At 39.7% G+C, this 468,148-nt stretch overlaps 11 protein-coding genes and 1 long non-coding RNA gene across 30 annotated transcripts; 5 read left to right on the top strand and 7 right to left on the bottom strand.

Moving 5' to 3' along the window:
* Positions 1-9,956: 9,956 nt before the first annotated feature.
* Positions 9,957-11,940, bottom strand: CLEC14A (C-type lectin domain containing 14A). The gene has a single exon (XM_063332448.1). The coding sequence runs from the start codon at positions 11,938-11,940 to the stop codon at positions 10,645-10,647; it is 1,296 nt and encodes a 431-aa protein (XP_063188518.1). The 3' UTR covers positions 9,957-10,644.
* Positions 11,941-14,155: 2,215 nt separating this feature from the next.
* LOC134515323 (uncharacterized) lies at positions 14,156-247,141 on the bottom strand. The gene is made up of 3 exons (XR_010070949.1): positions 247,119-247,141; positions 17,948-18,060; positions 14,156-14,613 (listed from the first exon to the last, which is right to left on the bottom strand). It is a non-coding gene; the product is annotated as an uncharacterized LOC134515323 (long non-coding RNA).
* A 13,100-nt stretch (positions 247,142-260,241) lies between these two features.
* On the bottom strand, positions 260,242-293,409 carry SEC23A (SEC23 homolog A, COPII coat complex component). 2 transcript variants are annotated; one of them, XM_063332836.1, is made up of 22 exons: positions 292,360-293,409; positions 291,981-292,149; positions 290,555-290,744; positions 285,871-286,112; positions 283,538-283,595; positions 283,184-283,270; positions 281,775-282,011; positions 281,590-281,669; positions 280,512-280,656; positions 280,013-280,171; positions 279,094-279,209; positions 276,790-276,913; positions 275,568-275,648; positions 273,738-273,827; positions 272,315-272,421; positions 271,138-271,291; positions 270,329-270,406; positions 269,083-269,244; positions 267,454-267,540; positions 265,913-266,068; positions 265,249-265,314; positions 260,242-261,702 (listed from the first exon to the last, which is right to left on the bottom strand). In XM_063332836.1, exons 4-22 carry the CDS (start codon positions 286,089-286,091, stop codon positions 261,613-261,615), a joined length of 2,298 nt encoding a protein of 765 aa, XP_063188906.1. In that variant the 5' UTR covers positions 286,092-286,112; positions 290,555-290,744; positions 291,981-292,149; positions 292,360-293,409; the 3' UTR covers positions 260,242-261,612. The 2 variants fall into 2 exon arrangements, with proteins under 2 accessions (XP_063188906.1, XP_063188907.1); XM_063332837.1 differs by lacking the exons at positions 290,555-290,744; positions 291,981-292,149; positions 292,360-293,409 and adding an exon at positions 290,367-290,471.
* A 27-nt stretch (positions 293,410-293,436) lies between these two features.
* On the top strand, positions 293,437-303,771 carry GEMIN2 (gem nuclear organelle associated protein 2). Of its 2 annotated transcripts, XR_010070778.1 has the most exons (11): positions 293,437-293,707; positions 294,249-294,333; positions 295,540-295,629; positions 297,268-297,327; positions 297,494-297,604; positions 298,193-298,237; positions 298,983-299,051; positions 299,570-299,685; positions 300,411-300,521; positions 300,740-300,798; positions 301,129-303,771. XR_010070778.1 is itself a non-coding variant. In XM_063332839.1 (10 exons), the coding sequence occupies exons 1-10, from the start codon at positions 293,586-293,588 to the stop codon at positions 301,166-301,168; spliced, it is 792 nt and encodes a 263-aa protein (XP_063188909.1). In that variant the 5' UTR covers positions 293,463-293,585; the 3' UTR covers positions 301,169-303,771. The 2 variants fall into 2 exon arrangements, 1 of the variants encoding a protein (XP_063188909.1); XM_063332839.1 differs by lacking the exon at positions 299,570-299,685 and having other exon boundaries at positions 293,463-293,707.
* Positions 303,772-303,909: 138 nt separating this feature from the next.
* On the bottom strand, positions 303,910-309,656 carry TRAPPC6B (trafficking protein particle complex subunit 6B). Its single transcript, XM_063332840.1, has 6 exons — positions 308,826-309,656; positions 308,668-308,735; positions 307,394-307,511; positions 305,829-305,912; positions 304,751-304,844; positions 303,910-304,082 (listed from the first exon to the last, which is right to left on the bottom strand). The coding sequence occupies exons 1-6, from the start codon at positions 308,904-308,906 to the stop codon at positions 304,051-304,053; spliced, it is 477 nt and encodes a 158-aa protein (XP_063188910.1). The 5' UTR covers positions 308,907-309,656; the 3' UTR covers positions 303,910-304,050.
* A 156-nt stretch (positions 309,657-309,812) lies between these two features.
* PNN (pinin, desmosome associated protein) lies at positions 309,813-320,380 on the top strand. The gene is made up of 9 exons (XM_063332838.1): positions 309,813-310,248; positions 310,533-310,604; positions 311,481-311,549; positions 312,683-312,755; positions 312,840-312,934; positions 314,887-314,962; positions 316,525-316,680; positions 316,763-316,901; positions 317,984-320,380. The coding sequence occupies exons 1-9, from the start codon at positions 310,136-310,138 to the stop codon at positions 319,270-319,272; spliced, it is 2,082 nt and encodes a 693-aa protein (XP_063188908.1). The 5' UTR covers positions 309,813-310,135; the 3' UTR covers positions 319,273-320,380.
* Positions 320,381-326,518: 6,138 nt separating this feature from the next.
* Positions 326,519-370,889, top strand: MIA2 (MIA SH3 domain ER export factor 2). 10 transcript variants are annotated; one of them, XR_010070916.1, is made up of 30 exons: positions 326,519-326,667; positions 328,081-328,214; positions 331,451-331,537; positions 331,887-334,068; positions 336,750-336,965; positions 337,088-337,185; positions 340,896-341,027; positions 342,929-342,950; positions 343,066-343,154; positions 343,549-343,620; positions 344,342-344,452; positions 344,770-344,841; positions 345,224-345,328; positions 348,877-348,999; positions 349,573-349,705; positions 350,505-350,551; positions 350,740-350,830; positions 352,102-352,240; positions 354,603-354,704; positions 356,024-356,084; positions 356,437-356,472; positions 357,424-357,491; positions 358,220-358,302; positions 358,663-358,794; positions 360,732-360,884; positions 362,276-362,410; positions 364,961-365,037; positions 365,437-365,662; positions 366,601-367,225; positions 370,386-370,889. XR_010070916.1 is itself a non-coding variant. In XM_063333908.1 (29 exons), exons 1-29 carry the CDS (start codon positions 326,553-326,555, stop codon positions 366,753-366,755), a joined length of 4,158 nt encoding a protein of 1,385 aa, XP_063189978.1. In that variant the 5' UTR covers positions 326,519-326,552; the 3' UTR covers positions 366,756-369,451. The 10 variants fall into 10 exon arrangements, 9 of the variants coding, with proteins under 9 accessions (XP_063189978.1, XP_063189977.1, XP_063189975.1 ...); XM_063333908.1 differs by lacking the exon at positions 370,386-370,889 and having other exon boundaries at positions 331,887-333,039; positions 349,573-349,696; positions 366,601-369,451; XM_063333907.1 differs by lacking the exon at positions 370,386-370,889 and having other exon boundaries at positions 331,887-333,039; positions 366,601-369,451.
* A 248-nt stretch (positions 370,890-371,137) lies between these two features.
* FBXO33 (F-box protein 33) lies at positions 371,138-390,535 on the bottom strand. Its single transcript, XM_063333909.1, has 4 exons — positions 389,940-390,535; positions 383,337-383,447; positions 377,222-377,907; positions 371,138-373,115 (listed from the first exon to the last, which is right to left on the bottom strand). The coding sequence occupies exons 1-4, from the start codon at positions 390,467-390,469 to the stop codon at positions 372,844-372,846; spliced, it is 1,599 nt and encodes a 532-aa protein (XP_063189979.1). The 5' UTR covers positions 390,470-390,535; the 3' UTR covers positions 371,138-372,843.
* A 315-nt stretch (positions 390,536-390,850) lies between these two features.
* Positions 390,851-413,346, top strand: ZNF410 (zinc finger protein 410). 3 transcript variants are annotated; one of them, XM_063332149.1, is made up of 11 exons: positions 390,851-391,258; positions 391,886-392,027; positions 395,496-395,692; positions 404,900-405,035; positions 405,325-405,558; positions 405,857-406,048; positions 406,934-407,093; positions 407,919-408,100; positions 410,832-410,921; positions 411,994-412,119; positions 412,690-413,346. In XM_063332149.1, exons 3-11 carry the CDS (start codon positions 395,660-395,662, stop codon positions 412,872-412,874), a joined length of 1,338 nt encoding a protein of 445 aa, XP_063188219.1. In that variant the 5' UTR covers positions 390,851-391,258; positions 391,886-392,027; positions 395,496-395,659; the 3' UTR covers positions 412,875-413,346. The 3 variants fall into 3 exon arrangements, with proteins under 3 accessions (XP_063188219.1, XP_063188220.1, XP_063188221.1); XM_063332150.1 differs by lacking the exons at positions 390,851-391,258; positions 391,886-392,027 and adding an exon at positions 394,177-394,228; XM_063332151.1 differs by lacking the exons at positions 390,851-391,258; positions 391,886-392,027 and adding an exon at positions 394,236-395,286.
* Positions 413,347-415,054: 1,708 nt separating this feature from the next.
* On the bottom strand, positions 415,055-424,661 carry FAM161B (FAM161 centrosomal protein B). Of its 3 annotated transcripts, XR_010070711.1 has the most exons (9): positions 424,333-424,661; positions 422,578-423,143; positions 420,495-420,832; positions 420,002-420,129; positions 419,552-419,719; positions 418,961-419,060; positions 417,416-417,546; positions 416,966-417,171; positions 415,055-415,827 (listed from the first exon to the last, which is right to left on the bottom strand). XR_010070711.1 is itself a non-coding variant. In XM_063332148.1 (8 exons), the coding sequence occupies exons 1-8, from the start codon at positions 424,479-424,481 to the stop codon at positions 417,081-417,083; spliced, it is 1,671 nt and encodes a 556-aa protein (XP_063188218.1). In that variant the 5' UTR covers positions 424,482-424,661; the 3' UTR covers positions 415,846-417,080. The 3 variants fall into 3 exon arrangements, 1 of the variants encoding a protein (XP_063188218.1); XM_063332148.1 differs by lacking the exon at positions 415,055-415,827 and having other exon boundaries at positions 415,846-417,171; XR_010070712.1 differs by lacking the exons at positions 415,055-415,827; positions 416,966-417,171 and adding an exon at positions 418,252-418,368 and having other exon boundaries at positions 417,419-417,546.
* Positions 424,662-424,899: 238 nt separating this feature from the next.
* On the top strand, positions 424,900-447,668 carry COQ6 (coenzyme Q6, monooxygenase). Of its 2 annotated transcripts, none has more exons than XM_063334690.1 (12): positions 424,900-425,070; positions 426,713-426,847; positions 427,560-427,618; positions 428,738-428,861; positions 429,298-429,428; positions 429,793-429,900; positions 430,003-430,065; positions 430,379-430,486; positions 430,901-431,103; positions 432,241-432,356; positions 432,778-432,944; positions 447,465-447,668. In XM_063334690.1, exons 1-12 carry the CDS (start codon positions 424,905-424,907, stop codon positions 447,666-447,668), a joined length of 1,584 nt encoding a protein of 527 aa, XP_063190760.1. In that variant the 5' UTR covers positions 424,900-424,904. The 2 variants fall into 2 exon arrangements, with proteins under 2 accessions (XP_063190760.1, XP_063190759.1); XM_063334689.1 differs by lacking the exon at positions 447,465-447,668 and adding an exon at positions 434,093-434,240.
* Positions 434,751-460,141, bottom strand: ENTPD5 (ectonucleoside triphosphate diphosphohydrolase 5 (inactive)). 3 transcript variants are annotated; one of them, XM_063334694.1, is made up of 14 exons: positions 460,014-460,141; positions 454,317-454,588; positions 452,912-452,991; positions 450,762-450,905; positions 450,312-450,387; positions 448,587-448,622; positions 447,636-447,724; positions 444,861-444,940; positions 443,252-443,313; positions 441,698-441,799; positions 440,674-440,814; positions 440,264-440,320; positions 438,623-438,738; positions 434,751-438,436 (listed from the first exon to the last, which is right to left on the bottom strand). In XM_063334694.1, the coding sequence occupies exons 2-14, from the start codon at positions 454,525-454,527 to the stop codon at positions 438,350-438,352; spliced, it is 1,281 nt and encodes a 426-aa protein (XP_063190764.1). In that variant the 5' UTR covers positions 454,528-454,588; positions 460,014-460,141; the 3' UTR covers positions 434,751-438,349. The 3 variants fall into 3 exon arrangements, with proteins under 3 accessions (XP_063190764.1, XP_063190761.1, XP_063190762.1); XM_063334691.1 differs by lacking the exon at positions 460,014-460,141 and adding an exon at positions 459,566-459,906; XM_063334692.1 differs by lacking the exon at positions 460,014-460,141 and adding an exon at positions 457,561-457,960.
* Between the last annotated feature and the right edge of the window lie 8,007 nt (positions 460,142-468,148).

The following is a 468,148-nucleotide window of genomic DNA, read 5'->3' as shown; positions in this document are numbered from 1 at the left end:
CCGTGAAGCAGAGGCAGCAAGGTGGTGTAGCCTACCTGAGATATATAGGTTTTCATTTCCAGTCTGGATGGAATACATTTGTCGTATATGCTTATCATGTCTATGACGAGTAGAGTCACCTTGAAAGCAATATAAATGTACAGAAGACCCATTCTACTCTCCTTTCCCCCCCCAAAAAATTCTTCTCTATGCAAGTTTTTATGCTGTGTGATGATTTTGGGTCGCTCTGTGGGTTCTTTATCTTTCTAACTTGAAAGACTCAGATAAGTGCCCAAATGCATAGCATATGGGAGTTGTAGGACAGATAAGAATTACCAGATTTATGACTTGAGACCTGCTGATCACTGTGATGAGCACAGTAATTGGATTGTATTGGCTCAGCTTACATTGCTGGTGACAGTGCTGCTTTCAGTGAACGCGTGAGCCCTACCAACCATAAAAGTCAAAGAGCCCAGAGGGAAGCTGTGGTCTTCTGCAAGGCTGTTGTAATGCCCGGCGTTTCATAATGCTGAGCAACGCTGAGTAATGTGGGTGCCGGTGCCCACAGACTGATAAAATCAAAGGTCCACAAGTTCAACTGATTCTTGCAGGACTTGCAGGAACTCAGATTTACAATGGCAAGCTCAAAGGAGTAGTTCAAAATGTGGCAAAGCTGTACAACGCAAGTATGTATGAGTATATACACACACACACAATGTGCATGTGCATATATATCCTTCCTTCTTGTAAAATACATAAACATCCTATTCAATCCATTATGCAACATGTAAAGGGATGAATTAGAATGTATATTGGTCATAAAGGAATTCACGATTAGTAAAATTCAGATTCCAGATGCTGGACAGTTAGGTAGTCTTTGGTTTGCTGCTGTGCTGCTGTGATGTGTAGAGGAAATGGGAGTGTTAATTCTGCCACAGAGGTGAGTCTGTGGCTGGAGAGATCAGAGCTGGTAGGAGAAGGACATCCTGGAGAAAAAAACGTGACTAGTGTTTGATTTAGAACGGGAGTGGCTATATTTGGAGATATTGCTTTGATGTTCGGAAAGTTTGGAGCTTGCTGGCTCTCACGGAGAGCTGCAATGGCCCAGCGCTTCAGGAAATCACTCCCCATGCCTACTGCATGGAGCAACCACACCCTTCCCCAGCTAGGGTAAGGTGAACATCTCCATCCGAGAGCTAAACCAGAAAACAAATGGAGGCTATGATTACGGTCTTTTTGTTATTTAATTGGGATAAGCGGGTTATAATACATTGTAAATGTATACAAAAAGTGCATTATCTATCAAAGCACCAACTAAAGGCTGGGGATCTTTTTGCTCTCTGGTTTCTGTTAAAAACAGACACAGATGGAACTTGCCCCCTTATGCAGTCAATAAAAGACAAGTCATGGATAAAAGAAAAATTTGAAAAGCACTGCATTATTGAGCAGAAAATCAATACCAGTATTAGTGAGTTTATTTTCCTAACATTGCGGCAGAATTATTTTGTATGTCGTTTAGTCAAAGAAAGAGAAAAGACACTTTTAGAAGAGAAACTAACTGTACAATATTGTAAAGAAGATTTTTTTCAAAGACTTTCATATGCCTTCATGAAAACTAGAACAACTTTGATATTAAAACATGCTTATTATTTTATGCCTTGTATTTTCTATACCATGTTGTATTTTTTCTGGAAACCTGAGTGTCTTCATAAGAAAGAAGACAAAAATAAGAAAAATTGATTATTTACCCACTGAAGATTCTTGGCTACTATCAGTAAGTGATTTCAGTGATGTTTTGAACAGCTACATCAGCTAAAGATCTAGTCTATTATCCATGCCTTAGATACAAATTACACAAATCAATTGCAAGACCAAATGAATAAATGAAAGAAAATTCAATGAAATCAAAGCTAGGAAACACAGAGAACGTTTGCGTTTTTTTGATGGCACAGTATATACTTTGTTTTAATTTTTATGCTAGTAGCTGTTAACTGACCACACAATGAGCCCAGGAGAAATTTAGTCTCTTCTGCTACTTGCAAGACTGTACAAAATCCTCATCTGTTAACTGGGAAGAAGAGTTATGGGAATGGCTTTCTCAGATGCTTGTATATGAAGTTGATACAGATGTGGGGGACAGGTGGGGTTTTGATTGTCGCTGTTGTTGTTCCTGTTATTTATGGTGGAAAACAAGGTGGAAAAGTTGCAGGGCTTTATGGGTTGTCATACAAGAACAGGCAAAACATTCAAGATATATTCACATCTGGGCAAAAGACTGGATATTTGGGGAGAATGGATATGAAAGAAGGCAAAACCGGCAGATATCTGATGCTGAACAGCCTTAGAAAGAAGGAATCTGAAATGGAGAAAAATCAAGGGTGGAATACCCAGCAGAGGTCATTTTATTAAGAAAAGAGGAAAAAAGAAAGTCCAGTACAGGCATTATAAAGCAGGACTTGGCTCTTTCACGTAATTAATTTAGATTGTTTAGGGTACATAGCAAATACATAGATTTCCAACTCAGCAAAAAATACCAAGTCCTGCTTTTTATGTCAACAGCTATTTTCAAAGCATGTTGTTCTTTTTGAAGGTTAGAAAGTATCTAGGTATTTTTTCTAAGAACCAAGTGATAATTTAAGTACTTTGTGGAATTACTATAAATTCAGGAAAACAATGCAGAAAATAAATAGATAATAGATTTTTTTAAAATTTATGTAATTTGTTTTGGATTTTTCAGATGCTCTGAATCTCATGAATTATTTTCTTTCCTTTTATCATTAACATAGAAAAAAGTCTTATCAAATTTTTGCACAATGCAAACAAATAAGAACTCCATATGAAGAAGACAGAAATGGAATACGGCAGCATTTTTTCTGATCATAAAGTAAGATTTACAGAATTTCTTACTTTAAAATCATCTTCAGTGCTCTGACTGGAAAAATTACTTCCCATAAGAGAAATATATACTCTTAAGAAAAAAAGGTAATGGTCATGTATTTCATGGTCTCCACAGATTTTGAAACGCCAAACTTGGTTTAGCACGAAGGCATAGAGCTACATTCCCAAGATGGCTTATCTGATCTACAGAGGATTGCAGGTTTCTGTGTACTCATTCAAGAACCTTTCATTAGAACTAAGACTTAATTGAAAATAAGCAAGAGAATAAATGCCCTAAGCACGGAAGAAAAACTCCTGATACGTACATATTTGTGGAAAAATATCTGTGTCGTGGTTTAGCCTCAGACGGCAACAAAGAACCACGTGCCGCTCGCTCGCGCCTTCCTAATACAGGAAGAATCGTAAGAAAAGGCAAGACTCTTGGGTTGAGACAAAGGCAGTTTAACAGGACAGCAAAGGGAACAGGCAAACAACAACAACACCACGGATAGGGGAATATACAAACGCGATTACGGAACCGCCGCTCCCCGCCGCTCGCCGGCCAGACCAGGGACGCCCCAGCCCGCTTTTAAGCTTTTAAGCAGCAACTTCCTGCCCCCTCCCCCGGCAGCTCAGGGTGGGCGTGGCTCACATGGCATGGAATACCAGGAAAAATTAACCCTATCCCCACCGGAACCAGGACAATCTGTCAGCCATATTTGCACTGAAGTATATTCTAGAGTCTGCAGAAGGGCTTCTCCTGACCAGAAAGGTTTTTGTTCAAAAAAATTATTCCCACAATATCAAATCTAGGAAAGCATATTCTCTGTAATGTAGACAAATATATGCATAATTTAGTTTTTAACACAAAAGAAAACTATGTGTTTAAACCTAAGTTCGTGTCTTTTACTGCAGCAAAGTTGGCTTTACATGATGAGATCTAAACTGGATTTATGGAACTGCAATGGATGTTAACAGCATTAGTGTGGTCAATTTATCTGAAAGTAATGAAAGCTTCCTCATTAGTATCTCTGTGATGTATAGGTAAGTAAAAGAGGACTTGTGATGCAAAAGTTTTGGATGTCTAATAATATAATGTCACTAGGTACGGCGGCGAACAGACTGTAATGCACATTGTATATTAATAGGTTGGTGCTCATGTTGTATATTCTCTTCACATCCCTTTAAGCTTCAGAATCTAGAAAAGAGTGAAAAACAACTTTGTTTTACTTTGGAAGACTAATGCGTGTGTTCTTATGATTACTTATTCTCTTAGGATATCAGAATTGCTTCAAATGGACCAGAATCTCCTTCATCATCTCAGTGGTTAAGTATAATTGAAAGAGAATCAATTCACTTTAAGTGCCACCACTAACACTGCAGAGTTGGAAGGGTTATTGTGATGAAATCTGGGAGGTTTGTGTTCTGAAAAAAAGCTGCATGCACTACGTACACACAATTCACTACTTGCTTGGAGAGGGAATGTATAAACACAGATGTATTGGGTTGCAGTTCTTCATGAACTGCTCCAGCGTGGATCCCTTCCACGGGGTGCAGTCCTTCAGGAACAGACTGCTCCAGCATGAGTCCCTCATGGGGTCACAAGTCCTGCTAGCAAATCTGCTCCAGCGTGGGCTCCCCTCCATGCTCCAGCACAGGCTTCCCATGGGGTCACAGACTCCTTTGGGCATCCACCTGCTCTGGTGTGGGGTCCTCCATGGGCTGCAGGTGGATATCTGATCCACCGTTAAACTCCATGGGCTGCAGGGGGACAGCCTGCCTCACCATGGTCTTCACCATAGGCTGCAGGGGAATTTCTGTTCCGGCGCCTGGAGCACCTCCTCCCCTTTCTTCGCTGACCTTGATGTCTGCAGGGCTGTTGCTTTCACATATTCTCACTCCTCTCTCCAGCTGCAATTCCACAAGCTTTTTCCCCCTTTCTTAAATATTGCATCCCAGAGACTCTACCACTGTCCCCGATGGGCTCAGCCTTGGCCAGCAGTGGGTCCATCTTGGAGCTGGCTGGCATTCGCTCTATTGGACATGAGGAACTTCTAGCAGCTTCTCACAGAAGTCACCCCTGTAGCCCCCCCCACTACCAAAACCTTGCCATGCAAACCCAAAACAAAAAACAACAAAACTTTTTTTTTTTTTGTGGACTGCTATCATGACAGACTGACCAGTAAACTGAATTTCCAGACATCGCTAATAATTTATTCTTGGCACAAGTAGTAAAATGACTCACAACAGGAGAAACAGATCCTGATTTTGTCCCAAGAAATGGACATTATTTAGCTGAACACTGACTACAACATAACTAAATTGAACAACTTTGAGTAAAAAAAGCTAAAAACATTCACTATGCTAATGTTTAAGTCCAAAGCAGGCAGCTGCATATAAATTAGGAAGAATGCTAAAAAGAAATTAAAAAGAACAGCTGAAAGGGTGAAGGCTTGCAGGTGCCACCAGTATCTTAATGATATTAGGGGATCAGATTAAACACATACTACCTATCAAAAGAAGACATTAGAAGACCACTTTCCCCTCCAGAAATCTAAAACAAGTACAACAGAAAAGGACATAATTTAATGTCCTGGTGGATGGTTTGGGCCTGTCTTTCTTTTCTCTCCTTCCCCAGCTCATCCTCTCCCTGGCCCTGCAGGATTCCCGCTCTTTACATCACCCGTGAAATACATAACCGTAGTTGTTTCCCCCATCCTTCTGCCTCAGGCTTGCAACGTGAACGAACTGGCAGGTGGCAGGAGAGAAAGGCCGTAATAACTGTGGGACCACCGCCACGTCTCTGCCTTCCCCACCTCCACTGCTGCCTTCAGGTACCTCGCCTACAGCCAAGCAGTCCTTCAAGTCTAGAATACGGAAAAGGGAAAAGACTTGCTTGCAAACAGATAACTCCCTGTTCACGTTCACATTCCAGAGCTCTACAAGTCCAGAGGAGAAAGGCAAGGCTGCATACTGGGGGAAGAAGGAAGGGCATAAAGTTTAACCTCTTTTGAAGCCTTGGGAGAGTGGTTACTACTGCTGCCTTGCTGAGTTTGCCTCTCAAGTCAGTTATGTGTCATTAGTGACATGTATGAATCACCACTCTACAGCCTTGATAAATGCCCACATCCTGAAGAAATAGAAAATATTATTTCTAGAAGGAACTAAGTTGCATGTACCAGTGATTAAGCTCCATGCAATAAATGAGGAAAGATAATGAGGTCTGAAAACATGAAAAAAAAATTAAGTGATAGGAAATTATGCTTCCTGGGGGAAGCACAGAATCCATTCATTTTTAAATCTTCTTTAAGCTATGTACTACATTTGAAAAAGGAGAAAAATTCTTTGAAGTATTTGAATTTTGCCCATGTCCACTTTTAGGTTTCATTTTAATGCCATAACACACTTAATCAAGCCCTCAGCACTATAAATCATTATTAAAAATTTGTGGAAAATTAAAATTTTATTTCCGATTACTTGATGAATACAAACCATTAAAAATTGATCACACATTCATGAATAAAACGTACAGCTGACAAATGATATGCCTACCAGTCAAACTATCTTTGGAGGAATTAAGGAAATCTAAAAATCAGATTTAATAACTGGCAACAGGGGGACACTTTTTGGACTACTGTGATAGATGAGAGGTTTGGACATTCCTACTCTTTGCAGAAATCACCATTTTTAAATGTGGACTCACAGACTCTTGTGTTCACTATTTCATTAGCATTACATTATCACATCCAGTCCTCTAGTCAAGAGCTGGGGTCTACAACACTAGGCAATACCCCAGGGAATTTACTATTAAAAAAAAAAAAAAACAAAAAAAAACCCCAAAACAAAACCAAACACCTAATATGAAAGTACTGAATTATTTAAATCCTCCAGGCAAATGTATCTATTGTAAAACTCACAGATACAATGGTTTTTATACAGTTTTTATATGGGCTGAAACAATGTTTTTCCTGTACAGGAAAAACAGTTGCAATATAATATGCTTATACAATATCTGTAGTCAAAGGACATGTATGCAACATGAGGGAAAAGGTCGAGATTTGTCTCCATCTCTGCTATGTTTTGGAAAAATATTTACATTTGATTGTGTGTTTTACATATGGTGTTACATAAGAATTAAAAGAAAGTTGCATCCCATTTAATAACCAGGCACTTTTATTACATCAGTGCTTGTTATGATTATCTGTATTCATTGTGACCTTACTTACTCTCCTCCTGTAACAGCAAACCCTGCACTGAATCTGCCTTCCACACCGCTGAATCACGGTTATGATACCAGCCAACAGCCCACGTTACAAGTCAGTTATCCGTCAGTCTCCTATTTAAGAAAGACATAATTTAAATTGAGAATGGAAAGCAAAAATGATTTATTCTTTCTCCCAAACCACCCACTTCTTGGTCAGACTGTTAGAGGAAGAGAAATTCATGACTTTCAAACCTGCTCAGGATCCGGTCAAATCCAAATACTATTGGCTCCATATTCTACCGACTGCAAAAAGAACGTAGAAACCCAAATAGACAAAACAAGAATCTCTAAGAATTCTAAGTCACTTAGAGAAGTGACTCGCACAGCTGGAGACCTAGGTTAGCTGATTTTTCTGTTTTTATTTTAGATGTGTTTTACAGGCATTTAAATATGAGTAGCCTTCCTAGGCTTCCTTTACAGTTGATGTAGCACATGGCATTTGTAGGATACAATTCATTGTCCCTGTTTTCAGCATCTAGTCTAAAATGAGAGAAATTGCAAGTACATACTTCTCTCCATAGGCTGTAAGGGAGTCCAGGTGAGCAGATGAGTCTAGACGAGCTGTTAGAGACGTCTATACTGGTAAAGACGGATCCCATTCATAGATGCAAAATAGTCTGGTTTCAGCTGAGTCAAATTACAAACCAGGGAAAATGTAACGGAATCCTTGTGTAGTCCTTTAGACAAACGTCTGATGCTTAATCCTGAATCTCGAGTGTGAGAAAAAGAACTTTGAAATCAAAATGTGATTTCACAGCAAGCCGAGACAAAGGAGCAAAATGAGAATAATAAGATGAGACGGGTGAACGGCTTGCAAGGGCATGAACTTGCACATTTTAACTGAATAGTCTGAGACAAATCCTGAGCGACGCCAAAAGAAGTAGTCAGTCACAGGTGCTTAACTCAGCATGTAGCTGTGGGCTTGCTAAGATTCCTGAAACAGAGAATGAGAGTATTTCTAGAGCTTAGAAAAACATACCTAGACAGTTGTACAGTCCTGTTAAGAGTTCAGCCACCTGATATGTGGGAAAAAGGAAAACATAGAAATAATAACTTAGGGAGGCCTTCATTCATCTTATACAGCCGCTAGTAGCAGAATGGAGCTCCACATACACTGGCCCCTAAAACAAATTACTTACAGTGACAGTAACAGAGGTGGTATTAAGACAAAAGGCATTAGTGGCTAAATCATTTGCCAAATCTGTGCACATCTGAATGAAGAATCAAGCCTCCTATGAAAGCTGAAAAATGCCTGCCTTCTGAAATACAAATGTCAGATAAACAGATTAGAAAAGTATGCAGATTATGAGACAGTTTTGTAATGACCTAGCTGACCTAGCTGGATTTTGTTCCTGTCATGATATAATGGAATTTATGACTATAGACAGCCTGATGGCTCACAAATGTCTGGGATCCCCTTAACAAAAGCAAAAGACTGTTTCTCAGATAGCAACAGTTTATCATCATTATGCAGAGAGAGAGGGAAAAAAGAAAAAACCCATGCTATGTCATACTTTATCCTTAGCAGATGTTTGCACCAGATTAATCTTCGAGTCTTTGCTTGCAAGAAAAATCAGTAATAACACACATTATTGTTTGAAACAGAGTTCTCCAAACTCAACAGGAAAGTGACAAAATGAAAGCACTAGTCAGAAGGTCAGCTCTAAAGAGAGAAAAACAGTCAAAAAAGGCATATTTAAAAAGACATTTCAGAGCTTGAAGTCCTTTTAAGGGCAGAAGATATTTCCCCACCCTCCCCACACCCCAAAAGGCTTTGATGAGACCCAGTTAGTTGTGTCTTACTGCACTCAGAAAACCTTGAATCAATATTTAGCATTAACGCTTTAATTGAAAACCAACCCCACAATAATAAGAATTGAGCATCAGCACTCTGAACTGCAAAGAAAGCAAGTTCTGTGGTCAGGTTGAAAGCTGCTCTACGGGAATTCCCGAGAGAAATCACAGAGGAAGTGTTTACCTCATTTAGAAAGGGGCACAAAGGGTGAATCTTTCTTTCCTTGCTCTCAAGGGAACTCCATGGAAAACAGTATACCTGACTAAAAAGAATGGGATTTGCAAGATGTATTTGGACCTGCATTAAACTCTTGTCACAGTGCAAAGTTCGTCAGCACCTTGTCTGATTTGGCTCTAAGGGAGCCACATATTGCGTGCAGAAACCAAGTTTTAGAATCATAGAATCATAGAACCATAGGGTTGGAAGGGACCTCTGGAGATCATCTAGTCCAACCCCCCTGCCAGAGCAGGGTCACCTAGAGCAGGTTACAGAGGAACACGTCCAGGTGGGTTTTGAATGTCTCCAGAGTTGGAGACTCCACCACCTCTCTGGGCAGCCTGTTCCAGTGCTCTGCCACCCTCAGGGTAAAGAAGTTCCTCCTCATGTTTTGGTGGAACTTCCTATGTTCCAGTTTGTGCCCATTGCCTCTTGTCCTGTCCCCGGGCACCACTGAAAAGAGCCTCGCCCCATCGTCCTGACACCCACCCTTTAAGTATTTATAAGCGTTGATAAGGTCCCCCCTCAGCTGTCTTTTTTCCAGACTGAAGAGACCCAAATCCCTCAGCCTTTCCTCATAAGAGAGGTGTTCCAGTCCCCTAATCATCTTTGTAGCCCTCCGCTGCACCCTCTCCAGCAGTTCCGTGTCCTTCTTGAGCCGGGGAGCCCAGAACTGGACACAGTACTCCAGGTGCGGTTTTTGTACCAACGCACTTTAGGAGAAAAACTGTAACTGAAAAATTTGTTGCGCTGCTACAGTAAAAATGAATATTGCACAAAGTAACAAACAGAGCGATGATCTAGGTTTTAAACCATTCTTTATTCTTTTCATCAGCTGAAGTATAAAACTGACTCCCCATTAACCTCCCACTTCCTCAGCAATTTAATGACCTTCTAAGTACAGAAATGCTCTTTATTTATAAGAATGTCAGTCTGAAAAAGTATGGGTCATAGTTTCCTCCAAAATCACAGCAGTTCACCTCTCCAAGCACTCCAGCAATTAGAAAGAAAACGAGAGCCTCCAAGTACCACTCAAACAAGGAGTGACTTCTAAATTAAAAGACGCGAGCGCTCGAAGTGCTCCCCTTCGCACTCGTGCCAAGTAAGGCACCCGAAGAACAGATTCTGAGAGGATAAAAACCCACAACTGTTGCAGCTGCAGACAAGCAATCGTTCTGTCGGCCAGGCCGCTCTATCGGTATTTTGCTTATGTCAGCAGCTACAGAACTGTTTTTCAGACCGACAAAACCGCTTGACTGTCCAAAGGCGTCAAAATCCTGAAAAAGGAAGGGGTCGCTTGCAGAAACGCTCCGCTGCACACCCCCAACGTCTGACAGTCCTGCGAGTCCTGCTCGTCCCACGGCGGCTCGTCCCACGGCGACTCGTCCTCGGCTTTCTGCAGCAGCCGGGCTGGGGGCGAGAGAGATCGGGGGGGGGAGCCCAGCGCTGCCCTGGGGTGGGAGCTGCCGCCCGGGTCCGCCCCGAAGGACGGGGAGACCCGCTCGCCGCGGGGCTAGTCGCCCGCTCCGCTCGGCTCCGCGCAGCCCGCCTCCGCCTTGCTGCCGGCCTCCGGCGGCTCCTTATCCCCGCCGCCCTCGGATTTCTTGTTGAAGCAGAGCTTGAAGACCCCCAGGACGGTCATCACCAGGATGACCAGCACCACCACCGCGACAGTCACCAGAATGAAAACGTAGTTGGAGGAGGAGGAGGAGGGGGAGGAGGAGGAGGGGGGCGGCGGAGCGACCGTCTTCTCCCCGCCGGCGGGCGGCCCCGCGGAGCCTCCGGGTGGCGGGGACCCGCCACCCGGAGGCTCCGCGGGGCCGCCCGCCGCCGCTGTGGTGGTCGCCCCCGTAGCCGCACAGGGGGTCCCATCCCCGTCGCTGCCGGGGCTCCGGTAGCCGCAGGGGCAGAGGGGCTCTCCCACCCCCTTCCAGGCGAAGCCACCTCCCGCCTCGGGCTGGCAGGTGAACTGCACCTCCCCGCCGGGACAGGTCACGGAGAGCACGGTGCCCGGCGGGCTGAAGCCGGGGCCGGCGCTGCTCTCCTCGAAGGGGAGGCGGTAGTCGAGGCGGAGGGCGGCGGCGGGGCGGAGGTCGGGGCAGGCGCCCTCGTACGGGTACTTGCAGGCGTAGCCCTGGCTCGGACGATGGCACGGCCGCTCCTTCCAGCCCCAGCCACGGTCGCCGCCCGGGGCGGCCGCCGCCAGGTGCAGCCCGGCGCAGCGGACGGCGAGGCAGGAGCGCACGGGCTCCTTCACCCAGCGGCCCAGCGCCGCCGGCACCTCCCGTGGGGCCGCCCCGCCGCCGTCCCAGGAGAAACCGCGGAGCGGCTGATCCGCGTCGGTGCAGGCGGAGGCGTTCCTCTTCAGCCCGACCCAGAAGAGCGAGGGCGCCGACCCCGCCGCCGCCAGCAGCCCCAGCAACAGCCTCAGCTCCGCCTCGCCGCTCACCCAGGCCAGGTCGCCCCGACGGCGGCCGCAGGCGCTGCGGGACTCGGTGTAGGTGCTGTTGGCGAGGTGGGCGCTGAAGCAGGCGCCGGCGGCCTGGCAGCGCACGGCGGACGGCGGCGGCGGCGGCGGCGGGGTCCGGCCCAGGGCGCAGGCCGCGGCCAGCAGCAAGCAGCAGGGTCCGGCCCGCCTCATCCCGGCGGCGCGGCGGGCGGAGGAGCTCGGGCTGTCCCGGAGGCTGCGGCGGAGCTGGGCCTGGGACACCCGCCCGCCCCGTCCCACCTCAGCGCCGTCCCCGCGCCCACGGCCCTCCCCCGGGCCCGCCGGAGGAAACGTGTCGGGAGCCGGGGTTGACCTCGGCATCCTCCGTTTGTTGGCGGGCGGGCGGCCGCCGCTCCCTGCGCAGCCGGGAGGCGTTGGCCCTGCCCGGCGGGCGGGCGGCCAACCTCGGGGGAGGGCGAGGGTGGAAAGCGCCGGTGCCCGCTCCGCCGTCGGAGGTGGCCGGGGCCGGGGTCGCGGCCCTATCTCAGGCCTGTGTCTGGGGGATGCCTCGGCCCATCCTGCACAGCGTTTCCTGGAGAAAAGCAGTCCAGGTGCAGGGAGCTCTTCCATGAAAGATGGAGGTTTCTGGGTTTGGTGAAGCCTGGTAACCAACCCCCTAGCTCCCACAAAAACTGATGTCGGCTCACTGTTTTCAAGCAAGTTAGCCTAAATGCATTTAGGAGCCTGTGCTGACGTCCAGTAGGTTGTTCTTAACTGGTCCTCCATTGGCGGCTGTGTGAGCTGACACAGAACCGGCCACAAAACCACGTATGAAATGCAAAGAGTAAATTTAATCTCAGTGCCTCACAACCCGGGGGATCTCCAAAGCAGCACCTGGGCAGAGGCACGAAAGCGGGAGCACAGAGTACTGCAGAGCTTGGTCCTTGCTAGAGAGGGTCCTTGCTAGCAAGAGAGGTTTCCAGCCAACCTGCTGTTCTCGCTCGGGTATCAGGGGTTCAAGCAGGCGTAGTTTTCCACTGTGCTTTGATCTTTCTGACAGCAGAGCAGGAATCTCAAGCATGTTCGATAACGTACCTCAAAGTCCATCACAGGCCTGTGTTATCTAAGTGCAGGTATTCTCCTTGTCAAGCACACAAGACTAATCACAACAATTAGTGTGACACGTGTTTTTCAACACCTTCAGCTGCAAGTCACTCGAGCATTTACAATCCTCCTCGCCAATCCTCTCTTACTTTCCCACAACAGTCTGCCTGTCACCTATTTCCATACTCCTCACTGTGATGTCTGTCTGCTGCTACCTCATGTGTACGTTCAGATACAGCACCTGTCCGAGTCCCCTCCCCCGGCGTTTTATGTGGTGCAAACCCACGTGCATATTGCATGCGTTTCATTGCCCAGCTTCCACTTTGGAAGAACCCCTGTTGATGTTTTTTGTTTTGTGAGTGTGATATAATACAAATCCCTAGCGTTTGAGTACCCAGAAAAAAAAAATGGAGAGAAAAGCAGAAAATAAATAATCTATTTGGAATTTTTTTTTTTTTTAAAGTAAGGTTCATTAGTAGTTGCGGTCTGTGGAGGCGTGAATTCTACCAGTCTTGGATCAAGGCTGCAGGTGGACTCAGTCCTGCACAAAGTGTGTCACATACACAGCAATTCTGTTTATCACGATTGCAAGAGTTAGCAACATTTTGAAATGCATGAAATAGAAGTTGATTGGGGTAAACTGAATTCACACATTCATAACTGTTTTTAGGCAAATTTTTACATTCAGTTGGTATTTTGCTTCTCTTGGTATTTGGCAAAAATGAAACTACATCAAGTATTGCCTACATTCTTACAATTTTTATATTTCAGGAGCTATTAATCTGCTTTGGTAAAAATAATTACTTTAAATTTGCTACATGCAACTGGGAATGTAATTAAATTTGGGTGCCAGGAGACTTGATTTTATGGAAAATAGGTTCTGATAACAAAACAAGAAGCTGTTGGTTTAATTCTAGATGAAATCAGAATTTTGGCTAATCAAGGTGTAGAGATGATACAGCCACCAAAGTCAACATCTTCAGTGTTGTAGCAGCTGTGTTTTCAGAGCTCTGCTGCCGACTGGAATTGTCATTCCCGCGTTCGTTCTTCTCCTCAGGACTGAGGCACCGAACCCCGTGCTGGTGCAGGTGAGCATGGGGAGATCCTCGCTCTCTGCCTACGCTCCCAGCTGGAAAGATGCGGTTCAGTTTGCATCAGGGAAGTTTTATCATTTAACATTCAGATCTCTAGTTCTTCACTGGATCTAGCCTTAAATGTACCTAAACTAAATGAACCATTCCTTTAGCTCTTTGATGTTTCTTGATGAAGTACAAAGCTATGCTTCTACAAATACCTGTCAGCTTAGTATCTCGCACTGTTTTCCCCAGATGTGGTTGATAGGTTTGGGAGAGAAGAGAGGTTGCTACAGCTTTACTGCTGCCATCTTGCTGGGAAACACAGACAAGGCTTTGCCTAATATGCCCCTGCAATCCTGCAGCTTCAATTTGTTTTCTCTTGCAAAATTGAGTTCATTTATTACAGCTGAACAGAAACTAACTTTTAGAAATAGAAGGAATAATCCATGAGCCCCAAAATTTCCATTTTATGCTTCAAACCCAAGGCTCTGTCCCTGGGGAGGAGATTGCGGCTCATTCTATGAAAACATTTGCTCCTTTGCTTCCCTTCTTGGCTGTCAGCAAGGCCATGATTTGAGCCATCTGGGATGGCCTCCCCGCCAGGTAATTGACGGGTACTACCAGCTCATTTCACACAGGCCACGACTTTAATTTCCTAGGCTATATTTGAACCAGCAATTTAGAAACAACAGGTTAGCCACCAGTGCCCCAGGCAGTCCAGTCTCATCAGAGGAACTCGTAACGCACAGAAAGATGAAAAAACTGCATGCCAAAGCTGACAGCTTTTGCCAGCAGGACGTAGAGACAGCAGCTGTATGGCTACTCGATCTGCCTGTGTACCCGCTCTTCTCTCCTATGGCTGCTCCCGAGACTCCTGCAAAATATTTAAAAAATAACAGGTCTACTAGATCTCCAGAAAACAGCTCTTCCTCTGGTTTTGAATGTTCTCCTGGTTCCATTTTAAGTAAATAAGAAAACATTTTCATTGTCTTCATGGAGATTTTCCTGAAGACGTCCTTTCTTGAAAGAGAGGATTAGTTTCTCACACACAAGTGCTGGCACCAGTCACCATGTGAGGCAACTAAACTTCTACGTATAAAGAACGCTTTATTATATGAATGTAGATGTTATATGAGTGATTGACTGATGTATAAGTCCTAGTGTGGCTGCTTTGCTCAGTAGTAAAAGCCTTATTTAGCTGTAGTTGTTCCTTACTCCTCTACCTGTATGATCCGAGCCTTTGAAAAAACAGGGGCTTGCTTTAGTTGTAATTTTACTAAGAGCCATTAGGTTTTTTGTTTCATTATATCAACGTATCAGTCTTATAATAATACATGCTTTTTGACTAAGGAGTAATGAGAGAAGGGCTGAATTAATAAAGCTACTTTTCTCTTTGAGGGTGGATTTTTTCTTGCATTCAGCTGCTAGGGCTTAAGGGGGTCTGTTTGCTTTAGAAGCAGTCTCACAGAGAGGTACAGAGTCCTGTTCTTACTAAGAGCTGTATTTGGCTTTGCAGAAGTAGATGGATGGTGCAATAAAAGAGATCTGCCTGGCTGTGAAGGGGACAAGTAAAATGATCTCGTAACACTGCGATCCGTAGGGCACAAGTAATTTCACTAAGCTGGCTGGTGACACTTCTCATCCCCAAAGGGGATACCAGAAAATGTCTGGAAATGGATGTGTCTACCCATTCTTCCACAAACCTGGGAACAGAGTCTAACAGCAGGAGCAGCTACAGTGTCTCTTTTCTGCTAGCGTAAAGGAAGGCTGCTTAATGTGCACCTCCCTTTATCAACTCTCCTGTACAGGTGAAGAAACCTATTGCGGTCTGTTGCATGATACAGATTTCTTTGGAGTTGGAAACTTTGGAGAGGGAGTGAGAAAGGCAGGAGAAGATCAATAGTCTGGCAGCACTGCCTGTTTGCATGGCTCCGGCCTTTGAGCGTGCTGCAACCTTGTGGAGTCTGCACCCGTTGGCAGTGGGGAGGCTGCATTGTACCAGTGAGCTCGCTCCTTCCCCTCATCCCACATCCCAACCAATATCTCTACTGGATACACGCATCCTTCTGCTGAATTTATCATGGGCAAAGTCAAAATATATTCCCCATCTTTCAGTGCTCTGCTAAGACACAGACAATAATTTCAACAACCTGATGGAAACAGGTATTTTGAAAAAGTGAGAATCACTGTTGTTTGATGCCATGCCTCAAAATATAGCGGTTAAGTCCTCCTTTCCTCACTCAGTGCTCCATGAAATTGATATTGTGTTCAAGAAGTGGTTAATCAAATAATAAGGCAGTCCTACATTTCACATGTAAGTTGTGTTTAAGCAAAGAAAGGTATTTTCTCACTAAAGGGTTATATTCTTTAAGAAAATACCCAAGTTAAAAAATCAGACCCTCTTGAAGTCAATGAGAACTGTCTCATTTCGACAGTGTGCCAAGATTTCTCCTTAATTTCCCTGCATTCAGTCGAACAACTTGTAACAGGAAGTAAAAATGCCAGGTGGAATCTGGCATGCTTTTGTTACTTTTCCAGGAAACAGGACAAGAAAAGGAAATAAGAATTTCTCTCTTATTGTATCAACTTGCACAATCGTAAGAATTTAATTATTCACTTCTCAAAAGGACTACATAGAAAACAAGGTTCACTTACACAGTTTGGAAAAGATAACCCAGCAGGGGTCATGCAAGTTCCTGTCTACTGTAATAACAATTTCCAATGACATTATCACATAGCTACAGGACTTTTTTTAAAAATAGGGAATAATATTTAACTGCTGTTGTGAACACAGTGGTATATCTGTTACATTTATGACATGGACATAAAATATAACTAATGCTGATCCGCTGAAGGGACATTTAATAGATGGACTGCATTGGCAAAACCAAACAAATAAAAAGATATGGCTGTAGCATTACCCAGTATGCATATGTTCACCTTAAAGCCTGTTCAGTTAAGATGTTCGTGTTTCCGTTACTAATTATGCAAGAAAATAATGTATTCTGTTAACACTTCCATTCATCTTTAATGAGTTATTAAGAAAGATTCCAATCCTGTAATTAGCTAGGGGAAATGAACTCCAGAACTCTCAAATTAAACACTTTTCCAAAAATACTGTAGTCTATAAATATTTTTTATTCTCACTCTAGCCCACTCTCCTTCCTTTTGTTGATGGGATAATTCATACTCGTTCTATCCCAGCCTGCAAATTCTTCACATCTGTATTGTGTAGCCCTGTCTGGTTGCCCCATTTGAGCATCATGTTGAGTATATGTCGGTGCAAGGGGCTCCACAGGAACTGGAGGTAGGGTATGGCCATATGTTACAGTTTGCAGTTAAAAATGTCAAAAAAAAGCAAAAGCATGGAAATGTGTCAAGGTATGATCAACCTTCCCTGCATCATCTTCTCCTTTTTCTGTACCTTGAATGACAAACACCCAGCAGCGGTCAGAGCTTTGACTGGTTTGATATATTTTAGTGGTCTATCTGAAGTGCCTGCATGCTGCAGAATCTGAGCTTTCAGTAGTGTGTATGTGTGTGTGTACCTGTACTTAGATGTTTGTATCTATATCTATAGATATAGATACAGAATAATATAGAATAGAATGAGAATGAGAAGAGAAGGGAAGAGAATAGAATAGAATAGAATAGAATAGAATAGAATAGAATAGAATAGAATAGAATAGAATAGAATAGAGTTAGGCTGAGAGTGCAGCACAGGGTTAAGTTGAGGGAATGGAGAGCTGGAGCACAGAATAAAATGAGTAGGCAGGAAAAGAGGGAGTAGACACAAAAAGAAGAGGATAGGGAAGGAATCAAAAGAAAAGACAGCAATAAGATCATTCACCAGTGCAGAAGTGCCAGAGTGGCAGAGGGAAGCAAGGGGCCGTGTCCCTGCTGCCGCTGCCCCGTGCGGCACAGGCGCTGGTGTGTGAGGTGCTGGTGGTGACCGCAGGTGTGTTTGCACAGCTGGGCAGCCCCCACAGCAGCCTGCTGTCAGCATGGAGTAAAGGACGCTGATAGCTAAAATGAAGGGCATTTACCACATAAAGATTATAAAGATTGCATGTGGCTCTTTATAAACATATTCCTTTAGGCAGCTGCGGGAGATCCACTGTGTACTGAGGGACGTTCGCAGCCTTAAAGCTACTTTGTGGCTCAAAGGCCACCCTTAAAAAGCATTATTGTCAGAATGAGTTTGATACCTTCTTTATGCCATTTTCTTTCTGGTCCATCAGGGTGTTATCAGCAGCTTGTATAATCCTTAGGTTTTACAGGTCTGGAAAAATGTTGTGCGCAGTTCTGATGTCCTCCCATCCTAGAAAAAAGAACAACCAAAAGATACGAAATGAGAGATTGGTTCCGATTTACCTATATCCTATTATATGTTTGTAATTTTTTATCAGGTTTAGACAAAATTAAAACATTTTGGGAAATTAGTGTATTCATTTAAAGTGAGAAAACCCCACAACTTTAGTAACTTCCTATACAATTATAATTATACAAGCTTCTGGGACTGGCAGACTTTTTGGGATGAGGCAAAGTTTCCTAGGGAAATAAAGTAAAATAGAAGGAAATCTAGTGGTAAAGAGTTGATTTCACTTCCTGGCCTTTTGCCCAGACTGACCATTTAAGAGAGAGGCTTGAAGTATTTGCTTGAAAATGGGCAAGGGACACAGACTAGGAAGAATAAATTCAAGAGAGAGCAGCTGTGAGATGGAGAGGCAGCAGATGCTTGTCTACACAAGCAGTTAATTCAAAATGAAAAAAAATAAAAGGAAGGAAGAATATTCTGAGCCTAGTGAAATAATTGTTGTCATGGAGGTTATGGGAGATAAATATTCCTGTTATAGAAATATTTATTGCCATTCTTTTTGTGAGACTGGCCAGACTAAAAAGGTTCTAGTTCACTTTATTGATGCATTTTCCGCCTTTCCCTTTTTAAATAATGCCTTTTCTTGAAGGATTTCCTTCTCAATAAAGTCTAACGTTTTAAATGTTCCTCATTGATTGCTCGCAAAAGATAGAAGCAGAGACTTTAGATTTTGTATACTATAGAGAGGAGAGAGATTTTAGACGATCTCGCTGTATGGCACATAGTTTTTTTCCTCTTTTGTTTATCATGGTAAAAAGACCAGCAGTGCCGTTCTTTGCACTTATACATTAAATGTGTGTCCAGCAGTACTTGCTTTTGCTATCCTAAATGGTTCTATGTGCATAAAATGGTACCTAGGATCCTGAAATTTTACATGACATAAAAAACACAAGGAAGTTATCATTATGCTCTGGAAGAAATACATTTAAAAGTAGATAGGCTCAAGAAACAAAATTAGTGTCTGCCTACGGACTTCCCGCACTCGAAGATGTGGGGTATACAGAACTGGGGTGTCAGTCTGTGTCTAATTGAATCAGGAAAATTACAATCATATTTCAACTAAAGAAATGCTTATTTTCCAGAAATGGCTCATGGTCTAAGTAGTGGATGTGTATTACCTGTATTTCTTTCATGCCAGGGTTAAAATCCTAGCAGGTCTGACAGTTTTTCACAGTTTAAATGAAATAACCATCTCTGTTATGACATACGAGAATGTTGTTTTTCAAAATTAAGGTCTATCAATGCTAAAGGCATCAAAAACTGACTGTTTCCATGAAGAACAAAACAAGCTTCTACTTAGCAAACTCATTTCAGGACACACAGTCACATATTTCATGCATTAGCAATTATGCATCCACAAGGTAGAACTGATCTACATCTTCATCCACATGCAGGTTTTGTTATTATGATTATTGTAATGTTATTTTTATATTATGGTTGTGTGTCAGGCCCTGATTTCATTGTATTATTAGTGCCGTTAGATTATATCATATAATATCAGCAAAGATACAGTCCTTGCACTGCAGATATTAATATCTCAGGGCTGCAGACAACACGTAAACATCATGTGTCTCCAGTAGAGCTGTGCAGAACGACTCCCATCTGAGTCTACAGCTAATCTGTTCTGGGGTGGGTGTGTGTATGGAAAAGCAAAAGTGCACACATGCAAACCGCATACCCATATGCAATGAGTATGCATATGCTCATTCTGCTCATATCTGAACATTTGTGGTTATTCATCCCCTGACATTCTGGGAATCCTTGAGAAGGATATACAATCTATTCATATGATAAAATAAAGCCCTAAGTATTGTTTAGCTGAAGACAAAACCAATTAATATCCATTTAATCATATTTAAAATAAGCCATGAATAATAGGATGTGAAAACAAAAGGTGGCCTCCCTTCCTGGCACCATTTTAGAGTGATGCCAGCCAGAGGCTGCCCTTGAATGAAGATTTTCAGTGTGCAGAGATTGTCCATGGACTGTCATCCCTGCTCCGCTTGTTTCAGATTTCAACCACCATATACGTTGTCTACTTCTATGTGGTACAAAAGCACAGTCGGAGTAATTTGTTCCTCAGTGCTCATCAGATATAGTCTAAGGTGAGGAGGAGGCTCGGATCTGCAGGAATTTATTTTAGGTACCGATGAGCACTACAGGCCAAGTTCCCTGGGAGTCTGGTTCATACTCAGTAGCATTTGCCCGGGTGAGGCAGGCAAGTAGCAGCGCATATTGCGTGCCGTTGCTTCAGCTGCCTATTACTCAGGATGATAGCCTGCAATCCAGATGCACCTCTTGGCACTTGAGTTCAAAGGGCCTCAGTTTCATATTCGTTGAATAGAAAAGGTCAATAAGAGGTGAGAGACAACGGAATGTTAATAAATAATAAAGGAATGAGAGCTGCAAGTGGTTGACCCATCCCTGCTGATGTGCTATCGATCAGAACTAGAAGAGAAATGTCAAGCCCTTCCCCACCCAGAGGTCTAGGAAAGCTTCTGACGTTTGTCAGTAAAAGATAAGAATCAGACCAAGAATATATTAGCAGATGCCAGAGGGAATAAAGCATAAACAACCCAAGAACAATAGTTACTGTGTCAGCTACAAGTAAAATACGCTTATTTGGCAGAACACGTTCTCCTTATGCCCATTCCTTCAGGGCAGTCTGGGCATGCCAAAGAGACTTCTCCTGGGAGGAGAGGTCAGGTGCAAGGATACTGCATAAGGGTAAGGTGGCAGGTTCATGGGACTGCAGCTGTGCCCCCGGTGGAAGGCGGGAACGAAGGTTCAAGGGCAATGGATTTGCTTTACACAGACTTTCCACGCTGCATATATTCTGGCTGGGAGGTGTCCGTCCTTCATATTTTACCCTGAGGGCACCCAACTGGATCTATGAAGGACTCTAGGCATCAGGCTACCATTTCTAATTCAAGAATGGATCTTCAAAGCCTCTGCTATGCCATGATTTAACCCTCTAGGGGCAGCTCCCCTACATACCCATTTTCCTTCCTGTAAAGTACATTTTTCCCATTAGACACGTGTACAGCTTGACTTCACACTTGGTATGTTAAGAATTGTCCCTTCTGTGTTATTCTTATTCTTTGATCTCAGATGAATCAAATCATCTAAACACACCTACTGCATAAAGTCTTGCACAAAATGCAGTCAAATAGCAAAAGGACGGATAAGGGAAATCCTGTAGCCTGAAGGTTAAGGCATTTTTCATGATGAAGCAGAGTTACTACTGCTGCAGTGATTATTTCTGTATTTTATATCCACTGAAAAAAAAATTATCAGGAGAGACTGATACAGAAACCCATCTGAGATTGCCTGATCTTCTCCTGAAGCATGGGGTTTTGCTTTCCATCCCTGCTCCGCAGTTTGACAGAGAAAGGATTTGAGCATATACCTCTGACATTCAAGTAAGCCTATTAATCACTGAGCTGTCTTTTTTTTCCCTTTTTCTTATTTAGAGAGACTGACTACATACCAGTTTTCTGATGTATTGGAAGTCAACCAGGGGGGATTTGGACTAAACAAACCTCTTTTCCTTCCCTCTTCCCTGCCAGAAAGGGCTTCGGTGTGTCTTCATCTTCAAACGAGCTAGGAACACGGTGCATTTGACATAGATTGTTCCTTTGAAGTCGATACTAAATTGAGGCCTGTCTACAATATTCAGATTGCGTTACAAAGGAAAGAGCTCTTGCAGAAGCATCTAGAGAACCAGTGCTTTTATGGAAATGTTCTCTATTAGTCTCCTGCCACATCAGGATCAGGATGGCAGTGTTTGCTGCTGTAAAGCCAGTGAGAATCATCCACTTTTAAATATATTGGTTTTAGTCTTACCCTTGCTTTGTGCCAGTGTATGAAAAAGGGATTTTTATTCTTTAGTGTTTAAATATTAAAAAAAAAAGGAAAAAAAAAAATCCTTCCTTCAGTAATTCACAAAGACTTTCTATTTCAGTGCAATAAAACTTAGGGGAATGAATATACTTAATCTTAGCTAAAATCTCAACATTATGTTTTAATAAAGACACTGAAGTAATTGTGACTTCAAGCCACTCGTCACAATGGATAACATTTCCAGGGGAAACAGGAAGGGGGCTTGGTCGGTGTTTTTGATTTAGCCAGACTCCTTTGGTGGGAGACAGGCCAGGGAGACAGACGGACAAGATAAAGCTTCTGACTCCGAATCACCCAGACAGACTGGCGGTATTAGTCATTAAAAAGAATTTATCCTGTCCTTCTGACACTGTAAAGTTTAGCTTACCAGTTTAATTATAATTTTTAGTTTGGGGTATTTTTTTATGTGAGGGGAGTATCCCATAAGCACAGGAAAAGTCTGTAAGAGCCACTGGATTTTCAGATTCTCTCAGGAAAATAAGTCAAACAGGATTAAGGAATCTTATAATAATTTAAATTAGTTTCTTTCTAGGTCAAGCAAATGTTACATGAAACATCCTTCCTTGAAAAGTAGGCTTTATATAGACTTTTAACTTTAAACTGCAAGTTTAAACTTGTATAGTCACATATATTAATTGCATGTATATAGGCAATGCCAATTCAGGGGTGTGCTTGAATACGTTCATTGCTGAAATGCTGGATTTATGGCAGGTGGGCCAGAGGGCCGTGAAACCTTGCTCTCCTCATCCCAAAGGGACTGAAATGCTCCTACTGTTCAGTAATCTTGTATGCCTGTCACCATTAATGTTCCCCCTAATTTATTGCTTTGTGTGTGACAAATGACCTCCTGAATACTAATGTGAAACTTGTAGCCCTAATTCGCACAAGGCTGGTAGTGGGACAGGAAAATAAATGAGTTTGTAAGTCCTCTCTGTGCTTTTGATATTCTGGGGCTCGCTCAGTTCATGGAGTAACCTTCTACAGCTTCATGGCTTCTTCGCCATGTTAGAAAGTAAGAAAAAGTTATTTTGCAGTGCAAAATGTGTTCCTGACAGGCCCCCGAATTACACTGTGTCCAAGGAAACAGAGCTGCATCACTGACAGAGACTTCTTGTACAAAAACCTCAAGCAGACTGAAAACACACCTTCCCAGTCAGGTCGTCATTTTGAATTCTGTCACTCCAGTAACAGGTCAAGAAGGAGGGGAAAAAAGAGAAGCATGGAGAGTACTGTAAATAACCCTTTATGTGACCGGGAGCAATAGTGCACCTCCTGCTCGGGAAGAAAATCCCCAAGAGAAACAGCTTGGCAGTCTGCGTCTATCCCTGTGCTCCAGAGTCCTGTCCAGAAGATACAAAGGAGGCTGATGGAAGTGGGTTGCAGGGCTGGAAGAACACCAGGGTGTCTGGGAGACAGGGGACACATCTCCACTTCCCCCGTCCTGGTCTTTTGGCATTTGCAGGTGGACTTGTGGGGAAACCTGAACTTGTGTTGGCCTGAGAAGTTACCGCCCTCCGTGCACATCCTCCCCTTTGCCCACTGCCCTGGGGCAATAACCTCAGGTGGAGAGCCAGGACAAATCAAGGGGTGCTGGTCTTCCCCCTGTCACATCCGGGTTTTCTAGCTCCTGCCTTTCTTGGTCATTGCAGTGGTCACTAGTAAACCTGGTCGTGGGTACAGCTGCACCTGGCACAACCTGCTCACTTCTGTGGCTCTGGTCAGGGCAGCTGCCTGTTCAGGGGCTGGAAGTGCTGTCCCATGGCTGTGTCAACCTGCTGCACATGACACGTAACACATCCTCAAATAGGCAGGCACATAACCTTCGCTGGAGGAAAATTCAATTGCTCCTGTGCTGACAGAAAGGGAATTCAAAGAGTGATCAGGTGTGGGTAAAACAGCTCAATTTTAAAGCCTGAATGAAGAAAGACAAGTATTTTGTAGTCGTGCACCGTTCTTACTCTCTTTATAGTGCCATATTTCCTCAGGTGATCTATTTGACTCCAGCTTGTTCTCCATGGTATGGCTTACAGATTATTCCTAGTGCACACAAACAATAGATTCTCTGCCTGAATGGCCAAGGCCTCCCTGTATGTAAATTGTACCACTTAAAACAACTCTGTGCCTGAAAAGCAGGGTAAGGGGCTGAGTGAGCAGGGATCATAGCAAAAGAATGAGAGACGTGCTTGGAAGCTGAAGGAAAGTGGTCTACCCAAGTGTGTGCACATAAGAACTGTATAAATATGGATATGTGGAAAAGAAAATCCTTACTCTCATTTAAAGATGTGGGAATTTTACCTCTAGATTCAGAAAGGCTAGAATGCCTGCCAAAGCACATCAGAAAGCATAAATTAATGATTTCTGGAAAAATCACTGAAATGGAAATGTCATTTTTAATTTTTTTTTTCCAAAAAGAGAAAACAACATTTCTATTTTAGAAGAATGCATTTGAAAAAGATCTATTTTGGTTTGATATTGCCTTGTTACTGCCCATAGCAGAAGTGAAAAATGGCTATTATCCAGTGACAGAGAAGTAGGTTACTGAAATTACAGGGGCTTTAGCGTTCCAGCATGCCTGACACTAGGCCTGATTTCTGTTCTTAAGATAAAAAGATTTGATATGGTTCTGTAGAGTACCAGGGAACTTTCTTATTATCTTCACATTATAAGCATTTAAAAAAAAATATGTACACAGTCTGGAGAGAGACTGGTACAGCGTACTGATGATAGCCTAAGGCCCTCGTCTGCTTCATTGTCCTAATGCCATAATTCTTAAGTTGAATAGCCTCAGGATGTCCTGCCCATGTCTAGGCAAGGAGTCAAGCCTAATTCTCATTCCTGCAGTCATCTGCCTGATAATGGCTAAAGCCTTGGTGGCTGTGGGGCAGTATGCACTGCAGTTACCTATGGCGTATAAATTCTGCAGAAAAAGCAAGCAGTTATTTTTCCAGCACTCTCTGCTTGGTGCATGCCTTCAAAAAGAAAGTATAAAAAAGGAGACAGGCAAGAGTTGAATTTATTATCTTGATTTTATATGGATGAGCCCTTGGAAGGACTGAATGGCAGTGAAATCAACACTCATAAACAGAGCAGGAACAAAGGTTCATGGTATAAGCTGTTTATTTTGTTCTTTGCTTGCAATTCTTGTGAATACACAATTAAAACACTAAGCAGCTGTTACCTCCTGTTTGTGGCTTAGAACAAAGGCCCAGCAAACCACAATTCAAGCCTGTCCTGAGCTGAAGAAAACTCACGGCTTCCCCAGAATACTGGGGCAAATGGGGCAAATTTTACTTCCAGGTTTTCTGTTGGCTTTGCAGATCAGGTGTGCTGATAGCACCATGAAAGTTTTGGGTTATCTCCTCTTGCCGTAGCACAGTCTGAAATCCTTAGCAGAATCCTCATGAACAAACATTCTCCTTGAAGAACAAATTGTATCACAGCCATGTTCTTAATTTCTCATTCTATTTGTCATTTAATTTTTCATCTAAAACAACAGAATTGCTGTCTACCTTTCCTCATGGTCTTGAAAAAGACACAAACTTGTTGGTATTTTGGAATAAAATCTCAAAACAAGCAAGGAAGGACCCTGTAATCCTTATTTTGCTTCTGAATTTACCCTAAAGAATACTGCAGGGCGATACGGAAACACCACCACCACATTTAATTTTAATTAATATCTATTTCTTGTACTGACTGAAGACAGTGGGATTGTTGATGCCTTTCAATGTCCTTGTGTCTGTTTGCTTCAACTCTTTCCTTCAGCTGAAGAGGTGAATAGTTAAGTGAGGCTATGCATATGGTTAAGTCTTTGTTGAAATTCTTGAGCTGATCTGCTTATTATGGCATAGGAGAAAGAACGTAGGGGAGATATCTTGGGGGTCTTTGGAGGCATTGGTCTGGGAGAATGGAGGCAACTGTACTGCTGGTTTGGAGGGGTCAAAGAGAAAGCCATCGCTTGCTTTCTATGCTTAGAAAGCACGCCAAAGAGGCAGGCAGGGGAAAATCATTGCTTTAGCATGGTCAGGTCGAAAGATGCTCAAGAGCACACATTGTGGTTGGGCCTAAACCCAGCCATCTGGTAAATGTTGCTCTAGAAAATGCTCATGAAGTCTTTAACCAGTAGATCTGCAATCCTTAGTCAACGGATCTTTGCAATCTGTGCCCTTTGGATCCAAGGTTCTGCAGGTATCTAGTAGGTTTTAAAAAAATCAATGAAATAATCTTTGATCACACTATTAAAATAGCTTATTGCCAGGTGATGGCCCAAAAGCAGTTTCCTAAACTGTTTCAAAGACTTTTAAAAATACAATGAAGGAAAACATTGCTTTTTAATGTTAAATTTCAAAAGGCGACATCAAAGAGAGAAAGAAAGAGCTGCTTCTGTTGCCTTAATAGAGATGCATTCATAATAGTGCAGAACTCTGAATGTCAAGCTTAAGTGCCTCAAATACCAATATCGACAGATTTCTCCAGAGATCATATGCAGCTATATTAGCTAAAAGACTAAAGCACCATTTCTGGAAGATGTTGAATTTCCTTCAACTCCCTTTGAACTCAGTGGGAAAGATAAGGGTGGTCAGGGCAGGAGAAATTATAAAGGTATTGGATAATGGCATTCATCAGCTTGCTTCCTAAAATGCAAACTCCTTTGGGTTTCTTTTTTTTTCTCATCACTTCTGGATTAAAGCTCAGGGAGAGGGTAGAATATTAAAATGCCATCCAATTTATAATTGGTTACTAAAGTCAATTCGCAGATGACCTTGAAAAAAGAATTAATCCAGCAAGTTTATAAAAGAGGATGACCCAGTCATTCTGATTAACATCAGAGCAGGTGATGGAACAGTGATGTGGTGGGAGTGACGGAAGACAGAGAAGATTAAAGCACCCAATATGTTAAAGGATTTCTTTAGAAATTTTCTCTTCCCTTGCATCCTGACAAAAATCCACAGATTCCAGTTGACAGTATAAATGTATTATAAATTCAGTATCTGGTCAACAGCTCTTGCTACATGTAAAGCAGACAATTTAAAATTCTGTGAAAGTATTATTAGTTCAGATTTTTCCATATTAGCAGGAGACACTCTGTATAAAAATGTAAACCAAATTCATGAACACTCAAGAATCTAAAATTTATTTCTAGGATTTTTTTCCTATCTTTTAAAGCAAACTTTTATTAAATCACTTTACCCTGGGAGAAGACTTAAGCTGTGAGAAGTAACAGACAGGTGGAGGGTGGTGAGAGAAAGGTTTTTCCTCAACATTGTTAGAAACAGGATAAAATTGGATGTACTGAATTGGTTAATATTGACTTTGAGACGTGGAACTTTGGAGTTTTTCTTAAATCAGACAGTTATGCATCTTCAAAAGTTTCATCCTTGAGTATCCGGAAGGGACTGACTACCATTCACACTTTTTTACTAACTAGAAGTTTAGAAGCTTAATTGGATGGAGAGGAGACAGAAAAATCTGAAACCAGCTTTACAGGGTAAAACAGAATCTTGAGGAAACTGAAGACCAAAGGGAGCCCGAGTGGCTGGCTGTTATGAAATACTCATAGTTCAGATGCCTCATTGCTGCAGTAAGCTTAGTTAGATGCTTTTAAAATTTCTTATATTGGGTGACTTCCTGAGAAAACTTTTAAAGGAAACGGAAAACTTCAGCTACATTAAATGGCTGTGTTCTGATTTCACATATTTTCCAGGTGAGTGCGGAAGTACCTCCAATTCTACAGCTCCTTAGAAGGCGTTCCCAAGGGCAAGAAGACGACCATGTTCAAAGTCTTAGAAGCTGGAAAAGAAGGGAAACATTTTCTAATTTCTAGCTACATATTGAGGAGCACTTTCAGGGCTGAACCTTGAAAAGTTTAGTGCAGACTTCCATAGCCTTCATATCAGATAAGCCAATGTAGTACTGTATAACAATAGAATCAATGAACGTGAACAGTAGGCATACATTTATTATTTTTTTTAATGAACAAAACACTGCACCGAACATACAATTTCTTCCTCAAGGTAGGCTGAGTGACAAATGATTGTCGTGTTGCTTAATATACTCCTGGAGGCTTTCCCATGAAATATGTAAAATCCAACCAGAAGAGAAAATGGCCTTGCAGAAGTGAAAACTTTGTTTCAAATCAGCAATAGTACACCTGCTCCAATGAATTTTAACCTATTTTTAATCCTCCATGGCCTGGCAAAGTCTGTATATAGATATTAGAGAGGGAGATGCACATATGTAGACTTGTGGCTGAAACATCATCACAGAAAATAATTTGTAGGGGTTGGCATCTCCAATAGATAGTTAAGGCAGGTTTTCTGTCGGGCAGAGCTGCAAATGCATAAATATTAGTGGCTAAGGACCAGATTCCGGTCCTGAAATATTGTCACTTTCACTTGAACTTTTTATCTAATTATTGTCCCAAATTAGCAGGAATCTTTGTAAAACTGAAGGCAACAGAGCCAAATAACCTGCTGTTTTAATCCTCTGTGGCTTTCTCATCTGTCAGTTATTAATCCCTATTTAATTACAGCAATGCATACAGTTGTTATGAAACCTTACTTAAACTTGATTTGCTTTCTACAGATGCAGTGATCTTTCTCACATTAGTAGACTGAATATGAAAACCGCTTTTAGTACTAGATTTGCTAATGCTTTGGGTTTTGTAGCTGATAAATAACTGAAGAATTCTGCCTTTGGATTTTGCAGGAACTGTTGTTTATTCCATATTTTTAGCTAACATAATAATTAAGTTTATTGTTTGATACTGAACCATTTTATTTTTCTCTGTGTCAGGTTAATGATATTTTCATTTGATTTTAGCTGAGGTTTTAATTTTAGAAATTATACGCAATTGGGCAATTTTGTCAAACATTTCTTAACTAGACAGATAGTGAAAATAAACTTTATGGTTTATTACTTTATTACTGTTCTCATATTCTTCAAAATAAAAACACTTGGAAGTGTTTATTTTCTTTAGGGACAAGCACTGCATTTAACTACATATTCAGAAGTGCCCAAGCCATTTTTTGCTTGTTACTTTTATTATCCTGTATGTAATAAAAGTCATTTACTATAGTGACAGATATGTCACACTTATCTGAATACAAGTCACACCAACCCCTAAATCCTTTTTTTTTCCCCCCTCAAAAAAGGAAACACAGAAACTGCCATAGCGGCTCCACCAAGTGGATCATCTAGTTCAATATCCTATTTCCAACAGCAGCCAACACCAAATGCTTCAAACGGACACAAAAACCAGACCCTTGAATTAAAGACTACTGAACATACTGAAGAGATTTCTGCACAGCCTAGTTGGATTAGATGATGTGAGGTTGGACTAGATGATCTTTCAAGGTCCCTTCCAATCCAAACCATTCTATGATTCCATGATTCTGTGAATGTAAGGGAAGTTAAGGTCTTCAAGCATTATTTCCTTCAAAATAGGAGAGGTAACTTTTCTTCTTAGACCTTTAGACTGTCACAGAACAATTCAATACATAAAATTTTACATATAGTCATACCTCACTAAGGATCTATCCTCTGGGGATTAGGGATAACGTAACAGTTATAGCTATTTCTAAGTTTCTTACTTGTATGGTAAAAAGGAAAAGGAAAAGACTAAGAGTTAATTGTGTCATTGCCTGTAGCATTAAGGAGTTTTGTTAAACACCAATTCATCATGCTTAAGTGATACAACTGGTGGAAGAGGCTCCGCTTCACTTCAGTGATAAGTCTGTCTGTCTTCTCGTCCTTGACAACCTTAGAAACAAGTATTAATGCAGAATTCCAAAAGTATCAGTTCATTCATCAGACGTGAAGAGTACAGTTTGAGAGGTTTAAAGAAAAATCAGCTGAAGTTTCAGGCTTGCTGCTCTAAGGGAATTTTAAAAATCGGTTTGTGTGACCTAAACTCACAGAAAGGTTTGTGATGGTCTGGTCAGATCAGGGATACAGAGCAGCTTCTACTCTATGTTACATTATTCTATATAAAAAATTGTCTAATTGGGTGTATAATCCACAAAGTCACCCCGTGTCTGTACTTTCAGTTTATAGTCTCAGGAAACCCGTTACAGTTCACTTGAACATACATTTTTATTCTGCGTCTTTGATAGTTCACTCTATACAACAGGGTGCTTATGAGCAGATACATCTGTAATACTTTTTGAAGTACGTCTTACCAATATCTAACTGTGATGTTACCACAGCTGCATTATCGAAATTGCTTTATAACAATCCAAACATACTGAAAGAAGGAAGAGCTGCTCTGGAGGTGGTGTGGTGTGGCCAGGTAGACACTGGGTTCTGCTCCCTGGCAGAGCTCCCCCCCGCAGTGGGCTGTGTCTCCTGTGCTCCGCTTTGCGGGCAGCTTTCCCTGCCTCCCAGCGCCCCGGCACAGCCTGCCCCAGGAGGATGCGCATCTTTAGCTAGCTCCCTTTGGAGCCCTGAGTGAGCCAGTGAAGGAAATGGGATCTGCTGGACCTCACAGCTTTTAATTTTATTGCTGTTTCTGTTACTCCTTTCCCTTCCCTAATGCCATGTGACAAGTTTGGGGAAACAGTGGGAAGGACAGGCTCATTTTAGGCTTCATGTATCCTTTCTCTTTCAAAAGCTGGATGTCGGCCATTGCTTACGTTTCAGCCTCCTTTTTCCCCCAAGTACACCAGGATCCCAGTGGCTTTATGCAGCTCTCAGAAATGAGCATTTGCAGCAGTTTCTGGGTCCCGGGCTCAGCCTGCTGCAATGTTGTTTCCCTTTAGCAGAGCACAAACATCTTCTCTTTGCTTCTGAAATATGGCTGGGCTGTGCTACAAGCTCAGTGTGCTGCTTAGAGATGCCAAGGCTTACACACAGTTTTTCTTTTGTTGTTTCTGGTGCTGCTGAAAAATTCTCCCCGCTTCTTTAATTTCTTAGCTGTGGGTGAGATTCTTGGCGAACAAGAAAATGTGTTGCTGTCTAGGGCCCCAATCTCACAAGGTGAGAAATTCTCAATAAATCATGACTCTAGCAAATGCTGAGATTGTCAATACACCGTAGGATCAGAGATTAGCACATAGCTCCATGTTACTTAGTAGGCAGTACTGGACATGCTGCTGTCTTAAATCCAAATGCTTTCTGGAGCCTCCCTGGCAGGAGACTTTCATTTATCTGGAGGAGGTCACACCCCTTAACCTTTTCCTGACTTCAGGCTCCTGGGAGAGAGGTGATTTCTTTTGCAGTCCTTGCTTGAAATTACTATTTCAACATTTTATCAAATGACTGTTTAATTTAATGCTCAAACAGGTTTAGAAGTCAGTTCCCAATGCTATTCCTTCTCTAACAAACACCTGAACTTCCAGCCTGGTGTCTTGTGCACAGCTCTTGGACATCATCTTCCTCTTAAGTTCTTCAAGTACTGCAGGGAGAGTAAATCAGCTTCAACTGAAAGCAGCAAAAGCACTTTCTTACATTTTGCTTAATTGGTAGCCAGATGGTTAGGCTGTGCTTCTCTGCCAGGAGAGACATGATGACGAGCGCCCTCCTGAGAGGGAACTGAGCCCCCGTTTCCTATTCCCTGGCTGACACAGTGACTTGGGCGCAGAGGGACTCCTGTGGCACCATTTGTGGTAGAAGCAGAATCAGCACATGTTTTTGAAGCGTGTCTCCGAGACCAAATACTTCAAGTGGTAGAAGCAAAGTAGGCTCTGTGGTATTTTAACACACTGCAACAAAGCTCTTTATGACCATAATTTGCATTAAAAATGGAGTGAGATCAGAACTGGACGTGTAGTTTTTCAAGTTTGTATCTTCAAATAATGTTGATATACTTCACACAGAGTATCTCATCTCAATTCTGTTTATGGTGATTAATAAAACATGTAAGTGCCGGCATTGACTGTTTTCAAACTGCTTGTTAACACTTGTTCATTTGACAGATTTTCTGAGCAAGAGGGTATGAGAACACTGCCACTCTTGTTTGTGCTAAAAATGTCAGACTTTATGTTATGTTAAACATTTGTGTTACAGCACAATTAAGAAAATCATCTCCTTTTTACTCAGTAAATGCAATCTACTAATATAATTTTGCAGTAACTATTTCAAATTCCTTTGCTATACTAATAACTGCAGGAATGTTTAGGAAAGCTATCATCATTTATAACACATATTTAATTTAAGGAGAACTAGATGTTTTTAATGGCTGCTCACTTACTCCATGATTAGACTACATATAAGTCTTAGGTAAAATTAAAGAGGGAGAAGTGCAGTGTTCAGAACTTGACACCATGCAGGGCTCAGCACATCCTCTTCTCCGTTAGCTTTAGGAACAAGCTATCTTGAAAACAAGATGAGGAAAAAAGTCATCCTCCCTTTTTTTCCCCTTCCCACAAAACATCTTTGAAATCTTGGGCAGACCAACCAGTTCCCAGCCCAGTGATGTGCGAAACAATTTTGGGGTGCAGTGTTGTGTAAAGGGGGCTTTTACAGGATTAAGAACTGAAAACAGGTTTCCAAACTGTCCTGTGCTGGTTAGCAGCCGATGAAAATCCTCTTTGCATAGGACTGGCAGGATGACGATTCCAGTTCAGTGAGTCCTGGAGCCAGTGTCTAATGTCCCAGTAATCTTTTTCCCCCTGAAATGGTTCAAATCACACTAGTAGCAAGGGGAAGAAGGGGAAGGCAAAGAACAAAATAGTAAAGCCTTCAGACACATTCCTGATTTAAAACCTAGAAATGCATTTGTCTAGAAATACAAATAATAATAATAATAAATAATAATAGGACTTGAGCTCAACTACTAGGATTGTACAGAGGTGAACAAAATGGCTATGGTATCAAGGGTACCAGCTAGCAATAACCCACATCACTTCCATGTTCTGAATACAAATGAATATTTCCAGTACTGTTGTCATTACAAATCTCTTTTCAGTTTCAGGTATTACTTTCCCAAGCTCAGATATATTCTTAATTAAAATCAGGTAAAGAAAGCTCCAAGGGCAGCCTATAACAAAGACTCAGAACAAATTATAAAGGCTTCAATAATTGCCACACTGAAGTTTTTTCCAGTAGGTTTAGTTTAAGGGACTGATCAGCTGTCAAAGACAGAAGACTGTAGCTTAAACCTTTTAGTCTTAAAAACTGAATATCTTCACAGCTTTGCAAAAGAATTAATTTGGCTTTACTGGCCTTACTTCAGCCAAATTACCAGTGAAATTAATCACCCTTACAGGTTAGTCCCTACCCACCACAGAATTTTGTCAGATGCCTTGTAATTGCAGCTACAACACACTGCAGGTCAATAAATACTCAGTATTACGTCATAACTTTTAACTGGCTTTATCACTTTAATCTGTCAAGCCGAACTCAGTCTATTATACTGCTAGCCAGTCTCCACTGCATAGCTTTGTGAGAAATCAACTGAGGAGCTTTTCATTTATCTTTGCTCATAGAGCTTGACCCTACAGCGTGCCAAATTTCATCAGCTCCCAGGGAAGTCCTGTGGAATTGAGGCACTTTGTGCCCTTCAAGACCAGATCCTAAATTGAGTTATTAGCTGTACAGTCATGGGGTACCTTACTTTGCTACCTGAAACAAGCTGCAAGAACAAGTAACCTTGCTAGAATCAGCATTTCAGCCCAGGCAGTTTTAAAAAATCAGCAGTCAGGGACCAAACCCTTGGAGCGCTGTGCCCTTCAGCTGCTACTGACCTGGCTGGCTCTTAGAGCCGCTCCGCCCTTCACTTTCTTGCTCAGCACTAACCAGATTCTAGGGTCAGCAGCTGCCATTGCCTTCAAGGTTAGTAGCTTTAAATGGCTGCTGAAACATAAAAAGGCTGTCAGCCTTTGTCTCCCCGTGCAATTATAATGCAGCAGTTAGTTCTTGCCCTAGCAGTCATGAATGGATCAGTCGTGATTTTTCTCAACATTGTTTTCAACTGCCCTTGAAAACTTGCCAACAAAGAGAAAAAAGAAAAAAAATGCTTGCCAAGAATGCAGTGATGAACAGGAGGAAAATATGGGAACGGTGTTTATTTATGGTTAAGGGAAAAATAAGTGAATTTTGCTAAACTGGTGAACAATTATGAAATTAATTCAATCATAATATCCTGGTGGATAGGAGCCTGTGACACTGACTTAATCGCTTAACAGTAATATGACGTGAGTCTTGATGAAATATAATAATGTAAAGTTTTTTCTTGATGGCGTCCCCTTTCCAATTCATATGTGTTGGCTTAGATCTTCATCCCATGGAAGAGGGGGAGTGTGGCTCCTTCCAGAGTCCTCCTTCCTTGGGCTGTGTGGGGTCTACTTCTGTTGCCTAAACATAAGTGCCTAAACATCCCAGGAGTATCTGAGACACCCACATGGGGCTGCAGATATTACACAGGAACTAGAAAATACTTGTGCTCTTTTGAAGAGGCAGTTTACTGCCAGGAGGCGTCTGGCTGAGATGCTTAGATTTCACATAAGACTGCAGGCAGAAAGCAATGGGCTAGGATGGAGCTGGCCTCAGCCAAAAGCACATAGTTTTGGACAATAAAATGACACAGAGATGCAGCAACTGTCAGCTCCTGGACCTCCCTATTTCTCCTAGTATTTATTTCCAAATGTTACTTTTATTGCTCCAAGAAACTGAAATGAGAGAAGATATAATCAATGGCAAGGGAAGACTTTTTGTTACTGTAGTTTTATGTCCCCTATGCCTGATGCTCTGATGTCCCACCATACCAGCTGTGGTGGGTTGACAGTGGCTGGCTGCCGGACCCGCACCCAGCCCCTCTCTCACTCCCCCTCCTCAGCAGGACAGAGGAAGAAAATAAGGTGGGAAAGCTTGTGAATTAAGATAAAGACATGGAGATCACTCGGCAGTTACAATCATGGGCAAAACAGACTCAGCTTGGGGAAGATTAATTTAATTTATTGACAATTAAAAATAGAGTAGGATAGTGAGACACAAAGACAAAACTAAAACCACCTTTCCCCATCTCCCCTTTTTCCAAGGCTCAACTTCACTCCTTTGTTCCTGACTCTTCTTCCTCGTCCTCGCCCCAGCAAGCGGCACAGGGCTTTGGGGAATGGGGGCTGCCATCAGCTCATAGCGCTTTGTCTCTGCCACTCCTTCCTCCTCACAATCTTCCCCGGCTCCAGCCTGAGGGATACAGTCCTTCACAAACTGCTCCAACATGGGAGCAGGAATGACCATTGTGTCTCCGGGATTGTTTCTCTCACATTTTTATTGCTCCTCTTTCACAGCTGCTGTGCAGTGTCTGTTAACGTTTCTTAAATGTTTTCACAGAGGTGCCACCAGCCCAACTGATGGACTGAGCTTTGGGGAGCCGTGGGTCTCTTTTGGAGTTAACTGGAAACAGATCTTCCTGGCATGGGGCAGCCCCTGGACCCTTCTCACAGGGGCCACGCCTGCAGCCCCCCTTGGCCCCCACTAATTCCTTCCCATGGAAACGCAGTTCGTCAGCATCCCTCCTAAGGAGTCCTAATGCTGTATATAAACTCTGAGATTAGGATATGGTTGAGCCTAGCTACTCAGGATTATTGTGACAGCACCTGCTTTGCTTGAAGTTCCAAAAAAGACCCAAAAGCACAAAAAACACCCCAAAAAACCCCAACACCAAACCACCATAGTTCATTTCATGTCCCTGAATAATTGAATTCCTTTTCAAACTTTCATGTCATCCTGGAAAGAACATTTTCAGAAACATCCGTTAAACCGAAAACACTTCACTAAAAACACAATGACTGGTTTGGATATTTGCTTAATGAAAACTTGAACAAGTATTCAATTACTGAAAGCATTTTTTTACTCTATTAACCTTTCCTTTTACCTCTAAAAGATTAAGAGACAATTTATATATTTTCTCAATGACATATCTGCCTATGCCTCCTCATTGGCCACCTACACTTTGACTTGTGAAGGTGTCAAAGAAAACTGTTGTCCAGAAGAGACTGGAGAAGTAATTCAAAAGTGAAGTATTTCTAGTGTTTCTCACATATTTAGATCCTCACCCAGCTGTTAAAAGAAGCTTAAACTGAACAACTGGGGTCTAGATGACAATTTTTGTCCAGCTGAAGGAGTCACCTTACAATTAAACTCACACAGCTGGTTGCTCCAGTAGATCCTTGCAATCCCCTGGCTGTTCCCTGGCTTTTGTCCAAATTCTTGTCTCTGAAGTGCAGAAAGCTGCTGAGTGGTGTAAAAGAGAGACAATGTTCCCTGCCTCATTTCCTTGTGTTTGGCAGCCCCACTTCTTTCACAGGAAGACAAGCTCCAAAAATCTTGTCTGCCAGTAGGAGCATGTTGAAGGGGCCTCTGTTCTCAAGGTGTAAAACCAGGCTTGAACTTTTCCTTCATTCAGAGCAATTACAAGGTAACTCTCGTTGTTAGCATAATGATAATAGGAACTTAATTATCTCAGTGCTTCTGTCAAATGTGGGGGGAATTAGGTGGTGGGTTCAGAAGTTACTGGCAGAGATGTTCGCCTAGGCTGCTAATGGGACTGCATAGAAAATGGCACTCTTGGTGACTCCAATTACAGTGCTAAATATGACTTTTATATAAAATAATTTGCTATAAATTTAGCAGTGTGACCTACAAGACAGGGCTTTGGACTGGGACTTAGGAGAACCAGAGTTTCCAGTTTTGCTGCAGATCTGCATAGTGACTACAGCAAAAAATTTTTCCTCCTGCTGTCTCAGTTTCTCCATCTGTTAAACAACATTAGAGCAGACTGCTTTCAAATAGTACTTTGAAATCCGATTTCAAATGCATATTGCTATTGAGGACCTTAGGCTTATTGTTACAGGGAGGTTAGCAGGCAAACCAATCTGTTTCCCTCCGAGTTTGAAAAGATCTGAATTATAGCAGTCACCATTTATGCTGTGATATAGCTGGTCGCTAGAAGAGGACTACAGCACTTTTGCTCTTTACTTACATCAACCCGAGATGAAGGTGTTTTCTATACTGTTGCCACAAGTGCTGCATGACTGCAGAAATACGTAGAGTTTATTTCATTACCATTACATGGCTTCTCTAAAGGTATGAGTTTTATAGCCCAAATCAACAGGATCGTAGTTTATATAAGAACTAATAAGGTTTGTCTAAACCTGAGGTTTTACTTTCTGTAAAAATTCAAAAAATAGGAACAAAGCTACACATGTAAAACACTTTCTCATTTCAAAGTCTTAGTAGTTTATCAGACTTGTTTTCATTTCAGGTTCTCCCTGTTTCTAATAAGATGTTTAATGTTGTTTTCATTGCAGACTCTCCCTGTTTCTGTTAAGATGTTTAATGTTATTTGCTTAATGCCTTAGATACAGCACTGGAAACAGTCCTGCACTGTCAACAGGATGAAGCAGATGTCCAGAAACTAGACAGCTTTCCATGAATGCATCTAATTATGGGCCATATGCAGCGTTGATAAGCAAGGTAAGTTTTTTATGTGAGTGCTGAAAAATAAAGCATATATGCTGATGTCTAGACTGCCCTAAGGACAGGAATAACACTTGTATCACATTCCTCTTTAGGCTAAGTCCCTATTGGAAGGTTTTAATAAGCCAGTTAGTTAAACCTGTATTTTTGAAGATCATTGTCTTGGGGTATGTCTGATGTTTTCACACTGAGAGCCTTTACCTCTCATCACATACTGCCTAGCTGTTGAGAATTTCTGGAGGGAACTGTCTTGTGATATTAAAAATAAATGCCCAGATAGACCCACCTGCGTTCCAGTTTATCAACAAAATCAAACAAAAACCCAGAAGCCAAGGTCCACATTTCAGTCTACTCATGCCATGGCTATTGGTATATAGTACTGCTGCATAAAAGCATCTTGCTAGGCATGAAAAGTAACATTTTCCAAGGAGTCTGGTTTGCTTTGTGCAGAACAGGATGGCTCCCAAACGTTCACACATTGGTGGGTTCTCTTCCCATTATCAAGAGAGGGACATTTGTGTGATTTCCAGTATTTGGACGTGACTGTCTAGGTTAGGTGAGGCAAAATAATTGCAGTGGTCACAAAGACATGTTTTAGCAGTTATGGTCTTAAAATGGGAATTTGTGTTGGCAACATGAGCTTCTCTGTCACAGGCATTTTTCAAATTGACTTAATCTTAGAAAAGTCTTGTTAAGTATAAATGCCATTTCTAACCATGCAGATTTACTTCAAACACATAGGTGCCTTAATATATGGATAAACTGCCTGGTTCCTGTACTTGTGTGTTGTTGATCCCCTTTGTTAGGAGCCACTGAATCCAGTAGCCTGAGAGAGGCAGAGCTGCAGCAGCTCCGCGTTCCTTGGTGGAGCCAGTAGTATGTATCCCTTGCGGGCACACATGTGCACATACATGATATGCACATATATACGTGGGCAGCCACACAAATTCACTCAGAAACACTCATGCAAATACAGACCGCCTAATCCCGTCCCTCTCTCTGGCAGTTCAGGATGAAGGTCTGTTAGTAGGAAATGTATACACATACATGATATGGATCTGTGCAGTAGCTGGCCCCCGGACCCACAGTTTTCCCAGCTGCTGGCACCTGGACAGGAAGGCCCTGGAGACAGCAGCCCAAATCCATCTGCTGGTACTGAGACCGACACACACAAAGCTCAGATGTATAAAGCTGCATTACCTTCAGCGGCACACTTAATTTGTGTTAGCTGAAATTCCTCCTTAGCGTGGGGAGAGAAAGAAGCTACTGTGTCTATTGCTACCTACATGGTACCTCTGGTCTCTCTGCGCAGACCGGCACTGTGTAATGTTAAGATCCCCAGAGACAGATGTGAATCCATTTCAACATCTCTAGTGGGAACACATGGAAAAGTGGCATGCAATAAGTACTCAGAACAGGCTGTGGGGTCTGAATCACTTCTTGAGATTGAAGGAACACAAAAAGGAAACAAGGCACAGATCCAGATCAAATGATGCTCCATACAGGTAGAGATAAACAACACTCTAGGTGCTCAAGACAACAGAGAGTGCACTATACCTCCTTTAAAATGAATCAGAGTGTTTCGTAGTAATTTAGTTGTGAACTTTCAGAAAATAATTTAATATCCTCCACCTTTACAAGGTTAATTTTTTCACGGCCTCTTGATCACACAGATAACTAATCAACACCCAGATTTAGCTTTTGAAAGCATTTATTTGCCCTCTGGTTTCCTTCAATGCTATTACAGTGTGTAGTTTAAATCTTCTTTAATCTACTTCAATTCTGGCAGACTAATTAATAAATATTAATTATAAAGGGGCTGAGTAGGCATTGTGAAAGAAGATGAAGAGGAGGTAATCGCTGAGGAAGGCAGAGTAATGTAACAATCTTTCTAGTCTGCTATGTCACTATATACGAGTATGTCTTTGTGTTCCCTATTATACAGCGATCTCACATAACTAACCCCTGACTTCTGCTGCCACACAGTTGAAGCTCCCTCTCATGCATTTGCAGCACTGTCTCAGTCTCTGCTCTCCCCTGTGACCGAATGTGCCAGACCTTGTCCATCAAGGGTTTGCCATCTGGCTAGATCTTGCACTCACTCAGGGCTTTTGGCCCTGTTCATGAGCATACTCACCTGCTGCACTCCTGAGCTAGGATTTTTCTCACGTGGCTTGATACACTGGCTGCATTCTTGAGCTCATAAGCCAGCAGTGTCGCTTCATGCATCAGAGGTTATATCTCCTGAGAAGCCTTTATGCCAGGCACTGGCAGTGAGAATAGGGCTCGGTGGGAACGAATTGCTGTATTCCTTTTGTTTTCTTCTCTGCATAACAATTTTTCAACGCTTGGTTGAAGAAAAGTTAAGAACAAGAAAGTCTGCTTAACTACACATATAACCACATGATCAGTTTGTGCCTCTGAGAGCTCAAGGGTAGTGTCAGCGGTGGAGAGTGCTGCGATAGAGCAGGGTCTACTGTTGTGGCAGGAAATGCCAAGGAGAAGCAAAGGCTTATATAGGAGAGGCAAAGCTTAAGATTTTATTTTCCAAGTCAGAGAAGTGAATGAGGATAATGTGCTCTGGGGATAAAAGTGGAGAATAAAATTCTAGCTAATAGAACATATTCATTTAGGAAGATATATTTAGAGCTGCTGAAAAACAGTAGCAAATATTTATGGGTATGAATTGTGATTAGCAAAAGCATGTCCTTATTTTCTCCTACTTGATATATCAAACTAACAACACAGCATATCATTTTCATATTTATTCATTGACAATATGATTTTGTGGATGCGCTGGTGCATTGCCACATAGTTAACTTACTGGTGGTCTGACAAACCCATTAAAATGGAGCACCGTGAGAGGATAATACCTTCAACTTTGGAAGTCAAGAGCCTCCACTTTGCTTTCCCTACAAATACCGTGATATTTCTGTAGCTACTGTGGTGATTGCTAGCTGGTTGCCATGTCCTTTCTATTGTTGTTTTTCCATTATTACACCACATGGAATTGCTTCTTGTCAATTAGAAAGGTGTTGAATGGATTTAATTGCTGGTTTGAATCAAAACAGAAAACACTCACTCACTATTGTCAGTCCTAATGCATCACTTTGTAAAAGTAATTCTTTAAGGGAAAGTATGATGTCAGGAATAAAATCAGCGTAGAATTATACGTTTCATAAACCTAAAGGCCCCTCAAATATATATGTGAGTAGGGCATACTTTAGCACAGGAGAATATTTACTAGAAGGCTTCAGGGCTGTAGCTGCCTATCAGTTCTGCTCATGGTAGGCTCATGGCCAGTGTCCGACATCTGTGGAGTAATTGCACTCCTTTGTAACTCTTTCCCTGAATCCCTTATGCAGGACACATCCAGCGTTGCCCACACAAACACACCCTTCTGTTTGCTATGTGAAGCCATGTAGTTGTTGATACAAGTCCCCAGGAAAGGTAGGATCTTTCACTAGGCACTGTTTTTCACCATAAAGAACTAAAATCCTGCAAACACTAATACAGTCATCTCTCAGCTCTGATACTGGAGTAGGCTTAGGAAATCCATGTTCTTCCCTTGCTTCTGTCACAGGTTTCCTGTGTTGTCTTGGGCGAGTGACTTGGGCCAAGAGTTAAAAATATGATTATCATTTTAGGCATCTTAAAACATTTTAAACTGTTTTTTCCAGGAAAAAGGGTTCAGGAGATGCAGGAGGCACCAAATAATTTTAAATGTTACATTTTCCTTACCATCCTTGCTTTTTTTTTTTAATGCCGTGGTTACTGGTGTTTATAGTGAGGGGAGCAGCTACAAGTGCTGAGAATTCAAAGTTGAAAACCAAATCTCTTTCAAAAAGAAACCTTTAAGCTTGGTGTTCTCAGGGTTCATTAATCACTTTTGAACCTCTTAGTATTCATCTTGCCGTGCCTCAGCAGCCCAGGCATAGCAGGGGCTGTATAAATATATTTGCATCTGATAGAGGTGTGCTATAGAAAGACTTGCAAAGAAACAGACCCCTGAACTTCAGAGATGACTCAATGAGCAAAGGGTTCTGTCATCTTTCTATCACATGAAGGCTTTGCTGCAGGGTCATTATCTTTTCTTTTCATCTTATATGCCTTACACATTTTAGAAACCGTCTTCACTGGACACTTAACCTACTGTATTTTTAATGCCTTCTTCTAGATGGTTTATTTCATTATGAAAGGCCATAAATTTAGATAGCTGCAATGATTGATTGCTTTTTCTGTGTTATTACGCCATAGCATTTTACTTGTGTTTTCAATTTCATGGTGGATTAGAAGAAATTTTTTGTTCGCTAGCAGAAGTTGGCATCTGCTCAATGAACTATCCCAGAGATATATTCATTCCTATGCAGGTGATGTTCTAATGATTCCTTCCATTTTCAGAGCTATTTTGAGGCATTTAAAGTCAACTTTGTTAAGCTGATAGATGGAGACCTGGGATTTAGGCACAGAAAAGCTTAGCACTGCTGAACGTAACATATGTGTCTAGCCCGCACAGCGTCATTTACAGTGCTGAGTTATGTGCCCAGGCACAGTATTTCACAAGGCTCTTAGCTCCTTCTGGCTTCATTCCAAACCACAGAACTTCTGGAAGACAGTTTTTATTCTCCCTAGACCCCATTTTACTGTACCCATGGGTACAACTCTGTGAAAACGCGGCTCCTAGTCTTCATGAAATATTACTTTCACATCCTGGCTAAATCTAAATTAATCCAAGAGGCACTGTCAAAAATTCACTCCTATACTTTAGCTGACAGAAAATGACTAATGATTATTTGGCAGTCATGGCATTTAAATATTGATAGTCTTCCTTAAAAGCTCTTTTATTTCATTATTTGATATTTGACTGTTTTACTTCATATAAATGTGCAAGCAATTTGCACCTAATTATGCACTTGTCACTTAACTCCTACTTACAGTTTTCCGTGCTGCTATTCTGGATAAGCATGAATTAAAGTTATTTAGTTGCATTGGATCAACTGTCTTTCTCTTGAAAATTCTCCATATCCGGGAACATTGATGAACAAAAAAGTAAGTTAGTTTCTAATTAAATAAGAGTAAATTAATAATGCAAACTACTGATAAAAGGGCCAAAAATGGTTATTGCTTAAAAATGGCTAATCTGAGGTTCTCGGTTGAATCCCCATACGTCATTGAATGGAATTACAAATAAGAAAGTTCTAGTATTTGAACTAATACAATAGACCCTTAGCTAAGTTTTAGAGTTAGCTTGAAGTAAGACCTCCTGATCTTTCTTAATGTTTCCATATTTGGGGCATTAGATTACATCTACGAGGAAAAATTCTGGGACGACGGAAGGGTATGGAGCTGGTTTGACTAAGTAATGTGAGCTCAGATTCAGTGTTCTGGACAAAGTATCTGTTTTGTGAAAGTATTTTAGGAAGCTAGTTTACACTAATTTTCCATAAATCAGTATCTGCGTATACACTGAATGATACTGTCGTGGTTTTGGCCATATTGGCCAATGGCCGGCGACAGATGCTCCCCCCCCAGCCTATCGTGCATGGAGAGGAGGAGGAGAGATAGATTTACGAGTTTAGAAGAAACTAAACTACTTTAATGAAATATTAATAATAAGATGAAAAGGAAAATAATGAAATAGATACAGTATATACAAAACAGTATTAAGCTCCCAGGATGATGTCACTGGCAGGCACTGGGGAAGTCCCAGGCTGGACTCAGCGACGGGTGGGAACTGAGGTCCAGGGTTGGAGTCAGGAACACACGGATTGGGATCAAAGGCAGATGAACAGACAGGGTCCTCCTCGGACGTTGGCCACTGAAGGAAGAGAGCTGACCCTTTGATCCCTCAGCTTTTATACTGAGCATGGGGCAGATGGGATGGAATACCCTGTTGGTCAGTTTTGGGTCACCTGTCCTGTCCGCTCCTCCCCGCAGGTGGGACCCCTCTACGCCCCTCCGCTTCCAACCCTCTAACGGGCAAATAACAAAATCAGCAGTTGGTTGTTATAGCAATAAGTATAAGCAAGAGCCTCTCTGCGTGTCATTCCTTGGCACAAACTGTCTTATCACTCTGAACAAACCCTTTCAGACACAACATGCTGTTAATTTCAGAGTTAGAAGAGGCCTAGCTAAGAAACAAAATTACTGAACAGAAAGTTGGTTCTGTTTTACCTCAAACCAGGACAGATACTCACACCATAGTCTCCCGCAAACTTTCATAGATACTACTGTCCAGGTAGTAGTATCAATCTGAGCTATTACATCTGCATATCGATTGTTTTGGAAGGAAGCTGTTAAGGCAGGGGTTTATATGAACTTTTCAAATAGTGTCATTGGAAACGGAAATGAAAAAATGTTCCCTTAGCACCGCTGCCTAGACCTCTAACTGAAATTTGGAAAAGGATTATAGAAAGGCAGAAACTATGAGAAATCACTTGATGAATCAAGTTTTATATATCCTCAAACTGAGTCTTACATTCAGGCTTTAAAAAAGCTTTTGAAACAAGGAAGCATGATAATAAAGTCCAAATTCTGGTACACTAAATTTTAATAATAATGATGCATTTTTATAAGAAGTAGGCAAGAATAGTAACTATTTAATAGAGAATGCAATTGCAATGAACCTGAAAAGCATATAAAAATGAGAGGTTGTGTCTGAATTTGTTCTTTAATGAGTTTTCATTGCATATGAAAATATGTGCAGGCACAAATGATACTCAGAGTCACAAAGAATACCCCAAAAGACACTGCAATAAAGGAAAGTATGAATAGCTAACACATGTAATGTTAAGAAATAATAAAGCCAAGGATGATTTAGCTTGTGATCCAAAAGCCACTGTACTCTATGAGAAGAAAAGGTTGCAGGACCCAAGGGACTGTGAATTACCTGAGACTTGCCAGAGCACAGAAACGTTCCTGCTGCTGCCTAGCACCGCTAGCTGTACGCCGGCGGCACAGTCTGCATCCCTGCCAGCTGGGCAACTCTGGGCAACAGAGGCTGAGTGACTTGAAAGGGAAAGGAAATCCCCTGAAGTGGGAAAGAAGTTTAATATAATCTACCTGTGAAGAAACCACGCACCCATTAATAACTCAAAACTACCTACACATCTTTCAATATTTATCATTGTTCACTAGGATGACTGCGAGTTATAACTGTTGGGTAAGATGCCTTTACTACCAGTTTATGAGTGACCTAACATCCCTCCGTGACTTTTGCATGTCAGAACTGCAGGAAACCTGTGTGTGTGCTTGTGTATAGAGTAAGAGTTATGGTTTCTATCCCACTTTGTATTTCCCACACAATGCTATAAGCCCCGTTGTACCCTGGTGCTTTATTCAAACTGTGTTTCTCACAAAAGCAACAACTAGCAGTTTGTACCCTTCAGAAGTGCTCTGCAGTTTAGTAGGTAATTAGAAATGTGGATAGCTAATTTTGCTTTTCAGCCTTTTTAGAGCAAAGATGTAGAAGCACTCTTGCACGTATTTTCCTGCGCATAACCTTTGTTTCAGAATTTGGACTGCAGAGAGCAGAGCAACAACTACTCCCGTGGTATTTCACGGTTTCTATTTTTGGTTGACATTGATGAGTACAAAAACATGAATAGCGCACTTTTCCACGGTCTTTGTGATGAGACATGATGTAGCACCTTGGGGGAGGTGGTTCCCTAAGTGCTGAGATCAGTACCTGTTGGATCAGGCTGCAGCTCTCATTTCAGCTCTCCACCTGAGCTTTCCTGCCATGGAAACCAAGGTGGAGGAGCAGATGTGTACAGCTGTGCCTTGTCTTGAGGGGCAGGCGGGAGGCAGTCTGAGCCTGCAACCAAAACCCCTTGGAAGCTGTCCAGGTTCCATGGGCTGATGTTGCTCCCAGTAACTGAAGTGCGTTGGAGCGAAGAGGCGATAATAAAATCATGTAAGCACAGAAATTGTAACGCACTGAGGGGTAAAGAAGAAATAAAACAAGTTCAGAGAGATCTGGAAGAAAGAATTATCACAATGCAAAACGAGCTTCATTCAATATGTAAATCAATTTGAATGTGCATTTGCTTTCTGTCTTAGAGCAGTCTGTAATTAGAACTATGCTGACTGCTGTTTGTTGCTGATACAGGAGTCGAGAGAAAATCTGACATTGGAAAAGCCATATGGCTAAGAGAAGAGTTTCATTTAGTAAATCAAAAATATGAACTTGGCCCACTGATGCCCAGGGAGCATTTATACAGTCCATTTTACATGCAAGAACATTTCTGACTATCCCAAAATCCAGCTCAAGGTTTGGGGAGGGGAGAAAGCAAAGTGGTAAAAAAATCAAAAGACAAACCAAAACGGTACTTATTAACACAGTGATTGTATTTTGTCTATAGAGGTTCAGTTGCTTATAAATTACCAAAATAGTGTATTTTGTTGGGTCATGGGTAGCATTACTGATTCACATTTAAAAGCACCTTCTAAAGTATAATTTCCAGGACATGTGGCTTTTAAAGACATTTTCTGCTGAATGTCTTCTGTGTTAGCTGCTAGTGACTCGCATGTCCTTTGCTTACGATATTTATGGCAGGTTACAATGGAATAGCTTATAACTCAGAACATCACTTTCAAGAAGCTACTTTTTTACTGTCTTTTAAATTAACCTAGTCTAATCAAGACTGTCACCTTTCAGGACAGAAGAGGGCTGAATTAACTAAAAAAATGAAAACATTCAGATTACATTGAGAAACAGACGAGCAAGTAAAATGGACATGAAAAATGATGGTATCACACAGCTGGATGGCTGCATAAATAGCTTTAGGAAGAGATCTTGAGCCTTTAGTAAGATGCACAATATTTATAAGGACAGAAGATTTACATGAAGATATCAGGCTGCCCAGATTTTAACAGAATGTGAGTTAGATATTGAGGAATCACGTTGTAAACATTCTTTAACAGGCTTCTCTGAAAGGTAATTTGCTATGAAATCAGGAACAAAACCATGCAAGGGCCACTGCACAAACACGTCACCCTGTTTAGTTAATTAGTAAATGGATGAAATTAGTTAATGGACGGACTAAATAATTTGCTAGATGTATTTTAATTACTAATTATGCTCACAATTATTCTCATAATTTCTGATTCTGTTCCTTTCAATATTTCTTAGTGGGTTTTAGCTACCCTAAATGAGATCCAGGAAATTCAGACTAATGGTTAATTATTGTGTCAAGGCTATTATCCAAGTTGCAAAGACATGTACAAAAAAATTTGTCATAGAGTTTATTGCCAACTGTCACAGGGTTCAGACCTGGATTTATATCTTGGATTTTATAATTAAAATAAACAATACATTAAGTCATTAAAAATGCAAATATAAAAATGCACGCCAAAACAAAATTTGGTATGACATGAAAAAAACTTAAACATTCCAATCTAAGATGTAGTCTCTTAGGGACAAATTCATATGACCTAAACTCTAGTGAAGCCCATCCAACATGGCATCTTCTTTAGACTGGAAGACTTTCTCTTCTGAGAAACCTAACCGTGGAAAATGGTGGCCAATCTCAACAAAATCTTCTTAGAAAAACAAATCAAGATATGCCAGCATTTTGACAAATGGTTTTCAGCCTTTTTTTTTTTTTTTAAGGAATCTCCATCCCTCTTAATTAATAAGCTTTTTGACTATTCTCTGTTTGACAAGTTTTTCACCCAGAATGGCTAGAAGTGCAGGATACTGTGAGCTGATGCTGTAGGTAACAAAATCCAGGAAAAATACCCTCTCTCTTGCTAGTGCCCTTCCTGCGGGAATCAGGTGGCACTGAAATGATTCCTGAAGCCTCACAGCGAATTATCCTGTTGTAATAAAGTTTATAACAGCAGCATATAACCTGATATGACTGCATGCCAGTAATGATATGTTTCTTCTCTTAGGATAATAAACCATTTTAATTGTCATATATTATCCCCCCAGGTCATAACAGAGATGCAACGTTCACTGCAGAGCTGTCTATAGATTTCTTCCACAAACATTTCCAATAGAGAAGGTGAATGTCACGCTGTTTAACAGCCCCTTTTTCAGATAAAAACCCATTCTGCAAGAAGCAGAACATTCACAACTTCCATTGATTTCAATACAAATTAGACGTTCAGCTTTTTCACAGAATTGCATGTAATAAGTGGGTATGTCACATCTCACAGATGCCCTGCTATTAGTCTATGAATAGCATCAGTTCAAAGACTGGTCTTTACTAACACTGAACTGCTCTAAAATACATTTTAAACATTGGCGGTATGAATTTAAAGTTTTCCCTGCAAAAATCAAATGCCTTCAAACTTTTTCTTCCTCTGCAATCCCAGCAGCTCACAGTGAAATTACATTCAGACTTCTTGATGCACCTGTAATCATAGTGATTCTCCTCATTTTTGCTGACGACAGTGGCATGATGTCCTTTGTGCATGGCTATCTTTTAATAATTTTTCTTCCTTCTGTCTTAAATATATGATTGTTAGCATCACTTTGCTTGCCCCTTCCCACTTGCCCATAGAGTGAGTCACACTTAGAGAGGACTTTTCCAACATTCCTCTAGGTGCTTCTGCCAAGACTGTAGGTGTAGAGGATTCACAAAGTAATTTCACTTTCTTCCCTTGAGACCAGATGCATCATACACTCTAATCCTTGCTCCTTCTGCAGTAATATATAACTTACAGCTTGCTAACATGCACTCTTCCCACTATCCAGTGACATGACTAGTCAACAGCATAATCAGAAAGCCATGGAACAAATTCTACCTTCCTGAGTCCATGAGTCTTGCCATGATTATCTAATTCATGTTGGAATTCCTCCTAAACTAGAGATGACTGTACTATAAATCACTCAGCTAAATAAGATACCAATAACACTTATGGGCAAACTTTTATTGTTATTTCCAAAGAACTCCATATTTTATTCTGTTTGGTTTTTTTTAATAAATAAAAGCTTCACCCATCTCCGTTTTATTTTGGACAATGTGTAAACCCATAACCATCCTTGACACACATACCTGTGTATTATCTTGTAATTCTGAAAATGAGCCATTAACATAACAAGTCTGAAAACATCCACAGTTTTCATAGTTTGAGACAGTTGCCAAAGGAGGTAATGTAAAGAAAGTATCCAAATGCCAGTCTGCCAGAATGCTAACTGCAGTCATGGTATCTGTCTATTAAACACCAGTTTTACTCCTCCTTGTGCAGCCAAATACAGACAGATGAACCAATTGGCATAAAAGCTTTGGGAAAACCATAACACAATTTTTTCCAGTTCACCTCAGATAAACTTGTTGACACAAAACAATGCTTTGAAATATATTTGGATATAGTCGGGCATTACTTATTCATATCCAGAGAATTCTGCTCTTGCAGAATTGCATATATTCATGCGATTAAACTCACCTCCTCTTACAGTGCCAGAAAGAACAAATCTCTCTTACTGCATGTTGGTGTTAAGGACTCTGTGTCGCAGAGCTTATGTAGAGGCCTGTCTCATGTTAAGCAATACCTCTACGCTACCTGTGGGTTACTGGCTTTTGTGAGCCTGCAGATGACGCGTTCACCTGTTTCAGAATATGGTCCTAACCAGCTAGGAAGATATGAAGTTAATACCAGTTTTATACGTACCTCTGAGGCTTTTGTACATACCTCTGAGCAAGGTATGGCATTTGAACTGGACTACCTTGGGATTTGAGCAGAGGGCTGCTACAACTCAAACACACCTCTGAAGCATAAAGCCTTTATTCTGATAGTACCAATTCACTATCAACCAACCTCAGCAGAATTTTATTACTGTTCTCTTGCTAGGGTAGCTGGTGGTACAGAAAGGTAGCAAGAACTCTATTTCTCAGCCATTTATTTCCCCTACAGTGCTACTTTTTTTCATGCAGAGAGTACAGCTATATGCCCATACAATACAGGTAAATTCATCTCTTTTTTTGTAAAAATAGTACACTCACGTGTACACTGCAACAATGTAGGCTCTGGAAAGGCATGTATCAGCTGTTAAAGTTGCCTGCCTGCTCCATATGGAAGAAAACCAGTCTTATTTCTGCATTTCTAGAGTCAAGCTCCAGACAGTTTCACAGCTTGTTCATAGTCCAGCTGCAGCTATGCCAGCAGCTAAGGTAACTTTCCATACCCCTCATATTGTCACCATCTCTGATCAAGTGATAAGGCTGCTCCAGTGAGTGTTCCCTAACATGTTTTTTTGAAAATGAGCTGGATTGGTATAAGCAAGTGGAAAAGAGGAGTTGAAAAAGGATGCTGACTTTCTCTTGCCTCATTTGCAGCTCTATAAACCAAGTTACGAGTAGTCAGTATCATGCTTATAATATGCTGCAGCAGAACCCTCTTGCATAAAAAAGCACAAAGCTACTTGACCAATTTTAAAAAATCCCATTTAGTAATCTCAGCTGAAAGTAATTTGACAACCCAGAGCAAAGTATATTGGACTAAAAAGTAAAAACAAGCTCTCAATAGCAAATCAGCCTTCATGAAACTGCGTTGTATTGGAAGTATTTCTTGAGTTACGTGTTCTGCTTCACTTTTAAAAGTAGCTGTTTACTATAGAGAAGACATGCAGGTTCAGAGACGCTAATGATTCATGCAACATTCAGCCATCAGTATTTTTCTTGGTCTCTAATGGGCCTTTAAAAGCCACTTCTTTCATTTCATTTCATATAGAAATGGTGCATATAAACACTCTCCCACAGAGCACATACTGACAAAAAAAGGGATACATTGTACCAGACTGGCAAAACCATTTGGGTCTTCTCAACCTCTGAACTAGTTTCCTACCGCACTGCAGTGTGGTAGGAAAGAAATTCGTTGTTCCGATAAATGTTGAATATTTCTGACAAAGATATGGTGAGCTCTTACACAGAGTTGTGTAATCCTTGCTGGTGTGGCTGAGCACTTAGTCATACAAATAGCATTACTGGAGCCAACAGATCTCTTCCCAGGGATCAGTGCTCACCAGGGTTGAACGAAGGCTCTTTATTTGGCTCAGGGGCGTTTAACAGAATTGTTTCTCTTTGCTCTTTTGTTTGAGATTGCAAGATGCTGTCTCTTGTTTATACTGGGACTGTTCCCTGTCTGCAGAGAAGTGTCCTTCCAAGAAGATGATGACATAGCAGGTTTTATTATTTGTATGTGTATTTATTTAAATCAGGTTACTGCATGATTATCTTGGGAACGGTGCAAAATTTTCACACAGAGCTACATTTCAGTAGTGTACTGTATCAAGAATTAATAAGTTAAATGAGAACAAGATGTATATATTTTCCCTCAACAAGATGTACTCTGCTCCATCAGCTGCAAGCCCCCTTCCTCCATTTCTTTACAGAAAAAGTCGAAAGAGTGGGAGGAGGACAGGAAAGTGCTGCATTCAGTGCCTGATCCTAGAGCAAACTTGTAATCCTGCTGCGTTCCTGCCTTCTGTCTATTAGTCTGGAAGCTGTTTGGAGCTAGCGCTTCTTTTTCTATACCATTATTGATTACTTGTGAAAAAGCAGAGCTGGGATCTGAATTAGAGACTTCAGAAACCTTGTTTTCCCAAGTAAGAAAGGCTGCAGCGGGAAAGTTTGTGTTCTCTAAACTGAATCTGAAGTCAGACAGGTTCATCACTCAATTGTGAAATTGCTTTTATGTTCAAGAGGAAATGTAAAAAGAATAGATACAGTAATGGTTCTTAAATTAATGCATACTTTGAAAGCATACTACTGCTTCAGAAACAGTAAGAGGAAGATAGCACTGCGGCTTCTGTGTAACATTAGCTGCTAATCTATTCCTCTTCAAGTTCAGATAAGGCTAAGGAAAAACAATAAAGTTAGATGAGGACTGCCCTTGTTTTATTGTTTATTGCCAGGGGAAGGAAAAACCAAAACAAAATTCAAATACCCTTTTCACCCCATGGAGTCCAAATGTATTCAAGTACTGAAGACAATTAATAACAATGCAAGCCAAAATTGGGATAAATTAAACCATAAATCATTAAATTCTACGTGATGTGATCAAATAACTTTCAACATCTCATCTAGGAACTAATGAAAAACAATAATGAAATAAAATTAAGCCTTTTGTATTTTCTGAACCCATTGCTAGCTAAAAGCTTATCTGAGTGTGCTCTGCCAAATATTAATGAAATCAAATGTCTTTGCTGCTCTACACTTGTCTTGTCTGTTTATAGTGTATTGAGCTATGTGGGAAAAAAAAAGGCTTGAACTAATAATTTATTAGCCTTTAGTCAGTACTGGAAATACAAGGGGGCACTCTGAATATTCAGTTAGTGCCACAAGGGGGTTAAAAGGAATGAGGATTGATGGCTTTGATAATGCCAATGTAAAAACAAAAATCACTGCCAGTATTTCATAAACTGAACAGCCCCTGTGTACAACTACTAGACAATCTTAATAGGAGTGTTTTCTTGCATAGTAATTGATTTACTTTACATAAATAATGCATTAGAATTTTACAAGGTTCTCCATCATACCTTTGGACGTTAACGGAGCACAAGGCATGAACAGCATGATTTTTTTTTTCAAAGTTATGGTATTGCAAAGGGGTGCATTCCAGTTGCTGAAATGTTTTTCTTTCTGACAGTGCGGGACCTAGATTATACGATTATTCCTCTCTTTAGGCAGAATTCCTGGTTCCATCCTGTTTTCAAGTGTCATTCCTGTTTTGCTGAAATTAACTTGCACAAAGGACCAAAATTAACTTGCACTTGAATCAATAACTTTAACAACATACAAATGTAAAAATCATTTCAGACAGCCATCCTCCTCCCAAGTCCCCCCTTACCCCCATCGCACATTCAGTGTACCAGTACAGCTTGTATTCTTAAATACTTTGCTATGTATCAAAACTGCATTAGGAAGTTTAAGTCCATTCTGCCTTCCCCATTGTCCTGTCAGGGACTTTTTAACAAAGATCCTCTATTATGAGTTTTCAGGTATATACTACCCTTAAATTACCAGACCCTTTGGAAGCTGCAACTTGAGTCAATATCATGCTAATTTGAAGTTTCTTGCAGTCTTTCCTAAGCAGAGTTGTCAAGGAGTATGTCAGAGTAACCCCAACAAACTATTCTCATCTAACATCATGTAGCTTCCTATACTCAAACATATGACACTGTTATCTCACTATCGTCTAATAATGAATTAAGCTAAAAACCTGTCAGACACTGGGTATGGCTCCTTCCCTGTCCCCAGTGCTCCCCTGACTCCCTGGAGTTGTTTTGCTTTGTATAAATATTGGATAGCTCATGGAGGCAAGCCTCCCAAGACTCATTTGACACTCAAAGAACTCCTGTGCAATGTGGAACCAAAGGTTATAGGTACAGCTGTGAATTCATCCCCAGACGTCTTTAGGAACCCCAGTGTCCTACACACAAACTTATCAGTTACTCATTAGTCATTATCGCCCCCTTCCCCTTGCTGTCAGAAAGTGTTTTGGGGTTGTTTTGTTTTATTTTGTTTTTTCTTCAAGGCTGGTACATTTCTAAAGAAAGTTTCTGTTTTTATAAAACATCATTTTTCAGGAAGGAAAGAAAAAAAATAATCTGGATCATCTCTCACAAACATCTTCCTAAAACCCCATTCCTTTTGCAACAGCTCCAGCTTTGTTATCGCCTTGTACCTGCTCCATTCTGAAGCTGCCTATCTGTAAGTGTCTCCATACACCATAAGTGTCTCCTCTCAGACTCCTTTAACAATGCCCCCTTTCTCTCAAGCTGGCTCTGGGCCAGTCCAGCTTCTTAGTGCGGGAGTTGTTGTTCCAGTATGATAGGCAAGATAAGCCACTATCAGTCTCTCTTACAGCAAAATCTTCAATAATTGCTTTCTTTGGAAGGACTCCATCTCCTTGCTGTCCCAGATAAAATTCTGGAGACTAGTTCGGCTAAAAAAATATTCCCTAAGTACACGTTGCATGGCACATTATACAAAAACACTGCCTGTTTACAAACATTTTAATTAGACATAATGACAAGAGGAAAACCCAAGTGTTCCAGAAATGTGCATATGCAAATACACATTTAACACAATTCATCCTGTATGAATTAATTCTTTCTAAGTTTGGTACAAGGGTTCCTCTATTCTCTTTGCTTGCTCTAGACACAGAAATATTGCAGCTCTTTCCTGTACACAGGAGGTCATTCAGAACTGCTGCTACTCTCACTATGCAGCAATGGTTCCTTCACTGCATATGCTGAGCAAAATCTACCAAGACAAAGCAATGGAATGAATTCTTACGCAAATTCCAACACACCTTCTTTTTTCCTCTAATGCCAAGTGGTCCATTCACTGTATGTCGGGAAACAGAAAGATATACATGATGTTATGATGGCATAAGAATGTATGTGCAGGAAAACATATTAACTCTTATTGGACTGATAGATACAGCCAAATAAAAAGTAAGTTATCTGACATACAAGCTATTTTTATCATCTGAAACAGAAGTTTCCTCCGCAGGGAGGAAAAAGGTCCTTGGTAGCTGTGAAGTGGAAGGGCATGTTTGCAAAACAAGAGGTGAGAAGGTAGCTAGCTCCTGTGGTTAGACAAAATAGAAACAGATATTTATCACCTCTAGAGCATTGAAAGACTGATTGTGGGGAAATTATAGTATGTGATAAAATCCACATCTTGATTGAGTCCATGATTTTAATATCTCCCAGACTTATATTTTAAAGGTATTTGTAGGCATGAATTTCAAAAAGACTTCCTTCACTTGAAACTGATTCGTTATGATGGCAATTGTTTGCTTTAGTGAGTCTATCAGGGTGCATAACCGAATAGGGTTTACCCACGCTTGTTCCATGAAGGTATACGATATACTGAATAAGGCATATCTACATTCAGTTACATGGAAAGTGGTTTATGTGAGGAAAAAGCATGCAGAGGAGCGTGGGAACACTGTGTATTTCCCACAACCACCTTCTGGATAACTCCGCAGAAGGCGGCAAGAGCAGCTCCTGTTTCATTAAATTAAAAAAAAAAAAACAAAACAACTCTTATTTGAATTACAACTTTTGTTCAAAATGGAAAATTCTCCTTAAAAACAGGTGGGTGAGACCTATAGAGTGAATGCCTCAGGAACGTAATGTCTCCCAATCTATAAACTCAACTGAAATCATTATCCCAAAGTCCTTGATTTTATCATTCAACTTACGATAAAGCCTCTAAAGGAAAAGTAGCATGCATTATAATTTGTTGTTTTCCTTGGAAATTCTCCATTTGAAACAATTTTGCCTGACAGGATCCTAATTTTTGTAATTCCAAGGTGTGTTTGGGATGAGCTCCTCAGGTTGTGGGCTTCTCTCATCTGAACAGAGCAGGAGAACCAGTGCAATATGATTTCCTTCTTTCTGCAGGTCCACCTTTATAGTCCATCTTGTCACAGTCAAGGAGGAAGGAAAAAACTGTGAGAGTCAAAATAAGTAGGGTGGGACATGACTGTGTGGCATGGTTTATGCTCTGTGAAGAGTGAAAAGCTGGAAAGAGAAGACATAACCATTGCGTGAGCCAGAGTCCAGAATGACATTGAAAGAACAGGAAAAACTGGACAGATGTGTAAGAGGGTAATCCTGGTGTTCCTCCATAAATCCTTTTAATACTGGGTTGGATTTTGTTCTTTTTATCTTTCCTCACATGTCTTTAACTCTTACTTTGATTGGAAATTTTTATTATAAAAGTTCTGTTGTAAAAGTCAGTTACTTTCTTTCAGAGAGCTTTACCCTGGGATGTAGAAAATGGCTAGTTATCTTTGGAATAGACCTGGCTGCTACTTCAAGGGAGGAACAGATTAACTTTTGTGGTTTTATCCAGTTGAAATCTTTTCACAGGCACAGCTCCAACTAAAGCAAAGGAATATCACCCACTGACTATCTCTAGTCCTAATCCAAAACTCAGATGCTAGTTCTGATAGCGGTTCACTGAGTTACGGTATCAAAACCAAAGGAATTGCATGAAAAATGCTGCAACTGCATTAAACACAGTATCCATAAAAGATAAACATAGATTGCCATTTGAAGTATGCTGAAGCCTTTTTGACAAAATACCATTTTACCAAGAAGCTCCATGGGGGATTAAGTAACACATGTTGTTCTACATGCACCATAAATCTGCTATAAAAGTTTCTATAAATCTCCTTTTGCAAGGGCCCAACTTTGATGGGTGATTTGGCAGTGCAAAAATATGGAGTTAAGGCCTGTGAAACCATGGCCTCAAGATCCAGTGCTTTTCTGGTATTAATAATAACCATGAAACCTTAGTAAAAGTTATGAGGGTGCTTAAAAAATGTTATTTAAGCGGAAACTTTCCTAAGGCATAAAGATTAACACAAGCTATTCCGTTGGCTGTCAGACTGTAGGATGCCTGACTTTCTTTGTGCATTTGAAAATCTGTTGTTAGGCTGAACAAGGTTGCACTTCAAATACAACACACAGGGAATAAAGCAACAGCTACAAAAGCTTACAGTTAAACTTGCAGCAAAATCCCCACAAGGATCGTGATTATCAAATGCTCTTTTCCACAATCTGGAATTGCAAGTTCACATTTTAAATTCAAATTTAAAAATACTGTGAATCTATGCGCTTATAGCTATATACATTATGGGGCAAATAAATGCTTGCCACAGACGTATGTTTGATGTTAATTTTGCTTGCTAGATCCTCAGGGAAGGCCATTTCAAAACAGTGCTGTTTTCAATGAAACATCGAAGCTTTTCCATTTCTTCAAAATAACTCTTTCACTGCAAAGCTGTAATAGCTCAGTTAAAGTGTATGTGAATGTGTATGTCTACCTTGTAGCACATGAATAACTGACAATAATCAGTTTGTAGTCCCAGATGTTGTATGCTACACTACAAAATCCCAATCAGAATCACCTAATTTGTTCTATTAACTTATTCTTCAGCTGTAAAGGTTGCAAACTGTGCAAGTATTGCCATTTTTAGGAATCTAAGCAGGTTTTAAATTTAGTTGACTGATTTTTTTTCTTCAGTTTTATGATCTAATCTAGAGCATTGTCTGCTGGGACAAATTATTTTTGAACGTTAAAATGAAACTGGCGTAGCATTTCTCTTCCAAAAGGAAAAAATCTCTGCCAAATAAATGTCCTGGATATACAGTTAAATAGGAAGATGTTGGGGGGAGAAACCTTCCATTGGACATTTCTTTAGGTATCTAACCTACAAAATGTACACACCAGAAAACTTCACTACTTCAAACACTTCTTTGCCAGGATGTTAAGTCACTCTGAGTTGAGGTGAATATCTATACCTGATCTAAGTATTCCATTAATAGACGTTCATCTGGGTAATAAAACCAGATGATCATATTCCCATAGCCAAACGTGATCAATAGATAAAGACTATACTCAAATATTTTTAATGTAAAAAGAATGGCCACAGGTTTTATTAAATTTCTCAAATTTAAATATTCATCAGAAGATTTCTTTTCTCATTCAGGAGAAAATTCATCCACAGTCCACAGGTGGACTCCAGCTGGGCCTCAACTCAGTGGGATGAACCCATGGTGCTTTTGTTTTGCTTAAAGGTGAAGTAAAGCTGCTTTTTTTCTCATGTAGAGAAGGATGTATTACAATCTGACCAACATTGCGTTAATGACCATGCCTTTATGTTGTGAAAAGGACAGGTTTTAAGATTTCTTTTGGTGAGAAGATTTGATGTAGTCTTGTAAACCAATCCTGAATTCAAGGGAAGATATTATCAAGATAGTAAATATTTTTACTTATATGGAAAATGCTCACATTTAGCACTTTTTAATTGTAATAAACAGATGCTTATGCTAGAAATCACATCTATGGCTTGCTTTCTTCCATCCTGATATGACTGCAATGCTGATCTTCATTTGACAGCTAATATGTACAGTATCACCATTTATATCAAATACCTCTCAGTAGAGAATGCTCCCTGGAACATTTAACTGATCACTGCTAAAACAGAAGACTTTTAATCCTGAAGTCTCCATCCTGCAATTTGCAGTAAAAGTCAGAATAACTGATCTGGGTACCAGCTGTCTCTTTTCAATGAGACAACCCTTTGGGATACAATTTTCTGTAGTTCTATACAGCTGTCAATTATTCACTGCCACGATGGGCTATTAAAGATCCATCAGTCAATGATTTGTGTCTGGTAGTTATTTTAAGAAGTCTAAAAGGAAATCTCCTAAAGAAAAAAAAAATCTTCATAGTTCCTAAATTTGAGAAAAATTCTGCATATAAGAATAATCATCTCCAATGAAGGAATGAATTAAACTTTTTGGAAGATGCCCAAAGGGTAGCAGCAGCTAGACCTTTAAGTTAGAGCCGGGCTGGAACGGGAAGACAACGAGGCTGGGTGTCAACAGAAATGGGATCTGAAGTCTGCTAGAGGAGCAGAGCATTGAGCTAAGCTACTGAGTATAGCCATGTATGAAACATGGCCAGGAGAGAACCAAGGTTTGGGAAACTGGTCAAGCTGGGATGCCGCAAGCTGAAGAGCTAAACAACAGCACCACAAGAGACTGGGTGAAGGCCAGAAAGCTGAAGTCTGTATAAGACAGGGCCAGGGAGATGGGAGAGACAGGGCTGAACGATGTTGGACAACCTGGTTGCCACAGCAATCAGTGCTCTGCCAGGAGTAATCAGGGATCGAGAATCAGGTTTGAAGAGACAGAGGGCAGAAGCCAAAAATTACAGCAAATGGAGGGAGAAGAGGAGCCTTAACCAATATCAGAAATGAAGACTTGGAGGAGGAGATGCAAATGAGGATGCAGATGAGAGATGCAGAAACAAGAGAAACAAGAGCCTGATGCAGAGCAGTAACCAAAAGGAACAGGAGCAATGCATAAGATTGTCTCATATCTCCAATAAATGGGGTAAAGTGCCAGCCAGACTCAGGACCCATCCTTGGGATGCCTCACCTCCCAATCCTCCTGGCTACCCAAAGACCTGGTGACAGACACTGTCCCTGGAGCTATGTAAAATGGCTGAAACAACTGGAAATAGGTAGGATTTGGGATTTCTCATCACAAACTAGGGTTACAAAAGAAGTAAAAGCTTCCCTAATATAATCCAGAAAAAAAAAAAAAGGTGCTTTGGTAAACATTATGCTGAAGTTTCCTAGAAGTCAAATAAAGATGGAGATGGAGCAAAGGACAATGACTTGACTAAAACCAATACTGCAATACAGACAAAATAAAATATTTTTTACTTACAAGTGAGATGTTTTAGCATTTTTTTTGAAAAGAAGTTTTCAGATTTTGTAAATGGTCACTAAAAATTTTGGGTTTTAATGGAATAGAGTTGTGGCAGTACCTGTGCCTGTGTTGGTGCGTATGTGTGTGTGTGTGTGTATGTATGTACGTATACAAACAGTTTGGTTCCCCTGCCCCCACGAGGTCTAATTCAAATCGTTGCATAATTGTGTCTGATAATATGCTGCCGGTTGTTCTATCTACATAGAGCCATCAAAGGACATCAGGAACTCTGATATTTTACATAAGCATTTTCCAAGCTATTTTTACCTCATATACTGCCATCTCAGAGAAATTCAGCTGTTCACAGCTCCTGCTTATTGGCTTCAGTGCAGAGCTGTACTGACACAGATGTATCGGCGATATTTCTAAGTAGTAGCTCAAAGTATTACCCTTTCCAACTCTCATCTCTTCCATGCAGCTCAAGGGAAACACTTGAAAACACTGGTATTCCAAGCTTTGAAAAGGTCACTTGAGTAAAATTTGTACCATACACCCCCTGACACTGACTGAAAAGCAGATTACCTCTCAAAACAGCTACCTGCTATTTCTTTTTAATCAATAGCAAATAGCATCTCAAAGAAAGCTCCTCAGCAGGTATGAATTGGTTACGGACATTTTTCATCTTGTTCTTAATTCACAGAGAACTACAGCAGTAGGTCATTACCATCTTGATTGCCTTAGAAATTAAAAAAAAAAAAAAAAGAAAAAAGTGGAAAACCAAATCCCACAATTTGAATAAGTATATTTAATCAATCCTTCTACTAGCCTGGATCCAATTATTTATGAGTCTTTAGTCTTTTCTGGAATCAGTAAATAGCTTTTAAAACTACTCCTCTAGAGTGACAGCATGTCAATTTTTTAAGAACATGTTTTTATTGCATTTGAATCAGATCAAGGTAAAAATAGGGAGAAGAGCTATAATGAGAGCACTAGTACTTTCTGGACTGACTAGTCTGAATGACTTTGCTAATAAAAGATGGTAAATGTTGGCAGTGATCCCAGATCCCAGTTTGCTGTAGATGCCATATGTAAAACTTTAAGTCTTATATAACATGCTCAAACCAAGGAGGAAAAAATCTCATTTAAAAAAAAAAAATAAGACTATCTTGTGTGATATCTGTGTATGTGGAGGAACATTTCTCCTTCATCTCTTCATAAAGCTATGCAAGCCTATCTACAAACTGATATGCTGATTCAGAGGGATCTAAAATAGATTATCATGTTTTTGTGGCTGAAATTCACATAGAATTTTCCAGAGTGCCTTAGCCATATAGGAACTCCTAAGTAGGTAAGATGTGTTTAAATAGATGTGTTTTGTGAAATGCCATATATATATGTAAGCCATATTTTTATCTTTATAGATATAAAATAGCAAAATCCATTGTTCATTTCATGGATTTATTTAATGTTGACGAGAAAAGGCATCAGCTAATACGCAGTTTCTTTGTTTTTTGAAACAGACGACTAAACTTTCAAGCAAATTTGTTTAGCGAAGTAATTTGGGAATATAAAATCTTTGTGCAGCTCAGAAGACATCCAGAAATCCTTATAAAATCATTTTTTACTGGAGAAATTACTTAGAATACTCAGCTGTGATGCTGGTTCAGTTATCTGACAAGTTACTTTCCCTTCTGATAGCATTAATTGCTTGAGGGCTGTGATAGATAGGGAAAAGCCTGATTGTTAAAATTTAACTGCAAGAGAACAGCAGTATTACATCTGCCAAGGAGTTACTGAGCTGAGTGATCAGAAAAGGTAGCACTGACATTCGCTGCAATAAAACCAGAAGAGAAGAAGTCAAATTATGAATCCTTCACAGTAAATATTGTATTACCCCCAGTGTATTCAAGCTAGCAATGAAACAACTGGTATTTCCAATATTAGATTTTATCTTTGACCATATGGTACAGCTTACAGAAGTAATTTTGGCAGAACCTGATGTATTTTTTTATGTGCTTGCTAAATTCTTTCTTGGTACAGGCAGATGCCAACATTAAAACCTTATCACTGGGTACTATCAGAGTATGCACATTAGCTAGACATTAAAAAAACGAGCCAGTCTAGATTTTCCTCAGTGAATAAAGATGCAATTCACACTGCTTTAAATTCATAGGTCTAAGCCACTGCCCTTTGTATATGATAGCAATAAAGGATGTATGTCTGAGCTTGTAGCTCTACGTGAAAGCTTTTCGTCCAATCTGAACAGAGGATGCCTGCTGATTATTGTTTTGGAAAGGAATGTGATTTGTGGGTGGACGAGCAACAGCTCAGGTGGAAAAGCAAGAGGCTGCTTCCAAGTTCAGAGAGAGAAGGACATTTCAGCACTGCCTGAGCCACGCTGCTGTGTAACTCGGGCAGAAATACAAACGAGTCGTTGCACAGAGTGATGCTAAAACAGGGTTGATAGTTGGATCAGAGAAAACATTTCTGGAAGTTTGTTTCAAGATAACGTGACTTTCACTACCTTATAACTAGCAACTACCAGTTTCCCATAAAAAGCAAAGCATATGAGATCTTGGATTTTGGCTCGGTTGGAAGTGTTAGCAGCATTTTATTTGCTACTGCTGCATGCAGTAGTGCTGGCTCCTTATTACAGGTAGATTTACTTGGAATAGCTGATGCAGCTACTGCCCCCTCTGCCTCCCCCAGCCTTCTGCCATCCTTCCACCAGATACTAAATACAGTGTCATGAATCAGAGTCTGGATCCAGAGCTACTAAATTCAACAGGAGTCATTCCTCTCCCTTCAGATAAACTGAACCGGTACTGCGGCATTCTCTGCTACCTTCCTAGGAAGGCCATGGAAAGATTCTTCCCCAGATCCTGTTGCTAACTGAACGCAGTCCATCAAACCTCAACACGGGCAGCTACAGAAATAAGCAGTTCAGGCAATGACTGTGGGGAAGTGGATTGCTAGGGACAGCCTCACTTACAAACCCTAACGTCACCCGGCTTTCTTCTGTGCCTAGCTCCATGCTGGCTGCACATCCGCCTTGCTCACTGCTGGGAAGCAGCATGGGGGAGCAGCCGGCAAGCAAGCAAGCTGAGCAGCAACCACCGAGCTTACTCCCTGCGGAGCTGGAAAGCAGCGAGGAGGGGCTGGCTGCTAATTCTTTAGTATCACCAGCTGCTGGGCCGGTGATGAGCTCGTCACCCAGAGAAAAGAAAACATGTGTAGACAGAAAAGAAAAAAGTTTGCTCAGTCCTAATAGAGGCTCCTCCCAATGAGGAAAAGATGCCAGATTGACATCCTACCTGCAAAGATATTTTGCTCTCAAATTCCTGCTCTGAATATATGGAATTATTCTGAATTCAGGATGTTTGTTTGCTTTTATTTGCTGAAAGTCACACTTTAAATTTAGAGATTAAAATTCTAAAAAACACATTTTATTTAACTGAATCTTTAAGGAGATTTTTGCATATTAAAAAAAACAACCCTAAAACCAGTGAATGTAACTGGTTATTTTGCCCCAACACTTCAGGTGCTAGCTAAGCATGGATAACTGCAGCAGTAATGTTTTCTTCTGCAGTAGCATCCAGTGTTCAGTTAACATTGTACTAATGTGATAGGAAATATATAAACACCTGGGAAGCAAAGATCTTCATTACATTAACTGTCTGCCATTTTGCAATCCCTTGTTATGACACTTGGTAAAACAGCCTTTCCTTTGGTAGATGGTATTAGAGGGTTATATACTAAATTCAGTGTTACTTTGTTACGGTACTTATAGTAGGTAGATTTAGGATATAACGGGATGATTGCCAGAGAGAGTTTTAACATACACTGCTGAGGTAAAATGTAGCTGAACGATATAATTTTCCATCAAACAGAACACATCAATTGTAATGTTGAAAATATTTCGCTTTTATTACAAGCTAAATGATCTAATCTGTGTGTAAGCCAAGAAATTTTATAGCTGTTTCTATTCATGCAGTTCATAAATGCCCTGTTTATATAAGCAGATTATGGAGGTATTTATGTAAAATGGCATCAAATGCATTAAAAAAAGACACTGAAAATCTAAAATGTTATATCACAAATCTGTCTCGACTCCCTTTAAAAATAAAAAACTTATATTGTGAAAACCAGAGAAAATTGGTAAACTCTGACACAAAAGGATTAGCCACACAAACTAACACAAAGAAAAACATTACCCTATGTCAGGCAATCTGTAATGACTATCCATCTGTATGCCCTTAGCAAATGCAAAGTACTTTAAATTAGCTAGGTTCTTTGTAACTGAAAGCTAAGCTAACTCAAATTACCTGACATTTTCTGTAGGCCAAATAAGGCATTCATGCTGAGTCTGAGCTAAGAGCAAAGGTTCCTTGGAAGAGTCAGGTAATTATCCAACCTAATTTCCATTTCTAAAGTTAGATTCCCTGAATACTTTCTTTGGGGGTGCACAGATGACTATGTGTACGTATTTGCAGGTGGGTTTTTGGCTCCCCTGTTTGAATTCTTTATTCAGAATACTGGAAAAAAAAAAGCAAGGGCTGAAATAATTTTCTTTTTCCAGTTTGCTTTCTCTTCAGAGCTACATTTCCTTACTATCTTCTATGCCAACAATGTTTGTTGCTCCATTGCATCCTCAAAGAAAGAGCTCATACAGCTTCTTGTATGGTTGGCTTGGTCCTCCTGAGAACTAGGGTGCTGCTGCTTTGACAAAAGTAGTTTTAGGCAAGGGGAAGAAAAAAATTACAGCCTCTACAGGAATATAGCTGACTGCAAACAAATATAAGATTTGGTATGGACATAGAACCAAATTTTATCTAAAGACAGCTAAGAACCCAAGGCCAAATTAAAAACAGATTTATATTATGCTATCTAAGTAACACTTCAGACATCTATGTCCGGGAAAGCGACCCTCAGAAATCTCCCATTGCCTATTAGGAGTCCTGCTGTGTTTTCTTAAGTAAATCGCTTAGGTGGGGCACCTAAAGTTTCCTACATTCATAGAGGAACTGTGGCCTGCTTGGTTGCATGACGTTGAAGGCCAAGACTGACATGTTAGGCATCCCACACCTCAGTCTGGTGACAGAAGGTGTGCTCAGAATTTACCAGCAACACTGCCAGTGTCAGAATTGCATTCAGTACAAAGCACCCCTCTTTGAAAAGAGAAAACGGCCTGAGTGCCTGTTTTATTGTATAATAGTTAAGTGATTACAGCACTTCACCAGGGCAGCTCAATTCCTTCTTCAACTTGAGAAGATTCAAAAGTACATCTTCAGCCTCCCAGGAAACTGTTCATCCTCTCTTCATAAAACAGGCTGAACTGAAGCACTCTCCATTCTGCCTGCTGAAGTGAGGCCACTAAATATGAAGTAATGTAAGAGACCTGGCTCTGAAGGAAAAGGAAAGTTAACTCTAAAGCCCAGTGACAACTGCTTTCCTCTGGAAAGGAACTTCTCAGTTGTGGGGCCTGCTCCCAATTCCATACCACTTTATGCATTGTCTTTAGTGATGTTTTAATGCACCGGATATCTGGAAAAACTGGGAAAAAGACATGTGGTCTAAACTGAATCTCTTATTTTGCAATTGGGATGTGCTAAAAACTGTGAAACGGTGGGTTAGTGTAAGTAATTTAACAGGCTAAGATTCCTTAGACAATTTAAGCAATTGTCATCATATGAGTTTGTTAAATATGTTATCAAGTCTATAACAAAATTAAAGCTAGAAGTTTAAATTGAATTCATTTGTATGTGTTCTCACTTCCTGCAGTAGGAAGCAAATGGTGAAACATAGAATCACAGAAAGGTTTGGATTGGAAGGAATCTTTAAAGATCACCTAGTTCTAACCCCTCCACCATGGGCAGGGATATATTTCACCAGACCAGGTTACTCAAAGCCCCATCCAGCCTGGCCTTGAACACTAATAAAGATGGGACATTCACAGCTTCTCTGGGGAATCTGTTCCAGTGCCTCACCACCCTCATAGTGAAGAATTTCTTCCTTATATCTAATCTAAATTTAGCCTCTTTTAGTTTAAAACTGTTAGTCCTTGTTCTATCACTACAGCCCCTGGCTAAAAGTTTCACTTCATCTTTCTTATAAGCCCCCTTTAAGTATTGAAAGGCCACAATAAGGTCTCCCTGGAGCCTTCACTTCTCCAGGCCAAACCCCAATTTTCTCAACATACCAAATGTGTAAGTTATGTTACTCAATGTGATTAGTTATTGCAAACAAACTTTTCCCAATTTATTACTCAGGTTCTAATTTGCTCATGTGCTTAGGCTCTTCAGAAACTCTTTACTCAGAAAGCTGTGCATTAAAAAGACTGCCTATTATTTGTTCCTCTCTATTCCCTGTTACTCATTCCTTTTTTGTTTGTTTGTTTTAAATAGGTATCTGATGACAAAAGGGAAGAAGAGACTGTGGGATTTGAGTAACTACCCATGTTCCATGTGAACCAAACAAGGTTTGAGTGAGTGCAGGCTGAAAATTTCTATTAGACAAAAAATTGTCTATTAGACAAAGACTTAGTACCAAACACTTCGGTAAAAAATGGATCAGTTCACAAAATATTTGCAAATAAGAAAAATGGGGTTGCTTTCATCAGATACAATTATTCATCATGAATAATTTAATGCTATTTTTAGTACTCTGAAAGCACCAGTTGCGTTTAAACGCCAAAAACCTACTATGTGTTTTGATTACTATTGACAAACAGTCATTATCTGTTTATAAAAGTGCATCTTGCCTGTAGGATCCTATGTCATGGACCACCACCACTTTTTTACACTGAATGGAGAGGAAAGAGAATAAAATATGCCCTCTTCCCATAGTGTAAGCAAAATAAATGTTAAAATGTAGAGGCTGTTATGAGATAAATTTGTCTCCAACAAGGTGATATTCTCATATCCTAACACGGAGAGCTAGCTGGTTTTGAGACCATTTTTGTTACTGACAGAGCAAAAAAAGCCACATGGAATAGATGATAGTCAGAACTCGAATGTAATGTACAGCTCCCATATAAATAGAGGAAATACATATGAACTACATTTAGTGAGGTAAGAACCACGACATCCAAAGGGAACAAATGGCCAAACCTTTCGGTAACGACAATGCAAACTTGCCAATTCTTCTTTTCCCAGTGTAGAACAGTGTTTATTTTTACACACTGTACACAGCCTAATCATTTTTGGACATTTGCCCATGCCTCTGAGACAAGGAAAGATACGTATGCAACAATTTTATGTTATATGCACAGGAAGCTGGGCTGGACCTATTAAATAAAGCCTGAGCTACTGGATCTGAGCATATCCAGCAAACTAACACAAATTACATGCAACAGATTTTTTGCCCAGGAGCTGACCAATTGCACATCACTTGCACAATAGTTGCAGCACATCTGGCATGAAAAACATGAAATGCTTGACATGCATATAGAAGCACAGAAGTTATTGTCCTTCAATTTTAAAAGTACTGGTAGAATACTATTTAGACAGATCAATCAGGCTGAGTCAGTAGTATCTGCAAAACAAAGTGTCTTACAAGACAAAGACAGGAGAACAAGCAATTAAAACCCAGTAATATTGAAATTCTGGAGCTCAGGTATTATGATAATGAGCACTTTACCAAATAAGTTTGATACATTACAAAGCTATCTATTGAATTGAACCACCCAACATGTGTTTTCCAATTATGGTAGAAAAGGTTCGCTGATTTTTTGAAAGTTCATAGCAGAGTTTATCATAGACGCCATCCGGTTCCAACACCAAAATTAATTCCTTTGATCATAACTTCTCTTCATACTTAGTTATGATTGAAAACTAACCTTCCACCTTCTCATGCTGCACATGGCACAATGTACGGACAATATGTGTCACCACGTACTGAGCTTATTGAAACTGTCTGTAGTTTCAGACGTTACTATTATAAGCCCTATTTTAATAGCACATGATTTTTTACACTGGATTTCTGAGTTTCAATGGCTTTCCAAGGAGGACGTTTTTCTTGAAGGGACCAAAAAAACCAGTACCACTATTTAAAAAAAAATAAGAAAATGGGATATTTTTTGTAGCTTTTAATCTTATTTTAATATCTTGCATTTCAAGAAAAAATGCTGAGAATGACCTGGGGATACTGGTGGATGAAAAGGTGGACATGAGCTGACAATATGCACTCACAGCCTAGAAGGACAACCATATCCTGGGCTGCATCAAAAGAAGAGTGGCCAGCAGGTCGAGGGATATGATTCTGCCCCTCTACTCTGCTCTGGTGAGACCCCACCTGGAGTACTGTGTCCAGCTCTGGAGCCCTCAGCACAGGGAAGACATGGACCTGTTGGAGCAGGTCCAGAGGACAGCCACAAAAATGATCAGAGGGATGGAACACCTCTCCTACGAGGACAGGCTGAGGGAGTTGGGAATGTTCAGCCTGGAGAAGAGAAGGCTCCGGGAAGACCTTATTGCAGTTTTTCAATACTTAAAGGGGGCTTATAAGAAAGATGGGGACAGACTTTTTAGTAGGGCCTGTTGCGATAGGACAAGGGGTGATGGTTTTAAACTGAAAGATGGTAGATTCAGACTAGATATAAGGAAGAATTTTTTTACAATGAAGGTGGTGAACCACTGGCACAGGTTGCCCAGAGAGGTGGAAGATGTACCTGCTCATTGTGGGGGGGCTGGAGTAGATGACCTTTACAGGTCACTTCCAAGCCAAACCTGTCTATGATTCTATGATTCTAAACTCCAGAAGAGAATTGCATTGCAGGAAACATTCGTGTTGCCACTGGGGATAAGCTAGCAAGAGGAAGAGCAATGATCTGTAGTAGAAAGGGGACTGGACCAATGCTTCAATCTGCAGCATAATGAGTTCCTCCTGTGTGTGACAAACGTCACCTTTACTGCACAGTTCCAGTATAACTGCAATGGAGTATAATGGGGAAAAAGGTGGAGGAGACCACTCCCTCTCCAGGCTGAAGCTGCATTATTTCTTCAGAAATATGAAGGGAAAATGCAATAAAGTTAAGGTGGGAGCAGCTAGAAACAATGGTGCAACAATACTAGCAAGCAGGAAAAGTCTCAGGAGCACTTCAATTTAAAGACATCATTTTCAGAGGGCTAATTTCCAGAAATGTATTCTGGGAATTACTCATATAAAAAAACAATTTTAGGAGGATTTGGCAGGGGCTAGAACACTGTTAAGAAATCTCTGTCCGACTACTTTGCAGTCTGCCACAGACCCCCATTTCTAATGGTGCTGGATGAAGCATGCTGCAGGTTGGCTTTATTCCTGCTTGCCAGGGTGTCAAGATTGTTGATACCAAGAACACCAAAACAGGGGTCTGAATCCACAGAGCTTCATGAGGTTGGTTTTCAACCAATCCAGAAAGCAAATAAGAACTGCAGAAGTGCTGATCTTTTCACCTGTCCAAGTCATGTTTTCAAGCTTTTTCTCTGATATGCAGGTTTAAAGGGGCTCTTAGAAAGCAGAATTTGATCTTTACATATAGCAACGTCACTACAACGTAGCCTTTCCTTTCCCTTGCCACGCAAATATTTATGAGAATCATGATTTGAAAAATGTTGATAACACCGGGAAAGTTTTTGTGGGGGGAACAAAAAAAGTTACACTGGTTTTAGACACTGTCTTTATTGGCCTTCTGCTTCTCTTGTAGGACTGAATGCCCTGCAGAAACTGACCCTGTATGATAGCATGGGCTTACAAGTGCTATTATAGTACAGTTAGTATGAGCAGTGCAGTCTTATAGAACACATCTGCATGTCGTATCTTCAGTGTCATGTCTTCAGTATAATTTCTTCCCCCTCTACACACAGCTAGCACTTGACACAAAAACCATATGTGCTTTCTCCTCATCTAGAACCGCTTGTTACACTAGTTTAATGTTAGAATTATTTGTGCTGTTCATTCAATAGGTTTCACAGCCTAAACCAGGCTGACTCACAGCACCTGATCAACCGTCATTTATTTGCAGCATCACAAAGCTTCTGTGCTTACCAACACAGAATGAAAAGGTGGCCTCTGCCTCAAGAATCTTGCCGTTTGAAATGAAGGAAAGCAGATATATATCTATTCAAGCGGACTAGGGGGCAAGGAAAGAATGAGACAGCACTGGTGATAGTGATGTAGCACACAGACAGCGCACCAGTGTAAACTGTTGCGTGAAGACTGTAATACTTTACAGACAACATATTTGCCTTACAAGAACCTCTACCAATGAAAAGAGTAGACTGGGAACCCATGGTATGAAAAGTTTGGAAACTACTACCAAAAGAGAAATGACAGGTAAGGATGGATACAAATATTTCTCCTGCTGTCTACTCAGTACCTGTTTTTCTGACCTCAGCTTTCTCAGCATACCCAGGCAAGACTGAAAACAGTCCCAGGCCGGAACAGAAAAATAAAGTCGTCATTTTCCTGATTCAATTCATACTACAAGGGTTATGAATTTTCCTCCCTTTTTGTTTTCCTGAGTTCAAACTTTACAAGTTTGGGCTGGAGGAAATAGGAGAAGAATGGTTTCTAGTGTTATTTCCTGGAGATAAAGCTCATATCTAAAACGTGGGAGATGTGAAAATGGTGAACTTTAGAGGCTGATTAATGATCTTAAGCACAGAGCAGGTTAGGTGTTTTGGACTGGGCCACTGAGTTTCATATTAAATCATGTTTAAGGCATATTATTTAGTGCTGTATCACAGAACAACACCCTTCCCTTATCTTCCTGAGCTTGCCATCACTATTGAAATGAGAGAAGACTGAGCTGAAAGCAAACCTTTTAAAATGGTACAGCTGAGGCTGGATTCCACGATACATCTCTGAGGACTCTGCAAGGCAGGAGATGCCCAAAAAGCCTTCCCCTGTCCTTGCTGAGCCCAAGAGGATCTCACGCCGAGCAGCACAGAGATCCTTCCTGGCCATTCTCACATCCCCTGCGCAAAGTGGGTTCCCATAAAGGCTTAATTGAATAGATGGTACCTCAGTTTCCTAAACAGAAGTCGGTGGAAGCTTCACGTGTGGATTTTTGATAATCAGCCCAAGGCACCCACAGTGCAAACCGCAAACCAGAAACTTGAGCTGAAGTGCAACTGAACCTTCAACTGAAGGCAGTAGAATGATAACCTAGCTATTGTCATCATTAACAGTATATAAAATGAAATGTAGTTTCCACTGAAAATAACTGAAAGACTCAAAAATCCCTGCAGTCTCATTTCAAGCTTGATGAACATTCACTGTGCTCTTCCCTTTAGCATTTCTTTTCCTTGAAGAACAAAGTTATAAGACAATGATTTCATGCACTGTACATAATTACATCCAATATCCCTCTAGGATTGTAGGCTATTTTCATCTTGCTCTGCTTCCTCTATATTTCTACCACAACACAACTGTATTCAGAGCCCCTATCTACGTATTTCCATCAGTCCATTGTTCATTAAGTCACGAACATGTAGAGCTTTGATCAGTTCAACCAACAACAGGAACATTTCTAGCTAAAATTTTCCCACAAGATTGCCATAACTGCATTGACAAACTGGTCGGCTGCACAAACAAGTGAGCAAGCTATCACCTTTGCTTTCACAGTCATCCAAACCTGGCCCCGCTTTCATTTTTTATTAACTCCAAAGTTGGCAAAGATGTAGTATTACTGAAATAAAACACAGGTGGACAATTTAAACATGACTGTAAGTATGCCTATACTGCAGTAGATCCTATTTTGTGTTAGGAAAAGAATCAAGTTCCTAATATTTATTCCGTGTGCTTACTACTGAGGGTTTAGGACTGATTGATCACTGCAGCAGAGAGCAGACATACACCAGCCACCTTTAAGCTAGTTTGTTCAGAGAATAGTAGTAGCTCAATGCAAACTAACCTATCCTGTTTCTCAGGCAGATTTTTCAGCTTATACTTAATTATGTTCTATCGTATCTCTATTAATACAAATAGTGGAGTTAAACAGTTCAAGGCTAGTGATAGGTATATGTTCAGTATTTGTCCTAGAATAAATAGTAGGGATAAGACTTTTCTAGCGTTAAGTAAAATATGACTGACTGCAGTATGTATGCAGAAACAGTGTGACTGGACACTTCATCCAGATCCCCTCAGGTATGCTGGGGCAGAGGATTCAGGCTTAAACAGAGAATGATTAATTGATGTGCTTTGTATTCATGATAAATCAGTATTTAAACCCATGTTGTGAAATAATTTTCTGCTTTGTATTTCCAGGATGAGAAAAAGACCATCCTAATGAAATATATGCTAACACATATGCAGGACAAAACATCAGTGGCAAAATGTGGAGCAAGGAAAACTAAACGAGTCCACTAGTACTACGCTATAGGGAATAAACATTGACATAAGATTGCAGAAAAAGAAATAGGTGCTTGTAATAGTGAAATATAATCACTTCCCTAAGATGACGTTTTTCTTTTGTTTGCAGAAGTCAGGTGGGATTCTCTCTTACATAAAGAGATGTGATCAAATCAAAATGATATGATAATGAGCATTTTGTCTCAGCTCCTAATGCATCTCAGGTGAGCGCTGCTCCTGCCAAATACATAACTTCTCACTACAAAGCTGTGGATATTCTGATTTGCTTGGGTGATGCGCAATATTCCAGATGAATATATTCTTATGAAGATAGTAGTGTAACACATCATAAGATTAACATTGGCATTAGTAGAATTTATTATTCAGAGAGTAGCACTGACCAGCAGATCAATGGGGAACATTGTATATTTTATTTGTGTTAACTTTAAAACTTGACAAAGAAATTGAATATTTTTCATTAGGCAGGAAAATTAAAGACTTGTGTAAAATGAGCTGTAAATTTGCTGACTTTTGTCAACTTTTGGGAAAAGTTTCTGGTTATTCCTGATTGTTATGAAACTACTAGAAGAAGCTAGAAGAAGCAAACTCTGAAGTGTTGCTACAGGAGTCCAAATCTAAGCATGTGGATATAAATTCATAAAGGATGATGAATATAAGAGTCCAGTTTACTGGCAGTAATAATAGAGTGAGATAAATGTGAAAAAGAAAGGATACTGTGATATAAAAATACTAGAACCCTTTTGTGTTTTGGCAGATTAATTCATGTTAAATGTCCTACGCTGGCCTGTAGGGATTATTTGTATTGCTAATTTTGAGCAAACTGAATGCTCGTTCCTGAGTTAAATTTCTTTCAATACATATTGAGTAGCTGCCTTATTATTGGGAGAAAATTTACTGACCTCTCTTTACACTTGATGTGAGATTCCAGATAAGTTTGTTTAGGTGAAGCCACCCACCCTAGTTACAAAAGCTAATTTTAGAATATAGACATTTTTAATAAGTGAAATAGTAATTAAAATAAAGCAAAAGCAAAAATAAGGCAAAGAACGTAAAAAGGAAGTGAACACCTGACCCAGGTGCCTGAGTACAGGCACATGCATCTCACAATGCTATTCAGACGACAGGCAACACATAAAACTATCTCTCTGCTTTGCCAGCCCCTACTACGTTTTTGAACTAAAGGTTATTCTCTGTAACCAAAGGAACAGCAATAAAAAAGTGACTAGAAACACTTCTGGTTAATGCGTCATGAAATAAAGAATGCAGAACAAAAGCAACTAAAGGAACTGAAATACCACTACAATCTGAGCTGTAAGAAGCCGAGTGTTTCAACAGAGCCATCATTTAATAAAGTACAGTCCGAATATAAAAACTTCTGAGTTTCCCCTAAATACAATATTTCAGTTAGCTTTCACTTCTTAATTAGAGGTAAGGAGTATATAACTGATAAGCAAAGTAAGCCAAAAAAAAAGTGAAAAGCCAAGCCTATCTTCAGCTTTCACAGATCTCTAGTTTACATCTGTCAGTGCACCCATTTGAAGATCTTTCCAGATTTCTATGTGCTGCCTTTCAAGTGGCAGGCTTGTAAGCCCCGCGTCTCTTGGTAGTGCAGTGCCATAATTCAGTCAGTCTCCACGCTGTACTATGGTAGCAAAGAGCATTCATCAGTAAACACAATATCTCGGGCCCTTGCAGGCAATTCCCTTGGGGAGCCTGAGCACATAGTAGCACAGAAATCGACTTCAAAACAGAGCAGAGCTTTTGTGTCAAAGGCTATGCAGCACTCACAGAAATGGATTCAAATCAATAGAAAGAGATATTCTGCACATTCTATGAGACCTACATTTAGCCTCACACCACTTTACCTCAGTAATGCATATTTCAAAATCATCCTACAGGCACGGACAAAGATGCAACATACACAGTCAAGAGCACAATCCAACACCTGTAATTTTCACCTGAATAAATTCATCCAAGATTCATTAATTCTAAAAGCAAAACCAGAGTTTCCAGAATGGGAAACGTGGATCAAAACCTCCACTTTTGTAGATCTTATTCTGCTGCACAGAGCTTTGCCTTTAGACTTGTGTCAGACATTTCGCAGCTCCATGCTTTCCCCAATGCTACTATTGGGAGCACTTAAATTTTATGATTTCCTGTCCAACAGATATGTTACCTTCCATTTGTTTTAGCAAATTTGTGATATATGTAACATATTGAAAGAACTGAACAATACATTGAAGCCCATGAAAAAATTTGTTTAACACCTGCCCATGGCAGGGGGGTTGGAACTAGATAATCTTTAATTACCATTCTATGATTATTTCTTTTGAGCTATGAAAAGACCATACAGAATTGAAATGTGTTTCCTTTGAAACTTGGAGAATTTACATTTTAGGACTTCATTAGGACTCTGCTCTTAGGTCATTCTAAGCTTCTAGAAATGAAGGGAAAATCTCATTTATAGACTTATTGTACAAAATGAAAAGATAGAAGGATGAACAAGAAAATAAAGATCTGTCATTACTAGTATATCTTGTTTTATATATGTTCATTTACCTTAACATAGGACAGTCTTTGTAAATATTCTCTCACATTTCTAATAGTCAGAGAGGCAAATGTGTATTTGTAAATATCTTTCATTTTAAAGGAATACAAAAGGAATATCAAATTGCATGACTGAAGCCCATAGTGTGAGGTATAACATACAGAGGAGAGCTGGGCCATGCAAAAGCCCATCAAAAGGTGCTACAACAATAACAAAAAGTAATACTCTTCATGCTTTTCTCAAAATTGACCTGCAGTTTTCTCACTGTATCTTTTCATCTGCTTGACATTCCTTTACAGCGAATTTGACTATGAAATAGATGCAAGTGGTTATATTAAGTTCTTGTGAGAAATGAAGTCAGAGAAGTTTATTGCCACCAGGAATGGTTTCTCTGAACCATTTGCTTAAATGTCCTGTCACACTGTCAGGCTTATCTCAAAATTGTCCACCTTTCTGAAAAAGGTGGGCTTGAAATTTGTCACCAAAATGCTATTTAATAAACATTGTTCCTTTTTTTAGGTCACAAAATTTAAAAAACAATGATTTTTAGGAAAAGTCCCATGGAAGATTGTGGTGGGTGGTTGGTTTGTTGTTGTTTGTTGGGTTTTTTTTGTAATAGTAGAATTTTATTTCATATGTCATTTTAGGGGGTTATTCTTTTTGTACTATGCTTTATATTTATTTCTCACATGGAGTTAATGGTCTCTCTGCTGGATTCTTACAAATATTTCGAAGGCATCTGCTGGTCTGTTCTGCATGGAAAACCTTTTCTGTGGATCAGTGTATACCTTCTGTTGTTTATAGTGAATCAGTTTGCCTATAAAGCCAGTTAAATTTAAGGCCAGAAGCCAATCCAACCACACACACGCATAAAAAATTCCTAACACTTCCCTTCCATTGCGTGTGGAGAACAGAGTAGGAATGTACCACAGGATAAAAACCTCTCTCTCATTGATTTGTTTTTACAGTCACAGTTCAATACCTAAACAAATAATTCTAACAGTAGAAATTACTACGTCTGGTTTTATGTGAGATTACTTAACGTCTGATAAAGTGCAAGTTCTGCTCTAGGCTTTCCTGTGACTAGAGTGTTCATACTGTCTCTCTCCTGGGGAATCTTTTATTTCTAATAACATACTTGATCTCACTCTGTGGTGTCCCCCAGAGTGGGATGCCAATTTGACTCTTCCTCCTCTTCTCAGCAGCCTATTTTCCTGCAGCTTGGAGGAATTTTATATTGCTGAGACCTCTATATCTCTGTCCAGAAGTTCGGCTGAAAGTGGCTGGTAGGTTCAAGCATTATTGAAGGAGATTGAGAATGACAGACTGGAAGATACCGGGACAGATACAATGCCACCCCATAAACTTAATTTCCCTTAGAAGTCAAGCTAATGTGGAAGAAAATTTAGATCCACATTCACAGCAACATTTAACACGCAGCTATTCTAGCCCCTGCTATTGTGACTTTGCTTCGCAGGCCTATTTAATAGAAGCCATATCTCAAAGGAATGTTTTATATCCTAATTGCTGTGGAGACAGCAACAATAGGCTTTTATCCAAGAAGGGAAGTTCTCACCTGTAAAATACTTTTTTTTTTTCCTTCATAACGCCTAATTAAAAATTAAATAGAATCTTATCTTTTAAGTTCTCTTTTTTAGGTTATTAATCTTTCCCCACTGTGTATTACACATAAATTGTATAAAGACAGTCAGTTCCTGTTAACTGTCTCCCCACACAAAAGATTTATATTCCAGTTGTGGATCTGAGGACTTTGCAGTACAGAAATCATACATAATAAGCAAAGATAGTACAGACCAGTTCAGTTGGTTAGCTGTCCGCTTTGCAAATGACAAGTGACACGCTTGACGCCATTACCGCATCACATAGAAAAATCAGATTTAATATATAGCTTGGGTGTTATTGATTCAGTCCCATCTGGTGTTACTTTGATTAAGAGTTGATAGGATTCACGTCCAGCAGAGAAACTTTTTACTTAATATTGTTGACGCCAGACCTCATAAAAGACTCAGGCACCTTGCTATTAGGGCAGATGTTCATACTTCCCCATGGACCCCACCTCTGCACAGGAGGGATGTGTTAAGGAAGGATCATTCCATGCTAACCTATATCATCAATTCTGCTGCGGTTGCAGCACTCAGGCTTTCAGCGCTTGGTCCTTCACTGAGAAACAAAATCCCAGTGTCCAAGCACCCTAGCCAATTCCTCATAAGGACAAGTCAAACAAGCTGCATACTGGGAATGGAGAAGACCTATTGTTAGGAAACAGGGAAAGCAAAGAGCAAAGGAAAAAATATCAGCAATACAGTCCTTTCCAGAGATTACGCTTCTAAATCAGGGCTGTGGGTAAACACCTCCATCTGTTTAGCATCCCAGTCCTCACCAGAGACTAGGCACCTAAAAATGACTTTGAAAGAATTCAGCAGTTCAGCCTCTCTCATGCTTTTCCTTATAAACTGCAGGCTGAATAGGAGAGGATGGAGAAGAGTAGCTGGATAGTCAGTACTCCTGAAAATAAGTCACCTGAATCGTAGGTTTTTCTCTACCTGGCGAGATTAAATGCATATTTTACATATCCTGGCAACACATCCAGGCAAGGCTCAAGATGAGAGGAAAGGCACATATTTTATTGGCAACCTGCATACTTGATTGTGTTGTTTTACTGTTATATTATTGTATTCCAAAATATAACATATTGCAAGGTAATGCATCCTTGCAAGGCTGTAAGGTCTTTAATGGTTAATTTGTGTTCATTGAACATTTAGTAGCCTGTATTTAATAGCTTATTAACTTTATGGGAAGGAAATCCTGTGAATTCTAATAATCAAGAGTATAACATCTAAAATCAGAAAACATTAGCATATGATCTGGAGATAAAAATTAATTTTGGAAGCTAAATTTGCGTAATTTCTTCTAATTCTTGATTTTCCACCACTTATTCTTTTCCTTTCAGTCTTCCCATCATCCCTTCATTTACGTCACTGGAGGTTTTTTCCTTTAAATCACCCACTAAACATTAATGATTTTAAATATTTCTAGATTCTTGTCCTTCTGAAATGAACTAGCCTGGCACACTTCACTGTTCATAAATTCTGCTGTGAGAAGAAAGAACCTCACAGTGGACCAGCCTTTAATGCCTGTTCTAAACTAACAAAGAGACATCACAACTTGGTAAAACATAAAAATATATAACCAACCTCCTGCATGCAACAAGGAAGTATTTTTCAGTTAGCAGCAGAGTAGCAGCTAACGGGTACTTGGTTTCTTATACAATTCCCTCTATGCCAGTTTTTCAAAAGGTCAGGCAGGATATAAAACACAAAAAGATTTTGCAAACTCATGTGTATTGTAATGGGTAACACGACTTGGTATTTGGAGAGCTGTCAACTCCATAAATGTGCAGGAAGAGTGTGTTGATACCACTTTTGTAGAATTTCAGTCAAGAGTAGGGAAGTTCTTTATGGCTTATCTTCATGGTACTTCTCAGTGCACCCACTAACTCAACATAAAAGGCAGTAGGGACGGAGCCAAAGACAGCAACACTTGAGTCAATTATAATAAAGTTAGAAAAATCAATCTATTCAAGAGCAGTTTTAAGCATTGGAAAAGCACTGGAAAGAAAGAGATACCATTCCGGCTTTCTGAATGTCCCACTTTGGTGTCAGTATCAAGGGTACAAGAAAAATTATTTGTACATAGCTTAAAAAAAGATCATTCTGTGAAACAGTTTCCCACACCTTGAAACTTCAAACTGAATAGCTCTATCTCTTGGGCTTTGCTTTTCACAGCTCTCTTTCTCAGTCTAATCAAAACGCCACTTACACTAAACCAGTACCATTCCCTCTGAATTATTTCTTTGGCTTTCTGTCTTGCACTGCATCATATTTGTATCTTTGTTCTTATCTTCCTCATAGTTCTCACCTTTCCATGTATTTTTGTCCTTTCGTAGTATCAAGCAAATGCTTACACAATAAGGTAAGAAGATATTTTGGTAACTGGTTTGACGGATTGTTGCAATGGAAATAATAGTAAATGCGTAGAACCACTGATCAAATCTACCAAACAAATGCTATTCTTTAAAAGAAATTGGCAACAACACTAATTATCAAATAGAAGAGTTGTAATGGTTTTACCACGTTTCTTTTGCTAGTGGGAATTGCAATTGATGAATAAGATATAAAATTATATTAATGTATCAGATAAAAACACCCAGGACAAGAAATTAGTCCTGTGAATATAAGCTGTAAATCTCCAGTGGTTTAGTAAAAGGTTAAGTAGAGACAGGATCACGTGAAACACATGAAAAGGATCAGATCTAAAACCACAAAATTGTAAGATAGCTTATATCCAAGAAAAGTGAAATAGCAGTATTGGCACTCATTGGCTGTGATGTTGCCATCTGTAAAAATAAGATTTCCAACATATGGACTGTTTATCTTCAGCAACGTCTGAAAAACACAGACACGCGTTACAAATTGTGTGATAGCTGGACATGTGACAAGCAGTGAGGTTTTGGCTCATTAAACAACTTCTTCAAAGAAAAGCATTTTTATTGTACTAAAAGAAAATTAGATGGAAAGGAACAAGATGAATATGTAACTGCCATGAAAATCCAGAAGAGAGATGTAATTAAAAATGAGGAGAAGCAATTAAAACAGGCACAAGAGTTCCTCGGGAAACACAGCCATGTGTTTTGCTACTTACCTACTCTACATAAATAATTTAGATCACAAACTAAATAATTACCCTATAATATGTTGTTCAAATGCCATCATTAACTAGAAAGCAGAAATACACTGTGTTCTTCTAAAGTTAATGGTTAGATGACATTTGCAGATAAGGAAAATATATGCTCATCTGGTGAAAATACCAAACTGAATTATTAAATTATTTCTGTCTAGTCTAACTTCAGAGACAGAAATTTATCCGGACGTCAGAACCTTTTGAATACAACGTCGCTTCTGACCAGCGACACTGATGTTGACTTCCCACTCCTCACCACAACTTCCTGTTCAGACAGCAGAAATCTTCCTTTTGAGACACAGATTCCACAAAAATCTGTGCCACTGAATATAGAAATACTTTGAGAGTGATTTTTATTAAATGAGACAGTACTTTTGGAGCAGTAGCTAGAACCAAGGTCCTTCTTCTGCTATGTGCATATTGTAACCGGTTACTGTGGGCTTTGGAGACCTTATTGCTGTCTACAGCTACCCAAAAGGAGGTTGTAGCAAGGTGGCGGTTGGTCTCTTCTCCCAAGTAACAGGTGATTGGACAAGAGGAAACAGCCTCAAGTTGCACCAGTGGAGGTTTAGATTGGATCTTAGGAAAAATTTCTTCACTGAAAGGGTTATCAAGCATTGGAACAGGCTGCCTAGGGAAGTGGTTGAGTCACCTTCCCTGGAGGTATTTAAAATATGTGTAGATATAGTGCTGAGGGACATGGGGACCACATCAGTAGCAACTTGGCAGTGCTAGGTTAAAGGTTGGATTCAATGATTATAAAGGTCTCCTCCAAACAAAATGATTCTATGATTCTAAACATAGAGGAAAGTGTTTTGGAGAGGAAAAAATTGGCTTATGAGGTACAATTTAACACAGCAGAAGACTTGCTTGCAGACAATTAGCTTTTATTATTGTCTCTCGGAGCTGTCTGACTTTCTCCCAGCAATTCCAATCCGTTCAAGTCCTCATCTACTCAATCTCAGCCTCCATTCCTCAGCCTCCCTCAGATCTTATCCAGCTCATCCCTGTCTCTGCTTTGGCCTCTTCCCATCTCTTCATCTTGCTCTTAGTGCGCTTACCTCCACTATCCAGGCACCATTCCTCACCAGACTATTTGATCTAAGTCTTTATACGGATATTTTTGGGTTTTGCCACCTCATCCCTACCACTAATTTCTCAAATTTGTCCTCGTCAGCAGTGCCATTGTTACTGGTGCCTTGTGAGACACAGTCTCCCCTGCCCCTGCCTCTCATCTGCCTCTAAGCATCCCCAACTACCTCCTCTCACTCATAATCCTCCTTGCTCCCCCATTCCTGGCCTCAGTTTTTGTTTGTCATGTCTCAAATCCCTGTCCCCATGCCTGAAAAATCCCACTTTCTCACATTCCCTTTCCTTCCTTTATCAATTTGGAATGTACTGAAATGGTAGGAGGGACAACCCCACTGCCCATCTCCATCCCACCTGCAAAGAGGTCTTTCAGGGTCAGCTGGCTCCCGCAGCCCCTGGAAGCATCGCTCTCCATCTCATGCAAGCACATGTGGGCTGAATCACTCAGAGCTGGTAAAAGTTTGAGAGCTTCCAGTGAGGAAACTGTAGACATTAAAATCAATGAATACTGAATATACTGAAACAGTAATTTTTTTAAATGCGTATAATGGAGCTGAGATGGTTTCTCCCCAGATCTGCAAGACAACCTTTCAGAATATCCCATGTTCTGGGGACACTAAAGGGGCAGGAAAGCTGCCCGGAAACCTCAGGGAACTAATGCAACTCAGAGTCGTTTTTATTTCCTGCTCTAGCCAAAAGTGGTGTTCATCTTAAACTACAAAGAAAAGAAGAAAAAAAAAAAGCAGCAGCTATCATTTTTATATTCACAGTGGGGAAAAAAATGTGGTTTTGTTATATTTTAGATATATTTTTCACTGCAGTTATTAAAATTGAAGACTGGATTGGAACTTGTTTTTTCCCAGTTTGGTGGAGTTTTTGCAACATTTGTATTTCTCCTGCAGAGAACGCCAAGATATCGTAAGAAACATGTCTGGTTCTAACATCTCTTTTATCTGCTGTGTCTCAGGTTTAGCACTTACAGACTAGGAGACTGTCTGTATCTGTCAGTGCCAATACAATAACTTCTGTAAGCATTCTGATTTGCTGTTTTGAGAGAAAAGGGTAGCAAAGTCTTCCAGAGAGTGAAACTGAGACAGAGGGGTGATTTTTGAAAGGCTACATCATTCTTCTGTGGTAAAATCAGTGAAAGAATCCATGTTGCCTCTGTTTAGGATGAGTACTATAGCCATTAGTCTACATTATTTCTGGACGAGTTCACGGGGAATAATCATCTAAATCGTTCAGTTGCATTTCCTGCACAGTTCGCAAACCTTAAATGAAGGCTACAGGTTACCACAACAGCTTCTTTCCTCCACAATTTACAAAAACTAGAAATCCATAACTTGAATAATTACAACATTCAGAGAAATCAAGCAAGGTGAAATACAGCCTTAGTAGCTTACTTTTTTTTGTCTCAAACTGTGCATATCCATTCTTTCTCTGTCACTACAACTTAGTAAACTAGAACGCAGATAGCTCAATTTAGCTAAGAAGCCAATAGTTACAAAGCAAAATCAAATAAACACACTAACAAGAAAGAAAAAAGTTTAAATCCGAGAAATTAAACCTCTTCTTAATTATCTGGGTTTTTTTTTCATAGAGCTCTTCATTAACCAAAAAGGAGACAAACCCTAAAAAAAAGTGGCAAACACTATTAGCAAATTCTTCATTCAGATTACACAAAGGAAATGAGCACATTCTGAAAAGACAATGCCTTGACTGTAAAGGCCAGCAATACAGGAGACAATCAGGACCGGCTTCTCATGGGAGAGGAAGCCAGAGCAAGTGTTATCCAGAAAGATCAGAGCAGTGGAAGAACAAAGCGCACTGCGTGCTGGAAGACCAGAGTGCTGTGGAAGAAATGACTCTGCTCTCTTCTGGTATTTGGGGAAGGGAATTTTGCTGAGGCTTGTGCAGATCCGCCTCACCAGGTCACACATCCTTCAGCAAGTGGTGTTGTTTTATGTTATTGGCCATGTTATAGTTCAGGAAGGGGAATACCTGCTGTATATTTGCTTCTCAATATCTGACATTTAGGAAGGATGAGATTAGATTAGGTTTTTAGCTAAGTGGCTAAGGCTGCTGTGGGAGAAAACATCTACTCTCCTATAAAACCATGTGACTCTAACATAGTCACAGTAAGGTCTCTTCGAGATTACTCTGAAAATTTGCTTTAGATTTAGCACTTTCAGGTCCTGCCTCTGCTCTGTTATCTTTCAAGACACAAATCAAACCAAGGACTAAAACGTAATCAAGCTGGCAAATCAACTTTCTACTTTCTTTTTTTAAGCGGAGACTCTTTTGAAATGCAAGGTTTTGTATCCCCTGAATGATCCTCAGATCTTTGTAGTCTTTTAACCACTCCTCTGAGATACAGCGTAACGCTACCAGCATAATAGAGTCAGTCAAAAGTCTTGTTAGACACAGATATGACATGAGATTTAGGTACCACAAAAATCCCTGCCAATCAAAATTCATGTTAAAATGGGGGCTTATGTCAATGCTGTTATATCTTCCTGACAGCTGAATGCAGGCAGAAAATTTTACAAGCCTCAGCACATCTAAGCACAAGATTCCATGAAGGAATCTTCCCTAGTAATGCAGAGATATTATCTTCAGGAGCAGCAGGAAATGCTGGGACGAGTAATCCCTGCATTTTCCCTTGTTCCTGCTAGAAAATATGCTGACAGGTGAAGTTAGCAAGCAATCCTCTTCTCTCCACTAGAACTGCATGGCTCTATTGCTGCTGTTATCTTTGTTGTCACCCAGACATCCACATTGTCATAGAGCTGGCCCTGGCAACATGTTTATTAGATAGGAGACTTGTATGTCTAGTTGCTCAAAGCCTTTAAGGAAGGCTGCAGCTAAGTCAGCACATCCTTTGAAGGGATGCCACACATGAGCGTATGTTACTGAGGTTCACTGCTTGCCTCACCCACTGTCAAGAAAGCAGAGGTGGAGGCAGCCAGCTGAGCAGCTGACACAAACCTGGAGGAGGCTACATAGAGAGGTTAGCCCTGGGTGCCATCATTGTCTCAATATGGCTGTGTCTGTGGATGGCACTTTTGGGCAGCTGCCACCGAAGGATGAGTTTCACTAGGGGGAAACTCATGTCGAGGTAAGTGTATTCATTTTACCAAAAGCCAAAAGGAAACTTTATACATCCTCACACTGACGAAGGAAATTAAAATTTGAGGAGTAATTTTGCTGCTATAATGCCTTTTCTTGGTCAGCTACAAGGTGCGTGCACCTGTCTGCAGAGCCTAGCCATTTGTAGACTATTCTGGACACATAGCTGATTTGCTCCAGAACCTCTTCCTCCTCATTTCTGATCTTGTCCCTAAGGGCTGTTTCTGAAACAAGAATGTATGTCCTGCAGCTCAGCATCCATAATTGCAAACAACAGAACTGAAAATTACACTAACTCTACATTTACATCCAACACATGTCTGGATCATTTTCTACACCAGAAATAATTAATCTTCCAGGGAGCTTTTCCATCAACCTAATGGTTGCTTTGAGAATTAAATTCCCCTTACCTCCTTCTAGCAAGTCATTGGAGAACAGAGAGATGAGAGAATAAAGTTGACAAGAATCTTGCATTTCGCTTCAGTTACAGTAGGTTAGGGCCATACTTGATCAGCAAAGTTCCTTGAAAGAATTTAGATGTAAAAACATGAGTTTCACATGAAATCTGAAGTTTTTGTGAGTTGAAGAACTTGAGTGCTTTTTGCTTGTGTTTTGAATCAACTTTTCTCATAATGAGATCAAAAAACTTATTGTTATGATCATCTGCAGAAAATAATGCTAAATTAATTCCATAAAATTTTATGAGTGAAATTATACAACATAGTAATGAAATGCAAATATCCTCGTTCATTAGGCTGATCCATTTCAATTGTACCTACAGTACACGTCTCAGTGGGGACTGTTAATCATACAGCAGCATGCCGAAAAGAATATATTATATTAATTAAATAGCCACATTATGCAGCTGGGTGCTGAATTATGCCCATGAAATTCAACAAGCATACATTATTATTTTTATTAGAGCAACAGAATCTTCTGTTTACTGAATTTGGGGGAACACAACCTCATTTTGGTGTACATTATAAGTACCAAATGAAGAACAGTCCAGTATTTCAAATTATAACAGTGTTCTCCAAAACAAACCTCAGCATGAAAGTCCCAAAAGTGATCCTTCAAAGAGCCATTCACAGGCACATGGATCAGTCCATGCAGACCTCATTGAAATATTGAAGTACCCAGGAAGATTAGAGGGCTGGACAGTGTAGAAAAGATTGGCAGAATTGAGCCTTCAAATTCAAATATTCAGCCAACAGCTACTCAAGTTTATCTGAGACTGAATACAATTTATTTGCAAAGGTCACTTGGCTAACTCGTCCACTACATAGCACCTTCAAGGGCCTTGAGCACTTTAAAGACTAAGCTACATTAAAGCACATTAAAAAAATCCTATCATAAATGCAGTGTGTGGTATGTTGACGTTCACAGAGAAAGAGACTGCTTACTGTTATGTAAGGAAAACCAAAGGGAGTTTGTGTAGCTTTCTGCTCCTGTCATTACACTATGTATATCCTTAATGATGCCTCAAAGCCAGTTTCTCACTAGGACTTTGAACTTTTAAAGTTAATGCAGGCTTACGTCTGGAATCAGAGGTTAAGATCCCTGACTGCTTCTTAAAAATACTAGAGCCAATGGCACAACTGAAACAGAGAAAAGTGCACTTCAACAAACCCACCCAATGTAAAATCTCATTTCCCATTTATATAAATTATAGCACTTCACACTGTAGATTATGCTTCAAAGAGGTAGAAAGAGCCTTATGCAGCACAGGGCAAATTTGCGTCTTACAACATGCTCTCAGGTTACTGAAATCTTAGGTTTCCCTCTGAAACACCATGATGTAAGAACTGTTAACCACTAATATCTGAAGAAAAAGCAGCACTTGCATTTATATACTATCAGAGACTTCAGGCTCCTTATAGATTTGTGGCAGGGGCATCAGAACACATGGAAAATAAGCATGTAGCCCTGACAGGACACTCGATTTCAGGCTTTTTGTCTGGCCCGTTGCTAGAAACATGCATCAACAAAATTCATTGTTTATAAAGGTTTGGCTTAGAGAGAGGAAGGAGGGGGTTGGTCTCTTCCACCCAGACTGTTCTGGGGCCAGGTGATTCTGCAAGAAAACGTGCTTCAGTTCCTGTATTTGGAGGACACTGGGACTCGTGTTTGCCAGTTCCCAGAGGGCTTTAATCAGTAATCTGCCACACAAAATGCTGATACCCATATGTTCCTATCCTGCCTCTGTGTTTCTGGATAAAATGACAGTGCCTGCTGTGCCTCGTGCTGATCCAAAGGCTGGCCATGGACTTCCAGCGTCTTTTGATTATGTCCAAAGGGTCAGGTCCTCTGGGCTACAGAACTGTGTTCCTCTTTATACCTGTTAGACTATCCTTGCTCTCTGAACGTCAGGCCACACAAGTAACTTCATTCACATGCAGTCTTACTAAATTCAGTCTACCACTCTGACCCTCAAAAGATTTGCGTTGCATCTAGATGGCATTTGTGTTTCCCTGCTAGGTGCAGAGCTACACAGCTCTCGCACAGGAAGACATGTAGGCATACGTAAAAAGTAGTGCATGTATAGTGCCACCGACTCTAAGGGAACCACCTCCCTGCTATTAAGTTAGCTGTGGCTTTTAGAGCCTTCCTGGACAGGAATTGGTATTAGACTGGGCATATTTTGTCCCATTTTCAAACAAATGACAGGACCAAACTATTTCCATGCATAATACAAGGGGAAACTTTTAAAATTATCTTGGAGCTGCATTTTTTTGTTGCTTCCTTGCAGATCAAACTTAAATTCACACTCAGAGTGGCCCTAGTTTTTCACCCTTAATAAACATTGAGATGTGCAGTGGTTGTAATGCCATGCACGTTGCAGTGAAGACTGCAGCCATGATAATGGTGTCTGGTTTCTTCACTGATTTATAAATCAGCTGTAAAACTTTGCTCTAGTTTTAAAACCAATAGGAGATTTCTAGTTGAAAGCAACTGCTTAGAACAGAATTTTATATATAAATATATCAAAATCACATTGTGTTAATTTGCTGGATTCCCTTTACAGAAAAATTATGTTCTTAAGAGCCTTTCATTTCTTGAGCATTATGTCTAGATTGATAGTCATCTAAATGATTCAAGAGCTATTCAGTCAAAACTGGAGGTCTTGAATAGGACACTATTGCACTCAATAGTTCCATAACAGTTAATGAGAAGATTAATTCAATAACTCTTTGCATGCTGACTCAACACATTGCTCCTGGCAAGCCATACTGAACTCTTATGGTGCATATAAAATCATTCAGGTCACCACTGCGTGACCCAGCTTATCTGACATTTGAATTCGATTCTGATTTTTAACAAAAGATCCAAAAATTGAAAAGGGTAGATTTTTTTTTTTTGTACAGTAGTAAATCACAGCAGTGTTTTTCTATGTTCCCTAGGTTTGTTTTGACATTTGTCTATGAACAGAACAAGTTACAGCTAGGACCATTGCAATCACTCACTCTCACCTCCTACATAAAAAAATACACAGCATTTAACGATGTTTCCATATTTGTACTTTCTAGAACCTAACATAGGTTTTTCCCATTCATTTGAGGTAAGCTGCCTATCTGGTCTAGCAGTGAATCCATTACAACCACCCTTATCATTTTACTACAGCACCAAGAGCAAATAGAGCAATTGCAACAGTAGCAGGGATTACTACAGAAGGATGAAATTAAAGTACAGAATTCAGAGAAGAACAAACTAAGGACAGGTAGTCAAAATCCTTCAGAAAGCTAAAATAATTATAGTATTATAATGATTATGGTCATATACCCCTACTAAAATTTAGTTTTCCATGCCCATTTTCACATAAATTAACGTTGTCTGATAATGAACTATAGAGGAGCACCTTTTAGAGGAAACAGTCCCAGCTAACTTCAAGTTGTTTATAAAGACAAAAAAGTCAAAAATGAAAGGCTCAGCAGATTTTTGTTAATGTTTTAATTTTCGTTTTAGACACTTTAAAAATGTCACATTTCAATCAACTTTTAACACACCTCTCTGACACCTCACCTCTAGCAAGTTTCGTATAAACTCAGTGGTCTAACAATCATTTATGCTTCTTCTACAGCTATAGGGAGAAGATTGGCACCTCTCACCTGATTCAGCTGTTCAGTTGTCTCCTACCACCTAAAATGGGGAACTAGACGGCAAGATCCTAACAACTTACATTTTAGACAGCTAGGTTTAATTGAGATTAATATAGCAACTTAATTTAAAGACTAAATACAAGACACCTGTCCTGGTAATGCTTCATGAGGAATAAGCACAGCTAGCAAACAAAATAATTAACTACTTGGTTTTTTTGGTTAGCTAGAAAAAGGAAATGTTAGGGCATGCAGGAAATTATTCATAAGGGTTCAGCATTTCATCTGGGACAAGAGAAATACACAACACTGTTCCCAGGAACAGCAACAATTTTCAGTGGAAAATCAAAACAACTCGAAGAGCCCGCAGGATCTGCATCTTCAAAACATACAGCTTTCAGAGAATAGAAACTAATCACTTCTGACAAAGGGACATTGGTTAAACTTTCAACTGCCCACAAGAGATCAAAGCTGAACCTTTCCTTCCTATTTCCATAGTCCATAAATCAGACTCAATGAATTAGTTGTCAGCAGTTGAAGCCGTCAATTGTAATAAATAAATAAACAGCTAGATAGATGATAGATAAATAAACAAACACATACAACAGAGTTATTTTTTGTTGCAATTCTATTAAAGTGGTAAACTAAAAGAACTGCCTATAATGTCAGACAGATCTATTATTCACTCTGACACGGTCACCCAATATTGGCATGGACTGCTGCAGGGAGGCGTTCTCATAACCAGAGAGTTGAAAGCAAGGCCATTGATCATGGTTCTCTTTCCCAGGCTCAATTAAGAAGCATTCTTCTTTCTGCTCCTCTTTTACCAGCTTTTTATGGTTTTGGTGTTGATTCTTCTCTGGGCTTTCTTCATGTTTGCCTTTGCAGCAGTGGACACTGAGCGCTAATAAGTTGAACACTCGTCCTTTAATTTCAGTACAAATATTGCCTGTTCTTATAGGGTTATGTTTTGCTTTTTTTTCTCATGACTGTGTGTCCTTTTGACAGTACGTGTGATATAATATCATACCATGATAGATTTGAATATATGCTATAATAACTATGGTCTCTTTTCAGACCTGAAGCTTGAAACATGCTATTGAAATTAGACCCACATGTAAGATTTTGCTTGATTACTCTCTCCAAGAGAAAGTAATGGAGGTATTGGAGCAAAAGGCTAATTCACACAGGGCAAATAACACTTGATGCAAAGTGCTATGTGTCATCTTAATAGATTATTGTCATTTCTTTTTTACTTTATATTTCTCCAGAGAGTGAAGTTTTGAACATTATTAACTGCCCTACAGCTAGTTTGTTTTCGCTGAAAATGGGCCAGTGCTCCTTTCCAAAAGAATTTGTGGGTATTATTTGGGGGACTAGTATTTTGAAATTAGTAGAATTAATAGAATAGGACTGGCTAATGACAAGATCCAAAAAAGGATAGAGGTGTCACAAGACTAACCTTAATGTAGCTGGAACTCCAAGTAAATACAGACTCCCAGACTATATGCTTATGTTTCTACTATAACATGTAAAAGGGAATCTCCAGCACAAAGGGCAGGGTACAAAAACCAGTACTCTGAATGAAGCCTTCCTTGCCAATGGATACATATTGAGACAGCTATGTGTCCTCAATTCTCTCCATTTCTGGAACTGAATGGAGAAAACTAAGATTCCATTGATTTTACACTGTCTGCAAGAGGATGGACTATACATGATCCAGCATAAAGCCTGCCAATAGCAACTAAACATACCACAGCTTCAGAGCACAGTTCATCTGGCATAGCGAGTTTTGACTGGATCAGCACTTTTCATCATGAGACTGTTGTATTTCCAACCTGCTGCAGGGCATCAAAAGAAAAAGTGATTCCTCTTCCGTTAAAAACATTGCCATTGGCAGAGATGCCACTAGTGCCAGTTTTCTTTTCCATACGCAAGTACGAAGTGCTAGAGGAGCCACTCACCTGACAGAAAGACCAAGATTCAGCTGAGAAGGGCAGGGAATACACGTAGCTATTTTACTCCCAGCACACGAGCCATAGTAACTGATTAAGCATAGCAGGAATGTACAGTACCTGAAGGAAATGTATTTATTATTACAATACAGAACCAATCAGCATAAATGGAAAGAATGAGGTTTTTCCCATTAGGGAATTGCACATAAAGTTCTGCACAGAAAGGTTACTATGAGGCAGTACTTTTTCTGTTGTATTTAATTGTACCCAGTTTGGTGAGATCTAGTGGGACTTTTCTCCAAGTAGGATCTTTGTACTTAAACAAAAGTCTGCTTTTGCCAAAAAGACATCACACTGCAAGAAGGCAGGCATTCTGTTTTCATCATTATTTTCAGGTTACAAGTGTTTCATTAAAACTTTGCTAAGATGAGCCAAAAGTGACTTTTTCCAGATTAGGTGAAACAAATCCCATTACTTAGTGATAAAATACACTCCTATAAACTGATGCAGATATACATGTTCATAATATCATGTGAAATGAAAAATTAAACAAAGCATGTTCTGCCATGGAACAATCCTATTTGTAATATCTCCACTTACATTTCTGCCCTATCCTCACATATGATAATTACAGAAATTTAGATTTTTTAATTTTATTTTTTTTTACTATGAACTATATAGTTACTGCGTACTTAAAATAATGCAAGTTCCAGAAAATTTTAATAGCTGTATAATCAGTCAGCACAGGCAATCACATTCTCTATGAGCTGGATCATCCCCTGCTGTAAAAACATCCGTAGGAAAGAACTGTGAAGAGAAAACGAATCTCGGAGAGCGTTTGTCATGTCTCATGTTCTGCCCTAGCAAATGGAGTGCCAAAACAAAGCTGTGGAATTCATTATTAGGACTTCAGGTTCCCCTGGGATGTTTACATTTTACTTGTTCTCCCTTTCTACCTCTTTTGTGCCTTGAAAATCTCATGAACTTGTATGAAGTCATCTCATAAAATCGTAAAATCTCAACCCATAAAAACCAGCCATTTCAAAAACATTAATTCTGTACTGGCAGAAAAGGAATTTCTGTAGGAAAAAAATGTGTCACAATGCTATACTATGGCCATAAAATTCAAGACAAAGGTAACCAAAGATTTTATATGATGAAACTACACATATGTACTACTTGTTTGTATGTAAGCTAGGGTCTTTTGAAGTGTGAATGTTGAAATATAGGTAAGCATAACTTTATTTCCACTTATTGGGGACATATCAGCAACCATTAGGAAGCAAACTCACTGTTTCCAATAGGCTGGTGATGCAACCTAAGGTTTGCAGGAGAATCTATGAAAGAGTTAATGAAGCCTGAAGCTACAATCATCCACCCAAAACCTCCCTTAAGGCTGTTGAACTTCTACTTAAAAATAAAGAAATTATACAGCCCGCATGTTCCAGTGGCACATGGCCAGGGTGGCCTGCAAAAGAGAAATTCACAGTTCTGAACCTCAAATCACTCAGGGTCCATAAAAGACACTCATTCATTTAGTCATTTTAGCCAGAGAGAGAAGATGCGTCAGCAGTCTGGATGGCAAGAGAGGCTGAGGAATCTTGGTAGCATCTAGAACATTAATTTTTTCATGGACTTTTTTTCATGGACTGTAAGCTATCAGGTATAAACTATGTCTTCTCCTATATCTCAGTGACACCTACTATTCTGTGGGCGCTGCTGTAACACAGAGAATTGTTTGCTGACCTTTACATCTCTCTAAGGCTATATGGGTTGGGGCCAATGCTTGCTGTTATATCAAATATTTCATCATCCGTTTCTTAGCTTTTTATTTAGCATTCAGTGCAAAGGATGTTTACTCCTAGTAGTGAAAGAATATGTGATTGAATGATTTCTAACCTTTTTTTAACAGTGGTCCATGTTTATCCCTATCCTTAACTTTGCCTTTTTAGGAGTCTACTACTGATAGCTAGGAGCTAATAATTTTTAAGTTGTGTTTCTTTTCCTTTGCCCTTAAGCTGTGATGGAAATGGGACACGTTTTTAATATTCATAATTTTTGCCAACATCTGGATATATTTATCAGACAAATTATTAGAAACTTCACTGGTGGTTAGAACCAGCGTACACATGGATAACTACGATACACTAGGGGAAATGTCAACACAGCTTTTGAGAAAAGAAAGCCTGCTTTACAAAATCATTGGGGTTCTTTAAAGGCTTTGCTAAGGACTTGTATAAAGGAAATCTTGTTGACAAAGTCCTCTGAAAAAGGCTGCTGAGAAAGGTAAATTGCCGTGGAATAAAATGGAAGGACCTTGAATGGATAAACAATTTCAAAAAAAAACCAACAAACCCAAACAAGAAACAGAATGGCAGGCACAAAGGCTCAGTCCTTACAGTGGAAGGAGGTTTTGAATGAAGTTCAAGAGGGATAAGTACTGGGATGTGTGTTGTACAACATATTAATAAATAGTTTGGAAAAGGAGTGAGTAGTGAGGAGAGACAGATTTTTCTGAGGTTCCTAACTTATTCTGGAGAAAGTAAAGCTGAAGGTGAAACACAAAGAATTGCACAAGGATTTACAACACCAAGTTAATAGCCAATAAAATAGAAAAAAAAATGTCAGCATAGATTAACATAAAATCATGTATTTAAGGGAGAAAAAGCCCCAGCCTTAATTTCTCATACACAATGGGGGGCTTTGAGCTGGTCACTCCCTCTGAGGAGTGAAAGTGAGGCTTATGAGGCAAACTGAAGGCCAGGAACTACAGGGAAAGATAGGACAAAATAAAGAATGTTATTATGCCACTCTGTAAATACATAATTCTCCTCCATCTTGAATAATGCATGTAGTGCTGGGCTCTCCATCTCAAACAGGTTACAGTAAAGCTGTAAAATTTTCAGAAAAGACCATAAGCACAGTCAAAGATCTGGACCAGCTTCTGCATCACAAATAATTAAGTAGGCTAGGACTCTTTCTGAGTGAAAAAGAAATGACTGAAACCATATGACAGAGTTCTGTAAGATCATATGTATTATGGAGAGGGTGTATATGGATTGGCCATTATCTCTTCCAAGAAATTTCACATCCCCCCCAAAAAAAGGGGATGTGATATTAAACTATGAGGTAAGCAGTCCAAAACTAAGAGAGCTGTTATTCACACAGCCAGTAGTTTAGCTATGGTACTGCTGGCCACTAGATGCTGTAGAGTGTAAAAGTTTACAGGGTTTCTGGGAGAGGTTAGCGAAGTTCACAGAAGAGATAGCTGCCAAGTGTTATAAAATAAGTAGAAACTACAGCTGTCTCCACAAGCCCTTGAACTGCAAATGACTGGATGCTAGGAGAATATTTGTGGGAAGCATATTTACCTTGTCCTTATACTCTTCCCTAGGCCTCTGCTTTTGGTCACTGTCAGAGACAGGATACCAAGCTAGATGGACTGACCTCCAGACTGACCCTTCATGAGTCCTCTTCCACTCTTAATCCAGATGTGGCCAACAAATTAGCTTTACTCCTCTGTACAAGGTCCTTATCCCAGCTAGCCTGTCACGCATCTTTCTTTCTGCTCTAAAACTATTTGTCAGACTTTATCTGCCCTTCCTGTCACTGTTTTAATGTTGGAATATATAAGTAACTCCAAAATGCAACACTGCAAAAATACTGGAAAAATAAAGTGCCTTTAATTTGTGCTCAGAATTATTTTCTTCCCTTCAGCGGTAAGAATGCACTGAAATGCTATTGAATTGCTGCATATATTAAAAATGTTGAATGGCTACCGATGTACCATACATACAACACATTGCAAAATAATACTTAACTCAGAGAAATGCATTTCATAAATAAAGCCTTTTATAAGTCAGAAGTTGTGTTTTCATACAAGCTGTAAATTTAATAAAGATTTAATGTCATTGTGCCCTCAAACCAGGATTTTTCAGCACGTACCACTTTCTATGAATACCATTCAAAGCTCTTTCCCTCTGTAAACATTTCCAAAGGACATAATCAGAGTCACCTGTTTTTAAGTACAGTACAATTATCACAGGAAAGCTTTGAAAGTCTGGGAAAGTAGAATACATTATTTTGGATATTAAACAATGAAGAAAAATAAAAGGTATCTGAAAGAATTCAAGGAAACAAGTCATATTCAGTAGCCTTTACTTATACAGAAGTACAATTTCCAAATGTCTAATTATACTCCACCAATTTACATTTTATATACTATTTTAATAACATTTTTAGTTATTTTGTGATGGACAATGACCGTTAAAATAGCAATGGAAAGCTGCAAAATCAGATTCTATACCAATTTGCATTGCTAAACAGATCCTTGGAGAATTCCCCCTTGAAAAGCCATAACAGATAGGTAAATTGACAGTGAAAATCCATAACAGACTTCAGGCCTGTATCTCATTTTCCTGTGCCAGCCTCAATCCTCAATAGTGTAGCTAAGGACAATGTTTACTATTAGAACCATGCAAAGGTATAGCAGTGCTTTTTTCTGACAGGGCAATAGGACATTCTATTAAAAGTGCTGTATGGTTCTAATCAACGTGCAGCATGTGGTCACCGTGGGACTGGACATAAAAAAAATTAGCATAAATAGGCAGGTCCAACCAACCATGTGAAGTTATAGAGTGATCCGTAAATCATGGTTTTGAAACACTGATCAGAATTAGCACTAAGCAAATATTGCAAAACACATACACAACATCGGCGATTTTAAACTAGCTCATTCTGTGCTTGCTCCATATTGAACTGCTTTTTCATATGCATACTAATGATTGCTTCATCCTGATAAATATTCAATCTTAGGCTATTATTGGAATATTCACCCATTGTAAGACCTTGAACCAGAAAACTGGCGGGATCACAACCTAAAGATATAAACATGAGCAGTCACCTCAGAATTCAAACACTGAATACTAGTAAATCTTTGCTGTATAACTATTCATTTCTCATGAATAACAGAAAGTAACATTTCATAAACAATGGGTGACAACAGTGATAAGTGTTTGTAATTCAGGTAGATATTAAATTGCTTATGTCTGGTGGTCATAAGCCTGACAGAAATGAGACTGCATTTGAAGTGTCATCATACCTGTCAAAGTCCAGAAGACACTAACAGTGGTGCACTAGTCTGCTGCAGCCTCTTAACTAACAGAACAAAGTCAAAGCTAATCAAAAGTTAATAGAATTAATGGTAGGGGTCCAAAGTCACTACCAGTGGCTCGCTCATTCATTTGGCATCTGGCAAGACAACAAAAACATACAATAGTGAAAACCCAGCAGTGTGGAAGCCAACAGCAAAACTCTGGAGATCTTTGCTGTTGGGATGGAGATTACTTTTATGCCCAAAAAGAGATATAAAACATGAAAGATTCCATGAAATTACCTATTTCTGTGCCAGAAAGTAAATCTATGGAGAGGTTGGTGGTCCTTGCAGATCCAGCTTCGGGACTGCCAAGCTTCTGGTTCACTGATTTTTTTTTGAGGGGGAAGGTAATCCTTATTTGGAGACTCATAAATAAAACCAAAGCATTTGCAAAGAACAGAACAGAAAATTGGAAGACTAACACCTCACAACTACACGTTGTGTGTTTGTAGTTTATTTCTTTAATTTTACAGCCAATGTTTTTTAAAATACACATTAAAATACACATTCGCAGTGCTGTTTGCAGTTTAGAATCCATCTCTACAAATAAACTAATACAAAATTTCAAAGTACATTACCAGCTGTACTGGTAGCTGTAGCTAAACTTTTAGCTACAGCTGTAGATAAACTTTTGTTAGAAAGATTTCAGATCCCCGATGAGAGCTCTATTCAAAAATAAGAGAGACTTGTTCACCTCAGCCGGTAAATATGCTGTCTGGGACAACCCCCCAGAACCTAGGAGGCCCATGCTCTCATCTGCTTTCTCATTAAATCATTTTCTTTCTCTGTGTGAGAAAATTAATGCTTAGTTTATACAAAGTGGACAACTTTCAATAGCAATTGAGAGATACTCCCCACCATAGTTCTCCACATAATTATTCTCTAGCAGAAACTACAAACAAATTTTCACACAGTTCTTCGAATCCTTAATGCTCACATTTTGAAAGTATCATTTTCATTCCAATGTACCAAAGAAATGTCAAAACCTCACAATTTTTAACAAAACTGGTTTATTTTCTGGGCAATCCTAATCCAGAGTGGCCATCTGCTAGTTCTGTACTGTGACTGCCGCGTAATACTTTCACGGAATGCAGCCACTAATGCTGAACTGCCCAATTAATTGAATCATTCATTCAGCAACTGGTTTCTTTGCACATTATGTCAGCCAGGTGTTTTTTGTTTACAAGCTATGGAGCCGAAGCAACTGCTTCTCAGTGAGCTATTTTTCTTTTTGTATCACTTGTGCTAAACGCAACCTTAAGACAAAGAAATCTTTTAGAAAAGTTTTGAAGAGAAAACTTTGTCAAGGACCTCATCTCAGCTATGACAACTTGAGAAAACAGGCCAGGTAACAGAACAGAATTAGGACTGTTAATGAACAGAACCATACTTTTCTCATCATCAGATCTGATTTTGCCTATTTGTAAACATGTCCATGTCTTCATTTGATTTCCCCATCCTACATACATAGAATGTTTCGCCAGCTTTACACACAAAAAAAAACCCTAATTAGCAAGAGGGAAAAAAATCTGGAAAAAAAAGTTTGAGATTCTTCACAAAAAGAAAAGCTCTGCAAGGCAGCTGGTACTGTGTCAACTTCTATGCAACCAGCCTTTTGTCCTTAGTTGTCAGGAGAGACCCAAAAGGATTCTTTGCTACCACTTTAGATGGTGACAGGTTCCTTCTAAACATCTGTTACTGATTCACTCAATTTCTTTACTTTCACATTGTCTGTTGCAGGCAAAAGGAGAGTACTTTCAAGGGTTATGCACAGTGTGCAGAATATAATTTGTAGATCAAAGATTTCTTTGTGTCCTTGACAAACAGACCACAGTTTTCACCAGCCTATCAGGGTGGGCCGTCAAAATAAATCAGTTCTGCAGGAGAGGCGTGTTCTGGCTACTGTTCGCTGAAATGAACCATTAGTCTTTTGATAAGGGATTGGCTTCTGTATCTCTCCTCTCCAGTCCCATCTGAAGCACTAAGCTGCGGATAGCTAGGTGATTTATATGAAGCACTCCATCACCTTCGTGGAATGGGAAACTTCTGGACAAATTAGAAAGGTAGGTAATGAAGTCACCAGCACCAAAACTACATTAGCAACTCAACAAGAACTACTTGCTCCCTTAACACCCGTAATCACACCACAGGGCACAAAGACCTATTCCAACATCATATTAACACGCAGCAATGTGCATTAATACAACCAGAGGTGACTCTGCCTTTTGCGTCATCCATAGCTTCATACAGTGGTGACATACTATGCTGAACAACCCACTGTACTTAGCTGGAACAAATTTGCCTTCCTAACATTAGCCAAGCGGCTCTCATTTACACATTACATTGAAAGATATGAAAAAGAAAGTAAATGCGTAAAAGCTGTGAAGGACCCCTGATATCCAAACATTTCTGCAAGACACAGTATAGCCTCTTGAGATACAATCTCCTCTCCTTTGCTGGAACCAATGGGACTCTTCCACCAAGACCACCAGGATGTCTACAGCTAGAGAGGATTCTATCCTCAAGTGTTAAGAGTAGGCTACTGGAAGATTTAAGATGAAGACTTGGTAGATGGGCCAATTCACTGATCTACTGACAATGCCACCAGACTAGCGTGACCAGGGATTTGTCAGGGAAAGAGAAATTTAATCTTGCTGCTTCTTATTATTCAAAGTACTAAGAGTGAAACATGTATCTTAAAGATTTTATTCAATAAAGAAAAATAAAAAGGGGCAGGACAAGGATTTCTGCATAGCTGAGCATGCATTCATCCAAAATCCTTGACTTCAGCTGCCAAGCAAGTTCATAAATCCCTCAAATATTTCTGCATTAAATCACATGCCAGCATACATAACGTTTCCATGTTCAGTACAGAACACACTGTGTACTTCAACCTTTAGAGTTACAGACAGAGAAGAAAAGCAGTTATTCTTTTGGCATACAAATGTAGTTTGAAGAGAAAGAAACAAGAACAATACCAAAAAAAAAAAAAAACCTCAACAAGCCTCAGGTCTTTACTCCTGGGGCAAATGAACACACAGACATTTTCTTTTCTAAGACCTGATTATATGTTCTTTTTTGCTCTTTCCCAGGTCATTACTCTTTATGACCAAATTACATCTCTTGACAAACTTAAACTTTGCAGCTAAAGAGAGCAACATTTATTTCTTCCATCATTAGTCACGGAGATTTTGCTGCCCATTCCTGTGCAAACACAAAGTTAACTGCCTTCCTTCTTTTGTTTCCTGTTCCTAATTAGCCAATGCAATAATGCCTTCCCTTTAGAACATGAGCACTGGACAGTGTTTACCGGAAAAAGCTGGTCCTCCTTCCTATTCCCAGAGCAGTTGATTAACCTATTCTTGTCTTGGCCAAGGGTAGGACGTATCTCACACTCATATTCTATTGTAAGTAGCCTGTTAGGTAACTTTGCTTGACATTATAAAGAAACAAGCATTTAGTGCATAGAGTCATTATGTGAAATGACTCTGAATGCCTGCCTTTTTCACCTACACCAATAATTAGGTCACTTTGCATCTAAAGCAAACAGCAATTAGAATGGAGTAGAGTAAGGAAAGATGGGCTTTCTTTTGAAAGGAAAAAGTACTACAAATTTTACATGTGAATGTTTGTTATGTCTATATTATTCCCTTGATTTGCTACTCCACCTTTTTCACAACTGTCTAAACCCTTAAAGTACAATCTTCAAAGGGCTGTGTGAACATTCTCCATTTTCCTTTCACAAGAGTGAATACAGGAGGCAATTTTGGCTGTGACTTGCCTGCATGCTTAGCTTCACATGCACATGTACACACAAAGACAGTGGAACCACTCCCAAAGCCCAGCTCAACAATGGGCAAATTCTTTCACCTTATTCATTGTGCTCCATGTGTGAAAAAGTAAACTTAGGCTTAATTTTTTTCAGCATTTCTGCAAACAGCAGCAGACCAAAAAGCCCCATTAACTTAAACTAATTATTGAAGGGGAAGACTGTAAATATCAGTAATGCTTCTCAGGAGTCATAACCCAGCTACCCAGGATTTCTTTTTACGGTGCCTTGGTTGTTAATACTTAAGCATCATCAACCATGCTAGAAGGCAACCTTCAATTCTAATAACAGGGATAGAAAGAATTTGTGGTTTACAAGCTTTTCCAAGGCTTAGAACACCAGAATTCAGAGCTAAAGTTCTGTCAATGGCTTTTCATGTGAACCAGTTCTTCTGACTCCATTAAAACTATTAGCATGTCTAACTGGAGCTATCCTTATAGCTTATAGGAACCTTATAGATTCCATACAGATACACATGACAATCGTGTGCAACACCTACAAGTGCAACAACAATGGGGTACCTACAGACATTATGAACAGCGTTATCTTTCCCAACTTTTCATCTTTATGCTAAAAGATTCCAGAAATATCTGAAATGTCAAATCAGTCAAAGTATTTTATCAGTTGTCTTTAAAATAATGACAAAACTTTTGTTCCAGAGATGTTGTTTCCTATACTGGGATTAAATTTGTCCTTTGTTCATCATAAACATTCCAGGAGAACATATGTTTAACAACATGATCATTTACAGAGAAATAGCTGCTTGACTGAGAAACACAGAAAATAGGTATCCTTAATGAGCCTTTAAACTACTGTTGTACTTTATTTGTCAATGTATAATGCAGAATCTCCAGTGGCAACCATCCTGTTTTGGAGCTTGACTATCCTTAGTGTTTTGAAATCTTTTTTTCTACAGTGTAGCAAACATTTTCCCTGATTCAGTTTAAAACTTTTACTTTTTATCAGAAGGCAGGGCACCAAGTGCCTGATGTCTCTCGCTTAATTTTTGTTCCTGTAAAAGTTGCAGATTTTCTTCTCTAGAACTTCCACTTTTCTAGCATTCCCCATCTTGCATGTACATAGCCGATTATACTCATGTGTGGAATTTTGCCCCTTCTCTGGTTGATTTAGATCCTGTCTGTCTCACCCTATTGCTCCAATCAATCAACGTTTCACATTCTAATCTTCCCAAGTGCTTGTAGTTGTCCTGCCCTTGCTTGGTTTTGCCTGAAAATTTAATAAGGGCATTCTTTATTCTGCTGCCCAAATCCTTAATGAAAACAACAAATAATATTGACCTTGAGAAACTTCTCTTTACTCATTTTTTCAGTTTGTGAACAACAGATAGCTAATCTCAGTATGACTTTTCAGCTACTTGCTTACCCACTCTACACTAGTTCCCTAATGTTTCTGTAACTCATTTATGGAAATGCTGTGCAAGACTATCAAATTCTGTTAAAAGTCAAATTACATGTGAAATTTTCTTCCTTCTCCACAAAGCTTGTCCTCCATATTGTAAGAGGAAGTTAGGTAGCTTCAAGTTCATGAATTTTAAATAGCAGAAGTGCTTTATAAAATGCAATTAAGTTTTATTAGAGACATGAAAACTGCCACTTGTTGTGGCTGAGTGAAAACTGGTCTTGAAAATACTACCAGATATGTAAAATAAAAGCATTCTATGTTTTCCTTACCTTATCTGAGCTAGATAAAGCCATCTTATCTGAGTATGTACCTAAAGAGAAGTTAAGCAACTGGACAAACTTTGATGGCTAATCTCAGCAATTACTATGCAGGAATTGATTTTGGTTTATTGGGCAAAATCTCATCAACAGACAAATGTCATAGGTGCCTTTGTAATGTAAAAGCTCTAGGTATAGGTAGTAGCAATTCTACAGTCCTTTCAGCACACAGTAGATTACGTCCCTTTCCTAATAACCACTGGAATTTTGAGTAAATGGAGGCATATTGATATATTCAGAACCATTTACTGCAATAAACTCTTAGAACAATCCATCAAGCACAGTCAGCTGCTTTTGGATTAGCTATTGGCAAAAATAATCCTGCCCATGATTTTGTTTTTTTGGGTTTTTTTTTTTAATTGGCACTAATACTTGAAGCTACTAAGGTTAGTCTGAGTCTTCTTTGTTTGTCCATCACAGTTCCAGATTTTTGACTGCTCCTTTCTTTGTCCAGAATGTTTTCACAGTTCATTTCTGAAACAACCATCACTCAAAGCCAGGGAGTCAGAGGGCTGGCTTCACTTTCTGTCACTCAGCTGCTCAGTTTTGTATATCACTCCAAATGAATTTTGCCAGAGCTTCTTACACATCCATTTTCCCATGAGTGTGTGCAACAGCTCCTTCTTTGTGCATGATTCATGGAATCCCTGAGGCTGCTACTGTCCATTTTTCTTGATCTCAAATGGTAAAAACTCAAGCTTTTATTTCTTTAGAGGTCAGAGAACTGTTCCTCACCCGCATCAATCAGTATTATAGGCACTGAAATAGACTCTGCAATGTACTGTGAGTACAATTTTTTGTCATTACCTGGCCCTGCAAAGAACTCCATATGAAAAGATGGAAGCGCAGGTTCTGCGCAGGGTCAGAACATAGAAATATGGATCAAGCTTTGAAAACTCTTGCTATTAACCTTGATAAAGGATGAAATATTTAAAAATGATAAAATTCTCATTTCTAATATGCATAAGGTTAAAAAGACTCCCCCTGCCTCCCCAGTTTCAAGGGACATTACAGGAAAGTGTAGTGATCATGAGAAAAGATTCTCCATGGAAAGTAAAGACCCGTCAAATCAGATTTTTAAAATATCTGAAATTATTAGACCTCTCTGCCCAGTAACTGTTACAATGCTCACACACAGAGAGCTCTTAGTGTGCCTCATGGTGACCTGTCATCTTCACTGTGAGGTGCAAACACTTTGTGACATACTGCAGTGGGATGAGCATTTTAATTACTCATTTTAATAACAGACTGGCCACTACAGCGAATGATAATAAACATTTTCCCATCTGCCAGTTTTTTTAAGAGGAGAAGGAAAAGAAGGCATTTTTTTCCTCTCCCAATCTCAACTTTCCTCCCAAGCACACCTGCTAATCTTCCCACATTTCTTCTTGTCTTCCACCAAGCTAAAGAACACAATAATTCCTGTCACTAAATAGGTAACGTAGGAGCAATAATAACAGAACAACACTGTTGTCGGCGATAAGACAGAACCTATAAAACCATGGACAAAGGATGGGAGGTAAAACAAGGACCTAGAGACTCACATCTGGTCCAAAGCAAACACACATGCTTTGATTCTTTCTTCTGGCTGGTTTAATATTCAGTTTCACTTCAGTTGGATATGAGTTATAACCTATTTCACACCTAAGTTTTCAGGTACATAAAACAAAATTATTTTGTCTCCAAAGGAGGTAGTTCCCTCCAGTCGCAGTCTGGTTTTTGGCAAAAATTCACTGACCTTGACAGTAACTACCTAGTAGAAAATTGATCATTTCCATAGAATATCTGATTTTTTTTTAGTAATTCTATTAATAATTATTAATCTTTTGCATTGTGGAATTTATTGCTCTTATGAACTGTTAGGAAAGAATCAAAATAACCTTACCACGTAAAATCAACAATGTTTACTTTGTCTCTACTACTATACTACAAAAATTCATATGGCTAATTATTTAAGAAAAATGGTTTTGAAAGATCTAAGTCCAACAATTCCTGCATTACTCAGACTAAGCAAAAGAAAACCCATTTCAACTTTCATGCACTAAAATAGGATATAAACTGACAATAAGAAAAAGTGATACTAATCATGTCAACCTTTAATCCAAATCCAATAGGACACAAAAAGGTAAATGAAAAAGTAATATAGACTCAGTTTCAAATACAGTTGTTAGTAATCCTAAAATTATGACTCTTATGAAGTTATCTAAAGTTAGATAAGTGTAGAAGGATGCTTTTCTCAAAAGATATAGGACTTAACATGATATTGATTTTTTTGGAAGTGCAATCACTTTCCCTTCTCTTTCTGAGAAGATTTGTGAGCTCAATTCTGGCATTGTATAAGAAGAATTCTGTGCCTATTCAAGCCCTTAGCTAAAGACCTATGGAATAACATGTTAGATGTCAATCCTGATGTATATATTGATCATTTAGATCTTCCCTCCTGGAATCTACACAGATTGGTTTTTGCTCTTGATTTTTGGTTTGGTTTTTTTTTTACTATCCTTGCCCCATCTTGTTAAATAAAGCAAATGACAGAAAAAAAGATTTCATAAAAACCCTACATCTCACATGGCTTATGAAGTGAAAAAGAAAAAAATAACGTGAACTGTTAACTCTCATTTCCAAATGCAGCCTTCACCAGGCTCAACAGGGTATTGTGACAATGAAGCAGTGGCTACACAAAACATCAAAGTTTAAAAGAATTAGATAATTGGTATAAAAGGATTGTGTTGGTATACAAAGGATACAACATGGAAGCTTTCACCTCAGGAAACGGGATGACGTCACCTGGAAGCATTTTGACAGCTTTTGGTGAGGTGACTTGGTAGTGGTGTTGGTAGTCACAGCCTCATACTAGAGGAATTCAGTCACTAAAGAAAAATATTTCTTTTTGCCTTTTTCTTTCTTAAGGAAAAAAAAATCCTACTTTCTCACAGGAAGATAACTTTGGGAAGGTGGACTGTCAGACAATGCAGAATTAATGAGCAGAGCAAAAAGGAATCAGTGAGGACTGGAATTACCTGTCCGTGGCATAGAAATGGACCAGGTCTGTGTGAGAGAGCAAGATAGAGATTAGGTGAAACATTCCCCATAGCTGCAACTTGCACAGCATGGGAGAAGCTGGATCACGAGAGAAAAAACAGCCTTTGCTTACCTTTGTGCAAAGTAGAGTTCTGCCTGTGGCTAAATGTGCTTCCCTCCCACCCCCTTCCTTTGGCTCTTCCTGCACCTCCAACATGGAGCTATTTCCCAGTCTAAGCTAACAGTGTAGGGCATGCTTTTTCGATGTCATATATTACATCCTTGCTAAATCTTTATATAAGGAGCAAAAAGGGAAGTAGCCAAAGGCCGAAAACTGAGCGTCTGGTATTTTAAATAAGCTCCTGAACAGATTAATTTAACATATTCATCACGTTAAAAGTACCTACTTTCTTTTTGTGTATGGTCATACCCTCTCACCCTGGATGGAGTAAGCCCTCACTTTTTTGTCTAGCCCCTTAGTCTGTTTAATAATGCACAGTATGAGTTTCAAAGCAAGACTGAAATAAAAATAGCTGCTTTCCTGCATAAGTCTCAGAGCTGCTGGCTAAGAATCAGACATTTCAAATTTGCACCTTTCTTGTAATTATTTTACTTATTAACATGATCTTAATGAACTTTAGGCTTCGGGATATTAGATGGGTGGAAGTTGAAGGATATAAGGTGGGCAGGGGTTGAAGTTTGTGGTTATTCAGGACTGTTATTACCTTACAGACACTTAAAGTGAAGAAGACTAGAGGATTTCTTCTCTACAGTCATGAATTCATGCTGAAGTTGCAACATAACAAATCTCATGAAAAGAACTGATTTGCTAATTATATAGATGTTTGAGCAGTAATTATTCAAACTTCCACATAAAATTATTTTTTTAAGTGCAGAAGAAAGTACAAAATCATTAATAAAACTAACAGAATATTCTGCATTTGTAAACAGAACTTTGGTCACAAGCAAAATCAGGAAGACTCAGGCTGGCAACAGCCTTCCACCTTCAGCTTTGATTCAAGTATTAATGACTACTGTGATCTACTGAGCATCCCAAAATAAAGGGGGGGGGAGGGTGCGGCTAGGGACATTGCTCCTTATTAGCATTTTTTTAAATGCCATCTGATGCATTTCGATGAACTTCTAGCCTCTTGCTGTCAAACAGTTCTGATGCATCTGCTCCTCTAATTGTTATGGAAATTCCTGACAAATTCTGGGAATAGATTACACAGATAAGGGGACCCCCGTTTCTAGTATTGTATGGTATCTTTTCAATACTGTTTTACAACAGCAAAGGTGAGCTAAAAGATTGAATAACTATAAAAACAAGAGACAGTCCATATTATTTTTTCCAAAAAAAAATACTGAATAATATTACTAAATAATATTTATTAATTCTCGTCTCTACCAAAGTAAATAGAATACTTAAGTTTAATTTCAATCATGTCAGAATTCCTCTGTCAGCTAAAATTTAAGGTGTTTTTTTTTAATAATTAGTGAACCTATTAATATATGCAGACATGCATCTGTGGGCAGTACTATGCTGTACCAGCATAGAGGAAGGCATCCATTATAAAATGAATCACAGTGACACTATGTGAATATTTAAAACATTATTCTGCAAATATTGGGTCATAAGCAGCACTATTTCTAGAACGTGCTTTTGAATTTTCTCCTATGACAGAAACCCTGCTCCCAATACAAGACCGACTTCCTCTAGCTTAAGGTGAGTATAAATTCACTGAAGACCTGTCACGTGCAGAAAATTCATCTCAGCATTTTCACAGCATTTCTGCAATTTCAAATTTACCTATTGCATAATAGTTTAAATCGTTTTTTAATGCCATAGGTAGAGAATGAGAAAGACATTAAAAGCTCTAATCTTTAGTATTGCTGTTACCCCAACTTTTTTCCAATAAATGGTAAAATGCTGATTCATCTTAAGTTAATAGGAACTTTGTGAAATAGATTTTTTTATGTATGGCTATTATAATAGCATTTTTCTTGCTCTTTAAATACATTTGTGTGTGTGTGCCTATATGTGTAAAGAGAAGGCGTACAAAAAGAGATTGCAAATGACAAATTCATTTTCAGAAGCGTCAAAAAAATCTATGCATTCTTTCTTGATGGAAGCATTAAAGGTCAAAGGTAAGTGATCAAAGCATCAAATCATTTGGTTCCACATAGCCAATACATTGGGAAAAACTAAATTTTGAATTTGTTAGAGTAGACAAAAGCACGTTATAAATCAAAAATCATATACTGCCACTGCTGACATTCAGCCCTCACCACAAAATAGACAATGTTTTCTTGCCATCCATCCAAATATTTTTTATATAAGTGGATTAAATAGATCATTTTAAAAGTGTTGAACTTCCAGAGGGCAATAACAGCAAAAAGAAAAGTTTGAAAGTTATTTGTTTTTAACGAGTATTTTTTTGTTATAAGGAGAAGGAAAAAGACTTTTTGCATTGAGTACCAAAATTATATTTATCCAGATAAAAGTAGTGGACAAAAGAAAATGTAATTTCAAATGAAAAATGCCTTCACTTGTATTTAACCTTCAGAGAGAACATTTTCTATTCTAAAGAGTGACATGGATAGAGCAGGTAATAAATTGTGTGTGAAATCATTAATCCGTAATTTTATACGTCAACAGCAAGCCAATTCCAATTTTGCACAATTGCAAAGCATTTAATATAAAAATACGGATGCTACAAAATAAATATTTTATTGTGTCATTAAAGAGAAACATATATATGGCAAAATTTACTGTATGCTTTAGCTGTGAGAGAGAAATAATGATCATTTGGGGGATTTTAAACACAATATTTCTAACATATGTATAAAATCAATAAAGTGAAATTCCATGAGGTTCAAAAAGTCAGTGATGGACATCAAATATAGATTATTGTATCTCCTAAAAATAATCTATTTGTTCCCTCAGAACAAAAGTGTAAGAATAAAATACTACCATAGCATAAACCAGTTATTTTTTCAGTCAGCTACCACTCCCATCATAAACTCCAAACATTTTGGCCAAGTAAGGACTAAGATATTGCTGTTCTCTTCTCTTCTGTGCATTTGCTAATTATTCCTCCTGTTCAGATTCAGGAACTGCTCCTGATACATAGTGAAATGTGCAAATCTTTCAGCCTCCCGTGCCTTTACAAACCAACGGTTAAATTGTTTAACAGTTCCAAAGCAGATATTGAAACATGCCTGTGCATTTGTTCTTCTACAGAACTAATTCTATGACAAGTTGAACTTACTTTTTTGTACTTGTGAATGTTTGAGGAAGCTATACATATTCATAGCCTCATTAAAATGTCTGGCTTGTAATTACTTCCTCAGCAAGTTCTTGATTTTTTTCCTATGAACTACTTAGAAGAAACACAGAAAATATCACTAATAACCCTCGCTTCACTTGCCAAAACTCTCCTCTAATGAAATAGGATCAATAAGCCACAGCACATATATACATTAAACCATTATGACACAGTGAATACCACATAATGACTGTCATTATGAAGCCAAAATTTACAAGCAGCAATCACACAGTGGTGTTTTATGACACAAATTGATCTTAAAATTTTAAGTGTATCACTGGGTTCTGTTGACAACTGTTTAGAGAGATGGTGTTGGCAACTGAAGTACAATGACTCACTTTTCCACTTTTCTCCCCAGAGATATAGCTGAGGTGAGACTGCTAAAGTGACTCAGTATTTTCCAACTGCCCATTAGGAATCTTTGAGCAAAACCTATACAACAGCAAGGAAGAAGACAGACTAGGGTATCAGAGAGCCAGACCGCCTAACTGCCAACAGGGAACTAGGAAAGCTCATTCATTGGAACGTTGAACAGAACCGGCACTGAGCACCTGATTTCATTATCCTAGGTATCCTCTAGTATCAATGGCAAGAGGTGGCACCTCCAGAAGATGATATAGAGTTTGATGATTTTAAGCATTTGAAATATTCTGACACCTCCCTCCAAAACATAAAGAATTTGCCAAGGGTGACTAACACTCTAAAATTAGTTGTGTCAGTAAAGTCCCTAAGGTAGATGCATAAATCCATCTGATGAAACTGAAGAGAATCTACTCCAGAGCAAGCTAAAGGCCTTCCAGTTTTGTGCTTTAACTAATCTTGGCCTGTAAAAGTCTAAAAAGCGCACCTTGAATATATTCCAGAACTCCAAAGACAAATAAAAGGCTATTATTTTTTTTTTTCACTAAAGAAAGGCTAGAGTTCATCTACTGAAGTTAGTAACTGAATTGCAGGTACTCAATACCCAAAACCTTGAAGGACTGACTGTAGGTCAGCCTAGTCATTGACCACCATCTCAGGAAATATTCTGGATTGCAATACCACCCCTAGAGATACAGACGAAAATAAACTAAAACATGCAGTGACAGTAAAATGAGTCAACTCCACCTAGTAAATAATTCCCCTTTTTCATAGACTATCTGTGCCAATTTGCATCCTAATCACAGTCAATGCAATTTTGGCCCAGTGAGCCAGAAATAGATTTGCACTGCCTGCCCCGGAATGACAGGCTACTCCCGCATTAGAAGCAGCATCATATGGAAAATGACTCTCCAAAGGATTCTAATGACTGTATGCCTCATTTCAATCACCATTTCCTTATAGCCAGAGAACCACAGCTACACAAGACTGCAGTATGTTTTTTGGTATTTCTCCCATGTATGTTTAAACATACACTTCTGTCTTTTACACTGGACTTGAAGGTTCTCAACATCTCTCGGGAGACGCTCCAGTCCTGCATGGTCTAAATTTGCTAAATGAAAACTGGAAAGATTTGTATTGCAAGCACCTCAGGAATGAGTTTACCTGTCAGCATTGCTTCTCTTGTAAGTTTTCTTTTGACTGTATTTGGCAGAACTACACATACCATTTTTGAAAACTAAGCAATTTAGACAAGTGAATGTGTGCACTTCTGCCAGATTTTAACAGGATGAAGCAGGGCTGTACATGAATGCCCAACACTTACGCTTTCCTTCCTATCTAGCATATGAAACGAAATGTCACTCAACAACTAAAAAGCAGCCTTGCAACCCCACCACGCAAGTTTTTGGTTGTTATTTTTCCTTTTTTTATTTTTTTTTCTTTTCTGAAATACAGTGGCATGTTTAGATTCAACTCTGGTTCAGCATGCACATTACCCGTTCTTTACACAGGTACAAAAAATAAATACAGCCCTTCATGATTCTGGTATGGCTGATGTAACAAATTGTAGCTTTGGAATTCCTACATCCTAGCAGTTAAGCCTCTGCAAATGTGATTCTTCACAAACTGCATGTTACCGAAAAGTTGTGCTCTGTTCCACTCTTTACGCAGCACCTAATGCCTTAGGGAATTTTACCCACACTACAGTCTACTGCTGATAGCACAGAAGACCCCAGTACAACCAATATATTATAACAGGACAGAAACAGTGACAAAAGCATGAGGTTTTCTGGCTACCCTCAAATAAAGCAGGCACCTATAATTGCTACTGGTTTTTGCTAACATATGTCATTAGAAAATGCCGTAAAAACATCAGGGTCCATCCGACCAAAAAGCTGGTAAATATAAAGTAATTTCTTCCTCACTGCAGTGTAAGCCAGACACCTCAGTGGACTGCCTCTACTACCTGATTAAGAAGAATGCTGCATCTATAAAATGAAAGAAGAAATTTATTCTGGTTCCCGTGAACTGGCCTATGTATAGAAAGACACCATCATGATTTTTACAGATTTAACTTGTGACAGTACTAAAACCATCTTTTAAAAGTCATGTCTTTGTGAAGTGAGGAGAAGTGACATTTTATTCTTCCTTAAGAAGACTGGCATCGAGTTTGGCGCTGTGTTAGCAACTTTGCCATCACTTCAGAATAATGAGTCTTGTCTAAGATGAATTTTTTTTTGCTGTATGAAACAAATAAAAAAAATCAAATACATTGAAACATGTTTATGGCTGACATCTCCAACATTTCAGCTATTGTCCATTCAAACAATGGACTAGCATTGTTCTGGACATCTTGTATTTGTGAGCCATACTTCCTTAACAAGAGCTTTTTCCTCACTTTATCACCCACAAAACGTTTATCTGTTTTTCTTCCAGATCTACTTCTGCCTAGGGGCATTTTTAAAACTAAGGCTTTTTTACTCACGTAAAATAGAAATGGTACAGAAGACGGCCGGTTGTTCTTACAAGCAAAGGCAAATGATGTAACCACAGAAACACTGAATTATCCGAGGATCTGTCCAGCCCAAATAATGCACTAAGCATGACAAGGGCTTTTTAGGATCCAAAACATTATAAACTATTTCCCACATTAAATTATCACATTAAGTATCTCAGATGAGTTCATAAGAAATCTGCACTCAATCAGCCCATGAACAAGCAGTCTATAGAAAGTTCTATTTTTCCTCCTGTGTGCACAGCAGCAAGAGACCTTCCCCATTCCAAGTAGTTTTGTTCTTACTGTGGCCATGTGCTCTTCAGGTCCCAAGGACTCATTTCCAAAATATTTTCTAGGCGCTCATGACAAACCGTGCATCTCACTCGGGTGATTCCATGGAATGCTTTCCTGAAGGGAATATATGTGCTGAAGCGACTGACTAAACTGAATGGTAAATTTGATGCTAAAGCACTTTTTTTAAAAAAAAGCTGAAAAGATGTGTTCAACTTCTCATACAAATCTTTGTCATCCAAGTTCCATTAGCACAAATCCTAATAGTTAAAGCGATGCTCAGTTCCTTTACCACTTGCAGTAATTGAAAATTATTTTAATAAGAGCAGCAATATTAAACATTCGGTTTTCCTAAAATTCCTACCTGAGTATTTCAAAGCCACATTAATTAACCCTCCAGTTTCAGCCAGATGATATTTCTGGTTTGATACAAATCTCAGTGAGGTTAATGGAAAGATTTCTTCTTGCTTTGAATTTGTCTTCCCTGGGATTTTTGGGGGGAGAGAGGGTGGAGCTTGCCTTAAAAACCATTTTGTGTGCCTGGCAAAACAACTTCAATATTTCTTCTTTTTCTCGTCCACATCTTGGGAAAGAGAAGAGCCAAAGAGCACCCCCCCAAATTTTCAATACTCAGATGAATGCAGTTCTTGGCCTTTTTTTATTCAACACAGATAAGTAATGGAATCAAAATCACAGCTCAGGCAATGGTCTTAAATTCCAGGTTATAGTTACAGTGAAGGTCAGAGGCTGGGAAATAATTTTATTTGCTGACAAAACGAATGAAAAGATTGCTATTTCATGCTGATGTGAAACAAGAAAATGTTTTAGATTTCTCATTTTTGCAGGATAGACTACTTTCTGCCCAGATCTAAAATTATTGGGTTTTTTCTGAACTCTCTTAACATGAGCGTTCATAATATTTAGCTGTTAATAACATTTTTAGTTGCAACATAGAATCAAATACTTTGATTATTAGAACAGCTCATATGTCCAAAAATGACATGCAGCTCCAAAGCCAATAAAATAATTCATGGTCAAAAGGACCATCAATTAGGAGGAAAACCAGAAACTTGCTACCACTTCTGTGTTTTGCCGGAACATTCAGTGATAAGTAAGGAGCAAAAATTGTACAGAGTTTAGTCTAACTCAGAAAAGGTAGGGTGGATAAACTCTCCTGCTAAGATATGCAATAATATATGCAAATGGTGCACATAATCTGCAAAATTACTTGACAATCTTTGCAGATTGTAAGGGGGAGTGGATTTTATTAAAGTTATTTTTGGTCTACTGGTTTAGACATTTTTAGGCAGTAAGCTGCAGTTCAAGGAAAAATCCCCATTTTAAAGTAATTTCTGATCTATGCTATTCTTTTTCTTTGATCTCTTCTTCCTGGAATTTACTGGCTGAGATGGGATATATCTTAATATAAATTTAAAAAATGAAAACACATAACTGCTTCTGATACCTCTCTCCTTTTTTAATAACCTTTCTTTATGATACATGAACCATTTTCTTTTTATTTATAATCACCAAGACATGGTGAATTTGAGAACTATTTTAAGGGCTTCAATACAATGTTTTGTCTTATTGATCAAAAGTGAGAAATTTCAAATCAATACATGCACGTGGAGTCTAATTTAATTGAACTTAACGCATATTGCAGTAAAATATTTTATCAGAAATACCCTTTAATATGATGCACACTATCACACTATAGTTTACATTTTCTGTCTTACTAGAAGAGAGATTGCGTGAGTACAGGACAGGTTGCACAGTTATTTCGTAGACTTTCATGTGCTTTTCAAGAATGATTTTGGTATTTCATCATTTGGTCTTGTAAGATCTTTTTACTTCATATTTTGAAGTAGTTTGGTCACATGACAATTCTCTATCAAAATTAATAAAAAATCATTAAAGGCAGAAACATCAGAAATTTGGTGGCCTGATGGAGTGAGTTTCTTAGCAAGCACAAAAAGAACAAAAGGAACTTCACTGTGGTTCTAAAAGACTGAGTTTGAGAGAGCATCAAGAAGCAGGTGTCACATTCCTATTAGAAATCATTCCTAACAGAATTATAAGTTGCAATTGGCAAAGCAGAAGCAAACGGAGGAGGGGAGGGAGAAGTGAGTAATGATTTGCTGATGGCAGAAACATTCCATGTGAGGGATGCTTACAGAGGCAAGGCATGGTTTCCCCTTCCAGTGATCATAGAATCATTCAGGTTGGAAAAGACCCTTGGGATCATCAAGTCCAACCATCGACCCCACTCTACAAAGCTCTCCCTTACGCCATATCCCTTAACACTACATCTAAACAAGTCTTAAACACATTCAGGGATGGTGACTCCACCACCTCCCTGGGCAGCCTATTCCAGTATCTAACCACTCTTTCTGTGAAGAATTTTTTTCCTAATGTCCAGTCTAAACCTACCCTGCTGCAGCTTGAAGCCATTCCCTCTTGTTCTATCGCTAAGTACCTGTGAGAAGAGACCAGCACCAACCCCTCTACAATGTCCTTTCAAGTAGTTGTAGGGAGTGACGAGGTCTCCCCTCAGCCTCCTCTTCCTCAAACTAAACAGTCCCAGCTCCTTCAATCGCTCCTCATAAGATTTATTCTGCAGGCCCTTCACCAGCTTCGTTGCCCTCCTCTGCACTCGCTCCAGCACCTCGCTATCTCTCTCGTATTGGGGTGCCCAAAACTGGACACTATACTCAAGGTGTGGCCTCACCACTGTTGAGTACAGGGGGACAATCACCTCCCTACTTTTGCTGGTCACACTATTTTTAATACAAGCCAGGATCCCATTGGCTTTCTTGGCCACCTGGGCACACTGCTGGCTCACGTTCAGCCGCTTGTCAATTAGAACCCCCGGGTCCTTTTCTGCCAGGCAGCTCTCCAGCCACACTACTGCTACCAAACTTCCTATTTCTCTGTACTGCTGTCTATACTGTTTACACATATGTACCCTGCATTGCAATTGATCAATGAGCTGAAGCAGAAGCATTATTTTGTGTTAGCATTATTTTGTGTTTATTTTGGAATTCAATACTGGGTGAAACAATAAGCTTTTCAGAAATCTGAAGCTCTAATACCTGACATCACGGCCCAGGAATAGACAAGGGTGTTTCCTTTCTTCGTATTTCTCCATTCTGTGCTACTCTTCCCTCTCACCTCTCAAGCCCTTCAGCTGATTTAAATTCTGGCAGTACCAAGAAATCTAATGTGGTTCTGAAGTTTAGTTTTCACAATAGAGGAGCGTCATGGTTTGGGCCAGGTTGGCCAATGACAAGACAACAGATGCTCTCTCCCACCTCTCGCTCCAAGGAGAGGAAAAAGGGAGATAAAGAGACTTGTGAGTTTAGAAAAAAACCTAAACTACTGTAATGAAAAAATAATAATAAAATTAAAAAGGATATAATTAAATAGATTCAATATAAATAAATATATACAAAACCGGATCAAGTTCCTAGGAAGATGTTACTGGCAGGCACTGGGAAAGTTCCAGACTAGACTCAGGGACAAATGGGAACTGGAACACACAGACTGTCATAAAAAGGCAGACGAGCTGAGGGGGTCCTCCTCAGACGTCAGCCGTTGAAGAAAGCGAGCCATCAAAGAAAGCGAGCCATTGAAGAAGAGCCACTGCAGAAGAACCCACTGGAGAAGAGTCAACCAGACCCCTTTGATCCCTCAGCTCCCTATAGTGAGCATGGCAGATGGGATGGAATACCCTATTGGCCAGTTTGGGTCACCTGACCTGTCCACTCCTCCCCACAGGGTAAACAACCCAGCCAGCTGGCCCTGGTTGCCACAGCAACAAGCATAAGCAAGAGCATCTCTCACTGAACAGACCCTTGGCTCTGCTTCACCCCGAACCAGGACAAGGAGCATGGAACCAAGGAAGAGGACTGCTAACAATCCTCTAATGAATTGTTATTTTTAAAAATTTAAAACAAAAAAAACCAACCAACACTTTCGAGCAAATGGTCTGTATAGGAAGCAGTATTTTCTGACTCATGCCTTGTGAAAGTGCTCATATTCAGGGAAGACTACTGAAAGGATTGCTGTGATGAAACAGGTATCTGAAGCTCCTGAGGAAAGAAGCAAACTAAAGAGAAGCTACCTACTTTCAGTCACCTCCAGGACACCAAATCCAGAATACACTTCTCATTTAATCTCATACTATTCAAAAATCCTGTTCTTTGAGTGGCCAGAACATCCTCGTCTATCACAGAGACCAACAGCTGTGATACTGGACCAAGACTAATCTTGACAAACAATACTGAATCTATCTTTCAAAAATAAGAAATGTGGCTGTTCAGACTTAACGCAGTACAGTCAGTTAGTAAACATACTCATATTACCCTTAACGTCTTTCTAGACATACACAGAAGAGCCTCCTAATAAGTGTAGTTTTAAGATAGGAAACTTTGTTTTAGAATCCTTGCATAACCATTATGACACAAATATATATGACTATATATGTATGTGTGTGTGACATATTTGACAAATATACATAATGTCTATTATGTTAACATCTATTCACTGTTTATTCTGCTGGAAAATGGCCATCAGATGAAAATTATTCTTCCTGGTTCAGAGTAAATGCGACAGGAGAACTGAAAACAGTTTCGCTGAGCTCTAGATTTGCATTCAGGAAATACAGCCTATGGTACAATAGGGTTAGTCCCAGCATGACAACTTCCAGGGTATATTGACAAAACAGGAACAAAATTAGTGATGAATATCCATTTCCTTTCTCCACCATTCTCCTTTTTGTTTCAATGGACACTGAATACATTTTTTGGCACACAAGTTTGGCATTGTGTCTGCAATGTAAGACAGCACCAGCCAAAAAAAAATGAACCATACCCCATAAAACCCCGTATATACATTTTTTCCAATTCCACTAATTTTTCACTCTAAAAATTTCTGTGTGAATAAACTTGAAGACTAAAGTGGTGCCTACTGATATGGGTTGTTTCAAGAAATTCTCAGAAGTGCTGTTTCTTTAGCAAAAAACATAGTTCACATTATAGATGCACTATAAAATATTTTTACATATTTCTTCATTAGTTTTATTCCACATTAATGTCTGGCTGGTACATTCTGAAAGAAAAATGAACATACAAGATAATACTAAATCTAAATTAAAGAAAACAATTTAATAAAACTGTGGTCAAATTGCAGGAAGCACTATAAATCCACACTATAAAATTGGCATCAAGTTTTTTCAGGATTCGAAAAAACCTCATCAACTGCCAATTAGAGGCCAGATAAAATCCCAGTAGGCACCATCGGTATAGTATTCCATCACATAAAATTAATCTTGCAAGCATGAAATGAAACAGACATTACTACAAGAGCAGAAGACTCAAACCACTACAGTAATTACAGCAGAGCTGAACAATCAAAGGCAGATTCATGAACATTTTAGCAATTAAGTAGGGCAGCTTCTCCCCCCTGTTAAGTCTCAAGGTCACATACAGTTTTGGCAGTTTTTTGGACAGCCTCTAGTTTATTCACAAAAGCAGCAATCAGTCTAAAAAATGCCATGAGTGTCAGTGCAAATTAATTATTTGGGCCAAATTTGCACTGGATGTGCATTCTTTTTTAACTGTTAAGACATCAGCCTGCAGCAAAAGAGTTTTAGGACTTAGCCACATGATTCACATAACCAACACAGTATTAAGAGCTGCAAAAAAAAGAATAAGAAAAAAAAGCTGCCCTCAACCAGCCCTCAGTGGATTTTATTTACCAATTGATTTACCAAATATTTATGACTATTGCAGCGTTTCTTCTTGGAAAAGTAAATATACCAAAATAAATATTATTTTTTTTTAAAAAAGGCAAAACTTACACTGTAAGCTTACAATGAATGATCTAACAATCTCTAGCCAAATTCAGAAATATTTCAGTCCAGGAGGAACCGTGCAGTGCTGTGAGATGTACACATATTCAAAATAAACTGAGCTGGGGATCATGCTGTGATCCCCAAGTATAACCTGAGCCAAAACCTCACCAGGACTTGTGCTAACAGATTAACAGTGGGGATGAGAGTGGGACAGGACTTGGCCCCAAGCTCTGGCTCTCCTTTAGTTTTCTAGTACATGTTACCTGACTGCCCTGATGTAGCAAGAAGAGGTGCAGAGAAAAAACAGTTTGGTCATTGGTCATTTCTGTCTTGGTGAAGTCATAGGGAAGCAGGTCTCTTAAAATGAGACTGCAAACCGCATTCTGTGATGGTCATTCATGCATCACAAAATTAGTCTTAGGGTCATGACCAGCAAAAGCAGAGAAGTTCAGAACATGCAATAGGGAGGCATATTCCAAATAATAATCTTACTCTACAACTACAGAAAAAAAACCCACATACAAACAGGTTTTGACTCTAGTCATGGAAACATATCATTACATATCACAGCCTCTCTCATACAACACATGGTCTCATCTCTTACTCATCCTAATGGCCCGTCACTGGCCTCAATCCAGTTTGTCTATGTCCCTTGTGTACTAGAGGGTCCAGAACTTATCCCAGAACTCCAGATAGGGTATGACCAGTGTTGAATAGAGGGGACTAATCACGTCCCGTGGCCTCCTGGGGCCACTGTGATGCTATGCAATGAACATAATTCAGTAACAGGCAACACTGCCAGATTGATTTTTGATGCAATAATTTTCACCCTCTCCTTGCAAAAGCAATATTTCTATTTCTGCTTGTCCTCAGATAGAAATAAAATATGTTAGGTCATAAAAAACTGGAATAGCTCTGACAAATCATAGAATGGTTTGAGTTAGAAGGGACCTTATACGTCTTCTAGTTCCAACCCCCCTGCCATGGGCAGGGACACCTCCCACAAGACCAGGTTACTGAAAGCCCCATCCAACCTGACCTTGAACACTTCCAGGGATGGGGCATCCAAAACTTCTCCGGGCAACCTGTTCCACTGCCTCACCACCCTCATAGTGAAAAATTTCTTCCTAATATCTAATCTAAATCTACCCTCTTTGAATTTAAAACTGTTCCCCCTCATCCTATCACTACACTCCCTGATAAAGAGTCCCTCCCCATCTTTTCTGTAGGCCCCCTTTAAGTCCTGGAAGGCTGCTACAAGGTCGCCCCAGAACCTTCTCCAGGCTGAACAACCCCAAATCTCTCAGTCTGTCTTCATAGGAGAGGTGCTCCAGACCTCTGATCATCTTCTGGACCTGCTCCAACAAATGCATGTCTTTGCTGTGCTGAGGGCTCTAGAGGTTGATGCAGTACTCCAGGTGGGGTCTCACGAGAGCAGAGCAGAGGGGCAGAATCACCTCCCTCAACCTGCTGGCCACGCTTCTTCTGATGCAGCCCAGGATGCAGTTGATCTTCTGGGCTGCAAGCGCACATTGCCGGATCATGTTGAGGTTCTCGTCAACCAACACGTCCAAGTCCTTCTCCTCAGGGCTGTTCTTAGTCTATTCTCTGCCTGTATTTATGCTTGGGATTGCCCTGTCCCACGTACACTTTTTCCATTCCCACTTTTCTCCTTTAGTCACCATTATTCTTTTACAGCAGCTGCTCTGAGATTCCTAGTGTGTAGCACTCTGCTGAATGTACAGTTTTAAGCACTCAGCTTTTCACAGTTTTTCAGCACTGTGATTATAAAAAGCATATTTAGCTTTGTGAATCATGTGGAAAGATATATCAGCTAAGATGCTTTATTCTTGGGAAGGCGTCTCTAAAATTAAGACTTACCCAAATTGCAGGCTGGAGGTTCACTCATCTGTTGCTCTAGACATGCTAATGAAATGCTGATTAGACTTGTCTAGGATTTTGGAAAGTGTGGCATTTGAGACCTTAGAAGATATCCTAGGTACAAACATAGTGTACCCAGTTGTGCAACTTGATTGAATATAACGATTCATGAGTAATTCTGCAAAATATTTAGAGATTAGGGGCTCCAGCCTAAACTGTCCACTGCAAGTCATGAGGACAATTCTGAGGGTGTAGGCAGATGTGCACTCCCAAAATAGCTGTGAGACAGAAGAGGTTAGTTGCATACCTCCGTATGATTGTTACCTTCCCACATCAGATCCGCTCATGTAAGTGCACATTTACTTCTTTCAAAATGAACCAACATTTACTTCCTTTTAAATAAAATTGCAATCTAAAATATCTCCATCACAAAGACAAAGAACAAAACTAGCAAAACCCTTCAGTTTAAACTTGTTAAGCTAACCCCACTTCATAGACTGAAGAAGGTTTGGCACCATTTTCCTGAGCAGCTGGTTCAGGAGTTTTGAGAGGACAATAACTTCTATACCAGAGGCCTAACACAGATTCAGCTGTTGCATCTACATTCATCCCTATTGATTTACACCTCATATCCCTATTGATTTACACCTCACACCCCTCCAAGACAGTTAGGCATGGGATCCAGGTACAGAGATACTACTTTGAGCAAATGCAGAAGCTGTAGTTCATTCGTTAACTCTTTCCTTCTTCTACTTAACAGAGAAGGTCGATCAGTTTCTGGCGGCATCTAAGCCCCAGCCCAAGCTGGTCAAAATTTCTCCTTCTCAAAGTAAGAGGAAAGGTGAGGAGGAGTTACAAGCAAACAGAGCACAGAACTGCAGCATATGCAACCGAACAGCAAAAAATCTAGTGACGTTAATATCCTAAGCTAGTCTGAGCATCTCCAGCCCAGATGAGCTAGAAACAGCTGTCTCCCAGGGGAAGTCCTGGATCTGGGGGATTTTTGAAGCATCAGTTCTTCAGACCTAGATTCAAACCAAGGTTCTGTCCATATTGGAAACACTGCAGCACCTGAAGTTCATGCACACAGACACAGACTAGCTTTAAACGATTTATCTCAGGTTTTGGCAGCAGTAGGGTATCACACAATTTAGTACCACACAACTGGAGGGTATATACACAACGTCTTGAGAGTTTTGCATACAGGACTGATCTTCTACAGTAGCAACACACTAATTATAAATTGGCATTCTAGGGTATACGTTCAACTCATGTAACTGCAACCCTGTCTTTCACAATAGATGAAGCAGAAAAGCAGCTGGCAGAATCCTACTTCAACTATCACGGCCAAATCATTTCATTCATATATCTACTCTGAAGTTAGGAACACAAGATAAACTTACAGTCATGTGTGACAGAACCTTCTCCTTCAATTAACCCTTTGAAAATCATAATATCCACTTCAGATTTTTGGGGGGAAAAATATTTCAATTTGGAGCCAGAAGCAGAACTTTTAAGATTTCCTCAGCAAGGAGCAGAGTGCTGAGAAAATGTCATAGTAAATAATAACAATAGTAATAATAATTAGTAGTTATAACAATAACAGTATTTCATTTTAGAAATTTAACATTAAATTGATGCTGCATTTCAGCTTTAGATCCTTAGTGAGCCTAAAAACTACAGACAGTGAAGATTCCCAACTCAGTGAGACTTTACAAGATCACAAGTCTTGAAATTCTAGGGCAAAAAGCCTGAAAATCATCGCAATCTAATCCACATAGCAGATATTTCCTTCCAGAACTTGGAAACACAAGGTGAGCTTTGCTTCTTTCAGCACCAGTTGCTGAAAGTGAAAGACAACATCTTTCTTCAAAATATGTCACGACATTGGAGTTTGAGAATTCGGATGCATTTTAGTCACAACTAGGATAATACTTCTGAGCCATGAACAGCTGGTATGTACATGCTGTGTTCATCTTGCTTTGAGCTGGAATTCTTGCAGCTTTATAGTAACAGTCTTATAGAGTTGTTATATATAGAGAGAGAAAGAGTCTTATAGAGAAGCCTCATGACTCAATTACTGTAAGGAAGGCCAAATTTCTTAAAAGCACATCCTATTTTGTATATTTTTGCAAAACTAGTTTTGGGGGGAAAAAACATACTGAAACTCTTAATTTACTAGCTGACAAGTCTGATTTTTTTTTTCATATTTTCCTTTAAGAAAACAGATTCAACAGAAAGAGTTACTTACGGCACAAAGTTTAATTACTTTTTCTCTTCTCTTTTTTGCTAATCTCTTTTTGCTTCTCTGTTTGAGGCACATCTTATGTTTTGGTCATGATTTCCTTGCAGCAGAATTTAAAACATCTCCTGTAGCTTCAAAATTTCAGTTTGAAACTGAAAGGTATACTGGAAAAGCCAGGCATAAAAATGCTCAGCAATTGAGACACAATCATTCAGATGAGTCTTCTGTCACCATAGCAACATTCCTTCCAAGATTTGAGCAGGAAAAAAACTAACATGCTATAATGTCGTGAAAATGTACCTTGTTATGATGTATTCAGGAATCCTTTATATCCAGTGATGAGCACTTACACATAAAATGCACTGATTGTATTTCTTGAGAAAGGGTCCTGTAGACTAATCCTAATACGTTAAATATTTTTTTCCAACACAAAGTTTATACCTGTTGTAGAATACATAAAATAAAATCATAATATCACATTAATCACAGAGTGTAATTCTAGCCTTCCTATTACTTTCTTGTAAAAAGTATATATTTTTCAGCTTAATTCTTCAGTATTATCAAATATTAATTAGTAGGATGACTTCTCCCTCCTACATAATAAATCCCACTATTTTTCCTGAGTCTGCTTCTTTAGGCGCTAGTCACTTTCAGCAAGGGCTGTAGAGTTAGATTTAATCCTGATTTGAAACATGATCTTATAAAGACTTATGCATATTCTTAATATTATACACTGATTTATTAAATAGGTCTGTACCTCCTTGTAGCGTAGGGCATAAATTAATAAAAGATAAGGTGGTACTTCTGAAGAAAAAAATGGCAATATGTTCAATGTGCGCAGAAAAGTCTTCAAATTAAATTGGACTTTTCAAGGAATACAACATGTTCTATTAAAAAGGTCATTTGAAAAGGACACTACAGGCTGGAAAAACAGCACTGTCTAAATAGTATGAAAAAAGATAGCAAAGCTTAATATATTGTTCACAGTCTACAAGAAGTATACTTCATGTCTAAAACTTTCTGATTCAGCCTGCAAGCAAAACATACAAATTACCATTTTATTTAAACTGTGCTGTTTGCAGCACAGATACGTTTTAGGACTGACCTTGTTCCTTGTGAACTGAAAAATTCCAATGAAGAAATGCCACAATCTCATAAGAATCAATGATGTCTTTGTGAGATGAGGTTTTTCTGAACTTATCATTTGGCAGATTTTTACATTTTACTTCTGTGCCCATTCAAGAGGAAAATAGCAGAGTTTCCTACAGTGTATACAAAAATCCAAGATGGTTATGGTCTCATATTGCTTTTAGAAGGAATAAAATGCTTTGAAGACATAAATCAGGTAAATCTTTTGTAATGGATCTGTAATTTAAATACTGTAGGAATATAAAACATCAAAAATCTCCAACAGTCTCAGGAATCATTGTCTTCTCCTAATATGCCTACCAAGTCCTTAGAACTGTCAATTATATTTTGCACTTTTTAAAGGCAGGAGAAGGGCTGTAGCTCTGTAACATTTTTTCTTCTGAGAAGTTGGTTAAGCAGTGCTATATCCAATTTGGAATGGGAAAAGAGCAAACCCTGAGCAGATTCTAGTGCCAAAGCAACTGATATGATTAAGGTTACTTGCACATTAGAAGACAAAATATTGAATAAATAGAAGGCAGGAAAGGAAAGGAAAGACAAAGGCAAGATTCCTCCAGAGTTCTGCTTGGTTGCACTGTGCATGCTGAAAACCAGAGGTGGTCTCAGGATACTGACCCTTCTCCAACTGACTGAGGCCTGCCTGGCCAGCAAAGACTCTTTGGATGTCTGAGCAGGTGCTTAGCTTAGGCTAAGCGTATTAATGCATAGCCTAATAGGTTATTAAATTCTAGAAATTTTTTTAACTGTTTGTTGGTGAATAAATAATTGTTTTATATTTGTAAGCTGTATATATCGTGCTTGCAGAGTCTCTTTGCACACGGCTGAAGATACCTGAACATGATGACCCAAAAAAAGATCTGTAACAGGTCAGCGGACAATGTAGCCAGCCTACATCCTTTTGATTGAAAGCCAGAAACTGAGAGCAGGGTCGGTGATCTGTAGTTTAGGGTAATTGGTGGCAATTTGTGGAGTCTGCTCAGACTGTTCTGCACAGAAGGTCACAACCTAAACCCAGAAATCATCACTCACCTGGGGGGAGGGGGAAAGGAAATAACTTCTTTCTTTCCAGAGGATAGCTTGAAGGTATAGGTCATTCAGAAGTGACCCTGTATGGGATGAGGGATATTTTCAGGGTTAACGTGCACTGAGAAAGAGGCAGGAAAGGCATTTGCAATCTGTCATAAGAGCACTAAACCTGAGGCAGATATGTGAGCTCTGTGCCATGACCTTTGTGGAGGGTTGCAGCTAATTTACGGGTTCTGTTAAAAAAGAGTAAAGAGAGAAGTTGGAGAGAAAAAAGCAAGAAAAGAGCAAGAAAAGAAGATGTGTCTGAAATCAGAGATGGGATTCTGGAGAGAGGCAAAATAGCAACTTGGTGCATAGCTAAGGGATAAAAAAAGTAAATCTTATACTGAGCTGGAAGAAAAGAGATATAATGCTGAACAGTGTGCCTCTGGAGAAGAGAGAGAGCCTGTATTGTCTCTGTGATGAAGCGAGTTCAGGCAAAACATGATGAATAGCATAGAAAACCTAGTACCTTGGAAATCTGAACCAGGGAGTTAGATCAGTAGTTGAAAGAGACTGGAGAAACTCCAGAACTATTGATGAAACCTAGGTCATGCTGTGAATCAGGTCATTCAATATGCCAGGAGACAATTCAGTCCCTGAAAAAAAGTGTTGCAGGATAAGTAAGGTATAGCGTGCAGGACACAGAGGACAAGACATCAAGCCTTGTGCCAGGGATTGGGATATTTGACACAATCCAGACTGTTCCAGGTCCGACCTACCACATTACCCCGGCAATACATTCCCTTCCTCCACAAAAAGGGTCATCGCAGGTAACGCTCCCCAGAGTAAGCATAAAACTGATGACAGTGGGAATGAATGGCACAAGGAAACCGATTTATCCTCAGATCAGTGAAGAGTTGTAGCTCTTCAGTAGTAATACTGAAGTACAGTGGATGTTAAGAAGCCTCAAGAATGACTGTGAAAGCCCACAAAGCTATTGCAAGGGCATTTACACGTCCATCAGATTGAGAAACAGCCCAGTGTTAGACAATAAATAATTGCTAATATTTGTAGACTGCATAGTGCCTGCTTACAGTCTCTTTGCACGTGGCTAAATGACAAAACACAGAGCCCCATAGGAAGGGTGGTAGCAACTACTGGCTCCTGGTCTGATCACTCACAGGTTCCAGATAGGATGCATGAGGCATAGAAGGCTGGAGCAACTGCAGTAAGGTAGAAGTAAACCAACTCGACAATTAAAATGCAGTCTAAATGGTCCTTTCTAAGAACTATTAGATAAAATCTTTAACAGGAATTTTAGTTCAAGTTCTTTTGCCTTCATGGGCCTGCAGCTCAAACACAATTACGTGTCTATAGAACTCGGAGAATGACAAAAAAGAAAGGCAGTTAAGTAGGTGAAAATTTCACAACTGCTCAACTTTGTACTCTTTTCCTTCTACAAGAAAATCCGTTTCCTACAAGGGTATTTTTCAAACAGCCCATTTCATTCCAAGCCTTTGTATATAAGAGGTTTTAAATAAGACTGCTTTAGACAGCTGCAGGAAACAATCACCTGGAGCTTTCAGCTGAGGTTCAGTGAAAGCATCATATGATTTTCAGAGTCAGTATCTTCTTATTCTGAAGTCTGAAAAAAAAGCTTGTTCTTTGTCTTGGCTAAAACAAAACCACATAAATTTGAAGTATGCTCTTTCCAAAATGTTAATATGTTGTAAAAGAGAGATTGGGGTTTTAACAGAGACCCACAGAAAACACCTTGCAAATTAATAATACAAAACACCACAAGTTCTTTAAAACCATTAGATACCACCTTTTTTTTTACACTTTTTTTTAAAAATGATTTTTGCATTGGGTCTATTCAATGAATTTAGATACAGTCTATTGAAATGTTAAATAAGAGATCATCAAAGTAGTTTTGGAACTGTTATTTTGGGACAAAATTAGTTTTTTTGTGGAGCGGTCTTGTTTTATGAAGATTAGAGAAGATACCTATTTTCAAAATTAGTTTTTCTGTGATATTATTTTTATATTTCATGTCATATTGCACACAATTATTCTGGCATGGCTTGAATGATATTATAAACAACAGCAAGAATATTGCTACTACAATGCAACTACTAACAACACAATGCATCAGTGTCAGTTTGCCCTACTGGATGACTATAGCATTGGTAACATGTTTTCAAAAAGGCACACATTTTCAAAAGCTTGTATTTAAACTTTTTTCCTAAAATGTTTTCAGAATTCATTCTTTGTTTGTTGCTTCATCAGAAGTGTAAAAGACTTCAGTTTTCTTTCTAGGCTAGGACAGACAGCAATGGCAGCTTCCTGAGAAGTACCCATTCTGACCTTCACTGAGCACTGGGTGCAAACGCCATCCGAGTTACTTCCAGGCTCTCACAGTAACCACCATACAAAAGGTACTTGGATTTTCAGTCAGGATGTTAAACCATAAATACTTCGAATTATCATTTTCTGTGCCAAAGGAGGCTAAAGGATCCATAAGCAGTTGGTACGTAAATGATTTGAAAGTAAAATTAGAATAATCAGGGACAAGGTGTAGGAACCATGTATAACATTACTGACGGCTTCCTTTCACAGCAGTTAAGTGCTGTGTCTAGTGGGGAAAGGTTCCACTGACTGGTTCTTTTGCAGTTTAGGAATTTTTTTTATATTATCATAAATACTATCAATTTCATGAACTCAGCTCTTCATCTCTTTTCTTGAGCAGCAACTGGGAAATCAAGTACTTTTAACATCCATGTTGAAACAGCAGTAAAATGACAGCTTGCTTTTCATCTACCTGAATAGCATTAGATTTTGTGTCCCCGTATTTAAAGATTATCACTGTCCCGTGACGAGCTGTATGAACCAGAGGCTGAGAGAAAAAAAATAATTAGGATGTACTACCCGACACAGTGATCCTTGCTGTACTGTTGAAGACATCACTAGAGAAAAAATGACTAGTAATATAGAGACTAGTTAGAAAACATGAATTTGTTCTGTTCTGAAATAAAAAATGAAACCATTCAAATTTGAAGTAGAAAATACACCATAATAGCCAACAATATACTGCTTAGAGATTCAAGTTCATATTCCTTTTTTTTTCCTGACACAGAGCACAAGTCTTCTGTGATTTAGATTCAAGGAACTGATGTTCTGAACATCTCTTGTCCTTGCCCCATCCTGACTCACAAATTGAAATACATGATTATTCTTCAGCAGTTCTGCTTTATACACTTAAAAATCCCCATATATTCTCTTCTGCTTTCCTGCATCCCAGTGACAGCTCTCATTTTCATTCCACATCAGAACAAAAATTCTGTTTGTCCAGCTACCGTTAATCAGATTTTAACACTTAATACTTGTCAGAATCTCCCAAGTAATACATTGCAAACAGTAAGATAAAAAAAAAAGTCAAGCTAGTCATTATATCCCTATAGCAATACCGAGAGTTTCACTAAGCACTTTTTATTAACGTTTTTTCTGCATTTACATAAAAATTAGGTTCTCCCTTCTGCTTCCTGATAAATGATAAATGAGGCCTTTCATGTACCAGTATGTAAGTACCTAAAGTTATAATTCCAAAAGGATCTGATTAGAATAATAGTAACAGAAATCCCTTTATATTTATGCCAGATTTTACAATGCAGCAAAGCATTCCAATGCTATAAAACACATATATATTTTTATGTAAGGTTCCTCCATCTTTTCCTGTAGCAACAACAGCGGATGATAAATGACTACAGATGAAAGAAAGATGAAGAGAGAATTTATCCCAGGAGGCAGACAGAACATGTATATTTACCCACATGTATATTTACCCATATGATAAATTATCCCTTTAGCAAAGCTTGAATCTTTGCTCCATCAGAAGGGCCCTACTTTCTAACGTATGAACTCTGAGCAAACTGACACCAATCACTTTGCAACCCTGTGTTTGTCGCTCACACAAAGGAGCACAAGTTGTCCTCTCTTATTTTTGTTGTTTGTTTTGTTACCATTACGTCTTTTGAACTGCAAAATAGTCCCAGTTGTTTTGAAGCCAGTGGCTGGAGATTCATATAATGGCATATGCTGTATTCTTCACACATCTAACTGACAGCTACAGCTACTTTAAAGATTGAGATTTTAACATATGCTTCTTCCAAATATTTCAACCAAATCCTGTAAAGTCCTAAAAGCATATACTCTTCAATCAATATTGGCACTCAGATGATCTCATCATTCTTACAGTTTAATGTAGGACAGTCTTTGCATACAGGCTATTGAAATTCCAGAAATTCAGAAATAAATACTTAATATAGGGTTGTGCTTTGCAATAATTAAATATGTATGAACATGGGGTAAGATTCAGAGGTCCTAAAGTGGCAATGCAGAATTGAAACATGATAATAAGAACTACTGCTTATTGCTTTCCTAAGCCCTAAATGTGTAATAGGACAGCCTATTACACTTGCATAGGTCACGACGCAAGACCTCTAGAACCTTAACCTTAGGGCCTGCTTTATCCAGCGTTTACACGATCTTTATCATAAAGAGCCTTGAGTTGGTCAAAACCAGCAGAAGCTATTGCCAAGAATGGACAACTAAGTCATGACTGGATCTTGAAAAGGAAAAAAACCTAGAGATCTCCCAGTGATTTCTGTTAATACTGGGGGAGTCCCTGTTACAGATTGGGTCTCTGTTGTGCTATGCATTCTACAGAGTAAAACTATTATTACATTATTCTTATCACTTACAAATGTAATTGAATGCATACATGCATTACATGTATGTGTGTAGGTGTGCAATATGAATGCAATTCATATTATATATGAATATGAACCAACAAAGTGAGAGTACATAACCCTGAAGGTTTAATCCAGATACAAGTCGTCTTGTCTTCTACTGCATGGATCAGTCACTCCCTATAACATCTTTGCTTTTAGCCTTTTGCAGAGCCTGAAGTAACATAGGACCAATGTTCAGGCACTACCTGGAGCTACGCTCTGGATAACAGACAAAAACCTACAAAATACAGTTTTGAAATGCCATGTTTCCCTACTCTGCAATAAATGAGTTAAATCTGCAATACTTCCTGCAGCTGAGGGAGGACCATACCAAAGGTTAGTATTAAAAACATGAGTCTAATTCTTGAATATTTTGAGAATTAAAGAAAAAAACACAACCAAAAAACAACCCACCCAAAGTCTACTCTTATATTGATCTGACAAAGCTTTAAGGATAACTTCCCTCCAGGTGGCAATTCTCCCTTTAGACAGTTCTTTTCAACCTTACAGGTCTAGGCCTGATCTCCCTGATAAATGTAATTCCTGAATGGCAACATGTGGCTGGAAATTCAGAGAGATGGAGGTCATTATTTTAGGTTAGGAAAATAAAAAGTCATTTTTCTTTTCAATAAAACATCAGGTTTGTGTTGCTTATATAAAACCTTTCTGCATGTTTGCTGCTCCCACGTTGCTTCATTGTGTTTATCTTATGATTGTAACTACTCTTTCCTTTGAAGTTGTTTTTAAAGCCTCTAGTCAACTAAAGCAAGAGATTGTTATGTCAGCTATTAAGATTGCTAGTCCTTAGAGAGCTGGACCCAGCTGTGCAAAGTTTTTAAACACTTTCTAGGACATAGCCAATATTCCAGTCTCTTTCTTTGACATTGAGTACAACCCCCATGTGACTAGCGCCCTCACACACAGAAAGGATCAGACATTTTTTGCTTTGATAATGTACAGGCATTGTCAAGAAGCTTTATGGTTTTTGTCTTGTGACAAATCACAAAAGTACAACCAATTCCTTCAATGCAGTGTCCCTCTGGAGGCAGCTCATAAAGCACTGTATTGTTCAAGAAGGCTTTAACTTTCTTCTACTGTACAAGAAAACTACTGAAGTCAAAAAATATGATAGCACAACTAGAAATAATAGAATGAAATCACACTCGTAAATGGAACCTTCTGTGAACAAACATCATTGAAACAAAATCTTAGCAAGATTCAATAAAAATAAGTTATATGTAAATAAGAGTTAAGTCTCCATTAAAGTAAATAGGGTACACTATGCAGGACAAATCTGCCACGCATGCCTAACAAGAAATTTCCTATATAGTAAGGAAAACACACGAGAGGCCCCCTAAAAGGGAATTAGCACCTTTCTGCTAAGGATCTCTCACCAAAATCAGAGTTGCTGTTGTGGACCGGGGCAACATTTCTGTCATTACTACTCTGTACCATGAGCTATTAATATACGGGTTGGGATACAAAGACCTGAATGATTCTCTGTCCTAGCTGAAAAGAAACCACATAATCATGATAAAATATGGCTGTATTTAAGCTACTGTATGCTGTCCCTCTGAAGATCTCTGCTGCATTACCTAGCCTACACAGCTAGGTCAGCATCCACCCAGATCAAGGCAGGTTAAGTATTTCACATGCTGAATAAAAGAAAGTAAGAGATGCTGGAATATACATTAAACACAGAATGACATTACAACTGAATCTTATTAACACATAGAACTGAAAGTGCTTTAAAATACCACTCTGGTGATATATTATTTGATAGCCCAGAGGCAGCGTTATAGTTAAGTTTTATCATTAAGGTCAATGGCTCACATATATAGGAACAGCGAATTCTCTCTAAAAGGATTAAAGCTGCCAACGCCTTTACAACAGCATAAATGTATGAAAGTTTCTCCTGCATCCATGGAGAGAATTACTACTCAAATGTCTCTTTTATAGTATTCTAATATTTCTGTGTAAGATTCCGTATTATTTGTGGTTTGGTTTTAAGATGAAGGTGGCTTACAACGTGGTAGACGCTAGAATGCTTTATTTTAATGCAAAACAAGTTGGCAATAAAAGCAATTATTTTCATATTTCTGTGTCACAGCTTTTAGCATATTGTTGCCATCAGCATGCAGTTATTTGTACAGCACAAGCACGTAGGTGTGACAACCTTCGTGTGACAAGCCACTGTGAAACACAGCCTAATCCCTGATGATGGAAAAGAGTGCACGCTCAGAAACTTTGCTGATGATACCAAATGGAGAGGAAGCAGTCAATAAGCTGGAGGGCAGGACTGCTATTCAGGGAGACCTAGACAGACTGGAGAAGTGGGCTGACAAGGAACCTCATGAAGCTCAATAAAGGCTAAGTATTGCATCTGGAATGGAATAACCCCGTGCAACAGTATAGGCTGTAGAGTGTCTTGGCTGAAAGGACCTGGAGAACCCAGAAAAAAGAAAGCTTAACATGAGTCAGCAGTGTGCCTTAACAGCCAAAGCTGAATGCATCCTGGGCTCTGAAAACAAGCCAAGGAAGTGATCATTCCCCTCTGCGTGGCATTTGTGAGACCAGTTCTCCAAAGACCTTTACATAGTGCATCAAGTTCAGGACAGCAACACGATGGTCAGGGGGCTGGAGCATGTGACGTCTGAGGAGAGGCGTAGGTAGCTGGGTTTATTCATCCTTAAAAATGAGAAAGCTCAAGGGAGATCATATCTCTGTCTACAGCTAACTAACAGGAAGGCATATTCTCAGAAGGTGCATTGTGGAAGGATGAGAGGCAATAGACATGAGTTGCAAGCTGGGAAATTCCAATTTGATATAAGGAATGAGTTTTTTGGTTGGTTAGCTCTTGGGTTTTTTACCATAAGAACTGTCAAAGGAGGCTGGACTAGATGACCTCTGGAGGCCACAATGAATCTATGACTAACAGCACGCAGTTCTTGTCTAAACACTTCTAAAGACGTCATTATTACTTTACACAACAACTTGACGCTTCATCCAAGACCACAGTCTGACTGTGATGTCTGCTATACATACAGAGAGTCCTCACTAGAAACTTCTTGCAGGCTAAGAACTGCAGCACCAGTTCACTAAAATCAAAGACAGTACAGGCGTGACTACAACATATATTAGACCTCCAAACTCTCAAACCACAGAGAAATTGATTAACCATGTTATTTGCCTTGAGACATCCCACAAGCAAAAGAATTAGACGTGAAGAAGAATTCTGTTACCACGTTAAATAGTTAAATGCGTTAGGAACCTGTTTCAAATAATTTCTGGTTTAGCTTCAACTGCAATATCATTTTAAATATCTTAACCTTTTAAAATATGTAAATCTGTGAACTGTGAAATACTATTATTTCATTTTAACAATATTCCACTTTCACTTTGATTGCATGGAAATTTTCATTGAGAATACTTCCATTTTAAGTACGTTTAATAGGGAAAAAACAGTATCTGTCCCTCTGGGGGAAAAGAAACATATTAAAGTAGCTCATACTGTTGCTATTGATCTCTTCCTTTAAAGCAGTACATAATCATATAAAAGGGGAGAGAAAGAAAGCAGAAAAATAGAAGATGCAACGTTTTTTCTTCTGCAAATTTTCGTGTGAGAAACTCAGACCCATCACAACCTTTCCATGCTGGGCAAGCCTTAACTCTCCCAGGGAAAGTACATGCTGAGATATAAACTCTCTTTTCATTCTCCCATTCCTCTATTGTCAACCTGACTGCAAATACAAACTGTGCCAGAGAGCGCCACAAACACCTTCTATGCTTCTACCTTCTATTTTTCCTTTCCAAATGTCCAGGTTCCTGTCTGAACCTCTGTACGAAATCTTACTACCAAAAATTTCATTGATTAAACCCATGGCTGTCTGGGACAATCTGTGTACCCACAGCCTTCCTGTAGATACCCGAAACTAATGGGGTAACGACCCCTCTCTTTTGTTAGTGCAGTTTCCTTGCCTCACTGTCCCTTGTTTTTAGCTAATCCCTTATTTACTCAGCCTTCTGCTGGGGTTTAGTATGTCGGAAGGACTATAGCTATATTCCATAATTAGATACTTCGTCCTATGGGGAGTTTTGTAGCCCATGTCCTTAAACTCACTCCTTCAGTAGGTTTTCTAGAAGAACTTCACCTCTTCAAAGGCAAGTTGACAGCGGGAGGAGACCTAGCTGTTGAGATTTGGGTGTGGGATTTGGCAGTATTGCCCCAAGGTTCCTTACATAATTGCCTAAAAACTGGTTTCTATCATTAGCTAATGGGAACAAGAAAATCTCAAGGTCCCCATGCTTTTGCACAAAACAGGGTGCATGTAACAGATATTACCTAAAACAGCAGCAATGCCCCTGATCTCAGTTTAATAGAGCACCAAACACGTCAGCTAAGTACAGCATCACTGTTACCACTAGAAAATCACCTGACATATGACTTCCAGCCTGTATGATTTGGATGCACAGGCTGAGTGCTTGAAAATGGCACGTCATTGCAGGATGTTTGTGTGAACACAGACCCAGTCCCCACCACAGCCTCTTGTTGATCCTCTAAGCAGAAAAGGGGCAGCCATTCCACAAGTTTTCTTGACTGAAAAAGGTCAGGCCAACTGTGATATCCAGGTTTCCTATCCAACCTTCTACATTGGTTTACTGCCCAGCACCTGACAGAGAGGGAGCATTTTCACACTCTGGGTCAGTTACAGCCAAAATCTGAAAGCAATGCTTTATCAAATCCTAAAACAAACCCTAGATTATATGTACATTTTCTCTACGCTTCAGAGGCCATCTTCATAAAACATTCTTATCTAATGCCTCACAATATTTGCTCTAAGAAAATGAATGCATTAATTGTAATAGATATAGAATATAGCAATGTGTCCTTGGTTTTCAAGGTCATTTCTGATGACTTCTATTAAAACAGTTCATATTCTATTTAATATTTTCATTTCATTTTACCAGCCAAGAAATTAAACTGCCTTCTTTAGAAATATCAATATGATTTAAAGGAAGTTACTTGAGTAAATAAACTCAGATGGGTATTATTAATTTGAAAATTTGCCTTTGCTGCTATAGGCTTTACATTTAAAGAAGTCATTAAGAACCTGAAAACATACATTTCTGAACTTAATAAAACAATTATGGATTTTAAAAATTAAAACTTTTTAAGAATTCAGTGCATCAGTAGTTTCATTCCTAAAAAGGAAATACAGCAGTACAACACTTCTGAACACTTCTGAAAGAAGGCATCAGCCCTGGTTTTAGGAGGACAAAGAGCATTCCTCTTCCAAACAGTTCTGTCTCTTTTGTTGTCAACAGCACTGATGTACAGTGTCCTCTCAGAAATATTTTAATAGATACTCAGTTATTGAAGTATGACCTTTTTACATTTTAATAACCTGGAAATTGCATTTTTATCCTTAGATTATATACTACCAGATAATAGTCAAATTCCCCCTGCCAGGCACAGTGTGTAAATGAAAGCTGACCCAAATACCTAATTTCAGATTGGGGTCATTATTGCTTCTTCTTTTAAAGTATCTAACAGATTGTAGCCAAAATCTATTTGATGAGAAAATGATAAATCTTCACTGCATTATCAGAATTAAATTGTCAGGCTTGCTAAGGATACAAGTATGGGTTTTTTCACCACAGTTTTGTGTCCAGTTTTTAAAAATGAATCAAAGTATCCAGTAAGAAGTGCTGAAAGCATAAGAAATGTAGAACAGAGTCACACTCCATGATTTACACATCCTATTCAGCACAGATATGGCAAATGTCCCAGAACACTCTGTGAGTTTCTCAAGGCCACAGTAAGAGCTAACAATAACGAGGTGAGTAAGCAAAAGTTTTTCTTATATGATCGTTCAAGCATTCTTGAAGGTCAGATGAAGAGAAACATCTTAATATGCATGTAGAGAAACTGCAATAAATATAAATCATTTTTTATTGGAATCAGTGTCTTGCCTCTGATCTTATTGCTGACCACTACAACTCTGTATTCTGCTTTCATCCCAGCTTTAGCAACCTGCTTTTAATCTGGCGATTTTTGTTATTATTTTTTTACTTTTAATTATATAGCATATTTTCACAGAAGACCTTGGAAGTGGTATTTCTCTAGCAGAACTATTATTTGGATCTGAATCTACAAGGACGCTCGCTGACATTTTGACGATCTTCTGTCCATGATTAAAATAGCCTCATTTCTGAATATGACAGCATATGGTAATAGAAGCTTCAGAATTTTGATTCTTTTTAGACATCAATATTAGAGTTTTAGAAATGCATAGTATTTACCCAGATGTTCTATTGAAATGAATGGCAATGTGCCCACTGGCTTCAATTGGAGTAAAGATAGGCCACTGCTGAGGGTTTTCATAAATTCTTCCTTCGAGCATAATACACAGTGTACATCTGTTGAATAATTGCCAGTCTGAGCCATTTTTTAGCTTATTATATATTCAAGAGTGATCAGAAATGGTAATGCCACGTGAATTTGAAGCCATAAATCCTCTGAAAGGCAAGTTAGATTTATAAACTGAATACTTATTCTGCTAATGCTTACAAGCCTAGCTGTCTTTACTCACATAGGCAAAGCCTGTGACTGAGAGTATTTGTAGGGTTGTTTTCAGCTTCAGGTTTTGAGGTTTTCTTGTGAGTTTTTTTGTTTGTTTCACAAGCCAGCAGACAGAGATAACATTTGATTTATTATGATTCCATGAAAAATTGAATTTATCCTTTCCGTGGATTTATCTTATTGTGAGTATCAGACTGCTACAATTATTACTCTAAATTGTCAGGACTGAAAAGAGTACCTTGAAGTGAATGAAAAAGAAAGGAATTCTGAAAGGCTCATATCTTGCTGAATGGCACAGTATAAAATTCCCCACACTGGGAACACGGCAAGACACTGTGTTGTGTTTGGCCATTAAATACAAATGTCATTAGCTGATGTGATCGATACCCACTTGGCTTTTATACATTATTTATTATAACAGGCTTAACTCTCTTGGGTATTGCTGTTTTGGTTTGGGTTTTGGTGGTTTTGTTTGTTTGTTTTAAATATAGTATGTGTCATAGTGAAAAGGAAAAAAGTTTCTTAGGAAAAAGAGGTAAAAAAAAAAATTTACCTCTTCTTTTTACTTCTTTTCCTAAGTGGTAGGCAGCTATTTATTTATTTATTACTAGCCAAAAATCAGTATACAAATGTACTAATTGCTCCTCCCAAACACATTTGTGGAAGCACCATTTGCCTAGCCCAGTTTCTCTCAAAGTGTTTAACCCACAGCTCACTTTCACCCTCATACTCAGCAATCATCTTACAATACCTTTGTAGTGTCACCTGGTGAGTAATGCTGACGAAACTGAGAAATATAGGCCTAGTAAAGAAAATACTTTATATGACTGTTATCTTAGTTTCTTTAAGTGTAAACTGAGATTTCCTCTGAGAAACTAGAAGTTTTAGGGATTATATATATTATATATGCAAAAGTGTAAAAAGGCATCATTACCAATTTAGAAAATAAAGTTGAAAGGTTTCAAGATGTAGGAGGACTGAATCAAATGAATCAAAATCTTTCTGAAGAGGCCCAAGGTTCCACCTAACAGTATTGTTGAAGTAGAATTGCTTTCCAGATGTCACATGAGAAATATTTTGTTCTCATTTTCAGAATTTTTCCAGTGCAGTTGCAGATTTCTTATCCAATAATTTATTAGTAAAATCTATACACATATCTAAAATACATTAGTAAATTTTGTTCTAACAACTAAACTTCCAAAATGAATCACAATGCATCTTTTCTCAATGAGGCTTCTTGGGAAAATAGATATGAAAAGAATTTTCCCCTAGGCTGTGGAAAACAAATTTCCTAGGCTTAGAAGCAGCATCTCATGCAGTGTGGCACAGAAATATACACAAGACATATAGCATTGAGAAACTGGAGATTTTTGCTATAATCGAGGTATTTTACAGTGCAATAAAAGATAACCCAGTGCCAGAGATACTAACCATTAACCACACGTATAGCAATGTTTCCTCAAATTCCCTATGTGATTATAGCTTCCCTTTGTTTTGTACAGCTTAGTGATCTAAAAGCTACATTACAGTATTTATTCGAAAGGGAAAGGGGAAAAAAACCCCAACTTTTAAATCATCCTAAAAACCCATTCACCTATACTGCCTTGTGGCTTTATGTAAATAATGTGATTGGACAGTAATGATGACAGTGGGTATAGTTAGTAGCTATGAAACTGTGAGTTATTAAACACCCCTAGAAGAATCCAAAACCATATAAGAACCTCTTTTGCTCTGCTTAATTGTTTTACACATTCTTTTTCACCCATCTCCAATGCATGCCCAAGGTATAATAATTCCAGACTTCTGAGAAAGTGTACCGTTGGGATGACTATCACTTACTTGTATAAAGAGAGCAAAGAAAATAAGTGCTCCATATACCTTCAGGCCAACACTTTCAAAAGACTTGCTTATATTCTACAAACATAACATAGCCTGTTTTTCTGTGCCCATTCAATCTGGGCAAAGAAAATTTTAAGATGGAAGTTGTACCGCACTGTATTATAAGCAAACACATAGATGTAGCAGAAGTCTTTGCAGCAGGTGCTGTGATCTTGGAAATTATAATACTATTCTTGCCTCAACAGTTTTATAACCCTTAAAGAGTTTAAGATACAAGGAAATACAACTCTGGCATTCCTGTTTAAGTGCTGTCAAAGTCCAACTGAAAACATTGAACTGACTTTTTAAGGAAACTGAAGGCAAAAATATCATTAAACTTTCTGCTTTATCTTTCAAGAAATAACATTGAGAGCTTTCAGAAAAATCAAAGATTTTCTGCATAATTTGGTGAACTTGTGTGAGGCAATACAAATAGGAAACTGAAGAAAATGAAAGATGGGTTCATGGGAAGAAATATGCATAAAGTTTGCTGCTGTAGAAGAAGAACAAAGGTCTGCTAGCCATATGCAATGCATTCAGTTTAGGAAATAAATGATAAAAGCAGCAACTCCAAAGAAAACACAGCAGGAGAATTTGTGGCTACAGTTATGTTCTAAAAAAACCCTACAGAAGCAGTCACTTGAACAAAGTCTTTGAAAAAAGTGATTATTATGAAACTGAATCTCTATTATTGCCTCTTTCAGTGGAATAACTCGGGCTAGCTAAAATAAGTAACTACAGCATTGCCAACGTGTCTCAAAACCTGTAAGAAGTACACAAGGTCAATGCCCCAGAACTGGTTTGGTTTTTTTTTAAATCTTTGGAGGCTGCAGTTGTGAGCAGGAGCTCAGAGCTCTCAGCCTGGTAATTATACAAATCTAGGTCAGAAATGCCTCCAATCATGGCTGACCAGGACACAGAATCACTGAGGTTAGAAGGAATCTCTGGAGATCAGCTAGTCCAAATCACTGATCAAAGAGGTCATGTAGAGCAAGTTGATCTCCAGGAATGTAGACTCCAGAGCCTCTCTGGGCAACCTGTTCCAGTGTTAATCACCCTTACAATAAAAAAGGTTGTTTCTTCTCTTTAAAGGGAGTTTCTCATACTTTTTTTCCTCCCTTTGCTTCTTGTCCTTTAACTGGATACCACCAAGGAGAGGCTGGCGCTGTTTTCTTCATTTTTCTCCATTAGGTATTTATATAAATTTATAAGATCCCCTCAGATCCCTCTCTTCTCAAGATTAAACAATCCCAGCGCTCTCCTCATGTGTCAGCCTCCCCTCAAATGTCAGAAGCTCCAATCCCTTAGTCATCAGGTCAGAAATCATAAAACATAGAAGCAGCTGACATTAAGATTCTGAATTGAGGGTAACAGAAATGAAAGCAGGGATTCCTATACTACCACCTACACCACATAGCACAACAGCTTTGTTTTGTTCCTCAGCGTCAGCTTTGAAGACAGCAGACACAGAGAGCAACCACAGGCTTAGTTCTTTTTTGAGTAGCTCTAATATGCATGAGCCAGTCTGACAAGTTTAGAAACTTCACAGTTACTAGGGTTCCTGCCCTGAACTAAAATACTAAAATAAAACGCCTTAGAGGAATTCATGAAGTGACAGTCAAATGGAGCTGGAAATCAACAATGCAAGAGTGAACATGAGCTAAGAGTCAGTGTGGAGAGACGGATCTTATGTTTGACGTGAAAGAGGCATAGTCAGTGAAGGGCTGTGAAGAGATGATCTATGCAATAATTTTCTGAGTGGACGGGAGAGAACTAGACTGCATTTGTCAAACCTCAGAAGAGACACTTCAATATTCAGAACATCAATATTTGGGACAAGTGTTTTAGGATGGAGAATGTAAAAGTTGAAATGCCTCTGTATTTCAGAGATAGAAAGCTTAGATGTAAGAGACCGAGAAAGAAATCAGTCTCAGACAACAACGGCACTACATCACAAGTAGACTCTTGTTATTACCAATAGTGAGTGAGAAAGCAGGTAGCAGAAGGGTTTGAGGAAGACATCTGAGGATTTCTGGTTTAGATATTCTGTTTATGGCTAGACATCTACAACAGACCTCTGTCAGACAATCAGCCCAGTTTTCAGTTTAATTTGGATTACAGGCAATAAGTCTGGAGTAGAGTGGTAGATCTGTGCAAGTCATCGATGTAGAGAATGGCATTAAAACTTCCAAAGCATTTCACAGGTAATAGAAGCTATACCTTACAGTCCTTAACTAACCATAATTTTGGTAGGAGTTTTATCTGTTTAAAGATTTCAGAGTTGATATCTTTGTTTCATATAAGCCTCCATAAAGATATTTCATGTCCAATTCAGCACTGCCGTACAATTTTTTTTTTTAAATTTATACCTCTGCAAAATGGACATAAAACGTGACTTTTGGTTTGATAGCACTCACCAGACACTTCACAAGGTATAAATTATAAAAACAGATAGAAGACATCACAAAGTCAGAACAGTAGCTTTATACATCCATTTTGCAGAGGTATAAATTACAAGCGCAAACTACTACTGAATTGAACCAAGCACTAGTACTTAGGTACTAACAACAAGCACTTTCCTGGTCACCTTAACTGCTGTAATAGGTTAGAAAAGGCACAGCAGTTTCTGAGAACCTTTTTTTTACTCTCAGATAAGCACCTTGAATGAGTTTCACATGTGAACCTGAGGGGTCAAGTACAATTAAAGGGAAAAATAAAGAGAAAAGAATAATAAGTCTGTTAAAAGGGTAAACTTTCATCCCACTAAATCAGCTAATACATTTGTGGTATGGGTGGTGTAAGCAGAAAATGGAAATGTGGCCTTTAGAAAATATAGACCATTACCTCTGTAGCTTCAAGACTTCACTGTGTTCTGATCAGTGAAAGTTCCTCATGTGTATGAAATACAGAAGCGTCTAGCATGGATGAGTTGCTAAATAAAGCAAGAAATCAAAATACCTGTTTAAAAAGAAAATGAGATTTCCAGGAAATAGCTAAGAGATGGTTCATGAGCCCAGCATGTATCTACTCTGGCCACACATTATAACCTGCACTGACACTCCGCACAAGCCAATCCAGGAGGATGCTTTGTGTTCAAGTGTTGCTTAGCAACATCACTGCCCAGCAGCAGGGATGCAGTATGAAGCACTGCCTGGCTTTATAATCATTTATCATCTAACCTATAAATGGTTTTCTGCAAACTAAAACAGAATATTTCAATATGATTACATATTTTTCGCAAAATTTTTTCAAATTGTCCACGATTCAAACTTGTTGCAAACTGACTAAGATTCAGGATCTTCCAGGTGCAACAGCTCTAAGCTGTCAGATTCTCTGTTGCTCCAAGCAGAAGTCAGTGCTACCCAGAACACTATCTCCATTCTGCAGCTCTGGGCTATGAAAATGCTCTTCTTTTCCCCAGCAACAAGATCAAGAATAGATGAGGGGAGAGCAGTAGACATTGTCTGCCTCAACTTCAGCAAGGCTTTTGACATTGTCTCCCATAACATCTTCATAGGTAAGCTTAGCAAACCTGGGTTAGATGAGTGGACAGTGAAGTGAACTCAGAACTGTCTGAATGGCAGAGCTCAGAGGGTTGTGATCAGTGGTGCAGTTTAGAGGCCTGTAACTAGTGGTGTTCCCCAGGGGTCAGTATTGGGTCTGGTCTTGTTCAACATATTCATCAACGACCTGGATGAAGGGACAGAGTGTACCCTCAGCAAGTTTGCTGATGACACAAAACTTGGAGGAGTGCCTGACCCACCAGAAGGCTGTGCCACCATTCAGTGAGACCTGTAAAGGCTCAAGAGTTGGGCAGAGAGGAACCTAATGAAGTTCAGCAAGGGCAAGTGTAGGGTCCTACACCTGGGGAGGAACAACCCCATACACCAGTGCAGGTTAGGGACTGACCTGCCGGAAAGCAGCTCTGTAAAGAGGGACCAGCAATGTGCCTTGTGTCCAGGAAGGCCAATGGTAATCTGGGATGCAGGTTAATGGTAACCTGGATGCCAGCAGGTCGAGGGAGGTCATCCTCCCCTTCTAGTCTGCACTGTTGAGGCCACATCTGGAGTTCTGTGTCAAGTTCTGGGCTCCCCACTTCAAGAAAGACAAGGAACTATTGGAGAGAGTCCAGCAAAGGGCTACGAAGATGATCAAGGGACTGGAGCACGTCTTTTATGAGGAAGAGAGGGGAGACTGTTTAGCCTGAAGAAGAGAAGACTGAGTGGGGATCTCATCTATGTTTATAAATATCTAAAGTGTGGATGTCAAGAGGAGGGGACAGACTTTTTTCAGTGGTGCGCAGCAACAGGACAGGGGGCAAGAGGCACAAACTGGAACACTGGAAATCCTATCTCAACATGAGGCAAAACTTCTTTACTTTGAGGGTAATAGAACACTGGAACAGAGGGTGTGGAGTTTCCTTTTCTGGAGATACTCAAAACCTGCCTGAATGTGTTCCTGTCCAGCCTGCTCTAGGTGAACGTGCTTCGGCAGGGGGGGTGGACTAGATGGTCTCCGAAGGTCCCTTTCAACCCCTACAATTCTGTGATTCTGTACTCAACTGTTCCCACTGAACTGACCCATAAGATAGTGATGAGAATATCTCTGCCAGCCTGAACTCTTGGATGAGAGTGCTTCAAAAGTCTGTGTTTGCAATGCCAAAAAATTTGCTGAGGAAGCACTATTCCTTTTGCTTATACATTTTAGATCAGAATGTGTTTTCTATGCATTTTCTTCGCATTTGCTGAAGAGAAATGGGAGACTGCACTTCTGGCATTAAAAGACTTTTTCAGTCCAATAATATAGCCAAACTACAAATTTTGCCAGTGTAGACAGAAATCAGGTAACAGCCAGACAATACAATGCTTTACAGGAGGTAATAGTCATATTTAAGTTTAGAAGTATGGCAAATGAAATTATTAAAGATCAGTTCCTTGAAAATCATTACACAGTGTATTTGTGCTTAAGAGCATTTGCAGCTTGAATAAGACCTGGCAATACAGGAGACCATAACTAAGCCGCCCATAGCAGAAGTAGAAAATTATAAATCAGGGTACAGCAAACACTGTTCAAGGTGTGCAACCATTTCATATGGGGTTTAAAGTCTGATACATAAAAAACACAGTACTGAAAAAAAAAAACCCAAAACATAAATTCAGCCAACTCAGAAAAGACAGAGGGAAATACATTACTTGTATGGATCTACCGAACACATTGCAAATTACACTGAATGCCTGGCAAAAGAAGCAAAATGGGTAGAACGATTGGGTATTTTAATACCATATGCCTTAATGCTCTACTATACTATAAAATATGTGAAATAACTGAGCCAGATGTTGTAGTTTTGCATATGGATGGAAGCAATATACCGGGAACATTTCTGTAATAACACAGAAATGGTCCCAGGCTGCGCTGTCAGCAGTCGACCTCACTGCCTAATGGATTTAGTAGCTTGGCACTTACTGATCTTAGACTGAGCCTTGTTCCTGAGAAACCAGATTCTTATTCTTGGTGGCTTACATGTAGCTGCAACCTTTGATTCATGCAGTGAGGATTTCAGGCTTGAGGAATTCTGTACTCTACATACCAGCACTCGTTTCCTGGGCAGACACTGTTTTGTTACACTAAGCATGCAAAGCTAATGGATGCATTGGTTCCATGCTCCCAACTGCTACGGCAACACAGAGTTGACATCAAAGAAAAATTTTGCTGTGCAAAAGACTTTGTCCACAGAATTAAAATCTGACTTAAGACAACAGCAATTCAGCAGAAATTCTGTCAACTATAACCATTCATGAAAGATCACATATCACCAGTGTGCCAAATTTAGCATTATCATATGTGCTCGTTACTAGCAAGCTTCTTAAAGGCAGACAAGAAACCTTTTTCCCAAGGTTGGACCCAAGAGAGTTGATGCTCAATTACTGACAGAGATACTGCTTCAGAAACCATCAATAAACCAGTTTCCCAAGGGGTAAGTCTTGTGCAGCGCCCATTTTGAAAAGGCCCTGTTCCAGGTAATGCTTTGACGCACACTTGCTCCTGGATTCCTCCTCTCTCACTGTGTTCTCCATCTGCTTCTCCTCCTTTATGTGTCTGGCAGCATGCTTGGGCATATGTTATCTCACACCTGGGGAATAGCCCAGCTCTGCAAGCAGACCCACACAGGAATCCCCAGCTGCTCCTGTTATTGGGACATGCCTGGAAGAAGCTCACAGTTTCTACAGGTGCAAGGAATAAATAACACAGCAAAACCCCTATTGCAAGTCTCGTGAGGGTGGCATTTAAGGATTTCTGAAGAGGATTTACCAACACATGTCCCCATGTGTCCCCCCAGTTGTTTATGTTAAGCAGCCATGCTTCAAGCAGGTGCCACAGCACAGGATGGCATGGTGTCTAGGCACGTCTTCAGAGTTGGTGCGATTTGCTCTTGAACATGGCTTAACGTGGAGAATTTGTAACCTCATGCTTCCCAAAGTTGCATCAGGACTTTCCTAAGAGTACAGATGGATTTAGTGGTGTTTTGTAGAGGCAGAGCCTGAACACAGCCTGACAGAGCGGGATACAAGGAAGCTCCACAGACCGCATAGGATACAAGCTATAAAACTAGCCACAATCCATGCTCCCACCTGCTATCCATAAACCTCCTGCTGACGTATTCACACAACCAATAGAAGTGCCCTTGAGCACAAGTTAAACTTCCAGCTCTGCCTACCGTTTCCTCATGGTGTAGGTCGTCACATGTTGGTGCATCACGCTGTGTGTGTGGTGTGAAATGCTTTCTCAGATTAGGTGGTAGAACCCTGTAGTCCAGATTGAAGCTGCTCCCATCATGATGAGCAGTAAGTAGAGTCAACTTCATCCTGACCACTTTATGTCATGCAGAGTAAGTTCCTGTGCTGCAAACAGAACTGGCTGGAGTAGCTGAATGCCAGTGCTTGCTGGGCAGCTAGGAAACAGCTCTTTATCGTGACATACAATGGGGAATGTGAGATTTTGTCTCCTCAATCTCTCTAGCCCACCCACTCTCGTTCTAGTTGTGAAGGAAAGGTTCCTTTCGTTGGGGAAGGGGGGTTTTTTTTGAGATGAGAGGCACACTGGTTTTGTCTTTGCAGCTTTGTAGACTAATTCAAGTAGTGTCAATCAATTGTAGAAAACTTAGCAGCAAATTGAAAATCACTAATGGAACACTGAAGTTGATTTTTATTATTAGTAGCCAAGAATCATGCATAATGTAGCAGCTATTGTTAATTGCACAGGTACCCAATTATTTAAATAGGTTTTGCAGATATTTAAAATGCATGGCAGGACAGTACAATACACTGAATTCTTTATCAACATTCACTCTAAAGTGAATGTGTTAAGGGGCACTGCAGATTCTTTTTGGCAATGCATCAAAACAATTCAGAACTTTATTATATCCATTCTATTTTAAGAATATATTATATAGCATGCCTGTTATAATGGATATAAAATGCTTAAGGACCTTTTTATTTAAGAATCTTTTGTAAGAGTGATATACAGCACAGAAGAACTATGATGGGAAAAGATCAGAGGAAAAAAATGTTACTTTTCTCTTTTTTTTCCCCTTCAGTTTGTTATCTCTACATCTCTTATCACCAGTGCTGCAGGTGGTCAGCTTAATTATTTTCTCCTCTGTAGCTAGTCAGACTGTCAGTTCCCATTCTTGTTTCAAAGGTCATAGCAGCAAAGGAGGGCGGGGGAAAAGGAAGGAAATGAAATAGGGCAAACCCAAGATCTGGCAGGAATTTCAACGACAGTAATGAACTCACACCTTTGATTCATATTTTTGTTGGCAAAGACCCCACAAGTGTCAAGAAATATAAACCAGGGTACACTAAGGCTTTCCTTATTTTGACATGCTGTAACAACATGGGCATATATAAATTACTGGCAGAAACTAATTGTTTTTTCAAGCCCTATTATAATGAGGAATGGACCAAGGTGGCAATGAGTTACTTTAATTCAAGGATGAATCAGATACCACATTTTATGTTGTATCAAATTCTAGCTGATTTAATAATTATTTTGAATTTCTTGTCTTCTTTTGGAACAAAACAGAGGAAAATGCTGAAAGATGAACTTTTTTCATACATTTCTTGTACATTAGGCCAACAAAGACCATTATCTCATTACTAGGAGTGTATGTATCCAAATAAGAGCGTAGTCCCATGGTTTGGGATCTCGCTATAGCTAGAGAGATTGTCTAATCAATACAGGAAAAGGAAAGCTGTTGCAAACAGAATTCACAGGTGGTAATTACCTGATTCCCATTGAAAAAAATCATTGGTATTTGAGCTCTTCAGAGTACTTTTAAACACCCTTTCAAGAACTTCATTCCCTCTACTGTTCAAAAAGATCAAGCTTTGGATGGTTCATTTTTTAAATTATTGAACACTTCTATTACATACCCAGAAGTTCCTATTAAAGTAAAGAAATTCCATTTTTTTCATGTTATGCATGTGTTGGATGCATTTAGTTGTATGGTTATAACATGCTGATTATTGGAGTGCTGTGCACAAACATGTTATTGTACTATACTCATTCAGAACTTTATTCCTTTAAAAGAACAAGATTATTTGCAGTGAAGACACTGCTACAAAATTAACTCAAACCTAAACATCATAGCAATAACTATAGATAAATAAAGCATAAAGTGTGACAGCTGATTTCTCAGTAGAAATAGACAGACGGAGTATCAGCCAAGAATAACCAAATGGACAAATGCTCAGTGTAATCCTTAGTTTTGAAAAGAAAAGAATGTAAAAGAAACTGTAGCACAGTAAGCCAAAAAAATAAGTGCAATAGGAAAAATAGGCAATGAACTTTAAAAAAAGGACAAGTAATATAATTTACCAGGTAGACCATTTTCCACAAAAATTATAACATTTTCAGAATACATTAGAACAAGGCACCTGCTCTTTGGACCTTCACACTCTGAATCAAGAAATGTAGCATATTTCATTGAGCCTGTGTGCTGGTTTTGACTGGGATAGAATTAATTTTCTTCATAACAGCATGTATGGTGCTAAATTTTGGATTTGTGCTGAAAATGGTGTTGATAATACAAGGATGTTTTAGTTACTGCTGAGAATTGCTTACACAGAGTCAAGGCCTTTTCTGCTCCTCACACTGCCCTGCCAGCGAGTACATTGGGAGTGCACAAGAAGTTGGGAGGGGACACGGCTGGAACAGCCGACCCCAACTGACCAAAGGGATATCCCACACCATATGACATCATGCTTAGTAATAAAAGCTGGGGGAAGAAGAAGGAAGAGGGGGGACATTTGTAGTTACAGCGCTTGTCTTCCCAAGTAAGCATTATGCCGTGCTTTCCTGGAGATGGCTGAACACCTGCCTGCTGATGGGAAGTAGTTAATGAATTATTTTTTTTTTTGCTTTGCTTGCATGCATGACTTTGGCTTTACCTATTAAATTGTCTTTAACTTAACCCCTGAGTTCTCTCAGTTTTACCCTTCTGATTCTCTCCCCCATCCCACTGAGGGGGGAGTAAGCGAGTGGCTGTGTGATGCTGAGCTGCCGGCTGGGCTTAAACCACGACAATCAGTTTCAAAAACCATGACTTTTGTGTTCAATATGGAAAAGCAGCTGTAAGCATACTACTTTACATCAGTTTAAATTTTTTTCGAAATACTGCCAGTTACTACAGTTTTGCTGCTGAGGTGCGTTTAAATATAGAAAATAATTATGGTAACATGTGTCTTTATGATAACCTTTTCATCCTTCTAGTATATTAGCCCTTCTGCTGAACAACTGAGAGATTTAGATTTATCTGCTAGAAGTGAAAGAGACTTATAAGTATTGGAAATTCTCATTCTTTAAATTTATTTTTTCCCCCTCAGATTGAATAATGCCATCCCCCAGGACACAACCAGACCAACATCATTTGAGCATGACTGAACATTTGCTAAACTGCAAAGTGTGTAGTTAATGGAATTGCAGTGCTTGCTGAAGTACTTTCTACTCAGATTTGGGAGCATACCTTCTTTCTAGCACATAGGGCCACCTCTGGCTAGGGTAAATCAATGCAACGCTCCTTAAACTAACAGCTACTTTCCTTTATGGCAGCTGAGGACTTAATCTTCGAAGACTTTAGAAAGTATACTTTCAAACAAGTGGCATTTTCCAAGTGTTTCTCATGATAACTCATGATTTTTTTCCTCTGACATTCTGTTATTTTCCTTAGCCAAGACGCCTTTTGCACCTTGAAGTAGTTAAAGATTGTCACCGATGACTCAGAGTAGCACAGAAAATTGAGCCAAAAATGTCACATGGAGGCGGTACTGGAAGACAAGCTACCATAAAAGCTACAAGCAACTCCTTTCTGCTTACATGAACAACCTTTACCTTTATATTAGTCATTTTTTTGCTTGGCACAACAGTACATCAGCCAGTGTGACATCTTTAACCTAACAATTGTTTCCTTTTAAAGAAGGAAATTGTGTAATGCCAGAAAACACAATACAAAGAAAAAGAACTTTTCATAGCAAATCATATACGATCAATAACTGTGTTTTCTGGGCTAGCTTTTGCACTCCAACCGATACATCCTTACCCAAATAAAAGGCAAGGGACCAAAGACAGTACAGTGGCAGCATCTGACACTTGGGACAGAGTTACCAGTCTCTTATCATCTTTTTCTAGAGGTAATTAGGCACTGGGCGTAGACCGATGACTGCATGAGCAACTAATCGTTCTTGCTTCAACCACAGAAATCCTAGCATCATTGGCCACATCCAGGCGAGAAGAAAACACTGAAATTCAGCTGCAAAATTAATTGCTCTTGGAAGATGGATATTTTTAGAGTTTATCAACTTTATTTCTCAGGTACTCTGACTCTGATTTCAGTAAATTCATTATTTTTACTAGTGAGAGAAAAATGGTTAGCACGAGCAAGTTCAACAATACTTAAGCTAGTCTAGATATTCATGTAACAGTGCAACAATGTTGACAGTAAATCTGCCAAAATAGAGCTAGTCAACCAACTGTTTCCAGAATCCTGTCTGTGTAATTTCCAATATGAAATACTTAATGTAGTTTAGCAATGCCATGGAAAGGAGAGATTGGATATTATCTAGTTTGGTTTGCTTGTTTTAAAGATGAAAAGGCCTGGTGCAATTATAGTCTTGGCATACACGTACAACAAAAATGGCTTCAAATTAAATTGAAAAATCATCTGGATAATATTGGTTATGTTTGCACAAACAAACTCAGTCAATTCCTCTTCCATTTTATTCCCTAGCTTATTTATAAGAGACATTAGAGACAGGATATAATTTATGATGATGCACCGTACATGCAATGGGAACATAAAAGCTAATTGTTCAAGTGTCAAAAGAGTCAGTTTGGAAGTCCTGACTTCCAAAACTTCCTACCTGAGCAGCTTAAAAGTGTTGGCACAAGTCTACAGGATAACAGAGGAAAGAAAAGAAAGCAGTTGCACAGGAGAGCATTGAGAAGTGAAAAAAACTGCTAATTTTTCCTCCATCTTGTTTATAGTGTTCCTCTTCTGTTGCTTTTTCCTGCTTGCCTTACTCTTTCTACCCCTTCTTTCCCCTTCCTCACTCAATAATGACTTCATGCTCTGTTTGCAAGCTTATCATATTTTGTTTCAGCCAACTATTTAGGGTCCGTCTCTGTTAAAAGGAGCAAATGGAAGCGTGAACATCCACCCAACCCCACGTTCAATGGCAGTACAGTTTTGCTGCCAGTGGTCTGGAGAGTCTTAATCCAGCTTTGCATCTAAAGATCATCTAGCAATTCCTACTATTCAGCAAGAGTTCCTTGATTCTAATACAACAGCACCACACACACTGCCTTCCCTTCCCCAAGGTTGTAACTGGCCTTGTGTTTTGACCACAAAACCAGTCAAGGGAGAAAAACAAAGCTGTAGAGCTAAAGTGACCAATCCCACACATCAGCAAGAGCAGTATTACTGAATAGCAAATGCGGCCAATAAACACTGTTCACACAGATTGAAATTTGTTCTTGTGATACATCCAATCAATAATGAATAGCAAACAAATGAATGAGATCCAAGGTATATTTACAAAGCACAGACAAACTGAAAAGACTGAAACTGGTCATATTCATTATTTGCAGCTAGGAGTTTCACTACATTTAGCACTGAATTATTTGAAAAGAGCTCACTAAAAATGCACAAATCTCTGCTTAGAGTCAAAACCTGAAGGAACTTGAACAAGCCCTGAACATCTTAACCAAGTGTCCTAACCACTGTCACCCAATAGTCAGGGTTGTGTTTCTCCAGTTAGCTTTTGTTCGTATGGGAGAAATGTCAAAAGTTTCAACTGAAAGAAGGAAAGGAAAATTTAAATCACATAAAACAGCAACCTGTTTCCAATCCATTTTTTAAAAATTACTTTTAAACTTTTCTGTACAGTGCTTTGAGACCTGTGGATAAGACATGCTGAGTAAGAGCAAAGTGTGATTATTAGTGCCCCCTGAGGGAAGAAAAAGTCTCTTATTAGGATTTTTTATGGTCAGTGGAATGACAAGGCCTCCTATTCAGTTTACAAATTCTGGGCATTTCAACATAAGAATGTTAAATGAAAAACCAATCTGTTAATATGTTTCAGATAATACTATATATAATACAGTATTCCTTGTCTGAGTCTTACTTTCCTATTGCTTTCACATTAATTTATTGCTAGGAATTTATTAGGAAAAGACTCAGTGATCACAAGAGATTCCCAAGTACAGGTGCAATACCAATACCACTGTTGTAATAAAACCAAAGGACAGTAATTTCACCGATATATGATATGGTTAGAGTTAGCTGTGGACGACTGAATAAAGTACCCTACCCTGTAGAGAACAGCAATTGCTGATCTATAGGTACAGCATTAAATAACATCTTAAGATAGCACTTCCTCATGATTTTTCCATGCTAGCCCAGGTGATATAGACATAGCAGTAAACATGTTGAATTACTGGGCTCTGATACAAGTGCTTTGTGCTGGTTAAGATCCAGAGATGTTGCTTATACTCCAGAGGTGAGCCTCACGTGTCATATAATATGCAGATTCACGTTTCCCCCCACTCTAAATTGCTCTCTTAGTTCACTGGGGAAAAATCAGTAATAAATCTGCTTGATTTGCCTCACAGAAAAGTTAAGGAGGACATCACAAAAACCCCTCCAGTTACAGGTGTGCTATACCACCCAATTTAGTACATTAGGGAAAGCTCATCTAGAACAGGTGGAACTGGTAAGCCTAGAGACCTGTGAAAACAGATCCTAAAAGTGCACAGATCCTAGAATCAGTGTTGTCATTGCTCCTTCCCAGTGCAGCTTTAGTACTCCAGGATCTGGATCAGCTCTCTCTGATGTGTACGCAATGGGACATTTCCTTGAGATATTGCCACATTGTCATCATATGAACGCTGTTGACCCAATTATATTAGGTCAGCCTAATCTGAGAAGTGGAAGATCATAGACTGATGCTTACCCAAAAACATCACCCAGATAGTGAGATTAAGTATGATCCCTAACTGTATAGACACGAAGTACTATATAATAAATTACATCTTCAGAAAACACCAGAAGCCTTTACTTGGAGGAGCAGTATGAGATGAGGGATGGGGGAGTTTAGTAGCAAGATGAGGATAAGCCTATACTTGAAAATATTAAGATGGTGACTGAAAAACAGACTTGTTATAGGGTATCCAGAATTAGCTAAATTGTGATCTAGGCTGTCTAGCTCATTGGCAATGTCATGTTTAATTGCATTACCGCACTTGAAGACTGGGAATTTTGCTGCCTCTAAATTAAGGGAGAGCTGCCAAGTGAAATTGTTAATCTACATACAAAATGTGAAAGCTGTGTTATTGTTCTTAGAAAAAAATCAAAATAGGAAGATATGCTTAATCAGCTATAGCTCCAGCAGTGTTCCTTGCAGCTCTCTTGGTAGGCTTTCACATCCACCATTGTATTTTTACCAACAATTACACTAGGGCTCATTGTCATATTGTCCTTTTTCATTTTGTCATTTTTCCCTGTCGCCTTAACATAAAACTATCAAAAGTATTTCAGAGTAACATGTGTCTGTGCAAGTAATAGTAGTAGTCTGTCGGCTTCTAGCTTTAGGTACACTATGAATCAAAAGCACAGAGAAAAGAAGAAAGATAAAGAAGAGCAAATACCAAAGGCACAGTGATGAATCTGCCATTTCCTGCTTAAAATAGGTATTAATTTCACTTCAAGCATTTAGATGAATCAAATAGAACTATCATCCATTACAGCATTGGGAAACTCAGAATTTTCAAATTTTCAAAAAAATGACCAAGCTTCATGGAAATGTGCTGTCTGGTTTTTATGTATTTGTATTCAAATTCCTTCACTCAATTAGACAAACTAAAACACTAAGTGAAACTCAGCTCAAACAATGAGCTTTGAACCCCAAATATAATCTAACTCAACTTCACCTATCTTGACTCACTTTCAATAGCCTGATCCATATATTTATGCATGAAAACCACAATATATGACTATAGGCTGAGAAGTGTTCTCAGGGAGCTGGAAACCAATATAAACCAAATCCTGTCTGCGTAAGTTGACAAAGAGGTTAAATTGGCCTACTGTGTCATCAGAAACAGCTAGTGATTTCAGGTGTCTTCATTATGGGTACATGATACCAATAATTTGGTATCTAAATTATATACCAAGATCTAATCACTAGATTAGATATGGCACATAATCTAAATATGAGCAGCGCTGAAAATCTGGCCCTTTCAAAAAGTCTTAAGATAATATCTCAATTTTAAGATGCTTAAAGTCATTAATTATCTTTGAAAATGTTGCAATGTGTTTTATCAAACAAGGTTACAGGGAAAGTTTATTAAAATGAGAAGCTCATGTTTAAAATATTCTTTCACTGATACTGTTTGATGCTATACAACAATAACCATATATTTTCAGGTAGCATTAGCATGTTAACAAATCCCGTCCGTCAGTGTTTGTGAATCGCTAATGCATTCTTAATATCTGATAAACCAGAACCTTAGGGTGCAAAGTTCTATTAACATGCTAATGCATCTTGTCCCTGCTTGCTTTAGAATTAGAGAGCGTAGGTTGTTAGCCAATACAAGGCCATTTTTCATTTTGTTAAAGCCATTAACAATGAGAAAAGAGACAGAGATGCTGTCTGACAATCAACATTTCTTATCAACTAACAGCTAAATATAACCAAAAAACTGCCTGGAAAGCAGTACAGGGAAAAGTCAAGCTACCACAGTGCCTAACTTACTGGTTTTAGAAGGCCCATTAATTATTTTTATTTAGCAAGTGCATCCAGTAATTTGGCAGCTGGCTCTATATTCTCAATTATTCTGAGTGCCTTATAACTTTAGTCTTAAGAATTTAAAAAGCAGTAGTGATATACCTCGGTTCCAAATTCAGGATTTCCTTGGCAAATGTTATTCCACCCACAGCATTTGTTTTGAATACAGTAACATAGCTCGTCTTCAGTTTTCTGGAAGACATAAAGGACTAAAGGACTCTTCCTTTCCACTCCTGAAACTGAGTTACTCCCTGGATCAGTGAAGTTATACTGGTTTAAAAACAAGATCAGTTAGATTTAAAATAAGGCCACTGATGAAGGAGGCAGTTGCGCACACACCATATTTTCTAGTATTTTACAGAGGGAAGTAAGAGTGTCAACAGCTTGATCCATACACATAAATGGGAAGTCAAAGGAAGAATGGAATAAAAAAGTCTACTGATTTACAGGTTTGGCTTAACTTCTTTGTGACGGCAAATAGGGCAGCAGCAGCACTCTGCACCAGCTGCTATGTTAATTAAGGGTCATGATGCCCTGTGAGTAGTCTTGATGAGCACTGAAAAGCTGTCTGATTTTGGGAATGCGTGTAGCAAAGAGGTCAACACTCCTGGGGCCAGTGTGGCCCAGTTCCTTCCTGATGAAATTGTCCTTTAGTATACATCCCATAGGCAAAGAGAGAGACCTCATATGCAACAACAATTAGAGGAGGATCGGTCCCTGATGCTGGATGCGCACAAAGTAGCAAGGCCTTTTACCCAGCCTTACTTACCCTTTGAATCCATTCAAAGAGCCAGCTGCAATCCCATTTTGGAGCACGTAAGAAGTGCCTTGATGAAAACATTTTGTATGTTACAGGAAGATTATAATATTCTCTTCTCATGCAACACATGTCTGTTGTTCCAGTCTTTAACAGAAAAACACTGGGGAACGTTTCGCTGGCTTGAGGTATGAAATTAGCATAGAGCAAAAAGTAGAAAGACTTTTTTTGGCCCAATCTACCCAGACGCAAAATTCCTTTTCATTTCTGTTTGCGAACAGTTTCTCAAGAACACTTGGGTGCTGCAGTATTACCAGTACTTTTACCATTCAAATTTTCTTGGCTTGGAAACTAAACTCCAGAAATATCTGCCAAACATATATTATGCACTTTTTATTTTCAGAATTTCTACTTTTCAGAGAACTGTTCAGTTGCTTGAATCATCAGATAAAAGAAATAAGCACACATTATCTGCCTGTGTTCACTTACACCATTCAAGAAATGACCAATCATTAAAAAATGCACAGATTAGATAAAATGAACAAACCAGTGAAATTTGTAACAGGCTAGTGGTTAATTCATAAACAGGAAAGGTGACATTGAAATCAATTATTCATTGAAAATTATTTGCTTGACTCTACTGCAGTCAAATTTCTACTCAGCTCTAGAATGAAACCATTACAGATTCATTCTTGTTTGCATCCTAATTAGTTTTTTAACCTAGCTTAGCAATGCAATTCACCACTACATCATTTAGCTTGGTGTCCCTTAACAGAGGTCTGAAAGACAATTTGACATCTGAAGATCATGATAGCTGCTATAGCTGCTGCAGTGGTATGATCTCAGTATATTGAGAGAGTGAGAAAAAAGAGAACTGGTAAGGTACAGGATACAGGGTGAAGAAATATCCGTCTCCTTTTAAACACGATAAAATAAGAAAATAGATACTAACATTTATGATCCATTCACTGAACCTTATGAGTTATAAAATGACTTGACAGGGCGGTACATATTCTTAGCTTTGCATTTGATCCCTTCACAGATAAGTAACTAGCACAGACTCAACACACCTGAGCCATGTCATTAGACTGACAACATCCAATTAAAGTTAGAGTGCAAGTGAAAATTTTCAAGTTATTGTATCACTACAAAACCCCAAAGTTTGTATAGAAAAAATGTATATCTTGCATATCCAAGTGACAGACACAAAATGAGTCAGTAGCAACAAACACTATGACTAAAATATAACAGAATATATATATAGTTTGTAAAGCAGCACACATTCCTAGCCTAGTTATACATTGCAAACTGCACACTTGACCTTCCGTACACACATTTTCTGTAGTTGCTAGTTGTCTTCTGTCTTACCATGAGTTTCAGAGACTTGGCACTTGTCCTGAGAGTCTTAAACCCCAGAGTTTTGTGATAATGTAGGAGGCTCAAGTGAGAGAAAAAGACATATCTTCTGTAGTTGAAGAGCAAAGCTTGAAAATATGGATGTCAAAAAGTTCAAACAACAGAAGGTAAATAATAAGAAAACCAGCATATGGTTTTAAATATAACATTAATATATTTTAAACGAAATGCTTGACCCACAGTGGCTCAAATCTAGAAATGCCAGGAGTTTCTAAAGCGTAGCTTTGGGGCTCTGAAATGATGCTGGAGTCCTGTCTCATCTCACTGCCATACCTCCCTCTTCCACCCATGCTACGGAGCTATACTGTCTACAGCTTCAAGACACGACAAGTTATGTATGCATGCTGTGCTGCATCATGCTGATAAGTTAAATTATAGCTAATTTTATCAGTAGTTGATAAGGAAAATATAGTCCATGAAACACATGCAAGGCCTAGTCCTTCAGTCATCCAAATCAGGGACCCAGCTGAGGTTAGCATTAAATCTCCTCCAGGCCCTGGCCTTGGATTTCCTTCCACAGAAAACTGGGGAGAAGGAGAGGATGACATACACCTACGTCTCACCCCAGCTCAGAGTCAAGATGAAACAGGGGCATCTGCCCAGACGAGGGTAGTGGAGTCTTCTCCAGAAAGTCATAGTTTGGAAATACCTTACTGTGCCCATAGAGTCATAAGGCTTAATGCTGTGTTGAAGTCTGTGGTGAGGAATATAAAGTTTGACTTTCATTGTTTAATATCTGATGGCATACAGATATATATTGATGTAAATATACATGCATACAAAATCCAAAACAAAGATACCTTTTTCTTGTCTTCTTCATATCCTATACTACCTGTAGATTTCATATGAATCCCACATCAAAATAAGTATTCTCACCTGTGAAATGATACTGCATTGTTCTAAATTATTGCTGGTTTTCTAGACTTACTCCTTTCTAGAGTTAAACGCCTCTCATTTAGATGGGATTTTATCATTTTTCTTGTTTGTCTGTTTCTTAGTACGTGAATTTTTTTCACTAACAATAAAATTGCGGAACATTTCATGTTTTCAATGAAGATTTAAACCTTCATTAGCCTAACTAGATTTTTTCTCAAAATAGTAATTGCAAATAAATTAAGGTACTTTGTTCATTGATTCATTATGCAATTAATTTATTTTCATATTTTGCACATATCCTGAGGAAAGATTAACAAAGGCATACCACATACACACTAGGGTGGTGGGAGAACATTTCTACTACAATTTAGTATACTGAAATATTCACACAAATAAATCAGGAAATGTTGCAAGACATCTTCAGGAAGTTATAATAATGTTGTTGGTGTGACTAAGAAATGGTTTCACGATCCAGCCAGAGGATAAGCCACTCGAAGTCTGGGGAAATGGACTGGAAGTCTTTCTCACAGCAGTAAAACAGTTATTTACCTTTTAACTCCAATTTTTGTGATATAGTTTTGTTTAATCTTCTCATATGATTACATTGCTTCTGGTAAAAGATTAAAATCTTTGCACTTTCAAAGACTTTCTTTACAAAACACATTCAATTGCTACAACCATGTTTTCTGTGTTGTTCCTTCAGTATTGTCTTGTGGTACTGATAATACTATCCATAAGATATTATGATAGTTTAAATAGTCACTACCTTTGCTTTCAGTAACCACAGTAAAGAAGTTGTTTCCAATGGGACACATGAAGTAGAAATTTTTTTATCAATTCACTGGTTTCAGAGCCAGTCTGGGAAAAGCAAACTCATAAAAGCAGGACTAGAAAAGTCAGACCGGAAATGAAATGCCCATTCGTTTTCCAGTTAAGCATTGAAATAATAGAAAATAGTGGTTGGCTTGTAGCTGTTATACTCGAAGGATACAAGCCAGCCAAGCTTTGTAGGTAAAAGTAGTATCTTCTACTAGATCAACAGAACTCCTTAAGTAAGGGTTGATCCTGTCAACTGTTAGGAATTGAAGACAACAATTGAAGTATAAGACATTTATCGATTTTAATTTTTTCCTAATGATTACAGAATTCAACAACTGTGTAGTTCATATATCATAAAATACTCTAACTACATAGTCATGCAGAGACTTTGATCAGATTCCCAGGTGCCTCTGACCTTCTGGTCTGAAATGCTAATCTATGCTTAAAAAACATGTAGTTTGAAGGAAGGGATCTAATTTAAGCACCAGTGATCGTGATTCAGGATAAAATAATGCAGTTTATGGTAAAAGAAGACTCAACTTCCTTTTCTTGAGGGTTAAACTTTCAGTAAACTTCTGTCTTCCAAGGTTTACTGAAAAGATGATTCTGAATTGTACTCTCTGCCTAATAACATGCCTCCTCTGTAATTTAATTCTTTAGACTCAGACTTTGATAAAGAAATACCAGACAGTTTCACTTTCATCTGCTAAAGGCTTTCATCTTCTCTCCTGTTCTAATTGTCCCTGGCTAGGATGGAATTCATTCCTATTCCAAGTAATGCATTTGCAGTCATAAGGTTAAACACTCTGCACATTAAGATACGTGTTGCATCCCCTTCAAAAATAACTGATCTCCTCCATCATGCATAGAGGAGAAGGAAAACTTGGTAAAACCATATATTTTTTTTTCTTACTTTCCTCTTTCATGTATGACATTAGTGACTTTAAGCCTTCATCATCTCTTGACGCTTGCTGTGACAGTCACAAGGTTCTGAATTCATTTAGGCAGCAGTTGGATTAAGTGGTCATTAACTGGCTAGATATAATTGATTTTTTCAAATAAATGCGCAGTATACAATATCTAAATGAACTAACAAACAGCAGAAAGAAAACTGGAGACAAAAAGCTTAGGGTTTGTTTCCAGGGCTGTGGACAAAACCATAAGCACGAGATGATATACAACCCACTGGCTTGAAATGATGCAGGCGATATTCTTTCTATAACTGCCAAAAGAAGGGCATTTATAATTATAAATGTCTCTGAACTAGACGTTTACAACAGAGAGGGCAGGCATCTTCAGTGTGCCCAAAACTAAAATTGTCATGGACTTCAGTGTCCATTAATAAAACAGGGCAAGATATCTCACATATTCTCACAACTAAATAATACCTTTTATTCTTAGGTTCTCAGACTCAAAGGTCTTCCACTGAAAGGTCTAACAATTGTTTTCTATTTTGGCTCTAGAAAGAAAAAGCAAGTCATACCTTGGGCCACTGTAAATTACATTTCTTTACAAAGTTGATTTTCTATCATTTTAAGATGTATTGTTGGCATGAAGAAAAGACAGGGAGAAATGTGGAGAAGCTTCCTAAATGGAAACATGGTGCCAAAGAGCTCACAAACAAGTACCAGCAAATACTGTTTTGTTCAGTCTCATGTCTCCAATTGTAAGATTTATTTGTTCTTCAGTCTATCTCCTCCTCAGGAAATACTGCCACGCCCAGCCTTTGTCCTTACTTGGGTAAATAACATGCTGTTACCAATTTCGTGGGACTTAACTAGTTGAAGCTCATTCAATGTATCTTGAAGACAGATGAAGATTTCCATTGACAGTGGTAGGCACTGGATTGCTATGATCATAGATAAGAGAGAAGACATGTTTCATACTACTTAACGTAATACCTGAAAATTAAGGTAATCATAACTTGAACTGTTTGGAAATCCTGTGCAATGCTCTTCAGTTAGAAGTGTCTAACCTAGAGGGAGAAGTGGTCTTCAGAGCTGAAGACAGAGAGCTATGAAAAGCAAAAATTGTCATGACTGACAAAAATATGCAGGAGAAAAATAGACAACTACTGAAGAAGAGCATGTTCTTGCTTCTCAATTGATTTTAAAACCACAAGAAATGACGCACTTGTTCACTGCTGCAGAAATTAAGTGCATACTCATGGAAAGTAATGATAGTCTCTATGAGTATTTGATATGTGAGATTTTTCCAATAAAAGTTACCTTTTGTATGTAATTCTTACAACACAAAAAAAATTGTCTTCCTCTATAAACTATTACAAACTATGAGAGCTTTTGTATGTAATTCTTACAACACAAAAAAAATTGTCTTCCTCTATAAACTATTACAAACTATGAGAGCACACTTTGTAACACAATATGTCTTAATTTTTTTCTGCTGAAGTGACTGCTTTTTTCCAAGAAAATACGTTAATCAGGGCAACCAAGATGATTATGGGACTGGAGCATCTCCCTTATGAGGAAAGGCTGAAAGAGCTGGGACTCTTTAGCCTGGAGAAGAGAAGGATGAGGGGGGACCTGATTAATGTTTACAAGTATCTAAAGGGTGGGTTTAAGGAGGACGGAGCCAGGCTCTTTTCAACGGTTCCCAGTGACAGGACAAGGGGCAATGGGCACAAGCTAGAACATAGGAAGTTCCGTTCAAATACACGGAAAAACTTCTTTACAGTGAGGGTGACAGAGCACTGGAGCAGGCTGCCCAGGGAGGTTGTGGAGTCCCCTTCTCTGGAGATTTTCAAGACCCGCCTGGATGCAGCCCTGAGGGATGTGCTTTAGGTAATCCTGCTCTAGCAGGGGAGTTGGACTAGATGATCTCTAGAGGCCCCTTCCAACTCTGAAGATTCCGTGATTCTGTAATCAACCATAGTGCCTTTTCAGGCTAATCAGAGACACTAACTGAAGAAGTCACCGTGCTGCTCAACATAGTCCATTCATACATATTGTCTGATATTTGTTCTTTAAAAGGGAATGTTTTTAACTAAGAAAACTAATTTATTTTTCTAAGTTATTTCTTTTCAGTTATTTATATAGTATTTTGCTCTATTCAAAACAAGAAATGAGCCAGTACTAGCAGGTAAACAGATGTGATAGTCTATGAAAGGATTGCCCCATTGACAATCACATGACAGAAATTATTATGAAGCAACAAAATATTTAAAAAGATGTTTGTTTGTACTATATATCTTACTTCAAGACGCTGAAAGGAAAGAGAGAACAGGAAACTGCTTAGGCAATTTCCTGCTCTTTAACTTTCAGTCCAATACCTATTTCTTTCTGTAAAAGGGCAACTGTCCAGGGCTATAGTATAGATATCCTGTACACTGATTTTAAGGGGGCCTTTGACATGGTTTTTCCATGATATAAGGCAACAGGGTATGAATGGAATTACTATGAGAGACGTGCAAGGCAATAGTTATCAATGGAGTACTTTCAAACTGGAAAAAACTCAAGGACAGCTGTCTTTTCTGGGTTTGGAAAAAGTCAAATATTTTGTTATTAACCATTTGGATGAAACAAAGTATATATTTAGAAGATAGTATCAAAAAGGAGGTTCTATGCACACATAAAACTCCAGGGCTGAAGTTAGGGACAATTGTGAAAAACTGAAGAAAGATAGGGAAAAGCAACATACAATTCAGTTAATACAAGCCAAAAATGAGCAGTTCTGTAGAACAAGACCTGAGTTATGATTTCATGTTGGGATGCACAAACAAGTATTCCTTCACTATGTTACGAAAAATAATCTTTCCAGTGTTCAGGCTCCACCAAGAGAATTCTGTGGACTTGTTACCACTGCCCCCAAGAAAGATTTAAACAACTAGACAGAGCCCAGGAGAGTTCAAGGAGATAATGGTCAGAAGACTATAAGACTTAGGAAAGAAATAATAGGATAACTTTTTTAGTTTAGAAAAGGAAAAACTAAAAGGCAATGTAATATGTCCAGATAAGTAAAAGACACATGCAGAAAACTTCCCAAATTTAAAGAGTGAAACCTTTTCTTTATCTGCTCTAGATTAGCAATAAAAAGCAAAAGTTTCAGCAAATTTAATTATTAGGATAATCTTCCTAGTGGTAAGGATAGCAAAATGCTAGAATAGATTGCTTAGGGGAAACTGTGCAATCAGTTAAAGCCTTTTTGAAGAATAAAAACCTATTACTCCTGGACTACACAGGGTCTGCAAACCACTGGGAATATGGACCGTTTTTAGCTACGTGTTTGTACACAGCCTAACAAAAAGAAGCCTCATTTGCAGACAAAATTGCAGCTGCTCCTTCAATAAAGGTAACATTGATGTATGACAAGGGTAAGATAAAGCACACGACTAGGAAGAGTGTATGAGCTGAATAACAGACATGTGCTGACAGTTTAGTTTAATGGTAAGTGATTTCACATCTCCAAGTGCTGTGAAATCACCTGTGCCTCTCCAGTAGTTCATGGATTAAATGGATTATGTGCCTCTCCAATTGTTTATGGATTACAACAAGAAAAGGTCATTTTGGGGAATTCAGCAACATACATCAGTGAGAAAAAGTAAGTTCTTGGTTCTTTTTCTGAGGTGACACAAACCCAGAAGTCCACTTCATCCTTTCTCCAGACAGATTTAGGATTTATATCCATAAACAAGCATTCGCTTTCTACGTTCTAACTTGAATCAAGATATCTTGTTCTTTGCATATCTTTTCAGGTAATAAAAAATACTGTTATGATCAAAGCTGAACAATGTGTTCTAAGGGCCATTTTATAAAAGAAAGGCATTTACTGCCTCTTCCTAGAACTTCTGTTTTCCAGCTGCTGTGATCGGTACTTAAGTATAACAGGTTTTAAATCATTGTTTTTTCTCTATAAAGAGATACTTATAGGCTTTTTAGAAGTCCATCAAATGTAATCTCTTCTTTAAACCAAAAGTAAAATAGTAGCAAATGCATCATCTGCTAATCTGCTTGTTAGATCTCAAAAATCTGAGATTTTCTCTGTCCAACCACTTCTTCCTTCCTCCTCAAATAAAAAGTCCTAAATTTGGGATCTTTCCCACTTCTCGCCTTCACCATTTCCTCATCTGCTTCTCTAATTGTACAGCGCATTGAGTCACCTGAATTATGGGAGGCCACTTGCACAATAATACATTACGGTTGTAATTGGATACATTAGGTTTAGTCATAAAACCCAAGACAAGCCATGCTTCCAAAAGACATGCTGTAGTCAAATGAGAAGACACGGGGTTGAATGTTGGAATTACTTGGAGAAATACTGAGATCTGCATCACAGAAACAGTCAGATCAATTAATTATGAAAGTCCCTCCTGCTCCTTCCCTGTTAATTTTTTTGAACAGCTGTTATACTCATGACCCCAACAGCAAAGTCAGAACTAGTCAGAAACAGGTTTTGGCTTTATCTTTCTTTGTACAGCAGCATTGTCTTTTCTACCATTGACTGTTTTATGAAATACGCTGAATGATTTTCTGGGCCATTGACTTCCCGTTGCACAGGTCAGAGTGACATGCTGGAAATTTAATATCATATGCAAATCTCCTGTGCCATTTTTACTTCTACTAACCATCATATTACCATGTTGCGGAACATCAGAAGGAGCCTGTAGTTTGGCAAGCAGCATGGCAGGAGGCAGTAAAAAATGTAAACAATAAACCAAAACGTAAGCCAGCTCCACCTCTCTATACATACATAAATAACCCATTTGATTATTTATCCCAGTACCTTTGTAGTGTAGAATCATAGAATGGTTTGAGTTGGAAGGGATCTTTAAAGATCATCTAGTCCAACCAGTCTGCAATGAGCAGGGACATCTCCAACTAGATCAGGCTCCTCAGAGTCCCACCCAGCCTGGCCTTGAATGTTTCCAGGGATGGGGCATCTACCACCTCTCTGGGCAACCTGTGCCAGTATTTCACCACCCTCATTGTTAAAAGTTTCTTCCTTACAGGTAGTCTGAACCCATAAACCCAGGATAAATGAGTTTCATGGAAAAAGAATTGTCCCAATTTGGCTAATTAAACCAGAATTATGTCCTTATTAGAAAAGATTATAGTATCTTTTCAGTTTGAGAAATTGGGGTCAATTTGTAGCTGCTAGAAATACATCTTAGTCTTCCACTTTTTTTTTTTTATGCTATTTACTACAAATAAGTAATGCTAATAGACTTTCCGTTTCCTGAAGATGTTTTCTAGATTTTGAGTCTCTCTCTTTTGTCACTAAGGGACAGAACAAGATCCTCCTTTCAAAATCCTTATAGCAGAAACTTTGCTTTGCAAGAATAATTCAGAGACAGTGAAAACTGTAAGACTACAGCTTGCATGTAGATTGTGTTTCACTACTACCGCCACTCCCCCAAAAGACCATCAACCTGCAAGTATTTTAAAATCATAGAAGAAAACCTATAACCCCATTCTGAAGACTGACTCTTATACTATCTTCTGAAAGTGAAAGCATGTGAAATGCAGGATCTTCTGAGAAAAAAAAATGGATAAAAAAGATAAGAGAGAACATAAGCTGCCAAAATACAACACACAAAATCAATATAAGACTAGTTCAGAAGCCAGGCACTGTTAGTGGCTCCATCACAGGACTAAGAGATATTAATGAAAAAGAAGGAGTCTATAAATGAGATAAAGGAGGAATTTAGAGATAGTCAAAGATTTAGTTAGGATTACAAACCTTTGACCTAGATTTCCAAATATACTTAAAAGCTGGAAGTTTTCCATCAATAGCAATAGCAGTGAGGGGTCCTGTGAGAATATCATTTGGAGAATTTGAGATGTGTTTCTCTGAGACAGGGGTGATAAGTTTAAAAAACATTGTGGTTTTAGCAATAGTTTAAAAAATGTAATCTGATGGTCGTCTGTCTTGGACTGTAGCAGGAGAGGAAAAACAGAAAATGTGTGACACTGTCAGGAATTGGATTACTTTTTTCTGAGGTGACAACTTGCAGGAACACACATGAATAACAGAACAGTTAAGGTAGCAAGGCAGAAGTAACAGTATGCACATCTACTTACAAACACAGTAAACGTGAATAGACAATACAAACACTTCAGAAAGCTTAAGTAGAAACTCAAGTCTAAAAGACCAGACATCATCCACCTCTAGGAATATTCCCATAGGGAATAATCTGAGCTCAAATCTCAAAATCCAACTTCTTTCATCCTTAAAGGCAGGGTTGAGCAGAGCAGACATTTTAAAACCTGAGCTTTAATAGGAACAGCAGCTACTTGTACGGTTTTTCTCTAGCTCTCCTTTCAGCTACTCAGACTAAATAGAAACCACCTGTTGAATGAGTGTCACAGCAGCCAATTCTGTATCTATTGAATGTTAAAGGTAGAAAACATCTTTCTTCCTCTGGCCTGATTTCTTTCTATGGGAGATTTGACTACCTAAAGGCTACAGGCTTAGTCTAGCCAAAGTCATTGTTTGAAAACATCAAAGTGTTGAAAGTCTGATTTAAAAAAAAGGGAAACACAAACCTCCACAAAGTCACTAATCTTCTCAGTAAAAACATTTTAGCAAGGCAGGAAAAGAACATTTAAATTAAATAAATTATTTTTTAATGTGTGTGCCAAGTTATTATTATTGCTCATTTTCCGTACTTTAAACAGAAATATAACTATGACGCTAATGAAAGCATTTGTACTGTACATATGAGTTCAGCAGAAATTTATGCCAATTAAAATACTTCCATTCCCTTTTTTATGTCAACTGCACTTGGACCAACTGAGAAAGGCAATGACAAAACAAGTATAACCTAGCACTAAATAGAACAGTTCTTATTAGATGATATTTTATTGTCGAAAAAAAGAATATTAAAATAGGTGGATTCTAGTGCATACGATCCTGATGACCTTTACAATATATTTTTGGTTCTGGAAGACGTATAATATACTTTTGATAATGTGACCATTTCTCTTTTATCTAGTTGGTGTCAGCTCTTGGTGTTTCAGAGCCCTTTGCTAGAGACAGTTTTTTGCTAGTGATGGAAATATGTTTACAAGTATTAGCAGTATTGATCCAGTAGTTCAAAGAGTTCTGGCTTTCCCCTACTTGAAAGAATAATAAAAAGATATATGAGCTCAGACAAGCTGTTATTTTCATGACTGCTCTGTCAAAGTATGCATATATCAGAGAGGTTGTAGACTTCGCTACATACATAAATTTTAATGAACGTTCTAATACTAGTACTGGTCCCTGTTTGGCAATAAAAAGTCATAGAGAGCAGGGACTCTGTTCCCCAAGGGAAGGTAAGGTTCCAGGAAGGAGTCAGGTTCTGTTAACCCTGGACAGGCAAATCAGCTTTTAGAAGAAAGCTATAAGTAAAGGGGAGGCTTTTCATCAGACATCAGCCTGGCTCGAGGCAGATCTAACAAGCTTCTCTTTTAGGCCCAGGGAACAAAGGCATGCTAATAAATATGATCTCCTATGGTAGCCTTGGTGGTGGCCCAATTCCAGGCTGAATCATAATAAGGAATATATTAACTCTTTGTTTTCTATGGATAGAGAAGTTGTATTGCCTCTCAGAGGGTGGGGAAAAAAAAATCTTTCCTCTTAGAAATTTCAATTATTTGCTTATTAACATTTCAGAGCAATTATTAAGAAAAATACCACCACGTTTGTCTGTCTTTTTGTGCTGAGAGACATCTTGTTTGTAACAACTCAAATCAACCTCTCCTGTTTAATTCATGAAACAGCTTAAACAGCATTTGCCATCTGGACTGAAATTAGATCCCTATGGAAATGGCACATTATAACCTTAAATCATTATTTCTGTGCTATTTAACGAGAGTGTTGCCATACTTTTTGCCTTTAGTAACATTACTAGGATCGTTAGAGTAGGTACAAAGACAACTTAAAAGTTTCTAAAGGACAATCACTATATGAACAATGCACAAGACAAAATATGAGCAGAACACTGTCTTCTTGCATGCCAACAAAGTTTTAAATGATGGAATTTCACTGACGGTCAAAGAAATCTAATCGCATTGTCAGCAATTGTAAAATTTCAGCCACAGGAGTTTCCACTGATATTTTAAGTAAACCCAAAGTCAAGCTTAATATAAAGCTATATGAGCTACTTTAAGTCAACTTATAGACTATTTGAGATGACTGGGCATTGTTTTTTTCTTTTTTTTACTCTAAATTTGACCTTGTAGTAGAGCTGTCCTTCAAACCTGTTGTAAGCTAATGCCAGACACTGGCTTCATTGTCTCACCAAGCTCAAACTTACTTCATTAAGTTCTCCATTCAGCTTGCATTTTCTCACAGTAATGTAACTCAGTTGAAGCCAACATTTCACATTAGAGTCCATGATCTGCCCTTGCTCAGATGAATATCTCAACTTACAGGAGAAAAGGCTTACTAATAAGTGTTTATACAAAAAGGACCCCATATATGTATTCTCAGAGACAAATAATAATATGGCTATATATAAACACGTGTGTAAATGAGGCATGAAAATAATCCATTTTTTCCTTCTAAATCCAAATGGATTATACCGTACACATGCTGTATTTACAGATGGATTACTGTAAATATCCTCATTACATGCCTCTAGCTATTGTTTCCTTTGTTAGAAGATAAAAACGTTAAACAATTCAATGAGTTCAGAAATTAATAATTCAGAGAAGGGAAAAAAAGAAATCCTTCATAAATGCTTGTTCATTCCACTTACACCCAATCCAGCTAAAGCTATGATGAGAGCACCTTCCTCTCCTTCCCTTTCCTTGCCCTGCCAGTTGTACTGAGTGATGCATGGAAGGAGCAGAACCCAAGGTCACCACATCCCGCCCTCTACAGGCACAACTGATATAGTGAGAAGAGGTAGGTTAGTGGGAGAATTGTAGAGATTGGGTTGTTTAGGTTAGTAATATTGCCCATCTCATTGTTATGGCACAGTGAAAGCTAATCTTTATAATAGGAAATCAGATTTTTACAGTCTAGGATAGTGCAGGCATATCTAAAATGCCTCCCAAAGCAAATGCCTCAGGAAAAAGATTAGGTATTAAAAGGATTTAATAACAAGTGCAGAGATGATCTGGAGAGTTCAAAAACCCCTGCCAGTCTTTTCTGTAAAAGAAGATCAAAATAACTGGGACAAATACAAACAACAAAGCTGGAGAATCTGCCACAGGAGAAACGTGGTGGATCAAGTTTCAGAAAGATGAAAAAAGGGCTGAAAGCATCTTTCTGTCAATTTGCATGTGAATAAGGAAGACTTACTAGTGAGGATTTGAAAAGAGACTGGGTCTGGGTAGACGGAAATACCTTGTTTATGTCCCAGCTCACAGCAAATGGCCTAGGAAGAATTCAGATATGGATGGTTTTTGTCCTGTCAATGGAGTTCTGAAAATATTCGAGAGCAGTCAGATGCCCAGTGTAGAAGTGGTGTGACAGAGAGTAATGAATGAATGAATGAATACAAAATACTATAAACCATTTACTTTCCTTGATGCTGTTTCATAGCACAGCGACCCCCCCCCCCAAAGTCCATGATAGCTCAGTCTCTGGACTAAAGTCCTTCTTAGTCTTCCTCCTAAATTCATGTCTGATACTCACAAAGGTTTAAAAGCTATATAGTACCTTTTCATCATCTTTTCAGTGATGGATGGAAATATCTCCATTTTAGCAGCCTAAAATGTTACGTAATTATGTATTTAGGTTACAATGAAAACAGCTACTTTCTATCTGTATAATAACCTACTTACTAAAATTAATTTAGACAATGCAGTGTCCTGTTCTTCTCCTGCAGGAACTGCACAGCAGCTGACAAGACAGGAGTAGCTACTTTAAGATTTAAATTTGATCATTTTTAATGCAATTAAAATTAAGTGGTTTTGAAAAAATATATAGCAAATAAGTTTTAGCCTAATCAAAGTAGGATTTGAGCCTTTCCTCTCTGCTGAGCATGTATAGAAATGCTGGCTGTGGGCTTTGTTCAGCATCTGGGTCCTCAGCAAGGCTCATCATATAAGGCCTTAAAATATAAGGCATTTTGAGTTGCTGTAGGATATAAACATTGAAGTTTCAGTATGCCATACTTAATTTCAGTATCATGCCTAATACTTTAGGCATATTATATTTTCTTTCAATAGAAGAAAATGCTCTTATTTGGGGATTAGTTGAAAGCCCCTTGAAGGTGTAGGTAAGACAGACACTTTTCACTTACCACAGATGTAAACAGCAGTTAAACTCCTCTTTGGAGCAAAAGCTTTTGAGGCAGTAGAAACCACTGACTAGAACACAGACACCACACAAGTTGTATGGGAGGTCAGATATCTCTGGTGCAGAGTATGAATGCTGGTACATGGGTGTTTGTTTGTGTCTGTGGCAAAAGAATGATAATGTGGCTGTGAAGAATGTAGGAGAACCTCTTGATGACTAAGTATTTCTGTGTCAAAGAAATAAAACAGTCAAGACTCCAAATGGCCCTTGACATCTCTTATGTAGAAGGGCATACATAATATGAAGCAAGCAGGTGCAAAAAGATGATGAATATCCACCACCTGTAGGCAAAGCAATGATAGAAATCAAAGCAGGTACAAGAAAGAAGTTAAAGAAGAGCTGTATAACCTCTCTGCTTTCCACTCCCCATAGTTTTTTTCATTTCTTCAACCCTTGCTGATCACACATTCCCCTCCCTTTAGATAGGAAGCTACCTTAGTTATTAAAATACAGTTTCCTGAGAGTGGAAATGAGGAACATCAGTGTCAAACACAGAGCACACGGAAAGTCCCTCTCCCACAACGCAACTACGGTTGCTTTCTCACAAATGTACTGTGCCTTAATTTTAAAAATGGGAACGTTGAGAAGAACATTGAGGAGTCGTTGTTCCTGTTATGGCAAGGCATAAATGGGTAATTCAAACAAACGTATATATACATTAAATTTTGCATATGTAATATGTGTAATATGCATTCCTCATTTTGGTGGAGTAAACAGTACTTCATTTTAAGCCTTCTTATCACAGAAGTAGATGGCTAGCAGATTTCAGCTAAAAATAAATAATCCAGAAAGAATCCAAACTATATCAGACCTCTGATTATAATTCCTATACATTCGTGTAACCATTTTCTTTCTTGTCACATCATCTTAATCAACTGACGCTATAGAGGTTTTTAATAATCTGTTAAATTTACTTAACAATGCTTGTAAAGTTTTCTAAATGAATAAGTTAAAAGCAGATCTATGCCAACAGCTATTTGAAGCTTTTTAAGAATTTTAGCAAATCTGAATTTGTGCACCTTAGTATTCTGCATCATATATAGATGCAGATTTATAGACCAGAAAATAAAGGGGATTAAAGTTCCACCTTGGATATCAATAATTTAACAGCCCAGCTGGTTTATTGTCACTGACTAGCCTGAGATCTGGAGACTGAGGATTTCTTAATCACAGTAAGATGAAGAGACATTGAATCTTTCATTAGCATCGTCTTCTATCAGCTCTTTTTCAAGGATTTCGGTCAAATTCCAAAATAAGCAATCCTATCCCATACATTTTAACAAACCTTCATTTAAAAAAAAAAAAAAAAAAAAAAAACACCACACAAACAAACACAAGCTTAGTTCTATTGTAAGTGATATTGGAATTATTCATGTATTCCTTTTCTCCAGCTGTCCCCAGAATCATCCTCCAAAACCAGAGTACTTGAGACCTACATTTATTTTCATTTGTAAGTGAACAGTTTAGTTCTCTGAATTCATGGCTCTATAACTCTGCAAGTCATTGTGTTTAATTGTGTTTATTATTAACAAAAAGAATGAAGGAAGTGTCTACTTGTCAGGCTATTTCTTCAGAAATCAATAAAGAATTCAAGGATACATCACCTTCTGTGAGGAATACAGAAAGCTTTGGAAAAGCAATTTAAAAAGCAATAATATTTTTAAGATAAAGGCAGAATGGGAAAATAAGTTTCTAAAATGATAATATTTCCCTCATGGAAAGAATCCAAAATTAGTAAACAACTGTAGCCTTAGAAAGTAGTCTGAAAATACTTCCAGGCTTTTCACTCCTTATGTTTGTTAATCCTTATGAAGTTAGTAAATGTGCATTGAGACTTCTATAGAACCTGACATATTTTATTTACTTTGAATAAATACATTTTATTTGTGGAAAACCATTAAAATTTTCTCCATTTTATGCTTAAGGAATTTCTTCTCCCCCAGTTTCAAACAGCCATGAAAATAGTAAAGTACAAATACCATGAACAGGCCAGCACTGACAGTAAGTACAGAAACAAGAGAAACAACACTAGTTGCTTTCTCCACTCTGCCACCAGGTCTACTTATGACACAGACAGTGGCGTATTGACACGTCAGTAAAATAACCATGAAGAGTGAATGTCCTGTTTGAAGCTGGGATAGAGTTATTTTTCTTTCTTGTGGTTGCCGTGTTTCAGATTTGGTATGAAAGGAATGTCATTAATGCATATTGGTTTAGTTGTTGCTGAGTGATGTTTATACTATTCAAGGACTTGTTTCAACTTCCTATAGAAGCTGAGAAGGAGCATAGACAGAACAATGGAACAGCCAATGGAATATTCTGTACCATAGACATCATGGTCAGTACATAAATCCGGGTTGGCCAGGGGGTAGGAATCCACAGTCACTGCTGAGGACAGGCTGGACAACCAATTCACCAGGTGGTAAGAATGACTTGTGTTGTATTACTTTATCTTCTATATTATTTTACCAGTAGTAATAGTAGTAGTATTGTTATTGTTATTTTCCTTTTTCTGTTATTGATCTATTAAACTGCCTTTGTCTCAACCCATGAGGGGTTTTTTTTCCCCTTTCCTTTCCCCTTCTTTTCTCCCTCTTCTCCCTACCCTTCCAGTGGGTAGGGGGAGAACTGCATGAGCAGCTGCTTGGTCCTAGATGCCACCTGGGGTTAAATCACGACTGTCCTTTTTGGCACCCCCCATGGGGCCCAACGGGTTGAGATAACAACAAACCTGATCAGAGCACTTTAGAACAAATTTGTCGTAAGCAGTCATTGTAAGGGGTTAATAGTCACAATGCTGCTGTCGGGGTTGTGTCTTGTAATACCAAACCTGCTCTATGGGCTCCCTGTTGTGCTGTTTATTATCCCTGGGAGATGGGTCAAGATTATCGTTTTGCTGTGCTTTGTTAGTGTGGGTTTATGAGATGATCAAATCATGTGTGCTGTGGATGTCTGTACTCATAATGATTAAGAGTAATGAACAAGGCAAAATGGAAGCGGCGGTTTCATCTCCATACTTCATGAGCCGTTTAGTGGAAACTTTTTGTAATTACACTTTTTACCTTTTCTCCTCAGAGAACCAATCTGTGGGGGAAACACCTTCCTTCATCTCCCCCTTCTCCTCCGGGCTAATTACAACAGCATTTGAGAATTTTGAATACCCTTGGGATGCTCAAACCAGCATGCTTCTATTGCTAGGTGCTTCATTGCTTCTGAATATGTTTGTGATCTTGCTTAGGGTTAAACATTGGTGCATATGCGGGCACGCTATTCCAACCCCCATGATGAGCACTGTGCTACTCAAACCCTGGTGACAGACATTGTGGCTACTGAACCAGAGAACCAACCTGTGCCAGTATCAGTCATCCCTATACAGAAGAAGTAATACACAAAAAATAGTAAAGGATGAAGATGAACCAAGGTCATTGTGAGAACAGGAGGAAGAACGAGAGGTAATCACCCAATCCTTATCCCTGGGTGAGCTGAGATATACATGAAAAGATTTCAGTTGTCATCCAGGTGAAAAAAATGTTACATGGCTGCTCTAATGCTGGGATAATGAGGCCTGTAGCTTGGAATTAAAGGGTAGGGAAGCGAAGCAGATGGGATCTCTGTCTAGGGAAGTGGGTATTGACAAGGCAATTGGAAAAACAACACAAACCCTCAGCCTCAGGAGGTGACTTCTGTTATCCGTGAAGGAAAGGTATCTCTTCAAGGAAGATATTATGTGTCACCCAGGCAAGTGAACCATTATGGAGACAGGTATCCAGTATCTGAGAGAATTAGCTGTGCAGGAGTTGATTTATCATGACCTGGACAACCCGCTGTCCACCACAGATCCAGACAAAGTCTGATGTATCTGACCCATATAGCAGAACTACAGAGCACAGCATCATCGTATGCCAGCTCATTGGCAACAACAAGATGAGGAGATGAAGAGGCACCAATGGTGGATGCCGTAGCATCATAGAAAGTCTTTCTAATTCCCCATGGGCCTGCGTCTCAGCCATGGAAAGATTAGTCTAGGAGTTCCAGCAACTCAAAGAGGACAGGTCGTACTCTCCATCTGTATGGACCATCTCAGCTATTAGAAGGAAGTGTTTTTCTGCTAAAGAGAGAAGATATAGAGGGTACACACCACAAAGAACCTTCTTCTCTCTACCCTTCTTGAGGAAAAGAGGGAGAGCTGTGCACACATCTGCATGGTCCTAGCTGACAGCTGGGGTTAAACCACAATAGTGAATAAGGTGGAATTGCACATATTTTGCTAGACAGGCTCTCATCTGTGCCATCATTTGAAATTCTGCTGTTAAAGTCAGTCCACCAACTAACCCTAATGGTAGTCCACGCCCTCCTTTTTCTTCCTTAGTATAGATCTTATTTAGAATGACTCCCTGCTTTGGAGAATCTCGCATTTCACTCCAGTGACATCGTTTATACAGTATATATATTTATGCCTCATTCTCTGATGTTACACCAAGTGAATGCAAGGTTAGACCCATGTGGGGAAACTCCAGGTATGAAATCTGGCTGGAGCAATTCCCCATGGTCACAGATTATATATGTAACTGTTGTTTTGACAAAACCATAAAGCAAAGCAATTTACAGTTGTATTAAAAATGCAAATACATCTTCTAGCTGTATCTCAACATACTTGGAACCGCTTGGACTTCGAGTTTATCTCATAGCCCAGGGTTGGATTAAGCCAATTCATGTGATTTAACAAGATGACGTTAACTACAGAGGAAAAAATCTTGGTCTATAACAAGAGTCTGTAGATCTTATGTTTTAATTGTTTTTTTTATAAAGATTCTAGAGGTTACAGTGGCAGAATTAATTCATCCAAATGCACCTAAAATCAGCGTAACAGCAGATTAAGTCTGAAGGAGCCTGGATCATCAATCAGAAATCTTTAAACTGTCAGTTGCCTCAGCTCTGTTCAGTCTTAGCGATGTCAGCTATAATATCACCACATTAATGCCACCAGAGATAGCATTCACCAAAAAACAGGGGAGAGGGATAGAGGGAATACTTTTATTATACAGAGAGCGGAATGATTATTTTTTTAGAAGCAGCATCTCACTTTGTAATTTTGAAGGGCTTAGTTATAGATGGAACATATAGAAAATTACTGTTACACTGTATATTCTCTGACCTCTGTGCAGAATAGACCTGAATTAATATTCACTGTAATTTTCAGGATTTAGTACTGCTGGCATAATATTTTACACCAAATATCTCTGTGATAAAAGTAACTTCATTTCTGGAATGTACTCTTTCCAAAAAGAATTAATTCATCTTCTTTTAGAAGGTATTTGGTATAATGCAAGCTCAGGGTACAGTAAGGTTATTCCAGCATTTGGATGGGATTTTCTGTTACTTCCATTTTGTTCAAATATTTGCAATAATCAATGCCACATGGTGGAAAAAAAAATCATTGATTACCCAGGAAATGATGCCAAAAAGCAGACGTGGCAGAATAGAAATCATCATCATTCACAATAATAATTCTTAAACGTTTGGCACAAAAGAGGAGCTCTCTTCACAAGAAAAATTTGGACAGTAATACCTTTCATAAAGAATGTCATAAGCCTCCCTGAAACCTCAAGAGGCAGAACTAACCTAATATTCACCTTCCGCAGAGAGTTTGGAAGTGACAGCCCTATTAGCAAACTAATTAACAATCCATTATAAATGGCTAAATTAATTTTCATGGCTTAATTATAAACCCTTTATGAACCTAAAACTTTCAGATGCTCCATTGTTAATAAGACATATAACCTTAAAACTCGTCACAATGAACCACTAATTTAGATGGCTACCTTGGGTAATGCAGAAAAATATATCAGTTTTCATATTAACATACCTCTATTAAATAAGTCCTATAAAATACCAACTAAATGCACTCTTACCGCTTTTATGTTACAGTACAAATACAACTATATTTTAATACAGGTATGCAATCAGATTTTTGCAGGTACACATTGATCTTGAATCCACTTGTAATAAAATATGACTGGATTGTCAGGATATTGCTTTCAGCGCTGTAAGTACTGTTTATTCAGTACAGTCTCTCATGAAGACTATGTCCAGCTAGAAAACAATTCAGACAAGTCACAGTGGGCCTGTAAAACCACGTAGTTGGTGATAAGGATTTAATGTCCACACTACACTCATTCCAGTGGTGGTTGGGTTTGCTTTTTAAGCTTTGGGCTAACTCTAGCCTGGTCCCCGGACTGAATGACAGTTTGCAACCGAAGCCACTCCTGGAGCACATCTCCCAACTCAGTTTCATCCAAAAGAAAGCCAAAAAGGGTACTGAAAGGATCAACTGAGACTGCTTCCAAGTGTGAGCCAAAGCATAAATGGGGAATGAACAGATTTGCTTCAAACTAAGTTCTTGATCCAAACATAAATTGGACGTACCCCAGAGATCAACAACTTGACATTTTGCCTGGAGACTTGTTGCTGAAATGTGATAAAGTGGGAAATTTCACACCTGTTATTGCTGAAAGCAAAAATCTCTGAAAACTCCGAGGACACCAACTGCTCTTTGGAGTTAAAGGATCAAACCAATCCAATCAATAAAATTTCATATGGGAAAGAAAAGGATTTGACTTTAAATGAGGAAAAAAAACCCCAGACAGACCCTCAACTTCTGACATGTTCTTAAAAATCAATGAGTAGTAACAGACTCCCTCCCAGTAGTACAGGAGCACAAAATATCCACTGAAATTCCCATCTTCTGAAGAAAAATCATCTCTCTGATGATCTTCCCTACCCCATTCTAAGAGAACAGGAGAGACCCCACTCTAAGAGACTGGCAGTGGAGTATTTCAATGGTAAGGCATAGGTCATATTGCCTGGAAGAACGAAGCAAGAAGACACAATGAAATAACACCATGAGGTGACAAGAGGCACAAAAAGTACAAAGAAAATAGACTGTGGAACTGCCAGGTCAACTGTCCCAATGGGTGAAATATAAACACAGATTTGCCCTTGGTTTTGATCCAGTCCCTCCTTCAGTACTCCAGATCAAGCCAACAGTAAGAGTCCTCAGGCTTTCCATTTGGCTCACTACCACCTTGCAACCAGACCCTCTTCCTTTGACCACCCCTCCCAGTCAAAACAGGGGGCTCTGTCTACAGTCTCTTACAGGCTCCCTGGTTCCTTCCATGTGGGAGGCCAACTAGGTTCTTCCAAGAGGACTGTGTAGCAAAGTTAAGGGACTGTTTCATTCTTACAGTGTGGTTAGAACCATGACAGATTTGATACCCACCACTCTATAGGTCTTCATTGCTAAGCCAATAGGCCTAATGTCCTAAAGCCTTTGGACAATTTGGGGAGATGTCTATTTCAAAGGCTCTTTCAGCATTTCCTTTCCTTTGCAAGCTGTTGGCTAGACCACCACAGTTCAGAAGACGAAGTCAGATAAGAGTCATTGTTTCCTTACATTTGTCTAAGAACATATTAGAGAAAGACATTGGCCCACAGTCTTAAAGGAAATATATTAATGCACTAGATCACCTGTTCTCAACTCAAATAACAGCCTGATATTGGCTGAAGAATACTTCCTTAGGGTGGCCAGCTGTGCTACGACTCGATCTGTCACCATGGAGAGTAAGACACGTTCTACTAGCAAGCTCGGGCATTCACAGACAGCTGTATGTGTGCATATCCCATTATCCCATTCCCCACCCCAACAGCACAGTACAGCTGTCCACTCTTTGATACAGACAGCATTCCTCTGCCCCACTCAGAGCCTTCATCCCCTTTTTAGTGAGCTTGTGTTACTGCCATTAGTAGAAAAGTTTTATTTTTCCTTCTTTTCCTAAGATGGAAAATGGCCTCTTCTTTGCAGGTACACAGAGAAAAAACTTGCTTACAAATTACAGTTGATGATTCCATGAAATCAGCAAAAGATTTTGAAGATGTCAAAACCTGCTGCCTGAGAACTGCATATAAGAAAAATCAGTATTACTTTTCAAAAGTTGTGTGTTGGAAAAATGAACGATAGAATACAAGTCTTCCTTCTCACTGAGAAAATTCTGGTTTTCCTTCTCTCAGTCAACTTCTTTAGTTAGAAATCTGTTAAACATGAATTGCACATATGCGTGTTTCAAGATTAACTTTTCTACTGTGGTTTTCCACCTCTTAATTTATAACCCAGAAAAAGTTAGAATTTTGTATAACATTTTGTGGTTCTTAATTGCTTACCAGTTCGAATGTTTCAATCGCCGGTTTTGCATTATCTAGCAGTCAATGAAATTACAAGGTAGTTTAGTATGCCTGAAAGGTAGCCCTCATATTTTAGACTGCTAAATCTACATTAAGTAAACTATAATTACTCACACAGCCTTGAAGATCTCAGCTTTGGAAATGGATCTATGTTTTCTGATTGAGTGACCTCTAGATTTTTCTGTCACTGGGCTAAGACAACTGACAGAGGTTACTGACATGTAAATACATATTGACGAGCCTGAAATGCAAAGTTAAGGGTTGGATTAAATTCTGTCCTGACCAAGCTTTCACACATTGTTGTGTAGAACATGAAGATAGTTTTAATACAGACCAGTTAAAAAGTAGAAACGTCAACAGTAAAGTTAACTTTGATGTCATTTTATAGTCCTGTTATTTTCCATCCTGTTTTAAATAGATGAAAATTGAAACCTTTCTGGACAGAAACTGAAAAACTGATCTGAGAGTACCGGCAGAATCTTAAAGCTGCTATGGATACACGGCTGTGGCAATGATGTGTTTCTTTCCTGATCAGCAAGCAATATAAATATATCTGTTATTTACAAGTATGTTGCTTCATCCATCAAGGCTGCACTGAACAGACTGCACTTAGTAGGTAAGTGAGGCATGGCAGAGAGTGATAAAAATGAAAAATTACTCCCACTTCAGCTATGCTAATTCTGAACTATGTAATGTAAATGTTTACAACCCCTTTTAAGGTAATGCCTCTAAGAACACAGCTTGTATAAAATTGCACCAAAATGTTCAAATTAAAGTATTCATTTTCAGCAAATTTGAATTAAAAAAAAGCCCAACTCAAAAAAGGAGTTTAAAGGCCCAAAGGATTTCAAAAACCCAACTCAATAATATAAATTACTAATTTACCTGGGAGAAAAAAGTTTGCATGATTACAAAGCCCCATTTCTGTGACACTAGCCATATAATGAGAATGGCTCTTTGAAGTCCGTATTACAAGTGAAAATCATTTGATAATTACCCAACAATGGGATGCAGTAAGTTTCAATATTTCCTTGTATTTAGCTTTTTCAGTTCCCTGTATAGCAGAAGTGGATTCTTCTGAAGGGCAATTTAAAACAGGAGGTTGATTTAAATGCTCTGAAAAATTCCCTGGAGAAGCTTAGACAACTCCTTTCACAATAAGAACAACAATCCACCATGTTTCATGCCAGGGTTTGGCAGTAAGAATAACCCCAGGCTTCCCCTAGGTGCACTTGTGTGTTAATTGTTGATAGGTGGAAGCAGTTGCCATCTTAAACATCCTTGATTTGGTTAAAGAAGTAAAGACCAAGATTTGTGCCAAAAGCAAACCTTACAGGGCAGCAGAATATGGTTTTCTGTCCTGACATTTTATGATGCCTTAAGGGGATATTGAGAGGTATTAAAAACTAGGCATCACAGCGAGACTTCACTGCAAGCACTGTTCCTGTGGTTGCAAATAGACTAGGTGATTACAGAAACAGATTATTTCTTGGTCTTTGGTGTATTTTCCCTTCACCAAGAAGTCTTCTGTCTGCCCCCACCCCTATCCTGCGGTTAATGAATGGCTGCAGCTTCATGCAGGGAGGAATAACAGATCTAAAGAGCCCGGTATGGTTCCCTTCTGACAAAGACCAGGGCAAAATGAGAGCTGAGGGGCCAATGCACAAGCTGTCCACTTCTGCTACCAGGGCACACACTCAGAAATGGGTTTGTGCCCTGGATGACTTCTTTACATGGAAATTCAGTATCAACCCTATTTTCCTACTGCTGTAGTGACAAATATTTGCCCCTTCTGTCTTTCATGAGAGGGACTGAGAAAAACTTCCTTCAGACCTGTCGATGGGCAGGCACTGAGAGACCTGGTCTACTCCTATCCCTTGGTTCAAGTGCTCTACAGAGAAGGACTTGAAGCTGAGGGACTGCTTTCTGTTGGGTACCCCTGCTGTATGATGAGAAAGGAGTGTTATTGAAAGAAGAGCTACTATATTTGTTAGCTGCACATATGTACTCTGCTGCTACGATTTTCTCTAACTTTATGATTCTGTCCTATTCACGTTACCAAAACATTTCACGGCTCTTATTTAGGAGAGATTTTCTGACTCATAAGGAAATCCAGGCAGGCCGCACCAACTTTCCCACACTTATCAGAAGGAGCTTAAGTTTATTTCATTATTTTCTTGTGCACTCTACAAATGCTGAATTCGGGCAGGTTTGCCAAACCCAGCAGATGGGTAACATTGTGGGGAAGGAAAACACGGATTCAATGTAGAAGAGTTTAAGGGGAGGAGGGTCCTTGGAGGAGGAGAAAATATTACATCCATTTTAGGATTTGTTCTATTCATACTCTTTTTTTTAAAGCACAACGTATTTTTTACTGTTTCCTTACAATCTGGGAAGGGAGAGAGCTTTGCAGATAGCAAAGCCTTGTGGAGTAATCGAAATTCCATCGCAATTTGGGGTGTGGCATACAGTACAGTGCATATCTTTCAAAGCTATTGAGATTTTGACTGGTCTCCCTGAGTTTACTCACTCAGGAGTTAGGCCTTGTGCTTCTCGTGTTGGGTTCTTAAATCAATCCCTCGGGTTTGGTGCATGCTGCCACTACTCTTTTTTCTACCCAGAATATAAACAGTAACAGGCAAGAAAAACTTTCTTCTTATATCAGAAGTTTGGGGGTTTTTTTGTATTATTTTAAAAAGACGTACAAGAGGAAAAAACAGATTTTAAAAACAAGTCTGTGTGTATGGCTCTCTTATCTAAAGCCATTACTATAGATGAAGTCTTAAGTAACTCCAGAGACATTCTTATCTTGGCCAGGTTTCAGCTGAATTACCTCTATATCAATGAAATAGCGGCCTTTTCTTTAATTCTGTCACAGTTCTTTTTCTATTGTTGACTTTCATCTTTCTAAAGTTAAGCCAGATCTATGAAGGAGATCAAGGCAAAACTGGCAGCGCTCGTTATCCTTACATCGGTTACCGCTTTGCACAATAGTTCAGCAGACAAAAAGCACTCAAGGTTGTTGCTTAACAATTCTTAAGTATCAATAGTCATTTGATAGAGTTTTGAGCCTTTCCTTCGCTACACAAGTGTTTCAACTCAACCTAATATCTACTTTGCATTAAGCAGATGATGCTAGTGACAAATAAAAAATTATGCCATAGAAAAAAACAGGCACTGAAGAAACAGACTTGAATCAAGTTGTTTTGAAGGTATTTGATACAGATATTTTTCATGCCAACAGAATGTAGAATTGCTTGTAAGATTATTTAATTTAGTAAATTCAGTGGATTCACCGTTACAAAGAACATTTCTTTTGGAACGTCCCATCCAAAACAATAAAGTTTATTATGAATGGGCAATTCACTCTGCCTACACATTTTTTTTAGACTCTGCCATTATATTTTTTGCTTCAATTACATAAAAGACTAAGAGAACATTATGGCTTATTTCACTGTTCACTCAGTATATAATTGAGATGTTAAGCACACTACAGTGGTTGGGGACATGAAAGCATTGGTATGCTGTCAAAATTTCCCATTCTTCAGAGACGTTGCATGCTTCAATAAATCCATCTATACAGACAATGCCTTTAAAAGCTGTCATCCATATCCAGTGTCAGCAGCATCTCTGAGTAACTTGGCGGTAATCTCTGTTTATCCTCACCTTTCTTGGCTTCACAGACTAACAGCAGATGAGTGATTGGTGACTGAGACCTAGGACAAGGCCTTATGCAGAGGTCACAAACAATGAACATAACAGACTTCAGCTGTCTATGAAAATTAAAAAACTTCTAACATGAATCGAGTTGTTATGGCAACCATGAGCATCCAAATCAATTATTCTAAGGGAACATGCAAAAATTAACAAATACTTTTAATGTACTTTTAACATCATCCTTTTCTATGATACTCATATTTTTTTTTCCCCTTTGTGACTCTTGCACCTTTCAAGAGCAGTTATACACAGTTGCTTTCATATAATTTTGACTGAAGACAACAATCAAACACATCTAAATCATATATTCAAGACACAATAAAATATCAATTTATTGAGGTCAGACACTTCCAAACATAAGCAAAAAATTATGTTCAGTCTGTAACCTCCAAATCTGAAAAGGTTTTATGGCATAGAACTCAAATCTCCATCTCAGCCTGGCTCAGGTCTCCAGCCTGTGTTTTTTCTATCAAAAACATTTCTGCATGACTAATTTAACCATGTGCTGTAATTGAATCCAAAATCTGAAACTGTTTTAGCTAAATAATACAGATGATGATTTTCTAATGCAAATGGCATTGTACCAGGCATGATGTAATTGTTATTAGAATCACACAATACGCAAAGACAAATTAGTTGCTGGACAGAAACTTTGTGGATATCTAAGAATCAGTAATCACAACATGATTTAAATTTCATAACAGAAGACAGATCCCAGTTCCAATGCAAACTAAGTTCTTCAATAGAGAAAATTTTCTAAATCCGAAGGCCATTAATTTGAAGGAAAATAATGAAGCAAATATGTGACTACCTGTTTGTAGCTGCTTAAGAGAGATATTCAGGGATGGTAGGAGTTTTAAAAATATTTAAAGCAATATATATTTTTATATATCAAATTAAAAATGAGTAAAATGTTTAGGGAAGTTAATCTCTGAGAAAACTCATAGCTGTCAAAGCTAAGCAAATAAGAATGAAAGCTTTTTAAAGTATACTCATAGCAAAATATACTGTAATAATGGTATAACTTCACCATTAAATAGATTTGCAATATTCACAGCAACATGGAAAAGTAAAAGTGTTTATTTAATTTTCTGTTATGTGTTTAAAAAGGAAGCAGAATGAAGTATTCAAAAGAAGATGCTAAAGTGATTTACAGTTTGCTCGTAATTGGAAATGTCAAACAGCCCTATGAAGTATAGATACTTTTAAAATTGAGGCCTTGGTAATTTACACCCCAAAACAGTTGGATGAGCATATTTCTGGTTTCAGAATTGCAGGAATATTCAAGAAGCTAGGAAGGATGCTAGTGCTTTGCTGACACTCAACAAGACTAATGGCACACCGCCAGCCAATTATAGGCTTGCTAGCCTGACATTAAACCAAGGAAAAAATAAAGAAAAGTTGATATGGGATTCACTGAATAAATACAGAATAATAATTTATGCCAGCCAAAATGATTTTACAGAAGACAGGTCTCATCAAAAAAATTGGTAAATGTTGTATGAGACTACAAGAGTGATAAAGACAACTGAGTAGACACAATAGTCTGGAAAGATATTTGAATGTGCACCAACTGGCAATGATCTCGTTTAAGAATTAGCACTACAAAAGATCAATCTGTTCTACTGAATGAAGGTGAAATAAACTGAGAACTGTTCAAGAGTTAGGTATCAGAAAGCAGCTGCTTTTGTTGTATAACACAGTATGTTAGTAGCATTCTTCAGGGTTTTCTTTCAGGCTTGATTTTACTCAACACAATAATTAAGATTCAAATGTAGATATACAACTACTTTTAACCCAGCGTTTGGTAAACCACTAAATAACAGTAACATACAATGTCACCAAACTTTCTTACCAATCAAACACTTTTAAAACACAAGCAATTACATGTTTAGGAAACATTTATGTCAGACAATCTCATAGAAATGGCAGCCAAGCTCAGAAAAGAAGGGATACTAAAATGACTTTTTCCAAATAATGAGCCAGGAGTGCCTCGACAGGAGTTTCTAATGTGAATGTCAGAATCCCACAAACAACAGAATAGTGAGCAGTAAAATAGTTATGTGTTGATGTTCAGCATCAATGAACTACACTGGGGTGGCAGTTCTGTTGCCCATATTTTTTAACAGGATACTGAAAGACTGAAGAGCTATGAAAGGATGGCAAAGTGTTGGAAAAATGTTTTACTGTTAGAAATGTGAAAAATACCCCAATATGCTTCCATTTCTTAAAAAAAAAAAAAAAAAAAAAGATAGACTGACAACTGATGTATTTCTAACACAAATATACCTTCATGAACTTCATATATACCAAATATTAAAATATGAAGGAGAAGACCATCAGAAACACATGCCTCTGGAAAGATGAAGAGCTATGTCTAGCTATATGGTGCAACAACAAATCAAGCCAGCTTTTAATTCAAAAGAATCTTTTTTGATCATTTCCCAGTTCAGAAGAGTACATGTTTTTTAAGGGCAGCAGTCTCTTCTGGGTGAGTAATTGCACAACATCCTTTACAAGAACCAGTGCTTCCCAGGACAGCCTGTTTATAAAGAAAGGATCTTTGTCTGCTTAGTCACTACGGAATTCACTTTATTCAGGTTGTCCAGAACTCGTGCTGATTCAGTATTCCCCCAAAAGATATTTTTTTTCCAAGTATTTTAACAGAGTTTGGCTAGGAAAATGACAGATTCTGCATCATTTACTCAGAAAAAACACTGAAAATTGCTTTCCCATTGGCTGTGTCTGCACGCACAGCTTAACCTAATACCATCTCAAGAAATATTTTAATAAGTTTTTCGCTCACAGCTAACAGTCTCTATCATGCTTAAAAATTTAATTCCAGAACCTGAGTTCTTGTCCTTCAGGATTAGAGTCTAGACCAGAGCTCTGGTTCTCCATGTTGCTTTCTACACATATAAAAGATAATCAGGACTTGAGTCCTGAAGAGAAACATGAGACCATGCTGTGTTCCTGTGAAGGTCAGTTCCGGAAATCCAACTGAAGTAAATCGGTTTTTCCATCAGATCCTTTGCTCTATCATATAAATGATCTAAACTCCTACTTTTGTTTTCAGAGACATTTTCAGAAGTCTGTCATCCTGTGTTTACACCTGCTGACAACTATCTTGTTACAGACCTATCCCACAGCTGAGCCTAAAATGTGTTTGGTAACTTTCTCTGAAGAATTCCTTTCGTGAATTCACTTATAAGGTCTCTGACAGTGAAAAATCACCTTGTCTTTCATCTTCATTATATTGTCATTAAAATAAATGGAGAAGGAGCAGGAAAATGGGGAGTTACTGCATTCAGAGTTCCTCAAGTGGCTATATTCTATATATACTTCCCTGTATTTTGTATAAGTATATTAAAAGTCTTCAGAATTAATTTCTTCGGGCGATTAGCAGAAACAGAGTATGTCAGAGAAAACACTGATGTTAGGATAAACCACAGCTGAACGATCTCATAATATTGCACTAAATTGTTGTTATAACAATAAAATCTGTTGTATGAGTAGAGGATTAATGCAAGATATACTGTGTGATGTGGATGGAATTTAGCATCACAGAGCTGTACGAATTTCTGTGTAGGCATAGTTTCTACCTTAGAAAGACATACAGAAGAATAAATTACATTTTTCTGGGACAGAAAATTTCATTGGTTTTGATGCATGACATTCTGAAACAAAATGTAACAGCTTTTGGGAGCTGTTCCAGAAGTCCTAGTGCATGCCTACACAATAAAATTGAGTGCTGCGTAGAGAACTCCAGCCTAGGAAGGACTAAGGTAATTTCAGAGCCAGAAACTTCCTCAGCATGTTTTTATAGCATCACTGAAGCAGCAGACTCTGTTACCTCAGGTTCATTACCATGTACAGCTTTGAGGACCCACATTGATATATCTGCACCAGGTCATACTGCGTGATGCTACTGTAACCCAGCACTGCTTCAGTGTTCTCTGTATCTCACTCCAGTCAGAGAATAAATGGGCCCATAAATGCAGTCATCACTATCACTCTTTGCTGCAATACATACTTTCATTTGCGTGTAAACACACAGAGCAAGGAGATCCAGACCAGCAGCAAGCTTGCATGCTCTCAAACAACATTCTCAAGCAGAAAAATCTTTGTTCAGTCTTGTTGGCACATGGAGTCCAACCATGCGCTCAACCAAGATCTAGCAGCGCTTTCAGAACTCCTAATCGGCCTCCCATTTGAGACGGTGGCAAAGTTGTAGCAATGTTGAGCCCTACCTCTGGCTGAGCTAGATAACTAGGACAGAGACCTGGTTCAGAGAATCACGGGGAGATTTTACACAAAGCTACTCATCTGTCCAGAGAGTCAGATTTTTACAAAATAACAATTCAGAGAGCCCAATCTGATTTGAAAACTGTTTTATGGGCTGATAAATTCAACAACTCAAATCAGCATTTGAATGGGCCGTACAGACTGTTTGAATTTGCAGTCTGTTTGTTAAGGCCCCCCTCTTTCTACATTCCTGAAGAAGCTAAGCAACGAGACAGAAATTCTCACATGGATTGAAAAAACAGATAGCTAAGAAGTTAGGAAAAACCCTTAGAAATTAGGAAACAATACAGAAAGCAATGGTCAGTTTTTCTAATAGTAGTAGTCATTAATGGGCTCAGAACAGATCCCTGTGAGATTTCATTCTCTCTCTCATATAATCATAAACAATCTGGAAAAAAAGAAGTAGCTTCATGTGAGACAGTTTGCTAATGAAACGTATAATCCAGGCTATGAAAGGTGAGGGCTGACTGCCAAGGAAAGAAAGACCTTATGGTAACAAACATATGCCCTGATGAAATGTAACGTAGATAAACACAAAGCAAGGTACTGAAGTAGTTAAACCGAATGACATCAAATCAAAAAAACAGACAACAGGAGCTTTCAACATCAGCAACACTATCTATTTTTAATTCCCCCATCTTAAAAAATTAATGATTTTTTCTGTGTAAGAAAGTTCTGATTAAAAAAAACCCAAAATTCAAGCTGAGACAAGAAAAAAAAACTTGAAAAGTTTCAGCCAGAAGGCTTATCCTGTGCTAGAATTGTAAACAACTGAAAATAGGGAGTATATCAGGAAGTACTAGACAATATTAACAAAAGTTTTCTGGTATCGTCTCAGCACTGTTGAATGTTAGTGGTATCTTGCCCATCGTCCCAGACTGTCTGCATCTACTGGGTCAAAGTGCCCAAATAGTTTAACGATCTGAGCTCTAATATTTCCACCAACCCCACTCACTTTATTGTATTCTTCAATGGCTGTATAAAAAACGCTGATTCAAATTTTTTAGAAGTTTCTGTCTTTACAATTCCCATTCCAATTCGTACTTGTTACCCTTTGAAGACAGGTTACCTTTCCGTCTTTTGAAACCTAGCACGGCAATTTTAAGTGGCAAACACCACCATTTTGAACAACATTTACTGTGTCCTGACTCCCCTTGTCCAAAATTTAAACGAACTTGATAATAGATACAGTCAGAAGGATTAACAAAATGGATGAAGCAGTAAACTGATGCTGAGCTGAACTGGTGGGAGGTGCCCACCACTCTGGGAACACTGTTAATTTACTAATCATAGAATGGTTTGTGTTGGAAGGGACCTTTAAAGGTCATCTGGTTCTAAACCCCCTTGAATACTTCCATGGATGGGGCATCCAAAACTTCTGTGGGAAGCCTGTTCCAGGCTCAAAGTAAAGAATTTCTTCCTAATATCTAACGTAAATCTCCCTTCTTTCAGTTTAAAACCGTTACCCCTCGTCCTATCACTACACTCCCTGATAAAGAGGCCCTCCCCATCTCTCCTGTAGGCCCCCTTTAAGTACTGGAAGGCTGCTACGCTAAAATGTCACCCTGGAGCCTTCTGTTCTCCAGGCTGAACAGCCCAACTCTCCCAGCCTGTCTTCACAGGAGATGTGCTCCAGCCCTCTTATCATATCTTGGTGGCCCTCCTCGGGACTTGCTCCAACAGATCCATGTCCTTTTATGTTGGGGGCCCCAGGGCTGGATGCAATACTCCAGGTGGGGTCTCACAAGATCAGAGTAGGGAGGGAGAGTCATCTCCCTTGACCTGCTGGCCATGCTTCTTTTGATGCAGACCAGGATTCAATTGGCTTTCTGGGCTGCTATTGACAAACAAAATGAAACACACAGATTAGAAATTCTGTAAGTCACCATCACAGGTCCACTAAAAAGGAAGAATAGCTGCAAATGCTTTGGAGACTAAAGCAAGAAAGACAATTTGTAATAAAACATGAGAGTCACCTTGGACAGAACATAAGAACTGCAACAGCTATAGCGTGAAGCAAAGCTATCAAATGGCTGTCACCTGGAAAACAATGTTTGGCAAGAGTTACTGTGAACAGCATATTAAACCTGAGTTGGCACTGTAAAATGGTAACACAGAAGACAAGGACAGTTGCATAGGAAACATGGAGAAGGCAAAAAATTTATTCTTTCAATATGGGCATGGGAATGTTATGAAAATTGTCAACCCGTTAAACCCAATTTCTTACCACCCACAATACTAAGAGGTTGGGCCGTAAAAATTTCTCATAGCTGGCACACCAGTAAGATACAGATACTGCTACAGAGACATTAACAAGACTTCTGATCAGAACTCAGTAGCAGAGACTGTAGCTGACAAGCTAATGAGGTCGTTGGCACAGGCCCAGAGAGTAGAGATAACTCCAGCCAGACATCTCAGCACGCTAAACTCATGGAAGCGGTGCAGCCACAGAAGAAACAAGTGAGAGGAAGTTGGTGCTGAATTCTAAACTCTGATAGGAATAGTCATGTAGCTACAAAACAAATTGGGTTAACACTAATCTGGATTTCTCTATTTCACATTGCAGTTATCTTGCATGAGCTCAACCTTCTGAAGTTGCCAGTCAGCTGTGAAAATATACCAGGGACATGTGGAAGGACAGACGCAAGTGGAATGAAAGGCTGTTTTCCCCTGTCAGGAGCCCCAGGTTAATTCCACCTTCCTATCCCTTTACTGTCTGTTAAACCAAAAGGAAAATCTCAAGGAAAAGCAACAAAAACAGTCTGCACCACTCGTTTATATGGCTGAAGACTTTTCTCCATATAAAAACAGAATCTGGTAGAGTTGTTGAGGCTAGGAGAGTTAGTATGCCCTTCATCAACAGATACTTATGGAAGAACGGCTCTATAGGTTTTCTCCCTCTGCATATCTACAACAGAGCGCTAGAGTCGCGTAGCACGAGCAAAAGGAGACCTGTCTCAAGACCCTTGGTACTTGAAGAAGAAATAGAACAGAAGAAAAAATTAAAGACTTTGTGGAAAGATCTGATTGCCTCCTGAATCTAAATAATACTATAACGTTCTGGAAATACTGAAGCATTAGAAACTGAAGAGTTTCATAAAATCAGGCCCATGGTCTGCTGCTTTTCCCCACTTACACAGTTTGCTACATTTGTTTTCCAGGTCAAAATGAGTTCTAATTAACATGCCACAGTGCAGCTCAAGGCAGAAGAGATGGAAGGCAGCAAAAAGTATTGAACAGAGCTAGTATGGGTACACATATCTAAGGACACCTTTATAGCTCTATAGTTCTCTTTTTATGTACTTCTCACTGACCTCTCTCTGTGCAGGCTACATGGGTAGCTCTTCCTAATTTAATTTTTATCTCCAAGTAGATAATAATGTGGGACCAACACATGAAATGCAACCTGGCTTTGGCTCTGCCTTTCAAAAATTAAAACATCAATTATATTAAGATACTTAATTTTTGAAAAAGTGTCATAGCTTCTTTTGTATGGAGATCAGGCATATTTGGGGTTAACACAGGCTGTTTGATATGGGATTGTATTGCAAGATGCTAGGCAAATTCAGCTTTCGCTGTCTTTGATGCTGGAAAAAAGCACTCAGCACCTACAAGGAAGTTCTTGGCACTTCACAAGGATTGGGCCAGGGTGAGAACATTAGGAGAAAGTTTGCTTTCTAACATTTTAGGTCTGACTCATCAAGACTTGACATTTACACCCTTATTCAAATATGAACATCTTCAGGAGTAATTAAAAGGGAATAATTTTAGAAGAGCTTTTTATATCAAAGAGGAAAGAAATAACTTTGTATTGACTGTCTAAAAGAAGTGTGACAAAGCCTAATTACATTTATTCGAAATATAGCCCAAATAAAATGTCAAGATAATGGCTCTCTTTCAAATTTAGAGCTGCATAAGAAATGTGCAGGGAAACAGACTGTAATAGATATAAACAAATCCAAATCTGGATTAAATTAAAAGCTGTTACAAAAAGAAAGGGCACCATTTTCGTGACAAATCAGGGGAAAATAAACATCATCCTCCAAAAAACATAATGTACCTTGCCTCTAAGAGAGCATTTTAATTCAGTTTCACTGACTGAAGAGGGATACAGGGACATGAGGAGTGAGGGGAGTGTAGTGGGGAGGATTTCTTAGAAATTATTAACTATCTTAAACAGTGTGGGCTTAAATGGCAGCAGAAGCACACTAACCCGGGTTTTCAGTCAAATTCAGCTGCTCGAGTTCAGTCTCAGGATCCCCTGCCGAACTGAGCTCAAGCTACTAACTAAAGCGAAAAGCCAAAACACTGTCTCTTCACTGAAGTAAGGACATACTCCCCAAATGATTTCCACTGGTGAAGCAAAGAAAGACAAGGGCAAATGAATAAAAACGGTCCATCAGAAAGTGTTCAGGACAGAAATCTTGAGTGGAGAGAGCAAGCCATACCTATAGAAAACAGAAGAAACGAAGTACAAATCCTTAACTGATTCTCTAGTCTCTCTTACATATGCTTTCTCTTTTCCTTCTCTAGTCTCTCTTACATATGCTTTCTCTTTTCCTTCTCTAGTCTCTCTTACATATGCTTTCTCTTTTCCCCCTCCTACTGGCTAACTTCATCTTTGAATGAATTTCTGCCTGGCCTTCTTATTTTTCTCTCCCCTCCATTCTCCATTGGCAATTGGGTTCAATTTCATAGTTCATAACACTGCCAGTCCCCGAATACTTTGTGCTTTACTCTTTAGAGGCTCTCAGCCCTTTTATGTACTACAAATGAACACAGTACCTCCTCGGGGATTAATTCTGCTATCCTTCGGCTGAGAACTATCCCAGTGAAAGAAGTCATATTGCCTGTTTATCCAGAGTAAGATTATAGAAATGGTGAGGCTATAACAGCAACAAAAATAACTCTAGTGTCATGATTAAAGCACGCTCTATTCACGACTGAAAGAAGTAAATCAAAAATCGTTATAAAGTTGCTTCTTTCTACATACTCCAGATGAGTCATCAAAAACGTACAAGCATGTTGGATAGAACAGTATTTAGATAGCATCTCTGCAACACCACATAGTATAGGGAAGTTTTATTAAAACAAGGAACACGAGATCTCTGTCATGATCCCTGAATTCCAATTGCAAGCCCACACTTAGTTCTGTAACTACCAGATGTCAAGTCAGAGCTGCCAAAGTGAAGAGGAACAGATGGCATAGATCCATTTAAGTCTCTGAGTTTTGAGAATGGGTTTGGGGGATTGCACAGAGGGTTTATTTCTTGTGCCAAATAAAGTACTAGGGTGTTTTTCAGCATCTACAGAAAAAAAAAACAATTTCAAGACAAATAAAAGACAATCCAAAGTCTTGAGCAAAATTAGCAGACATTTAAAGTCCAATAAGTTTTCCCTCCAGTGGGAATGTTTATAGTAGATCCTCCTTTCTGCATAATTTCTTGATTTTAATTTAAAAAATACTTGTAAAACCTCAAGTCATTCCATAGAATCTCTTCACTCATTAAAAAAAAAAAATATAAAGTAGTGCTTTATGACTGCAAATGAATCTTGGCTCTGAGTGCAGTTGAGAAATGTCAGACTGCAAATTAAAGAAGTTAAATAAACAAAAGTAATTGTATTTTCCCAGTGCCTGTGGTAGCGTTCACACAGAAATCTTACATCTGACCTTGTATTATGAGGTTAAAGGATTTTCAGCATGGGCAAAGTGGCAAAATAGAACTGTTTGCTACTGATTCAAATCCAAAGGAGAAAAAGTTTGAGATATCTGCCCTCTGAAATCACCAAACTCTTCTCTACTCAGAAACAAAATCCAGAGTGATGCTGAGGATCTGATCCTTCTGTTTTTAAGGGAACTGCAGATGACCGGCACATCTTAAGACTGTATTGTAAGTGACTGTTGAAGAGCTCTTCATCTGCTAATTCAGAAGTAAAAAAAAGTTACGATGGCTTTTGACATGTAAACAGCTCCAGTATGGGAAACGGCACAGAGCAAATCCATAGAGTTAGAGGAAGCGCCTTACGTGCCAGTATAGGGCTCTTCTGGGCAGTGCCTGCTCAAAACATGGTAGCCCAGAAGATCATGGCGTTTTCCCTAAACAGGCTGAGTTCTTTCCTTTTGAAACTTGTTTCCCTTGAGACCCTTTCCACCTCCGCATGTCTCCATCATTGCTACACTGCAGTGCTTAACCCCTTAGCCGTTATCCTAGAACAATGCTTGAAAGTGACTGTTTTCACTTATGAGGCTGTGCAACATCAAGCGCTCAATGTTGCAAACTGCACAGCGCAGCAGGGGCAGATGACAAGAAACACGCTGCTAAGTGTGCTAATGAATAGGTCAATAAACTCATATAACCTGCTGTGAAAGAATTTAGAGGAAGGGTGCACTAATCTACTGAAAATAAAACTGACCAAGTTTCTTATTTAAACTCTAAGCCTAGTTTTATCCCACTCAACTTCCACTATATTGCTTGGAAACCTGGCTGCCCTATGCCCTAATTCTACCTTCTGCAGCCCCTACATTCTTCTGCATAATCCAGTGCAATTCCGAGAATAAGCCATATAAGGGAAATCCCTCTTTTCAAGAGGGTTTGATTTTAATCCCTTCTTGCAAAGAAGGTAACTATGCACCCGTCATATGCTAGACAAATTCTTCAGCTCTTGTACTTACATGCACTCATTCTGTAACAAAACAATTTAAAAGCTTCAAACATCTCCTCCCTTCTCATTCCTCAACCCCAGTCTAATTGTGAGAGAAAGGAACAAGCTCTAGACTGGAAATACAAACGAATAGGTTAGTCCACAAGAAAAATTTGGAGAATTATGCTATAGAAATACAAGCAGAATGAATATTTCATTATTGCCTTTACCAGGGAAATAAGACAGTGAGACAGACCGAGAAGCTTCTCAAGCAATCAGCCCCCACTCATGATTTCCTGCTGTAATCAGTGAAATAGGTTTAGGACCAAAATCTCAAGTCCACCAATTTATATCCTCTCCGTTATTATTTTAGACCTTGTAGAATTTGGCTCTAAAATGGAAAAGCTTTCCTTGAAAAATGAGGATTGTTTTTTTTCATCATGATGTATCAAAGGTCTGAAACACAGAGATTAAAAGGTAAAAATAAAACATCTGGGAAGAAGATAGAGGTAGCAGAAGAGGGGAATAAAAGAGCTAAATTAGCCAGCTGTAAAGGCAGATCTCTTTGCAAAGTAGCTAAATTGTCTGGCATTTTATATACCAAACTATCAGGCTACAAAGAATCTCATACACAGTTATCACTATAAATATCTCAGTAACTGGATCCTTTCTCACTGAGATTTTCAAACAACGCTTCAAAGTCTCTTTTCTTCTCCAATTTCTGAAAATGATTACTTTTAACCAAGTCAAGCAGCTCAAACGAAATATGTTTATCTCTACAGAAATAATGTTTATGAAAATGTGGAGATTACACACAAGTCACCAGTGAAGTACAGTTAGAATTGAAACTGAACATCAGATGTGTACAACTTTCAGCCTGTGCATAATGAAGTAACCAAATATATCAGCCAGCCACCTAGGGGAAAGGGAAAGGGAAAGGGAAAGGGAAAGGGAAAGGGAAAGGGAAAGGGAAAGGGAAAGGGAAAGGGAAAGGGAAAGGGAAAGGGAAAGGGAAAGGGAAAGGGAAAGGGAAAGGGAAAGGGAAAGGGAAAGGGAAAGGGAAAGGGAAAGGGAAAGGGAAAGGGAAAGGGAAAGGGAAAGGGAAAGGGAAAGGGAAAGGGAAAGGGAAAGGGAAAGGGAAAGGGAAAGGGAAAAGATGCACAGGAATGCAGCGTGAGAGTGTCATGGTTTGGGCCAGACTGGCCGCTGAGATGAACAACAGATGCTCTCCCCCACCTCTCTCTCCAAAGAGAGGAGGGAGAGAGGGACTTAGGAGTTTAGAAGGAACTAAACTACTTTAATGAGATATAAATAATAAAATAATTAAAAGGAAATAATGAAATATATATACAAAACCGTATCAAGCTCTCACATCACCAGTAGGCACTGGGAAAGTCCCAGGCTGGACTAAGTGACGAGGGGAACTGGATTCCGGATCACATGGATTGGAATCAAAGGCAGATGAACAGACAGAATCTTTCTCGGACGTCAGCTGTTGAAGAAAGAAAGCTGACCCTTTGATCCCTCAGCTTTTATACTGAGCATGATGCAGATGGGATGGAATACCCCGTTGGCCAGTTTTGGGTCACCTGTCCTGTCCGCTCCTCCCCACAGGTGTGACCCCTCTATCCTTTTCCGCTTCCGACCCTCCAATGTGGCAAATAGCAAAGCTGAAAATAGCAAAGACCTTGGATGTTGTAGCAATAGTATAAGCAAGAAGATCTCTGCATACCATTTCTTGGCATAAACTATAAATAATCAGGTCTTATCTCTCTGAGAGTTAACAGCGTCTCCACAATATGCTGTTAATTTCAGAGAGTTCAGTTAGTTAGAAGAGGCTTAGCTGCAAGGTAAAATTACTGAACAGAAAATTCATTCTGTTTTACCTCAAATCAGGACAGAGAGTAATTATGCTTCATTAAGACCTGAAGATATTTCTTCCCATTTTTTTCTTGTCCTACCAATAAAGGCAGTTCCAGGAGAAATAACACATTATTTGCTCATGCTCCTGCTCCCATCACAGGGCAACTAAGTTGTTCTCAGTAGGTGTTCAAATCCTTCCACATATTGGACCAGATTTGCCGTGTTTCTGCACTTTAGATAACCAACTGCATGCCAGCATAAAAAGCACTAAGTCAGTAGGAGGAAAGCCAGTTGCTCTGCACTAGTGCCCGTGAGGCAATAAAAATCTTTTTCTGTTTCTCTAAGTTCTGGCAAGGCTCATTTACTCCATGTCTTTTCCCATCTGGAACATCCTAACGGTACCTTGTTACCTCATATTCCTCGCTTCTCTCCAAGTCTCATTGGCAAATATACTTTGTTCTTTGCCTTTTCCTTCTCCTGTTTCTCACTTGAGTCATTCAAAGATTTGAATTTGGAGAGCATTCTGCAACAGAGTGGAGATTTTGCAAGAAGGGTGAACGGTACCCTGCAAACTGTTCCCCAAGAGTGCAAAGGATCCGTTCATAACTGCTGTTTTTTCCCTGAGTTCCTCTCAAAGTGGTGTATTTACATGCTGTCTCGTTCTTGGAGCATACATAAAAAGTCTCAGTCTAGCACTAGACTGAATCCCACAAGACGTAATAAGAGTCTGCTTGAACATCTCGTCTGTCTTAACCATTACAAATGAAGTTATCAGTAAATAACCAAAAAAACTATTTCATTCTTAAAACCTCTCAGATCTATGGGAGACTTGGTCAGAATTGTGGCCCTACTACAACGAAGAAAAAAAACGTATGTCTCAAGGCAGACCGTGTCATTTTGTAATAAGCACTCAGTACAAGGTTTCTTTTTGTGGAAGATATTTTTTTCTGAAATAAAATACATGATGTTACCAGTAGTTTTCTCCCAGTTTTGCACTGGTTAGCTGTCTTGAAGTTAATGAAGATATTCCTCATCCAGAAATATTAATCCCTGCACATGAACAATTTCATCCAAGGTAATAGTTATGTATTTGTAAAGTCACTCTTACATTCAAGGGTTTATAAAATCATACCCTAAATCAAGAGCAACTAGATCCACACATGGCAAAAATCAGTAAATGACTTCAGATTTACAGATTCTAAAGTAGCCAGTGAAGTTTCTCCAAATAAAAATGTTCACTGAAGGCTTGGATGACTACAGCAAGATAATGCAAGATAGTTTAACAAAATCTGCCATTTGTTTTCCTGGTCTCTCACTCAGTTGATTCTTCTGCTGCCAGAACGGTGAAACTGTAGAAAGTCCTATTTAACAAAATTTACATCTGCATCCAGGAAAGGATCATATTTTGCTTTATCATGTTCCATGGCTCCAATAACTAAATATTCTGTGCTTTGATTTTTTTCAGTCAAGTTACATAGTTTTTTCCATGAAATCGATAGTGAATTGTTCTAAGTTTGTCAAAAATATGGTAGGAGTGATTCAATGACAGAAAATAATCATACAGAAGTAAAAGTATATTAAAAATATATAAAAATTGTTGAAGAGTAATCATTAAGAAACACACACTTTGAATTTCTAAACTCTATAGTGCACTTGTAATTAACGTTTTGCCTTGAAACTAGATATAGCATATATGTCTTCCTGCATGGAGCTAGAAGTTGTTTATCTTAAATTAGGAAACAAAGGTACTTCTGCTGAAAACAAAGTGTGACCTTTTTCGGTTTTACTGATTGCCTTTGAAGAGAAATAAAATGTCACTGCATCTCATGAAGTTTGCTGGTAACTCATGTGAATCAGAAAGGTATTTCTTTCTCTCAGTGGGAGACTACAGTCTAAGCAACCTGCAGCAGACCATAATGCAAAAAAAGAAAAACCAAACCCAAACAAGAACTCCCCACTCCTTTGTTTTAGTTATATAACAATGGTGTTTAGATGCTGGGGAGAAAAAGACACTCAAGAACTGGCTTCTAATTTTTAACTCTTTAAAAAAAAAAAAAAAAACCAAACTTTCAGATAACTTCCACAAGTTACAGACTTCTTAGTGCATGTGTTAGTGATAAGTTCTACCCCATATCTGCCTGAGAATTAGTTCCTTATTCCCACATCTCCTATTGAGGACTTAGTTTGACTCCTGCTTGTTAAAACCCAGCATGAAGCAGATCGAAGCATAACAGCAGCCAGCATCTCAAAGCTGGTTTTAAGCAGGAAACTTAAATAGATTCAAACATATAAAAGCCTGCCACTTTTCATAAACAAATTCTTTGCTGTGTTTGCAATGGAAATTTCTGACACCACTGTACTCTGTGCAAAGACTCTCACAGAACAAATAACAAATGCCAGCAGGTACCATCAAGTGACTCTTTACAGATTTTATTTCTTCATTATTTCCACTAGGTACTCCAAGAAACAAAAGCGAGGTCAAGGTATCAATAACCTCCTGTATCACCAAGATGGAATTCAAGGAGAAAAGCAGAACCGTGATCTTAAAGGCGTGCTCCTTAAATGTTGGAACTGATAAAATAAATACATTTCTCTGCTTTCTTTCCCCCAGGAAAGTTTTATTCAACTGTCTTAGCTAATTACGGGAAAATTATAATAAAACTACAGCACTCAGTTTACTTAGAATTAAACCTTTCATTTGGATTCAGTTTTTTACAGCTGGAAATTTTATATTTCCAAGTTGGATGGTTGTTTTCCACCACACAGTGGAGTGTATTTTGTTGTCATCACCATGTTTTTTTCAAATTTTTTTTCACTTCTACGAGAATTTCAAGTAGAAAAGGAAAAAATACAGAAAGCAGTTATGTAACTTCACAGCTTTCTCAGCAGTTCCATTCTACTACATTGACATTCTTGTCAAAGTTTAAAAATTGCAGATGTAAAAAAGACAAAGGAAGAAAGGGAAAACATGAAGATTCTGGACTTTGTCTATTTAATTTCGTGAGGAAGAAAAAAACAAAAGGAATTAGAAGTTACTTATAAAGCTTATTCTTTTTTCCCTTCACAAGGAGTTTCAGGGAGGAAGACACAAACAAGCTCTGCTTAGAAAATGCGATCAGCTCTGAAGAGAAGGTTTAGATCCCCTCTCTGGACTATACTGAGCAAATATTTATCTGTGCCACACAGGATCCAAACAGACACGGTCTTCCTTCGTGATGTTTCCATTTAAAAGTTTCCTACTAGAGGGTGCCCAAAGAGGTAGATTAGTTCTTTCAGCTTTTGTTCTTCAACAATCTCATTATTCCTCTGCTGACTTATGTCAACATGGTACCACATCGAAAATGCTGGAAAATCCAGTCTTTCTCTAAGAGAGCTCATATACCTACGTGGCACAGCACACACCATGTGGACATGGTCACAAGAGTCCAATTACATTAGCATTCCCTTTTGCCAGGGTAAACTGTCAAGCTCAACACACTATGTCTGGTTACAAGCCTCTCTTGTTCATCTTGAAAGCACACTGCATCCCCATGTGCAGAAACACTATGATCTCCCTAAGGCTTTACTGTTAAGTTTCTACCACTGCATGTAGATTCTGGCGTGGGAAAAGTACAGCAAACATGGTGAGCTCACACCTGCAATCTGATTCCTCTCACCTCACTTTGCATAAACTCTACTAACTTGTGTTTAACACGATAAATGTGATGTGTTAAACACTTAAAGTTTTGCGGGACTGAGAACACTGATCAACAGCTTGAGGACTGAACCTCTGTCTCTTAGCCTCTCTTGTATGAGTATTTATTTAAAAAACTTCAATAGGGCAAAGGAAAAATGAAAGGTTTTTGCCAGTACTTTATTGCTGATTTTTTTCATAGCTTTATATTAAATGGTAAAGGCAGTTCTGCCATCATAAAAATATGTGTACCATGCTAGTTTATATTACTAGTAAAAGTAGTTTTTTCCAATACAAATTCCTGCTGTTCTAGAAAGGTGGGTAGTGGACACACCAGCAAATGAATCTTGACAGACACATGATCCAGGGCAGTCCTAACCATAATCTATACTTATAGATTTATGAACCTTTCCAAAAAATTACCAAAAAAATAACTAGCATAAATCTTAAACTAATGGTTTACCTACATTGCACACTAGCATATAGCTCAAGATCTCCAAATGAGCTCTAAATAAGCTAGTTCAGTCAGTATCAAATACAGCCTAAGCACCTTGAAGCAGAGCAAATTAGCCCGCAGGAGCTCTGTGCTTCCACTTAGCATCAGCTTGAGTATATTTGTAGATTTACCCCTACCTATACCATTTCTACTTGCTTTTTTTGAAGGATAATAAATTGTAAGTGTAGGCTTTGCTTTTCTTTAAGATCATGTATATAGCCAAAATAGCGAACAAAAAAGGTCTTAAATCCATTAGACATTTTACCACTGCTGAAGGTCACATTGCCAATAACTAAGAGACAGGAAAAAACATCATAAAGTTATGTATGGTCACGTTACTCTTCTGTCTGCTTTGATCTGTTTGCAAGAATGATTTATAAAACTGTTAGGAGCTGCATACATTAACCAAACTATCCCATTATATCTTTCCTGGTGCTAACTAGTTATCACTAGTGGTAGCAACACAGTTAATGAACAACTCATGATTGAATATCAATATGTCACCAGACAATGTTCATTCAACCCAATCACTTGTTCTTAAGCATTTTCAGTTCAGAGGCAACATAACTGGAAATACATGGGTTTGTGTCATTGTATTCACCCTTTTCTTCAGTCAAATGTTTTTGTGAAGATTTTCTACTTTTCCTCTTACTCTGTCAGATATTTGAGTATCCAATTATACTACCAATTATATTTCTTATGATAACATTTGTTTTTTCTGGTAGAAATAGTTTTATGCTCTATAATTTAGAAAACCCATCCCTAAACAGCTGCAGTGAAAAGATAATGCAACTAAATTAATGGCAGCTGAAATTTTTGTACGTAGCAAAGAATATCTGAGCCTCTCAGATATTTTATCTAATTGTTTGTTCTCGCATTTGTCCCTTCAGCATAATGATTAAATGCTGTATTCTCCTAGGCAGTCTGATCAAATGTTGATTGCCCTCAGGTGCTTTAGTTGGGAGAGAAAAGGAGGGAAGAAACCTTAAGAAATGTGTTGGTTTCACTTATTCACATCAGATTAGATCCCTATTCACTAGGATCAGATCATCCCTTGACTTAAGGGAATAGCTTGAAATACAGAAATATCCCTGTAATATTAGGAATGTATCCTACCATCTTAACAATTCCTCGAGCACGTTCCTGGCTTCGATTTTAATATGACACATGGTCCTCTGTTTAGCCTGATGCACTGCACACCTTTCTAGAATAGACAGAAGTTGTGTTGGAAAAGAGTACTTTTCTACTACCTTAAGTGAAGAGAGTAGCAGACCCACAGATTAGGGGCCTACAGATTAAAAAAACCCTTATTACTCTCGCTGCTAATGAACATTTTTCCTTAGCTTGCAGGAGCTTAAATCAAAGAACCTGTGATTTTTGCTTCAGAAAACTTAGATTATCACTGCTTAATACTAGTGCCTGAACCTTCTCTGACTGCAGGCAGTCTACATCAGAAAGGAAGCAGAGGCTATAAGACTTATACTACAAACTGGTACTTTACATTTATAGCCTTTGCTTAGGGCCCCTGTGCACCACGTCATGGAAATACACTTTAATAAATGTGTTATCTGCCACTCTGGATGTCTCTTTTCCACCGAAATCAGTTAAATGAGTAAGTATACAAGCCAAACAAATGGACAAATAAAAGAGAGGAATGCTTCCCCAACATTTAAAATTGCAAGATGAGTCCATGCTGCCTTCCATTCAGAAGGTATGAAGAGAAAAAGAACTGCAGTATGTATTTGAAGCTCTCTGTTGTAAGCTGTGCTTTACAGGCATATCTGTAACAGCTGTATAATTATGCTGTCTGTCTAATTAAGTTCCTTCATGGCATACCTCCCAAACCAGCAATTTTGCATCAACATTTGGTGCATTAGTATGTGCTGAATCCATACACACTCTTACAATCAGGTATTGTGTTTCTGCTGGAAAGCATTAAAAAGCAGTTTCCTAGAACACTTACCAGCTGCAGGCAGTAGCGTGAGCACATTTACTCTGTTTCAGACCCAAAGCAAAGATCTCAGAGTCTAAATCACCTTCAATATTTTCCCTGGGCCCCAGACTTCACACAGACAGAGCGCGGTGTGCTCGGTCCTGAGCTGGAAGTCCTTTGCTTCCCAGCCATACTGCCTGACCCACATGAGATTTTCCACTAGTGCCCTTTGCTGGATCTCGCCTTCTGCTCTGTACTAGCTGACGTAGTAGGAGCGAGTATAGCATGCACCTCTCTCTGCTCTTTGACACAATTACCTTCATCTTGGTTTAGCATCTATTTAAGCATGGAAAAGCTGAGGTAAAACCAACAAGATCCTATTTATCTTTGACATCAAACTGACAATACTTCTACATAAACAAGCATATAGCATCTGAAACTTATGTTGAACCAACTGCGAATGAAAATACCCCAAGACAGGGATACAGCAACCAAAGTGGGTAACAAATGAGAAACACAGAGAGCGTTAACACTTGCACGACACCCAAAATAAGTGTTTCTAGTGGACAGTAAAGACATATACTTTTGCAGGCAGCTGGATTATGACTTCTCTTAGATCTGATCCATATAAATGAAGGCTTTTTAAGTGTACCTTGCCCTGAGAGTTGCTATTTCTACTTTTATTTGGTTGTTATTCTTTGCTAAACTAGTTTTATGATTCACTTGAGGGCCTGCCAATAAATATATTTTCAGATGCATCTGGTGTTGTGGCTTGCATCTGACGTGGTCAGAACACCTCAAATGCTGGCTTCAAAGTGTATTTTCTTTTTATTTGGGTAAGAATTACAAAAAAATGATGGGCAAGAGCAAAATTTTTACTTCTGCATTTCTAGTTTTGATTTTCTAGATTTTTCCTTAAACCTGCCAGCAAGAGCTACAATGATAAATCACAATGGGGAGAGATGGTCCTTTTTTGAACTTCCAGGTTTACCTGAAGAGATATGAAGTAGTCGCAGTAGTTTTTCAACCTGTGCACATATTCTTTTTTTTATACTGAAAGGAAGGTAGAAAAAATCATAGGAGTCCTCCTTTTGAAGGTAATTATCAGTTACCAGATGGAGATATTTAGAAAATGTCTATTCTTCTGCCCATAGAGGGACACAGTCAGCACATCTGGTATGCCAGAAAGGTCATAAGCAGCTGTGAGTAACCACTAATATGGCTAATATTCCCAAAACTGCTCTACACTATTCTAAAACCAAGCCAGCCCAAGGACTAGTGAACTCAGGACAGTTTAAGATGCTACACTTCAGAAGGACTCTGTGGAACAGCCCTGGGGTGTATTTATAGCTTTTACCTCTGTGATCTAACAGAAATGGTACTGAATCAAGTTTTCTAGAACTAAACACCTGAAGATTTAGCTTTATTTAGTCTTAAAGTGAATTAGTACAGACACAGTGAGGCTTTATTGTTTCTGAATGGCATCATCTACATAGGAATTAAAGGTGATTTTAATTAGACCATTTTAAATTAACATAATAACTTATTTCAAATTAATTTCTAATAAATGTTCTGTTGCATGCAAGCCTTTAGACATATGCTTGATGCTGACTGAATTCATCTGGACTCCAGTTGCTCTGGTGAAACTGTCTTAATCAGTGACATATTTATTGTTTGCAAGGAGCAAGGGAAGGGAACAGAGATTCTTCTCAAGTATAGGAGAGGCACGTGAGTGAAGGATGTAACAGGAACAGCAGCAGAGCAGCTCACCTTATAAGAGATGCTACAACTCGTATCATGAAAAAAGTACTTCACCACACAAACAGTCTTGCACATTCACAGCTTGGCTTGCTTATCCTGTCTACTAGCATTACCATCCCCATCGCTGAAGGGCACAGAACCGTCACAATAACAAAAATAACTCATCCCTAATCATTAATATATTTGACATGTTTCACTACAGAAATCAGGCTGAATATTGAGTGGATTTTCCTGGCTGGTTTTTGCTTTAGTAAAGCCAAGAGACCAGAACTAGAGCCTCCTCTTTTTTAGTTGCAAGAACAGAGATCACACCAGGAAGAATTGAACTGCAAATAAAATACCTTCTTTCCTTAAGTAAAAGGCAGAATAAAGCCACAAACTAATTTTATTTGACTTGCATTGAGTGAACCAATTTAACTATTTTGTTGTAGTGTTGAGTTGCGTGTTTTATTCAGTGCCATGCACGTTCAACAGGCAGAAAGACAAAGAATAAGCAAAACATTCACAAAAAAACCCCAAAAAGTTCAAGACAGGATATGCTTCACAATAGCTGGCCTCCCTAACAACTATTTCATTTTACAAAGAAATCAGACAGGATATTCTACATTCATAGGGCTTGTAACATAACTGCATGGATATATCACTTGTGTCCCAGTTGTGTTACACTCTTTTTGGCTCCTGCAACAAAAGAGTCAGTAGCATTATACCTTATCATTGCCTTCCATATAGTCTGAGCACCTCAGATGTCACGTCTGAGGCAAGACAACCTTGGAGTATCTGGACAATAAGGCAAATGGAAAAGTAAAGAGTCCTTTACAAAACAGTAAAAGTCAAAATCTTTGACTGGACACAGTAAGTCAATTACCCTGGGGCAACACAAAGGAAAACTAGAAAGACTGTGCTTGATTTGTTATCCTTCTTCATTGAGCACTAGGGCTGTGCTATTGCAGGACTACAGTCAAGTTCAAACAGGATAAAAGGTATTAAAAAAAAAAAAAAAACCCAAACACCAAAACCACCAACTTTTTCCTGAGAGGAATCTTCAATTACATTTAAAACAAAAACAACAAGAAAGAAGGAAGCAGGGGAAAAAAATCCTCCAGCTATTGGACATATCACTGATAGATCATTTTATTTGCATAGAATCATCAGGAACACTGTTTAAAAACAGTGCAAAAAATTCAGATATCAAGGTTCCTTAAAGAAACTTAATTCAGAAACAAGTACTTCTTCCCTACCCCTTAGCTAGATGCAGTAAGGTAATAGATTTCAGTATTTACCTTACAGTAGGTATGTTAGGATAAACTACTACACAGAGGCTGAGCTGTGCATTTTGACATGGCCTTGATATTTTCTATTCATACTAGACATCCAGAAAGAAGTAAGTAATTATGGTGGGTAATTTTTTCTATAAAAAAAACAAAACAAAACTTTTATAAGTAGGAGTGTCAGGGAGCAAGTTGAAGATCATTAAAAAGATTTCAGGGCAAATAACATGATCCTAGTAAAGCAACAATAATACAGATCTCTCTAACAGTTCCCTGCTCTTACAAGTGGAAGATGAAAGTGTGGTAGCCAGAACAGGTGTATTAGTCAGATTTGAGGATTTGCAGCTACTGCAACTTCAAGAGCCTCTAAAAATCTGTTTTGTAAAAAAGATTCCTGTTTTTTACAGATCTTCAGATAAAATACCAAAAAAATAATGAAAAAAGAGTTTTCAACAAGTTTCATATCCTGTCCCTTGCTTACCTTCTGGCTTTGCTGTTCAATGCTGTTTGTATAATCCTTGGGGACACTATGCGTGATATACATCAATCTTGAAAATTTGATCCCTATCATAACAGTAAGTAATAACAGGCTAATTGACCTGTCATTCCCATGAGCTGCTTTGATCACTGAAGCTGCATATATATTCTGCCATTTTTAAATATAGCACTGAATTAATGTTTTATTGCTGTTTGATGTTTGTCTAAGTTGATGAAAGCAAAACAAATTGCTCAGTCAGTAAAAATCATACAGAACTAAAAAAGCTTGTCTGTGACTTGTAACACAACTTATTGAATGAATGTGAAGTTCTATTAACAGCTACGAAAGCGGGGGGTTTCAGGCTTTGTTTGCAATCCTTATCTCTTACCCAGTGTGAGTCAGAACTCATTAACCATTAACCCATTTTTAAATCACCTCTTTATCAGAAAAGTGATTGTTTTCTCCCAGAAAAATAAAAAACAAAACATAGCTGTGATTAGCCAGAATTAAGTTAATGATACATCAGATGGAAAAGGTTGTACAGTGTTTTCCTCTGTGTAGTTCAAAAGAAAACCTCAAGTCATTCCAAAGATGAGGAAGTCATAAATACCAGGCTTGAGTTCAGAGCATCCAACGCAGAGCTCGCTCTGCTCACACAGGAAAAGCCCAACGACTCTAAACAAAGAATCAAGAAAAGACGTGGGAAACGTCCCGCAGAAAGCCATCTCCATTTTTTGGACAGTTAGGCTCTGCTTTGCACACAGAGAGACAAATGTGTAATCAGCTTTTATTGATCCAGGCAGCTACAATACAACCCTGCAGCAGCTTGTGACTTACTGCATCTCTTGACTCACAGCTCTAATTAAGCACTTGCTGTATAGGAAGTCCCAGATGTGTAGCAACATTAGAAGTAATGAAAAATAATTATGCTGCAAAAGCCACTTGCAGGAAGAATTATGGTGTTTCTGTGCCATCCAAGTATCCCTTCAGCACCAAGACCACCCAGAAGGTCAGACAGACATGCCTTAGTCTCACACCACTCCCTTCGCGCACCACAAAGAGCAGCCAGTGAGACAGACACAGGATTTGGGAGGCCTGATGTTTATTGTACCAAATCCCATGTGGCCTTTGTCGTTCATCCACAGCTACAGGTGCCAAAAAGCCTTGATTAAAGCGTGCAGCTAAAGGTTTTACTAGAAAGGAAACTGGGGCGGGACAGTTATCTGCAAACTGGTGACGATGGTAATAAACTGCTTTATGTAACTTTGTACAGGAGAGCTACATAAGAGGCTGTGCAGTGACCTGTCTTAAGGCAAAACATGCAAAAAATTCAAGGTTCTGGCTATGGGGCACTGGGGTTCACAACGGGACGTTTTCCTGAGCCCATGGCCCAACAAAAGTTCACTTTCATTGAAGAAAGCTTCCACAGCTTCCACAGAATATATCTTCCAGCAATAAGATCTGCCTGTTCATCCCCAGCAGCTGCCTCAGCGTTCCCTACTGTCTCCCGTGGTTTCCCTGTCACTGGGGTCTATTTGTTCTCTCCCTGTTCACAGAAAAATCTTCCTTATCACTTCACCTGTCTCAGACAGGTCTCTGGTGTTTCTTGTCTTGCCTCCTGTCTCTCAGCCTTGAGAAACCATCTTGTACCTTGACCTATATGGCACTTGAGAGGAACACGGAATACTTTCTCTTCTTGATCCTCAGAAGAGGTATTTTAACCAACTCAAATGGGCAATTTCTTTGAACACTTGGGCTTGCCAGCATCCACAATAAGAAGAACTTTCTAGTTCACACACTCTATTAGTCAGGTAGGTAGCTGTCGTGCTGAACTCAGGGCACATTGGATGGCTACTCTTTTAAACTCCGTTTCACATTAATGGGTCTGTGGCCACAGCTTTAAAAAGTACATGGCCAAGATATTTATTGACAGTGCCATCAGGAGTGACATAGATGCTGAAAATTGTGAAACAAGTAATTAATTGCACACAGCTCCATTAATACTAGAGGACACATCCCTGGCCTGTGACCTCAGTCAGCAAAGAGAAGAAAGTGCCTACCCATGAAATCCAAGTAAATGGATGTACCATATCGATCATCTGTGACAGGTTAAGACCAGAACAGTAAGGAAAAAAAATTGCACAACTACCCCAGGTAAATGAGCAAGGCTGAGGTCAGCTGCTGCAAGTCACTGAAATGTTCCTCCCTGACATTCTGGAAGAGATGGCCAGCTGTGAATGAGAAACGCCCTGGTCTCGAACAGTTAAGGCCAACTTGAGCACTTGATGGACTAAGAATCTCATTCTTTTACACGCTCAGGCACCCCGGTTTAATAAATGCTGCTTATTGGTGAGTGCCCAGCATACTAAAGGTTAACAGTGTTAGTGGCTTGTTAACGACAATGTGCAATTTTCCTATCTGGAGTTTCCTTATTGTTGGAGCATAGGATATTAGCAAGGAGAGGGCGGGTGGACTTGTACTGATTAATTGAATTAATTTCCAGCTTAATTAAAACACATTATGTACTACATATTTTATGGCAGAACTATAGAATGACATGCCCTCAACAAACATGGTTTTGTGATAAGATTTCCTTTGATTAGCACCAGCATGGCTAGCTTCTGAACATAATAAATGGCCAGGTAGGACTTGCTGGGAGGAAGAAAGGGGAAAGGCATCATGAAAGGTGCTGTGCCTGGCACGCTATGGGGTGATCCAGTGTGCCTCTGGCTTCCAGGGAAAAACTGAAAAATGGGTGGTTGTTTATTGTAGGACAGCAGAAGTCAGTGCCATGCTGCTTACTGGTCCCTCTGCCAGCCTGCTGTCAGATTTGTGGGGCTATGACATGGACAAGAGGTTAGGGTGCTGGCTGCCCCCTGACTACCACATAATCTTAATCTAAAATCATGACCTCACCTATAGCCCTTGTCTTCATTTTGGGGCTTTGGGTAACCTGGTCTAGTGGAAGGTGTCCCTAGCCATGACAGGGAAGTTGGAACTAGATGATCTTTAAGGTCCCTTCCAAATCAAACCATTCTATGATTCTATGATTTTGAGCACCAGCAGTGCCAAAAGTGAAGTAGTCAATTCCTAGAGCCTTGTGCTAAAACTATACTAATTCCTTATCACCAGGATTTGAACCCTTCACTGCTCCAGCTTCCCAAAAAAAGTAGATATCTAGTTTTACTGCAAGATGGTTTCATATTCGTGATTTCTGACACAGTTCCACATACGTCAGCATCCTAGCACAATACCACATTAGCATCCTCACCACAAGATGATGTCTGGCCTTTGGGGAACTGCTTTCCCTCCCAACTTTATGTCCTCTGGGGATCTTTTTTTTTTTTGTTGTTGCACCAATTGGATGCAGGCTAGAAAAAATGACTAGAAAACAAAACCACAGTAATCGTATAGACTGCTAGAGCCTGAAAGCATGAAGGAATTGAACATCACTGCTCCCCAGCATTTAAAAACAGGGAAAAAATGCTCTATCTGTGAGATTGCAGAGCAGCTACAGGCACACAGGTAGCTGACCAGGTGGCCTAAGCAACATGGGAGAGCAAATGGAGGCCTGCCAAAGCACTGTGCAATGCAGGCAAACATTAGCATGAAATAATAAATCACAAGATGGAGTTAACCGCTGCTTCCAAGCAACACAGTATGGCATCAGTTACTACATTCTGAGTGAATTGCCTAGTGCAGACAAGACTTTTTTATTCAAAACAATTCAGTAGAGGATAAATTCCATTGTGCAGACAAGCCCTTAGACTAGGGGCAGCACGCCAAAGCCAAACAACTGTGAATCTCACCCTGAACTTTTTAGTGGAGTTATTGTACAACCTTTTGACATTCAGCACATATTCTTTTCTAATTTTAGAGGCAGTAAAGAAATACCTCCTATATGTCGCAACCTGACAGCTGTGCAGGTGAAAAGATGAGTCATAAAAATATTATTCCAAAATTTTAGGTTTACATCTAAGTACCACAACCTTGACCTTCTGCAGCATCACATACTGTAGCCATTTAGATGGGTATTCAACTAAATGCTACCCAATACTACTGGATATTCTCTTCCCGTACAGACGTGAGTAACTGAACAGGCAGGAGGCAGAAAAGAATCAGGGCCCTGTACACTTGAATGCCTGTGTTAGAGAACACATCCAGAACTGTTTCTGCTTTCACAAGATATTTAGGATTTTATTTCATCTTAAAATCCATTCTATGAGAGCTGAAAATCTGAATATAATTATTGATGCCGTGCAGCCATCTGAAATTTAAGAACGATAACGTTCCAAAGAGTTGGTGTCAGTCTTTCTTTCAACTAAGCTCTTAAAGAGGCAGTAATTAACACCATGTTGGCCCACATAAATCGCAAAAGCATGTCCTGTAAGAACACCAGAACTTTTACTTCAGACCTTAAATCACCCCTTGCAGTGCTTATCTTTTAAACACAGGCTGCCCAGAACACAATAGCAACACAGAAACTGCTGAGACCACACGAACAGATGTAGGAACAGTATGCGCATTTGCACATGAACCTGTTCTTCAATAGTGGGACAAATTCAGTTCAGTTGTCGATTATGCAGCTGCACAGATCACATTTAATACTTATTATTACATAACTGAGAATATGCACAGGAGAGAATAACTCTGACATATAAAGCATTAGATCTGAATGCTAATCCAGAAGGTGGGTGGGTTGCAAGCTAGAGTTCTGCACTGGTAGCAGGATGCAATATTTCTCTGCTTTTTTCCTCTTCTTTTTCAGCTTCCATAACCTTAACTGTTTACTTCAATTTGCAGTTCTGACTCAAGCCATCTCCCCTAAGGTTGCATAAAGTAAACTGCCAGGTAGGCAAAAAAGGACAGTCAGATTTTAGCCAAACATTTGCCTAATGAAGCTAGATGACCCAGAGTTTTGCTTTACGTTATGCCTTTCACACACAGAGTAGCTATTCCATGTAGAGACCCCATCAGAAAGAGAACAGCTGCCTTCTGTAAAACCAGAGAAGCTTTCTCCAGCATCTATTCATTGCCAACAACCCCTCAGTTGCTGCTTTTTGACTGTCACTCAAAACTCTATGTTTCTAGTATTCGGGTTTGGTTCCTCTGAAAATTCAGTTCAAAGGGCTATAGCTATCCCACAGACTACAATGCGGTGTAAGGATCTGAGCAAGCTTGAAATGAGAAAGCCTGAGTATGAGAATCTGCCCAGACGTGGCCACATGATGCTCAGCAGAGGATAATTTATCCTGCTTCCAAGAAAAATAAATTACCCATGGTAAGCCTTGTGCTGCTGCAACAAGATTTCGACAAATACCCAAGTTACCTCATTTAAAGCTAGGATGGAGATCTATAAACAATACCAAAAGCTGCACAGTCTCAGGCTCAGCTGCTTTTTCCTTGGATGGATTGTATATCACCAACGTCTAATTGCTATAGGGAAACACAAAGGCAGAAGAAAGCTTCCATCCCAGACTAGTCAAATCCTTAACAATTCTGTGACATACTTACGTCAGGTCACTCCAAGAACTCACATGCGATGAACTGAAATTTTGTAGTTGAGACGTTAAACACAAAACAGTTGTTAAATACCAAGACTGCAAGCAGGCTTCAACACTGCTGTCCTCTTGGGAACGAAAAGTAATGATGCTACTTAATGAATTTTCTTTGTCTTTAAGGAATAAACTCTTCTTCTAAAGTCTGTCCACCTCAATGTGACATTTAAACAGTAAAAGGAATTTCACCAAACACTTTTTCAATCATGTAGCCTTACAATGCTACATTCAGTAACTGAGGAAAGTAGTATTTATTTAACTACATACATCCACATGCATATCTATATCTATCACATACGCACACATACATATTTATAAAATGAAAGAGACTGGAGTTTCATCCATAAAGGCCAGTTGCTGCAGAAGTTAGTGGCAAATGCTGCAAATGGCATGAAGACAACTGTACTGAAAAGTGAGCAATTAGCTGCATAATGATGCCAGAATTCAAGAATACCTTTGTCCAAGGGTGGGGTTTTTTTCATTTTATTTTTTTAAAGAGACAAAGTTCTCTTCTCGGTTTGCTAAGCTCTTGCAAGTTCTACTATGCATTAGAAAGGATATGTTCTCAAACACTAAATACCCACATTGCCAACTACAAGATATTTTTCAGAAGAAGACAGTGTCATCCTTACTGAAGAAAATGCCAGTAACTGTTATGTTTTGGGAACATTAATACTGTAAGGTATTACGCAAGGGACTTTAATATTGTTTAGAAGGTCTTCAGAAACTGAGTGAGATTTTCAGAAGGGATTATAGTTTGCTCAACTCTACTCTCTCCAAATGAAATTTATTATACCACTGGCTTTATTCATAGCAGAACTGAATGGATGTTAAGGCCTCTTGAAAATCTTTTCTTGAATAAAAAAAATTTACCATAATTTTGACATTTGTTACTGTAAGGTAGATTGTAAGAATCCCCGCAGTCGTTTCATTACATCATAGCTTGAAATACACAGAAAAACAGCCTCCTATTTTTGCTATTCTGGTAGGGTAAGACAAACATAGGCTTAATTTTTTTCAACAAATGTTGCACCTCCACTGGTTTGATGACTGCAATAATCGGGTAAGAGTTGACCAAGGAATTGCATCAGCTCTACTTACTTTTGGAGAGCTGGAGCAAAAAGCCACTAGACGAAGAGGGGGTGTAATCATGCAGCAAATGGAGGTTATATGTTCTTTAATACTTTTCTACAGCTTCTTCTTCAAGGAGATTAAAGGCATGGAGAAATACTCCTGAACAGGAAATCTGAGGCAGAAACTTCAAAAAGAACTTGGAAACGGTTGAAAAGCCACAGCATGTAAAAAAGAGAGTCTGCAGAGAAGCAGATTGTAACTGGGCAGCAAGGACCTGCCTAAGCTTTCAGAGAATAGCCAAATTTAGATAAGACTCTGTCTGTCTAAGGATTTGTTATTTTAATCTTTTTGCTTGCAAAACTCCTATGGAAAAACAAATCACATGCTGCTCTGTGCAAGCGGTTCCCTCTGACTGTACATGGTGGTTCGTGGCAGCTCTGGCAGCAAGAATCAGAGCTATTGCTCTGACCAGTCAAAAGCAGATCAAGCAGGTCAGCGGAAAAGGAGGTCAGTCATGGAAACCCACCAGGAATAAAGGGCATGCCTAGGCCTGATGCTAACAGGACATACCCAGAAGACAAGGGAGGAAATGTAGTTTTACCTGATCTGCTTTACCGCTTTACTGAAAGGCACGCCCATGAACACCATGGGAACCTTCATGGGGCAGCAGAGGCTAATTACATTTCATTTTTCTAATCTTTCATTTCATACCGGATTTTACCTTTCAGACAATTCCTTACAAGAGTTGCCTTCCACAAAGTAAATCCTTCTTTTGCCCTTAAATGAAGAACCATTATTTCTAGTGAACCGGGATAACAGATTTTCTTACTGTCTGTTCTTCACCTAGGCAATGGCCTGCAGTTTCAGAAAGCTCCAACAGCAGCGTTCTTTGTCCCTGTTTTGAAGACACCAATATCCAGACCAAGAACACAGCGGGACTGGAAACCAAAGCAACCATCCCACAGGTGGCACCTCCCTAGTGGAAGCTCCCATCACCCTACATCAAGCACTCCTTCCAGATATGTAGCCTGCTGCTAGGGGTGAAACACAAAATAATAGTATTGGAGAGCTGGAGTCTCTCAGTCATTTGAGGCGTTTACTGCCACTACCTGGAATTTCACACAGTAGTGAAGTGGAAGGCAATAAAGAATATTGAACCATTTGCACTCATCTCCCTTTCTGTCATTCACAAGTTTGGATAGGCAATTTGACAGGTCCGAGTATCTTTTTACAAGCAAGAGCTGTGGGCGTTTGTCATTGCTAGGAATGAGGCAAGTTGTAATGTCTTGAGTTCAAGATCATTATCTTTGGAATATTTGAGAAGGGAATTCAGTCCAGGGTGTAACACAGCTAATGCAAGGCAGGCAAATTCAAGAGATGTGATGTCTTACTGCCATACCCACACAACTGAATTACCAGAACTTGAGAGGGACTGACACACAGCTAGTAAAGACACAAACAAGGAAGAGGTCCGTAGTCCAAAGGACTAATTAAGGTCTTCTCTGGTTAATAAGAGAATGACATGAAGATGGGGAACTGTACAAATATAGCATTTAAAGATATGTTATATATATTCATAGCATGAACAATTGCTTATAGTGCATAATACTACATTAAAGAAGACAAGATATCATTGTATGATGTAAGGGAACAACACCTTGGATTCATGCTACTGGAACCTATTGCTGCTGTGTGGCCACCATTGTATAAAATGTGACTTTTACTCTCTCCCATGCTGCCCCTACAAGTCCTCCCTAAGAGGACAGAGAGCAACTGGAGTCTTTGCAAGTGCCGGAACTGCTCACTGGAATAAAGCAGTCAGCAAGAGACAAATCCCAGCAGGAACAACCAGCAAAGAGGAACACTTCATGCTGGGGTGTGGTCAGCACGGCCTGCAACCACCTCCACTGGCAGCTACTGAAGCACTGGTTGGTAGGAGTGAAGGAAAACAGAGCAGGAGCCTAAAGAATCCCTCTGGAGAAAGACAGGAAGGAATACTCTGCAATTTTTCAAAAGCAGGTCTGTTCCTATAACAACAGCTGGACTGCAACAGAGAGGTATCTGCCAATGTACAACAACACTTACCTTTTGCATTTTCCACAAATTATTTGGGGTTTCTAAAAATCAGTTAAACATCAGTCTGGATATTCTTCCCATATAAATATGAAAAACTTAATGGAAAGGAGAGGACGATCAGGATGTATTTATTTAAATGAATATATAATTAGAAAAAATAATAACTAACTATTGCCTGAAATTCTTTTTCTTAAAAAAGCTCCCAAAATGTAAAACCATCCAACAATAGTTTACTCTTAGCCTGGAAGGATAGCGCCCTCTGGTGATAAAAATGCCCCCGTTATTTGAAAGTATGAAGTTACTCGCTTGTTTTTTCTTATAACACTTCTAAGCAGCTGCACTAGACTACTCGATTTCCAAAACTCTGTTTTTGAAATATACTTAATTAAGAAGCTTTTATTGGTAGCAAAGATATCTGGTTATGCGTGATTTCAAAAATCTAACAAATTTGCATTTTCTCACCTGATTCAAACAGCTGTTGACTGATTCTGCTGCTCTCCATATTCTCATATTCTCAGTATTCATTATGGTTGACAGGAATTTTATAGAGGCAAGAGCTACATACTTTATGGTTGTGCTTTCTGAGAAAAAACAGAGGTCTAAATTTCAGTCATTGACCTTCTCCAGTTCCCAGTAAGTTCATCTAGTTAACTACAGGAAAGAAAATAAGGATAATATATTCATATTTGATCCTTTTTACAAAAAAAAAAAAAGTTCTATATTCATAATGTGTTCCACTGAAAATCTCACTAATTCATTCAAGTACAAGTGGGGAAAAAAAGAGTAAATATTAACAAATCGAGGAATCTTGCCCAAGAACTACTGAAATAATGAATTGTGAAAAGGACCAAGATATTGACTGTATTACCACATCACAATACTAACTGATATAGTTCGGAGATGCACCTCCTAGATAAGTATGTAGAACATAACTAAATATTATGCAATTACTGTAATCTTCATCTCACTTCTTATCATAGTTTATTGTTCTCTAAAATACCTAGTTTGCTTCAAATATTGCTGCTACAAGTCTACATCCTTGAAACAGGAAGAAAAAGAGAGAGGGGGGTGAGGAGGCTGAGAGAAGTTAATTCCTTCAGACAGCAGGACAGATACCTTAACTAGAAACACACAGGATCAGAGAGTACGATAATGCATATTTCTCACCAAAGTCAACAGACGCAACACAAATGCTCATTTTACTCACCCATGACAAAGGAGCACAGGGGCCAAAAGGAAGACGCTCAGTTTCTCTCTGTAGAGGTTCCTGCAGTTACCTGCCATCTCTTATATTGCTACATTTTATTTTCAAATTATGGCAATATTAGAAAAGTGTTTGCTAACTGGGAGATATTTAATATCTTTGCTAGGTTGCAGGGGGAAGTTTAGCAGAATCCTGCTTAAACCTAGTTGAACTTTCTGTATTAGCCTTTTCTGCCAAGATTACAAGATTTTGTGGCCAGTTTTTGTTTTACTAACAATTTACAAATTTTGACAAATACTGACAAAACTTATGTAACCTTTTCCTAGGGCTGAAAACTATTAGAGAAAGAGAATGCACAAGGGGAATGAAGCTAGTGAAATTCTTCATGCTGAGTCGGTATCTTCAGTTTGTAAAGATATTGGAGGGGGAGACTAATTCATAATGTCGATGCTCCCAGATCCTGCTGCCACAGGAGCATTTGTTGAGAAAGCTGGTAAGGAAAACACCTTTTGAACTTCTTATACTAAGAAGCAGCAGCAGTTAAGACACAATTATGTGAATGTTGATGTGAACCTGTCTGTGCTCATGAAGAGGGAAGCTGAGAGATGGAGAAATCCCATAGTCTGTGCCAGATATGCCATTTCTAATCACTAGCCATGTCTCTCACTGATTTTTTCCAGGCATTCAGACTGCAATTCCTTAGAGGTTTTTTTGTTAATGTTTTTCCATAGCTGTGTGCCCAGAACAAGAACACTCCTCGAGGAGGCGATTAAAGTAGGCTAATTCTGCCTTGGAAAAGGGTGGAAGCGTGACAGTGAATAACAGGAAAGCCCTGGAGAGCTGAAGCACACTGCTGTGGCAATTGGAGGAAGCATTATCCGCCTTCCCACACACTGCATAAACAGCTGCAGCTGCCCTTAGACTGTTCAAGGACTACACACTGCCTACACCAGATATTTTTGCTACCCTACATGGTCTAGTGACCCAGACAACTCCCTGTGCCTATACTGTACCACTGCTGCTGGTTATGTAGCAGCAAGCATCATCATAATAATGCAACAAATTGTCTAGAATGCCCCTAAAAACAGTATACATTCAAGGTTTTAAGTAGGTCCCCTCACAGCAACACTTGAGAAATGAAAGACAACAGCAAATGAGCTCTGAAATGAAAGAAGGTCCAGTTTCATTTCTGTTTTCCAAGATAGGCCTATCCAAATATTTGAGCAGAAGAACCTCACAGTATGTGTCTGTCCTGCTGCCTTTTAACAGCTTTATGCTTTACAATTGATTTAGTTTTGAGGATTTGAAGATAGGGATAATAAGAAAGACAATTTTATCTGAAACTGCACTAGTGAACGAGTTTAAAGTAGCATTCATGTTCTATTTACAGTTTATACAAATTTAACTTCTTATTACTGAGTTAGACAGCTTTCTGTACAATGCCTTTCAAGATTTAAGCAGTAATTATGTGGTGGAAGAGTACACTAAATGTAGTTTAAAAGTTGCAAATTAAGTTGACAATAGAAAAGTTTCTCTTCTCCCCAGGGCAGAAAATTATTTAGGTGAAACCTGCTTCCATTTTATCAGCACTTCTTAAAGTGGTCCTTGTGAAGCAAGACCCTGTTCTGCAAAGTAGTCTGCATTTTACATTTAGATATTTGCACTTGTTTTCTAACAAAAATAGTTGGGTCAGATGTTTATAATGTTGAGCAGTCAGGATCATAATGTTAAAAGCTTTAGCTATGCATTTAAATTTTCTGTGAGCATTTGACATTACCAAAACTTGTCAATGTTAAAAAGATCAAGTACAAATTACTCTCTTTCTCATTTAAATAGCAGCAAGAACAGGAAAGAAACATATTTCAAATTAAAATCAAATCACCAAGACCATGTAATATGCTGTAGAGCCACATTAAAGCTTTTTATGTTGTCCACCAGTCATTTTGCTTTCGAGGGAGTTGCTAGGTACACTGCACTTCTAAAACAGACATTTGTTTTCATGTGCAGGTCTTCTTGGGCATGTGGAACAGCAGCCATTGCCAGAATCAAGCTAGCTAATCCTAGGAAAAGTAACCATCTTCAACCTTCCTCCCCCATTCCCAGCAGTAGAAACAAAACAAGCTCTGTGTGACTCATATCCTTGCTCCTCTTCCCGCAGCAAGAGTTAGGGTTACATCAGGCTTCAGCCTTCGTGTAAGAAGATTCAGTTTTGATATAGTGCTATAAAGTCTTTCACTGACCAACTCCTTTTTCCAGTTTCCAATTACTCATTGGCCCTTATATGTGCTTAACAGTTAGTAATGGAAAAGCTATCAACTCAAAAAGGACAGCGGCTCCCCAAAATCAAGACTTAAGAGTAAAAGAACAAAGGTCATATACCTTGATCCCACAATGCAGAAAACAAACATAACCAAGAGTTATTAACACTTGAAGTAGCATCATTCTGTATTTTTTGAAGAAATTCTTTGAAATGAGGCTCTTAAGGGGAAAAAGAGTGCTGTCAGTAAATATCTGAGGATACCAATAACAGATGCCCATGTAGACAAGCTTCATTATATATGAACTAAGTGTCTGCAAGGTTAGAGAAAAAAAAGCGGAGGAGTACAGTACTTGAAGCAGTCCAAGAAGTCTGCTTTGAAAGAAGTACATCACTGGCAGGGTTGGTTTTAGTTATTATTGGTTTAAGTGTTACATCATTATCATCATTATTATTATTCCACTCAGGATAACATATGAATGCCTTTCACCATCTTTAGGAATCCAAATCCACAGAAATAATGGGGAGAGTTGCCTCTGATTTCACCTATCAAAAGGAAAATGGCATGAGAGGTTGCAAGATCTGTTTAAGTACTAAGCTTACAATTGACAAGATAGGTAGAATAAAATACAAAGGACTGTGATAATGGGTCAATTTTCCGTGAAAACAGTGAACTTCCAAAAACAGAGGGGAAAAATACAATAACAGGTTAAAATACTTAAAAGACTGCAATAGATATTGCATAAATATAAAAAATATTTTTATATTTTATTATCTATCACTGCTCCTACAAAACATATGGATGAAGGGGATATTGATTTTTTTTTTTCCCCTCCCATTGGAATGCATTTATAGAGCAGGTCCATTTCTTTTTATATTTGGTACTCTAATATTCTTGGTTCAACCTCTGTCATTTACTGTGTCTTGGCATATCAAAGATTTCAGTAATATAGGACATACTCATTTGGATATGAGTGAGACTATTCCTGGGAAAACTGAAGGCTGAAAATTATCACAGAATTATAGTCTGCCTGATGCATTAGTTTAAAAACTGCTACTAACTGCTACATAGTATGACTCACTAGCAAAGGAGATCAATGAAGAACTTTCTTCTAAAAAGTTGTTTTGTTGATTTGAAGTGGGAGGATGGGAAAGGAACTACAGACAAACTGTAACAAAATATTCCTCTGGGGTAGTCTCTAAGGGTGCCATAGGATGCTAATAATAATTCTGGAAGATCAAGAAGTTTTGAAATATTTATAAGCTCTACTTTTGAAAGCTTAGCTGATGCCTCAAACTTTTAGCAAACTCCAAATAGCGCCTGTCAACTCAAGCATAACAGAGCAGAAAATGCCACTGGTGTAATACACAGTACTAGCGGTGGACAGAACAGCCTCCAGAACATCACAGTGGAGAATCAAGTGAACAAGGTTTCTTTCCTAAGAATTGCACGTGTGAAGAGAACACCTAGAGATCTATGCCCAAAGTGCAGATAAGTAAAAATAGTAAATAAGCAGGTTACACAAGAAGGAGACATAATTGAGCGTGACTAATTTTTAGGTGCTCTCCGAATATTCTGTTAATTCCTTTCTGGTTTGTTTGACCTTTACAAGTTTTGTTTGTTTTGGTCTTTAAGGAGAGCAAGTGTTGCAAGAACCAGCACTGCAAAGTCTCCCAACTGGTCGCAGAGGAGGACATTAGCTTGTGTGGCCCAGAAGGAGAACAAGAGACAGGATGGAGGATAGGAATAAAGTAAAGAATGATATAAGATGAAATTGTCAAGGTACCCAGCAGCTCAGGACAGAGTTGGGACAGCATGATGCGGGAGCAGCAAAATAAGTGTGAACTACTTGGAAAGGAGGAAAAATGTATTTTTAACGATAATTAATTACTAATGCAATTAACATTTTTCTCCACAAATGGAGAAGAAGTTATTCATCAGCTCTTGGATGAAATTTCTTCTTTGGGACTACAAAACTTGTTTTCTTTTTCCAATGCCTGGCATACAACTCACTTTAGCCCTCTTTTAATTTTCAAATCTGCAGAATCAAAAGAAGGAAATTTTACTTCCTCCATCACACAAAGTGTTGAAAGGCATTTAGATAGCAAATGTTAACTCAGTATGCCTCCTCTGCAGATTACCACCAGCAATCTGTCCACTGCCTCACTACCTTGCACTGGCACCCAGACAAATATATTAACCTGGAGCAGAAAGACTGCACATCATCATCATTCCAGTCCGGAGTTTTTTCGTTCCAGTTTTGCATGGTTAAGTAACCATGCTTGAGGGTAATGACATGCTCAATTGTTGAGGTTTTATTAAACTTCATCTTGTTTTGTATACCTGGCATCAACATCAAGTCACTTATCTCTATGTTGGTTTATAAATACCATTGAAGATTATCATATCTTTATATTGGATAATTTTACTAAATTTAGCTAGAGTGCTGGGCAGTTTGAATGTACTGCTATAACCACTGCTATAACACTAGAAACACATTAGTTTCAAATATGCTGTTTAAGAGATATTACAGAAGCAAAACTAATTACTCATCATTTTACAGTAATATGTGAATCTTATACCAAATAAAGCAGAAAACATTAAATGTTTTTAAAGGTTAAATAATGCTCCAAGCAATTCTGTAGAAACTATAACTATAAATAGTTTAAATTAAAATTAACATTTAATTATTTCTGCCAGTGAAACAGCAAGGAACTTATGCCAGGCTGTCTTTCTTCCCTGAAATTGTTTCATAATCAACTATCAATATTTACAAATTTGCTTGTCATAAAAGGAACATATGAACACTGATTTAATTGCTGAGAGACAGTATGTTCACATATGCTCTGGACCAAATCTGAGCTGTTTTTCAACAGAGACTATCACCATCAGTTTTCCATAGCATCCACACACGCAAAATGCCAAAGTCTACTCTAGAAGGCCAATGGAAATTTTCTGCTCCAAAGGAGCCTCACATTCACTTAAGCTCCCATAGTTTCTCTAACCAGCTCAGTATTCATTTCCCTGTTCACATTTCTCCCTTGAATTTGTCTGAAATGCTCCATAGGTAAGAGGAATAGGAATGCCACTGACAAGGCTGCAGCAGAACATCGGTGAATGCCAGAAAGCTCTCACGGGAACAGTAGAAGGCCACAGGCCAGCACAGCTCAAAGTTAATTGATAGCTCAGAAACACAGCTCTTATCACGGACAAGGGAGCAGACAGGTTTCTACCTACCTCAGCAGACTGGAAACAGAAGAGAGGAAGGAAACAAAGCCTTCTACAACTATGCAGAAGGCTACAACAGCTTTCCTGCTGTCTTCTTTCAGCAGTCTGCAAAGTCAGGAATTCAATGCAAGTCCCTCAAGTTAATCATAGCTAGGAAAGCAGAAACAGAAAAGCACATGAAAAGCCACTACGAAGTACTGCATGTGTTGACACAAGAGAAACCTAATGTGCCATCAGATTGTTTCTCCTGGATGTCTCAGATGATACACACAGCATACAAGCAAGAGAATGAGACTGAACATCTTCACACATCACATGAGCCACAATTTGGCTTTTGATGAGGGAAAACAAAAGTCTTAAGAAGTGTTACATGTTTTCATTGATTATTTTTCATATCCCTTTCTCCTCTGTGAAAGCTAGTGAAGAATTTTATTGCCTCCAATTCCACTTCTTTTTCAGCTTGACAACAGCTTTTACTACCAGATACTATTTTTAAGAGGTTATTTCCACCTTGCACTGCAAATTTCACAAAATAAAAGAAAACCTAAGTATGTTCTTGTAGACACTTACTTGTCTTTACAGCCCTAATTGACAGTATATGCATAGAACCTGCACAGAAAAACAGATTACTTTTATAAAAAGCATGTTGCTATATTTTTGCAAATATCAAAACTCTTCCTCCATAAATGAATCTCAGCGGTTGTGCAGAAAGACACAGATTACCAAGAAAACACCAGAAAGGAGCTCTCTGCATGAAGGTGTAGAAAGTCATTGCTCCTCTCCTGCATTCGTAGCTGCTCCACAGACAGCTAGCCTGGGGCCTTAGGCTGCTATTCTTCAGCTGTAGAAAGCGCATGCAGAGAGGACCCGCTACTGAAACAGCCAAAAAGCACTTTTCAGACCTAGCCACACAAGTTCTGCCTGGTGACATATACTTGCTTGCTTGAAACCTGTCCGTCCCTCTTGCTACCCTTGATGCAGTTTTCTTCCTTACACCCTGCACCCCATCCCGCCCCTCCCCACCCCCCCCCGCCATCAGACTTTGGCACAGCATACCACTTACCTTGGGAGTAACCTGGTTTTTTATTATGTGTTTCATAAGTGAGCAAATACCCTCCCCTCCACATTCAGGAAATTAATTTGGTGCTTGTGTGTCACAGCCTCCCTCTTGCTTTGTCACATCAGGATGGTCTGGCCTCATGTCCTGGTTTGAGGTAAAACAGAACCAATTTTCTGTTCTGTAATTTTATTTTTTAGCTGGGCCTCTTCTAACGGTCTTATCACTCTGAGAGTGAACAGTTTCTGAACAATATGCTGTTAATTTAAGACTTTAGTCGGTTGGAAGAGGCCCAGCTAAAATGTAAAATTACAAAACAGAAAATTGGTTCTGTTTTACCTCAAACCAGGACACCTCAGGAGCAGTATCTGGCTACGTCCAGGATTCAGTGGAACCAAGAGGGCAAGCTGTGTTGTCCAGTCTTAGCAGCAACTATTCCTTGCCTCAGTGACAAGTAAAAGTACCTGCCTATGTTTACTAAGACCTGATGCAAAACCCAGTGTGCTGAAGCTGTCAGAAGTATTAGAGACCAGGTAGCTTTTCTTTCATCCCTCCCGATTCCAAAGCCCATCTTCCACCCCTCCTAGGTCTGTAAAAAAGCAAGCAGCGTCATTCAGTGGTTTGGGCACCCTTCGCTCTTGCAAGAGGTGTTTCCCCATCTGTTCTCTAAAGAAAGGAGAGACACCAGATGGATGTCCTCCCCAACACATCTGCACTGCGGGTCTGGGTGTAACAGTTCCAAGCTAAAAGAGGCTCAAGTTTCTTCTCTCCCACTCATATGCTTTCCTGAAATGTAAATTTCCCCATGGATTTGGGGTCAAAGAATAGGGACATAATGCAAATTCAGGTTTGTATGCGCAAAAGGTACAAGCTTCCTAGCATATAGCTCAAGTTTTCAGGAAGCATTTGATTGTTGCACAAAGATAGGCTTTGCATATTTTCTGAGATATTTCTGCTGTTTCCTTATAGGATAAAGCACACAAGAATGTGCTTTCATTAGAAACTACGCTACCTGACTATAACATCCTCCCACTCTGCACACCTTAACCCGGAAGATGCAATGGCATCTGTGACGGCAATATTTAGAAAGAATTCCCTTCTATTGCTATCTTTATGAACTAGGACAGGTTTTTTTCCTTCTATCTTTCTTGATTTTCTTTCACCTCACTTCATTAAGTGGAGATTAATTGAATCACCAAAAGCCACCTCTGACTATTATCTCCCAGGAGGCAGAATCTGTTGATAAAGCAGAATAAAGCAAGTTGAATGATATCTTCTTGGTTCCCAAGCCAGAGACCGTAGCATTGTGTTTAATAGAATTTGAGAAATCTTTCTAATATTAATATGCACAATTCCTTCCTGTTTTCATTTCTGGAGTCCTGTGGAAAATCTTGCTGAGATATCATATGTAAAATTTCTACTTTGCTCTTGTTCATTTAAACCAGCTGCTGGATAGTCCTTACACTCAGCAGTGGATGATTATTGCTTATACATTTTCATAACATTCAGAATTGTATATCCCTTTTCTATATCTACCTCCTCTGTCTTCCACACTGAAGACCTCTATGCTGTTTAAACTTTTCTCATGAGAAGAGGGGACTCGAACTGTGTGATGGATGAGATATAGTCTTAGAAAATGGCATAACGATAACCTGAGATTTTCTGTTTGCTTCTTTCCTACTATTCCCTAGTACTTTTATTGTTGTTATTATTATTTTGTTATCATGAAGCCCTGAACTTACTCTTCACAGGGTAAAGAATAGTGATGCCAAGATCTTTCCTAGATGGTAACAGATAGCTGAGAGCTCCTGACCCATGCACAGAAAGTGATAACACAAAACCTGAGACTTTTGACAGTCACCTTTCACCTGACAGCTTTGAAAATTTTGTGTTGTTGGTAAGTTTTGTCACATCCCTGCTCAGCTCCCAGGATAACGTATGAGCACAACAAAATAATGATGTCCATGCACTGATCTTTCCTAGGCTCTACCTGTGTTCTCCTCTACATTGTTAAACATCTCTCTATTTCTCCCTTTTCCTTCCTTTGTTAATATCTTTCTTTAAGACTCTTAAATTATCTAAAGATACCATAAGACAAAAGGGAAAGTTTTCTAACAGATTAAGAGATTGCTAAGAAACAGGCAAATGAGGACCGTAATAAATGGCTGGAGCCTTCTGCTCCAAATAGCTGGATGTCTTCTGAGTACTGGGCTTTCATCAGTTTGCTTTCTTAGTTCTAGCCCTTCCCTCAAAAGCATGCCCAAACACTTCAACCCACCCAAACTTTCTGCTGTGTTTCCTTCCTTATTATTTCTGTGAGTCCCCTTTAAGTGCCTCTTCTGTTAATTTCCTCTGATTTTTTTCCCACTAGTTGCTGATATTTTTCTGCTGGTTTTGTCTTTTTCCTCCCCTCCTGAAATGCAGAGCAGTCATTTCCTTTGCATTTCCATTACCAATCACAATGGAATAATCATCAAGACTAGATTACCTCCGTCGCTCTGCCTGGTGAGTACACACTTGAACCATTGCTAGTCAGGGGGAAGTATATTCACAGTACAACAATTTTCATAGTAACAACTATGTAATAGCAACAACATTCATAGGAGTACAGTTTCTGTTTATTTTTACATTTAAAAAAAATTGTTTACTTCTACCTAACCCTATTATGTCATGGTCTGTCATTGACCTTTTTAGGAATCACTGGAATTTAACAATAAGTAATTTAGAGTATCTGTTCAACTCACAACTGAAAATCCTAAAACAGACATGGAAAAAAGAGTTGTCTACTGTGAAGCAGAAATTTAATGTTAGTGTGCCACAGAAAAGAGGAATATAACAGAAAAGATAATTTGTAGCAGTCAATAATATTCAACCAGAACAAATCAAGACAGCTATAAAGGTCTCAGGAAGCCCTGAAGCAGTTCATTAATAATACAATTTTCACAGTTCGGAATAGAATAACTACATTTTACTTGGAATATTCCTCTCAGATTTGCAATTCATAAGACACTAAACACCTTATCTGACACCACACACTTCTAATTCTACTGGGTTTGTTCCCATCTGGGTATTGCAGACATGGTAACTTCTAGAAAATCTTGCCTCAGGGTTTCCAACTGAAGGTCCCATTTTCAATGCTGATAAGCTTCCTGAGCTCTAGGAGTCAGGACTAAAATTTCCTGTACCAAGTGTGTGCCTTGAAGTAGCACATGGAAATTTTCAGTTAAAACAATTCCTTCATTCTGAGAAGGAACTAGTAGAGAAAAAGTCTATTTAACTCAAATGCTTTCCTCCCTTTTGCTGGAAAAAAGGCTAGCCCTTGCCTTGAAAAAGAAATCTCTCCAGAAGATGTTCCTCTGGTTTACAGTTATACATTTTGCCATAAAAATCTGCCAAGTACACAACTTCTGTGCATCAGCATGTGCCATCTTCACAGAGCAAAATTCCATCTCCTTTGAAGGAAGTAAACCTTTCAGAAATGGGAGAATGGTACTTTTCCTGCTGCTTGTATTCCAACTACTAGGAGTTGCTGTGGTGTCTAGCATGAAAAATAAGAGAAAATAAGCCTTCACGTGGCTGGTAGCCAGGTTGCAGTAAGGGTACATATGACCAGTTTGATTAAATCTAGACTAAATTAAGAACTATGAATGATACGAAGAGAAGTGGAATTGAGCGAAATATGGAGAAATAATGAAACAGAGGTACTGACTTGCTTGATTACACTCCCACTGTCCAAGGCCCAACAATTTGTGGATTAGGGATTTCCCATAGCAGAGATGGTTTCTGTCCATTTTGTAACTCCACATATTCGTCTTCCAATAATTTGTCTCGTATCTCCTTAAAAAAAACAAAGTGACCTTGAAACCTCCATGTACACATGAAGAATAACAGCTATTCCAGCAAGTTTTCAGTTCTAGACATGCATCCAAGAGTCTGGAAGCAGCTCAGTCTTCAGTACAGTAATGTATGATAGATTTTCTTTTAATTGTTTGCAATCTAGGAAAACACAAGGCCAGTGTGTCAGCATAACACTAAGTCAAATAAACAGATTTCAAAAAATGCTAGGATTCATATTGCCAATGCAACAAAGTTCATTGCCTCCTCCATCCACACATAGCCCTGTTAAATCTGAGTTCACTACAAACGATGAATCACAATAAATGTGTTATGGTTGTCTGCAGAACTTCTCTTTCTCTTTTTTTCTTTTTTAAAACAGAAATTGAAAAATGCACACTGAACACTAAGCGTGCTCACAAAGAAATAAATTGGTTTTATGGTTAAAGTAGTTCAACTTCTGAAGTGTCTATCCCTGTGTCGTGGTTTAACCCCAGACAGCAACTGGGACCACACAGCTGCTCGCTCCCTCCCCTGACGGCAGAATGGGGAAGAGATTCAGAACGGTAAAGGTGAGAAAACTCATGGGTTGAGATAAAGACAGTTTAATAGGTAAAGCCAAAGCCGTGCACATAAACAAAGCAAAACAAGGAATTCCTTCACTACTTCCCATCAGCAGGCAGGTGTTCAGCCAACTTCAGGAAAGCAGGACCCCATCACGCATAATGGTTACTTGGGAAAACAAACGTCATAACTCCAAACGTCCCCCTCTTCCTTTTTCTTTCCCCAGCATTATAGTCTGAGCATGACATCATACGCCATGGAATATCCCTCTGGTCAGCTGGGGTCAGCTGTCCTGGCTGTGTCTCCTCCCAACTTTTTGTGGCCTCACAGCCTACTCACTGGCAGGGCAGTGTGAGGAGCAGAAAAGGCCTTGACTGCTTAACAACAACCAAAAACATTAGTGCACTATTAACAGCATACCCATTCCAAACCCAAAACATAGCACTATACCAGCTGCTAGTAAGAAAGTCAACTCCATCCCAGCCAAAATGATGACACCCTGCCTCTGTCACAGATAAGCCAGTCAAATCTTAAGATGCTGAAGTCAAAGTATTCTACCTCATTTTCTAAGTGCCTACTTTCAGACAAATGTATCAAAATTTTCAGAAGAATTATGTGCTCCAAACTGAAGTTAATAGAGTATGTGCTATCATGTGTCGTGCATATTAGGAAGCCTGAGGCAAAATAAGTCCTGCATATCTCACGCTGGGTATCTCTGCTAACAGATATTAGATTGTCATCAAAATTTCCTATGAAAGTAAAAAAAGAAAAAAAATCTGTAGTATTCACAACAGTTAAGATTTTCCTGAAATTGCTGATTGTCAACAGAAATTAAAAATCTTGCTTCAGGTTTACACAAAAATTTCGTTTCATTTCTGGTTCATTGTGTATCACTGTCAGCTGCCTTGGAACTTCCATCCTGGCCGTTTTCATAATCCTACTGGGGACCTTTGAGTGAACAACTGCTGTCCCTGGTGGGGTCTCACTTGTCACATGCTGCAGGAAATTTGCTCCCACTGCAAAATTGCCATAGACTTTGATCGGAGCCAGAATAAGTGCATATAGGCTAGGATGTTCAGATGCACTGAACGTGGTAAGGATATTCAGAACTTTCTTTGATTATTTTTTTCCAGAAGGTCTTTCAAATGAAGAGTTAAGAATTCACTGATGAATTCATAATTCCATTTACTGCAATAAACGGGTGTTCTCAGTCTCGCAAGAATTAGATCACTCTCTTTGTGGTGCTAAAAACTTTATCTTTGAAACCTTTCCTGAGTATTACACTACCTAACCTAAATTAAAATGCAACAAAAGACTATTAAAATCACCCATTACCCTAAAAAACTTTCAAGACCACTCCTTACAGGAGAAAGAGATGGGGAAATACAATAAATAAGCTCTACAATAGTCAAGTTAAAAGGAAAGCAAGTCAGTATAATCAACCAAAGGTGAAAGACAGCATTTAGACTACAAGGAAATGTGCTAAGTCTAAAAGTTGTGGTACTTAGGAAGAACAGTGTGTCTACCTGAGTACATAAAGGAAAAAAAAATAATAATTAAAAAAAACAGAATAAAGAAAAAGTAACTAAATTGTTTTAATTATAATTTTTTTATTTTTATTTAGGATAAATACTTTGGCCATATGGAACATATAATGTGTCATTTTACGATGAGAAAGCAGAAAGGGATAAAACAAGTTAAAATTTAATTGCAAGATCTGGAAAAGTATAACCTTTCCAAGAATGAAAAAAATCCATTCAGACTAAGTAACTACCTTCTCTTTATTTTTCTTTGGAACAAATTATATGATGATTCTTTTTTTAAACACATCAAAATAAATCTGGAATAGTGTTTGCATTGTTGACTTTTGAAAGTACTCTGACAAATGACATACTCATGTTAAAGTTAGCAACAGGAATTTAATAGTCATTACACTTAGATTGAAACCTTGATTGAAATACATCACCCCTGGGTTCAATCTCACTCCACTCCAGTTCACATGTTACATTCCTTTGCTTATCAGCAGGAAGTCCTGCGAACATAGATACAATCAACTTTGATAAGAAAAGTGAAAATTGATCCTTTCTATGCAAGAAGGCAGGAACCAGCCTAAAGGACTCTGAAAATGGGCCCCGGCTGTTTTTGCTTAATTTGACTAGCACCAAGTGTGCCATGTGTAAGAACACAACAATAAATTCATTTAAACAAACACACACATCCAAGAGACTTCTGTCTCATATGATACAATATCGCTGAGAGTTGCTATGATAAAAATTCTTTTTCCTTATTAACTTTTTCATGTATACCTCATTATTTCTTCATGCTGATTACTCAGTGGAAGAGTTGGATTCTATTTTAGGCTATGGAAAAGGTCACAGACAAAAGGGAGCTTGAGTCTCTGTTTGCTATTTTAAAAGAAAACTACCACACTAGTGTTAATATTTGCTCTCACTTACAGCAGGTACACTTTGGTTATCTGAATAGCAAATCATGGTGGGCAGTGTGAATGAAAAAGTACAGAGGAGGAGTTATTGATCTCAGAAGAGGGATGCAGACATGTAACAATTGATTTTTTTCAACAGAAACTTCTGAAATATTTGGGGGATTTTTATTATTTTTAAAAGCTATTGAAAGATTTATCAGCTACCCACTGCAGAAAAGAGAAATAGCATTTTCTTGTACCTTATATCCAGAGAAGTAAAATAAGTAATCAGAACATGCAAGTTAAAAGAAAAAGCTATTATAATAATTGAAAATGAATGCAAAGTAAACAATGAGCATAAAAAAAGCATTTATTTAAAAAAAAAATTACATGGGCACAGGACAACAATGACTTCTGGGTTTGGTCAGATGGTTGATTACTTTTGGTGGGGGGAGTGAAAACATTGTGAGAAATAATTTGGCTGCAACTTCACAATTGGCCTTAATTCACCAGACAGACAGTAGTTTTTAAATGTAAATATTACCACTGCTTTCAAGGGATGGTGCCAAACCAGGTTTTCTAACAGATAATAAAGGTCAGTAGTTGAGGTTTGCTGCCTGGATACATTTATAATATTTACTATGACTGTTCAAATAAACGATGCCTTTTATAATGTGAAAAATGATTTGTTGAGAGGCATATTTCATAGCTTGTAGAAGTGTTTGTTGTTTACATATGAGAGTTTGCACAGACTGTAGAGAGGGCTCAGGCAGGTCAGAATCTTCCAAATTAGGCACTGACAGACACGAGTGTTGCTAACATCGCCTGCTCTGCCTTGACACCTGTCTTAGTTGCCAGAAGTGAACAATACAACATATCCCTTCCAGCATGAGACTATCTCTTCCTCCAAAACCACTCATCCTTTTCCCATCTTGCCCATCTCAGCTGTAAGTGGGATCCAACAGAGAACTGAAGCACAGGAAGACGAAGACTTTCCCCGCCTCCAGTTACCTAACTTAAGCACCACAATGTATGAGACCTAAACTTGCTGAATGATAGATGAGTCGTGAAGTTCAGGGTGAGAACCACCATCCGTCCCTTCTGCAGAAAGGTTGTAAGCATAATGAAGAGTGCGCTGAAGGAATATTCAAAGGACCATGCTAAAAATGCAATTATGTTCCAGCTAGCAGCAGGAATGGCAGGAAACTGCATCTTAGAAAGGTTGATATAGGATGGCATTTCCTCCCACACGACTTTCATGCCTATGCTGTATATTTGACAGTAGCCTGCTCCAGCCTCTACATCTGTGAGAGCCACGGCATGAAACATCATTTAAGACAGCATTTCCTTACTATTTTAAAGTAGTATCTAAGGTTTCATAGATGCTATGGTATTAAAATATGACTCAGATAGTAATTAGTTATTGTCCAGCCTCAGAATGCAGTTAAACTGAAGACACTTGCATAAAAATGGAATCCTAATTCATATTAGATTCAGCCTTTAGACATATTGTCTAAATACACACATGCTGGAAGCGATGCTTCACACGTCCCAACACATCAGGAATGCTAAGAAAGCTTGTGATGTCTAAAGGTTTCAAGCTATGGTCTCTTGAAGGGATTTATGTAAATGTTATTTTGTTTTCTTTAGATTAAATTCTTTGTTGCTTTTTTAAACTTATAAATACCTGTAAATGACAGCTTGCTTCAGCTGTTCACTGCAGATTGATTTATTCAGTCCAATTACTTCTTTTCTTATGTTATATGAAAGGGTTATTCACAAGTTCAATTTTACTGGATGATTGATCTAAAAATATGCCTGCCTCTCTAGTCCATTTTACAAACTGAATGAACAGATAAACAACATAATTCATAAGGGTTCCGTCTTAAAGAAAATTGTACAGTTCAGTCCACAGAATCAGTAAATTAAGTTGTACCAAGTGATTAAAAAGCACATAGATATTTTTGAACCGTGCAGAGATGGAGAACGTAGAAGGCAGTTAACTAAAGTTTCAGACCAGAACTACCAACCAGGGAACAACATAACATGGGGTGGTAGAGGAAAATTAGAGGAGGTCAGGATTGTGTCAGAGGCTTCTTCCAGTCAGTCATTTGAATAGAAGAGAATAGTTTCTCTGTATTACTTATGAGCACCTCTGATTTCACCTGGAACAGGGAACATTTTCTGTAACCTGCCCACAATGCCTTTGTCCACAGGACTGCACTCTGTTTCCTTGCCCCATGGCTTCCCCCAGAAGAATATCAACAAAATGTGCCCTCCCCACTCAGCGAAGTACTCTTGGGAGAAGGGCATGGATGAGGAGAAAGCATCCATGCCCAAAGAAAGCCAATAAAGTGGCAGTTGTGTCCTCTCAAACAGGAACTCAAGAAAACCAAGCTTCTGTACTGCCCCTTATGTTCTCCATTCCTGACAACATATATATTTTGAATTGGCTGCTTTCACAAGGCATCCTTTTCACTATACTAACAGTCACATAGGCAAAATGTGCAGGCCAGATACACAGAGAAGAAGAAGGAGCAAACAGAAAAGGAGAAACATCTTTATGTATTTGTCAGTGTTTTCTCTTCGTTTGCCATTATAACAGTGAAAGATTTCCTATTGAGCCAGTGTAAGCATCACTGATGTGAAACATTTCATGATGATCTAGTAGGTCAGGGATAAGAATAATCTATATCCAAGATTCACAGTACAATAACTTATACAATTTTGCTTCTTTTAATAGCTCACAATACCTTTTATCACATAACATTTTTCTTCACCCTATGAATATTTCCAAAACAAATTTCAGCTTCCTTAGTGTAACATTGCTTTTTTTTTTTTTTTTTTAATTGTTTTCGCTTAAATTTTCTCCCTTGCACTAAGATCCCACCACAAAGATTGCTTAGCCATTCATATTTTCATTAGGGCTAAACAATTACTGGACAAATCCCAAACCATTTTACTGTCTCGGGACTGAGAAAAGGAGTTTTCATGTTCGCAAGACACAAGTTCTTGGCTTGGAATTACTAACCCTGAAAAAGTTCTTATCGTGTCATTGTTTCCTGCTCACTAATTTCACTGTTCATTTACAATTATCATGTTCCATATTGAACTACTTACACTCAAGAGAGAGATTAATTCTGCAGCCATGTGTTCAATCACAGTAATTTCAATTACTTGCACGCATCGCAAACAACTTTGTCCCATCTTTATGTCACTGAAAAAAAAGCAGTTCTTAGAATTCCACTATCCTTCCAGGAGAAAAAAAAGAGGAAAAAAAAACCTGCTGAAAATCACAGTTCCTGCCAGTTGCTAGAATGTGGTATTTCAGTCCTTATTCTTGCTAACATTATGCTGCAGACCATCAAGGTAAACATTTTGCAAAGGAGTAAAGGTAAAGTATCCCAGAAGCCTAAAATGGTATGTGTACAAGCTTCTCCAAGAACGGTATGTGAAACAGCACATGGAAAATGCAGGAGACCGAGCTCTTTGAACATTCTGTAGTACAAACTATTGCAGTATCAAAACACTGTCATTGTACCACCCTGGGAAAGAAATATTGTGGCGAATATCTAAAGATATCTAAAGACCAATTTAAGCTTGTTTCTTTTACTAGCTAAAAATCATTGCTTCCCTCACATATTTCAAAAACAAATTATATAGGTTGCAGCAAGGGCAGCAGTTTCCCATGCACAAATCCTGAAGCTGGACAGAATCCCCATTTAATATTACAGTTGTATGTTCCGAGTCACAGGAAGCTCAGGCTCACAAGTCCAGGATCTCTGCTATTTGTGAAGTTCAAAACAGAAACTAGGTCTTCCCTCCCTCAGCCCTGACCTTGCCCTGCTGGAACAGTGTGTTCGTAGATGGGTACTGGAAGCGGGATTTCAATCACAAGCACTAACTCAAGTAGGATACTTTGGACACTCACAGTTTTGCCGAGTACCACTTGCTTTCTCAACCAAGGATTTTCATAGAATCATAGAATCATCTAGGCTGGAAAAGATCTTTAAGGTCATCAAGTCCAGCCATAAAAGTAACACTGCCAAGTCCACCACTAAACCATGTTCCTAAGCACCAAATTCTATGCTTCTTAAATACCTCCAGCGATGGTGACTCAACCACTTCCCTGGGCAGACTGTTCCAATGCTCGATAACCCTTTCAGTGAAGAAATTTTTCCTAATATCCAATCTAATCTTCCTCTGGTTCAGATCGGGAAGGAAGAATGGCAATGTGGCACAGCTAGTAACAATGACTTTACAAAGTGGTAAGTAAGAAAAGCAGGTGTGTTAAATACGTGGTAAGAAAACTAAACATATTAAATACAAACCTAAAGAAGCACTGAGCTGATATTTTGATTATCTGATGAAGTGCAGACATAGGAAAAAAATAATCATCTTTAAAGACTGAGCTTTTACCTCTATGTTTATTCTGTATTTACAGTTTCCTTTAAAAAGCCTCCGACAGGGCATGCTATTTATAAAATAACATTAATATAAAGAAAAGCTTGTCTAGGAGGCCCTATCATATTGCTGTAGCATTTTTTCTTCCTAAACAATCTATCATAAACCATTCTTCAAAATGTAAGTCTTCCTCAGAGTAAAACTAGTGACCAAGGATTACTGCATACTTTCAAAGATTGTTGGAAGGTCTGAACATGAAGAAAATCTTTTGACATCCATTGCAAAACGACCGCATATTTCCCAATTTTTTTGTTCCTTAGCAGAGATAAAATGTTGTATCTGCACACAACAATGGATACCTGAGGACGAAATCAGGCAGCCTGGTACCTGCACGGCAAGCCAGCTTTCCAACCCTTTTTATGGCCTTCATCTTTCAACACAGTCAATATATTCAGCCATTCAATCTGTTGTTGCAGTGTAATTTGTATGTGTTGACTTTCTTGTTCTCTGTGACATTTGCTTTTCCCTTCCTTTATATATTTTTCCTCTGTCATCCTAAGGCCTGCTTTACATAGCTGTCTCTTTCACTATGCCATAAAACCAGTTTTTTCTGTGATTCATTTATTTTATTTTTTTCTAAGTAGTAACTGCGTATTCCTATTTTATATAAGAAACTCACCACAAAAGATTCCCAATTACATTTTCTGGTGATGGCAGCAGATCCTCCTTTGTCCTAATCCATTTTTTCTTTTAATATAGCTGAAAATTTGGCCTACATTCATATTTTCGTCTGAGATAATACATTTACATCAATATTTCATGATGTAGTTGACTTGAATTTTAGATATTATTTGTTTAGTTTTGTCATGATTTAGCAATCATTAGTTCATCAGCATAGGAAAGCTAATAAGAAATCTTACTGCTTGCATTCCAGTAGTAGCTTGGACCATTAGTCGCCACCATGAAGTAATGGGAACATAACTGCCGCACTAACTCACTGAAAGAACGGTAAAAATATTTTGTAAGGTTGGCTAAAAGGACCGTTTATGTTCTTGATTCAAGGACTACAAGGTTGATGTTTAGAAGAATCTGTTAGCCAAATACAATATTCTAGAGCCATAACACAACTTCTAGAAAAAAATGTGTATGCTGTGCTTGGTACCATCAAGTTTCTTGCTGTTGTAACCTATTAAAGATCTGTCTAAAAGTTTCTTTTAGCAAAATTAGGTCACTTGAAAAATATTTATGGTTTCTTGTATTATTGCAACCATTGGCATAACATATATAAATTTTCATTTATCAGCTCTAGAGCAATAGTGGATGTTTTACTCCTTAAACTGTAAGTCAAATATTTGCCAGTTGTTAAACTACAGCTCCTTGACATTAACCAATGCCATCTAGGATACCCTAGTCCTCTTCTATCCAACCATTAGGTCCTGAGAATACATAATATCAAGTGTTTTCAAGGTATGGCCTTAAGTTTAGGGAAATCATATGACAAAAGACTAACCCTTAGGCTATTTGAGATAAAATTATTGGCAAGCACTCTTTCCAACAACAACAAAAAAGCAGATTTTTTTTTTAAGCAATGCTCCATTTAAAAAAAAAATAGTACACATGCAACCTGAGTACGTTCAGAAGGTATCAGTTCAAACCAATATCAAGTCCAAATATCCTGTTTCAATGATAAAATCTTACATTCATTTCTCCTCCCAGAACTTCAGTTATTAATATTTTGGAAGGAGATCTAAATCAATTTCAGGGAGATCTGAGAAGAGAATGATACTAGTTAGTATATCCTGTAGTTGTTCAACCTTACAAACTAGTTCTTCCCTGAAAGGAAATCAGAATGACATGACTTGCCATATAGAAACTAACTATTTGACAGATGAGTCATCATGTCATAAGAATGAAGTCATCCAAGTCATGCATTTACTAATCTTTCCAGAGTTAGAGAAGCAGCAAGACTGTGAAAAAAAATATGGAGGTAAAATAATAAATCAAAACTCTCCTAGAATATTTGTTCCTTAAATACCAAATACTGTCACAGATATGATACAATTTCAGAAGTTCTGTTGCTTTCAGTTCCCATTCCAACTTTGTGAAGATTAATTTATTGTAAACTTCTCTGGCTTAGCACATATTTTTCATGATGGGCCTCATTGTACAACTTTGGAAATATGCAGCCTCATAGTTTAGAGGTCATCAAGTTTTGTTCCCTCTTTCACGTCTATACCAGTTTGGTTTTATTAAAAAAAAAAAAAAAATATCTTCCCCAAGTGAAAGAAAATTTATTTAAGATACACTCAAAAAAAAAAAAAGTTGTAGGGAATCTAGACTAGAGAAATAATGATTCCCTAGTTTCATAGTTTCTGACTCATTCAGCAGGATTTTCAAATTTTTCACAGGCCCCTGGGCAATGGAAGCTTATGCTATGAATTATGCTATGAATTTGAGGCATGATCTTACAGACTACTTACTTTCCTATTTGAATACTGGAAAAAAAAATCTGGCCACACGCAGCTACAGTAATTTTTCACCACCACACACACAAAAACACAACCACAGCTAACAGTACTAACTGAAAGAAAAATATAGGAAAGCCAAGTAGGATAGAGACCAGTTGTTAGTCAACACAAACAGTCAGCTTTTTGGGACTTAGGCTAGGGAACGGACACCTTCCCACCATGCTTTTAGAATGCTTCTGCCTTAGCAAATAAATGCATCATGTTCATTACCTGCTTGAATTTCTACCTAGGAAACGCTGGCAGTGAAATCAGAACTCACTTGTTCCCAAGAAGGTTGTATGAGAACTACTAGGAACTTATCAGCTTGTTAAACATTCTTGTACCAATAAAGTCTTATAACATCTTTTGTAAGCTGAAACCCTCCCAGTGCTTCATCGAGTTGCTTCTGCTTCATTGCACTTTTGTTTATAACACAAGGCTGTATTTTCAAGTTGCAACTGTGTCTAGAAACTCCAGACAAACTAATAGCAAACCAAGCAACACAGAACACTCATTTAAAAAAAAAAAAAAAAAAAAAGTCACCAGATTTTATGGGGGAATAATTTAGAAGAAAAACACTGTAATGTCATAGAAGTTCTAGAAGAGATGTGCAACAAGACTTAAAATAACACATTTCTGCTATGAAGCATGCTATATATTTTGTAGTATTTGTGACTGAATTTCTACAGATCAAAAGCCAAATAGCACCTGTGAGAATCACAGAATGATAGGGGTTTGAAGGCGCCTCTGGAGATCATCTAAGTCCAACCCCCCTGCCACAGCAGGTTCACCTAGAGCAGGTAAGATGACACTCCCATTGATAGCATAGACCAATTTTCCCTTTCTCTGCCACTTCATATTTATTGATATTTTACCAAATCCCTGATAGGTGTGGCAAGTGTTTCTTTCTACAAAGAAATACATAGAAGCAGCACTTCCCAAAAAACTAACCAAAGCCTGTGTTACTCAACACAAGGTTATTTTTTTCAACACCCACACAATATTTCTTCTGCAACATAGAAGACCTGCTTGCTATTTCATGGACAAGATAAAAGCCTTAGGAGTTGTGGACCATTTCTGATGGCCTATCCTTGCAGGGGACGTTCTGCAGGTCTGTTTCAGCAACAGAGTTATAAGAGTCCTAAAGAAGTCCACAGGACAAGCTCTCGTATGGGACTGCAGCTTACTCCTAGTGTTTTGCTGTCAGCCTGGCACAGTTCTGGCACACTGGAACTGGTCCTCCCCAGTACAATGCACAGACATAACTCAGAGCTGGCATATCTATGCCAAGATCCATTCCCAATGCAGACAGGCTGCACTAGGTTTGGCTTCCTCCCATCCTCTAAGGCTATCCCAAACAGCTTTGCACCCTAAAGCAAACCTGCATGTCCTCGTACCAAACAGTTTTCAAGCTACAAAGACATGTCATTTCAGAGGCTTGAACTCAGCACTTCTGCCCTGTCATTTCAGAGGCTTGAACTCAGCACTTCTGCCCTGCACTACATTTTAGTGGCAGAGAGGCTCTGCATGGGGCTTGCAAGAGATTTATGGCAAGTACTACATCATCCAAATACCTCTACGCTGTGATACCTGGCATCAGTTCCCTAGGACATCTCCTGACTCCATTTCACCTGGAACAGGCGTAGGCTCAGATTTCTTCAGCCTTGCAACAGAAAAGCAAGCAAGTCAGCAAGATTTGCCCCTCCTTCAGAGATGCTTCCCTCATTCCCCACACCAGTTTTCACCTACACCCTCAACATACATGAAGGATGACAGACTGTATGTTCTGTTGTCGCTCATATTTCCTCCTGCTTCATCTGTGTCATGAACTTTGTCAGGTGTCAGGCAAACTATTGCAGTTTTGCACTGACCAACGCAATTGCCTTTACTCCTGTCACCAGATCAGCTATTCATCCCCTAAAGGAACACACACATATGTTTGTTTTGTCCTTTTCTCCATCAATTGGGTTTTTAGCTGTTGAAGCACTCCTAAAACCACATATAACAAACTGAACTAATTTACTAAAAGCCTTAAGGCACAATATCAGCACACATAAGAAATATGCCTATAAGAAAACATATTCACCACCTGCAAAACAATCAAAAACACTGCCAAAACAAACAGGTCTATTGTATCAAAGAAAAAACATGTAAGCTCCAGCTACACGCTTATACTGAGACTAAGCACAGAGGCTGGCCAGCCAATACTTAAAATGCGAGCATGGAGAATGCATAAAAGTTTAGAGTGCTTCTTCCTTTTAATAGGAGTTTTAAAGAGAAATGGTTTCCTTTTCCCTCCAACCAGTACCTGAAAACTTTCTGTCCTAAAACAAAGGGGGAAAAAAATCCCAAACATTCATAGAAAGGAAAACCTGCCACCCATCTTCAATAACACAAATAAAGCTTGAGATTTAAAATTTAGCTGAGAGCCTCTTCAGTGTTAGCTTAGAAAAGAAGTCTCTGACAAGCTCTGCTCCACCTAGCACCAGCTAATGATGGAAGGTTTCCGGGCTCCAGACAGCTGTCTCTGGTCACAATGGAAGTGAGGAAGATGTACTTGCCCCACGTCCTAGAATCATAGAATTGCCTAGGTTGGAAGGGACATAATGCTGGCAAAAAACATCACTAAACTATATCTCTAAGCACTATGTCCACCCATCTTTTAAATACCTCTAGGGTATTTAACCTCAACCACTTCCCTGGGCAGCCCGTTCCAATGCTTAATAACCCTTTCAGTGTAAAAATATTTCAGTGTAAAAATTTTTCCTTAGAACCTCCTTTCAGGTAGTTGTAGAGAGCAATAAGGTCTCCCCTCATTCTCCTTTTCTCCAGGCTAAACAATCCCAGCTCCCTCAGCCACTCCTAATAAGGCTTGTTCTCCAAACCCCTCACCAGCTTTGTCGTCCTTCTCTGGACACACTGCTCCAGCATCTCAATGTCTTTCTTGTAGTGAGGGGCCCAAAAGTGGACACAGTACTTGAGGTGGGACTTCACCAGTACCAAGTACAGGGGGATGATCTTCTAGCACATCTGACTGAACCTGCCACAGCTTGGCATTACTGGGGTATCGACTAAATTTAAAAAAATTAATATTGATTTTATTCCATTTTTCACAGCCCCACTCAAGGGCTTGTTTCCCTAGGTTCTGCCAAGTACACAGCTCTGCTTTCTACATTAAGCAGTTTTTAATACTGTGCCCTAGTAATGAAGGTTCTTAACACTGATCACTGTAAAAGGCAGAAAGAATAATGTGCTACTAAACGCTAGAAGGCGAGGAATAGGGATGAGGAAATAGAGGAAAACATAAAACAACCCATTTTACTGGGAAGTGCAGAGGGTAACTGGTAAGAGAGGCCAATGCCAATCCTGCCTAATGCCCCAGCAACTCTACCCTCAGAGCTCCCCAGCAGCAGCACAGACTCATCACTGCTGCAACTGGCAGAGCAGGGAAGCCTATGTGCTCGCTGCTACATGGTGCCATATGAATGTGTGCACATTTCTACGGTTGCTTTGACAGAATAGACCTACCCGCTTCTGACACAATCCACACAGCACGCAGTCATTGCCAAACGCTTACGCAACATTATCAACCTAGTTACTAATAGAAAGGTCATTTCTGTTTGACAAAGATAAAATCAAAGCTGGTTTTTAAGTGTAAGTGAAGGGAAATGAAGAAACAAATATACCTTTTCTCTTCCTAAAACCAACCAGGAAAATAAAAGACATTTGTAACAGCATGATTTATAGATCACTTTTCCTTGCTTTTCTCAGGGGAAGATCGGAAATAGCCACAAATAGATTTATAGACATACTAACCCATTTAAATGTTAAATTGCAATCCAATCTGGCATGAGCTAGAACATTAGTGTCTGGCTTTTCTGTCTCTCGACACCCCGCACAGCAAAATCTTTGTATTAGAATAAAATTGCTTTTCTGCTGGTGACAGGGAAGGGAGTTTGGGTGGGCTTTTTTTCCTCTAACACAATGCCTAGGTTTTCCATTGGCCTGGGCAACCCTGAGGAATTAACTTTTCAGTGATTTGCCTCTTCCCTTCCCATGAAGAGTTCTGCCATAGTTGCTCTAATCAAAAAGGCTTGGATGAGCAAGCATCATCAATTGCCTTGCTTTGCTCAGGAGTCATACTTCAGTTCAGAAAGTCTCAAGGAATTAAGGTAGGTGTGTCTGATCAAGAGATCATTACAATGAATGGGAGACCACTCAAAAGGTCTGTCTCTTATATGTGGTTCATCACGTCTCATAATACTTGTCTTCCCGGTATTTCATACCTTCAGTCACTTCTATGGGTCAAATCTTTTAAACAGGCCCAGTCTCCCGTAATGCACAAAAGCACGTGGCTTTGCAACAGGTGACAAAGCGCAAAGCTCATCACTCCAAGGGAGTACACAGGGCATTAGTAAAGAACACAGGGACATAAATTACAACTCCCTGGATAAACTGTGGAACTTTATGTCATTAAAACACTACATTGCATCTACCTAAAGTTAGCGGTTCCTTTCAGGTTTTCTAGAGAGAAACCTAAATATTTCGGTGAAAGTGTCAATGAAGCAAAATTCTTTTACAGCTCCTCCCTGTACTTCATTTAGAAATTCCCAGCTGACAGTGGAGGTCATGGAGGGTAGATTGGATGTGTTATCTGGGAAGCTGCAGCTTTCAGCATCAGCTTTCTTACTAATCTCTGGTGAAGCATAAAATGCAGATCAACAAAGGACTCTAATACCTAAACCAGCAGTCATGAATCCTGGCGATGACATACAGATGAAAATTGTAAATTATAATGAATAACAAGTGAGCATGTAAGCAAAAAATCATGTCACTATGAAGTCAAGAACCTCAGCACATTCCTCGATAGTTTGCTTAAGCAATTTCATCAGGTCATCTTTTCTGCTGTTGAGGGATGCATTAACTCAGCAATAAGTGGGTGGCCATTTAGATGTGATTAAGAACATGCTAGCCAGCAGGCAGAAGATACACCCATTCAACAAGTAAGCCTTACAATACTCTCCAATTGCTTTTCCACCACAGCACCATCTGTATCAAGATGGAATAAATGGCTTATTAAACATACCACAACCCACATTTCCTCATCAGTTCTCATAGTGTTTCCTATTAAATTTTTCTCCTGTGTCTCTCAAAGTTGAATCATTCCTCTCCACTGTCGTCCTGCTTGCCATTTTACCTGGTGTTACCTGTCTATTAGAGGACATCTCTCACCCATGGAGATTCTTCTGCTATCAGAAATGCTATACTGGCACTTCTGTCGCCCCCAAAAAAACAATAAAATACAAAAAAAATGCATTGATACATTGCAGCTACCTTGAAAAAATCACCCTTAAAGAGACATTACACTTAAAAGTAAATAAAAATTCATTAAAATTAAAATATAGGTAATATAGTTTCAAAAGTTTTATATGAATGGACAGAAAAACGAAACACTTCCATCTTCCTTCCCTTCAGTCCAGTTCAAGAGGTTTGTCTCTTCTTGTGCCAGCTACCTTAAAAGCTATTTTGAAGTTAAACCTTCACACAGAGATTATTTCCACTCTCTTTCCAGTCTCCCCTTGCTATTCACTGCTCCCACTTTGCATAGCTGAGTGAAAACATCTCCCATCCTGGCAGGAAACAGAATCTGTAACTGTCCTGAAGGTTACTAAGCTAGAAATAAACAGTTTACACTTTGCATGGTTATGCAAGTGGAATAAACATAGAATTCCATTTTTCATCTCAAAATGGCAAAACAGACATGCATGGAATTAGCGCTGCCTGGTTTTCGTTGCTCTTAAGTGAAGCTGCACAGTGGTAAACAAATACTCAGGGGCAAATGTGTTTCAAGTGACTGATCCCAAGTCACCATGAAAACTGTTATTATCTTTATTGCTTTGTAAACATATATACTGTAACCATGTGTCAAAGATGTTGAGAGGGCTAATTCTAATAGAAGAAGAAAAGAAGAATAAAAATGTCATTTTCCATCTTAACAGAAAGTACTGGAGCTGGAGGGGCAGAAACCAGTCATGCAGATAAGCAGGACCAACTGGCCTCTTTTGATGAGGTGGATGAGGAAGCACTAATTTAAAAACCCAAGGTGAACAACACAACATCTACAAATAACTTGAAGGTGCTGGTGGAGGTGCCAAGTCTGATCTCACCACCTGGAAGTTTTCCAGCTTCTGAACCAGCCCAGAGAGGTCTGTCCAGAAAGCTCTGAAAGAGCAGTCAACCATCAAAGCACACACATACCAGTTATATCAAGGATAACATAGCTGCAAGGCTTGCTCTTTAGAAAGCTGTGTAACATTTTGTTTGTGTATTCATTGCAAACTGATGGAAAAACAATGTACCTTTCTTTTTTGATGATTTAACTTGATACGCCCCACCTTTATAACTGAAATCAATTTATTAAAATAAAAGTCAATGGAACATTCATAAGCATAACAGAACCCTTCCAAGAATAAAAATAATGTTTCTATTTAATTCCTTGTGAATATGTCCTTAACCAGTGCCAGACAAAACATACCATTGAGTTAGCCAAAAGGAAATTAATTGGAGAATTAAAATCCTTCCTATTACCAGAATGCAAGTCATTCTAATTTACATCATTTGTAAATTAATTAACAGAGATATGCCATCACTTACAACACCAATCTACTTAACAACAAAACTTCTCTAGTCCTGTCACTAAGCCATCTCCCAACCATTGTAATTAGCTCCCAGTCAAACATACTCGCTTCCATTCAACATCATACTTTAGAAACGCCTGACTCTGTGTACTTTGTGACTAGAAGTATGCTCCCATTTCTAAGGATACAAAGAAAAGCTGATAGGAAGAGGGAAAAGAGTGAAAAGAACATTATTAAAGCAGTTCAGTCAATATAGTAGACTTAAGACCTAATCTATTAGATCTCAGTCTGATCAGCACACAGGGAGGATTGCTGGCTTTTTTTCCTGTGGGAACTTGCACATGGGCAACTACTGTAGAAGAGGTATCTTGTCTGGTAATATTATTTTACTGCCATCACCTAAGAAAAAAAGATTTTCGCATATTCCCCATGTGAGGGGATCAGTTCAGGCTACCAAGATGGTTAGAAATCTGCCCTGCATAAGCCAACTAGAAGGAAAAAAACAAACAGTAACTTTTACAGGCACTTGGCTGAAGGCTGAAAGACTTAACAAGGGCAGAAATAATTTATTGTTATTTATTGTAACAAGATTGTCCTAGATCTAGATGCATTTTTATAATGGAAGTTTCATAAAACTGCATTTACATGAAAATTTTACTCTTTCATGAATATTTCCGGTCTTTGCTGCAGTCTATCATCGGATTAGCTAATAAACAGGTCTGCTTCACTCACTATAGCTTTAGACTGAAAACTTCACAGAACAGCTTATACGACAGAGCTATGGTCATGAATCATTTAGTGTTACTATTATAAGCCGTTTCAGAACTTATTTGAATATTTTAAGCCATAGCCTGAAATTTGGTGCAAGATTCTGGAATCACACACAGATATCTATTCATATGTCATGTCACTGAAAACCCTTTGTAGTTACTGAGCAGTAATAAAAATGTTAAATAGAAAATGAACTAAGCCTAGGTAGGAAAATAGTTGAGGCTGGTGAGCTTAAGAAAAGCGGACTATATTTGAACACAGTAATTGCAGCTCTTCATTTTATCAGCATTAGTGAAACTCTTGCATAATAGACTGAGAACAGGGCTTCAAGAACATGGCAGCAACACAGAGTGGTCCTGGAGGATTTGTTGGTATGAATGATGACACACATTTTACCTCGCCTTATCTTATGTCTGACAGCTAATGAAAAGGAGACCCCAGGCTGAATCCCAGCACAAGTTAGAGAAATTTTAGGATTATTTTAACTAGCACCAGAGGATGGCATTCCAGTTCACGATCCTTGCCCACAGTGTACGATAACGAACCTAGACTCTCACCCACACCCTGGAAAATTCATCTGGAAAAATGAAATTAACGTGCTGAAGATCGAAAGATATTCGGATAGAAAATCTGTTACTCTTAGGGGTAATTTAAAACCCCATATGTTTGAAAAATATTTCACAGCCGCCAATTCTGCTGTTGTACAGCTGTATTTGTAATAAGTGTTTTTAAAGAAACTAAATGCTTTTATGTTGGTGTGTTCTGGAAGCCAACTTTTTTATTTTATCCATTTTCTGTTCAAAGCCTTATGCTTCTCCAAGCATACAAAAAAAAATCCCTCCAGAACTACAGGATTATTTGGAATTATAATATTTTTTTCTTTATCAGAAATGCGTACACAGGTATGACACAATATTTTCAGGGTCTAAGAGGAGTTTGAAGATTTCACACATGTCCAGTGCCACACTGTGAGACAGTTTAAAACATCACTTTATACATGGAGAAGAACTACTAAATCTAAACAATCATCACATAACTAAAGTTATGAGACAGTTCTCTGAAACAAGGCCAAAAACACTGGGTAGGCAACACACACTGTGTGATTTTGCTACTGCAATCCGGACAGTGGTTACTTGATCATAAACCAAATTGCAGGCATCAATCAAAAGTTTCTTAAAACGAATTTACCAATACAACTAGAAAGAAAAAAAAAAAGGAGCCAAAAAACATTTAAAGCTTGAGGCCTGAGATGGCTAAATTATTATCACAAAACCTACTACTAGCACCTGGCAAAACTGAATTGGCTGGGCCACAGTGCTATTTATAGCCTAGGCACAAGCTACAGACCCGTTCTGAGAACAGACAAGCTAACTGTATACCTTTGCCCAGTTTTTAATCAATACAGTGACATCAACTGAGACACATCCCTAACTGCAGTGGACATAACCTAAACCGTACCGTTTCAAGTAGTGGTAGAATTTAGTCCATTCTCAAAAAAAACATCAGAAGGCGTCTGAGGAGAGTAATATAAAATATGTCAGTAATAATCCTATGAGAGCATTGTATTTGGAGGAAGCTCTACAGAGAATGACATTCAGCTTTGGTTTTGTGCATTTGAAGATCATTACTATATTGCCATACATGTCAGACCATACAGACCATGCAGTCATACCAGGGATTCCTCAAGGAAGATTACCTGGGAGTACTTAGAGCTGGCAATTGACACTTATAGTGCTGGCAATTTTTTCATGGCCTGCTCTCACACACCATCCTTCCCTTGAGTCAGGGAATATCTATAGTAGCACAGATAAAACCTTCTCTTCAGCCTACCACATCATATTGTACTCGAAGGAATTTCCCAAGGACTGGTCTGCGCAACCAAGCTGCAGGTAACTTGCACAAAACACTTGTAGTGGATTTCTAACCAGAGCTGAGATATTGGACTCTTCATTAAATATGAAAGACTATCAGTGCACTACACTTCCTTAGCAAAAAGTTACACTGTATTTAATTAAACTATTTCTGTTGTCATCAGCAGCATCTACCACTTTGGTTGATAAGTAATATTATTTCACTTCCACACTATTTGATCATTTTTACTTGCAGCCTTTTCAATCATCTTTGAGAGCACTCCAGATTTTTTGAAGGCTCCATGAATTCCCAAAGGTCCCATTTCGCCCCAAGGACCCAGCAGTAGTAAGCATACAGAACTGACCGGTACCTACAAATCTGCCACGGGAGCCAATATAAGTCTAAGATGCATTTATTGCTTTTGTAATAGGGGTTGATCCCTGAAGCATATTCTGAGCATTTGGACCTGAAAAATATACTAGAAGGATCACTGTTTGCCAGCAAAATATCTTTTAAAAAAATGAAATGCTTTAAAGCATTCATTGTTTTCCATGTGTCTGTGATTACCTGTACCCGCAAGCTAAAGAAAGTCTCAAAGAATAAATAAGTGTCTAGACAGGATTCACTTGCACACTTGAAAAGCATGTTCAAAATAAAACTATTTCTAGCAGTGTGTTAATGTGCTATAATTTGCAGTCAATTTCTAGAGCAGGATGCCTAGCTGAAGTTTCTACTTCAGAGCTCTTCCAGTTAAGATGTGATGATGAAAAGGATTTGTGCATATAGACAACTCGTAGGCCAAGACCATTCGAGAACACCCCTGTCCAAGCAAGTTCCCCGTAAAGCTACTTGAATTTACATGCTCATTTATAAGTTGGGGAATCAGCTCATATTAGTATCCAGTTGCCTCCACGACACTTTGTGCCTAAGGTAGAGAAGGAATTGGAGCTTCTTCCTGACACCTCTCCTGATGAAGCACCCAAGATTTGAGAGTCTCTGTGGAAAGTAGAGTGTCCTCCTGAATGGAATAAATGACAAGGACGGTTCAGTTAAACTGTTGAAAGTTTCCAACATAAACTTGAATCAATATTATTTGAAATGAAAACCTGCACCCATGTCCAGGCACTTACTAGCTGATAGATGCCAAATGGGAGATACACTGCAATCGGGAGCATGCAGAGTGACACCCAAACCCACCTAAATTCACATAAAGTTTGGAATGAAGATGCAGCAATATATGTCTTCGGCACAGGTTGTGTAAGTATGCCCGTGCTTTCCTTACTACCCACTCAAAAAACACAGATCCAGGATGTACCTTTCTGGTGACTTACACTGATCCATCTGGAAGTTCTACTGTAAAAAACTTATAATAAAATATAAAACAGAAGGTTTTAATGAATGAATGACAGCTCAGGAGAAGTCTATCATTTTAGTCAGAACATACTACATATCCCTGAAAACACACAGCGAACTAAATAGCATCACACACACAAAAAAATAATCAGACTATGCTTAACAGAATATCAGGATACAGCGGTTAATCGAGTCAAAATCTTCTGGAAAGAAAAACATGCCCTTTTTTGTTCAGTGGTTACAAGGCATCAGGTCCATACTTGGATCCCTTTAAAGGCATGCAGAATGAGAGGGGTTATAACACAGGAATGCATCACCGACAATCTCATGCTACAGATAGTTAGTTTCAAGAACCTTTTGTAGTTCAGTTCATTATTGAAGCAAGATTTGATTCACTGTGGGAATTGAAAGCCTTTTTTCTGAGCACAGTCCACATGGGATCAAGAAGTATCACCTGAAGAAAGAGAACTATTCCCTGTATGTGTTCATCAGTTTGCAGGACAAGGAAACAGACTGTCTTTGCAGAGGACATCAACATCACCAAACAACAGCTTTTTTAATAAAGCAAACCCCAGTTCCTTGCTCCCTCTCAAAGAAGGGAGATAATCCCTTCCCCAATCAATTAGAGCTCTAAGCTTTCTCAGCTTGCTTTCTCTGCCTCTGATGGATCTTATAATATGGCTGTATGTGCAGATTGTAAGGCACTATGGAATTCATTAATGAGCAAGTTGTACCACAAAGATATTGTGAGAGGAAACATCCACACTGGGTGTTAAAAAGTTAATACAGCTGACAATTAGATGGGCAAGGGCAGTCTAAATCTGTCATGAAGAAAATTTCAGGTAGGACAAAACTCCCCCAAAACTTTGAAACAGAAAAGGGCCTGGGGGGAGTGCAGGCGGGACAAGACTTTCTCTAACCACCAAAGTCCAGATTTACAGTTGGAACATCAGACACTTAACATGTCATTTCAGCCTCTTCTGTGGGAGGTTTGCTCTAAGTGCAATAAGGCTGAAAAAGCTCACCAATCCTAACCATGGGCTGTACACTGGCATGAGCAAAGAAGCACAAGCCTGAGAAGTTTCTGTGTCCAAATAATCTTGTGTGCCTCTGTCAGTGCCACATTTGGGGACAATTACCCCATACACCCCACATGATGAGTTTATCCCCTAATTTGGGCTATTTCCTGAACTCACGCATATATCAGAAAGCTCAAAAGCTGCAGAGCAATTGTAACTCAAGGTATATAAAACATTAAAACAAAGGCCATTTTTGGCATTGAAGAGCCCTAAACTGTAAAGGAAAGCAGCAGTTTGGAAGTCAGACAAATTCTAACGTTCAAGACATTTTAAGCCAATCCTTGTTCTCTGCCCATTTACTCTGTTTTCCAAATCTGTAGCTAATAAAGTGCCTTTCATCTCAGCCCCTTTAGAGGTATCCTGCAGTCATAAAGTTATTAAACAAAAAGACATCTAAGACAATTAGTTGCTAATGTTAAAACAGACAGTTTTCTGATTCTGAACACTGAAGCTGTTTAAACTGGCAAGCCTCCCAGCCTGCTTGGATAGATGAAGAGATTTGATTCGTATTTCCCCTGTACTCCTGCATATTTCCTCAAGTTCACACACACTTTTGTCCTCTAGCTACCTCAGCCTCACTCCTTGTTGTCACAGTACTTCAGTTGTGAACGCACGGCTTTTTTTGTTCCTCTTTGATGCTGGAGGGAAAAAGTCCATTGTACTCAAATTCTGCAGACCCTTATGAATTTTTTCCCACCTTCCTGCATGTCTACAACGTGTGTATTGGACCAACAGTTGTAGGATTTCTATAACTTTCAGGTAGCATCTAAAGTAAATAATGAGAAAACAAGTTTGTTTTCCCACATTGATGCTAAAAGATAGCATTGGTTGATCTTGCAGCTCACAGGGAAAAGGGATATCAAAAACCTTTGTAGATTGGGACTCCTGTCTCCGCTTCTGCTGGGTAAAGTGTTACAAAAACTGGAGGATAAAAGGAATACCAAGTGTTATAGCCTACATAATAGGAACATCCAGGATATGATTTGACACTCAAAACTCATGCATACATGTGTCTTCAGCTATCTGTGTGACCTGACAGCCTGAAGAAGAAAACAAATCTTTATAATCTTTAATCCTGCAGGACCTTTATTAGTTTCCCAGAGAAGTCAGCAGAAAGTAGCAGCATAGATTTAGGAACAGACTTCCTTATTCCTTATTTAATTTTTGGTTGACTGCATAAATGCAATACTTGGAGTAGTCAAACGCCTGCATAAGAGGATCCAGAAGACAGACATGTTTGCTGAGGACAAGCTAACTCTGTCAGCGTTCCTGCTTTTTAAGAGCTTAGGCCTAAGACACAGGTAAACCAGGCATTACCTGAAAAACAGAATAATGTAGGTAAAGGATTTGGAGGATACTGTTAATTAGTTATCAGTAGAAGCTAAGGCTGATAAAGCTGCTGAAAAATTAAAGATCTTTCATAATTATCAAATTATTCAAGACACATTCCAAGACCACCTAACTCCTCAAAACTGCATTTCTGTGTAATAGTCAGAGAGAGGTTTGACACTGCTTTGAACAGTGCCTTCTGTCAGCGCACAGATTTACACCTGAACAAATTTCTCTGATTTTATCAGTTTCTCTGATTCATCAAAACCCACTCTTCATATGAAGAATGCCAACTTTACCACGTGGAAAAGCCAAAGACTTGGCAAATTACAGTATCCTTGCACAGACTCTCAGGTAAGTTTTCAACTAAGAACTCAGGGATAAATTAAAATATATCCTGATTTTATCAATGAAAGGAGTAGTTGCTGCTTAGCACTGTCCAACTTCAAAACACCAGACCTTCAAAAAGGGCATTCCTGAACCACAGCAGTGTCTGTATTTGTCATTAGCCATTAGATAGGCTATGGCATATAGCTACAATCAGGGTTCAGATTTTCTTGAGATGGCCCACTAAGATAAAAGCAGTAATGGGACACCTCTTCAACAACAGCAGCAACAAGATTCTGCATTAGCTCTACTTGGTTTGATAGACTACTGGAATTCTTAGTGGCAAAAGAAATAAAATTAAAGGCCTTGATATATAGGGGCAGATTAGTATAGGAGATCCAGGCTCATGGTAATCTGAGCTGCAGCTTTACAAAAGACTTTCTGTGGTGCTACAGGGCATAACATCAACACCCACAGTGGGGCAGGGTTTAGGGTACACTCGGTCAGACGTAATTACAGATCAACCAGTTTAGGAGCGACGATATTTCAAGTACAGCTATGATGCACATAGCATCCACAGCTACAGGCTGCGTAGCCGCCACAAAGCCAAAGTCTCAGTATGCATTTTGCCAAATATGTTCTTTAGCGACATGTTAAAGGTTTAAATTCAACATAAGAGCGCATCAGCATAAAGAGGCAGTATGTACTTGAAGATTATTTTTTTTTCAATGTACGAGAAGCTGACAATGTATCAATTGGCAAACAATCATAATAGCATCCAAATTCAAGAAGAAACAATGGAACAACTATTTGAAAATAGAAAGTAGAACCTACATCTACTGATTTTCTATCTTCAAGCTTCCTCACTTCAGATACATGACTTGATGTACCAATAGCTTTTCACCTCAAGTAAGCTGTGCTTGGCTGTTGACAAACCCTTGACCTCCAAAATCCAGTAGGATTTTTAGTACTTTACTATTTCTGTAAAAAGAGATCTTAATGTGTTTCCAAAAAATCCCAAAGAAACCCACTATATATACCAGCACTATTATTATTATTCAAAGTTCTCTTTGTTTGACAGGCTACCTCTCCTTCCCACAAGCTGATCACTTGAAGCTTCTTATCACATTTTGCTATTTGCTAAAGGCCCCTCCGTGCATTTTAAGTGGAGAGAAGTAGAAAGAGGTGCTGTCTCTTACCCTTAGTAGTTAATAGGATGCCCTCAGGGAGTCTAAAACACAGATTTTAAAAGAGGATAAATGCGCCTGAGCTGCCAGAGATGGTCTGAGCAGACATAGAGCAAGACTGCTGAATACAGCATTTGAAAGCATACTCTTACACCACAAGTAGCTACTATATTCTTCTAGACTCATTGTCCAAAGATGTAAGGAGAAGTCACTACAGTTAGTTCTCTTCTACTCCTGAAGTGGTCAGCTACACAAGAAAGCCATAGTCAACTTCGCTTTTCAATCTCTGAATAATATAAGCGGATTTGGGGTCAGTACATCTCCTGTTGGTTTCAGCAGGCACAAGATTTTACCCTTTACATCACTGTCTTTTTGTGGTCTGTTTTTAGCGTCACACCTATTCCCAAGGGTATCTTTTTTCCAGAAAGATTTTAAAAAACTTTCTTTATGCAAATACATTATAAACCCTTTTAGCTGGTTCATATAAATGGGCCATTTATTTGAGCTTGTTCCTCTCTTCTAGCATGATCATTGGATTTGCTAATACTAATTCAGTAACTAAGTTATCACGTCATCAAAAAGAAAAGTATCACTGACGAGTTTACAATCTTTTTTAAAGCCCTAGGAAAAAAAAGCCTGATAAAAACATACCCTTTGAAAATTATAATGGTGAGAATATTAGTTTTGTATTTCATGTAAGTCATTTACTATCATTTGCAAAATACTATGAAAGACAACCTAACTGTATAGCTACCACGTTGTTTTTTCACATTTCATTTACAGTAGCTTTCACAATCTTTTTATTTCATTACTTAATGGAAAACTGTCTATGACAGGTTCTTCCAGTTTAGTATACACAGTCAATCGTCTCTGAATAAATTAGGCACAAATTATTGTTAACAGAGGATCAAAGGAACACATATTCAAGGTGTTTCATAAAAGTTGTATATTAAATAGTTAATAAAGATTCAATCTGAGAAGTCACCATGAAAAATACTTGCATAATGTGACTGAAACAATTAAGTCATAGGTTTATACACTTACCTTATGTTTATAAATGAGGTAACATTTCTTAAAAAACTTTATGCGAAGAGATCTATTCTGTTTCAGACTAAGAACCTCAATTATCCACGACATTTTTATCCGATTCTGCCATGAGACTGCTCACCCCAAAATATTACAGCGTATGGACTGCAGTCCTTAACAGAGGCTCTGGCCTAGTGCATGCTGAAATTACTGAAACCCAAAGGCATCCACTGTAGCATCCACTCTCACCTTCCACTGACTGCAAGAGAACCCAGCATACCCTTGAGAAGTTTGTGTCCTGAACACTTTTAGTGGCAGACATTCCATGGTCCAAAGACAGATTTTGAAATATTTTCCTTCCCTTACCATTATTTAGAGATGAGATTATAACTCTGTCCTAACCCGAAAATAAGGTGACACAACAAGAGCCATATTCCCAAGAAACAACATATCTGCAGAAATGTTTTTATCATCACTGAACTTAGCCAGAGAATCAGTGGTGATCCAGAATTAAGCTGAGGCTTTTTAGACTACAGGGGAATGACTTTCCATATCAATATGTTAAATTGGATTACTTGCAACCTTTTGACTGGGTCACAAGAGTATAAAGAAGGAACATTTCTCCTAAGGTGCCAGTCTAACATTCACGAGATGAGAGCACCATGTCTGGTGATGCTGTGACTTGACATAGACTCCTGGTTAAGCCTGTTAACCTCTCAGCATCACTATCTATAAAAGAAGAATAACACTTCCTAGAGTCAGAGCGAAGTGGCAACACATTAATCAATGTTTGTAATATCTTCAAATGTTGACATTTTCTTTATTTTCTATTCACTGTCCACCTAGATCATTACTGGAAGCTGTAGTCTAACTACTTCTTTCAGCTGGGTGTTGAACCAGTGAGACAGCTCAGGAGTCTCCTCTGACTTTCTACCATCATTTGGTGACTAAAACAGAAATTCCCAAAGCACTGTAACTAAGTGGCATTTGCAAGTGAAAACAGAACAGCAAATACAAAAGTACTGAACCATAAAAGCACCCAATCTGCTATTTTAGGTGTCTATTATCCCAGTCTTGTGCTAATCTTACAGTCCTGTAACTTCATTTAACTCAAAAGGATTCCTTAGGTGAAAATGGTGACAGTGCAAACAATCTAGCACTTGGTCTCTTGCAAATAGTTGTTTTTGTGAGCACTCAGCTAGGCAGAAAGCAGTAGAAACTACTCAGAAAACAACTACAGTTTTTCCTAATATCTCTACTCTTTCATGATTTTATTTAGCTTCACCTAAATTTACAGCTTTTTCTGTCCAAGCACAGGATTACCGCATTACAAAAATGGCAGGGCTACTGCCATTTTGCATAACTTGTAGGGAAAAATGAAATGTAAATTAAGCCTTTATATAATTAGCTTTTGTCCTAATCAAATTTAGGTTGGTTTTTTCCTTCTGCAACAGCTTTTATTACATAAAATAACAGTGCAATAATAGACACACATTTAACAAAGTTTGTGATAGGTTTTAGCACATGTATTTACTCGGGAGAAAAAAAGAGAAGACTGATGCAACACAGAGGGCAACATTGTAAGCCCTAATGTTCTCTTGTTTAAGCATATAAAGTACTTCTACCTAGAAGCAGGTAAAGGAATTGATTTAGTAAGTATGTCACACACATTTTAAAGGCTTAGACTGTTTCAACTCATAGCGGTAAAACAACGACAAAAAAATCCATCCCTTGAGCAGTTATTCCAGTGTGAAAGTGCTTTACAACATTCTACAACTTGAATCAAGGCAGAAAAAGCATTTCATTAAAAAAAGAAAACCAGTACAAGGTCACCACTTTTGAAGTTAGCATTTACTCCTTACTAAAGCAAAAACCGGGCCATTCAAGCATTAACAGATCCCCAGTGACTATGTAGTACCCTTAGTTATTCAGCTAGTCTTAATTAAAGTACTAGTGTGGCTCCCTAAATCTGAAACTTCATCCAAGCTTTCTGCTTTATCAAAGAATATTCACTAGCACTTTCTCCCAAAATATTTATGTCCAACTTGTGACTACACAACCAACAAACCAATCCTATACTGCAGGGCTGTAGTCTTTCAACCATTTCAGTAAACTACTATACCACCACAACAAAAAAATATTCAGATTAGGCCCAGAGACTAAAATGCCAATCTACCAGGACATTCAGCATCTACAAGTCAGAGTTCTCAAGATAACAGGCTTTAGCCTGTTAAGAAATAAGAAGTCAAACTCATATAAACTTTTTCCAGCTCTTCCTGGAAAGAACAGTTTCACAACTTGTCAAATCACAAAAATAACTCTACTGTCTGTTTTGCCCAACACAAACTTGCAGAATTCTGCTGAAAATTTACCTGTACTGTGCTGCCCAACAAAGCTGACAACGTCTCCAAGGACTTTCCAGCTACAGCTCCCTCAGGTGCTCACACACCTGGAAATGCAAAGGGAATAATGAGTCACTGCATGGACCATGTGGCCCCAATTACTTGAACTGCTTGCAGGAAGAAAGGTAATCAAGGAGCAACCTACCAGTTGCCCTGACCCATCTGTATGTGAGGCTTTGTGGGTTTTCAGTTACTTCTATCTTCTGCCATGAAAGAGTGTGGAGGCAACATAACATCCTTTACCTCCATTGCTTTTTTTGCCCATCTCTATTTCTAGCTTATAACCTGCTTAAAGCAGAACCTCTAGGCAGGCAAGAGGTCTGTAATCCTAGAGGCTTTTATTTGGGTTTTATGTGTTTTGTCCCATTTATTTCAAAAGCACCTTAATTCCTGTCGTTTCTGACTGGTGAGAACCCTAGCTAATGGCAATTCTGACCTCCATTGGATGACTGATTTTTATTTAATTTAAAGAAAAGTCAGGTCAGGCTATGTTCCCAAAGCCATATGCTCAATATACAAAGAAATAGATGGGTTTGATTTTAATCGGCATTGCACTTCAAACACACTGTCACCTAATCCCATTTGAGGATGCAGTCACACTGAATAAGGGAGCTACACTGAAGGAAGAGCAATGCTGCACGAAAATCTGCTGTACTGCTTCAGGCCACAGTTGTGAGGTATTTTACAGTAGCACAAAAACTACAAAGAAGTTAAACTATCAGTACTTTAGAAAGCATGAAATTCTCTCCAAATTACTTACTTCCTGCTCGGGTTATAGGATAATGTCCAACACTGCCCTTATTTCCAGAAAATAACAAGTTGAGTGCTCTTTTCTGAGCTCCACAATAAAAAAATCAGAGTGAAGAGCAGAGCTGGGTTCTGCCCAGTGCTGGGGTGAGTAATGGCAGCTTCAGCGTAACAGCAGCACCCTACGCAGACCTTGCAGCTTTAAATGAAACCTTCTCTCAGGACCTGCTGGTACATTTAGGGGAGCCTGGACTCACCAGAAATGTACAGCTGTCCCCCATTTCCTCACGCATTTGATGCTCATCGTGTCACCACACATGCGGCACTTGAAGCCTGGGCAGACTGTTTGGTGACCACACTCCAGGGACAAAATGGCCGCACCAGCACCTCACCAGTGAGGACCTCTGTGTCTGGACATGTCCTCCTAGGCTAAACAGAGGACCTGGCGTTTAGCTTCTGTCCTGGCACCACAATGGCTTTCCAACAGGAAGGGCGTTTTTATGTTTGTGGTCTCTGCAGTAGAGATCAGGACTCGGCCTCACAGCAGGGGCGGGAGCCGGCGCGCGTCGGACGCAGGGTGTGCTGCGGGACTGGGATTTCCTGTGTTTTGTGAGAGACTGAAGGAGCCAAATACCTCCGTTTCTGCCAGGATGCCGCAACACATGCTCCTTCCACCTGAAACTGCGGGTAGAGCAGCCTCACAGCAGGGAGGGCTGGCGGCCAGGCCACGCGCAGGGCAGGCAGCACCAGGCCGCCCTGAGGAGGAGCACGGGGGACGGGGCTGGGGCACGAGCGAGGGGGATGAAGGCGGGAGGGCGGGCGCTGAAGGTCCGGTGTCTGAGAGGGCAGCGGCAGGCAAGGCTTTTGCTCTACAAAGGCACAAGTGAGGGGGGCGAAGGCCAGAGAGCAGACGCCGAAGGGCCGGAGTCTCAGAGGGCAGCGGCACACAGGGCTGTCACTCCACGAAGGCCCGAGCTGGGAGACCAAACGGCAGCCACGACCGCAGCAAGCTGGTTGCAGCGACCACGGCATGATGCTGGTGAACAAAATCCTCTGACGGCTCCACTGCCTGCTCAAGCTGTCAGGCAGGCCGGTAGCAAATGGCAGGGCTTCTAAAATTCACAATCCTTTTATTTTTACTTTTTTTGTTAAAAACACACTAAGCCTTCAGTTGTCTGTCGCTGAAGTTGCCCTTACTTGATGCAGCAAAATTCTTGCAATTGTCTTAAAATTTCCATTCACCATAAGCTTGCAGAAGGCTTGTGGTCTTCTCTTACAAATGAAGCTTTACTAGGGAACAACAACATACAAACAGCTTGATTTCAAACTGAGCTCTTGATGCAATACAGTAAACAGAAATGAGGTATTATACAAAGCAACTGTGTCTTACTGCCTGTTCCCATGGCGCTGTTGGCTCTTCACAGCTCACTCCCCCCAACAGATGCTCCATGCTGTAAGTCAAGCCTGAGCCTCTACATCTGCAGCCACAGCTCATGAAATTATCTAATTCAGTCGCACTTTTTGTGCAATAGCTGCTTGGGAAATGAAATTGAATCCTGCCCTCACTGAAGTCATCATTGGATGATGCTATAGTAGAAGGTATTTTTACATTGCCTGGTTTTGGGTTTAGGATTTTTTTTTTATTACATCATTTTCTGTTTTGAATGATCCCTAAAGAAAAAAAAAACTATCTATTTCCCATCACCCCAGAACAGAGAGTCAACGTATTCTTACTACTAGTAATGAATCTGAAATTTCATTCAGTGATCACAAGTTACCACTATCACCTTGTTCATATCTATTTTTCCTTCAGTCAAAACCACATCTTTTTTTCACTGTTGAGACCACTCTCCCCTTTACTCCTATGGTATGGAATGAGTCTTGTCTTCACGCTACTCAGCATGCTGACCTTCAGTGCCTCCTCCCCCCAGAAAAATCTTCAACTCCGTTTGACACAGGAAGAACTTCGCAAGGTCACTAAAGTCCTCACATATATAAAACCTCCTGTCAAAATGAAGTCCTTGTGACCTGAGCCTTCCAATCTGACAACAGGCACTCTGAGATTTGTGAAACAGAGAGTCCCTTTCCCCAATTGCTGCACCTGAAGTATTGAGTGCAAAGAGAAAAGCATTGTTTTATCAAAAGCTGAGTCCACCAGAAGTACTGCCCTTATGCAATGTGCATGTACAATAAACACATTCCATGGTATATGATATTAGAGAGTTAGAAGTATTACCAGTACGGATTAGTGATCTGAATAAAGATAGGTCAGCTGGATCCAAGCTACATTTTCTTCTTGTAAAGGTTACAAGTGAATGTTGCCTTAACTACATCTGCATTGAGTTAAGGCAAAACTCCAAATTACTGAAAGAAGAAACAGAGGGGAATCATTCAGAATTGAAGTGGTTCCTGAAGAGCAGGATTGTCATAAAAACTGGGTCACAAGATCAACAAGTTGGTCAATGGCAGGGCTTAGTCTAAAAATTATAAAAAGATAGATGTACTAACAAAATACCCTCTAATTCTAATTAAAGACCGGGCTGATTTTGCATACAAACAGAAATTTCAGCAGAAGGCCCAACTGGCAAAGCAAGGAGCTGTTAATGAATTAAAATGCAAAAAAGAAAACATACAAGAAGCAGAAACAAGGACAGACAACAAAGGAGGAGTATGAAGCCATTGCTTTGGGATGGTATCAGGAAAGACAGAGCCCAGCTGGAGCTCAAGCTGCTGAGGGGCATAAAGGGTAAAAGCAAAACGATTCTGTAAGCGTGCTAGTAGCAACCTGAGGTTCAAAGGAACTGTTAAACTGTTGTTGGATGGGGGAGACAACCTGCTGGGAGACAACACAGTGAAGGCTGAAATACTCAACGATTTTTTTGCCTCAGTCTTCAAAAAGTTTCCAGACCTTCAAACACACCTGCACAGTTTGAGAAAGGAGGAAATGCAAAAATAGGAGAGTTAATGACCAGAGAAACTGGCTGTATTCATGTCTACTGGGATAGATGGGACCCATGGAAGGATGATGAAAAAGCTGGGTGATGTGATTTTGAAGCCTCAGAACCTGTGATTCTGAGACATATGGACATATGTGATTCTGAGGACCATGAAAAAGGCTAAATATTACAGTCATCTTTAAGAAGGGTGCAGAGGAAAGTCTGAGGAACTAAATGCTGGCCAGATGCAACTCAGTCCCTAGAAAGACCATGCAGCACACCTCCTTAGGATCCATTTCCAACAAATGAAGTACAAGACGGCAATGAGGAAAAGCGTGGATTTAAACAGGGCAGATCAGCCCTGACCAATCTGATTGCTTTCTCTAATGAAATGACTTGCTATGTGGACAAGGGGGGAGCAGTGAATATAACACACAACCCCCAGTGACTCCACGCATCAAAGCCATCATTGTAAAAACTTCTCCTGCAAATGAGTCACAAGTACCTTTCCTCAGCTGCAAAGATGCCTGTGGCTGCTCCAGCCTTCCAAGATCACTTGCTTCTCTTTCCTGACGCTTGGACCTTCCCGCTCAGGTTTGCCTGTTTTAGCTGTTTCATGTCATGGGGGGCAGGTCCCCGCTGAGCATTGCGCAGAGCTGCCTAACTCATTTGTACAACACCTAGGACAGTGGTTAAGTGCGATGATCCTCTTCTTCTGTGAATTAATAATTCCTTGTATATTCCATGGCGGGGGCGGGGGGGGTTACCCCAATTAGTAAATGAATCTGGATTTACCAGAAGTGTTCATTCAACACTAAAAATCCTAACTTAACAAGTTTTCTTCTGGACATTTTACACCTTCAAGATAATTGTTCTTCTTATATTAGCTACAGTCAGGTGAACGTTTTGGGCAGGTCTTTGTCCAGCCACACAGATACAACACATCTTACTTCCTTCAGTCAATCACAATCTGTTTTTCCCTTTTTTACAGATAAAAAAGAATAAAGGCCTGCAAATCAGTGCCTGTGTATTTAGTTTCCGCTTATTTTGTGTTCTTTTTAGAAGATGAGAATCAAAAGATGATCATTCTGCTGAATTCCCTCTCTTGTGTTTATTTGTTCACATTTTACCTTACAAGTTCACCTTTTTAAAAGAAGATGCTCTGTTACACTTAGGGGAGTTTCACCTTATTCCATTAAAATATTTGAAATCAGTTCTTTGTCGCTCTTCTCTCTAGACTATTTCTTAAAACATCAAAAATGTTTATGACAAGTTGTTTACTTTAGGGGCTTTTCATTATTTTTATCATACAAGTTTAAACTGAAAAAAAAAGAAAGAAAGAAAATATTGCTGCATTTTTCTAAGTGAAGGTGAATCTAACTCAAATTCTACACTGATTTGGCCCACGCTCACACTGTTGTAAAAGAGGAATAATCAGAGAGATCTGATTACACCACTAACTAGCATAACTGGAACCAGAATCGGGCCAGAAGCCTCGTGCATCTACTGCCCTCTCGAGGTTTGCCAAAGGTAATGCCAGCAATTAAAATATTCCACTCACTGGGAAGCTACGAATCCATACTATTATTTTCCCTGTAGCTGGCCTGCTCCTGCAATCCTACAAAAACACGGATTTGCAGCCAAAGTGTGGCAGGGCTTATCTCTTAGCATTAAATACTGATATTCGCCTCAGAAGACAACATCTTCCTTTAACCAAAGCTCTGCTCCTGTTGGGGATTAGCACCCACATTTGATCCACACACAGCAAAATAACCACTTATTCCACTGGGATCAAATTTGCAAAAGCAAATTATTCCATTTCTTTATGAGATTGGAGGCAGACGCTGTAAAAGTATTCTTTTGTTCTTGTAAGGCCATGGGAACTGTCAATTGCAATGTGCAACACGGTATTTCAAATAATACATATTTTTAATATATATTTCTACTAGCAAATAAGACAGTCGTGTCTAAGATTAACACGTAGCAGAAATCTGAGTAAAACAGATGTCCTATTTATTCTGTTCTGCTTAATTCCAAGTTATTTCAAGCTCTGCTTAGAATGGCATTATGTCATACATTACCAAATATATAATCTCAAAAAATAAATCCAGACTTATTTATACACATTACTTAGCTAGGACAGAGGACATTTTTCATTAAGATGCAACTGACCTACTATAAGGACCTGTCACTTCATGGATTTCAGACACTTACACAGAGGGAACAATTTAATTTTTTGTTTAATCTGTGTTCAGTCTACTGATTAAGATGGATCTAGCCTTGGAAAGTGTTCTGCCCGCATGTTATCTTTTCAGTTAAAATCATCTCTCAGACAATAGTCTCTGCACATTTATACATGTAGTTTTGCACAGTGCCACAGTGACTGACACAGGGACTAAGAGCTCTCAGTTCACCTCCTGCAGTTTATGGGACTATTTCCATTTGGACTACCATTATGCTGGATAACAAATAGGCTGTGCAAGGACCCGTCTTTAAATTTGTAAATGTTTAACTCCTTTTAAAGTCAAAAAAAGACATCTAGAGAAGGTCCTGGGCAACCAGCTCTAGGTGGCCCTGCTTGAACAGGGGGATTGGACAAGATGACCTCCAGAGGTCCCTTCCAACCTCAACATTTCTGCGATTCTGTGAAAAGTAACATATACAGTAATGGGACTCTCTGTCCTGCAGTCTTGGTAGGTCACATGCAGTTACCAAAGCCATCTCATTTTCTACAGCTATCTATCAGGGTTGTATTCTTTCTTTCTCAAGGAAAATTCATTCATACCCCTTAGTCAGAAAGAGGTTATTAGGTTATTAAGTCACTTAATCACTTCAGTCTGGAAGGCGCAGCCACCAGTTTGTGCTTCCGTGCTCAAAAGCATCCTGTCAACGTGTGACTAACACATCTGATAAGCACAAAGTAAAGCAACTTCAGTTATTCCCAAAGGAAAGGACGCAACAGCAGAACATTTATGCGCTAAAATTTCAGCACAACCATCCTTTTCATTTTAGTCAGCCAAATTATAAAAATAGTGGTCACCGTGTACTTGGCTCAATTTACCCTTCATGGGCCAAAAATCAGAAAATAGAACTGAATAAAGATCTGTTTGCCATGAACATTCTGGATAACCAGTTCCGCAAAGGCTGTGGCAGTCAGCTCCTCCCACCCATCCACTGCACGGCTCTGCTTCTGGGGCATTTTTGCCTTCCTTGGAAACAGCCACTAACCACCGCTTGCTCTAGGACACCAAACTGGTGCTCGTAAGCAAATGAAAGGTCCAGGGTGTCTTGCTAGTATTTGGGGTTAAGTTACCTTCCTGCTTGGAAGCTGGCAAGGATTTTTCTCCTCCAATTAGATCAGCAGGGACTACCAAATTACTGCATTTCATGTGTCCAACTTCCTCCTGTCACCTGGGCATTTCGCTTAAAATTGTTCGCAATTGCAGAGAACCCCAGACATTGTCATATGCTTTTTCTCCCATGACAAAGCACAAATTTCATGTTGCATTTTTGTGAGAAAAGTATTAGTTCTGCATTAGGTGTTAAAATATCTTTTGTGTCTGACAGCTCATTCACAGAGGAAACGTCACAAAATAGACCTGCCTGAGCAAAGTGTTTGTTACAGAAGTACCGTCTGGGGGGATTAGCTCTGATGGCAATCTCTCTTTCCAGACCTGTCTTTACTCCAGTGAAAAAATACTCTATCTTCTCCAGTTTTAGCTTCAAAGAGTCTGTGACAAAATCCTCATTTTCTAAAGGACAAAATATACACTCTGGTAAGTTCTGTAACAAGTTAGCTCTCCAATTTTCTGCTTTTCCACAGAGAAAAACGGAGTGCGGTTCCATTGTTTGGTTCGGTGCCATCACATAAAGGGTGTCATCTCCATTTACCTCCTCCTTCTGCAGGGGAGCGGGAGCAAGCCTGAAATGAGAAGTTATGTCTTCTCATGCTGCAGCAATGCTCACGCCACGGTGCTAGATCCACCTGGGCTATTTTTCCCCTCGGTGCAGTGTGTAAATACCTAGAGCGGGAGGACAGATTACAACAACTTGCGTATGGGAGGGTCACATTTTGATCCTAACTAGACCAGCAGCATCACTTGAAACCACGAGCTGCTCAGCAACTAGGAGTCCCAGCTGGGCCCTTTGACGGCCAGCCCGTCTTTCTTCTGCTCTTGGACAAACAGGAGGGGTCTCAGCAGCTGGGCTTCCATGCAGACAGCGCCTGTGGTAACAAGAAGAGATCTGCTCTTTTAGCTGTTTCATCGTACATCACAAAGATGCAGCACGTAGTATTTTGCCCACCTATAAACCCTGTATGTTTTCTGGAAAAATTCAATACGAGTCCTTCTAAAAAGCTGCACTAACAAAAACATACTTGCTCCAGGATGAACAAAGAACAGCAGTGCTACAAACCACTTATAACTCTACTTGATTAGCCAGGTGTGACATGTCTGAGATTAGGATAGCTCAGTTTAAGCCGTCCACGTGTTTCAATTAGTAATTCAAGCCATCCTGTAATGCTGACATCTCCTAGCGGGAAAAAGAAAAAAATCTCTCTCCCATGTTATCACTCCCTTCAGGTCATACAGAACAGGGTCTTACTAAGTCCATACCAATTCAGAGCCAAGGCTCAAACATGTCTGTGCTACTACAGAAAACAGTGAAATATGTACCAGCCCCCACTATGCAGCTGAAAAGGAGCTCACAGTTGAATGGGTAGGAAAAAAAGCAGTTACAGTAGAAATGTAATCTCCTCTTCTTTGGCACTTGACTAATTATATTGGTTACTTCATAACAATCTAGTATCACTCATACTTTTCTGGGTCTCCACCTACTTTCAATTTTTCACACATGGCTACCCGCCCTTGCTAAACTTTTATTAATAACCTTTTTAAAGCAATACAGGTCGGCATGCTATCTGTAGACTACGAACTGTGGCCTGTGAGTCACTGCCATCTCTCCTGAGGCTGAAAGGTCGTCAACCACACAGAGGTGAGTTCTAACCAAGAAGGAAGTGTGCATTCAGGGGCCTCAGAGGGCATCCCCACATTATTTCAACCTCACCTCAACAAACATTATGGTTCCAACTTACCCTGATAGCATCATTTATATGCATGCTTTGAACGTGGCTAATTCCCTGAGTGTTTGGCTGTTCTCAATATTAGTGGAAAGAGGAGAAAATTACAGGGCTGCCATACTGGGCTTTGTGAGACACAGGCTCTTTCTTTCATAAGGTATATTGGTCTTTGGCCACTGTCCTGTCAGAGAAACACTCCCTGAACGTGCACAGTTCCAACACATTAAGCTGACTGTAGACCATGACACAACACGTGTATTTCTGCCTGAGAAAGGCAAAGGACAGCCCATTGCTCGTCCCACGCACATTAGCTTCCAAGCAAACTCTTACCCCACGTCACAGCAAGCGTAGCACACAGCTGGATACCTCCAGGAAGGCATGGAATAGGATGGAAAGAAACACACGACGGACAATCTGCAGGTGTTGGGGACAGCCCCCATCGCTAAAGTATGCAGTGATTATTTTGCTTCACTTTTGCCAAAAATCAATTTATGGGCATTGATTTAATTGTTTATCTTTTAGCATCTCAGCCCTTCAGACAAAAGCTTACACTATTAGGCACAATCTGCTACCTTAAACAAGATTTTACACTAAATTCAGAGCAGAGCAACAGCTTCATTAATTTTTCCATCTCTTCTGTTCAGGCTTGTTAGCTTTCATTTAACATTTAACTTTTGTATGAACCCCAAATGCCAAAGGCTAAACTGAGCTCAATTCTATTGTGCTTCACAACCTGACAGGGGGATAATATAGTTGTTTGCCTCAGATTTGGTAGAGCAGGATAGGCTCCTGGTCACTGTTCATCAACTATTATTTTTAGCCAAGGAAAAGAGGGAATACTGGGAAATGCAATGCTCCAAGCATGCCATTTGTATTGGAGACATGGGACCACTCGTCGATGTCACAGTCTCACAGACCAAGCTATGAGGTTCTAGGAATTTGACAGTATTTGTATTTCTAGGGCAAATCTGCATGCCTTGTTACATCTGTGTCTAAACCTGGTACCTTGTGACTTATCCCATCCAAGCAGGAGACGAGAGTCTAAAGTTAACAATCCACTACCTTTTCCCAAGAAGAAGGCGGCAAATTATTTACAGTTGGTATTAAAAAAAAAAACCAAAAGCAAAACAAAACAAAAAAACAGAAAAGATGAAATAAACAAGAGTAGCAAAAAAATCCTCAGCTCTCCAAAAAATGAGATCCCGAAGCTGTAATGCAACATGGATTCAATTACTGTGAAGTATTTCCAAAGGTTCTCAACATACCAGCTGTGCCACTCCCAGACCTGTGAAGTAGGGGGAAAGGAGAGGAGACGCCAAGCCAGGGAATTTACCACAGCAGCTCACAGTCAGCAAGAAACCAAACGGCCGAGGTTGCTGTGTCACCAGTGACAGAGCAGAGCGCTGTCAGGGGATGTTCCAGCCTTCTTTCCAGCATACTTACATGCTTTGAGGTTATCTGCATAAACGTGGAATCATCATCCATGTTTTGGATGATGGCTTCTATTGCTCTAAATGGCTCATTCTGAAATAGATCTTAAACAGTTTCTTGTCTTGAATGAAGGGCAGCTCTCAGGCTTACGAGGTCCAGCAAACTTTTACCTAATCTTTAACATGCTAGCTGTAAGAGAGCTCTGTGTCGTGGGCTGGTCTAACCACACGGACAGCATATGGACCTAACAAATGGACTTACAGTCCAGGACAGGACTTAAGGCAACAAAAAAAGAGAACAAAAATTCAGATGCAGAGTGCCAATCACAATGTGCTTTTCGATACAATGCCCAAACACGGGCAAGAAGAACATCTGGGAACATAAACAGCTGTGACTGTTCACGAGCCTCCATCTGATTTCATGATCCTGGCAAAACGTTAACTTCAGCTTCACCCATGCTGCTCTCCCAGACAAATGTGCTTCCCAGATGGCAACTGCTTCAGGCACTTATGTGTCCAGTGAGGAAGTTTATATCAAGAACAGATTTTGTACTGTTCTAACACTCCCAGCCTGCCTAACAAAGCAGAGAAAGCACCACCCGACTGCGTGCTCCTCTGCCTCTGACTGCCCAGGGATAATTTTCAGTCTTCAACTTCCCAGCCCTTGACAGAACAGTCAGCAACTGTTTTATCCCTTGTACTGCAGAAGGCTATTCACAAGATTTGACCGTCTCTTCCTCTCATTTCCAATCTGTGCCCAGCCAGAACCAAGTATTTAAAGAAATCATTGCAAAGCCTGCTATCATAGTTAAACAGGCCAGCCCTTGTGGTAAGATGGCTGCGTGACGTGTATATTGCACAGATTGGTACCATCTCTTCACCAAGAAACCTAGTTAATAAAAATGCTAGCAAGGACGGCAAAGAGCAGCAATTTATCTTTTTAAACCCCTTTCTCAACATAATACTTTGATTTTAAATACTGATCAATTCGCAGTCATAGCAAACAGCTTGCTTCCCCTGTCTTCTCCCTTGTCCTGCAGAAGACTACTTCTTCCAAGTCTAAGGCCTTGCATTTTTCACAATGAGATTTGACCAACTCTTCCTCTGATCTCCAATCTGTGTCCAGCCAAAAGCAAGTACTTAAAGAAATCACTGCTGGTGTAGCTCATCTGACCAATGTAAATGGGCAAGAGGTATTAAATAAGTAGATGAATAAGATCTTAACAAGTTACCGGGACCAGATGGCCTTCACCCCGGAGTTCTGAAGGAAGGGAAACATGGAAGAGCAGAGGCGCCAGCGATGTGTGTAACTGTGATTACAGACAGTCAGTGTGCCAGATAACTTGCAGACTGCTGCCCATCTCATTCCTGTCCAAAAAAAGGGCTGTTGAGGCAATTGTGGAAGTTAGAGACTGATGAGTCTGGTAAGATGGTAGAGGCTATAATAAAAAACAGGACTTATGAGCCTATGGATAGACATGGATTTTGGGGAGAGTCAGCATGCTTCCTATGAAGGAAAATCCTGTCTCACTAACCTCACAAAGTCTTTGGAAGAGGTAAATAAGCAGGAAGATAAAAGTAATACATCAGACATATTTGGATTTTCAAAAAGTCTTTAACAATGTTAAATACTTTTATGTATTTAACTCAATTATGTTGTTAACTCAAATGAGTTATGCTGTAACTCAAAAAACAGCTAATGTTGCCACGTGTGATGGTGTGTTCCCCCCACCTGACCTTTGTCTCCCACAACCCTGCCCAAGCAATAACCACCAGTGGCAATGCTAATGGATGCATCTGGTCATGATGGCTGCACCCGGCTCAAAGTAGATTTGGGGGAGACGGGTAACAAAGCAATAGCCAAGAGCTAATTTGAGCAATGCATCCACCTAACCACAAACCTGGTCAATGTTGAACTCAAGCTAAATTTGGAAGAAACTAACATATGTTGTCGGTATGCAAACATGACTTATCCCAAAAACAGTGAGCAGCCCAACAGCCTTTAGAGCTGTCCCACACGGCAGCGGGCTGCGCGCCAGGATCTCCCCTTGAGTAGGGACACCTCTCAAGGTTACACCTGCCGCAGAGATCCCTTACGCCTCGATACCAGGCGTTTTCTTGCCACAACAGATCCTCAGTAAAGTGACTAAGAGCTTGCTAAACTTTGTAAGCTTCGCTAAGATTGTATCTTAGATTCATTGTGCACATACAATCTTTTAGACATAAACCGTTGACCAAGTGTGGGATTAGGACTGGATCCAGCTGCACCTGAACTCCTCCGAGTAGGAGTCAGAAAGCAAGGCGGTCCTCTCAACCTCGTAACTCAATGGAAGGGTCTCCCCAGCACATCTCACTTACCCTGTCCTCTATGCAGTAAATAATCCAGTGTACCTTACCATCGAATCTTGTTAAAACACAGTTGCGTTCACTACCAGACTTTGTTAAATTGCTGTTTTGTATCAATACAACATATTGCTGCTTGTCTGAGTAAAGTGCATCACTCTATCTGCAACACCAAGAGACTGGATAAAATAACCTATTACAAGTGAATTAAAGGGTAGGAAGGAAAGCACACAAAAAAACCATCCATTATCACGACTTGGTGATGAATTGATTTATTAGTCAAATGGTATTTAACCGTCAAATAAACTGGACATATGTGGTGTTACGAGAAAAATTTTTAAGCTATTCATTAGCTAAAATAAAGTCAAGAGGGCTACTGAAATTTTACCTCCTAAACTGCCATTGGTGTGTTCAGTATCTCCGTAAGTTCAACAAGTCTGATACCAATTATTACATCAATAAAACTGGTGAAGTTATGCTAAATTTTATCATTATTACCTTTATTTCCACATTTCATTTCAAGCACCAACAGAAACCACCACAATAAATATAAAAAGTGAGAGAAAACCATGTATTTTATTTGTATTGAGGCAAAAGGAGCTCATCTTGTCTAGATCAAAGAAATGGAGAGGAATTTATTTAATCAAGTTTTTGAGAATTTACAGAAAACAGAAAAAAACTCTCACGCTTATCATATCAGTATATGATTGAATTTCCTATGTCAAAACTCTTGTCTCTCTTCCTTTAGACTTGGCACAATGTTTTATTGCCCACTACCACATTTCACATCTTTACTTGTCAAAATGTCATATTACCTATGTAAACATCTGGTTTATGTGTAAACTTCAACAAATAAATGGGAAAGCCTACAAATTTATCCACCCCCAAAAAATCAAGTATGAACTAAATAGCAAATTAATTACATCACATTCTATATAATACTGTTTCAACAAGAACTACAGCCTGTTGAATTCATAACAAAAAGGATGCAGAAACAAAAAGCAGATGTGCAGTGTCATGCATTAGTGTAATAACATTATAAGGCAATAATAAAAAAGGTAAATTTTTATTTTTTAAAGTGTACTTGCCAAGACAAAAATCAAGGCTGTACTCAGTCAGTTCATTTTGGTAGTGTAGGACTTCTTAGCTCAAGCTAAAAGTGTTAACTTTTGAGCATATTCACCTGTTACTGTGTTTGAGAATAGATACCTTTGTCAAAAATACAACATGTGGATTTCAATTTTGTGCAAAAACGTATTTTTTTTTACTTTTTCAGTTCAAATTCTTTATATGGAAATAAAGAAAAACACTGTTCCCAAGAATCAAGCAGGGTAAGTGGGAAGCAATATTTGACATTAAATACTCCTAAAATGAACAATACATAAACAATAATATCTCTGCAGGAAAGAAAAGTTCGGCAGCCCAAGCCAAGAGACTGAGTTAATACTATTTTTATACGCTTTTTGTTGCTTCTTTGTTCACTTCATGCTCAATTTGAGTAGGCAGAGGTATATGGCAGTCTGGAAGGCCTAACATCACCAAAGATCTCCTTTATTGTTCAACGTGCCTTTGTAATGCAACGCAGAATCAACCTCAACCATTTTAAAAGGAAACTGAAATCACATAGCCAAGTTGTTATAAATGATCTCAAAGTAATTACAGTATCACAGTCACCAAAACGACTGTTCTTTTTCCTCTAATTATAACTTAATTTAATCTACTACCTGTCATTTTTACAAACAGCAATTCACATTAAAACATTTGCTGATAACAAAAGCTTTCCTTTGAGAACAACACTGCTTTACATCTAAGTCAGGCAGCTTGTGCATATCAGAGCATTCTGTCAAGAGAGACATGGAAAAGGGGAAAGGAGAAAAAAGCTGAAATGTGGCTACAGCTTATCTGTGCCTTTAACGCACTGCAGAATCTCAGGCAGCACTAGAGACAGCAAGTTTCTTCAGATGATCCATAAATACTTGCAAGCTGACATCATCAGTAAGAATGGGTGCTCCAGACTCCTATAAAATAAAAGAAAACAAGAAGAACTGATTATACTTGTGAAGAAAAAGCATTTTAAGGCACAATATGTTCCATTAAATAAACACTTTATAAATTTAGAAAGACCTTAAAAGCATATCATTGCTGAAATCCTCTGACAAAAAAACAGCAGACTGTACATTTACATAAATTTTCATATGTTTACATAAATTCAGGCACAAACCACAACTGTGCTCTCTTCCATATTAATGCATACACAGCAATGAGCTGCAGTATAGCAAGATACATACATCAACCATACAAAACTTGGAGTTTTTGACAGCTGCCAAATACTAACTTACAAATTTTTAAAAGTAAATAAAATTTCCATGCCACAGTTCCTGTATCATTCCTATCTCAGTGGAGCAAAGGCGAGAGAAACAGAACCACCCAAGTGACACAACTACAAATCAGTATCTGTCACTGGAGCTCAGACGTATCAAAATGGCGAAAGGAGGAAACAAATGCACTAAGGGTCTGATTTGACACCGAGTGAAGGTCAACCAGCTTCCTCCAGGAAAGTTGGGACAGTTCTCTCCTACAGCTCTGTGCCACCTCAGAGAAACACCAAAACCAACATCTGAAAGTCATGCCAGTGCAAAATCAGATCACAAAAGATTAAATAAATAAAAAACCCTTTCGAATGGATTTGTGCAATTTACTTTTTGAACTCAGAAGTAATTTTCAGAAATCCAAGAAGTTCAAAATGGTCACCTTTTAATTACTATTTTTAAACAAATTTACAGTCTAAATAAAACAGCAGTTGGCAACTCTGCAAGTGTTACATAGTAACTCTCTTAACTCCTTTGAAACCAATCTGCCATTACTTCTGTTTACAGATGGAAGAACTATTCCTATAAATCTCAGCAGTTCAACCTTTCCAAAGGTACTAAGCACCCATATTCCCAAATGAAATCAGAGCTGTCTGAACTCTTACAAAGCCTTCCAAAACACAGACATAGAAGTCTTAACGAGGATGCTTAGAACTGGCATCCCTTTTTGAGACTGGACAAAACCAGTGCTCGGTTAATGATCAAGGGACAAACCCAGGAGCAGCAGGAGTTCTTAGATCACCACAATACGCTTGACACAATACACAACCACTCTCCGGGAAGGCTCACTAAGTTATTATCAGCTGATGGTGGCAAGATGAGAATAAAGGATGTTCTACTTCCAAGCCTGCCAAACGCTAAGCCTGAGTTCTCTTATTTAAGAAGCCACGAGGGAATTACAAGTAATTTAATTCTGGGGCAGGATATGATTTGCCACCTTGTGTCTTACGTGTGGAAGGACAGTACATCATCCTCTGGTAAATAAACCACCAAAGGAGCCGAAAGACCCCTAAGAAAAGAGATCCCTCACAACGAATGCTAGTGGCAATCCAGGGTAATTAAAACCAATGCAGAGACTATTCCGGAAGCTGAACACCCCATCCAACACGTGCACACAGGCAGCTGCTGTCACCACTGCTACCACCAACAGCAGCAGCTTTACTCTGAAGACTGGGAACTCTTCACTCCAGCAGGTAAGGTAGCAGAGCATTTTATTTGCTGGGGAATTAAGTGAAAACCAGCAAGGTCACAATGTACAAGTCTGAAAAGCACGAGAATTAGCTTTGATTTTTCACAAACCACATTACGGGTTTTTTTCTGTTCATTTAAAATTTTGATCTAAGGCATAAAACGAGAATTTAAATTTAACTAACAGTGATCTGGTGACAGATAGATGGGCATTTGGTAAGATTTGTGCCACTGACCTCTTCTTTTGTTTCGAATTACCAATTCCCCATAGTTACCAAGACAAAAAAAGATTTAAAAAAAAAAATTCAACTGCAACTTCAAAGACTAACCAACATAATACAGCCGTATGAAAAGTCTACCATTATATAGTACAGAAAACATTTTCAGAAAATAAAGCACCTACTTGCTAAACTTAAAAAAAAAAAAATAAATTTTACTTACAGTATTAAAAACCAAACTAGCCAATTCATCACCTCCTGAAACATGGTTTCAGTGGTGTATGGGTGCCCTCTTCAGGTCAATGTGGACTAATAAATTTCTCTGTTACGCACAAAATAAAATTACATAAAATAATCCAGGAAGATCATGAGAAAAACAAAAGCAAAACCAATTCAGTTTAAAATTTTCTCCCAACAGTTACATTTTTCATAGTTTGTACTTGGCTCAACTTCGTTCACAAAAGCCCCTGCAAACACAGGAGGATATTACATTGAGTACACGCACTGCAATGCCACTGGGGAGATTAACACAGATTTTCCTGTTTTACCCTAGAACTGAATTCTTTTCAACATTAAAAGGGCAAGCTGTCTTTTCTAAGATGTATCAGAGTCACACTTGTCCAGCATGAACAGTTTTCTTAAGAGATCAGCTCAAAAATTGTTTTGCATTTGCATTTACATTTAGAATACTGTTCCATTTGTTTACTAATTAAATGAGCATGAAACAGTCGTCCTTTACTGTTGGAAATGTCAAAACTTCAAAAATGTCCAGGTAGTGTTCAGATAAAAACAAGACCTTTCAAATTACAGGATTTATGTGTACGTTGTGGAGAAAACATGACAAAAAGACACACTAACAGATTGCTGGTTAGGTTGTTGACTTTAGAGGCAGGAGAGCTGAATTCAAATTGTGCTGTCCCTGACTCAGAACAAAGTTTTCAAGTATTTTCACTCTGGATCTCAGTGCTCTTCCTTGCCATGGTTTCATGAGAACCAACACACCTCTATGAAAACGTACCTTGATAGAACTTAACTGAGAAAAATCACTGCCATAAAATTGCTACAGAGTTCTCTCATTCATGACTTCAACACTGTACGCCCTTTATCAAAGTACTCTAGAAAAACAGTTAATACGTAGCTTCTAACTGACTGATGTCATTCTATTTTCCTGAGAAAATGAGACTGCACTAGCATTCACCCACTGCCAGTGTTTCTCTTCCCACTATACAAGCTGAATTTGGAAGGAGAACATGGAACTGGGATGCAACATTTAAGAATACAAGCTGCTCCAGAAAGTTTAATTTTTGAACTCTTACATAACTTTCTAAAGACAGGATTTGAACAGGTGATTCCTGATCACTCAGGCCAGGAATCAGAAACAAAAATTCTGGAAAACATCAATACACTCGTACTGGTGTACTTTTCATTTCTTGCTTATAACTAACTTCAAAATTTATTTCCCCTATTGCAAAAATGTCCCTTAGTTTTCATGTGTGGTACGTGCTCTCATACTAAGGAATTTGAAGATACCTGTCTCAGAAACATAGCTAGACATGGAAGTAGCCTCACAGAAGCTTAAAACAGCAAATCAGATCATTTTTGTCTGAAGAAAGAAAATCCATTTTTCTTAACTTCCGCAATTTTGGTGGCACCAGGCCAAAACCACATTTCTTTTTTGGTTCAAAACTTGGCATTATTACTTACACGTACACAATCTGTCACTTGGTTTCTAAAACAGGGAAAAAGAACAGAACAGGCATACAAGCTTCATCAGCCAATTCGTACTTACCTGTCCCCACGCATACATATTGTTATGAGTCTGAGAGGGATTTACTTTTGAAAGCAGGAAACGAGCCTTTAAAACACAAAACACAGGCAATAAATTAAACTTCTCAAATAGAAGTTTCTTGTACTCAGAAAAAAAAAAAATCACACGTACATGAAATATACCGTTTCTATTATTTGGAGATAAAAACATGCACAGGTACCTATTCAGAAAAGCAAGCAGCACCTCTATAAATAAAGCCACTCCCTGAATTCTATAGCTATAACGCAGAACTGCTAACAACTTTTCAGTGCAGCAGAAAGTAAGTTTTTGTCTTTTTCTAAGCCCTAACAAAGCAAACATGAATATCAATAAAATATTAATAACTTCAAAAGAATACTTCTAGTATTGGTCCTGAGACCCTGGCAAGTACTATCTTTTTTGTCTTAAACACCTCACACGAGGAATCCAAAAGTCCAAGTCAGTATGGTAAAAATAGTAATAAGTAACAGGATTCACAAATTAAGGCAAAAAGCTACTATTAAATATCTGGCTGTGTAAAAGCTTTAAAAATAAAATTTTGAGTTGCAATTTACATGTATTTTAGCACAGAAATGCATGTTTAATACCAAAAAAAATTCATGACATTACTAACACACCACTTCCTAGATCATATATTTTACTATACCTGGCTTCCTCCATGTTCTGTATCAATGTATCTGGGCATTGGAAATCTGGAATGGAGAATTTCTTGGGCATCATCTATTGGAGCTTGTAGCAAGTGATGAAAGTTTTCATATTCCGGCATATCTTGGTAACCTGATTTACGCCACTGAGCTATGGTCTGGCGATAGAGGGGGAAAAAGAAGTTTAGAACCAATTCACCCATCTTTCTTAGAGGATACAGAGGACTCTTCAGAGTAGAACGTCACATTGCTGACCTCTTTTCTATCACTCACGCCTTTCTGCCCTATAAGGGCAGAAAGTATGCAAGTCAATTTTCAAAATCCAAGATGTGCAAGTAACATGCCACTGGATTCATTTTTTTTTTAAACTCTAACAATTTCTGGTCTTTCTGATTTCCTTTTTTGTCATCCTTTGTATGCTAAACATCTAGTTTATGAGGTCAAGGATACTATTTACAGCTCTCTAACATTCATGTCTATGACACATAAGAAACAAATATTTATGCTGCTATTTATCTTTCAGGGCCTGTAGCGCAGCCTCACACCTTCTAGGAGTGAAGCTGGCTGCTCAAGGTCAGCTCAATGATAGGGCTGCTGTTAGGAAAGACCTGGAGAGAGTCTCAGATGTTCCCCCCTCCTTTGCTTGGCAGCTTTTTTAAGCTGAGGCTCATCCCTGGCTCCTGCCTGAGCTCCACTGCAGCCATGCCTGTACCTGGTCAAGGACCTGGCCATCTGGACCCCCACTCAGGGACTTGACTACAGGGATAGAACTCAGACCTGCCTCATCCCCGTCGACTTGTGTGATGATCTGGACTGGAGGCTGAACCTGGATACTGTCTGTAACCGGCTCTGCTTGCCTTGCTCTGGTACTGTGGGACCAGGTCCTCATTGGTGAGGTCACTGCCTGCCTAATCATGTGTTAAAGTTTAGTAATTACTGTAAACAGTGCAGCTATCAGGACATGATCCAGAATGGTATTTCTCAAACTCTCAGCTGGGAACCATTTACAGTTGCAAACCAGTAAAAAGCAGCAGCTCAATTCCTCCAGGGCAGCAGAGCACTCGCAAGTCACAAGCATTTATATTTATATTTATATTGCTAGCGAATGCCTATCTACACAACTGCCAAGAGCAGTTTCATTCCTCCAGGACAGGGCAGATTAAGGGTGATTATAAAACTTGGTGTTCTGACTCCCTATCCCTGAAGAACTAATTTAGAGGTCTAAAATAAATATGGGAAAAGCACGGGGGTGTGGAACAACACAGTCTATTGATCTAAATATTGATCTAAAACAAATAATCTGCATATTGAAGCTAATTTATCTTAAACCTGACATAACAAACGGCACCAAAACATCAAGTAATGTCAAGTATCTGTGTACAGGCATGTTAGGTCACCAAACTACAAACATGAATTAGGAGCCTGGTATTAGCCACACAGATGAGAGGTCAAGCAATGGAGAGCTTCAGAACTAGGGCCTGACTTTCATAACGTAGCACTCCTACAGAAAAAGCATATTGATGTAAGAAATTACAAATCTTACCTCTCCATGATAAATGAGGATCTGGAAAAAGGTGTCCATAAGGAGAATGCGATCTGGTAAAATGCTGCTGCTATCCAGAAGAACAGGCTAAGATTTAAAAATAAATATAAAATTAAGAACTGATGCAGAATTGAGCAACTGGATGGCATTAACAGCTTTTTGAATCTGTCACTGAATCTTAGTAACTTTTTAAATCACTTACTAAAGCTCCATATTTGCTCGTTTTCATGTTATACATCTGCAACCCACACAATCTCATTCTAAACTTGTCCGTCCTGATTCTGAATATATAACTTCTTGAATACAATTTTTATTACTTTCCTGAGCTGAAACCTCTTTCATTATTATGCACTTTTCTAGTCTTTCAAGTACCTCCATATTTACTTATACAGTGCCATTAACTTGAATGATATTTCAATGTATAAAGATGCAGTAGTTATTCAAGTGTAAGATTCGGGGGTTGTGGTTGTTTGGGTTTTTTTAGTCTTGTCCTTGCAGCTATTATTACTGTGCATATATATCCATCAATACTGTATATAGGAAATACTTAGGATTTATGAAATCTGATGTAATATTTAAGGTTTTTAATTCACCTTTTTAAGGGCAGTGACACTATATCGGGACGATGTGATTTAAGTGAATTAGTATCATATGATTTAATTGGACCAATCTTATCAGGGATACCAAAAATATTAATTACTCCAAGAATCAAAAAAAAAAAAAAATATCATTACTCATTCTGCACTGAGGATGTCTCATCTCCCACTTTATCACTTCTCCTCTGCATCACCCATGTGACTAATTGTTATTCATACATGGGAGAATGATCTTACACCTGTGAGCAGCTCTTCACAAAGCACCTCATTACATTAATTTAAACTCCATAATTAAAAGTCTTTTTCCTTTTAATCCCCATGACATAGTCTAAAAAAAAAAAAAAAAAAAAAAAAAAAAACAACCTAACAAAAGTTCGAATTCCAACCTGCCAAGATGCTTGCCTACTATTTTTATTTTCACTGTCTTACCATTTCCTCACTCTCTCTTATCTATCAGACTACTTTTGTTGTCTCTTATCTTACGCTTCTTTCGCAAGCTTCTTGGAAGATCATGGTTTTATTTTAGGTTTATACAGAATGTGCCGTAAGGTCAGCTGGAAGGGTATGGACCAAATCTGTACATAATAGTAACCGCACCAAAATGAGAAGCTTTGGATGAGAATGTTAATATAGAGGGGAATTTTGTACGTTTCAAAAACACCCCAACTGTTGTTTCAAACTCCACAGAAAAAGTACATTTTGAAATAAAAACATTTTTGTTGATGTTTACATTCTGGCACCACAAAAACAGAAGTAAAACTCCTATAGCTCTCAAAAACTAACACAAAAAAACTACCATTCTTTAGTTTAAAACATCCTCTCTTCACAAACTGACTTATGTTCTCAGGACTATGCTACATCAGAATTCTGAGATATGCATTGTTCATAGTATGTTCTATATTAAATTAATATTCTCTCTCATGCAAGAGATTTTAAAACAACACATTTTCTAACATGTAACACTGAGGACAACAATCATCTCTCTGTCAAAACAGCATCTTTTAACCTACATTTATCTTATATATAATGATACCTCTGGAGGTCCATTGAAAGAGTAGGCATAAAGAATCGGCTGAACCATGATAAGCGACTGGGTTAGATCCTGACGCATGAAATGATGGCGGTAGTATGAGCTCTCATCTGGACTGTTATTAAAAACTTGTAAGAAAGGAGATCTTCTCAAGTGAAACATAAACTGCAAAAGAAAAACCATTTGTTTGAGCTTTCACAGAGAAGGAGGAGAGTTGTACGAGGAGAGAAATGTTTTCCACAAACTACATGAGACCAATGCCACAACAAAATTGAATTCCAAGTTCTTTAACACTTCTAACTTGTATATGCACCTTTGTCAGTTTTTATATACTCTCATGAAAGTAAGACAGAGATCAGAATGGATAAACCTACGAAACAGCTTTGAATTAAGAGAAAAGTTTAATATTTCTTCTTCTCCAGTACTAGCTGATAAGTAGTATGAGTGAATATTGCCAAACCCTTCCTTTACCGTAAGTTTTACTGTTCCTATGAGGGAGGCTGCTGTGCTTGAACACACAAGGCAAGTTATGGCATGTGACCAGAAGAAAGAACATTAACTACAGCAAAGTTGAACTTCATTAGTAAAATGGAAAAAGGATTTCCATTTCCCAAGGATTCAGCAATCCTTTCATTGCTGAATCAATCTCTCCGCGACACTTAACACCTTGACGCAGATCGGTAGACAACTCAAACAGAAATACCATAGAAGTCTATGAAGAGTCCAAAAGTAACATATCAGGAGCTATCAAAATGGAGGAATGTATCGGAATGGATTCTTATCAAATAAACTATTCAAAGTTTAATATAGTCAAGCTCAAGCTCACTTCACCAGCAAAGTGTTTCTTTTCAGGTCAGTATGATAAATCATATAGAAAAGAAACAACAAAGTAAAACTGTATCTTCTCTCATGTTTTCTGAATTCTTCATTAAAACTGCCCTTAAAAAAACCCAGTGTCATTATCTGAATTGCAAACCCAAGTAAGGTGAGGATCCCATTATAGGAGAAACAAAACATACACACAACTAGAGGAAGTTTAGCTGTAAGGACAGAGGGCTAAAGGGGACCCAGCAGCACAGACAACACAAGAGATTTGCCTAATGCTACATGCCAGACAGTAGCTGGGGGCAAGGGGTCTCTTCATTCTGGTATCCAGTATAATGCTGTATTTTACCCCGTGCTACAGTGCCTCTTCCTTCCCTAGGCATTCTCTCTTTATCCCTTACAGACACACCTTCCTTCTACTCACCTGCGGGTAAAGTGAAAAGGTTTCCGAAAACCTGAAGGAGCTTGGATCATCCTTGTGATAGTCTCCAAATTTCTGACACTAGAGTAAAAGAAAAATTTATCTAAATTAAGTAACTTATTTGCTTCGTCATGCGATTATTGTATATTCATTTGTTTTTAACAGACACATCATTTGAAGTGCTTACAGCTTTGTAAGCAAAGAGAAAACTAGCAAAAACACTGATGTAATTTCTTTTCTTAACAAGCAGTGATTTCCTTGCATAGGAGGCTTTAATGGCTTTTTGGTTTTTTCCTCTAAAACTGCTAAGCAGAGTTAGATGATTAAACTGCCCTGGAGAACATGTTTAAAATTAAATTATTAACAGCTACTTACTTACAAATAACATATAAAAACAAACAGAAAACGGAATTTTTGAAAATAAAGAAATTCCATATGGTTTTCTAGACACTTTGACTTCATTTTTTGCTAAAAATATTTCATCTATGATATCATTCTAGGCAGAAGAAAGTAGCGAAAGCTTTAATTTCTGCTAATCTCATGCTAGAATTTCTCTCAATTGCTGGCAATTACCAACTGCTGAGGACTGAGGAAACATAAATAAAAGAACTAAAAATATATCTGGTCTTTTTTCCATTTAAAATAGAAAATTTTAGTTAATGCTGCATACCCACTTGTGGAAATGAAGCATTCAGTTCATTTTTTGTTTTGTTTTATTTTTAAAGAAACAAGTCACCGAACACTAGTCATTTAAGAATGATATGCCTGGAGACAAGAAACCAATCTGACTCTTTTAATAAAGTCCTTTTTACCAGTCGTATAAGTTGTCTGTCCAGCCACCTAAGCACATCAGGCCCCTCTTCTGTCTCTGCCCTGTACACGGCCAATCTAGCCATGAGAATGGCAGCGGCTTCCTGGTCAAAAGATGCAGCGATGTTTTGAATCTGCGTCTGTGCATCTGCCCAGCTGCAAAAAGAAAAAAAAAAAATACAGGTATTTGCACCACAGTGAAAGAGAAGATGTCCAACCTCAAAATATCCCTTCAAAATTGCGGCAAAGAAAGCAGTGCTAACAGTTTAACAAACCTGTGCTGGAGCTTCAAAAATCTACTGGTGCAAACGAGCAGCCTCTCGATTAACCATTCGTTAATTAGACATGTCCCTTATTTGTACAGATGCCATGCAACCAGTGACAGGAAATATAATGCCACTTATAAAACAGTTATTATATTTTAAAAATATTAATTATGAAAGGTAAATCACAGAAAACACTGTCCATGAAGCTAATCACACATCCCCAGACTAGCAGATTTCTTGTGCACCTCGCTTGTTCTTTTCCATTTACAAGGTGAACTACTAATCTCTCTTTTTATCAGTCACCAAGAAGATTTTACTAATATAACTCAAGTACGTTAGCAAGATATTCATGTCAACAGTAAGGGCAATGCTTTTTTTGATAAATTGAATCTTCCATCAAATTAACCAATCAATAATCTCCTTTAACTTAAAGGAAATGCCACTGGACACTGCAAAATGCCTTAAACAACACTTTCTAAAATTGTGATGTAAATTGAATCAAGGAAGCTGCAGGTAAAGGTTACACATGGAAGAACAGGTATTTTACACCGCCTTGAACTGCAGCTAGCGCTCTCCAGTTAAGTTATTAAGTGATTTTTGCCGTTCCCTAAGTCCGACCATCTCCTCAGTTCAGGCCACAGAATTTCACTCAAAGCTTCCTCTTCATCTAAAATCACTTGGGTTACTTCAGAGCACTCCCATGACATTGTTATGCAGCCACAGCAACCTCTCAGAGAAGAAACAGCCCACAGAACAAGAGGCAACTGTCTCAAAGGTATGATCGTGCCTTCACCACCTGCAGCACTGCATATCCCAGAACAATAGACTGGTTAAAAAAAACAAAAATCTAAAGATTAAAAGGCAAACCTATATCCTGCTTTTTCAAAAATGATTCATCACAAGTGAAGCATACTTTCTGGCAACTGTGGTCACTCTGATACGCCTCTGCCCGCTGGAATGCTGGTACTGAGTCACAAACTGGATTGCGCCGCGTCCTCCTTGAGGAATGGGAGCGTTGTGCTAAGTACAGGAGGAAAAAAAAAATAAATAAATACACAGAGGTGAATCTCAAGATTTTACAGTACAATTTGAAAACGTATAAACAAATTAGTAGAAAACGATAAAATTGTTAGCAATAGGCAGCTCAAGTTATATAAATGCGTTGTCTGGTGCTTTTATTATGTTGAGTACCTTTACTAAACACGGCTAATAAACTCATAGACTGTTAAGGGACATTAGGAGCAGTGGCTGCCTCCACTAGATACCCTTAAAGCAACCAATGCTCTCTCCTTCCACATACCCTTACAGAGACAATATTTTCGAAGGGGCTGTGTCACAATTGCTGGATTAATTAGATTCTATTTGAACATCACATGATTCACTAGAATTACGGGCAACAAAACTGATACTATTCTAAAATGTTGATTAATTAATCCCAGAAAGTGCCATTGAAATGTAGAGATTGGAATCCAGGTGTAAACTGAAATTTCAAAACTCTGGTCAGTAGAAATACAGGTTTATATGCTGCTAACAAGGTAAGTCATTCCAAAAGAGAAGGACAGTTGATATACACTATCACACACCACGATCAGACCAGTTTTAGAGCTAGTCATAAAATGAAACCAAAATAAATATGCAGAAAGTAAAATGAAAAATGGCTAAGGTAAATTCAAGTTTTCAAGCCTTTGCATAGGTTATAAAGTATGCAATATAACATACTATAGAAACTACGGTCAACTCAAATAGTTCCTGAGCTTCAAATATTTGGAAAATGGGAAAGTACTAGAAAGAAGTAGCACATTTGCTTGTCACGTTTTTATCCTCTTTCCTGGTACCCCTCAGGGAGACAGGAAACCAGGCTATACACCCCTGAGGCATTTAAACAAAACCAATCTTTACTTGCAAATACTGAGGAACTAAAGCATAAGTTAAAATGTAACATTAAGGAGTAATTACCTTGTAGCTAAAACATCAGAGAACCACTGACAAGCACTTTTAAATACACAGATTACAGCATTTTCATACATTGTAACTGAAATACATTTTAATAAGTAAATACATTTTAATAAGTAACACTGAAAATAAAAATTGGACTTCCATTGTGAACTCTATTCAAAATTTATAGATCTCTTTGGTTCTCATTATCATATTCAAGAAGATGACTAGCTCATCATTCATCCGTTAGCGTCCTTCTCTAAACTTTGGGAACACAAAATGACATCATCATTCATATCGCTGCTACTGTGCTTGAGGGAATCACACAAATATATAGGCTTCACCAGCCACACAAAATAAAATTACTTTGTTTAGTAGACAAGTAGACAAGTATTTATTACCTGGTTGACCACCTCGAAGTACAGTGCAAGTGTTGTAGTAGGATTAAGTCCACAAATCTTCCACTGACAGGTACCTCCTGTTCCAATCTCCTGTAGAAAGGTTTTATAATACTTTTACAAACCAGAAATATTACATTCTTTTGTGAAGTAGAACATCTGGCCACTATAGGTAATTGTTCACAACCACTCTGTCACAAGCTTTCTCCCTCCTCACTCTGACAGATTCTCAGACAAACACTCTTGCAAAACAACTGCAGTGTTGAATGCAGAAATAATAAAAGAGGAGATGGTTGCAAAGGAGTAAAACATTACGAAAGACAAGGAGATGGCATTAGAAAAATGGGAAAAGCAAGTCAGAAACAGGAAAAAGCACTAGACTTTGCTTAAACAGTCCCAAGAGAAGAGGTAAGAAGCACATGTAAGTGGAATGGAATGGAAAGGCACACCAGTAAAACTTCAAATATACAGCTTACATAGTATATAGTTACATAGTCTCCAGTAACTAACAAGGTAACCATATATAGATAGTGATGTATTTCAACTGACAACTCCTTTTTGCCATACAAACAACATAAATGCCCAGAGAAACCAATTAAAATAATCAGTCATCCATAATGAACCCAGTGAAACCAAACAAAACATTAAAGGACAACTATACTGGCAAGACTGTCCCTGTGCTGGTGTTCACTCTTAAGAGCATTATGGCTAGATTAACTGTCCAGTTACCACTTGCAACGAGCTGCATGCATCTACCTTTTATTCATATGTCTTACCTCAAAAATTTTACATCAGGTAATTTCAACAGAAAGGTTTTTTGGAATAGAAATTAATCAGGATATAATTGCAAGGCAACAGACATGAATTCACAATTAAATTTTCTATTACATCCTATGATTTAAATACGTAACTTAAATAAGGAGATGTACATGTAATTGTTTTTTGGGTTTTTAAACTTTTATCATAATATATGCAATCACTCAGGTGACAAAATAAGAAAATCTGTACCAGACCGCTAAGAAAAAAAAAAAACTGATTATATTGAGATTTTTAGTTCACAAAGATGCAAATATAACTACAAGGAAAATTTAGGCACGAAAGATGTTTGATTAAAGCAGGCCATATGTAAGCACATATGCAGATTTTTAGGTACGAAAGTAAGACTTTTCAAATGTAAAACATTTTGGTTACTTGCAGGAATTGTTTTTGATTAGTATTCAAATGCAAAATTAAACTGTAATAGTATTGTTTGATAAGAAAATAAGTGATGATTTAAGTTTGATGTAAATTTAAAGGAGTTACTTCAGGAGCCTGTAATAGTTGGATATTCTAATTAATTAATTAAATGTGCATTTGGTGAAACAGCTATACAAAAGGGAAGATAGGGTCAAGGTAAAGGGGATGTTCTCAGGGCCTCGTGTCCTCCTGTTCTCTCAGTCTTTCTAAACAAAGTATTTTCATGGTTCTCTGTTTGGATAAATAGACGTAGCTCTGATTTTAACAATAAAGCATGCTAACTCGCTTTCTACTTAGTTTCTGTTTTGCCAGAATATAATTTCTCTGTAATCATTTTTAAGCAATCACTCAGTGGACAAACCCAACCAAGCAATGAGGGATCTGCAAGGCCTAATACAACTTGAATCTAATCTAGAAGTAAACAGGAGCTTATCCAAAAAAACAGCCCTTGCGTGTATCTAATTTACAATTGGTAAAAAAGTAAACACTCTTTATTCCATTTATGGAAAAGTTTCAGCTTCTCTTCAAATCCAGAAATCATAAATCCTCTTTTTGCATAACAGGATGCTGCCTTAGTTTTCAGAAAAGTTAACTTACATTTTCTGAGACACAAGGTCCTTTAGAGTTGAGTGAGACACAGGGTCCAATCGCTCCAGAAATCTTTACTTCTCTTGAAGTCTTCATATTTAGAAGAAAAACATACATTAATATGCCACACTATGAAGAACTCAGTCTTATTTTATCATTAGTTAATGAAAACCTTAATGCAAATCAGACTGTTGATACCTTTAGGAAAGGTTATACATATAATAGTGCTTGATACATTTAGAGAAACTTCTCATGTGCTCACTTTCTGCACTTCATTACATGCTTGCTGTACTAATTAGTACATCTGAAACAACAGCATGAACATAAATTAAGACATAGAGAAAAGTTGCTGCTATTTATAAACCTGGGAGCCTAGAAAGTATATTGGATAATGTCTATTTTCTAGAAAAGTAATTAAAATATTCACAAGATGAGATTAAAACTGAAGACTGGCAAGATAAGCCTGTACATACCCCACACTGAATTTGTACTCTCTATCTCCTAAACATATTTAGCTAAAAGCAAAATCCAGTTATTTACATTCTTCCAATGTCATCTGGAAGTGATCTGTGCATTCCTCTAGAACTGGGGCTGCCTTTTCCCATTTTCCAAGATCATCCAACAAAATTCACACAAACATGTACATGAAAAAAGAGGATTCAATTCTTTGTCTGGGTAGTAAAAACTTAAACAGAATTTTACTGAACAAGAAAATATCCCATATTCTTCTACAAGGCAGGATGTAATACTTTGCAAGAAACATCACGGAAGACCATACCTGAACCTACAGCACGTTTTGCTCTAAGCTTCTCACAAGAGTGGAAGTGAAAATGAACATTGTTAAAGTGCCAGAGTGGATTCTGATACAGATGGAAAATTAAAGGAAAGCTGTCCTGGACTGTATAGAGAACGTGGACACAAAACCAAGAAATACTCCCTACTGATACCAAAAACTACACATACCGTATTGTGAGTTTTTAACAGAGAGGCATTAATTTTAGTTCAGTCCCTCTTTTAGCTGTCACTGAATGCAGAGTAAGAAGGAACCTAACTCACGTTTACAGAATCACAGAACCGTAAGAATATATCTAGGCAGTAACAGCTACGTCCAAGCCAACCCTGACACATCTGTTTAGCATGTTCCTAAAAATTCCTTAAAGGGCAGAGATTCCACAGTTCTTAGCTGTCCTATTCCTGTGTTTAATTAACACATCGCAGTTTTTATTCTTACCTTTATTTCTAATGTGCCACCAAATCCCATTTTAAATTGTCCTTGCATATCTTTTGTGAAAACTCTCTGAAAGGTTTGTTTGAATAAAGATGTATTGAAAGAGTCTCCCATCACCATGTAGCCTCTAGACAGCAAGAACAACAAAAAGAACAAATAAAACAAAACTCTCAAGTTAAAAGAGATTACTTATTATGCAATAATTTAGCACATGGAATTTATATAGCTTATTTCTATTAAAGGCTAAAACTAATGACAGCTCATGGTGAGGCACATTCTTGCCTTCTTAAAATGGACTACCATTAAATTAATGTTTTGCTACAATATTAGGGATGAACTTTGTAAGTGAGCTTCCTGCCCAGTCAGCATCTTAAAGTCACTGTGATTATAATATATAACAAAATCTTTCACTGGGAAAATACTATACCGGACTTCAACACTACAAATGTCTAACGACCTTGTCAAGCATAGTCAGTTAACTACTTCTAATGTTCAGTATTCCAAACCTATTACCACACCATTTTATTTTGAGTAGTTGACTCATTATTTCAGGTTTAAAACTATTATCAAAAAGCACAATTTGTTTTTATGCTCAGCAACATTCTGTGTATGGAACTGCAACAGTTGCCATGCATCACATCATAGTAGTATCATATACTACATTTAGGAAATAGTAATGGGCAATATTATTGTTATTAATCAAAAAACATAAATTACATCATATTACTAAAATACGTTAGTAGGTGAAACATTACACCTGAAAGAAGTTATAGAAGTTTTCAGGTGGATACTCAAAGATAGAAGACAATAAAGACAGGCAGAATCGGAAATCCTTCCCTGTAGGTAGGACGTAATCAAATAGAAAATAGGAACAGCTGTAAGAGAAATGGACAAACTATACATTAAGGCTAGTTTTGCTGGAAGAGCAGAAACAGGATAAGGTGAGTCACAAGAACAGAGAGAAAGAGCAAAATTACACTGCAGTATATAGAAAGACACAGCTTGAGTTTAATGCAGAAAAGGAATAGGAATTAAGTGTGCACAAAAAGTCATAAACTTAAAGATCCTAAGCAGTGGAAACTCCCATGCTAAGGCTACACAAACACATCCCTGAAAAGAAGCAACCCAGCAGCTACTAGCACGGCCAAGCTGGCCTGAAACCCAGCAGCCACATCTCTCATTCTCCAAGATACACAGCATGTGCTTATGATCCTCTGTCATATGAAGGTATTGACAGGCAACTAAGGCGGCCAGTTAGCCACAGACACAGCTGTTATTAAACTGATAAGCAAAGAAGCTTCATTTCATTTTACCTGCAGCTGGTATTGACACAGCTAATAATAACAAGCAAGAAAAAATGAGCTTGGCAAAAGAATCCAGACTGAATCCAGAAGTCTAACCTACAAATCAAATGGTATGTAAAGCAGGTGGCTATACTAGCAAAGATGAAATATTTTAAGTGTAGAAAAGACTTTCAGAAACAGAAAGAAAAAGAAAAGACAGTCTTTGAAAAAATATGGAGGAAGAATTAGCAGGATTTACAAAATTAATGAGGTACTTAACAGGAAAGCATGAATCAGAAGTTATCCCAAGCTGCAGATCTGCGTAAGAGGAAGGGTGAGGGTGTCATCCACAGCTGACAGAGAATAGGGGAGCGGTTTCATCAGAAAGACTAGGACTTGCTTTGATCCTGCTAAAATGAACTGACAGCAAGACAAGCTGGAGGGAATAAAAGATCTTGTCTGAAATGTAGAACTGGACAGAGGGAGCAAAAATCAGGAGCAACAGATGTACCTGATAATCACCTAAGACAGCAGTTGAACCTATGAACAACAGTATACAGAAGGGCACAAACAAGACAGAAGGAATAACACAGGGTTTTGTACAACTCTGAAGAGCCAGAAAAAGGAGGATGACAGGTCCTTATCTTTACTGAAACCTGCAGCTTACATATACACACACTGAAAAAGAAAAATAGCAACAGTACATAGGATAAACTGCCTGTTTAAAAGATATTAACGTTATTTAAGCCTCAAACAGATCATATTAAAAATAAAAAACAACATCATAACCCCTTCTGTTTAAACCCCCAATTATGATGACAAATTTGCCAGAGGCTGAGAAATTACAAAATTCTGGTACAAATGCAACTATCACAGTATATCTGAGCAGGTTGGTTGTTTTTTTAAAGTAGCAGGATGTTTTTGGTAAGTGCTTCCTGTTAAATAATTTAAAAAAAAAAAAAAAAAAACCAAAAACCAAAAACCTGCACCTTCATATACTACTTAAAAACGAAGAGGCACATACCCAGTGTAGTTGGGACAACACTTCATCTCCAGAAGACCAGTCTGATCCAATGCACACGCATATATGTCAATAACATGACCATTTGTCGCAGCCCGATTAGCCAGGGCTTCAAAATGCTAAATCCAAGATGAAAACACAGTTCATAGAAATTTATGATGTGAGCTCTCCTCATCTTCATATTAAACCTTAAACTCCCAAAACTCTTCTAAAACAGCATTGTCAGACTTTATTCACATCATATTCCAATACAAGCTAAAAGAATATTTTTTCCTAAAGTTAAAATTAAGACTGGAATTTTCAACACCTGTGTTTTTTTTCCTGACCAGCTGACTAGACAGACCAATGGTTGCTATTTAAACTAGAAAATGACCTTGATCTTGTCTTTTAAACTTTGCATTAAGTACTAGATCCAACAAACAGAATTTAATTTGTCTATAACAACAGGCAATTGAGAGAATAGTTTAAACTCCCATTATAATCCGTTAAGATTAATTCAATGGGTTTTAGAGGCAATTCACCTGCCCAAATGTACATTTAGGATGAAACGAACTGTGCCTAAACTCTACTGCCTAACCCTCCCCAAACTATAGAGACAGCTTTGAGCAGCTGTCTAAGAAGCAGACACCCTTACCCTAGATATATCATTTAGTCACATCTTATCTGACTTAAACCAGGGAAACACTCCAAAGAACTTTAACGTAAAGCTTGCCAAAGTCTTAACTCGATATACTGAGTTTCTGAAGAAATTCCTGAAGACATACCACTATTCCGAGACAGGTAAACAAAACCACACGATTCCCACCTCTTTATACATTTGCTACTACTAACAGTACTTGGCCAGGCAATGTAAATGTTTAAATACTGTAAGATGTTAAACACTGGTAAGATGCCTAAAATATCACCCACGATCATCTCTTACCTTAGTACCCTTTTTAACATATTTAGCATTGTCTTTTTCAATGTCATGCCATGATCTTATAGGTAACTTCAATTCGTCCCCTACAACCATGCCAGGTCCTTGCGTAGCTGGTCCTCCAATGAACATCATTATACGTGCACCGGTATTAGGAAAAGTGCACTGCAGAAAATAAAAGACAAATAAAACCATCATGTTTTGCTACAAATTGGACAAAAGAAACAGCCATGTAGGTATTTATCATATTGACAGGATTCTAACAATAACTGTACTTTTCCCTCCAAAAACTTATATCCACTGTTGATGCAAATTTTGCCTCATTAAAATGTTTAAACACCTACAATTACTTTATGTATGTAAGGAAGAATATGATATCCACCAGAACCATCACAGAAATCTAATATGCATCAATTACTAACGTCTTTACATATTGATTGTGGCAGCTTTTCTGCAACAAAATAATCTATTTACACATTAGCACAACTGTAGTTAAAGTTATTACCTCAAGGAGCCCTACAGCTATAGAAAGAGCTACTCCAGAAGAACGTAAGGGCCGTTTTCCTTGTGGAACGGGCCAAGGATCCCGTTGCAGTTCACCCAAAAGATCAGTAAGATTCATATCAATTTTCTGCACTGGTTGCAAAAATCTGTAAACAAATACCTGGAATTAGTTTAGATTCAAATTGTTAAACAAAAATTTTATCAGTTGCTCATAAGCAATATATTAGACATATCTTAGCAGTTTCTAATCCTAGATTCTAGACGGAATTCAGAGCAGTATCTTTGCCTCACCAAGATCACAGAGTTTGGTATTACTACATATACAGCACACTTAAAAAGTGTGCTTAAGAAGTTCATCAAAGTTCTTGTCAAATAAAAACTTGCTAACTTTGCGATATCACCACTATCCAGAAAGAACCCTATCTAATCAAAAGAACACAGCAGATGATGACCTCTGAATTTCTAAAAGGAACTCAAGTTTCATTACTTCTGTGAAAATCAAAGATCAGAAGAAACGTTAACATATAAAGAATTTATCATGCTCTCTGCTACAGGCTGTCTACAAATGCAGCTAGTTATGGAAGGCAGAGACTGCAAAACTGTCTCTCTTTTCTATCATTTCATCAATTTCTTCTACATCATAGTAGGACACAGGAAAATCAAACACCAACCCACAATTTCCAAGTGGGAAGGGGAGGGGAGAGGAGTGGAAGAGGGAGAAAAAGGGAAGGCAAAACTGGATATCCTCATAAGAAAGGGGCACTAAAGCAGCTATTAACACTTTCCAGCGTACCGACCCAACAGAAGCATCATTATTTACCTATCTGTAATATGCCTATATAATGTTCTCTCAGAACATATCCAAAGCATCATCCAGATCATTTTACTATCACCCATTATTTTCTTCCCCGTACAAACCATAGGAAAGGGACAGGCTATAACCATTAATCTCCTAGTAAATTTGTGCCTGATCAAAAGGCTCCACTGTCAGTTGATTGCTTTCATTGTAATAAAACATTAGGTTTTCCAGTAAATCAGTGTAGTTAAGGTATGTTTTTTAGATGTTTTAAGCACATTACCTGTTAGAAGGTGGTGGCTGCTGCACTTGAGGACCCCGACCGACTTGTGAAACAGCTGCTTTTGTAAGCCCTAGCATTTCCTGTAGTCAAATACAGAAGATTTTATTACAAAATTTGTTTACAGACTATTTTAATTTCTTCATCACCACCTTGATGTTTTCTTTTTGTTTGCTTTTGTGCATTACCTGCAGCTGTTTTGCAGACAGATCCTTTGTTCCCCTGAAGACATAACTTTTGGAAATTCCTTCACAGCCAAGCTCATGAACTTGCACCATTCGGCCAAAGGTAATGAGACCTACTAACGCAGTTGGTGGCAGGAGACTAAGCGACATTTGCATGGATTCCTTCAGAGCTTGCAAGTCTTCATCTTCCATGCATGTGTCCACAACATAAAGAAATATCAAAGGCATCTGAGGACCACGCTTTAAGAAACACAAATGTAACCACATGAAAAACAAATCTTGCAATATTTACAGGACCAAAAGTGACAAATAAAGTACATCTTGTAGAAGTTTTAATTTTAATCATACCAATAATGTCAACGTTCCATCTAACTTACCTCCTTCTCAAGTAGTAAACAGTATCTAGGGCTAAAGGGGAATGAAACCCCTACAATTATAAAATCTGCATAAAAATGAAATGCTTACTACAGAAGAAAAAAAAAATCCTTTCAGGATGTCACGATAGTTTTGAAGCATGCATCCATTATATACATCTTTTAATATATAATGAGCTTTTATTGCTCAAAGAGAACATAGTAGTCATAAAGCTATTCAAAATTATTAAGTATTCCAACTTGATAACATTCTGTAGCCTTTCTCCTCATAATTTTATTCTAGAGATCATCAGTTCTTTTTACCCTTTCTGAACTAATTTTGCTGTACTGTGAGCAAAAATCCCCTTTACTTTGCATTGCAAGAGTTGTCAAAAATGTAGATTCTGTTTAGTCTTCGTTCTTCTTTCCATAATCTAAATGCCTCACTGAAGTATTACGAATTTTAATCCTCAAAAATGGAATTTAAAGATTACAAATTGGCAATTACAAATGTTTGTAATTTTGGGTTGTAGGTCCATTTTTTATTTCTATTCAAGTAACTTCTATCCTAAAAGGATGAATATTAAAATTCAAACACATGAATTGAATATGTATTATCTGTTTTTTCTAAACCAGCTAGCCCTAAAACTAACTCATAGTCGTTCAATTACAAACTTAAATTCAAATGATTATGAGTGATGAATCAACAGTCAGCCACATTTGAACTGAAATCGTTTTAGCAAGCAACAGAAGTAAGCAGACCCCTCGCACAAAGACAAATTAAACTCCTGGTAAAGCAACAGACCTAAGAAAAACACTGCCTGCAGAAGAGACCTCTCTTTTTTCTTTTTTTCTTTTTAAGCCAGTCTTATTGCCACCCTTGTGTTCTTATAAAAAGTTATGTTTTCCATTTCCAATTGATGACCTGTATGTTCAATCTACTAACAAGCACGTATAGACTCATAATCATTAAAATGCAGTGAAGAAATTAAATTTAAATTAATTCTTATTGTATATTACAAGGTTATAGATGTTAAAGATTTTATTTAATGATTTTACCTGCACTACATATTCAATGCTGGAGAACTGAGGTAAAAGTTCAGCTGGCTGGTTCATTTCAGATATGCCAGCATAGGTAGGAGGAAACTGCAAACAAAAACACAGAAATTGAGTATAAATAAAAGATTACAACTTCTACAAAAACAAGCCATATGTACAGACTACTTTCCTCTGTAACAGATGTTCACTATTGCTGTCATGAAAAAAAAAAATCAATGCAATCTCTGAAGATACAGCTGCACACTCATGCTCTTGCTGTCTATTTCAGTTCACAACCACAACTTTAAAAATGAGGATTTTCGCTTTTACCTTATAAAAAAGATTTTCTGCATCCTGAATGTTTCATTTTCTTACCTGATTTCTCTGATAACAAAAGTTGCAAGCCCAGAGTTTTGCTCGATAATCCACTTGGCTATAAAAATAAAGTAAGAAAAGTTTATATAGCATGAACAATTCTTTTTCCTCCACTGACCTTAGAATAAATTTCTTTTAATTTTTCAAAAACACATTGACTTTGAAAAAGCTTCCTCCTAATACACTGTCTCCTAAATACCCATATTACAAATTCCAAATAAGCATAGTCTTACACAGACACATCAGACATATTATCATATTTAGAGAGGAAGAATGGTCTTCAAGGAAAAGAAGCAAATAAGAAATTTAAGAATACGGGCTCAGCACCTTTATTAGAGACTTTCTGCATGGTTTGAGGCAAATCATTTTAACTCTCCCTACCTTTGCGTTTTTCATAGAATCATAGAATCTTCATGGTTGGAAAGGACCTTTGAGATCATCGAGTCCAACCAAACAACTTACAATCTCTGCCACTAGAGCATGCCCTGAAGTGCCACATCTAGAGGTTTCTTAAACACCTCTAGGGATGGTGACTCAACCGCCTCCCTGGGCAGGCTGTTCCAGTGCCTGAGCACTCTTTCAGTAAAGTAATTCCTCCTAATGTCTAACCTAAACCTCCCCTGCCGCAACTTCAGACCATTTCCTCTGGTCCTGTCATTATTTACCTGGGAGAAGAGGCCAACACCCACCTCTCTCCAACCTCCTTTCAGGTAGTTGTAGAGGGCAATGAGGTCTCCCCTCAGCCTCCTCTTCTCCAAGCTAAACATGCCCAGCTCCCTCAGCCTCTCCTCATATGACTTGGTCTCCTTTCTCAGGCTATACCTATTAGCTGTCAGAGTCTAGTACTATCCTCAATGTACATTATGCCCCCAAAACCAGGTTCCAACTCAACAGCTTGCTCTCTCTAATGAAAATAACATTTTTTCCAATTGATGAGCTTACCTCCTTTTATCTATATTTTTATTAGTATTCAGATAGGTAAAATAAAAAAAGCAACTTGTACCTTTATGCCATACAAATGTCTTACAAAGTCCTACTCACATCTTAAGGGAAAGTAAACTTTACATGTTTTCACTGTAGATTTCTTGCTACCACATCTTCTCCTGACTACAAGGTCTTTTCAAAATATCGTTAAATCTTTGGATAAATCCCAGTATGCTGCAAACACAGCACAGCTTTACTGAGATTAAATGATCTTTACCAATTTCAGGGGCTGCAGATTATCTAGCCAGATACCCTATGCCACACAGGCTTCAGAAGGTGCCCCCAAATTGAGTCTCTAATCACACCTTGGAAAAATAAAAAATAAAAATACAGTCATGATTTGCATACATGAGACAGGAAAAACATACACAGTTCACTGTAATGTCAGGGATCTGACTGACCCTTTACAGCTTTGTCTTTCCGTTATTTTCCTTCCAGCCCTCAAAAGACGATAATGCTTCTGAAAAAGTTAGCTTCCACTAACTCTGACTGCCAGTATAATTAGCTACTGTGTCTGCTTAATACTGAAACACAATTCTACATCTGCTTTGAAATCAACTTCTCTCCCAAGCAGGGACAAGTCATTCATAAAACTGAGTGAGTTCTAGGGGATCTTTTACATAATGTTTAATCTCTCACTACCACTCAGTATCTTTCCTATGCCTATCAAATGCCACCTTAGAAATTGTTCGATTTCTTTTCCATACTTCTGTGATTGGAATGACGTATGAAACACTTCCTCCTCTGCTTCCAACCTAAACTTATCCATGACTAATTCACAATCATTTGTGCTTGGGCCAATATCATCCTTTAGCTTAAACAGCTTTCACCTTCTCTCATGTCTACTTCTTGATGCATCTATCTATCCAACTACCTATCTATCAACCACATCTTTCAGTTTCTGTTTTGGTAAACTAAACCAGCTAACCTGCTTTGGTCTACAAATGAACTAAGGTCAGTAATAAATACAGTTTCTTTTACTTGGAAATTAAACTACATCAGGGACCAGTATTTAAAAAGATATAACAACTTAACCTAGTTATTTTCTAGAAACAAAATGCAGGAGTGTACCAACTCACAAGATGTGTAATTCCAGAAAAATAACATATGTAATTATTAATTAAGTACGTTGAAAAGACTAGATAAATGAAAGCTATGTTTTAAGTATATCTTACATGTGTTACATATGCAAATCTGTGTGCAGAAACTTCTAAGATCTAGAAGTGCGAGCTGTGTACTCACATGAGGAGTACTTGAACTTCCACACACCAGATTGTTTGCATAGTTTAACTGGCACTATTCTAAAGATTGTTTGTAAGGAAAAATATTGGCATATGTATTAGGTTTACCATAAAGGATTCAGAACCGCTCGACACGTGGTCCTGCTGCACAAAACTGGCTCATACTGAATAGGAGGCAAGTCTGGCCGTTCTTTCAGTGGCGTGAAGAGAGCAGCCACCGGGACTACCATTCTTGTGGCTTCAAGACGACTTGAAGGCCAAACGTTCCAGCTGAATCTAACTCCATCTCTGTCCTCATTCTGCTGGATAAATTCCAGGAAGGTTGTCATGGTCAACTTCTCTGTTTATCACTAAAATAAAGAGAGAACCATTAGCAGAATGTTGAAGTGCTAACATTTTTTAAGCACAAAATATTAAACGTACTTAATGATGGTCACACATTCAAATACTGTAACTGAGTTACAATCAGTAACCACTGAGTAGTGCTTCCAAAATCCTAAATGCATTGCACTGAATTTCAAGGTGAAACAGAAAGAAATTTGAGACTCCTAGGATGCAGTAAGCTCTCCAAAATAACAAATATTTGACATGGTACAAGTTAAATATGTAGTGTTAAAATAGTCCAACTTCTGATCCATTGTTGACTCAGGCAACAAACTGGGCAAGAAATGCTATAATTAAAGCAACAATTCTAGGGTAGGTCAGAGTAGACATGCCGCACACCAACACACTACAAAAAAAAGACTTGCTTACCCAAAAAAAATTACATCCTGGATTAAGGCCTATCATAATGCATTTAATTATTCATTCTGCTCACTATTCGAGAATTCTTGCAAATTGTTTAATCCTCGGATTTCTTTAAGAATCAAACAGCAAAAAGTACCTCTAAGTGTAACTGTTTTATCGTTTCTGCTGTGTCAAATTTTCTAAGAAGTTTGTAATCACAATTAACCATTTTCAGTAAATCATGTGATCTATATTCAAATATAAAGGAATAACAACACTATATTCCACAAGACCACATTCCTACAGCAATGCTAGAAAATAACTTCTTAAGAAGTACACGTCATACTCCACTACATTATGTATCAAGATGAACCTTTCAACAATTGTTTGAACTCAAATTTGGGCACCGACCTAAGGCTTTCCAAATTTTCAGTTACTCACAAGCTGAAGCACAGGGGATCACAGACACACCTGAAAAGCTCAACGGCAGCCTGTGAGCATCTGGCAAAGCCAGCAAGAAGTGACCTCACATCCCTCCCAAAAAAACCCCAACACTCAGCTATATCTACACTGTGCCTGAATACCTGCTGTTTGCTTCCCAGTACATTTTATAATACATAAGTTATACAGGTTTTTGCACCAACTAGGATATCTAAATTCCCACTGCCTAATAATTAAGAATTTACTGTAAAAGTCTAGTTGAACCACCTAAGGGACAGCCTGGGAAAATACTCCTAGGTCTCATTTTAGAGTGTACTAAATTAAAGAACAGCTTTAGACATGCAGAAATCCCCCTGAATTGAGATTTAAACCAGCAATTCGCACAAACACACTGATGACCCTCTTATCCCAGCAATTACATATGCTACCAAAGATTCATGGAAAACTCTCCACTTGTAAAGACCTAGCTCTCTTTACTAAAATTATCATGACATTGCATCTTTAGTTTATATGATAGTTAAAAACTTTTCAAGTTTTTTAAATTACAGTTTAACTTACTAGTTTGATTCTAATGCTGACTTTTAACAAAACAGATTAACAACACCCATAAAACAAGAGAAGCCCCACATTTCACAGTTAATATCATTAGGAAATAATCAACTGTCAGCATGTGATGAAAGCTACAAAAAGCAGTCTAAAAACTGTTCCTCTAAAACACAGACTGACAGGTGTACTTAACTCTATAGAGTACCCTTCTCTTAAAGTTTCCACAGGTGCAATCACTATCACGGATCTCCACCTTGTAATAGAAATACTATGATAATTAGTCTGCCAACATTGTTATCTACTTGTCACAGCAATTGCAACACAGGGAGCTATATGGGACTTTGTGCAAAAGAGCACTTCCACCACCACTTTTACTCAAGTTGTTGCAAGGCCATCAGGCTGAACAAGGTCATTGGACAGGGAACAAAAATGAGCAAATGCAAGAGGAGAGAATATCTGGAAATCTTAATTAGTACAGAGGGATCAGAGACAGACGATAATTCAGCTGAGAGGAAAGAACAGCCTGGTATCCAAAAAGGATCTAGAATTTAAGACATTTTTCTCCTAACACATCAAAATCCATCAGTGTTTTGTGCAAAAGATGAAGGAACATTATCCTAGAAAAATGGGGCATAGATATAACAACCTGCATGAGGCAACAATCTCAGTTTTAACCACAAACGGAATAATCTCTCCTTTTAAAATTATCTCCTGAGAAGACAGAGAAAATCGCAACTCAAAGGCCATTTCAGCCATTCCATAGGCATCTGCTACAAAGTCCACCAACGCTATCTCCACACACCGCAACATGAACTCGCACTTTCAGTACTGGACTTCAAAGTCTTTTCTCCACATTTTACTCTAGCTACAATTGAAATGGTTCCACGTGGATCTTATTTTTGCCACTCAGTTACCGCTCCAGAGAGGCCAATGTACAAACACCAGTGTGCAGTGACTAACAAAGTGTATCTATATACATAAAAGATTTGTTGGAATTATTGAGTTAAATACTGCTCGTTTCTAGTAAGGTATGTATTTCCTATTCAGAAGGCAGAACCTGATAATAATAAAATTTTCCTCCATCATTTCTTACGCCCTTTTCTTCGTTTCCAAGAGCCAGCATTGCTTACATATTTCATTATACATCAAAGGTGAAACTCTCAGTCTGACAAGTTACATTCAGTTTCAATAGCATTGTTATAGCTATCCAGGCACATTTTCTGGGATAGGTGTGGAGATGTATTACATTAGACCGGAACAGCAAACCCTGCTGACCTACAGACTACATACCAAACTTCATACACCTGAATGCCACAAAATACCTATTGCCCACCTCAGAAAACCACAGAGAAGTGATTTTCAGAACAGCTGAGGAGCACCAGCTCCCATGTTGGGGTGTCGCCGCAGGACAGGACACCCAGAGGAGACCACCAGCCCTTCCTGCCTCGCCTCCTCCCTCCCACTGCAGAGGCTGAACGTACCTCGCGTCCCTGCACCATGGCAATCTCGCTCGGTGTCACACAAAGCCACAACTGAATTGCACAAAGAGTCACAGGCTGACTACACCTGGCTACAAGGGCTTGATTCTCAGGTAAATAATAGTATTTGTGTATTACTCTGACTAGATGCAAGAGTACAGTTAGGACTTTCTAACCATTACACATTGTCAAACATGTTTGATATACCATTTGGAAAGCTATCCTATAACTGAATAAACAGTTTTGAAACACATCACTTTGGAAGGACACTATTTTTAAATGCTTCTAGAAGCAACTGCAAACAATAACGTTAGTTTCTTCAAAACAGATTATTCTAAAAGCTCCTCCTTCATCTCAGCACCTTTAAACATTTACACACCACACATAAATGTGTCCCAATCCAGAAGATCACCAAACTAATATCCACTGATCCTTGGAAGCACATACAAACAAAATCAAAACATTTCTCTCTACAGCATTTTAAGAGTTCCAGCATACAGAGATCAGAGTCCTTCATGTGACTTATGAATTTAAATACCACTAAATCAGTACAGTCCACTGTGCATTTTTCTTACAACAAACGTTTTCAGTTTATTATGCACTAATTTGGTAAAATAAAAGAGATCAATAAGCCTTTAATTCTGCGTTTATGCCAAAATCAGCATTTCAGACACAAATCTAGTCCAGTTCCAAGGAGGAACTCAAGTGTACGGGGAGAATGACTTAGTACTTATCCAGACCAAGCTGTCAAACTGACAACATACGAATCTCATTTTCACTACTCAAACACAGCCATCCTCCAACCCTGCTCTCCCAGATTTTTGTTAACTAAGGGCTTTTTCTTTTTAAGCAACCAGTGTAGGTAATAACCCTCCTAAATAAAAAATTAAAAAGAAAAAAACCACAGGTATTCAAAGGCAGCAGGGCCTGCTTAAGCACAATTTCTGTGCATCTTTACCTCTGTCGCAGGGCAGCCCTGGCAGCGGCACACGGTGGGGACCCGGCAGAGCCGCGGGACAGCGGAGCTCCGGCCGCACTTTACGCCCTGCGCAGCGGCGGCCGCGCCAAGGCCGTGCCCCGCCGGCCCTACCCGGGCACCGGCAGCCCCAGCTGAGGACGGGGCTCCCGGCGGCTGCTCTCCGGGGCCCGGGAGGCCGCAGGCAGCGCTGACCAGCCGCCTGCGGAGCCCCGGGCCCCTCAGGGCCGCCCGGGGACACCGAGAGCAGCTTCAGGCCGCCCGGGGGTCCCCCCACCGCCACAGAGGGCGGCGTGAGGCGAGGCGGGGAGCGCCCCCGCGGCAGCCGGGCGGGAGCCCCGCGGCCGTGGTACCCCCCCATACCCACGGCCTCTCCTCACCGTGTCACCCCCCCCAGCTGTCCCTGGCTCCCCCCTCGCCCTCCGCCTCCCGCTCACCCCGCGTCCCGGCCGCCGCCGCCGCCGCTCTGGCGCTCCCCCGCCCGCACGCAGCCGCCCGGGCGCTGCCGACGCAGCCAACATGGCTGATGGGAGAGTCCGCGCCACGTCAAGGGGCAGAGAGCGGCGGGAGGGGACGGGACGGGGCGGGCGGAGCTCCCCCGGTGACCGGAGCCGCCCTCACTCACCCCCGGTGCTGGAGGCAGGGCTCAGCTGCGGCTCGGTTCGCTGCCCGCCGCGGGAATGGATCCTCGGGAGCAAGCTCAGCCGGGCTCCGGGGAGTCCCGCAATTCCGCCTGCTTGTTGCCCCTCTCCCACCGTCGCAATTTACGGCAGCTGTTTAAGCTGGAAGATGGTTTACGTGTTTCTTTGGGCTGCCTGGGGGGAAAAAAAAAAAAAAATATATTGAAATGATATTCCTGGTGGGTTTTAGCCTGAGATTTTATGTCACATTTATACATACTTAGAAATATAACACGTTTATTTATTATCTGCACAATAACTTTCACGTAGCCATAACTACAATTTTGATTTGTTTGTTTTTTGGGGTTTTTTTTTGTTGTTGTTAGTGTGGATATCTCTTTTTTTTTCCCCCCCAAACCAAAGTTGTAGTGAGGCTTAGGTTTCAGGGCACTTCAGAACCCTTCCACACAAGGCTGCCACAAAAGGCTAGAGCAGTAACTTCTGTCTGTGCCGAGATATCTCAGTGCAACCGATCCAAACACGGAGGAGGACTGGAAAACAGTCTGCTGACCACCACCTCCTCCTTCTCCATAGCTCTGAAAACGTGCTATGACCACCAACCAAATATAAATGACTAAAACATCCTTATCCTCTTTTCTTATATATGTAATTACAATAGAATTTCTATGCCATAACTATCTCCATTATTGTTTGCCAGTCCTCTTCAGCCTAAAAACCTAAGCAGGTAAACAACAGCAGAATTTAAAGGGGAGGGATTTTAAATCTCCACAAATCTCTCTGCCAGTTGTGGGAGTATTAAGCAGGAGCTTGCCAAGGACACGTAACCTCAGTTCGGAAGAAAAAAAAAATAACTACAACAGGGCAAACTTCAAACAGATGCACAGCAAGCAATTCAGCGTCACAATTTCAAAAGGGCTCAAATGCTCTGTGAAACATTTTTGGAAAGTTACACTGAAAAGAGGCAGGTCTCAAAGCCAAAATGGCGGGATGAACTCTCTAGACAACAAGAGAAAAACAGGCAAACGACACTTAAAGACACTTAAGAGGGAAGAATAGGAAAGTATACTACTCTGAAAGTTCACTACAAATAAAAGGTATACAGTATTTTTAATCAGTCATTAGCACAATTAAATTTTGTTATATAATGGCTCAATGCAATGCTCTGAACTTCAAGAAATGTCTTGCAGCTGTTATGATGGTGCAAACCACAGTGAAAAGTAAAGACAAGGAAAAAAATAGAACAGAAAATAGGATCCTAACATGGTGTATATGCACAAGAAAATACTTCATTATCTCCCGCTATTAGAATGTACAGCGAAAGCATTTCATTTTCTTAACGTAGAATTTCTAGTTTATGTGTTAGATTCCTTTTTTTTAATCAGCAGCGCGTATCCACGGATGGCAACTCACCCTTTCTCTGGAAAAGTACTTTTCCGTAATGGCTAGGCAGTTGAGGAGAAAGAATATTCATTTCCAGTTTCTTTTTCCTCTTCCTCCACTGAGTCATCTTTGGTAGCCACTGCACTAACATTCTTGGTAAAACTTGTTAGAAACAATTTTATTATCTGTGGAAGACTACCTGTAATAATTAAAAATACGTTACTTCATTTAAAAAGGATCAATGGAAAGTTCCAGAAAAAGTAATCTAAAAACAGGAAGTATACTTCCAGTATATTTATATCTGTGCATTCTCTTTTTGTTCATAGTTCTCGACTTCACAACAAACAGAAAAAATAAGTTTTGAATATAACCAAACTATTAGAAGAGAACTTTTTACAGCTGGACTCACCAAAGCTTTTGTCTTGACTGTTGGTCAGCCTTTCCAGAGAAACCACTGTAGTTTTAGCTAAAAGCAGCTTTTATTTCTAGCAGTGACTGCAGTTGTTGCATACTCAACTAGGATGTTAGAGCCGGATTTCAGAATTAAAACTCCCTGTTACACGTAGGTGGTTTTGGAAACACCTTAAAACAAACAAAAGTCAGTGGAGAGGAGGAGCTAGGGTAGGTGTTTGTTCAGAGCTGCTAAAACACAGCCTTGCAGGGGAAAAAAAAAAAAGCATTGCTTTTTTTGAACTTATGTCAGAGGTATTTAGAGCTACTCTGATCCACTAGACAGACCGTGGGCAGCACTAAACTGACTCTGCAGGCAGCAGAACTAATAGGAAAAATAATATACAGATCAACATTTTGCGTAACAGGAATATCATAATACACAATGTAAATTATTACAGCATTATCCATCCGCTTTTTATATTAACTGAGAAGCAGCCCCACTTTGTGGCAATGCTTTTGATGTGGGAAGTGGGATACTCTTATTCACATAATAGTATTTAGATAAACCCACACAGCGAAGAAATAAAACTCGGGCATTGCCTCTTCCAGAATAAGAATTCTGTTGACATTTGTAGCAAGTAGATGATTTCAACCATAGATCTCAAAACATTTAAAGGAAAGGACAAGTAGCATTGTTACTGGATGCCCGCTGGTAGAACAGAAAATACTGACAGAGGCGTTTTAAGGAACCACTTGCAAAAACTACAGTGTATTAGAATAATAGCACAGGGCCTAATAAAATGGGTTGCTGAAGGTTTACACCGATTCGCCGCAGCCATAGGCCTAGTCCGATGGGCAGCACCACTTCCCCTGCTGCTTTTTGGCCGAATTCCCTTTTATTCCACTCCCTGCGTTTGCCGGGCAGCCGGCACCCCCAGAGCGGGTGTCTCTGGGCTGGCTGCCTCTCGCTGCCGCCGCCCCAAGCGCACAGCGCCTTCACGCCACCGCTTCCACCTCAGGCCGCAAGAACCGGGAGGCCGGGGAGGCCCCGCGGAGTCCCCGCCGCCTCCATAACGCCCCCCCGCCGCCGCCGCCGCCCTGAGGGCCCGCCCGGCCCCGCCGCTCTCGCGAGAGCAGCCGGCGCCTCACGCCGCCTCCCCGCGCGCCTGCGGCCCGGCCCGGTCCCGTCAGGCGGCCTCCGCCGCCCCGGGGTGGGAGGGGGGCGGCGGCGGCGGCGTGGCCATGGAGTCGGGCGTGGAGGAGCTGATGCCGCGGCTGCTGCCGGTGGATGACTGTGACTTGGCCGAGGACTTCGACCCCACGGTGCCTCCCAGGACGCCCCAGGAGTATCTGAAGCGCGTACAGTGAGTGGCGGGGCGGAGGGGGCCGAGCTCCCGCCGCCCTCATCTCCCCGCCAGAGGAGTGGGGCCGGGCCGAGCTCGGCGCTGGGATGCTTGGGGGCGGCTGCGCCGCGCTAGCGCGTTGCTCCCGGTGCGGTGGGATGCCGGCCGGTATCGGGGCTGAACCCCTCGGCTTTCTGCCGCTTTTCCCGGGCTGCGTGCGGCTGGGCCGGCTCGCTGCTGCACAGCCGTCGGCAGCTCCCGCGGAAAGGTGGAGGTCCGGCCCCGGGCCCTCCCGAGGCCTGGCCGCGGGAAGCGCCGCCGCACCTCAGGCGGGTTCGGATATAAACAAGCCTCCGGGAGGCCAGAACCGCCGTGCAGAAACCGTGAATGCGCGATCTTTTAACTCTCAAGTCAAACCTTCTGTAAGAAATGCCAGTATAGCCCGTGTTTTACACACCTGACGATTTCTGCGGGTGCGGTATTTCGGAGGCGTCTGGCATATAACCACCTGCTACCGAAAACGGAGAAAAAAAAAAAGTAGCCACTTGATTTTGTTTTGTAGGATCGAAGCAGCTCGGTGCCCAGATGTGGTCGTGGCGCAAATAGACCCCAAAAAATTGAGAAAGAAGCAGACAGTAAACATTTCAGTAAGTTTGCGAGCTTGTACATGTTTTGTTCTGAGAGGAAAAAAAACTAAGGGGAAAGATGTTAATATCATAATTTTTGTACTAATTTGGGCGAGCAGTTGGCATAACTAAATAGCACTGCTTGATTTTAAAAGCATCTACAGAATTAAATGTCTGGGTTTGAAGAAACCCATTCAACTGATGGCTAACAGCAGTCTTTTTAACTGATTTAAATTGATAATATCCATATTATTTGATATACAGCAGACTATTTTACTAAGGAAATCAAATGTTGCATTAAATTTTACAAATACTAAACCATAAAACCTGCATAAACTTTAGAATAAAGATATATCCATACCTATATTTAGGTTTAAATATCTAGGGTAAGGGTAGTAAATGCAGCTAAGCTTTAGTAAAGTTAGATGAAATTCTAGCACCACTTCTTTCCTTTTTGGTGGAATATTTTATCGGAGCTTTTCTTTACTGCCCAAGCAGATTTTTCTGTTGTCACCTGGCCCTGACAGCTTGGTTTTTAATCTACTTTCAAATAGTTCAAGAGACCAAATTAGCCTTTCTCTCATGAAAACTGTAATCTGGAATTTCACTACTAGATTGCTCAAGAAAAGTTTCTAGTACTGACATATGACCACGTAACTTCTGCGTGACCATTCTTCTTCATTTGTCTCACCTCTTTGTAGTGTCATTCTTAAACATTTGTAGAAAGATACTTTTTATTTAAATAACTATTTCATGCTATTCTTTAAAGAGGCAATGTCTACTTAACTATCAGAGTTAATTTTCTAAAAGGTGTTTTTGTGGTTTTCTGCATTCCTCAACTTGTTATCTTGGCAAGTAGAACACCTAAAATCCATAGTAGTTGTCCAAGATAAGGAAACAGCATCCTGCTTTTTATAAACAGGGAAACTGAGACAGAGCAATTGCTAAAAAAAAAAAAAACCACCTTAAATAATTCTTTAATTCTTTGCCAATGTATTTTGAATACTTAGTTTTCCTTATTTGCACATGAGAAGAGTCAAACAGAAGAAATTTCATCTAAACCAACTGTTAAATCAGTCATGGACGGGGTGATGAAATTACCTTTCTTAAATGAAGATTTAAAGGATATTGTTTACCTGATAGTAAACATTTACTGATTCTCTTGTTCTTAAGGATTCTTCTTATAAAGCTTTCTTTACATTGTAATTATTGCCAGTGTTTTCTTAGATTTCTGGATGTCAGCCTGCTCCTGAAGGATACTCTCCAACACTCAAGTGGCAGCAGCAGCAAGTGGCCAATTTCTCAGCTGTTCGTCAGGTACAAAATGGTCTGTGTGAGGGGGCTTGCGCTGTCTAGGTAGAACACATCTGTGCTTTACAGGGAACAACCTTATGTCTACTACAGAAATCTTACGACTTTATGGTAGAACAGATGTTTGTAGGCAAATGTTTTACGTTCTTGAAAAAGAATTGAGTATATACTATGTGGCTTTCAAACCTCTGATAAAACTCTTGAGAGAGTAATGTTTTAAAAAAAATTCTCCCTCAAATTCAGCAAAAATATCTGTCAGTATTTAGATTAAACGTAGCTGAGTAGCTGAGGGAGGACAAAAATGCCTATGATGTTATGCTGTTATATTACAACCTAGTACTAGAACTCAACATTAACTGAAAAACGAGTGGATTCCAACCCACCAGGAGATTCATGTATGTAGAGCATGGTGTCCATTTAGGATACTGTTGACAGTGGTGACACCCATTATGAGGAGAAATATTGATTTGTTAAAATGTATTTGTAAAGTTGTAGTGTCAGCAGACTTAAATCTTTCCCGCTGCATTTGCTCCTTGCTCTATAATAATAACAGAACAAAAATGGAGATTTGAGCAGTCCCTCTCTCTCTATCCACAGTTCAAACGGGGTGAAATGCAAAAACATAATGAAGATGTAGATAGGGATCATTCATGACTCCAGTACCGCAGAAGGCAGGTTTACAATGCATTGATACTGCATTATAGGAGTACCTCAAGTAACTGAAGTATAACCAACAGCACTGAAGCTGTTGTAGGACTGAACTTTGCATGAGCTCATTTACCCTGTTTTTTCAGGGAGGTAAATCAGTGAAGGTGGAGATCTGTACTGCTGCATCTACTTTGTAAACATTAACTGAGCTAGCCCCTATTTCTACAACGTATCACATTGCATGCTATATATTAGGCATAATCTAAGTTTTAGTAGCGCTAAAGCATATTCACTTGTGTCTTTTATACACAAGTCAATTGTCCTCTCACTGTGCCAGAATTAATACTGTGAAGTAATTTAAGAGAAAAAAGAGCACGAGAAGTCACTTGTCCAAACACTATGCATCAGCTACTGTAACTTACAGTATTTTTAGTGGTCATTTTTACTGCTACAGTTACAATTGGATTGGGGGAAAAATTTCTTCTGTTAACAAAAAGTTTACACCTCTCTACAGGAAACTGTCAAGCAGGCCAATTTGTCTTATATAGCATCTCCGTCAGGTAGAAGAAATACACTAGGAAAGCATGCTTGCCTTCTTTCTAACAGTTCTGTAGACACTTGATACAGACACAGATCACTGTTGGAAACACGATATTGGCTTTATGTGTGCTTTTGGACTAAATATTTTCTTTTCTTAAGCTTGTTATACCGATAAAAGTTTAGAAGACTATGAAAGCTTACTACCTCAACTTAACTTTATGTAGTAGGCTTTAAAATTCCTTCAGCTTTAACATTACTTCCAAAAACCCAACACGAGCAACTTGGTTACATTTAATATTAAGATGCATGGGAAATATTTAGCTAGTTATGCCTCTACTGATTTATGGAACATCATAAAATATACTTTTTATACATTTAAAGAATGAAGAGCAGTTATGCCTAGGATAAAATATTTGCAAAGTTAAACTGTGATTTGTCTTTGTTTTAATTACTCAGAGCCTGAACAAGCACAGAAATCACTGGCGGTCACAACATTTGGACAGCAATGTTACTATGGTGAGTAGAATTCATAACAGTGCTGTGGGCTTTTTTCTAGTCATTAAATGTGTGGTTAATCTTGCTTTACAGTTTAATGCAACAACTTGTGAATATTATCAAGTCTTTTCTTCAGTGTCTTCAAGGTAGCAATATTTCAGTTTTCATTTATTTTTACTTAATTCAGCCAAAATCAGAGGATGAAGAAGGCTGGAAGAAGTTCTGCCTGGGTGAAAGAGTATACTCAGAAATAGATGCACTATCTGATGATGAAAATCTAGGAATTGATTACATAAAGGTGAGTATAGGGCTTCTATCTAATTGTCAGCTGCTATTTTCAAGAATAACTGCCAGAAACACTCCTACTGTTTATTACCACTTTGTGCTAAATAGGAAGTAGGCTCTCTGATGAGCCCAGAAAATCCCATTTTTCTTCCCTTTTAAGTGGAAACTGAGTGAAGCAGAGAACGAGCCTATCCCTTCAGTCAAGAAGTTGACAACATCCTTCATCCGTTATCAGCTAAAGCACTTTGTTGCTTGCTGGACTGAATGGAAAGTTTTCTGCATAGTCTGTTCTAGTGTTTTGTTTCATGGTGATATGGGGTTCCTCTCCTCTCCACATACATGCTATCCTGCAAACATCCCCCTCACTGCAAAACTTTTAACAAATAACAGTAAAAGTAAGGTTCTTTGATAGAAAATTTGACCAGACCTTATCTTGAACTTGCTTGAAGATTATTTTTTTTTTTTAATAGATTTCAAAGCTCAGGAAAGACTTTCAGATCACTACAGATGTCTGAGCATCACATCAAAATGTTAGTATGTTCTAAATTAGAACAAAAATGTTTATGATAATGTCTGCAATTTCCAACTTGATTATTTTCAGGTCGGCTTTCCCCCTTTGCTAAGTATTGTAAGCAGAATGAATCAGGTAAGCCTACTTCTTAGAATCGCACAGTGACATTGCATAAATCATTTCTATTTCTCATATTCTACCTATTGCAGAAGACATCTATTCTTCTCTGCTAGAGTAGGCAGCTGTTTATTACAACTGCTATTCATTGTGCACTTCCAAGGAAAACACGTAATCGTTATCTCAACCTTCAGCTACAAACAACTTCACTAGTGAACATTAGTCATGACTAGTTTTAGAGTATTTTGTCCTTGCAATTTCTCTGTAGAACATCTAATGTTTAAATTTTTGCTGAGTGCCCCAGTAGGTGCTTAAACAGTGTCTTAAGATTTCTCATTTAGCATTAGTCCTTCAACCCGATTGTGAGTTCTTAGGTACACTGCAACGCTAGAAGAATCACGCTTACCTCTCCTTTACTACTGTGTTTCCCACTAGTCACCTTTATATAGAAACAACCAGTCACACAACCAACGTCATACCTCTTTCCTAATCTGTAGCTACTTATCCATAACTTTGTTAACACAGAAAATTACTTCATTTTCTATAAAATTCTTTCTGGGAACTCATGCTTTAACGCTTACTTTACCCTTATATGTAACTTCAACTTGAATACCATATAGTATCACAGTGGAGTAGAAATACACAATGTGTACATTTTTTAAAAGCCACATTGCTTCTTATGTAATATAATCCTTCAGGTAGAAGGGCAGCAAAACAAAACATTGCAGGTATTGTATTGTCTCTTTCTGTTCCTCTTCTGAAGGCAACAGTAACCAGCGTCTTGGAATACCTGATAAGCTGGTTTGGAGAGAAAAAATTTACTCCAGAACTGGTAATTTTTATTTTATTCTAACTACTTGCACATGAACGCATTAAACAAGGGATAAATTGTTCATAGTTTTCTATGAAATTATTTTTTAGTTTCTAAGGAGTTCTCTAGATGCGCGTATCATATTCAGTTACTTTGAAAACTTTCTTGATTAGATACTAAAATAAGTATTCACAGAACTTTTTGAAAGGCTAATTACAAAACATAACAGATGCAGTCTATCAAGTACTGCCAAAACACCCTCCTCTTTTTATTGCTCCCCACACTAACCTAAACTATGAGGTTAGACAAGTATTGGCACTGGGGAGAGAAGAGGGTCTGACTGCAGCTTTGGTTCTGACCAGTTACAGCTGTCAGGGTGCTGCACACTGTATTAACTGACACCTCCCTTTTGGTTTGGAGATACGTGATAGTGTTCTGTCAAAGATACGTTTAATCTTTCCATGAGCAGCACAGACCAGAAAGCTTAGCTGTCTTAGCATGGTGACAAATCCAACCTAATAAGAAATTCTGATTGACAGGGTACATTAGCATGGAGTTTGGCCACAACTAGATTGACTAGCTACGTAATGGCATCGTATCTACAAAAGACCGTGATGGACACATCTCATCTCATTCAGTACCACAAAGCAGAAGAGTAATGAAAAATTACTTCTGTAATACTAAACACAGTTTCACTATTTTTTAGTCACCTAAAGGCCTTTCATGTTCTGTTCTTTTCTGTATGACTGTTTTCTTTTTAACCAATATGCTGCAAAGAATATGCACACTGACTTTTAGTTTATTCCCATAACAAAAGCCACTAGACACTGGAATTAAATTAAGAAGTTAGACTGGTAGCAGAAGTTATGCCTGTAAGAATGCAGTAGAATTTAGTGAAGTAAAGTGCAAAGGACATGCTTTCACAGTGGAGCAAGTCTTAAAGTTGATCTAACAATATTTATTCCACAAAGATCTGACTTGATACATTTACTCTTCAGGAATGTTTTTCCACATTTCGTGAAGTTAAAAATTAATAGCCAAGTAATAATCTTTAGACTATTATTATTATTAAAGGATTATTATTAAAATAATCATTCCCTCAGACTTTAATAGTGTAAGCTGCATTAACTTCTATCTTGGCCAGTAGTCAAAAAAAATATGAGGAAATCCAGGAGCATTGCTCACAAGAAACTTATCTAGAGGTGTAAAATTCTATTGTGTAGTGTCCAATTTGGCTTTCTAACTTTTCAATTCTGGCAGTAGCACTTAAATGCAATTGTGCTTTGAGACCTACGCTTCAGGCCTGCTCCATATAACAAGAACTGCATGAAACTTAAAGAAATGCTCATAATGAAAAGTTTGTTATTTGAATCCACGCAGGGCAGATGGCTTTATGCACTGTTGGCATGCCTTGAAAAACCTTTGCTACCTGAAGCTCACTCCCTTATTCGACAGCTGGCAAGACGATGCTCAGAAGTCAGAGTACTAGAGGTAACATTAAATATAACATTGCGCAAAGGACTTGCTGAACTAAGCAAATTATGAGGAGGAAGATTTTTCAGTTCTTGGATGTCTGGGTACATTTTGTACATTTTTCATGTCCTAGGTTTGCTCAAGAATGAAGGGAAGAGTACAAGCACGTAATACGGCATGTTTTCTATTTGACACAGGTAACAAAAGAACTGTTATAATATTTCTTTCTCTTTCAGGAGAACAAGAATGAGGAACAAATATCAGCTCTGAACTTGATAATCTGCTTAGTTAGCAGGTAATGCAACTTAAATACCTAAAACAGTAAAGTATGTCCAGAATAAATGCGTGATTACTCTTGTCCTAACTTAATTTCTTTTAACGCGGAAGTCAATTAAAGCACCCTGGGCCTATGTAGCAAATATACTTAGCTAAAAGGACTTAAGGTAAACCTAAGAGTAAAGTAAGCTTATTGGTTTCCTCAGATAAGCCCCCTGAATTGCAAAGCTGTAATTCTGATGGATAGAAACACTAAAGTAAGAGCCAGAAAGCAAGGGGTCTAACAACTCAGAGCAAAGGAGTATGTTGCATTAGAGGTTTCTTACCATATTCCACTTCTCTCCGCTAGGTACTTTGATCAACGCGACTTGGCTGATGAACCTTCCTAGACTGTTACAAGAGTATCAAATATTTTGCATTGCCATAGTACAAACAGCATTGTGAGAGTTAACAGCAAGACACTGCACTGTTCAGACCTGAAGTACTACACAGCCCCCTCAGAATACCCTCATGATAACACATTTGGGACAGCTATGAATAACGTAAGCTGAGCTTTAGCATGAGATTGTCAACGTCTCCAATATCATCACCTTCATTGTGAAATGGTCAATGAAGTGTCTGGCATCATCTGTCAAGCCACTGTCTCTGTAAACTACATTCTTGGTTAGAAATTTCTACCATCTGAGTAATCCTGTGGACACTGCTATTAGGTGAAGTCTGAGGTTACATTACAAATGATAGTTCTTTATCTAATACCCCCCTATTGAGGGCTTTTTTAATAAAAGCATTTTAAAGAGCGTTCTTAAACATTATGGCTTTTCTCATTCTTCATGCTATTTAACAGCAGCCTTACTATAAAACCTATACAACTAGGACTGAATGTGGTTTTTTCAAGCTTTGGTTCCTGAGTGTAAGCTCTGCTAAGCAGTTCAACTACAGCCGGTAACAGTAATTTACTGTTAAAAATAATTTTAGTAAAACATAAACGTAAATACTTCCTGAGTAGTAATACTATTTTTTAGTAAACAGTTGCAGAAACTAGCAAAAACTACACATCTGTATTCAATGCTTTTAATAGAAGCATTTATTAAAAAGAATAAACAAATTTGTTTTCTGTATGGTATCTTGACAAATACATTAGCTCACCTATTTATAGATTTATAGATGGAGTGCGTCACCAAGAGTATCAGCATCTGCTTGGTACATACACGACTCCCTCTGGTTTTAATTACCTTCAACAATTAAAAATCCATGTTAAAGGAACTATGAATACTGCTGGCAGCAGCACATTGGTACAGAGTATTAAATGACATCTGCTTTCTGTACATTGTAGAATTACATTGTAGAATTTAAGTTCTTCCCCTCGCTTTTAAAAATAATCATTAACCACAACCAGTTATTGATAAACCTTTAATATATCTTTAAATGATTGGCAATTTTGCGTCTGGAATGGTAGTCTTAACTGTCCAGTAAAAATCAAAGTGAATTACAGTTACTACTAGAGTTTTAATTCTGGAGATGCAAGTAACAATGATTCTGTGCATGTTGATAGTAAATGGCTAACACACTACAGATAGCCAAAATGTTATGACATTGAAATGTCCATCTATTAAGACACACAGTGCAAGTTATTTCTAATCTCTTTAGTAACACTTTCAGCATGTCAAAAGCAGCCCGAGTTGGCAACTGAAGAACCCATGAAATGCAAGAATACTAGTTTGCTAATTCTCAAGCCCTACAACTTCAACCAAATCTGAGCTATAAAGGTGAACAACCACCACAACCTTACTATAAACTGCCAGTATAGGAACCCAGCGTTTTCAATCAGTCGAACAGCTGATCCCCCCGCCAAGTACCATACTGCTGTAGTTACTTTCATCTGTGCTAGTTCTATAAACAGCACATCAGCATCCTGCTAGTTCGAGTTCTGCTGTAGATGTTTCCTAGAACTGTCAAGTTATTCAGCCACCACTAATCTGAACTAGCATTCACAGTGCCTGGAAAGATCAGAATTTGGTCACATCTTAAGCTCAAGTACAATAACCTCCTGGTTATCGCATTCATAATCTATAGCTTGCCAGCCTGTAACAGCTATCTAGAAAAGGCTTGATCCATTACAAACTTCAGACCTTCCCTAGCGCTTAAGGAAGAACAGCTTCCACTGTTCTTGCCCACCATGCAACTGGAGAACATACACTTCTCCCAACACAGGAGGTAGTTATAACAATCAATCAAAGGTGCTATTTTAACATGTTAGCTTTTTTGGTTAGCCTGTTATTTACTGGTCTCAAAGTAGAAACTGAATCACTATCACAAGGCATTCCCACACTTCTGAATAAACACCATTAAGTTTCTATTATGATTCATTTGAAAGTATAAGGCCCGAACCTGCCGACAGAAGTCTTACAGTAAAATTCATCAAAAGTTTTAACAAGATGTTTTCATGCTTACCTACAGCAAGATATGTATTGCTTTGCAAATCTTGTAACAAGCAGTATCTAGCAAACCCCAATGTCCTCAAGAGTCTTGGTGATGTCTTTATAGCTTCTTGCAGGCCTAATCATCTTCCTACACACACTCATTACAGAAGCGAGTTGTAGCTAACAATTAAAAACAATTATGTTAATATTGAGTTTATGCACAAGCTAAAACAAATTTCCTTCTTTGGCCAATTCAGATGACCCTAGCTGTAAAATTACTGTGACACAAAAAACCAGCGGTTAATTTTAGGGAGGTAGGAGAAACTTGTGTAACTATGTAGAAGTAAGCTCTCTTCTTTACTGCTCCGTATCATTCCTACAAAGGAACTAAGCCTCCGCTGAACACCATTAATGAAGGCTGTTGGTTCACATGCCAATCGATGGCTTCCTCAGAAAAATAAAAAAGTAATTGCTGCCTCACCGTTCAGAGTGAATAGGGAAAGGTAGCAGTTAAGGTGACACAAAACACGTTAGTTTCTTATTCCAATTTAGTCTTGGACAGGCTTTTCCTCTGCTCTCAAAACATGCCTCTGGTCTTCAATATGTGCTGGTTTGGCAATTTAAGTATTTTCCTGAAAACTTTTGCATAGACATGTGGACATTAATACCTTGGTATAGAATAAATTACATACCAAGATGCAAGGATAGTGTTATTTTCATGAACGTTTATTATGTGTTTTGGAATTGTGCTGCACACTGCTATAATTTACAAGCTACATACAAAGCTGAACCAAGATACTGAATCCACGGACAAAGGATTTTTAAGGTAGATACCCAGATTTGAATGTGCTCTACATCTTCTGTATCATCACCTGAAATTTACCTGCAAAAAGAAAGCAAAGCCAGATCAAAGTATGACCATTAGAGTTATTTTTCCAAGTAATTATTTTCTTGTAATTGTTTTGTAAAAAGAAATAATAAGGAACATTTCAATCTTACAGTTTAATTGTGAACAATCTAGCCATTATTTAAATTTAGCATTTAAATTTAACTCCAGCTGAACAGCTTTTTCTTTCTTTTCTTTTTTTCTTTAAGTTGAGCCATGTCCCACATCACAACAATCTTGTCAGCTAAATTTAAAAATTTGTGCAAAGTCTGTGGAAACTTTTAAATCCACATGAGCAGGTTGGGTAGTTACAATGGACTTTCTTTATGACTTCTATAGAGAAAGAGCCTGTATCTAGCTGGTTTTTTACCTTCACTTGTTCAAATAACCTTCTGAACGTACATCCTTATGCATCTGATGCTTCCAAATGTAAATACAACTTCCTAGTTTTGCTTTCCACTCAATGTCACAAAGGTTCACCCTCTGTCAGTATTTTCTAAACACTAAAGCATTTAGTGACAAGCCACATCCTGAAGTTCATACTGACTCCTATGGCCCAGCAGGTCCAAACCAATCCCACCTTGATAAATGCTTATGCAGTGATGAAGTCAGTAAGGAAAGTTATCAAGTGAGCTAATAATTGAATAACTCTGAGAACTACTTACATGCTGGCATTGATGAAACTTCAGCTGTTACAATACTCTTTATTCCCAAATTCGATAGGCCTCCTCTGATTAGTCCACAGGTAAATGCTAAATACTAAATATAAAGCTGCACTTTAGGTAAGTGTCAAGGGTGAAGATTGTTACTAAAGATTGAAACTAATTAGTCACGAACAAGACTTAACACTTGCACAATATAAAACTATGGAGGTTTGTTACAGTGCTTGAGAGACAACAGAGCTCACAATACAGATTTCTCTTGTTAGAGGCACTATCTTGAGTCACTCATTTCTATTTCCATTAAACCTGTAGGAACTTAATATCTTTAAACCAATTATTTCCAAGACTTGGCTGAAATTAGCAGCTGGTACTGAAGTCAATGAAGGAGAAGCGGTCCAAGATAGCATTCTTGCACAGACCGCATCTTAGTATACAAGGGCCCACAGATCCTTAGAATACATGTTGCAAAACAGAAGAAACATCTCACCAAACATCAAAAAACCCATCCCAAGAACAGTAGCCTGCAACTACGATGACTAAGAAAATCAAGAATTGAGAAACCATAAAACAGAACTGAGTGCCCCATTTCTTACATCCACCTGAACCAAAGTGCTTTATAAGAGCTTCTGCAGAGCCACTGATTTTACTGACGTAAACTATTACCCTAACTCAGTATCTACACTCAAAACTATTCTTAATTGGTGGAAGATCTTTCTGAACATTCATATAATCTCAAAAGGTCATTCTAGGTAACAAACAGCAACTTCCAAAATGTGTTTTGGAAATTTTAAAAAAGCTTCTGAAAGCATATGCTTTACAAAGAGAAAGAAAGAATTTGTGTGACAGTGGCAGACCAGCTCCTACCATCAAGTAACTCAAACACAACAACAGCAAGTTTCACAACAACTATGACCATTTCTTGAACCATAAATCAATGCATTGTTCCGAAACAAGGTGCTAAACTTTAGCTGCCCTTTTGAAGAGTTTGTATCCATTCAATTACAAAATTTAAAGTTGTTATTAATAGATCAAGATGATTTGAATCAAACTGGTAGATCCCAAGGATAAAAATGAAGGGTACCTTTGGTGCATGTTCTAAATACTGCTTTCCTGCAGACATTTGTGTCAAGAGACGAAATTTATTGTCTTGAAGGACATAAATACCCTGTATAAAAAAATGGGGTTTTAGTTGAATACGCAGTATCATGTAATCAACATCTCATGTGAAGGGATTTGATTTGTAGATACAATATAAATGTTCTCGGGTTGAAAAATTAAATTTTAGATTAAGGCATGTGTGATTTACGTTTAAACTGTACTATTTACTTACATGAAATACCAAAACAAAAGACACTTAACTGGGAGTTTACAACAAAACCCCTAGAAAATAATATGATCGGTTAACTCTGAAAAACCGTTTATTTACATTATTCTTGGAGGAGTCCTTCCAGTGCTCAGAAATAATATTTTCATTTTAGAAAGTCTTTGTTAATATATCAAATGCATGCTGATTTTTTACATTCAAATCTTAATCTTCATTTGGTATGCAACTCACTATTCTTATTCTCAAATTCAGTGAGAATTATCTTCTTTAATAGTGATACAGGCAACAATACCCAGCAGATGATCAAAGTCTAGTGTTTTCTACATTACAATTTTGTGACACAATATGCATTTTAATAAATTAAGCGTGAACACAGTATAGCTTAATCTACACCTGTCATTTTAATTTCTTTGCTAATGACCATGCTACTGTGGAACTTCATAGCCCTTGAAATTAAATTAAGGCTGCATATACAGTTGAGACCTAAGCTCAATACTGCAGCTTTCTTTGAATTCAAAACGAGATTTCTAAGGTAATTGTTATCCGTTAAAGTTATTACTTGGTAAACAGTTCACTGAAAAATAAAACCTATTTTATTTGGCACCATCCTTGTACAAATTCTCTTGTTCCTATTCTGATACGACAGGAAAATGGCCATAAGAAAACCAAGTCATTCGAAATGAAAAAGATTTTTTACTTTAGTAAAATGTCTCCTTAAATTATTTTGATCTTGCTTTAAGAACTATGGCTGTGGATACTGGAAAGGACATGTATACAACACAATGTCACCAACATGCAAATTTGGGAAGTTTTTCATCTGCTTCTTATGCAAGTATGTTCAGTAGAGTATAACTAAGGGCCTCAACTGCTGAAAACCGTAAAAAAATCTTCAAAATAAAAAAAATTACTTCAAGGCAGCTGTTCTATTTAAATAGACGTTAAGGTAACAATATCACTTTCTCACACTGGTTTTCTACTAAAACATATTTAGATACATAAAAAAGTTTCTGTTTAAGCATAATCAACTGTAACCATTACTGTGCTGTCAGTTTCTAACTCTGCAACAGCCATATGAAATTCAAAGCATTTAGTCTTTTCAAACAGAGTGGCAATAAAGACATCACAAACAATTATTCAATAGTATTCTGGAGCTACCTGCTAACGTGAACCTTAAAATTGTGCTTTTTAAAGGAAACAAATAAAGAACATTTTGGGTTTCTTACGCTGTAATTAATTCTAGACCAAGAAAAACAAAAAATGGACTTGTAACTCACAACCGTTACTGATTTTGTAAGTTAAATCTTATTCTACAGCATTAGTACCTGATGATTAGTCCTTAGGTTATCTATTTGTTTTTTGAATACAGTTGTCCAAAAATCTTTGCAAATGAACTTCATAATATCTAATTCATCCTTGAACCTGGCAGTATCTTTTGTAAACCTAAGAGATAAATGAGAAATATATCAATAATGAAGGTACACAAAACTTGACTGATTAAAAAGAAAAAGAAAATACAGAGAAATGGTACTATGCAATATCATTTTTGAGGCTGTTAGAGAAATTGGTTTTCCAACCATTGTACAGTATCATTCTACCATCACTCTGCGTTCATCAAATATTTTAAATTAAGAGCAACACAGTGTTATCTTAATTCCTCCAATGTGACAACAGAATAAATGATTTTAACTATAAGGTTATTAAAGACAGTTGAGGTACAGAAAGACGCAAAGCACTCCATCAGTTTTATATCTTCAACTAAATGTCTAAGGAGAAGATAAACAAAAAGCTCACACCTATACTACTGCTTGGAAACAGTCCTTCAAATACACAAAAAAAGCACTAACACATAGGAACAAATGTAAAACTCGTTCCTGTTTCCCAAAAAGGGACCCCTCTCTCTTCCTTATTTCAGAATTCTTGCCCTTTATCCTCCTGAAGGGTCTTTATCTGGCACTAAAGCATCACTTTGTTCAATGAAAGCATGACTTCAGAAGCTCAAGAGCCTCCAGACAACCTCAGAAGGAGGGCGCTGAAGCTGGATGTGCAGCAAGTCATCCTGCACTCCCAAAGGGCCTGGGAAAACAAGGAGGAAATGAATTCGGTTGCCAAGTTCCAAGGACCGAGAGCGCTTTAGAAAAACGAAATAGAGTAACCAATCGTAAAATTATGCTTAAGGAAGAAATAAAGAGAAGAAAATCATGAAACGTACCAGAAGTGGGAAACATGTAAAAATAGGTCTACAAAAGGTGCAATTGAAAAGGATTGTAAGTGCTGAAAGTACCCATATACCCTGAGTTTGCATGACGGAAAGCACTGGGAAAATGCACACTCCAAAACTGCCCTGTGGCACTCAAACACGGGTCTTCACAAGAATGAAGTGCCAAAAGGGAGGATGTCAGAACGTTTAACAAGAGGGACACATCCCCAGCGTAACCCTCTGTCCGCCCAGATCACCGAGCGCCTTCCCACCCAGCGGGCCAACGCCGCCGCCCCCGGCCGGCCGGGAAAGAGGGAGGGGGGGTGGGCCCTGTCCGGGCAGAGGCGGGGGAAGGCCCCCGAGAAGAGCAAGGCCCGCCGGCGCCGGGAGCGGACTCACCTCTCAATCAGCCCCTGCCCGACGCGGAAGCCCATGCTCTCCAGCTTGGTGGTGCACCGCCCGTTCTCCTGCAAGACACAAGGCGCCGCTGCCGCTTTACCCCCGCCGCTGTCCGGCGGCCCCCCCAAGGGCGGCCCCGGCCCCACTCACTCACTCACCCCTTCGCCCTGCTCGGCGGCGCGGTACAGCCCCGCCACCATCTCGTTGTGCAGCAGCAGGAAGAGCGCCTCGTCCGCCATCTCCGCTCCGCAGCGGGGCTCTCCCCGCCCGGCGCCGCCGCAACGGCCAGCTGCCGCTGGGCCCCAACGCCGCCGCGCCGCCCCTTCCGGCCCCTGTCAGCCGCTGATGCTCCCGGCAGAGGCGGAGGGGCCCGGTGGCCTGACTGGTTCTCCGCGCCGGGGAACCGCTCGGCGTTCCCGACCCACCGCCGCCCGGGGAAGGCCTCCTGTCGGCCGAAGCCTCTCCCAAGGCGGACCTTTAACTTTCAGAGCCCGCCGCCTCAGGGAGCGGCGCGAACCGGGGCTGCGCGAGTGCCGTGAAGGGCGGCCGGAGCTGGGGAGGGGAGAGGAGGGCAAACGCAACCCCTCCCTGCGGAGCTGCCCCACCTCGTACTACTGGGGGCTGAAATGGGGAGTAGGGGGGTATCGTGGGTCCTTTATTGCCTGCAGCTGGTCACCCGTTCATTCGCCATTTCCTGCCGCTGTGACACGGCGCCGGGCTCCGCGCCGGGAGCGGGGAGGGGAGGCGTCACCCCCGCCCCTCCACAGGACCGGCGCCGGCTACCCGGCGGGGCGGAGCCGTAGCTGAACGCTCGGCCGGCGCCAGGAGTAACGTCCCGTAACGGCGCTTTACGGCCGCCTAACGGAGGAGCACGAGCCACCCGGCTTCATGTGGCGGGCGGCCGCCGGGCCCCACCGGAACGCCGCTGCCATCTCCCGACCCGCGCGCCAGCCCTCAGTAACGCCCCCACCTATTGGCTGGCCTGGCGCGGCGGCCTCGGTAAGGGGAGCGGTGATTGGCCCCCGCCGCCCGCGTGCGGGCCCATCGGCCCCACAGAGAGTGGGGCAAGTAGGATGCGTCCCGGGTGGGTGGGGATAAGCGTCCTCGGAGTGGCTTTCTGATTGGGCTACGGGAAAATGACGCCTTGAGTTCTCATTAGCTCTGGGCAATGTCAATCCTTCGGTTGATTCGCAGGGCTTGGCAGGCAGAGGCTCCCGCTAGTTGGTCGGCCGAGATGCCAGTCTGCCTGCGGGCCCTGATGATTGGTAAGCGCCTTCTCGGCGGGGCGAGCCCTTTCCTCTGATGGCCGCTTATTGGCGGTCGGAGGGGACGACCGAGGGGGCTATTGGCTGCGCTCTCCCGGCCCGCGGCTGCCGGCGTGGTGGGCGGGGCCCTCTCCCCCCTGCCTCCCCCCCATTACCCAGCGGTGCCTTGCGCTGGGCCCCGGGTAGGCCGCGCTGCGGGCGGGATGGCGGTGGCGGTGCGCGCGCTGCAGGAGCAGCTGGAGAAGGCCAAGGAGAGCCTCAAGCACGTGGACGAGAATATCCGCAAGCTCACGGGACGGGACCCCAATGACGTGAGGTGCGGCGTGGTGGCGGGGAACGGCCCGGCGGGGGGGAACGGGAGCGGCCGGGCCGGGGTGGGAGTGAGGGGAGCTGGCGTGTCCTCTGTGAGGGGGGCGAGTGAGGGGGAGGAAGGCCGCTGCGCCTGCGGTGGGTGGGGGTGTGGAGGACACGCACGCACAACTGTGGGGTTTCGTGAGGGAACGGTCGTGGCCGCGGGCACCTCAGCGGCTCCCTGCAGCGGCTCAGGGAGGGGGGGGTGGCGGGGCAGGAAGCCCTAACGGTGCCCGCCGTCTCTTGCAGGCCCCCTCAAAACAGACTGCTAGCCATCACAGGCCCTGGTGGAGGTAGAGGGCGTGGGAGCTTATTGCTGAGGTAAGGAGCTGCAGGCGCGGGCGGGGGGGGGTTCTTCACCCCTTTACCCGGGCATTGGTTTGCTGTTCTTAGGCTGGGGTGGTTTATGTTTCTCATCTCGTTGCTCGTCGTACTGCTATTTGAGTAAGCAGGCACCGAAGCTGGCCTGCAGGGCATGTGGGGTTTTATATCACCACATGAAATATAAAGTACCTCCTCGTTCTCAGTTATAACAAGTTTAAACCGGTGGTTTTCCCTACGCCTTTCAGCCGTTAGCCTAAAAAATAAGGGGAAGCATCAAATTTAAGGGAGGACCTTGTTGCTTTGAAATCACTCAAAATCAATCACTCAGTAATTAAGAAGGTGATAGCTGTTCCAGGAAGAGTAGAAAGAGTTGAAGTTATCAGAAATTTTAAAACATACGTAGGTAAAACCGCTAGTGTTTTGTTGTAGGCTTGCTTTTTTTTTTTCTTTTTTTCCTCCTTTTCTCCACTCTCTCCCCCCAAGTAGAGTGAAAAGGCCAATTTTTGTTTAGTAGTTCTTTCCTAATGGAGTATGTAGTGAGATTTTTTTGTTGAATTTCAATACTGAACTGCTGGTTAAAGCTTAATACATCTTGAAAACTATTGCAGATATGAATGCTTGAACATAACAGGGCTCCTTGATTTAGTGTAGCTACTCAATTAAATAAGTGCAGAAATGCAGATTTAAATTAGTTGGTCCACAAGCAGTACATTTAAACACTTTATTGCAGTAGTAACAGTAAGTGATGATAGATCCGAGGAAAGTGCATTGGTACATCATGATCACAAAGCCAAAATACAGGATTGTGCAGGTTTAAGGTTGACCTAGGGGTTAGCCTAACTTGTTCTGAGATCACAAGTGTTTTCTTTTTAGGCGTGGATTCTCGGATAGTGGAGGAGGACCCCCAGCCAAACAGAGGGATCTTGAAGGGGCATCCAGTAGGTATGTGCAAAAACTGATGCAGAGAGCTTGCTTTATCAGAATGAGAATTTATAGCAGTAAATTTAAAATGCTTAGATTCAATAACTGATGAGTTTCACTATCTTCAGAAATTACATATTCAAGACTTGTTGGAAATATATTTGAATGCTAGCAATTGATGGTGGTAAAGTCTTTTTTCTTTTTCTTTCATACCTTATGGCAATATAAATATTATAGCAATAATATAAAGATAGAGCAATACAAAGATTCTTGGAGTTTTCTGTTTTACTTGGTCTACAGTGTGCTATATTATATTCTGCTTAATAAACTAGATTTATCCTACAGGAGACACAAATTGAATTACAATTGAGATCTGTTCAATACATTAAATGTGTACAGTGTGACAATAGATTCAGATTTTGAACTTTCACATTTGGATGCAGATCAGTCAGATGTGACCAATTATAGTGAGCTTCATTCTATGGGCACTTACATGCAATGGTAGTTCTTGACTAAAGGAAGGCTTGCTCTTGAATTTTTAAGTTAACACAAAATGAATACTGTGAAACGGCTTTACCAGTTGTAAAGCTGAGAGTGAAAGCTGAAAATAACTTTTATTTAACACACTGCATAGTTGTTCTTTGTTAAAGCCTCAGTTCATCCAAGTTCTCAGGTCCTAAGTGCTCTGTCCCTCCTCACCCGTTTTCTTGCTATTTGGCTTAAATAGCAATTCCCATTTGAAAAATCATACCAACCTTTATATCTTGACGCATTTAAATCTGTCTCACAATCCCCATATACCAGTAGCCATTTTAGAGATTTTGGGGTGGAAAAAAAAGTGCAAACATTTAAAAACAAAAAATAAATTCTAAAGGTATTCTATAAAGTAAAATATGGTAGTAGTGTGGACTCTTCTGTTTTACTTCACTGTTCAAGTTGTATTAAAACTTAACTGCTTTCTCTCACTGGTTTTTACCAACAGTAGCTTCTGTCTGTAAGATGCTACTTACTGGCCATTGGAACGGTGGGGAGATTTTTACTGGAAGCATTGGTTCTTCTGACTAGATACGCAGATTTGTATTTTTTTTATGTTAGATCAGATGCTGTCCTAAATATATGTTCTCTAGTGACCGCTAATGTTTTTTCTTCCTCAGGCTGGGTGGAGAACGTCGGACAAGAAGAGAATCACGCCAAGAAAGCGACGGAGAGGATGATGATATTAAAAAGGTAATATATGGTAAATGGAGCCCTGCAGGAAGAACCTTGCTTATCTGGAACACAAAGAAAGTAGTTTGTTTTTCTTTGTTGTAGCCAGCGTTGCCATCTTCTGTTGTGGCTACCTCCAAAGAGCGAACACGTCGAGACCTTATACAAGATCAAAATATGGATGAGAAAGGAAAACAAAGGTATGCAGAAATCTCTTCAAGCACTGATGTGGTACTTTTGAGTGCTAGGATAGGAAGTAGCTTTAGATTTAAAAAGTATTATACAGGTGCTATTATGTATCAAAGATGATGTTCATGAGGTACCATAATGGTATAAAATTGATTTTTAAAAAATATTCTCTCAAAATATTTAACAGCAGTAACAACACTTTGTTCACGTAACTGACAGGGGTTCTGCTTCTCAGGCCACCTACAGGAATAGACTTGTTAGTGCTATTGTAACTGATTGTCTTTGAGTCAGACAAAAATACATAGCTTCATTGGTTACTTAACATTATGGACTGCTACAGTTGTTTTCGTACATCATTTATTTTGTTGGCTGAAGGAGGCTTTTGGGTGTGGGTTTTTCCCTTTTTTCTTTTAATGCAGTAGTTCCATCGTGTGTTTCTTTTACTACTTTTAGGCTCGTTATTGTGTGCTCAGTCTGACCTTCCTTTTGCTCGCTTCTTTTTAAATTCCTTCTGTGTTTTATCTCCTTTTTCCTATATTTTATTTGTGTCAGGGTAGCTTATAAAAGTTCTTGCTGAAATGTAGCTCTATTGGGAAGAGGTGTTGGAAGAGCAAATTTGCAACTGTGTCTAGCCTCTTGGACTCCATCCCCTTCAGTCTGTAACTCACCTGGTGCAATAATAATCCATACCTCAAATAAATAGAAGAGTGAGAGCTGGAATAAGGAACTATAGAGAGTTTCTCTGAAAAGGAGCACAGATCATTTAGCACAGGAAAGGCACTTTGCTTGCTTTTACAGTTATAGCAGCACTAACGCGCTGCTGTTGCTTCCATCGCTGGTTTCCAGCTGCTTTCCTCACAGAATGACTTTCCAAATTCTTAGTGGACTTCCTAGAGCTTCAGTCACTAAAAGTTTGTTTCCTCAAAATTGCAGCTTTACCATTTTGCACTTCAGTAGTCTTCTGGGGAGATGAGAAAAACAGTGTTGATCTCTGTGACTTGTGGTGGAAAAAGGCTCTTTAGGAGGACAGCATCCATTGAATTCTTGATTTTGCTCAACATCTTCTGGGATGTCATTCATATACAAATACATTTTGAGTAGTCTCTAGCTCTCGATTCTTTATTTGTTCCTGTTTCTACTGTTTAGTATACAAGTACCTTTACCTTTCCATGTCAGGTTTGTACCACTGTAGTAGAGTGGTACTGAGCGAAGAGAGTAGCATTTCTTTTCTCTTTTAATTAGGTAAAAGTTCAAGGTGAATAAGAGAGCCTGCGGCTTGCTGTAAAGCCTTAATTTGGGATTAAACGGAAAGAAAGAAAAGGTGCTGAAATTCAATAAATTAGTTCATGTTCAGAAGAAAGGAATTCCTTGAAGAATTTTACTTATCTAAGTTTTCTCAAACAACGCTTAACTGGATGAGAGCAATTCTGCTTTCATTCCATAGCGCAGTGTCTCATTGTAGAAGATATCGTTAGGCAAACTGTGACAGATAAGCTTTCACTCCTCTGTGCCTCCATTTCTCCTTAATCCTCTGAGCTGGGCAGGAAGCGGGGGGGTATGTTTTTCAGAAAGACCAATGACCTTCCAGTTCCTTGTTGATCGCTTACACTGTATTTAATCAGCCTTTTCTTCAGTGCTCTCTGTTTTTGAATATTTTTTTTTGTTTCCTTTGTGTCATTATTTCCAGATGTAAAATGTGCAGGCTTCCAATTTTCCCAGTGCTAACCATGCTATATTACAGATAGGAGTTGTGTCTTACTCTTAAACAAAATATGATGTGTCACTATAAATTATATCCTTGACTGTCGGCGTTGCCAATATGTGTTCTATTGCTAATGGCCTTGAGTAATACTGAGCCTTTAAAAATAAACATCTCTGAGGTGGAAAGTTGCTCTGATTGTTTATGCAAATAAAAATCCTGGTACTTTAACTGAATCTCAAGCTTCTTTTTGCTTTTATTCAGGAATCGACGTATATTTGGCTTGTTGATGGGCACACTTCAAAAATTTAAGCAGGAGTCCACAGTTGCTACTGAGAAGGTACTTATTTTTAGTTCTATCAGATTGTAAATAAAGCAAAATTGTGTGATTAAGCTGCTTCAAATAGGAATGAAAATTCCCCGTGGTGTAGGTTGCAGGTGCAACAAATTGGTAAGAGTGCATGTAGGTTTTTGTTTACTTTAGTGGAATTGAGGTGGGAGGCAGGAATGGGACTCTTAATAATTTCATAACTTTACACTATGTCTGACCGTTGCAGAAGTGAAAAGACAGTGTTTTGTTGATTTTTTTTTTTCTTAAATTTCTGTACAATTTTAAAGCATGTAAAACACAAAATAGATTCTCTTTTCTTGTTTACATTATTTGGGGATCATTTCAAAGTAAATGGAATTTAATCAGGTAACTATTTAATAGGTCATAGGCTTCTGTAAATAATGGTGATTCAGTGTTGCTGAAGGAATGCCTACCCTGATGTGTTCCAGATGTTTAAATTAACCAAGTATACAGAAATGTATGGTTGTATTACGCTATCTGTTTGACTACAAATGTCTTCCCCCTCCCGGTATAGATAACAAGAATTCCTGTTTTTAAGAAATGGGTATGCAATTGTACTGAAGTGAAGGCTTTGCATAGTTCAGTGGTAACTTCAAAAAACTTGTATATAGGATGGTGGTAATGTTATTCCTAGTATGTCCATTTAAATTGTGGAGGGTATGGTATTTGCTTACTGTTGCCCTAAATGGGTTGTTCAGTTAATACTAACAACCTTTAGATCAAAAAAAGGCTTTGAAAGTTCTACTTTCAGAAGTCCAGTGGAAGCAGATACAAAGTCATTAAACTTAAAGCCTTTTCTGTGTAGTGTTAGCATAGCTGGCCTGCAGTGTTGGTATTGATTTCAGATTCAGTATTTGGATATCCTGCTGGTTTATCTACCTTGTCATGTAGCGCATGAGAAAGGACCAAAGTTCTCTGTTGCCTGCTTGCCTTTCGAACAAGAAACTATTGATTAGGATGGTCTAGAAACATGGAGTCTTTGTCTAATTTATAGCAGTATGTGTTTGCATAAAGAGACTTTGGGGAGTTACTGCTCTTTGCAATATTTTCCTGAGAATTCGTATACGCATTGTTCTCTTCATACATAAGAACTTACTATAAATCAAAGTAGAGGCCTAAGGAGTTTTATGACAGCTATTTTTTTTGTCCAGGCAGTAAATTTTTTTTTTTAGACAACTATTGTACAATCTAAGCATATGGCTGTCTAGGAAATAGAAACAGGGCATTGCTGGATTACAGTAATATATCTAATCAGCAATGAATATCCTGGAAGCATTCACAATGTAATTTGTTTTATTGATCCAAATTGAATGATAGAAAATCAGACGAATCCACAGGGGCCCGTAATTTTATAGCTAACCCACAAAAAATGAGGTGCCAGCAAGCAATGACACTCTTTTCTTCCACTACCTGTAATTTAGGAGATATTTCTTACTGTGTTTCTAGGAATGCCTTTAATGGTGTAAATAATTCAAAATTTTAATTGAACCGAACTAGAACACTTTGTTGATTTAGAAAAAATATGTAATATACTTCTTTCCTTATCTTAGCAAAAGAGACGACAAGAAATTGAACAAAAACTTGAAGTGCAGGCAGAGGAAGAAAGAAAGCAAGTTGAAAACGAAAGGCGAGAACTATTTGAAGAAAGACGTGCTAAACAAACAGAGCTGCGGTTACTGGAGCAAAAGGTTGAGCTTGCTCAGTTGGTGAGTTTTAGTTTTGCTCTTGGTATTTGTCTTGTTTAAACTATTCTTGTGTATCTCAGGGTTATTTTCTTTCACTTCTCAGCAAGAAGAATGGAATGAACATAACGCTAAAATAATTAAATACATAAGAACGAAGACAAAACCCCATTTATTCTACATACCTGGCAGAATGTGTCCTGCTACACAGAAGCTGATGGAAGAGTCACAGAAAAAGATGAATGGTAAGTGGTCTTGGTGATACAAAGGCCCTTGTTCTTGCCTCCCTTTTGATGTTTGCTGTACAAATTTCTTTTAAGTTTTTAAGTGTCTCTGCTCTAATACATTGATTTCATGGTTAGGACAAACTGTATGTTCTTGCACGGGTGTTCATCATAAGTGAACGTTACTCTTTCAGTGACTTATTTTTATGTCGGATGAGCTTTGGTTCTCTTACAAGAAGTCAAAAGAGGTGTATGAATAATCTCAGAGGTATGTGTTTAAAACATAGTCCTTTATATCAGGTTTAGTACCCAGATGTATGCCAGTGCAGCAACTTAGTTTTTGAGAAGGCAGATTCTATGGATTGAAGACCCAAGGAAATGCAGTTTTTTCAGGTTTTTACAAAGGAATTGAGAAGCGTTTTCTTAAGCACAGCACTAGAATTTTATGATGATTTTTTTTTACCTTAATGTGTGTTCATTTCTGTTTCACAGGATGACTATATTTTTCTTTTGGAAAACAATTTAAAATACTGCAGTCGCTGGTAGTCCTACTGTTCTTTTTTATTAAACTGAAAAAGTATTGTGTTGTGGGTTTTGTTTGTGTTTTTGTTTTTTTCTTATGGAGCTTTTCTTCCTTGTGTGGGGTTGGGGGGTAAGAGAAGCTAGCTCACCTGTCTGAATACCTTACATTATTTAAGCTTTCTTAATACCTAACCAGCTTTTTGCTGATTCTTACTGTCTTTTGTTTACCTTAGGAAGTATAACCATGTTAATATATAAATACCAGGAAATTAAGGTATTATTTTGATATACTGTTGGTTGGATTGATTTTAATAAAGGCAAAAACTCTTTTTGTTAGCTTAGATTTAGGACTTTACTGTTCTGATACTCAACTGAGCTGACTATCCCTTTTGCTTTGTTTTCTTAAGGTAACTAGCAGTCTTTGTCATTATGCATGAATGGCTTGCTCCTTCACAGTGAATAAGGATGCAGTATTTATAAGTTAAAACAATTTGACAACTTACTAGCTTATAGTTAAGGGGAAAATAGACTTCAGTGTCTGTAGATTATCTGAAACTATTATTTGTGCGTTTATTCCCTAGCAATCTTTGAAAGCAGGCGAAATGAATTTGCAGAGCAGATTAACAAAATGGAGGCCAGGCCCAGAAGACAATCTGTGAAGGAAAAAGAACAGCAGGAGGTGCAGAATGAAGAAAAGAAGGAAGAACAGAACAAGGAGCAGGAAGAGGGTAAGGTGGTTCAGCAGGTGGAAGAGTTGGAGACAGGTAATCAGCACAATGATGTAGAAATGGAGGAGGCAGGGGAGGAAAAGGGAAAAATAGGTTCAGGGCATAGCGATGCAGAGAAAGAACAGGAAGAGGATGAACAGAAACATGAAATGGAGATTAAAGTAGAAGAGACTACTGAGGTGAGGGAGAATGACAAGCAAGAGGATGGTCAGCATGAAGAGGTCACTGTAGTAAAAGAGGAAAGTGAAAACATTCAGCCAGTGGATAATGAGCAGGATGTGGCTGAAATGAATGAGGCAGATAGTGTAGAACCTGTAGAAAATGAAAATGGCAAAGAAGTGGAACCAGAAACAGAGTGTGATGCTCAAACAGAGAAAGCATGTAGTGATCCTTCTCCTGAGAAGGAGAAAGGAATTAAAGCAGAAATTGAAGCTGAACCTGAAGAAAAACAGGAGAAGGCACCTGAAGCTCAGCCAGAACCGGTGGCTGAGGCTCTTTCTCAGCCACAGTCTGTGCCGCTGCCACAGTCACCTCAGTTGTCTCAGGCCACTCAGGATACAGAGCCCCCGGCAGACAAGGATGAAAATGCTGTGGTGTCTGTAAAGGTGGTTGAGGCACAGACAGAGCAGAGTCAGGCACCGAGTGTAGAAATTAAGAGTAAGACTAGGAGTAGAAGCAGGGGTAGGGCAGGGAACAAAACTGGTAAGAGTCATAGCCGTAGTAGCAGCAGCAGTAGCAGCAGTAGTACTTCAAGCAGCACTACTAGTGGAAGTAGTTCCAGCACTGGCAGCAGTAGCAGTCGGAGTAGTTCCACCAGCAGCAGCACTACAAGTGGAAGTACTAGCAGGGACACTAGTAGCAGTAGCTCTACCAGTAGTGAAAGTCGAAGTCGAAGCCGAGGAAGAGGGCATAACAGAGATAGAAAACGCAGAAGGAGCACGGACAGGAAGCGAAGGGATGCTTCAGGAGTAGATAGAAGTCACAAGTCCTCAAAAGGTGGTAGCAGAGATACCAAAAGCTCAAAGGATAAAAGTTCAAGATCTGACAGAAAGAGGTCTATTTCAGAAAGTAGTCGGTCAGGCAAGAGAACTTCACGGAGTGAAAGAGACCGTAAATCAGACAGGAAAGACAAAAGGCGTTAACAGAAGAGACCAAGCTTGCTTAGCCTAATCTTTGCAGCAGAAGATTATTTGAGTGAAAGGATTCCTTGTAAGGAGGAGGAGAAGGCTGCCTTAAGAATTGCATGCTGTAAAAAATCTTTTGGAAAAATGCAGACTGTTTACCAGGCATTCTTGTACTTTTTACATAATTTTGTAAAAGGTTACTTACCAAAATTGTGTGAAGTTCCTGAAAATGTAAAAATAAAAGATTAACACTCCTTTGCATCTTTTTTTAAATATCCTGTACTCATTAAGATCCTCTGTATATTTTAATAGGTAAACCTTTAAGTAGGTGTGATCACTTCTTCTGTATCATACACTTTTTTTTTGTAGAAATAAATGTGCATTTTAAATAAATTGTTTGAGATGTCCTGTTGACAATTAAATTCCCCGTTTAGATCATACATAGGGAGGCAATGTTGCAGGAAGCCTAAAATTTTCCTTTTCCCCTCTATTCTATTCCTTGAAAGAATGGGAATCTTAAGACCCAGTAAAGGGAGTAATCTCTCCAGTGCTGGGTAGGAAAGGAAAGTAATAGATTTGGATCTATACCTTTTGTTTTCTTCTGTAATCACAAGCTCTTACTCAACTCTATCTTCCAGTTTTATAAAACTTCTTCCTATTCATAGGCAAGCAGTGATGAAATGGGAATGTTAACACTGGCCGAAATAGCTCAAGTTAGTCTGGAATACCACTCTTAGCTGCTTCCTTAAGGTGCTTTGTTAGTATTTACATCTGTGTTCTGGATACAGTTAATCTGTTTACTGATGTTCCTTGCTTTGATGGCCAGTGGAGGAAAGACTTCAGCTTGCTTCTCAACCAGGATTCTTTTTATTTTAGTTGCAGACTAATCTTTGATCCCTTCATACCACTAGGAATAAATACATTGCAGTGTTGGAGTTACCCGGGGCTACCTAATACTAATGTTGTGTGCGTGCAAGAATGCTTTCTGAATGTATTTAATACAACTTAAAGTGGTATGGTGTTATCTATGAAGGTGAATACTGTTTTTATATAATTTTGTATGGAAAACAATAACATCTGTCGCTCTGTTCTGTACATGTGCAAATAAATGTGGCTTTGTAGACTACTCTCTTGATGCCTATGATGTTTTCTATAACATGGGTGTATTACCCTAGTCTTTCTACACTTAAAGCATAAGTTATAATTCCAGGTGGCTGTACCTTAGAAGCTCTGTATCCAAAATTGTTCTTATAGGCTTTAACTAATGCCTATTAACTGAGTATGAAACACTGCTATAATCTGTCTTGTCTTGGCAGGGAGAGAATTCTCATATGCCAAATGGAGACCAGGAAGTCCTAGAAAGATTTCAGGCTGGAAATGACATGGAAGCTTATTTTAGTATACAAAATGCCATATATACCCATTTTTCTGGAACATAGAGCAGACTTTTGCAGAGTTCTGTTTTCGAGGGTATCAATTTTTGGATTTTTGCGTCTGAACTCAGAGTAGTGGCAGACTTCTGAAGTGCTGAACTTCCTGGTTTAAGGAAACATGTCTAGCAAGGGATGAAGCGGAGTGTTCCTTCAGCACAAATAGACACAGAGGGAAAGTTCCTCCGGCTTCCCCCTTCTCAACAAGTTCAGTACTTTATTCTGATTCTTCAGTCCCTTTGCTACTTCAGTATCCTCTCTGCCTCTGCTTCTCTACACCTAGGAATCATTTTTAGTTCTTGTCAGTAGTCTCCAACCATATTTTCCTTCCCTTCAGAGGAATGTGGTGGTTTACTGTGCTTTTCTTTTTTTTTCCTGAAGGACAAGCAAAAGTTCAAACGCCTTATTGAAGATGTTAAACACAGCAGTTTACCACAAGGAACAAAATTTTATACTGAGTAGTTGAGTAAATGTTACCGTTTTGCATGTTTCAACTAACTTCACATTTCAAATTGCCTTTGGAAGTAATTTTAATTTTGTCAATTAATTATATTTTTTTCCTAACATTGAGTGCTTTTAAGGTTTCTTATTTTGATCTTCATTGAGTGATTCAGTGCTGTAGTGTATTTACTGTACAGGTTTTAATGGCTGATACTGTAGTCATTATGCAAAGCTGAAGAAGTAGGTTGCTGGTCTGAAGCCACTGGTTTCAGAGGAGCAGGGTTTATAAAAACAACGTGGTGGGTCCTGGTAAATTAAATAGGGATTGGATTGATTATGTTGTTTGAGGCTATATTACAGGCAGCAATGTGATTTTGAGAAGGTGAAAATACTTTTGTTGCGTATGAAGCTGCTGATGTATTTGATAGTTTAACGTTTGTTAGCAGAAACTTACTGCCATGGTTAAACTGCTGTTAATTAATAGTTAGCCTTGCTAAATCTAAGCAGCTCAATGCAACCTAAACAGCGTGTGATAATTTCATAAGAATGAAGTTTGCTAAAAGCTATATATTCCAACCAATATTCCACTACAGAAATAGTATAAGATAGTAGTGTTCTATTAATACAATATTGTATAAACACCTGTGTCTTTATAAAGCAGTAGTATTTTTAGTAATTATTACATTTGCCCTCAAGGTCCCATCCTCTTACTCTGAAACAATTTCAGAGCTGTGGGATAGGGCTGAGACCATGGGTGCAATTTCCTTCCTGTGTTCCCGGTCTACTGTTTCAAAGAGCTGACAATTTCTAGACTGAATTTGATACAACAGATTGGAGCTTCTGAGAATTAAGTGCAGATAGCATTAGGGGTAGGAAATGATTAAAACACTTTCTTATTTCCCTTCCCCATAATGGTGAGTAAAGATCAAAGGACAAATACCTCGTTCTCTTTTCACTCAAGTAGTGTAGGAAAAGGAACAATCAAGAAGAAAAATTAAGCATGAAGTTGAGATGCTTTATGTGAGTGGGCAACATACCGTGTACGCTGTATGCCTGTCTTGTGGAGTGCTTCCATCAGATGGTCGCTTCTAGCTTTAAGTATAACTTTAGAAGATGGTTGGTTTTTTGGGATTTTGGGAGGTTTTTTGGAGCTTTTATACTATGCACTGACTTTACACCACTTACTTGTTGCCTTTCCTTCAGTCCTGATGCACAGCTAAACTGGAAGGCTCCAAGAATGTGGTTTTTTCCATGATGCTCCACTCGGAGTCCTTGTCAGAGTAGATTTTACGCAGATTGTTCATTAATTATAAGCTCAAACACGACTTTGTGTAAAAGGTACATCTCTTCAAATTCCTGCTTCTTTTCTTTACTTAAGGTGATGTCTTTGTGCTCCATTGTATGTATTCCAAGGAAAACTGAAAATAATTTTTCTGCAGAAAGTAGGTATTAGTGAACTAAACACACACACAGCAAATGTAATTTCCAAAACAAAAAAAAAAATTTGCAAATAGGTTTCTAGAGCATCTTTTGTTTATTGGGAAAGTAATGGTCTTGTGGTTAGGTCCCAGTTATAATTTTGAGATTCAGGTTCAGCTGCTGATTTTGTAGCAATTACTGTGGTACAACAGGACAAACCTATTCATTTTATGTATGTCCTAGATCTCTAAAATGAGTTTCCCTGCTCAGAAAAGTATGTCTCTGAGACTACATGATGGGATCAATTGTTGTGGCAGTGATGTATGAGTAATATACAGAGATCTGTGTTTTGGAGGATATAATTTTGCTCTTTCAGACTTTTTTTTCTTTTCTCATCTCAATTTTATAGCAATGCTGTGTTTTACCACAAACCTTGTTCAGGCAGTTGTTATTAGGTGACAGTGTTCTATTATATGGCAAAACGTGAGGCATTCAAAGCTGGCAAACGTATTATCAAGATTCAAAGTAATATAAGTCACGAGCTCCATGATTTTCTAGAAATGCAGTTAGTTGTCATGCTCGTAACTGGTTTTGTAATAGGGAAGCAATAATGGCTTTTTCTTACTTTTGTTATTCTGGCTAAGAAAGTTGATTTAAACCTGGATGATGAACAACTGTTACCTGTTTAGATTTGGCTAACTGTAAGAGTGAATTAATGTTCCTTTTCTTCCTTTTGACTTATTAATTTTTAAAAGATACTTGTTTAAAAAAAATGTTTTTGGCATGACATTTGATTCAACGTGAAAGTTGATCTGTATTTTCATCCAAACATCCTAAGTCAAGAGAACTATATTTTTAAAGTGCTTTTGCCATGGACTTTATTCTTCCATGTATTAGTGCAATATTCTACACTGTGAAACCCTACATTCCGTATGGAGCTTTTTGGTGCTAATCATAAAAATATAGCCAAAGCTGTATATACTGATGTTATTATAAAATAGGTGTTGACTTTTATGTACTTAAAAAACTTTTGCCGACTTATGATTTGCTTAGGGATCTTGATTGTTAATGCAGATACTGAATAGTCTAGGAAATGCAACATCTCTTGTACTTACACAAAATCATGTCTTAAAAGAGCCATCTAGTGTGCCATGGTACTCGGTTTATTTAAATTACACCGTTTATTGTGAGTTGATCCTTCTGTGAATTTTAATACATCATTAGGGATCTCTGCGTTTCTAGCTCGGTAGTTAAAGTTACTAAGATGTCACTGCAAATAAGAAGTTAATAGTTTCATCCTAACGAAAGCTGTTGGAAATAGACCTTACTCATTCATTAGCATCGAATGTATAATAGTACTCACATTTGTTGCTTCAGTTCCACAGAACAGCAATTAACTGGAGTCTCACTCTATCTGCTATAAAGCTTTCAACTTTGTCCTTTGGAAGCCAGCTATGATAAACTCCATGAGTCTTTACCTTTGACTTTAGTTCAAAGGTGATTAGAAGTTACATTTGTATAACATTTGCAAGTATAGGATTTACACCTAGAAGAAAAGAAGATTTAATGTAAATATGACTTATTGAAGTTACTTGAGGAACAAATAACAGGGAACAGAGATCACAATGAGTGATGCCCAGAATAACTTGAAAATTGCAGATGTAGATTAAACTGAGTAGCTTGGATGATCTGCAACATTTTATGTACATATAAAGACGAGAGTTAGTTTGGGTATCCATATGAAGCTGAAGTCAGAGCCATTTTCAGGGCTATTTTGACAAATACAATAACAACGTGCAGATCTCAAGGTGTGGGTCTGATCATTTGTCCTACCACACAAACTTACTGAAGTATGTAATTTTAGGTATCAGAATACCTGGCTTTTCCATTTTTAGGTGAATCGGCTTTATGTTGCCAGGCTGGAAAAGGGAATACTAACCTTTCTAGGCCTGTTATTGGGTTTTGTCCCATGTTTCCTGGCTGGCGTGCAACATTATGAAAGACTCTTGACCAGTTGTTAAATTGGTGGGATAAAAATTTTGTCCTTTTTTTGATATTGTACAACACAGTATATACTGGAGGGACTCGCTCTACAAATTTATTGTATATTCTGTTTCACTCATCTGTCCTAATCTGTAGAGACTTGGGAATGGAGAAAAAAAGAAAAAGAAAAAAAAAAAAAGGAAAAGGAAGACAGGCTTTTTTTTTTTTCTCAGCAGGTTTCTTTGCATTTGTCATGTTTTAGCTGCTTGGTATTCCATTTCTCCCCTTTCACCTCCTACAGATAAATCTAGAGGACCCCAGGGAAGGTCCCCAGTCACTGGCCCTCTAAGGAACACAAGATCCAGGGGGGTGGAGAGAATGTTGATGGTTGATGCTGGGGATGGGGCTGCACCAAAGCTAGTCAGGAGCGAGTTGGGAGGGCTGATTTGTAGTGTATTTTTCCCTGGTGCAGAGGACGGCATTCTGGCGGATTACCTAACAGCAGAGGCAGCTGGTGTCCCGCGTCATAGGATAGGCCCGTCTGACTACCAGGTCATGCGGCAAAGGAAGGGGCCAAAGTGTTAGATTGCAACTGGAGGAGATGTCATCTACTGCGATCTTTTTGTTTGCAGGACGTTGCTGGTTAATGTGACCCTGGCTCACTTTGTGCCTCGGGTAGATGATCTGTTTGCTGGCTCGGTAGATCAGGCTGAGCACCGGTGTCTGGCAGGTTTCAGTTGAGGAGCAGGAGGGAGCAGGGGGCTATGCTGCAAGTAGGACACAGCTTAGGTTCGTGGAAAGAGAAAGCAGAGCGAATTCTGCATGAGTCACACTCAGGACTGAAGGAGGGGCAGGCCTGCTAGAAAGCAAATATCATCAGGCTGGGAAGGAATGCAGGTTCTTGGGGCACTACCAAGGAGAGAGAGAGAAGAGGCTACCCTATGCAGGAGAGTGGGAAAGGAAAGGTAAAGCCCCTTTGTAGGTCAATTAGACATACTGTGTTTAGGTGACCATGGAAGTGCAGGACGATGACATGAAGCCTTTGAAGCAAAGCCTACTTCTAATACAAACCTCTCCGCAAAATTTCATTTAGAGCACAACTTCCTACCCATGTAACCAGTGTACAACTCCCTGCATAATTACCACTTTAAAGCATAACCTGTATTAGAGAAAACATTATTTATAACTCCATAGTGGATAATAGGTTGCTAAGAAACAGAGGGTGTTCCTTAAAAAGCAGGACATATCATCTGCTTAGCTTTGGTATATTTCTTTGTGACACATGGTGTAGAGATAGCATATGGATTTTCTAGTTGTCTGAAGAGTCTGAAAACTGCCAAGCACCTTTAAAAGATGTTGGAGTTAAGTAAGCATTCCCTATGCTAAAGGATTGTGCTTGGCATATGTAGTGCATGAGAAAACTCCAAAAGAGTACGTGGGAAAAAATTTCTGTTCCACGTTCCCAATGACCACCTATCTAAATCCTAATCTAAAACACAACAGTGTACACAAAATACAGTGTATCAAACAAAAAAAAAAAGCTAGAAAATCGTCAGCAGCTGTATTAGCAACCATGCAAATCAATATAAGCCTAAAATTGATAGTCCATCTTAAAATCAAATGGAAGATGTATATTAAAAGTGCATTCATAATCCAGAAAAAATTCTAATACAGCTCTTGTTGAATTTCCCCTAACACAATCTTCCACAAACTCAGTAGGAAGAACCTATCTGATAGAGGCTAAATTGTGATGTGACCAGAACTAGTTTCTTTGTATTCAAAACCTCAGTCTAGCTATCAGAACATAGTTAATTATTAAACGTACGTGTATAATCAGAACACCTGACTTTGCAAATTGTTAGCAGGTTAGGATAGTGTACTTCTGTTTAAGCAGATGAGAGAAGGAAAACAGGTTTATAAGTTTATTTGCAATGTTTTGTTAGGCAAAGAAAAACAACGTAGACCTTGCTAACCACACATTGATGCAGCTTCCGCAGTTTTAGTGCATTCTAGATTTGTTCTAAAATGTCAAGGATCTTGGATCAGAGAATTTTGCTGTTAGTAATTTCATTTTTAAGAAGTCTGCAGACTACAAAGGTACTTTCAGAATGGAAGAAGTGTGGTGATCGGGAATGTGAGAGTAAGTAAAAAAGTTTTTGGTTTTTTTTCAAAAGGAGTCTGTGGTGTATGTGCAGCTATTACGAATCATAACGGCGAAATTAGCAATGAAACAGACTGAAAATGAGTAGTCACAGAAAATGTTTGTTGTAAATATACTAAGTTTATGAGCATTAGGCTTAAATATTTCAAAGAAGAAGAGAAAAAAAATACTTGCTGGATTGTGTTGTGTAAGTATAGAAAGATCAAAGTTCAGTAAAAATACTCTCGAATAGCTAGTTTTTCTCAGGTTTCCTCAAAACAGGCAGTATAAAGCAGCTCTAAAAAAAATAAAAATGGTAGGCTATAAACTGAGAAAGAAGACTGTATCTCTTGTCTTTACAGTACATTCACAGCCTATTCTGCAAAATTCATTTTTCTGCTGTAAGCAAACTGTTTGGTTGGTTTTTTTTTTAAAAATCCTTCTTACAAAAGCCAATGTTAATATATCCTTTTTACTTATTTTTTTCTTCTTTACCATGAAGTAAGAGCAGTAACTAATTATGGAGTTCCTGGGGAGTTTATAGCTCTGCAGGAGGCAGAGCCACTGAATCACATGCGGGCAGTGATAAATAATGCCTCATTTATTATCCATTGATTACCTTTGTGAAACCTGTCGTAATCGTATGTAGTTGAAGTTGTTTCTAAGCTGTCTCCATCGGTTTGGCAGCCTTAACTGTTGCACTTTCAATGTGGACAGCTTGTTCTGAAGTGGAAGAGACCTTAAATTTCCTCTGCCGATGGATCTTTACTTTCCTACGGAGCCGTACCGACTTCAGTGGGCTCTGGGTGCTCAGAGATGTCTGTCTTTGTGGAATGGGCTCCAAACTGACCAGAGCACATCAGTAGTGGTTTCTGTGGGAAGACGGGGGCGGGGGCGCCAAAGAGAATTTAAAGTAATTCAAACTGAATTGGAAACTGTTTTTGACAATGTGTTTAAGGTTTAAACTTACCTATTCATAAAATAAATGTATTCAAAATAGAGGACAAAATAATTACTAGATCTAACTTAGAATTTCTAAAATATACGATTATAAATATGCCTGGGAAATATTTTTTAGCTGTTTAGATCTGGCTTCAGTAGCTGAACTTGCTAATACTCCACACATATTTCCGCATTGAAAATTTTGCTGAATAAGGAAAATGCCCATATAGAACAAGACCTTTTCTCCATGATGTCTGTAGCAAATGGGAAAGAAAACAGGGCTGCTTTTTGCATTAATTGTTTTCCACTTGATGATATAAATGGATTAGTATCATAATAAACCACGTATTGATGCATTAACAACACGTTTTAATGTATTTATATATATTAGACTTCTTCAATAACCTGTCTGACTTCAGACGAAAAGGCTGCTCTACTTACTTGTTTCTTTCTTTCTACATACTATTCCAGCGGCAATGAGCAGAGTTCAAGCCACTACAGACTACTTAGGGCCTGATTGCCGGTATCTTAACTTCAAAACAGGGGAAGAGATAATGGTATACTCCAAACTTTCAAGGAAAAATGAAAATTTGTGGACAGGAAGTGTAAGTACTTCGATCTGAAAGACTTTCCCCATAAATAATTTGGATAGTATTGTAAGAGCATAGCTGCAGTCTGCTTGCTTCTGGGGATCTTCCATCTCTTTTGTAATATTAACCAGTCATGGATCAATACAGTATTTGGGAGATGGGTCATTGGTATTATCTTTATATAGAAAGGGAAAATCAAATCTTGGCAAAGATCACTCATGGAGAAACAAAGCCAAGATGCGAATCCAGAAAAAGAACAGAAAAAGGAAGCCTACAGAGGGTGGAAGCAAGGAGGAGGAATACAGAGAAATTGTCTGAGCAGCCAGGGATCAGATTAGGCAAGCTAAAGCCCTGATGATAGAATTAAATCTGGCCAAGGACATCAAGGGCAACAAGAAAAACTTCTATAGGTAAGTCAGTGACAAAAGTAAGACTAGGGAAAATGTGGGCCCTCTCCGGAAGGAAACAGGAGACCTGGTCACCTGGGACATGGACAAGGCTGAGGTACCCAGCGACTTCACCGGCAAGGGCTCTAGCCACACCACCCAAGTTACAGAAGGCAAAGGCCCCTGGGAGAATGAGGAACTCCACTGTAGGAGAAGACAAGGTTCAAGACCATCTAAGGAACCTGAAGGTTCACAAGTCCATGGGACCTTATGAGATTCATTTGCAGGTCCTGAGGGAACTGGTGGATGAAGTTGCCAAGCCACTATCCATCATATTTTAGAAGTCAGGGAAGTCTGGCAAAGTTACCACCAACTGGAAAAGGGGAAACATAACCCCCATTTTTCAAAGGGGGGGAAAAAAGGAAGACCCAGGGAACTAGAGGGCTGTCAGTCTCACCTCCGTGCCTGGCAAGATCATGGAGCAGATTCTCCTGGAAACTCTGATAAGGCACATGGAAAATAAGAAGGTGATTGGTGACAGCCAACAAGGCTTCATGAAGGGCAAATTGTGCCTGACAATTTGGTGGCCTTCTATGACAGCTTACAGCGTTGGTGAATAAGGGAAGAGCAACTTACATCATCTGTCTGGACTTGTGAAAGGCATTTGACACTGTTCTGCATGACATTCTTGTCTCTAAATTGGAAAGACATGGATTTGATGGATGGACCGCTCAGTGGATAAGAAATTGTCTGGATGGCCGCACTCAAAGTGTTGCTGTCAATGGCTCAATGTCCACCAAGTGGTCACCACCATGAGTGGTGTTCCTCAGGGGTTGGTACTGGGCCTGGTGCTGTTTAACATCTTTGTTGGCAACATGATTTTGGGATTGAGTGCACCCTCACAAGTTTGCCAACAACACCAAGCTGTGTGGCGTGGTCAACATGCTGGAGGGAAGGGATGCCATCCAGAGGGACATTGACAGGCTTGACAGGTGGGCCTGTGAGAACCCTATGAAATTCAACAAGGCCAAGTGTAAGGTCCTGCACATGGGTCGGGGCAATCCCAAGCACAAACACAGACTGGGTGGAGAATGGATTGAGAGCAGCCCTGAGGAGAAGGACTTGGGGGTTGATGAGAAGCTCAACACGAGCCAGCAACGTGCGCTCGCAGCCCAGAAAGCCAACCACATCCTGGGCTGCATCAAAAGAAGCATGGCCAGCAGGTCAAGGAAGGTGATTCTGCCCCTCTACTCCATTCTTGTGAGACCTCACCTGGAGTACTGCATCCAGCTCTGGGGGCCCCAACAGAAGAAGGACATGGACCTGTTGGAGCAAATCCAGAGGAGGGCCATGAAGATGATCCGAGGGCTGGAGCACCTCTCCTATGAAGACAGGCTGAGAAAGTTGGGGTTGTTCAGCCCGGAGAAGAGAAGGCTCCAGGGAGACCTTATAGCAGCCTTTATGTACCTAATTACCTAAAGGGGGCCTACAGGAGAGACAGGGAGGGACTCTTTATCAGGGAGTGGAGCGAAAGGGCAAGGAGTAATGGTTTTAAACTGAAAGAAGGGAGATTTAAATTAGACATTAGGAGGAAATTCTTTACTGTGAGGGTGCTGAGACACTGGAACGGGTTGCCCGGAGAAGTTGTGGATGCCCCATCCCTGGAAGTGTTCAAGGCCAGGTTGGATGGGGCTTTCAGTAACCTGGTCTAGTGGGAGGTGTTCCTGCCCATGGCAGGGGGTTTGGAACTAGATGATCTTTAAAGGTCCTTTCCAATTCCAACCATTCTATGATTCTATGAATCCCAAGTTTTCTGTCTCCTTCATCTAATCATTTGGCTATAATGATTTCATCTGGTTCCCATTCAGGTCTATCAGGTCAGGGACCTACCTACAGGTCTGTGAGTAAGAAGGTTTTACAGTTGCTTAATCAGCGATCCAATACTGGGACCTGACTTCACGGTTTGGTGCTCAAGGAAAGTTCCCAGAGAAGTTATCATGCATATTTAATGATTTGGAACAATTGACAATGTAGCTAGAACAGCCAGGTAGTTATGTTATAGCTAAGAAGGAATAGATGCATTGATCCAAATCCAACTGCTAGTAAAACTGTGTGAGTGCTTCAAAACCAGAACATATTGGTAAACTTTTCTGTTTGTAAATGATCTGTCACATTTCTCATTTAACAGTGAAATTCTCTCTTTCTTTTTTCATCTGAGAGTATCTTTGCAGGTACCTCACTCTTCCTTGCTTTCCAAGGTGTATTCCTCCATTAAAGGCTATGTACAATGGTTTGATGTAAAGCTACTGGTCGGTTTCTTGTCAGACTGACCCTTACTTTGATTCTTTTGAGTATTATCATCAACTTATTTTCTGTAGTGTTGCCATCTTCATTGTCATTTCCTCTTCAGCTGCAGCTGGCCTCACACCTGAATTTCATATCCTGCTTTTCTTGTAACTTACGGGTCAGTGGTAATTAAGGCACGACTTTTGTCCCACTTGAATTAATGGAAAATTTGCAGACAATTTTAGTAGGAGCTGGCTGAGACCATCTGTGCACACAACACTGTCTTCATTTGAAGCAGTGTTAAGGCCACTGGTATGGTTCTGCACAAACACACGTTCATAAAAATAATACAGAAAATAACGGCATGGAGTAATATGCTTCCATTTGCTTTCTGAAATAGCAAATGGAATACTTTTGTGAAGGAAAAGTAAACCAATCTTTTGACCAAACAAAATGAAGGGGGTAGGGGGAAGTCCTATAAGCTTCTTGTTTATTCATACTTTTCTAGTGTATATGCAAGCACCTAATGTACTTATCACTGAAGCTTAAATGCTCTCATTCCTTTTATATTTTTTACAGAAAGGAAAGGATTTTGGATATTTCCCAAAAGATGCTGTGAAGGTTGAGGAAGTTTTTATCGCAGAAGAAGTTGAAGTGCTCACCAAGGTAAACCAGCATCACCATATTTTCCAATGTAGTCGACAGCAATTGAAAAATTTAATATCCACTTAGAAATTCAACTGTGGATGCACATTTTATTTCAAATCATTCAAAACATGCTTTTTTCATTATTGCTCCATTTGTGTGTATTGTCCTCTAAAATAATTTTTATCTAATAAAAGATATAGAAACATTAGGAAGAATATAATTACTCACAGTCCTTTGTGTAAAGTTATCTACACATATAACAACACAAAAAGAGAATAAAGATATATTGCTGTATATGTATGTATTTCTACAGTGCTGTAGAAAATTACACATGAAAACATTTTAAAAGTTAATATTGTTCTTTTAGGAAACTGATTTCCTTTGTCTTCATGGAGACAAGTACACTTTTGAAAATGAAGACAGCACATTACATGATTACAACAAAGACAGTGAATACTCATCACTTGATGCAGAATCAAAGCTGCATGAAGACGAACTCTTAAAACATACAGGAGACTCCACGCAAAAGGAAGAAAGAGTTGAATCGATTTCTGAAAATGATTCCAAGGAATCTCCCACTCAGGAGGAGTCTGCAACTGAAAAGTCGGTTAGAAAAAATGAGAACAGAAAAGATGATACCGAAGAGCCAGAAACGCAAAACAATGTCCCACTAGAAGCCATTCCAACTCAGTCTAGTTGGATTGCAGGATGGTTCAGCACAGGAAGTAACAACGATGAAGAGCCCTTAAAAGCCATTACTGAATCTTTAGAAGAAAATACATACCGAGGCAGAAAAATGGTGGTAACTGCTGAAAATGACTTACAGGAGCCAAATGAGAAGGAAGAACAAGAACCCCCAGCATCTGCTTGGTTTCAAGGTGGACTGACGGACTTTCTGTACTTTGGTAAAGAGAATGTGGATGTTGGTTTGGCATCAGAAAAAAATGATCCACAAATCCATGATGTTTCTGGTGTGCCTGGACATTCCAATAATGAACAGGAAACAGCAGCCACAGAATTACTGACAGAAGAAGAAAAGACTGAAAGCCAAGAATCCAAATCGAGTTGGTTTAATTTGGGTTTAACTAATGTTCTTAATTTTGGCCATGCTGAGAAAGATACAATTGTTATGGAAGACCAGCCAAGCAGAGAAACAGAGGATGAAGCAAATAAGAATGAAGAGGTGCAGACTTTAGACCAGAAAGAATCACACATGGACAAAGAATCAAAGGAGACAGTTAAAGCAGTGGCAGATGAAGAGATTTATGGACAAGAAATAACAGATTCAAACAGTAACATGCCAAACCCTGGGGAGACACCAGCAAGTATGCGTACTCTTAGTGACAACAAAAGCACCTCAAATAACACAGAAACATCTTTTGATATACTAAGAGGTGACAAAGAAAAGCCAGTTGAACCTTACAGTTCAGAACAAAGCTTGGTCTCAGAAAGCCAACTGCTGAAAAACACTGAAGCTAAAAAGAGAAATAAGGACTCAGAAAGCAAACATGGCCAGTCAGGTTGGTATACAAGTATCTATAATAGCTTTATCAATTATAATACGGACACATATGATAACCAACAGGGACATGAATCAATTGCACCAGATCAGATTTCTTCTTCTCCTACCCCACCTCAGACTTGTGATCCCTCAGACACAAAAAACACAGAAGAAAAGCCTGACACAGCTGAAGAACAGATCCATTTCTTCACTTTTAGTCATTTTGCAGACATGCTGAAGTTTCAGAGTTCAACAGCCAAAGAAGAGCAAGTGCAAAGTGTGCAAGGTGATGTGCTTTTTAGTGAAGAAACCTCTCAAACTGAAAATGATGATGAAATATTACAAGGAAATAATAACAGAGCAATAAAAGTACAAGCAAATCAGAGAGTTAGTGAGGAGCTGTCTGGAAAAGATGAGGGTGCAATCCAAAAAGGCAATCTGTTTTCCTCACTAGCTGTGCAAAATAATGAACACAGTAATGAACAAGCAAAACATTTTGTCAAATTAGTTGATGATAGTGATGCATCACAAATTTTACCTGTCGAAACACTAGAACAACCTGAAGTATCTCAAAGACAGTATGTACCCTTATTTAGTTATTCCAGTGCTGAAGAACATGTTTCTAAGAGTAGCAACAGTCAGGAACTACCAGGAACTGCAGATAATCACTTGGGCATCAGGAAGACCCAATGTGCCAGTGAGCCAAGTCTTACTCTGGAAACACCCGAGAGAGGCAAACCAGTTGAATGCTGTGATACAGAACAAAATTCAGCATTGAAAAGCCAGTTTAAAATGGATGGTAATGTAAAAGAGAAAATTCACAAACCAGAGAATAAAAACGATGCAGTGGGGTTTTATGAAAACATCAAAGATTTCAGTCAGGATATTTTTAATGATGAACAGGATCAGAAATCTGAAGAGTCACAAGAAGTGACTCCAGGCCAACCTTTCTCTCCTCACCCCTCATCTAGTGGCTTCAGTTTAACAGGTACCAAAACTTCAGAAGAAACTGGCCACTTGGAGGACACATGGAGTTTCAGAACGGCAGGTAAAAACTGCTTGCTGAGAATAGAACAACTAAGCTTCCATGATGAAAACGGCCTCAGTGGAAGCCTTGGTAAAATACTATGGGGAAAAGAAACTGAAGGCACCTCAAATCAGAAGGTTAAACACAACAAATCAGATAACAGTAATGCAGATACCTCCAAAGAGAATGATCTTTCTTTTCAGCTGGTAGTGCAACATAACAAACAGGGCAGTGGAGGGAAAAGAAAACCAACAAAATCTTGCAGATTAGTAAAAGATACGACAACACTTGATGATCTTGCAGATAGCCTGCCAGGAGAGAAGCTACAAACTGAACAAATTCCTATGAATGTGCAACCTCATCAGAAAGGTGAAGCAGAAATAACACTGGAAAATTCATGTTCCAAACATGAGCTTCTGGTACCAGAAAATGGGTTAGAGGGCAGTCTTAATCCAGATCTTAAAAAGAAATATAAAAACCACATGGGATACAAAGGAAAGATTATTCTGTATCATCAGATTTAGGCCCATCCATTCAAGCTGTTATGACAGTGCAAGATACAAAAATATAGACAATGACTCTTGAGTTTTGGAAGGCATCATCAAACACAACTTCAAAAGGAACAGTAATGCCAAAGTCTTCAGCATCCAAGTAAAAAAAAAAATTATACAGAAAACTTAGTAAAAATAAAATCAGTTATGTGATATCAGTCTGACTGAACATGAACTTTTACCCTAGCAGCCCTATAAAATAGAAGACAATTTTTAAAGAAAACAAACAAACAAACAGAAAACATTACTTAGTGTCTCCCAAACCCCTAAAAATATAAAGCTGGGCTGCTATTAAAAAAAAACAGATTGATTAAATCCTGCAACCTGGCATTACTGAGAAACCTGGCTGATAAAGTATACGTTGAAAAAGAAGATACTGCTGTAACTGAAAGAATGGATAATACTGAAAAATTAATTGCTGCTATACTAAAACAAGATAGGAGAGGGAAAGAAAAAAAAATCTGAAAATCAGAGTCAAAGTCCAGAAATATAAATAATAAAAATTATATTCTAACAGAAAGGCAGTATTTTTATCATACCATCCGGGTTCTTTGCAAATATATTTGGTAAAACTAACAATTAAGCCTGTAGGAAAAAAAAAAAGTCTGAGGATACATGTTTTGTCAAAAATAAACCCAAATGAAAACAGGGATGGACACTAGGACCAGTAGAATTAAATACTGCACAGAAGAATGAGATGGAGTTAAAAGGAATCTGAACAAGAAAAAGATACTACTAAATCTGTAGAAGGTCCAGAAAATTATGAAATCATGCAAGATAAATTTGAGGAGGGACAGCTTGGCATTTTGGAAAAAATACTGCTGCAGAATACAATGAAAACAGGAAAATTGACAAAATCATAACAGGGCAGACAGCATTCATGTCCCCAGAACCAAGCAAAACCAGGCAAATATTGTATGATAAACACTCAGATTTACCAAAACCATTGATTACATTCCAACAATTTTATTTAATGTCAAAACAAGACGTTAAGCAACCCTGAGAGTATCTCTGAGGGAAGCAAACTGATGCAGCTGCACCAGCAACTTGAGAAGATTCATAACGAAATTACAGCTTCCTCATATAAAAACAATGTTATGCAGAGGAAACAATGATTGCATCTGCCACAAAAGGGGCACAATTTCAACATTGGGCAGGAAAAATGTATGGAAAAAAGGAATGTTCTTCTACAGCTGCCAGAGCTTTTGTCTGCTATAACAATTAAGTGTGCAGCCCAAACTGCAGCTAAAGGTACTGGACTAATGTTTCACTAACAGTGATTTAGCAAGAACAAAATATGCTCTGTTTGAGGAAGAGAATACAACAGATACTACACTGTCTCCTTCTGGTGATTTAAAATCAAGAGGTAGCGAGCCTAACTCATAGTAGTTAGTGACTGATTTATGATACTGAATTTATGATAATGGTAACAGTTTAAGAGCTAGTTATTCTTTCTGACTTTTGAATATTGGATTATTTGCGATGTGTATCTTTGGCCAGTACTGGTTTGAAGCACAGAATTAAAACATTAATCAATTTGTAAATTATTTTTTTTTCCTACATGGGCAAGCAAACTGTGGGGTTTTTTGAAAGCGGTATTTTATTGGCTTCAGGAAAATTTACTCCAGGTCACTGAAATTGAGGCAGCTAGGTGCCTTCAGTAATACTTCTGCATGAACATGCCTGTGGTTTCTTGTATTTCACGTGAAGTTTGTTATCTTGTGGGAAGTTGTTAATCTTTAATCCTACATGGTATTTTTAATTGTTCTTTCCATAAAGCTTTCCCCTCTTGTATTTGCATATAAGAAGGAGACCTACTAATCCTGAACAGGGAATCTATTGTCTGACTATCAAAACCAAGCACATTTTTTCCTGAACACTGATTTTAACTACTTTACTACAACACCAGTTTTACTTAAAGCTCTATCCTCCAAACTCTGTTCTAAGAGCGTTATTTGAACAAGTATTTCTTAAATCATAAATCTGTAACACAGTTTCACTGTAATGCAGCACGCTAGTGTTTGGCTTTAAGCTGAGGAAAATAAAAATATCAAAATCTCTGTAGAGGTTAATATCTTATAAAACTCTGTGGGTATGTATAAGCTGAATCTTCTGAAAATAAGCATGATTTCCCTTCACAATTATTTGCAGGAATAGGCAGAAGAAAGCTACTAGAAGAAACACCAGAGAAGGAACATGAAATGAATGCAGCTGTAGACAGTGAACGTGACAGTGATCAACATTCAAAAGCAATAGCGATTCCTTCAGTGCATTCTGAAGAAAAAACGGACAGTTCAGCAGTTGACTCTCCACTGGACGTCACAAAGCCTTTCTCAGATGCCATCCAGAACTATGTTCCAAGTAATGGTAAGCGTTAAGCTTCTTAATTTTAAGGAAAACAAATTTGCAATCTTAAAAGAATTTATTTGGAATTATATTGACAATTGTAACATAAAATCTTTTTTGTTTCCTTATGAACTAACCACAAGGAGGCTGGATATATCAGATATTTCTGTGCTTGAATGCCCTTGAGATCAGGGAATCGATAAAATCTGTATTTTCAGCAGTGACGAGCATTATCAAAAAGGTAAGAATTCCTTATGTGAAATATTGTTGACATTAGTGCAAAATTAATCCAGTTACTGGTTATGTTCTGCAATCAAGCTCCTAAAAAAAGAAAGAAAGAAAAAAAGACCTTTTAAATAAACCCCCTGTAGTCCCCTTGCTTCTGGGGGTATGTGATGCTAAATGAGATATAGAACAAGAAAATGTCAGGTTAGCTGCTGTTCATCTGCCTCTGTTGTTTGCACTGCAGAACCTAATGAACTTAGTGTGGTGCGGTTTTTTACAGAACAGCCAGGAAACACTTCAGCGGTCAAAACATCAGCATTTGGGGTTGTTTTTGGGTTTTGGGTTTTTTTGTGTTGTTTTGTTTTTGTTTTTTTTTTTTTTTATGAAACCCATAGCTCCCTCTAGTTCCCGTGATAGTACTGATCACATTTGCTTGCACTTAGAAAATTTGGATTAGAATGAGTGAAACAACCAGAATACTTCCATTGTTTTTAAAAAGTAATTTCAAAGTTTTGATTCCCAAAGATTCCCATAATTCATAATTGCATTAAAAATACTTTTCTAAGCAAGTATCTAAAATACAAAATGGGATTATGATTGCTATAGGGATGTCTTAAATATCAAAATGTAGGGACAGAGTGAATGGGGACCTTATTGGATATAACTGCACCAGAAACAATGCTGCCAGAGGAAATATGAGAAAAGATAGATGGTGTTGCACTGTCCCCTGTAAACAGAAGTGTAATAACAGGTAAAGTGGTATATGGTAAACGTCATTAATTTTAGTACTTTAACTTTGCTTAGATTGGGTAACCTAAGTTTAAGAACCATATACATTTGTTCCTGATTTCCAGTGCGCTTACAAAGATTCTGGCTAAATTGCAGCCTGAGATGAAAACTGAAGGGCTCTGGCTTTGTTGTTTTGTGGTTTTTTTTCCCTCACAAACCAGACTGGATTTCAATGCTCATTGATAGGTCACTGCTATGGCCAAATTCATCCTTGTATTGTTTGACACAGCTAAAAAAGCCACTTCCACCTACCACGGTCTCTTAGGTGGTACCAGCTTCACAGGCAAGTCACTCACCTTGCATTGTGAAAATTGAGTTAAGTACATGTAAAAAAAAGAAGAAAAAAGAACAAAAAAACCCCCAAAATAGTCACAATGAATGAGAAGCTACTGCTGTGTGGCATCGCCGCTACTGTCTCGCATCTTCCCTTCCATTCCCCCTGTACTCGGCACTGGTGAGGCCCCACCTCAAATACTGTGTCCAGTTTTGGGCCCCTCACTACAAGAAAGGCATTAAGATTCTGGAGTGAGTCCAGAGAAGGGGAACGAAGCTGGTGAGGGGTCTGGAGAACAAGTCTTATGAGGAGCACCTGAGGGAACTGGGGTTGTTCAGCCTGGAGAAAAGGAGGCTGAGGGGAGACCTTAATGCTCTCTATGACTACCTGAAAGGAGGTTGTAGTGAGGTGGGGGTCGGTGTCTTCTCCCAAGTAACAAACAACAGGACAAGAGAAAATGGCCTAAAGGTACACCAGGGGAGGTTTAGATTGGATACTAGGAAAAATTTCTTCACTGAGAAAAAGGGTTATTAAGCATTGGAACAGGCTGCCCAGGGAAGTGGTGGAATCGCCATCCTTGGAGGTATTTAAAAGACATGTAAGATGTGGTGCTGAGGGACATGGTTTGGTGGTGGTTTTTGTCAGTGTTAGGTTGATGGTTGGACTCGATGATCTCAAAGGTCCCTTCCAACCTACTAGACGATTCTATGATTCTATGTGTGTACCAGCAGCCCCAGTACGATTCATTGTTGACAAACTTAGCAGAAGAAATTGAGTTTAAACGACGTCGTAACGCGGCGGCCCGCCGGGGCACCAACCCAACGCCTTGCGCAAGGTCCACCTGCCGCCCTCCCCGCCCCCGCCGGGCAAATGTCCGCCCCGGCTGCCCGTGAGGGAACCCCGGGCCCTGGAGCCGGGCCCTGCCCCACCGATCCAGCCCAGACGGTTTTATTTTTCTAAAGACCTTCTCAGGGGCACGGATGGAGACGGCGGACGCCGACGGGGAGGTGAGTTTCCCTGACCGGCGACTTTGCGGAGGAACAGGAGTAGGTTCCGGGGACACGTCAGTACCGCAGGCCGGTGAGGCGGCAGCGGCGGCGTAGGCTGAAGGGAGCTGTCGGTCCTTCCCGCCTCTCTTTCTGTGGGGAGAGGGCCCGGGGACCTACGACTCTGCCGGCCGCCCCCCAGGCTTGGAGGGCGAGGAGAGGACAGCCCTGAGGCGCATCTGCCCCTCGGGGCCGCCTCTGGAGGCGCCGCGGCGGCCCCGCTGAGGCCCGGGCCCCGCTGTCACCGTCGTGCTCTCACCTTCCTGGCAGTGGTATCTCCCGCTCCGTCCCCCCCTGCAGTGGCGTGGAGCAGTGGTACAGCCTGCCGCCCCCTTCAGGCTCCCACCTGTGCCCGCGTTGTTCCCCCCTTCCTGCGGCAGCAGTGGTTTTTTCCTCCTTCACCCCCCCACCCCCCGGCCGCGGCAGTGGTACAGGCCGGTTGTCAAGCGGAGCGGCGGAAGGGGCCTCGCGGCGGTGGGCCTCGCGCCGCCGCGGTAAGATGGCGGCCGCCGGCCGCGGGAATGCTTTGGACGTCGCCGCCGCCAGCTTCTGGCTGGGCCTGCGGGAGAGCGCGCAGCGCTACGGCGGGCTGGCCTTGGAAGGGGCGCGCAGGGTGAGTGCGGGACCTGCCTCCCCCCCCGCCAACCGCGGGGCCGGCTCTGGCAGACCCCCGCGAGGGTCGGGGTCTTGCGCGTCAGCGCGTGGGCCTTGGGGGAAGCGGCGGTGCCGGGTGGTGGCGAGGGGCTCGGGCCTGAGAGAAACGGCCCCGCACCGGAGCGCAGGGCTGAGACGTAGGGGCGGGCTCTGCTTGGCCGGTGTGTGCGGGCGCGGGGGGGGGTCCCGGCAGCCGGCGGAGAGCTGCGCGGCTGGGGGCGGGCGTGGTCGAGGGGGCGGGGGGCCCGTCGGGGCTGGCCGTTTCTTGGGGAATAACGGAGGTCTCAGAAAGCCAGAGCAGTGAAGCGAATCCCCTGCCCCCCGGTTTCACACACACGCACACCCCTCTTGGCTTGCGGTGGGGGTATTCTGGCTGTTTTATTAAAGAAATCGAGGTTCAGGCTTTACGGTACAGTAACACTTTGTTAAACACAGGTCACATGTAGTAAATGTGAGCTACATTAAGCGGGTTATATCCTTGAGAAAATAGTGGTATCCGTTTACAAATAAAACGTGAGTGTATTTAAGCATTCAAAACGTGTTAAATCATTGGCTGTGTTCAGTATGTTATTTTAGCATGAAGTTAGTTGAGCAGGTTTCTCTAACAAACAAATCTACCAGTAAATCATAAGAGACTTATCAGTATTGATTCTTCTAACAGTGAAATGTGTAGACAGCTCAAAGCAGAATTTGCCTTAATTGGCAGGTTCAGAAGGAAAACTTTTCAGCGCTTTATCTAGTCATCATCATATCTTGCTGTAACTTTTATCTTATTTTTTTTTTCTTCACTTAGTAGATGTACAATTTAAAAACCAAAGGCTGCTTCTATCTTCTTTCTCTGAGTTTTGGAAAAAAACAGATGTACAAGCCTTAAGAGTAAACCAAGTCAACGTGTAACGTCTATTTCTGTTGAAAATATTAACCTCTTTTCCTTTAGTTGAAGCTTTTTACTTTATTTTTCAGGCTGTGGCTTCACTGCCTGAAGATATGAGACCTGGTCCTGATCTGTATGGTTTCCCATGGGAAATAGTGATTTGTGCTGGCATTGTTGGAGCCTTTACTGTTCTCTTGTTCCTGTATAGAAGTTATCAATCAGTAAGTGTTCAAATTACATGCAGATATGTAGAGTGCGTTAATGGTTTGAATTGAAATTGTTATTCTGTTCAAGATAGGTAATGCTTCAGAGTTTCGAATCTGTTGTGATTGACTTTAGAATCCCTAAAAGACAAATTCGGAAGTAGTCTGTGAAGATAGTAAGTGTTTGGACATGTACTGAGTGACTGTTGGTATTAGAGGAAATGCAATGAAACTTACTGTAGTAAGGGTTCCGTTTTCCTTCTCTTTTTAATTTCTACACCAGACTTTCAAAGTCAGCCATTAAATTATTTTCACGGCATATGGAGGTTTTTCCTAGGCTGTATGTATTGCTGTGCGTATAGATATCTCTGTGACTACCCTGTCTGTAGCCAGACCAGCTCAGGTCTTTCAAGGTAATTGTAAGCAAAAGCAATCCAGATGAATTCCCATCAAGGGAGACATTTTAAAACTCTTTGGACAGTGACCTTGATTCTGTTTATTGGAACACTGAAGCAATTTTACTGTGTGCTGTTTGTGAGCGCTAAGCTGATGACTTTGAGAAATGTAGTACTGAAACCTTTTAACACACAAATCAGATTATATTTTTGAGGTAAAGGTTGCTTCTATTGTAAGTAAGGATCTGAGTAATAACAGCTGCCTGCCATACTCTCCCTACTAATGAAATGAGGTCAGTGTCCATAATTCAGTATTCTCAAATTCTCCCTAGTTTTTGCATACTTTTAAATAGACAGAATGTGATTTTGGTGCTAGGTATAATGACACTCACGTTTGAAGATATGTTGCATAGTGGTTTAGTTTTTTGGATATGACCAGATGCATTTTTAGGGTTCTGACATCAATTCAGATCTGGAAAATTGCCATCTTATTCTGTAGCAGTGATTCAGATTGTCTGTAAAGGTATCTGTAATGTATCTATAATTTGGGTTGTTGCTTCTGTTTTCTAGCAGCATCCCTTTAGGTGGTATGAAAGAGATGTTCTAGTATTGTTTTCCTCCTGCATATGTCACTAAGGCAGAAGTTTTACTAATAGCTTTTTCAGTCATCCATACTTAGGACTGCACTGACTCCTCTTTGAAGAATTAATGGTTACTTACTCAAAAGTAATGGGGTTTGATGTTGGGTTTTGGGGGGATGATAGGATCCCCCCATCATGCTTATGACTTCCTCTTTTCTATTATGGACTCCTTGTCCATCCCATGTCTTTAAATGAGGAGGAAACGGGGAAAATCTGAGGGACCCATTGTGTGTAAGAAACATGATCCAGGCCCAGCCTTGAGAGGAATGCTGTGTTGTAAAGTTTTTGTGGGTTCAGCCAAGTTCTGCATGTCTTGTCCAGGCTGTTTGTGACGGATTTTGTCCCACAGTTCGTTAGATTTTGATTCTGGGACTAGACTCTGCATGGCAGTTGCTGATTTGGCACTTCCCACTGAATTGCATCTGGGCAGGATGCCCATCAAGTTGTACCCTTACTGCAACTAACTGTTATGTATTACAATGTGTGGGGTTTTTTTCCTCATAGGAAGTTAAGTCTGAGCTAGCATGTGGAGCTTCCCCCTCCCTCCCCTTGCCTACTCTTGGCTGTGCATGTCCACTACCGCTTTGTGTTGCAGTCATGGTTATGTGATGACCATTCAGAGATGTGTTATAAAAGTGATCCAGGTGAAAACTAACCTCCTTTCCTCTCTTCTCTCTGTTTAATTAGAGTGGGAGGACAGGGCAAAAACACAGTCACGGAGGGCGTAAGAGGAGAGGATGCAATTGCCCATTTTTAACAGCAGCCTGTATTTATAGACCTTCCATGGTTAAACTGATGGAACCACAGCTTATAAGATTAGTTTTCAGATACTGTACAAGTACAATTGATCAGACATTTTCAGTATTTATTCTTTTTATTTCAGGTTAGAAGTCGACTTTATGTAGGTAAGCTTATTTTTCATACTGTTTCTTTGGAGTATGACTTTTTCTTCTTTTTTTTTTTTTTTCTCCTTTTAATTATTTGGATGTTGCAGCACTTAACTGCCTTTCATTTTTTTAGGAAGAGAAAAACAGCTTGCTAATAAAATTGCTGAATTAGTTGAAGAAAAATGCAAAACTCTTGAAAAACTCAGCCTTTGCAAAAAAGAGGTAATGATCCTCACTTTTTGCTTTCACATGTGTCACAGGAATGGTCCCAATTTATCAAGTATTTAAAGTAGTTATGTAAAAGTAAGATGTTTAAAGCATTTTAAAAGTGTTTCTTCAAATGCTTTTTCCTGTCAGTGCCTGTGAGCGCAATTAAGGTGTTAGCGGGTTCTGCCTTTAACTCTTAATGCGATGTATTTCACTGGAAGCAACTTAAAAACGTCTTTGATTTGTGCTACTGGGGTAATCTACTAGGACTTAGGCTTTCCTGATTTCCAGCAAGGTGCATTTGTGAACGTTTAGGTGGTGGCTATGTTTCAGACTAGAGCATCATAAATTAATGCCATTATTTAAGCAGTTCTTTTATACGTTCTGACATAAAGTGTTTCCTTTCCAGTTTGAAGATCTAGAATTGTCTCTGAAGGATGATAATGTTATGAAAGAATCAACAGATACATCTTTTTTTGAGGTAAAAAGATAAATGGAAATTTTTATTTCTACAATTTAAGCCAGTATTTCAGGAAAATGCTGCCCATATTAAAAGAAAACAAACCACCACAACAAACCCAACAACAGCAAAACTAAAACAAAACCCTGCAAAACTTAATTGTTTTAATTGAGAACATTGTTATTTTTGTCTTGGGTTACTGAAGATGACGTAGAAGTGAGGCATTTAAATTGAGAAATTTTTGTAACAACTGCATTAAAAATTACTGATAATAGAGCAAATGGCATATTAGACAATAAAAAGGAATTTTTCACTGTTTCTAGGAGATAGTAACGCATGAAGTATTTTTTCTCGCACACATTTTAATTCAAATATATTTGTATAGGCTCCTGGAGAAGAGTTGTAAACAAAAATTACCACTTCATTGTTTATATCCTCCAAACTGAGAATATATTTGTAAAAGACTTCCAAACAAGTTAATCAGATATCTAATGAGCTCTATAGAATTTGTCTAACAAAAAAGCAAATAGATTTATTTAATTCTGCACCTCAGATACTACAGAGCTAATTGTTACAAGTTTTGTTAACATGCAAGAGTCTCTATAGAGTACTTGGAGATTTATCCTTGATACGGTGAAATTTGTTAAACATACTTTGCTGTCATATTTAAAACATACTTGTCGTCTTCATATGTAATTAATGTCAAATGTTTTATGTTAACTGTCAAAACAAATCGATTTAGGGAATGCATGAAAAACTGAACAAGTCAAACTTGGAACTCAACCAAGAAATAGAGAATCTAGAAAAAGAACTGGAAGAAGAAAAATCTAAGCAATCAGAAAATGATAACTTGGTAAGAATAAATAGAATCCTGTCTTTGTTACTATTCATTTAAAAAAAATCCCACGAAAAACTTCTCTATGGAGAAGGCAAACTATTCGCTTTGGGTTTTTTGACACAAAAACTACATTTCCCATTTTGTCTTCCCTCACGCTTCCTGTAGCGTATTAGAAAAATAACACCCATAGAGGAAAATACTCAAGAAAAGCTTGTTTTACTGATTTGGGAGTAGAACCTTCTCAGTTTGAAAATTAAAGTAACTTTATTAATTGCCTAGACCTTTTCAGTCAAATCTGTGGAAGAAGCTATATGACAACTAATAATTTTCAGGTGGCTGAAAATCAGAAGCAAGTGGAGTCTTTAGAGAATGACGCAAAATCTATCCAGTCACAAATTGATGAGGTATGTCCAATCTTTGTAGTGTCTGTTTTCAAATCTTTGCAATTTCTCTGTTTTCCATGTAGTTACTGTTTTAATTTTGTTTCTGTTAAGGGTAAGGCTTAGTACTTTTGCATGATGTGATTTAGCAACTTTGAATTTCATATAGTGATAGACATTTATTGGGAAGTACAGTTACCTTGTTTTTTCTTTGCCTTCTTACTTCACAAAGATATACAGTGTTGCAAAACTAAATCAGCAAAAACTGTTGAAATTGTAGGGAAAATGTGAGAATACATATATAGCACAGCTAAAAAACCTAAGAATAAGTCCAATAACATCATCGTGACCCCACTTATATCTTCACCTATACTCTTTAAACAACAGACTTTTTTATTTCACTTAGGCCAAGTCCACCCTAAAAGTGTATCAGATTAATACAGAGAGACTCAAGACATCCGTTCAAGATGCAGTAGATGAAAACTGTCATCTCCAGGAAAGTGAGAAACAGGTAGGTTCTTCCTAGTTATTGTTAGAAGTACTCTCTTTTCTTATGATACTATGTAAATATGATTTCTCCAAGGAGCTCATCCTCAACATGTGTGTTAATACCCCTTGTGTGTTCTAGTAAATGGAATGAGGAAGAGGACATGGTTTTAAAATTATTTTATGTTGGAACGACTTTGTCTAGAATAGTTCTGTTTTGAAAGAAATTTAATAATTAGAGTTTGTGGGGAAACATGCATAGAGTTCAGTGAGAAAGAGAGCATATGGTAATGTAAGACTAGTAAGAATTTTGCTGAGACCTAGAGGAAAGCAGAAACATTTGAGCAAGTCCACAGCTAGGACCCTCTACAGAGGCAGAGAGAAAATGCCTATACGTGATCCAAAAAAAAAAAGAAATTAAGAAGTTGCAGAGTATGCAAAAGGCAGGTAAAAAACTTACTGTAGTACCACTATGGATGAATTCATGGAAAGTCAGGTAGGTAATACAAAGGGACAGAAAAGACTGTTCTCAAATTATTACTGTTTATTTTCCCCAGTGCCATAGCCAGATCCCAAAGAATGCTGATTATTTTTAAATGTTCAGCATATACAATACTTGTCCTGTGCAATAACTAGTTTTATCATTAAGTTATTCTATTTTTTTCCAACAAAAAGATACTCTCTCTGAACCTTAAATGTTCCATGGAATGTTTTTGGTTTTTTGTGAGTTTTTGAGTTTGTTGTTTGTTTTAATGGATATGTGCTTATTTTCCTGACTGACCGGTGATCTTGTTACCTGAACAGTAACCTGGTAAATATTGGGTGGGGGTAGAAGGACAGGCCTGTTGGTTTTCAGCACTCTTAGCTAGGGATTGTATTAGTCCTCTCTGTCAAAACATTGTGCATATCAGACTTACTGATTCAGGAAAAAAAATAAAACAGTTACTGGAAATAGAAAATTTTCTGCAGGAAGAATGTTTCAGTTCTGCACAACTCTGTTACCAGTAAAACTTTATATTTTTCTCTAATTTTAGAAGGAGTACATGTTTGACTACAAAAAAAGTTTTATTAGATGCTCTCAGTGGAGAAACAGTAGATTTGGGTGTTATCACTGTGAGATGAAGTTGCTTGAGAATTATTTTCTTTCAGCAGTCTTTTTCATCTAATCTATACATCATTTTTGTTTGTTTCTGTGAGGAAGAAGGATCTCGTCTCAGTGCTTTATTTCAAATGTGACAGTATACTTATTTAATGAATTTTTGAAAAGCAGTAACACAAAGTTTTAATACTTGGGTATAAAACTGGGTTCAAACAGAAATAATACAATTATTTGTGTGTGTATGAAAAGAATCTTTAATTTATTAAAAAATAGTAGATAATACTAAGTAGTACTAAATTACTTAGTAGATAATACTGAGTGCTGACAATTAAATTTTATAAGCAATCATTTTATATCAAGCAAACCCAGGGGAAAAAAAAAATCAGTTGAATACAACTCCCAGGATGTAATTAACTTGCCAGGTTCCTAGATAAAAATAAGTTTTTTTGCATTCCTTCTAGATAAAATAACCCAGGTATAGTAGTTCCTTAACCACGTTATTGAAGATGAATTCCTACACTTTGTTGTTCACTGAGCTTTGTGATTTTTAGTAATTTGAGAACATTTGTGTATATTGTATTTCGCTATGCTTTTTAGTAGATAAATAACCTGATAAGAACTGATGGAACCTGATAAGGAAAGAAGAGGAAGTATCTGCTTTGCTTATTTGTATTCTCTTTTACGAGGTGGTTGTAAGCATGTGAGTTAGTTTGCTATATTAGAATATCCATATCCTTTTTTTATTTTCCTTTCTTACTTTTTTTTTTTTAAAGATGGAATTTCACTTATGCTCAAAAGGTAACAAAGGTGTTATTTGTTCACAGAAACTAGAGTACTTTCTTCCTCTGTCCATTTGCACTAATGGGTCATAATCTTCTGGCACATCATAGCTTAACCATTATAACAGATGTGCTGTCTCAGATTTATGATGTGTCAGAGAGAGGATTGGGCCTTTTAGTTTGAACAAGGGAACTGTTAATGAGCTCCAGACTTTCTGTGCTTTGTTTTTTTGCAGGAGCGTTAGAAATACGTACTGCTTTAGCTTATTGCAAATCCTTGCTATTTCTCTTTATTGTGATTGTTACAGGTATATAAAATCATGTCAATTTATTTTCTCTTTGGCTTCCTGAAGAAGGAATCCCTTAAAGTTTAACTTCCCTTTAAGGATGACATTTAATGATAAAAGTAGATGCCTGTGTGTGTCTTCTGAGCAGTGTTAGCATAAAAGAGTATTTTTGTTTTATCCGTAATACCTAGTTTGTGTGATGCTGCAAATTCATACATGGCTTTTACTGCTTGAAAGGTGCAGTTGTGTGCCAAGTGGGGTTCATCCAATTCTAGTCACATACCTTTTGTCTTATGCCTTCTAGTTTATCTTTAAGTAGTGTTCAGGCTTGCTTCTCTGTTTGCATGGCAGTTCCCCTGTTTAACTACCATTTTCTGGTTTTACGTTTAGTATAACTGGCTGTTATGTTCTTGTTGCTCAACCTGGTTATTCCTTTCTGTACATTCACTGCTTTTAAATTGGTTGCCTGTTGTGCAACTTTAAGCAATGCTCTTTTGACAGACTCTAAGACAAATTTTTTGTACTGTATCCCATGTTTTTGTATTGCATGTTTTGTCTTAAGAGAAATTTGCATCAGTTCAATTTCATTCTCACAATATGAAGGCATGGTTTAATTAGTTAATATGTTGCAGTGGTTATTTTTAATGAACTGGTGCTTAAGTGTACTAATCCCTTTACTGTTGTAAAGTATTTTTGTGAAATGAGATTTTACTAGGGGATGTCTGTAAAATGTAACCTTGGAATCTACCTGTCTTTTTAGTTAACCACAGTTAATTACAAACTAGTAGATGTCTATTACATACAGTTGCTGTGATTTTCATTAACAGGGAAGCTTTTTTAAAAAAAATCAGAAAATTACTTTAAGAAGTATGGAGAAGAGTAGGATAAATAATACAGCTTTGCAAGTCACGTGAATTTAAATAGCTGTCTAAAAAGCTTCCTGGTTTCCCTTAACCTCACCAACCTCTTCTAGGTTGAAAAGACACAGGTACAATTTCAGAAGTGTGTGTGCATACTGGGGACTGAGCGTTCCCCTCTCCATCTATTCCCCAACATTTGTAGCTGTTACATGAATTGTCACTACTTTATATCCATTGTGATTGTCACATCAGGGTTTTTTAGCTGAGTGGAATATTAACCGAACTGTTCTTAGAAATGTTTAAAAATGTCCTAACAACTAGTTACAATGGAGAGCTATTGCAGCTAAAACAACTGGACAGTAACATAGAAGTCTTATTTTTCAACTCTTTAACTGTCTTGTAGTCTATCTCTGTTAATTCTTGCTGATGGGCGAGAGGTTAAAATTCTGTTTGTGTGTAGGTAATATACGTAACAGGCTTAAATACTATTCATCCTTGATTCTTCGTTGTAATAGACTATCACACTAATCTGGTATTTCCCTTTTTAGCTTTTACAAGAAGCTGAAGGATGGGGTGAACGATTTAGTGAACTGAACGAACAAACTAAGATGTTTGAAACTTCTAAAGCAGATATAGAAGAAGTATTGAAAAATAAAGAGAGTCAAGTAAAGGTAAATTATGACAGCTAGCATTGAATCAAATTATTCAGACTGATGCTAATCATTGAGTTCCAAGAAAGTCTAACGACCTCTCCTTGTCTTAATATGCATTAAGCTGTTTTGGGTTTTTGTTTGCTGTCTCCATCCTCTAATGTCGTGTTCCCTGCTAAGTGAAAAAGGTTGCTTAGCAGCACAATGGAGCAGTCTGATAACCTTTCAAGCCAGCACATTAAATAAGGAAAAACTGTCTTAGTTCTGATAGACTATTTGTGAGTTTTTTTTTTTTTAATTTGGAGTGCGGCAGTTGAGAGTGCCTGTACATGTGTGCATACACAAGCCCTGATAAAAGCATGCATACTTGGCTATCGGAAAAGTCTTCACAAGGGCACACTTATTGACATGCAGGTATATGTTTTAATAGAAAAATATTATCAGACATCTAGAATCTTGTCTGTGGGGCTCACTTAATCTTCTAAGGGAACTAAGTGAAGGACAGAAATCCTGAAAAAGTAGTTGTAATGGTAACTATATTTTCATTGCTGGCATTTATTTTACTGTTTCTGTTTTGTGGGGGCTTTTTCTTAGTCACTGACACAATACATACTGAAGATGAAAGACTGGAGTTCAGCAATAAGAGAAGATGACGACGCTGAAGATAATCTCTGGGACACGGATATAAAGGGTGAAACAGAGAATGGAGAGCACTTAGGTACGGTTGGTATGTTTTCCCATCTTAAATATTATGTTTTAGAATAGATGTTTTAGAAATACAGAACCAACGAAATTCCAGGGAAGTTGAAAGATTAGCTTTGTAGAAGTTGGATTTTCAAAATGCGCCCAGTGTTGTTCATGTTGGACAATTAACTGATGCTTGGACATCTATGCTACTATTAGCAGTGTGTGCATATAGCTAAAGCGTACATATTGTCATAGAGCGATGTAAGGACTCAGTGCTCAGTCTCTTGCAGAATGACTTTAGCCTAGGTTACTATTAAGCAGTGCTTCTCGAACATTTTTAGATGGGAACCTTGCTTTCATTTCTTCTTGAAGCTCCTCCCAGCAGTAGCACTGTGGGTCCTTAGAGCCTAATTTCTGCTTCCTTGTTCTTATGCAGGTGTTACTTGTTGCAGGGAGTATGGTAGCACTGGAGTCAGATGGGTGTAGATGTGGGTCCCCTCAAAACAGCAGCACAGGGAGACCCATTCTTCCTGCTTTTTCTTGCTGCAGCTTCTTTTATGCTGCTGCTGATTATACCCTAGTGCACATCCCAGTAAATCTTAAAGTGTATATTCAGCATCTCCATTTTAACATGAACATTCTGAGTCTGAGTGATTGGTAAACAAAGCACTAGAATATAGGCATATTGGCCCCTGCTCACAGTATTTTTTTTTTTCCTCCAAATATGCTATGCCTGTCATGGTACATTGGGGATTGCTTTTTTATAAAAGTAATAGTAGTAGGCTCTATCACAAACCTTTTTATGCGTTTTATGTGACGTACTCTATTCTGTCAATCAGATGATCAGCAAAAACGAACTGTAAGGAAATTGATCTATGCTGCAAAGGTATGTGATTTTTGAGAAACTTGTGGATGGAAGGGGGGAACTAGAGGGAATATATGCAATTTTTATGGTAAGTTTAATTGCATATAGATATAACTGTCACAGAGCATCTTTTAATGTTTAATTATATATTTTTGCATGCAAACAGTTTCTTAATCTTAAAATGCTCATGTTTTAAATTTTTATTGTAGTTAAACGCTTGTTTAAAGACTCTGGAAACAGAAAGAGATCAAATGTATTCAAAACTGTCTGATGAAAATAAAGCTAAAGGAGAACTTACAGGTAATTAAATGTTGTTTTGCCTTTAAGATTAATAAGATGCTGCTTTTGTAAAATGATGTTACAGGCTGTAAGCACTCCAGTAAAAAATGAATTAAGTTTACATTAATAGCTGTACTTGATTTTTAAAATGTCTGTTTAAGTTGCTAAGCTATTTTAAGTACTTGATTTTAGAGGTAAAGCAATTGAAGTTGCTGAAGCACCATTTGCAAATTTTCTTGTACTCTGTTGGCATATTCTATAACTGTTATGTTATAGAATCTTAAAATACATGGGCAAAGTGATATTAGTAAATATATACCTTCTTTACATAATTTCTGGACATGAAACAATGGCGTTTAAATTTTAAAACCATCTATTAAAAAGTGGTAGCTTAATTGTAATTAGTTTATAATAGATGCAAGCTCAATACTTCTTAAAATCCAAAATACTGCATTTAGAGAACTGAACCTAAAAGCGTTTTCCTCTGTTTTTTTCCTTTGTTGTGTAGGACATACTGAACTAAACCTTATGAAATGAAAACACTGCCACTTTAATTCAAATCAAAGCCTGTAACTAGCTATTGCTTTCATAGATAACAGGCAGCAGAGTAGCCATCACGTTTGAACGTGCTGTGCTTTGTTACTTGGGTGATGAAATGCTCTGTAAAACTGTATTTTTCCGTTTTTGGTAGTCCTTTAAACTGACTCTTTATGTTAGTGTGTTTTCCAAATTCATTATCCCATAAAGATATTCAGACTTACTCGAAGCTTTCTATGTTTCTTGGAAAGACATAGGAATAGTAAATAGGAAAAAAAACATGACTTATTTAAATTTGGAAAGATAAGATAGTTTGACAAATCTAAGTTATACCTTCAGGCTACTCGGCAAAACCTCATGTGGGTGAAACTGCAAGAGAATATGATGGTACCAATTTTACCCCTTTAGTAGAACAGTTACAATAATAAGATCCCTAAATGAAAATTTATATTGTGAATTACAAAACTGCATTGTTTTCAAAGAAGCTGTACGATTTGGAGCAAAGGCTAGATATACGTTCAGAGCCGCACTTCGTGACAGGTAGAGAGTATAGTTGCTGGTTTCCCATCAAAAGGAGCAATACTGCTTCTCAATTTGTATAATTTATTGAATTATATTAACATACTATTGCTTATATTATTAAATCAGCATAGTATCAAATGTTTTTACAGACTTTTTATGTACTAAAATATTGAAAATGTTTTAATTTTTGTGAATTTGCATTGTTGCAATATAATTATCTCTAAATTTGACAGAACGTATAGAAAACCTTCAAAGTCAACAAGCTTCCTTGCAGTCTGAAAATGAGCGTTTTGAAAACGAAGTTCAAAAGCTTCAGCAGAAACTTAAAGTAATGACTGAGCTTTATCAAGAAAATGAAATGAAACTACACAGGTGCTGGTTCCTCTTTTTATATTCAATGCTTGCTGTTTGATTTGAATGTAACTCTCTGATTTGGGGGGCAGAAAATTATTGAAAGTGTGAATGTTGCTTTACAGAGTTTTCTGAATTGTAAAGACCCTGTTGTGTTACACCTTTGTGTACATTTGTGGCCACAGTAATTTTATAGAAATTGTTTCCATGAAAGTAGTGGTATATTATTTTAGGACTCTTCCACAAGCAAGTGCAGAAACAAAGAGAAAACAAGAAATAACAAATTTTTAATCTGTGAAATAAGGTGGATAAAGTTGGAAAGTTTGATATTATTTTTCTTAAAAATTAAATTCAGATATGATGTAGTACAGCTATCAAAGTTGCTGAAAGAAAGACAATCAGTAGCTGCTTTAGCAGTGAGTTATATTTTATGTAGTGAAGACAGTAATGTCATCAGAGGAGTGATGCTGTACTTAAAACTAAGCTTAGAGTTAAAACTTAGGCAAGCTAACAGTTATCAGTAAGCAACATAGAACCCCTGTGAATCAGGCTTTCCTCATCCAGAAGGATAGAATATGGGGGCTGTACTATCTGCCTCACCGTCAGGATGTGATAGTAGGGATTATGACTTAGTGATGGAAATCAGAAGTATGTTAAGGACTAGAAATAAGGTTGATCGGAATGGGATGGGGCATGTAGTATCCTTCAGAAGTGTGTATGCATGTGGATGGGGCAGGGAGGGAGCAGGGGGCATCATTTTGGGGTACAATGGTAAAATTAGTTTTACTAGCCAGAAATTATTTCTTCAAGGAGCAGACATAATCTTGAAGGCAGCAAGAGAAGCAGCACAAGTCTTGATCCTTTACTGAGCAGTATGCAGGACCTTTTTAAAGTATTCCTTTCATTAATCTTCTCTGTAGTATATATATTTATAGAGATATTTGGCATCTTTGTAGATGCAACAAAACCTAGAAATGCACTACATCAACATTTGATTTTAAAAAAGGGCGGGGGGAAGTGGGAAGGAAACTATTAAGACGAATCTATGATGGGCAGTCAGAAAATAAAAATGTTTGCAGACTGTGTGGGTGATATTTAAAAATACCACACTGAAGCTCAGCAAACGTATACTGTTTATCAAAGATTTTAGAAAAGCCAAAAAGGAGTGGGGAGAAGCTGGCATGATGAGATAGCAGAATGAAAGATGCTATTAGTATTAACAAGGCATCTTTTAAAAAGCTGGCTGTGTTCAAACAAGGGAAACAGAAAAGTGGGAAATTAAGATTGAATATAAAAGACATTTAAATCATATTCAAAAAATCCATGATTTAGATAGCTTGTTTGCTAAGGACCGCTGTTGACAGGAAAATGACCACCTTACCTACTCAGGACTCTATGCAGCAGTAGTATCCATGTGTGTTCTGCAGAATTAACCTCGTGCATGCATAATCTGTGATCTGGAATATGAGTTTTCTCTTCTGTAGTGCCTAACAAGGCATAAAAAAAGAGATGCCAGGAAAGAATTTAAAAAAAAACAAACCACCCTGTTTTTTAATACCTAATAACAACCTTTTTCTGCTCCAGAAAATTACTGTAAAATGCAAAAAAGCACCAGAACAAAACACTGAAAGTTAGTGTAATTTGGTTTTTCGTTTGTTTGATTTGATTTCTGGCTGCTTCCCTGCCCCCCGCCTCTTCCTTTCTCCTCTCCCAAATAGAACCGTTGTCCAGCCTGGAGAAGAGAAGACTCTGGGGATACCTTGTAGCAGCCTTTCAGTACTTAAAGGGAGCCTACAGGAAAGATGGGGAGGGACTATTTATCAGGGAGTGTAGTGATAGGATGAGGGGTGATGGTTTTAAACCGAAAGAAGGGAGATTTAGATTAGACATTAGGAAGAAATTCTTTACTGTGAGGGCGGTGAGACACTGGAACAGGTTGCCCAGAGAAGTTGTGGACCCTCCATCCCTGGAAGTGTTCAAGGCCAGGCTGGATGGGGCTTTGAGCAGCCTGGTCTAGTGGGAGATGTGCCTGCCCATGGCAGGGGGTTCAGAAGTAGATGATCTTTAAACATCCCTTCCAAGTCTAACCGTTCTGTGATGCTATGAAATATTCTTTGGGAGTATGGATTGTCTTCCAGGTTCCTTTTAGGAATAGTAGTAATCTAATCTTTTCATATAGAACAGTTAATGAACTGAACAAACTACTATGAATACAAACTAGTGCTATTTATGCCACTGTATATGTTGCCTATAAAACTCTTTATCTGGATAAATATCATGTATTCATCACACCTAAATAATTTGAGACATTTTTCTTGTCAGACCAACTATAAAATTGTTGACTTGAAACAGAATTAACCATAGTTTTTGTATTTTCTTAAAGGAAGCTGACAGTAGAAGAGAGAGAACGTCTACAGAAGGAAGAAAAGCTTTCTAAAGTAGATGAAAAAATTAATCATGCTGCTGAAGAACTAAATAGCTACAGGTAACTACAGATTTTAGTTGCTGTAATCACTTGTCCCAAAGTGAACAAAAGGCAATAGAGAATTAATAAGAACACTAGTATAAGTGAATATATTTTCTTCTAGTTTCTTAGTGTGTGTTACATGCTAGTTTGTGTGTAATAATACATACTAAGGGAGTTTTTGCTTTGTTAAAATTGGGTATGGAAGATCACTAGCAGCCTTTTTTCCATTAGAATGCCAATTGTATTTACACGTTAGCTTAGAGACCAACTTCTACCATTCCATCAAATCTAGTTCCCTTTACTGAACAGAGATAAAAGTATAAAGTTAAGAGAATGCTGTGAAATGGATGCAACTTTCAGTTTTCCTATAGATCCTAAAATATTTATGTTGTATAGTTATAGTATGCTATTTCTCTATTTCTAAGTTTGTGAAATAGTACCATTTTTTAGAAATTCTTTACTAAAATACTGTGATGTGGAAATATTTTCTGTAGTTTAACTGCTTTGCTCCGTTTTGTATTACACCAACGGTGTACCTCTGGTTTGTTTCTGTGGTTTCTCAAAACGATGGCATAATTCTTCAATCTGTGATGTATATTCCCCGTCTTCCTTTAACGTTTTGGCGGGTATTGACTCTATGATACTGATCAACAATGCTTCCTGAAGAGTTGGATTAATTCTTTTTCTAGAATGTAAAGTTCTCATAGATATTCTTCAATATTCATACAGGAAGACAGAATTAACCCTTCTTGATTTACTCAGAATGGGAACTTTGTAGGCATCTTAATTTTAAAGAGAAAAATAGTATTGCAAATGGAGTATAACTGAACAATGAGTGTGTCTTTGGCGCACCTGCTGAGAGAGCGTAGAACCTAGCGAGGCTGTGCCCAGGGTAGCTGGCAGCAAGGGTGGCATCATACTTTCTGTGGTCTTGAAATAACCTTAGTGCAGGTGACTGTCCCTCAGGGCTGACTCTGGTAGCCTGTGGCAGCATGGTGCTCCAGCCACATCTGCTGAGCTGTGTGAGGCTGGCTGTTAGGGCATGCGTGGAGGGATATCCTTTATATTGGAAACATATTGCAGACCACTGAGAAGTTGGGGAGATGCTGGGTTTTTTGTTTCTGTTCTTTCCTTTACATTCCTGCTTGCACTAATCTAGGGCCTAGAATTTTCACTGCTACTATAGTTTTTATGTATCCTGTGAGACTAAGTGACAATACTATCTTTTGGTTAAAAAAATCTTAATTATACCTTGTGTTTACTGTTGTGTTTACTGTATTTAAAACTACTTTCCTACACATTTTATTACAATGTCATAAATCCTGATTTTGTTACAGACAGCGAGCAAAAGATCTTGAAGAAGAGCTAGAAAGAACCATTCGTTCTTACCAGAATCAGGTACGTGCTTTGTCTTATCTACCATTCATGCGGACTAGGAGGGATGTTATTGCAACTGAAATACTACTTTCAGATAGGTTGGGATACTGTATTTCGCTTGATTTTGTTGGATTTTTTTTTTTTTGCCTTATTTTTTGTCCCCCCCTTCTTAATGCCACCTGGTTTTGACTGACACAATTTCATAGCAGAGATCACCAGATAACTTTATTAAAAAGTTATATTTTAAGTTTAGATGTCTCATCATAAATTAGCCATACACATTAAATTTATGAATAACAGCATGTACTCAATCTTAAATTTTCTTCTTCTACCCCATCTAAGGGTAATGATCTAATGGATCTCTTTTTCACAGATTACTTCACATGAGAAAAAAGCTCATGATAATTGGGTAAGTTCCAAATACTGAATATTCTAATCTTTCTGCATCGTCTGTGATTTGAATAGCTTGCTTTATCACTTTTTTGTTTCTTATTAAAAACGGATAATCAAAATTAACCCGTCACCTTTAAACATACGAATTTCTTGCAGAAATACACAAAAGCATGTTAAAAATACTTCTATCATATAAAATTGTTGGAATAATTAAGCCAGATACCTGTGAGCACAGTAGAAATATATTACAATATCATTTGCTACAGCAATAAATCTGCTGGAATAACATGTTGCCATTTAACAAGTGTGTGACATTTTGCTAATAGTAGAAGCTTTTGGCCTTGTTTCAATGCCATTTTAATATTTTCCCTGGATGTACTTCACTCCTTTTATCTACTAACAGAAGACGTTATGTCCTGTGAGAACAGTATGTTCCATTGATAGCTCCCTAAGAATGTTGCTACAAAATCCATTTTTACCTTTTTTCCAAACAGGAAACTTTAAAATATCTCCAGACTAATACATTCTGCAGTTTCACAGAATGGTCTGTATAAGATAAAATCCTGTTAAAAGCTATGGTGCTTCGTGGTCAGAGTTTACAGTTTTTTAAATACATTTTTATAAAATGAAACTTTCTTCCATAAAATTTGAGATTTTAAATCTTGTAAATATTCTGTAGATGTTTCAAAGCAGCTATAGCCAAAGAATTTCATTTCTGCAGTTTTAAGAACCTGCAGGAAAGCCATATCATTCCTCAAAAGTTTGGGTAGTAGAGCTGCTAATGTCATTTGGTGAGTTGTGAGGCTCTGTCTCATATGCTTTATATACGAGTCATATCTTGTGAAAATACGGTTCACATGCTTCAGAAGGGGGGGTGGAAAATGTCTTGGATCTAGCACCTGTCACATTTATGAAGTGTTTAATAAATAGCAGTATCTAAGCATCTGATTTTTGTCCCTCCGCAAAGCTAACAGCCCGAGCAGCTGAAAGACACCTCAATGATATAAAAAAAGAAAATGCACATAACAGACAAAAGTAAGTGCAGTCCTCATCTAATTCTAAACAAATGCAATTGGGCATGTGAGTATGTTTTGGATTTATGCAATTTGGTGTTTCCTAGACCTGTGTTAATCAGTTGTGGCCCAAACAGGGCAGAGAGAATGCAGTGTTCCATCGGAGTTCTGAAAGAAAGGGAGTAATTTGAGCATTCCTCTAATGATAACATGCAAGAAAGTAAGAACTTATTTCAATACTTCACATGGTTCTTATTTCAGGAAAGAAACAGAATGTAATATTAGAACTCGGAGGTTTTGGGGGTTTGTTGGTTGTTTGTTTCTTTTAAATAAGTATGTATCAACCAGGTGTCATGGTTACCTAATGATTTTACAGCTTATCTCAGAAGTTAATACTGAGCTAAGAGATCAGGTGATGGTGGTTGAGAGGAGCTGTTACATGTGAAGTTAACTAGTACTTGGAATGCAATTTAGGGTGCTCATGAGAGTAATGTCATGCTAGGAATTGTGACATCTAACGTGCCACTTCAGCTTTTGAATTACAATTTAAATACAGCAGCATGGAGAAATACTTACAGAACTCTGAACTTAAGAACTCCCGAGACATCCTTTGTTTCTTCTTTCTATTTAGGGAATAAAATGTCTTGCTTTGGTAACCCTTTAAGTAGAAAGCCTAGCAGTAAACAGTGCACTGTAGTAAAATTTTTGCACTTCTTGGTTATTTATTACTTTTTTGTTGCTTATTTGCAGATTAACTGAAGCAGAATTTAAACTTGACCTTTTAGAAAAAGATCCTTATGCTCTTGATGTTCCAGTTAGACCATTTGGCAGAGGTACAGTATTGAATTGTAAAATGGAGCCTAATTGTTTTGGTTTATGGTTTTGTTTCCCAAGACCACACATATGTAATTGTTTGAAAACTATCTTGGCATGTGTATGTACAAATAGCAGTCATTTAAAAAAATAATTGGGTCATAAGTGACTCTAGGTCATGTCGAGTATTTTGTTGAAACTAAGAGCGTTTGTAGTATTGATGAGAGTAGACTAGGAATATGATACACATGGTAATTAGAGCACAGTTTTCATTTCACTTAGACAATTTAGTTTCAAACTTCACCTGAGAAGTCAATTACTTTATACGGTTTGCTAAACTAAATATTGTGAACTTGAGCATTTTGTTTTAACTGTTCCAGAGCATTCCCCATATGGACCCTCACCAATGGGCCGGCCTTCATCTGAAACAAGAGCTTTTCTTTCCCCTCCAACTTTATTGGAGGGCCCTTTAAGGCTTTCACCTATGCTTCCAGGTGGAGGAGGAGGAAGAGGTACAATTCTTAAACTTGAAAATGTATCTATTCTGGATTTCTCTCTCCTCAACTATAAACCTGTCACACCTTTTCCTCTTGCTGGTGACAAAAACTATTAAAACAACCAGTTCAACATAGCTAGTGAATTGGACAAACTCTTCCTGTTTTTCAGCTTGCTTCTAAAGCTGTCTGATGTGTAACAGTAAAATGGAAAATTTAGTTGTTACTAGTAGGTTGGTCAGTGGATTCACTTCAGAAGCATAGATTGAGAAAAGTGAAAAGCCAAACTTAATGAGTCTTTATTTCTTGGACAAATGAGGTTCTGCCGAAATGAACTTACGATTTTAAAGTAAACAAGAGTCGATTAGTTTTCCGAAGAAAGAATACTGCCACTTCATTGATCTACAGTCAGTGAGAGAAGGAGAGGGTATTTCTCTTTTGGCCTGTTGCCAAAAAGATGAGACAGTTTTACTGGGGGTTGTGATTGTAGAAAGTTAGTGATTCAGTAAATTGGTTTCCTCCCTTTGTTCTAAATTTGAGGCGGTAATTATGCATGGAGACGGTTTCTTCCCTAGTGGTAAAAGGGACAGGCAGGTTGCATGTAAGGAGTAAAATTTAGAGATTAAGGAGTAGGTGAAAGCAAGCTGTGGTGTCATGGGTTGTAAGGGAAGAAAACCACTGTTGCTTCATATTTTTGATGTTGATTGAAATAGTGTAGGTAAATGTTAGAGTGGAGTTCAGTATCTGTTACGGGTAATAAAGAAGCTACTATTTAATTTACTACTACTGTTACACCCGTTGAAACCTGTGCTTATTTTATGGGGAAACATGTCTAAATATGTCTTCTATAAGGATTTCACTAATCAACACCGATTTTTATTTATTTTTTCTTAAAGACCGACAGGGACTATTTGTTTACTTTAATTCATTGTAAAAAGCATATTCAGGTGCATGTGAAAGTTGATTCATTTTCTAAATCAGAAAAGCTTGAGATTGATTGTTCAATTGTAGCTGTACCACACCCAAGCAAAAGCCTACTTCATAACTTATTTGTATAGAGAGAGTAAGTAATGAAACTGAGTTGTCCAGTGTATCTTTAAATTGTACCTCAGCTCTTGCTGGTGAGGAAGAGTAAAAACTGAATTGCAAGATGTGGTTTTAGCAAGGAAAGGGACTATGAAAGGCATAACTACAGTCCATTTCATAATGGAGCACTAACGTAATTTGGGCAAATTAAACAAATGATGGGATTAAAGAATGCCAGCTACAGAGCAATTATAGTGCTCATCTCACTTTGCACAAGAAGAGAAATGGCTTCAAATTCTAGGTTGAATTTTAGGATAGAGAATTAGAAAATGATACCAGAATTCAGTATTTCTATACTTTTTCAGACCAAATCTATTTTAAAGGAAGTTTGCAACCTAAAATCATTCACTGTTACAGTTTCTCTTGCACTTGGTTATTTGTTGACCTGTCCTTCTCTAATATTTTTTTTCTTGAATAAAGAATTAGAAAGAACCAGAAGAGTGTTGAATGTAATGTGGATCTTTTCTAAAGATTAGAGTAACTTTCAGTGTGCTAGTTTTTTAGCTTGATTAGCAGCAGGTTCTTTTAGCACTGAGAAGAAAGATTTGTCTTGAGGGCAGTAGTTTCTCTGATTCGAGTGAACTGAAACTCTTAAAATTATTATTTAAAAAAAAATAAATGCAAGTGATCTAGATTGCACTCTCGTTGAACTAAGACTTTTTTATTCCAATCAAACCTTTTAAACACTTCTGGTAAACATAACTGGTCATCAGCAAACAGCTGGAGAGTCCTGTGGAGCCATGCACCTCTCATATCTTGTCAGTGTTGGCATTCCGTGATTTATTTTACTATTTTCAGACTTAACGAAGAAAGCTATAATAGAGGATTAAAAATACCTGGGTAAATAGCTATCTAATTTCTTTTGTTAGGATCCAGAGGACCGCCTGCAATGTATGAAGCTGGTAATGAAAGAGGAGAGCTGAGTTCTGATAGATTAACTGATCCCCACAGACCACCATCAGATACTGGATCCCTGTCTCCTCCTTGGGACAGAGAACGCAGGATAATTCTGCCTCCACCAGGTATAAAAATCTACTTACCTACCCTATCTATGGAAAGATGGAGCTACTGACTTGCAGGGTATATATTTAAGTATTTTATGCTTAAAAATATGAAGTGTTTTCTTGGAACTGGATGTGCAACTGCACTGAAAAAGTTTTTATAATAGTAATTTTTTTCCCCCCTTCTTAAATTTTGCAGTTCACTTGAACTTCTATGCTCTCTTTTAAATATGTATTGGTACTAGCAGTGTACAATCAACTGTTCGGCTTCATCATTTTACTGGGGGTTTGTTTAGTGCACCAAAAGACCTGCCTGGGCTGGGTAATTAATAAGAGATCTGAGAAAGTAAAATGGTTTAGTGGTACATTAGCCTTAAATAAATAAATAAAAACAAACTAACTAATGTTGAAAAATACTGTGTTTTTCAAAAAAACATTTATATTAATAGCACAGGAGTACCACGGTACAGTCATCCTGTTTGGTACATACTTTCATGTTGATACCGCCTCTGATAATTAACAACAAAATCAGTCTTCGCTCTCACTTCTTCAGCTAAATACCTGTGTTGCACATTATCGCTCAAGGAAGAGAGAGGTGAATCAAAGACCATACTGCTGATATTTCTCAAGTAAACGATGCAGGGGAAGGACAACCTTCCTGTATACCTGTAATAAAGAAGCAAAAATGCTACAAATTAAAAAAAAAAAAGTTTAAAAAAATAGGTAAAATACACAGATTAAAGCACCTCAATCATTAGATTGTAGTTGCAATATTGTAGTTGCTACACATCTGTGCTGAAAGCCTGATTATAAAACTCAGAGTCCACGGATACGGTTTCTCATTTGCCAGATCTAATCTATTGACGGGATCCTGCAGAGAGGTAGTCTTGTTTCCTTGACCCGAGTTCTTACCCATCTTTGCACTTAGATCTCACTGATTCAGTTCGTCTTGTAGCTGCACAATTGATTGCTAGATTTGACACAAGGAAGTTGATGTAGACACATTATAGCACTATGAAATGTAACAGAAAACAGCATTTTTATCTAAGAGTGGCTTAAAACGTATAGTAACTTATTTTGCCTTTGACCTTCATTGCTATGCTGAACCTTTGTTTCAAGGCCCCACTGTTTAGAACTCAGGCAATCATAACATTCAAAATTCTACTGTATGTTAAACCAAAAATCAATGGACTTTCTCTTTTGCAGTTCCTTAGAAACATAAGCTATAGTATGTACTTGGCAGGATTCCTGTGTTTGGGGGGGGGTTAATATTTGTTTGCTTACCCTGATTAATAGTCACTTTGGATATTTACAAGAGCATGCGATATCCAGAGAATTTTTCTGTTCTAAAATTGCATGGAATGGGAGGAATAAATCTTCACTGACCTGTTTTGTGATTTCTTCCATGTTAGTTGAGCCTTACGGTGATCCAGTTCCTCCTCCTGCTCGAAGACAAGAAAGATTTTTCCCTAATCCTCCAAATACTGGAAGACTTTCTGGACCAGCAGAACTACGAACTTACAATGTGCAGTCTTTTGATAAAACAGGTGGGAATTGCTTCCATGATATTCTCAAATGGACAATCTCAGTATGGGTTAACCATGTGTAGTGAGACATGTTAAGAGGACAACTTTACAGCTACCACAGACCTGATGTGCCACTCTATAAAAACATTTTTTAGCACTTGCTAGCCTTGATGCAGTCTTTCCCTGTTATCAGCAATAGCCGTCTCTTGCCAGGTGGATGGGATTTACTGAATTGTATTTTTTTTTTTTTTTTTTTTGTCCACCATCACTGTTCTGTATGTTAACCATTCAGGTTTGGCCTTGAGTCTGTTTTGGCCCCTCGCAGGAGGTTCACCACAGCATTAAAATATCACAAACCCCTACTTGCATTTCCATCCACTTTTGGTAAAGTCAGAAAGAGTTAAAGTCAGTAAGACCAGAAGAATAACAGCGAATTTTTCAAATATCCACTGGCTTTGCATATTGAGCTAGAAGGTCCTGAGGCCGCCTCCTCCAAACTGTTTACCATACTGGCAGCTTGTTGTAGTTCGCAGTGCAGTTACCCCCAGCTTAATCACACATTTCACTGACGCAAGTACCATTTGTTTTAAATTGGCTAATTACGTAAATTCTAGTTTGTGATACTTAGCAACAGCCAAAAGCTCAGAGGCAAAGTTTTGGTGAGTTTAAACCTTATCACTGAAACAGTTTAAGGGCTTAGAGCCTTAATACTTATTAAACAGTTTTCATCCGTACTTAATGCCTGGTAAGTCACATGTGTCTGAGTCATGGGCTAGGCTGAAGCCATTAGACTCACGACAGCAACTTTGCCACCCAATATCCAGTTACTCATATGATTAGTAGTGAGTTACCATCTTTGTTGCCTGGTTTCTGGGCAATGGGAGAGAGAACCTTTGATACTTGGTGTCATAACTGGGAACACTGAATTGTGTTTCAGGTTGAAGGTTCAGGCTTTACAAGGAACTGTTCTCTACTGGGGGGCAACTCTGTTCCTGTACAGCCACTCACCGTCCTACCACCTTTCCCAAGACTCTTCTGTGTTTCACTTCTGCTTTCTAATATTTTGTATTCCGTTGAGGTCTTTCTTCTGGCAGCTGGATGCTGACTGAAGGACAGGAGAGGTGCACTCTCTGCACTCGCTTGTTGCATCCATTTAATGGAAAAGGGTAATTTCTTCAGCTGCTCGCAAGCAGCCGTTAAAAAAATTTTGAAAAGCTGTATTCAGTTCTTGGGCAGTTCAAAACCTACTTACCCTACAGGGTTTTGGATAATCTTGCTGCCAGCATTTAGCAGGTCATTAAGCATATGCGAATGTTGCTTTTTAGAAGCACATAATTTTACTAGACTTGGGTGAGTATTTGTAACAATAGGAAAAAAAATTAAAAAAATCATAAACCACCCAACACACACCATCTGACTTCAGAAGAGCAACATGTCTCTCGGTACTGAAATCCAGGCTCCAACTCTGAAGAGCAAATATTCTCTCTATGATGTAAGCAGTTGAAATGCTTCAGATTGTTAAGTAACAATATCTTCAACAAAGGCAGGGCCTGCTTGAAATGGCGAGTAATTTAGATTTTTGGAGAAGATCAGTCTGTTCATTGAGAAAAGCGCTTTGTTTGCCTCAAAGGAGAAGAGATACAACACGTAGATGAAAAATCTCACTTGTTACAAGTGTCGTTTGGGTCCTGTGCTTTTTAGTGTTATTGTCTTTATTCAGGCCAAAGTGCAAGAAAGCAGTATTTTTCAAATCTCAGTTGTTTTTTTTGTGGGGTTTTTCATTGTTTTTTTCGTTAGGGTTTTTTTTTTTCTTTGAAGGAATACATTTAGTGTATATATTTTGTACATTTATATCCAGTCAGACTCTCTTCTGACAATTCCCTTTAATAATTTTCTCCAGTTGTTACTGAAAATTACCCAGAAGTATAAAGGTAAAAACACTGTTGTCTCTATTTATCTCTTAACTTATAGAGTGAGTACAGTGAATATGAGGATGATTATTCTTATTTCTGAATGCTTGTCCAGGATCAGAACTGAGGTAGTTCTGAAAGTCTCCTTGGTGATGAGCAACTAAGGAAGGAATCTGTTTTTGTCAGACTTGAATAGGATTGCTGTTGGTCTTCATGCCCAGAGCGTGTTGTAGTGCAGTCATTCCCAGAGCGGGACTTACCACAGAAATAAAGTATTAGCAGAAGGGAGCAGAAGAATGGAACTGCAACTGTGATGTTAAGATACATCACTAGGAAAATGCACTTGTAACTTCTAAAAAAAAATAAAAATAGTAATACTAAAATGGCAGAAAAAGCCTTATTTGGATACAAGAAACTTTGGTAAAAGCTGGAACCTTGCAATTCATGTGCAACCTGTACAGAAGTTGCAGAAAATACTCAGGCGTAGCTTTGTGTTCTTCAGTTGTCTTTCAGTCAGCCTGCAGAACAGTTGCTTGATGCGGCAATATTTTTTTTTTTTTTTTTCTTTCTTGCCTGTATATCCTGACTTCAGGAGAAAATACTGGAATCAGTGGTGGAGAGGAGTTCAGCACTGAATAACTTGTTTAACTTTTGCCTACAGATGGACAAACATCTTCAGAAAATAGCCCACGCACAGAACCAAGTGGAAATGAGATGAAAGATCATTCTAACCTTAGCGTAAGTAGCAAAAAAGAAACTTGATTTAAAGAAGCTTTAATTTTTTAAAAATTGTCTCTAGTATGTTGGTCATTTTATATTGCACTGTGCAGTCCAAATTATAAAATTCTATTTATGCTTTTATCACAGCACTTACTGTCTTGTGAATTAATTTTGAGGTATGACTAATACAATCCCTGCTGAAAATAAATTATAACCCAAAAGATGAAACTGTGGTCAAGCTGATGGTCAGCGCACATAGATAGCCTTGCTCAGGATTATGCTGTTGCTCAGGCGGAGTTGGAACTAGCTGTTAGTGAGCGTGACAGTCTATATCAAAGTTGGCCTGATGGGACTGGAGGTGTTCCCTCTTCTTATCCCTTTCCATAAGCTCAGTTCCCTGTTTTCATTGTGTTGCAGAACTCGCTACCTGATCAGTCACTGGCATCTGAAAGTGAAGCCATCAGTTCAGGGTTTGCTCCTCCACCTTTCCCTCCAGTCAGACCTCCGATGATGCCTGTGGATCCTAGAGCACCTTTCATGAGACGAGGACCTCCTTTTCCTCCCCCGCCTCCTGCTGGCATGTATGGACCACGGGAATGTTTTCCAGTACGAGACTTTGGGCTTCCGCACCCTCCGCTGCCAAGTACGTAGCTTTTGCCAGCATTTACTTGAAGTTGATGAACATGAGTGCTTTGTGCAGGTAGTGAGGTATCACACTGGGTGGACGCTTAAATCTTCATTTGCACGTGCTACTACTCAATTCAACTAACTGGGAGCATCTTTTTTGATGAAGGTTAATTGCATACTTTCTTCTTCATGGTTGCTCTTATTTTGAGCAACCTGGTGTACTGTGAGGTGTCCCTGCCCAGAGCAGGGGGGTTGGAACTAGGTGATCTCTAAGGTCCCTTCGAGCCCAAACCATTCTATGATTCTATAATATTGATAATATTTTTATAAATGCTAGCTTTGGCTGGAAAATACACATACGCACACTGTCCAGCATTTAAAGGGTCCTTTTTTGGGGTAGGAAAAGCAAGTAGATGCTTACCTTAATCCTTTTCCTCCTAGGAGGTCACATCATACATAAATCTTAACGTTTCATCCTTTAGCTTTGAGGTATGCTAAGGCCATAATTATTTGTTAATTGATTTTCTTTGAAATTTGCATTAGTGCAGCAAGATGTTTCAGACTGAAGGGCTGTTTCTGTCTCTTGCTTTTTCTCTGGTTAACCTGTGAAGAACCTGTTTAGTTTATCTTCCAAAGTATCTGTAAGGGCTGACAGCCCGGGGCTGCTCCAGCAGACCAGAGGTGATGGTGGCAGCAGCAGCCCATTAACAGGCACTGAGTGGCTGCTGCCCTCAGCCTCTCGCAGGTGACTAGTAAAGTTATCGTTTTTCCTCCCCCTTCCAAAGACAAAGAGCCTCTTTCTCTCTTTGGAGCAAAAGACCTAACTTAGGTCTGCTTTGTGATTTTTATTTGGGTAGGGCCATTGCTGAGCAATGGGCTGTGTGGGGTGGGAGGAGCAGGTGTGTGTTTGCTGCTGGGATTGATATTAAGTGGACTACTCACGTTCTCTCACAGTAAGAAATCCATTTCCAATGAGATCTTATCCTCACTATCCGCCTCAACGACCTGGATTTTTGCCGCCGCTGCCGACACCTCCTGAAAACAGAGTTGAGCCCCCTCAGTCAAATCCATCAGCTGCAGAACAAACCGAACCCCAGCAGGAGACTTGATGGTCATTTGAGCAACGTGCTGAACCGTTTCTGTGCTCTCCTAACGGCATTTTTCCTTACGTTAAGTAACCGTTGTTACTTAGGTATATATAAACTACTTTGCTCAAATTGAAGCTTAATAGAGAATTCTCAGGATAGTATTTTGTAAATAAAGAATGAAATAACTATGAATATTGTGAATAAGTGATTTCCATTGTACAATAGCCATTTTAAATTAAGTATTTCTAACTTGAGTAATCTCTTCAGAGGTGTATAAAAGTCCATCTGCTTTGTCCTTGTTTAGTTGTACAGGGGATCTCTCTGCATGCCAAAAGCGCTGCCTGCTGCTTTATGAATAGAATGTGAAAACAGTTAATAAAAGTCTGCTGAAAATGAAGGAAATGTCACTGTTAACGTGGTACTATGGAAGTAGTTGAAGAGGAATTAATATCATTTGCCACTACACCCGTACTCTGGTAATGACCTCACAGGTAATCTTTCAGCTGTCAGAGCTTTACGAAGTGGCAGTTGTCCTGCTGCTACAGTGGGAGGGAAGGGGAAGAGGAAGCGTAGCGCAACTCTCACATCACTCTTCAAAACTTATGCTGTAGGGTAGGTGTTTTATTAAAAATGTGTAGATGGGTTTTTTATGAGATGAGGGGGAAGGAGGCAGAGCTGTGTCACGCTTTAGCACCACCAGGCCCTTGCCTTTGAAGATGCAGGCCTGCACTGAACTAACATTAGGAGGTTTTTTTTCTACTGTTTCAAAATGAATTCAGTTTATTAGTCTTTCAGATTTTAACATGGGCATTTGGGAAGCTGGGTGGGACAAAAACAACCCCACTTCCTTCAGCTCAAATCTGGGGAGCAGTCAGGATTTAGCAACAAAATGGCCACATAGGATAAGGCAGGAGCTTTCTGTGAGCGTGTTCAGCCTAACACAGAGTCCAGGCAATTAAAACTGCAAGGCAAGGGGTAGAATTTCTTTCTTGTCTAGAACAAGCAGAGAAGCAAGTATACCCAATACGCATAGCAAAAAAAAGCAACAAAAGGGGTCAAGATTATGCTGCTGTGGCAAACGCTAAAAAAACCCAAACAAATGTATAATAATGCACTGGGCTTCACAAAAAAAAAAAAAAGGGAGAATAAAAAAATATGAGGAAGAGGCAGCAAACTACAGCATTAATAATTTTGAATGGCTATAAAAGCATTTGGTGTGTTAATTCATCCGCTTCTTCCCTGTGGTCACAGCCACCAGGAGAGGCACCCCCCGCATACCTGCAGCCACGATGCCAGATCTGGACCGAGCCTACCTCCATTTTACTGACTATTGTACAATCTAGAGATTTCTGCCAGAAGCCATGGGCTCTTCTGCCAGTTTAGCTTCAGATTGAAAACCATGTAATTCCTCACCATGCAGTCAGTCAGTAGGGGACTCTAAGATAAATAAAGAAGGAAACCGTTTTTAGCAAGCTCCTGCTTGCCACCACAGCTGTGGGCAGCTCCCCCGTTCTCTGCACACACACACCCCACACAGTTTCAGCCTTTAATAGAAATGCAGCCACCACACCCCATAATTAGAAGTTACAAAAAATAAAAAATCACCAGCCCACTTTTTTTTGGTAATTGTTTAGGTCAGGTCTGCTGAGGGAAAGGAGCTTTTTCTTTCTGCAGCTCAGTGCTCCTGCTCCTCCTGTTATTTCCACAGCTGCTTCTTCCAGCTGCAGAAATCTGTGGCTCATTCCTGTGATTTCTTTAGTCTCCCTTCTACTCCTAGGTTAGTCCTCAAAGGCATTTCAGTAGCCCTTTGTCCTTGAGCTATCCTGCAACAACTTGGACAACAGACTTTTTAAAGCATTATCTACATTATGCTAAGTAGCAGTTAGAACAATTCCATTTGGCTGTGGAACGATTTTTTAGCCAATTAGTTACCTTCTAAAGGCTCTAAATTTGCCCAGAAGACTTCACCAGGATTCCAAAATGAACGATGTGGTTTTCCCCTCACGCTTCAAACCAGTCCCAGGAACAACCAGAACTGCCAACTGTCCCCTTGCCCCCATAGGTAGAACCAGTGGATAGCACCCAGGTCCTCACTGTAACAATCCTGCCACCAGGAGAACCCATTCCTTTTTTTCCAGCTCACACTAAGGGTTGCAAACTACTTAGGAAGGTAACTATGGTTTATGAACAAATACAGTATGTCTCTGTGTGGGTTAAATATTTGTTCTAGCTTGTAACTAAGATAACCGTCTGCAAAAAAACAATTCTTCCTCCAGTCTGCTCTATGCCTACAATGATGTTGGACGCTGCAGGCAAAACAAAAATTAGCCAGACTAAGGCTAATGCAGGACAAGCGTGGATTAGATCATCCCACAGAGAAAATGGAATCATTTCAGACTCCCCCTCCTCCCAGTAATAGCCCAAAATTTTATTTGCAGACAAGCAATTTAAAAACAAGCTCAGATTTATGCAGTAGGAAGCAGGGTGTAGTAACCCAACAGATGTATTTAGATGTGTTTTAACAGAGAAGGGTCACACAAGTGCTTATGGGGTGAAGTCCCTGTCCTGCGTCCGTGTGTCCTCCCCCTCAGAAGAAAAAGCCATACAGTTTGAACAACTGAAGGCTTGTGTTCCAAGTCCCTGCTCCTAAATCTAGAATGCAGCAAGACTAACTTGACATTGCTGACTCTTTATGGAAAAGAAAAAAAAAAAAAACACAAAGAAAAACACAAAAAAAACCCCTTAAAAATCCCCTTTGGGATTATACAAGCTCAAAGTAATTTCACAGAGTCTGTAGGGCCCCGCTCCAGACACACATGCCCTTTCCCTGTTAGGACCCATCTTTATTTCCTTACATTTGATTTCAAATTGCTTCAGCCCAAATCCTTTCACCCTGGTATCACTAATTCAGATTACTGCTAAAAATACAAACAACAAACCTGACTTTTATTTATTTCTAAGAGAACAGAACAATCAATCAGAGGCATATTGCCCCAGCGCTGCTCAGGGCTTGGGCTTCACCACACACTGGTGCCTTACTGCACTCCCTCTACTTGAAATAAATACAGACTGCTATAATCTTTCTTAGATACATTGACTTGGTACCTGGAATCCTGGCCATACCCAGTGATTAACTTCAGCCGGGGTGGGAAGTCAAAGCACCCACAAGAGACACCCCTTGGTACAGCCCCCTTTGAACACCGCGGCTGTAACCCCAAAGTGAAAGGGCTGCGCGTGTGTCGTCAAGTGGCCTCTTCTTCCTGCTCCTTATCTTACAAGATTAAATTAATTAAAAACAAAGCAGAGGATAGGTTAGACTAGAAGTGAGAAACAGGTTTATGTAACAGAAAGGTAAACAAGTTGCTTCCCAACTGCGTTAAGTCAGGCAGTTATCCATAGAAACACAGCAGTCCACAGAGACAAAATTAATGTCTGTTTAGACGCAGTATTTGCTTCAGAAGAGCCAGAAATCTTGATCACTTTATGACCAAATTTAAGGTCCAGATGATGCTGACCAACCCCCGTCAGATTTAACTGCTACATAAACCTCTCCCCTGAGGCTGAGCCCTGAAAAGCACCGACACCAAGCCCCGCTACTTCACTTTACTGGGGTATGAAAACCCGCAACTGTATTTACCTTATTACCCACAGCATCTCTTCAGTGTGTTGGTCCATGACCTTGCTTCCCAAACCTAGAAGACCTAGGAGACTGCTTAAACAACAAGCGGGGCGATTCTCAACACTTGGTAGTGGTTTGGACGATGGCAAAATGAGTTTTGGAAGCTGCAATTCAATCCATGCTTGGCAGGCGCACGCAGCACAGCCACTCCGGCAATTCCCACAGCATCCCCGGCCACCACGGGGCACCGCAGCTCCTCCACAGCTTGCCAGACATTGGCAGTTTTCACTCCGAATGCATCGCCACGTACCCTGGAGTACGGATAAAAGGTCAAACTGAAGCATTGCAGGTATTCATAATCTATTTAATAGTGGGACACCAAAGAAGTACTACACATTTTTTTTTTTCTTGAGCACATTAGATTTCGATTTAAGCAATTGCAACGGATGCAGGAATTTCTCAAAAATAGTCTTTTCTATGTTCTACAATCCACAGTTTACTGTATCAGTCTAATAAGTCATATCAATGATAATACTCTTTGTGCTAACTGGTCTGATAGTCTGATCTTTAGCAAAGCATCCTTCCGTGTCCTCCACCACCACCACCCCCCAAAATGTTGACAAAATTCAGCCAAATTAAAAAAAAATAAGTTACTGAACGACTTTAGACTCTTTTGTTGACCTAAACACAATGGGAGCTACCAGTTATACACAGCTTATGAACGATGTTGCGTTTTAATTCTAGAAATCTTCATGCTGATACAATAAAGTATTTTATACAGCGATCAATTTTTAATGCTTTATTCATTGATTAAAAGAATATACATTTAACATAAACCATACAACATCAGTCATCAATTCAAACATTCAGCTGGTTTCCTTACATTTTCTGTCAGGAGTTTTTTTTTTTTATCTGATCACATTTATAAGATAAAATCTCACCACATCTGGCATATACACACACTGTGCCAGTGGATTCACTCTACTGATGTACATATAAAATCCGCATGGTATGTGCTCACTGGAGACAAAACAGCGCACACCTGTCAAAAGGTCATTTTAATATAAGATGGTAAAACCATTTGTAAAACACATATAAACTTTTTCCATAAATAGAATCATATCTGGACATCTGTTGCATAAATTGTGTTTTCCAAAGCTTACAATATAGCAGCCAGGTCTCAGCACTGCTGGGCACCCACGTTGGCCACTTACTTTATTATTGCAGACTGTCCTTTAAACATTAAATGCACAACATTCGTACCACTTAAAACTGGGGTCAGGTGGAAGTCTCACAGAGACCACGTCTGTACCGCGGTTGCCCTGAAACAGTTAAATCGGCTTTTAAAGCCTCTCAGATATAACAAGATTTTAAAACATACTTCATGGAATGTTCTTCATGCATCATAGCAGCTCATACCTGTGATAGAACAAGCTTTGTATTTGTTTCCTTTCCTTCCTTTACATTCACTATTCACAGTGAAACAGGTGCATGTTTGTTAAGAGTTCTGAGGTTGCTGACTGAGCCACAGCACAGCTGTGTACCACAGGTCGAAATTCGACCTTATATATTACAATCTAGCAGTATCTGGCTGGCCAAAAGTTGGCCTGCCCCTGCCAGCATGTGGGCACTTCTTCGTTTTTAATCTATTCTTTGGCAGCTGACACAGGCGCTGACAGAGAAAATCCAGTGACTTGGTTGCTAGGGATTTCACGACTAATGTTTGTTTGCAGGTGTATACCTTTGTATGAAGTCTTTTACCTCATCGGAGTGCACATTGTTGGTTTGTTTTTCTTTTAAACTTTGGCCCAAAGCTAACTTTTAAGGAAGATGGCAGAACATGAGAATAAACGAGGAGGAATTGGCAGAGAATCCAAGAGACTACAGCTTATGGAGTGAATCTCTAAGTGCAGGCACCTGAAAAGCTAGTGCTTCACACCACTGCTTAACAGCTAAGAAGAGCCAAGAATGGTAGTTAAGTCACACTTCAGCATCTGCACGTGAAATAAAGCAAGCTGAGAGTCTTACAATGAACAGCCCTGGATAGACTTCTCTTCCTTTAAGCCTATTAAGTAGCATGCTACCAGATTAAGCACACAATGACAGCACAGAAATCCACTGGGCTATGGATATGGGTATTAAAAAGAGTTGGCTCCTGAGCACAGAACTCCGATATAATAGTAAAAAATCATTCAAAATGCAGTTACTCAATAAAAGTAAAGTTAGCCGGCAACCTCAGACAGCCTTCGGCTGTATCTCTGTAAGGTTTGGTAGACAAGTCCATTAACCGTGAAAACCCTAAACACTGCCACTTTCAGCTTCTAAACCAATACCCGACTACGTTCTTTGATCAAGAAGTAGAATACACATATATAATTCTATATAGCTAATACTGATTAAACACAGCACAAAAGGGGTTAATTCACGCTACTGAAAAAACATAATAGGACCCTACTTGCATATGTAACCACAGGAATTGTAAATAAGGAGCTAAATGCCTTCACTGAAGCTTTGCATCTCTCTGTAGAAGTGGCGGGTTGGCTCAGTGAAGACACTGAGCAGCTCTATGTCCATGACTGCGTGCCAAGGCCGACCCAATCCGAGAGAGACTTGCTCAATGAGATTGTGTACTGGATCCACATCCTGATCAGCCAGTTCTCCTTGGTCGAAATCAATGCTTTCTTCTGTGACTTCCAGAACTTTCAGGTCAGAGCCACGAAGACGAGCAATTGCTATAAGATTATGAGCCCACACTGTGTAACCTAGGAGGGGAAAAAAAGAAAGTTTCTGTTATTTTGTTACAAGGCATTTTTTTTACCAAAGTACTTAATACCAGACCATCTCAACATCCTTCCCAACCTATTTCGTCATCTTCCATCGGGCAGAATTCCCCCTACAGCTTTTTTTTTGTTGTTGCTGCAAGTCATACAGCTCCATTTTATATTGTGATTAAGGAAGTATCAAAAATATTTCAGGTCATTTTACCAAGCTCTTCTGGATCTAATTTTTTCACCATTTGTAGAATTTTTTACTCCAAGTTTATATCTACAATTTCATACCTCCTATGATCTACTTTGTAATATGAATAAATAGAATGAAAAAGAGTGAGTAATCTACAATTTTAAGTGAATGTATAAAAGGACTGTTTTAAAACTGTGTTTGTGCTAGAAAAAAAACTGGTTTGCTTTTGTTGCATTAGAGGTAGGGGGGAAAAAAAAATGCAAAACAAAGAAAACAAACAAAAAACCCAATGCGCACAAACTAGAAGCCTCTCCAGCAAAGAGGTCACACCAGTAAAAAAAAACCTACATAAATAAAAAAAATTAAAAATCTACATACATCTTGTTATTCTAGCTGAGATTAAACATAATTACAAAGCTTCCCTCCCTTCCCATTAGCGTATATCGGCATCCCTTTTTAAAAACACCTACTCCCCAGTTACCTGTACCCAGCTTTCTGTACCCTGGCTAAGGCAAATGCTGAGCTCCTCCTGATTCAGATGCAAACCACAGATGATCTGGGGACTTCCCTCTTTGGGAGCTGTGCCAAGACAGGCTTCCCATTGCAAAAGGGAAGGCTTATTTCTGCCTTCATCATCACTCTCGCAGGTGCTAAGCCTCTTGGTGAGATGCCCACTTAGATTCTGAGTAAAGCTGCAGTCTGCACAGTATTTAAACTGGGAAAGTTAATCTGCTGAGAAATAAAAACTAACCGTGGTTTGGTCTTCCACAACGCAGTTAACATGCTCTACACCATAATGTATCCAAATAAGACAGCTAGTTAAAGAATGAAGAAAACTGATGTCAAAGTAATAAAGTAAGGAGAATTTTTCATTCTGTTTTCTTTTACTTTTTCCTGTTGTTTGTCTCTAAGGTTTCCTGTAAATATGTTGCTCGGCCAGGTTTTTAACAAAGGAGCCTGCACACACACGTATGGCTCATTTCTGGTATATTAACCATTAGGAATGCATTAGGAATTCCCACCATTTTCATCTGCTGATACTTCACCTCCAGCACAACTGTCCATAGAAGATGAAGCTGACAATAAGGCCACAGGACATTAAACACAATGGAAAATTCCACCTGTACAATGACACTCCCTTATCAGGATTTGAAGGAGCTCACAATACCTTCCAGTTACCTTGATCGTAAAGGAACTTACTAAAGAAAACCTTTCCAGAAAGTGCAAGAATAAAGGGAATAACAGCCGCAGTTAAGTCCCCTGGACCACCTTTGTGGTGCAGGTATGTGGCTTTTGCTACAACTTTTCAGAGTCCGATCCTCTATGCTCTGGAACAACCATCTTATTCTCAACTTAATCTCATTTTAAATCAACTCTCCTTTCAAAAGTTTTGCCTGAAGTTTCTCAGTAACCTTCCAGCAGCCAAAAAGCCTCTGCCCAGCTGAAGTATTCAGAGGTAAGAGCAAACGATCACTGCACCACAAGTACCACTGAACAACAAATTCACCACGGGCTGCACCATTATTTGTTTTTCCTTGCTTGTAAAACGTTTCAACTTTAGTTTTGCTCATGAACAGAATAAAACTGAGAATCTCGTAGGTAACACAATGTTTACAACACAAAGTATTGAAAATCCACATGAAGTGTCCTTCTCTCAAGGAGGAGGAGAGGGGGGAAAAAAAAAAAAAAAAAAAAAGGCTTCAGTCCCAGTAGACAGGCTGTGCTTTTTATTCAGTGCCAGATCACACTACACTGTCCATCCTGCTGTCCCCCTGCCATCCCAAATGACCACACACTCTTCACACCCTTCCTTCATTTTGCAAGAATGCATCTAATATCCTTCAATCAGCTTTCTTCTGCTCCTCAAGATGCCACCTTGGTGGAAAGATGGTATGACTTCCCACAGAAGACAGAAAAGAATCTTGAGGCACCCAAGGAAAAGAGTGTCCTCAGGGTACGTTTTTCCCTCTCCTCTTTTGGTCAGTGACAAGTGGCAACCAAAATGATATGTAAATCAAAGTCTTTTTCAGAGCAAACTAATAGCAAAAGAGGGACATCAAAACAAAAGAAAGAAAAAAAACCCCACACTTGAGAAGTATCGGAAACAGAAGAATAACCACTTCAGGAGAAGAAACCTGAGCAGTTACGTATAAAGTGAATTACGGCACCTTGAACAAAACCACCAGTTTTTCCTGAAGGAAGCTTGACAGTATCACGAAGAATATGACAAGTGGAGCCGGAAACTATTATCTGGTAAGCCTCAGAAAACACAAGCATGAGCCTAAGATGCTGTACTGAAGCATCACAGCATTCTAGATCTTTCTTCCTAGTCATGTTCTTCTCACAGTTGCTACTCTAGAAGAAAGATGCTTATGCTATAGCACCACAGAGGTCACAGCTTAAAAAAAAAAAAGATCAGGAGGCATTTACAAGCAACTTCGCTAGCTTCTGCTGCAAGGAGAGGAAAGAACCTGAATCCCAACATCAGAGCAAGGGTGCTACCTGGCCATTCTCTCCCCCAGGTACACACAGCATCTCTCGGAAGAAAGATGATGCAGCAACAACCATTTGCTAGACAGAACTGTAGAAGGCGTTTGCTCTCCCAATGCTCTGCACAGACTAATCCCTTCTACTGAATAGACATGCACCGATATTAAAAGATGCTCACGCTAGCTTAAGTTCGGATATTTCACCATCTTTTTAAGTTTAGATAATATATTAGAGGACTTCCCTGTAGTAGAGGACAACTTAAGGTAAAACATAATTATGTTATTTTTTAAAAATTTTTTTTTAAAGGCCCTCAAATTTGCATCCAAATGTTAAAAGAAACTGCTAAAATCCACACTTAGACTGGTAAGGTCTCATGTGCCAGTATCCAAAATCTGTCAGACCCGGAAACTATAAAAGAGAGATAGCTGACCTGATTTCCCCTCCCCCTATGATTTTTTAGTAGAAGAGAGTGGAAAAACTTTTTCTAGCAAATACAGCAGGACCTTCTGACTTCAGCCAATGGAAATATGAATATACAGCCTTCACTGCTGAAGGTCTCTCCTGTTTGTGCTGAATGACTGGAGATTTACTCCCCCAAGCAGTCTGAGGAAACGGCATTCTTATGCAACACAATAGGAGTCATCGTTTAACTCCTTCATGCATCTGCAAACTTGGTCTTGGTAAGCTGATTCCAGCATGAACAAAAAGAACTATTCTGCATTATTTCAATTTCAGGTGCCTTAAAATTTGCCAAACAACTGTAACTTCTAGCAAGCACTGTGCTGATGACAGAGCTGAATAAAAATGCATGCTTTTTTTTTTTCTTTGCAGTTATATCACAAATAAATACATGGGATAAACTTAGCTCTGGTGAAATCACTGCACACAGCGAGGCCACCTCCTCCACACTGTATTGTTCAGCCTTCACCTGCTGGCAAAGTCTTACCAAACTGGTAAGAGACTTCCTCCCCTCAGCCCTGGGGCACTTAATCCATGTTATTTACAAACAGGAAGCACAATCATCTAATCTTGCCAGCATATGAGCTCACACAGAAAATGCTTTCAGCGTTCATATTCACATAACCAGCCACTTGGTGGAACTTGCACAGTGCAGACCACTTTCAGGATAAGCCTCCTGGAATGCTCAATTCCTGGTTATCCTCATTTCTGTGAGCAATCTAATTAAATCCTATGTGACTTCTCGACAGAAGTTACTAAGCTACAAGTATGTTTAGAACTCATACACAATAAACACCTTCATATTTTCAAACACAAAAATACCAGTATAAGGTCTAATGCCACGTATAGCAACCGTGCAGCAGAACATCACTCTACTGAAACACATTATGATTAGAAAGGCTGAAGAGCTGCAAGTATTTCAGAGTCATATACGACGCCCGTGCAAGCTATTACCTACCGTGAACAGCTAGGAGAGACAGTCTTGTGCACCTCCAGGCTAATAAGACAAGTGGATCTTCATTGCGGTTGTCGCTAAGATCTGGGAAGCCAGACATATCTATCACATCATTCATTAGTATAAAATGAGTGAGGAACTTGTCGTACTGCCTGGATATGAGGTCAACAACAGCCCCTGAAACACAAGTGATGTAGCTGTCAAAGTGGATCCTCTCTAGGGGGATACTGGGCTTAAGAATCCTTAACATATCATCACTCTTGACATCAAAAGCCATTATATAGACCCGAAGATTAGTGCTGTTGCGAGTCAGCGCCTTCCAATTCTCATCTTCTGGCATGCTGTCCAATGACTTGTGCATTATGGAAACACTGTGGACCAGGAGAGACAGTCGATGCAAAGGCACATGGTTGCTGTCAGCCAGGACTCTTGCCATTTCAGCTGTAAAATCACAGAAATCCAAAGCGAGCGAACGCAGATTCACAAAGCGCTCCAATTCAACCGCAGTGATAAGAGTGGTATTACCAGGGATGTGGTTGTCCAATAAGCTCAGATGTTCCATGGTGTTGGCTATGGGGTTTGATAAGGAGGACAATGATGTGGGAGTTACTATTTGCAGCATAAACCCACAAGACAGCCATTTCAATTGCCTGCTATTGCCTAATATCTCTTCAAACAGCTGTTGTATTCTGCAAGAAAACAAAACAGACAATGATCCTATTAAACATGGTTTAGTCTTACAATTGCATAGCATTCTATTTTTTTACTCAAGAATGATTCTTCTTCTTTTCATTTATGGCCTTAATTCTGCAGGAAGGTGCTATTATTATGGTTCTTGCAAACTACAAATGTTAGAACCTGACTCTGCAGTCCTCCCACCGCAATTTAACCTTCACTGCACTTAAAAGGTTAAAACTGTAAACTATCTTGAGAAAAACTAAATACTGTCTTTCAAAAAACAGTGGCACACTATGAACCTTCATTTCAAGTATTTCTCAGCACGCATTTAACACCCTCCCACATACATTTTAAGGTTATGCAAATAAGAAAACCTGTAATGCTTTTAAAACACAGTTCTTGTTTTTAAAAACAGCATTTCACATTTGCTAACCTCTCCAGAACTGCGAACTCAATATGGGGGGGGGGGGGAAGTAATTTTCAATGAAAGGTTGCAGAAACTTGGCTTTGAGCATAAAGTTAGAATGATCTGAAACTACTTGCTTGACTTTGCTTATTAAAGGGTAAAGAACAAACATACAAGATGACCCTTTAAATAATTCTGAATGTACAGCTAGCTGGATTTTCAAGCGTCAACAAGTTCAGGTTTTACCGAAACAACTTGGACTTGGTAACGTTTCAATCTCAGACCATCACTGCCAGAATCCTCATGCCGTTTATTGTGCTGTGTTATCATTATGCACTTATTCTGATGCATACCACCTCTCCTACCCCTTTATTTTTCTAATGAAGGGATATTCTTTAGGTTAGATATTTAATTCAGGAAGGCAACAAAATACATTAAGATAAGATTTTGAATACTAAATTCAAATAGTACAGTCAAACTCTACAAACTTTCTCCAAATAAGTATTTTTCCAGTCTTCATCCCACAGCTGCTAAGGCCAAAAAGAGTCCTCTTGCCCAAATGACATGTGTTCTTTGAGCATATATGTTCTAGGACACGCGTGTAGACGAGAGTTTGATTTCAAATCTTTTTGCCTCAAAATCAGGTGATGTTTTGCACAGAATACCTCTTCCTTTATTGTTATGAATATCTGTATACTTTATACACCTAAGCAAAACAAGGTTACAAAGTTGTTATTCTCATCCATGTATCTTCAATCAAGACAACGTCCAGACAAAATTAAAGGCTTATTTAGCCCAGTATTCTGACTGACAGCAGAGAAACACCAACATCTTGCAAATTGCAACAGAACAAGGAAAGTACGTAGGGATATTTCTCAAATATCTCCTCAGTTTCCAAAAATTTTTAACTCGGACCTCCTGAGCCAGAAGTGGCTTTCTGTATTTCGTAACCCTCAGGGACCTCACTTTACAAATGTATCCAGGTTCCTCTTTGAGCCAAGTAAGCGTTTAGCAACGTAACATCCAATAATGAAGAACTCTGCAGTGCAATTCCCACCTCTTCTTGCTTGCTCTAAACATCTCACCTACTACCTTTGATGTCCCATAATCCTTCTGTTGTAAGAAAGTTAAAAGATCAATCCTCATTCATCCTCTCCCTCTGCAAATCCTTATTCATCCTCTCCCTTGCCTGCACGTGCTTTCTTCCTTCTCCTAAGGCCTCACTTGCAAGGCCTCACTTCCCTTTGCAAGCGGCAAAGTTGGTGTGGTTATTGTAGTTACCTATTATACACCTCAGAATAAATCCCAAGGTTTTGCTTAGTATAGTCACTAGTTTTAAAGATTTTGTTTCTTCCAGATCATCTGTGAATACTTTTTTTTTTTTTTAAACTGAGGATTGGCAACTGTGACACAAATGAAACACAGTTTTAAACACGTCAAGAGTCACAGATAGTGTAGTTTTGCTATTTTATTCTTAAATTCTTTTACAGTTCAGATGAGCCTTGTTTGATCACGGCAATGTCTGTTTCACAATTATTCCTGACAATGCTTAAATTGAAGTCAGATTCTCTGACAATCCCCCAAAGAAAGAGTTTCTACCACAGGAACCTCTCTAATTTCTTCCAATGAACAACGACTCTTCCCTCCCCCCTCTTACCATTTGCATCTACGAAAGGTGCCACAATGGTTGCAGCAATGGTAGAATTTATTTTGTAATAATCCAAATAGTGCTTGTAATATTTTACAGAACAATTGAAAAGACAAATCCACTCTGAGATGCTCAGTAGAATACTACCATCTATATACCTCCTTGCGCTAAAAATCTGTTTAAATTGCGCTTCTGATATGACTTAAATATCTAAGCTTAGAAGAGTATACTGTTCTAGTACTCACACAACTTAAAGAAACTAAATATAATACAGAACTCTGCAGCTGTAGGGTGGGTTCTCTTCCCTGTGGGAATTGCACTAAATAACTTTTTAAAAGAGAAATACTGATTCAATGCTACTTACACATCAACTTTTTAGTGCAAGCAACAAAGTATGCATACAAGCATTTAGATTTGCGCTGATAAGTCTACCAACCCATAGGTCCTAAGAAAGCTTTACAGCCACCTTTCCCCAGTTCTTTGCCAATTTAATAAAAAGACGTCAAACATGTCAATAGAGAATATTTAATAGTGATCACTTTTGGATTGTTTTTACAATGGTTTTATGTAACACCAGACAGGAAGCACAATATAAGCTACCTGCCACTAGTTTCAACGTATTTCAAACAAATTTTTCAAACACCGCAACGAGGTTTTTCCCTCCCCCGCAAATTCTTACGCACATCCTATTTTTCATAAACGGACTGCATCTAACTGGAGTTTGCAAAAATAGTTTAACTGTGTTCTAGTAATTTAGACACATTAAGTGAATTCTTGGGAATTAACACCTACTTTATTACCATATTAACTTTTACTTCAACTGCCTAGCATGTAGTACAACACTTATCCTAACTTACACATGGTTATCTTCAAGCTTGCTTACACAGCTGAAGTTTAAGCGTGGTTTAGTAAGTATAACACAAAATACAAGCAGAGCTCAGCACATGCAAGAAAGCAACATAACCTAGTGCTGCCTCAACAAGTGTATTTAGTCAGTCCCGTTTGCTTCCTGTAAGCAGCAATTATGGGATGTTCACCATCAAGCTGAAACTTACAAATGATCATACTGGAGCAACCTATTTAAAAAATGAAAACCTGAAAATATAAGTACTTTCACAATTAATGCCCCAAACGGTGCTTTCAGCCAGAGGACAAAGCCTGACAAGACAGGCTGAGTTACTGTTTAAGCCCCAAAACCAGTCCTGACCAGTACTGAAGCACATCGATGGCCCTGGACAGGAAACAAACGTATTACTAAGGTCCATATGGAGCCCATTTGTTTAATTAAAGACTATCAATCAAAATGTTTTCTTTAATAACAGAGGCTAAACTGGTTCTTTTGGAAACCAAACTATCTGAACCACATGGATCAATCACAGCAAGCAGACTTCAGAAAGCCAAAATTTTAAACAACTACCCTTTGTTCAACTCAAGACAAATGTATTGTTTATGCTGAACTTCCCAACAGTAATGAACTAAGTTGTAAAGAGAATTTTAGAAAGCAACTAGGGACACATATGCTATACAGAAAAAGAACAAGCATTGTAAACCCATGCTGATCCCTGCAAAAGTACATTTTTGAAAACACGATCCGAAGCCTCCTCTCCCTCAGAGCAACCCTTAGTCTTAACCTTGGGGAGCATCCTAACGGTTCTGTGCTAGCTGAGATTCCACCCACGGCCTGTTACACCCAGCTCAATGCTATGGACTTAAGGAAGTGTCACATTTTCTTCCCTGACTGCTTTAATTGCAGGAAGTTCCTGAAACGGCTAGTAAGATTACCACCATACCGGTTCTAGAAAATCCTCAACTACCAATAATGCTGTCTCCAAAGGTTGCTCAATATCTTTCAGTGTTAGTTATCAGTATCCATGTTTTGCAACTTAACTGATGCAAACACCAAGTGCAAAAGACAAGACTAAGAAGCCACAAAGTGCTAGTGCTGATGAACTTGAGAACACCAAATAAAACACTGCCAGCCTTCCCTAGAAGGACTAGCAGGTCCCAAATATATTGTTTTATTTTAGAAAAAAAACAACCAAACAAAAAAACCCCCCCACAAAAAAAGCAAACAGACAAAAAAAGAGGTAGCATTTATTTGCTCATTCCAAAATGTGCAAAGGTCAATATCCACCTAAAAGACTAACTTCAAATAAGATAACGAATTTTGAATGGTTTATGGCTCTAAAACGTGCATACTTATTTTTGCTATTTGTTTGAAGAAGTGTTTAACCATGCACTCAGATGAGTAAACATCTGCTTAGGTGGCTCTCTTCAAGCCCCTTGGCAAAGATATGATTATATACTTATGTTTCACAACAAAGGATATGAAAAAAAGGAGCTTTTACTGAATCAGCCTTTTACCTGTACACAGCACTACAGTACGTATGTTAAATAGAATCCCAAATTGCTCTAAGTTCTGCGTTCTAAGCATAATGGAGGAGAAAGACACAGTATGTGACACACATCTGCATTTGCACTGTTTGGCAAATTTAATTCAGGACCAAACATTTAGTTCCTCGGTTGTGTTCACATACATACATTGATGTGATAATATACCTACACTAGTTTTAAAACCACTCTGAAAAAATAATAGTAAAGATCTAGAGTGGCTGTACTTATTCCCCTGCCAAGCCGCTGGGAGAAATACATTTAAACTGACACAAATTAAAATGATGGTATTCAGGCTTTATCTATATGGAAAGTTTTAGCAATACTGCTGAAATAGTTAACATAGCATCATTCCCTCTGTGGTAATTCATTACAGAAGTCAGTAGCTTTTTACACTGTATTTGATTTTTTTTCCAAAGAAGAGGAGTTAGCTATTCTTATTATAAGCATTCAAGGAAGGTACCGTAATGTAATTATGGCAAGCTAAAACACACCTCTGGACTAAACAAGCACATTGTGAGCTATGATCTCCCAAGAATTCTGCAAATACATAACCTAGTTTTGAGACGCAACTTTTAGTTATCTGTGTTTATGTTCTCTTTCAAGTTTACTTGCTAGATGTCCTCAATTCCTGTGAAATACAATAGATTGCTTCCTTTTCTAATTTTTTCATGTACAGCAATAGTAGAGGTCCTGGTACCAACCCCCCATCCCTCCTCCCCTTTTGTTCCATTAACATAATATTGTTTCTAGAACACAATGAAAGAGGAAAGAAAGGATTCTCACCCTGCTGAGAAGGGGAAAAAAAAGCCACAGAAACAGACTACTTCATGTAAATATTAGGAACAGAAATCAACTCAATTTAAGAAGTTAGATCCTCATCCTATTAAAAAACTTAAAAATCCCTTAGTCATGTATTTCAGGCATGAAAATTTGTGTTCTGTAATCTGTTTTTATTATTTTAATGTATTTGATAATTTACAAACATAACTTACTGCTTAATCTTCTTGCCATCTGGGTCAACCTTGCCGAGGTATGTATTTGATATACTTCCATGTTGCTGCAGAATGCTTATATCCCCAAAGAGACTTAACTTCTGGAGGTTCCTATGAAAAGACAAAATAAAAAGGAATATGTACACAAAATTAAAACACTGTGAGGAATCATTCTGGATAAGACAAACACAGACAAGAAGAACATGTTATTACATGGAACATGTAGTCTGTTTTGGGAAACATCCTACTGTTCTGCAATACAGGCATATATAGAACTAGAAAAGATGAGACAAGTATAAAGGGGAAGAGGACTACACAAACTGCTGAATCCAGCTGTAAAAGCAAATGCCAGTTTTCAGTCACCACAGGAGTATTTTCAGCAGGCCAGTGCCATAAAGAAAACTGTTAGCAATGCTTTCAATGCACTTTTGAATCCTTGGAACATGTGTGTTAAGTGTCACAGATGAAAACATCAAATACCTATTCCTTTTAACATTTAATTCCCAAGTTGAGTTGAACGCAACTGCAAACAACCCTGTCTGAGCACTTACGTCCTGCATCTGGGCTACAAATGGGAGCCCAAACTTGCCTCAACAGAGGCAACACACACTCCAGACAGGAAAAGTGAAAGCTCCCCACACCCTAATCAGTGTCTAATTTCTGTGATATCAAAGTAGGGGAAGCTGTTCTAATACTTCCCATCAGCAACCAGAAGAGGAGAAGAGGACTAGTGGTCCACCACGACACATAATTTTAATTTTTAGAAGGGATACCTAAAAAGATGTAGAAAAACCACTTCCCAAGTTTATGCTGGACAAGACTCAGTGTGCTAGACAGACAGTTTTCCTTTCCTTAGTACAGTTTATTTCTCTGACTTGCATCTTTTCTATTCCTAAAAAGATCAATCAAGAGAGATGAAAGTGACTGCAGTTTTAAAGCAGCTGTGTGGCCTTTACTTTTAGGATTATTTTTTTTTTTAACTGACTAAGTTTCAGGTCAACATTTTTTTATTTATACATGCTGTAAATTATGATTTACTCCTGACGTTCAAAGACTAGTCTGCATTTTATAATTAAGATGGCAGAAACACCAGTTTCATCACAAATGGATACATGAGTTAAATTCATCTTAAACAGTAGATGACAATTAACCTATAGCTGGCAACTGAGTTACATAAATCCTTATTTCTGCTGTCTTACAAATCACATACTAATATTTCCGATCAGCTTTAAGGAAAATGCAATACAATTACAGTGCTCAAAGCATAGGGAAGCTCTGGTGACAGTACAAGCTGATATTGTACCAAGAGGAGGGGGAAAATTAAAAAAAAAAAATCAAGTAGCCCAGTTTTCCATTTTTAAGGATGAATTACAGTCTGTAACTGGTATCTACCATAACTCATAATTTACCTGTTTTGAAGTTCCTGTATTCAATAACCATACACTAGTTTCCTGAAGTCTATCCGCTGTTGCACCTGCTACTTTTCTTCTACAGGTGAACAACAACTTAATAGCAAGATCCATGAGCTTCATATTGAGTCAGACAAATACTGCAGCAAAATACCAAGATTTTACAAGTGTTTCATAAATTCTAACAATTTAATATTTAGGTTTTTAAATACAGGACTACTGTACTGACAATACGTTGATATAAACTGAGCCCTAACCACGTGCTCAATATTCTATAAGTCTGACTAAGGCAATGCCTGATCACACTGAAGAATAAGCTTGGCGGGGAAATCTGAAGACACTGGCACGACCACTGAGAGTATTTTGGGCTCTTCTTTCCTCAAAAGCTGTAAAAGTCTGGTACGACAGAGAAAGCAGCAGAAGCCTCCACCTGGTGTGAAAGGCAGTGCTCACAGCCAGTGCTATAATTAAGCTTTTATCTTCTGATCTCGGCGACTTAATTCTGAGAGCTAAGAGACAAAATGCAACCTTCAGAACAATTTTGAATCACCTTCATATTCACATCACACACAGGTCTTGTTTTGTGTTACTTATACCCCCAGTGAATGCTACTGTAGCCAGGTATTAATTCTAGAACCACTGAGCTACAGGACACATGAAACACCATTTACTAATATCCCACACATTTTTACTACATCTATTTGACTGACATTTCATGCGCTTCAGAGACACACAGAAAAGTTCTCCACCTCAAAACTTAAGCAATGAAAAGATCCAATTATTTTTCCATCCACAGCACAGCTACTACCATCAACAAATCTGATCACAGTTCAACACAATATTAGATTTTTGCTACAATTTGCAGTGTCATATAATCTCTATGCCATTCAGCTCACATCTCATCTTTATTTCAGAGAGTTAGTAAAGTGATTGCTATTTAAATAAATTATTTAGAAGTTAATTGTCATCGTCTGCTAAAAGTCATAATGGCATCTGAATCTAATGTACTACCCATACACACAGCTGGGGAAAAACATGTGTTTTGGGGGAGTTTCTAAACCATTTATTTTCCAATAGCCTAAAAAGCCTACCAAAACTAATAAGCTTCTTACTAGGCTCCATCTTCAGTTTTGGTCAGTCTTTTTGAACACCCAATGAAAAAAGAACAGAATGGTGCTGCTCACATTCAACATGAACAAAGTGGTAAGGCACATGTTGTATTATTATTCCAGTTTTTGTCAGTTTCAGCTGCCTGCTCAAACCAATAGAAAAGAGTCATTAGAAAACCTCAAATACAGGTGCAGCCTACTGTTTTGAGCAATTCACCAATTTTTGGCAGCTCCAAGATAGATACCATACTTCATCAAGATACCACAGTTTTACTATAACCTGCATTTTTGTTTCCACAGCAAAGATCAAACAAGTCACACACTGCAGAGGAAGGGGGGCAGGGCGCAAATCACTACCTTGCTATCTTCCTTTATAAGCAGCCAGAGGAGAGACCGTACCTTGGGATTTCAGAGTTACATAAAAGAACATAGAATTTTCCTACTGAGTGATCAGCAGTTGCTTATTAGCTGTTGTATGCACTGGAATGACTCACAGAAAGTTTGTCGCCCTCCCACCTGCCTTCCACAACTTCGTTGTGAAAGATCAATTTGCGAAGGCGCAGATTAGGTTCTCTTAATAGCCACTAAGAAACAACTTGTCCCTCCTCATATTGCTACAGAACATCATGCCCACCCTCCCCCCGCCTTTTTTTAATAGGAAGCAGAACAGCAACTGTTTAAATAACAATATACTTTGTTATTTTGCTTCATTTACTGTAGTAAGCATTAATAGCTCATGGAAAAGTTGCAGATCACTGAACGCTATTTTAGTACCTTTTAATTAAATAAATTAAAGATTTTTAGAGCTCATCATGGTCCCAGTGCTATTAAAGCAATATTCTGGGAGTAATATGCTGCCACCCACAAAATAAAACTTATGGCAACTTGAGCTCTACCTCAAATATGAGACAGTCATAGAACCTACCTTTTCGGATGATAACTGGCTGTCAGCAGTAACATTGTCAGAATATTATCAGTTAGTTTTAAACCAAGTTGCAGATAAGTAGTTATTTCCTTAATTCCATCAGTATTAGCAAAGGTCGCCCCGACATACTTTTCTAGAGACTTACCATGCAGATTGGCTTAGAAACTGGCAATTTTATGCTGCACAGAAAACATTTTTGTTAGCAAAAATACACATCATTCTCCTCTACCCAAGAGAGCATCTAGAAATAGCATTACTTTTAGTCACCACTTTTCTTAGGTCCTGTGGTATCATAAATCCTCCAGGAATTCTAGAGCCATCTTTTTTTTTTCCCCTGAAAGAAGGGGTGTTGTTACTGTATCATTTAATAACAGATTTAAAAGCCTACAACAAGATTACACAGTTAAGAAACAGCATACCATTTCATAAAAGTAGATTTCTTCCTCCCCAGTTCCGAAGTATAAGATGGAAGTTCTTTGAACTTCTCTGCCAAAAAGCTATCATAAGGGCTGACAGGAGTTATGAAAGAACCATCCTGTTTTAAACTTAATTCCAAAAGGAATGCATTTACAGTGATTCAGCCACTGGAGAAGTCACACGCACTGCTGTTTCCATTATTTTGGAAATTACAATTGCTATCCCATGTACAATGATATACAGCAAACACAAGAAGGAATTATTAATTATCTTTGTTACAGATGAATAAACAGAAGCAGAGAAAAAGTGACTGGACGGTGGTCATTCATTAGACAAAACTAAGCATCAGGCAGGTGACAATGCCTCAGGTTTAGACATGCGGTCACAGTAAGAAATAAGCAGCAATTTGGCAAATGTTAATGCTCCTTCCTACCTCATTTCAATGTCAAAACTCTACTTAAAGAGCTCAAAACCAATGTTCTACAGGCAAACGAATCAGTTATCGGTAGTTACCTTACAAGAAAAAAACCCAAACATCAAAATAAACTAAAACCCTTGTCGGTTCAAGGGAAAGAAGGATTCTGTTCACAAAGTAAATCAGAATAAAAGATCAAACATTTAATATAAATTTCCCCCCCTCAATTTTTTTAATGCTCACCAGAGAAAAAGCCTGCTGTAATAACCAGGTACACTGTCACCCCCAGTAACACGTTATTCATTTCAAAACAGAGGGCAGCATGAAAATGATTTGAAGACAGCAAGAGAGTATACCAATGCAAGATCCTATCAAAGCTGGTAACTTTTCACACCTCTGGCTTACCACCAAAATGATACTAATCTACCAGAGAACAGGTACTGGAGAAACAACTATTTCTACATAGTATTTTACTACAGTCCTGAGCCACAATGTGGATACAGAATCTGTAAAAAGAACTTTAGAAAGCAAGCGTCCTTGTACAAGTTTCACACAAGGCCATGGAGAATTAATCTTTTTTTAAAAGACAAAGTATACCAAAAGCCTTCTCACAAGGCACTCAATTTTGACAATTTTAGCGAGACAGTGGAAAAAAAAAAAAAAGCTTTTTTTTTTTTCATTGAAACCCCCAGACAACATCTCCTGCAGATACTATTTATTTTAAAATTCCAAGTCCATGTGGTGATATTTGTCTCTGGTTACATAATCACCAACATAGCTTAAACATTTTTTTCTCTTGTGACATTAGCTGGATTTCCCAAAGATCCAACAATTAAGTGAAAGCTCCTGAAGGGCAAGAGAAGACCAATCAAGAGAGTCAATCATGATTTGTGCACCGAGGATTCACAGGGCAAGAAACTAATTAAGACAAAGGTGAGCTGGGACCACCATTTTCAGCAGTAAGGTTTGTAACTCTCGACCATCGCAGTTGTGCTACAGGAAGTACCTGCTGGGCACAACAGAGCAAAGGAAACGAAAGTGAGACTTCACACACCACATTTGCATTCATCTCAAACCAACGAGGAATTACATTTAGAGTTCTTTTGCTATAATCCAACATAAAGAAACAAGGAAGGCCTCAAACTACTCTCTAATCCCTCTGGAATCAAAGAGGGGCGGTGACCAGACCATGATTCAGTTGCAGACAGTTTTCCGAAGGCCATCAGCAAGGTTTAATTCATCCTAAGGATACCCTGAAATACTGGGAGCTTTTTTTTTTTCCTTGATAGATGAAGCTATACACACACAGAGGGGAAATAATATTAACCATTTCCTATCCTAAAATCTGTATGGCTTTCCAAACACATCATAACCTAACCATAACATCCTTGCTTTCCTGTCCTGGGTGCTGACTAGAGGCCATGTATTAGGATAGCTGATTATTATCTTTTTTTTTTAAAAAAAAGATATTTATCTTGATCACACCCACGCACGGTGAAGGGAACACAAGCACTTTCATTTTAAAGAATTCCAACCTGAGGAAATTAAGCATCTAACCCGCCAAAGTTAAGTCCGTGAAAAAGCAGGATCTAAACACGTCTTAAGTCCAAACCACGGGAAAATATTTCTATCGTTTAAATACATTTTGGTCGAGACAGTCCTACCTCTGAAGTGTTTTTTCAATTTAAAAAAAAAACCAAAACATAAAAACTTTGTCCTAGACAAAACTGAGTCAAATCTCAGTTTAGCAGGTAACGTGAAAGCTCGGCTTTTTAACGGCAAAGCCCCTCGTAGGTGGGAAGGCGAAAGTATTTTATTAGGGCAAATCTCTCCCTCCACAAAAACACCAGTGCTGTAATTTCACCAACCAACAACACCCCCCACATTAGTCTCTCATGAGGTTAATTATTTTGCAGTCACGCACAGGAGGTCCAAAGCCTGTTAGCAGCAACGCCGGCGTTTTAAAAGCGAGAAAGGTGCTTTGTTGGGCACCACATCCCAACTCCGGCTCCGACTCGCTCTACTGCAGCTCCATCCCCCCACAACCCTTCCTTCCAAAGGCGGGGAGGGGGGAGGCGAAGTTTTTACCACCAAATACAGACGAGGCTCTTTGCCTCTAGTTCTATTTTCCATTAAACGACGGAATATCACAAAAATTTAAGGTAGTTTGCAGCCGCTCGGCCTGCCCCCCCCCCCCCTCCTCCTCCTCCTCCCCCACCAGCGGGCCTTTCCCCGCCGCCTTCCCCTCAGCCTCCCGCCGGGCCGGGCGCGGCCCTCTCCCTCCCCACACCCCCACACCCCGGCCCGGGCCCGGCCCGGCGGCGGTACCTGTTGTTTCGGACGCTGCTCAGGACGCAGAGCACCAGCTCCAGGTAGGTCCTCAGCAAGTCGAGCCAGCGCGGGCAAAGCGGCGGCGGCGCCTCCCCGTCTCCCGCCGCCGCCGCGGCCCCCACCTCGCCGCCCGCCGCCGCTCCAGACCCTCCGCCGCCGCTGGGGTAGTTGTCGGCGGCGAACTGTACGCGGAGCTCCCGGACGAACCAGCCGCACTTGCGCATGAGGAACTCGAGGCGCGGGCGCTCGGCCGGCGAGACTCGGAGGCTGAGGCGGAGGCGCGGCCAGAGGGCCGGGTAGAAGAGGCACTCCCGCCAGTGCGAGCAGGCGGCCGAAGCCCGCAACCGGTCGGGGCCCGCCAGGAAGGAGAAGATGTGAACCACCAGCTCGCTGGGCAGGGAGCCGGCGCCCACCGCCTCCCCGCACACCGACATGCCTGGCGCCGGCCCGAGCCCCGCTGCTGCGGCGGCCACAGGCGGCGGCGGCCCCGGCCTCGCCTCCGGCTCCTGCGACAAAAACAACAACATCAATGACAAGGCGGAGGGGGCGGGCGCCGGCCGGGACGCGGCTGCCGCCGGGACGCACCACCCGCGCCGCCGCCGGGGGGGGAGGGGGGACGGGACAGAGGGATGGAGGGGGGGGAGGCGAGGAGGGGCGGAGCGGGCCCTACCACCGCCCAGCGCGGGGAGGGGGGAGAGAGAGGTGGGCCCGACCCCTCCGCCCGCGCGGCGCCGCGTGGGTCCTACCACCCAGCCCGGAGAAGGGGGAGGGGGGGGCGGGGAGAGTGGCTGAACACTCTCTTCCTGCCGCGGCGGAGGCAGGAGGAATTACCCCGCCGGGGGGGAGAATGGAACGTGCTACCGGTCGAATGGGAGGCGGGGCCAGCCCAACCGCCCCTGCCGGGGCAGGGTGGCCGTTAACCCTTCCCTGCCGGCACACGGGGGCCGCCGCCGCCGCCACCCTGTCCCCCGGCGGCGGGGGCAGCGTGCGGAGCCGTCCCAGCCCCGCTGCCGAGCTGGGGGCGGGAGCGTCCGGGTGCCCTGAGGCCTTCCTCCCCCTCAAACGGCTCCTACGCCCCTCACGCAGTGCGGCGGGAGGCCCGCGGCCGGTGTCTGTGGGAGCGCTGGGCCTCGTGTTGAGGGAACCGTGTAAAGGGTGCCGGGCGGCGGCGGCGGCGTGGAGGCCTGTGTCTGCCCACCCGCCTTCCAGCCGGCGGAATTACCTCAGCAGCATTCCAGCTGCCGCGGCGGGAAAGGCGCTGAGTAGGCAGGACGGGCGAAGCGCGACGGAGGGTCCGGCATGTGACAGGACTGGATGTGAGCCCGGGGGGGATGCATGAGAAACGGCTCCAAATCTTGGTCCTTTCAGTCTCTTTTAAAAATTCATCCGCTTTGTAGTACCCGCGCCAACATCAGCTGTAGGTGTGGGAAGTTGGAACTAGATGATCTTTAAGGTGCCTTCCAACCCGACCCATTCTATGATCCTATGAAGGTACCTTCTCGGGTGTGCACGGGCTTTTGAGAGAATTTAAAAATCTGTTACGTACTGATGCTGCAAAGGTTGAATGTCAAAGCGAAGTTAACTGCAATTTTACATGTAAGTTTTACACTTTTAAAAACCTTGTTGAAATAAAATTGAGTACTGCCGGTATCTCAGAATAACGCACATGAGTTTATGTAACAATGTTATATTTGGGCGTACAGAAACGTACACATGAAGGAACAAAAGACGTGCTAAGAGAAATAAAGTGTAGGCTCCTCTCTGCATTCAGAATAGAGTCCCATTATAAACAGATTTATCAATAACCAAATCTAAACCACCACTCTCCCTTTACTCCATGACTAGCCATTTTCTCTCTGGGGTGAAAAACCAGTATCGTTTCTCTTTGCTTGAGTCTGGTCATGGGGGAAACGTGACTGAGTCTTCGATTTCTCCTTGATTAGAGAGAAGGATCCTGGAGGGACAGATGTTATTGAGAAAGTGAGACTGCAGGAAATTCCCAGACGGATAATTCTTCTTCCCATCGGGGACCAGTGCTGCTTCACACACCTGCGCCAGTGATTTGGACCTGCATAAACAACTCAGGTAAGCGCTGAGCTACTCCCACGGCAGATTCCCCTATCAGATTAGACCAAAATTCCCCAGGCAGTCAAGATGCAAGCTCTGAAGCAGCCAAACTCATCTGGTCTAGAAGGATGCAAATGAAAGGAACTTGTGCACCTACACGTCGCCATATTTTAATACCTACTCAACAATTCCACGTTGTTGGGCTGATGATGAGTCAAAGGACTTCCAAGATTACTAAATATTTTAATGCAACTGAATCAAGCTTTACGATTCAGTGCCCTGGGATTACCAAAGTGGCCTCAAGAAAAAATGGTTTATGAAGTTAGTAGTTCTGCATTTCCTGTTGCCTTTGTTGGGTTGTATTGGAACAGCAAATGTGGCATGCTGGGATTGTCCCTGTGATAATAAACACTTTTACTGTGACCATTGCATGGTCACTTACTCAGCTCCAGCTTATTGGGGTCGTGTTAAAAAACTCAGTCTTGGGAGCTCTTACCTTCAGTTTTGTAGGCTTGAGTGAGTAACTGTGTCTGTCTAAAGCTTCAGGTTGTCACAGCCATGGCCAAGTCCAACATGATAAATGCCAGACTTGGTGCAGTTCCCCAATTCAATCTATCTGCATGGCCAGTGCGGCACTGGGGCAAACAAATCTCTGGGGCTGACGATTCTGGGCATTGAATCACAGTTTGCCCTGCCTTGGACATCAGAAATGTGCTTCAGCTTGACTGAGAGCTGATTTCACGGTGCAATCTTTTGTTAGTGCTAATGCAGTGACTGCAAGTTGATGGGATAATACCTCGGAAAAAGACACGCATTTAACTTGCTTGCAGACTTCAGGGAGTTACTGGGTGGCTCCAGGAAGCAGCTGGTCAACCATCTTTTTGCTGAAGCACTAGGCTGTCAGTACAACTCCAGTGCAGAGCCCTCCATGAAGCCACTCGCTAAACATTTAAAGTCGAGGGTGGTAACCGTGAATCTTTAAGCTGCAAATCAAATATTTCAAATGGCTGAAAGGCAGAGGAGCCATACCGCACATCTTAGAGGGGCTGAAGAGAGGAAACCATTCCAAAGCAGCTCACAGGCAGATAACAACAGTCATTTCCTGGGAAGCAACCACAGGTTCTTGCAGTCCGCCATGGATCAGAAGGGGCTGTGTGCCCAGGCAGCCCCAGGGAACCTGGTTTTGCCAGCCCTGACAGCTCCGGTTGGGTTACTCCCATATCACTGGGCTTCTCATTGCTCAGCAACACCAACCCCAGCACAGTCCTTTTCTGGCATGGGAGTCGGGAATCACACGTGGATCCAAAGCTACAAAGGACTAGTTAAAGTTCACTGGACCTAAAGGTCATCAGTTCAGCAGCTGATGTCAAGACCAGAGGCTGCCAATCCCCCGCTGCTTCAGGACGTCCGTCCTGCTGACCGGCAGATACGAGATAAGGCTAATGAGCAAAAACCAAAGTACAAGCTTTCTCAATTACTCAGTCCCTTCTTGATTTTTAGGTACATTGATAAGACACACATGTTTCTGGAATTACTAACTTGGTGTGTGTCATTAATGAGCTGCTGTGAACGCGGGAGTTCTCCATCACCAGCTGCTAGAACAGACACCCCAAGTCAGAGCAAAGCAGAAACAGGAACCGAGCACTAGTGGGAAACCGGTGTTTCCACATGTGCTGTAACAAACTGAAGTAACGTGTCTTCTGCGCTAATTTATGATGAAGAAAAGAGTTCAGCAGTTAAACGCAGAACTTGACAGTAAGCTTCCTGCATAATCTTCGCCTGTAAAACATTGTCTGAACCACAAGGTTATTTTAAGCGGAATCGGGCTGCAGCTGAGCACTGCAGCCCCAGTAACGATCCCGATGGAGCCGGGGAAACACCGCAGCACCAAGCTGTCACCGCTCCGGCTTTCGGGGCTGAGGGAGGCGCCAGAACCCCGCTCCCGGGACCGGCGGGAGGTTCCCCGCGGAGGATCCTCGGGGCGGCACCGGCGCTGCCCCGTCCGGGCCGCGGGGGGAGCGCTAGGAGGCCTTGGAGGGGCGGCGCTGCCGGGCACCTGCACCCGGTAAGGCCGGAGGGGGGAGGGCGGAAGCGGCCGGCGGAAGCGGCGCTCCTCACAGCGCTCACCATAGAGCTGGAGGAGCGGTACTGCCCCCCCACCCCGTGCCTCTGGAATTTCCGGTCGGGTGCTTCGTCACATCCGGGCGGCGGAGATGCCGGTAAGGCGGGCGGGGGGAGGAGGGGACCGGGGTGCTCCTGCAGGACTCTCCGCCCTCTGCGGGGCACGGGAGCCGAGCAGCCCGGGGAGCGGCTGGCGAGCGGCCCGTCCCCTCATCGCCGCCGGGGGTCGCCCCTCGCAGCGAGGGACTGGCCCCCGCCGTAGGGGAGGGGTGGCGCACCTGTCCGGCGTGGGGGAGGGGCGCGGGCCCCGCCGGACCTCGGCCCTCCGCTCGCCCCCGTGGCGACAGGGCCTCCCTCTCTCCCCCCCCACCCCGTTCCGCGATCCGGCCGGGGTCCAGCGGGTGCCCCCCGCGGGCAGCCGGGCCTGGCAGCTCTGGTCTTCGTCCCCGTGGGTCGCTCGGGGCCCGCCCCCCCCGGCTGCGGGACGAAAGGGGACAGTGGGGGAACGGGCCGGGATGTTCCCCAGCTATTCCGGTGCTTGTGTGCCTTGGTCCGAGCTACTCTGCTTTCACTGTGCTTGTCTTGTTCCTTCACGGCAGAAGATGAGGCTCCTGTACGGAGCGCCTTCTGCCACGCTGCTTGCTGCCAGGAGTACTAGAGGACAGCTTTTAAGTTCTCTTTTTAGCCAATCCAGTATCCTCATTATTTTTTAATATATTCAATAGATTTGTAATTATGATGGGGGGGGAGAACTGTACATAGTTTAGTTTCTTCTCCCATCATTAGTGTCTGAGTGCTTTCCCAGTAGGCAAAAATAGATAGAAACCTGTACTCATTTGCCCTTGTAGCCCAAAGAAGAAACATCACTTGGGTATTCCTGAAATAATTTCTAACCTACCTGTGTTCATCAAGATATTTCTCATAATCAGAAATGTAACATCTTGACAGACAGGAAAAGCAGGGGTTTCTTGGTGACAGGTTGTTTGTATATGGTTGCTTTTCATCAACAGTTTGGATAATTCCACTGTCTTGCAGGCTGGGAATTCAGCTTCCTTGTCTCCTGCATGCTCCATGTGATTTTTCAGTTGAACCCATAAGTTTCCAGGACAAACAATTCAATTTTACATTGAAAAGGAGCTGTTGCAAAGAAAATGTGGTAAATAGCCTCTGAAAATTAATTTTGCCATGTTAGGATGTTATTTTGCTGACTCAAAGACAACAGAAATGCAGGAACCTGGGTAAATGACTTTTCCCAGTACTTAAAAGTATATTTTACAGTTACATGCAACATCTGCTCACTTCTTTTTCACTTTGCTCTTGTTTTTTAGTTCCTATCTCTTTATATTTTCTTTTTTATTGTTTCAGGTTAAATTGAATACTTGCATAACACAGCTTCTTGCAGAAGGACCACCACACTGTTTAACACTTAGGAAAATATGAGAATAAGCAGGGAGCGCCCTTCTCTTTGAACTAAAAAAAAAAATCTGTGCCTTGCTGAGGACAGCGACAGGAATCGGACACTTGAATCAATGTTATCGGATGAGTTAGAATCCAAACCTGAGGTGAGCAATTATGAATTGGGTTTGGTTTCCAGGAGCGCTTATGGGCAACACTTAGAAAAAGAGTTTGCTGCTTACATATTAATTCTCAAAATATTTACGGTGGCATCTTCTAATGCTTCCATGTTTTAATTTGAATGGTAAAAGATTAAAGAATATTGCAGGATTTTTACCCTCCTTTGAAGTGTCAGCCAATAATCTTGCCTGTTCTCAGGTTACATTATTTTTTTCACTATTATAATGTTCTTTCTGTTACAAGAATAAAATAAATTACTGTACTGACTACTTATTTCCCTCAAACCAAATTGACTTTACTTGGTTTTGGGGAGTCTGGATTATTCTACTAGCATCAGCCAGTTCTGTTTTTTAAAGTGCTCATGTTTCCATTAAGCAGTTGGCAGACGTGGTAGGCAGCAGCACCTAGGGGATCCCGGTTGCTCGGTGGGAGGCTGCTGGCCCGTTCCCAGCTTCCGCCTGTAGCATGGCTGAGTGTGAATTGCAGTGATGTGTGTGTGTATGCACACAGTGCACATACAGCTGGCCGCAAACAGATTAACGCATACACAGGTAAAAGACCTTTAAGAGGTAAACACAAACAGCACGAACAACACGAAAGTTTGTTAGTGGAATGTATCTATACCTTCATCACTCAACTCGTATGTATTCACATTCACAGATGTCTCTGGTCTCTGCCAGGCCTAAAGTCTTTCTGGTATCCGTGCCCAGACACAGAGGTTTTTAGCCAGTTTCTGGCTGGAATCTTGGGTTTTTCCAGACTGTTTGCCTCCTACTCATGCATTAGTCAACTAGAAGTTCCCTAGAAGTGCACACATTTGCAGGGAGAATATTTAGGAATATTTTAGTAAGTAGATAGAAGGCACTGCAGTGATCAGACACAGCAGTATATTGATCAGCAGCCAGCTAACATGTCATTAGAGTCTTCTCTCCCCTCTACCCATGGTTCTTTCTCCACTTACCCACAACAATTCCTCCTTTGATCCTCTCCCTAAACATTGCATCATAAGTTTTACACATCCTGCAGTCCCTGTTGCATCCAATAATAAGTTTGGTCTTTCCTATAACCCAATTTTGTTTCCTTACCAGGTACAGAAGTTCTGGTTGAACCTTCTCAAGATTTCACTTCAGTGGTGGCTTATTGATAGTGTCTGAGGAGTTCTGGTCTTTGTTACTCTAACCTGTAGTTTGCTAGATATAACTGTCTGCAGTTTGTTACATTCAACACAATTGTATCAGTGTGTTCCATTTATTACATCTTCTGTTTCTTAACTTTGTCTTAGGCTGAATAGCCGTTAGGCAGCTATCTGTACATTCCTCCACGTAAAAGTGCAGAGGACTATATTGCCTTGTGTCCTTGCTTTTTTGATTCTCAGCTTTACCTCTTCAGAACGCGAAGGTCCTAGAGCAGAAGACTTAGTACTGCTGTGAGGTACCTTTTGGGGAAGTTCACAAGTGTAAATAGAATGGCTTTTATTGAGTCTTCTCTTTCTATCCCTTTTCAGTCCATATGCAATACAGCAGGTATCTTAAACTGATACTCTAAAGAGAATGATGATTACATGCTGGTAATTCGTCACAGCCCAGGTGATGCGGTAAGGTATTTGTGTCTTAACAGGGCAGCTGAAGTCCAATCACACTATGCAGGAAAAGTAGCTGCAAATTAATAGTAGCCCTGAGTAATCTCAGTGTGGGCTGCAAAAGGAGTTCCTTTTTCTTGCTTTATGGATTATATCTCATAACTTCTATCAAATATTCTCCCAGCTCTGAACAATAAGGTGGTGGACTTTGTAACTTCAGTCTGTGAGTGGGTCGATTCCCATAGATTATTTCTGACAGCCAGGGACCAGGATAGTTGGAATTCTTGTTTGCTTATTTCTCAAATAGGAGCTGTAAGTGGGCCTGTATTTTCTTGACTTCAGCAAGGTATTTGTTAATTAGGCATGTTTACATAACAGTCCTATTTCCCCCTAGCAGAGTTGCATTTCCTTCCCAGCAAGCCCAGAACAGAGTAGGCTGTTCTCAGTAGGAACAGGCCTGAAGCGTGAAAGCTAGTATGATTACAGAGGGCATCCTTTCCATAGATGTTGCCTTCTAAATCATGTTCTTCAATCTTGATCAAGGCTGTTTTATACTACAAATTGGGGATAATTTGCATTGTGAATTACCAAATCTATACACACCCTCTTTCTGGTTCTGATTGTGAAAGCTGAGTGTTAATTAGTACTATTTTCTACTCCTTTAATGTGAAACTTTTTACACCTTTCTCAAAGAGCAGTTCAAGTATCTCTGAAAGTCAGTTGTAATTTTTATGTCCTCTGGTGAGCCACGGCACCATAATTCTTATAGCCACTGATGGTCTTTCATATCCCCTACCATGGGAGAAAGGTATTAATTAAGAGCTAACTGTATTTGTGTGACATCTAGATAATATTAATCAAAGCACTATGGATGGATTGCATGAACTTCTTTGCTACTGCTTTTATCCCTAAAGAAGCCACCAATGTGCCAGTAAACGTTTAATACTTGAGGTGAACCCTCCTTTTGTAGGAAGGTACAAAGCTGGTTTGGAGACAGTTTGTACGGGCAGATGGATCTGCTTTTTTTTTTTTTTTTTTTCGACTCCCTGCCCTCAAAGCTGTATTACCAGCATTCCTCAGGGAACTGATAAGATCTGCATTTTGCATGCTTTAAGCCTTAAGGGTGATTCGTTAAAATTGCAAATGTTTCCAGCCACCTCCACCACACAGGTGCACTGCAGGGTGCTTTCTGCTGTCGGGGGAGCTCCAGCACAATCAAGTGAACTACAGCTTTGGTCTATAAATTGAATTGAAAGGCTATTGAAAAGGAGGGGGAGGGAAGTATTTTAGCTTCTCTTTCCTCATTAGCACCTCTCAAGGAAGGGCTCTTGGGAATGAATTAATTCCCCACAGATTGTATGCGGGGAGGAGGGCATCCTAGTTTCCAGCTAATGAGCCTTTTGCCCTCCGCGCCCTTCAGCTCCAGCCCCTCCTTTCCCCTCCCCCTCTGCTAAATGTTGTTTTGACCTCTTCACTTTGTAGTGGTTCATTGGCTAAATTTAGAACCGAAACAGTATCGATTAAAAACGTGGTCCCTGCTGCTCTGCGAGTCTAGTCCAGCTGTCTGGTGGTAGGATAGATCTGAAAGTTAGTAGCTGGGCTGGGACCCCTGTCCCTCCCAGCCACCCCCACTTCAAAGCAAGCAGCTGCCTGACACTTCTTGGCTTTTGAATCATCTGATCAAGAGGTTCTGTTATGGGACACAAACTTCAACCCAGTCCATCCCAGATGGACGTATTTTCTTTTATTTCTGTAGTGTTCTGTGTTATTTTTAGGATCTCTAGGATGGAGTCCCAGTTCGTTAAACAGATTTTTCAATGCTTGGTTTTTTTTGGTTAGTTTCCCCCCTTGGGTCAAGAGCATTATATAAGCTTCTTGGTAGCACAAGCATTCTGCACTGCTTGTGGTGATAAACCCTGAAATCATCCTGTCCAACCATCTCTTCTTGGCCGTCAGGGATGACAATTATTTGTTTAGTGACAAGAGCCAAGAAATATTTTACATTTTTAGTACATACACAGTCTACATTACTTACAGGATTTTCAGAGTTATGTGGTGTTTCAGCAGAAGAGTAAAAGGAGGGTATATTCAAGAAGGTGGTATGGCAGAGTCAAAAATAAAATTCTTCATAGCAAGGTGCATCTGAACTTTGCACATTTTGTCCCTCCAAGTCTTATAGGTTCTCTCTTTACATCTAGCTCATAAAGTTTGAATCTCTCAGTTGAGGATGTCATCCATTGCAATTAATTAATATTAAAATTTGTTTCAAATTCCAAGGCATATCTTAGCTATAAAGCCACTTTACACCTCTTATCATTCCTTCTGTGTTCTGTTAATATTCTGTACATTCAGTTTCCCTAACTATTCATATTCAGGTGCCCCAAGATGTCCTGTCTGCTTGGTTACAAATTCTAGCATTTTGGCCATATTTGCGAAGGATCAGTCCCCTTCTTGCGTAGGGGTTCTATAGACACCATCTCGGGAATACTTACAGCCCATCTGGATCCTGTTTGTCATGCCAGATATTATGTGGTTACGAGATCTGACAATCTGTAGCTTCTGAGAGATTTCCTCCGCTCCTGGTCCTTCAGACAAGAGACCACTGGACGGTTCCCAGCTGCAGGCAAAAGGCTGAGACTGAGCCTGAACTGCAAACATGCGCCCACGCACACATAGACAGTACAGGCACGTATGGCTGTAAACACTAACATATGGCAGGACAGTACCTTTACAGGCACCCACAAACAAAAATGGCATTCACATGGAACAAGGAAGGCCACAAATGGCCTAATTCTGTTCCTACTCATCAGGTAATCAGGCTTGAAATTTGCTAGCATATCACACATGTGCCCTCTCTCAGCTGATGGACATACTCACCGTCACAGTTATGTCCAGTCACTGCCAGACCTTGAGTCCTTCCAGTATCCATCTCCAGGCCCTGGGCCCTTTAATCCAGCCTCTGGCCAAGATCTTGGGTTTCCAGACTGTGGTTTTGTCCTGTTCACAAGCTAGTCCAACTTGAACTGAGCTACATGAACATACTCAGAAACTATTTAGGAGCAAACAGCATTTGAGAAGATGGGATAGACTACAGTGACAAGGCAGAGCAGCATACTGATCTGCAGCCTGCTAGCATGTGGTCAACCCATATTAACCCCCACCCCTTTCCTGTTCCTTAGGGTTGTTCCTCTCCTATCCACCTTGATCCCTCCCTTTCCCCGCCTTTGATCCTTCCCCTAAACATCCATAAGTTTTTCATGTTCCCACAGCCTCCTCTTAAGACACCTTAATAATAAGTTTTACCTGGTCCCAGAATTCCCCCCCGTATCCCATAAGAAGTTTGCTCTTGCCCACAAGATGTGTTGTCGTAACCCATGCTAATATTCTTCCTATCTTTTGCAAAGTTTCTGGTCGAATTTCTTCAAGGTTACATTCAAGTCGTTCCCGTAATTGCCCATCCATCAGTGTTCCAGGAGTTCTGGTCTTTGTTACTCTCTCTTATCTGCAGTTTGTTAAGAGTTTGTGTATCTGCACGTTTAATTTATCACTTCTTCTCTTCCTAGTCTGTCTTTTATGCTGAATAGCCAATTACCAGATATCCCTACAATTTCCAATTTGCTTTCAGCTGAAAAAACAAATTGAAAGAAACTTAAGAAAGCAGCACACAGTGCTTGTAATTAGTTGTTGGGTTTTTTTTTCACATATTCCAGTTGCTTTAGTTGTCACAAAGGTATTCAATGATTTTGAACAGGAAGGAAGGTTTCTGAAGGTATGTGGCTGCCAAGATACAACTTGGGAGGAATATATTTGGTGATTGGTTTGCTTTAGTTTATTGGAAGCATTGGGGTTTTTTATTCCACATTTTAACAATGAACATGATTCATGTCCTTTTGTTTACTTCTGCTTCTTTTGCCCCCCTTTTAATTCTCTGTACTAGCCTGTTACTACTTTACAAAGAAAATGAAAAGGATCTATTTTCTTTTGAACATCTGTTTGTGGCTGCTGCATTTTGCTTTTCCCTGGTGGCTTAATGTTGCTGTGTGGAAGCGGAGAGTTTAAAGCAAAGCTTTCCTATTGCAGGGGCAAAGTTTTATCTAAGACTTTCTGTCTAAAAATAGAAGTGTCCGTAAAACAAGCGTTTTGTGGTGGAGTAGGCAGCAGTAGGGATCATGAACAGCTTTTAAGTGAAAGGCAATCCAGTAATTTAGAATCATCTTGCTGCTCGCATTTTTTAGTCCAACTTGTTTCTTCTGCTTGCCTTGCTCTGTTATTCCTAACTCCCTTCTCTTTTTACCCTTCTTTCTCCTATTTTTTTAATCTTAAATTAGAATGCATTGCCTTGGGGGAGGGACTGTCTCCTGTTGCCTATGTATTTTTTTGACAACATAAAAATAGTTCCCTCTTCTGACTGGGGCCTCTGGGTAATCTTACAATATACCTAAGGGGAAAAAATGCTAATCTGTCAAACTGCAGTCTGGCTTGTGGCCTAGTTCAAGTGGCATGTTGCCATCCGAATGACTTTGAGACTTAATTTTTACCTTCACAATTGTCAGTGACGACAGGCTGCTCCTAAGCGAGGGTGAGCTGGGAGCCATCAGTGTCCTTACTGACCAAGACATGGTCCTGCAGCACCTGAGCATGGCAGGCAGGGACAGGTGCTGGAAACAGGGTCCGTCCACAGCCCCTGGACAAGACAAAGCGATGAACCAGGTCCAGGATCTATCCAGAGAGTCCAGTCAGGAGTAGCTGGAGACACTGATGCAGTACAAGTCTGAGGTTCAACCAGAAGACAGGGTTTGAGACAGGTAAACCTACAACATGGCTCAGAAAGGGACTTAAGGAGCACAGGCCGAGCTTAAATGGAGCCCCTGTGTTTAAATGGAGACCCTGGGCAGAGGGTGTGGGTGAGAGCCCCAGGTGAGACCTACTCAGGGCAACTGAGGCTTCAGGGTTGTGACAGCAGTAACTCTTCGAGGTAAAACTGTTGGAAGAAGCATCAGTTTTTCCAGTGTTTTCATGAGAGGAAATAAGCATAGAGAAATGAGAGCCCAAACTATTAAGTTTTCTTTGCAGTTTCTTTGATTTAATGAACTTAGTCCTGGTGTAGGAGGGGCTCAAAAGGCCGGTATCTGCTATAGAAACGATTTGGAATTGTGTGCCAGTAGTTCTGAAAATTAAATACTAAGACAATCACAACATACAAAATAAGAATCAAATTATTGGTGACTGTTGGGTTTTAATCGCAAACGTACCATGGGCGTACAGTTTGCTTTTTTACTCTGTTTCTTTTGACACTGATGAACCATCTCACTGCACAGACAATTCCATCTGGACTCTGTGTAAATGCATGCTAAAATGTGTCACAATGGGGGTAGTAGCTTTTCAATAACTGTCTTGTACAGCTTCCTTCTAAATGCCAAAAATAAAGGAAGTCTGTTGCATACAGTTTGCTAGACAGCAGCAGAATGCAGGATCTTTATGTCAAGGAGTTTCCTAGAGATAAGGAATAGTGATTTGAGAGTTAAGTTTTTGGTATATTATTATTTTCCGTATTTCTTTCATCTGTGTTTTTCAAAATGTTTTGAGAATATGGATATAGGAGTAAGTCTGTTTGACAGAACTTACAGCCAAATAAGTAGATCTTATATATGGTTTTGAGGGGCATTTTCTCTGGACTGTGGAGTATGTGTCTGAGTCTGTTACAACTGACCCCTTTCAGTCTTTCTGGTCTCCGGAAGTTTAAGTCCATACAGGGCAGGGATTTGAGACTGTATTTGTTAAAAAAGCTTGTGGAGTTCACAGAAGACTTAGTTCAGTACATTGCAAAAGTTAGGCTGTTATCTTTTAACTCCCAGCAGCACTTCCTTTGTTAAATCAGAATATTTTAGTATGGGCTGCTGTGGCGCTGGTAATGGAAAAAAGAGAGTCTCATTTCTGTGTCTGTGCCTTGGAGGTAAAAAGGAGTCCAGCGTTATCTCCAATAGTCTGACAAAAGCTTGAGATGTTGTCAAGGGGACAGAATGAGTAAACAAGGTGCATGCTTTGCTGCTCTGAACTTGGTTAAATATGGGAAGACTTTCAGGGGTGAGGAAAGGCATTTCGCTGACTTCCAGTTCCTTTTCAAGTGTCAGGTTCCTTTTTTATAACTCAAGATTTTTAGGAGTTAGCCAGAAGTAATTTTTGCATGGCCAGAGCTGACTGATGTTAAGGATACCTGAATCTGCTGGACCGAGTCACCTGGACATCTCTCACCCTCTGGGCCCATCAAGATGAAGGCTGCTCTCTATTTCTGATCTTGATCCAGACACTAGTGGGGTTTAGTACAATTTTCAAACAGGTGTGCACACACACACACAGACAGATGTGACTGGTACCAAACAGATTAACGCAGGTAGGAGGACGCTTGTAGCTTTACCCACATAAACACAGGCAGCACAAAGTGCCTGATTCTGTTTCCAAGGGCTGCTGCCTAGAGAAAACCTTCATGGGTTTCTCCAGGGTACGTCCCCACACCTCTCATTCTGCTTGCCAACTAGTCTGGCTTGGAGTTCACTAGAATATGACACACACACACTCTAGAGAGCGGCATCACACAGGAAATGGTTAGGAATGGAGTTTAATAAGAAGACAGGACAGACTGCAACGGTTATGTTGTGCCAGACAACAGAATTGACCAACTTCCTGCTTATATGTAATGGGCCTCTTTTATTTTCCTCCCTCCATTTTCCCTTGTTTGTTCTGCCCTTGATTCCACCTTGATTCCTTCCTTTTCCTGCCTTTGGCCTTTCCCTTAAAAAATGCGTAATAAATCCCCCAAATCTCTTATTCAATCCCAAAGTCCTCCCCAGGGAATGCATCCCAGTATAAGTCTTATACCTCTTTATGCAATAGTCACCCTTATTTTGCATAGTATTCTGGAGAGAGTTTCTTCTGTTGAATCCCCTTAGTGGGTGGGTTTCACAGGAAGGCCAATGGCTTTAGTTGTCCATCTTTGATGGGTTTAGGAGTAGCTGATTTGGATGGATAAGGCTGTCTCTGTTCTCCCCCTTGTCATCCCAGCATTGTTCCTCTGATCATTATCTGCCTATTTTGAATAGCCATTAGCTAGGCATCTTTGCAACTAGTTTTTTGCTTGCTTTTTTTTATTTAAAAAAGGCCAACTTTCTTTCAGTTAAGTATTTAAAGACGAACATTTAAAAAAATTCCTGTACTAAAAGCTGACCGTAGAAAACATTTACTTGTAAAGTTAGAGTATAGTAAAGTATCAAGTGGTGAAAGATTAATTAAAAAGGAATATATGCCTTAAAACACAGCATATATTGGTAAAATTTATCTTGGTAAAAGATTAATTAAAAAGAAGTATAGCCTAAGTAGCCTTCTGAGTAGTCTGCAATGATCCAGAGCTGTTTCTTGTATGTTAAAGAAGTGATGACAAATATAAACAACTCCTTCTTTGTGATTAATGTAAATTGAAAAGCTTCCATTTACTTTGATGTGTGTTCATGGGATTATATTAATTGTCTCCTACAAGACAGTAGGGGGTAATGGACTGGGTTTAGTACCTTTTTAAATGATTGGTGCTGCTCTTGACCTAATCTGCAGTATCTTTTTTCAGCTGCTGGTTCAATTTGTCCAGAATACTTCTATTCCACTGGGGCAAGGGCTGGTGGAGTCAGAACCAAAAGACATCACCTGTCTTTCTCTCCTTCCTGTTACTGAGACCTCAGAATGCAACAGACTCATGTTGCCAGGTAAAATCTATGCAGCAGATCTTTGCGAGCGTGCCCTTCATACAGCTGTCTTACCGTGCCACTGTGGCGCACTGCCTCCTGCTGATAAGGCATTCCAGGGATGGGGGAACAAATTTGGAAGGGTGACTGAAACTTTTCTCATTTAAAGTGCAGTCTGACTAGTTAGAAAATTCCTTCCTCCAGTCTCTCTCAAGTTCTACTTTTTTTTCTAGAAAAATAACTTCACAGGTATCTTTTATTCATAGTGTATTTATATTTTGGTTTACTCTTGTTTCACTTTCTTCACTAGATGATGAAAGAGATCTCACTTCTCCAAGTCACACTAATTCTTCCAAAGATGTTTCTTCATCTGCTGTCTTGAGAAGTCTACAGGTAAATGTGGGCCCTGATGGAGAGGAAACAAGGGCACAGAATGTACAGAAACCATCTGAACTTCTGTCAACACCAGAGACTTCCAGTTTATTGCAAGACCTCCAGCCCAGTGATAGCACTTCATTTATTCTCCTCAACCTAACAAGAGCAGGTAATTCTCCTTCTGTTTGTCATCTGGCTGGATATGTCTTGGACAACAGAATGCAGGAGGTACAAGTACAACTCTGTCCCTGCTACTTATGAAGGGGAAAGATCATGAAATTTGCTGGGCATTATTGGGTATTTCAGGAGCATTTAATCACCATCAGCTTCCTCCAATGTAGAGGTCAGTGATGACTTTTTCAGTGGAGCTATTGGCTCTATGCCATGAACACTAGCCTCTGGGAAGCAAAAGAAATTTCCCTCGCTTACATCATCCTTCTGTTTCATTAAGTTTTCTTCTTTTCTAGGGCTGGGGTCTCCAGCAGAGCACTTGGTCTTTGTTCAAGATGAAGCAGAAGATTCTGGGAATGACTTTCTCTCTCATGATAGCACAGACAGCAGTACCCCATGGTTCCTACGAGTCCAAGAATTGGCCCATGACAGTTTAATTGCTGCCACTCGTGCACAGCTCGCTAAGAATGCCAAAGCAAGCAATAATGGTAGGAAATCCCCTGCTTCTGTCTCAAAAGTTGAATGTTCCATACAGGGCCCCTAGTTTCGGCTCGTTTCTTTCTCTCTCTTTCACTCTCTCTTGCTTTTAATCTATTCTGATGTGTCTTCACATTATCAGTGACAGAATTATACAGAACAATCGTGTAATTTTTCTGCAATATAAATAGGCTCCTCAGTTTTTCTCAGGGAATGAACTTCAGTGGAGCCAGCAGTTCCACTGTAGTCCGCCTGTTCTCTGGTACATGTAAAGAGTATCTTCTTTCTGACTGCAGCTGCTTGTATTTCAACTTTCATTTTCACTTTCAGATATCTATTTTTAATGCATACTGTAATTCATGCGTTCTTCTTAGCTCTGCTGGGTTTGGAGATCAGCTTTCTGGAGAATTTGATTTAGTGACATGCTTTGTGAGCTAATTATTTTAATAAATAGTTGCAAACAAATGCAATATCTCTTTTTTTAGCTAAGGCATTTTTAAAAATAGTTACCCTATTTAGAATTAGTTGGTTGATGTTGATATAGAAACAATTTTTACAATTTTTGATGCATTGGCTTTCTATCCTTCTTGTGATAAGCCTCATCTGGTAGCAGCTGATCTGTCTGTCCTTCTTGTGATAAGCCTCATCTGGTAGCAGCTGATCTGATGCAGATAGCTTGTTGGGAATAGTTTATGGGCCTTCTAAGGTTTGCAAATCTGTGTCTGATCCCTCTTATGGGCTAGGCAGCAGCATGTAGCACATGGTAAACAATTAGTAGCCAAGCATATACTTGCTTTACCATCCTGTGTCATATATGATGCTGGTTTTATGTATTAAATTTGACACATTATAGTAATCTGTATCTTTTTTAGATATTTCTGGGTTTTTTCTTACAGGTGAAAATGTTCATCTTTGCTCAGGAGATGGGCAGCCGAAAGACTCTAGCCCCATTCCTCATTTATCTCGTGTGGAAAGGAAGCTGAAGTGCACAGTTGAGGGCTGCGATCGGACATTTGTGTGGCCAGCTCACTTCAAGTATCATCTGAAAACACACCGGTGAGCGGAATAAAGCTCTATGTTGTCATGACTTTGAAAAACTGTGCTCTGTATCTCGGATAGCATTAGTTTTTCATGTCAACAAGCTGTGAAAACCTGGTATTACTCTTAGAAATACTAGGCCTGTTGCTTGCTTTAAGTCATTTATGTTGAAACACTTTGACTAGCTTTAGATTATTTTTGCAAGTCCTTGTTAGTGTTTGGTTTAGAATATTTGTATTTTAACAGGTGCGCAATAAAGAGCTTCGGTATCACTTCTGTGGTATAGTGAACGTTTGAACTTACAGGATGCTATCATATTTTTATAAATCCTTGAACAAAGTTGCTTGCTCTAACAAATAACCCTAATCTTTTTTAGGTAAGAAATGGTCAGTCTCTAAGGTAAATTGTAGGTGAGAAGCTTAAAAACCGGGAAGGACTCCAGTAGACATGAGCCCATCATTTTGCCCTGAGACAGGGCCAGCAGTAATTGCATATGTTATATGTACACATACAGTCATTTTTGATCCTCCAGTGACTGAAATTCCACAACTTTTCTATATAATCCATTGCACTGCTTTACTAAATCATTCTGGGTTGGGAATATGCAAGGTAATATGATGAAAAGATATTACCTGAACAAATTCTTCCCAGTGGACCACCCAGACTCTAGCTCCTTAGGACTTAGGTCACTTACTTTGGTCGAGTATCTCCATTTTCTGATATAATTCATTTTGATTTAAATATTTCTGCTTTTTGTTTAATGAAAAAAAAAAAGTAGTTGAGTGTTCATGAAAAATGCATTGCAGTAGCTGGTAACGAAACAGCTATTTTGGTGATTTCCAGGAACGACCGCTCCTTCACCTGCCCAGCAGAAGGCTGTGGAAAAAGTTTCTACGTCTTGCAGAGGCTGAAGGTGCACATGAGAACTCACAATGGTGAAAAACCCTTTGTGTGCACGGAGCTGGGCTGTGGGAAGCAGTTCACAACAGCTGGAAATCTGAAGAACCATCTACGAATTCACACTGGTGTGTTTTAGACCTCACCTATTTGTGGTCTGCAGGGGTGGGGTCTTTACTGAGGAATAAACCACTTCCTCCTCTGTCCGTAAACTTTTGAGGATATTATGTTGTTCATCTCTGCCCTTCATTAACGTCGCTTTTCTATCAATTCACATTGATCTATAGGTCAAATTAATTAACTGCTTACCCTCTTTACTACCCTATATAATTTCACACAGGTTTCACCCTTCCAGTACTACATGATGATGCTGTACTCTGCTCAGACCCATGCTCTGAAGATTCCCTTCCCCCCTCAAGTTGTTTGATGGAGGGAGGGGTGTGTGTTGTTTTGGGGAGAAACTAGACTGTTCCCAAGGGAATAGTTAGGGAACACAACTGCTGTAATTGGTTTTTATAAAGAAGCTATTTTAAATTCCTGAAAGGCACAATAGCTTAAATACTTCTCCAGTGTGGAGTGCTGGTGGACTCAATCATAGCTGTACTGACATCTGGCTGAATCTGACTAGTGTATGTTACCTCTGCTGCTTGTAGAGTGACTACATTTGAGAGATACAGGAAAGTGAGGAATACAGTGCAATGAATAGCAAAAATATAGTAGCAAAGTCTAGTGAAAAAGGCAATAATTAGAAGGCAGCATTTTGGCATGCAAACTGCTCCATTTGTGCTAACGCTAATTCGCGATGTTACCATATGCTGGAGCCTATGTACTCTTAACTCATGCTCAGATTTTTACATTAAATAAAACAAGAACCTTTATTTCATAGTGCTGTATTTTACAGATGGTTTGTTTATGCTGTCTCCTCTGAAGAATTTGATCCTGCCTTGTCAGTATTTTTAGAAATCGGTGTACCAGCCAAAGTCTTGATGACTGCATGAAGTGCTTTAGGTGTTTTTATCCTAGAAAGTTGTTTGAGAGAGGCAGAGGCGCACACAAGTTACTGCTGAAATGATCAGCAATTTAATAGTTAGCAAAATTCATAGTGAATATTCTGGTGGTTTTATTTGGTTGTTTTTTTAAGACTCAGGGTTATCACACCACTTAAACAAATGACACAGTTCAAGCCTCTCGGAATATTGTGAAGAGATTCCCTGATGGCCTAGGAAGGTACCGTTGCATTACATTTGGTTAACGTTTCAAAATAACCTTGACAACTGTGAGAGCACAAGGCCTCTCTAGTAAAACGAAATCGCAGATTATGTGGGCTGCCAGCAGCTGTTTATGCCTTCTGCCTAACACATGGAAAAAGGTTGCTATTTTAAAGAATTTGCAGTCTAGCTAGAACACACGGTTTGGGGGCAGATGTTGGGGTGTAGTTAAAAATTATATATACCAATAATAAAATTTTGAATGTGTAGTAACAGCAGCCATAGATTTTACAGTTTTCTTTTGCACTTAGCGCTCCCAGCCAAGGCACGGATAAAGTTACTAGGCCCAGCTGACATATGCACAATCCACCATGATAGAGTGAGTGTTCTGCAACCAACAGAGTAGTAGCTTCTGGAGAAGTAAATAATAACTTTCTTAACTGCAAGTTGATAATGTGCAGTTAAGAGTTTGATCAGACCAAAACTGCCAGTGTAAATAGATCTAAGGTTTCTTATAGATGGAACTGCGTGCTGTTATTTTTGTCAATGGTAGTTTTTCTTCCTTCTTTCAAAGTTTTAAATATTTATAAGAACCCAGAAGGTACAATCAGTGTTTCAGAATCTGCTACATATTTCAGCTTGTAACACCAATCAGAACATTCTGTGTTGATCCTTTTTGCTCAAATCCGTTGAATACTAGAGCAGCTAGGAAGCTGAGAAATGAACTGTAGGGAGAGGACTTCTGAGGGCAAAATCACAGTAGAAACAACCTTAAAAACTGAAAGTTCACTCTGAAAGAGCTATGTGTATGTTAGACAATAAAATAGGTAAAATAGTTTGCTTAACTCCCGTGGACTTGCTGTTACTCTGATACAGTAGTCCCGTCAAAGACTTGAAATCATAGTGTTAAACATGGTGTATCGGGTTCTTTAGTGGGATATTGCAGGCAAAAGTTACCTCTAGTTTAATGTAAGGCTTTCTTAAGAGGGTGTTTAGAACAGATTAATTATATTGCATCACATTAGCGTAGTCATCTCCCAATTTATCATCATTTAGACAAATACAAAAATAGCTGTGGCGATATATAAAAATAACAAAATTCAGCCTATGAGAACAAATTGTGCCTTGAGTTACTGTTCCTACACACATTAATATAAATGACTGACACATCTCTCATGGGATTTTGCTGATTTCAGCCTGATCTGAAATAAAGTATAGAATCTGATATGAAGGGAAATACAGTTAATGGGATTTTTGGCACTGAGAGGCAGAAAGGGAACAGGATTCTGGGAGCGTGTGAAGCAGAGAGCTGGTTGTTAAGACCTGCATATAGAGATATGTCATAGTCTAGGCACCTTCATATTACTCTTTTGGTATTTATATACTTGTAAGATCAATTTAGAAACAGTGGACCTTTGCTTCACTTTCAGCAAGTGATGATCTAAGAATATTTCAGAAAGAATGGCAGCGTTTCCTCTTGAAAGCGATGAAGAGAATGCTTTAAAAGCCTTAGGAGGCTAATGTGTAATTTCCATTGAACTTTGTTCTGTATAAGGCCAAAAGGGAGAATGGGGTAGAGATCTGCAGGCTGTTCTCAGGGACTTGGACAATCAGTGATCCCAAAATGTAAGAACTTACTTTTCCCTTGTAGGGGAAAAACCCTTTCTGTGTGAGGCACAGGGATGTGGTCGCTCCTTTGCCGAATACTCCAGCCTTCGGAAACATTTGGTTGTCCACTCAGGTAAGAGTCTTCATTTGACATTCTGTGACCTATCTAAGCAAAGATCTTTATTGTAGGACTTCAATTTGATTTCCTAAAGAAAAATCCCCTGGTTTCTACAGGACTTCTGGTCGTAGTGTTTCATGACTTCCTTTGTGGCGCCTGTAGCCTGTATACTTTAATCCTTTCTCTTGGTTCTGTTTCTAAATTTTATGTTTCTAAATTCAAATTACATTTTTAAAATTTATTTTTTAAATTGATTCTAAAATGTCATGAAGGTGAATATCTGTTTTATAGCTACCATTTTCTTATTTAAAAGAGAGAATCTAGCACCTCTATCTATTGATCAAAGCCATTCAAATCTGAAATCTCTCATGAGTGGGTTTCTGCCATAGGTAGGGTTTTCCTTTATTTTTTAATGCTACATACTTGTAATTGGACAAAACATTAGATGGAAATGTATTTCACAAGTGTTTCAAAGCTTCCGCCTTCTGTTTTGATCGATCTATCTTAAATATCATTAGCACACTATGAATATGGCTTGTTTGGGAAAAAGGAGATTTTATTGGGGTAGTAACTTTTGGGACTGCCCTAGTTCTCCACGCTTTTTCTTTCCTGTCTCCTTTGCTTCCGTGCTATTGAGCTCACACCTATGGACGTCATACATGTTGTATTGTGAAAATGATGGACTGCTCGGTAAAATGGGAATCCTTTCACAGTGACAAGTCACCATCCGGTCTCTACTCAGTAATGTAAACCAGGTGCTGCAAGTTGTTGACTTTCCATGTCACTGCGTAAGAGATTCCAAATAACTTGTTCCCTCTCATATATCAGCCTTGAAGACTTTATGTTACTCTTCACTCTTGAGACTTCCAACAGCTGGCAATACTGATGCCTAAACCTTTTCTGTTCTGGAAGCTTCTTGTTCTCCAGGAAACAGGAATAATATTTCTCATTTGTATTTTTTCACTGATTATTAGCAACAGTGGTGTCAACAGCCATTTCAAAAGAGTATTATTTGCTTCTGGTTGATGAAGTCTTTATTCCCGATTTGGTAATTCTTGGGATATTTTTTCTCCCCTTCTACTCCAAGGAGTGAAGCCCCATCAGTGCCAAATATGTGGGAAGACATTTTCCCAGAGTGGTAGCAGAAATGTGCATATGAGGAAACACCACTCCCGAATTGGAACATCTGGCAGCAGAGAGCGAGAACAGCCAGGTAAGGAAGGGAGGGCATTCGCTGTGGAGAAGTGCAGGAAGGAATTAGTGGATGGTCGAAGAGAAGGGAAGATGTTTGTCCTGAAAATAGGAGACCACAAGCCAGTAACGAATAAAAGACTCTTCCTCTTGGAGGTGAGGATGGATTGCTCAACCTCCCTTTTTCTAGGATAGAAGAAAAAGGTGTATTTCTGTATTGTGGTCAAGGAGCAGATAGGTTTATTGTTTTCAAAATTAACATGAATCTAGCGTATTGGGTTTTTTTTGCATGGAATTTCTGCCCTTTGGTATGTATTCTTGTTGTAAGCAGCCTGAGTTTTTATGCAATGTGAATTATTTCAGGAGAAAGCAAAGTCTGCATGAGATCCTACCATACTAAGGCTCAAAACCAATAAATATAGGCGTTACCATCCATTGGAGCACCGTATGCCCAAAAAGCAGGAACAGATAAAGTAGGTGTCTAGGGAAAAAGTCCAAGTGACTTAGAGTAGGGCAGGGATTGTATCTTACATTGCAGTATCATTACATCATGAGAATTTTGGTTTACGTTTTTTTTTTTTTTCCACAATAGAGTCACTGATGGGCAGCAGTTTGCTGGAAGAATCTACAGTGCATAGTAAGAATCTCATCTCCATGAACTCTCAGCCCAGCCTTGGCGTTGAGTCTCTGCACCTGCCAGACACTGAGTCTATTATTGGAGTAGAGGAGGGTGAGACCAGCTGCTCTTTTTTCCGCCCTCTTATATGTGGTGACTGAAGTGGGATCGATCATTTCTCCTAGAGGCTCACCATGTTGCAGTGGGATGAGTGAACGTTGCTTTAACTGTGCACAGAGCAGGTGGGTAGATGGAGAATGGGGCCAACTGGAGTTGGAGAAGACCTACTGGACCAAGTTTCTCTCCTGCAGAACTTAAAAGATGAAGTCTGCTGCTTAGGTGTCATTTAGCCCATGTTGTGGAACGCCATTTCAAAACTGTTTATGCAGTCCATTCTCCTAAAGCCTAAAGCGTTTGTTTTGCTGGAGCACCTAGGAGCCCCAGTTAAGGACCATCATTGTGCTAGGCACTGTACAGACATTCAGTATCTTGAGCAACAGGCCTTCCTCCCATCCTTTACCTTCAGAGACTATATTCTAATACATCTCACTGTCAGAAGCTGACTTACTATCTGAAATAAATGTACTACTTGATATCATTTAATTACATTTGACGTGTTCTTTTCCTGTCTTCCCTGGTCACTTTTTCCTCCAAAAGCTTTTTGGTGTATCAAGCTCGTTAAATGAGTCTACCGTGTAGATGTTTTGAATTTTTGTTAACTTAAAAGACTTTGTTCAGAATTAGCATTACTAATAATGCAGAATTTTGCTAAGATACTGTGCACCTATAATGGCTTCTGTGGGAAGAGAATGCTTTGAGCTGAATGTAAAGGTAGTGCTGCTGTTGGTACAGGTATTGTAATTTGGAGGTTCTTGCAGAAGCTTCACAGGTACCTGTGAATCAGGATCTGATGTGAATGATAGAATCATAGAATAGTTTGGGTTGGAAGGGACCTTTAAAGGTCATCTAGTCCAATCCCCTTGCAATGAGCAGAGACATCTTCAACTAGATCAGGTTGCTCAGAGCCCGGTCCAACCTGACCTTGAATGTTTCCAGGGATGGGGCATCTACCACCTCCGGGCAACCTGGGCCAGGGTTTCAACACCCTCATTATAAGGAATTTCTTCCTTACATCTAGTCTAAATCTTCCGTCTTTTAGTTTAAAGCTGTTACCCCTTGTCCTGCTGCAACAGACCCTACTAAGAAGTCTGTCGCTAACTTTCTTATAAGCCCCCGTTAAGTACCAAAAGCCTGCAATAAGGTCTCCCCGCAACCTTCTCTTCTCCAGGCTGAACAACCCCAGCTCTCTCAGTCTGTCCTGATAGGTGTTCCGTCCCTCTGATCATTTTTGTGGCCCTCCTCTCGACCTGCTCCAACAGGTCCATGTCTTTCCTGTTCTGAGGGCTCCAGAGGTTGATGCAGTACTCCAGGTGGGTTCTCATCAGAGTGGAGCAGAGGGGCAGAATCACCTCCCTCAACCGCTGGCCACGCTTCTTTTGATGCAGCGCAGGATACAGTTGGCTTTCTGGGTTGCGAGTGCACATTATTGGCTCATGTCCAGCTTTTCATCCACCAGTACCCCCAAATCCTTCTCAGCAGTGCAGCTCTCAATCCCTTCATCCCCCAGCCTGTATTGATAGTGGGGGTTGCCCCAACCCAGGTGCAAGACCTTGCACTTGGCCTTGTTGAACCTTATGAGGTTCACACAAGCCTGCTTCTTGAGCTTGTCCAGATCCCTCTGGATGGCATCCTGTAAACCGCACCACTCAGCTTGGTTTTGTCTGCAAACTTGCTGAAGGTGCACTTGATCCCGCTGTCTCTGTCATTGATGAAGATATTGATACTGAAGAACAGTACTGGTCCCAATATGGACCCCTGAGGGACACCACTTGTCACCAATCTCCAATGGCTCCATCTGGACGTTGAGCCGTTGACCCCTACCCTCTGGATGCAACCATCCAACCAATTCCTCATCCACTGAACAGTCCACCCATCAAATCTGTATCTCTCCAATTTAGAGCGAAGGATGTTGTGGGGGACTGTGTCAAAGGCCTTACAGAAGTCCAGACAGACAACACTCATAGCTCTTCCCTTGCCCACTTGATGTAGTCAGTGATGATACTGAGGTAGTCACTCCATCATAGAAGGCCACTAGGTTGTGGTTTGGCTACCATCTTATCAGTTGATGGGAGATGCTCTCGTGAGATGTCTTCTTTAGTATTTTTATAGGCTAGATGAACAGGATGTAATTCTTTTAACTAAAAATAACAAAGTATTTTCATAAAATGCAAAAGTACAAATCAAAAGTTGAAATTATTTATTTCCATACCACTTTTGAGATATATTGAGAGATTATAAATCTCTTTTAGGATTACAGAAATGTAATCCTACTTTCAGAACAATACTTTGTTTAGCAAGAAGGTGCTAGTGAGTTTCAGTTACTTAGTTTGATGCTTTTACTTTCAATCACCATTTCAGCAATTTCTCTTTAGGGACCAATATTAAGAGTTGGATTTATCCGTTACCGTATTCATGCATGTCACCTTAATATTTGTTAAAGGGATATGGTGTAATATCATGTATTAATTTAAAGTCAAGCCTTTGTTCCTCCTTTCTTAAGGCTTTTCTTTACACGTCACAAACTTGGAAATCTCTTTTTCCAGCATCATCAAGTATTATTACGGAAATTAGCAACCAATTTTAGTAAATAACCCTTAAAATGTATGTATTAAAATTTCACTCCCACTGCTCCAGATATATCCACACAAGCCCGATGGGCTTTAGCCCACAGTCTCGGAGTATGGAAGAAATCTTCTTTCCTTCCTCTTTTAATGTGACGAGGTGTGGTGACAATATGATTACATCACTGCTCTTTTCCAGGCGAGACAGGAGAAAGAACCGCCTTTGCGTGTCCTGCACCATTAAACCTATGTAGAAACTGGTACACTGATAACAGCCTTCCTTGAGCCCTCCCAGGTGCTTAAGCCTCTTCTCAGTGAAAGCCTCGCCAGTCAATGAAGTATTTCCAACCCGTTGGGAATTTCTCTAGTGAAGGGCTGCGTTTCAGTCTGTGCCACAGCATTCAGCAGATGCATTGTGTAGAAAGCTCTTCAACTGGGAAAGGAGGAAAAAAAAAGGAAAAATACAAGCCTAAACTTAGATGTGTTGAAGATTCTTTGGGTCAGTAAGGCGAACTGCGGCACCCCAGTGCATTCAGCTATGTATCAGCGTGAATTGATCTCTGTGGAAGTACAACATAGCAGCCTGAAACCCTGGGGCCATAAATTCTTCAATCTAGTATTTTGTTATGATCAAAAATTTCATTATCTCATTTTTATATCTTTATCTAATGTGGTAGCTCTTACAGGTACTCCACTACTGATTTGATGATGAGGTTTTGTTGTTACACTGTAAAAAGAAATGGATTGAGGTAACGAAGATGAAGAGAGACGCAGCTTCCATTTAGAAAGTGAGGAAAAGAGGATTGATAAAGAAATTGGACAATGCAGAAACATTGATAGCCATGTAAAAATCTTTTAATCTTAAAGTGCTTTGATATCATAATTCTCAGAAAACATTCCAGGTGGTAAGGGTCTGTATTTTTGAGATTATTATTACTGTCAGGTAAAGGAAGACCACTAATGTGTGAACTATACCATTTAAGATGCACCAGGCATTTGAGCGCAACATGCTGACAGGTAATACCTAATCTTTCTTCCACCAAAGTCCATCTTTGGTAAGATGTTAAAACAGTTTTCAGTAGTGAAAAATGGGAGATATTTTAATATAGAAACACTATTGCGTCTTCCTAATGGGAGGAAGGAGCAGAGCTGGTAATGAGCGAATGAAGAGTTAACACCAGAGAAGGACTTCTCCCTGAGTCTTCTCCCAAGGTAGGTCAAATCTTGTTTTTTTAATACCTTGTTTAAAAGCATTTTACCACATGTATGTGTAAACCAAGGTTTAGCACCCTGAAAGGCATTCTCCCCTTTCTGTGTGCTTCTGTGGCACGAACACAAGGAGCTGACACTAGAGGATGCACCTTTTCAGTCTTTCATATCTACTTTTATCCAAAGATAGTGCTTCAACCTTTTTAACTTGTGTTGTTGCCCATTAAAGGAAGGGAACTGGCTCACACGGGGAACACTTGTGAAGACTAAGGGAGGCTGCAGCGTTTGCTGTGTTGGACAAGACATGCTCTAAACAATAGTTGGTCTTTTTTTCCTTTACCAAGTTCTCACATCTCACTTACCCCAGAGCAATTCTTAGGTATCAGCCTAAACCAGAAAGTTCCTGAAGATTAACCTGGAGAATCTTGAATTAAAAAAAATAATCAAGAGATGATCAATGGATTCTTCTGCTAGATCTTATGTTGCCATTTCCTTTCCACTCTGTTCCGCTTCAGGTTCTCCTTCCTGTACAGTACAGTCGTCCTTTTCACCCCGGGGCTTGGGCGCTCTGCAGAAATAGTGATTGTCTAATACTGGAAATGGTTTGCAGTGTTTACTTGCTGCTTTGCCTCATGCAAAGAAATAAGAGTGCAGTCATAGCAGTTAAGACAGAGAAGCCACGATGCTTAATAAGAGAAGTGAAGTTGATTTAGTTTTGCCTACACTAGATGATACAAATTGGAATGCTTTCACAAACAAGGAAAATATTTCTACTCAATGGCAAAAGAACTGTATTGCATTGTTTTTATTACCTGTGAACATCAGATTCTTCTTCCAGCACGTCAGTGGCATCTTTCCCTTTTTTCCTTACAAATTCTTCACTTAGCCCAACCTGTTGGAGGGTGTGTCTGTAGCGACGCTCTGCTCCTTGACGAGCATCATGCTATGAAAATGAAACTTAAACAGTAAGCACGTAGAACCGGGGCTTCTCTATAATGGTCAAGTTGTTTTAAAGTTTACAGCTGACACTCCTAATGAGAACAAGGGGACATCAAAGGCCCTGTCCAGAATTTTTGTCATCCATACAGTACAATATAAAAACTGAATACTAGGAGAATGTCTCACATTTCTCAAAACCGCAGCTCACCTTTTCCTGCTTCTGTTCTTTTTTGCTTCCTCCTTCTGTTCTCCTGCTTCTACAGCATTGCAGTCTTACCAGACTAGCGTACTTGTGTCTGAGTCCTGACTCTGACACTCAAATTGAGAATATGTGCAAAAAAAGAGTTGTGAGAAATTCCAGAAGCATGTTTGCTTGTAACTTGTAAGCATTAACCACAGTGGAGTTCCATAAAGAGAGAAGGCCTTGAAATAACTTCTTATCAGTTGATCCTCAAGAAACTGGAAACCTGGATCCTATATCCTCACTGCCTCCCCGTAAACATTGCAAATTAATGTAGTCTGAGATGACGGTTTTCCAGAGGGACTGGTCAGTTCCTAAAGATTAAGGTGTTCTATACGGAAGGATAGAAATCTTGTCTCAGCATAAGTGAATGCTATCGATACTGGTGAATTCTCACCAACCTGGCAAATAGAAATGTTACCAACATTTATCATACAAAAGTGTTCTCTGCCTCCATTAACCACTCACCTGAACAGAAAGTCTGACCCAGGAGGGTGCTTTCTATTGAGAAAACTTATATCAGCGTATTGTCAACGTATTGTCACTATGTCTCTAACCAGATATCGTCCCTGCAAGGAGACAGAACTGAAAGAGAAAACCCAGGAAAAAAGATACTTTATAGAGAGTAAAGTTTATATCTACACCTCAAGTGCAATAGAGATTTGCAGGTGTGGTGGATGAGCTGTGCTGAACACAACCCCAGACAGCAGAGCTTGGAGGTGATGTAAGTGACTTAAATGTCATTAATGTTTTTCTAGTAGCACTAGAGGTACAAAGAAAAAGTGTTCAATTAGACAGAGTTTTAAGGAAAAAAAGTTTAAAATTTCTACACTGTAGGCTATGGTATTCAGGTGCAGAATAGGTATTCATGTAATTTCTGGTGTGATAAGGCCTTAATTTTGATCAAACCATGTATTTTGATTGCAATATATACCAGGGACTGGAAAAGCTCTACCAACCAAGAGATAAGTCTGAGTGTTTCTCAAGCGATGGGAAGGAATTTAAATTACACTTCGGTGGCCTTCCAGGTGTTATTTTGACCGTAGTCAAGAGACTATTCAACCATTTGCACGCTCTTATCCCTGAATTACTTGAGACTAGATTTGTTAATGCCTGTCTTAAATGAAAGACAATGTATCCTGCTGCCCAGAAACACTCTGGAACTTTGACCAGTTACCTTGGTGACCTGTTCAAAGAGGTATGGTCTGTTCTTGACTCGCAGCTGCATTTCTTCCAGCTCCTTTCTGTATTCCTTTGTTCTCTCTCTCATATTTTGCCTGAAATAGAAAAGTTGCCTGTCTTAATACAAGTTCCCTCTGACCGTAGCTGATCAGGAACAAGGAATTCTCAATAACTGTTTTGTCCTTATAATAGCTCTGGTAATTCTCTTGATTCCAAGTGCTAGGCAAAACATTGCTATTGCTGGCAATACAGACCCATTAGCAAAGCTTTACTACTAGACTGTAGGCAGAGAAGCAGTGTTCACATTTTTAGAAAACCTTGTCTTATATGCGCTTTACCAAATTATACATTTTAGTTGGCTTCTTTGTACAAATTAGTTTCTAAAAATGCTAATCTAAGGGAAACCGTTCCATATGGAAAAGAGTAGTGTGGAATTGTCAAGAAACCCAAATGAACGTGGAATGGATATGACAGCCAAAGAAGTTAGGCTAGGAATGTTCTTAGACCTAGTTACTCCTAAAGAATTATCTGCTGATCCCCACTTAGTAGAACAAACAGTTATTTCTGTGCAGAACAGGACACTGACCAGTTCTGTTTCAACTTCTCCTTGTGTGTTTCCTCCAGACTTTTATGTGGATCCAGGGCTTTTGCTCGGCTATTCACTGACTTTCGGATAGCTTGACATTTCTTTTTCTGTTTCTCCAGCCAATAAATTCCTTCTTTTTCCCCTTCCTTTTTGTTATCTTGAGAGTATCTATATAGAAAAAAGTTAGTAATGAGCTCACTTAAGACTGCCAGACTGCATGCTAGTGAGGATTTTCACTTTTGTAGTCCTCTAATGAGAAAAGCAAAATTTCAGACATGAGTGTGTAGCTCCTAAATCAACTGGGAGGCAGGGCAAGAATTAGCAAGGAAAGACAGAGAAACATTTAGGAAAAGTATTGGTGATGTAGCTGATGTGATGAGGGAAAACATTAACTTTTCTCCATTTTCATCATTAGTTGGTGTGTGGTGGTGTAGACAAACTTCTACTTACCTAATAGCAGATTCCCGTTTTCTAGTTGCATCTGTAATATGCACTGGAAGGGTGTTGGAAGACAGAGAGGAAAGTCCAGTCAGAGAATGACTTTTTTGCACTGAAACCTTGGAAAGTTGCTGAGAATCCTGAAAAAAATGGAACTTCATTGAGTATTTTTGTTCACAACGTTCTTTGTTTACCAAAGCAAACAGTTGGGCTCTGTGGGCAATGCACTCATTCCTCTCTCTTCCATCAATAAGGAATTTACATGGGGAGGGGCTGAGGGGGAGGACAGGTGACTAGCAGTATGAAAGGGTGGCTGAGCCTTAGCTGTCATAGCTCATCTCTTTGTGTAGAATTTCGTTCTGGTTTGTCCTAGAATTCTGCAGTAGTCCCAAGACAAGGGCAGAGGTCACAGGACATCAAGCATCCATAAAAAAATGCTATAAATTTAAGAAGGTGCCATCTTGATCGGAGAAAGCAGTACCACAGAAATAACCAGTCATCTCACCTTTATCTTTTCATTAGCCTGCCTCTGCCTGCCACGCAGATTGGCGGTTCTTAGCTTGAACGGCTTATTACGAGTTGCCTCTTTGATTTCTTGTCTCCTTACTGCTTCCCTCTGAAATGCCCAGTAAAGTCCTTCAAAATCTGGTATTGTTGGATTAATTCTTGGCTTGAAGCTGAAACTTTTGTCCTGCAAGAAGCCAAGTCTTTCCTGCTTAGTTTTAGTGGCAGTTCGGGACTGAGGCTCCCTCCGACAGTTGCTAGTATCTATAGGAGCTACGGAGCTCTCAAGCAAATCCTTCGCTCTCATTTGAATGCGGATTTCTCTGTAGAGTTCAGCTTCTAATGAATCAAAAGCAAAGCAATGAGAAGAATATGAGTGACATAAAAGGCTGTGGAATTGCCACTGCACAACTCTAAACTTTTCTTTATGATGGCAACTACACATATGGAAGAGACCAGACACCCTGTGTTCTCTTTCCCCACTTTTCAGTCTCTCTCTCTCTCTCCTCTGCTTCCCAGGAAAAAAATAAAGATAACAGAAAACACATGGCAGAGTCTCTTTCTTATGCATTAATCCCTAGATCTCTCTTTCACTTATCAGAGTAAGTTGCTGAACAGGTCTTCTCCTCCTATTCCTGTTCTTAGGGGTACCAGATAACTTGTGCCCTTTGTCTTGCAGATATGTTGCATTAATAAAGGTTATACTTTTCATATGGGACTTTATGTCATTATGTTGATTGTGTGATCCAAATGGGCTGTTCAGATATACTTGTAATGGATGATGGCTTTTCTGTGTAATATCCAGCAGTGTTTGTCTAGATTGGAAAAGATTTTAAGTAAGGAGCATTTGGTGGATGGATCATCTCTTGTGACTTCTATTACAAGCTTTCCATAGAAAGAACGTGTTTCAGGGTATAGTGTTAAACTGAGTCCTTTCCTGTGCAGCACTAAATTTTTGAGAAAATGCAGACAAACAGTTGGCTGTGGGTTTGTTTTTTTTTCTTTTAGAAAAATATCGATACTGCTGTTTGCAAAATAAGACTTTTTTGAGTCTGTTTATTAAAGTTTGCATTGACAGAAGTGGGAAATGTTCATTCCTCCTCCCTTCTCACATACCAGATAGAAACAGAACAACAGCTTGTCCTTTGCTCTCTTTTACCTTTCTTATCTATTTAATACAACACAACAGAATGTTTTCTGATGAAAAGTGAACTAGTATGTACTCAAGAAGAAATCAGTGGGAAACAGTAAAAAATAAAACAAAAAGGTGAGAAAAACAATGAAGATTATCAAGAACTTGTTTAGTTGCTACATTCAAGCATGAAGTCTGTATTGCTTACTTCAAACTTAAAACTGTGGGAACTTAAGCCATATGAAAGAAAGTGAACATCGGGAAAATTTCTTTGGCTGTCCCTCTAACTAGAATGGTCCTGGCACCTACCTCCCATTTTAGCACTTAATAAGAAAGTGGAGAGCGAGTGGGAAGGTAACTGAGAACATCAGAAAATGGCACCAGAGACTGGACTACCGCACCATCACTTAGAACCAAACTAATTGCCTGATTTGGACTCAGGAAATAGTTTTCTCCAAGGGGTCCTGTGCAGCACAGGTCACTTGGGTAGGAGTAAAATTGTCAGTTCCAAGATACTGCATGGACCTTGGACACTTCTCACATTACATCTGTCTTCATGTTTGTGCCACAAATCATCTAAGTCCCTTTACCAAAACCAAAGGTATGGAATCCAGTGCAGGGAAGGATTCCCAGACTGTCATGATTTGCAGCAAAAGGGGTATGGAGATCTGTCTGAAGAGCTCAATGTACCCATGTGTGATGGGGAGTGATACAGAATTGCTGCTGCTGACACTGATACAAGACTACTAAAGTTAGGACACTCTACTGCAAGGGTATCTAGATGAAATGTAATGCCCAGTGACACACAGGAGACTAGACAACACCAGGGGACGTAATGATATTGGCTTCATACTCCAAGTAACGCCCTATGGGCCGTGATCCTACCTCCCAGTAGGAGACAGCAAGGGACAGGCAGGGAGTTGTTTTTACAGGAAGAGCCCTGGCATTTTACCTTTGAGTTTATCTCCAAGAAGTGGGTCATAAGTAGATTTAGGAACTTTTTTACTGGCTTGCTTCCGTTTGGAGCTCTCATTTGGGGATGCTGCTGCCAGGAACTTTTGTCTGATAGCTTCTTTCTTTTTCTCCTCCTTCTCCAGGAAACTGAAGGGCCGCTGGGTTGAAAGTAGCAGCTCCTTTCTTTTCTGTGTTGCTATTTGCCTGCGAATCTCATTCTGCTCCATTATTTCCTGATAAAGGGGCAGAAACACATGGGCAGGTACAGGCTGTGCCCGGAACTGTTTCTGACATTCAGCTTCATCCTGGCTTTGCCTTTTGTCTCTCTGTTTGTCTAGTTCAAGAAACATGTATGACTTCATCAACTGGGACTTTTTGCGAGCTTCCCGCAGTGTCATTTCGAAAGGCTGAGGGATGGTGATGGAAGGAATCCAGGGAGATGAAGCACTTTTTGGCCTCAAGCGGGATTTAGGAAACAAGTGAGGCTTTTGCTGATGATCCCAGGTACTGTCCGAGGTGAGGTCGATCAAAGAACTGGACTGCCTTTTGTTACCAGATGTATGACTAAGACAAAGACATTATGAAGGGGAAATAAGGGAAATTATTAAAAAATAGAATTAAAAGAAGGGAGACATTGTTGATTAAGAGAAAGACACCATAGGCCAAGCTGGTCGTTAAAAGACAGGTCTAGGGCTTATTATTCTTGGGCTCTATATTTTGCTTTGCTACCAAAGTTCATGAACAGAGCTTTGCTTGTTTTCCATTTTCCATGCATAGAATGGCAGTTATGCCTACTTAGCTTTGTAAAGCAATTTATTATGCTGCTAGCACTCTATGGCCAGAAAGGCTACAAGTAAACCAGAAAGTTCCAACTTTAGGGATACGTGGCTGATACCTGCTCAACATAAAAGACAAACTCAGGAACGGCAATAAATTATGCACACAGATGCACAAATACTAACAAACAGTACCAAACACCAGAATTCCTACAATGCTGATGGAAAGGCTATTGCAAGGAACTGCTTTAGTGCAACTCTTAAGAGATTCAGCTGGAAACTTTGTAGATTACAAGACTATGTAACTGATAATTCAAAAAAAAACCCCAAGACTATCATGGATCTCATTGAAATAGCACACTTCTCGTAGGATGCTTGAGGGTGATTGTGAAACTGAGAAAAACTTATGAGATATTTAGGGAAGCAATAAATGCAGGTAAAAGGAAGGATCAAGGTGGATCAGGGTGGACCAAGAACAGGAAAGTGGGAAAAAAGAGGAAAACGGAAGGTACCGATCATGTATAAACAGGCTTCCAGTCAATACATTTCCCTGGTGATTGCTGCAGTCTGTTCTGCTTCATAAACTAACTATTTCCTTTGTAAGAGCACGTGTGTCTAATCTGCTAGTGAATTTCAAGCTGGACTAACCACAGAGAAAGACAAGAGGTCTGAGAGCTAGATGTTGGAGACGCTACAGCTCTGAAGACTGGACGCTGGATAGAAATGGGTGTAGTCTGCTGTAAATTTTAAGTGTGATTAGCTGACAAGCAGCAGCGGGATTTGTGCTGTTCATGTTTTACGCAAATGTGGTTTACGTGGGCACCTGTTGCCCCCATCCTCCCACCTGTGAAAACATTTGTGGCCAGTTTTGGTTCTATATACGTGCATCTTGGGACTTCACGCTCCACCTCGTTGCTGGTCAGAAGCAGCAGGAATCCCCTGGGACATTTTGCCACCTTTACCAGGTGCTATCCTACCTGAGAGCCTGCCACAGCTTGTCACGCAGGACTGCCGCCTCCCGCCTGAAACCCTCCAGCTCCTCATCCTCTTCGGATACCCTGAGGTCGCCCCTTAACTTCGCCTGGCACGGTAAGCCCGGTTCTAACGGTGACCGACGGCCTCCCATCCTGACAGGCCGCTCCCAGCTCCTTGCCCAGGTTGGGGGAGACCCAGGAGTTGGGGACACGCAGCCTGAGGGGATGCTGTGTCACCTGGAAGAGAAAAAACATGGAGGAGTGTTCGTTTCGGGGGTACGACCCCAATTTGCGCTCCCGGCTGAGGTAGAGCCGGGAGCGCCGAGGCCGGGCCCTTCCCCTCACCTGCAGGCCTCCGCCTCAGCCCTCCAACAGCCCCTATGCCGTCTCCAGCCAATCAGCGAAGCCGGCAGCGCTCTAGTCCCGCCTTTTTGCCCTCAAACACCCAATCAGACTCCAGACGGGGGACAGCACCCTCCGCTCGCTGATTGGTGGTGGGGAAGAGGCTGCGTTGTCATGGTTTCCCGGAGCGACTTCCGCTCGGGGTCGCTTAGCGTATCGTCACTTCCGCAGTGATGGCGGCTGTGCGCGGGAGGGGGTTGCTGGCTCCGCTCCGTGGGCGGCTGCGGGCCGGTCCGCGGGCCCCGCTCCGGTCTGTTACCGCCGCTACCGCCGCGCCGCTCTACGATGTGGTGGTGTCGGGCGGGGGTATGGTCGGGAGCGCCATGGCCGCCGTGCTGGGTAAGGCTGTGACCTTCTCGGCGTCGCAGATGCCGTCGGCCAGGCTCGTTTTCCGACCCCGAGGGGGCTGCAGTCACGGCCTCACAGCCGGCGGCTGTCTGTCCCTCCGGCCGCGGTGCCGTGAGGTCTCGGAGGCCTTCGGGCCTCCCGCACCCTGTTTTGTGAGTGCAACGAGTGGCGGGTTTTGTGTCCCGCTGCCCTCCCTGTCTGTCTCACCGGTTGCACAAAAACTTTAAACTGGGAGTTTTCCGAAGAGTTTCAGTGTGTGGAGTATTGAGTACTTCCCTAAATCGACCTTAACTGTTAATCCCGGTTTGTGACAGTTTGAGATAACCATGTGGTTACCGTTTAGGATCTTAACGTTCAAGATTCTGTTGTGGAATTGCTTTATTCCTGCATCCTCTCATGACAGCACTCTAAGGTTGACTAAAAGCTCTTTGGATACCCAGTCACTATGATGAGCCTTATCCTATTTATGTATTTTTTTAATGTAGCCGTTACTTTGAATTCTATAGACTATTTGTAGTATTTCTTTCAAACATGGTCACCCTTAAATCATTGATGGATAATTTCATCCGTAGCTGAAAATGCTTTTCTGATCCTAAGTTTTGCTCTCTAATCCTGTATTTTAAACACAGGAATACCAAGTTAAAATGGATTTGTGCTTGGTTTGCATCACTAGAGATGCTGAGAGTATTGGCTACTTCTTTATTTGGAATGTTGATTCAGAAGGGTGTGACAGAAGCCTAGAGAAAGGAGTGCAAAGAAGAGCAAAAGAGCAAAGGTCGTAAGCAATAAGTGCTTTGCAAGTAAAAGGGTTTCCCTTGCAAACAGCATTGTTCTGCTTGTATCATTAAAGAAGACCACAGTGGAATTGAGACAGCATAAGGATCCCCTGCAGCAGTGATATCTAAGACTAACGTGCAGGTTTGGGACCTTCCAAGAGATGAGGTTATGTTATGCGTAATCTAGAAAACATGTCAGGATACTGCTGTTATTAGGAGTGCTGTAGTAGTAAACCCTGAATGTTATAAGGACACCACTTCTGGTCTTGGTACCTTCCACAATCATAGTGGTCAGATGCAGCAAGCATGGCTAATTCAGCTGCAGTGTGATTTACTCTTTACTTGAGTCATCTCTTCAATTTTTGTCAGTTCTCTTTAACTGAAAGTTAAAGTCTAAACTGCCTCTGCTATTCCACTGTCAGAATATAAAGATAAAGAAAGCATAAATGTAGTTGCTAAGTTTTATTTTGATCTCTTGTTCTAATTAGCGAATTTACATTTAAGCTCTGAAAAATGTGTTCTGTGCTTGGAGTAAACATTGCAGATTTCACTTGTTAATACTTCAGTAATGAGCTTTCATAACAAAATGTGCACAAATTTGTACAAAAAGAAATCATTTAATCCTTGTTTTAACTGCAAAAGGGTTGTCAGTCTCAGTAACAGGATTGTAGTCATAAAGCTTTAAAATACAAAAGTTTACCTGCCTAGTCAAAACCTGTATTGTAAATGTGTTTCTTTATTAAGTTTTGCATCTGCTCTGTCTTATTACAAAAATGCATAGGTCTTACTGAGATAGAAATAACAAATGAGGTTTTTGGCAGGAGCATAGTAACAAAGCATGCATTTGTTTGTTTTAGGGCATGATATCCACTTCTGTGATAAGAAGATTGCTTTGCTGGAGGCTGGTCCTAGGAAAGAATATGATCGCATGCCAGACAGTTACAGTAACAGGGTCAGTTCCATCTCCCCAGGATCTGCAACTCTCCTAAGCAGTAAGTATAATTTCTATTGTTTGCATTTTTAACATTGAAGTGGTTTTATTTTATTTAAACAAAACCCTTTTGAGCATGTGCTGCCTTCATCCTAAATGGAATTATTTGCCTTTGCCTTTTAGTATTGTATATGCTGAATTGTGGTGATTGAATAAGGCATCTCTTGATAACAGGGATCTGTGTTCTGGTATCTTGGTCTGATTTGTCATATCAATATTTGTGACGTTAGGCTAGTGAAAGGTTGTAAGGTGCTCTCTATAGCATCTGGAATGTTCTGTTTACAAAAGAAGCATGTACTTAGTGCTCTCTAGTCTGGTAACTCCTTTCTGATTAATTTTAATTTTAAAGACAGATTTGAGTCTTGATTCTGTATGGAGAAAGAAATGTTCTAAACAATGATGGCTGTGCTTTTCCGTGTCTGTTTTATTACTGAGTGATAGGACAGTGAGAGTTGACTGTTAAGTCACAGCGTTCTTGGAAAGCTCTTGTTTCTTTTCTACTGGCTTGTGTTAACAGTCAAATAATGGGATGCTGGAGCTGTGAAAGTACTGAGGCAGATCTGGCCCTGTCTAGTGATGGTGCAAGCAGAGTCTGGGCATTGCTAGTCAGGGAGGGAGGAGGAGAGTCTGGAGCGAGCTTCAGTTTTGTTTGGGTCTCAATGTCATGTGTGAACCTGCACCTCCATGCGTTTGTGTCCTTTTTTCTGTTTTAGGTTTTGGTGCCTGGGATCATGTCTGCAGCCTGAGACTCAAACCGTTCCGGCGAATGCAGGTGCCTTACTTAGGGCTGCAAATACGCTGTGTGTCGGTCTACTCTGAATTCTCAGAAGTGCTTACATTAATGATCCAAAGGTTTTTAATTTGACAAAGGGCAGGTCGTGCTTATGATGGTTCCAGTTACTTTTTTTGGGGTAGCTGTCTACTCAGAAATACCTGTCTTCAGAGTCTTGATGTTACAGGATAAAAGGTTGATTCCTAATGGAAGCTGTAGATAATTGAGGCATGGGTGCTAGTCAGGAAACAAAGGTAAAGGTGCCTATTGTTTTTGTCTGGGATAGAGTTAATTTTCTTCATAGTAGCTTGTATGGTGCTATGTTTCATATTTGTGATGAAAAGTGTTAATAACACAGGCACGTGGTAGCTATTGCTGAGCAGTGCTTACGCTGCGCCAAGGCCTTTTCTGCTTCTCACACTGCCCTGACAACGAGCAGGCTGGGGGTGCACAAGAAGCTGAGAGGGGACACAGCTGGGACAGCTGACCCCACAGGGATATCCCACACCATATGACATCATGCTCAGCAGCAATAAAAGCTGGTGAAAGAAGGAGGAAGGCGGGGGTGTTCGGAGTTGTGGCGTTTGTCTTCCCAAGTGACTTTTATGTGTGATCAAGCCCTGCTTTTCTGGAGGTGTCTGAACACCTGCATACCGATGGGGAGTAGTGAATGAATTCCTTGTTTTGCTTTGCTTACGCATGCAGCTTTTGCTTTACTTATTAAACTGACTTTATCTTAACCCATGAGTTTTTGCACTTCTACCCTTCCGATTCTCTTCCCCATCCTACTGCGAGGGAGTGAGTGAGCGGCTGGGTGGTGCTGAGCTGCTTGCCAGGGTTAATCCACAACAAGGTGGTAGGGTAGCTTTATATTTTAATTATGTAACAGGAAAGTAGGGATAAAAAACTTTTCTTTACAATCAGCTAGATCATTGTATGAAGGAAATATGTGATGTGCTTCAGTAGCTGTGAATGGACAGTAATCCAGGATGTTTCCTCTAGTTCCGTATTTCAAGATTGCTGCCTCCTTTTGTTGTTAAGATGGATACATTCATAGTCCCTGAAAGGAACAGCACTTATTTATCATGTAGCTTCATGTAATGTATTTTTTCTTTGTAGGTTTGGGATGCTTGTTCAGAAGCCATGATCGTTTTTGAGAAAGATGACTTAGATGACATGGGTTACATAGTGGAGAATGATGTCATTATGGCTGCTCTCACAAAACAATTAGATGCAGTAGCAGGTAGTGGACAACTTCTTTAATATTTTATTTCCTGTAGAGAGCTTTCAGTTACTTGCCTTCTGTTGTGCGCGCTAAGTTATGAGAGGGGGAAAGATCTAACAAGTAACTCTGAGACATAGGCAGCTTCTTGAATTTCAGGGGGGAGGGAGAAATCTGACTTCTGAAGGCTGCCCCATAAGAAAACAGTTGCATATGTAGTTCTCCAGAACATTGTCTCTCCAAAACCAGACTTAATGAAAAGATCTGTAGCTTTCTATCCAGAGCAGGCCTTGAACTGACAAAGGGTTGGCCAGACCTGTTCTTTCAGGGTGCCTTAAGACTTGTAGGGTCAGCTCTTAGGGTCGTTAAGATACACGTGGCCTTTGCTGTTGCAGTGATGTTTCCTTTTTTCATGTTTGTATCATGCTGTGACCATAGTACTTTGTGTTCCCATCAGACCGGGTGGAGGTTTTCTACGGGAGCAGAGCAGTCGGGTATACCTGGCCCCTTCCCTCTCACAGCTGTGACACAAGCCCCTGGGTGCAAATTGAGTTAGCTGATGGACGCAGACTTCAGACCAAACTGCTGGTAACTAAACTTTTTATTTCTGTTGATCAGGCGTCATCTCTTGCCCAAGTCCTTTCCACTGGATTTGGTTCTGATTCCATGTGTGCCGCTCCACCCACGTGGAGGGCTTGAGTGAGGTGAGTGGCTAACTCTGTCAGAGATGCTATGGGACACGGTGCATAGGCTTTTCTGTACCTCATGCAAGAAGACTGGACTGAATTGGACAGGAGCAGAAAGGGCCACTTCTTCTGATTTTGGGGGAATCTTTTTTTTTTTTTCCAGAATAAACGAAAAATGCGTACATGCAGGCTGAGGTTTGTAGACTGGGATATTGTCTTTCTTAGAAGCTGCTGAAGAGGTGGCTTTGTATGTCTTTGTTTTGCAGATTGGTGCAGATGGTCATAACTCTGTAGTCCGGAAGGAAGCTGAAATTAAGACCATTGAGCATCGGTATGACCAGTCAGCTGTGGTGGCAACTCTTCATTTGTCTGAGGTGAAACTCTGCAAATTGGCTGTTCCATAAGCAGCAGAACAGCTTAAGCAGGTGATCCAGGTCACTAATTTGTAACTGTCCACTTGCTTCTTTCCACTGTAGGCTACAGACAATAATGTAGCATGGCAGAGGTTCCTTCCCACAGGGCCAATTGCACTTCTTCCGGTAAGATGACTTGTGGTCTCTGTATTTTTTTTTTTAACTTTTATTTTAGGTTTTAGTCTGTTCTTTTCTAGTAACTTTGTCTGTACCTTACTGTGTTGGTTCTGTCTCTTAGGATTTTCCATTATTGCATTTTATTTCCCCCTCCTGCCCTCTCACTTTGTCCTTGATGTTTCCCACTTGTAGCAAGCTGGGCTGGAGGAGTAATGTGCAGAGGGACTGGCGGGGGGCAGGGCAGTGGGGAAATCTTTGCACTGATCGTTAATTTTTGCTTCTTTTTCTCTTGATACTTACCTTTGACATTCTCTTAAACTAGCTCTCTGACACTGCCAGTTCTCTGGTCTGGTCTACATCTCATGAACATGCATCGGAACTTCTCTCTATGGATGAGGAAAGTTTTGTGGATAGCATCAACTCTGCCTTTGTGAGTATCAGCCTTGTGGCGGGTGTGAGGCTGACTTTGTTGTAATTGTGAGAAATGCAGTGGAAGCCTACAGCTTAAAGGATAGCAGTGGGAGAGGTGGATTCTCAAGTTCCTTCCTCTGGTGGAGGATGATAATAAAAAGCCGCTTAGCAAAGAAAGGATGACCCCTTGGGACTGAATTAGGTTAGTTCCGAAAGTAACAGAAGAAGTGGAACTAAATTTCCGAAAGGTGGGAAGAGTAGGCTCATCCTAGTTGGAAACTTGCATGTCCTAAAACAACAAAGATAGTTTCTTCTACTGTATAGTTTTGTTCAAGTGGTTAAAATTCAGTATTTGGAGCTCATTCAGATTTTTTTCAGCTTTTAGATGTCTAGTTTGGGTTAACATCTAAAGATTTGTTTGTTGTTTTTTCAGTGGAGCAATGTAAACCACTCTGACTTCATTGATACTGCTGGGGCCATGTTTCGCTCTGCTATTTCACTCCTGAAACCCTCAGGGACTGCAGTCCGTCAGCTGCCCCCAAGCATTGCTAAAGTAGATCCAGAGAGCCGAGCCATGTTCCCTCTTGGAATGGGGCATGCGACAGAGTATGTCCAGCACCGTGTGGCTCTTATTGGGTAAGGTCCCCAGTGGCAGCCCTTGTGGAGTGGGTGGCGTGTGGTTAGAAATAGCGACTCCTGGTCAACAAATTAGATGGTTAGAAATAATTTGTAGTTTCAGTTTGACTTTATGCAGGCCCAGTTTGTACCATGTGCTCCTGTGCCAACAAAGTCCTTTTGTATGAGCAGTGCTCTGTCCATTGTGTGTGTTTTCTATGTAAATTGCGAGATAATTATTTCCCTTTTTTGTTTTGTGTAGTCTGGTGAAACAACCCAGGATTGCCTGCTGAACCTGTACTTCCCCAAACATTGTAGCAGCCATTCTGTGTGCCAGTTTGAGTTTTAAACTCACCTTTCTTGAACACAAATGACAAAACTTACAAATTTTTCTGGATGGGATGTCATAGGCTTTTGCATGGTGGCCTACAGAAATAGGGAGATATCTCGTCTTTTACATTCTAAGGTTGCACGTACTTTTTTTCTCCACCACACCTGCAACACACTGTTAGCTTACAGTAATTCTTAGATGCCGTATTATACTTCAGATACTTTTCCTCTTTCCAGCTTATGAGCCACTCTGTGCTTGGGAGCATTCTGTACTTTATAGCTTGTTAAAGTGCATGATCTTAAATTTCATACTCAAACTTCATTTAATTTCTCTAACTTTAAGACTCCCTCATCAGTATGTCTGGCTTTGTCCTTTACAGATAAGTCTGCTCATAAAAGAACACAATGTTGTTTCTATTCAAGGATATCCCGCTTCTTGTGAATTCATGTATTCATGATGTCTGTCTACTTTGTGTTTGTGAATTGTGCCATCGATTTACTTCCTCTTGTGCTGAGGTCACTTACAAAAACATTAAGGCCTGTTCCACACATGATCTGAGAGGGCTTTGCCTAGACACCTCTTTATAACTTTTCCTTTCAGAAGTGTTTTTTTTGTTATCTCCCCTTTGTCTTGCTTCTTACAACTGGAGAGGCAGTCAGGTGGTTCAGCAGAGCACGCAAGAAGGTACTGGATAAAGTGTATATGCTGCTGTAAGGTGGTGTTCATTGCAAAGAAATGAGGAGTGCTACGCTGATGCCTTCTGGGGTTTGTCAGCCACTATAGCTTTCTTCAAGAAGGGATATAAATTTCTGTTTTTCTTCCTCCAGGGATGCAGCGCACAGAGTCCACCCACTTGCAGGACAAGGTGTAAACCTGGGCTTTGGCGATATTGCATGTTTAGCTCATCACCTCAGTGCAGCAGCCTTCAATGGGAGCGATCTGGGTAAGGATCCAAGACAACGAAGTGGCAGTAAGATGACTCGTCTCTTACAGGCCTTCGCTGCTAAGGTCAGGACAAGCATTATCCCTGCTGCAGGTTAAGTGTGCTGCTGTCTTGTGTTTCAGAGGCACAAGGGTTTTTGAAGCAAAACTGTTCTGATGTCCATTGGCTGTGGAGCAGTTAAAGATTCTTGGATGCAGCTTCTGTCCCACAAATCTCAAAGCTGCTTTAAAAAAAAAACACCACAAGTTCTGCAGATGGTAGTTAAAGTGGTGGTGAGCTGAAGACTGCTAGCTGATGGAAGGATGATTTCTCTGTTCTCTTTCTATGTTTTCAGTTGTTGGTGGAGACTGCTATATAGCTAGGATGCACAATTGCTTGTGGCAAGTCAGTTTTAATAGGAGCATTCAATTATCTCTTCCAGGCTCCTTAAAACATCTGTTAAAGTTTGAGACAGAACGTCAGAGGCACAACGTGTCCTTGATAGCTGCTATTGATGTGCTAAAGAGGCTTTACTCCACAAGGCTGGCTCCCTTGGTGTTGCTGAGGACATGGGGATTGCAAGCAACAAATGCCCTGCCTCCTGTCAAAGTAAGAATCTCACTTTAGTGAGGGCCTTAGAAAGAGTCCAGAACTACTCTTGAAATATAGGCAAACTGATGAAGAGTATTGTTATGAAACGGTTTTTTTTGGCTGGGAAATATTAACTTGTTCAAACTGAGGTTTTGTCCAGAACGAGCCTGAGGAGTTCCAAAATAACTGATGGCTCAGCAGTAACTGTTTTCTCCTGCAGCACAAGGGAAGATAAGGGAGCTAAGTGTCTGTACTCTGTAGTTAGAGGTTACAAGTCATTAGACGTCTTTGGCTTTATTTTGCTATGGAATGAAAATGTGGAACCTTGAACTGCATTCCAGAAATGCACTATGAAAAACCAACCCCATGAAGACACATCTCCCCTAAGACATCAGGTGACTTGACAGATGTGATGTGCGGCTCAAATGAATTACCCGTTTCTGTGCTGTTTTGCCTTGTGAAATTGTTCCCTCGTGGCAGAAGTGTAAGTCTCTGTAATGGAAGTTACCTGAGGAAGGCAGCACTGAGCAGGTTCAGTCTTAAACACAGACTCCCTACTTGCAGCTTATCTGCCTAAATTCCACACCATCTTGACCTAGTTGCTGGATTTTCATGAGGTTCTGTAAGCCGCCTGCTCTCAAAGCTCCCAAGCACCCTCAAATTAGATTCCTCATTCCTGGATTTGAATGTTTTATTCTACAAATCAAGTCACCACCTTCCTATTAGTCACAGGCGGCCTGTTTCCTTTGTGTTATGGTTACAGTTAAGACACTGAGTTGAAGAGCAGTAAATTCCTAAGGTGCAGTATCTGCCACTGACAAGGTGTCTTCATTAGTTGCGCCAAAAAGTGGACTATGCTGCTGCTTCAGTGCTCAGAATTTTTTTTCCTGTTTATCTGTTTAAAGCAGAAAACCAAATGAAGATCTCTTTTTCTAAGCACAGAACTTGTTGGTGACATCTCTGTTTCGTGCTACTTGGGAAGGAAAGGAATGCTGCAACTTCTTCAAGTTTCTAGCATACAGGGATAGGGGCTCTGCACTTGGCTAGAAAGGCTGACAAAGAACTGTTGTCTGTATATATAAAAAGGAAGGCACTATAACCGCTTTCTAGATTGTTTGGTTATTACTAGTTTACAAGTTACCTATCTTTTTCTTCTCCTCTTTTAGGAGCAAATCATGGCTTTTGCCAGCAAGTGATCTGTTGTCAGTTTGGAACAGCAGCTTGCCAGTGAATGTGTTGCCCTTAACAGGACTGTGACTGACTTGAATCTTTGACTTGTGTTATTTTAATTTAACAATAAAACGAAGGGATTGAGATGTGTATCATCCGCTGGTTCATGCAAATGTTCTGTCTCATCTGCTCTTCTCAAGAGGATTTAGGGTCTCTTCCTGTAGTACCATGATGTCTTCAGCCACAGAACTACCTGTGCTTCTAATTTGGGCCTTTTGAATTGAAGACTGAGGTGGAAAAAGCTCTCTGTCTTTTGGCAAATGCACTGCTGAGTTTTGCCAGCTACAACTTTTTCCGCTTAATTACTTTCAGTTTTCTCTGAAGTGATTTCTAGAGCTGTAATGTCACTCCTGGGTTCTTGGCACTTCCTGGACTCAGAGAGGATGGGTAGTTTTCAGCAGAGGGAGACAACTCATGCTAGCAGACACGTTTTAAAGCTCAAATCTGTCTCTTTCTCACGCTTTTCCCTGCCCTTCTCTTGGTTCTTTATTTAATAATGTTGTTTCTTGTGGAACTGGCTAGTCTTAAGGACTCCATGAAAAAGAGATGCAAGACAACAATGCTATATAGGAAAGAAAACTGCAACACAATGTCTTGAATATTGTTAAAAATGCTTTAATTACTAAAATAGACTTTCAAAATATTCTGTCTTAGGTTCCAAACACCAGCCTCCTGCATTAGACATTTGACACTCACAAAATTAAGTGAGCTTACACAAATAGCTGACCAGTATCAGGAATTAACATCAGAAAGAATGAAACATAAGTTTTGAACTGAAAGCCATTAATTGTGCTTCTTCAGTCACTCATATTAGGCAGTTCCTGTTAGTGACTGGCTAAAAGACATTACGAAGGAGATAAAAATCAGGGCTGCAAGTGGAACTTTTCTCTTAAAAGGCTGCTTAGTCTTTAGTTAAGCTAATAAATAATCTCATTGCACCAGGGTAAGCGTGAGGACTTGACTGGCTTCTCTAGATCCCCCACCCACCTTGAGTAGTTCAGATGTAAACAGCAGGGGCTCAATTCTGCAATTTCTTGCAAAAGAAACCTTTGAGCAGAGTTTGTTTCTCTCATGACTGCAGGATCAGGCCCCTGATAGAGAGCAGCAGTTTTGCTTCAGTTAATGAATTGTGCCACTGACAAAGGAAGGCCCTGAGCATTCAGATTTAATGCAACTTTGGTACTGGGAAGCAGATGCTCCCACCTAGCGTTTGTAGTACCAGAGTCTGAAGCGAAGAACACAGAAAAGAAACTTCCTGTGTGTGGTACCTGTCTTGTTCTAGGCCATCCTCCCTGCAGACAAAACCAAACCCTTAAGTACTCCTCAGGGCTAGTGTCTGTTCAGTTGGCAGAGAAGCTGCTGCTGCTTGTTCCTTACACATAACATCCCACCTTCCCTTCCTCTTTCAAATACAGCCTCACTGCTCGTGGCTCTGCCCCAAGATCTAGTAAGAGTTTGTGACAGCACTGGCTCAGACTGAAAGAAGGCTTTTGGATTATTAAATTAGCTAGTTCTCAGCAGTAACGCGGCCTGGCTAGTAACCACTGCATCCTGCTCTGTGTTCTCTGAGAATACAAAAGTGAGTAGAATTGTTCACTGAAGACAAAATGAATGCGTTTGCAGGCACCTTGTTGTGCGGATCAGACCATATACCAAGTTTTGCCAAACACTAGGAAGGGGAATAAGAAATGTGCGTGGCTGAGAAGAGGCCACAACTACTTTCTTCATGTTCAAACAGACGGTCCTAGTGAGGAAGGAACAGAACTTTGGTGTGACACTGAGGAATTTCCCAACATGGATCTCAAAACAGATTCTGCTAAGGAGGAGTACAGGTAGGATGAGCATTTCATATTTCAAAGAAACAGCCTGAATTTACAGCAAGGTGTCAGTGGTGGGACAAGTGTTGGTAGCTCCATCCCTTACCCTTGGACTCTTGCTGCTGACTGAACTTGTTCAATCAAAACCAGGCCTTGCACCCTAGCGCAGTAAAACCTGAGATACGAGAAGGGGGGGTAGCTTAATCAGCCACAGTCAAACCTGTGCTGCTGACTATCGGAAGCGGACCAATGTTCACAGTAAGGCAAATTTTTAAGTCTTCAAGTTGCTGGCAAGATTAGTGAGGGCATGAGTGTGCTACTTCCTCCCCTTGCTGGGAATTACCAATTATTTTCAAATCCAGTTTGCAGAGAAGGTAGCATGAGGGCAATCTTTGGTTTTACAGAAGTGGGAAAGGTGTGTTACACCAAATAGGTGACTGCAAATGCCCGACGAACACGTTCATCACAAGAGACCAAGGGATAAAAGCTTCCCTTAGTCACATGAGTAACACCTCTCTGTTCTTATGGTTGGGGCAAATTCATCTTTACCTTACGCATTCCATGGTGGACAGAAGATAGCTCATCAAAAATCACTAGCTGCTAACTATTTAATGGGGTAGAAAAAGTTGCCTCCGCAGCTGTTTCTATTTAGTACAATGCAAGGTCCACTGGGAGCCTCAAGATACTGGAGCAATCTTTATGTTCTCTACAATCAATTAAACACAAAAATGAGGATCCTACAGGCAAGCTTTCTAGCCTGTCTGACAACATGCTTTATTTAAAATATTGATCTTTCATTGCTTCTATGTGTTTGGTGTGAAAGAGAGGGCAAGACTGACCTTAAATTGTTACTCGAATAGCTTCGTGCTATCCTGACAGAAGTCTTGGGCTTCCTAAAAAGCTGCAACCCCTTCGTTGGATGCACTGTTCCTTAAGTCCTGCTGTACATAATAAAAATATCTTTAGAGCAATGCAGGGCTGCATACACCACTTTATGGGTCCAATTAAAGAGAAATAAAATTTAAAACAATTTAAAATTAACAAGGGATAAGAAAGCAAAGCTACTTCTGCTCTTGTTCTTCTTCTGTTTCTGATGCTAGTTCCACTCTACCTCTTTTCATCTGTTAAACAACTGAAAAAACCAACTTGTTTCACTGCAGCTCTGCGTTCAGAGGAGGTTCCGAAGAAGAGTGCAGGAAGCGATAAGTCCCAACTTTCAAACACAGCTTAGGGCTCATTCTGACAAAATCGGCTGTGGTGTTCTAACACCTCACTGGCCCAGCAGGTCCCTCCAGGCTGGGCAATGCCTAGTTCCCTTCTGCTTGCCAGACTTGACTCTTTGGTGAGCTGATTTAACTCAAGTTTGGTGTTGTGAATTGGTTCACTAAAGAACCTGAGGAGCGTCAGAGAAAAGGCGGTTGTGGGAGTGCCTTGCTGAGAGCAGAGAAACAGAACTGCCTCTAACGGCAAAGTGAGCTATCAGACCAGCCATTTCATCTGACTGCACTCTTAAATTTTCTTGTGGGTGTAATGTGACAAGCATTTCTTTTGGCATTGGAGTTTAAATAGCTGGCACTGCTGCCTAGTTGTGCCAGCACAACTATGTGTTATGACTACATGCTAAATGAATCAAGTTATCAGGTCTGGTAGCCAGATGTATGGTGTAGCTCCACAGACTTGTAAACGGCAGGAGAAAGGAACACAAACAGTCAGGCACACATTCTGCTTAGGAAGTGACTGCTGCCTGAAGAAATGCTTGCCAAGTTTCAACCTATGTTTTAGCCAACACCTTTCCCAAAACCATGCCCAAAGTGTGCTTATAAAAGGCCCCTTCTTGAAAGACTGGAATCTTCTTGCAATGTATTAGCTAAGCCAACAGCCAAGTCCTTGGAATGCTGAGGCTGGGAGCATCCAGAGTCGTTCACTTTTCTCTGAATGACTGCTGATACCATCTTTAATTTTGGTATTTAATATGTCACAAGCAAACTTAAGTTATGTATGTTTAAAATAAAAGGGGGAGGGGAAGTCACGTGTCTAGTCTGCCACCATATGCCAGGTACTCTGTGCTTCTAGCAATGGGATGCTATACAAACGTGCTGGTGAAAGCTGGTTGTGAGCCCCTTGTGGATACTCTGCTGGAGTTTAGGCCTTTTAACTTTCAGAAGGCAGCTTCTGGATCATTTATGGCAATGACAATTATAAATCATACCGTGGCAACTCTCATTATGCACGATGCCAATCCGGAGTGAAGATCAGTTCTATAGCTGTGGTCCATGTTCTGCTTTGTGACCAATTCCATCTGAACAATGTACCTGGAGATTTCAATTTGCTTTCTCAGCCTTTCAGAAATGCTGAAGTCCACAGGAACGTCACAGCTCAATAGGTTATCCCCAGGGACTGCAGTAGGTGAAAAGTAGCACCCAAAGTCCAGCTTGTCTCTATGTTGTTCACTTTCTTTGTTAACTATAAAGGAAGAAAAAGAAGTTGTTCCCAACAGTTCTCTAAATTCATATATTGCACAGGTGACAGCAACTACATGTAATGACTCTAGAAAGGCTCAGTAGATAATTAGCCAGAAAAATGAACTGATGCATGTTGATTCATGAGAAATTTGGAACCTGGCTTTGGGATTTAACTGCTTTTTCTCACCTGTAAGAGCGTGTTGTCCCTAAATCCAAACCCTTCCTTTAGTAAAGCAGTGATGTAAGTGAGATCCATGCAGAGGAAAGGACTGGCTGACTTGTACCTCTCCATGTTATCACAGACTAGACAAGAAGAAAAAAAAAAAAAAAAAGGGGTCTCAGCAAAATAAAGCTTTCAACTACATTATACATTTGAACTGACCTCAAGCCAAAGCCTACTAAAACAAGCCACCCGCTTCTGTTAACGGGTACATATGACACATGGCACGTGCTACACAGCTGTTCTATGATGTTGGAGAACAAATCATAGCAGTACTTCCAGTTTCTCCTAACTCCCATCATAAGTACATATGTTATTACAGCAGCATAATCCCCATAGCTCTTTTGAAGTTTGAATCTCTGCTCAACTGATAACTGGTAGGGAGTTGGTTATTACTTAGTCTTTCAAGAACACAGTGTCATTTGTCTTCCTTGTAATTCAGTCTCCAATAACAGATGGCTCGATAATGGACTCCATGTTGGCAGTTTCTTTTGTGTTTTGTTTTTTTTTTCCAACCACACGTGTCCAAGGACATGGAAGAGGCTACTGCCCAAATAACCACTCCCTCGCTGCAGCCAAGTCAAGATTCCACAATAAGGGTGACAGTGACTGGGAAATGGATTTACACTAAATGTCATCTTCTGGACCTACTGCTACTGCCCTGTTCTACAAGCATCGAGGGCAGAGTTCACGTATTTTTAGAAACTGATCAGCAGCATCCTCCCTCTATTGAAATGAGAAGGAGGAGCTCCTGATGCTCTAAAGCTAAATAAATGGTTTCATGGTGTTAGATAACATCTTAGCTGCATCTTTGGAAATAAGCTCTGCCAGTATCCAGGGATACTGGGAACACAAACTTTAGAGCTTAATCCCCCTATTAAAAGCTGAGTTTCTAGGGAGATTAAGTTTAACTGAAAAATCATTAGAATTTAGGTCCTATTTTAGAAAAAAGTCAGTCCTGAACTACATAATTAAGCAGCATCTGGTGAGAAATAGTCTACTAATCATCATGAGGATGATCATAATTCAGAGGTAATGTCTTGTTCTGTAAGCTAAAGTTTTAGCCGTCAGTAGTATGGCAAGGTGGGAGCTCTTTTTTCACAGAAGGAGGTACAAAACCAGAATAAGCATTCAGGAAAAAAGTCAGGGGAGGGAAAGGAATGCAGAACAGGCTGTCGACTTAAACGTTTAACTTCTGCTCTCTCCCTCCATTTTTTTAGAGATTAAAAAGGGTTTAAGGTGACTGACTTACAGAAGTCAGCACTCTCCTAAACTCAGAGTTGTAGTGTGACAGAAGGATCTCTTGATACAGCAATTTCACTTTCTTTTGTACTGAAATTTATGAACTATCTCCCTCCTCTCCTGAACAGAGCTGTGAAGCTGCTAACACTTTGTTTCCCCTCACTGCTCTTCACTACTTTCTTCTGCAACAGTTATAGGTGTTGGCTAATAAAAGCCATGTAACATGACATGGAAGGTATAAATGGAATAAAGGTTAAACAAACTTTTTTTTTTTTAAAGTCAAACTCACAGTACATACTGCCTACAGACATTCATATTTTTGTTATTTCTCACCCCCACCAGTTTCCCAAGTCTCATGACTATTACCTTCTTTGGCTTTTCTTTCAAAATCTTTCACTTCCAGTACACCTCCCTGTTCATAATCTGAAAAGGAAGAGGTGAGAAAACATCATCATAGACCTGAAAGCATTTGTTTCAATACCTAAGTTGACCCTAGGGTGCAAGTCGGTGATGCTGCACTAGGAGTGAGATCTGTTGGTAACAGATGACAGAGCCACAAGTGTTACGAGCTCAGAGCACAAGTCTCATCTGCTGAACTCTGAACATCAAACTGCACTGACGGATACAACGTTCATTTCCTGAAGGCATTTTGTGTATTTTCTCTTTCTTAACACCATTCCTTTTCCCTGTTCCCCATGGCTCCAGCCTCCAGGGTTCCTCTGTCTACCTCCTGGTTGACATGCTCACACACAGTAGATTATCCAAAACCAATTTACCAATTAGGTTGGTGTCAACTGCGCGATCATAGTAATAGGAGAAAGCATAGAAGGAACTTCCACGAATCTCATCTGGTTGGTGCAGTTTCCCTTTGACAACCTTGAGTACTTCCAAGTAGCAAGGCTTGAATCCCGTTTCTCCTGTCAGGACAAACACAGATGGGGTGAGCCAGAGAGGCATGTCCAGGAGATGGAAGAATGAGTGGCAATAGGATTAAAAAGAGAAGAAGTAGAGATTAAAGCATCAGAAGAAGTGAGAAGAGCTTAGATATCCCTTCCATAATCCAGCATGGCATCCACATACAGCCAAGGACTCTAAATCACCATCATCAAGTGGAACCGTTTAGAGCAGATCACAGCAGTATCTGAAAGGTGCACTGCACAAACTAGAATAGGTGCATGAAAAGCTTCCTCCACATCAGGCAAAACTCCCACTGTTATGTTATATGGTCAGCAGAATCTCATTTACATTTGCTACCACCAGCTAGATAAAACCTTACTTTCCCTCCCCATCACATCATCATTTTATCAATCCACTCCACACACACCAAATCTGCAGCTCAGCTCTCACGTTCCCCATTGTAAAACAAAGCAACACCAGTCACCAAAGGCATCTGTTCTAGTCACTGATGGTAGCAGCGTCACCCTCTGTATACAGCATTAGGGATAGTATCTTAAGAAACAGTTCCACAAGTGAGATACGCTTTGGCCAACCAGTTATTGTAGCCTAACACAGGCTGAGCTTTTGCACTTAGCACAAAGCCTCAGAAAAAAATCTCTTATTTGCACAAGTAACTCTTAATGTTTTCTATAAAGGTAGCATTTGTAATAAGAGATCACAGCCAGAATATGGATAATACAGGCCAGCTACTCTTACAGCTTCAGATTTTTCTTTGGCTCTGTCAAAAGTCTGCATCTATGACTGGACAGGTATCCTTCGTAATTCAAGATGGAGTTTTTGCAAAGGAAAAACTCAGATTCTGGAGACAAGACTTATCTTACAAGAAGCAACAAGTCTCTTTACCTTCTTTATTGCCACCATACCGGTATTTCACTCCCCCAAAGTGCCACTCTGCCTCCAGCTGCTTTGGCAAACAAGAACTGCGGAACATTTGTCCATCCACAGCTGGAATGAAACCAGAGGGGTGAATCAGAAAGGATTAAATTTAACACAGTTATTGATCAATACGCAGAACCAGAAAAGAAAAGCCTGGAAGATCTTCATTAAGGTCTTTAAGCAAAAGTACAGAAATCTGAATTGATGGATGCTGCACAAACTGATTATGAATTAAGGACCAGTCTCAGTCTGGAAAAGTTGTGTCCATTTTGTCCTGCAAGCTGCAGAGCTGCTGTCCTTGTCATTTGTTAATGAAAGATAAGTGGTACAAGGATATCTGGGTAATGGCTGTTCACCACAAGAAACAAGCGAGTTAATAAATTAAACACACAGATACACAAACCTTAACAAACAGCAGATAACCGAGACAAAGAAAGCAACTGAGCAACAAAGGCAAAAACCTCCCAAGACACTGATCAATGGCCACTACAGGATCTACTCAATGTGGAACCCTTGAAGGGTTCAACCAGAAATACTGTAACTGATAAGAGCAAAACATGATTACTGTGGCCAGCACAGGTCTCACAGAAAAAGCAAACTTCTTATAGAATGGTTGAGGGGCATTGTGGGACTGTGCAAAATTTACTATGGGATGTTTAGGGGAAGGCTCAAAGGCAGGGAAAGGGGGAATCGAGGGATCAGGGAAGCGCAAGTGTGGGAAACAGAGGGGACAATAAAAGAAGGCAATCACAACTAAGCAGGCAGCTGGTCAGTATGTTTTTCTGGCTGAGCCATGTAACCAACCACTGCAGTGCTGTCTTCATCCTATCTTCTTCTTAAACCCTATTCCCAACTATTTTTGATTTGGGTACGCTCCAGTAATTAACACAAGTCCATCTAGCTGAGACGGAAGAATCCGGAAGGTGGACAGACCCCAGGTCCAGGGCAGAGACTGGACAAGAGGCCCAAGGTCTGGGCATGAAGACTGGAAGGACTTAGGTTTGGGTCAGAGACTGGAAAGGCTCAGGAATGTGAGTATGCATTCAGGTGTGTGTGAGATGCTCGTGGACTTCAAGCTAGACTAATCAGTGAATACAACAGGAGGTCTGGGGGAACATGGTGGGCCAGGCAGATAACAGAGAGACCTATAAAGTGGGTTTGGCCTAAGTAGCAATCCTTAGGAGAAGGATGTATCCATGCTGTTTGTGTTTCTGTGGATGCTTGTGAAGCTGTGTGTTTGCAGCTGAGCATGTCTATATGGTGTTTGTATGTTCCCATGTGTGCATTTCTGAAGTTTGCACTCGGTCTTGCTGCTGGCTGAGCCTGGAAACAGGGAAAAGCAGCTGCCTCACAAGACAACTCCTTAACAAGCGGTAGCCTGTTTCCAAACAGATCTATACCAGCGAAAACATAGAAAAATCATGAGATACAGAAGTGAAGACATGGGAAATGGGCTGCTGACACAAGACTAAGTCTAACCATCTCTTCAAAAACCTTGGATGTTTTATCATACGAACATACCTTCCATATTCAGGGCTCCAAGCGTTGCTAGTCTGGCAGCTTTTAGTCCAAACCCCAAATAGCTGCAAACAACAAAGGCAGACATTACAGTTTTAATTCTTGCACATCTGGTATGCTTCACCCATAGCCTCTTCCTAAATCCTGGAACACCCAAACCAAATTTCCTCCCTCTGCTTCCCACAAGTCTCCCCTCTCTAAAACAGAGAGTTCCCTTTGCCAGAACAATCCCAAGTATCAAAAGAGTGACCAAACCCAATAATTACAGAGCTGTAAAATGGGAAAATCTAAAACCGCAGGAAGTGGTTAGAGCTGATGTGACATTTCTACAAGACATTCATGAAAAGCAAAAATGCACAATCTTAAAAACAAGGGAGAAAGAAGGGTATGTGAGGAGCACATGGGGAATTGGATGGCCATTCTTACGTCACACACATAAGACTATGTGCTCGTAGGGCAGAACTAGTAGGAAACAGCAGAACTTCCCACTAAATGGGAGCTGCGCCTTTGTGTGAAATTCATCTCTGTTTGACTCCACGGATTATTACTGTACTCATTACAAGCTAGGATATGACCAACATTTATGAGAACGTCATTACATGTTGCTGGCTTCAGCAACACAGCTAGATTAAAAACGTGTTGGCCCTTCATTCCCATCTCTGTGGTTGGCTACTTAACCCTTTAGTCATGTCAATACAAACGTTCACAGAATAATCGGAGTTAAACTAACCTCCAGCTCCCTCATTTTTTAGGGGATGATTTTCAATCCCAATTATTTGAAGTGATCTAATGGACTGTATTGGTGAATACTGCAATCAGTTACATCAGTAAATGTAAGCAGTAGGAGAGGAGGACTATTAAACCAGCTTTGCTGTCAAGTAAGCATATTCTGTAACCGATCGAGATGATAGTCTTCACCCCACTAATAACGGGCTGAGACCAACTCTCTACTATACATGGTCAGGTTCTCATCGGACTGTTAGTCACGCAGTTAAACTCTCTGGATTCCACTGCAGATATCTCAGAAACTTGTTAGCTTAACACAGTAAGCACAATTATATTATTCCAGGCCAAGTATCCCCTCCAATTGGTTCAAGAATCTGTTGTGCTCCATGGTCTGTATCAGCTGCCTGCGATTGTCTCTCTTTGATTTACATCAGTCTAGGTTTTACTTTTTGTCCAGTTGCTGATGAGATGTGCCGTTTCAAACTAAGAAGGAAAAAGGCTCAGGAAGGTCCTCTTTCCCAATCTCTGACCAGGTTTAGTTCTGTCTACTGGCACGATATCCACCTTTCTGCTTGGTCCAGAATATTTGCCTTGAATCCAGTAATAACAATTCTTCTCCTTAAATATAGTGACTCAGAACGCTTCCTCTGCATTTGACAGACTGACTGATACTCCCTTGCAGTGATATTAACCATGATCCCGGAACATTTCCCGTCAACTAATGTCACGTTCCACTTCAACTAATGTTTCAAGCAGATAAGAAAACTAGTAAAAATGTTGTGGTCCCAACAGCTGGTAACGGGATGACATGGCCATTTGTGGTTAGCTCAGGGGCTGCAGAAAGACTGATTTCCCCAGTGGAGACAGCAGCCTTTTTGCTCCTCACCTGTGGGTATAGAGCTTGTAGGTGCTATTAAACATTTCAAATGAGGTAAGAAAATCCCCAGGGGTTTCCTTCAAAGTTTCCTAAAAGTTAAGTAAAAGAAGAAATCTTTTAGTCTTTATTATGCAACAAAAATAGCGAACTTTGATATAATATTACAGATATACCCATAGGGTTTACTGCACACTCATCTGATCTGCTCTGAAAACAAAGAACAATTTTCCAGGGGTGCCCACTGCGGTAATATCTGCAGCTTTTAACACTGAGTTCACTTACATGCATCTCTGTGTATAATGTATAATAGGGGAGTGCAACAGATGAGGATGAAAGTGCTTTCTAACTCAGAATACCTGAATTTTTCAGAGTACTTTCATGCTACTCTGTATATACAGAGTCCCCATTGAAATCAGTTGCACCAGAAGCACTATGAATTTTTGAAAGTCAGACAAGACTTCTCAGTTCAGGAATTCAGAAGAATTAAAAACGCAAAGCATAGGCCACATTTTCACCTTGTTAAACGCCATGCTGATACTCAAGGCAACACTGTGACCACTCGCTCCCAGTCTTAGAGCTGCTTTACCTCCTGGTTTAAGTGCCTTCCTCTAAATTAACCTCTTGTCTCACCACCTCCAGTTTTCTTCCTTCCGCTCGTCCCTCTGTGTGCACCTCTGCCCCACTGGTACTCAGTCCCTACCTTCTTGCCAGACTGTCATATTCTTGTGATTCTGAACCAGTTTAGGGCTCATTTAGTGTTCCTTTGTTTCCAGTCCTCGAGGTCTCAATCCCAGTTTCTGTCTTTCCTCTGCTAGTGACCTCATTCACCCATTCCTTCTCGTCCCTGTGCATTCATGTCAGACCTTCTCTGTTACTCCGGGCAAAGCAGCAGAACCTCAGAGAGGGCTGAAGCTGCAGAGTCCCTGTAGTTACCGTTCGAGTAACCAGATGCGGCAAAAAAACCCACCAAACACATCTGGAACTGTAGAGTTCTAGACAGAAGCCTGCTCGAAGCTGAAAAAGATTTGTCAGTATTCAGCTTGAGTTTCTCCTGAACAAATACAAATTGAAATCTGTTTTGGGCCTCAGATAAATTTTCACTGGAGCGGCAGTCGGATTCTTGACCCAACACACCCAGACTCTGCCATATTTTCAGTTCTGTTCCTAAACCTTACACCACAAAAGCTTTTAAAAAAGGAGAGATCCTGAAAAAAAATTATTTGGAGAAAACAATTGGCTTTTTTCATGCCTTACTTTCAGAAAAATGTAGAAATCGTCACAACCCTTCCAAGTGAGGCAGGCACCAGACAGACAACTTCATAATGATTGTGATTGGTTTTTAGTTGTTTATAACTCTGACAATAATACCATGAAGAGCATAACACAGCTCCACACAGTTACCATTATATGTCCTCTATTTGTTTGTAATCTATATTTCATTAATGAATCACATATTATTACAGTATTTTGTTCAAAACAAATACAAGAGTAAACATCTGATTTCCTCAGATTCCAGGAAGGGGGGGAAAAAAAAAAACAAACCTCTGCAAACCAAAGGGTGAAATCCCTGCTAATTTTGTCAGATAGGAAAAACTCTTCAGAAACATACTGAGCTATGTATGTGCTTTTTTGTATGAACATGACAACATCAGTGAGAAGCAGACATAGCGTACAAGCAGGCAAGATGAACCTTGACTCCACACTGCCCTACTAATTCGCACCATTGGTCCTGGTCAGTAGCAAATCCTTGAGGCCTTTTCCTGCAAGGCTTTAAGGAGAGGTTTGAATCCTGAGCTGCAGTTCAGCCTGCTTCACAGCTCTATTTATTCTCCAAAACTCTGACATGCAACACCCTTTCCTCTTGGTCCAGTGCCCGCTTCAGCAGGTGTTATCAACACAAAACAGAGGGCAAGCCTGGAGTACTTCAGGCGTTGCTGAACAGGATAAGATCGCACGTCATGTTTCAACATAGCCCACCATTGCAGAATTAAAACATCCTGATATGAAAACCACATGTTCTGTGGTCCCCAAACACCCTTTGAGAATCTCAATTTCTGTAAACAAAACGTGTTAAACAAAGGACTCCTTCAGAAAGAGGGACAAAACCAACTTCACACTATCAAGGTACAGAATGCTCTAGTGCCCTTCCAATACCCATGACATTTTCCCGTGCAAACTTTAGGCTTGGGTCCCAGTTCAAACTGCTTCTAAAGAGCTATAGCATTCCTGCGAAATCCAGCAGAGACGGACTGAGGGACAGAGAGAGGAATTCTCAAAGAAGAAATCGATATGAAAACAAAGAGGGATAGGCTGTGCTATTATAAAGACATTTGCCCCATAAGACACCCCTGTCTGCCACCCCCCAAATTTAGTGAGGATCTGCTATCAGACAGGGGAGAAAAAAAAGACAAACCAAAAACCCAAACTCAGAGCAGAGCCTATATTTCTTGTAATACTGCAAGAACACTCCCTGGAAATGTTTTAAATTTATTGAATACAAAATAATTATCTGCATTAATGGGACTTTCCCTGCCTGGGTCTAGAAAACGAAAGCTGTTTCTCTGTGGTTTTACCCACTTGCTTGCTTTTTTTTTTTTCTTTGTTGTTATCCAGGCTCCTTTGTTTGCAAGCGCCTGTAAGCCAACTGCTGATGTCAAAGGGAAAAGAAATACAGATGTTCTGCTTGTGCCAGTGCTGACAAAGCGGTATCAGAGAGCACGGCAGTGCTCAGGTCTCTCCAGTGGCCTTGCAGTCCCAACCCGCACACGTGTAACCACTCCTCACCTCAAATTGTGGCAGGAATGTGATTTGGGTTGAGGCTCCTCCCAAGTCCAGAGTCCCAACAGTATGCTGGTTCTGGCCAGACAGCTGCCCTGCAAACAACATCATGATCAGAACAGTCCCAAGTCCACACACGCTAAAACGCAGATACTACATCTATGTACAAGAAACCAACAAGTTATCACATTATCACAGCAATACTGGAAGGCTGAGCTGGCCTTCAAAGACAACAATCATCACAGAGAAAAGGTAGGCAAACAGAAGGTATTACAAAAAGATTCATAGGATTTTCTTCCTTGATTCCAATTTCACTTCAAAAGGGACAAATGCAGATAAATCTCTTAGATATCCAGCAAAAGCTGAAAGTAAGAGACAAAGTATCTCCTGCAGAAGACTGTCAGGGAGAGTACGTTAATTCTGTAACCACCATACAGCTGGGCAAAAGCAGTAGGAGACGAAGGACAGTAAGAGCAGAACCAGCTATTATCATTTCTCTTCACCCAGAGCAGCTTTTTTCTTGCTCGTGTATCCACTAGAGTACTGATTTCCTTTTCTCTTCACCAGACTGCATTCCCAGAACATCTAAGAGCCAGTAGGGCTAAAGCACCAGTGCATTCCCCTGTTACACAATTTTAGTTGCATAGGTCACGCTGGGATGAAGAACATTGTAAAACCTTGTTTCCCACCTTTTAACAGGTTAGCAGTACCACTCCCCTACATACGTCAGAGAAACCAGCTCTTCACTGCCTCCCAGTCCTGAGTAAATCCCGGCACCTTCTGGATTAAGACGCCTCCTTCTTACTACAGGTGTGGCTCTCCCCCAGGGACACAGGCTGCCCAAGCCAATCCACTGGTGCCACAGTGGGGAGGAAAAACAGGACACGGCAACAAAGAGTGATCACCTCTGCAGAAGAGACTCAAGTTCACGTTTAGAGAGAAGTTAGAATTAACTACCTGTCAAAAAGTTCACAGTGATCCAGGCTAAAATTCCTGCAGAGTGAAAAAGGAGAGAGGCAAAAAAAATAATCACCACTGATTACTCCCACAACCCCCTGCCCACCCTTACTACCCCTCCACATGTTTCTTATTTACCCGGAAATCATTACTAACTTAACTGCCCCATACTTCAGAGATCAATACAAACTTGTAATTTAAGTGATATGACGCATTATTGATTCATTAAAATGTCATAAACTGGGATAGGTAAAACATTTGTAACATCCATGCAACTGCAGCATGCACAAGTCATGTCTATTACCCAAATACCCAAACAACATACAAAGAAGTAACAAGCTGATACAATTCACAAGTTTCCTTGGGCACTTCCCCCCCCACACCCCCAGCATTTCATTTTTTAATTGGAAAATTGCATACACACTCCCCTGTGTTTTAATCTTGTGGTTTCTGTAATTACACTGCAGACATAGTGGCAACCCGTAAAACACAAACAACTCCTCTGATACCAGCAGCTTGCTTGAGACTGGCACGATTCTCACCCAAACGCAGGCAAACATAGAATCATAGAATTGCCTTGGTTGGAAGGGACCTTTCAGATCATCTAGTCCAACATGTGACAGTAGAAGTGGTAGGATTTTAAACTAAATCCTGGCAGGCTATGCTGTGCTCTTTATGCCTCACTGGTCCTGCTCCCTGTCAATACCACACTTCTCCCTACCGTACAATTCACCTGTCAATCCTGGGTTAATACTATGCATTGCACCATACTTAATCAAATACTTGCAGACTTTGTTACTTCTCCTTTTCTCTTGGCCCGTGCGGACAGATTTTGCTCTTTAGTCTTCCTCCATGTATTAGTTGTTTAAGCGTTGTGATAACTCTTTTTGCTTTCCTTGAACACCTTCCAACCTGGCAATATATTTGCCATAATGAAGCGTTCAGAACTGAATGTAACATCACAGATGGCTCTTATCACACATCCATACAGAAGGATTATTGCCTGCCTATTCTCCAAGGTAATACGTCTGGATACGGAGCCAAAATGTTACAGTGGCCTCTTCTGCACTGCAAAATCATCACTCACTCCACAGCTACAACATAATTCACCTTTCTTTGTATTTTAGGTTACTTGCTTTGCTGCTTTACTAGCTGCATTTTTGCAATCAGAATATTTTTTAATTATTATTTTATTATGTATTTAATTATCTTTTTTTTAATACTTGCCAATTATCCTTTATTTTCCTTTAATATTCACAATGCTTCCAACCTTAACTCGAAAATTAATGAGCTAATCATAACAGATTATTTTTAATGTCAATATTTCAGAATTTACTAGGCACTTTCCACAAGCCTCCTAGCTTGCTATCTATCGTCACGTAGCCTTCCAGAGGCGGACAACATCTTTTTTCCACCAGTTCTCAAGAGCAGGCTTCAGCAGCTTAGCCCTGCATACTTATTTCTGAGATAAGGTTCTCTTCTGTAACCTCAGAAGGTTTTGGACAAATCTTCAATCTAGCTAACTCATAAATGTCTTTGTGTGTCTGCAACAGATGACCGAGTAATCAGCACCTCCTAGTAGAAGCAGGATTGCGTTGTTTCAAACAGGGCTAGAAACCTTTTATTTTTTCCCTTAGTTTAGTGACCATTTCCCTCTCATGTTCCTAGGATCTCCCTTTCCCCCATTTCTCTTTGCTTTTGCCTTTTCCTCCTTCTAAAACATACCTTCATAAGACCCGTCCATGATGCTAACACTGTCCTCTGGAACAAGAAATGGTGATTCCTCAAAGACCTCTTTCACCTGAAGAAAGAAATAACGATTATATTCCTTGGTCTTGTTCTGCTCTGAGAGTGATGGAGAAAGTTTTCTTTTTCACAACAGTAGAAAATATGACAACTGTGTGGAGTAGACACTATTCTTCCTCTTCCAAGGGCCAGGAAAGAAAGAAACAAGTATCATAAGTCTCTCTCCCCATGCCTTCTGTCCACATCAAGACAAGGGATTTCAGGACCATAAAAGAAAGTCTGTAAAGTCTGTGAGTTTCATGCTATCATGGGATTACAGCCACTTTTCACAGCTGAAATTCCCTTGTGCTAAATAGAGATGGAGATCTGAGCTGTGAAAAATGAAACGGGGAGAGCGATACCAGCGCATCCAAAAGATCTTAGTATTACCTCTAAAAGCAGAGCCTGAGCTTTCTCCTCCGAGAGCAAGCGCAGTCCAGCTGTGGCTTTTAACACTACTGGGGTCTTCTTCCACAGATGAGGTGGCACAGCATCTATAGCCATGTCCAACAATCTTTTGACAGTTTCAGCACCCTAAAAGAACAAAGATACTTTTCTTATGGTTTCCTCCTACAGGCCATCAGAAAATAGGCCTCCCAATTTTCCCTCAACACTAGTGAGAACAGTATTCAATAGCAGAAGGTACCTCACCCACACCCAAGATAAGTATAAAAACTGTGCTAGACATCTCATTAGAACCTTAAAGAGAATGGCGGCATTGGAAGGAAGGGTGCATGCAGAGACAGATCTTAGGCGAGATAAATTTCATTGTTTGTGGAAGGTATTTTTTGTAAAGGATGAAGAGAGGTGAGGGAACTGATTACCTGACAAACCCAAACATCTTGCAGTTCAATAAAACTAAACGGTGTGATTACTGACTTAAGTCAGAGGGAATGTCTGTAGATTTCACTAAATGCAATATAAGAATTCCAAATGTGTCCATAGCAAGTAGTGTAATTAGAACACGAGCTGTAGAATGGTTACCACATGAGGTATAGGCATCACTGCTGGGCTCTCGATTATTTACACAGGCATTAGCAATAAAAATTCTGATGTGAAATTTCTAGAAACTTCTTTTGGTGTGAATTCTTCCTCTCCTACCCAACAGACTAGACAATTTAGTAAAATCATGGGAGATTTCATCAAAGTTTAAAAAAATCCAAAAGCCATTCGCTCTTCCATAAAGTTTTTCCACTCAAATTCCTGTAGCACTGAATGCAGCTGAGGAAAATCAAAAACCTGAAACTCCCCCTATGGTAGCCCCCAACTCCAGTACTGCTAAAGCACACAAGGCAGAGTATCTAATCTCCCATTTCTCTGGCACCTCCTTTAGCTTGTGAAAGAGCTTACTGTCAGTGCAGGGGGATCTGGGAAATGGCACCTTACTCCAAGGCTGGCCCCGTGTATCACAACAACAGGATTATTTTAGCTATCTCTGCTCTGTTGCTCATTTCTGACTCCTGATCCAATAGAGTGGCATGAAACGAGTGCACTGCGCACAAATTCACAACCACCCCCATTTGAAAATAAAGAGGATGGCAACTAACTTCAATTTCTTATTAAAATTATAAATTTATATGTTAATTAATACACATGATTGCGGAAGACGGAACTGACTGTTTTGGAAAACTCTGTATAAACAAAACAACAAAAGTCCTGAGGCAGTAGAAGAGTAACTGCCTGTACCCAAATCATTATTCAGCTAAAACTGTAATCAAATATTTGAACTGAGCATGACTGAAGCAAGTCCTACATATCCCTGAGCACTAACTTCCAAGCCATGGTTCCATAGATAACAGCAAAGAATCAAAACAAACAAATGATTGGAAGTCTGATGGCAGAAGCAGAGAATACACTCAGAGAAATATTAAGGCCTGACTTAACCTGCTAAGTGCATCTTTATTCTTCCCCTTCTCCACAATTTATTAACAAAAATTAACTTTTGTAGAAATGACTATACACACAAAAAAATTAAGCATTTTTAGGAGTCAGAGAAATGAACCTTCTTTGATTGTCAGTGTAACATGACTAGAAAAGAAAACCCTTGCAGTCTTCATCCCTTACATCTAAACTAAACAAATCTCAACAAAATATGCCCATTTTGAACTGTGACCAGCACTGAAAATTTCAACCAAAAGGAAAAACTGAGAAAATTATTAGTAAATGAGACAGGAGTATATGTTTACTCATATTTGGGGTAGCTGTAGGGGAAATAAATATTGAATATGGATGCTGCTAGAGCAAAAAATCACTTTGTCTTTGAAATCCTCATAGGCATATAGTCTAGTTATATGTAGCATTTAAGCAATTAATTAAGCCATCGTTCCATTGATGAAATATGTAAAACAACAGCTCCCATTTCACTGTGTAGAAATTAACTCACAAAAGTAGAGCGACAGGTTTAGAGAGCCAGCAGTCGAACCTTTACGTTTTTTCTTGACTCTCTGCAATTACAATTAGTAATACTTGAACTGCTTGGTAGATCCAACTGATATTAGCAGAACCAAGGCCAACTCACAGGGAATGAAGGAGAGCCTTACCTTTTCAGGCTGATCAGCAAATGCAGAAAGACCTGGCTTCACAGACTCAAAGATTTCCCCTTCCAACTCCGGAAGGTCTTCTGCACAAACAAAACGTTACATGAAACAGTCAGCAACTTGAATCTTTTTCTTTAGTTTCAAAAAGGTTACCTGCAACCTCTGTATAGTGACTATCCTTGATTTCCCCTTGTGAACAATACTATTCCCCTCCTAAAACAAGCACTGCTCCTTCACTTAAGGAGCATATTTAAAAGAATGCTGCCCTTGAATCCTCCAAGTTCACAAACAATTTATTAAGAATGTATTATAATTAGCAGTATGTTCACTTTGCGTTTGTGAACTACAATGAGTTATAGCAGTGTAGTATGACTGTTGCCTAATCTTAATAACATTTACTTCGCTTTCTGTCCCCAAGCTAATTGTGAAATACTAATTCATATTGAGACAAACGCAGTCAACTTTGATTATTCTTAGGTGATTCATCCAACTCACAAACACAGAAGAGAGCTGACTGGGCTCAAGCACTTGCCTACAAAGACAAACAAGTGTGACCATTGCTCCCAGAGCAGCTTGGGTCTAGAAGCTATCCCTGAATATCGCATATTACAAGAGATGGACGTGGTACCAGCCCTTCCAAATTAAGGCTGAAATCACGTGAAGCCACAGAGGTACTATGTGTGGCCCTGAAGGGCTTATTAGCTGAGTCACATCAGCCAGCCTTCCACCTTTGCAAATCTGCTGGCTCACTGTACCCAACCTAATTCACTCTCTTGAATCCTGTTGCGCGTGCAGACAACTTGGGAACCTCTGCACTGCATCAGAAGTAAGATATATTGCACTGTGGTATATCCGCACACACAAGTTCTCCTGGAAATTGCTCAGACCTTCGGTGCTTTTAACTCCTTCATTTACTGATTTTAATTCGATACAAAATGTGACATATAAACATATGCAGAATTTAAGTATCTCTTGATATAATTCAAGGTAACATGAAACTTGACAAAACCAGCATACACCTCTTTCCAACTCAATCAGACATTCTTTTAAACAGGTGCATAGATGAAAATCTTTGGAAATTCAGAACTCTCCAGCATACCCAGAATTAAACCTCTGAGTTTCAAAAGATATTTTTAGAGCAAAACACCACCACAAACGGACAATAACCATCTGCCAGAGGACCATTTGAAGGACAAACTGTAGAAATGGTCTAGCGGAAGATCTACCTGCCCATGGCAGAGGTGTTGGAACTAAATGATCTTTTAGGGTCCCTTCCAATCCAAACCATTCTACAATTCTATGAAATCTTCAGTTGTTCCCAAATGCTGTGTTGGCAAGAAAGACTCTTTTAGGAAGCTGGAACCTAACTCAACATAGTTCAAGTGCACAGACTGACATGGGGTCTTACCTGGGCTCTTCTGCACAAAGGTATAAATGTGAATCCGGGTTCCAGTGCTTCCTGCGTCAAACATTATGCCATAAAAAGTGTTGGCTTTGGCATTTATAGGGCACATGTTAGGCGGAAAGTAATCCTGAAACCACATGTTTGAATGGGAAATAACAAAGGACAAAGAAGAAAATGCCAATGCTAGAAGGATGGGAAGTCTGGAAGTTGCCATCTTGCCAGGACCCCTTGAAGCAGTCAAGCATGGATCAGCAATCACAGAGCTGCAGTAGGTCCTGTAGATGAAAAAAAAAGCAGAAATGGAAATTACCAAGAGCCCTCTCTTTAAAAACTCTGTAGGGGAAAAAAAAAATAAAAAAATAAATCGGTGTGTACACATACATTCTGCCCATTAGATGCTTTTCAGCTTCTCATCCAAAAGATGTGATTTACTGCACTTAATGCTACAACTACATCTAAATGGTTTGTTCTTTCAGAGTAAACGTTTCTCCATTTCCCAAATGCAGTAGAGTTAAAGTAGTTTGCTTCCCAGTATTTCTAGTTTTGACTTTATTTAGACAATTTTTTTCTCTGATTTGGCTTGAAGGTTCTTGACATTTAGAGTCCCCAGAACCTCCAAAAAGCCCAAATGTTAGCCGAAAAGAAGCATCACCAAAGGGGAGCTCAGAGCAGAAATGCTTTGCCCTACCATTTACACACTTAAAATGCTGTGGCAGAACACAAGTGTTATTCAGAGTCACAAACAAAGAGAATTTCATCTCGGGCTAAGAACAGCTGCTGGGACAGATTAGGGCACAGAGCGACTGACGGCATATCCTTCCAACAGCACCCTCATCCCCAAGAAAAGCCTGTACTGCACACGAGGGACTGAACTGTAAGGTGCATCTGGGCTCTGCCTTGCAGTATTTTTCACACTTTTCCTTTCTGTCTTGATCTTCATTTTTCATCATTTTCTCCTGACACCGTTTTCATTTTCTGAATTATGAAGAAATCCAACAAAACTCCACCACACTCTCACATCTAGACCAGTTGCCCTGAGCACTCAGGTTGTTTACACAGCTTCAAACAACAGCTTCTATAAGCCAAGGCCCCAGGGTTCTGTGATGCAGTACTGAGTATCAAGATACAACTATACCTCCTCTGTGTTAACACATATTTCCTTGCACGTTTTTTTTTCCTAAAAAATTCTAATAAAGCAAAGATACGGGCACAGAAATGATAGGGTTCATTAGATGCCCAAGTAAAAGGGAGGAGAATATATAGCTATCTTCGTTATTTGCTTTTTAACGGCAGAAAAGAGCACGTAGCCAGATGCCCCACCATATGCAGTATCACCTGCACTGAGACACACACAGCACTCAGCACGCAGAAGGTGCAAATAGCTCCTTATCATTCTCCAGACACTTGGCGACACATCCATCCGCCCACAGCACTGAATATTCTACCTCATATGTCTGTTCATCTGCTCTGCCTGAGACCCTCACCCGCCTCTAGCCCTTACAGCTGATTGTCTTTTAGCGATCTGCTCAGTCCCACTACATTCATTCTCTTGAAATCTTTATTTGCTATCTCTATCCTACATTTATTCATTCCTAATGCCAAGCTCTCTCCTTTCCTTTCTACATGAACCTGACATAGACATCTATTTCCACACACCTTTCTCCCACACCCAAAGAACTCACTTATCCTCCACTACCTTTTAACCCAGATTTAGCCCTTGTACAACTTTTATTATTTCCATCCTTCATCTTTGTCCCCAGTTACAGCAAAGCAAGATTAACTTTTACCCATTCTCAGTAAACAACGTCACATTGAGTCATTCCTCCAGCATCTCTCTAACTTACTCAAGCGTTCAGCTACCTCTATGACAAACAAAATGTCACAGCCCACTGCAGAAAGGTAACCTTGCCTGTCTTCTGTGAACTTTATTTCTATCCTCCTGTTCCTAACAAATGCAGAGAGCTGTGGGCAGAAGCACAAGCTCTTAATCCACTCTGCCTTAGCAGCATACTCTGAGTAGAGGAAGAAGTGACTTTACCATTCCACAAATAGGCAACAGCCCTGACCACCCTCTGTGACAGATCAATTCCAACTGCAGTAATTTCTAAAGCATTCACATTTTATGTGAAAATGTGTAAACAGTTAGTTCTAACCTGTAACAACTTAAGAGTCCTGTCCTGAACAGCGTTCATGAAAAGCGCTGAGCCATTTGGCAGCTTCATAGCTATAGATTTGTACTAAGATACAGCTGGCATTACCCACGTTTGCCTCATCACAGCAAGGAGGTCTACTGAAAATTCAAGAAGCTGCAGTGTTTTCACAGAACATAAGCCACATTAGTGAGTGCTACCTTCCAGGTGGCCAGAAGAGGTGTTGTTATTCTCATACAATGCAAGGATTTTGCTTACTGAACCATCACAAATACAACCCAAGCACCTGCCTTAAGAACAAACTCCAGAGTCCTATTACAAACGGCACGTGACACTTATGCAAGCCTCAGAATCTCCGATGATCCGAAAATATCCAAGCAACTGCCATCATTAACACATACTTTTCTTGCCAGATATACTACTGGATGAGCCTTAGCGTCCCATGAAACACTCTCTCATTAAGCTTCTCTTCCCTATCCCTTCTCAGACATCCACCGCCACTTCACACTTTCCGTTCTCTACTTCTCCCCTGACTTTTTTGCCTTCCACCTTTGTCTTCCTAAAAATGAAAAAATAAAATTCAGGATTTTATTTTTCTCCACCCTTGTTAAAAATGAAAAAAGCACATTGAGCCTCTTCAATGAGTGGTTCAGACCATTTAACCAAGTGCACTAGCAAAACAGTGTCCCCAAGAAGCATAAAAATAGATGAGGAGAGTAAGAAATTGAAGACAACAGAGGGAAATAGGCAGAGCGTAACAGAGGTGGCAATGGAAAAGGAATTTGTAAAGAGAGGGTCAGAATAAAGAATGGAGGAAAAAAAAATAGGGTAGAGGTAGACAAGGGATTAGTCACTGAGAAGGAAAAATATTTCCAAAAGAGTTCCTCTCAAACAACTTAAAATCCTAGCTGCTACTGGAATACAACACGATGGATAAAATGAACAACAAACAGAAAGGAGAAAACAAGGTAACAGTAATATAAGCACCAAGATCATTAAAATAAGCAAGCAGTTAGGACCAACAGTAGGCTCCACTTACTGCCTTTATAAATGAGCAGTAATAATCAACATCAACCGTGAATACGTTAGGCACACACCTGAAGCAGGATGGAAGCAACAGCTATTCCGCTCCAGAGATTCCTAATGAGAACCACCTTGGAGCGCGGCGACAAGAGACGCTGCCCCTGCACTTCTTCACCTCCGCTTTCAGCTAGTAGGAGCGCACTACGTTATCAGGCAAAGCATAAAGTCACGGAGGCACATAAAAATATCAGGCGAGCTGCTCTATTCAAATTTGAGTTTATCATTGCTCAATACCAGCAGAGAAACATGCTCAGATAATTACACGGCACGAATTTCAAGAAGTTGAAAGTTAACCGAGTTCAGCAAGTTAGTAAAACATTGACACAGACATTACAGCTGACCTCAACAGCACCGCTCTGAGTCCAGTGACCCAAGGTAGAACGCTCGTTTCCCAACACAGAGAAACACATGTTAAGTATCATCTGTACGAGGCAGATTTTAGATACTAAGCCAAAAAAAGCTGAAGCACATCCAATATAAAGATTTGGGAGCTACACAGACTGTACGATCCAAAAATATGGGGATGCTGCATAGAGGCTACCAAGACTGAGAGCGTAAATAGGAAGAAAAAAGAAACAAAAAAACCCCAACCAAACTCTCCTTAAACAACAGAAGTAAAAAAAAATGCCAGAATTATAATAATAAACCTTAAGACAGCAAAACACAACCTTACTTAGAGTTCACCATACACAAAAGCACTGGTAATTTTCAAGACAAGAAAGTCTCACCCACGTTCTTGGGCATTTCTGACAGAAAAACATGCAAAACCCAAAGCACAGCAAGAGGAGCATCTCCCCGTAAAAATGAACGAGTCTGTTGTGAGCGGAAGGAAAAGCGGTGTGCCCGAGACACACAAGAATTTCCCTTCTGTTTCCTAAAATATCATTGGGAAATATTTGGACATAAAGAAAAATATTGGAAAATAATTAGATATATTTAGGATACATAAATACTTATATTTTAGGTAACAAAATAGATAAATCATGTAATTAAATTCCTATTGTTATTTATTGCTCAAGCACACCAAAAATCATTCGGAATGGAAGGTCTATTTTCTGCACTAAACCAGGAGCAAAATCTATTTTCCAGATGAGCAGCTCTTACCGTAACAAGATCTACTTCCCAGATGAGCAGCTTTTACACATAACACTCACAACGAGACAAATACATTTTTACTTCTTTTTTTTCCCCCCCCCCCCCGCAGCAATAAAAAGTCTTTACATTTTTTCTGGACTAATTTTTATCTAATAAAAAAAATGAAAGCTTCCTTGGACTGTTTTGACAAAAAAATTTAAGCTTCTTAAAAGTACACGGTTTAAAAATCACAATAGAAATAATTTATTATTTATTATTATAATATTTATTATATTATAATCTATTATCACAATAACTGAATTCACTGGCAGAATTTCCCAGCATTTCCATAAAGATAGCGTCACAATTTTCTTTGCACACATACGTTTGGGGCAAAACTCTGGATCTAGAGCTTTAAATGTTAGAAAAAAAAAACAACCCACAACCAACTCCCAAACACGCGTTATCAGCAGTCTTAATCTTCTTTTTCCCGTCCTCAGGCTCCAAATACACATTATTTATTTATTCTTATTTCTGGCCAAGTGGGTTTTCAATCTTCCTAATTAACGGGAGCAAGGCAGCTTTCCAAGGGACTGCCGTGTGAGCCTGACCCTCCTGCGGCGGGTGTCCCTGTACAACTGTGTCACTGTAACCCTGGGGGGGGGGGCTGGAAATAACATCTTTTGTTGGACCGACCAGTGTTCTCAGAAGACGAGATTTTGGGTGCGGAGGGGGCTTTTTGCTTCCACCTCAGCCTGGGGAGAAAAATGCTGCCAACCGCCGCGTGACACCCCTCTTCCCCATCCAAAAGGGCTCCAGGGATCGTTTCGGGGTTTTTTTTGTTTTTTAAACTTTTATACATCTCGACGCCGAACCGTTCTTCCTTTCTCCACGCCAAACAGCCACGATTTAACACCCCCCCCCCCCCCCCAAAAACACCCCCACCTCATTTTCTCGCCTCCGCGGCTGCTCCCCGGGCCCGGCGCTGGGGACGCCGCCGCCGCTCGCCTCCCGTGGCCGGCACCGGTAACGCTAAGCAGAAACGCGCATTTTTCCCCTCAATATCCCCCCTCAGCTGTCGCTCGACCGAGACAGCGCGTCCTCCTGCCCGCCCCGGGAGGCGACGGCGGCGCCGCCGCGGGGAGTAACGGAAACGCCGCCGACTTGCGGAGCTCTCAACGCCGCTCCCCGACACCTCCCCGCTGTCCACATCCCTCCCGGGAAGCCGGCGGGTTCACCGGCGGGACGGCGGTAGCCCCCGGCCGCCCCCGCGCTCCTGATGCCGGCGCCGTCGGCCCGGGGCGGCGGGCGGGGGTGCGGTTGCCATGGCAGCGCGGCGCTGTCACACACCCTACCCCCCCCCCCCCCCGCCCCCGCCGCTGCGCGCGCTCACCGGTCGCTGGGAGCGCTGGCGGCGGCGCCGCATCTCGCCGGCCCCTGCGTGTCACGTCAGCGTGACGCGCCCCGCGTGACGCGCCCGTCGCGCGCGTTGCGCGTGGCGGGCCGGCCGGCGCCGTCCGGTTTCCATGGGGACGGGCCGCTGCCCGCGCTCCTCGTTGCGGCGCCGCCCGTAACGGAAGCGGCGGGGCGGGTTGCCGTGGAGACGCGGCGGTGGCGGGGGGGGGGGGGAGAGTCATGGCGGGAGGGCGTCGGTCGTTGTGCCGCTGCGGCGCCTTCCCGCTGCCGCAGGCCGACGGCGGCGGGGCAGGCGGCTCGGGTGACCGAAGATGGAGGCCGGCGGGACAGCGTTACTTCCCGGCAGCCGGTGGCCGCCCCGCCCCGGTGACAGGCGGCCGCGTGACGGTGAAGCAGCAGCGCACCCTGGCGGCGGCAAGACTCCTCGCGGGCTGGGCCGTGAGGGGGAGGCCTTGCCCCTCCCCGCCTGGGGCCTGCGCCCTCACACCGGCGGCGTCCCCCCAGGACGAGGGAGAGAGCAACGTACCGGGACGAGCTCAGGGGAGGGCACCGACGTGGTGCGGGGCTGCAGCACAGTGCAAGAAGAGGCCGAAGCATTTTTTCTTCTCAGCTTAAAAGCAGATAAAAGCTCAGGGGATCCACTCATTTTAGCTCCCTGGAGAAGGGTTTAGGGAAAATAGGGCCAAACTCTGCTCAGAACACAATGAAGAAAAAGAATCCCTACACCGTTGCTTCCATTTCCTCTATGGCAGGTTGTTTCGCTTTAGTCCTTTTCTTACTTTTCTAAATCCAAGTACCAAACAGAGCCCTTTTTGTCAGTTAGAAAAAGAAACTGAAAATGGAAACTAAAATAAAATTATTTTAACATCCTGTTTATTGAATGAGAAGATAAAAAGCTCTGATCCCCAGGATCTGGGTGAGGTCAAATGGTAGGAGGCAATTTTCTTGCTTACAGACCACCGTTTTCTTTCAGCCTATCTGGTATAGAAGATCTTAATCAGGCCTTTTTCCAGCTGCCTCTTTTTCTCTCTGCATCTGTCTTTTTTTCTCCTTTCCTAAACTGCTTCTCTAACACTGCACCTCTATCCAAACAGTAAGGAAGAAACCCCTCTGTCCGCATAGTTTTAATTCGTAGGTAGAGTTCCACATCTGCTTGTATCTTCCCACGGGGTCACAGCCTCCTTCGGGCAAATCCGCCTGCCCTGGTGTGGGGTTCTCCATGCGCTGCAGGTGGATATTTGCTCCACCGATTACCTCCACGGGCTGCAGGGGGACAGCCTGCCTCACCATGGCCTTCACCACGGGCTGCAGGGGGATCTCTGCTTCAGCAGCTGGAGCACATTCTCCTCCTCCTTCTTCACTGACCTTAGCATCTGCAGGGCTGCTGTTGCTCTCACATATTCTCACTCCTCTCTCTAGCTGCTGTTGGAGCAGGACCTGCTGCAGCAGGGTTTTTTTCCCCCTTTCTTAAATATATTACCACGGAGGAGCTACCACCATTGCTGATGGGCTCAGCGTTGGCCAGCGGTAGGTCTGTTGTGGAGCCGGCTGGCATTGGCTCTATCAGACACAGGGGAAGCTTCAGCAGCATCTCACAGAAGCCACTCCTGTAGCCCCCTCCCCGCCACTACCAAAACCTTGCCACGCAAACCCAATGCAATGATATAATGGACCTTGCTTTAAACTTGCTATGAATTTCTAGACTTGTTATTTGACTGGAAGGTAGCTTCTGCTGAGTTTGCAGCATTTCTTCTAATGATGAATTCAGTCATTAAAACACTGCAGCTTAGTATGATGTCAGACATTCAATTCTGTGTGCTCTGTGTTTTGTGTTACAATATTTGATGATCGGTTTCTCTCATTTGGTTTTCTTCTTATTGAGAATTTCTGATTTGCAGGCAGACTATGACCAACAAATACAAGAACCGGAAGAGAAATTTCGGAAAAAAAGCTGGGGAAATTGGCCAAATTCAATTATAACTGAAATTAATAAAGGACTTCCGCAAGGTGAAAGCAGCTATGGAGAAAGGGCTGGAGGATGTAAGTTTGTCATAAATATGTGTTTGCAATATTTAATTGTAAGGCAACTTTTTTGTCTGCATAGCAGCATAGAGTTTGGGAGTGGAGGAGGACAGATGTGGCCGATCTACTGGATTGTTTTCTTTACATTTTACAGAGTGAGGAAAAGCACTAGGTTAATAAAATGGAAATTCTGAAGCCAGAGCTCATTTTGGTAATGGTCCAGTGCTTGTTTTAGTTTTTTTTACACAATAACATGGAATCATACAAACATATATGTGGATGGACTAGAGCATCTAGTACACACTTTAAAGATATATATAGAGGAGCTAGCAATTGACTATAGCAGTATAAGTCTGACAGATTTCTCAGTAGTCAGCTCAGTTAGTATGTGAATACCACTATGGTATCATCTTTTGAACCACGTAAGCCATTTAGAATATAAAACTAGGGACTGTCTTTCATTAAACACTTACACAGCACATGGCCTAGTCAGAGATACTTTGGAGCTATAATACAAACATCAAATAGTAGTATTGTCTGTAAAACATTTCAGCCTGGGGTAAAGAAGTATCCCAGCTGACTTATGACATGAAAAAAGTGCCTTGAGCAATTCAAGTGCCTTGCTGACTCAGCTCTACTGGAATTTTTTTCAGCCACAAGAAGAGGCTTAGAAACACCACCAGATGCTTTCTGTAGAGTAAAATGAGGTCAACAGCATTTGGATTATTAATAGATAGCTCCTTTTAAGCTAAGATATTAAATGCAAATTAGTCAGGCATTTTTCAAGGAACCCTTGAGGCGTTGGACTTTGTATGATCTTGATGACTGAATGAATAGACAAAGTAAAGCATTAAACAGAGTGACAGAGTATGTGTGAATGACTGTCAGTGATGTGGAAATACGGGCACAGGCAACGTATGAAGGGGAAGCAAAGTAATAATACAAGCCAGAAGGTTAAGTGAATTTTATAGATTGTGTAAAAATTTGATGAAGACCGTGGGTAGTGCAGGGAAGGAAGAATTTCCCCAAATCAAAACCTTCAAAAGCAATATAAATAGCACAAATAGTATGTGCAGAGAACTAGAGGAAGCAGAGAAATGCTACTGGTATTGAAACATCAAAAATTAGTGTCTGTCTTCCTAGTACAGCTGAAAAAACCCTTTGCATGATAGTATTGTCTAGATTCGGAATGCTTGGGGGGGTTTCTGTAGTGAGAATTACTGTATGAGGTGTAATATCCTCTCAATTAGTAATGACTTTGTGGGCACCTAATTTCAACTAGGCTATCACTGTTTTTGTCATTATTTCTATGGATTAAATGAAAGATAAGCTTGAAGGAGTTCTTTGAATAGTCATTCTGCCATGTGCTGTGGAATTTGATATAGAACTTCTGGTATAGATGTGCTTCTGCAGTTTCCTTTTAATAATTATTATTGCTTCTCTAATCTTTTTGGTTTTATAGGCATTGCTATTCTGGTATTCTCTTGCTTTTTACTCATTCCAGTGAACTCACGCTGAAGCCTAAGAATTACAATTGAGATGCTAGCAGCTCTCTACTATGTTGCTGATCATTTTAACAGAAACATCCAGTAGATGGCAAATCCAGGTTTTTTTTTCAACTGTTCTCCTCTGTGTCAGAAGCCCCTGCTCTGCATCGTGCTTTCAAAGGCTGTTTTCCTCAAGCTTCATAATAATCTAAAAATTAAGCCATTACTTGAAATAGACACTGACCTATTAAAAACAAGATGACGTGGTACAGTACAGATTGACAGGATTTCATTTTATAGTGAATAAAACAAAATCTCAGATTCATAAGTGTGGGTATCTCAGAATTTGTATTAGGATGCAGTTTAGTTTAAATTAGGGCTACACATGTCGCGGTGGCCAGGATTACAGGTCTCCAGTCTCTGGCTGGAAATCTGTGCCTACAACACTGCAGCAGTGTCCAGGCACTTGGATTTTAAGCCACAGAGTTAAGGTCCCCCATACCTGAAGCTTGCATACGTCCTTGGAGAGAGATCAAAATTATCCTACTCCCAAATAAAATGTTTGCTTAGTACGCATTGGCTATTCAATAATTTATTGACGCACAATCAGTTAGAATGCGTTGTTCAGGTTATCTTATCTCAAAAACGATACAGCAGAAACACTTCATGACAAATCAGAGCTGAAAGTAGTTACAAAAATCTAAGGAAGCTTCCCCTTGGAGCAAGAGGAGGAGACTGGAACCAAGAATGAAAATTGGTTATACGTATTGATCCTTTTATGTATGGACAGGGGAAGCAAGGAAATGTATTTGAAACTAATACAGGTTAGTACTAACCCTCCCTCTCCCAGTATTTGTAACCATTACACGTATAACAGAAATCATTGGGTTTGTCCTACTTGGTTTAGAGAGACATAGATTTAGAAGGCAAAAAGACAGCGCTGTGTGCTCAGATTTATTTTTTTTAAATTTACATGCTATGAATAACTGAACAAGACCAAGGCAGAACTAGAATTTAAAACCTATTTTACATGTATAGAATCCATGAGAGATATGCCTTTGAAATTTTCTTCTAATACATTGATCTTTTCTGCGTTTTTCAGGGAAAAAATCCCATTTGAAAAAGTGGATATCAGTGAGTTGACATGGGGACAAAAAGAACATGTTCTCTGATTGCTTTTTGCCAAAATGAATGGCACAAATCCATGGTAATATTCTGTTTCTTCAGTAGGTGACTGCTGAGCTTTTCCTGTTACAGGAGCTGGGCTGATAACTCCAGGTCAAGGGATTCCAAGAAACTCTGAATCTAGCTAACTGTGTGGCTTGGTGTGACATACTTCATCCTTTTGAAAAAGGTGATTTAACCTTTTGAAAAACTTGATATACTATACACTAATTGTGGTCATGCACCAGATTATACTGTTAGATCTTTGTGTGTAGTATCAAAAGAAAAGCAAGTGGAAGTAAATTTAGGTATTGCTGAGGAAGACAGGGAGTTAAATTTGCTCAGTGCAGTGGGATTAATTTTGTTCCGTGGTTAATGAATCCCTATCCATCTTTGCCAAACAAGTAAATAATGTATATTGTGAGTATTGCTCCCCGCATATGTTTCCTTTTAATAACAGTACCGTAAAGCAATCTGACCAGTATTAAAAACTACAAATATCCACAACTAGATTATTAAAAGTGTACTTCCCCTATGGCTCATTAGTGTCTGCCTAAGAGATTTGGGAGCATGACTTTAGAGATATCTAAAATATGGCTAACACTGGAAATTCAAAGTTCAAACAGCATTAAATATATTATAAGCTGTGAACTGGGGCGTAAGAGGGCCCAAAGAGAAACCTAAAACGCTATGATTTTTAACGTGGTTTGGGGAGATGTAATGCTTAGGGTGGCATATCAGCTTCTTTGTGTTAAAAGAGTTTGTTTATTTATTTATTTTTAAATTAAATTTAAATTTTGTTAGAAAAAGTTACATTAATGGCATTTTAGCAAATTTTGTTAAGGTTATTACAGCACAAGCAAGAAATGTATAATTAAAATGATTCATCCATCAGCTTTTATAGTTCCAATTTGTGCATGGATTTAACTCCTTTTATCAGTATTCGCCAGCATGCCAGAATGCACCTAAAGATGTAGAGTACGAAAGCTTGAGGAATGTAATAAACCCACTTCATTTTAAGTTGACTTATGATTAAACCCAGATTTATAAAAACTTTTTTTTGTTTGTTTGTTTCTCCTCATTCCCTTTTAGTTGAAATGATTTTGCCACAAAATAGAGAATTCCATAGTGAACTGAACTCACATTCAGTTCGTAGTGCTGATTTGGGATAGCGTACTGCAACAGCTCAGGTGCCCTGGCATTTCTTGCCTGCTGTTTGTTTTAGAAAACAGGTTTGGTGTGGGATTAGAAAGCTGGCTGAGCACAAATCATTAGATGAGGACTACTTTGCTCTTGTTTCTTCCTCACAGGAAGTACAGTTTGGCTACTTCGGCTCCAGCTTCTGATGATACTGGAGAAGAAAGCAAAATTGGGTAAGATGCTAAATTATACCACACTATCTAACATCTCCTCGGTCCTGCTTATATATAAATGGATGCAATTGTCTCTCTGTCATCCCTCCCACTTTAGAATACTTTGGTTTGTCTGAAGATCTATATTAGTGTTTCTATACACAAATAAATGTATGTGTGACAAGAGAGAGGAATTTTTTATTTATTTTGAGATTTCTAGTCATGTTAATCTTGTAGCAGCAGGCATTTAGACTCAGCTCTCATGAAAAAAAGTTGATCTCATGCCACCTTGAAGCCTCCTCTTATTGAAAAGCAGCTTTAGTATTTTTTGAGGATTCTCTTGTGAAAGGCCATGATCATAAAAGGAGATGCATTTTCAGCCAGCACAGGAAGTTTTGATTAAAAGGCAAAATCTATTAATCTGATTTGGTGTTCGGTGTAGAATCACTTAGAGAGAACGGACCAGTATGAAGACTTATACGCCTGATTTTCAGATACAGACTCAGATACAACTATATAGCTAATTATAATATTCCAAGGCAAGCAATATCAACTTACCCTGGAGGAATAAGTAGGGAGGGGTTCTGGCGTGCCATCATGGAATGTCATGTCAGACATGAGGCATTAAAGCAGACAAAAGAAAATGTAATACCCAGACATTGAATGATCAGATAAAGTTCTTAAACAGGAGCCCTGGAGGGATTTATACGGAAAGCTGAGAGACACCTCCTTTGGAGAGGCAGACTGCCACCTCCAGAAACAGGAGTGGAAGTGAGTTGTAGCCTTTTTTTTGCACAGAGAGGGAAAACAAGCAGGATTGGAACTCACAGGGCCCATTTCTCAAAGGTGGTTAAAATATTTTAACATAATTTTTGGACTTAAGAGTATCAAATAGCTTTGAGAATCTAGACTGCAGTGCCTTCTAGGCAAGAAATTATTTTTAATAGGAGACAAAGGCCGGACAAAGGCTATTTTAATAGAATCTAAAGAAATTTATCAGGAGGTACTTTATACTTAGATTATCCTTTTGTATAATATAAAAGATATATCTTTAGCTTTTTTTAAATTGTGAATGTTGAAATTAAAAGGAGAATAAACAGGTGAGTAGAAAGTAACAGCAGTGAGATGAAACAGGTACATCATGATCAGTCAGCATCTGCAGCTTGATCTAAAAAGGCATTTCGTTAGCTAAGAAACACATATACAAGATTTGTATTTTTAGTACAATTATTTAAAACCATCTGTTTAAAAAATGCTGTTGGAAATGCAGATAATCGGAAAAGATGTTTGCACACAAATGAAATGATTATACAAGTGTCCAGAACAGGTCTGGAGAATGCAATTCTTCAAGGAGCAGGTAAGCTTGATAATAAAGACCGCTTTTGTTACAGGAGAAGCTGAATTTTAGACTTTCTAAAGGAAAGACACAATGGGCTTTAATAAGACAACAGAAAAGTCAGAATAGCAATACTGATTAGGAAGAAAATTAAAGTGTTTTGAAAGTGAATGACTGTAGACAATATTAGAAACGGTTGATTAGTATTCCTTTCCCAGGCGCATGAATGAATGCCAAGGTCTTAATGGCGATTTACCTTGAGTATTTTACCTTTGCAGCACAGAAAATACTTCTCCCAACCTAATATTCATTACACAGCAGGCCGAATTATCAGATTCATTGTCTTCTGCAGTAATCCTTCCGCACATTCAGATGTTAACACCACAAGCAGAGCAAGGCAGCTGTACACTTTGGCGTGAACAACAGCCACAGTGATTACCGACCCATCTGCACTTTCCATTTTGGAAGATACCTTGTGAGCGAAGCTGCAAATTCTAAATCCCCTATCTGCTACACTACTTCTTTGACTACACATTTGAAATCCATCTGAAATAGTTATTTTCCTCTTGCTTAAAATTAAGGTTTTATTCTTTCCCAAGCTAGGGGCTCGGATGACCGTGTACAAAACTCTAGTGGTGCTATTGGATTTGGACTAGCGGTTAGAACTCCGTATATATGTGTTGCTATAATTTGATAAAGATGTATTTTCACTTTGTATTAAAGTCACTGACATAAAGCTTAAGAGTTTTTG

Source organism: Chroicocephalus ridibundus, chromosome 4 (assembly GCF_963924245.1).
Source record: "Chroicocephalus ridibundus chromosome 4, bChrRid1.1, whole genome shotgun sequence".
Lineage (NCBI taxonomy): Eukaryota > Metazoa > Chordata > Aves > Charadriiformes > Laridae > Chroicocephalus > Chroicocephalus ridibundus.
The sequence above is the reverse complement of the archived record's forward strand: the minus strand, read 5'-3'. Positions and strand labels throughout refer to the sequence as shown.

Excerpts from the sequence above, each read along its gene's own strand:
- FAM161B (XM_063332148.1), bottom strand. The coding sequence starts at position 424,481 with ATGGGAGGCCGTCGGTCACCGTTAGAACCGGGCTTACCGTGCCAGGCG. Across the intron at positions 423,144-424,332 it reads AAGCTGTGGCAGGCTCTCAG|TCATACATCTGGTAACAAAA; the intron begins GTAGGATAGCAC and ends TCTTTGTCTTAG. Across the intron at positions 417,547-418,960 it reads TCTTTGAACAGGTCACCAAG|CATGATGCTCGTCAAGGAGC; the intron begins GTAACTGGTCAA and ends TCATTTTCATAG.
- COQ6 (XM_063334690.1), top strand. The coding sequence starts at position 424,905 with ATGGCGGCTGTGCGCGGGAGGGGGTTGCTGGCTCCGCTCCGTGGGCGG. Across the intron at positions 426,848-427,559 it reads ATCTGCAACTCTCCTAAGCA|GTTTTGGTGCCTGGGATCAT; the intron begins GTAAGTATAATT and ends TTTCTGTTTTAG. Across the intron at positions 432,357-432,777 it reads CTTCAATGGGAGCGATCTGG|GCTCCTTAAAACATCTGTTA; the intron begins GTAAGGATCCAA and ends TATCTCTTCCAG.
- SEC23A (XM_063332836.1), bottom strand. The coding sequence starts at position 286,091 with ATGACAACCTTCCTGGAATTTATCCAGCAGAATGAGGACAGAGATGGA. Across the intron at positions 280,172-280,511 it reads TAGCTGTAGGGCTCCTTGAG|TGCACTTTTCCTAATACCGG; the intron begins GTAATAACTTTA and ends TATTTTCTGCAG. Across the intron at positions 279,210-280,012 it reads ATGTTAAAAAGGGTACTAAG|CATTTTGAAGCCCTGGCTAA; the intron begins GTAAGAGATGAT and ends TCTTGGATTTAG.
- ENTPD5 (XM_063334691.1), bottom strand. Across the intron at positions 452,992-454,316 it reads CTTTGTGCAGAAGAGCCCAG|AAGACCTTCCGGAGTTGGAA; the intron begins GTAAGACCCCAT and ends TTGTTTGTGCAG. Across the intron at positions 450,388-450,761 it reads CTCAGGCTCTGCTTTTAGAG|GTGAAAGAGGTCTTTGAGGA; the intron begins GTAATACTAAGA and ends TTCTTTCTTCAG.
- ZNF410 (XM_063332149.1), top strand. The coding sequence starts at position 395,660 with ATGTTATCGGATGAGTTAGAATCCAAACCTGAG. Across the intron at positions 405,036-405,324 it reads CAACAGACTCATGTTGCCAG|ATGATGAAAGAGATCTCACT; the intron begins GTAAAATCTATG and ends TTTCTTCACTAG. Across the intron at positions 407,094-407,918 it reads TATCATCTGAAAACACACCG|GAACGACCGCTCCTTCACCT; the intron begins GTGAGCGGAATA and ends GGTGATTTCCAG.
- PNN (XM_063332838.1), top strand. The coding sequence starts at position 310,136 with ATGGCGGTGGCGGTGCGCGCGCTGCAGGAGCAGCTGGAGAAGGCCAAG. Across the intron at positions 310,249-310,532 it reads CGGGACCCCAATGACGTGAG|GCCCCCTCAAAACAGACTGC; the intron begins GTGCGGCGTGGT and ends CGTCTCTTGCAG. Across the intron at positions 312,756-312,839 it reads AGGATGATGATATTAAAAAG|CCAGCGTTGCCATCTTCTGT; the intron begins GTAATATATGGT and ends TCTTTGTTGTAG.
- CLEC14A (XM_063332448.1), bottom strand. The coding sequence starts at position 11,940 with ATGCCGAGGTCAACCCCGGCTCCCGACACGTTTCCTCCGGCGGGCCCG.
- FBXO33 (XM_063333909.1), bottom strand. The coding sequence starts at position 390,469 with ATGTTGTTGTTTTTGTCGCAGGAGCCGGAGGCGAGGCCGGGGCCGCCG. Across the intron at positions 377,908-383,336 it reads GATGGCAAGAAGATTAAGCA|AATACAACAGCTGTTTGAAG; the intron begins GTAAGTTATGTT and ends GTTTTCTTGCAG. Across the intron at positions 373,116-377,221 it reads GTCTCTCCTAGCTGTTCACG|GTTACACAGTGTGGGCTCAT; the intron begins GTAGGTAATAGC and ends TTCCCCTCCTAG.
- GEMIN2 (XM_063332839.1), top strand. The coding sequence starts at position 293,586 with ATGGAGTCGGGCGTGGAGGAGCTGATGCCGCGGCTGCTGCCGGTGGAT. Across the intron at positions 297,605-298,192 it reads TAGGAATTGATTACATAAAG|GTCGGCTTTCCCCCTTTGCT; the intron begins GTGAGTATAGGG and ends GATTATTTTCAG. Across the intron at positions 300,522-300,739 it reads CAGAAGTCAGAGTACTAGAG|GAGAACAAGAATGAGGAACA; the intron begins GTAACATTAAAT and ends TTTCTCTTTCAG.
- MIA2 (XM_063333899.1), top strand. The coding sequence starts at position 326,553 with ATGTCAAGGATCTTGGATCAGAGAATTTTGCTGTTAGTAATTTCATTT. Across the intron at positions 350,552-350,739 it reads AATTGATCTATGCTGCAAAG|TTAAACGCTTGTTTAAAGAC; the intron begins GTATGTGATTTT and ends TTTTTATTGTAG. Across the intron at positions 358,795-360,731 it reads AGGTGGAGGAGGAGGAAGAG|GATCCAGAGGACCGCCTGCA; the intron begins GTACAATTCTTA and ends TTCTTTTGTTAG.
- TRAPPC6B (XM_063332840.1), bottom strand. The coding sequence starts at position 308,906 with ATGGCGGACGAGGCGCTCTTCCTGCTGCTGCACAACGAGATGGTGGCG. Across the intron at positions 307,512-308,667 it reads GGGCAGGGGCTGATTGAGAG|GTTTACAAAAGATACTGCCA; the intron begins GTGAGTCCGCTC and ends TTTATCTCTTAG. Across the intron at positions 305,913-307,393 it reads ACCTAAGGACTAATCATCAG|GGTATTTATGTCCTTCAAGA; the intron begins GTACTAATGCTG and ends TTTTTTATACAG.